The sequence below is a fragment of the Leuresthes tenuis genome, unplaced genomic scaffold, assembly GCF_036924035.1.
Source record: "Leuresthes tenuis unplaced genomic scaffold, fLeuTen1.0.hap1 SCAF_3, whole genome shotgun sequence".
Classification (NCBI taxonomy): domain Eukaryota; kingdom Metazoa; phylum Chordata; class Actinopteri; order Atheriniformes; family Atherinopsidae; genus Leuresthes; species Leuresthes tenuis.
The window spans coordinates 20534916-21111631 of NW_027325357.1; the positions used below are offsets into that span (position 1 = coordinate 20534916).

At 39.9% G+C, this 576716-nt stretch overlaps 24 protein-coding genes and 2 non-coding genes across 47 annotated transcripts in view; 12 read left to right on the forward strand and 14 right to left on the reverse strand.

The window, feature by feature from the left end:
- Positions 1 to 200: 200 nt before the first annotated feature.
- On the forward strand, positions 201 to 60720 carry ppfia4 (PTPRF interacting protein alpha 4). 8 transcript variants are annotated; one of them, XM_072382483.1, is made up of 31 exons: positions 201 to 546; positions 741 to 1041; positions 41475 to 41576; positions 41674 to 41838; positions 42309 to 42383; positions 42835 to 42903; positions 44119 to 44340; positions 45193 to 45327; positions 46733 to 46867; positions 47002 to 47085; positions 47793 to 47924; positions 48085 to 48147; positions 48571 to 48662; positions 48753 to 48882; positions 49329 to 49525; positions 50576 to 50804; positions 50891 to 50926; positions 51026 to 51147; positions 51240 to 51352; positions 51442 to 51523; positions 51623 to 51704; positions 51926 to 52126; positions 52726 to 52788; positions 53181 to 53207; positions 54323 to 54498; positions 54642 to 54739; positions 55348 to 55523; positions 56148 to 56216; positions 56301 to 56487; positions 56630 to 56727; positions 59185 to 60720. In XM_072382483.1, exons 2-30 carry the CDS (start codon positions 784 to 786, stop codon positions 56686 to 56688), a joined length of 3579 nt encoding a protein of 1192 aa, XP_072238584.1. In that variant the 5' UTR covers positions 201 to 546; positions 741 to 783; the 3' UTR covers positions 56689 to 56727; positions 59185 to 60720. The 8 variants fall into 8 exon arrangements, with proteins under 8 accessions (XP_072238584.1, XP_072238587.1, XP_072238585.1 ...); XM_072382486.1 differs by having other exon boundaries at positions 49350 to 49525; XM_072382484.1 differs by having other exon boundaries at positions 201 to 1041.
- A 57-nt stretch (positions 60721 to 60777) lies between these two features.
- Positions 60778 to 63056, reverse strand: myog (myogenin). Its single transcript, XM_072382465.1, has 3 exons — positions 62350 to 63056; positions 61763 to 61862; positions 60778 to 61668 (listed from the first exon to the last, which is right to left on the reverse strand). The coding sequence occupies exons 1-3, from the start codon at positions 62881 to 62883 to the stop codon at positions 61550 to 61552; spliced, it is 753 nt and encodes a 250-aa protein (XP_072238566.1). The 5' UTR covers positions 62884 to 63056; the 3' UTR covers positions 60778 to 61549.
- Positions 63057 to 70498: 7442 nt separating this feature from the next.
- On the reverse strand, positions 70499 to 78456 carry mdm4 (MDM4 regulator of p53). 3 transcript variants are annotated; one of them, XM_072382467.1, is made up of 11 exons: positions 78307 to 78456; positions 77723 to 77816; positions 77553 to 77627; positions 77087 to 77220; positions 76906 to 76955; positions 76361 to 76425; positions 75196 to 75292; positions 74950 to 75110; positions 73770 to 73952; positions 73048 to 73116; positions 70499 to 72967 (listed from the first exon to the last, which is right to left on the reverse strand). In XM_072382467.1, exons 2-11 carry the CDS (start codon positions 77792 to 77794, stop codon positions 72398 to 72400), a joined length of 1476 nt encoding a protein of 491 aa, XP_072238568.1. In that variant the 5' UTR covers positions 77795 to 77816; positions 78307 to 78456; the 3' UTR covers positions 70499 to 72397. The 3 variants fall into 3 exon arrangements, with proteins under 3 accessions (XP_072238568.1, XP_072238567.1, XP_072238569.1); XM_072382466.1 differs by having other exon boundaries at positions 73770 to 73967; positions 78307 to 78455; XM_072382468.1 differs by lacking the exons at positions 76361 to 76425; positions 77723 to 77816; positions 78307 to 78456 and having other exon boundaries at positions 73770 to 73967.
- A 5796-nt stretch (positions 78457 to 84252) lies between these two features.
- vamp3 (vesicle-associated membrane protein 3 (cellubrevin)) lies at positions 84253 to 93808 on the forward strand. Its single transcript, XM_072382469.1, has 5 exons — positions 84253 to 84368; positions 89365 to 89443; positions 90557 to 90715; positions 90927 to 90978; positions 91901 to 93808. Coding segments are annotated over exons 1-5 (309 nt in total). The 5' UTR covers positions 84253 to 84366; the 3' UTR covers positions 91918 to 93808.
- A 1841-nt stretch (positions 93809 to 95649) lies between these two features.
- Positions 95650 to 110716, forward strand: per3 (period circadian clock 3). 2 transcript variants are annotated; one of them, XM_072382471.1, is made up of 22 exons: positions 95650 to 95790; positions 100494 to 100915; positions 101687 to 101847; positions 101960 to 102078; positions 102400 to 102598; positions 103922 to 103973; positions 104183 to 104331; positions 104507 to 104585; positions 104689 to 104795; positions 105007 to 105163; positions 105323 to 105431; positions 105644 to 105772; positions 105869 to 105977; positions 106082 to 106193; positions 106286 to 106410; positions 106497 to 106661; positions 106956 to 107207; positions 107309 to 108168; positions 108272 to 108458; positions 108737 to 108923; positions 109115 to 109265; positions 109347 to 110716. In XM_072382471.1, exons 2-22 carry the CDS (start codon positions 100620 to 100622, stop codon positions 109467 to 109469), a joined length of 3828 nt encoding a protein of 1275 aa, XP_072238572.1. In that variant the 5' UTR covers positions 95650 to 95790; positions 100494 to 100619; the 3' UTR covers positions 109470 to 110716. The 2 variants fall into 2 exon arrangements, with proteins under 2 accessions (XP_072238572.1, XP_072238571.1); XM_072382470.1 differs by having other exon boundaries at positions 101690 to 101847; positions 105869 to 105986.
- A 989-nt stretch (positions 110717 to 111705) lies between these two features.
- LOC140303636 (matrix remodeling-associated protein 8-like) lies at positions 111706 to 118266 on the reverse strand. The gene is made up of 12 exons (XM_072382472.1): positions 118057 to 118266; positions 117573 to 117599; positions 117145 to 117450; positions 116649 to 116750; positions 116420 to 116553; positions 116161 to 116340; positions 115160 to 115301; positions 112826 to 112984; positions 112703 to 112727; positions 112529 to 112614; positions 112224 to 112295; positions 111706 to 112136 (listed from the first exon to the last, which is right to left on the reverse strand). The coding sequence occupies exons 1-12, from the start codon at positions 118097 to 118099 to the stop codon at positions 112114 to 112116; spliced, it is 1299 nt and encodes a 432-aa protein (XP_072238573.1). The 5' UTR covers positions 118100 to 118266; the 3' UTR covers positions 111706 to 112113.
- A 7351-nt stretch (positions 118267 to 125617) lies between these two features.
- Positions 125618 to 130230, forward strand: psma5 (proteasome 20S subunit alpha 5). Its single transcript, XM_072382473.1, has 10 exons — positions 125618 to 125701; positions 125988 to 126038; positions 126457 to 126523; positions 126619 to 126745; positions 128211 to 128278; positions 128364 to 128471; positions 128590 to 128648; positions 128747 to 128849; positions 129678 to 129764; positions 129858 to 130230. The coding sequence occupies exons 2-10, from the start codon at positions 126010 to 126012 to the stop codon at positions 129933 to 129935; spliced, it is 726 nt and encodes a 241-aa protein (XP_072238574.1). The 5' UTR covers positions 125618 to 125701; positions 125988 to 126009; the 3' UTR covers positions 129936 to 130230.
- Positions 130231 to 131080: 850 nt separating this feature from the next.
- On the forward strand, positions 131081 to 151420 carry LOC140303639 (sortilin-like). The gene is made up of 20 exons (XM_072382474.1): positions 131081 to 131412; positions 137253 to 137315; positions 137395 to 137468; positions 137560 to 137662; positions 138022 to 138183; positions 138353 to 138426; positions 141464 to 141513; positions 141596 to 141723; positions 144108 to 144252; positions 144514 to 144669; positions 145526 to 145638; positions 145793 to 145895; positions 145973 to 146141; positions 146250 to 146434; positions 146520 to 146709; positions 146951 to 147067; positions 147954 to 148062; positions 148340 to 148452; positions 148565 to 148691; positions 148779 to 151420. Exons 1-20 carry the CDS (start codon positions 131176 to 131178, stop codon positions 148791 to 148793), a joined length of 2433 nt encoding a protein of 810 aa, XP_072238575.1. The 5' UTR covers positions 131081 to 131175; the 3' UTR covers positions 148794 to 151420.
- A 2017-nt stretch (positions 151421 to 153437) lies between these two features.
- nek4 (NIMA-related kinase 4) lies at positions 153438 to 160633 on the forward strand. 4 transcript variants are annotated; one of them, XM_072382492.1, is made up of 16 exons: positions 153438 to 153728; positions 154265 to 154531; positions 154614 to 154811; positions 155283 to 155390; positions 155751 to 155905; positions 156106 to 156250; positions 157088 to 157720; positions 157811 to 157855; positions 158007 to 158144; positions 158360 to 158515; positions 158881 to 158947; positions 159105 to 159217; positions 159296 to 159417; positions 159531 to 159751; positions 159839 to 159975; positions 160198 to 160633. In XM_072382492.1, exons 1-16 carry the CDS (start codon positions 153621 to 153623, stop codon positions 160291 to 160293), a joined length of 2709 nt encoding a protein of 902 aa, XP_072238593.1. In that variant the 5' UTR covers positions 153438 to 153620; the 3' UTR covers positions 160294 to 160633. The 4 variants fall into 4 exon arrangements, with proteins under 4 accessions (XP_072238593.1, XP_072238595.1, XP_072238594.1 ...); XM_072382494.1 differs by having other exon boundaries at positions 159842 to 159975; XM_072382493.1 differs by having other exon boundaries at positions 159534 to 159751.
- A 219-nt stretch (positions 160634 to 160852) lies between these two features.
- Positions 160853 to 162208, reverse strand: spcs1 (signal peptidase complex subunit 1). Its single transcript, XM_072382500.1, has 4 exons — positions 162092 to 162208; positions 161522 to 161581; positions 161329 to 161415; positions 160853 to 161126 (listed from the first exon to the last, which is right to left on the reverse strand). Exons 1-4 carry the CDS (start codon positions 162125 to 162127, stop codon positions 161001 to 161003), a joined length of 309 nt encoding a protein of 102 aa, XP_072238601.1. The 5' UTR covers positions 162128 to 162208; the 3' UTR covers positions 160853 to 161000.
- On the forward strand, positions 162114 to 165922 carry glt8d1 (glycosyltransferase 8 domain containing 1). 2 transcript variants are annotated; one of them, XM_072382498.1, is made up of 9 exons: positions 162114 to 162786; positions 162987 to 163085; positions 163251 to 163461; positions 163570 to 163687; positions 163788 to 163872; positions 163999 to 164111; positions 164220 to 164386; positions 164534 to 164646; positions 164878 to 165922. In XM_072382498.1, exons 1-9 carry the CDS (start codon positions 162771 to 162773, stop codon positions 165054 to 165056), a joined length of 1101 nt encoding a protein of 366 aa, XP_072238599.1. In that variant the 5' UTR covers positions 162114 to 162770; the 3' UTR covers positions 165057 to 165922. The 2 variants fall into 2 exon arrangements, with proteins under 2 accessions (XP_072238599.1, XP_072238600.1); XM_072382499.1 differs by lacking the exon at positions 162114 to 162786 and having other exon boundaries at positions 162974 to 163085.
- An 84-nt stretch (positions 165923 to 166006) lies between these two features.
- gnl3 (G protein nucleolar 3) lies at positions 166007 to 170952 on the reverse strand. 2 transcript variants are annotated; one of them, XM_072382496.1, is made up of 15 exons: positions 170848 to 170952; positions 170597 to 170655; positions 170264 to 170404; positions 169957 to 170076; positions 169791 to 169871; positions 169575 to 169710; positions 169385 to 169488; positions 168752 to 168902; positions 168442 to 168529; positions 167707 to 167884; positions 167472 to 167614; positions 167123 to 167259; positions 166836 to 166975; positions 166582 to 166642; positions 166007 to 166505 (listed from the first exon to the last, which is right to left on the reverse strand). In XM_072382496.1, the coding sequence occupies exons 1-15, from the start codon at positions 170858 to 170860 to the stop codon at positions 166405 to 166407; spliced, it is 1653 nt and encodes a 550-aa protein (XP_072238597.1). In that variant the 5' UTR covers positions 170861 to 170952; the 3' UTR covers positions 166007 to 166404. The 2 variants fall into 2 exon arrangements, with proteins under 2 accessions (XP_072238597.1, XP_072238598.1); XM_072382497.1 differs by having other exon boundaries at positions 166007 to 166495; positions 166578 to 166642.
- LOC140304275 (small nucleolar RNA SNORD19) lies at positions 167340 to 167413 on the reverse strand. The gene has a single exon (XR_011915268.1). It is a non-coding gene; the product is annotated as a small nucleolar RNA SNORD19 (small nucleolar RNA).
- On the reverse strand, positions 169057 to 169189 carry LOC140304279 (small nucleolar RNA SNORA47). The gene has a single exon (XR_011915271.1). It is a non-coding gene; the product is annotated as a small nucleolar RNA SNORA47 (small nucleolar RNA).
- A 9018-nt stretch (positions 170953 to 179970) lies between the features above and the next one.
- On the forward strand, positions 179971 to 211815 carry camk1b (calcium/calmodulin-dependent protein kinase Ib). 2 transcript variants are annotated; one of them, XM_072382475.1, is made up of 12 exons: positions 179971 to 180075; positions 185570 to 185683; positions 199165 to 199296; positions 205305 to 205379; positions 207769 to 207907; positions 208219 to 208345; positions 208597 to 208672; positions 208964 to 209076; positions 209774 to 209852; positions 210001 to 210088; positions 210406 to 210535; positions 210619 to 211815. In XM_072382475.1, exons 2-12 carry the CDS (start codon positions 185598 to 185600, stop codon positions 210714 to 210716), a joined length of 1143 nt encoding a protein of 380 aa, XP_072238576.1. In that variant the 5' UTR covers positions 179971 to 180075; positions 185570 to 185597; the 3' UTR covers positions 210717 to 211815. The 2 variants fall into 2 exon arrangements, with proteins under 2 accessions (XP_072238576.1, XP_072238577.1); XM_072382476.1 differs by lacking the exon at positions 179971 to 180075 and adding an exon at positions 183774 to 184621.
- Positions 211816 to 225722: 13907 nt separating this feature from the next.
- ccdc3b (coiled-coil domain containing 3b) lies at positions 225723 to 235507 on the reverse strand. The gene is made up of 3 exons (XM_072382477.1): positions 234906 to 235507; positions 232704 to 232878; positions 225723 to 227344 (listed from the first exon to the last, which is right to left on the reverse strand). Exons 1-3 carry the CDS (start codon positions 235316 to 235318, stop codon positions 227051 to 227053), a joined length of 882 nt encoding a protein of 293 aa, XP_072238578.1. The 5' UTR covers positions 235319 to 235507; the 3' UTR covers positions 225723 to 227050.
- Positions 235508 to 237241: 1734 nt separating this feature from the next.
- LOC140303642 (uncharacterized) lies at positions 237242 to 243107 on the forward strand. Its single transcript, XM_072382478.1, has 2 exons — positions 237242 to 237527; positions 239188 to 243107. The coding sequence occupies exons 1-2, from the start codon at positions 237347 to 237349 to the stop codon at positions 240105 to 240107; spliced, it is 1101 nt and encodes a 366-aa protein (XP_072238579.1). The 5' UTR covers positions 237242 to 237346; the 3' UTR covers positions 240108 to 243107.
- Positions 243108 to 273019: 29912 nt separating this feature from the next.
- Positions 273020 to 285807, forward strand: LOC140303643 (adenosine receptor A1-like). The gene is made up of 3 exons (XM_072382479.1): positions 273020 to 273805; positions 283210 to 283504; positions 283639 to 285807. Exons 1-3 carry the CDS (start codon positions 273465 to 273467, stop codon positions 284020 to 284022), a joined length of 1020 nt encoding a protein of 339 aa, XP_072238580.1. The 5' UTR covers positions 273020 to 273464; the 3' UTR covers positions 284023 to 285807.
- Positions 285808 to 313426: 27619 nt separating this feature from the next.
- cpne5b (copine Vb) lies at positions 313427 to 433122 on the reverse strand. Of its 2 annotated transcripts, XM_072382480.1 has the most exons (22): positions 433015 to 433122; positions 432587 to 432859; positions 406453 to 406493; positions 406120 to 406166; positions 399536 to 399639; positions 396763 to 396802; positions 395883 to 395897; positions 393572 to 393648; positions 359762 to 359825; positions 347872 to 347975; positions 346114 to 346218; positions 336082 to 336123; positions 335806 to 335881; positions 334121 to 334174; positions 333458 to 333519; positions 330646 to 330692; positions 328673 to 328854; positions 328251 to 328378; positions 326922 to 327024; positions 319279 to 319336; positions 318125 to 318198; positions 313427 to 316562 (listed from the first exon to the last, which is right to left on the reverse strand). In XM_072382480.1, the coding sequence occupies exons 1-22, from the start codon at positions 433023 to 433025 to the stop codon at positions 316371 to 316373; spliced, it is 1899 nt and encodes a 632-aa protein (XP_072238581.1). In that variant the 5' UTR covers positions 433026 to 433122; the 3' UTR covers positions 313427 to 316370. The 2 variants fall into 2 exon arrangements, with proteins under 2 accessions (XP_072238581.1, XP_072238582.1); XM_072382481.1 differs by lacking the exon at positions 395883 to 395897.
- Positions 433123 to 446020: 12898 nt separating this feature from the next.
- Positions 446021 to 510860, reverse strand: kif21b (kinesin family member 21B). Its single transcript, XM_072382482.1, has 35 exons — positions 510494 to 510860; positions 483923 to 484145; positions 483484 to 483666; positions 482397 to 482546; positions 480635 to 480769; positions 480125 to 480307; positions 479926 to 480041; positions 479630 to 479825; positions 478486 to 478675; positions 478311 to 478374; positions 477943 to 478173; positions 476843 to 476969; positions 476622 to 476763; positions 476154 to 476342; positions 475876 to 476075; positions 475676 to 475783; positions 474642 to 474958; positions 474163 to 474340; positions 473423 to 473626; positions 473243 to 473344; positions 472737 to 472902; positions 470805 to 470865; positions 470628 to 470676; positions 469879 to 470123; positions 469337 to 469405; positions 469093 to 469203; positions 465793 to 465831; positions 461457 to 461593; positions 460025 to 460205; positions 459618 to 459782; positions 458936 to 459053; positions 458597 to 458767; positions 453351 to 453550; positions 452500 to 452636; positions 446021 to 451494 (listed from the first exon to the last, which is right to left on the reverse strand). The coding sequence occupies exons 1-34, from the start codon at positions 510532 to 510534 to the stop codon at positions 452537 to 452539; spliced, it is 5091 nt and encodes a 1696-aa protein (XP_072238583.1). The 5' UTR covers positions 510535 to 510860; the 3' UTR covers positions 446021 to 451494; positions 452500 to 452536.
- A 7973-nt stretch (positions 510861 to 518833) lies between these two features.
- On the forward strand, positions 518834 to 525139 carry lhfpl5a (LHFPL tetraspan subfamily member 5a). The gene is made up of 6 exons (XM_072383047.1): positions 518834 to 519236; positions 522181 to 522425; positions 524009 to 524147; positions 524529 to 524599; positions 524683 to 524742; positions 525050 to 525139. Exons 1-6 carry the CDS (start codon positions 518834 to 518836, stop codon positions 525137 to 525139), a joined length of 1008 nt encoding a protein of 335 aa, XP_072239148.1.
- On the reverse strand, positions 524899 to 542187 carry srpk1b (SRSF protein kinase 1b). Of its 2 annotated transcripts, XM_072382501.1 has the most exons (16): positions 542129 to 542187; positions 541464 to 541518; positions 533563 to 533690; positions 532463 to 532571; positions 532262 to 532349; positions 532093 to 532180; positions 531121 to 531227; positions 530749 to 530914; positions 530125 to 530150; positions 529785 to 530010; positions 528516 to 528932; positions 527781 to 527875; positions 527440 to 527547; positions 526290 to 526359; positions 525970 to 526062; positions 524899 to 525771 (listed from the first exon to the last, which is right to left on the reverse strand). In XM_072382501.1, the coding sequence occupies exons 1-16, from the start codon at positions 542139 to 542141 to the stop codon at positions 525587 to 525589; spliced, it is 1974 nt and encodes a 657-aa protein (XP_072238602.1). In that variant the 5' UTR covers positions 542142 to 542187; the 3' UTR covers positions 524899 to 525586. The 2 variants fall into 2 exon arrangements, with proteins under 2 accessions (XP_072238602.1, XP_072238603.1); XM_072382502.1 differs by lacking the exons at positions 541464 to 541518; positions 542129 to 542187 and adding an exon at positions 536290 to 536568.
- A 1534-nt stretch (positions 542188 to 543721) lies between these two features.
- Positions 543722 to 563194, reverse strand: mapk14b (mitogen-activated protein kinase 14b). 2 transcript variants are annotated; one of them, XM_072382504.1, is made up of 12 exons: positions 562750 to 563194; positions 556512 to 556641; positions 553173 to 553231; positions 551990 to 552101; positions 551394 to 551423; positions 551140 to 551187; positions 550936 to 551050; positions 550323 to 550394; positions 548376 to 548455; positions 547293 to 547371; positions 545910 to 546083; positions 543722 to 545821 (listed from the first exon to the last, which is right to left on the reverse strand). In XM_072382504.1, the coding sequence occupies exons 1-12, from the start codon at positions 562866 to 562868 to the stop codon at positions 545754 to 545756; spliced, it is 1086 nt and encodes a 361-aa protein (XP_072238605.1). In that variant the 5' UTR covers positions 562869 to 563194; the 3' UTR covers positions 543722 to 545753. The 2 variants fall into 2 exon arrangements, with proteins under 2 accessions (XP_072238605.1, XP_072238604.1); XM_072382503.1 differs by lacking the exon at positions 548376 to 548455 and adding an exon at positions 547814 to 547893 and having other exon boundaries at positions 562750 to 563192.
- A 2466-nt stretch (positions 563195 to 565660) lies between these two features.
- tmem167b (transmembrane protein 167B) lies at positions 565661 to 567830 on the reverse strand. 2 transcript variants are annotated; one of them, XM_072382506.1, is made up of 3 exons: positions 567673 to 567830; positions 566791 to 566922; positions 565661 to 565977 (listed from the first exon to the last, which is right to left on the reverse strand). In XM_072382506.1, exons 1-3 carry the CDS (start codon positions 567680 to 567682, stop codon positions 565895 to 565897), a joined length of 225 nt encoding a protein of 74 aa, XP_072238607.1. In that variant the 5' UTR covers positions 567683 to 567830; the 3' UTR covers positions 565661 to 565894. The 2 variants fall into 2 exon arrangements, with proteins under 2 accessions (XP_072238607.1, XP_072238606.1); XM_072382505.1 differs by having other exon boundaries at positions 565661 to 566023.
- A 2586-nt stretch (positions 567831 to 570416) lies between these two features.
- On the reverse strand, positions 570417 to 572123 carry LOC140303658 (protein kish-B). 2 transcript variants are annotated; one of them, XM_072382508.1, is made up of 3 exons: positions 572020 to 572123; positions 571556 to 571687; positions 570417 to 570733 (listed from the first exon to the last, which is right to left on the reverse strand). In XM_072382508.1, exons 1-3 carry the CDS (start codon positions 572027 to 572029, stop codon positions 570651 to 570653), a joined length of 225 nt encoding a protein of 74 aa, XP_072238609.1. In that variant the 5' UTR covers positions 572030 to 572123; the 3' UTR covers positions 570417 to 570650. The 2 variants fall into 2 exon arrangements, with proteins under 2 accessions (XP_072238609.1, XP_072238608.1); XM_072382507.1 differs by having other exon boundaries at positions 570417 to 570779.
- A 3162-nt stretch (positions 572124 to 575285) lies between these two features.
- Positions 575286 to 576716, forward strand: part of LOC140304029 (protein FAM107B-like) — a 1513-nt gene continuing 82 nt past the window's right edge. Inside the window, exons 1-4 of the mRNA XM_072383048.1 lie at positions 575286 to 575332; positions 575497 to 575653; positions 576395 to 576539; positions 576673 to 576716. The exon at positions 576673 to 576716 is cut by the window's right edge and continues 82 nt beyond it. Coding sequence (XP_072239149.1) covers positions 575311 to 575332; positions 575497 to 575653; positions 576395 to 576539; positions 576673 to 576716 — 368 coding nt within the window. The 5' untranslated portion in view covers positions 575286 to 575310. The remainder of the gene's footprint in view (positions 575333 to 575496; positions 575654 to 576394; positions 576540 to 576672) is intronic.

Genomic DNA, 576716 nt, shown 5'->3' on the forward strand with positions numbered 1-576716 from the left:
TTATAGCACGATTGACCATCCGGCTAATTGCAGCCTTCAATTTTGCACGTATGGGCGCATTTAGTGGGGAGTTATCCCCTTATTTACAGAGCTGGCAGTGACAACTGCAGATTCTATGTGTGCGCGCCCGTGTGTGTGTGTGACACAGTGACTGTGTGTGTGTGTAGGAGGAGGAGCAGCGAGAGTGGTCCGGTGGCTGTGTGGAGGGATGGATGCAGAGAAGACACGCTCTCACCATCCACTGGAATAAGGACGTCGATATCCTCTCGGATACTTTCCTCTGCTTCCATTCCCTTTGCTTGTTTTTTATTTTTTTTTCATTTTCGTGCCTTTATAGAGACTACTATGATTTCAGTTGCGCTCGCGGGCACCACCCCTTCAAACGTACCAGTCTATCTCTGAGCTGTCAATCATATCACGCCGGGATTTCTACATGTGAGTGCATGGCGCGCCGGGCAGGGCGGATCTGTTCACGGGGTGAAAAAACGCCGGTTGATATGGATGAAGGGTCAACCATCATCTCACCATTTCCATCACTCTGATAAGGTACGGCGATAGAAAGCTGAAGAACGCACATTTGATGCACGAGACACATAATGTAGCCCAATGGGAAGAAGATGCGCATCTACGGTTGGTTCGGCGGTCCCTTGCTACGCGGCGTTAATAGGCCCTCTCATCAGTAATTGTAAGTCTGTTAATCAGGCTTGTAACCGCACATTCCCCCTTCTTAATCCCGACAGCGACAGTGTCCCTTAGCGTTGGCCAGACCACAGAGCAGTAAAGATGATGTGCGAGGTGATGCCGACCATCAACGAAGGGGACTCGGGTGGTCCTCCGCGAGGCACCGGCGGCGTCCCAAACGGATCGGACCAGGAGGCCAACTTCGAGCAGCTCATGGTCAACATGCTGGACGAGAGAGACAAGCTGCTGGAGTCCCTCAGGGAGACTCAGGAGACCCTGATCCAGTCTCAATCTAAGCTGCAGGGGGCGCTGCACGAGAGGGACGTGCTCCAGCGGCAGATCAACGCCGCGCTGCCTCAGGTGACGACCAGTCGGCCTGTGTGTCTGTGTTTGGGAGCTATGTGGGGTTCTAGTTGGCATGTTTTATTAACTATGTCTGAATCATATTTCGTTTACACAATTTGTAACTCGCTGGGCTATTGACGAATTGGACTTCTCTCTACTGTGGAGTTTTGTGAGGTCTAAATTTGGATCACCTGCTGAGCAAAGGCAACTTCTACCCCCAGGGCTCTATTGCCACAGAGGTTCCAGGTTTGTGTATTAAGTGGGTTGTGTTGATATCAATAAAACCTGCAGATGATGCACTTCAAAAGCACATATTAATTATGACATAAGGGTATAGTGAGCGCTTTTGATTTTGAGACTTTATCTCGCAATGATCCATGTGTTAAGATCTCATTAAGTATTTATATGGTGTAGTCTAAGATTTCTTTGCATTGCATGCCTGCTGGGGAACCCCTAATACTTTCATGTCCCAGGATATCATCATGAGAGTAAGTAAATGTGAAGATGATGGATACAAAGGAATAGCCCTTCACTTCAAAAGCTTATGGCAGCATGCCAGAAGGGAGGATCTAACTGTCTAGTAGGCAGAAAGGTGATGTAGTAGGTTGAAAGGTGGGTGGGAAGTGGTTGGTTTTTACTCGCTGAAAGATTGTTGACTCTGGTCTGTAGAGGTCTGAGTCAAACGTTGAGAGCAGGCCAAAGCCCACTTGTAATTACCTGAGTGGAAACAACCTCACCTCTGTATGTGCTGACCTGCATGTCAGTTGTAATGGGGGTGAGAGGTTGTAAAACTGGATGTCTATCACATTTGTCGTCTTCGTGTGTGTATTTGAGCGATAGAGAGCTGAATAAAGGCTGCTGCGGTCACCGAACATGACGACAGTGAAGCCTCAGCATATAAAGCTGCGTTACCCTCTGACCCTCTGGTCTAAATGCGTGCCATGATGTCACAGTACGCAGTGTGCCTGTGTGTGAGAGAGTGAGACTGAGCAGAGGGAGAAAACCATGCTGACGACGACAGGCTGGCTGCGGCCTCTTGTGAAGGAAACATGGCTGCTTGTTAGTGTACATGGCCCTGGGCTGCTTGCTTCCACATAAAAAAGCACGTCTGTGTGTGTCAGCAAGAGAGAGATGGGAGAGTGGGAAGAGGCTGTTATGCTTGTCTTCTAATCCTGCTTGGTTTGGAGTAATGTTTTTTATCGTTCCAATAATACAAGTATTAGTTATGCAGTCATAGACCTCAGGGACGTTATGACTGCCATGCATGTGATCAAAACACTACATCCACTCATGCATGCACACATGGCAAACACACCGGTGGTAATCTCCATACACTGAGTAGGGAGATGATGCAATGGACAGTGAGGGAAGCAATGCAGAGAAATTAGAAAAATTTCAGTTGGGATTGATTTCTTCTCAGTTTTTCTCTGTTCAGCTGAGGAATGAGGATTGTCTGTCCCAGATGCATTATTGCAAAGTGCACTCTGCACAGTGCAATAAGAAGGAAGTGAGGAAAAAAGTAAAAGACTGTAGCTGATGTCTCAAGTGTGGGTATGATGAATGTATTAGAGCAATGTTGTAGCAGTTGGCCAGGCTCCTGACCTCACTATTCTATATGTGTCAGTGGTAATTAGGCTGCCTCTTCTTAACATGAGCATTATTGCTGTGGACATGCCCCTAAGTCAAGATAATATCACAGTTTTTTGTGTTCTCTAGCTGCCTCTGATGTGTAGCCCTCAAGTCAGCAGTGTCTACATATGTGTTGTGAGCTTTTTTTTCTGTGTGTGTTCAATCCTCTGCTCTTCTAAGGAACAGACTCATCCACGCAAATTTTGGTCTGCCAAAGCACTTTTTGCTCCAATCTAAGAAGAATTATCTTTCATTTTGCCTCTCAAACTATTTCATCTTATGCACAGTCGTGAAAAAGAAAGGACAACCTCTTTCAGTTTCAACTCTTTAACCTGTGCAGTCCCAGGAGTCTTTCTGGGGTTCCTGCTAGAAGATGACATGCCCAAAATTAATTGTGTATTTCTCTGCAATTACAAGTTCTGTGTAAACCATCTTGGTATCTAACACTTGTTAGACCTCATCAGAGCCGGATCAAACTGAATGATCTCCTGTTGAAGAGATGAATGTATCACAACATCATTGAAAATAAAAAACAGATTCTTACCGTAGGAGGTTTCTGGAACAATATTCTCACACATCATGTCAGTAAAAACTCCTTTTGCCAACTGTCAAACATGGTCGCGGAGCGGTGAGGATTTGGTCGACCATGATCTCCTCTGTATACCAAAATATTCTGGAGTCAAAAAGTGAGGTCCTGTGTTTGACAGCTACAATTTACAGCTGAAATTTAGTCATGTAACAGCATGACGATTATTAGCACACTAGCAAATCTACAAAAGAGTAGATTAAAAAGGTAAGAATCAATGTGATGCAGTGGCCACGTCATCAATGCGAGAGATTGACTGCCTCATAGAGAAAACTGTTGCTTCAAGTTATTGAATCACGGGGTCTACCTTTCAGCACACCACTTCTACATTTTGACTTGGTTTTTGTTAAAAGAAAAACAATATATATCAATAAACTGACAGGGTATAATGCGCCACATTCTTCATCTAAGGTTTCATATTCCTAAGAGATTCTGTCCTGATACATAACACCTTACAACTGAAAGAGGTTGCTCTTTCTTTTCTCACGTGACGGTATGTGTGCATGCGTGTTTGTGTGTTGTCCTCTGTAGGTTCTCTGACTCCATGGGATTACTGTGACCCAGAACTGTCAGATCCATGAGTTTCCTTCAAAGATGCACATTTAAAATTGCACACATGTACAAACAGCCCGAGTGATTCCAGATTCAAAGCTTTTAAGTTTTGTCTCTGTTAAAAGGAAAATACATAAATCTCCATCTTAACCGGCGTCAGTGTTTTTCAGCGTTTGCTTCGTCAGAATGATTTTTTTTTAAAATGGCACGACACTGCCTATTTACCTCACATACAGAGTCACAGACATACATATACACAGACAAGAATGGATATGTTCATTAGCTACAGAGAATAGAGTTTCAGATTAACATGTCAGCCCATTACATTGCATAATGCTTCTAATACAGCCCTCAGAGATGGGCTTGCCTGAGACAAATTAGGTTTTAAACACACACACATGCCTGCATGCACTCGGATGCATGTGCTGCACACACACGCCCATGTACATAAACACGCTGTTCCATGTGTGAAGAAAACTGTTCTGACACTGTCAAAGGAAAATGTGTTGTAAAGTGGACACATGGGCATATGTGTGTGCCCTGCAAAGAAGGCAGATATTGGGTAAACAGTGTGTGTGTCAAAACAACATCACTATTTCTACGCTGCGCATTTTCTATGTGTTTACCAGCAAGTCCTATACAATCACTTACCAGTCCCGGTACTAGTTTAAATGTTGATTTAATGTTGTACTTGTTTTTGGCTCGGCGGAGGCAGTCTTTAGAAATAATCGTCAGGATTAGGGAGCTTGACGTTTTGTTTGGGTAGATTATTATTTCAGAGATGACACCATATGAGTAGCTTAGTAAACTCAAATTGTAAAAGAAGTGTGTGCTGTTATGGGGTGGGGGGGGACACCTGTTCCAGTCAGACACAACACTGGCTATTTTTGCCAGCAATAGCTCAATGCCCTTCCAAAGCAGCTAGCTCTGTTTCAGATTTCCACCCTCTCTGTCCCTACTGAGACACACTTTCAAACACACATGCGCCCGAGCTATTGAACATTGTGTTATTTATTGACGTCATACATACCTCTGGTTTGTCTTCGTACTCCTCATGGCAGTGTTTGCTGCTTAGCCTTGTGTAGACACATAAACATGCATAGCTTCGTGTCTCTGGGAAAGAACACATGCATCTGAGTTTATGTGAGAAAGTTTCCACCCTTGTCCTGCCTAAGATACCGTGTCAATGTTTCATGAATCATTGTTCCCAAAATCCATCTGTAATAACACTTCATATCAATGTTTTTTTCCCTACATCCCTGCATGTTATTTCCGGTGCTCATTTCTCCCGCTTTTTGTATCTTTGTGTCGTTCTGTCAGTTGATTTCTCTTTTTTCTGATTGATCTGTCATATCTAACTTATTAGGTACCCTGTAGTCCATTGTTTCCTCATCCGCTCATGTCCCTGCCGCTGACTGTTGCCTACAGCACATTTCAGACCAGTTTGACAAGGAAGAATTCGGGCCTTTGTCTTGTAAGACAAACGAACAAGAGTCACATCCACTCTCTGAGATACAAATTTTCTTAAAAAAATTTTTCTTGTTAACCACGGCAGGGCATCATCCAATGTTTTAAGTAACACTAACTGGCACTGGGTGTTTGCTAAAATGAACTTTTGTTACACTTACTTTGGTATTCTATGAACATACGGTAGAAACTGACACTATCATAAACAGTATTTTTGAATGTAGGCTACAGAATGTCCTGTGCGAAGACCTGTTTTCAGAAAACGTGACAGAGCAACTTAACACCAGCTGGCTTCTTGCTTTTGCTGACGTACAGAGGTTTAACTTGTCCCTTTTTTCCGCAGTGATGCACAGTATGCTTCACATTGTGAATACTAAATGTACCAAACCAGATGGGGATGTTGCCAGAGGTTAGTTTGCCTGGTGTTACCCTACTTTTACGTTTGATATGCTGGCCTTCTTCAGCATTGTATTTGCAATGGTATTAAAATGTTTCAAATGATGCCCACCCCATTATGCAACTCATAACCTAATTGTAAGATTTCTTGCTTTGAGGTATACGGTGAAATAACATTGGGAAGACTGCAGTCATCCTGAAAAGACATGTTGCCGTGGTTTATTGTCCAATAAAGGGTTAGAAGTTGATCAAAGTTGATCTTGATTAGTGCCAGCATTGCAATGAACAAAAATATTGACTTAAAACACACTGTGATGATATTTGAGTTGGTTAATACAGGACATAGCAGAGTATTTCACATTAGTTTACCAAGGCCAGCAGAACTGATCATTGCAGTCTTGGCACTAAGCCATTATAGTTCCTGTACTAGATTTGTGTTGTGCTTACAAGTACTATGTATGAAGGAAGTGTCAAAGCCAATAAAGTTTAAACTGTGGCGTAAAGAAGCTCCAAGGTGTCCCTGAACTGTATTTAGCGGTTGATGATTTTATCATGACACTTTCAGGAATCTGCATTTTTGAGCAATCTATGGAGTGAGTCACTCGAATGGAAATTGCCAATTATTTTGATGATTCATTGCTTTAAATTGCTTTTCTTTTTTTAATTTGGAAAGAAAAAAAGAAGGCTTTCTGTGAACAAGAAGCCTTTAATTGGATAACTTACTGCCTTTCCTTAGAATCAAATATTCAGAAATGTTGCACTCATTTGATGACACTTTGGCTTTTGTTGAGAAACTTTCAATGACTTTTGCACAGCTCTTCCGTGCTCTATCATGGCTGATACTTCGGAATCATTAGCTGTATCTGTAATGAAATAAGCATTACTTGTAGGCCAACACACGTATCCCCGCTTGCAAACAAGAGTTTCTGTATTTTTCCTAAATGTCAACTAACACTGCTTACACGTCATCCCCAGTCTGTGTGTGCCTACAGCCAGTGTTGCTTATGCCTGGATGGCTGAAACAGCTTTGTGCGATATTGAGTGTGGGGTGGAAGGAAAAGGCAGATCAGAAATGACCACCTCTCATTGGTCTGTTGATGAAGCCCAATGCTTATGCCGTGCATAATGTAAGCACCAAATAGTGGAGTTTAGGTCAAAGGGCTAAACTGTGGTGTGATGGTTTGCGCTGTCACCTCACAGCAAGACGGTTCCTGGATCAAATGTCTGATACCTTTCTATGTGGAGTATAAAGAAAGGCACCAGATAATATGAAGGGATGGATGATTGGATTACAATTAATGTGGGCCATGAAGATAGCTGCTGAATTTCGCCAGGAGGCTTTGTAAGAGAGGGAGATACTGAGAAAGTAAAAATGAAAAGGATTGACATTTAGGGGAAAGTTCTTCCTGTCTTAGCTGAGGAGGATCTCATCCATATTCTTATCTTACACCAAAACCTCCCCAACTATCGTTTAGGGCAAAAAGACAGCTGGAAGAATGACAGGTCTCTGACCTAAAATCCCTCTGAAGCCATAGGGTGACCAGGCGTCCCTTTGTGTGAGACTGCTCACTATTTTTATCTCTTGTCCTTTGTCCCACAGATTGAGTTGATGTCCCACATTTTGATGAGCTCAAACATCTGTAGTCTCGACAAAAAAAAATTCTGAGTTCAAAGTTCTGATTAAACTATTTCAAGCTTTTGACCTCAGAATTTACAGTGAAAACATTTAGTGTTTCCTCTACGTGGGTATTTTGTCATTACTTTGCTAAGAACAAGAATTAAGTTCTTGTTCAATTGGTCAGAAAAGAGAATGCAAGCCAGAAAAAGAAGACAGTCATGTGTCCAAAAACAAATAACAAGTCGCAAACAAAGGATTTTCACCACATTTAAAACAATAACATCAGGGAACTATTCTTTATTAAACAAAATCAATGTTCTCAGTGATTCCAAGTAGAATTCTAGACATCTCCTCTTGTATCACTGCTTGATGAGAGTTTATTCCAAACCCGGGAACACGTGGGAGTTGATTTTCAGTCTATCTTCAAACATCTAAGTAGCTGGTCTTTAATGAAAGCACCCCACTCCCACCTCTCCCACCTGCTGGGGTCTGTGTCCATTAGTGGTTCACCACAGTCTTTTTTACATCCTTGATTACCCTCAAATCATCTGTCCTTAAAAGACATACATTATGCCCTTTTTTCACATGTGGACATACTTTCCTTCGGTCCAATTAAATTACTGTGATAAGCTTTGGTCAAAATACAACAGAGAGAAAAGGGTTGACAAAAAATATGATATCCAGATACTAATTAATACAAAAAAGTTATTACGCAATCAGATATTGATTTGCAACAGCATCAATACAAATTTTTGCAATCTCTGACAGACAACTTCTTCTGCAGAATGGCTGCAGACAGACACACAGCCCCTCCTCTTACAAGCAGTGGAACACGGGGACATCCAGCACAGAGCTGCTGCCATCGCCAGCATATAACTAACCCAACATTGTTCTCTTGTTCGAAGGGCTTCAAAATGTTATACTTTTTGAGACAGTGTGACAGTATTCTACAACGGCGCACCACAGCATCTTTGAAACATACCCTCAAAGGCTTCGAGATTGTTATCGTGGTATTCCTTTTGACGTGGCAGGATTAACTCAGAATCTGTGTGGTGTGTATTTTGTGTGAGTGAAAGACCGATGAGTTAATGGCTGTCTGTCTCACAGTTATAACAACACGGGTGGGAATTAAAAATGTAATTAAAAATGCACAACTGGTCATCTGTCTGTGTCTGTCCCGTTAGCAGCTCATCGTCCTCTCACTCACTTCAGCGAATGAGCATTCAGAGCATCCTGTGACACGACAGTCCCGAGTCAGTGATAAGGATAAGGTGTGGAAATAGTGACAGAGATTTCCATGTGACATGAAAACGTCATACAATTTGAAAGGAGCGCTGACAGAAGGAGTGCGGTATATTCCATGTCGGTTGCTTTGGCCCACGTTTGCAGGGATAACTATTTTGCTGACTTGACTTTAAATATGAGACTCTCATAAAGCGCAATAACAGCACGATGCATAAAGGACACTGGAGAACTGCAGCAGATCTCTCTGCAGCATTTTAAAGGCAGGAATCAACTTATCAGTCTGCAAAACCTCACCAAATAGGAAGGAAGGGATGAAGTGACATACCTGTCAGCTTCATATTCTATTCAAAAATCACATTATTCCTCTTTCATATATTGGCTCTATAAACCCCTAACCAATGTTAGGAACTGTTGCTTATTTTGCTACTTTTAACAAGAGTTTGTGTTTTAATGGTGACTGTTGGTGAATGCAATGAGAAAATTGAAAATCAAAATATCCAGTTTCTGTCTAGGAAAATAATAAAGAATGTCAGTCAGAAATTAAATTTTTTTTTACTCTGGACAAATTACTAAGCATTATTAGCTCATTTCTTTCATAGACTAGGCGCTGCTGGTTAGAATTTGCCGTTAATAGCAAAAAAATAACAAAACGAGATAAACTTCCTATGTCCAAGTGCAGCAAATGTAGCATGATTTGAACTTGAAGTTGGGAGGTGATAAAGCTGTCGAGGCTTGACATTTGTACTGAGGTGAGAGTATGATGTAATTTCTCCAGCAAATCTGAACATCTCACTGAATGACATATTTTCAGACCTAGTTGGCCCTCAAAGAAGTGTCATGGTTGGTTTTTTTTGAGTATTTAAGTTGGTACAGACCAATATGCCCCATTTTTAAAAAATCTGTTGATCTTAGTCTTAATGTTTAAATCCAAGAATTGTTCCAGTTTATATGGTCTGGAGTTAAAATTGCAAATATGATTACTGACAAGTTGAGCTTGATAATATTCACAAAAGACTTGAGTAGAACTTTGGCAAGCTCGTGTGTTTCAGAAAATGATGTATGAATAAAGCTAAGTTCAAGTTTGAGCTTTTAGAATTACAGCTCAATAATACACTCAGATCCAAAATGACCTGAGAAACACAAGACAACATGAACAAGTTGTCAACATACAGTTTCTGCCTCATAATGGCTAACAGACCTCACCATCTTTATCTTTTCTTTATCCTCTCTTTGTCCCCGACTCCATTTTGACATTGTCTGCCAGTCAATGTTCTACCTCTCCTCTATAATCCTGGGTTCTCTCTTATTCAAGGTCTTCATCACCATAGTTCTGAGCAGGCTGCCCCCTGGCAAGTGTCTGTGCACAGCTTTCAGGCCCCTAGGCACTAATAGATTATTAGTGTATAAAGCGAGCTCCTCCACGTTACTGTGCCACGCCATGGCCTAGACGCTCTTTCTCTCAGTAGTATCCATCCTTCGCTCCCTCCATCCCTCTGCCAATGCCATCTGGCTCTCAGCGCAAGGCACATTTAGCTCAGCTGGGTGCCAATTTGTCCCCCTGGCTGCTTGAGAGTAAGAAGGAAAGCAAAGAAAGGAAGAGGAAAGGTGAGAAAAAGAGACATATATATATATAACGTTAGATGAAGATTTAGAGAGGTAGACAGAGGTAATAAGTCTGGAAAAAAGGCTGAATCAAGAGTAGCTGATGGTCGCTGGAAGCAAGGGGCATGCTCTGATAATGGGAGGAGCGGAAAGTCACTCTGTGTGTGTGTTTGTGAGGCAGTGTGTTAGCTCCCCCTCTCCCTGGTAATAAGAGCAGAATGATTGGAGTTGCAGGACCACCAGAGGGGAAGGTGAGAATAATGAAAGAGGGAGGCAGGAAGGGACAGAATGGGAAAGAGGAGGAGAAGGTGGAGCCGGGACAGGCGAGGTGAAGTTTTTCAGGCAGCAGTTAAGGCTGCCATGTCTAACAGCTACATTATTGGAACTCTGTCAGTTCCCTTTCACTCCTGTAACACCCACAGAATGGAAGATAAGGCCTCTGCGGTGTAGTTAGGTATTAACGTTGGACTGGGGTTGACAAAAAGAGGCGGGTAGTATGCTTATTTAAAGGAAACATTGGGGAGTGCAACAGAGGCGGTAACATCCAAAGCTGTCCCCAGCTGGACCCTGAAATGAACGTAGAGAACTTCAACTACCCAATACAAGAACAGGAAAAAATAGAGCTGTAGCTAAGCAAAGATTATCCATTTGTTTCCATTCGTTATAAAAACCGAAAGTTTGTAGACAGCAGATTCAGTGACATGTGGCCGTTTTTCTTCTCAAACATTTTTTTCAAACAGCTTTGACAACTGATCAAATTTTTTCGATCAAAAGTTTCGATCAACTTATATTAAATTGGAATCATGAAAGGTAACAAAGGGTAAGCCTCAACCAAAAAGCCACAGTGCGCAGTGAAAGGCACCTGCCTCGTTGCAATCAAACGGGAAGTTCCCCGAAATCCTGGCTTGTGAAATTTTGAGAGGTTCTTAATTTACTGGCAGAATGCTCTGTTTTCCATACTTTTCTATTTACTGTAGGTAAAATTAGTAGAGGGTTCCAGAGGGTCAGATGGTACCTCCTCCTTAACCTGGACATTGGACAAATAAATCAACTGGAGCCATAGTCTAGAACCAGAAAGGACAGTCCTATAGCTAGCTAACCACCCAGCCTTGCTGATTTTGATGATTATTATGAACAATCTGATTACTACAACTCCAATAGTAAATAAAACAGAATGCAGTCATTTGCAAGTTACATAAAGCAATAATTGATTCACTTTAAAGCATAATAGAATTCTGAAAATCAGACATTTTATCTTGTTCAGGAAAAATATTAGTTCATCTAGAATTTGATGACAGCAACAAGTCCCAAAAAAAGTTGTTACGGTGACAACGAATGGCAGGAAAAATAAGTGGCACTGAAAAGAAACAGCTGGAGAACAACATGTTTCAACTAATGAGGGTAGTTGAATGGGTAGTAACATGATTGGGTATAAAAGCTGCACCTTAGAAAGGTAGAGTCTAAAGTCTAAAGTAAAGGCAGTCTGCAAAAAACCTTTTGAATATTTAATCATCCACAGTACATAGTATCATCAAAACATTCAAAGAATCTGGAGACATCTTTTTGCACAAGGAACACAGAATCAGTACTGGATGTCTATAATCTTCAGATGGCACAGCATTAAAACCCAGCATGAGCTCAGGAACACTTCCAGAAATCATTGTCCGTGAACACAGTTCACTGTGCCATCCACAAATGCAGGTTAAAGGTCTATTATGAAAAGAAGAAGCCAAATATCAACACGAACAAGAAATATTGTTGTCTTCTCTGGGCCAAAGCTAATTTAGAATGGGCTGAGGCCAAAGTGGGACATTTTTTTTTGGAAATCATGGATACCGGGTCCCCCCGACTAAAGAGGACAGGGACCATCCGGCTTGTTATCAGCGCTCATTCAAAAGCTTGCTTCAATATTTGTATGGGGATGCATTTGTTTCAGTGGCGCTGGCAACATGCAAATCTAGAGAAGGCGCCATCAACGTTGAAAGATATATGCAGGTTTTAGAGCAACATACGCTCAAATACAGGTGATGTATTTTGCAGGGAAGGTCTTGCATATTTCAATAAGACAATGATAAACCATATACAGCATCTATTACAATAGCATGGCTTCATAGTGGAAGAGTACCGCTGTTAGGGCCCGCAGGTTTGGATAAATGGTTGAAATGGACAGTCTGTCTTCTTCTTTCAGAAAAATCTTTTGTTTTTTAAAATACCAGATAGGACTGTGTGTCTAATTTATAAATAGCATGACATGATAAATAAAGGCCCATGGCTGTAACACTTACAGAATTACGATTCCTTTCTATAGTGCTCATCTAGTTAGCCTCAGTAAAGAGAAGCCATACATACTGAAATCTTCCGTGAAAAAAAATGGTCACAGTGATGAATTGCCCACATAGAGTCAGCACTTCCTGGTGTTGTAAGCATCCAACAGGGCTGATACATCACACTTAACCACAGCCACACACGCCAGGGTGCATAAACCTGCAAATTACATGCAGACTTGACTGTGCCTCCCAAAAAGATGTATGTGCAGACATGAATGTGATGTTTGCCGTGCAGCTCAGAGCGCTTTCATGTCTGGTCAGATGCCAACATACACACAATGACATATATTATTTTTATGCTACAGGATAGATCCAGTCCCAGGAGGATTCAAACAGTGGGAGCTCACAGTAATTACTGGAGGAACCAAGAAGAAATGTCTTATGCATGCACATCCACAAAAAGCTCACAGATCATCTTGTCCTGCGCATTAAATCAAGACCCATTTATTCAGTACCACCTACGACATTGCCACAGTTCTCAGCTGCAGTCTGTTATTCGTTTACTTCCAACTCCATTCACATGTATGTGGGTTGAAGCAGACACTCAAGGGCAAGTGCAGACTTTTTTTTTACCAACACACGCTCAGACACACACTCACACAAGTACAAGCTTTTACCCCTCATTCTCTAAGCAAAGTTTTATCATCTCTGGTTTAATTTGAGTGTGTATGTGTCCACAAGAATTATGACTACACATAGGTTGACGATTTATGACTCCAAATGTACATTTTCGACAGACTGATCTGTTGCCTCTCTTCAAAGGATCACTCTTCTCCCCTTTTTTTCGTTCTCAGTCTCCCTGTCTCTCATACTTCTCGCTCTGAGTCTTATCAGTGGTGATGGTTTTAAGAGTGTGCGCTGCGAGGTCTATTAGTTAGCTATCATTCTGTCAGATAATGCCTCATATCTCTCAGCTAGCTCGTTATACTTACAGCTTTTCTCTAACTGTATAAGATGGGAGCATTGCTGCTAAGGTGTTATTTTGGGGCACAACTCACCACATTCTTCTTGGATTTATTAATATGGGTATCGATAAATCACTCCTATATGTCGATATCGAGTCGATACTGAGCGACTGATTTCCTATCTGATGTCCCTTTGATGAGACAAAGTGAATGAAAGTTTCATTTCATTATTGGGATTTATGATCATACCATTTATGTATGCAGTGTGTTTACACATGACTAGCTGTTGCATGTATACTTTGAATCAGTTTGATGTGTCCTCACATGTTCATAATAACCTGAAAATGAACATGTGTGTATATATCTGTATATATAGATAGATATATCTATATAGATATATAGGTGTGTGTGTGTGTGTATGTAGTTGTATATGTATGCATGCATGGCCATATCAGCATTCTACTGAATGGCAAAATATCTCTGGTAAATCAATTGTAAAACCTGTGCAGTACACATATTTACAATGCCACTAACCTGAACTGCCCCACCCCCCTTATTGTAATCCTTAATAAGTGATATCTGCACAAATGCACATGTGGCGCTGCTCTGTCCATCGGTGATGAAGGTCATTAAGCATCGAGGTGCCCCATTAGAATAAAGGGGGTTGTTATGCAGTCTGTCATTCACACTTAGCTGCTTTCCTCTCGCTCCACTGCTGTATGCCCCAAAACATCCTTTATTGCCCTCATTTCCACACTTCAGTAGCCCTTTCATTTACTCACGCTTACTCTCACTTATTCTGTCTCTCTTGTGCAATCAGACACAAATTTATCAAGCACACACACACACACACACAGAATGACCTGAGGCTTCTCAGATGTCTGAGAAACAAAAAATCGTCATGGGTAACACCCCACAAGTTCAGAAGTAGGTTCGTAAGTGGCCTTCACAATCTATGTAACTGGGGTGAAAAGCCTAAATCTGTTCATAGTTACATTCCTGTCTAATTACTCAGTGACTTCTCTTCTGTGTGCATGCCGCGATGATGATAGCTGAGTGTCATTTTTATCCGTCAAAACCCTATTTTTCATTGTTTTTATTATTCATTGAAGAATATATATTGTATATATTCTATGGGTCCTCTAAGGCATTGCATGTTTTAGTTATTGACAAGTCTTTTATCAACAACCATTAAATCTGTTTGGAATTATTTCAGTTGAAACACCTCAGTTTTAGAGCTTTAGCGTATCAATAAATGTCAGTTGATTGTGATAATTACTCCAAATGATGATGATACAGTTGTCACTGTATGATAAATTAGGAAATATGTCTCAGTCAGGTTCCTTAAAATGTATTTCCAACAGTATTTCATACTGTGCTGGGAAATGATAGGTCAGTGTCTTTACCCCTTTTTGCTGTTCAGGCGTCGCTGCAAGGCTCAGAACACTGACTGGCATCATTTTCTACGGAGCAAAGTAGCTTTCGAAAAGCTTTCAAATACTAATGGGGCCCTCAGTTAGAGCTTTATTAAATGCAGGTGCACCGAAAAGGGCAAGAAACCAAATTTAATCATGTGAGATATGACAATAGTATCAGTTATTTGACAAATAAACTCTGTTGCCAGAAATCTATGTTGCCAGGTTTCTGATTTGTGTGAGAAGGATGGAGTTCAAAATACTTTTTAGTTTTGTTTTATCAATCAGGGTTCCTTAACAGCGTCATCCAAGTCCCTGAATAATTCAGCGATATTGTTATGAGTCAGGTATGACTGTATGTCTATTTAAACTTCTTTCCTGTGAAGTCGAGTTTTTTTTTTCCTGTCAGTTTACTGCAGTTACATGGCTCTGATACCCCTGAGCCTCAGCAGCTGTTTTTCAGGATAAGAAGTCAGTTAGAGCTTTAACAAAGTCAAAATACTTTGTGGTTATAGTTTGGAACAAAACACACCATCATAACTGCTAAATTCATGCTAAATTATACCAGAATATTTAAGGATTTACATCTACACAAATGAAAAAACTTCAGTTTCACCTTGTCATTTGGAAAAGTCAGTATGATTGTCACTGAATGATTCTTGAAAGTTAAAGATAATGCCCCTCTTTGTGAAAAATGTACTCCTTTTTTTGTATTTTTCTGAATGCTTGTACCTTGTACCTATTTACAATGAATGCAATATGTGACGTTACTTTTATTGAGACGTGCATGGAAACAAATCAGTATACATGACAAACCTGTGATTGAAGTCGGTATGTAAGCCTCTCTAATTGTCGCCATGATAAATACGACACCAAACTGCCACCTTATTTTTGAGTTTTGTGGGTAAGTGTCGCAAGGTCAGCCCACACAGAGTGTACAGCCATGGCAAAACAGTGGATTTATGAATCTATTATTTCCAGATGCAACAGCTGTTAGCCAACGTAAAATTTTAGTTGCAAGCCCTTTGTACAGTGATGAGGCAGGGAGTGGAGTTTACGAAAGGCAACTGTGGACAGTTTTTTGGTAATTGTGATGCCATTAAGAAGACAGAGAGAGGCACAGAAGAAAAGCTTGAATGAGAGCTGAAGAAAGACTGAGACAGAAAGGAAGGGCCTTTAGTTGAGTTACATAAAGGTCATATGGAGCTCTGCAGTCTGTATTAGACAGTGCCGCCCCCCCTCCACTTCTGCTGCCATCCTCCAATATTCCTCTCTAACCTCTGCCTCTCCAGTTTCAGGCACATCCTTTTGTCACTGCGACCCGTTCATTTTTCCTGTATCTGATTCTCTGTTTCCTCTCTTCCGGTCTCGCTCTGACAGGCCTCTCTGAGCTCTCTCAGCATCCCATGTCAGCAAACAAATAGCAACATCTTCTCATCTTTTCTCTCCTCTATCGTCTCATTCTCTCAACTCTCTGCCATCTTGCGTGAGCCAAGTTATGGGGGAAGGGGGAACCCTGGAGGGAGCAGAAAGTCAAACACACACACATTCTCTTGCACCCACAGATCTGTGCTTTAATTGGTCCAGATTGACTGCGGTCTTGCTGCCAGGGTGATGGATGCATTGTAGCATGGGCTGCATGCACGCACACAAGTTCACAAGTATTCTTTTTACATTGGAAGGGTTGTTTTCAATATTTCTTCCATGTTCTTTCTTTTTAAAACACGAGCTGTTGTTCTGTAACTCTATACTGTTTCCATGGTTGCCAGATAACAATAGTAGACCTCTTTGCTCATAAAATTTCAACATTTTGAAGAGCCAGGGGACTTGAGGTGGCCTGCAACAGCAATACATTATTAAACAGCATGCTTTTCTATTACTTTTATGAAGCTCCATACTGATGTCATCGTGTGGAACAGCATACACTGTGCTCAGTGGAGTTGTTGTTCTATTTTGAGCCATCATTCAGGTTTGATATCAATGTGATGTTCAGAAGTCATCCATTTTTACAGCCAGTTGCAAAGTAATGGTTAAAGTTGTACAATTCTACCTATTCTCACTGGCAAACCTCCACACACAGCTGCTTAAATCTTTCCAGTCTTGCTGATTTAGAGCTGACACACCCTGAGGGAATTCTCTCACAGCTCTGCAAGTAAGACTGTACCTTTTGATTTATTGAAATAACTTAGCTATTTTTATCCAGAGATCTGTGAATAATAAAAATCAAGAAACTTTTGGAGCTCATTCCCACCACTGTCAAATAATGAGTATTTGTAATCATTGCAAGATCATCTAAATGTGTGTAAATCACTGGTGTAAATGTGTGTGTCAGGTCAGCACATCTACCCCATCATCTGCGTCAGATTATTTTCATTCCTGTCTTTTGGCAATAAAAAAACACTTCTCTATCCCTCCCTCATATAAATGACACTTCTCTCCTGTTGTTGTTAGCTTACACACTCATTCACATATACACACTTCCACACATATAGGCACCATACAACACAACCGCCCCTGTGGGGATACACCACATATCTAGCTGGCTCTTGTTTAATGCTGACCCAACGGAATATATGTCCATCCCTCCAGTGTTCCCCTTTCACCCTGACAGCACGGCGCCAATGAGTCCCACCTGATACATCTACACACACACAATACTGTGTTCCTGATATAGATCTCGCAGTCTTGCTGCCTGTCCTTGTTCCCACTAGCGTTTCTAGTAGTCTGTCAGACTCCATATATGCTTTGTATGTGTTTGTGTTCATGTGCAGACTCAGGATTTTTCTCTTTCACCTTCCACCTTCCAAAGCCTTGCAAATTCAGTCTCCATGGAAACAGGGGGTGGTTAGTGAGAGTACTTCCTGACACCTTCTGTACCGTAAAATACAAACTACATTATGAGCGACTGCATCTTTGTGTGGATGTTTCTAGATAATCTGTTATGACATGAAGGTTTCTGTATCTTTAATGAGAATAAAGTTGTATTGTGTGTGTTTTCTTTAGCATGTGAAGCATCAACCTTGATTGCTGTTGATAATCAATTGCCAAAGCTGAGCAGCTAAGTGTGTTAGTGGGTCTGGCTGGAGGACAGTGTGTGTGTGTGTGTGTGGGTTTGGGTTTGGGGGAGGGGGGGTGGGGGGGTCAATATTCATTCGGACAATAGGGTGTGTCACTAACTTATATGACTTAATGCTTGATTTCAGATGCAGTTCAGGTCAGATAAAAATTGCTCATGTGCAATAGCAAAACAGCAGTTTCCCAATCCTATGTATTACATAGATATAGAAAACATGTAAATCTCTGTTGTTGACCGATAACATACATTACCACCATGAATCTGGTCTCCAAAGTCAACTAACTAGCTAAATTATCTACCAGTTAAAAATTTGTTTGCTATGAACCTATTAATTGCTACAGGCTGGACTGGTGTCATCACACAAACATGGTCACAAACATAGTTTGTGACAAATCATTTATTCGTATTCATCTTGTGGTTGTGGTTGGTTGTTGCTGTGAAATGCACAAAGATGAATAAAAACACTGTTTCTATCTGGATTTAATGCCAGTAAGTAACCAGTATCTAGGTTTTATAGACGTGCATTACCTCACAGAGCTAGCATATTTTTCAGGCACTGAAAGTGTGAAATGAAAGCAATAAATGGTCAGAAGTTACCAAACAGGAAGAACCTTGTCGAGCTACCGTAGGGTATGCACTCTGGGTTTCCTTTTCTATCTTCTTACCGTTCAACTGAACCAAAAAATGCTTCTTTTTCTGCAGCCCAAATGTGAATATTTGGTGATTTTTTTAATGATCTGGATTTCAAATCCCACCTCAGACTTTCTCATCTTTCTGATGTGTAAATGGACCTTAGTAAAAAGACACAAAGTCCAAAGCAAGTTGAAATCTAACAGAAAATAAAGACGAGTAACACAAGTTAGATTTGAGGGAATTTCATAGAGAAACTTTAGGAGAAGTTGACAAAGAAAGCATGCAGAAAGAGAAGAAGAGTTTGAGACTTTGGGTTTATTTAACACCTCTGGGCTCTATATCTCCACTTACCTTACATCAGCTTTGCCATGGATGCAAGGCCTTGGCAGCACAGCTGTGTGTGTGTGTGTGTGTGTCTGTCTGTTAGAGATGTGCCAGGATGACATCATACAGTAGCTTGCTGAGAAGGTCTACTGCAGGCACATGGCATCTACAATATTTATAGACCTCCAGAACAGATGAGCTCACTCAGTCACTCAGTGTGACTGCATCCACTTCACACACACACACACACACAAGTAAAAAAGTGGCAAAGAAGTTACTCACGCAATCTGTGCCACACCCACTCACAGCAGTATTTTCTCCTCTGTCTGGTGCTGACTCTAAGAGTGCGTTGCATGCAACATGACCCATTTTCATATTATATATATATATATATTTTCATATATATAGTGGCATTTCAGGTCATCTCAAGCCAGGTTTTCATTTATGATTGTTGTGAGTTTGAAAATGGGATGCAACAAGGGGAGTCATAAGGAAATTAAATGGTACTTTATGAGGGAATAAACGGATGGGGAAATAAGGAACTGCTGCAGTAAATCCATACATAAACACAATATGGGCACAAACACAGGCGTACACACACACTGTAGAAGCGTGGTCCCCCACAAATATATATATATCACATATACTCAGGGGAATTAAATTCTCCTGAAAATAAATATCCCAAAAATAAACCAAATAATTTCTTTGTAGAGCAAATTCTGTATGTCAGTGTAACATTAAAGAATGATTGAGAGTGACCATTGTGAGTGAGTGGGTGTGTGCGTGTGTGAGTGTTTTCAGTATGTGTGTGACAAGTGACTGAGGGTGTGCGCCTAAGTTACAAGGCTGAAAAGCTCCAGAAAGAAAAATCACATTTCATAAATAAATCATCCAGGGCCTTGTGATGGATGTGCACATACACCCATACACACTCTCACACACACACACACACACACAATACACACACGGCCAGATTAGAGGCAAATCATTTTGAAAGAGCTGTGTGCTGCCGCTGCAGCTGTGTTTTCTATGTGTGTGTGTGTGTGTGTTTATGCTCCAAGCTGGTTGCAGAGCTTTACATGTCCTGCTGTCCAGAGCTTTTTGGAACCAGGGCAAAAATACATATCAGTGCAGCATTTTCACTAAATATTCCACATTGAAATTGTGTGGTACCTGTCCAACAAATTTGTTTCTTTACAACAAACTAGAACATTCAAACAAAGCACAAAAATAACTTCATGTGGTTCATGACAGATTCGTTTCAGTCTCTTTCTCCTTTCCTAATGGAAGTGGGCCATACTAACACAGTGATACTGCCCCTTTTAATATGCATATTCCAGTTTCAGCTGTTACCAGTTCATTACAGGGCTGTAAAATGTTTTGGATAGATAAAGTAGCAGCAAGCACATAAGGTGACACCTCTTGGCCTAGATTTTTTTTGTAACAAGGCTGCTCTATGAGAGCGCAAAGCGAGAGTGCAGACAAATTTTGTGTCAGGGATTGGGAAACTCTTGGTATTCACAGCACAATTTTTAAAAACACGTCTGGCATAGAATTTAAGATCTCACAAACAGATGACAACATGTCAACTTAGTTTGATTTAGTATGATAGGATAGTTTTTACTTCTGCAGACGCTTTCTACCACTCTTAACAGTACTGTTTATGCATTTTATTTGGTTCTTTTTTGGTTTTGTTCAAGAATCAAACCTGCTTTATATTCTCATATGTGGTGCTCAGCAATTCACAATGCATGGACATGGATGAAAATCCATAAATGAATTTGAACGTGTGCGCAAAGATCATGCTGAGTTTGAGTTATTGTGGGCTGGGTGTCATCTGAATGATATTGGACATAAAAAAAAAAAACAAGCAGCACTTTACAACCCTGTGGTACCCCAATGTGTAATTTTAATTGAGAGAGACTCTTTGTGAAGTACTTCTACCACTGAAAAGGGCAACATTGAAGAAGTCAAATGCTAGAAAATAAAGAAATACTCCGTTTATTTGCACCTTCATGAGGCACGTGATCACGGCAAACAATTTGTTTACTTCCGTGTTACATCCACTGAGTAACACACCTGTTTCCTGAAGCACTTTTTCCATAATGACAATAAAGATACTTGATCAAGATTAGAAAATGATCACAGCTTGGCCCTAAATTTTAAAACAATGCAATTGTTACTTTTATGGATTCCATTTAGTTTACATGTAAACACAGTAACACATTATAGAATCACAATCTGTAACTTCCTGGTTGTTGTTAAGAAATAACATCATTTTGTATTACTATCATTTATATTCACGATAGTATAAAGCTGATTTGGTCTGGTTTCTACTGTGGTACAGAGCCTGCCGAGCAAGCTGCAGCCGGCGAGACGAAGAAAAAAATGACACCATATGGCCAAACATTTACATGATTGACAAATCAAATCAAGTTTTTTAGATTGATGTTGGAGCTTTTTTTTTTCCTTTTTGTTATTGTTAATTCTCTTGTTTACGGATTCACATTAAAGGTAGTTCAGTTAGCTTTCATACTACTTCATACTACTTCATTCTACTTCAATGCTTCTACATGCACAAACTGGTGGTTCAGTCATATCATATACATTTGACATATATAATACAGAAAACTGTATCATTGTCAAGGCACGTAGCATATATAGAAAGGAACGATGGGGTTATATGTGTTATATGTATATGAAAAAACAGTGTCAGACGTCACCAGCCATGCTTCAGTGAAAATCATATTTTTAAACCAGTTTAGTTTATAAAGCTGCAGTGCAGTTGGTGGTTTTAATTAAGTTCCAGAATCCCATGCTTTTAACCATGTGGCAAGAAGGACAAAATCTGTGGGAGAGAGACGGAACAACAGTGTGATGCTGCACGTTAGGTCACCTTGAGAGGTACTTGTCATACTTTGTCACTACAGTTACAATTTTCGTAAACTTACTGTAGATGCACACACACACACACACACAGAAACACATTCTCAGTGGTGTACAGTTACACCCTGCCACCGCAGTGTGTGCTCTGTGAAGGGCAAGTGCAGCACTCCTGACCTCCGCACACATGCACAAACACACCTTGGCTACTCATTACTTAGAGCCATTTTTGGCAACATGAGGGATGGGGAAGAGACAACACTATTGAAAATTATGTGAGATCTACCCTTGGAGCAGTTTATTTACTTTGAAAATGAGAATTAATATTAATACAGGTTCTGTTTAATGCATCTTCTGCTTTCCTCTAGAACCATGATGCGCTTTCATCTGCAAAAACTGTGCAGCTGGGATGAGATGAGGTTGTCTGCTCTCTGGAGTACTGTTTGTTAGTTTGTGTGTTTTCAAGTAAATGAGTCAATGTGTTTGTGTGTAGAAGAAGTGTATACATCAGAATGATTAATCAGACTTGAGAAAAAAAGAAATATGTTTAGAATTTAGACTTTATTCTAACTAAACAGGAGAGGATTTACATTTTACTTTACGCAGATGTGAGACAAATTAATGGTACGTTCAAATGTTAACATAAAAACTGGTGATTATATGCCATGTATGTGTGTGCTGTATTAGGCCTTGCTTTGGGCTGGCCAGGAGATTAAGGCAGAGGCAAGATGAAGGAGCTTTGGAAAGAGCTAAGTCGTGCACTCCGTCTGAATGATGAGGACAGCAGGAGAGAGACACAGAGCTGACACAGGTGCTTCACACAGAGACAGAAGAGAAGAGGTGACAGGAGAGGCTGAAAAAAAAACAACTAATGAGGGTAGCAGGCGGAGTAATAGAATGAGGTGATGAGGAAGGTGGTGATGAAAAAGGACAAATAGATCTTCACAGAGTGTTGATCGTGTCTGATATCTGCACCACAGAGAGAAACGGCCGTGCGTGTGAATGCAAGGCCTTCATTTACAGTAGAGGTGGAGACTATAGCTTCTCGTTGCTGTCACATTTGTATAGTTTTATCTCATTTTGCTATTGTTTCTCCAAACAGTATCCTATGTTCAGTTTAGTTAGTTGGTATCAGTTTCACCATTTTATTTCTTGCCCTGGGTCTGACTTCTCAGGCTACATACAGACTTCACCCTCCTCGTCCCTGTCTCCTAGACATCCTGTTCAAACAAACAGAAGTCAAAGATAGCAGGCATGTAGCATACTCACCTTTCGCACTATCACTGGAATTCACATTTAGACTCACCTCTGTGGTTGGATTAAGGGAAGCACTCAGATTCATTCAGGTCAAAAGTGACACTTGTGACACTCCACATGGAAAAAAAACGTTGATCTTGCAGTTGAGGGACAAGGGTTCAGCCTCATTTTCCAGACCTTACACCCAGTTTAAAGTTTTTGTTGTATGTTCTTTGTTATCATACAAATACAATATAATTTGATCGTAAATCCAAACTCATGCAAATGCAACTTTTGTCTTTTTGTATGTGTATTTTTTTATTTATTTGTGGCGAGAAGCATTATATGTCCTTTTTTTTAAGTGCTGGTGAGATGTGAAGATGCCCTCTGCTCCATGTCACAATGTGTTACAGTGTAAAATGGCTGCTATCTGTCAGGCCAGTTTTCAGCTGAGATTATCTCCGCTTGAAAAGAATAAGAAAGCGAGGAAAAAGCAAAGGAAGAGTGAAGAGGAAGAGCTAAGGGGGAAAAAGGAGATGAGGGCAAGCAGGGAAGAGCTTGGGTGGATAGAGTGTGAAAGAAGCAATCAAGTGCAGTTAGGCAGCGGCAGGGTGAGAGGCTGGTGGAGAAGAAGAGAAAGATGGAAAATAGTGAGATGCTGTTAGATAGAAAGAAGTCAGAGGTCTCCAACTTCTTCGCATTCTGCTGCAGAAAATGCTCTTTCAAATGATTCAGGTTTCTTGTGTTTTTGTCTGTACTGCTGAAGTGTGTACGTGCCTCAAGTGTGTGTTTTTGTGTTGAATTGCCTATTCCTGTGCCTCTCGTCTCTGACTGTAAATCAGACAGTAAATCCCAGCTTCTGCCAAGTCTGGCTCCCACTGATGTGTCAAGGAGAAGATGTCGGCACACATGACTTATTACCTGCTTTTGTTGTCAGTGCCGCTTTCCTGCTTCTCCTTCATCTCAGCTATGAACCAATTTTCATTTTCATTTTGAAAACCTCCAAAGCTGGTTATCTGGGCTTCGCAAATGCTTTTTTCTGCCCCATTTCTATGTGAAAGTTTATACATTACTTGGTTTGCTATTACCTTCTTCTGCCAGTAAGGGTCTCTGTTTCTCCACTTAGTTGGATATGATAGCGGTGACCAGCGTGTTTGGTTACACAAACAGCACGAGGCCCCAGCCTGCAGTGAGATGCTGACAGTTTGTGCCGAAAGTCACCATTGTCATTAAAGGATGTTTTGATGTGTTGACATCTGTCTTTCTCACTGAGTCATCATCTGCTCTTGCACTTTCTCTGTGAACCTCTGTTTCCTTGACAACCAGGTGCAGTCTACAAGTACTGTAGACAGGAACCATCTCCTTGTCTTCTTCTACATTTATGTTTCAACATCCATTTTCATGTCTTTGATTAGAGAATCAGTGAGTATGAGATATCAGTGAATTGAGAAGCGCAAGACGAACGCAGGATAAGGAGGGGAACGCAGAGGACAGTTCTAACTCATTACTTCATTTTTTATTCAAGAAATAGAAGGATTTTGATTCAAGTTCTCGTTGCCTGATAATGTACAACGAAAGTTCTTCCACAGCTATATGGTTTCAGCATTTTCTTTCAGCATTTAGTAATTATGTTGCGTCTATTTAATACAGGTCAGTTAGGTCAACATAATATTCATTGAAACAAACTTTAATCTCGCATGAACAAGTGTTTTGTCTGTGTTACTTATGTCGGTCTTCTTGAATGAATGAAAAGAGATCAAGACTTAGGAGTCAACCATAGAAAAGCTTTACTGTTTCATTCAACAACTAATATAAAAGTAAAAGTCAATCCACCCAGTTAGGTCCTTGCCCCCTCAAATCCATTTGATAAACCTAGAGATTATGTTAACCCAACCCAATCAAACTAATTTGATGCAACAGAATTGTTTGATCCTGAAAGAAAACCAAATTTGTGGAAATTTGTTCCATGTTTTGTATTTACATTCAACAAGTTATTATTTCAATAGCTTGCTTGATTTGTTCAAAATCAGCAAGAATGAATCACTTATTAACATACACTCAATGTGTTTAACTCTAGCTCTATGAGTGTATGAGCAGCCCTCTGAAGGGACTTCACTTTTCGTTGTGTGGCGTGGTCAGAGGGGTGGCCAACACTCATTTAAGCCTGGCCACCCCTCTGGCCACACCACACAATGAAAAATGAAGTCCTTTCAGAGGGATGCTCATACACTCATAGCCAGCCCTTGGCTCCTCCCCTGGGAAAGTCATGTAAAGTTGGGGACACTGACAGTTGATTTTTAGTCTTTAGTATGGGACAAGCCCTACTTATCCATAATGAAATAAACACATTCTGTTGTGTAGCACATGGTAATAGCATGTTATAAACTTATAACTGCAAATTAGTTTTATCTGAATTTTTTGTAGTTTTCAAGATGCATCCATCTATTTTCTATACCCGCTTAATCCAATTCAGGATCATTGGGTGTTAGAGCCTATCCCAGCTGTCATTGGACGAGAGGCACGGTACACCCTGGACAGGTCTCTCGTTCATCACAGAGACAAAAATTAGTTTTATCTGAATTTTTTGTAGTTTTCAAGATGCATCCATCTATTTTCTATACCCGCTTAATCCAATTCAGGATCATTGGGTGTTAGAGCCTATCCCAGCTGTCATTGGACGAGAGGCACGGTACACCCTGGACAGGTCTCTCGTTCATCACAGAGACAAAAATTAGTTTTATCTGAATTTTTTGTAGTTTTCAAGATGCATCCATCTATTTTCTATACCCGCTTAATCCAATTCAGGATCATTGGGTGTTAGAGCCTATTCCAGCTGTCATTGGATGAGAGGCACAGTACACCCTGGACAGGTCTCTCGTTCATCACAGAGACAAACAACTATGCATGCTCACCTTCTCTCCTAGGATCAATTTAGAGACACCAATTAACCTAACATGCATGATTTGGGACAGTGGGAAGAAGCTGGAATACCTGGAGAGAGCCCACACATACATAGGAAGAACATACAAGCTCCACACAGAAAGGCCCCAGCAGGGATTTGAACCAGGAACCCTCTTGCTGTGAAGCAACAGTGCTAACCATCACACCACTGTGCAGCCCTAGGTCTCAAGATCACAGTTGAAAATATCAGATAATTGTTTTTTGGATGTGTGCCCTGAGAAAAATGAGTTTACCTCGTGTTAGTTATTCTACAAAGCATAGTTAATCAAAAAAATAAATAAATTGTATGTTATGATAGAGTGCCCACTGAAATAATTTAACCAATGTAATGTACAATCAAAAAGACAATTATCTACATCTCAATAAACAGGAGACTTTCATCAGTAATTATCCTAACCACTCCCACAGTTTTTATACAATGATAATAAAACATGCTTAATGTTCATCACTGTATAAAAGCACCAGAGGGGGTTTCAGACTGCACTCAAGTGTGTGTTCTGTGTAATTCTACCAAGAGAGGAAAGACGAAGCAGGCTGCGATTTATAAATAGAAAGAATCAGCACACACAATGTCAAGGAAAATGGGTCTCCTGAATTTGTGATGAGTAAGCAGTCATTGTGGCTTTTTATTAGGAGGAAATAGAGTACTTAATTTCATGCTAATTCAAAGCATTAGAACCAAATGCGACTTAAAAACTGTGAATGGTGTGCCACAACTTTATGTTCGTGTGCATGTGTGTGACTAAGCAACAGCGAGCGGGTGGCCAGAACTCCAGGTCTTTGCTTAAATTCTGCCTCCTCCTTACTCCATTGGCTAATCTTCTCCCTCCTTCTCCATAATTTGTCTCATTCTGTGATCAAAATCATTCAGCTCTATCCTGTCTGTCCATGTTTTTTAATTTCTTTAGCCTTTCTTCTCACATGATATCTCTCATAACTCCCCCTGCTGTTTCTCATCCTAGGCTGCAGTTAGAGACTAGTCGAGTACTGTTGTCATGGCGAAGGGGCAGAAGGAGCCTAGAAATCTCATCTTACCATTTAAAACTCATTAGGAACCAGGACTTTTCCACCATCTCCACCCTTCTTACCTACCGCTCCTCATCCTCTTGGTGTACCTTTTGAGGATCTAATATGTTTATCTCTTACCATGAACCCTCTGGTCAAGATCCACCGTCAGAATGGGACCCATTCTAACACCTACATGTATCAGGTAGGAACTCAGCACCTGCTGAGTATGTGGATATTAGTGAAGGATGTCTCCAGCTTCAACAGCTTTCTCTGCAATCTCCACGTGTCCTTGCCTGAGTATTGATTTCAGCACTGATGACTCTGACTGACATATGGCTTTCTCGCCACTGCCAACTCCTCTTTCCTTCTCACCACTCTTCCTCAATCAAGCTGCAACAAATGATTAATACTTTGCAGAGATGCAAATTGCATATCTGTTTAGAAATGTGAGCACATCCCCTCTAATGAGTCTTTTTTGTTTGTTGATGAGGTTAGACACAGGTTTTCATCTCCCATTGTTCAAGACAATAATGGAGATAAAATTTTGTCATACACTCATTTGGAATGCTCTCTTTTTCTGTGACTGTCGTGCATGGTTGACTTTCCATACCTCTTATTACGGCACACATGGGGGAGACAGACTCTACTGATGCGCAGCGGAATCTCTTTTGTGCTTCTCCTTTCATCCAGACAGAGGAAGTATTCCCCCCTTGTGCTTCCTCACTTTCTTTGTCCTTTTTATCTGGTTTCGTTTTGCTTTGATGAAGAAAATTCTATTCTGGGCTCAGGCCTATGGTGGGCACGTAGTAGATGGAAAGTCAGAAAACTTGGCACCTGTTTGCATGCCAAACCATAGACGTAAGAGACAGAAGGAGCTGTGCAGCTTTATATCGCTGCATATGTGAATCCTGGGTTTCAAAAGAGGTTGAATCTCTTTTAGATCTACTTGTGCTTTGGATCTAACAAAGAAATCTCTCTTAATCAGCAGAGTTTTATTAACGCTGAGCACATTTGCTGATTTGTGCTTGAGCCTGAGTTTCCTGGCATTATCCCTCATGTACTTTATTTAAACTGATTAACTCAAGCTTACGGAATTGGTCCCATCCATCAAGTAATATAAAAAATGAATGTGTTGTTTTTCTGATATCTTTCTGTGCTGCATTCTATGGAGAAACTTTTGGAAAAGTTTTCACTTGTTTCTCCCAGAGCATCAGATCTGTGGATCTATCAGGTGATGCAGTCAGCTGCCTCTCTGCACAATCTCAGGAGCTGTCACACCGTCTCCCCGAGGGAAGCAGCAGCTTTGTGCGTGTTTGCGTTTCAGTGTGCTCACCCACATGGATGTGCAACCGAGCACATCTGCACTCATCTGATGAAACGTTCATGCAAACTTTTTCTGGCTGCTCAAACACTTTCCTAATGAGCCGTTGCCATGGCATCTGCAGCAGTGTGATGGGTGGCGTCATGGCAACAGATTACTCTCTGCCTACTTAGGGCCATCCCCCAGACAAGGTGTTGTGGTGGTGGTGAGTGTGTGTGTGTGTGTGTATTACAGTTCTTGTGCGTGTTGATTAAGGTTCGTCAGAGGAAGGTTGAGTCCACCTCTCTGCTGTCACCACCTCGTTTGCTCTCTGAAGTGATGAAGAGTTACAGAGATGTGATATCTGAATCTCTGCAGGGACTCACTCATGCCCCACGTTCTGACCCTGAATCCACCTTTGGTTTGACCGTGAATTACTAAGATTAGAGTTCATTTTGAGTATTTTCTTTGTACTTGAGCCACAGGAGTTCAATTATTGTATATAATCTCTGGTGTTGTGTAGCTTGTTCTTCTCTGCATTTTAAGCAGCAAACGTCTCTGTGGTTTAAAAAAACTGAACACATTTCTTTATACACTAAACATCTTATTTCTACATTTGTTGGTCTTTTTATGAAATACAGTACTGTGCAAAAGTTTTGAGGAAACACTTTCTTTATATAAGTGAAAACATAAATGAGATGGAATGAGTGTATAAGGAAAAACAGGGTGGTTGAAAGTCAATATTTGTTTTTAATTAATTCTTCACCACAGCCTGAACCCTTTTAGGCACACCCTCTATCCCTTTTATTTATTGTAATCTTAATGAATAGTTCTCCAGCCTCACTTCTTCTCTGGTTTGCTGAAGGACATTCCAAAACTCTTCTTTGGATGCCGGCTGCCTTTTCGGTCTCTCTTTCTCTGGCTGCGACTGAGTAAGCCTGAGGTCTGGGTTCTGAAGAGGATTCATCCCTCCATAAGACCTGTTGCCACTGATTTTCCTTTTCTACCCTTTTTACCTTGGCAGCGACCCTTTCACAGAGATCATTTCTGATCAGGCTTCAGCAGACACTACATGGATCAACTGACACTGGATAAAAACCTTGTCCAGACGTGTTAAATCCCCACACACCTTCTGTGTTATTTTCGACATTTTTATTGATGAAAGTAAATAAATTTGCAACAGACTGCCAGCAAGGGCCTAAAGATACAATTTAGGCCAGGTTCTTTGCTAAATTGTTTACTGTGTAGACGCAAGACTGTTTCACTCTTTGAGTTAGGCTCCTTTTTTGTGCTTAAATGATAGTCATAGTTAAGTGACTCAAACGTAAAGCATTCCTCTGAAAGTTGTCAGGTGCAAGGACTGGGCAGAAAATGAGTGAAAAATCAGCCAGCATCCAAATTAAAACTTCAAAGGATCTTCAGAAAGTCTGAAGAATTATTACTCAAGACCTCTTAAAAAGATCATTCAAAAGTCTGGCTCCCTGGAACCTAGATATAAAGAAATAAAAAATGAGCTTTTTCTTGAACTGACTTCTCCATTATCACTGCTAAACAACAGATGGAAAAGCACCAAAAGCAAAACATATTCAGTGTTTCTCGTGAAAGCGGAGAAATGCACTTTTCTTACGAAGAAATCCAAAGAAAAATTAAAAATGTCCCTATGTCTTTGGTCTTTGGCTGCATTTGGTGTTGTTCAGGATGTGTTTCATTTTTCGGTACTCAGATCATTTCAAATGACTGTTGCAGATGTGCACTTGACTATAAGCATCCTCCAGTTAGAACAAAAATTACCAGATAATACAACCCTTTTCCAAGTATCTTGTGTGAATGAGTTAAGAACCGTGCTTGCAGTTTCAGTGTCTCTGTCCTGTCTTGCTTTGTCACATATTTACTTCTTTTCCTTTCCTCCCACCAGCAGATGCTCAGAGAGGCCCTGCTTGGCCTCAGTGCTCACAGGCTGTGGCACACATCCATTTAGATTGAGTCTGGCTTCATTCTCCACTCATGTTAATCTACACTCACATATATCCAAAGTACTGTTGGCGACTTTATAAGTTATTATAAAGATATAATCCATTACATCTGCGAAATTCAACGTCTGTCAGGCTTCTTTTTTTCTTAATCCTTTGCGGATATCTGTTTCAGTTAGTCAATCCAATTCTGCCAACAAGCTGCAGATAAGCGACGTGAGCTTGCTGAGAGTTATACAGTTTGTGTAGCCAAAGCGGGAAGTTGTCAAAGTAACTGTAAGCAGGTGAAATGGAGAGGTTTTAAATGAGAATATAAATATTGTTCTCAGAAAGCAGCAGACTGTTGGGTTCAGTACAGTGGAAAAACCTTTTCTAAAAGATTTGGTTTAAAAAAAAAACAGCAAAAGAGCACTGACATACAAGATGTATCACGATTAGTAGTTGTTTTCTGAACAGTGTTTTAAGTATTAGAGTTTATCATCCAATGAGACTTGAGATCCCCTAAACTGCTCTGATGAAGAAGTCGTGAGACCAGGAGATAAAAATAAAATCATCTGATGAGCAAACTTGTTCTGAGAGGAGGAGTGTGCAGAAACTCAGCTCCTCCGGACTCACCCTCCCCTTCCATGAGCGTAGGAAAAACTAGCTGCGATGAAACCCCCCGAAAGCTCTTACTAGAGCCAGTGTTGGGTTTGTCCACTGTGGGCCGATGTGGTAATATGCCAGTACAACATGCCAGACTCATTTAAAGGAGAACCTGCACCAACTGTGGATATATTCTACATTTCCCACACTCTAAAGGATATTACTTACTTTTATTTAGTTTTCATAGGGCTTAAATTAAATACTGTTTTCAACCTCTGGGGTGTGATTCAATCTTCCTTTGTCATTGTAGGTCAGTGCTGGGGGGGGTGTGGGGGGGGGGGGCACTGACCTACTCTGATTATTTTATTATTGTATAAATAATCACAGTTGGACAAGTTTCCCTTTACAGTGATGCCAATGCCAATATGAAACTCAGATTACCACAGTACTTGTAGTACTTGTAGTAGTTACTCTGCATTAATGTAAATCACATTACCAGCAGCTATGAGGTGGATATTCTACTGTTTTAATCTGAGAAAAAGGACTTGAGGAAAGGAGGAGATATGAGAACAGAGGTAATACAAACAAATCACAATTGTTGAAACCATCCAGTCTAATGAATATCTTATTCTGAATCTTTTATTCACACAGCAGTCTTCCTTCATAGGTTAATTACAATATCAAATTAAATTATAACTTTGTAAAATCATTTGTAAATTATGAGTCTTCACTAGTCCAGAGCACATCCTTAACTTACATATCAGCATAGTGGCTTGTGCAAATATTATATGACATTGTCTGTATATGTCCCTATCATCAGTCAGAGAAGTCAGGCAATGATAGTTTACGATCCTCCCTACTCCCTACAATCATATTTTTACCCTTCTTTGCATTGTAATTCTTGTCACAGTCTGAGCCATATTGGCAGCAAACCTTCAGTAATTGAAGGCCAGCACTATATGGACACATCAGTTGGTTGATGATGGCTTTACCAACCATGCAACCTGTTCCACAGCTATTTAGCAGCTTAGATAAATCATCCGTATAGACGTGAAAAAGACAGGAGAAAAAATACTTCCCTGCCTTATTCCATTGCAGACGGTGAATGGAGCAGACACAGAGTTTCCTCATTTTACACACACTGACTGATGAGCGTAGCAAAAAGACAGAAGTCTTGCAAGAGATTTGGGAACACCTCTGTTGTGTAACTTTTAAAATAGCGGCGATTTACACACTCAAGAGGTGTTAGAAACATCAATAAAGAACATCAAAATCATGGAATTATGCCTGTTTTAGAAATTAGCATCAACTGTTCGAGCATAGTCAGCATTGTCCTCTCCAAGGCTTTGGGTAAAATACTGGCAAAAGCAATATGTCGATAATTCTACTATCAATTTTGACAGCTTTGTCTTTATTAATAGTGACTACCACCTCAGATAGAATAAATCAGGCAAAATACCATTAACTAAAAACCCAGTCAAAGGAAAGGACAGTTTTCTACTAACAAATTGAAATGACCTTCCGATATTTTATCCATATCATGCACCTTTGGGAGCATCCTAGCTGTAATATTTACTTCTTTTTAGGAAACCGTCACATCTTCATTATTATCAGTGCATCCACTGCAGATGAGGTACTTTTAACGCAGCTAAGCTGCTCAAACTAATGTTTCTGCTACAACTCCCCAGAACTGCTTACACCGTCAATATATGCTGGCAAGGATGTTTTATAATTATTCTTTTGAGCTCTCGCCAGAAGTCATTTGGGCAATTGTTTTTCATTTTATTTGCGAGTAAATATGACCTCATTGTATTTTCATTCCTCTCAATAAAATGTAGGGCATATTTAGAATTAGTATTTTCTCGTTTCTTATATTCAAACAGGAGACCATGTTTAAGTCTGTCTGACTCATTCCTAGTTTTAATAACCCTTGTGGCCCCAGCATGAAGCTCCTCAACATATTTATTCCAGCTTGGTTTTGCTTTGTACAAATTAGGCTTATACAGGGGCCTGTTTGAAACAAGATGCGAGTCCCCGACATTTCCATTCACAGAGCATCACTCAAAACCATGCTGAGGGCTCTTATAGTTAATATCACAGCATGCCGCTGAGTCTTTTGGTAACCCCTTTGGTATTACTCAGCAAGGTGTCAGACTGAGAATAGTATGAATCAAAATCCTCCTCAGTTAAGTAAGACTATTTTTCCTGCACGCGTGTCATTATCCACAGACAAAGGAGAAGGTAAATTGCCCAAATCTACAAATAAATACAAAGGCATATGATCATTAGTAGCTAGTACATATTTAATCTTAGGGTTAGACTTTGAGGAGTCATGTGCAGATGCAATAAAATAAAAAGCTATGATGCTCGTGCCACTCTTTACTAATGTAAGAGCGGTTCTTACCAGTTAAAAACATTTTGACAGCCAAACCATGACCAGAGGAAAAAACATCATTATGTGATCTGCAAATAAAGAGCTACCATCAAAAACATGTGCAGTCATATCTTCCACAATAAATAAGCAAGTGGGGTATTTTCTTGGATAAAATACAAAACACAAACCAAACAGTTGAGATTTTTGTCTTGATTCTGGGAACTCATGAGGTGTGTACATATCCAGAATGATGAACTCTTCATCTCAACTGCAACCAGTGGTGGACAGTAACAGAGTACATTTTTTGAGTATCTGTACTTCACTTGAGTATTTGTTTTGGAAACTTGTGACTTTCACTCTACTACATTTCAAAGACAAATATTGTACTTTCAACTCCACTACATTTCTTGGGAAGCTTGTCGTTACTCGTTCCTTTTAGGCTTTGTCATCTGCTGTTGCTGTTTTTCTTTCCTAAAATACAATTGGCCACACCGGAGTGGTGTAAAAAGATGGATTTGGCTGCAAGGCTGTTTTCTGCCAAAACTATGAGTGTTTTGTGAACTGAAGATCTTCATCAAAGCAGAGTTGTAGTTTGTTCACTGTAATGGACTCAACAGTAAACTTCTACTCCATAGTGAATGTGTGGGGAGAAAAAAAAAAGGCTCTCCTTTTTTTGGGTGGGGATGTTTTAAATATTTTTTTAATGTAAATAGCTGTCCTTATTATTTTTAATTGCATTTTTATGTTGACGTTTTTACAGGTGGTACAGACTTTTTGTAGCGGTTCTACATGTCAGTACATCATCAGGTGGTTTCAGGTTCATGGTTCTGTAAAAGCACTCAGAAAACAATACAGTGTACTGATATTAGAAAATGTACTTTGTACTATTGAATACTTAAGTATTTTTAAAAGTAAGTACTTCAATACTTTAACTTCAGTAAAATTTTGACTGAGCAACTTTTACTTGTAGTTGAGTAAGATTTGACCATGAATATCAATACTTTGACTCAAGAACTGGAGTTGAGTACTTTGTCCACCACTGACTGCAACTGAGCTCAATTCCTATAGCCCAGTCAACATTCAGTCTGACCACGTTAACCAGCCAATCATACTTTTTATTCTATAGTACGGCAACACTACCAGGTATTCTGCCACAAGCTAGTGCTAAAATCAGTAGATTCACCTGTTTCATACAATTCCTTATACAGAGAGTTCAGCCTTTATGAGCCCTGCTAAGGTTAAAAAAGTCACGAACACACATTATATCACCATGTCGCCAAGAATATCCACAACTAAGTAGCGTGATTCATCTGCTTCACTGTGCCCAACAGGTAATCTTTGCGCAGTATATGAGACAATATTGATATTCATATATTTTAGCTTGTCTCGGGCAGCTGCCTGGCTGCTGCTCTCCTGTAGAGCTACAGGTATAACCCTCACCTGCAGGTCGTGTTCACTGTTTGCTCTGGGCCTGCAAGCCTCAAAATAATGATGGATCTAGATCCCCATTGGCCATAGTTGCAGGTCGTGCACGGTTATTACTTATGTCACATTCAGCTGAGAGATTGAATTAACTATATCTTGTAAGGGTTGAAACAACCTTCCAGCATGTCAGCAGCTTGCTCAGTTGCAAAAACAACAACTTTTGACCACTGGAATGTTGTCGTCTCGCACTGCGTTTGTCAAAAAAGAGCTCGCAAATCACTAATATTGGGCTGCATTGCTGTGCTTTGGGGCTTGCATACCCATTTCCTCACAACACTACTCTACAGCAACAACTGTAGCAAGGGGCTCGGGGCCTCTTCTCGTGACTGGTGAGCAGGTGCCACCAGATCCTGCGGTTCGTTTTCCTGAAGCTCAACCGGGGAATCCGCAGAGTTTCTCAGCTGCCGTCACCTGACGATCCACTGTTGCCACCGCCAAGTTCTCACTCACACTTGCTTGAGCTTCTAGGACCTCCCTCAACATAGAAACTTCCCAGCTCAGCTATTCAATTTTGCTGAGTAATGCAAAGGCATCCCTGCTGCCAAATCCAATGGCTGGAAATTCATCCAGGCAAGGCGACACAAAACTGGAAATATTTTTGAGATTGTTTGAGGCTAAGTGACAGTGTTCTCATCTTGACAACAATAACATTTTCGAAGAATTAGGCTCTGATCTGATGAACGTCAGTTTGATGTATTAGAGGAGCCTCAAGGGACTGAGGAGGGAAGGGCAAACATCTGCCAAGCTGATGTCCTCAGAACTCACAGTCAGTTCTCTTGACCACATCTGCTATAAAATAAACAGGAAATAACTGGAAAACTGAAAAATGATCCGTTAGTTTTGATGTCTGCGGTAGTGCCTGCCTCCAATGTACTCACAGTCTAACACACACACAAATAAGTTGTTTTTCTATTTATGTGGTGCTTCACTGTTGGCATACATGACCAAGCCCCTCACCCAGGTCCTAACAATCACAGCTGAATGTGTAGACCCTCACCCTAAATCTAACAAAAATCACTTTAAACAGCTTGGGTCCACAAAACACATTGGACCCCACAAGTACAGTGGGCTCCTCGTTTTTTCACCTTGTAATTAAAGAAAATACTAGTACACACACACACGCATACACAATTACAGAGGAAAATAAGATAAGCCTTTATATTTTCTGGATCGTGCATGTGTGTGTGAAAGAGAGACGGAAAGTGATTTTTTTATTTTTTTATTTGACTGTACGTCTATCTTTCTTTTTCTCTCTATCTGCAGACACACACACACACACACACACACACACACACAGGATTTTTTCATCTTTTAATCCCAAACTGCTTAAGGGAGGAGAGGAGAGAAATCCCTTTACAATGTGTGGGCTCAGCAGTGTTTGGTAACCACTTGCTATCTCACACTGGAGGCAGCCGTCTTCCTCCAGACGCACAGACCCTGCTCTGCGTTCTATACGATTTACTCTCTGACAGATGTCGAGATTGTTGTCAGTGAGCCACGTCTGTGTCTGACTGTTGAAAAACCATCCTGGGATTTTTGTGGGGTTTGGGTTGTATTGTGAGATCAGTGTGATAAAAAAGAAGAAAAGCAAATGTAGAAGATGTTGTCGGAGGAAAGGCACTGGACAGGCCCTCATGAGAAATCAAACATTATTATCTTTTCTCCTCGACAGCGTTGTGTTATATTTAATGCATAGCACTTGCCTCCAATTTTTTATAAAACTCATCAACTTGATTATTCATGTGGTTATCTATTCTTATTTGCTTGTCATTGTATGTTTCTCCCATTTGTATTTCCACTGTTGTTTTTTGACTGAAGATGGTGAGAGCTCATACTAAGCAGATGGATAAGTGGATGAAGAGATGAACCAAAGAACTAGAGGCAGCCTGTTGAGCCTTTTTGCCATGATTGAAAGAGACAGTGAGCTTTAACATCTGTTGGTGGATTTTAACTGAGCTCCTGTCTATTGATGCACCCCTGTGGAATAAGGGGAAATAAAATGAACGAGCTGACCCATTTTACCCTTTCCTCCAGTTGCTTCTTTCCTCGCTTCTCCACACTCTTTCCGTTTGGAATAAGAAAGACAGTGTCTATAGAAACGCAGGAACGAAGTGTGTGTTTTGTGTGTGGTTGATTTTTTTCTGATCTGAATTCTATTATTTAGACAGTCACTCTCAGTGGCTCAAATTGATTAGTGTGCATTAGTGTGCACATCCGTGTTCTGTTTGAAGAGATGTCAAGGATGCAGACTGGGAACAAAATGGAGAGAAAGGAGGAAGAAGTTTAAACCATTTCTTCATTCGCCATTCATTTCATGATGATCTCTAAAGATTTCTTCCACATTTCTATGTGGAATTATGTGTGTGTGTGTGGGTGGGTGATCAGTGTTTTGCAAGTTCACACTTCACAAGAACAAGTTCAAATTTCAGTCCACACAGATTGATAGTGAACAAGTTCATCGTTATAATTCACCATCTGGATTTCTGAACTAGTTCTCAAACCCAAAATGAGCTGTTTTGCATTTATTTTTCACTTTAATCATGACCTCCTCTGGTTTCTCCTTATACAGTACATAGTGTTATATGGTGCTATGAGGTACTGGAAAATGGGCAGCACAGCCACCTGAGCATCTCTTGCATATCGTGCGTAATCTACTTTATTTGATCATTTTCACACCCATATGAAAGCATGTTAGCAAGCAGAGGCCAAATGACAAATGTGTCAGTCTCACTATTATCATCCTACTAACGTCAGGTAACTTCAGCAGCTTGTGGGGAAAAAAATACAACTTCAAAAGTGACCAGCAACAACATCGTGCTATACACCTAAACTGAAACTAATGAAAAACAGAGCAGCAGTTGTGTGACAAAATCTGTTATGGGAGCACAACCTCAGATAAAATCATACTTAGTGGCAGTAAATGACACTGGTGAGTGCAGAGTTAGTGAACATGGCCATCTGCACCAAGGCAAATACATCCTTTAGAATCATCTGGCAAGCCTCATGCCTTTCTTTGCTTCTTTGTATTTCTATTTGTTAGTTTCGGTCATGCTGTCTGCTGTGGGAGTTTTCCTACTTAGTTCTACACATTTCTGTACTAAATGCAGTTGCATTACCTTTAGATATAGTATTTTTTGCCAGTGACTGGTGCAGAAATCATAGCAAAGTCTACAGTTTCCACGTGGCGTGTGCAGGCACAATTTAGCATGACATGTTCATTGTCAACAAGAATGTTGTCAGATGCTGCGAGAAAGAGCTGTGCTCAATGATGCTCATCATTTTATAAACTGCCTCATTCGGTTCAACATTCAAGGAAGCTAACTTGCTCATTTTAACACCATCATGTACAACACAGGTGGTTACATTTACCATAAAAGATTCAGCGTTATGTGACTTAATGATTAATGTATTTTCAAATCAATATAAAAAAGGGTCTGCTTTTCACAATAGAGGCCCCTGCCTCTTTCATGTTTCTTTTGGTTGGGTTGCAAATGCACATGTTCTAAAAATGAAGAGGCGTGTCTCCTTGTTAAATGACACGTTATTTCCCATGCACATTATTGGGCATTATGCTATTGCTCAAGGCTGTGTTCTTCTCTGTGAGGAAAGCTTCAGGAAATTTTTCAGCAGTGCTGCGTGAAGCATGTCAGATGTTCACACATAGTTTTGCATACTTTGCATTTTTCACTGCGACACCTCGAGTTTAGTGGACAGCTAGACAGACAACCAACCGTGTGTTTGTAAAGACAAATGGATTCAGTGAGATGTACCATGAATTATTAACACGTGAGCTGTGAGGTACAACTGAGCCAGCTTCCCTGATCTCTTGTGAGAATGATAAGATGTTTCATTAATATTTAAATTTTAGAATTAAAGTCAGTAATAAGGTCAGAGCGGTAGTTGTCACATGCTTGAGTGTCTCTCAAATACACTAAATTTGATGCAGGAATTAAAGTTGATCACTTTTTAAGAAATAGTTGTGTAATTTCAGGATAACTATTTGGTGTAATTGAACCAATTTCTTGAGTATGTTTCAAAGAGACAATCCTCCTCCTTAAAGTGTACCAATGTGGCATTTGTTCGCGCAGGCAGATACGTCCCCTAATTACGTTCAAAGAGTTTTCAACCTCGAGTAACTGTGAGAGCAACTTTTTGTGAAGGGTAAAAAGGACTTTTTTTTAGCTCTAATCGTGATTGTTTTCTAACACCTTACCAGTGATGTTAATACATAAACCAAATCAGTAAGTGACAAAGCTTCATCATTATATGCTGTGTTTACATGTAACCAACGCAACCAGTAATAGTGGTGTCCATGACAACAACGGTCACATTATAAAAAGTACTACCGAAGTGCTGTTATTGGCCAAACCCAACCAAGTGATAAAAGTGTTGGGAAAATACTGTTGTGTTACCAATGGAGCATATGTTGGTCTTGTAGTTAGATTCTAATGGGTGGTATTTACAGTGAATCCCTGGTTTATCATCTTCAAACTGGAGACCTGTATGTTTTAGTCTTAGCCTATTCTATTCGAACATAGTCTGGGCTTCCAGGTGTCAGGTGTGTTGCTATATTGGCATTTTGTTCTAGTCAGGTCACAACATGCTTCACCATCTTTGCTGTCGTGAAATCGAGATAATGAATTTTAACGATGTTGACTTTATCTCACTTAGGCCCAATGTTTAAGTTCATCATGAGAATGTGAGATGAAGAGTGCGGTGTCATAGCTGCAGGGGGGGACAGGACTTTAAAATGTATGAGTATGAGCAGGTGTGCCTGAGTGTGTGCGTTTGTTTGTATGAGACAAGTAGTGAGAGAGGATGAACCTCGGGGTATTGGTTTGGGCTAAAGCCAAGCTTACAGGAAATGCCAAGAAAGCACCCAGAGACGTTCAAACAACATGGGCACACAAACAGACTGTCTCTCTCTCTCTCACTCACTCACACACACACACACACATGCATTTTCGTATGCGCACACACAGATGCACAGACTACAGTAAACAAAATCACTGCAGCAGTGCAATAGAACTGAGAAAATTATATCAATACATAAAATCATGTGTAAGCTAAAGCTGTGTGTCACTGGGAGATCTCTGCTGTATGGTCTAACTGGAGCGCTGTCAGGGTCTCACCTTGCACAAATCTAATCAATGGTACAGAGGATAACAGAAAATTATTTGAGAAAGTGGATGAGATCTAGTGTTGAGATACAGTACAAAAAAACTACCTCTGACTAAGAACTGACTGCTTAGATACTTTACATTAGGTAGTAGGCTGATATAAGTTATAGTGATGCAATAGAACATTTAATCTAAGAATATTTTTCTCAGAGTTTATGCCTTTGTGATTTATCTGAGCAGTACAGGGTGTCGAGACATCATGATACCAGACCAGCAAAATACATCTGACATTGTCAGGATGTGCGAATGTTTCAAAAGCTGTCTTGCACGGATAAACAGGTTGGATGGATGGCATCTGGTTCTTATTGTATGTACAAGTGAGATAGGTTGTCATGTAAAGAGAAGCTTCAACTATCTTGATAAATACTCTATGAAAGACCATAGACTGGTGTTATTTAAAGGTATAGTGTACCAGAAGATGAAAAATGAGCAGGTCACACACCATTGAATTTTATAGAGAGTAACAAACAAACACGAAGAGAGCGCAGAGAGGCGCTGCCAATGGAGCCTTCAGTGTTAAAGTTAATGGAGCTATACTTTATAACTTCAAAAAAAGCATAAAATGTCCATCAGGTCTGAAATATGGAGGTGTTTATGGAGGTGCAAAAGTGGATGCTGCTATCTGAAATAATGTAAGGGACAAGTAAAGTGAAACCATGTGAAGAAAAACATTGCTCACTCAATGGTAGTGTGCATAGAAGTTATTTTATGCTCTCATATGCATGTGCAAACAATATGCTAACAATGATATAATATACAGACATATTTTTGGTTTGTTTACTTGACTGTGAACAAACTGTAAATGAAAGCACAGCATTTTGTGAAATAGCCAAATGTACTCTCTTGCCAAAACTTAAATAAGAAGATCAATATGACTCTCCTGCTTGTGCACTTAATATAAAGCAACAGTCAGCGGTCAGTTAGTTTAGCTTAGCATTAACATGTAAGTATAACATGAACTACCCTATTTCATGTTCAGCATGCAGCAGGAAAGATGTTTGTTCTCAATTTTAGAATCTAACGATTTACACCAAAGCAAATTACATAATATTTCATAACATTTTTGGCTTAAAAGTTAAAAGTAGGCAACCATTTCCTGCTGTGCGTCAGAAGGTTTTAGACTCCACATTGTTATACCTCACATGCTTTTGAAACACACAGTGTACCTTACTTCTTCCCCAATGTCAGCTTGGATAGACCTCAGCCTCCTGCAACTCTGTAAAGGTTAAAGTAGGTAGAGTTGATGGACGGATGTTACCCAGAGGTGGGCACTGAGGTAGGCAGGGTGGCACCTGTAAATGCTGATCAGATACCACAGTGCCATTTTGGCCTCACCCTGTCATGAAATTTCCTTCCTCTCAGACTCCCTCTTATCGCAGGTGCACAGAAAGCATTTTCCCAGACAGCATCTCTCGCATAAAAACAGTCTGAAGAGACCAGTCTGGGCTGCCCATGTCTTAAGTGTTCCCTAATGTCAACCACTGATAAAGTATTGCTCACGCAGCTACGGTCAGTGTGCTCCTGCTGGGCTGCTCTTTATCAGCAGGGTGTTTGTGCTTCAGGCCATCACATGTCCCTATCTACATCCACATGCATCAATCAGTCAATCAGTTGAAGACAAGTAGTACCTAATGTGTTGATCAGTGATACAGTATTAACCTGTGTGTGTTGTGTGTCTGTTTGCTGTGCAGGAGTTTGCCACCCTGACGAAGGAGCTCAACATATGCCGGGAGCAGCTGCTGGAGAAAGAGGAGGAAATATCTGAGCTGAAAGCTGAAAGGAACAACACCAGGGTGAGTGTATTATAGTGTTTGTGTATGACGGTGGGACATTGCAAGTATTTAAATTAATATTCTCGTTGGTCGCGAATGCATATGTGTGTTGCTATAGCTGCTGTTGGAGCACCTGGAGTGTTTGGTGTCTCGTCACGAGCGCAGTCTGAGGATGACAGTGGTAAAGAGACAGGCACCTCCGCCATCTGGAGTCTCCAGCGAGGTGGAGGTCCTCAAAGCTCTGAAGTCGCTGTTTGAACACCACAAGGCTCTGGATGAAAAGGTGGACTCACACACACACACAATATGACTGAAGTCATAAATAGAGGGATAACTACATTCTCATTATGTGATTTCAGTAGTTGGTATTTCCATCATGTTCGCCATTTTGAGGCTATACACTTGTTCTTTGACAGAACTGGTGTCTTTTCTCACTGATTAATTCTGAGCCAGTCAATTCTCTTGTTTTTGTGCTGTTAAGTTGTTAATGAACCTCATTAGTCTCTCAGCGATAGAGAAACAACTATCGCTCCTTGTAAATGAGAGAGAGGCTTTTAAAGTGCAGCAAATTGAGGAAGCAGCATACCGCATGTTTGCGGTATAGCTATATGTTAGAGGAAGTTAGAAGTAAAAAATAAAACTAGTCAAAATGGTTAAAAAGACAAATAGTCCAAATTAAACCCACGGTTCGGTTTCTGTAAGTTACCTGTATAAGTTAACTTATCTTGCATGTGCTTTTGTTCCATTTGTCAGGTGCGTGAGAGGCTTCGGGTGGCTCTGGAAAGGGTGGCCACCCTCGAGGGACAGCTAGCAGCTACCACACAAGAGGTAAGGTGACTCTGTGTTTGTACCAGACTGTTTGTGTGAGTGTACCTGTGCGTCTTTAGTGTTTGTACTCACTGGAACATCTGCTCAGGCCCCAGCAGACATCTGTTGAAGCCTCTAGTCTCATGAGGTGTACACTTCACTCACCAAGCGTCTTCTCAGCCCTCTAATCATACACATAAAGCATTCAGTCATTAAAATATTGTTTTATGAATAGGGCTTAAGATAAAGATTTTAATTGCATATTCACATCAGGTTGATATATAGTAGAAATAAGCAAGTAGATGGAGGATTTAAAGTCAGGGCTCTTTCATTTGGAATTGTCATTGAGAAGAATCAAGCCCTTTTCTTTTCTGAGTATAATTCATACGTGCAGATTTATAGAATATGATAAAAGAAAATAGGTAAATGTGTGTTTTTAAAGTGTTCTTTTTATTTTGACTCTACTTTTCAGTTGAACATGGTGAAGCAGAGAAAGGATGGTGACTCAGAGCGAACAGATGGATCCAAACCTACATGGAAGGTCTTCCTGGCTGTGTGATTGTTTTTCTGCTCTGTGCTTTATCTTATGTCTGTGTAAAGTATTTGTCTGTCTGGTTGCTGGTCATTTTAGTAACTAATTTTGGCCGTCCTTCGACACATTAACACATCTACACACACACACACGCAGCGAGTAAAGGATCTACAGAAATCAGACTCCCTCTTTTACCTTTCTGATAATGGGAAAGCATGAGTGGCTCTCCGTCCTCTCTGGTTTGAGGCCAGTATATGCGCCTGTATCTGTCAGGAGTAACAGAATGCCCCATGATTAAACAGCAGAACATGCCTGCATCTGGATATATACTACAACTCTTAGTGCCGCACCTATTTCTGAGGCGGTCTCTATCAGAAGAACATAATCAATAACTTACCATTAAGAAGGGATGAAAGCAAGCAGACTGTATTGGAGAATAGTCACAGAGTGTGAAGCGGAAAAAATGAGGAGAAAATTATCTAGAGTAAGTCTATTTGGTGAAGGAGTGTAATTAAGCTGTCACAGGATGAACTTTGCAAGTAAATTCTGTCAGGACATTTATCCATGACAGCTGCTCCCCTCCTAGCTCTGTCCAAAGATGCAGCTGGCACTTTAACTGGATATTTTCATCAGAACACCTCAAAAACTAAACACTTTTGTTTAGCAGGAACTTTCTGTACTATACAATGTTCTGCCCACAGTAACAGGGAGTACATCTAAGCAATGTGAATTGGCTCATCAGGAATAATGCACAGCTGTGCAACTCACCAGGTGTGTTTTATTACACTGATTCATTCAATTCAGACACCTTTCCGCAACATTACTGTGTGTGTGTGTTGTTTCTGGAAGGTATTCATAAGCAGGCAAAATTGGAACATGAGGGAACAGAGGGGGTCCATCTAACATTGGTTGCCCACTGTGTTTCTTGTCGAAATATGTGTCCCTGACGGTTTGTTTAATTAAGACCCTGGAAATAATTGCACTTTGAGCTGTGAGGAGAGGAGAAACAGCATCAAAACAACAACATGGGAGCCCTGTATACATAAATCTCACCACTTTTTTTTTTTAATCTAGGTCAACCAACTTCATTAGTTCTAAAACTCTCAATACCTTCCACCCATTCCATGAAGAGTTACATATTTGTAGTTCAAAGGTGTATTGCATGTGAGAACGTGTCTATGCAGTTTGTACGGTTGCTTTTAATTTTGCGTGTCCGTATTACAGAGACTACCCAACGGCTCTATAGATGCCCACGATGATGGCAGCCGGGTGTCTGAGCTCCAGGAGCTGCTGGATCGGACCAATAAGGAGCTGGCTCAGAGCCGGGAGCACTCTGCCACACTTAACGCCCGCATGGCCGATCTTGAGGTCGAGCTCACAAATGCCCGCCGAGAACTGAGCCGCAGTGAGGAGCTTTCAATCAAACAACAGAGAGAGCAGAGAGAGGTGAGAGTAGGATGGTGCAAATACAAATATGCTTGCAGCCACAGCAGTGAGCCGTGAAAATATTTTGGTTTTCAGGTAAAAATATGCAAGAAAATGCTGATGACATCTCATATTCTAACTTGTTTTCATAAAAGCTAATAGACAGTGTGCGCATGTTTTTTTTCCACATTTCGTTTCTCCCATTGTGGAATTAAAATATTGTTTTTGCAACTTTTATTGCAACAGCTCACTATATTGTGACAATATGTGTCAATGTACTTCAACTAAGTGATTAGCGAAAAGTGTGTTTTCAGGATTCTCTTTTTTTGTTGTTAATATTGACATGATAAGTGAGAAGCAAAAAAACAACTATCCAAAAATTCAGGAATTATATGATTGATGTCTGATTTGTGTCTTTATCATCTCTTCCTTGTTCTACTGTCATCACTCGGGCATTTTGATGGGATGCATTTTAGATTTGTTTGATTTTTGGGGATCATTTTGCTGAAATCTTTCAGTTGCTATGGGCCATGTTTTTAGCTGGTGCAAAATAATTTGCTAGCAATGTTTGCTCCTTCTTTATTAAGCTTATTTGATTAGATTTATTTGAACTGATTCATTACCTGTCAGCAAAGCAAGAAAGTGCACACTGTATTTCTGGCTTAGCAAGAGAAAAGTAGAAAATTAATGTGTAAAAACAAACAGTATTTTCCTGGTATGTAGTTCCAACACAAACTATGAAGTGAGCAACTTGACCATGAATAAACAATAAATGCAGGATTGTTTATAAATCTGTCTAAAAAGGTTTGATTTTTTTTAAAAGGTTATGCTTTTATGTATTACTATTTTAATGCGTTACTTCTGTAACTGCAGAGAGAGGATATGGAGGAGAGGATAACAACATTAGAGAAACGCTATCTGGCTGCCCAGCGGGAGACCACACACATCCACGACCTTAATGACAAACTGGAGAATGAACTGGCAACCAAGGACTCTCTGCACCGACAGGTAACACATGGTAACACTGACTATGCCCTGTTAGAAGGATGACAGCAGGCATTCACATTAATGAAAACCAATCAGTCGGAATTACCTGAAAAAACTGCAAAACATGTCTAAATGCTTATCTAATAAGCTGAAATGGTGAAATAGGGATTAATTATGATAAAAACTGGAAGCATTTAACTCTTTTCCACTGATTGAATTAACAGACTCCATCCATTTTCTATACCAGCTTAATCCAACTCTGGAGGCTGGAGCCTATCCCAGCTGTCATTGGGCGAGAGGCAGAGTACACCCTGGGCAGGTCACCAGTCCATTACAGGGCCACACAGAGACAAACAACCATGCACAGTCACACTCACTCACAGGGACAATTTAGAGTTACCAATTAAGCTAACATGCAATGTTTTTGGACAATGGGAGGAAGCCAGAGTATCTGGAGAGAACCCACGCATTCAGGGGGAGAACATGAAAACTCCCCACAGAAAGGCCCCAGTCGGGATTTGAACCAGGAACCCTCAAAACCCCTCACTTTTAAAAAAAAAACATACCCTGCCATTTAGTTTAAGAGTTAGAGGACTAAAAAAAAAGGGAAAAAAAGCTCAGTTTAGCCTCTATTTGCTTCTTCCTTAAGTTTATTTGGGTAAAATTATACACTCTTAAGTTGTCAGTGATTACTTTATAACTTTAGAATTAAGCAAGGGTTATTTAGTTATATGTTAATGAGCACTTCTTTACCTCAAGGCACTTCCTGACAATTCTACCTCTGGGTACAGAAATTAAAGCCCTATTTCTGTGTGTTTACTAACAGAATGTGTGATTATCATCCAAAGCAATGAAACCAAAGCTGTTAAAAATGTTACTCATGGCTAATTGTTTAAAAAAGAAATGACATGTCAACCTTTTCTACACACTTAGCCAAAATGAATTTAGCCATGAGTCTGTAAAACAAAAAAAACATCAACATGGTGTAACAAATCAGCCTGGGGGAAGAAAATCAGTATTCATGAATGTGTAGTTTCATTACTCTGCTGTGTTCAGGCTTCTTTGAATGTGTTATACTGCTAATGTGTCATGATAAACAGTGACGTATGAGTTGTGGATTCAGGCTGATATTTTGCTTTCTTATCGCTTTCTCTCCTGCAACATTTTAATATTTGATGACTTAACCATCTGAAACAAGGCATCTTGAGTACTCAAGAGCGCTGAAGTCAGAGTGAGCAATAGAAGCGTCCTGCTCAAAAGTTCATGTGTAGTTTGGGGTGAATCTGAGTTCAGCTCCTCGAGGGAAACATCAGCAACATCCATGTGTTGTGCCGTGCCACTCGCCTGCTACACTACAGTAATCACACCTCTCTAGTGGTTGCAGTAAAGTCCCTCCTTTCTATTTGAATGTGTTTGTGCATGTCAGAGTGAGGAGAAGGTGCGCCAGCTGCAGGAGATGCTGGAGATGGCAGAGCAGAGATTGGCTCAGACCATGAGGAAGGCTGAGACACTGCCAGAGGTGGAAGCTGAGCTGGCGCAGAGAGTTGCAGCGCTCTCCAAGGTGACACACACAAACAGGCAGCTGTTGAACCCACACTGAAAAAAATAAACATGTCTCAGCGGTAAAGGAATATATAACCCAGCCTCTACTGAGACGGTTTTACTTACAGTATATGCATGTGCTACCCCCTGCAGGCTGAGGAGCGGCATGGCAACGTGGAGGAGCGGCTCAGACAGCTGGAGTCACAACTGGAAGAGAAGAACCAAGAGCTGACAAGGGTGTGTGTGCACATATGTGTGTGTGATACACCAGCCCTGCAGGGTTGCTCTGGCCTCTCACAATGATATGAGTACATGTGGGCTGATGCTCTTCATCAGCTTGATGCCTTGACTTTTGGCTCTGTGCTTTCTTGTTCATATATGAATATCTGCAAACATGCATTTAAAAAGACCTTCTAATTTCCTTGGGTATTGTTGCCTGAATTCAAATCTAATCCAGATATTTTGCTGCAGCACCCCCTTCTTGTTGTAAGACTGATTGGCTGCTATCTTTAGACTCTGAATAATTCACGCATGGCTAATTTCTCTCCCTCACTCTGCGATCTCATGACTATATTTAGTAGAAAGAGCTCTCTGAGGATTCAGATATGGATTTGTATTTGTCTGCGTCTGTGATAATTTACTTTAATGAAATTACAGCAGAACACATATTAAGCATGGCGCTTCCCATTTAAGAGAAACCGTTTAACCCTTTTTCATTATCGCATAAATGACTGTGATTAAGTCACTCTTGCTGTGAGATCCATTGTCGGCCAGGAAGACCTATATGTGGCAGCTGGTGATCTAGGGCTAAATGCACAGTTTATCCTTTAATCCATGTAGAGATGCTTGATTAGCTGCATAAATACACCCACATACAGTCTGTATCAAAGAGAAAATGTGACATTGTAATTTCCCTCGTCTGGTTCTTCCTTTCTTCTCATTAGGCTCGTCAGAGGGAGAAAATGAATGAGGAACACAACAAGCGTTTGTCTGATACCGTGGATCGTCTGCTCACTGAGTCGAATGAGCGGCTGCAGCTCCATTTGAAAGAACGCATGGCCGCTCTGGAAGACAAGGTAAGGCCTGCGCACACGTTCATCTAAGCAGCAGCAGCAGCTCCTCTTACTGTTGTTTTTGGCTCATAAGCCAGATAAAAACACAGTATCGTACATTTTTAACTTGAACTACAGTTATGTTTTATGCAAGTTGTTTTATTTATTTATTGTTTTTGTCTAGAACTCCCTTATTCAAGACCTCGAGAACTGCCAGAAACAGCTTGAAGAATTCCACCACACAAGGGTGAGTGAAAACCTAAATTAGTCGCCATGAAAAACTGTTTCCTGATCAAAAATCATTCTTGAACCACGATCAATAGGGAAGTTACAATAAATCTATTTAAAGATTTTCTCCCGATGACACGTGCGCCCCTGCACTGTAAAATGGTGTACCACACCTCCAGAGACTGCAATACCTTCCTAAAGATCTTTTGCAGTCAAACAGAGGCTTTGGTTTACTTCACTAACCCTATGAGGAAAGAAAAAGGTCTTCATGGTCTTACAGAACTTAACTTCACCTCCACCATTCCTATTGACTGTCATTTATTAATGACATTATAAACTATGTAACCATCTCCCTGAAAATGCTTCTTTTTCTTCTTACATTTTACAAAGTTGTTTTCTTGTGATGGAGAACTTGTTATAGAACTTGCCTTGTTTCCTTTAGGAACGGCTGATTGGAGAGATTGATAAACTGAGAAATGAGATTGACCATTTGAAAAGGCGCAGCGGTGCATTTGGAGATGGAACCCACCCTAGGTACACTCGTGCTTTATCATGCCGGTATAGAGATTTGCACCATAGCATATACTGTATTGATGGCAATCTGTTCTATGTAAATGATCTCAGGTCTCACTTGGGAAGCTCCAGCGACCTCCGTTTCTCTGTGGTGGAGGGCCAAGATGGCCACTACAGCACAACTGTGATCAGGCGGGCACAGAAAGGCAGACTGTCAGCTCTGCGAGATGACCCAAACAAGGTGGTGACTGTGTTTTTTATAAAGCCAAATTTACCCCACAATTGACATACACATACACACTAAGCAGAACTGACAGACCCACAAACAAGATCACATTGAACTGCTCTTCTAACAACACGCTGCCTCCTAACAGTGCTTTGATGAGGTTCATGTCTGCTTCGCGAGTAAGTGTCAGTGCTTGGCTGTGCGTAATCTCCATGTCTTTCCATTCTCTACTAACCTCTCTGTCTTCCTGTCTCTCTCACCTGCTGCTGGACATGATGTGTGATGTAAGTTTCCTGTCCACCCATTTCTTCTCATAACACTTTCTCAAGTGTCATATTGGGTTTTTACATGTATACGTTTAATCTGAGTAAATCCATATAATTCATTCTTTTGGCATTTTCACTCATGTTTTTATAAAAATATATATATATTTGACTTTGTCCACCTGTGCTCATGTTCAGGTGTGTGCGATGTTTGAGCAGGACTACCCATCTCTGCGTGGGAGCGTCAGCCACCTGCTCGGCAGCGACATTGAGGCAGAGTCAGACATGGACGACGACGTCAGCTCGACCCTGCTGTCCCCCAGCGGTCAATCAGACGCGCAGACTCTCGCTCTCATGCTGCAAGAGCAACTTGACGCTATCAATGAGGAGATAAGGTGGCATATTACAGGGGCAATACATTACATGATCCCCATGGGGAAACTGGGGCAGTGCAGCAACAAGAAACAGGACACAGATAGAAGGAATGCAGTAAGACTAAACGTATTAAAAAGGGACAGTGAATACAGCAAAAAAAATGTACCGCTGCTACTTTTTGTTAAAGTTATGCATTATGAACTGAATGTATGGATGTATGTATGGATGGAAAAAATAAACAGAGCTTTGACAGTGATTACAGTGGGCGAAAAGCTTTGAACAACTACAGATTTTTGATTCTTGGACGTCCCTGTAGAAACTAATTTGATATTAAAGAGCACTTTATTTTAAAGTTTATATCAGTTTGACTTTATCTGAGATATGTCGGCTAATATGGCTAATATATAGACTTAAGAAAAAGAGGTAATAGATAAGGGTGATCTCGTTATCAACTTCTTTATTGTATCAGAAATTAAAACAGACTATAGCCATTCTCCATCTTATCATGAAAATCGTTCCCACCAAACCAGAGTTCTTTACTCTCAGAGTGCAGGTCCGCCTGTATTTTACCAGAATTCCCATCGCGAGAAGAGCTTAAAATCCCCTTTTACTGTGGAACCAGCTCTGACTGTGAGCGCAGAACACTGATGTCTTCTCTGCTTTTAAAACTAAGCTTACATCAAATCTGTTTAAAAGAACTCTTATGATAACTTGCTTTTTATGCTTTTAACCCTTTGTTTTGCTTTGAGTTTATTTTCCTGCTTTTCACAAGGAGCTTCTTTAAGTTTCATTCATTTAGATTTTTTTGTCAGTTGTTTTTGTTAAGTTTTCTAATATTAATATAATGCTTTTCCATTTTTTTTATTTTCATGGTTGTGTGTTTTAATTTTTTTTTCTTTTGTGTATGCTCTGTGACGCACTTTGGGTGCACCTGTGTTGAAAACGTGCAATGGAAATAAAGCTGAGTTGAGTTACCACAAAAATACAATTTGCACTCTATATGTTAATCAAGGGACAGCAAACTGCGTGCTCAGTTTGATCATGTATGTGTGCATCTTTCGTGTTCGCAGGATGATCCAAGTAGAAAGAGAGTCAGCAGAGCTGCGGTCTGACGAGATAGAGTCTCGAGTGAACAGCGGCAGCATGGATGGTCTCAATGTGACCCTTCGACCCCGAGCTCTACCCACCTCCGCCACCGCTCAGTCCCTGGCCTCATCATCCTCCCCGCCCACCAGTGGCCACTCCACACCTAAACATCACGGGCGTAACACCAGCCACCATCTAGGCATCATGACCCTGGTCAGAGAGCTCACAGAATGCAGTAATTTGAACTAAGACAAAAGTGTTTCCTCTTTTATCACAGTGTGTTCTTTTGTTTCCGGTAGCCAAGCGACCTGAGGAAACACAGAAGGAAAGTAGCCGTAAGTTTACAGAAAAACAGCTAAAATCGCTTTTTTTTTTCAATTTAATTTTACTGTGTCTTTCATGAACAAACTGAGATGCTTTTGCAACTCTTTCAGTCTCCAGTGGAAGTGGACAAAGCTACTATTAAGTGTGAGACATCTCCTCCCTCATCCCCTCGCAGTTTACGGCTGGAAACCAATTTTGCCCAATTCACAGGCAGCCTCGAGGATGGACGCGGGTAAATACACACACAAACACACGGGTATCAGAGTGTGACAAATAGTGTCAGATATCCCTGTCATAGATATGTAATCCTTTCATTGGATGCAGCAAACAGAAAAAAGGAATCAAGTCATCTATTGGCCGATTGTTCGGAAAGAAAGAGAAGGGTCGAATGGAGCAGACTGTCGGCAGGGATGGACAGTCATTACCAGCTTTAACAGGTTCTCTGTGGACTGCACATCATATCTCCACACTCTCCCACATCATGTGTAGCTGAACTGGAAACTAACTTATTTGTGTTACATTTCAGACTTTGAGATGGGCATTGGTGACACTATGACTCTGGGAAAACTGGGCACGCAGGCTGAGAGGGACCGCAGGATGAAGAAAAAGTAAAAAAAAGAACACCTTTGAGTGTTTTTTTTTTAATTCTGGATAGTTCTTTGGTTTCACACTTCTCCTTCTGTGTTTGTGTTTTACTCATTTTTCAGACATGAGCTTCTGGAAGATGCCAGGAAAAGAGGACTTCCATTCGCACAGTGGGACGGTCCGACTGTCGTCTCATGGCTCGAGGTATTCCGGTAGCCTGCCAGCCAGACAATCAAATCTGGTAGTCAAACTGTATTGCAGTCTTTTTGTAAGGCTACTTCTTCAGCTACATAATATGAAAAGGGATACAATAGTAGCAAACAGCAGACTGATCATACAGCCTGATCTATGCTCCCTCCTCCCAATGTCTGCACATTTATGGAAACAACATTGGTGACATTGTATGTCTTGATGACTCTCGCCAGCTGTGGGTGGGTATGCCAGCCTGGTATGTGGCAGCCTGTCGTGCCAACGTGAAGAGTGGAGCCATCATGTCAGCTCTGTCAGACACAGAGATTCAGAGGGAGATTGGCATCAGCAACCCTCTTCACCGACTCAAACTTCGCTTGGCCATCCAGGAGATGGTCTCCCTCACCAGCCCCTCTGCACCACTCACCTCCAGAACGGTAAACAAACACAATCATAGCACCTATGTCTTTGCGTTTTCCTTTTTTCTTAAAGGCAAATAAGTATGCAACCACAATTCACGAGTAGATGTTTAACTGTGCACAAGAATCTGTAACAAATAATGAATCCACGATTCTAACACACGTGGACACATTGCCCCGCACTGAAATTCTGTTCCACTGCTAGCTGTAACCTTCACTTTGCACTCTCAGGTGATACTTCCTCACATTTTTTTAGCCTTTTTTTATTCTTAATCACAGTCAAGGCATGGTTCATGCCTTCAAATGGGCTGACTTGTCTATTTACAGTGGCCATAAATTACATGGGTAACTGTGGGGAACTAACACACAAATAGTGCCAGATATAGCTACAAGCTACCTGCCTGAAATACACTCCCTTCCTTGGCATCACTCAACACAATGTTTGTCTGTTTGTGTGTGTGTGGGGGTGGATATGTGTGAAAATACACACATGAGTGCATTCTTGGGTGTGTTTTTTGTGTGTGCCCGGTGCGTGAATGCATTTGTGTGTGTGTGCGTGTGTGTGTGTGTGTGTGTGTGTGTGTGTGTGTGTGGGTTTGTTCTTGTCCTCTGAGCAGTCCTCCGGAAATGTGTGGGTGACTCATGAAGAGATGGAGAACCTGGCTTCCTCCACTAAAGCGGTCAGTACCATCTGGGTGCTCCCCTTCCTGTTAGCCCCACCCAACTCTCTCTCACGCTCACACTGTCTCCACGGCAACACACATATGTCCTCTCCCAGAAGACCCCTTTCAATATCAACTGCATCATCCTCTAACACGTTTTTGTGCCTCTGCTGCTATTTGTATGTGATTGTTGGATGTAATTGATGTAACCTGTGCTCATTCGGTGTGTGTCTTAATGCAAGGTCCAATTGATAATATGAGTGCTGATGTCTTGTTAGTGAAGCTGTGGCCTACTGTGGGGTAAAAACCTAGAAGAGCTTGTTTGCGTGTTTCTGAATATGTAATATGTGTGTTTGATTAGCACCTGTCTTGCTAACCTTGTGTGTTGCCTCCACCATGCTGCCACTCAGGAGAATGAGGAGGGCAGCTGGGCACAGGTGAGGCTGCTGATCCACAAACATCTGTCTGTGTGTACAGTGAAAGTCTACCAAGGCTCTTTACAAACAGACAGACACAGACAAAATCACGAATAGGACAACCTCGCCTTCAGCGTTGTAAAATAATGATTCAGCCTTTTTATCAATTAACTGTTTTCTCATGTTTGAGCCACTTTCTTGAGTAGAAATTCTGATAAAGATAAACTCTTCTATAAATGTCTTTTTTGATTAATTGATTTCATCACATCTGTAAAATGCAACAATAAAAGTCTGTATCGTTCTGTCCAACACCCTAGCAGAGAGGTAGGAAGAACTGAAAAAAAACACCTATATAGTTGTGAATGACCCAAAAAAAACATGTAATATTGTGTTAAACAAAGAACAACCTCAGGACAGGCGACATGGGATTCTTATTAGATTTACAAGATCACAGTGGAATCCACTTGCCCTGGCATTGGTTCTATTTAGCCTGGAGTGTATTTCTTTATTGAAAAATGATTGGGACTTTACCAGAAGGAGGTAGGTTCACTATCCTATCGATTCAATTTGGGAGGAGTCATTTTCCTATCTAGCTCCATTCTGTCGATCAATGAAGCCAGCCCGCAATAATAAGCGAGTGACAAATATTTCCTCCAATTACCTGCCAGCTATGTATTTATTTATCTATTTATCTATTCTAGTGCTTCATTTTTTCAGAAAACTTTTCTAAGACAGCTTCTCATATGGTTCTGTGTAACAAACCAATTGGAATAAAGATGCACCATAGTATAAAACAATGTAAAACGTGTCATATCACAGAAAGTTTTTTGAGCGCTGATGGTCAGCCTGCCTCAGGGTTGTGGATCTGTAAAATCAACATTAAATGTAGCTGTTACTGTTGTTGATGAAACCTGTTATTTTCCTCCTAACAGTATGTCAGAATGCTTATTGTAAAAGAGAACTGTTCTGTTTGTGGACCTGCAGTGCATTTGGATCCAAACACTTGAATGTGTTTTAATTAGATTTCTTTGTTTGTAAAAAATGTCAGGAGCCTCATAATTCTGAAACAGGTTGTCTTCTTAGTCTTCTTCATCTTTTGAACACATCTGCAACATTGTGTATTGTTCTTCTTTTAGACCTTGGCGTATGGAGACATGAATCATGAATGGATAGGAAATGAATGGCTACCCAGCCTCGGCCTGCCTCAGTATCGTTCCTACTTTATGGAATGTCTGGTGGATGCACGAATGCTGGACCACCTGACCAAGAAGGACCTGAGGAGCCACCTCAAGATGGTGGACAGCTTCCACAGGTCTGCAGCCTTTTGATGTTGTTTGATCTGCCTCCCCTTTCATCTGCTAAGTGGATAAGTTAGCATTGGAGATGAGAAGGCTAATGATGCATCTGTGCTTGTGTTTCTCTCTCTGTGTGTGTGGGTGGGTGGTTGTGTACCAGGGCTAGTCTTCAGTATGGGATTATGTGCTTGAAGAGACTTAATTATGACAGAAAAGACCTAGATCGTCGGAGAGAGGACAGTCAACATGATATGAAAGGTACTTTTTACGCACCCCCTGATCCACATGCATAGTGCCACAGTAGGAATCACACACACACATAGGCATGTTCCCACACTGGTCCACAAGCTTGCACTCCTCATCGTCCTCATCAGGCCATAGTACCACCTAGTGGTTTTATGTGATATTGTCAATTTATACTTGACACTCAAACAGCTGCTCCTTGAACTGTCATAAAGCCAATCTTATGATCTAAAGCCCCACTTGAGAGTTGAGCGGTCCACACTCACGCGAGCACACACACTTAGATCTAGCCAACACTCTCGCCCTTTTGACCTTGAGTTCAGCACATGAACTTGACTCAGCTGTCGTGTCAAATCAAAATTCTGCCCTGTTTGCACACACATAAACACACTCACAAGCGCACACGCCGCCTGTTCTAGCTTGGAAAGCTGGCTGACAGCTGTGCTTTAAATGAACAAAGGGAGTGTGCCAGTGAGTTGACACCATGTGGACGTGCACATTATCTCTTTATCTATCAATTTTCCACTGAGTACTTCTATTTGCCAGTAATGAAATACAGTAGGTTGACTGTTTATCTAACCTTGTGCTGCGATATCGTAAAAGCCAAATCATATTTATTTCAGATGTTTTGGTGTGGACCAATGAGCAGGTGATTCACTGGGTACAGTCCATTGGTCTTAGGGAGTACAGCAGCAACCTGTTGGAGAGCGGCGTCCATGGAGCGCTCATCGCTCTGGACGAGACCTTCGACTACAGCAGCTTAGCACTGATCTTGCAGATCCCTATGCAGAACACACAGGTAGCTATAAAGGAAAATGCAACACACAGCTATTTACTCTCAACATGTAATGATTAACCTTCTGGTGTTGTAGGATTCGATTTTTAAGCACAGACTGTTCGATCTTGTGTGAAGTCTGAGGAAGTTTTGAATAAAATATCTGCACAGACTACTGACCAAAAGCTCCCAATGAAACCAATAAGTTTTTCTGTTTGTTTTAGATTCCAGCATCCCACACTGCTGACAATTTATTTTGCAGTTGTGTAAGCTCACAGCAGACCTTTTGGCAGCTATGTGAGCACTCCATCACCCAACAGCCGGTTGTTTTATGAGATGTGTTGATTTAGTGTGCGGTCACACAGTGGTTTGTTTGTAGCCAGTATTTTCTTCTACTGCCGACCAACATTTACTCCTGCTTCAGTCCCTGTATCAGTTGTTCTGAGTTCAAAAGTAACCCTTGTATTCACTCTGAACTCACTCTGAACTCACGGGTTCAAGGCTCTGCTCAATTCTGTATATACTTATGACAGTATATTGAAGTTTGACTGAAACATTTTAGGGGTATATTAAGAGCTTTCACCATTTGTTTTTAGATATTTTTCTTTGGTGTATATCTTACTCACAGAGGCTTTTTTTGTTTTTTAGGCACGACAAGTTCTGGAGAGGGAGTTCAACAATCTGTTAGCCTTGGGGACAGACCGGCGACTGGAGGAGGTGACCTTTCAAGCAGCTATTTTGATCAGATACGATATATTTGGAAGAAACAGCATGACATTGCCTTATTGTCTGACCCTGTAGAGTGGAGATGACAAGTCGTTTCGACGCTCTCCATCATGGCGCAAGAGGTTTCGGGCTCGGGAGGGAGGGACCGGTCTAGGGATGATGGCGGGGTCCATGGAAACGCTACCTGCTGGCTTCCGCATGCCCTCCATGTCCATGCCACCCTCTGTGAACTTGGCACCCAAGAAACAGCTCCAGCCTGAAGGTTTGTGACAACATTAACAGGCTTACTTCATCCTATGTATTTTTCAGCTTCTTTCTGGTTGCCCTGATTGACTAACTGCATGCTTGCTGTTTTCCTCTCTGTCCTACTGTCCCATAAACCTACTATGCCCCTCCCTTTTAAGCTCCTCCCCCAGCGCCCCCGAGACTCGACCCCTCGGCTGTGCGGACCTATTCATGCTAACCACACTCTGCATACTAACAGGAGCGGTAGTGCTAACAGGTAAGCTAATAAAACACTGCTTAAAACTGCTGTAAACATTAATGTGCTTGTAACCAGCATTTACCGGCTGTGTGGCAGGAATGTGACACTTACTTTACAGAGGACTGACTTGATCCTAGTTTAAGCTTCTTACCTTATAATTCGCTTTAACTGATTGTTTGTTTGTTTTTTCATTTGTTCAGTTACTTTTTTTCTTGAACAACAAATTACATAAAAAGAGATTTTCAGTACTTACATAGAGGCCTGTTAATATAAACCTAAAAACATTAAAACATGACTTTTCCCTCCTTTGCTTGGTGTTTAGTTCACAGACAAATTTTCAGTTTGCAGTTACTGAAAATCTGGTGATCTGGTACAACGTCCCCTAAAAATGGAGATCTCATTTGGCAGTACTACAACACTTTAAGTCCACCTAGGTTTTCCAGCTCTGGATACGTGCCCCATTCTTGAAAAATGGTTGGAGTTGGCATCAGATGACCAATAATAATCATTCAGTATATTTCTAGCAGGCTGAAAAGCAACAAAACCACTGCAGCAAGAAGGAAAGCTGAGAAAAAAATTTTAAAACGCCAGCTGTGTGCATACATAAATATCACTGCCAGGTCATTAATGCACAAGTAGATCTGGCCATTGTGTATTTTATCAAATGAATGTGCTTACACAGTCAGATGCAACACTGGCTGTCTTAAATGCTCTTTGCACCAAGCAATGGAAAAATATTTAAGCGATTCAAACAAATAAGTGTGTTTCTTTTAGTTATCAAGTCATTTTGATTAGTTTTGAAACATATACGATATGGGTGTGGATATGAATATGTACACACAAATATCATTTGATTCACTTTGGTGAATTTGATAAACCCCTAAAACGTCAAGGAAATCTTTTATAGTTCAGTGGTGAAGTCAGCAGGAACAAACTTTCATCCCCGCCGCTTCACACTTGGCTGTGAACCGCTCCTGTGCATGCTGAAAGTCAGGAGCCTTAAGAAGCAAACAGAACAATATCATCCGCAAAAAAGCTGCAACCATGAGGTTCCCAAACCAGACACCCTCTTCTCCCCAACTATGGCTTGGTCTTGAATACCACAAACCGATTGACAACGGGCAGCTTTGATGGAGTCCAACATGCACCGTAAAAGAGCTCAACTTTGTGTCAAGGATGCAGACCCCTATGATCTATAATAGTAAGGTATAATGTTATTTAGTAATAGGCACCGAAATCCTTAGAGCAAGAACTTGGGGACCTGCAACTGTGAAACAGCTGTAATTACAGCTTAGATTAGTGTACGTGTTTAGCGGTGTTATGGAATGGACCTCTATTGGGTCTTTCTGAAAGAAGCATCTGTGATCTTTAGCAGGAAGTCAGCAGTTTACATGTGAAACAGAGTAGTGTCAGTTGTTCTAGAAAGACTGGACTGTAAACAGTTGGAGTACAAAACAAAGTTTTCTAAAACGTTAAACCATCAAATAGATGTATAGGATGATGTCCATACATTTCGTCTTGATGACCATGCTTGTCATCAAGCATGTTTTGGATATGTTATATACACAGAGTACGCTGACACTTGCCACCTACCGAGCTTACTTTCAGTGGCTTGAGAATGAGCTCAACAATAATAGGCAAGTAGTCATGATACAATAGCTAATCAATGTATATTGTCAATAGGAGAAAAAAACTTAGATTAAAGAAAAACTTTGTTCAAATAATAAAAAGATCGACTGCAGACTGAGTGGAGGTAACTTTATTAGCTAATGTCCACCTTCTCTCCACATCCCCTCTTTGGTTGTTGGTCAAAGAGTTCTCACACATTATAGATCCGATTGCAAAGATTTGTGTGCCCGTTAATATTTTATACCCAAATGGAAGGGGAAATAGAGCCCAGAACATAAAGAGGAAAAAAAATCCCTGAAATGTCCTTTAATTCACGAAAGGAAAAAGTTCACAGCCAATGCATTATTTATTCTTGTTTCAATAACACTGGCTGGAAACTTCAGTTCCCTGTTGTGTGAAGAAGCCTTTTTAAGTTTTTAAACATTCCTATCATCAAGTGAATCCAGTGGGCTCTAATCTGCGTGCTAAAGACAGATGGAATCAGTTGGACAGTCAGGGCCTTTTTATGATTTTGACGACAACATGACAATGTAGGTTAGTACCAGCCACCTTTTTAAAAAGATATTTTGTAAATCATCTTTACAACAGAATGCTTGGACTTTGGATTCTTGAATTTTGTACAACAAGGATAATATTGATGTATCAGAACTGAGACTCATGATTCAGTAATATTAGATCATCTGGCCCGATGTTTGTTGAATTCAAATAGTGTTTTGTCACATACAACATGTGGATTTTGTTTATTGTTTATTCATATGTAATTACAATTGATTAAACTCTACCATATACAAAGACTTGAATCTTTCACTTTGCTCCTGTCTCTTTGTCCTCACTTTTCTCCTCCAGTGCATTCTCATTACCTATACGGACATATGCTTGCGGCCTTTTGAGAGTGATATGCCAAATCTGGAGAGGGAGACCTGGGTGCCTCAGGGGGATGGCTTCGCCCCTCCACTGCCCAGCCTCACCTCCCACCTTTCATCTCTCACCTCTCGTTCGGACACGTGCAATACAGAGGCCAACTCTTACCCTTGGACTCTGAGAGTGCGCCTTGGCTGCGCTCGCTGCTGTAAAGGAGGCTTGTTCCGGTCTCGCCCAGTTTACCCTAGTGCTCCCAGTAGCCTTGTTGTTGTGGTGTTGTGCTCCTGCTCCCTTGGTCTCAGCTGTGGGTTCTTGTCCTGGTTCTGATAGTCTCAACATGGCCACATCCAACAAATCTTCCTGTGTTAACTGTTGATAATATGAAAAAAATAAGGAGATGATGCAGTCATTGGTTTGGACTTGAGAGTGGCTAATACTTGTATAAATGGCAGATCCCACTGCACATTACCCTTCTACCGGTTATGCAAGGTATTACTCATTAATCGTCTCTGTACATAAAATGGATGACTTATGTTTTTTATAGAAATATTATATAAAATATAAATATATATATTGGAAATATATATGGAAAACAATATGATATTGCTGTATGAAACCCAATGCCCTGTATTCAATAGTGACTGTTCTCTCTCTTTCTTTCTCTTTCTCTCTGTGTCGGACCTTTGCGTGTCTTTTGCTGTATGCTGTAAGTGTGTGATTCATTGGTGGGAGGGACTCACTAAAGGTATTGCATTTCTACAAGGACTCTTCACAGGTTCATGGGTCCAATTCTCTCTTTGCCTCTTCTCCTGTTCTTTCTTTTTATCCCTTTCTCCTCCTTTTTAGACACAATGTAGCTGTTACTTCTCCTCTCTCCGCCTCTTTCGCCTTCTGTATGACACTATGTAGCCTAGAGTAGAGAGAATCCTTTAATATGAGGAGTGAGCGTGCGTGTATGTGCACAGCTGAGCGAATGAGCCTCTTTGCTGGAGACATGTGGAGGAACTGTGTGTGAAAGGCCGAGCCCAGCCATGTGACCGTGACTTTTCTCTGTGGATGGTAGTGTGAACACTGTAGTTCCTCTTTGTTGATTCCAAACTTTCTCTCAAGTCAAACTGTAAACTGCTGCTCAACTTCAGCCAATGATATCTACATGACACTGCTCTTAGTGACAGACTTGTCTGATCTTGTCCCGTCACCTCTCATTTAGTTGCCATGGAGATGTGCCAGCGAGCAGTCAGCGCTTTTGGCTGACCAACTCCTCATCCGATGAGAACACAGCATCTGAACTAGTGAACCGCTGGATGGCTGTACAATCTTTTTTTTTTTAATCTTATTTTACAGTTTTTCCAAGGTGTCTAAAAGGTGTAATGTGCTATGTGGCAGCTATGAGTACTGTGTCTTTATTCCAGGTGTGGAACAATGCTGACAAATCAAGATTTTATTATTTGGCTATCCAAAAAAAAGTGTACTGTATTTATGACACTATATAGACATAAGTAAAGCTGTTTTTTAAAGATTTTGGATGTTGTGTTCCTTTTGATTTAATGTTATGTTGTAAACAAGATTTCGACAATGTATTGAAAATGGTTTTTATTGCAAGAACTGAACAGAAAATATCACTTTTCAGAACATCTACAAAAACACAACAATCTTAATTATAAAAGTCAAAAATAAGTTAGCAAAAAATAAAAAATAAAATGGCAAAACCACTCTGTAGAAAAAGGGAACGTATTTACATCACTAGCATTCATAACCTGTTTAAATTAAGCAGATCTTGGTCAAAACTGCCATGGTACATATTGGCCCCACAAATAAACTCATGTCTTGTTTAAGAATTAAAACGCACACTAAAAGAATGAAAGATCAGGGAAAGGTTTTGGAAAGAGGAAAACTTAAATTAAGAAAGGAGAAGAACCTGGATTTGTCGTTCCTCTCTGGTTCTATGAGTCTGAAGGCAAGCTTAACAGAGATCCACTTTTGTAATTATGTAGGTGTTAGGATCACGTAGCAAAGTCATTGAATCTCTGGTTCGACTAAGCTCCTGTAGCTGTGACAGACAGGTCTGGACCCGGGATAAGGCAGGTAGTAAAGGGAATAAGGCCTCAGTGTGAAAGGAGGAATTCGGTTTGGCTAGCAGACCCTCAGATCAGCAGAGTTACAATACGAATCGGTCAAACATTTTAAACTTTTGCATAAGACAAAGCACTCAAATCAGTAGATGCACAAAAAAAAAAAGAACTAGATTATCCATTAGCACTGGTTGTCAGCCTCCAATGCCAATTGTCTCTTTGCCTTTTGTTTGTGGCTCTCTGTTCACCTACATGGATGGTTTCACTGGTTTGAGGGTCTATTTGGGAATGTCCACTGGAAAGGACACAGGTCCATCACCAGCAGTGATGCCATTCACAATGGAAGTCAAGGCATGCATGTTCCCCTGCTCCGGAGAGTCAGCAGCACTTAGGAGATCTGCAGAAAGGAAAATCAAGCGATGCGGTCAGTGCCAGTAACGGTGTTCTGAGTTGTTATGTGCCGTTTCATGAGGGTTTTGAAGAGTACTCACCCTCACTGCTGTAGCTCTGTGGGCACTGCTCTGGAGTGCTGCTCCACTCTGGGCTGCTGCAGCAGGTGCTGCCCGAACCGGGCTCACTTGACGATGACACCTGTTTCCATGGAGACAAGCACAGACGTTGCTGTCACTCACTGTTGTGATACAGCACCAAACCCCACACAGAAACACAGCACCAACAACAGTGCAGTGAAAAATCATACAAACCACCTCTCATAAACCTAGAAGTAAACACTTTTCCATCACAAATGACTTTTGTCATATTTTGCCACATGCCACATTAGTTTCTATTGATGTTTTTGTGTAAAATCTGTATCATTTTTACAACTAATACATAAAGTATGTTTATTTCCATCACTAAAATCTAAGAAACTCATCCACCACAATCAGTTTCAAAGCAGTTTTTACAGATTAACTGATCAAAGTCAGAGATATTAAAATGTTTTTTCAGTATTCTCAGATTTTTTTGCCTCACGTATTATTTATCCTTTAGAAAGCCACTTGCTCCCTATTTATCTTTTCACTCTTTTTCTGTGTCTGTCACCTCTTGCCTCTCCCCACCCCTCTTCTGTCCTACTTACTCTGGGCTGGGCTGGACTGGGTCGGTAGTGCAATCCCTGTTGTCCCGTTTCAGTGTCTTGCTGGTTGAGGGAGGACACCAGTGCCTGCAGCCTTTCAATGTACTGGATGGCGCTGCGCAAGATCTCCACCTTGGGCAGCCTTTGGTTGGGGTTCATCAGGGTGCTCCTCTTCAGAGCATCAAAGGCCTCGTTCACCTTCTTCAGGCGTCTTTTCTCCCTCAGTGTGGCTGCTCTCCGACGGTCCATGGTCACCGTCTTTCTTTTACACAGCTTACAGGCCCAGGGCAGGCACTGGCCCGGGCAGTGGGACTCAGAGTGGGGTGACAGGCTGGATGGAGAGGCTTTATCCTCTGTACCTGTCACTCCAACACCAACACCTCCAGACAGACTCCCACACAAGCCCATCATGGAGTTCCTGTCCTGGTAGCCGGTTTGGTCATACGACCCAGGCAGGCGAGAGGGGAAGTAGCTGTCCCCCCCTTCATAGAAGCGCTGGTCAGGGAAGAAGTAAGGGTTGGTCTCAAAAAGCTCCATACTGGACAACGTGTGATCTGGATGTGAAGGGCCAACGATCCCTGCTTCCCTTCGAACTGCTTTTCAGTAATTAGTCTTGGGTCCTGTGTCTGGAGCGTGTGCTGGAGTGAATGTATGTGTGCTGTCTCCTTCCTGGCCTGAGTTTGCAATGAGAGGAAGACGTGTGGAGAACAACTGGTGTGGAGCAACTGTAGGCTGGCATTTAAACCCCTCTGCCTGCTGCAGGATCACAGGGTTAAATTTAGCACGAGCCCCCAGAAACCTGACACGACGTTTAGCTGTTGCTGCACATCTACACTTCACATCTCTGTTGGGCCCTGCTCTCTAGGGCTTTAGGGCCCATTGGTGTGTTTGCGAGTGTGCGCCCTTCCGTGGGTTTCAGTGCTCATGTGTGTCTTAAGAGGCCAGGATATGATCAGGTTGCCGTGGAAATGGAAGAGATAACCTCAGATCAAAGATGTCCGTCTTAATGAGCTAATCCCTGGCTCGCGTCCTCCTCCATGACACATGAAGTGCTCCACTGTGGGGGCGGGGTGGTGCAGTAGGGACAGTCTGGAGACAGCTGTCACCTCTTCTACGATCCGATGATATGTGGAGGCAAGAAATTGTTTGAGTTTGTTTCTGTGATGGTAAGTAAATGAGACCAGACTTTGTTGTTAGTTCAAAACAAGGCTACAAAAGCAATGTAAAGTTTATAATGATCACTTGGGTGATCAATAAATGTGAAAACTCTGAGATAACATGAAAGCTCATGCCATTGTAGCTGAGTGTTGAGGTCTGTGTACACCATTCAAATCCACTGACTTTCCTTTCAATATGATTGCACAGCTTGATGCAATCGACCTTCTGAGCTTCACAAGTTTTTCTGAATACAAGCAGGTCTATACAGGCATGTACGCCACGGTAAGTGAGCATCAAGCTAACGCTGGCTCACATTACTCTCAAAAATCAAGGCACAATAATGAGACAAGCATGCAGGGGAATGGCTTTCCCTGTCCTGACCTCTTCCAGCCGGTCATTGCTTTTGCCTTGCCAGTGGGTGTTAATCCTCCCAGGACATGGCTCACCTCATAGCTCACCAGCTAATTCTGACTGGCTTCCGCCACCATGGATGCACGGCCAAAACACACATTTCACTCAACGGAAGAGTGGCTTGGAATGATGGGCGCCGTGTGAGATATGTTACATCCCTGTGTGTCCTGTAGCACCACCAGAGATATATGTGTATTTATCCAGTAATACAGATATTTGGCAGGGAATGTTTGCTGGTGGTGGGAAAATAAATGATGTAACCACACACAGAGCATAAACTGAAGAGGGGTGCAGTGCCTGGTGTTTATCACTGACACGTGGTGTTCTTGGGGTAATGACTTTGTGATTTATGTGGCATTTTCCTTGATGGTCATTCCATTTTAAACAGCCTCAGTGTCATTTGACCACACTACTCTCTCGTTTGGGGAGTCTCCCAGAGGCTGCTTTTTGTTAAGTAAAGGCCTCTTCCACAAAGACCGTGTTTGTGAAGTGTACGGCTTAAAGTTGTCCCATGGACAGGCACCTCGATCACTGCTGTGGAGCTTTGCAGAACCTTCAGATTAACCTTCAGCTTCTATGTTATACCCATCTTGTCTGATACATAGGTAGTGTCCTGTCCTTTCTTGGTAAGCTTGTTGTTGTCCCATGTGCTTTCATTCTTCTGGTAAAGGGTCCAGTAGTTCTCTGAGGGACATTCAGAGTTTGCAATATTTTTCATTGTCCAACCCAAATCTGTACTCCTCCAAATCTGTTTGGAAATGTCTTTGTTTTCAAGGGTCTTCCACACAATGTAAAATATATTTTACACTGAGGTCTTGTATCAGTCTGATTGCACAGAAATGTACTTATTTGAACTAATTATGTGAGTTTTGAGGATAACTGGCAGGATCACATCTTAATTTAGTACTTGAAAACTAAGGGAGCGAATACATATGCAAACACTTTTTTTTTCCTCAAATGTTGTGATTTTATTTCAATTTCATTTCAACATTATTTGAACTTATTTGTTTGGATGTATTACATTAAATCCCAAATATATCCTTTTTACGTACAAGTTAGCTGCACTTTAGAAGATAGAAAAAAAACATTCATATCAATACTTTTTTGAGGCTCCATACAACTTTTGTAGCAGTTTTTATGGCCCTGACTTATCTCAGTGAGTTGATGTCAAACCCATTCTTTATTTGGTTCAGCAGCATGGTGCTACGTGAAAAGAGTCCAACTGCCAAACAGTCCTACCGGCAGACTAGGCCTTGAAGATTTCTGAAGCAATATGAAACAAACAAAATAACTCAAAGGAGACTTCTGAACAGTTTAAATCCTACATAAGGCAAGAGTGGAAAAACATGTTACCTTCAAGACTATAAAAGCTCTCCTCAGTTCCCGAATCACTTACAGTGTTGTTTGTAGACGAGGGGATGCAACTCACTGATAAACCTGCCCTTTATCTCTACTTTTTTAAAACCAAAAATTCCATTTAAATTGAGCAGGCATGCACAATTTTTTTTAAATCAAAATGTAACATTTATTGTCTTTGAACTACTTTTAACTAGATTTGAATCTTTTTTTAAATCATTGCTATGTTTCTGCCCACGTTTTACACGACATCCCGTCTCTGTGTAAGACTGTAGATAAGAAGAAGATCATTTTAAAGGGTATATTACTAAGTTTGTTTCACAGGCGACTTTTTGACATTTCACCAGAGAAGGAACGGCAGCAATGGCTGCATGTAAGTGAAGTGTACCACCTCCGGGGTCATGCTGGTTCATGGTGCTTCTGGCACAGATTGGAGGAACCAGAGTCATCATTTAATTTTCTTGTGTTACACTGTAGTAAGAAAAAGAAAAAAAAAAGTAAGTGAAACTGTGTGTCTCAGTAGATGGCAGAAGCCTTTCAGCTTGGTGTGGGCCTGTTTGGATGTTTGCTGTCTAGTCTCGAGGTTTGGGCTCGGCTTTGGGGTTGAAACAGATGTGCAGTTGGAACTTGGCACAGGGTTGCACTCGGCTGTCAGGTTAGTCTGTGATGGATACACACTGATGGTGGAGTGAGTACAAAGACGCCTGTGTTGGACTCAGGGGTACAGCAGGGAGGGGGTCTGCAGTGTGTCAGAGTCACTCATAACCCTCTGTCATCTTAACCCATTGTCAGCAGAACCAGAGAATTTGTGTTGGTGTCTGTGTGCGTGCGTGTTTGTAGCGTCAGGCATACACTGGTTTAAAAGAAGTCTCCTCTCAGCATTTTGAAGTGAGCACTTGAGATGCAGTACACCAGTGAAAATTGAGTGTTTATTTACTGTTTTTATATTCTATTCTCTAATGGTTCATCCTGCACTCAGCAAAACAGACGAACACATACACAAACACATCAGATCTTTTTTTTATTGAGGTGACATCTACTTTTATAACTTAAGTGGTTTTATCTTTGATCCCCCATGGCATAAAAGTCATTTTAATGACTATTATCACATTTTATTCAAGGAACACTTCATTCCGGGAGATTTGTGAAGTTTAACTCCATAAAACCGAAATTAGTTAGACGAAAAAAATACTTAATAGTGTGTACAGGTCCCAATGCGTGCTTGTGCGTTTGTGAGTGCGCTAGCAGGGATTGCCCTGTCACTGGCAACACTGTTCCACTTCTCCTCGGTGACGAGCAGCAGCACATTGTGGGACAGCTGAGCTTCAGGGGATGAGGAGGGAAGTGTGAGTGCTCCTCACCCCAGGTTAGCCTCAAGATCATCGCTGACCTGGAGAACTGTCATCTGAGTGCAGTCAGGATATCTCAGATATGTAAGAGGAGAGTAACATAATAACAGTAAAGTGTTTATTAAGGATGGATGAAGCAGGACATCCATTCGGTGTGTTCTAATAATAGATATACGAATCATTTTCACTTGTAAACGCTGACAGATGTCAGCTTTATTCAGTTTTACACTGTTTCATATTTTTTGGGATGTTCAGCGGATGTGTTCGGCAGCTTAAGTGGTCTTTAGTTTTGCTACAGAGGGGTGACATATTAAAAGAAAAACCTGAGTTGTGTGGCATTCCCTGATGGGACTGATCCCTTCCGGGATGTCTTTGTCCTCAACCCAAATGAAGTGCTGTAGACTGTTTTTTTCTCTCTCTCAGCGAACATGTCGCTCGGCACCATCCACCATCATTATCAAAGCAACAAATGAAGGGACATAACTTGAAAGAACGGCTGTTTTAACCCAACACCTCACCGAGACTATTTGTGTTGGTTTTCCTTCAACTTTTCATCTGTCTGCAGCGGTTATTGAGAATTATGACTTTTTGTCATTAATATGGTACCCAAACGACATATTTAGTTTAACATTTTTTTAAACCTGTTGGTTCTCCAACAGGGAATAAAGGTTTGAGCTGAAGATTTGGACAATTACAGCTGGAGTGAGGAGGGATGTGGATGTTTTAAAAAAAAGAAGAAGAAGCAGGAATATAAGAATCCATATGAAAAATATTAAGTCTAATTTTTGGCCTCTGCAGGAAGTGTTTCTGGGCTGCTCTCAAAAAGCACTGTTATGCCTGAACTCTGGGTTCATGCAACAATATAGTTTGCTTGTTGAGCGCTTTTGGTCACCATAGTGACAGCAAAAGATGCCCAAGTCTGATGTTTCTGAGACAGATAACTGCATATCCTTCACTAATAATCGGTTACACAACACCAGTAGTAAAGGGTGACAAAGGAGTCTACACAACACAACAAAAGCAAATCAACCAAATACTCTGAGGAAAAATGTATGGAAGCGGTCAGATTAGATTACTACACATCTGTACCCCGCTATTTCTGTTCAGTAATGAATCTTACATAAGCTGCAGAGCTGAACTATTTGACTGATGTCTAAAGGTGATGTGACTCTACTACAGTCTGGCTTATCATCAGGAGAATACTCCCATTCATTCCCATTCAGAATGAAGTGCCCCACCTGTGTTTTCACAGGGCTCTGGAGGCCTGGAGAAAGCTCTCTAAAGTCAGGGGGGGGGAACAGTAGTTCTGCAGCGCAGCCACGCTGCTGCTCACTGGGGCTTTTATCGCAGAGTAATCCCCTACAACAAACAGAATGGCCGGCATGTGCATGTGCAGCTGTCGCTGTCTTAGTGCAAGTGGTGTCATGTTAAATCACAGGAATGGACTGAGCCCCTGAACCATCCGCTGCCCTTCCCTTCACTGGCATCCCACTCACTGTGAGGCTCCAGTACACACAGACAAACACGCATGCATCCTCATACCCCCGAACATAACCCACTTCCCACCAGCATACTTTGCAGCACATGGTACCTCTAAAGTTATTCACTGTAAATAACTTGCTACAAACAACCAGATTATTTACATCTCATACTTTATATTCCAACAATGCCACAGGCAGTATGATACTAATAGGCTGGAACAAAAAGAGAATCCATCTCTTTGAGACTGCCAGTTTTACTCCAATTAATCCGAAAGGTATCTGACTGATCCCTAATACAATCCACCCTGTTAATTTAAAGGCATTTTACACCTCGACTTGGCCAAATATAAACCACAATGAGTATGTTTTCTTTAGGAAGTATGATTCACCTGTATACGCCTGCACAGATCTGTGTGGATGGCTAAGTGGAAACTATGACAAGCCTTTCAGCATCACCTTCTAAATCAGGCTTCCTGCTAGAGGTGTAAATGAAACATAAGCTTTGCTATATTTCTTCTTTTTTTTATATAAATCTGTATCTGACACATCTGTCTTTCCTTTTCCAACCAATTCATACTCTTAATTTCAAACCTTCCTTGTCTATGCCGCCTTCCGTATTCCTCTCTTTGTTTTTCTCTGGCTCCAGTGACCTTCTCTCATGTCAGCGACGGGACAAATTTAGCGGCCTGGTTTCTGGAGCGACCAAATACTCGGACACAACAGAGGGGAATGTGTGCGTGTGTGTGTCTAAATGAAGGTGAGAAAGAGAAGGTCCTGGCCATGCAGATAGAGTTACAGATACAACCTGAAACAACCTGAAGAAAGCAATGGAAAGTAAACAGACTGAGGCTCACTATCATGAAGGCATGCAGATGATGGATACAGGAAGAGAGTGACATCTGCACACGCCTTATATATTCATAAATGAGATTTAAATTCATTAGAACAAAGATTTGTTCGAGGTAAAGAGTGTTTTCCCTCTAGGAAGTACTACTTACTGTATATCAAGGAGGATAAAGACAGAATGTGTTAAGTTATTCTGGGATGTTGAGAAGGAGAGACTGTCACCATGGAAACATGCAGCTCCCCTACCACTCCCTGGGCTGTGCCATTCTAGAGCTGCCAAGGTCTAGATGCCATGTCGCCAGGGGTGTCATACCATTCTTCATCTTCACGTTGTGACGCACTAGATGCCACAGACCAATCAGCGTGCCCTCACTGAATTAGCTGCAGAGTGAGGTGAAGCTTTTTTAGTCTGTTAAAAACATCTGACACAAGGCAAACAGCGTCGCCTAACTATTTTATGCAGTGTTTCAAATGGTTGTGATGTAATTACTTTCATTGGAATTCTAGCACGTTAAATAAAGAAAACTGGGATTTGAGACGGTTTCCACTTCATGATACTTTACAGTACTACTACATATGAAGTATTTATACAAGACCCCATACTTCCACCAAGGGATGAATGAAAAAAGAAAAAAAAACATCTGGAGTTAATTTCACCTCAAATAAAAAAAAAATTGCCAATAAAATCATTACTCATTTAGTCATTTTCCATAATTTAGATAATGGAAGTAATTAATTTGATCAATCTGACTGTGTTGTTAGGACTTCATAGGCCTCATAATCAGCTGTTTTAATCAAACAAAAGGCAAATTCCTCAGATTTAGTTTCTCAAATGGAAGAAAATATCTTCCACTACAGCTGATAAGTTTGGAAGCTTCAAACATTTCTCAGCATGTTACAAAACAAACTTTCACCCATCTGGAAACCCAACAAGGAAGATTAATTCCTAGAGAACGTGTTATTTAGTTTCACTTCAACCATTTAGTATTTAAAAGAAAACTCCCTGTTAATGCACAAGAAGTATTCGAGCTGTACTAAAGGACCCGTGTGAAACAAAACAACCTGTTAACTTTAAATACAAGCCATTCTGTCACCATTTGTATGTGGGTCTCCTTTACTGAACCCTTGTGTGGTGGCAGAGGACAGCTCAACAGGGGGGCTTTCCACAAACTCTAATGGGTATAGGGAAAATACTCTGAGTAATCAGTACCTAAATAACACCATGGGCTTTAGTAGCTGCTTATTTATAAACCAGCTAGATAGCAGTGTCATTCCAGCTGCGAACACAGCGGAGGACGACGTGTCTGCCCCATTTCTCAAGAACGGGGATAGAAATAAGCTGAAGACAAGCAAGCAGCAGAGGAACAGTGAGTAAGCAGAGGAGAGTCGCAGGTGCTGGAGCTCAGTCGAGGAGGGGAAGACATATGACAGCTGGCCTGTCATACAATAACTTATTCTTCAGCAAAACACACACACTTTAGCATGGGATACTGTATATCAACTGACCTTCTAAGGAGCAAATGAACACAAAAAAAAAAAAAACTTTCCAAATCTTTATTGCTCAACAAAACCACATATATTGAATCTGTAACGAATACAAAAAAAACAAACTTGTACCATGTTCGAGCACATTATAATATTAATATCAGTAATTGCCACAATTACAGCTGTTAATATGAACCAGTATCACTAATATATCATATGCCATTTACATGAGGTTGTTTCTGTTACGATGTTTGCTTCTCATAATGCACACTGATAAATACAAGCTTTGCTATTCTTTTAGAGACTTTACATTGTCTAATAGAACTCTGAAACCTGTGCATGCTCTAAACATGTATTACAAGTCATTACTGGTGCTGTAGGCAACAGCTATAAGACAGAAATTCTCTCCACCTGCTGGCAAAAAGATAAAGCGCAAGTGAACTGCGGATCCCACAACTCTAAGGCTTCCCCTACAACGCGCACAGCCAAGACTTTACATGCCTCACGTCACTGAGCACCGTTCATGTGAGAACTACAGAGTGAACTGTATTCGCTTGTGGATGGTCCAGCTGCTCACTCAAAAGAAATAACTTCTCTGTGGTACAATTCAACCTTCAGACAATGCAAACCATTCAAATAAAATCTAATATGTACAAATTTAAGGTCAAAGTCATAACATGGCAGTGTAACGCTTAAACCAAACTCCCCGTAAGTACTTTGCTGTCACTTTCACTTGAGGTACTGTACATTTAGTAACCCAGCTTGTTTCCCATCATATAGTTCTGTACATTAAATGTCACATTAGGAATTGAATACAAGTGCACCTTTTTCTGCGTCACTGAAGGTGGACACAATTAAAACTGAATCATAAATAAATTAAATACTAAACATACATAAAGCGTTCATTTATCCAAAAGTTTGGGATGTAAATTAAACTCTGAAAGACAGTATTTTAACATGGACCAACAGTTATAAGATAACTTACTGCAGGCATAGCTGTCATCGTGGGTTTGGCAATTGTAAATATTGAACACACACACACGCACACGCACACACATCAAATCGCCACCGAGAGAAGAACTGTGGTTAACACATTTTCTGCGTTGCACATTCCTAAGCACGATGAGTTCAATTCTCTGTGTCGAAATACTAGTTAAGAGATACAGGACTTGTGTATTTTACAATACATTCACTTACGCTGGAAGAATACATTTTCTTTTTAAAAGTAAGCATGTGGAAGGAGGCTTTCATAAATCTATAGCTGCGGAAAACAAAGGGCTTAAGACTCTTTTTTTAACAACTCGCTTCAGTCTTGCCTTCATAACTCTGAACCAAAACCCATAAGAAGGTACAAAAAGTGTTTTAAAAACAAACAAAAACCAAAAAAAAAAAAATCAGCTTAGAGGAACTGTCTTGTATTTACAAACCCACACTAAAGTTCTTAATGTCTGTCCAAGTGATTGGAGAAAAAACCCGGGGAAGAAACAAGACTTTCAACGCTGCCTTTGTCACAAATGTAATGCAACAACAAATACAAAAATGCATAGAACCTATAAAAGATAAACAAAAAAACCCAAACACAAGCCTTCATGAGATTGAATAAGAGCTCGCACCAGATGTGCACTCCCGTGTGAACTTTTAATAAATAAATAAATACTTCTGCTTTGTCCCTTATTTAAATTGTGGCGGCACTGCAAACATTTGGCATGAGCAACTCTTGCCCGAGGTTTTACCCAACAATATTTAAAAAGGCTTTGTGAGGCAAAATTCAACCTAGGAACAAAGAGCAAGCTTCACCAAGTGCTATACTTCGTGTATACTTTTGTAGGTTTTCAGGGTTTGTAAGTATCTCGTGTGAGACTTCTATGAGCATGCAGTTTGCACTGTTAAGTGTTTAAGTATGTGTTATATATATTTTTTTGTATTTCTTATTTTTGTTTCAGTCCTCAGAAGGCTGTGTGCTTTTTAAAGGATAAAGATCTTAATAACTTTTTGAATTATTTTTCCACAACCTGGACAAGGGGCCTGGAACTTATGTAGCCTCCTTGCACACGGGAAACATGTAAGCAGGTGAGCTGTGCGTCCGTGTATTATATTTCCATTGCGTGGTCGCACTCGGCAGAGCTTACAAGGCTCCAACAGTGCTTCGGGCCGAACATCTTCAACTTCCATGCCCAGATTTTCCTGACTGTCCCCCTCTGAGAGTTGCTCGTCCTTCCTAAAACTAGAAGGCCGCGGCCCCTTGCCTTTACCCATCGCCATCGTGGGCAGTGGTCGGGAAGCTGTGGAGTGGGAGGGCAGGATGACGGGATCAGAAACGGTCCTGCTGCAGTCTGGGACATCGATGCCTGTGTCACTGTCATCTTCTTCATCATGCGTGGTGAGAGAGCTGCATGCTGGGATGTCGGGGACAGACAGGGAATGAGCAAGTCGAGGGACATCTTTGTACCAGTTTTTTCGAAGAGCCCAGCAGCGAACACAGTACCTCTGGAGAGGTATGTTATATTTCCTGCACTCCGTGCACTGCCATGCATCCTGAGGGACAATGCGGACACAAAGTGAAGTCCTTGTAGTTTTAATCAACAACTACAATAGACTAAGATGCACATTGATACCTGTGTGGAGATCTCTGTATCAGTGTCATCACTCAGACACTGGGAGTCTTCATCCGGCTCTTCCTGCATCTAAACAAATATAGAAGATAACTCAGTAACTGTGTTATCTCAAACTTGATAGCAGTGGACTGATGAGAGGGTTGGTTATGTATTGATTTTGTACTATCTGGTAAGAGCTCTAAAAGCTTAAATACTAACAATCCAGACAGTCATACTCAACAGGGGTCAGAGGGATATAACTCACTTTTGGTCAGGACTTTTTATGGGGGGTGGGGGTGGCTATTCTTGATAGTCAGTTAACACAGACAGTGAGAGTGAGAGACTTATCATCAGCCAGAGAGTGGGATATTCAGCAAATGACCACAGACTTCCTCCTGGGTCGGATGCAGCAAAAAATGCTTTACCTCCAAAAGTAAGACACACTACCTGGTGGGCAACGGAGGCACCGCCAGACAGAGCTTTTAAGAATCAATTCTGTGTGAAAACAGGATGCAGAAATGTGCAAATGGGGCCTTTAGCTTTGGAACTGACAGACACTGGATTGGAGCAGTTGTATGGACAATTCATCACATGTTGAACTATATCTATGAAGAGAACTCAGATAATCTCTTTGCTGGATCACAAACCCATCATTTGAAATCAACAGTACTATCACATGTGATTTCAGGTGGGGATAAAGCCACAAGGACACATTGATGATAAAATCCTAAACAAGAACTTACCTCTCGATCTGCCTTCTCGTCCTTCCCTCCTCCAAAATCGTCTTCAAGAGAACATTCTCCTTCTCCTCTGCTGCCTTCTTCCAGTGCTGCTTCTTTCATCTCCACGCTCACCTGTTCACTCTCACCCTCCGTCAGGAACCAGAGGTCATCTGTGGTGTCCGATACTATGGCCGTGTCCTCCTCCTGTGCAAGAGACAGCTGACAATTCAGTCAGACTACCACCCACCATTTGGCCCCAACTTCTACAAACATATAAAATAAAAGAGTCCGTACTGTGTGAGATATCAATGAAAACAGACAAAGACAAAGTCAAGCACTGAAACAGAGATTTTGAATTCAATGCCAGCAGTTTTTAGAAAAAACTAAAAAACAGTAGAGTCATGAACAGTCAGTTTCTGTTCACTTGCAAAATTAAATCTGAAACAATATTTTGAATCACACAAGGGGTGGCGGCACACGCCAAGATGCTGGTAAACGTAATTCAGCAGAAGAAGTAGTTGTCGAAACCATTAACAAGGTTTAAGGTTATGACAACTAACACAGAGAAAAGAAAGAAGGAACAACTGTGGTGAACGGCCACAAGAGCAAAATGAAGAACATTTCAGCAATTACTTTCGATTTTGGGAAATAGCTGGTAGATCATATCAAATCTGGGACCATGCCAGTCAGTCATGGGAGTTTATCGGTTGCCAGATCAGACCATAAACAGCTGGTTGAGTATTTGTAATTTGCAGAGCAATACTTCACCAGGAAATACGTTTCTTTTATGACGGGATTATGGGTCATAGAGCTCAGGTTATTTCACAACTTCAACAATCAATATGTCCCCATTTATTTTACAAGTACTAACGATATGAGACCGTGCTGCTTAAACAGCAGAGAAGAAGAGCTGCTATGGAAGCCATGATGTACACGCATGCAGGAGATGGACTGAAAATGCGTTTCTTTTTTTGTTTTTTTCCAGGAGCTGCAACAGAAACAGAACAATGTCGAGATGTATTGTGAGGTGGGACGCTGTAGAGCGCCATTGGATGGACAGCTGCCATCAGTGTGTCCTGGCCTTGAGAATAACAATAATAACAATGTTAACCAAATGCATTTGCTGGGCCTCAGCTTTTGTTTCATATGAATATTTTTTGGTTTCCCTGAAGATTCACTGACAAACGCTGAGTTCTCTTACTTGGTTTGTGTGGATGTCAGTGGAACCGTTGCTCCTGCGGCTGTAGTTATTACGAAGATTACCCAGAAACCACCAGGGCAGGCCAGAGAGATCCCATTCATCCAGTGTAACATCCAGTTTGGGGCGTTTGCAGGCTGAGCGTGGTAGGCCTTCTAAAGACTCTGCAGAGTTTTTGAACAATTATTTCCATCCGTTTGTAAGATGTCTGCTTTGAGCACGCAACCAAGTATGTTACAGACTGCTCACCATCGTCTGGCTCCCGGGGTCGTCTCTGGGAGGGTGTCTGCAGGAGAGGCCCATCACCGCTGGCTACCACTCCTGCTTTGACCACACCTCCACACATCTACAGAGGAATGAAGGAAGAAAATTAGATACAGAACCATGACTGATTCCTTGAAGGACTCGCAGCTCCTTTTCAAGATGGCCTCTGGATATGAGGAGATAGTAAAGGAAAGCAAAGGGCTGGGAAACGATGTACTGGCCAGTAGGTTTAGGGTAGCAGAAGTACAGGTTGGAGTACAAAAAAGGGATACTTTTTAGCACCAAAACTGTGACATAGAAAGTGCAGGTGGAAAGAAAGAAACAAAAATGAAAATTAATTTTAAAAAAAAGATTGATCAATGGTCATTACATCTCTAACCACCGCTAGTCTGAATTTGTGGGATTTAATGTTTATTTTAATATATCTTCTAATCCCTCGGAGCAGGAAAAGAAATCAAATATGGCATCCACATCAAAAACATGAAAGATGGTACGATTATAGAGTAAAAGAAAAAATTATTTCTTACTTATCAGTGGAAGATTTATGTATACTGGCCTAAAAAAATGTGAAGGAAATAAGCATGTTCAGGTACCACCTTCTAAAGAAACACAACAGCAAAAGAAAAGTGGATTTTGGAGGGAATGGTAAGAAAGATTTATAGAAACATAGGGATGGGAGAGGAGGTTTAGGGTTATAAGGCCCGTGGCTGATCAGGAGCTGAGATCCTCCAGTTCGGAGCAGAGAAGAGAACTCTGAGACAGACAGAGACAGTGACTCTGCCCCCCCATCCACTGGGTGGAGCTGGTGGCTCAAAACGGTGCTGTAAAGACCACCAGACCAAACCAAGGATGGGGTTGTACAGAGACGGTGCCACTCTGTACAAATGTACACCAACGAAGACAGCAGCCCTTACCTCACCCTCCTCAGTACACACAAGCTGATAGGATCTCGTCTTACTTTTGTTCAATTCAGAGTAAACTGGGCTGTTCCAGGCCACATGATCCTTTTTTTTTTTTTTAAATAAAAAATTAATACAGCATCCTTATTTTAGCAGTTAGCCTGCAAACTTATGTCCACGACTGTTGTGTGTAGCGAGGTGAGAAAAGAGGAGGGTCTCTGTTTCTTCTGAGCACCATGCTTCGGTTTTACCTGACCACGATCCTCCACTCCGCCCTCAACACATTCACGGCCCACAGAAAGATTCTCTGCAGCGTCTGCATTTCAGACAAGACACAGTAACAGACAAAAGACAGCCCCCCTTTTAATTATAGTATTAGACACTATCTTACCGAGGCCCTCATTAGTGGATTTGAAGAACAAGCTTTAAAATTGTGCTCTTCGTGGACTATGGAAATCTCTGCATCCCCAGATGATGCCAAAATTTAAACAATCGCTCACAATGTGTGTTAAAGGAAAGGTGACGTACAATATGAACAAGAATTATAGGCGGAGTATTCCTACAAATCTTCTCTTCAAAGCCCTACAGCAAGGTGTAAATGAAACCACGTCAAAAAAAGCAACTCATTTTCAATGCATCACAAATGTGCAATGTAATGCTGATATAAAATACATTGATATACCGCACATCCTTCGATTATTTTGCCCGATTAAAAGAAATAAAATTAAAAAAAAATCACAATTTCTCTTTTTAAATGTAGACAGAATTTAAACGAATTAACGAAGGAAGCACTTACCAGCACAACCAAGAACAACCAGGTATTTCTTGAGCATTTCATACACTGGGCTGCAAAATGAGAATAGTTTAGAATGATTATTATTATTTTTTTAACCTATTTAACCTAAGCTCACCTCATACATATATGTATCTTTGCACTGATGTTTATGAGCAGGCCTATGTAAGGTGTGAGTGGATACCTTGGGTTTTTAACGGAGAAGCTCTCAACTTCCAGCAGTTCTCCCAAAGGATCGTCCTGGCAGTGAACAATGTGCTGCCTCTGTTTGTCATACAGTTGCTTCCCCATGATGTACTGGCCCAAGTAGTGCATCACCTATACAAACAAAACGATAGAAGGCATTTTTTCCACTGCAAGGTGGAGCTGAACTTGACTTGCAACTATTTCTCTCTATGCCAATTTTCTCAGTTACCAAGACACACAACTTCTGTGCAAGTGCACAACAGTCACTGCACTGTAGAATCTTACCATTAGTTCAATACACATATATATTAGAAATCTTTGAGCCAGGACATGGATAAGAAACATCTGCCCAATGGTTTAGAATCCGTGCACATGGTTTAGCAGAGACTTGAAAACCATGCACAAGGATTTGCAACCTTTCTTTTGAAAGAAAAACACACTTGACCATTTATCAGACAGTTCACCTCTTTGAGTGTGAAGACATCCTCCTGGGCTCCAGCTACACGCAGAATCTGCAGGAGAGGGGCCTTTGGTTGTACCTGAGCAGGCAACAACATACCACTCAGTAAAAGTTAAACTATCTATTTTATTTATATATATGTGTGTGTATTCTCCTCTTGTTTTTTTATTGTACCTGATTACCCTCTCCAGGTAGTGTCCTGCATGAAGAGCTTGAAGCCGGTGGCTGGGCTGACAGGGAGCTCATAGTAAACAAAAAAAAACGAAATCTGGAAAACAGAAGTAACATGCACTATAATCCAGGCTTCAATTTCCCTCTTACAACATAGGCCAACCCTCTATTTCTTGGCTTCGTCACGGTGAATAATACATATTTGATCATAAAAAAACGCCAACGCTTAAATGATAAAACTTGCCAGCCTAATTTGTTTGAGGAACCATGCCACGAGACATCTGTTTGAAGAGAGTCGTTTCACCACTCCGACCTATATTTTCTATTGAAAGCCACGTTTATCGTTTTAAACCAACATCATAGAAAAGGCCGCTTTAGAAACCCAACACTGGAACCGAAGCACACACTTGCGTATAAGTGTTTGACAGACTGTTAAGGTGTCACATCCTGAGATAACTTTAGCTAGTGGCGTATCTCTAGTCATTACTAGCAAACGTGCACGCTAACGTAACGACGAAGCTAACGTTAGCTAGGTACGTAGCTAGCTAAATACTCAACAGTATTCTAATTTAAGGAGCTGGTATTACCTCACTGCTGCTTCATTTTTCCACACGCACTGTTGCCTTAACAGCAAGACCGTACCTTGTAACCACTATAACTTATAAAAATGTTTTTTCAACAATGGCTAACGCTAACATAGGAGTAACAGCTAGTTGAACTTAAAATTCAAATGATCAATATGGCTTCTCAACTTCCGGATACATAGGTGGAATGTGGCGACCCCTACTGTTCAACTTGTGCACTTGCAGCAGCATCACGAGCTTCAGGAAGTATGAAAATATTTTGCAGGTTAGATATAGCCATATTGAGTCCAAGTCCCATACTTCCTTTTTTTTTACCTTTGTTTTAATCACTTGAAATCCTGGAGTATTCCTATACCTTGGCTTTCAGTTGGGATTTTGTGGGTTTATCTTCAGATTTAAAATGTGTCTCAATTTTGTCCTGCTGAATGATGTTTTGTGTTTCATGAAATATAGTTTACTCTGCTTTGGCCAGTTTTTGTGTGTTACTAAGAAAGTTGCAGAGAATGGTGGAGAAACTGCTGGTCCCCGATGCTAACCTTGGCAAGCCTGGCAAGCAAGGTGTTGCCCTGTGTGCTTTATGACTTGTTTATTTGTAGCCCAGGCTGACCACTTACTCAAACTGAGTGTGTTAGAGGAAAGAGTAGCTGGCTAGACAGTTCTGCCACTGTATATATATTTTTGTCTTAACTTTGCCACATGAAAAGAATACTTTTCAAGGATTCAAAGATGTCTTTTTTTCATTATGGGCAAAAACAAACAAAGATAAAGACCCGATGAAAGGATTTATGTGTCCCAGTCATAACAAAAACATCAAAACAAAACTAAACTACCATGTCCTGTTCTGCGGATGATAACTTTGCTAGTCTTTCTACAGTTTACAGAAATGAGGAGAAATAACGATAAAGTGGAGAGAAACACTGGTCTTAAGTTACAACTTGAAATTCCTAAAACTGCTGACAGGGCAAGCACTTTAAGAGTATGTTTTGTTTTGTTTTTTCTTTGGATTTGAATCTGTTCTAAACTGGTGTCCTAGTACATCACTGTATTTGGTGGCATCGAATAACACCTGTTAAAACAGCTGGACCTGTAGTGTTTACTATAAAAGGTGGGGCAATCCCGGCTATCCCAGCTGTCATTGGGCGAAAGACAGGATTCACTCTAGATAGGTCCCAAGTCCATCACAGGGTCAGCACAAAGACAAACAACTATGCATCCTCATGTTTTCTCAAAGGCTCCATTTAGAATCACCAATTAAACCGAAATGAATGTTTTGGGGCTTTTGGGAGGAAGCCGGAGTACCTGTGAAGAACCCACGTGTGTACATGCAAACTCCACACAAAAGTTCTCTATTTGAGATTCGGACCAGGATCCTTCTTTTTGTGAGGCAACAGTGCTAACCACCACAGCATCATGCAGCCCAAGCTGACACCAGTGTCATAAAATATGTTTAAGAATCCTCCTCACAGCAGTCTTAAACAGCTCTATTGAGCTTGCCTTTTTTATGATGTCAAGTTACTGCATTGAAGTACTTCAATGATAAAGTACTTTTACCGGTTAAGCCAACCAAATTGTTGTCTTAATAAACAAGAATTTCTAGTGTTAGCTTCAGCGTTTCCAGAAAAATCCCATCACATACAACAGCGTACTTGGTCCTGCTTAGTCTACACCCCATGTTCTGTGTATAATTATAGGTCAGAGGATTACTTTCCATCAAGCTGGGTCAGTAGTAGTTTCCTTTTTTTTTTTCCAGTTTGTATATTCATACTTAACACATAATTAGCAATCCGAAACAAGACCCTTTCATTTATGTTTTATGCTGAAGTAGCAGTTCACCCCGGATTTTTTTTTTCAGTTTTCCTCATCCACAGCCATGCTGGAATATAGTGAATTGCACACAAACGGGAACACTATGGCTTGAACTGTTCCACTTAATCGATGTCACTTACAGTGTGGAATAACTTCACATGCTGTCGTGATTTATCATTATAAGTCATCGTAAGTATAAACTTAGCTTACAAATACCCCCTCGCTTACTGATCTGACCTTTACTGATGATCAGTGCTCTTTCTGCTTGTATTCCACACTGTATTCACAGTGAAATTTTACCGCATGAAAAACGTATTCATATGATGTGTGAAAGAAAAAACAGGATTTGTAGTTGTTACATGTACAGCTTATAAAGTATCACTTTATGAGCTGAGAGGTTTATCAAGATTAGAACTGAAGAAGCTTTTCGGACGAGAGGTGAAACGTCTTCAAGATCCAGGATGAAGTCCAGTTGACCTCATTCAAGCTCTTAGGATTAACATGACCTGGATTACTGAGAATCTGCATCAACATTCTGTAAGCAGAACAAACCTTTTATCTTTTATTAAGAGTGACAAAATCTTTTCACCCATTTTTGGGACTCAAAGTACTGATGTGTTCCTTTGCACGGTCTCTCCCTCCCACCCCCACTGCTCAGTTCAAATCCACCTGATGCCTTCCCACCCTGTGGGTTTACTACTGGGACGTTGGTGGGCGTGGGGATTTGGAACAAAAAGTGGCAGGAGCTGAGAGGGGCCACAGTATTCCAGAGTATAACAGGTAAAAAGTCTGCAAGAGGCCATGGCGGCAAAACTGTTGCCTATGATGCTCCTGATTCCCTACATCTGTGAAGGAGGTGAAGCGTTTTTTTTTTTTTTTTTTTTTTTTAATCACACAAAGTGAAAGATGTTTGAAGAGGCTTTTGAAATCTTTCCGCTCTTTTCTAAGCTAAATTACTGCATCCGTGTCATCTGTTTTTCTGGTAGCGCTGCTGGAAAAATCGACAGCGTATGACTTCCTGCAGAAAATCAGAGAAAGGCGTGGACTGGAGTGTTTTCCTGGGGGCTGCAGCACAGAGCTCAGGGAAGCTGGAGAGCTGCTTGAAGTGAATGAATATGTAAGTAAGCAAAAGAGTTTCACATTTGCAGTTTATCATCGAATTCCAGCTTCTGTTAGATGTTAGTCATGGAAACCAGACCGTGTCTTGATTATTGTTAAGTTTATCAACTGCTCTATCAGTACTAGTCAATACAAACTATTTGGGGTCAGATTATAATAGATGATAACCCTATAATATTAAGAATTTAAACTCAGGGCTATTCAACTATTCAAAAATAATCCTGCAATTAAAACTGAATAAACATGGCAGGTTTGTGTGATCCACAGCTGTGTAACTAATTATGTTACACAATGTGTTATATAATCATCTTCCTCATCAACAATCAACAAATAAGTCTTCTATGCCTTTAATTTTGGTCAAGGACAAACACACTTCCTTTTGACACAAACTGGACCAACAATGTAACTCATAAATTCATTTCCTTTGTTATTATGAACTGACATTACGCTTTGAACAAGCTTTGGTCAAATTGTTCAACGTTCAACCGTGAAAAATCCAATTCTGCACTCCTAATCTCAAACAGAAATGTTTTAGAATACATTCAAACCGAATTCCCTTCTGGAGTTTTTAAAGACAAGTGTGAATGTCAGTAACGATATACAATGTCAACAGAGAGGGGGTTTCAGTGAAAAGTGGGTCATGTCCCTGTTTGGGCAGCTGGGTTTCTGCACAGAGTGAGATTCTATCCACATGAAACTAAACATCATGAACAAAGGCTACATCCAGAAAGTGGAGTTGAGAGCTGAGAGGAACCCCTCTGTTCAGCAGGGACAAGGTGTAACTTAGTCAGGCTTGTTACTGAGGCGTTTACCATTTCTGTGTTCCTACATACCAAGTTTGCAAAGTCATGGACACTGACTTTGTTACTTTGTGCACCTGCTGCACTCATCAGATGAGCAGCGTGAAAGCCAACAAAGAGTTTGAATGTGACGTTCTTTGATTTCAAGTATTTTCTTTAACCACGAACAGAAACCTCCACTGCAAACCCATGATGTGTGTGGTAATGTGCTGAACTTTTCACTTACAGGAGGAGAGTTCCAGCCTGCTGTACAATGGGGCTGCCGCCAAGAAAGAAATCAACAATGTAAGCTGTATTAGCGTAAAACTGAATTCTAACTTTAACCAAAAAAAAAAGTTGACAAAGAGAACCTTATTTTAAAAAAAACCCTGTGTCTTTTGGCAGAAACCCGAGAAACAACCTGCAAGGGAAGCGGTGGTGGATGAAGGCTCTGGGATGTAGCCAAGCGGGGAGAGCACAAAATAAAAGTGCTGGGTTTCCCAAAAGCATCTGGGTACCGTTTCAACTTTGTTAGCTTGTTCCTCAGTGAAGAAACAACAAATGAATCATCCAAACGCATTCCTGTAATTGTAAACTAACTTTTGACATCCGTGAAATTAACTGGGGGCACCTCTGTGGCTCACCTGGAACAGTGTGGTGTGTGCCCCTTATACCTCAGCCAGCCTAGATTTGAGTTCAATCTACGACCTATTAAGAAGCTTGATTATATGAAGGGCGTTTGTTATATCCTGTTATTATTATCATTCCTCAAAGTATGTTATAGAACAGAGCAAAAAAAAAGAAAAAGTAGGTCCTCAGTTAAGAATGTAAGAATTCCATAACAGGATTAGAAATTTTATTGATAAAAGGTTACATTTGTTCGTAAATTTCAGTTTGCATTTGAAAGTATATTATTTGCTGTGAGTTCAATGCTTAGTCCAGTGTAACAGGTGATAGGATATGAATAAACATTTAAATGATGATTTAGATCATCTTTTTGTCTGTTTTTGTTTTTTATGCTAGACAAAATAAAATAAATGTAACTCATTCAACCAGAAGTGACCCTCACACCACCTCTTTATTATCTTTCTCCTTTCATTGATACAAAGATGTTTTTCAATTGTTGTTCAATTGTCATGCATGTTTTTCTGACTTTAGATAGGAAAATTAATTTACAGAGGAAAGATTTAACATCAGACATTGTCGGTTTTAGAGAAGCTTACAAGCCACTTGCCTACACACTATCCTCTTCAGATCCTCCACAACCAATTTCCATCCCCTTTGTAATGAAATGGTTTGTCTGTTTGAAATGCTGTCTTTTTTAGAGATTTTTCTCATCAAGATGTTGGGACCTGTTTGTCTTGTATGTTGTGTGATTGCTGTGCAGCTTTAGTATTTCAAGCTGTTGGTTTATTGTTAAAAAAAACAAAACAAGAGGTGACTTGCTATAGCTCCCCAAACCTTCTAATTAATCACTCTATTAATGCACAACTTACTTACAGGAGCACAGCCCATACCCCAGCAGTCTGTAGTATTTAATACAAAAAATGATCACCTTTCTCTTTGATATTCCTGTTTATAATTCAAAAGGTGGAACAAAATAAAAAGAAGGAATGCAAACAAAAACCAAACGAACAATGATTTTGATTGTTTGGTGAACAACTACATCTACAGAGAGTTGGAGAGACTGAAAGTAGATGTGTAGTTTTTGTTCCCATATGTCACATGCTGATCACGGGCTTAAAACCACGTCCCTCTTGCATTTCTATTGTCCACACGAGCATGAAAAATAACAGGTAAAAACACATAAATCTGAAGCATTATTTGTTTTGTTTTTGTCGCTAAATTGATCAATAACTTTCTTTATATTCAACCGTTTTTTGCTTGTCATGTCTTAATCTAATGTAATGCGGTAATAACTGTAGGCATGCGAGGGGGTTGAGGGAGCAACTGTTTCTTTAATGTTGCCTTCAAATGTCGACCCTAAACTCAAATTCCAAAAAGTATACTTTTTGAGTGATAAACATGAACTCTCCAATCTAACTACAAAATGTTTTTACAAACAAGAAATCGGCATTGACAATTTTTTTCTTAACAACAAACTTTATCAAAAGTTATTTTGCAGACTAGATAATATACATTAAATATGTTATAACACATTTCAAGCCAACAATAACGTAAACTTTCTCGTGTTTTCATCACTTTACTTAAATTTCGTTCGCTGTCCAACTCTCGCAAACATTCCACATTTCCGACAGCAGGGAAGGCATCATATCGAACGACAGCACAAGCTGTTACGGCTTGACACTTTACTAACTAGAAACAGCGGCGGAGTCGTTCAAAGAAATCTCTTTTCATCATGTAAGTCTCTAAAACTTCTTTCTAAACCTTTCAAAAATCACTTTTAAAAAATGTGTTTCTTCTGGTATCATGGTAAGACGCCAAAAATGACAGAAAAAAAAAACAACGCCCAAAACTTTGCTATTAGCTATCAACAAGTGCTAGTACTTTAGCTCCAAACGTAAACTAGCTAAGCTAATTTAGGCTAGCCGTTGCAATAATACGTTCAAGAGCTTTTCAACTCCGCCTATCGCAAACTATATCATCTTTCCTTTACTGGTTAAGTTGACATTTAACTCAATACATATATGATAATCTTGTCTAACGTCCACAGCTGCGCAGATATGAAATGGTAGACAATGAGCGGTTATGTTAGGTTTGCAACCAATATACCGTTTCCTCCGGATCCGGGTTTTCCATTTGGTTGGCCTTGCATCAACTTAGCTCCATGTTTGTAGGTCAGTACATCCATTATTTCCTTTTAATTAGTACATAATGCTGTTGGAGACCAGTCAGATTTGAGTGATTTTAGGAACTTGAAACAGGAAATGTGCATATGGGTGACTAAGTTTAAAAAAAAAAAAGTCATTGTGGGAAAGAGTTGGTAGCTTAATATTGTGTAATTGACATTGAATTATTTATCTTTATTATCTACAGCTTAATGACTTTCGGTCCCAAATCATAGTTTTACTTAAAACTCAACTGATTCCCGGTTGCCATAATCTTCTGCATCCACATCCACCCTTGCCTGCCACTTTCAGGTCCCGTGCAGCAAACTAAGTACCTCAATGCTCCAAGCTACTGCAGTTCATATCAAACGTGCCCATCAGTGTTGAATTCAGAGGTGCTTGATGACCCCTGATGGTCCTCCACTGGTCACGTTTAACAAGACTACATGACTTTTGTGTGTTATTTGCAAGAAATACCTGAATTGTTTAACAGTGAATGTACTCAGGTTCCTCAGCTGATGTATGTCCAGTTTGACCAACTTTACATTTATGCTGTTAAACTATTTATTTCCCATTGTTTTACAGCGAAACTTGTTGTTATTTATTTAACAAGGCACGTTCTGAGGAGGTTTACAGAGACAAAGGCAGCTTGTATTTTTCATGTGTTGCACATGTGCAATTTTCTGAATTAGGGCATAAAAGCATTCAGATGACATGTTCAGTGCGTACTGTTTGGTTTTATTAAAGGACATGACAGTGTTACTTGTTACAATTAACGTCACTTATCGCCACGCCCACCACACCCATGTCTGTAATACCGTTATCTAATGGTATTTTAGGTATCACACTTTGTTCTCGTTGAAGTTTTGAAGTGGACTTGTGCACACCTCAAATGTATTTATACTATGAAAGTTTCCACGTCCAGGAGAAACAAGGAGAAAGGACACTGATTCCCCCGAGTTTGTTCTTTATACACCATCTCTCTCCGAAGTGGTATGTTTATTGCCGAGGAGCAGGCAGTGCTTTCAAGGCTAAAGCTTAGGAACAAATTTGATTAGCCGATTACATCAAAAACTTTTAACACATAAGTGTGCAAGGAAACTGATGTTAAGCACTGACACAGAAAGTATGCACAAAGCAAGTATGTGGCTCTCTATAAGTATTACTTTTGATGATTATTAATGGAAAAGGAGATGTTTAATGTATATTGCCATTTCGTCTTGAAACACTGAGATGTAATACTTTTATACACTCCTCTTTCTGGCAAGGTTTGTAGTTTACAGTTGAATTGTGGGTCCATTGCTTTGGTTTGCTCACAACACTGGAGGTGGATCCTTGGGAGAAGTTACACTTTTTCGTCCAGTCAAATCACGTGGCCAATCCCATGCCCGTCAATACACACAATATCAAACATCAGGCACGGCCACTGCAGTGTATTAACACATTTCATTTGGCTGAATCTTGCCTGTGTCAGTGTCTAAGTAATTTAGGAGATGATTTGGTTTGTTGATTGTTAAGAGAACCGTTTTTACTGTTGGCTTTATGAAAAATTCATTACCTTAATTGAACACTGCTCTTTTTAACAAGTTGACAAAGATCACGTGATTATCTAAATGTTACAGTGGATCGACCTGCCCTGCTCGAGCTCAGACTAATTTAATCTGTAGTGTGGCTTTTCACAGCTTTGACAGAGGACGTTTTGAATAGGGAAGATTGTATTATTTGTTTACATTTCACTGCTGCATTATAGTGCCTGGTTCATGTATTCAGCAGGTGTTTCCCATAACACGTAAAGTGTTATTGGCCAGAGATTGAGTGTATTCTCTATATTATTTCTTTAGAAAGGGTCGTAGTAATTTAAATATTCTAAAATTCTTACATCAAACTCATCAAGCTCATCCTCCAAACTTCATATCAAACAGGTGCTGCAGTCACAGAGCAGTGCTCTCTCAGGTCAGAGGGTGGCAGTATAACACCAGTGTAAAAATGGTAGGGAAAGCAAGGCTTATTGAACAGGGATTGATTAGGAATATGCTTATTAACTGGGAATACTTATGATATTATTTTGGTAATTGATTACATTAAACAGAAAATCAGAAAAATAAAAACAAAATAGCCGAGCCTATGGTCGGGTCCATCTTTCAGAGTTTTCTTAAATTGTTGAAGAGTAAATCTCAGTAAATAAGAACAGAGCTTCAAACTTGGTAGGTTGTCTAACACAGTGTCTAATTTTCACAGCTTTCTCTTGTCAGATATTTTGCTTACACAAAGAATGGCTTTAAAGCTTCTCTAGAATTTTTTTTTCTGGGCACTTTGGCTCTCCCTACAGTTGTGGGATGTAGCAGCAATGTTAGAAATAACAAATGGCTGTGAGACCTGCACATGACCTAGAATTTGTTGTCATGCTGAAGATATACTGTCAATACTGTGATGACAACTTGTAAGACTTTGACATGAAATTTGTAAAAACTGGTCAACAATTTTACATGAGGAGAGCCTATTTGCACATTAGTCTGAAATGGGACTGAGATGGTTAGATGAGACTTCATCTGTTTGGCAGGGACAATAACAGTAAGGTTTGAACTTCAGTTTCAGTCTCTGCTGAAAAAAACCAACACAGGTGAGCGCGCTGCTGCTGTGTGGTTTATTTCCTGTTGGTCATGACCCAATTCACATTAGGCCTAGTTTCCCGAAAATAGAATTTGTGCATTAACAAACAGTTTCACTACTTTTATTTCCAGTTAAGCATCATCTTGAACTATCCATTTAAAAATGGCCTTTGATAAATCACAACTTTTTTTTTATTCACCTATTGTTGACAACATGTACTTAAGTAAAATGCAGCGAGGTGAAATAAATGCATCTCAGAAGAGTTCAATCACTACGATTTACTCAATTTCAACTTAATGAAACAAAGTAAGGGCAAAATATGGCAGTTAACACTTTGTTTTTCTCCCTACCATCAATAAAATAAACTTTATTTGGCGACTAGTATAAAATTCCCCACGACTCACTTGTGGGAACTTGAATGGTCAAGAGCATAAAAGAATGTTTAATTAGTTTTATTACAGGAATCGCAAAGCAAAGATACAGATGGAGCACAGAATGAATTACCAGTTCAGCTGCAACTAAATTAACTCTGCATTCTGTATTTTTATTGTTTTTAGCTCTGTCCAGCTTTGAAATCCATTCAGATGTAGGGCTGGGCGATAAAACGATAACGAAACATCGTCGATATACTTTTCGATAGATTACATTCGTCCATCTTTTGACAGCCAATACGAATAGCCAGTGACAACGAGAGTTGCTCCGCGCTGAACCAATCACGTGGCTGGAATAGAGCAATGCCAGCAGCTAGTCGTGGCGTGTTTGCTTGATATTGACTGATATAAAAAAATATATATATCGTGATATGACTTTTTCCAATATCGCCCAGCCCTATTCGGATGTATTCCTGTCCTGTGTCTTGCACGTGCACATTTTATTTCACAAGGTTTTTCTCACTTGTGCGTCCCAAAAGTCAGAGTACCAAACACAGAGTTTCAAACTCATTTCTAGTGTTGCTTTAAAGCCTTGATTATTCAGCAGATTTTGGGGCATCCCATTGATCGACAAATGTCACAATTAAGTTGTTTTCAGTTTAAAATATAAGAAGCTAAGAAAAGTAAAAACAATTCAACTAAAACGTGTTTCCTGAGTGTCATCTTTGGAGACGGAGCAAAATAAAGTGAAATGGCAAAATGACCTTCTATACAAAACCTGCACAGACAGTTTCCCTCCACAGAGTAATCACGTTACAGTTTATTTAACCGTTTGATGTCATTTGTAAATTATGTGCATGATGAGCCGTTCAGCTGGTCCATTCAGAATCCTTGAACTGTTCTGTTTTAGTTTGCTTTGTAATAACAACTGTTTATCTTAAAAGTGTTTCACTCTGTGCGAAAGAAAGAAAGAAAGAAACACCCTCTAACGTCTCTTTTTTTTAGTCTGCAGTGGGTATTCAGGCCTGCGTCAGTGACTCTGCTGTGATGTAAATGTAACTCTGGGCACACGCTGAGCCCAAGTGGAAATATCCTTCTTTTTTTTCTTTTCTCAACACACGTTTTCCAACTGTAGCATCTCAAATGGAGGTTTTGAAGCTGACGGCACCAACAAAAGAATAGACGGAGACATAATGGATTACTTTGACCAGACTGCACAGCCACCTCACTCAGTCATGCTATGCACAGCTCACATAAAAATTATATATTAGTTCGCAGGCAGTCGTACTTATGAGATACTTTGATCCACCAGAGCCTGTAGAGTAGTGAAACGGCTTATCTTCTTGTTAATAATTAAGGCTTGTTCCTGGAACGGATTTAATTGGTCCTGAAAGTAATTCGAGTTCTAGTTCTAGTTCTAGTCTATTTATCCACTCAGTACACTGAGGGTAAACATGGCACTACAGGCAATTGTAACGTATTTGCACAACTGTTGATGCAGAAACTGTTTATTAGTGAAGTGAAAAATGCTTTTAACATTTTAAGTGAGAGGCTTAGCTTTACGTTTCATTTTTATCATTTCGTCAGGTCATCCCAGGGTCCAGAAGGTTCTGGCGCACCGTCAGGCAACCGTCGTCTGCAGCAGACACAGGCCCAGGTGGATGAGGTGAGGTATATTTTTGGATTTCTCTTCAACAGTGAATCCAAATCTGTTTTTTGAATGGTCCCAGTGTTTTGGTTTTTTTTTTATCTCCAGAGGGAATACAGTAATACTTGGATTTTTGTTTATGTCTTTTAAACAAAGCCCCCCACATAACCTCAACACAGCTTCATGCGGAAGTCAACCAAGATGCTTTTTTGAATGTTCACTCCTCTGAAAGGGCATTTCAGATTTCATACTCTTCCTGATGTAAATCATTCCTGCCTCTTAGCAGCAGCCCCTCCCCATCCCTACCTTCCCTCCCCTCCCATCTTTATTCGCTCTTGTGCAGAAACTTGCATAACCCTTGGCAGCCGTTACATGATTCACCAGATGGAATCAGTTGCTCTCTAATGCTCTGCCCCTCCACATGTCGGTTCATATGCCAAAGAACGTTCAGTGGAAGCCATTTCTTCAGTTATAAGAAACTAGTCAGAACTGTGTCACTAAAGACTTAAGGTAAAAAGGCTGCCAAGTCACACTCATAATCCCCATTACTGCTCTCTCTCTCTCTCTCTCTCTGCACCTCCCCCTTGAGGGTTGCCCCTCCCATATAGAACCATACCCTCAGTGTGTCACAGTCTCCCATTGGCTGCCAGAAAATTATGTAATCACCATCTCCATGGTTATGTAAGACCCACATGGGCCTAAAGACTCCTCCATCGTGCTGCTCGGTTTGAGAGGGGGGGGCAGTCAGGGGGTTTGTGGATCAGTGGAACACATGGGTTATGTGTAGTCTATAACACTGTCTACGCACATGTATGTTTGTTTGGTTCTTGGTGAACTAAAAGTCTGTGGATGATTTATTTTGAGGATGTGATCTCCTGATTGGTTGAGGTGTTGGGTAACATTGCTTGAGGCCATTTCACATTTGAAGTTGTTATGTCATCATGTCATAATAATGATTCACTTGCACATTCTTGAACTTGGCTTTAACTCTTTATTATTTTCTTAAAACAAGACAAAATACAAATAAGCATACGAGTATAACTGTACAAGAATAAAGTCATGGTAGAGCAGGTATTTCTTTTTCATATATTTGTTTGTTGATGCGTTTGCTTGTGTTGTTTGTCTGAGTAGGTTGTGGACATTATGCGCGTTAATGTGGACAAAGTGCTGGAGCGTGATCAGAAACTGTCTGAACTGGATGACAGAGCAGACGCACTTCAGGCTGGAGCCTCCCAGTTCGAGACCAGTGCTGCCAAGCTGAAAAGGAAGTACTGGTGGAAGAACTGTAAGGTAATTTATCAAAGCTTTGTCTGAAGCTGACAGACCGTTCCCTGCTGATGATCATAATTTGAACTGATCTCGACTAGACTGGTTCCACTGGGAGATAGATTACCCTGACTACACAACCTAAAGATTAATGTTAAGCACAAAGTGTACGTCTTACCAATAATCAGTTTTGTTTAAATAAATACGGACTTTCTCTCCCTTTTATCCCTTTCAGATGTGGGCCATACTGATAGCAGTTATAGTGATCATCATCGCCATCATTATTAGTGAGTATCAAGCCTGTGGTCAGAGGAGCAGATGTGTTGCAGTTTGTGTAGATTCAGATGATCTAAAGGAGTTTTTCATTCAGTTTCACCTTACAGCTCTTTAGAGGAGTGCAATCCTAATCAGTGCTGTGCAGCACATAATGGTGCTTCAGACTTTTTATTTTGTTAAGCAAAGGTGGAGCTTTTAGTTGCTTCCTTTTGAATGATGACTTTTTGTACCCTCAGATTGTGAAACACATCTCATATGTCCATGTCCTAAGAATCTGATGTATTTCTGGCCCCGTGTGGAGACACATTTTCCACACCCTATGCAACAGTTCTGCCTATAGGCTGTGTTTGGCAACTATTTCTATAAGGCGCAGCTTTCTACAATAATTAGGTTATTTGTTACTTGTGAGCGGCTTATGTATCAGCCCTGTACTGCAGGGCTGAGACTGAGCTGCCGTCTCCCATGCTGTTAGGTAAAGTCGATCAATCTATTTGCTTTTTGTCCTGCTGTTGTTTGTTGTCACTTTCATTTGTTGTTTATTTGATGTGGACAGATGCCTTTAATATAAACAGCTGAAGAATAATAATCCAGCACAACACATCACAGCATTTATAGCTGCTGTTAATCTCTAATACCCATCCAGTTATGATCTATAAACACGTGTTTCTGCAAAGGAAAAGTGAGCCGTAGCCACAGCCCCAACCACAGCATCCTCAGTGCAAATTGACTCGAGCTGATAAAAAGTCCTTTGTGGAGTTATTTAACGTGCGTCGGAATGCTGCTTAAACACATTACACTCACAACCCAGATCTTAATAAATGCTGGCAAGTTTTTTTTTTTTAGTTTTTTTTTTCTCAACCAGTGTCAAAGGAGCTTTACTTGAACAATTTTCACTCTTGATGCCTAAATCCAGTGTTTTTACTGCATTCACAGTTTGGAGCTGCTCGTAAAATCGCAGCAGGACGAGGAGGAGTGGAGGCAAAGATGATGATAAAGAGGAGTGGGACGACCTGCATTCTTCATCAGAGGAAATCGCATTAATTGTGTCCGCTGACCTTCACATTATTCACCTCTGCAGGGGTCTTCATTCTGTGTCCTGGATTGCCTCGTATATGTCTGTGTGTGTGTGTGTGTTGCGCACATGTCACGATATTACAGTTTTCCCCCCGTGTTAATACATCATACCGGTCACCACAACACATGCATAAGAACGCCATGCCAGATACCAAAGAAAACTGAAATATACACCCATTCATCTGTTGATATGATGTAAAACTTGAGTCCATAAAACGAGTCATTATTAATCGACTCTGTGACACAGCACACACACACGGTCACTCCAACCTCAAGACAAGACGTGAAGAATATTGTAAACTGTCCTCAACTTGTATTTACTTTATTATATTTTATTAGTAGCCTCTGGTGTTGTGTGTCAGGCTAAGAAATGTGCCTTTGAGGATGTTCTGAGTTAGCTTGTTAGAGATGCCCCCTTTCCAGCTCATAGACTTATTTGCTACGTAACACCAGTATAATTTGATATTTTTCTCATTTGAGATTAGCTCTGTTTTGTGAATGGTTACAGTTGATTAATGAATGGCAGGATACATAGGTTCAATGTATTATTTTTACACACGGTTAAGTGCTAATTGTGTTCTTTGTAGAAGACATTACGACTAGGATTGAATATAGAGGAATTTTACATAAACTAGTCAGACTAGTAAGATTAAATTGAACCATCTGATCATAACAGCCCTTTTTCATCCTCTTCTTGGGTAGCAGCTCCTACGCTGTAAAGCAAGTATGAGTTTGTGCTTAGATAAGTGCCTGTATGCCAAGACCAAACAGCCTCGCAGCCTAAAAAAAGAACTTACCTTAAAATGGAAAAAAAACAAAGTGCTAATATTAAAAGGAGGTGAATTGTATCCATTCAGTTCTCTCAAGGATGTCAAAAAAAGATTGCTTTTGTGAAATGTTCAAGCACAACAGCATAAGTAAAGGTAGTTTCAGGCAGAATAGGTTTCTCCAATGGAGAACAGCCAAAAATACAGCCATACTTTTATTGACCATGTGTGCCAGCCAGGGAAATAGTGCCTTCAGTGCTCCGGTTTGATGAAACGAATGCTGTGCTCCTTCCATTAATCAGCTCAACTTAACCTTTAATAGTCTTTTCTCTGAAGTCACTCTGGCATTTCTTCCATCTGATTAATGTAAGATACTTTTCACGTGTGATATTTCAGTTTTAATGTATGATAGCTTTTATTTGCAGCCTGTTAAATGAAAGCATAACCTTTTCCTGCTGCAGACTTTAGTAATTTGGTGGTGCTCAGCTTTCTGCTGCTTAACCTTGTAGATGAACGTGGAGTTAAAACGTTAGGCTTCGACATTGTGATATATGCCACACCAACACTGGATTTGGGTTGTTTTTTGTTTTGTTTGATAATTTCTCTTATGTTGATGTTTTTCAGGCTCTTAAAGCATCTTGCGGCCATTTGTGACTTGTCCATCGTGGTGTATTCATAATACACAGACATGAATGCTGACAAATATGGGCTCTGTAGGTTTTTTTCTTCTTTTTTTTTTAAGTTTATTGACATACAGCCTTTAAGGAGACTTGTAGGTGAATGGAATGCTTTTACAGACCGTACTTGTATCACATACAGTAGGCTGTGACTTAAACTGTCATCTTCCTTTTTACTCTGACATTTTAGACTCAATGACTTCCCAAGACTCGCTCATGCTTACTGGGAATGTGTGTTGAACAAAGTGCAATTGTACTCTGTGGCTCTAATGGCCTGTTGCTTGAATAAAACATTAAATTTAATGCAGAAAACTTGGAAGAAATGGTGGTGATCTATTGTTTTGTGTTTTTGTTATTCTCTAGAAAGATGCATAATGTGAGGGCATTGACCCACCAGTAATCGAATTAATTAAATGACAGAAACTGCCATGTGATAAACGCATTATTTAGGTCCTGAGGATTTGGGGCAGCTTCATACTTTGCTCAGTTACAGTGGTAAATCCAGATGTTCCTGCATCATGTCAAAAAATGATGTGACTGTGTTTCAGTTCAAAGTTAAATGTACTTCAAATATCTACAGTTAGAATGTATTGTAACATCAGTGGATCTTGCATCAGTGCATCTTGCAAGCTATTTTCTGCCAGGGAATAGGTTCGTTGTTGGTCTATATGAAAACGTTGGTTGTTCTTTCTGACCAATTAGTCAGAATTAGGGTGTTAAACTTTTGCGTCTCTTTTAGTTTTTCTCAATGTGCCTAAAGAAAAACCATATTGAAAACAGTAAAAACTGTATTGTTACTGTAATCATTCACTTATCTAGGTTTATGGGGATTTTATTTGAATATTTCATTAGCATGCTTAACAAGAATTCAAGGAGGAGAAGTTGAAGACAGATTTCATCAGATTATCTGCCTGTAGTGCCCTAGCATCTGCATATCTCTGAATGAACGAGTCATTCACTCAGTTGCAGAAGCGACCAGATGGAGGCTATGGGATACCATTGCGGTCACTATTAATGAAAAGAGATGAAGCTGCGAATACACAAATATGTAATTGAAGTAAATAAAACTTCATATTGAATAAAACCTGAAATAAATATATGGAACAATAAATTTAAGTTTTGCAAATAAAAATAAAATCATTTAACAACTTATTGAATGTTTATGTCTCAGCTCTTTTAATTTCTATTTTTTTGTTTAAATGAAGGGGTGTGTGTTGTTGTTTTTGTGTTCATAGGATTAAAGGTTAAGTGTACAGTAACAGCTCAATGTAGCGACTTTAATGTATTGTCTCCACATACCCCTGTAGTTCAGTTGATATGAAGACGATGCCTCTGGTGTTCACCATAAATGGGGAAAGTGTATTTTTTAGCAGTTTTACCCTTCCATTTTTATGAAATATTTACATACAGAATGAGACTAATAATACAAGGGAGGATGCAAGATTGTCTAGCTGTATCTCATCGGTGGCTGTTAACGGACGCTATGCATGCACGTTTAACACTGCACAGCTTCCTTTTCAGTGCTGGTGTTGGTTAACGATGACAACATAACGTGCAAAGTCCAAAGGATTTTTTTTCCCCATAAGGTTATGATAACATTTGGTTAATACATTTGAATGAAAGAATTGGTGCTAAATTAAGGGTTCTATTATTTTGTATGATGGATATTTTTACATATACGTATATAATCTATATATATATATATATATATATAGATTATATAAGTAGAACAACCTTTATTCTCGCCATATTTAAAAACGACTTTAATATCGTAATTAATTGTAATTAATATAACTTATGTATTAATATAACGTAATTAATATATATATATATATATTTATTTGTTCATTGTGTTGTGTTGTGTTCAATGTGTTCATTAATTTTTTTGTATTATTATTTTTTTTTTTAAACTAAATTGATTCCAAATGCGTTCCATAGATGGTGAGTCGACGATTGAGCAGTCTGGTCCCGACTTGTTTTCCCTCTGTTGTGTAACATGGCTATCCACGTGAACCACCAGCAAGCACATGACAAGGGTAGTCTTCGACACGCCCATTACTTTGCATTCCGTCCAATCGAGTCATAGATGCTAATTTAGTCCGTCCAATCATCATAGAATAGGCGGGGTTTTTCTGCGCCGGGCTCACGTTGCACAAATCTGTCAAGCAGTTAGGTATGGATGACGTTCTAGCTGCGTGACTGAAAAAATAACTAAAAATAACATATATTATTCCAGCCGGACAATCACTTTTGTGGACTGTTGACATTTGGATAAAAAAACTAAAACCTGCTTGGATTGGAAAAGGTAAATATTTCATCATAAGATAAAAGATTTGAAGTGTCGTTCGCGAGTTAGCTAACTGGAGAAGCCAGCTAGCTACCTCACCCGCAGCCCCAGCCAGAGTGAACACTCGATGTAAACAAATGAAATGTAATTGTTGTTTTGGTTGTTGAAAGCCTAAAATGAATTTGGGAGTATTCAATAGGCATTTTTAATTGGATATTTAACTTGAAAGTCTGACACAGGTGTCCGTTGTGTCTATTGCTAATATGTTAGCTAAATAACATGTCTGCCGGAGACTACAGCTAACAAGGTAAGCTGAGTTGGTTAGCGTATCAGTAACATGGTATAGCTGATGCTTGCCTGCAATCCTAAAAATTCATCACTAAAGTGCCGTCAACATATGCTGTAGCTAGCAATGGGTCTGTTTATGTTAGTTGAGGTTACACCACAGTATTTGAATAATTTGTTTATTTAACTGGCCCTGACCTTAAAGTTGTCAGAATTTCAAATTTACATTATAGTGTAGCACTGTTGTTTCAATTTAAACTGGACAGATGTGTGCCATCTTACATAACATAAAATGAATGATGAACGTGATTTACGTTGTTCAGGTGGATTAGCAGCTGCCTCCCTGTACGTCTTCAAAAGAGGCGTGCTGTGGTTACTGAGTTTTGAGGCCAGTGGGTTCATTACGGGAGGGAGTAGTGAACCCTCATTTGAGTGTCACGGTTGTAATGTGGAGTTGTGGTTCATAAGCTGTTGGAGAAATGTGTTCAAGTTTTCTTGTGAAATGAAAGCAGAATGCATATACATGGGGGATTCATCTCTGTTTGCTTGATTTGGCTGTACCTTAAATTCATGGTCATAGTCAGAAGTCAGTAAACTCATTATAATCTTAATCTTAAAAGGTATTTTTCTTCGAGAAATCACTGATAACTTCAGGGTGTAAGTAGGCCTCTTTATATGTAGCTTGTTAATGACTGTATGTTATGTAATATTCTGATTTCATAGCCAAATGTTGTGTCTGTGGATAGGCGGATCCTCTCAGGACTTTACTTCAGCATAAGCAGAAATGCTGCATGCTTTACTGTAATCAAATGTATGGCTCAACTAGGTCTCAATCCAGCAGAAATAGTTCTAATCATAAGTATAGTGTGTTTCTTTTTAGGAAACCATGTGTAGCGTGTGTTTATTTCCTTATTTTGTGATATTGCTTACGTTTGTAACGCTATGATCTGTAGCGATCCTGGAAAATAGATCTATGTTACTGTCGATTGTGTTCAATCACCTCAGAAAGGCATATTTGATTTCTGGCAGATGATTCATGGCTGCGTTGATTTATTTATTTTTTGTCAGACTTTTACCCCTTTGTGCATTTTCAAGCCATTTTCACTTTTTTAGCTTACAAACTGGTGTTTCTACTATTTTATCCATGGTTTTTATATAATTTAGAGCTAACTACAGAATGAAAACACCTCTCTGTATGCTGCATTATTCTTTAGCAGCATTCAGTTAGGTCCCCAGCCTCAACCCATGGTAGTGTCCCCGAGCAAGACACACAGGCTGATGTTAGGTCTGCACCTTGCATTGTCACTTCAAATCTGATGATAGGTGTGTTTTGACTTGGTGAATAAGAATAACACTGTAAAGAACTTTGTAGAAGCATAAGGTCAAAAAGTGCTATATAATTACAGACCAATTTCAAACTACAGCCATGAAAATGGCAATACAATAGATTAATTTCCTCTTAAAAACCTCTTCAAAATGGTTTCAATAGAAATGGAACACTGTGAGCTTGCTCATTTCGAATGCATTAGTTACAACTAAGTGTATCAAATTAGTTAGCGGGAGTAGGATTCTGCAGTAGTGTGGTAAGTGCACCTAACCTTTTCAGAACTGCTTTGAACAAAAGTTCAACCTCAAACTGTTTCCGTATGAGAAGCAGGGGAGAAAAGTACAGAGTGGACACCTGTTTGTGGGCTGTGTAGTTAAGACAAAGTCAAAGCATACAAGTTCACAACAATATTTGTCTGTTCTGTCGTGGTGAAAGGCTAAAATATCGAGTAATTGCTCATTTATACACACTGAATTGGAACACACAGTTATGTAACTCTGCAGCGACGACCTGATGAGTGATGCAGAATATATTCGCTGGTTCCTGGGGGTTTTTTTTGCCTCTCGCTGTGTTTTTGTTGTCAGTGTCCTCACTCACTGCCAGGTGTATGTGGTGATTGCAGCTGCAGTTTGGGTCAGCTTATTACTTGTGTTAAGGTCACCGAGAGAAGAGTGCAAAAAGACTGACAGCAAACCTATTATTTTAGCTTCCTGCAGACGCAACCTTTGAGTCTGGTTTAAAGCCACTTTTGGAGGGCTTACAAACATTTTAAAATGTGAGCCACTCGTAATTTTTCATATGTTAGAGGCATTATGCAGCTAATTATCACATTATCAATGTTTTATTCATGGCGTGTAATGATGGGATGTCGGAGTTGCCCCGTGGTCTCTGAGGTATTGATGGATGAATTGTACCTATACGTGTAAATGGTTGATGAATGGTGAGTGAGTCAGACAGCAGTGAGTCCGTCCGATAATCAGACAGACCAGGATTATATAAGAAGGCAGATTGTGTTTATTCACATTTGCACAATTAAAACCGATGTCCTGTTACGCAGAACATTTTATTTGTTTATATTTTGTAACAGTTCTCAAACGCATCACGTTTCAGACAACGAAATGAAAGTTTTCTGTGCCCGGCAGAGCATAAAAGCACAGGTGTAAGGAACAACAGTAATGATGGCACTGCTTCATTAAGCCCTGTCTGGTGGGGCTTTAAATGCAATTCTTCAATAGTTATTGAGTACTCCTGTGCTTTTTCTGCATTCAGTATGTCTTTAGAAAGACAACTTCCTGTTTCTTTTGGAGACAAATTCAACAGACAGACTGATTGAGGTCAGACTGCATCATTTAAACACAACAAGTTTGGACCAAGTGTTGCGCAGCATCAGACAGAACTCAAATGAATGTCTACATAAAAGCAAATGATATGTTTCGATATAAAAGCACAGTCCTGAAAGCCCTTCTGAGCCTTGAAGCTACTCAAAGCCGCCGCTAAAGGGAGGGTGCAAAGTCAGGGTCGTACAGGGGCTCGTTCAAACAGCTGTCGTCCGTGAAGTATATTTAACAAATCCAAACATTTTCGCTACTGTGTTTCTGGACAGGAAAAACATACTACATCCACTGATCCAAGATTGCTCATAAGCCAGAAACATGTCAGGGACCCTAACTAAACCAGAATACAGCAGCAGTTATCTGAAAAACTTTAATTCACATTCAGGTCTGGACTTTTGGTGGGCTATTGCAACCTCTTGGTTTTATTTCTTCTTCAGCCTTTCTTGTTGTGGATTTGCCGCTGTGCCTGGGATCATTTGCCATAATTACAGTCTGACCACTATAACCTCAAGACAGGGTGAGCGTGTAGCCAGGCGTCAAAGCTCCCAGCCGAATATTTCTTTGCATTTCACCTGTGCTGCCGCTGGTTCAGGAGAAGTTCACTCACAGTATATTGTGTCATATATGTTACGCAACCAGCTCTGGAGCAGTTCCAGAATTGAAACGCACAAAAGCAGTAAATAGTTGTGTAATCGGAAAAGGTGTGTACTAAGAGTGCTAATCAGGCCAGAAAGAGAAAGTACTCAGTCAGACATGTTTAATGGCCCATCACAGCAAACGACGTGTGTGGCTAATCGCATAAAGTGCCAGTCTCAGCAGAAGAAGACCGAAATGAATCGGTCACATACAAATATCAAATTGCCAAAAACAAACAAAAAGGTGAGCAAAGTAAACAATAATATGCATGGTTTTGTTCAGGTGACACACACAAGTTCAGCCATACCAATAATTGTAAAGTTGGAGCTATTCAAATCCGGCCTTTTTAGATAGATTATTGTGAACATGAAGCCTACCGCACAGCCAAAAGAACGATGTGCTGCTGATTGAAATACAATGGAGACATAATAATAGACATGTCAGAATTCTGGAGCCCAATAACTATAAATAAGTTCTCAACCACTCAACACACAGAGACATCTGTCTGTGACCCCTTATCAAGCTTTGGTTGGAACAAACTGGCTCCTGCTAATTGCAGCTTTAATTTTTTATTTCCTATTTGAATTCTTTCTTCAAAAATGATCTTCCAGATGAATAATTTGGGTAGCAAGCAAACAAAAAATGGCCCCCGACATCATAATGCACTTAATGCTGTCAGACAGATGGCACATTCAAAAGCGTTCAAACTTCCCACGTCCGAGGTTCAGTGAAGGTGGCATGAGCTGATGTTGGGTGGAGATAAAGATAAGACAGGTGGGTAATTCCACACTGAGCTGGGTCTGTGAGGTAACGGCACCCTGCATATCTGAAGGAGATATTTCCGGTCCTGAAATGTTTGAAGCAAAGTGATAGGGTTGCTCTCTTTCAGTTAATCAATTATTTTTGATGAAAATGTTCTGTTAAAGTCTTTTTAGATATCAGATCTTTTATTGATCTTTTAATGCAGCCCCACTTCCGATATGTTCATTGGCAGAGAGATCTACAGCTGACAAATTAACCTAAAAATGAGCTGGTTGGTCTCAACAAGCCGTCAGTTCTTCTATGCTGTAAATCAGTCTTGCAAACTTTGTTCTGATGCTATTTCTTGGTATCTGCTTTTATTTCCCTCTACCACGCAGTGCTCAAGACGGATCATTGCATCCCAGATTCAGCACTGAGTGAATGTTCATTTATTGTCACCATATGGAAACCATTCCCTTTGCTGAACTTATGAAGACCCAAACTTGCAACTTTAACTGGACACAATGCTATTAATGTGTGACCAAAGTCCAGTGATGCCAGGAGGTGGCAGTGGTCCTAATGGGGCAGATCCAGCATTGCCGTCACCCACAGCAGAAGGTGAAGGGGAAGAGGGGGTGTTGTCAGGCCACCAGGATGGACATCAACAGTCTGAGTGTCTCGGGGGAGAAGAGAGCGGAACTTCAGGAGCAGAAGTGGGGCAAGACTATGAGGAGATGACCAGCGGCTCTCATGATCTTTCTTCCTCTGCTAATCATAGCCCCGGGAGCATCATAGGATCCACCTCAACTTCTACCAAGAGGTACTTGACCTGAGCTTTGGCTTTGTATAAACATCAGACCTGTTACACGGGCTGTTTTCAGAATCACCCAGAACATAACACAGCTCTGTGCTGAATAGAAACTTTAAGGTTAAAGGGAAATGCGAAAGCAGTTATCTACAATGTTGATCTGTGTTATTTTTTCTGCTATAGCCTCTGCTTTTTATCTGCTTTTTGATAATAAACCCAGCAAAGTAAGATCTTAGAACATGATAGTTTTCTCTAAAAATATATCCTATGGAGCGGTCACTTTAACCAGATTGCTGTTTATTTAGTAATCAGCGTGTCTGTTGTTGCTTTTCTTGCATTGCGGCACAAAGTGGAGTGGGTCAAAGTTGAACAAGGCAGTGGATCATTAAGCCACAACGAACATTAAATATTTATATTATGAACTTTATCTTTCATCATTTTAAGTAAATGCAGCCGTGTTTGTGGACCACAGTGCTCATTAATACTTAAAGCAGATGATGCTGGAAATCTCAAATCACTTATACGCATAAAGGAACATTTTTAAAAATAGTCCCTTTCACTACAGCGCGACCATCCGAGATGGCGGTATGATGACAAAATGTCTAACGATGCAGTAAAGCAGTATATTAAGTCACACTGACATAATGTGCTTAAAGCAGCATGCACTGAAACTAGGGAGAACCTTTGAGACCTGGCAACCCAATCTACTGTGTTTTGTGTCTTTTCAGTGTCAGATATAATAACCCTTTTTTTTCCCTCCGGCGTCTGTTATTGTGTCTTTAGCAGTGAACATGTAGATGGTGGCAGAGGGCAGACCCACAGAGAGGTGATAGTCACAGTGGCTGAGATGAAAAAGAGGCTCCCCTCAGACAAACGGAGCCGCAGCAAAGCCAGCACTGTGGAGGCCTTGCATTATGCCCTCAACTGTGTCAAGCAGGTGCAAGGTAATCTGGCTGACCAAACAACACTTAGTTGTTGAGACTAGAGTTGTCTTTGAGCCCAAATAAGATTCTGTATTTTTTTTTGTCTGAGCTGCATCTGTGTTTTCATTTGTAGCCAACAGTGAATACTATAAACTGCTAATGCGAAATGGGCAGGATGAGAAGAGAGATGCCACTGTTTGCACTCTTGAAGAGCTGGAGAGGGTCACCTCTGAGCACACTCTTAAAAATACGGTATGAACAGACACACACACACACACACACACACACACTTACATGTTCACAGGAACCGGAGCCATTAACATGTCGCTTTCTTAACCCTGCACATGCACATTCACCTACTGAGTATTCATTGCGTTTAAAGGTGATTCCGTAGTGTTTGTTGGCAGTCTTCAAACGCGCACACAAGTGCATTTATTTGTGCCTCAAGCTCCTGAGCAGGTGGTATGAGTGTGTGTGTGTCTTTACTGCTTTTGTATGTGTCTGTGACTTGGCTCGCCTGTGTGAGCATCTCTCTACATGTGCGTGCGTACGTCTTTCTGTGTCTTGGCGTAGGATTCCTTCGTGGTGGTTTTCTCGCTGTCAAGCGGCCGTGTGCTGTACGCATCGGAGCAGGCTCCCAGCATCATGAGCTGCAAGAGGAAGTTTCTGGAGTCTGCAAAGTTTGTGGAGCTTCTCTTTCACCAAGATGTTAATGTCTTTTACTCACACACGGCACAACCGCATTTGCCGCCATGGAGCAACTCACACAAAGGTATGATTTCAGTATGTTTTTGCATGCAGTTTTGCTTCACCTTCAGTTTTAGTTTCAGCATATGTTTGGCAGCCGTTGCTTTTTTTTTTGATCAGTGTGCGTATTCATTGAGGCCAAAAGAAAGACATTTGGACAACACTGAAAATAATAATTAATAAATTCCTTCCAGACAGATTTAATACCCTTTAAAAAGATGCATTGTTTTGGTGATTACAGGCACAGTTTATTTCAAATGGTTCATGGGATAGAAAAAATAAATAAAAAATCAATGGAGACAAGGAAGACACAAGAAAAATTAACCACAAGTTACTTGGAGCCATTATCTTCCAACACCATCATATTTTAGAAGTTCAACTTACCTGAAGTGCCTAGAGTGCGTCAAGTGTTCAGAGGATGGGAGATTTTCCAAAGATTTAATAGATGGAACTGAATGCTGCACTCATCTAATCGACAAAGTTCATGACAGTGCCAGATGACATTCTTGAGAATAACCCAGCGGTCAAGAGGGAGCATAAGCCTAAATGGCTGAGTTCAGATGACAGGGTGCAGACACTGCAGGGACTCGCCGTGACGTTATGGACCATCTGTGAGGTGTATAAGGGGCTGCGTTTTTCTTATGTTGGAAAGTGGAAAGCAACATGATCGAGAGGCAGATGTAACAGGGTCAGAGAAGAACAGCTCGTCATCAATCATGATATCCAAGTTTTTCTTTTTAAAAAGCTTTGTTTATGAGATAGTTAAAGAAGTGATATTTATGTTGATTTTGTGTTGTGTGGAATGTCTGCACTGGGATGGCCAACGGTGCCAGTAGTTGTCAGTGAGATTCATCCTTTCAGCTGGTTTTGTCAGAGACAAGCTCAGAATCATTCTGACATCTTTGGGGTCATCTGATATAAATAATAAGTGCAGCAGCGCATTACTGCAATGCAGATGATCGTTGCAGTGATACGAGATGCTACGCGAGAGGATGACTTTGCCTGAGGCATGGGTTAAAGAGAAGGGGTCCCAGTACAGAGCCTCGGGGCTCCCCTGTAGAGGGGTGATTTTGATAACAAATCCCAGCAGATTGGATTTAAATGAGGCAGCTCAGAATAATTCCAAATCTTATTTTCCTCCGAGGTAGATAGAATATACGGTCATAATGATGTTACACTTAATTTCTTTGTTTTTATTATGTATAATCAAATGCCAATACAGTTGTATACAATTTGTATTTGACTGAACAGCTTCTTTTACACCAAATTGTTTGTCTAAATTTGAATTAGTTTATACATTAATGTATCAAGAAGATAAATCACCTATTTCTGCTCTCTCTTTTGATAGCTGGAGTTCTGTTCGATAGTGCCCAGGTCAAGTCCTTCTTCTGCAGAATCAGGTCAGTATTTTGCATAATTATTATAGCTAAAATTAAAAACAAAATGGCCCACATGTGCTGTAAATAAGTAACTAAGTCGGCATATGTGAAACAGAAGGCTCATAGTTTCTGGAACAAAGAGATTGTGTAGTTCAGCATATTTTTAAACTTTTGAAAACAATATGCAGATTTTTCCAGCTTGGGTAGTAACTGAAATGAAAATGTTTCAGGGGCGGGAAGGATCGTGAGGGGGAGATGCGATACAATCCGTTTCGAGTCACGCCTTACTTGCTGAGGGTTCAGGGGACTGGGAGCAGTGATGAGGATGAGGAGCCATGCTGCCTGGCACTGGCTGAACGCATCATCTCTGGATATGAAGGTAAAAAAAATTAAGACCACAAACTGCACACAACACAAGCCGCTTTATCCAGTAAATGGTAATAGGATACACAACTTTTTGGTATTTTGTAATATTAATATGAATGCATTTGTCGATATGCGGAGGCATTGAGTCAAAAGTGCTGCATTGTTCTTATTCTTGCTTCTTTCTGCAGCTCCTCGGATCCCTATGGACAAGCGCATTTTCACTACAACACACTCCCCCGGCTGTGTGTTCTTGGAAGTTGATGACAGGTCAGTAACACTCAGAAACACAAGCGCAGTCCGAGTTTAAATAATGCTTTGATGAAACATGACTGTGTTCTCACAAAACTAATCCGTTTATGCCCATCTACAGAGCTGTGCCTTTGCTAGGATACCTTCCTCAGGACCTGATTGGCACATCATTGCTGACCTGCATTCACCCAGAAGACCGTCCCCTCATGCTGTCTATGCACAGGAAAGGTGAGTTTTCTAGGAATTTGAATACATGCAGAATGTGGTTTTACGCATTGTACTGTTCAATTAAAATCCAGTTTGAATTATTTACACGGGTGTCCCAACTCTTTTATATTATTATGTGATATAACAGACACCAGACCTATTGAAACAATCAATGAAATAAGCTTCGACAGGCAGGTGTTTTTAATGTTTTATCCCTTCGTGCTTTCCATAGTATTGAAGTATGCCGGCCAGTCTCCATTTGAGCACTCCCCGGTGCGTCTGTGCTGCCAAAATGGAGACTATATCACCTTGGACACCAGCTGGTCAAGCTTTATTAACCCATGGAGTCGTAAGGTGGCTTTCATCATCGGGCGGCACAAAGTCAGGACGTAAGTGGCAAAAGCGTAACATCATAAAGACAAATCAGGGCATTAAGTTTCTCCCCTGTTTTCTTTAAGGGTGGTGAACGCTGTCATTTCCAAGAGAAGTTATTCAAATGAATGATCTGATAATAAAGATCACTGTGCTGTTGTTTTTTTTTTCTGTAGGAGTCCTCTGAATGAGGATGTGTTTGCTGCCCGGACGAAGGAAGATGTTCCGGTCACTCATGAGGAAATAAAAGATCTCCAAGCAAAGATCTATAAGCTTTTCCTGCAGGTGATTATTTCAGTTGACAAAAGATGTGCAAAACTATTTACCGCCACAGTTAAAAATGAAAGCAGGGAAAGCCCTTCACTTATGCATCGCTTAAATGCTATATGCAGCTGTCCAAATATGTAAAAACAATCTTTCAACCAACATAAAATCTTTTTTTTCCTTTTTGTACGTAATTGTTGACACATTTTGTTGATTGTGTCTCTTTTCCACAGCCGGTCCACAACAATGGCTCCAGTGGTTATGGTAGTCTGGGAAGTAACGGCTCTCATGAGCACTACATCAGCATTGCTTCCTCAAGTGACAGCAATGGCAACGTGTGGGAGGATCCGCATCGAGAGCCGGTGAGACGTCACAGGAGAACCACCGCTCAGATGTATATCTTCTACCCCACTGTTAAAGTTCTTAATCTTATACATCGTGTGTGCATGCGTTTGCAGATGACCTTGCAGCAGATCTGTGCTGATGTAAACAGAGTGCAGTGTTGGGGTCAGCAGGCACATCAGGATTCCAGCCGCAAAACCGCTCCTCATGGCAAACGTGCAACAGGTGAAGCATGTTAGATAGAACACTCGCTGTGAAAACATCTGTTTTTATGTTAGCAGATATTTAATGTTTCATGTAATGACCAAAAAGGCCCTTTGTTTCTGCAGCACCTCTGCCTCCCTCAGCCACCAACCCCGAGGTCAAAGTAAACCAAGAAAGCAGGAAGCAAACGCACATTCCCTCCTATCAGCAAATCAACTGTGTGGACAATATCTTTAGGTGTGCAGTGGAAGCATCGCCACAATACTAGTCTTAGGCTTTGTGCAGCTGTCTGTCTTTGTGACTGTGTTTGTGACCGTTGTGTGTTCCAGATATTTGGAGGGCTGCGCTGGTCCAGCCCTGAAGCGAAAGAGCGAATCCCAATCCTTGGTCACCTCTTCTTCCTCATCCTCTACCTCAGAAGATGACAAGCCTGCAGGTCCGGCCAGTTCAAATGGTAAAGACACACACGTACGATGTCATACTACTTGATTAAACAAATCACTACAGCCTCTTTTAACTCTATTTCACCTCACTTTCCAGTGATTGTGTTGGACAGTGAGGTGACAGTGGGCCCTACAGCTGCCGCTGTTATCGGGGCCCCTCTAACAGACATCACTATGTCCTCTAAGGCCATGAGTGTTGTCTCGGTCACTAGCCAGTGTTCATACAGCAGCACCATCGTCCATGTGCCACAGCCTGAGTCAGGTATACAACAAACTTTCAGTTTGTTCAAATCAGTGATCAGATCATGGGAGCTGCTCAGATGGTTTTTGCATTTTTTTCTGTAGATCTCACAGTAGGCGACTATCAAATGTGAACTCGTAGAGTTCTCTGTAGAGAGGTATATTTGGTATCCTGCCAATTTTCAACATAGTTCAACATTTTCTGCAGTTTGCAAAAGCTTTGGTTACACTATTTTTTTTTCTTTAGTTTTATACAGGGAAAAGCTTAGCTGTTTATTTTACTTAATTATTATCCTCATGTTATGTTACGTCACAGAGGCCACAGCTCTGGAGGATGCCCCGATGGGCAGTGAGCCTGCTGATGCTGCCACAACCCCTGTCCGTCCAGCCCCAAGCCCTGCCACAGAAGGGCGAAGATTTTTAGGGCTCACCAAACAGGTGCTGTCAGCCCACACCCAGAAGGAAGAACAACAATATGTGGACCGGTTCCGCCATCGCATCCATCAGAGCCCTTACAGCTCCTATCTGCAGCTGGACAACAGCTCAATGGCTCACTCCCACCAACCAGGTTTGTGCATATTTGTGTAGAAAGGCATGTTTTAAATGAATACTAAATGTATTGTGCACATTATTTGGACTGACGTGTGGTCTGCATCTGTCCCTGCACAGGAGACTACCTACGTCCGGTGAATACTGAAGGTTGGAATCGCTCTCGAAGAGGAAAGCCAAGATACAGGCGACCCAAGCCCCAGGGTTCCTCAGACAGCTATGCTTCCCCAGCTGCTCCCCCCTGCCGTGTTCCTAACTCCTCCTGGCCCTCCTCGGAATCCTCGCAGCCCCAGATGGGGGCATCCCTCAGTCAAACGTCCCCACTCCAGGTGACATTCCTTCCTGTCACAGGAGCTCCTGGCATGGAGCAACCCCCCAGACCACAACAGACTCTTGGAGCAACTCCTATGATGCTGCAGCCTCCTGACCAACTCAATTACAACTTTAACATCATGCAATCTGGTCAGAGCCAGCCAGGCATGCAGTCGCTCCAGATGGAGCCCATTCAGAATCTGCAGAATATCCAGAACTTTCACAACCTGCAGCCAGTGGCTTCAACCCAGAGCTTTAACCCTTACGTGGCTCCTGTCATGGCTGTCATCCTGCCCAACTATCCAACTTTCACTCCGGGTTTCCCATCCATTTACCCGCCATCCGTTCCGTCTATTGTGCCCCAAGCACCCATCAACATGACCGGCTACGCACCAGGCAGTGCCTCCTTCCCACAGCCCCAGTTCCAGGCCCAGCCTGGCCCTCACACACAGATATCCCCTGGCCTTCTTCTCTGCTCACCACGAGCTAGCTCTTCTGTTGGGGATGAAGAGGAAGCAGCTGAGCCTCGGGCTTTATTCTCCAGCTCTCGTTCGAGTTCCCCTCTTCAACTCAACCTGCTACAAGAGGAACTTCCCAAGCTGAGTGAGGGGCAGAGCAGCACTGGACACAACCATGCTGAAAGCCTCCATGAACAACACACCAATGAGGTTAGGCTCAGATTGCCCATCATACATAGTCGGTGTATGTTAAAATACTCTATTCACTTTATAATTGGTTTAAATCGAACTTGTAAATCTTTGTCTTGGCCAGGTTGATGCCCCCTGTGATTCTGGTAATCATGATGCCCAGTCAACATCCAGTGAGTTGCTTGACTTGCTGCTACAGGAGGATGCAAGATCAGGGACTGGCTCCAATGCTTCGGGGTCCGGATCAGGAGAGTCTGGAGGTTCATTGGGGTCCGGATCTGGCTCCAATGGAACATCTACCTCACACACCGGTAATAAAGGAAAATCCACTCAACACTAGACTTAAGGTGTCCCATACAAACATCTTTCTTTGATCAGTATATTTGTGAAACAAGACTGGAGTTAATATAGTTTCTTTCATTTTGTCCCTATTCCAAGGGAGATATTTCTAATATCTGAAGGACACTCCTCTTCTATTTTTTCTCACATTGCAAAATAATAAAGCAACTGACGAATGCAACCAAGGCAGTGAAGTGAGGTTTAACAGCAAGATGAAAAGTAAGTGATGCAGAGTTGTCCCTGGTTACAGGCAGTAGCAACAGCAGCAAGTATTTTGCCAGCAATGATTCATCAGACACATCACGCAAAGCTCGCAAGAGCCAAGAGGCCCCGGAACAGCACCCACACAGCTTCAACGCTCGGGTGGAGAATTCCCTGTGGAGCATGATCCAGCACACACCTGAGAACATCATGATGACGTACCAGGTTCGCACCAGGTATGAATTCACACCTCGTGATTCTAAAAGACTAAATTAATTTAGACAAAACCTTTTGATAGATGTGGGGAAGCACCATAATGGCAGCCTTGTGTTTAGTGGGTCAGAGTATGGATGGTGTTCTATTTTCTATCCATCATTCCCACATCTGTAAACTCTTTTTCCTGTGTCCGTACTTGCTTTATCCCCAGGGACCAGAGTGAGGTGTTGGCAGAAGACAGAGAGAAGCTTCGAATGCTTCAACCCCATCAGCCCTGGTTCAGCCAGGAGCAGAGAGAGGAGCTTGCTGTGGTCCATCCTTGGATCCAGCGGCACACCATCCCACAGGAAATAGACACACGGGTACCACAGGGACCTTAAAATGGTAAATTTCCTCCTTGTGATGGCATGATTGCTCATTAAATACATTTCTGTATCTCTCAGGGTTGTGTGAGCTGCAACTCAGGGGCTGGTGTGGCCCACTCCCCTCACCCACCTGCCCCAGACAGTTCATCACCAGTGGAGAGCCCTCAGCTGGATCCCACCGGATCTTTGGTTGGCACTTAAGCGACCTCAAACACAAACAGCCACAACCCATCTCACGGTGAACCAGCCTTGTCAGTAACCCAAATAACACCCACCATTCATCTCCTCTGACCAGTCCAGAGGAGTGGATCCCTGTGCTGAGGCATTTTTGTAAAGGCAACAGAGGTGGACCAGGCCCTAAGGAGCAGTGGAGGCAAAAGACGGCCATGTTACTGACATTATTTCTTGGTGTGACTGTCTTTACTGGACCATTGATATTATACATCTATTATTTTAATGTTTATAGAGCCCTTGGAGGGATGTATGTCATATTTAAGACTTTCCAGATCCTTTGGCACTATGAGCCTTCAGTTGTCTCCTATAAATGTCCTGTAGTTGCTGCCCCACAACATGAGCACTGTGTAAACCCCCGCAGGACCTGTGCAGTTAGTGTGTGTGACTGGGTGCGTGGTGCCGGCCCGGTTTGAGTGTCAGAACACACGCAAGACTCTTCAAATAATGTGGTGGACAGATTGTACAGTCTGTGTAACACATGAACTCCTTCAGTGACATACAGTGATAATCTGCCTTGATTGATGCATGGTAGAATTCTTTTTTGGGGGGAGGGGGGGGCAGCACTAAGACAAAGACACTTTTGTTGTTTATAATGTTTAGATTCAAATCTTGTAAGTTGTTATTTGGAGTTCACTGCGCTCTTATGCCACAGTTTGGTTTCTTCTTGTCCTTTTTTTTTCTTTTTTAAAATGTTATTTCACAACAAACTGAAATCACCGCTAAAAGTCCAGCCCGTTGCTGAAAACCCCACATCCAATCCTCTCAGCACCCAGTATCTTGCTCGATCATCGCCCTGTAGTAAGTATAGCCCAAGATTTCAACAGATTTTCCCGTTTACTCACTGAATTTCTTCTCGGACCGTGTCGCTGTCTGTTTGACTGGTTGCGTGTGTATAAAGAGAGAGACGGGGGGGGGAACTGCCGAACTCACTGTCGTTCCATGAATGTCGTCGCTCTCCGTCTTGTGCTGCGGTTGAATTGCAGGTGAGCTTGGGAGTGACTGAGTGTGCAAGCTGCTTCCTTCCGATACACTTGTCTAACAGTGAAAGACAGAGCAGGTTTTCTACCGTTTTTAGATTGAAAGTATATTACAGTACTGTGTATTTTATATAAAATGTACACAAACTTCACCAAGTGTATAAAAAGCCATTTGTCTTGAATTCAGGGACTGTTTGTTTGTGACACAAAGGAATGATTAAATGACCTATGACTTAAGTTGTATGTTGTCGTAATTATCTGACAAGCACAACATCCTCGAACTGCTGAACTGAAATGAACTACCACAGACGCAATTAACACAACCACTGGTGCTACCAGCTGGGGCAGACTCAGCTCCAAAGGCTTAAACACACACACATTGTCTGCATGCAGTGGTGGGGACCAAATCACGGTATTTTTTAAAGTTTTATTACACATAGAGTGTCATAACATTTGACTTTTTATAGGTAAAACGGCAAACAACTGAACATGGTCATTCTTTTTTTATTATTATTTTTTTTTAAAAACTTTATTAGCTGTATAATGCAGCACCACAATTTGTAGTTGCATCTGGAGGATGCGTGAATGTGCTCGGCAAAGTAAGATAAAAGGCGAATCGGGTGACTAAATGACACAAAAGCCACAATAGATGCAGTGGTTCGTTCGCTAGGGGGCGCTCATGACCACCGGGAAAAACGTGGGCTGAAGCCAACAAGTCAAAACAGTTCTACCGTGAAGATCAGACGCAGCTAATGGCAGAATTACAACAGAATCAGGACAGCAAAATCATACATGAAGCCCAACACTGGCCCACAGTGTACTGTGCGTACATTCCACTATCACAACTTAATGGGATACTTGACAAGAACGGACATTCAACAGCTCGACACAGTCAGGTGTCTCTGTGAGAAAACATTTCTCCTGTGCCTAAACATTTAATGAATGATTGTCTTTACTGTGTGATATTTAGTAAGTTGTCTTGACAAATACAGGTTTCAAGATTCAGCAAAATTACAGTATGAGCATAAAAAAAAAACAACCTATAAACTGCACCACTGGTCAGTTAGCATTCAGTTACAGCCTTCGGAAATCCTACACAGCAGCAGCAACATTTCAAAAGAGCTTCGGTCCATACATATTGCAATATTGGACTAAAGAGAGTGGGGGGGGGGGGGGGGGGGGGGGGGGGGGGCGGGGGGGGGGGGCGGGGGGGGGGCGGGGGGGGGATGAAAACGCTGGAATCTTTTAACAAGAGCAACATTAATTCAAATGACAAATTGACAAAGACAATCTGCATTTAACGTGTCACAACTCGGCAAATTCTAGTCACGTACACATTTCTCCTTAATAAAGCAGTCGAGGCTTGGTTCCCGCTGCACAGTGGGCCCTTTCTGGGGCTTTTTTTTTTTAAAAATCACACAGAGTACAATAAAAGCAAACATGTACGCGTCTAACGCTGACAACACGTGGCTTCAGTGAGTTCTTTTGCATTTCACAACAAAGCATTCTCGCAGCAGTGGCTGCTTTGCTGCGGCGTCTCTCCTGCCAGGACAGAAGGCCGTGTGGAGGTGTTTAGACTGGAGCGCAGCCTCTGGACCAGCCAGTGACTCGGATTTCGCCTCTGCCCCATTTTCTCACTTGGAAAACTTCTGCATCTCTGCAAGACAAACAAAGGCCGAGCTTGAGGAAGAAAAAGGGGAGGCAATTCAAGATGGTCGACTGTGCATTGCATGTGTGCACGTACCTTTGTCGAGATCAATGACTTTTGGCTGAGTGTTCATGTGGGCCTTTTCTTTAAGCAAGTTGTTCTTGTAGTCTGAACACAGGGTTTGGGGGGGGGGGGACAAGTTTTTTACCAGCCAATGAAGAGACAAACAAGACTTTACACTTCTCCCTTTCCCCAGTTAGAAGAATGATGAACCCGCCTACAACAGCCCTACATCCACACCTTTACAACTGCAACCATTTAAGATCATGAAAACAATCAAGCAGCACCAAAAGACCCTGTGGGGGGTGGGGATGCAGAAGAGCATCACACATGTAACTCACCAAATCTCCTCTCCTCCTGACAACACACGTCCACATCACTGACGTCCATCTCGTACTCATCTGAGCTGCTGCAGCTTCTGCCGGACCTGTCACAGTGACACATCGCACGCATCCGTGCTGAGGGGGTGAGACGGCAACTGCACGCGTGTGCGTTTGTGTGCGGCCAGCACTCACCTTATAGAAGCCCGAGGGTGAAATTCTGAGAACATAAAGGAATAGAGCGTTTTGATGAGACGACAATAAAAGGAAATCAGGGGTGAATCACAAAGAATCAGACCCAGACAGCCCAGTTCAGACCTTTGGCTCTGCGCCGTCGCGTGATGAGGATGATGATGAGGATAATGAATGCCAGGAGCAGGAAGGAGGTGAGGACGTAGCCCAGTGGCAGGAGAAAGTGGTGTCTTTGGTCAGGCAGGATGACAGTGATGACTCGCGGTGACTCGGCTTTAGTGGCGTCTGAATGGTACAGAAGTCCCAACAGTCAGCACTTTGACACCCTTTTCGTCATCCTTTCTTTCACAAACAACCTAGTCTGTCATCTTATGGTTGACAGGAGTACATTGACTAGACATGACTCATCTTGTGACTAAACCCCTCATTACTTGGTAGAGATTAAAATGACAAGTCGCCTGATTGGTGATTGGAGAGCTCATTAGAACTGGGCTTAAATTTCATCTCTGCTCAACGTAATTTTGAGCATTCAGCACTTTGTGTTAAGTGGTAGGATACATCTAAAACAAGCTCCCTCTGGCTGCACATACACATGTAATTCTTGGAGTTTTAGCACATAGCGGTTGTCCCCTCCCCCCCCCTCATGCAGCTGTACAAAATGCTGAACACAAAAGGGAAGTGAGGAGCGATTAGGCAGCCGGCAATACTGCGGGTGATATGTGCGGTTCAGCTGAGCGCTGAGAAGGAGAGAACCAAGGAAAGCCTGGATTCATTTACCTTCACAAGAAAAGAAAAAGAGTGCAAGTTAAGAAGCAGCTGTGGACCTCAGACTCAACATACGTGAGCCAAAATGAGATCCAGACTGGTGTCATGCCGTGATTTACTTTTCCTGGCAGTAAAACACAGAAAAGCAGAGCACCAGAGGAATGAAGGAAGGACGGAGGTGGGAGGAATGGAGGAGGAGAGCCGAGGGAGAGGAAGAGGACGGTGAGAGGTTTCTCCAGAGGCCTGCTTCACAGAAAGGCAGCAAGAGCAGAGCGAGCCCCGACATCCTAAATGCAAACTTTTCTGCCTCTCTGCAAAAAAACATCCTCTTCAGATCGTTCAGTGAAGTTTCACCAAACGTGTTTGTGATCAAACAAGTTGTCCACCCTTGATGGAAGGGTTGAAATGATCTCCTCCTCAATCCTCTTCTCCTCCCCCCTTTTTCTCCTTTCTGTCTCACCAACTCAAAAACCAAACACCTCACCGTCTTTCTCCATCTATCTTTCTTTCCCTTTGGCTGTCTCTTTGTGTGGCCAGCTGCTGAGCAGATGAAGTACACGTCCCGTTTCTCCACAAACTACAGAAAAGCTTTCCATTTCTTTATATTAAAGGCTGGGGGTGGGGGCTGGGAGGGTAAAGGGATTGGGATGAAAATAAACCTGAGCATGTGAAATCATCAAAGGAGGGAGATGGAGCAAAGGAAAGATGATGGTGGTTGGGCAAAGGAAATGGGGAAACTTCTGCAGTATGTCAGGGTTAAGCCAAAGACAACAGAGCAGCAGACAGTCGAGAGGGCAAAACAAAACAGATAAGAAGACAGAATACTGCAGAGGAGACAACAGAAAGCAGTCGCAAACATATTCCTCAGCAGGAGATGAATAAGTTCAAATGTAACCAGTGTAATTCCCGTGGCACAGGCCCTGAGCCGTCTCTTTGCAGCTCAGAGAGCGAGGGATTATTTGTGTGGGCAGAGCTGGACTTCAGTCAAAAGACTATCCAAGAGATTCCATTCAAATGAGATCGGCCTTCTTGGCCCGCTCTTTTGCACACATAGAGACAGCCACAAGTAAAAACTCTCTCAATGATTTTCCTACATTGATCCATCTGCCATCAGTCTTTGTTTCAGGTGTCTTCTGGAAAAAAAACGGACACACGCACCGGAAACTATCTCATTATCAAAGAATTTGATGCGAGTGGCTGGCAAGACAACATGCCAATCTCACCCCCCCCACACACCTCCTCTACTTTCCTTCCTCTTCTTCCAACATCCAACCCAGCGGAATGGCTTTTGAGGCAAAGCACTGAGAAAAACCTGCACATACAACTGCAAGCACACAGAATTAGAAAGCAATACGAGCAAATGTTTAGCTTCGCAAGTTAAACATATAAAAAGCAGATGATGGATTGAGAGCAGGCTGAAAGATGATGCGGGTAAATGTGTATATGTGTGTGGTTTTGAGGGGGCTGGCGTCATAGGAGAGCAAGAAAAAAAAGAATATTGCTCATGAAAAACATCGGAAAGACGTGCAGAGAGAAGCTAACGAGGACAAAACAAGAGTAAAGGAAAGAACAGATGTGTGTGTGTGTGTTTCTTTTCCTGATTGTACACATGATAGTTCAAATCCACTAAGTGATACAGCATCCGCTCTTCGAGGCACTTATGCTGACATATGATAACTAGAATCTGTATGTTACCTTTTTCTTCGCTAGGCAACGCTTTGGCCGGCTCGGTTGCCTGAATCAGCGGTGCCTCGACTGTGACCTGAAACTCTCTTCTCTCGTGTAGGCCACAATAATGATGGTGGAGATGGCAGGAATACATCCCCCTGTCTGTAGGCTGCCAAAACATACGTTTGTTAAACTTTATTGGATAATTAGCAGAGACATAAAGGTAGTAGATGAACTCGTTTCTGATTCTGCTTTTGGGTGAAGTCAACCTGAATGGAAACACGCCGACACCAATTGTGACAGTGGAAATAAACTAATGCTTATAAAGGTTTCTGCAACACAATCGCAGAGTTTGTTTGGCCTGTTAGCTTGCTAACATCCGCCAGCAGTCATTAAACGCAAAGCACATCTGATGGTGATGGGAATGTCATCAGTTCTTAAGAAATATGGTGAATTTGAAAATGAAATTAAACGTTTGGCCTGATGATGAGGACCTTTCTGCCTACTTGGCAGCAGCACCAATGTCGTCCTTTTTACCGAACCATTGAATGAGGAGGCAGGCGATCACCTGACGTCAACAGGAAGCTAAACATCACCAGGCGTCTAACCACAAAAACTGGCCTCAAGCCACAGTTTGATTCCAGAGCCTGTATTAGACATAAAGTTTCTCATTTCTGGACTCTGCCAAAACCACTGGGACTCTTTACATTCCACAAGACTGCAACCATAAACCTGCTTGCTGTCGTAACAAACGGCAACAACTGCTGAGCCTTGTTTTTTTTTTATTTCAAGTAATTGCTCAACTTAGTGTGGCTGCCAATGTCTGTTTCCCAGTGCGGCTGTAAAGTTTAACTTGACAACAGATGCATTACTAACAAACGCTCTGTGTTTTCCTGAAATACTGTATTACATGCACACACCCATCCAAACACACGTTCGTGAACCTCGTCCACACGAGCACACGACTCCTCAGCAGCAGTGGCAGTGAGGACTCTGCTCATGCGCTATGTTACTCTCCTTTCACACACCTGCAGATCTGATATGGTAAGTGAGAAGTCTCCCTCTGAGAATGCTTGATTGCTGATGTTCATCTTCCTCTGGAGGAACAGAGGTCCGTAGCTACGCTGCTCCCCAGAGGCGTACAGATCCACCAGCCGATCGGCGTAGTCATGCCGGACTCCTGGAGACTGACGGTCCCAATGGACCACCTGGCAAGGTGAGGCGTCTTCAGTCAATATAATGTATTGCATCAGGAGAAATTCAATCAAAAACAAGATCAATTTGCACCTGCTGGTCCTCCTCTTCGCTGCTCCAGTCTGTCCAGACGGTCCGTCTGTTGACGCATGGCAGAACCGCAGTGCTCCCAAGCAGCACCACGTACACGGCCTTTTGTCCGTCCCAGAAGCGCTGCTCTTTACGGCCTTTTGTGGCAAAGGGACGAACGGAAACAAAAGTCGTTTGTGGAGTCAAAGCACCGTGTACATCAGCTCACACGATAGTCTGGAGCGATACATACGTGATTTAGTCACATTGAGCTGTACTCTGACTGTCTCGTACAGGTGGCAGTAGAGGTGGTGGAGGTTACAGGAGTACAGACCTCTGTCGTTCATCGTCACACCTGTCGGAAGGAAAACAAAACGAAAAGCGAAGTCATCATAGTTTATCAATAAGGAGGGCTTCCTATTGTTTCTGTGTAACTGAAACAGTTGATATGTGTAGACCAAACGACGTTTCTCATTTGTACTTGTTTGTACTGCTTTATGAGAGAAGCGATCTGATCCACGTCACCCTTCACTATGACCCCCATCATATAACACCCGTTCCAAATAAAGAAAGCCTATGGCTTGAAACACAAAGGCACTAGTTCAATAAACACATAACGTAAGATCCGGATGTTGCCTGAACCAATTCTGAGACAAGATGCTGGCTAATCAGGTTTGTTACAAGTGACACACCAACCAAGCAACTATGTCCCAGTTACACTCATGACCCTGAAAAACAGAGCGTGGGACCTTTGATGACCAGCGAGAAGTTTCCATCCTTGAAGGCCGTCGGGGTGAGGCCGACCCTGCCCACGTTGTAGGAGTTGTAGATCCTCTGGTCTCCTGCCGAGAACATGTCCACCACTCTCTCCATGGCGAAATCCGGATACTCCCGGTACATGTCCCAGTGGACCACCCTCTGTCTGTCCCTCACCCTGTCCCTGGTCCACACCATGCGGGTGCTCACACACTGCAGCACTATCTTCGAGCCCGCGGGGGAGCTCACATTGTAACCTGCCACCACCACGCTGCTGCTGCTGTCAGACTGACATGACACTGGGGGGGGGGGGGGGGGGGGGGGGGGGGGCAGAGAAAGAGAGTTGTCTGGACTCAGAAAAAGCTCAGAGGAGGAAGATGCAGATGTGAATCACAGCTGCGCACTATAAAGCATAACATACCTGCAGTGAAGAAGCAGGCCGCAGAGACTGAAATAGAAACAGTAGAAGTGAATGTGTTAATGTTAATGACTGAAGCGTTAAATGGATCGAACTGGAAATAATAATGAAAGGCATAAGCACACTCTGACCAATGCATAGTTTCACGTTGATGTGATACACCCTGACTATTCATTAGACAAAAATGTGTGCAGACTGTGCAGGCGGGCCAGGTTTTATTTTCAGCCTGGACATGATAGATAGTGAAGACTTTTCTACCTCAATGTTTAAAAAAAACAACAAAAAAAGTTTTTTTTTTTATCACAGAATCCAGATCAGAGGACAGCAGAAAATAGACATTTTAAGAAAGCATTTTCTGACAGTAATTCTTCTACTTGGTGTATTTATGAGCACAAAAAGCTTTGCAGGCAATTGATATTAATGTTCTATATTTTCCATATTCAACACGCGCTTGTAACAAAGATTCACTGAGCCTCAGCCTACTTACTGTGGATCAAGAGGAGAGCCTGAAGGGTAACGTCTTCCCTCATCTTGTTCCTCTGGCAGCTTTGATACTTGTCAGATATCTACGACTGAACTGTAGAAAGCACCTCCCGTTTCACTTCCCACGACAGCAACGGATTTATTTGGTTCACCTTTGGAAGAAATGCATCGCGGAGAGCCTCGACTCCGAACCAAAACAGGACCAAGCGGGACTGGTCCCAGCCGGGAAATGAAACTCGACGCCGCCGCGCCCCCTCCTCACACTGACTTATTACAGTACAGCGTCTCGAGAGACTCGTTTGCCTTCACGAACTTGGGGTTTCTCGTTAAAAGTTTCTCGTCTACCTGCCTTGCATAATGACATACAAGTGTAAAGGGGTTTAGACTTTTTGAGATGTCCCTCTAACTGCACTAACTCCCTGGCCTCTTGACATTTGAGAGTTATCTGAGTGGGAGCATGTTTGAACTTTATCCTAGGAGTTACGAGAAGCTAGTTTCTTGAGTATTCCCAACATGCTAGTTTATCTAGCTTTTTAACACTTTATGGGTTAGTACAGCGAAAGGAAGACGTGAAGTTAACAGACACATTTTCAGTGCAATAATATTAGCATTAACAAGAATTAGAATATAGCTTTTGGAGTCAGCATGTCGACTTTTGTCCAAGCAGTAACTAAACTAAAGGACGTTATCTTAAATGTAGGACTTTTGGCACCATGAGTGAAACGTGTTAGTGGGACGATGAGACTCCATCTTTTATGCATGTCATGGGAGTTTAGGTTTATCGTTGTCGTGTATTAAATGAAGTGTGAAATTGTAACCACTTCACAACACCACTAAAGAGAAAACATTTAAATGTCAGTGGAAAAGCTGGTGACCAGATTTTGTCTTTTTGATGTTAACAGCTATTACATGAGCTCCTTTTCTGAATTTCAGACTGATGGTGGTCCTCCAGACTGAAATAATTAATGCAATAGACAAGGTTTTGTTTTTCTTGTGGTCCTTTATTGTCAAATGTGGTTGCGTGTTTAGGGCAACCTTTTATGTTTGGCTAAATGTTTTCAGTTGGTGAAAGGTCTGGACTGCAGGCAGGCCAGTCCAGCACCCAGACTCTTCCACTATGAAGCCATGCTGGTGTTGTAGCTGCAGTGTAGGGTTTAGCATTTGTATGCTGAAATATGTAAGGCCTTCCCTGTCATTAGGTTGGGAGCATATGTATGGGCTTAAATTTGTCTAAAAAATAACTGCAAATACACAGGGGTGATCTACTGACTGGTTTGTTCGAAATCACTTACTCATTCCCTACTCCCTACACGGGGAAATAAATATAGTGGACTATATCGTGAGCTCAACAGAAAAATCTTTCGGACACTTTCAGACAATACTCTTGTTGCCGATAATTACGTAATCGCTGTCGCACAATTAAAACATACCACATTAACGTCGTCTCACACAATACATTTTTTGTTAAATAAGAGCCTTTTGATTACTGTCCTGTAATTTTCATTTTGTATTTTGTTTACTATTTAAGCATATTTTCATATTTTATTCTCTTGGCTCTTTAGTAACAGCAAGCTACAGTGTAACCTACTGGAATGTTTAATTATATGCTGTTTGTTTTTTTAACAATGAATGAAGGAAGCCATTTAAATTGCCCTGTTTTGAAATGTGTAATAAAATAAACAATGGAATAAACTGGCTTATTGACTGTTGTACTGCTCCACAACTCATGAATTTGTTTCGCGCCAGTCATCCTACGGCTAACTACAACCGGCTGCGGAGGCGAAACATTGCATGACAGGATATCTTGATCCGGTTAGTGACCATCGGATGTTCACTACATTTCGTGGTGAATTGTGGGATACATTCAGTGCACTACATTTGGACACCACTACAAAATGGCGTGGTCACTATATAGTGGTTAGGGAGTGATTTCGGACATAGCCATGTCGTTACTGCTCATCAGCGATTTTCTTTCTTCGTCATTCTTAAGCCGAGCCATATATACATCAATGAACAACAGTGCCATCTACTGGAGGGTGCTTTGTGAATCACAAGCTATTTATTTGTGGATCTGTGTGGATTTGCAGAAAGAATGTCTCAAAAATACGAACGTGTGATTCGTGATCCACAAATGCTGAGTCACCATTCACAAACAGAATTTTCAGCTTCACAAATGGCTTTTTGTTTTACAAATAGAAAATTATACATTTACAAGTACACATATATTCGTAAAAACCAACACACAGGTTACAAATAGGAAATTTGTATTTGTGGATAGTAAAACACGTGTGAAACTCAAGGCATGTACAATAGTTTGTAGATTACCCTCCGTGCATTTGCAGTTATTTTTTTTACGAATTTAAGCCCATACATATGTTGCTTTAAAAACCTTTCAGCACTGATGGAGCACTTCTCAGAAATGCAGGTAGCCAGATCCATAGGCCCTATGCACCCTGTTACAATCAGAGATGCATGATTTTGACCCGAGCTCTGATAACAAGCAGGATGGTTGAATATGACTATACAATTTTGAGTTATCTGACCAGGGAACAATTTCCACTTTGCCTCACACCATTTGAAATTGCCTCTGGCCCAGAGAAAACACCAGCATTTTCGTCGTATACACTCAAACTGTGTTGATTTTGACTGACTTGGAGTTTAATCTATAGACTATATTTGATCTAATTATTATTAACGATAGATTAGTGGTATAGCATCTCATTGTAATGAGCGTATTATACCATAAAATGCTACTTTTCTGATTAAAAGTTTTAATCTAAAACATACAGTGACTTTTAGGATTACTTTCATCCACCACAATAATTATAAGCAATCAGATTGTCCTTACCAACCCCGGCTTTAAAAAAAAAAAAAGAAGCTCTCTACATGTATCATGATTATTAATGAGTCACAAAATACTCTAGAATGTAGGAATGACAATAACAATACATTTATTTGGCGAGTTCTGTCCAATAAAGTGCTTTCCAGGAAACACAGATAGTAACACAGAGTAAAAAAAAATCATTATTATTATCATTTAAACAAGACATCGGAAAAGGATAAAAACACACTATGTCGTGACCCCTGAGACCTCAAGAAGAGCAGACCAGAGCGCAGTGACCACAGCGATACGTTTGAAGGTCAGTGAAATAACTTAGTTCTCTGCCATTTGATATTTCATGTTAACTAAGAAGCATCTACTCCTGTTTATTTTGTGTAGAGTCATCATGTGTTGTCTATCAGAGCCAGTGTTCATGCCAGCGAAGAACAAATAACAGAAACTCAAAGCCAAAAACCCAATAATCAGTGACATTTAACTTTTAAACTCGATCATATATTTTTATATTTTTTCTTCTCAGCCATATATTTTTGGCTGAGAAGATCTGAGAAATCTCGGAGGCTGCTGGTCTCCGTAACTGCACGTTGGGCACCTTTCGATGGCTTTTCGAAGGTGTCATTTTGTTGGTAAAGAGATGCCTCATAGTTAAGCCTCATGCTCTTGTAAAGATGTTCCAAAGCTTCCTGGAGCTCTTCGATTTGTTGGTGACCAAGTCAAGTTGTTCCCAGAGGGCCTGATTTTCTTGGTGCAATCACTCGATTTCTTCATCAGTTACATCATATTTGCATTTCAAGTTCGCGAGTTCCTCTGGAACATTTTGGATCTTTAGAGTTTTTTGATGGAGGGCCTCATCCTTTCTCCCACTGGTTTCTTGTCCTTCGCTGGGCTGCTTCTGAGCCTGGTCCAGTAGTTCCTCCAAGGCCTGAGTTTGTGGGCGGAGTAAGATGTTCTCTAGATTAACGCGATCATATTTACCCTGCAAGACTCTAAATTCTTTCCAAACCTTTTGGAGCTCTTGTGCTTTCTCTTGCAGAAACTCCTCTTTTTTTGCCAGGCTTTCTTCAATGGTGTACACTTGCCTCTTAAGGTGGTCGGTTAGTTTGTCTTGGCCCTTTATTTGTCGGTGCAGTGAAACATTTTCTTTTTCCATTTCACCAAATTTGTGTTCCAGGTCTTTGCAGCCTTGCAAAACACCTTGGAGCTTCTGATCCTGTTCTTTGAGAGCTCTGCTCTGTTGAGTCACCGTCTCCTCTCGGTAATGCAGCTTTTTCTTAAGCTCCACAACTTCTTGTTTCAGAGCCTGAATGTGGGCAGAAACATTTTCCTCATTCATTTCACAACCCTTCTGCTCGATAACTTTGAACTCCTGGAGTGTTTTGTTTGCCTGAACGAGGCTGTTTTGTAGAGTTTCATTCTGCACTCTCAGGCTGTCGGTTTCTTGCTTGAACTGTACTTTCAGGTCAATCATCTCCTTTCGCGCGTCATGCTTTTGTTGTTTTAGGAATGGGATTTCCAGTTGTTCTGCATTATAGTTGACCTGAACAGCTTTGAAATAGTGCATTCTTCTGCTCAGCAGCTTAACTTCCTTCTGCAGTTTCTGAATTTTATGTTCCATTGCAGTTTTCTCTTTCGTGCTGGCCAGGGTCAGCTGATCAAGGTTTTCTTTCAAGGTCGTCGTCAGGGCCTTGTTTTCACTTTTAAGGGCATTAACAACTTTGTAAAGTAAGTTGAGGTGCTCAATCTCTTTGCTGAGGGCCTCATTCTTAGTTAACAAAACCTTGTTTTGGATTTGGAGATCCCTTTTGCTTTTGGTTCGGGATTTCTCCATTTCTTTGCAAAGACCATCAACAGTTTTTAAAAGGCCCTTGTTTTCTTTCTGAAGTTCCTTCTTTTCTTTTTCAAGTTCTATCTTGATTTTGTTGATGGAGTCCCTCTCTTGGCGAAGGGTTTTGTTTTCACTCAAGAGAGTCTTGAGACAGAAGGGCTGCTTGGATTGAGTCATTTTTTGACTCTGTTGATACAAAATGTCTGTACCAACTAACAACAGTGCTTTGTTGTTCTGCACACTGAGAATTATGGTTTATTTTCTGTAAATTTCTCCAGCTGTCGCAATCTTTCCTCGTCGCAGAGGATTTGAAAATGTGTTTTGGTTAAAACTGTTTGGACAAATCTGGATTGTGACGGATACATTATCAGCAGATAAGCGCCGCCCTTTATGATGTCATTACACTGAACAGCAAAAAGAAAAAGATGACATCACACTGAACAGCAAAGAGAATTCAGTGTGCAAGAAAATGTTCCCGTTATTTGAATGATTGATCAGAAGCTTCTCATGGAACAAAATCCTAAAAAGACAGCACATTTTTGTGTCGAATGTTTATACTACAGTGATGTCAAATAGATAGAGAATTATACAAACGACTAAGGAAGGAAATTGAATCTCACAGAATTAAAATAACAGAGATTTTGCATTTAAAATACAAAGTTATAAAGAAATTAAATATCCAGTTCAATATCCACATATGTTGGATTTTCAACCCCAAAAGTTGACATTAATGTCCTGAGCATAATGAATGCATTGAACTCTACTATCAGTTCTCCCATTCCTGACTGGAACTGATGAAGGGTTGGAATGCATCAGTTCACCAGGGCGATTAGCTCTGAAGTTCCAGAACTTAAATGGTCCATGAATGAGAACCGAACCATTTCTCTGCCAATTGTTTTAGGATGTTTCCTTTCAGCACTCCATTTTGGTCTGCTTGCCCTCATATTTATGGTGGGATCTGACATCCAGGTTGTTTTAGGAGATCATGTTTATCTTCTAATGAATCCTTTCTATCCTGGTGGTTATTGCTTCTTCCAGGATAACAATGTTCCCATCCACAGAGCAGGAGAGGTCACTGGAGGATTATCTTTGTAGGAAGATTTATGTCACAGATATGCTACAAGCTTCATGGTCACCATCTTTCAGCCCAACAAAACACCCGTCAGAGATGTCATCCAACCCCACCAGCTCCATGACTGAAACATGAAATGAAGGAATATCTGCTGGAACAGTGGGATCTTATTCTCACTCCTGTAAAGTTGAAAAGATTGTAGAATCAATGCCGTGGTTTATTAAAGCTAAGCTAAGTGCACGACATGACCCAGCATCTTACGAAGAGACTCACTTATCTGTAATTACTGAAACAAAAAATAAGAACAAAGACCAAATGTTCAGTTAGATGCTGAAGTTTTTACACTAAGCTATTCGCATTTGTTACATGACTTACAACAGGACGGCATGGCTCTGAGTTCAACAATCAGTGACATTTAACAAATACCACAAAAATACCAGGAGAAGTTAGCGAGAATTTTTACTGAGATGAGCTTCAAAGAATATTTATTATTGTAGCTGCACAGGTCCAATGAAAAGATGGCCACGCTACATACTGATGTCTTTTGAAGTTTTATTAAGTCTTGTCTGTCCTCAGTAGACACCGTGAAAACTACAAAAATAAAAGGACATTCAGGCTCAAATATCGCGTTTCTCTGTTTTCTTTTAGCCTCATGCTAGTTTTCGTCGCTGATATTGTACAAAACACGGGCGTGTTAAAGAAATAAAACAAATCCAAGAAATCACACAATTGTCCAAGAAATGCATGTCATTAACATTGAAACATAAAACAATAATAGTTCATTACCGTGTGCACCTTTTGGAGCACATGAAGAATAGTAGTGCGTGAGACGTGTGTACTTCCTCTGCATCCATGTTGAATCTAACCCATTTTTTTTTACCTGAAACTATACAAGTTCATTTTGACAACAATTTTACAATGGTAGATCTTAGATGGTACTTTTAACCATCTTATTTATTAAGTGTTTATTGTTTCCATGAACTCAAATACATAATCTCTGACAACTATACACAATCAGGTCTTTAATAACATGTCTCTTAGACAGTTACAATTATTTTAAGTCTACAGAACGCAGTAAGTCAGTTGTTATAAAACTTATTGTGAGCGAATATCTGATATATATATATATGGGGCAAGAGAGACACTATGAGCATTTTTGCCTCATAGCATCCAATGCCTTGGATCGCTTCCGAACATGATTAAACTGATTTTGCTTTGGGCACTTTACCGGCTGAACAAATCAACTTGTGGATCCACTGTGTTTACTTGAACCATTTGTTGAAAACACATACATCAGCGACCAGTTACACCGCCCCTCTTATTACAGAAAATACTTACAAAATCCAAAATTTCAAAACAGTCACTTATACAATTATTGTAGTTTCTCCTCTTGTAGCAAAGGAAACATATTTACAGGCCTGCTACACTGTGCTCTAATAAGCTTACGGTGACCCTCAGTGGCTGATATCTTCAATGACATGCAGAATACTTTAGACTAATTAACAACTGCTGTTTTTTGTACAGGACTTTTGTTACCTTACATTTTTGTGTATGCCTTTCTTCAAAAGAAAAAGAAAGTGTAGCTCAAAAGACAAAGCGAGATGATTTCCAGAACCCCAGCTGCTTATTGACTAACGTAGGCTTTTCCACCCAGAGCTTCCACCTAAAAGGAATATTCAATCAATATTACTCCATACTTAATCGCACTCTATTAACAAACTTTATTTTGTACGCGAGTTATAACATCTCATCTTAATTACGTTATTTCATTAAAGTGCATTATCTCACGATTGTTAACACAGTTCAAAGCGGAACCTCAGTTCGGCACATGTTGACAACCCGGGGAGTTTAGATGTTACACCGAGACACTTCTCCTGAAAGAAGCGAACTCATTCAAGGGTTTGTGGCTTAAGGTAAACGACTCACTTAAGTTCAAATAATCGGAAGAATGTAGTGAAGTCGCATAAAAATATTCATTAGAATATAGTTAAACGACTTAAATGTTGATTTTAGTTGTAATTGAGCGTTTACATGAGTTGTTTCATAAACTAGCTGTGCTAGGTAGCTAGCACGCTTACCTCTTGTGGCAGCTAACTATGCTAACTAATCAACTTGCTAAAGCAAAGTCAATCAAAGATTTTACCGTATTGTGGCTTTAAATAGTGCTTTATTATGATCCCCTCTCCTCTGTGTTTATAGATCCTGTTTTGAAACTAAAAAGATGTTTTTGACCAGATCGGAATATGACAGGTAGGTGCTGCACAAACTGCTTTGTCATTTGTTGAGCGCATTTCATTGGAGCTGAACAAACCAACGGGAGACCCGTGATTTTAATTTTCTGCACAGATTATGTAATTTGACGCATGAAGTAAACAAGAAACGGCCGTTTTCTTCTATTCCTTGTTGTGGCTTGATTTTCCTGGTCGTTAGCCAACAGCTAACTGTCTTGTGTTGAGGGGAAAAAAAGTTGCCGTACTTTCACTTTCGTTATCACCACTTTTTTCTTTCCCTACAGGATTAAACCTTTATTGTACCACGATTTATTGTATTTAAAATCGTTCCACCGCAACAACACTGCAGTTTTCAGTGGCTGAATACATTGTTAACCTACAACATTAACTAATCAGCCACTGTCATCAATGACTAATGTTAACGTGTTTTTTTTCAGAGGTGTGAACACATTCTCTCCAGAGGGCAGATTGTTCCAGGTTGAATATGCCATAGAGGCAATAAAGGTGAGCGCTGACTCTCTGATAATTTCTGAGTGTTGGTGATTATTAAACTTAAGTTGTTTACGTTCAGTCTCATTGGTCTGGCTTTGCTTTCTCAGTTGGGCTCTACAGCCATCGGCATCCAGACATCAGAAGGAGTATGTCTGGCGGTGGAGAAGAGGATTACTTCTCCCCTAATGGAGCCTAACAGCATTGAGAAGATTGTGGAGATCGACAGTCACATTGGTACGTAGAGACACAAGCAGAGCCATCTGAGACACATATTGTTTACGTAGCTGCATTGAGTTTCCCAGTGTCCAAATGTTTGTCAAATAAACAAAGATATGTAAGAAAATAAGAAATCCTAAAACATTTGGAATGCAGGAGCAGACCATCTTTGGCCCTCTCTTCTTTGTAATGTTGCTTCAGTTCTTTGAGCTTTGCATACATCTGTTAATACGCAGCTTTCTGAGGCTCGGCGGTATTGAGCGATGCATCTTCAAATTCTAAGATTTGAGGTTTCTTCATTGCTCCAGCTACAGTTATTCTGTGTGAATCGTGACAATTAATCAGACTTTAAATTTGTACGGCGCTTTTCATACAAATGGAAAGTAGGACAAAGAGCTTTTTCAGAGCACAAAAACAGTAAAGACGGGCAACACGTTTACACGAGACTAGAAAAGATAACGTGTTATGATTTAATTATAATTGTTGTGTTAATCGGATCAAAATTAAACAAAATTAAGCTTCTCAAAACCAGGCTAACAAACGCAGGTGATCCAGTTTAAATGCATGTATACACTGAAGTCTCAAATGGCACTCTGGACATACCCCAGATTTCCATCCTTTTTCCTCTCTTTATAAAAACAATTGTTGAGCATATGTTAATGAAGCCAAATCCTCAATAAAGCTGCTTCCTTTCACGTATTTTATTTTTTATTTTATGGGACAGCTAACAGGAAACAGAAAGGATGACTGAAGATCAGCCCATCAAGAGTACATATCAACTTGCAGTAGCTTAAAGCGTTTCCAGACTGTCACTAAGCTCTAAAAAAATAAATCCTGATTTCAAATGTCAGAGCTTCCTGACAAAAAAAAAATCACCCTTCAATTATTGTCAAGACAACGTCTCCGCTGTCGTTTTGGCTGTACTTATGTACATGACGAGTTATACAAAATATACAAATATATACTGACTATGTAGTCAATAACTTGACTCTAGTCCTGTGGATGTATACTGGGAAGAAGTCAGGGACCCAATTGAATGGCCGAGTCAAGCTGCAACTGTAGCTTGGCTCAACTGTGTATGTAACTGTGAAGAATAAAAAAAAAACGAGCATTACAAACAAGACATTCGACACCATCCTGACTCCTGCACCCTAAAGGATTGTGCCCTGAATAACACTCTGAGAAATGGGCCGAGAAGTTAATTGATTTGAAACAGATTCACTTTATGAGAGCACTGTGTGACATATTTGTATGAAACGCACACTCAGGTTTCTGTTTATTGACACAAGAAAATCCCCGACCCTTTACAGTGCTGTCGGGTGCTGTTTTAGGTATTATTGCACATTCTCGCACGGTAAAGTTCAGGGAGGCGCCGTGGAATTTCTTGACATTTCTCCCAGTTTGACAGTTCTCCCGGGTTGTTGCTTTAGACCGCAGCATGTGGAGGACCCTCAGGTTCTTAATATTCTCTTTTGCTTTTAAGGTTGCGCCATGAGCGGCTTGATAGCTGATGCAAAGACTCTGATTGACAAAGCAAGAGTGGAAACACAGGTATGGACTCTGAGCATGGTGTAATGTGAGCAGTACTGTGAGTGTGTGCTTTGTGTGCTGCTAACCCGCACGCGCCTCGTTGCAGAACCACTGGTTCACTTACAATGAGACGATGACTGTGGAAAGTGTGACTCAGGCTGTGTCCAACCTGGCGCTGCAGTTTGGAGAGGAAGACGCAGACCCCGGTGCTATGGTCAGTCACTCATCCAACTTCCGTGCTTTGTTTATCAGATGCAGACTCTTTGACAATAATGAACAAACCAGTACTCGCTGGCTTTATGTACCTCTGCTGTGTGTCTTGTGTTCCTCAGAGTCGACCCTTTGGCGTAGCTCTGCTCTTCGGGGGAGTCGATGAGAAAGGACCACAACTGTATGCGCAGATAATATTTGAACCTTTTGGTGATCTGAATGATGTTTACATTACAGTCTCATTTACTCTAAGATTTAACATTTTTCTGTGTAATCCAGCTACCACATGGACCCTTCAGGAACCTTTGTGCAGTGTGATGCTCGCGCCATCGGCTCTGCGTCAGAGGGAGCGCAAAGCTCTCTGCAAGAGGTCTACCACAAGGTACTGACAACCTCGTGGTTACATCTGACCTTCAGTCGCACACGTTGGATATGTAGGAACTCATGACGACACATGAGACTGAAAACTTTCAGCGTGTGGTTCTTTTGCATTTACCTGAAAAGATTTTCAGAAGTTCTTTTCGCGTATGGCTTTCAGGCTGGTACTGATGGGCCTATTTTATTGATAGTGAAAGAATAACTCAGCCCCGTCCCCATGACAGCAATGACTTTAGAACACGCAAATACTCCACTTTCACTGCTGTTTGAAGTTAATCCAGCAGTTACCCCTTTGTGTTGTCCGTTTGTCAGTGTTACTCATTCACGTAGACAGTCCACTCGTCGCATAAGCTTGTCGCAGCTCAGTCTGAGAGCTGCAGTGAGGGGGAGCGGTGCGGCCGTTTGTCTCATTGGAGAGCTACTATCAGAAGGAGCCTTTCCCGTTTTTGGTAACGCTCCTTTCAGAGGAGAAGATTAGCTGCGCAGGGTGATCTGTGTCATCTGCTCTGGCAACAGCTGTTGGTCCATAAGTTTTAAGTTTGTCTGGAATAAAGGAACGTCAGCTGTAAAACTGATTTCACTTACGTGCTTATACAACGGTCCAGTGTCGCTCAACCTCGAAACTGTTGAGCTGCGTGCACTAACGTAATACCGTGTGCTATGTAGTTTAAATATGAAACGGATCAGTTTACGCAGGAAAATTCATGTATGAAAGAAACACTAAATGCTATTGAAATAAGACGGTCATGGCTTCAGCTTCCTCTGTGAAAAATTTTAGATTTTCTCGGTCCATATACTAAGTTGTTTGTCTTTCTGCCTCATCGACCAACAGTCAATGACATTAAAAGACGCCATCAAGTCATCTCTCACCATTCTGAAGCAGGTGATGGAGGAGAAGCTCAACGCCACCAATATTGAGGTAGGTTTATCATCGTGTTCTAAATTGTATTACTACAAGGTGTCTATAGACAGAAATCCTCGTTTTCATGCCGTTTCTCTGTCTCCTGTGCAGTTGGCAACAGTGGAGCCTGGTAAAACCTTCCACATGTTCTCCAAAGAGGAGCTGGAGGATGTAATCAAAGACATCTAGAGTGGAAGAGACTTGGTTTGAATACTGGGCTGGAGAGGAGAGGACATGAAGGTGTACCACCTGGGCCTAATGTCAAAACGCAACCACAACTTTCCTGCAACCTGCTGCAATCACCAATTTTCAGAGGTTTCTATTTGCAAAGTGGTAATTTACTTCTTGTCTCTCGGTGTTTGTGCATCTCTGTTTTGGAGTGTATAGCTGAGTGGCAGGAATAAGGTTGGGGAGGGGGGGGTTTGGGGGAAATTTTTTTGTTACGGATCAGTACCACAATTAAACTGTTGTATACAGAAAGTGACTGACTTGTCTTTTTGTGTTACATGTTTGAGGGTTTGGCATCAGTCCCTTAACAGTATTAAATATATTCTCGGTTTTGTACACATGGTTGCAAAATAATATGCAGTAGAGCACACAGGTGTTCAAAGACTGTTTGACACTGAACTTGTTTCACTCATGTTCATTTAGTTATTTTTAGCATTGACTTATTTAGCGGAGACGGTTTAAGTCCACAACAGCTCACACTCAGCTTTCCATTCGGCAAATTAGCAATGGCTTATGACGCAAAGCTTCTCCAAGTCGTTCAATTACTACAACTATAACCTTTAGGTTCACATAAACCTATTTTATTGGACTTTTTAAGAACTAGTTGTAACCTGGAAACACATACCAAGTATTGTCTTTTGATAGGGAGCACCGGAAGTGTCAATAGTTGCTAAAGGTAATCAAAGTGTCAGTGTTGGTTAAACGTCCAGTAAGATTATCCAAAAGCAAGATAATGACCGTGTTCTTTGACAATCTCATATTTTGTAAAAAAGAAAAAAAAATAAAGTTTGTTTCAAGGGCCTGTATAGAAATATTTTGAAATAAATTAAATTCACGCTACTTTTTCTTAATCAAAAATAAACTAATCCTGTTGTGTAAGACTATTCTTCCGGTTTTCCGTGACTCCTTGGAGTCCCGAACAGATTCAGAGAACAAATCCCTCTCTAATGAAGCGTTAGCTGGTCTTTGCGCGGTCTTTCCACCAGGGGGCAGAAGAACTCTGACAAGATTCTAAGGCACAGTAGAAGAGAATTCCCGGCGTCCAATAAGATTGCAGGTTATTCTGGTCCTGACCAATCCCGTGCTACGGTGGATGGGCCGTTGTCGAGGATGCTTTTGGTGATGAGGGGGGCATGTGAAGCCAACTGGAGGGACAGTGGAGTTTCTCGCAGTGTCCCGAGTTGTGCAAGTTTTCCTCATCATGCTTTTCGTATCTTGCATTTTGGCGCTCGGGTTGTTTTCGTCCTCGCTGGGTGGGCAGCACCAGGAGCGGGACAACTTCTCCCGTGTGAGGAGACTGCGGAGGGAGTTTGGTGGTGATGAGGAGCGATATAGTTTGGAGAAGACAGAGCTGTCGAAGCGCAACGCAGGACTGAATGAACAGACATGCACGGCTTTCCCCGGACTACCGTCAGCCCTGCCAAACAACACCAGCACAGTAAGCGACTTTAAACCCATATTGTTTCATATTCCCCCGAACGACTCAAAAAAAAAAAAAAAAATGTCAGAGTAATAAGTTGTTGGGAGTTGAGTCGTGCAAGGCGCGTCTCGAGACAGCCCACTTCTAACAAATCATTTGGTGAAAAACTTGGCCACTTCAGCACCAAGGTCTGTAAGGTTTCACAAATTTCTTGAAGCGTATTTTTTATTTGTCAATCTTGTAGTTAAACCTGCAATAGGTGAAAGGACACGGCGATAAATCTGTTAGCTGTGAAATAAGTGCTGAGAAAAAGCGCTAGTAATGAAAAATGTGAACCTCTCAAAGTAGAAGTTCTGCATTTAAAATAAATAAATAACTAAGATATTGAAGTGAAAGTTTTGTTATCGGCAAAGTCTACAAAATTGAAAGTAGATGATGTTCCCTGACGGCGTTTAAGTATAAATATATCAGATTTTTGGGATATATTTTACTGCGGCAGATTTGAAGGTAGACCGCTTCAGTATAAATCTCAACATTTGTCCGTTAGATATAGTAGTTGGAGGTTTAAAGTGTAAGGATTCAGGTGAAATAAAGGCAGCCCAAAATGCTGCATAATAGTACCCGAGTGAATATAGTTAGTTGCACTCCACATTTTCAAGCTTTTCCGGTGGGAGAGCTTTCAGGTGTTCGTAGTCTTTAAATCTAAATTAATTGATTTGAGTTAATTTTGCTCAAAGTTCATTGATCTGGTGATAATTGTCGTGCTTTTAGTGATAAGATTTAATTGTTGAGTTGGAAAAAGAAAGAAGAAAAAGTCCTAATTGATTAGGACACCATGGTGACGTCTTGACATTTCTTTCCCTAAAACCGTAGGGCGGCAGGTAATGAGACGAATGAATCTGCCAGTTTCTTGCTTGATCTGTTTCTGAATTGTAATCCATTCTGTTATCTGAACAGGAAATGAGAGGTAGCAAATCCTCCTGTTTGATTTAATAATCAGTGCTTTGGGTGATTGTTGCAGCTTTCATTCTTTGTGCCATGATACATTTAACGAACAAACAAATAACACGTGGGATGGTTGAACTGGACCAGAAAGAATAGTCTTATTGTATTATCAAGGCTCAAAACTCAGATTGATGTGTTTTCTGACAGGCAGCGTCAGAAAACGCATCCGTCACAGTGTTTGTTTAATTGATCTGGATAAGTGTAGGTCACGGGTCCGGGTCACATCCATTATCCTTGCTGACCCTGGGTTGTCATGCTCTGATGGACTAATGATGCAGAGGGAATTGAGAATGTAGCCACAGCCATTCTTTGAGGTTCTTCTTGCATTTCGTACCTTGGATTGACATGAAACGGCAGAAAGGTTCCAGGCGTGTGATAGTTTTCCTTTTAAGAGATGACAAAGTCAGCCTCCGTCGCTTACAGGAACGAGCCCGACGTCCAGTGGAATGTTCAACAATAACAACTCGGTCTGAAAGTGACATTAAGCTCCACAGAACAGCTTTCCTGTCGTGTTCTGACGTTACATCATTCCTGTGCCTCAAACACCTGGGCTAGCTTTTGAGCATGAAAACGACTGAGCGTGCTTCGAGAGACTCCTCCCAGCTCCTCCGGGCCTTTACTAACCCTCACAAACATTCCCAACGTTCCTTTTGTTGAGCCCGATCTGACTGCGGACCAGTGTCTGAGTGGACCTTCATCGGAACTGCAGGGGCAAGACCAGACACGACAGAGCAGGAACTGAAACCTGTAGTATGTCCTCCTTGTTTTTCCAGATGACTGTGTAAATAAACAGATCAGACAGGCTCACCTCCTCCTCCTCCTCCTCCTCCTGCCTTGTGCCTCTTCTTGTGCACTTTTAGCCCCGTCAGACTCCACAGTGTGCATTTTGTCAGCCAGCCCAGACCTTCCCTTATTTTCCCCATTTGGCTTGTTTATGGGAGATTAATTTCGCTGACTCTGACAGGTTTACAAACTAGAGACAACAGTCTTTTTTTTCCCTTTTGTCTTCTTCTTCTTCAGCCTCCATCCTGTCCTCTATCCCCTCTCTAAAGAGAGAGAGAGAAAAAAAACCCCAAAACAAGCTGTGTTTTCATGGTGAAGGGCAGTTGGGTCACAGCCAGCTGCTGGAGCACCAAGAAAAGCAGCAGAGTTGATGTTTCACATGCGCGTGTGTGCGAGACAAGAGGGACACGGAAAGTATGGGTTTGTTGATGCACATGGAAAAACATCCACTAGAGAACGGCCAACTGGTAGAAATAAGATGCTGTCGTAGTAACGGAGGTAGACATGAACAGTGTTTTATGTTTTGCTAAGGAACGATCCCGGCAGAGTAAATGCTAAGGAAAGGAGTCTCAGAGCTTCCTTTATTGTCTCCTTCAACGCAGGACTCGTGGCACCATCCCGTATGAAGGGAACAGCGATAATTCTGTCGCACAGTTCTTTGAAAGTGCTGCTCAGTCACCCGTAGCTTTGATTTCTGTAAATGAACAAGAGCACAGGAGTGTGAGCTTGAGCCCCCGCTCCATGACACTTGGCACGTTTTCGCTTTCCTTTTTTGGCCACATCCATTTAATTCGTTTGTTTATTCAATTGATGCTGAGCTCGTAGATGCTGGTTTTTTTGTTGTCGTCGTAGACTGTAACTAAAAGCCATAGTGTGATTATGTCACTCTCAATTTCTGTGGACTGTTGATGGATGACTGAGGTCAAACCAAAACCACGGCCCTCAGTGGTGTATAGCAGCCATTGGTTTAATTGCTCGCCTTGTTGTTAGCAGTACACTTGCAAACGAGCCATGCCACTACAACCAATGTCGTTGTCTCCCACCGAGCCTTCAGCTGTGGTGTCCGTAGTTTGAATTTAACATTGAAAACAAAAAAAATCAAAGTTCAAACACGGGGAAAGGTGAACTGACATGAACAGTGTGCACATGAAGTCCCATGAGTCTCTGCAGCAACCAGCCTAAAACTGTCCTCAGTCAAAGTCACCGTCCCTCTGGTCTCACTGTTGTATGTTTACCCTGAATAGCTGATAGCTGATAGGTCGAGGTTCAGGTTATCTTGTGTAATATAAAGAAAGGGGGGGGGGAGTTGTCAAAGTCGCTGTTGATCTAATAAGTCATACAAGTGACATTAATGATCAGACATTAATGTATCCATTTGCATTAAATGTACAATAAAGGGCATCTTTGGCAGCTCAGATACTGCACACGCTCTCCACACTTGCAGCAACTCTCCCAGTTTTGACGTCACAGCCCACGTTGGAACGAAGCATTTCACAGACCAGTTGCAATCTATCGCGAAAAAAAGCTGCTCCACTCGGCAGCCCCGCCGTCTGCTCTGCTGTGACGTGCTCTGTGCTGCGCTTGTTGCAGGCGTCCGTGACCCACGAGACCGTGGTCGACAGTGAAGGAGGCAGAACGGACTCTGCTGTGCAAACATGGTTAAAATCAGCAGGATTTATCTGCTGCATCATGAAGCCTTTAGATAGTCGGTCCCTTTCAAACTGATTCATTTTAGTTCTGCTTTGTCACTTTACAAACCAGTTGATATATCCAAATCCTAATCTGCACAGCTAGTTGCAGTCACCTTCTCTTTCTCTAGGTGGCTCGGACTCCACCGGACATTAATGCGAGCCAACGGAATGCTCGGTCAACACAGCGTCGAGTGTTTGATCAGAGCTGTGGAGCTTGACCTCTCCGTCTGAAGTTTTGTGTGCGTAAACATGGCCGAAGCAGAAAGTTAAAGCTCAGAGCAGAGGGAATAAGGAGCTCATTGTGCTGGCATCTGACCTCTCCGAGAGAACGTCACCCACAGTGTGTGGGCGTGCTCCCAAATACGGGCTGTTTGTGAGTCTGCAGGGACGTATGTGACGTGTGTGTTTGTTCATGTGCAGCTGCAAGCGTGATAATCACTGGTTCGGCATTGTGCTTCGCTTTTGAAAAGTCTGAAGCGCTGGCGCACCTTGAAAGCCTGTATGAAACGTTAAGCTGCAGAGGGACACCGGAGAAGGCTTTCCGAGGCAGATCCGAACCCCTGAATTCAACATGTGACGCAGCATGAGGTCATGTCTGGTCTGTGAGGCCGTGTCCTACTGAGTCAGGCACTTATCTCTGGATTTTGTTTGCTCACTAATACGCTACCTACCCTCTTTGCTACCCCCCCCACCACACCACAGGGTTTGAACGGCGTCATCTTAGGATTTATGTAAGCACATCTTGCGTAGCACTTTCCCACCTCCTCCAAACAAGACTTTTCACTCAGACGCGGCTTCAGTTGGCCTGTTGCATAATCACAGTTTGAACTGTCGCAGGTCAACTGAGCATTGGTCCAGCTGGGTTTTCATCTGATCAGACGTGGAAAAGTGGTTAATTGCACTACGGCTGTGCCTGTTAACTCGCTTTCGGGTGCCTGTGTAGGTCCTTGCACAGCCTGAAAAAAGGCTTTTGTGCACCTTGTGTGGTTGTATTTATTTATTTTATATAGAACTCTTTCTTTCTGCTCCTTGAATGGGTTTGATTCATATTCATTGTACATGCTATGGTGTCTGAGGCAAGACATTTATAGCTTATACTCAAATATTACTCTGGTCAGACAATACGGATGAAGAGGTTAGCCTTATTTTTATAATGCTCCCAAATGTATTTCATATCATCCATGATGTCGGGCCCGGTGGAGCTTGTTATTGATTTGATTTGTTTCCAGGTACAAGTGTGAAATAAAGATAAATGATGATTACAATCCTGCCTCTTCAGACAGATTAGAGCCAGAAAAAAAAGCCCAAACTGATCAACAGCTTGAACAGATGACTGCAGGGGAGAAAAAGAAAAGTTGAGAAACGGTTTGATGATCGAAATAGGAAAAAAAAAAACCAGATGGACTCGAGGAAAGCGTGATGGGGTGATTAATGCAGGGGACACGGAAAGTCGTGTTCACCGAGTTGGACAGCAGGGAGCAGGCCGGTTTCCGCTGGACTTGTTTACAAGCAGTTTCCAGCAGGCAGACCTCGCCATCTTCTGTTGCTTTATAGAGCTGTACACAGACTCTCCAGAGCGTCGCTCACCTTGTAAACATCTCTGCCTCGCCAGCTGAAGAGAGGAGGGGGAGAAACCTTCCTGCAGATTCCAAACAAGGTGGGATGTGGCTAAATGTGTTACCCAAAAGGACCGGAGACGTGAGCGACGCACTGCATAAATGGACAGGAATGTTGTTTTCACTGAGAGTCAGTCACTTCTTATGAAATCAAAGTTCAGGCTTCCAACACTCTCTACACACCTTGCCGCCTCTATTTTTGCCAGACCCTTCTTAAAAATCCCGACTAGGCGTAGAAATATGTCAACAAGTGAAAAGTAAGGGGTCATTTTAGTCCTTTATTTATTTGATGTCTGTTTTTAATAAGAATGGAATGCAGTCGGCTCTAATTTATGTTAGGTGTGTGTTCAGCAGTGGTCCTGTTGTCTGGCCTCAGCTCTGTGATTTAGACAGGAATGTAGGTCACATATGCAGAGTGCATCCAAATGGCTGAGTTACTTTGGACTGTAAAGACATTCTGTCCTCTCTGCTGGCATGTCCAGCGTGGAGGAAACGGCATAAAACGCACACAAACCGGCTTGTGTTTTTGTGTATTTCAAACCGTACTTTTCCCTCAAGTGTGTGTGTGTGTGTGTGTGTGTGTTCTTTAGTTTGAAAAAGTATCAAGCAGCCAACTCCCAACTTTTTAAATCCCGCTGTGTCAGCTTACATTCGTGGGAGGAACGCTGTTAGGGAGATATTTTTTTTTATTATTACTTACTGATTGCTTTCTGACATTCCTGAAAGCCTTCGCTTCTGATTGCTTTTTTTCCTTCTGTTTCAGTTCACGTTCAAAGTGCGAACGATGGGCTCGCTGTCGCTGGCCTGGGTGGGAGACGGATCGGGGGTGAGTTGGTTCACGTGTGTGACCGAATAGAACTGTGTGAAACGGGTGGTCGGGTAACTCGAAGCACCTTTCCTCGCAGGTGCTGCTGGTGCTGACGACGTTTCAGGTGCCGCTGTTCATGATGCGCTTCGGCCAGTCCAACCTCTACAGGAGGTGAGGATGCCTCCGATGGGGGTGGGGGGGGGGTGGAAATAGATCAGTTTTGACATTACAGTGTCTAACTGCAAGCTTGTCTGTGCGTCAGTGAAGACTATGGGAAGACGTTCACAGACGTGACTCATCTGATCAACCACACCTTCATCCAGACGGAGTTTGGCATCGCCATCAGTCCGGACCACTCGGGGAAGGTGAGCCTCGCCTTCGCTCTGCTGGAAGTCGACATGTTCCTTGCTGTGTCCCTTTTTTTTCAAAACACATCGGCACACATTTTTCTCAATTGCTTGAACGTGTTGTTTTGGTTATATTTTTATATTTTGGTCAGATTCACTGTCTCAAATCTGAAGTTACAGCATTTATTAGTGATATAGAATGGATAAAAGCAGGGAAATTCTCACATTTTGAGAATTTTTTACCTTTAACCTTTTGGTTTCAACAATGTTACCAAATTACCAAATTTGAGATCAGAAGGTTTTCTGTGTATAGACTCATTATCGGACCAGTTGTGCTGGTCGTATCAACTCTGGGCTGTATGTTTGTTTGAGTGCAGGTGATCCTCACCGGTGATGTGTCAGAGATCGGAGGATTCCGACTGTTTCGCTCCCAGGACTTTGGCCTGACCTTTGTACCAACTGACCTGCCGTTTGAGCCTCTCATTCAGATGTTGTACAGCCCCGGGGACAGCAACAGCCTCCTGACGCTCAGTACCACGGTAGCGACTTTAAGTTTGCCAGGACTGTTGAGTTACAGTACAGTTGGAAAGGATCCACCTGCCTCTCTTAAACGACCGTTGAACAATTCACACACAATTCTTAGTTAGGAAGCGTGAACTCTCCGCATTGTATGAACAAAATTTAATGACCAAGACTTTTTCTCTCCAGTTGGACCTCTGGCTTTCTGAGGACTTTGGCGCCACCTGGAGAAAGATCCACGACAGTGTGTGTTTGGTCAGATGGTGAGAATTTCCGGTCAGATCTTTTACTGAATCACAAACACACAGAGGCTGCAGATGAATAGGTAGATGATCGGTATCACCGGGAAACTGCCCCAGCCGATTAGATGCATCAGGACAATAATATTTTCATGTTAGAAGAAAGATTCTCTGAAATATGTTTAAATAAACAATAGAATAGGATAGAATTCAACTTTATTGTCATTTCACTTCACAAGTACAAAGCAACGAAATACAGTTTGCATCCGTCCAGAAGTGCTTTAGCAAAAATATGAATATATATATTACAAATGTACAGTAAAGTTGTTGTGAATATGCTATAATTATAAGTAAAAGTATATACAGGCTATGAATGTACAGATTATAAACATTATAAATATGAAAGGGTATAAACAGACTATAAAAAAAAGAATATAAGTATGGGAGAGTATTTATGAGTATTTATGAACAGGAATAGATTATCTATACAGTATATACAGTAGTTCATGTGTTATTGGTGTGTATATGGGGATACAGTCCATCGTTATGGTTCATGTGTCAGGAGGCAGAGTTCAGGAGTGTGACAGCTGTGGGGAAGAAGCTGCTCTGGTACCTGATGGTCTTAGTCCGGAGGCTCCTGTAGCGCCTCCCAGAGGGCAGGAGGGTGAAGAGTCTGTGTGCTGGGTGATTGGAGTCTTTGATGGTTTTCCCAGCCCGTTTCAGACACCGCTTCCTGTAGATGTCCTCTATGGCAGGAAGTGGTGCTCCGGTGATACGCTGGGCGGCTTTCACCACCCTCTGCAGCGCCTTCCTGTCCGAGGCAGAGCAGCTCCCGTACCAGACTGTGATGCAGTTGGTCAGGATGCTCTCAATGGTGCGGCGGTAAAAGTTCGCCAGGATGTCTGGGGAGAGGTGGTTCTTCCTCAGAGTCCTCAGAAAGAAGAGGCGCTGGTGAGCCTTCTTGACCAGCTTGGAGCAGTCACTCTTCCAGGTGAGACTTTCGGAGATGTGGACACCCGGGAACTTGAAGCTGTACACACGCTCCACCGCCGTCCCCTTGATGTGGATCGGTGGGTGTAGGTCAGCATTCCTCCCGAAGTCCACGATGAGCTCCTTGGTCTTCTCAGCTGCAGGATTTTGGTGTCGAACCACTCAGCCAGACGATCCACCTCCTCCCCGTAGGCGGTCTCATCGTTGTCTTTAATGAGGCCGATCACCGTGGTGTCGTCTGCAAACTTAATGATGGTGTTGGAACCATCGACAGCTTTGCTGTCATGGGTGAGGAGGGAGTAGAGGAAGGGAATATAGGTAACATCTCACTACATGTGAAATGATTTTCAAGCATTTGCAAACAAGAAGAAAAAAACCAAAACATTCCATCCATCTGCGTAACTGACAGCTCGTTGATGGAGAACACCTGAGGGTGTCTGAGTGCATCTGCTGCCAGGACGTGAGCAGTAGGGCCCTGTGGGCTGTGGTCTTTATGGATCGGACTCGCCTCTCACAGACCTCTTCAGATCCCATCGGGTTGTTTTCCGGGGAGTTTGGAGGCTGGGTGAACACCCCAAACTGTTTGTTGTGTTCTTTTAGCACTTCCTAAACAGTTTTCCCATGTAAATGCTAGGATGCAGGGTTTCCCCACATCGCAACAAGCCGAGCAGAGTTACTCCCCTAACCTGTCAGTGGTTCTTATGTTGTTGCTGGTCGGTTTAAAGCCGTCAAACGTCAACAAAAAGACGAACATCATCATATTCGTGAATCTACTGTACAGTAGTTATACTACGTACAGGCACTTGGTCCAGTGCTTCCAAAAGCAAGAGGAATACCTTGCGTTACTTATTGTCTCATTTTAGGCCAGTGGGATCCAGTTTTTGGAGTCAGTCATTTGACACATACATTCAAACGCAGAATTCGTTAACAGAGCATTGAAAATAGGAACATAACTTGAGAAAAACATTTTTCTCACCTTTTATGAAGAAGAAAAAAACATGATATGACTCTTCCTCAGCATGGAATTCTTTTCGTAATCCTGATTAAACTAAAGTAAATGATAAATATCACATGCACCCACAGATGAAGGACTGGCTCAGGTCAAACTGGGGCATCCTCAGAACAAATCCATTGAAAAAAATCTGCTTAGAGGCAATTTTGGTATAAATTGCACTCAACAGGATAAAAGAATGGAAAATGATACTGCAATAAAAAAAAAATGACTGAAAAGTAATTAATACAATTAGCACTGCTACGAAAAACAAGCTCATTGTGTATCAGCAGCAGCGCCCTGCGCTGATCAGTGATTGGTCAGATGATTGTGAATCACTGTCATAGATGACGGACCTCCTGTGAGCAGGTATTTCTGTCTTTTGGTATGGGAGCCACCACCACTACTTGCACCGGTGATACTGCGACTCCCATAATTGAGGCCCTGTCACATGATGAACTCCATACGATACAGCGTGTGCTTTGCGTTCAGAGGGGGGCGGCCCCCGAGTGCAGCTCAGTGGCAGTGTAACAGTCCATGTTTCCACACAGTCTACACACTCATCTTTTCTCTTGCCGAGAAAGGAATTTGTGTCCTGTTTGTACGTCGCTGTTTTTCCAGCTGTCTTTCTCACAGCACTTAAGTTCCCTCTCCCGACTCAGAGTTCACACAAGGTTGCGGTGTCAGGTTGTGGGCGTGTTGCGTTGTAGATCTGCGTGGCTGCAGCAGTCATTTAGGCCTCAGCCTAAACTGACTGCAGGCGAGGCTGCCGTCAGACTGAGTCACGACTCAGCAATGGCATTCTTACTCAGCCCGTAGTCCTTGGACCAGCAGAAATCTGTGTGTGAAAACTGTCACCCCCTCTGGCAGCGAACAAAACCAAAGCGAGCTTGGAGCGCAGCCCGGGGGTTAATGTGTGCCTTGCTCACTCAGCACTTTGATGAAACCATAACCATAATCTGTGATTTCTACAAATTACAGCTGAACTCAGAGAACTTTCGGAAAAAAACATGAAAAATGTGAGAAAGTTTGGATTTCTCTCCTCCCTCCAATTCTTTTCTTTATGGGTTTCTTTTCCAGGGGCCCAAAGAACAGCATCTACTTCACCACCAACAACAATGGCTCGTGCCGTAAGTGAGGATAAATAAAATCACCCACATGTTGGCATGTATCAATTAATCAATAATCACTACCTTCTTTTTCCCCTGTCAGAAGACAAAGGAACGTTAGAATTAAGGAAGACGCTCGACTACGGCAGAAGTTTCAAGACCATTGCAAGCAGAGTGTATTCCTTTGTGCTGGGAGGAAAATTTGTCTTTGCCTCCATCATGACGGGCACGGTATGTGTGCGTTTGCCTGCATTTTTGTCTCTGAATCTATCCAGCGTTATTTCTTTTATTATTTTTTTTTCATTAAGGGTTTTGTGACTTTTTCCCCATGTTTATAAAATGCGTCTTTGATTATTTTTATTGTTATTTGTCACTCATCTCTCTTTTGTTTATTGCAAGAAGGAGAAACTCAATGGGTCGCTTGGTGCCAAATTCCCCTCGATTTAGGCCACGCAGCCTCTCATCAAAAAGTTTACGACCCCTGTTTACATCTGTTGTTCATGAGCAGTCTGTATCTGGGGTATCTGGAAGCATATGTCAGGTGTTAACGCTTGCATTTCGAACTGAATGTAGTTTTAACGTTGGCATTCGGAGGTATTCGGAGCTTTGGGAAGCCATTCATCCCTCTTGGCGTTTTTATCTGTTTTCTTGCCTTACAGCGTGGAATTAAAGCGGATGTGTTTTGGGATTTTATGGACCCACATAACGTTGTCAAAATTAGCAAAGTAAACATTTAAAAAAAATTCAGAAGTCGCATGATTAGTTCAGTTAAATCCAGCTGCATGTAATCAGAGTGTTAAACCATCTAATCTACAGTAGAATAGTCTATTTTACTGAGGAACCTTCCGAAGCTCAGAAGTATCTGAGCTAAGTGTCTAAAGCACTTTAGTCCTTTTTAGAAGTTTTCAATCGAGGTCAAGGAAAAGAGCTGAGGTAAAGATGATTGGAGGAAAGAGGGATTTTATGGAAGAGTTGCCCTGCAAGATATCTGTAAGACCCTCCAAGCATTGGAAGGAAGTCCTCTGGTCCGAAAAGTTAAAGAAATTCAACTTAAGACCATCAAAGACAACACAATGTGCAAACCTGCCACTTCTCCTTATCCTGAGAACATCTGGGGATGTTTTTTTTCACAGAGTCACAAGTGAATGGAGCTAATGACCGGCTTTAGATTACAAGAAATCTTAAAGGAGGAGCATTCCGTTTACTGTCACAACAACCCTAACCATCCTGCTAAAACAGCACTTGAGTGGTTTAAAGGGGACAGTTTGAAATGTTTTGGGATGGCCTGGTGACACCCAGACCTCAGTCTGACTGAGAATCTGTGGAATGACTTGAAGATTCCTGCATACCAGAGGAAACCATCCAACTGAAGCAGTTGGGCATAAATCCCAGAGGCTAAAAGCAAACCCCAAAAAGACAGGGCTCTTCCACCATCCAAAGTGGAGCGTGGCCGCAAGTGAGCTCTTGTAAGGGTGTGCGTGATGGAATGCAACTAAACAAAAGAAATGAGTAAATTTTCTCTGGCATTTGAGGAAATTCGAGTAAACTCGAGTATTTGCAGATTTACAACCTGCAAAGTCTGTTGTGTATTCATGTCTGTGCCCACATGTCTGTCACTTTAATTTGTATATTTAATCTTGTGTATTGATTTATTCATTGAGAAAGCAATAGCTCCTGGATTAGCTCCAGCCCACATGGAACGTGCCTTAGATTGTACAGCATAGATAGAACTTTGCATAGAAAGTCGCATTTTTATGCCTTTTTAGCTCAGGTTTTGGGCTGTTACCCTTTTTGGTCTTTCAAAACCAGAAGTTACAAGTAATAGTGGATCGTTTGTCTGAGAATCACAAAAACTACTCCCTCCCATTGAAATAGCAGCTTGTCAGTCATAACTAAGCCCCACCCTAATGCAAACCCTGCTGCTTTATGGTCTGTTTCGCTCGAAATAGGACAGCAAATCCCGAGATTTATATTGCGCTCGGTCAAATTAAAAGATTAAGCTCTCAGCCAGTAATTGTTTATCAGCCCCACGAGTCAAGTGAGAAGTGGAGTAATTATCCCACAGATTTCTGTTCAGCACTGGCTTACCTCCACTTTTACAGTTATGCATACCCAAGCCACATGTTTGGCACTGAAAGCTCACAGCTGGCATCCAATCAAAATCTATGTTTAATCCCTCTAAAATTTTGCGGTTAAACCAATCCAATAATGGTGGGTGGGGGTAAACATTAGCCTTTGAACCCAAGCCTTTGTTCTGGCTTCAGTTAATTAAAGCTGCTTAGTACCAGCTTTGAAGTCAAAAGCCAAATAACAGATTACTTGTTGTTTGTAAGTAGAAGTTAGACAGTTGTTGTTTTAATAGGTTGAGAAGATGCGCATATAAGACTTTATGAATTATGGAAAACCTATATGAAATGGGTGACAGCAGATCTGCAGTTCCTTGTTAATCCTTTTTTTAATTTCATGCAATAAGCTCCAATACTTGCATTTGATTTTACGTTTTAAGCCATGAAACCTTCCACGCCATGTTTCTGTCTGCTCTTACATGTTTTTGATAAAAAATGTATGCATGTAGAGAACAACATTGGAATGAATGCGTTGCGTGTTTGTGTCAGGGCACAGAGCGTATGATCCACGTCTCAGTGGACGGAGGCGAGCAGTGGAACACGGCTCAGCTTCCTACAGTCACCCAGCAGCAGTTTTACTCCATCCTCGCAGGCAATCAGGACATGATCTTCATGCATGTGGACGACCCCGGAGGTCAGCACTAGTAACCAGGCTGTTAGTAATGACTGAGGTAGAAAATAATGATGTTGACAGTGTTGGTTATTTTCTAATAGTGCTAATGATTGACAGCAGGGTTGATGATGCAAAAAAAAAAAAAAAACAACCTCAAGCAGCCATGTTGGGAAAAAAAAAAAAGACCAATCAATAAAAAACAACATTGAAGCGTGTCGGTGTACAAACCTAACGTCTTTGGTGTGTGTGTGTGTTTTTGTGTGTGCATACCATGTGGAGCAGACTCTGGTGTTGGAACCGTCTATGTGTCAGATGACAGAGGAACCGTGTTCTCCAAGTCTCTGGAGCGCCATCTCTACACGACCACAGGAAGCGACACAGACTTCACCATCGTTGCTTCACTCAGGGGCGTCTACATGACCAGTGTACTCGCAGAAGGTGGGTCAAGACACGGTTTGATGTGCATTTTCCGTCCTTTTTCATTAGAAAGCGTTGCAAATGCAGCATATGTAAGACCCGCTCGTCAGATCAGCCCAGCCCACCTTCTCCTTCACCTTCTTTATGAGTTGCAAGTCACAGTTATGTTTTTTTTTCAGACTCTCCCTTATAAGAGCGATATCTGTTCAAGCTCCAGCATGAAAGAATGAGTCTCTTCCAAACCACCACGACTTAAATTCATCACATTGTTCTTTCCACAATGTAAATGTTTTGACTTTTGTACAAGATAGCTCATTAGTTCAAAATGTGCTCTGCAGCCAACGTTAAAATCTCAGACCGAAACACTGAATGTGCTGTGAAGAAACGGGCCTCTCTGACTCTGAAGACATAAAGCACACATGCAGAAAACAACAAACTTAAATGAATAATAATTATTATATTCTATATTATATGTATATCTATAGAAATTAAGTTGTAGTCTCATGAAGTCTGAAGGATTTGAGTTTGCTGGTTTTCCATTGATTGCTGAAACAGACTGAAGAATAGAACTGTGATCCTGGAATGTGACAAAGTTTTTTTTTTTTTATGGTTTTTATAAGGTTTTGTGTCTTTATAAACAATAAAGAAAAGCAAACTATTTCTCGCCCAAATTGCAACGGAAAGTTTAGTCAGAGCAGTTGAAATGATTTCATCATTTCGACAATATTGTTGATGGTAACATACTATGAGAAATGTCTGCTTTGAATGGGCCATTATTTTCTTGGGAGCATCCAGTGACCTCTGGTGTCCTCGCAGTAATTACTCTGCATTTTATGGACGTTCCATTGTGCTTTTTTTTTTTTTTTTTTTACCCCAGACGGAGCAGCGGAGACGGTGATCACATATGACCAAGGAGCTAATTGGCAGACGCTGCGCAGACCCCAGAACAGCCAGTGTAACACTGACACCTCGACCAACAGACCTAACAGAGTGAGACACACTATCGCTAATACCCCTAGGACAGGGATGTGTATGAATTTTTTGTGTGTCTGGGAGAATTCTGCCAATTTCTTGTTGATAATGCTTATGTAAGGTCAAGCCTTAACGTGCTTATGGCTTAGTGGCACCATTACTGTTGTTACAGTGCAGACTTCACATCCACGCCTCCTACAGCACCACCCTGAGGATGAACGTCCCCATGCTACCTCTCTCGCAGCCCAATGCAGTGGGCCTCATCCTGGCTCACGGTAAAACACTCCCAAAGATCTTTCACCACAAGCATTTTGCTGGATGTTTGTTGAAACGATCTCCTCCCTTCCTCCAGGCAGTGTTGGAGACGCAGAGTCTGCTCTCCTCCCTGACGTGTATGTGTCTGATGATGGGGGCTACTCGTGGCTGCGGGCCCTCCGGGGCCCCCATCACTATGCTATCCTGGACTCTGGAGGCCTGCTGGTTGCAGTGGAGCACACTAACTCACCCGTCAACCAGATAAAGTGAGAACAACTGATTGTGTTTGTGTTTTGTTTTGTTTTGTTACTGTCATTTGAGACTTTGAGAAAATGTTAGTTTTAATGTCCTGTACCCTGCTCTGCGCCCCTCAGGTTCTCCACTGATGAAGGGCAATGCTGGCACGCGTTTAACTTCACCAGTGACCCGCTTCACTTCAGCGGCATGGACAGTGAGCCTGGCTCCCGCTCCATGAACGTCAGCCTGTGGGGCTACAGGAACGACTTCAGTAAATGGGTGGTGATCACCATAGACTTCAGGAAGCTCCTCGACAGAGTCTGTGAGTTTGTGGGCTAAGATGGATGATGTTTGGTTCGCTGGCTTTAGTGCAAGTGTGCTCTTACTCGGGAATGTGTGCTTCGCAGGCGATGATGGGGACTATGTAGAGTGGCTGGCTCACTCTGCAGACCCCAGTGGATCGAGTGATGGTTGTGTGCTGGGCTATAAGGAGACCTTCTTTCGCCTGAGGAAAGATTCAGTCTGCTGGAACGGGAGGGACTTTGCAGTCACCAAGAAGCTGTCCCCCTGCACATGTACAGTGGCTGACTATTACTGGTATGTCCTTTTTCCTTTGAACCTTTACTATGTAAGACAATTAAAAACTGTAATTGATCCGTTTTTTTTTTCTTCATAACTACATTTACACACATTTCTTCTGTTCATGTCAAGGTTCAAAGGATTTTAATGCGGTCGTATCATGTGGAGAAATTTTTCAATCCCACAAAGCTGTAAAAGATATTTTTCCTTTTTATACAACGTTGCAGTTCCATGCAGCTGACTGCGCTTTGTATTACAGTGACTTTGGGTATTATCGGCCAGAGAACAGCTCCGAGTGCGTGATGCAGGAGGAGATAAAGGGCCGTGCCTTGGAGTTTTGTTTAAATGGGACCACTGAACAGCTACAAACCAGTGGGTAAGGATGTTCAGGGTTTGTAAACTTACTAACCATAATAAATCTTAATAGCCTACCGTGACCTATAACGAATTATTTACGTGTTCTGATATGGACATATACATGTTCAAGACCAAATACAGAAAATGCAAGACTTGAGAGGAGGTCTTTCAGACAGTAATCCACCCACATATACAACCTCTGTCAAAAATGATGGCGTCACAACACTTGGAGGATGTTTATTTAGTTTTTTTTCTATTTTGGCTTGTGGGGTAAGGGGCCATGATTCCCACCATTTCATCTGAAAAATCGTGTTTAATCGGGATTAGTTTTAAAATGTTGGAATGTTAAAAATGTGGACAACTTTATTAGGCCAAATATAAACATAATGAATCCAAATGATCCATTAGAATATCTGATTTGGCCTTAATCACCTTACTTTTCACTAAGTGTCTTAAACCTTCCGTTCATGAAGTTTAAATCTGCTCATGATCAATTTGCCTAATAATTGTGCACACCTCAGAACGAGGATGTTGGCGCACTTTTCCCTCATAAGACAAATAAATTAAAGTGTTTCAGTGCATGAAGAAATGTTCAAGTTTATTTGGAAAATGTGCCTGAAAATAATGAAAAGTGGTCAAATACTAATTTATCCCAGTAGCAAAGCAGGGAACATTAAGCTTCTTTAAACATTCTAATCAACTGCTATGCTGCAGCCTGTCGGCACACGTTTCCATGGTAATCGTTTTCCCAAAAAGGTCAGCATGTTTCTATTTATGTAGCGTTTGCCTTTTCTTTTTTTTTTTTTCTAATTACATAATTAGGGGCCTAAAATTTAGTCTGCCAACGGTATTTTACATTTCCCTCTTAAAGTGATTTCTGTTGTCTGCGTTTCCTCACTTTAAAGCTACCGGAAGATTCCAGGAAACCAGTGCGAAGGAGGTTTTCAGCCAGCCAGGAAGGAGATTGACCTGAAGAAGATGTGCACCAGCAACGCCCTTCATCACAATTCTCTGGTCAGTTCTGCTTATTCTCAGAAGGTGACCAGGCATGCTAAAAACACAGTTAAACATGATCTGTTTGCAAATCAAGCGCAACGTGTCAATGATATTGTGTTTCTCAAACACAAATATTTGCTCTTGGGTGGATGGGTTGAGATACAGAGACGTGATGAGCAGAGCTGACCATTGAGACGACATTATTAGACCTTTGTAGCAGAAAATGGAGCATCGAAGTAAATGTGTTTCCTCTCGTTTTCATCCCTTCTTCTTCGTCTGTCTCTGGAAACGACAGACTGAAAACAGTTCACCAAACACTGCTGTCATAGTGATGGTTGTCATAGCGATCCTCCTGATGAGTGCTGTGACAGGCGTTTGGCTGGTGAAGAAATACGTCTGTGGCGGACGGTGAGTTGACCTCTGCTCGTCCAACACCCCCCCCCACACACACACACACATCTAAACACTGTCAACATTTCTTTTGTCCAACTCGCTAATGGGCACTTTCTGTTTTTGTTAGGTTCCTCGTGCACCGATACTCTGTCATGAGGGAAAACGTGGAAGCGAACAAAATAGAAGGAGTAGATGATGTTGACACCAACTACATGGAGACAGAAAAAGCACAGTTTAATGAAGATTCAGATCAGGTGCGCCACACTTTATCAGCTGCTTCATTGGAGTAGTTTCTTTCGTGAATCTATACACTCAATGATCTTGTTTATGTCTCCTCGTAGGACCTCTTAGAATAAGATGTCTCTCCACTCAAAGACTTTCATGACGCCTGGGCATTCCTGTTGGTCCCATGTGCTGATTAACATCTGCTTCTCACTTCTCTGTATCCCCTGGTGACTGGAGGACAACAGCAGGGCGACGTTTTACATTGCTTCCTTGGACCAGTTAAGGCTCCCACAAATGGTTTGGGAGGGGAAACAAGACTGGTGTGGAGCGGGGGCAACCTCTGGGCTCCATGGAGAGTGTTTTTGTTTTTGCCGTCACAGAAAGTTCTGTAAGGATCGTTGGGTGTGAATGTGCTCTGTTTTGGTCTCTTTGTTTCCTTTCACGCTGACCTAAAAAGAGATGGCCTTGCACTGCAGAGGACTAAACGGAGAATATAACCTGGACATGCGGGACGATCAGAATGTTTTTGGGAGCAGCCGAGCAACATAACACAGAATAATGATTGGTTTTTTTTGGGGGTTTTTTGGGGTTTTCTTGCTGTAATATAAGTACTTTTTGTGCTCAAAACTTGCCCGATACAGCCCTGTTGCGCCGCTCAGATATACATTTCGTCTCTTTCACCAGTCACTAAAGTTAGGCAGCAGTACATTTTTAGACTATTTACTATTCGCAAACTCCTTTTTTAGTGACACATTTAGGTAAAATGAGTGTTTTCTGTTTTAATTGAAACAATAATGAGTAGTAGGACAATCTTTTAACGTGTCTTGTCACTCTTTTCGACCAGTGACGCTTCTGTTTTTACCGCAAGTTACATATATGGTGAAAATTGATGCAATTGAGATACAAACTGTTTGGTAAAGGAAACCTAAGTGCTTTGCCACCAGATATTTACATTTTCCTCCTTTTCTATCCGTGACATGTTTGTTTTTATTAGTTTGATTAACATCAGCTTGTTCAAATGTAAGCACAGAGATGGTTACAACTGCCGAGGTACAAAAAGTACACGATGCTCAAAGTCATTTTAGGAGAAACTTGTCTCTTTTATTACCAAACAGATGCCGAATCAAAGATAAGTAAAGTTTATATCCTGAAGACATTTGTGCAGACAAGTATTTGAACAAAACTGTGGCTGAATAAAACAAAGACGACTCATTTCAGGGGCTGTCATGATTATTTGATTGCAGTTGGCTGTTAATTGTAGTTCAGATAACTGTCTTTTTCCCTCTTCATTTAATGCCACTGCTATGATAGAATTTTATGATAATTAAGTAATACACTTAAAAACAAAACCAGGTAATTGGCAAATAATATATATATAATTGACCTTTTACATCTGCCTTTTAGACTTTATGATCGATATCTTGGAGCTTCAAGTGCGACTTTCTTTTCAAGTTCAGTGAATTTGGTGCTCTGGCAATGTTTTTTTTACATTTTTTTTTTATTGTTAATGCATGTATATGTGGCAGATCCAACCAATCCAAGTTATTGGCCTCTTCCTTTTTCAGTAGGCTAAGCTGGAATGTGCCAGTAGTGGCAGCGCTACAGTGTATGTAGAAACAGTGACACAAGTATTAGCTTTTCCCTTTGTGCGAGCAGGTTGTTTTAAATGTATGGGATTAGAGACTGTTAAAATGCAGCCCTGCACATAAATACATGCCTTTAGACATTTACAAATCTTCAGACTGTAGAACTGCAGCACTCGAGCAATAATGACAAGTTGCTGGCCTTGGTTTTTAGTGTCTGGTGAAACTTTGAAGTTAAATGTTACAAGTGCCAACATTATTGTGAGGATATGAAATGTAAGCAGCCTGTTGCAGCTCAACACAGCCCATTTCTTGTACTCTCCTGGGTGTGTGGTAAGAATGGAAGACTTGAATTGTTGCCAAAGCACTTTTACCGTTTTTCAGATTTTTGAGGTGAGGTTGTAAAAGCCCAGCATTATATTAGTTGAGCATGAAGGTGATGTTAACACAAGTCCTTTACTTGAACTGTCTCCTACTTTTGCTCAGCACGATGCACCGGTATGTTCCTCTTGTTGTGTCATTGCTTGACTGATGTGTCCCACGTCAGCCCAGCTGCAGATTATCTGAATGCAGGTGCAGGCATAATCATTGAAGTTAAAGAGCAATACAAACATTTCTATTAGCATCAGCTGATGAACCGGGTGAGATTAGTCCTATTAATCAGTCAGGTGACGGCATAAATACACATACTTTATTAAATTGAACTAAATGTCATCTTTTTCCTTAGATGAAATGTAGGCTGGCTACATTTCTACTGTCTGCATTGTAACACTTGGTGCAGTTGATACACATGCAGGGCTTAGCGCTAAGGCTTGTATCCTCCAGCAGAGGCAATAATATCCCAGTGAATAAGCTATTGTGATAAGCAGGCCTAATACTGAGGCATTTTCTCTCAAGGTTGCTCGGTGGCCTTAGTCAAATATGAAAGCAAGTTCATTTTATTGACGCCTCCTAATTTCCTCAGCTACCAGTAAGAGGAATCCCAGCTATTTACTGGATTCAGTGACTTGTTTTTGCACTGTATTTACAGATCTGTGAAAGTGTTGCATTTGTGAAACTTCTTGTACAACTGCATTTTGTAAGATATTAGGCCATGTGAGTGGTGACTTCCATTACAGCTTGTTTTCTTGACCGCTAGAGATGAGAGTCTCTGAATTAAACGGCTCTGTAGCACAGATGTTCCGACAGTGTTTGTTTTCGCTCGTTTTTTTTTTTTTTGTAGACATTTTCTACGAAGACGGCGACGCTTCAAAGCAAAATCCAGCCCTCTCACATATGAAGAGTAGATGCAGCCACTGTGAATAAGGGATTTTTCACATGTTTATTTGAATCCTTCCCAGAGACATTCTTAGAGACCAAAGAGATGAGTCATAACTGTGTTTTCTTCAAGAATTGCCTCGATTGCTGCCGATTTCTCTTTGTGTGGAGCTGGGTCTGTTCTCACCAGGGTCTTTGGAAGCCTCCCAAAAGAACACGTCACCAATGCAGTATGCCAACTAAATCCATCTGGAGTATATGTAATTCAGCTTTATGTTTATGGTCTTTTGAGAAGCCTTCCTTCTGCTCCCATCTGATCTTTTCCATCAGCAGCTTCATGCGCAACATTGACTTGTAAGAAAGATCCATTTTGGGTGAGGGGTTAGATATTATTAGTATTATTAGGGCCGACATATTGGTTTCGAGCAGTTAGCATTAATGGGAGTGTAAATATTAAGGGGTACCAATAATCATTTAAATGCTCATGGTTGTTATTTAATGTGCTACACAAAGCTTTCTTTGGGATGAATGATGACGGGTAGCTAATGTTCCATAAAAGTAATGAAATCAATGTTAGAAGGAAATGATAATTACAGAATCTTTCTAATGCAAAAATTTATAAAAGAAAATTCTCCCATGTTATTGCTATAAATCCATGGTGAATTCATACAGAGAGGCATTGTGACACACTAAACCTCCTCTAAGCACTGAGCTGAAAAGTCAGATCAGGCATCAATGGAGTCACTGATCATCACCTTTGCCTCCCCTGAAGGAAAAAGGGAGGGCGACACAGCAACCACAGAATTAGGGGCGTGGGGTTAAGTTTGTGACAAATAACCAAAAACTGTTTCACAAAACAAAGCCCTAATGCACATGCCACTCTGAGAACATAAAGAGAAACAAACAAACACCACTTTATTTTAATGGGAAAACTCATCAAAACTTGGTGGCACCAACCGAAAAACCTTATTTATCAACAGAAAAAAAGAAATACACGTGGAAGGAATGCAGCCAACAGGGTACCCCAAACTAACCTTGTCCACTGTCTCACACCACATAACATTTAACAAAAGTGCTGCAGTACTGCTAAACCAGGAGCAGAAAGAAAAGCAGCCAAAGCTGTCCAGGTGTGCTTCTCACAAGCAGCAGGGCTGGAGTGCACAGATTAGAGCCCTGATAGTCATCCGGAAGGCAAAGGAAGGGGGAGAGAGGGACAGAGAGAGGCACTTGCACAAAAAATGTTTCTGTCGACAAAGACACACCTTATCATAAAAATATAGCAACAGATGAATACATGAGAGGGTTTCGGCTTCACGTGCATCTTTCCAGCATGAGCATGATATGATACAAATAACAGAATATAGCTGTTTCATCAGATGTATCAGCTTGTTCATGAAGACTGTACAGAGTAATTCAGTCTTGGTGAAGCAACCCACCGTAAAAATCAGGCTGTTGCACATGCAAATGTCCTTATTGAAAATCCATTCCAAGACTCCTAATACAACGAAATAGAGGGAAGGAGAGGGTCCAAAATCATGCATTTGTAAGTAGTCTGAAGTTAGTCCCAAAGGAAAGAAAAAAGAGAGAATGGCTGTTGATAGAAAACCTCCCATTTTTAATTGAAATGCCTGCTTCTACTCTGCAGAAACCTCTACTTGGGCCTGTGATGTGTGGGAAATTCAGTACTGTAGGCATTTCTACGATGGGTGGGGGGTAAATAGCTTACTTTACTTGCCGATAAGTAATGCACCTCTTCACAGGAGGCACGTTGTTACGTACAGATGAAGAGAAATTGCTTCTTTGGTAAAACTGCGCCCGTGTCATACTCCAGACGCTAGGTGGCGCTGTAACATAAACGGAGTATTGTCTCTGCTCTATTTGGTCCCTCTCCGCATCGTCAGCAGCAGATAGTCATCAGTTGCCTAGTGATGACAAACTATCAACTGCTGCCGTTTCCTGCCTTTTCAAAATCTCTTCGCTGGCACTGAGCTAACGCGAAGTTTGTCGCACAGATTTGTTGTATTTTCATCTTTTCCTTTCTGCTGGACCATGGGACAAAATAACACCGAAACTTTTATCGGATGTGTCGTGTAACGTTTCAGCGCGTCGGGTCGCTTTATGAAGGGTTGTGAGACAATGATGAATAATTATGTTTTCATCAGGGTCGTTGGGAAAGGAAGCTATGGGGAGGTGAACTTGGTGAAAAACAAGGCAGACCGAAAACAGGTGAGCAACACTAAGTGTTGTAGATTTAAAGATAGCCCATAAGGACTTTTTTTTATTTTTAAACCCTGTTTCGCTAAACCCCCACCTAAGTACTGTTAGCAAAGTATAGCTAAAACCTAAGCGGATTGTTACTTATATTCAGCTAAACAAGCAGAGCTGTCACATCCAAGGTTTGGGTGTACAGACGTAATGCCTGTTCATAGTTCATTACTGAGTAAAACAGTCAGCAAGGGAATTGATAAATGTTATTTTTTTCTCTTCGGTGGCCCCTAAAAGGCAGCTTTATAAGAGCGCGGGACTTAATCTAGTGAAATAATCCCATGGATTTGGACATTATTTGAATAGCTGCATGAACAGGCATTTATGTATGTAGTTTGAGTTGAATCCAGTTACTCGGAGAGGTCCAAATCAATGAGAATCTAACGGGAAAAGGCTACTCATATAATTATTATCATAATCTGATAATGCCCCATGCATGGATGGATCTTTTTTTTATTATTTGGAAGTGTGTGTGTTTTTCCTTTTTCCTTTCTCAGTATGTTATAAAGAAGCTGAATTTAAACACATCTTCCAAGCGGGAGCGGCGTGCTGCAGAGCAGGAGGCGCAGCTTCTGTCCCAGCTGCGACATCCCAACATTGTCACTTACAGGGAGTCTTGGGAAGGAGATGACTGTCAGCTGTTTATTGTGATGGGCTTCTGTGAAGGGGGAGACCTCTATCACAGGCTCAAACAACAGAAAGGGGAACTTTTGCCAGAGAGACAGGTCGTGGAGTGGTTTGTTCAAATAGCCATGGCACTCCAGGTATGGTATACCGTAAAACCTGAGCTTTTTTTTTGTCTTTACACGAGAATGGGACGATTGAAGTCACTATTTTGCTTTTCAGTACCTGCACGAGAGGAACATTCTTCACCGGGACCTTAAAACACAGAATATCTTCTTGACTAAAACCAACATCATTAAGGTCGGGGACCTGGGCATTGCACGAGTGTTGGAGAACCAGAACGATATGGCCAGCACACTCATCGGGACCCCATATTACATGAGTCCTGAGCTCTTCTCTAATAAACCCTATAACCACAAGGTAGTTTGGTTTCCTTCTCTTAGTTTACCGCTCCAAATTTTTGTTGTTGTTTTTTTTTCAGCATGATTCCAGGATGATGGACTGGGGTGGCTCATATCCCAAAAATATATTTTTCTTGGTGCATCACTTAAACACAAATGATTGGACCCAGAATGTGGTCTCAGCCCTGGATTAGATAGCACAGTGTTGGCTATTTCAGTCTGGCACGAAAGCTCTATGCATAGTATCGACACAGACTACTGGAGAAAATAACTGACGTTCCTTTGTCTATATGAAGTTCAGCTGTGCTATTCAGCTATTAAATAAAGAGGTTAACAGTATGAACTTCACAGTTGACAGACTGTTACCAAAAAATAGTAATGTACAGGAAATTTTGTTATTACTCACATAATCGCTGATTCATGGCCACTATCTCATGCTTACGTATATATGTTAAGTTGTGTCTGTTGTATGAATTATTTCTGTCTCCAGTCAGACGTGTGGGCCCTGGGTTGCTGTGTGTATGAGATGTCCACACTGAAACATGCCTTCAATGCCAAGGACATGAACTCCCTGGTGTATCGCATTGTTGAGGGAAAGGTTGGTTTTATATGAACACATTTCTTTTGATCAGGTTCTCAGTTAAGTGTCATATTTAGTTACACTATCCATTTTATTTACACTCAACATGTTTTAATTTACACATTTGTGAGTGTCTTGGACATTATTTAAGCTCCATGGCATGTACAGACTGATCAAAGGGTTTTTTTCTTGACCCAACTGAAAGATGTTGGTGTCATTGTGATTTCAGTCATTTTGACTGGGTTTTTATTAGATTACTAGTTTAAAAACTAGTTTAATAGTTGACTGGGTTTTTATTAGTTTGCGACTGCCTTTTTTAGACAAGATCTTAACTTTTTTTCTATTTTATTGTTTTCATTTTCCTGTTTTTCTGATCAGCTGCCACAGATGCCAAGTCGATATGATCCTCAGCTCGGGGATTTGATCAAGAGCATGCTGTGTAAGAGACCAGAAGACCGGCCTGATGTGAAACTTGTCCTCCGGCAGCCCTACATAAAACGACAAATTGCCATGTTTCTTGAGGCCACCAAAGAGTAGGTGTTGTTAGCAGTGAACTACCTTTGGAATTCATTCCTTTTTTGGCGAGTTTCTGGTATTTTCCTTGTATATTCCAGTCATATCCGGTCATAGTGTCAGAATAGTGCCCCTTCTCGATTTTACTGCTCCTCTGCGAATATTAAGTGCAACATTTGCTTTTATGCTGATTTTTTTTCATTTTTTTATTTTTTGCCAGAAAAACTGCCAAATCAAGAAAAAAAGCAGCGGCTGGCGGTGGCGACTGTAGGGCCAACTGTGCATCGTCTGCGGCTTCGTGCCAACCGAAACCGGCGAGGCTTCCTCCAAGTCCTCAGTCTGAGCCTGTTGTCCATATGAAACAGGTGAGTTACCGATGAATGCAGAGGCTGGTTTGACTTTTTGAAGAGAACCATTTTGCACTTTACTTTTAATTCTAACAGTAACATGACGGTTATTTTTGTATCATCGGTGAGTTTTAATTGTAGCCTGCTAATCATTGCCTTTACTGCTCTTTAAGTACCCTATAAAATGATCATTTAAAGGTTTTGAACTAGTTTTTATGCTTAAATGTTTACAAAAATGCATTTTTTCTTCATACAGCTGTGGCCCTTTCGGTTGGAAATACTGTTTTAGCTTATATCCCTTAAATGTCCCCGTCCAAAGAGGCCAAGTCTGCTTTGATTCATCAGCTATTGGTCAGATGTTTGTATGGGATTGTTGTGCAAATGTGTTTCATAATGATGTGGTCAAATCCAGAAAGAAAAGCCTGGACTACAAACATGATATTTCAGGCAGTTCAGTATCAGTGGCTTTTCCCTTTGGTCTGGACCTTTTTGAACCTTTGTAACTTTACAAATCTTTTACATGAGCAATAGGCCAACTCTTCTGAACTTGCGATTTCAGACTATATTAATGGAGTTTATTTTTTTTCCACCTGACATGACTCTCATGTGCCGGCCAGACTTGAGCAATGTCAGTTGGAGTTAATGCTATGGTAACAGTTAGCTGTTCTTCTTGATAAATAGACAGCACAAAGGCATGTCCTGATGGCGTATTGTATGTGGGAATTTATCCAAGTCATGCGATGTTCAGAACAATCACATGGATTGCTTTGATTAAAATCGAAGCTGTTTATATGAGCATCTTTATTTCAGGGAGTGACTGAGTTTTGCAGTTTTTATATTTTCTCTTTTCCTCAGAAAGAAGAAAAATCACAACAGTCTAAAAGCCGCAATGGTTTGACAAAGTGCCCTCAAGCTCAGATGCCACCACTTCCACCCAAACCCTCCTCGCCTGACGTCCTCAAAGCCAGCATTGCATCCATGGCAACTGTCAGCAACATTGATATTGATATCCCACTGCAGCAGGGTGATGATGTGATGAAGAGACAAGGGCACAGGCCCCATTCTGTTATGTCACACCATGGGCCAACCAGCGAAACTGGGACTGACAATGTAGACAAAGGCAGCAAGGGCCAAGGGAAACCAGATCCTTCTCCCCCTCCTTCTCCTGTTAAGCCCTCTCTGAAGGCTGTATCTGGTGTAAGCAGCAGGGGAGGAGAGGAGAGGACGGCACCCAGTGGATCAACAGACACTCAGCCACAGGCCAGACCAAACCCTGGAGATAACCCATTTTCCATCTTTGGGGAGAAACAGGTCACAAACATGGAATGTAAGGATGATACGATGGAGTTACTTAAAGAGGCTGATGCACAGAACCCAAATCTAGAAAACTTTGGAGTGGTTTTGGATGTGAACACGGGCAATAAAAATGACACCTTGAACCTCATCGAGCAAACTCCGACGCAACACTCCCAGACCTCAGACATCCAAGTGAGTGGCCAAAGGAACAAAGAAATACTTGGTTGGGTTGTCATCAGGTGTCTCTTTTTTTTATACTCATGTTAATTATTGTCTTTGAAGGACAGCCTAGAAACTACTGAAAAGCTGTTAGAGCCTCCAGCCATGGTAAGCATTAAAATTCCCATTCTCTCATCTGAATTTTTTGCCAGGCATTACCATGACAAATCTCAGAGGCAGCTGCACTGCTAACACCCGCTGCATAAAGATTTTCTTGTATTGTTCCACAAGGGTAAAGCTGTAATTGTTGTCTGTTTAGGAGCCTGTTCAGGAGGAATCTTCCTCTGTGGCCACCAAGCGAGAGCAGGCTTCCCCTGGCCGAAGTCCCAGCTGCCTTTCAGAACTACAGCAACACACGGGGAAACACAAAAGACTGACGCAAGGGGATCAGAACAAGGTAAACATGGAAACAGCTAATGTCAGGCCTCGCATTTTAAAATGTGAGTCCAGTTTTACTGAACTGAATATCACATTGTGTCTATGACCTGGTGGTGCAAAACTGTGCAGAGGTGAATAGGATCTTTCTCCACTTTCTGACACCTCGTATAACAACAGCTTAGCAGTGAGTTAGGCTTAGCCAGTGATTATTGCCTAAAGTTTTGTTGTTTCAAGGTGGCTGCTTCAAGACCTTTACCTCAACCCCCCGTTGAGAGTCTTACTGTGGAAGGGAAGAAGAAGAGAAGGAAGGCCACAGAAAGCAAAAAAGCTAAGGAGACCGCAGCGTCCACATCAGTTAGTTCCTCAAAGGACGAAGCTCTGCCACCACAGGTACAAAAAGCAGTGTCCCCTCAACAGTTCTATGTTATTGCACCGCTTTGTGAGTTCATCAATCCATTTACAGTATATTGTACTTGATGTAAACTGTTAGTTTACTTTCTATGTTTGAGTACCTCACTTGGTGAGAATATGGGTGACAAACCATAAGTCACCTTCTCTATAAAGGTCCAGGGTATGAACACCCAGGCTCCCATACTTTACTTAATTAGACCACTGTCAGTGCCACTTGTGGCTTCTTTTTTTTTTTTTGGGTGGTTCTGGTACTTCTGTTTTACCTCATGGTTCATAGTGCACTCTACACTGAAACCAAATTCAGTTACTCAGTCACAGAAAATGAACGTCGGTGTTATTCTCAGGACCGTCCTCTGTCTGCCAGAGAGAGGAGAAGACTGAGGCAGTCCCAAGAGAGTGTCAGCCAACCAGGTACTCGCACAAACCTCACCTCCTGAGTGAAAAACAAATAAGTTAATAAGTTAAATCCGAAAGACAAAGCAAGGTTTTATCTAGGTTTTATTACAGCATTATGAAGTCACAAAGGGAACAGGATCATTTGTTATCATTAGTTCTCTGCTTTTCTCAGGTGTTTGTGCGTCACGAAGGGCATCTTATGATGTCACCCCCGCCAAAGCTGAGTACTACAGTGTTCCAGTTACTCGATCTGCTTCTTACTCTATCACAGAGTCCAGCAGTAAGGTACGGACACTTCGCCCACAGTGACATTTGAAAGCATTTCATGCAGTTTAGAAAAAAGAATCTTCACTTTATGACTAGGTCGATGCTCGCCTGGGAGGACTTTCTCAGCAGGATAAGCTGCTGGAGCAAAGGTCTGATGAAGATGAGTGCAGCTCATCCACAAGTTCCACAGAGCGCTCAGAGGGAGACTGCAAGGAAAGGTGAGAGCACACACCAGAGAGGGGTCGAGTGTAGCATGAGTGGTCGATGCAAAACAGACTAACGATAGGTAGCACATTGCTTCTGTAAACTTACTGTATGTGTGGGTTCTCAGCAGAAAGACCGAATCCTGCGACATGCACGATTTAGTCCATATGATGACTCAAACTTTGAGAATGGATGTTGGAGACGGTGGACCTGAGGTGGAAAAAGGCAGATTTAACTCGACCACGTTGCCAGAATTCAAACTGAACAGGAAGTACAGGGACACCCTGGTGCTTCATGGGAAGGCTCGAGAGGACGCAGAGAACCTTTCACTCTGTGAAATACCAATAGGTTGGATACTTCAAACAAACTCCGTCTTCAGTCAGTTGTCCTTTCTGGAGCTTCACTGTATTTAACTGTTTAACTGTTTCTGTCCAGAAGCCTCCACATCTGGTCCAGCCAAAATAAGAAGAGCCATAGAGCACCTGAGAACAGATGTGGTCAAAGGTCTGGGTGTCAAGCTGCTGGACAAAGTGCTTGAAATCATGGAGGAGGAAGATGAAAACAAAAGAGAAGTAAGTGGAACATTTCAAACATCATCATAACTCCAGTTTCAATGTCCTGATTTACAGTTTGGAACCTTGTATATCTGGGAAAGTTTTTTTAAGAAACCAAACCCAACACATTCTCTAACTTAATTTTTGGTGCAGTTAACTTGTCGGCAGGGTGCAGAACTCCACCGCTCCGTTTCCAAACTGTTGTCAGTTGGCCGATTTCTCTTCTTTTCTTTTTTCCAGCTGTGCCTTCGTGACCAGATGGGAGATAAGTACCAAGCTTACGCTGTGATGGTGAGGCAGCTGAAGTTTTTTGAAGATGTGGCATTCAAGGTTTAAAGAGCACCAACTATGGAAGTACATTTCCCTAAAGAATGTCAAAGAAACAGTTTCTTCAGAATCTTGTGCTGAAGTGGAAGCCAAAGATGAATTTGTCTTCTGCTGGAATACTTAAGGTTTTAGTCATGGAATTGTTACCATGCTGACAGGCGGTTATGTAAATGTTTAACATTGTTTATCTCCTGCATGAACACAGACTGTGAAATTAGTCTTTCAAAGTTCAGGATGTCTATGCAAAAAGTGTTTTTTTATGTTTATTTTCTGTAGTGCACAATTATTTATAATGCAAGCTAGAATTTCAAAATCTGTTTATCTCTTATCTTTAAAGACTGCTTCTAACCTCTGCTGCTTTCTTTTATTTTCTATCATAACAATAATGTAAACTTGTATGCACTGTAGATATTAACATTTGAATTATTTCAAATAAATCCTGAATTTATTTTTGCACCAACTTCCTGTTACGTCGAGAGCCAATATGTAAACTGACAAAAGAAGGGGAAAATGAGTAAATATGCTGTGGGTGCATGACACATTTCCAATATCCTCTTTAGAAAACATGCAGTATCAGATATTTATTAATTGACACACGTTTCAGTATTGACAAACATTTTTCTTCCAAATGCTTCTAATGGGAATTGTGAAAGAAACCGGAACATTTTCCATATTAAAAAAATGCATTCACAGCCAGACAGGGGACAGCTATTGATTTATTTGTGCTTCTTCTTCTTGAGGCTTTCCTGAGGCTTTTGGCTCGGCTCCCCGTTGCTCTCTGGTACAAGTGGCTGCCAGGACAGAGGATTTCTCCGGTACATAGGCCACGGAGGCAGGGTCAACTGAAGTAAAAAGAAGGACAGAAACGGTATTATGTATGAGCTGCAAACTTTGCTCACCTCTAAAAAAAAGTCTTGACATGGCAAGTGACCACAAGAGAACCAAGAGTGCATTTAGGTCCAATTTATTGTGGGGAAAAGAAAAAGGTGTACCCTTGGTGCCACATGGAGGCAAAACAAAAAATGACGGAAAGCAAAAACTTACCACACAAGACACAGCAAAACCAGCCAACACTATGTACACCGTCCAGCCAAACTGCTCCACGATTAGACCATATACAAACCCAATCACCTGTAAAGACAATGCAAAATGTTACCAAAGGAACAGACTATAGGTAAAAACTGAATGCAGCCTAAGTGGAGTATTTAGCTGCTCTGCAAGAGTCATGGTGTCTTACCGCTGAGACGAGTATGATTCCTTGGAAAATCTGTTCTGCCAGCTTCTGGCCCTTGTAATCCTGTGACAATTGAACGGCCAAAAAAGAGGGGGAAAAAAAGTCAGCAACCAAAACAACAATAATGACACCAAGACAGCGTGGTATATGTGAAGTGTGGTACATAGGTTCATTTGAATTTGACCGCAGCTTGCACCTTAGTCTTAGGTGGTCATTCTATGGTATTCAATAAGACATGGGTACAAAATGACAGCCTTACTGATTATAAGGGACAACGAGCTACTTTTAAATTGGAATACAAAGTAAGGGTGGCGAGTAGCCAATACTTACAAACTATGAGCTTTTCAGGTAAGGTGGATATGTAATTTGTTATTTTTGGGTATCGGGAAGAAATTATGTTGGTTGGTTTGGGCTTTGCAGGTAAAACCGTTAGTTAGCAGCTGTTACCCGTGTAACCACATCATCGAGAAGCTAACGTAAGGTGGCTTAACTTTAGCTGCGTAAATCAACGTAAATGAAACTAATAGCTTATTGAAATAAATTTTCCCATTTACAAATATAATAATCTCTTACCATATGCGTGGGAATGGACTTGAACATAGACAGCATGTTTCCTCTGAAAATGAACTGCTTAAACGAAAAATATTTGGCTCTTACTAGCAAAAATCCAAGCTGCTTGACTTCCGGGTTCAAAACGATACGTCGAATTTTGAAAAAGGACCCATCCGCTTCCTCCCGAATGCCTTAGTATGGACAAAGCAACACATTTTCAGGGATACCTAAATTAAGTGAATGGATTGAGCTGTTAAGAGTTACAGTCATATTTGTTTTACGTCGTGTTGAAAGTTTTAGCCGTCCAACTAATTCTCTGAATCGCCACGAAGGGAAAAGGGCAAGATAATAGGGCTTTTTAAATCAGGCACATCATGAAACACCTATTACTACGTGCATTGTGGATGGGATAAACTTGTTGATGTTGAGTTGGCAGTTTGGCTACAACGTCAATTAGTCTTTCCCATGTCCTCCTCTTAAAAGTCCAAGGGGGTGACAAGATTAGAACATTTGAGCATACAAACAAAGTCAAGCGCCACCAGTTTGTGGTCGCCACGCAGCAGTGTTACAGATTAATTAACGCAGTCAATTAAACCAACGCGGGCTCCATTCAAATCAGCGTTCGGAGCTTTGACCTATCTTTAGTCCTTTTTAAAACTGGTTTATTAGACGTCCTGGAGGGACCGATGCGACGGTTGTCATGACACTGAGGAGAGGTGGGGCGGTTTTTATTTCGTATTTGCAACATTACTACATCTGCTGTATGTCTAAACAATGTGACCGGAAAACTATTGGGGAATTTGGGACTGGCTGGCATTTGCATTTGCATGTAGGAGCACTTCCCAGTAACTGTATGGCAGTGCTGCCTCATACATCTCGGCTCATACTAACATCACCTCTCCCATGTCATTCACAGTAAACGTGGTCATCCTCCTCCTCCTGGTTGTGGCCTTCCTGATCATAGTTCAACGAAATCTCCTCAATCTCAGTGACTTCTTACAACAAGAAAACCCAGGTATACTTGTGTGTTTGGGATACAAGTGTGCTCACCTGCTGGGTACACTTTCTGCCCAATATATATATATGTAGGTTTTAGTTGCCTACATATTATCTCACAAGTGAGGGGTGGTAAAAATCAAACTATGGTGGTAATTAACTATACTATGGATTATGTTTCCAGATGCTGGCCTGATTCATCCGTTTGAGGCTGAGTTGTCTCCAGATCTTAGGCGACAGACGGAGAGGAAAGGAGAGGAGATCCCCATTCTCATCACCGCTGCAGAGGACAGACTTGGCGCCATGGTTGCAGCCATGAACAGTGTCTACCGGAACAGTAAAGCCAACGTGGTGTTCACCATTGTGACGCTGAACGATACCGTTGGCCACCTAAAGTAAGGCTACAAAACCATTTGCTTGCATGTTCTGGCATTCCAAAACGGCAGGATTTTAAAAGAGTCTTTAAGTCACCTGACGTAACCTTTTCTATATTTTACCAACAGGGTGTGGCTTAGTAATACAGAATTAAAAAATACAAAATACAAGATAGTTATTTTCAACCCAGAGATCCTCAGTGGGAAGTTATCGAAGGATGCTCAGTCGCTGGAGGACGCGAAACCCGTAAGACAACTTTATACAGTTTGACCTTCTGAAAATAAGTGATCATGCTCTTTCTTATGTCTTTTTTTGTTGTAATTGGTGTTAATTGTGTATTTCTCAGTTGACCTTTGCCAGATTTGATCTGCCTGTGTACATACCTGATGCAGAGAAAGCCATCTATTTGGACGATGACATCATTGTACAAGGTAAGAAATCATCGCAAAGTGTTATCTTGTGTTGTATAACTAAAATAAAGTCTTCTTAAACAATAAGAAACAGGGTCTCCTGAGAGCACATCGATCAGTTAACTCTCCTGTTGTATTGGATCTAAGGAGACATTCAAGAGCTTTATGAAACCAACCTCAGACCAGGACATGCAGCTGCTTTTTCTGATGACTGCGACTCAGCATCTGCTAAGGGCATCATTCGAGGGGCTGGAAACCAGGTGGGCATCTCTGGAAAGAGCTGTTTTTGTTTATAGGAAGGGGGAAGAAGAAAGGAATAAATACTGAGTAATGATGCTGGATTAAATTAGAAATATTATATTTTGTAGAACAACTATATAGGTTTCTTGGACTTCAAGAAGGAAGCAATTAAGAGACTGGGGATGAAGGCCAACACGTGCTCTTTCAACCCAGGGGTCATTATCGCCAACTTGACTGAATGGAGGAACCAAAACGTCACTCAACAGTTGGCCCACTGGATGGAGCTCAACACTCAGTAAGTGTCGTGATAAATCTTAAAGAGACATCTGGACCATTGAAGGAGGCACAGGAGTGGCTGCATCTCACAGTCATTAAAACAACTGCTGCTTAATCAGAGGCCTCTTTATTGTTCTCACAAAGCTGCATGTTTTCTCCTCCCCAGTGAGGATTTGTACAGTAAAACACTGGCAGAAAGCATCGTCACTCCACCCCTCCTCATTGTTTTTTACAAACGACACTCCACCATCAATCCATCGTGGCACGTGAGACACCTCGGTAAGTTCCTGTTCATTCTTGTCGGAAAACCAGCAAGAATATTGATTATTTTTTTATTATATCAAGCAATTAAGCATTGACCTGAACAGTTACTGTCTTAAGCGGAGGTTGCAGTGTTTCACACGTGTTGACATTCTTCGGGGCTTTCAGCCGCTTCAGAAATATGCAGATAGTTTATAGGAACAAACTCAACATTTCTGGTTTTTATTTAAAAAAAAATCAACTTTTCAGGCACTACAGGAGCTGGAAACAGATACTCTCCCCAGTTTGTGAGAGCTGCCAAGCTCCTCCACTGGAATGGACATTACAAGCCCTGGGGGAGAACGTCCTCTTTCTCGGATGTGTGGGACAAGTGGTTCATCCCAGACCCCACAGGAAAGTTTCATCCCGTGCGCAGACACACAGACTGAATAATGAGTCTCATGAACCTTTGGCCCGGCCCAGTCCCAGCTGGAGCACAGCATAGCTTCGTAAATCTCAGGGACTAATTAAGGCCTTCTGATGTCATCCCCTGGATGTGTGGACCTTCTTACTACAGTGTTACATTGAACAGTTATTTTTTACCCAAAATATTTTGATAAATTATTGAATGCAAAACGTTTCACATTCTATTTTCCTCCCGGTCCATTTTATACTGCATGTTTGAGTTTAGTAGAGCATCACCTACAAGTTGTGTCCAACAGTGAGAGGCTACATGTCAGTGTGCTGAGACCCTCGAGTACAATTTAAGCCTTTATGTATGGAATAGGTTACATTCTGCTAAATAATGAGCGGTCTTAATGAGAAACTGAAGGATTTTACATCGGTCCTGTCTGAATAATCCTCATGCCATTGCCTTCATTCAGTACATCCTGTGGAAAACTTCAGTCTTCAGAGCACATTTTTAACCAAACTCCGTTTTGGCAGCAGTACACTACACTGACCACTCTGAATAGCTTTCTTATAAACTTAAAGTTGACTAACAATTTGAATTTTCTCTAAATAGCTGCAACTGTAAAAGAATATCGACTGCTTTCACATTAAACTTTTTTTTATTTAAATTCTTCTAAAGGACTGTATGCAGGCCACTAACCAAACTTCACCTCTGGAGAAACAGACATTTGCATATTTTTTATATATATATATATATATATTCTGAAAAGCAATTACCAGGCTGTTGTAAATGTCTTTTGTACAGTACATGAAATAAAAATCGTGTATATCTTGGGATTTTGCCATTTCCTAATTTGTTTCCAATTCTTTTTTTTTTTGTGACACTTGCTGGAAAATGAGGCAAGATAAATGAGCAAAGTGAATGCAGAAGCCACTGCCACAACCTTTACTTGAAAAGAAAAGCAAGCTGGTCATTTTCAAAACATTTATTACATTATATGTACTTTTCTATATACAGTAGCCTGCATTAAGATATTACACCAACTCCAAACTCAACACTGGAAAAAGTAGCCAATGGACATGTATAAACAACTGCTGGACGATACAGTCTCTTCTGGGTAGTGACCTACGCCAGACCAAAGAAATTCAAATCTGCTGGAACTTTAGTTTGGGATGAAGGTAAAGTCCGAGTGCAGTGAAATGTCCCACTGTTCTCCTGATTTAAGTAGCGGGGTGAGGGCTTGTGAGTCATCTCGCATCACTCAAGCGAGTGGTCAAAGGCGGCCTGATGGGGACCCCGTCAGCATCGTCATGCATCTTAAATCCAGGTCAGAAGGTCCACAAAACTGCATGAGCCGATTCAGTAGCTCAGCATGAAGGCAAAGCTCATTTAAAATCTGTATTGAAGTCATAGGCATCCTCTGCATTAGCTGTAGACAGGCTGATGTCTATGGGGACTGAATTAAACTGTACCCGACTGAGTTTATCTGCAAAGAAAAGGAAAAAAGGTAAAAAATCCATTCCCATGGGCGTGCAACGAAAATGAAACATTAAATCACTTACTTTGAAGTGATGCTTTCTCGGGTTTCTCTACTTCCTTGGATTCCTCAGTAGTTGGTTCAGGCTGAAAGAAGAGCCGATGTTAAAACTATTGTCCAGCACTCCAGGTTACAGTGATTTATAAAAAAAAAAGTCAGCTGGATCAGAGTTGGATTAGAAGTCTTCATGAATACATTAAGACTTGAATTTTGTCCTCATTTCCAGAATAACAGATCATAATCATCTGTGTGGTCTGACAGCTTTCCATCTACAGTTACCTCATTATTCTGCTCCACGTTGACCTCTGTGGCCGCAGCGACAGGCTTTTCTTCTGAGATGTCGGCTACTCTCAGCAGACCTTCTGTCGGGCCTTTAGAGATTAAGGTTATACTGCTGGCCAGGTTTGGAAATTTAACACCTATGAAGGAAAAACTGTTTTCAGCAACACAAAAATTATATTACATAGGACAAAAGTCCCTAAAGGCCATGCGGCTCTTTAATTTCTGTGTGGGGATAAGTGTTACTGCTTAAAACCTCCGGCTTCAAGCTCAATTCAAACCAGCACCTTGTAGAGTTTCCTCATTTCCAGTCTTCACTTTTGTTAGATCCCAGCCCTTCTGCATCTCAGCCACCACGGTGTCAGTCATGTAGGAAGGGAGGCAGTGGGTCCCTGGCACCTTACAGTGGTAGCTTAGCTTGGCACTGGGGAGACACCAAAAGAGATGCAAGCTTTAAACATTTAAAACATCCCTTGATACCATACATAGCTGCACTCAGGAAGGCATAGTGTTTGGATCAGAGTTGGATTAGAAGTCTTCATATTGAAATCCAGAATTGCGTTTTGTCCTCATTTCCACGTTGATGCTCTGAAACTAACAACCCGTTCCAAGCTTTAAGGAGGAAAAACAACTTACCCGGTCCAGTCAGCAAGGAAAGCCGTAGCTGCCTGCTCGGTGTTAGGGACGCCGCCCTTTTGCAAGTAGCCGCGCTTTTTGGCAAACAGGGTCAAAAACTCCAGAGAATTTCTGAAGTCTGGAACATTATACTGAAGCATTATCTGAAACAATGAGCAAGTCAAGCCACTTATTAAAGTAAACCATCGATCAAATATTTCTAACACTGCATTTTTGTACAGGCAACTCATCCTACCTGGGTATTGTCGCACTGCTTCAGCAGAGTCTTCACAGCATCCAGCACACTCACATGGCCCTCCTCCACCTGCAGGCTCCTCAGAGCCATGGAGGCCGATGGGTTGGATGGTGCCGCCACAACTCCCGGGCTGTCTATAAGCTTCACGGTCTTTGAGATGTGCACCTCCTGCATGGATCTAATGTTTGGTAATGACGTAAAATGTAATCAGGGCAATATACTGCTATACTACTGAGTACCAAGTAAGGGAACAGGAGTAATATGATGAAACCGAAAATACACACCAATCAGCCACAACATCAAGACCACCGACAGGAAAGTGAATACCACTGTTCATCTTCTTATAATGAGATGTTCTAATGGGAAAGTCCACATCTGAGTATTCATGGGGATGTTTCCTTTAAACTTGCCATCTGTCTAAACATTTTTGTACACCAGTCTCAAATACATGCAGATGTTGCTGGCCTTCATAATTCCCCACATACAAATGTGAAGGGAAGCGATAACAACGAGTCTAATCCAAAAAGATCAGGTTCAAAGGATCTATTGCCACCATCCTGGTATAAGACACTCAAACGCTCTTCGTCCACACCACGACTGTGGAGAGCTCTACTGGCAGCAAGACAGGTGATCATAATGCTGTGGCCGATAAGTGTAAGTTTACATTAACTTTTTAGTTATGCCCAAAATTTCTAGCTCAGACTCAAATCCTCGAGGATACTTCTCAAAGCTTACTTTGTGATGCCTCTCTTGATCCCAGCATTGCACGCCATCATCCCCTTCATGCTGTTAATGAGGCTGCTTTTTCCTACATTAGGAAAACCTGTGGATCAAATAGGATTGTAGAGAAAATGGATCATGAAATCGAGTACTATTTATTGCAGAAACTGATTGCAACAAGAAATTTAAATATATATATATGCCTACATACACATCAGAGTTCTGTAAAACTATAAAATGACAGTAACAAGGACATTTTTCACAAAAGATGGGGGGGGGGGGGAGTAAAACAAAACTTCACTTCATAAAGGAAAGCTGCACTTACCAACAATGCCCACTTTGAGTGAAGCTTCACTCTGCGTCTGAGCAGCATAACCTGTGAGCAGCTCAGTCAGACAACCGTGTCCAAAGCAGGCTGCTCCTCGGGACTTGTCCAGGACTTCGTTGGAGGCCACTATCCTGCTCTTTTTGGCTTGCTGGCGAAGACAGAGCCCAGAAAGAATGACCTTAAAGTCTTTTTTTAACATCTAAACCATTTTAGAATTCAAATTTGGTGGCAAAAGCTTTTACTTGAAGCCACATTTAATCTGTTAAAAGAGTCTGTTAAAAGAAAATGGTCCTTTTTTGTTTTTATTGACACACAAACACACATGTCAGCTCTTTGTGAACCAGAGTGACTATTGTGTGGTTTGTTAGTTACTCTTGGAGGTTAAAACCAGTTACAACAGCACAACACAAGCTGTTCAACCTTCTCAGTCCTCCACATCATACACCAATACATTAACAGCAACTATTTCTTAGCCTGCCACAGGGTGGAAATCTGGATAATGTGTTTTAAAAACCAAACTGCAAAAATCTGATTGAGTCGAATAAAAGATTTGTCAATACATCCAAATGTTAAGTCTCACATGAAGAGTCAAACACTCAAGTGTTCTGATGTTTAAAATGCGCCTCCTACCACTGTTTTGTCTCGGATCTGTGTTGACGCCTTGAAAACCACAACTGGAAACTCCTGTTGTAGACACTCGGTCCACCTCTCCACGTTTTCCTTTGGTACCAGATCTGCAACACGGGGAAAAAAACCTGAGTCCCGACAACCTGATCAAATATATATATAACATATGTTTCTCATGAACATGTGCCATTACCTATTTTGTTCAAAACCAACAGTAATTTCTTGTTGCCTCCCCCCTGCACCACAGCCTCCTCCAACTGTGGACACCTGCATCCCAGCGGATCCCGAGCATCGAGGACTTGTATTACTACATCAGATGCATCAATTACCTACAAGAGATGACTACGTGAGTAAAGCATTTACACTCCAGTGTGATATAACGATTGGAACTGTGTAGTTTTCTTTTTACCTTATTTAATTCAGTACAGAGGAACTGTTTTGAACTCTTGTTTGGGGCGGTTTGTGTATCTGAATGATTTGCTGCGTCATCCTATTCAAGCCAAACACAAATATGCAGGTTAACAGTGATTTTAGAAAATGCAAGCAAAGAAAAGTTGACCGAGATGAAATTTTACCCTGCGAGCCTTCTTGGCTTTGGGTTCTGTCTCTTTTATTGCAGCTTCTTTGTCTTTCTGCCTTTTCTGGGCTCGCTCCTCTTTTTTGGCTTGTCGTCTTTGTTCCTTTTCTTCTTCAATCTGCCAGATTCAATTAAGAGAAAGTGATCATTTTGCGTCAATAATCAGCAGGTCTTCGAAGCATTTAATGGCTGAGATGACAGCCCTTATGAATGGATCAAAGATGCTAACAATCTTTTGGGGAACAGAAGTCTGTTCGTGTTCATTACTCCTAAAAGAGAAGTTGTAATTATGACTGACTGTCCACCTTTAGCCTCCTTTGCTCTGCCTCCCTGAGAACCTCCTCCTTGAAGGGGGCACTGCTGGGGACTCCGAGATCCTTCTTCACTCGTTTGTTCCCTCCTTTCTTCTTTTCCTCTTTTCTTAGTTTTCTGTTATGCTCCCGGACCTAAATTCAGAACATCACAGTGTGACTATATTTCACGTGGAAAGTGCATTTGTCAGAGTAAGAATTGTAGGTAAAAAAAAAAAAGGCCTCTCGCGGACACGAGAGACCTTAAAATCAGTTTAAATCCAAAAGGTGAAAGATATATGGTACGAAACAGAAGACATTGGAATACAACCAATTCAGGCCACATACCTTCTTCTGTATCTTATAACGTTTGGAACAGGAGAGCCGCTTACTTGCTTTCCTTAACTCTGGAGGGAGGAAAAAACACGAGTTAAAATTCAGACACTTGGTAGAAAAGTTAGCTGAGGTAGAAGCTAACGCAAACCGAGCCGTGCTCGGTAAGTATTAGGAGGCTGCTCTCTCATTTATTAGCTAGCTGTAATGACCACTTAGAAACCCTGCTAATGTCGGTTTTTACACGTTTATGCGACAACACTTACTTGGTCGTTTCATCGTAGAGCGGCGAACTACCCAATGTGACTAAAATGCTGCTGCACGTGGAGGACTGCTCAATTGTGTGACGTCATTTCCGCTTCTGACAGCGAGTGATTAATAATCCGCCACCTGCTGGCCCGGAGGCTTCATGGGACCACGATTCCGTTTTTTTTTTTAAAAGAAAATTTCAATGTTATTAGAATGGATAACTTCCTAAATCACATGAACGTAAGACCTACCGTGGTTTAAGTCATGTGTTTTTCTTTTTCTCAGCTATACAAATTATTTAAAAATATAGCTGAAACTGACATGAAAAAAAACAGTCATGTCTTATTTTGGATGTGTACTATTTCTTGAAGTTCTACTTATATTACTATTCTCACCAATATGCAATAAAAACACAAAAAATAAAATACAAAAACACTTTTGGGTAGTGGAGGTAGCATGTTGGATATGAGAAGCATTTGTTAGTTAAGTTGAAATTACAATTAAAATACAACATTTGGAATATGCAGAAGCAGTATGAAGAATTAAGTAACACAAAATGAAAAGAGTCAGGTCATGCACACAAAAAGTACTCTAAACCTGTACCCAAATACAATACCCGAGTACATACTTATAGTTACATTTCATTTGGCTGTAGCCATTTCAGTCCCTCTGATTGTCTCCACATAAACTTCAACTGTTACTGATTCACACAGAGCTTTAAAATCTTGAGCCAAACGTTGTTTTTGAAAGACATCGTTCAGAAAAGAGTAGCAAAACAATAAAGCTACATGGCAAATATCCTATACTACATACAGATACACACGTGGACAAAATTGTTGGTACCCCTCAGTTAAAGAAGGAAAAACCCACAATTCTCACTGAAATCACTTGAAAATGAAAAGTAACAATAAAGGAAAATCTATTGAAAATTAAATAATCAAAATCAGCCATTACTTTTGAAATGTTGATTAACATGATTATTAAAAAAAAAAAACTAATGACAATGACCTATTCTTATCCTGCTAATAATGACTTGTTCTGTTCTGTCCATAACATCCTGCCTCTCCTGCTACACTTTGTAATTTATATAAATGTCTTCCTTTTTCCCGATTCTTCCAATATTGATTCCACTGATTGTTTATTTCTTTCCATACTGAACGTTTCCCTTCTGTTTTTGATAATTTTACTTTCATTTCCACCACCTCTTTCTTTACTGCATCCTTAGCAGCTTTGTCTGCTTTTTCATTTCCTTTTATTCCTACATGCGCTGGTCTCCATTCTATTGCTAGCAGTATTGCACATAATTCCACTGCATGTATACTTAAATGATCTGATGTTCTTCTTGAAATTGTCCTATTATAAATGGGAACCACCATTGCTGCTGCTGTTACTCCTGTTGCCTGTTCTTTGGACCCATCTGTATATATATATACACATATTCTCCATATTTTTCCTCCACATAGTTATAAAATTCCTGCACTAGATCTGCTGTTTTATTTCTTTCCTTGATGTTCCACGTGTTTAAGTCTACATTTGTTTCTTGTAGCATCCATTTTGGTATTACTGTCCACAGAATTGTTGGGCTGAATTCCATATGTTCTGCTAAACCCTCACTGACCCACCCAAAACTAGTTTTTTCCTCCTTCCCCTTTTCCCAGCACATCTCCAGAACTGTCTTTGCTGGATGTTCTTCTTTGTGTCCTTTTAAATTTACCCAGTAGTTGGCTATCAGCTGTTTTCTTCTGAGCCCTAATGTCATTTCTCCTGCTTCAACCTGTAGTGAACATATTGGTGCTGTTTTTATTGCTCCGAGACAAGTTCTTAATGCTCTGGCTTGAATTATATCTAATTGCGAGAGGACTGATTTTGCTGCCGATCCATATCCCACACAACCGTAATCTATTCTAGACCTTATTAATGCTATGTATATATATTTTAATGCTGTAAAATCAGCACCCCACTCTAACCCAGCCAAACACCTCATAATATTCAATACTCTTACTTCTCTCTACAATTCCCTTCACATGCTCCCTCCATGTTAATCTAGAATCCATTATCATTCCTAAGAATCGAAAGCTGTTTACTCTCTCTAAGTTCTTTCTGTACAAGTTTAACTTTTTATTTTCACTAATTTTCTTTTTTGAGAAGAACATTACTTTACTTTTCTCCACTGAAAATTTAAAACCCCACTCTTCTCCCCATTTCTCCACTTGATCTATCGCTTCCTGTAGTTTCTTAACTATGTGATCTATGTTGCCTCCCCTCTTCCACAATGCCCCATCATCTGCAAACAAAGATCTTCCCATTCCTGCTGGTATACTGTCGAATATATCGTTTATCATTATTGTAAATAACGTTGGACTTATCACACTCCCCTGCGGTGTGCCATTCTCTACCACATAGCTCTCTGACACCTCCGACCCTATTTTAACTTGTATAACTCTTTCACTTAAAAAAATCCATAGTCCAGTTAAACATGTTTCCCTCAATTCCCATTCGATGCATTTTAATTAGCAATACCTCTCTCCACAACATGTCATATGCCTTTTCCACATCAAAAAACACTGCTGCCACTGTTTCTTTATTTACTTGTGCTTTTCTTATATCATCTTCAATGCATACTACTGGATCAATAGTGCTCCGACCTCTTCTAAACCCACTCTGATGTCTAGCTACCAATCCCCTTATTTCTATATAATACATCATTCTTTCATTTATCATTCTTTCCATTATCTTACCTATATGGGATGTTAGTGCTATGGGCCTGTAATTTATTGTCTTACATGATCTTTCCCCGGCTTCCTAATTGGTACTATTATTGCCTCCTTCCAACCTCGTGGTACTTTCCCCTCTTTATTGAATAATGATAATATCTTTGTTAACCCCCCCTCACTTAAATGTTTGATCATAGTGTAACATATCCCATCTTTGCCTGGCGCACTCCTTCTTGTATTCTCTATTGCTCGTTTCATTTCTCTAATTGTAAATGGTACATCTAATTCGTTTTCTCTACTTTCTTTTCTTTTTAACACCTCCCTGTTTTCGTCTCTCTTTTTCTTCCTTCCATTTCTTCCCTCCTCAGTTAAATTATTTGAACTGTACACCGCAACAAAAATTTTAACCATTAATTCCACCTTTTCTTTATTAGTTATAGCCACTTCCTCTCCAGAACCCAGGACTGGATAAGTCCAATCCTTCCTATCCCCACCCATTTTCCTCAACATTCCCCATACTTCTCCTATCTTAGTTTTGCTCCCAATCGATCCACAAAATTTCCTCCAATACGACCTCTTTGCTCGTCTTATTGTTTTCCTTACCATTGCTTGTGCTTGCTTATATTGAATCATGTGTTGAAAGTTATGGTATCTTTTAACTAACTTAAACGCTTTATTTCTACTCTTTATTGCTTGTTTACATTTTTCATCCCACCATGGTACTAACTTGTTTTTCTTTCTTCCTGAACTTTTAGGTATACATCTGTTTGCTGCTGATATGATCCCCTGCTTTATGTCCCTCTCCATCATTTCCACCTCCATGTTATCACTAACCTGATCCAGATTTTTTTCACTTTCCTTTGTAAACTCTATCCAATTCGCTTTTTCTAAGATCCATCTTCCCCCTACTCTCTCTGTGTCCTGTACTGTCTGTCTCTCTCTCTCATATATATATATATATATATATATATGGTAGTGATCACTTCCTATGGTCCCTTTTTGATACACATTCCAGTCACACAGTGGTAATACATTTGTCACTATTGTCAGGTCTACAGCCGACTCCTTCCCAGTATTTACATCTATCCTTGTCCCTCTTCCATCATTCACACAAACCAGATTCTGTCCATCTAACATTTCTTCTACTATTTCTCCATTACTGTCATTTTTCTCACTCCCCCACAATGTATTATGTGCATTAAAATCTCCACACCACACTGTATTTCCATTGCTCTTGCCCCCCATTTCTTCCAGTTTCTTTATATCCAACTTCCTGCATGGGTTATAAAAATTTATTATTGCCAACTTTCTCTTCCCTATCCATATTTCTATTATAATAGTCTCCATCTCAACTCCAATATCGATAACCCTGTGAGGAATGCCCTCTTTAACAAACGTGACACACCCACCTCTTACCCCTTCTTCCCTGTCCCTTCTGACTGCCACGTATCCTGTGATAATAAAATCTAAATTTGGTTTTAACCATGATTCCTGTATGCACAATATGTCTGGTTTTTCCTGCTGACTATATATGAATTGTTTAAATTCCTGACCATTAGCAATTAGACTTCTTGCATTACATTGAAGGATTATCATTATTATTAATACTATCCAATACATGATGAATCTTGACTGGCCTGAACACTTAACTCGTCTCTCACTTCTTCCCATCGTATCCCTCTCATACCCAGATGATGTACTGCTGCTTTGACTATGATTTGTATTCTTTCGGTTTTAGATTTAACATCTGCAATCGCATTTATGACCCCTGCTACAAATGTCACCAATCGTTTTTTCTCCTCCACCATTTTCTTTTCAATTTCTTGCCCAATATCCGTCACCACTTGTTTCTCTCTATGCTTCTGCTTATCATTCTCCTTTCCAGCTCTCCTGGCTTCAGCATACGATATTTTCTCATTCACTTTCATCCGCTGCACTGTTATCTCTTTCTTCATAGCCTCACATCCCCAGTATGCTACACTATGTTCTCCTCCACAGTTACAGCATTTTGGTTTCACACCTGTCCCACATTTATGGTCCCCTCCACACCTTGCACACCTTCTTTTCCCTGTGCACCTGCTAGCAATATGTCCGTACTCTTGACAGTTAAAGCACCTCATTGGTTTTGGGACAAATTCTCTAACACTATATTTTACAAATCCAAAATAAATTTCCTTTGGGATCGTTTTTGCATCGAATTCTATAACCACTGTTTCTGATTCTTTTTTCTCAGGCCCTCTTGTCATTCTTTTAACATCTTTAACTGCTGTATTTCTTACTCTCAGGTTTTCTATTATGACTTTCATACTGATTCCAAGGGGAACCCCTGTTATCACTCCCTTACATCCAAAACTTCTCTGCTCTCCAACTCTCACCGTTTTTGTAACTTTCATTTTTCCTACACTCACCATTTTCCCGAGCTTTTTCCACTTGTGTATCTGTGTTGCACCCGATTAGCAAGTTTCCATCTCCTAACACTTTAGCGTATTTGACTTCTCCTACTTGTGTTCTGATTATTTTTGTAATTTTTAACATTTTTTAACTCCCCCTTCACCTTAAAATCTCACTACAACATTAAAGTTTCCCTTCTTCCTAATCTTTACTCTCCGTGTCTTCTACGCTATCTTTATCTTCTTTCTTTCTCTTTCTCCCATATTCCCCTTTACCCCTTCCTCCTCTCCCTACTTGCTCCCACTCACCACCCTATTTATCAATCTCAAACTCCTCTTCACTCATCTCCGTATTGTTACAACTCTCTCTACCCCCCTCCATTTCACACCCGCTTACCAAAAGTAGCGCTAGGATATCGCTACCGGACCTGTACAGGCCGTCGGCCGATATCCCCCACTCTACTCTCCGTAAGTCACTTTTCTACCTACCTTCTACACTCTAGTGATGATGTTAAACACTCCTTATTTCACTTTTTTCCTCTCGTGCTGTTTTTGAATTTACCGCACTCCACCAAACTATCCTTCCGCACCGAAATCTCGCGAGCATCCCAAAAACTCACAAGCACGTTCTCACCCTCAAAACAGCAGAGTGACTACTTGTCTCCCTTTAAATAGGCAGACTGACTGATTATTCGTTTGGAAACACCTGTGATGTCAATTAAAGGACACACCTGAGTTAATGATGTCACTCTGGTCAAATAGTTTTCAATCTTTTATAGAGGTACCATCATTTTTGTCCAGCCCTATTTCATTAGTTTTTAAAAAAAAAATAATTATGCTAATCAACATTTCAAAAGTAATGGCTGATTTTGATTATTTAATTTTCAATGAATTTCCCCAATATTCAGATATGCTCAAAATGTCCCCCCAATATATAGCAAATTCATTTATATATATAGAAAGAGAGATATTTGGTCCCCCCCAATGTTGACTCCATGGTTACGGCTTTGCAACAATTAGAGAGAATATACCACAGTCATGGTTCTACCAAGAACAGGATGTCCCTTCATAGTTGCAGAGAGCAAAAGGCAAAAATAGACCGGAGAGACAACATTAAAGCAGCAACTTTTACCTTTTGACTCGTACTGGTAGCTCACCACGTGTGACAACAACATCCTGTATCATTCTTATGTCTTAAATATGAGGCAAAATGACACCTTTACTCTTGAAGAAAACATCCAGACCTCATTAGATTTAGTAAAAGATCACATCTCCCAAAAGCAGGTGGAAGATAATTTAATGTGTGATGAGACTGAGGTTGAACAAACAGGAGAGGAACGTCACAGAGCAGCCTGGTGGTGGCAGCATCACGCTTTCCTGTGATCTGCCCTAATGGCTCGGATGAGAGCTTTGTAGGGAAATCCGGTAGGAGTCTTGCCGGTGTCTGCGCATTGAAGAGGCTTTGGTAATTTAACTGATATGGATCAGTTTTGCAATGAAGAGGGGGAAATGTTAGCAAGAATGATTTTCCAAAGCAGCAGATCTGTGCCTAAGCAACGAGAGTTTTGTGAGTTTTGTATGGTTTTCCTCACTAAACTCTTATGGTGATCTATATCATCACCGGTGACCTGCTCCTCTGATCAGCTGGTTAACGTCTTTTATTTGTTTCCCATTCTAAACACACAGATGACCATGCTTTGGCAGGCAGGCAGGCAGGCAGGCAGGCAGGCAGGCAGGCAGACAGGCAGACAGACAGACAGACAGATAGACAGATAGATAGATAGATAGATAGATAGATAGATAGATAGATAGATAGATAGACAGATAGACAGACAGATAGGCAGACCACGAATGCAATGTCCCGCAGGCTGCCTGCGTTTCAGCACCATTGTTATTGTTATTACTATCATCATATGAACATAATGTGTAGAAATATATTGTCATGTAGAAACCCTAATTGTTAAGTTAGTTGATTAGTTGTAAATGACAATTTGTGTCTCATGGAACAGAATCAGTCTATAAAGCTTCTTTAACTGCATGTTGCTGGTCTCAGCAGTGGCTTTCAAATGCAAATGAAACACTGAGGATAAACTCTGGACGTTTTTACTGCTTAATTGATGATGAAATAATCAAGGAATAGCCCACACCTGCTCATGAAAACAGCTTTTGAGTCACTTGTCCAATTACACTTGAATGTCTAAACAGGGTTCTACATATCAAAGACCTGTAATTCCTAAACGATCAAATTAAGACCGAGAGTCTGCACCTTGAGCACATTATTACCATGCAACGACAATTTGCATAAGATTTGATACAGCTAATAAAAACGATGAAATGAAATGATAATCGAGCTGGTCTGAGAAGTGCCTTTGAAAGACAGAAATAAACCACAGAACCCGACATAATGTGACTGCAAAGAGACATACAAGGAAATCCTCACAAACAGGAAGAGTACAGACAAAGACTAAATATAGACAGAAGACAATCACAAATAGATGCAAAATTGCCACTCATGAATGTTGGCAACTACAAAGGGATGCAAAGTAGTGACAAAGAGAGGACTACAAAGAGATTCACAATGTCCACAGAGAGACAGAAAACATCATCAAAGTGACGACAAATGAATTCAAGGATTTTACTAATTGGGATCAACTGTCATGATTCATGGTTTTTGCATTTTGTACCCGTTTTTCTCTCTCTCTGCTTTGATAATTTCTTAGTCTTTTGGTTTCAATTAGGATTTATTCTAAATTCTATTCTAAATTTTGACATATTCCTGATCTACCTTTGTGTTTGTAGCCCCCCTTATGGTTTGTCTTTGTTGCTCTTGCTTTTGTTTTTGTTTTATATTTGTCTGTATTCTCTGTTTTGTATTGCCACAGCCCTGTACTCGTGGCCTGGTCTCTCTTTAGCTTTTAGTTTGCTCTGTTTCACATCCTCACCAGTAGTTGTCCTCAGTTCCCCTGTCTGGTCCTCAGCTCCACTCTCACCTGTCGTCAGTCTGTCACAGCTGCAGCCACTCACTCACCAGTTCCCAGCAGCATTTATGCTGCTTGTTTGGTCTCAGTCATTGTCATTATCCTTGCTGTCACTCTCAACATCGGCCATCTCTGTAATTCTGTTCCCCGCTTGTCGGTCTTTACATCTTGGTATATGTGTTTACTTTTATCCTCCATCTTGTCTAATCTCTAATTTAATTCTGTCTTTATAATAACTCATTTTCATGCAATTTTCTTTTTTTCTGTTTTTAAAAAATGTCCAATAACCTTATCTGCTATCTAGTGTGTAAATGTACACATCTTTAATCTATTCTAATTTGATTTAAATGGTATTGGAGTAGCATTTTAGGGGTTTCTCTACCTGTAGCGTCTCACTGCAAATCTGAGTTTTGGGATATCTAAATGTGTCCCTTTTATTGAGGCTTTAATAGTTCATTTAGTTATTCAGAAGACAGCCCATTAGAATTTTGACACTGAGGGTGTAAGATGAGGACGTTGAGGAGGTGTGTTTATAATAGAACAGCTTTTTATTTGCTGTCACATTCTGCAGAAAGTTGTGCAACACTTTCATTTACATTAAAAGAGCTATGCAAATGTCGCTTGACTGATAAAATCGGAGTTTAGTGATTGCATTTCACTTGTAAGAATACCTGAATAGCCCTACAAAGGACTTCACTAATGGTTGCGTGAGAGGTGGCCAAGCTTGAGTGGGTGGTGACCATAGCCATCCCTGACCACTTTTCCGCTTCAACCCTAATCTGCATCTGGGGATCCCTTATCTCACAATTTGTCCATGCAGCCAGGACTTAATTTTGAAACAGACTATCAGCATATGTAGAAAGCGGCAGCAGTGTGCGTGTCAGACACGTCTATAAGGGTTTTGTAACATCAAAGCCTCAAAGCCTTTCACTGAAAGTCCAGCACGGGCGTCACGGCTGCAGGGGGTCTCACCGCGAGCGCAGCGGAGCTGTTTTACCTGGGCGCGACAGCTCGAGCGTTGATTGGTCCGCTCGTCGTCCTGCCCTGAGGTGACGTCAGGAGAAGCGCTGCTGGTGAGGTTGTCTCAGAGTACAGATTCGGTGAGAGCGCTCCGAGTGAGAGGGACAGCCAAACACTGGACCGTACTGACCGCACATTTTCAGGTAGGGAGGACCGCTGCTGTACCATCATGACACGAACTTTAACTGTGACTCTCCGACAGAGGCTGGAGAACGTGGTGTGTTGCTGTGGTTTTGGACAGCTTTTTCAGCCTGGACAAAAAAAAAAAAAAATAGCCTATATATTAGTCTGTCAAGGTTAGCTTTCACTAACAGACTGCGTTACACGCTGTTCTTACTTTAGCGTAACGCGCTTATAACTACTGTTGGAAAAATCTGACGAGTTTAAACGTAACCCGTTTCTATGACAGAGAAGCCTACTGGGGATAACAGCAGCCGTCAGTGGGGTCACATAAGCTCCTGTATTCTCATTCACACAGAGAGGACCTCTGTGTAACTGAAACTGTAGTTTCCGAGAGCGCATACTGACATGGAATATGCTTGGCAATAAACTGATAGCTCTGTTCTCTTTGCGAGAAGTCAGTGTTGCAGCAGAACCATGAGAGGCTTAAGACGAGTTTAAGCTCTTTATTTTTCAAAATGTAGAAATCCCTGTATGCTATAAGAAGCCCTTTCTGTGTCTTCATCCTTACAGCAGACATGACACGATGCTTCTTTCAGCAAACTCGTCTTATTTTTCAGTGCTCCAAGCATAGCTTGAACCTCTTCCCCATTTGCCATTTCCTTCCTTGTTTTTCTATTTCCCTTTCTCTCACTCAACTTTTTTTTTAAATTTATTTATCACAAATTCACACCTCTTGCCTCCACTGACTATGGGATCTTGTAAGAAGTCTGCTTATCAATTAATAACCTCACATTGAGAGGAGATTTGTTGTGCGTCATTAATGCCAGCTGACCAATCACACTCCTCTCAGCCAGTGGGCGCACAGGGTTGATTGATATGCAGTTATTGTGAGGCACCATGTCAAGCCCTTGAAATAATTTTTTTTTCTGAATCAGATGAAACATGACAAGAGGAATTGGTGAATGGCAAAGTGCTCTCTCTCTCTCTCTCTGTTTAGACACCTGAACATGTTGTGCTTGGCAGCTGGAGAAAGCACTCGCCCACGACCACAGAGGCCTTGAGTCTTTGAGTTTGACCCGTTTGACCTAATGAATCATTGCTATTGTTATTGTTGTATGGAATGTGTGAACGTAGTTTCGATTTGTCAGCTTTGGCTCTATCAAGCTTTTTGTTTATTTCACCGTGTTCTGTGTGCATGTCTGTGCTTGTCTTGAAATCCCAAAGAATCGCTTAGCGACAGTGATAATGTTTGACATCTGATCCAGGTAGCTGGATGCTGTTTATGGAAAGGAAAGCTCAGATGTATGGGTCCTGCACACGGCAGCTCTGAAGCCACTAAAGAGGCCATTTGATGCTTAAAATCAGCACAGTTGGTCGACCATTATAAGGATCTGTAAAGTTACAAAACCAAAAAAGTCCACACCAAAGTGTTACTGTGTCCCACAGTTGAACTGCCCCACGGCTCAGGCAAGGAAGGCTCATTCCTGCCTCTTTCCACCAGTTTGAGAAGTTTGACTGTGGAAGGTTTTGGTCCAGTTTTGGTCGGGACAACGCTGTATCTATTTTGTTCCTAGTGTCATGTACGCATAATGATTCTTTGAGACAGATAGGTTCGTTCAGTATGACGAAAAACAAGGCGCATGGTTGAGGTTGAATTCCGCGCACTTCAGAGAGTTAAAAGACAAACGAAAAAAAAATGTTTTTAAATTTGTTGGTGTAAATGTTCAGACCAGTTTTTTAAAAGTTTAAATCAACTTTTTTATATTCATTTGTATGCTTGATTGTGTGTGTATGTGTGTGTATGCCAGTGCTGCCACTTATATGCCAATTGAAAGATTTCAGCGTCACTGCAGTAAATCTCAAACTCAAAATTCTAACTTAATGTCAGTTTGTCACGTTTAATTGTCGTTACGTGTATATGTGTGTTTCTTCTGTCCACTGCTCATCACAGGAATGGGAAATCAGTGAGTACAGCGACTCTCTCTATGTAAATCTTAAACAGGGGTGAATGCTGCATGTGACCTACTACTCTGGGGATGTGGTTATGATGTTGTGCATCTCCCAGTCTCAGGTCTTCCTCAGTCCTGTCTGGGTTTGAGCATCTTCACCCACATGGCCAAAGGACATGTCATTATTAGACATCTTGGTGCTTCTTTAGCCCTCTACATGCTCATACAATACCTGCATGTGTCTTTCCTCTACAGTCCCACATGTTTAAGCTTCGCCCTCTCTGCTCCTGCCTATGTGAAACATGAACCTTATTCTGCTGTTTATAGCATTGGCTTGTTTGAAAAACAGCCCCCCCCCCCCCCCTTGCTCAACTTTGACTTTGTCCTTTAAACTCCAGTGGCTTTAAATGTGATGTTTGAAATGTGACTTAAGTTGCCCACGGGGGATGACATTCAGCTCTTTCTGCCATTGAAATGACAGAGTGGGGAAGGAGTTTTAGGTGCATGTTGACGTTTTCTGGGCATAATTACCTGTAGAAAGTCAAATGCAGCCAGTGACCAGCAGGGTTGAGGCATTCATACATTTGAAGAAAAAAACAAAAAAACTTTGGTGTTCCGATATCACACATTCCCCGTGCATGAGTTATAATTAATCTGCATCTCCATATGAGCAAAGTGAGATGCTATAAACAAGCAGAATGTAAGAGGTGCTTTCACTGTTTCTCTGGCTCCAGTTTGTGCAGTTATTTTTGACAAATGACTGCTTCGTTATTACAATGGCTGTGATGTTCTGCCCAAATATCGATGGTCAGATGGCGATCAAGCAAAAGGTGCAACCATTGCTTTTCTTTTATTCTATTATAATGATTTTATTGATTTTGAGTCGTTAAAAATCTAAACGTATTCGCCACAAGGTCTTGCAGTAACCAATTGAAGGTATCACAAGCAAAGATGGGAAACAGTTTATCTGAGTCAATCACTTCTGTCATGAAAGAATGAGATCGATCTCGTCGGCTTCCTTGGTGATGACAGCCTGTGAACTGATTTCCATTACTTGAGATGGATTGTCCAAGGAAAGGGTATCTTACATTTATGCTGCTCCAGAGTGCCTTGGCTAAGTGATTATTTTTCACTCCTCTTCAGCGTTAATACTGGATAACAATAATGGAAACTGAATCCACTCATGTGAAACAACCGGGTCCCAGCACTGTACAGACCGTAGTTTCTGCCCAGGTATATTACAGGTCACCCAACGACATTTGACAAACAATTTTACATATTAATTATGATTCACACATACACTTAGAACCTTTAACCAACTTACCCTCGATGATATATCAATTGAAAAAGCGGAAATGTAAATAATGTCAGGTAGTGGATCATTTCCCAACAAGAGACCGTTGTCAAGTCAAAGTTGTACTTGAGAAGAAAGTTACAGGATACTATTTATTGCCGTTCATCTTCTATAGTTGGTATTAGATTCCAGAAGTAGAGGCTGCCAGATTGTCAGATAGATGTGAGATTTACCAGCAAGAATTTCCTCTTACTACTTCCTGAAAACACATTACTTTGCATGCTGTCATGTTTAATTTAGAGACCCTTCCTTTTAGGTCTGTTGCTCCGAACAGCATACAAAGTTCTGCAGTGTGAATTTAAATATCACCTGTAAGCTTTGTTCCTTGTGCAGTTACAGTTACATTGTTCTTTAAATCGATATCAGATCTATAACGTTGTGCTTATACACATGGCACAGCACACTTCCTGAGAACTGCGTGTTATATAGTCTGTGCTTGAACATGTTCCCTAAATAGATTGAGCCAAATGAAACATATTGTAGCCAGCTATCGAGCTAAGCTGCCACCTGCCATTAGACACTAATGCAATTTTGACTCTCAGATACCATAGCAGCTCCTTTGGGTTTCCATGGCGACATATATGAAGCCAACTTCTGGCATTAGTAAAGGTAGCATACGACGACCCCTCTGTGTGTGTTTGTGTATGCATGTTCCAAACGCTGGACACATGACGGTTAATCCCAGAATTTCTTCTTGTGTATGTATTGTGTACATCGGTGAGAGACTGCAGCCAGTGGACACCAGGCCCTGTTCACATTTAATCTGACAGTCTTCCTCAGTTTATTGCTTAATGCCTTACATACACCCAGCACTGAAATGAGCTAATTTGGACTCTTTTGAGGAGGATTTGCGGCGCTATTGTAAAGTCTTCCTCAAAGCAAGACTTTCACAGTCCAGAACAATATGTTACATCATCTCATGTAGACAGACTGTGAAGTTGCCAGGCGGGCAGCAGGAACAGAGAAGGAGTGAGGCATGCTGATATGAACAGGGCTATTTTAGTCCTCGAGGTCTTGAGTTATAGGCACTTTCTGGGTTTAGATGATGATAACTCTGACAGCAGAGTCCCTTGTGATCACTGACTCCTGAGTTAAAAGGTAGTGATAAGAGAACAGGAAGCAAAGTTGCCAGTTTCGTTTATGTCTTTTCTTAAATTCAACCTGAGCTCAAATTAAAGTGTTTCACAAGTTATGTAGCGTTAAACACGTATTACGCATAGGTTGATATTCCACAGGAAGAAGCTCCCGAGAACCAGAATCTGGGTAAGAAAAACTCGATTAAAGCTACGGCTGTTTGACAAACTCTATTTGAATGGCAATAATCGTGCAACTAGACTTAAACTATTGTTCAATTATTAACCATTTAGATAGGGGTGAGCGTCTCCACCATAAATACCTCTCCTGCTGATTAGAAAGGTGCTTGAACTCACATCGCTATTTCCAACACGTCTGTTAGGAAAGAAAATGATTTACATTTATGGTCAACTTTCTTCTGAACTTAACAATGCAGCTATTGATGATATGAAGTACAACCACTGTGGGTAGCCCATGAACAGCACAGCAACTCAATCAGCTTGTTCAGTCTGTGTGAGTCGTATAAGAGAAAAAGCTGGATTTTACAGCATGCCTCATTTTACTTGAGACATATGCATGTTCTTGTGACACAATGTTGCAACTTTTAGTCTGTCAATAGTTATAACACATGTAGTTTCAGTTTAGTAACCCGTGAAAGAGCAATGATACGTGTGACTTCATTTTGGCATCGTAAAATGTTAATAGAACTTATCTTTTAGTTAGTAACTTTACTGTTTGACCTTCAGCCACAGGAAATGTTGCTCTCCAATACACAACCAGTGAGCTCAAGCAAACCCCTGCTGTTCAGCTCAAAGATTTTAATATTTAGCATATAGAATAACAGTGCTCACACTATAATGGGAGCTACCCTCATCAAGAAAAGCTATTCAAATAAATCTGCCATGGTTTACAGCAAAATATATCTCATATTTTTGTATTTCCCAGTCGACTTTCTACTATCATGTAGCCCTGACATCAGTAAAAGTTCGAGTTACATTTACATTGAAGCATTAGACTAAAACAAACACCAGTGCTGCATTATGAATGAAGTCCTCTACTTTGTCCAGCCATTAAACTGCTAATTAAACCGCAAAATATTGATGAGCATTTCCCTTTTATCTCATTGTTCCTCACTAGTATTGTTTCTGACCGTCACAACAAGAAGATGCCACTGGGTGAGGATTGCCATGCCTGGAAAAAGAAGACCTCAGATGTGAAGGAAAAGTACGACTTCAAAGAGATCCTGGGAACGTAAGTGCGTCATTGCCAGCAGCAAGGCCCCATGTTCCTCAGCCTTGCATTATGGGTGTTTCAACCTTTGGCAAACACTGCAATTATTTGAATAAAGTTTGTGTGTTTTTTTTACAAGTTTAATGAGGCATTTAATGCATATCTATTAACCGCTGCCTCAAATGGGTGACAGAAATTTGCATTTCTTTCCTGTTTTTGCATGTATTGAAATGCTGTGCATATCTTTGGCCAGGAAATTATTGCTGCTTGAGGAGTACAGAGAGCAGAGCGTACTCTACAGTAAATTTATTGGGAATAAGTGGCCTCTTAGCTGTCGAGTGTTATTCTGCTGTGTAAGCTGCTGCCTAATAGGGTTATGTTGTATTTTATAAACATGCAACTTCCAGCTGCTTCGGTGTTATGGCTTTAAACAAACCCCAACGATGGCAGAACGGCACAGTTTAGTTTGTCTTTGTGCAGATCAGATGTTCCAGTTCAACTTCACGTGTATGTGTTCTGCACATGTATTTTCTTCTGATGATCTGTTGCACTAAAAGGAAGAGTAACGGAGCGCATGTTAGGCACGTGTAAGATGCGTCCGCAGCATCACATACTTTCATTTCTTTGGGATTCACATTTTTTGTCGGTAATTAATGAAGGATGTTTTCATAAGCGTGACTATTTGGTGGGGGTTAGTATGCAGTCTTATTCAGTTCAATAATGCCGCAGTAAATTATAAATGATTGAACAGCTCTCTAATACTGTGTATCTTTGAGGAGCTTAAAATGATTAATGATTAATAATTTTGCTGCCACCACGCCAAGAGACTTTTTAAATTTACACTTTGAATGTAAATGAATAGAACACTCCACTTACAGTATTTCTTGGGAAATTGACAAAATCCCTTAAAGAATTAAAATTACTTTACATATCTACCTGCAAACACACACACACACACACATATAGTTTTACACACTTTTACACATAATTTTCATGCCCACCGTTGTATTGTTAGAATTCCTTCAAAGCTGCAATGGCCAAAATAGCTTAAGTTGCAACTCAATATGAATAAACCACAAGCAAACTAATATTTACCTCATAAACCATTGGGCTGTTTAACTATGACTCATGTTTTACTAAAAAAAGATTCTGTAAAACTCATGCATCCTGTTTCCAAAGTATGATTTGTGTGCTGAGTATGAAGTGCCAAGAAGTCTTCTATCCTTTGTCAAACAGGCTAGTTGAATATTTGCATTCAAGCATGACCAGTAGATGATTAGTTCCACATAAAATATGAATAAACAACCTTATAAGGAGTTTAACCAACACACGCGGACACCAATTCAACATGTTGATTTCACATTCAGGACACACGGGATAAAAAACAAGGACGACAGATGTTCACTGCTGTTCACAAACGTCAGCTTGGTTCTCTTTACAGCCTTTTCTGTGAACATCTGTATAATCTCAACACTAGGAAAGGGAGAATAGCGTCCTTTTCACCCTTGTTGCCATGATAGTTTTTGTGGTCGCATAAAGGAACCTTTTGAATGTTAGATTTTCTGAATGTGTATCTTTAAATGTCAAGGCATCTGTCTTACATCAGTACTTTTTAATTCCTTTTAAGGAAATGGTTAACAGTGCCCAAGTTGACCGTGAATACTGCCTGTCTGAATTCCATATTATAGGTTCCACCTGAGAGAGGCCTTATACAGGGGATATGTTGGAACTGCTGGGATATCATGTCCTGGCATCTGTTTGCTGTGACTTTGTGCTTCCTTATTGAATGTTCTACTTTTCTTCTTGTCACAAAATCTCTTTTAAACCTCTTAACTTTAGATGAAATTGTGCACGTGTGTCTGTGGTTTCTGGTATTATCCATTTGTCTTAAAAAGATTATGCTTGCTTTTTGCAAATGCTTTTCAGCTGTGGAACCTTAACCCCTTCCTGTCTTAAAAAGCTCAGGTTATATGACAGTATGCTATATTTATGCATGCGAGGAGTGTAGCCCCTTTTTGGTAGCTACACTGGACTCTTGTCTATATTCAAATAGGATTTGGCTCCCACAGCAGTATAGCACACTCCATCACCAAGGCAGAATCATCTCTGTCCTCCCAAGCTCTTCCTGGGGTTGACTTGCCCCTTCTTCTAAATGATCCTGTTAACCGTTTCACAGTGAAACATTTGCCCAGCACTCCCAAACTGGCTGCAGCAATTAGAACTCCCGTTTGTTTTTAAAGAGAAATTTCTCTAGAATTTCCCGGCAGATAAATGTTACCTTTAGTCCTCAGAGTAACCATTTGTGTGTTCTCAGTCATGGATTCCATGCGTATCCTGAGACAGGATGTTTATCCAAGGTGTTTCACTTGTTGCATCTTTTATATACAACCACATCCTTGTTAGTCCAGGATTAAGTCATGTGAACTATAAGTGAACGTATGTTGAAACTGCAATTTGTTTACTGAGTTGATCAGATCTTCCCAAGTTTTTTTCAACTCACTGCTGCACGGAGGGAAAAAAAGTACTTTCTTAGTTGTGATTATTAAGTTAATCACACATACAGACATGTCCAATGTGCATATTTTAGACAGTGGCTACTTTCCATCTTCCCTATGCGTCCAGTGAACTGTGCTGTAAAGGCTGAAGCCCAACCCAAGTCTTTTCTGTGACCAGATTGCTGACACATTGATTCAATTTTATTGGATTTATGGAAATTTTCTTTTTACAGTATGGCACCATTTACTTAATGGAGAAGAGAGAACTATAGAGAAACTAGAGAAAGAGCAGTAATACAGTAGTTTCCCGTTAAAGGGATTTGATAGCTAAATTGTAGACTTATGATTCAGAATTTTATGCAACCTCAGGTGGCTTTTGTTACTGTATGACTACCTTCAATTCGGATATGTTCATCTTAAAATGTGACTCCTGAAATTCCCTTTTGCTGCAACTCTATGTGTATAAATGAAAGTTCCCAGCTGAGCCTGACTGATGGGCGCATACATGAAGCGTTCCCATCCTCTCAACCCTCTCATTGTAATTTCTCCAGTTCTCCACCTGCCCCTGGTTTGGGGCTGAGCTTGTTTATGGAGAGATAACCAGCTCACTGCATCGCTCAGCTGTGTGCCACATTCGTTTGCCATTGCTGGATTGTTGTCTTGGTAACAACAGGAGACACTTTCCATAATGGACTCAAACAGTCACTATGGAAACAAAGTTTTGATTAGCTATTAATAATCCAACACACAGTACATATGTGTTCGTTGTGCATCAGATGAAAACAGAAAAAAACAGACACACAGGCAGACATTTAATTGTTGAAGTGTTCGTCTATCGAGTCTGCCTTTTCTACATTTTCATAACGAAGAAGACGGACCACCAGTAATGCTGTCAACAAGTTTTAAGAATCAAAAATCATCAGTTTATCTGTCCCGTACTAATGAAGTCAGTCAGTCTTTGGACACAACAAGTCAAGCATATGACAAATACAACATGATGACCAAACATTTTATTATTTCATTCTGACATTCTTAAGCAAGTTGGTATTGGTATTTCACATTTTACACACAAGGCATTTCAGAGTGCTTCACATAATGCAATTTAATTTGAGACAAATCAACTCAAAAAACAAGATCAGCATAAAGCAAAAATCATTAAAAATGAAGAAGAGATGTTCATAGGATGGGTATGCCAACGACAAGTATTGGTTTGTACAGATAATCCTCAGCTGTGGCCACATGTTCTGTAATCTAAACAGATGGGGATTAACAATAAACAAAGAGGCACCAGCACTTTCACTGCAATCAACTCAGATCCTCCTCTGCCTTCCCTCTTTTTTTTTTTTTTTTTCAAATTGCTGTGACTTATTTTTCCACCCCCACCACTACCACTTTTGTCTGTCTCTCTTCCTGTTTGTGTCCAGTGCAGCTCAAAACAGCATCCATGCTGTCAGCCCCATTCAGGCTAGCAAGTCCTGTCAGATGCTCTCTATGATCTGGATTCACACTGTGTTCACTGTGGAACTGGGATCCCAGTGTAACCTGCCGCCATTTGATTTTCAGCTGACATTAAAGCACTCATTATACAGGAATGAGGACACGCAACTGTGCCTTGAACTACACAGCGGTTCCTCTACAGGGTTATAGTCAGTAAGATAGCGTACACTGTAGGCGTGATTGTAGGCTCTACAGTCATGTAACAATCGACTGTTACAATTAGTTTGCTTGTAACATAAAAAGATCAATCTAAGTAAATTATATATTGCGTTATAGCACCAAATCACATCGTAAGTAATCTCTGAAAATGTTTGATATCAAGGCTTAGACCTTATGAGAGTGTATAGAAATCCTGTGATTCCCAGGAACAAGCACTAAATGAGAGTGGGAAGAAAACAGGAAAAAATCGCTGACACAACGAGGCTCAGGGAATCATGGACAGTGACTGTGGACAGCAAAGAGGAAAAGCATTGAAAAACAAAAAAATGTAATAATAAGCAAGCAATAGCAAAACATTTATCTGCAGTAAGAGCATTATCTTTTGCTCTCTGAATTTAAAAGCAGATGGATATTGTTTAATCGTTTGCGTTGATGATGTCTCACACTCACACATCCTTTTCAGATCTTATTGCTTTGAAAGCTTGGATCTCCATGGTGCCTTTGGACATTTATTTTTAGACATCGATGTTGATATTTATGCCCATCATTAAATTCTGACTGGTCATACATTAGGTTTATATAGTAGTTATTATTGACCAATGCTCGGACTCTTGGTTTGCAACTGCAGGAACATTATCAGCATCCATTGTGCGTTCTGCTGTAGAAGACAGCATTATGAAAATGATTATCTTTATTTAACTAGTCCTGTTGGGTTACAGTATATTAATCCTATTTATCTTGTTGTGTTCTTGCTGTGTTTCTTAATTAGATTTTGATCCTTGTATTTCAGAGCCTTGAAAGAGCTCATTTTTAAAGCGTTCCCAGACTCAGCTGCAGGCTTTCAGATTTCTGTACTGATGACAAACTGCACAGATGAACCATGTTGACTTTACTGACATTTAAATGGCTGCACATGTTCTCACGCCGTGAGCGGAAAGGGAAAATTCTTGGCATTTTCAGCCCAGAATACATAGAAAAAACACAGGAGATGGAGCAACAAGGGACAGGGCATGGGAGGAAGAGGGTGAGAATAGGAGAGCATGGTGTAACCATCTAAAATCGTTAAGGCTGATGGACTGGCTAGCCTGTTTTTATCAAACGATGACCCACTGGCCCCCATCCCTCGCTGATTATATTGATTTGGCAGAAGTAGTGTTTGTATTGATGTGGGTAAAAGAGTAATAGGGCTCATAACACAACACGCGTTCTGGCTAAAAATGTTGGCCCCTTTTTGTCTATGCCGTTGTGAATTTTCCCGAGCAGCATGTTTGTATTAGTTGTCTGTTTCAGTCCTCTGTGTCTCCCACTTGTTGGCCTTTGCCTCCATTGCTCGTCCGTCACTTTCCACCTCTGTGAATGAACAAAGACAGCCCATTTATCACGTATCCTCTCTTGTTCCATAACGAGGAGCCCTCTCGCTCACACACATTATTTCGTATTTGACAAACTCAAGCTCTCTTGAAACCTTTTTCACCACATCACAGCCTTAGAGTGAGCTTATGCTCCTCATTGCCTATTTATCAATATTTAGTGAATCAAGGGTAAAAAGGTGAACTTCTCTTGATTTTATTGCTTGATAATACGTGTAACCTGTTAAATGCTGTGAATCGCTATTGCTAATATGTCAAATCTTACGCCAAGAATGAATGCAAATGTTGTTTTGTTTTACAGAACTTGTGTTTGGGACTGGGACACATTCAGGAAGACTAAATAGGAACCTTTTGCTCCACTTGTTCCCTCACATTTGTGCCTCTGGGCTATATCACATGGGCTTTAATCTGCCACTCTGTTTAAGGGCTCTCTGCTTCTAAGTGGAAAGGTTCAATAACTCCACACTTGTGTGCATGTCTGTGCGTGCAAGTGTTTGTTTGGACGCTTAGGTTTGCAGGTGCATTTGTGAGTTGTGACAAGAGGTGAGGCTCTTACACTGCTGTGGTGTCAGATTACATTATGTTATGACCTCAACATTTATTCGTAGAGAACATGAAAAGAAAACTCCATTTAACTTCTGTCAGGCAAATCCTCCAGCGTGTGAACCTGTACTGAATTCCGTGTCAGCTTTCAGGACAGAGTGTAAGGTTTTACATCAGACTCTGTTATTCAGAACAGAAACTGAAACAGCTGATTGTCATTTGAAACAGAATCATAAAAAAATTATGCTTCTGCTGACAAATCACTACAGATCACTCAGAAAACAAAATATACAGGACTTCAAAATAAATATATATACACAAGACACTAGATAAAAGCCCATTCATTCATTAGAAAGGAGCAGGCGTGTCCAAACGTTTGACTGCTACTGTATATTGTTCATTATGTTTGGATTAATATTCATTTCATCAAGATTTTTACAGATACCAGTAAAATTGCTTTAGATACCGTATCTCACTTTATGTTGTTGTTGCTATGATTTTCATTGTTGCTGTTTACATCTTCCTTATTTCTAGGCAATTGAAAGGCAACACACCTCATGACCACATTTCCTTTTGTCAACATAGTAATTGTCTGCATGCAGTTCTAAAAGTTAGGTGAGATGTAAACAGCGAAGACCCACATCGTGTTTGAAAGGATTTTTATTACTTTTGAATTATTCAGTGTTTGTATGTTGAGTCAGAATCAAATGAAGTCAAATGGTGATTAACAGTCATTCAAACAAAAGGAAACAGCCACCTTTATAGAGCAGATGAGTTTCCCAGCATGAGAGCTGCCCCACTTCATCTATTTTTCATCTGTGCCTCCCTGTGCATCTTTTCTGTCTCAGCTCTAACTCTCCCTCTTACCCCATCTTTTACTGTCACATTGACCCCATTATTCGACAGTGATAGCTCATCTCACAATTTCAGTTGTTTTTGTCCTTCTCTCATGTCTCTGTTGCTCCTAAAGGAGCCCCACAGGCACTGTTGGCCTTCCTAGTTTCAAAGGAAGGCCATCCCTTTACTTGTTTTGTTTTTGTTAATTTTTCTTTAGTCATAAAATGTTACTGAGTGTAAGCTGAAGGATGAGCTAAGCTAAGACCATTATTAAAAGGGAGGAGGCGCACACAGTGCCCTGCTTCGTAGTGGACTTTAAAGCAAGAGACCGTGTTACTGTGTCACCCCTTATAATTCTTTCTCGGCCACTGATTAGACCATACAGGAGTAATAAGTTAGGCTTGTGGCATGCTACGCAGTCTTTTCCTCTTTCTTCCCATTTCCTCTCCCAGTGCTTGATTTTGGCACAGAGCCATAATTTGTGTTCGGTGGGTGGGAACCTTGCAAGTCACCCTAAGGAAAAATTATCTTGCCTAGACTTGAGAAATATCAATCAAGGGAGGTTAATTTAGCCTATCACCAGTTCAACCATTCCTTTGAAAACTTTGAAGGTTTTCAAACTCCAGCGCCATCCTGAAAATCCACCCCTGCTTACGGCACCCTCAGCCCTTCAGCCCTGCCCTGACCTAATTCGAACAGAAGTCTGTATCTCAGCATAGCACAGCTCAACATGGCATAGCTTGCAGTTCTTGGAATACACATACACACAAGGATGCCCACTGCCTGGCCCACTTATGAATCTCCTTCTGCCCACAACAGTATATCCCCCCTAACAGTTTTAAGTACACCTGCGGGCTTGTCATGTACAGTTTTTGTATTGTTATGATCCCTTATTGCTCAAATTCTGCACATTTCAAGCTGTCCACATATCTGCACACCGGCTATAAAAGCCCACTTGTGCTTATTATCTCTTTTCCTAGGAATCCTAAGATAAGCATGTCCTTTGCTTTCTAGCTTAATCACAATCTACTGTGTGATTTCCCAAGGGGTTTAGTTTTTGTCATGTATGTCAGCGGAAAAAAAATTGTTCTTCTCTTAAATATAGTTCTAAATGCAAATCAAAACAAAAATTGAAATCTGGCTACTGATAATGATGTTTTGAGGGGTAAAGTACACGACTACTTGATAATACTGTATTTTGACGATTTAGTTCATTTAAGCTAATGAAGCACAGATTTAGTAAAATACATAAAACTGCTTTGTAAGACATATCACTTTATCAGAGATATGTATTTGATATTACTAATTAAGGTCAAATTCAACCAATTATAGAAATGAACACAAAAAAAGAAGAATCACTAGAAAAACGTTTATCTAAAAATCAAAACTCTTTGGTAAACAGAATTCAGTTACTGATCATTGAGACATATTTTCCTGTCAGGCCATGAATTGCTGGCATTCTTTTGATTCCTCTCATAGATCTGACTGACCTGATCTGATGAGTTTGCTCATCCCGTTTAGTTTTTGCACTAATCTGTCCATACATACAAGGCACACAGAGAAAAGATGGTCTTTTTATGTTTCAGGGCCAGTATCACAGTTGGGTTTATCTCAGCTCTGATTGGACCAGATGGTCCTTCCCTATGTCTCTCTGACCTTTCCACAGTTACCATTTTGTCATCTGTTTACATATGTCCTTCACCAACTTCTCAGCAGGACAAATGGCACAAATGATTAGAGTTCAAGAAACAAAAGTGTTTTGGAAAAAGAACTGCACATTGCAGATTGCCAAAGAAAACAAATGATCTTAACGCACCACACTACATGCTTAGGTTTTTTTGCTGTCATCATTGTAAAGCTTGAGAGATGAGCTGGCCATGACAGATGTGTTGTCTGCTTGCAAGGACAGTCTCAATATATTGCAGTTACATGGTTGCATTTATAGCATGCATGTTTTGATCTGATTTACACGAATGAGAACAAATGCATGATAGCTTGTGTGTTCCCAATGACTTGATTCTAAACTAATTTGAAGCTTCGGCTGAACAGTGAACAGTTTTGTGAAATAACCGCAGTATGCTATTATTTGATGTAGATGTGTGACTTTCCTACCCACTATCATATCGGGTGTTGTGGCGTATCCAGCATCTGTACAATTATCTAAACCGCCTGAGTTTGTACACACGTGCATTTTATGTCCGTATTTAAGTCGATGTTAAAGGTATTTGCCCAGTGGATCTCCGAGAATAAGTGTGTCTTTATTGAGGATTTAGTAGCTGATAGCCGTGCGTGTGTGTTTGCTTGTGTGTGTGCACTTCCTGGACATAGGTCCCATGGTGGTAAAAAGAATGTCCTGTTTGGAACTGGAGCAGCTCAGTAAACACAGTTGTTTACTTTATAATCCAGCTGAAACCTTAGCTAGGATTAAGCTTTCAGCAAACTCACAACACTAGTCCACACCCAATAACAATCATCACATTAATACCCTGTATATTTTCTCAATTTGTACTGTGTCAGTGGCTGTTTTTTTCCCTCTCTTTATTTTCCTTTTTAATTGATCTCCATTGAAAGTATTTTTGCCTTTTCATTCTGAAGTTGTTTACAGGGTCATTGTGACATTTTGGGGCGACAATTTTGTAGAGCTATTTGCTTAAACCTATTGGACAGCTTGGTCTGTGCAACATCTGCCACACTGCTACATGCAGCAGGCCTCTCAGAAGATTATCCTCTTCTTTTCCCCTGTATTGGTTACTGTCACTTCTGTTCCCTGCATTGTGGCGTGTACTTTCACAATGCATGCGGTTGGAGTTCCCCCACTCTGCTAATAGCGGATAGGTTACGGGACTCAGACACATGCTCTTCATCAGTGTACTTTCCCCAAATAAACTCCCTTTAAAAATGTACTTTTGCATCTATGTATTTTTAGCAAACATAAAAATAGTGAATTGCTCTTCTGGTCTTCTTTTAATATCCATCCTCCGTAAAACATCACAAATTAATACAGCACTAACTATGTTACCATTATTGTTTTTTTTCTTTTTAATAACTAATCATCTAATGATATCACCTTAGAAAAGGCTGATGATAATGGCATAATCTGTTGTGAACTGATGACACTCCGCATTTTTTTAAAGTGTCAAATGGCAGACATTTCCTTATGAAAATTGGTCAAACATATACATTGTTTTTAGATAATAATTTCGATTTTGGAGTAGAAATTAGTAAGGAACCAGGCCGCGATCTGTTTTCAGACAGAAGCATTTTTTCTTCTGTAACAAAAGTTACCCATTCCCAGCTATATTTATAGTGATTCTGAAACATTTAGAGTATTACGTTTCAAAAGACATGTTCAAGAACAGATCTCAGTTTGAATTGGGTATGCATCACACAAGCATTTTTAGGCACAGTTTCTTCTCAGTCCAGTATTCGCTACTGTTGTGTTATCTGGTCTGCACGGCCTCCCCAATGTAGGGCCGTGTGACCCACATTACCATTTCGCTGACATTTTCACTTCTCTATACTTGCACCACTTCTTCACTACCTTTCAGCTTTCTCTAGTTGCATATACTCAGCAATGTAACTGGAAATAGTAAGGTCTCACTGTGGTCTCTGCTCAACAAAAGTAAAGGCAGGGGACACCCTGGACGGGTCGCCAGTCAAAACAATAGTTTCCTGATATTCAGAAAGGAGGAACTACTCTTTGGAGCTGCGATATTCAGTGCTATCTTGTGACAGGAAGTCAAGAGTTGAAAGTTTTCTATTCTATCTAACCGAGCAGGGGTTGTTATTTGCTAGCATTGACATAAGATCCCACAGATTCAGCTAACTTATCTCTTTCTTTACACCACTTTTAATCTAATAACAATTACCGATTTAGAATAGAGTTATGTGAAACCCTTACTGCTGTACTAACACTAATACACTATGACACTAATAAAGCTTTGCTTGTGCTTATGTGAAAAGATAATCTGACTGCATCCAAAGACAGATGAGAGTTCTCAGGTTTTAGCAAAGTTTTTTTTCTCTCAACCTATCTTGAGCATTTCCCCTTAGCCCCTTGGTCTGTCATTGGGTGATTGGAGAATGTTAACCAAACATTCCAGATACTACTTAGGAGTGCTACCAAGGAAATAAAACTTAAGAATGCAGCTCTGGCAATGTCTTCTGCACAGCCGTCGTAATTTGCCTGAGCCAAATTATATATAAACCAAAGTTTATATATAAACCAAAGTTTATATATAATTTTTGGCAATGTAACTTTAATATCTAAGATTTACTTATGCTGTACATTCATCATTCTTGGTGCAGACTGGAGTTTAGTTAAAAGATTAACTAGAAAAGGCGAACCCGCTCAGATGGACTACAAATGTTGAAACTGGACCTACAAGACTGTCAGCAATCAGGAACAGGTTTACTTTCTTGCACAACTTCTAATTAGTTTCCTGACAGCTTTCTGTTTAGATGTCAGCTCACAGACAAGGATTTCAAGAGTCCCTTAAAGGAAGCAGTTAAATAATAACGGTTGGTCAGTAGATGTTGTGAGGACCACAGCTTGAACTTTTCATCGACATGAACTTTTTCTGAAGGTATTTCTGTCTTTTTGAGTTCAGCCCGCAGCCATTTGCCGCTTTACATTCTCATGTACTGCTTTCTTTTTTGCCCTCAACTGCCTCTATCACAGAATAAAAGCAAAAGGCCCAGGAAAAAATCTCATAAATAATGGACTTGAATGCAGTTTGTTTTACTTGTTGTGGACTGACTCAGGGGAAGTAGTAATAAGAACAAGAAAGAGACAAGACAAGATGGCTGAATGAATCCAGTAGACTGAAGGAGGGAGGTTTGGGTGTAGCTTTTGACGATATAAGGCTAGCATTAGAGGAGCGAAGTAGTGAAACCTGTCTGACGAAATATTTTCATTGTGCACGTGTGCTTAATAGAAAAAGCTGAACAGGCTACATCCTCAAGGAAAAAACCTTTATGGCTGTACTAAATCTGTTCTAATACATCTGTTATACTTATTTACGTGGAAAAAGACTCTCTCAACTTCAGGCCAACAGGAAACATGTTTGAATGTGATTCCACTGAATGCAACAATGCACATCTTATTGCATTACAGATAAAAGCTTTTCTTCGAATGAACAAAACTGGCCACTTTCCGTCAACACTTGAGTTTGCTCTTGTTCACTCAGGAGGACAAAGTAAATTCAAAGTAGAATTTTGAGCTTATGTTTTTTTTTTTTTTTGATGATATTATGTGTGCTGAGCATTGCAGTTGCCTGTCACTTAAAGTATTAAACAAGCCTGAATGTATCACATTTATGATCGTAATCTATGTAAATTGCACTATAAGCATAATGTCAATTTATTCTACTGTTTCAAAGCAGTTGGGTCAAGAAAATAGTTAGTTTTTCTACCATTTAGTTATGTAATTTGATTATAGATAAAAAGCAGTTAGCAGTTGCTTTATATGTAACACAGTTTCAACCAACATAAGACACCATATGACCTTATTTTCCTCAATACGCACCACACTCTCACTCAACTTTTGTTGTCATTACATCAACACAGTTAGAGACCTGTTGTTTGCACTGACACAGCTATCAATAAGAAGGCTACTGTAGCATGGCAGGGAGCCTCTTATGCAGCTTTAAGGTAATGTACCATCTTATCTTTGCTTTATCCTATCACTCAAGATCCTTTGCACACAGTGTCTCATTGCAGTTAAACTACTAATCTTTCCAGGGTGACACTGTGCTGACACATATTATTGTGGGCAGGGCTTTACATAGTTAAAAGAAAGCTTTGGATCTGAGTCTGAAATGTTTTGGCATTGGTCCAAGTAACTGTTCATAATGTGAAATGTTGGCCTCCTTTTTTTAATGGGTCCTGGGAATGTACTAAACTTTTCAAGGACTAAAAAGTTCTTGTTTTAATCTTTGTTGGTTGGGAAACAGTAGTAGAGCAAGAACACAAGGAAATGTGAGTTAGTCTAGAGGGGGCCAAGCTAGTCGCCATGCAGATATCAGCATGTCGACACCTAAACCTGCACACAGAGTAAGATTCAAGTTAAACTATGTTTCCAAAACATTATTATGCTACTAAAACAGCATGAAATGTTAAAATAGAATCATGCATGGAGTTAGCTTTGTAATCCATAGACATCCACCCTCTTAAACTGTGGTAATGTACACTGTAGCCATCCAAGTAATTGATTGCCATCACATGAGTCAGATTTTACATCTGAAAGATTGTGAGCCAGTATTGATATTTGTCACAATGATAAACCTCAGTATATTCTCTATGGGTGCTTCCAAACCATCCCACCAGCTTGTAGACTTGCCAGAACTTGACTCAGCTTCCCAGAAAATTCAGGAGAAGGCTGATTTAAAAAATAAATACAATCTGGCATGAGCAGGCCAACATTTTCTACCAGCGCTCAGATGTAAGCAGTCAGGTCTTTGCAAAAGTCAGGCCAATTTACCATCAAAGCCAGAGTTTATTTATTTTCCCTCAGTGTCGTGGATGCATGTGAAGAGCTCAGCCTGAGCCCTTAATGATAAATGACTGAGGTCTGACAGGCTGCTCTATGTTTGTGTTTCAGGGGAGCATTCTCTGAGGTGCACTTGGCTGAGGAGAAGAGGACCCACAGACTGGTGGCTATCAAGTGTATCCCCAAGAAGGCGTTAGAAGGCAAGGAAAACAGCATTGAGAATGAGATTGCAGTCCTGCACAAGTAAGTGGACTCTTATTGTTATTGGGAAATACAAACTAAAGGACAAATGATTTATTTGTCCTTTAGTTGCTAACTGCACTTTAAAACCTGTCTGAGTTGTTAATACTACTCTTAAGTGTACATATGAAATACTAGCTACAAGGTTTAAGACGGTAAATTTTTCATTAGTGTGTCTCCATTGCTGCACGTGACATCACTAGATTTCATATCTGATGTATATTGTTGTGATAAAAATCATCTTAGTCACCACTAAGAATAAATATTAGACTTTTGTTTTCCTTAACTTTTCTGTCATTGTGTCACAATAACACATACCTTTCCTAATAGGGTAGTGAAAAACACCAGTTCACACGCCTTTAAGTTGATGTGAAGCCATGCAGGTAGATTTTTGTTTTGTGCAAATCAAGTGGAATAAAGGAGAATGGAAATTCATATCTACTGCTGCTTCTGTCATGTTTGATTAGAAAAACCCACAAACTGGACTTTGAATTGTTTTAATTGGAAATCTGTTCTATTGAAGAGCTCTTTGAAGACTGTGGAATAACGGTGCATTAACCTGATTAGCAGCTTTCTTTTTGTTTGCTTACAGTGCTGTGAGCTAAAATCACCTCGCACACAAACCTCATTTGTATTTAGGTGAGATTATTTGTAATTTAAAATAGTCTGATATAGATAAGAATTTTTCTGTACAACATTAACAAACTGGATCTTGTTGATCAGTTTATCTCATCAAAATTACGTCAGCTCTCAAAGATTATGACACAGCATGGTATGTTTGGCGCCTCACTTAAAAATACATCTTAACCCTTGTTTCCAGGCTTTTTCGTGTTTTAAAATGCAACATGGAGCGTTATGCCAAGGTGAAACAACACCTGCAGAACCTGCTGCACACAGTTCCTCCTCACCAATTTTGCCAACAAATTATCTTTGTAGCTGAGAAAGAGATGTACGTTTTTTTTTTTTTTATATATTAAGACAAAGGAAGTGACAAGCACACTCTTTGTGATTGTGGAGTGTTTCAAATGTACCCATCCTTAGATGTGGGGAATTACAGGTCACAGTGAAAATGGCTGATCTACATCGGTCCCAAGTTATTTTTAGAGCTCTTGTTGCCTGGGTTACAGGAGACACACAATATACAGCTATGGTTTCTCCTGAGGTGAGGACAGTGGAATGAAAGTGGTGGGGTTTAGTTAGCTGTTCGGTTACTGTTGTGACAAATTATGTAAACGGAAGTAAACTTGGCTTGAGAATCATGGCTGGCTCTGTATTAAGTTTGTATAGGCTCATGCAAAGCTTTCATTACTCATTTTAACACATTATATTTTGCTTCCCCTTTGCTTCACTACACAGAGCAGGTGACAGGGTCCAAATGGGGTGTCTCGTCCATCTCATTTAGAAAACTTGCTGCCAGTGCCGCTCCAAACAACAGGCAAACAGGACTAGTTGGTGGTCGTAGTGAAGCATGTAGCTGCTGAAGAGTAGTGAAGAGAGCTAAAAGCTATATTATTCATCTTCAGTTGTCTTCTGACTCTGTAGGAATTATAACACTGCCTGTTGACTCATAAGACAATGCTGATGCTCAGCTTGTTCTGCTGCTCCAACAAATTTAAATCAATTGATTCAGCGAAACAGCATCTGCTTATAGAAACACTACCATTTTAATTACAGGGTGTCATCATCGGACTAAAGTGATCCACATGTATGGGCAGGCAAAGTGAACAAACAGACACAGTAACGTGGGGGCTCTCTCAAAGTTTGAGTGGCAGTTTAGGGAGGAAGCAAACACTTAGATTGATGGCTGCACAGGTAGACGCACATGCGAGACAACCCACACAAATTCTTCGTCACTGAGTGGCTTTCTGCAATTAGCAGTTTCATGAGCAACCACAAAGCTTTCCTGTGCTGGAGCATTTTTTAAGACTGACTGACAGACGAACAAGTATTATTTAAACTGTTCAATTGTTTGATTTTCAACCTCAACAGATATGTCTTTAATTTATTCATTTACGTCCTGCTGTGATATGAAATTCCTTCTAACATGGAGTTCTGGCTGTTAGATCTGTGATTGGTTTTAGAATTACTTCGATAAATCGTTTGAACTTAGAATTCCCCTGATTGCTGATGAAATAGATCACGTTATCTGCCCTTCAAAGTAAGAGGTGATGAGTTTTTTTTGTCTGATTTCTTTTTGCCTCAGTCAGTGTTATTTTTCCCTGTTGGCTTTTGTGTTGGTGAAAGAACAGTCCCAGAACACAGTGTTGTAATGGCAATAATGCAAAGTTTGATTAAAAAAAAAAAAAAAAAAAAACAGCCATAAGATGCCACCTGATGTTACGCAACCACTAGCTTTCTGAAAGTTTTTAATACCAGAACTGACAGATTCCAGAAAGGGCAGTACAATTTTTTTTTTTTTAGCAATTTACATTCCCAGGAGTAAAATGAAACCGATACCTCCACAGAAGTTATATTTCTGACTCTGAAAGCAAGAAGAATCTCGCCAGCTCTGATGTCAACATTCCACATCGCTGTCAAAGGAATAAAGAGCCACAATAGCTGATTTAATAAACTGTTTAGTAGCACCTTCAGTTTGTGTCTGGTTAAAGCAGTCGAACTGTCCAACTTCTGTCAGTGCACACAGCGCTACAGTGTTTGTATGCACAAAATACATTTCCATGCATCACCACCTTTTATTTCTAGTAACTGCAACACGGTCAACTGGGGTGTGACGCCATTCCTAGCGCTGAATTCCAACCTCCAAGACTAATGAAGGCCGCATTTGACTCTGTAGTTGGATATAAATTGTAGTTGTATCATAAATGTAGGCTCCTGTTTTCCACCATGCCTATGCTTTGTGGCTGAGTAGTAATTTCTCAGTTAGGAATGTGTTAGATTTGCAAGTTTATGTATCAAAAGCGTAACCTTTAGTTAGTCTGAGATGTGTTCATTCAGAAGTGGCTGCTATGTGTTGGCAATTCTCTTTTTTGTTGTTGTTTTTAAACCTTTGCTTGCAAAGAATTTATTGCAATCAATTTATCAGTAACAATTTTACATGTTCAGTTAGTCCTGCCATATACTGAGCACATGTCTCAGTGCGATCCTCTTTTGGGGTCTGTGTGATGTAACTGTCTCCATTTGATGTGTTTAAAAGACATTGTAATCGTGTTATTGTAATCGTGCAAACATGTCAGCTAATTTAATTGATAGTATGCATGCATGCATGCATGGAATACTTTCTGTAGATGCCAGCCTAGTGGAACGTAGTCTTTTGGACATACATTATGTCTGCACGTTTATCCATTTGCGTGTTTGCAAAAGCAAAATAGCCATTAACTATTACCCACCCTGCACAGCACCGACATCTAAAATGAGCAGTGGGTGATGCAATCCATGACCCTTTTTTTGCTCCTTACTAATTATTGCCAATGGCTGCTATTAAACCACTGAGTGCATTGTGCGTGCCCATAACTTAAAATATACATTACATAAAAATAATCATATAGGTAAATGTTTAAAATCAAATGTTATCATAGTGCTTCTCCCACAAATGAAATTTACTCTCACTGTCCACTTTTTATCTGCCCTCATACTTTTTTGACTATACAATGTGGCACAACACTGAGATTTCCAGTGAAGTAAACTTGCTCTCTTGTTTTGACCTCAGAGCACAGCTGTCATATAAAATGTTGTTCTCTAATGAACATTCTGGCACTATTTTATATTGCCCTCTTTCACTTCCTTGTCAGGTCGGGGCCACAGCTGTCATCCTGCCTCTGCTTTGATAAGTTTTGTTGTTTTTTTTTCACTGCAAATGCATTCTGTTTAAAACATCTAACTCTTTGTTTCAGTGATATAGTTGAGCTGGTTATATAAGTCATATAACAGTGTGCAGAGACAGATGATCCTCCAGCAGTAAGCCCTGTAAACACTTCAGTGTTTTGTTTTTTCCTTTTAATTACAGTTTGTAAGAAGGCTGCCCAGCTTAGTGAGAGTTTAATGAACCCCTTTAGCATCATCAGAGTTGTTAACTGGCTGGCTTGTCCGGACCAAATATTTACTCAAACAAGGACATTTGCAAATACAATGGCTATTGACACTCTTCTCATTATATAGTTGCGCAAGCCAAAGGAATTGTGAGATTCTTCCTTCCCCTTACTTATTAGTGTCTAAACATCATACCTAAAACACATCCTTGAGTTAGATATTTTAAGTGGATTCAGCTCCCAGATAATGTGTGTTTCAGACCACAAGTTTATATCTAACACCTTTGGTACATAGTACATGCACACGATGAGGCATACAGTGAGCCATGTGATTCTGCTCCATGTCAAACAGGAGACTTTGTTGCTCCAACTTGTCTTTTATATGGCTGTTATGCTAGATACGCCTACAAGAGCATGAGGCTCCAGTGGAGTGTGTATGACCTAAATGTTGCCAGTGGATAGTGTGTATGTAGTTCACTGTGGGTGACTTTGTACCTGACAATATGTTCTGACTGCACAGACTTTTCCGCAGGCTTTATTCGTAGTGCACATACACGGAATACCTCCTGCTGTAGATGCCTGTCTGGAAAAGACATGGTCATCCATGCAGAAAATGTAAAAGGAGTACGTTTGTTTCCACAGGGCGGTCCAAATCTGCCTGCTTTCACGGTCAAGTTATGAGACACAGGAATTGAATTAGTCAAGATTAAAATAATTGACAGTATAAAAACACTTTTTCGGTGAATGTGCAAACACGCATGGAACAAATTCCTGCTCTCTGCAGTAACTCATCACCGAATCACCATTTATAAAAAGCGGAGGAACATTTCTATTTCTCTTGTTCCCTGGCCAAAATAGGTCTCATCTCTTTGATTGTTGACTGAGAGGTTTCTTTAAAAACAGATAAAAAACACTTAACAGAACTACAAGACTCTTTAGAAAACACTTCAAGGTTTCCATATGCAGTGCTCTGGGGGAGAAAAAAACGTCTCTAAACAGAAATATAACAGACAAAACGGCAAATAAGCAAAGTGTTAAAATAGCATCCACCTTGGGTTCATCACCGCAAAAGCACACCTGCACAGAAATCCTGCTTAGTGCAGAAAGTTCTGGGCTTCTGATAAAATGTGTGGAAGTGCATGCTTGAGCTCATATGGGGTTGTAGGTGTTTGTTCACTCTGCGCTTTTAATCCATCGCTGATCCTTTCCTGGATGCATATCTCCCTCCACACAGAGCTAAGCAGATGAATGAAGGTGTCCATGCATTGTTACAATCTGGATCAGAGTCATTGCTGTAATCCAGCATGAGCTCAAGCTGACCCATACACAGTGCCTCCAGTACATCTAAGTCACATGACTTTGTGTTGTCTTTGTCCTGATACATTCAGCACAGTTCCCACACACACACGCACAGTCCAAGCCATGAGGCACACACTCAGTATGTAAGATAGAGTTGAAAGGCTGAATTAGAAAAGTTTGACAGTTTGAGGTCCTGAGTAGAGCTTTGACTGGTATCACTACAGAGCAATGCTTGTTTGGGTGTGTGGTTCTATAGGTCTTGTGCTTGATTTGTTCTCTTTATAGATGTGACTTTTGACCCATTTCAATAGAAACAATGCATCAAAACAAATGAATGGTTATGGTGTGTCAATGAGGAAGATGTTAACATAATACAGGCTTCAGTAACAGTCCACAATAGTTAGACAGAGAAGTGAAAGGCCCTTTTTGATCTGATGAGTCATTTCCCACTACTGTCACTGCACTGACAGGTCACAAGGGACAGCAGAACATAGAGTTCAGTCAATTAGAGAGCTGCATGCCACTGCACAGTGACACCACCTCGACACCCAGGAAGATAAACGGTGTACCAGCCCTTCTGATACTAAAAGAAAAAAGGACATTTTTTTTTAACTAACTGTAAACAAAACTACTAAGTATCAATATGTAAATAGAAATTTGAATATTTATCAAACATTACAACCAAATTAACTTCTTCTCTTCTAATTCTTCCCTCACTTTTCACAGGATTAAACACCCCAACATTGTGTCTTTGGAAGAGATATTTGAAAGCAAATCACACCTCTACCTTGTCATGCAACTGTGAGTATTCCCATATGTGTGGGACTGTGTGATTTCTTTTTGTGTGATGTGTGTACTTCTGCTATCTCCCACACGATCTTTGTCACATGCCTTGCATTGCACTCTGTAACACACATGTACATGAACACACCCACACAGTACTAAGGCTATGCAAGAGCAACAGTGGGGAGTGCGCCCTCACACCAGCAGCCTGTCAGTGTCCCACCCACATCAGCTGCTGAAATGTCACAGAAAGGAACCTGAACAAGAACAGACCAGGAACAGGAGCACTGTTAACTGTGAGACTCCTGAAAGTAAAAAACATCAACGCATTAATCACAATCATAGCAGAAAAATCAGTGCAAAGACAGTGAGTGGCAAAGAGGAGGATGTACATTTATCAAGGAAAGGATGGCTAGAAGATGTTCCCTGTCAATACATTTGCTCTGATTTATCATATTTTTATGTGACTTTCAGTTACAAGTTTCAAATGACAAATTTCAACTGCTTCTCAAGGCATTAAGTGTGGAAATCTGTTAACTTAAATCAAATGTATCAAAGTTTTATTTCATTCAAAATAATTCCTTTTAGCTTTAAAATCAATTAGATGTAACTGTATCTTTTCCTTATTTCATATTTTGTCAAACAATTTGCATATTTGCCCTGTCCACCTCCCTTGCTCACCAAGAGCCTACCAGTCAGTTACTTTTTCTAACAGACTAGGGATAACCCTGAAAAACCCTTCTCTTTTCTCATTCCGAATACATATTTGTTTGCTGTGCTTTCCTGTGTGGTTCCACTCCACGCAGTGTTATCTGCCTCATCTCACAATAAATGGAATGTGGAGAAAAGAGCATGCACGCACCAGAAAGGGAGAAGAGAGCAGCAAAACAACAGTAGAGGCTCTGAGAATCAGCTCAAATTAAACCAATACTCAGGTACCATATTTTTCAGGCTATAAAGCGCACCGGGTTATAAGCCGCAATATCAATGACTGACTGCTAACGGGTCTATTTTCATACATAAAGCACACCGGGTTATAAGCCGCAATATCAATGACTGACTGCTAATGGGTCTATTTTCATACATAAAGCACACCGGGTTATAAGGCGCATTAAATGAAACAAAACTCAGATAAGTCAAACTTTATTCAACTCACTTGTTGTACTGTGTGACTGATAACGCTGAGTTTGAAATCCGCTTCGTAAGCATGTCTCTTAACAGGAGCCATTTTTAGGGCAGCGTGTATAGAAAATGAATGAATGAATGCACACACCTTAATGTTGAAGCACGGATCGTATTACTCCGCGAGGCTCGTGACTACGGTGGCTGTAATGCTCAATCCATCAAGCAGTGCAGCTTCGTAGCTTACCAAGGCCGTCCTAAAACATTTTGACAGATTTTTGAGCGCTGTGTACAACATAAAATCGGTTCTAGGTCAGACACACAACCAGAATTAATTCATACATTAAGCGCATCTGACAGTTTGAAACTATCGCTTGTGCTCCTTACTTCCAGAGTGTAAATACTCATCTATGTTGTTGACCCATACGTTCACTCGTAATATGTCTTCCGACATACAAAAAAACACCATACGGACATGTTAACCTGGATCAAAAGTCACACTACCTGTAAAAGTGGGGACTGCTGTATCTTTGTAGCACCCAACTATTCAGGTTTGTAAGGTGCAGAGACAGAATGAGAGAGCAAAATGTCCTCTGAGCCGTCAGCAGTCTTACTCACCGGGTTCAATTCGACTTGTGCGTATAAAAGAAAGCGCACGCAGCAGAACATGCTGCTCTAGACTCAGATGCTTTGTCATTCCTCTTATTCTGCAGTGCCAGCATGTTATTTGAAGGCACACACAGCCCTGCAATGCTGCCTTGGTTCATTGTTCTCTAATCAGCGTGAATGAGCAAAGACAGCGAATGGCAACATAAAAATGGTGTGAAATGGGCTCCTGATTTTTATGGGAGGCATCCTTTAATGCAACACCTACTGCTCCGGCCTATTAGTAAAGCTGGTTTAATTGCAACCTCTCTCAATAAAATCAAACGATGGTTGACAGACAATATTGTTGCCACCGGAGTTATGAAGACAGCTCAGTTATTCTTCGACTGTTCATCATCTTAATTCTGTAGGTGGAGTGAAGTCTCCATCTAGTGGCTAAAAGCGAGCAGTCATAGTTAAGTGTATGGTTTCTTTGGGGCTTTTTAATATCGGACATATAATTTCATCAGAAATAGTAATAAGTTCCTGTTTTATATTTCCCTATGCCCTTTTCATACTTCCTTTCACTAGTTATCTGTCGTTTCCTTATTTCTAGATAAATCATTTCAATCCACTTGTACTTTTCCCATTTATAAGAAATAATTCTGACAAGTTTCACTACACAAATCTCTTTATGCAGGGTGTCAGGTGGGGAACTCTTCGATCGCATCATAGAGAAGGGCTTCTACACAGAGAAAGATGCCAGTAAGCTCATTCAGCAGATTCTGGATGCCGTCAAATACCTCCATGACATGGGGATTGTGCACCGTGACCTCAAGGTCAGTCAGGGCATTGCAACTGAAATGTCTGTCCTCGTCTGACATACACTGTGGTGTTGAAATGCTGTGTTACCTCAGAATAGTTGTATGCATTAAGGCTTGTTTAGAGTAAACAAAAGATGGCTTTAGTCTTTTCAGTGTAATCCCACAAATATATAATCCTTTAATGGAGATTAGTTACTACTGTGTGCTTGTGGTTTTTGAAGAGGTGTATTTGTGTGTGTTTGAAAGAGATCATGTTACTATTGCAGGATTATAATCTTTTGTTACACCACTGTTTTTTTTTTTTTTGTTGCCCCTTCAACTCACAGCCAGAGAACCTGCTGTACTACAGCATGGACGAAGACTCCAAGATCATGATCAGTGACTTTGGCCTGTCTAAAATCGAGGGCTCTGGTAGTGTGATGTCGACGGCCTGTGGAACACCTGGATATGTTGGTAAAATAATCGGCTCGCTCCTCTTTAATTAGCAAATCGGTCTGTGATTTATCTACGGACTGATAGACTGTATCATGTAGTTAACACAGTGGCACATTTTATGCACTGAAAGTTAATGGAAAACATTTGCAAGAGTAAATCTTATGAAAGAAGACAGAAAATATGTTCAACACGTCTAATATGTGTCAGTTTTGTTTCAAGCATTTGGATTATGTATGAAGACTCGCATCCTCTTGTCTTTTCTCTTTAAGCCCCAGAGGTTTTGGCACAGAAACCTTACAGTAAAGCAGTGGACTGCTGGTCTATTGGTGTCATTGCATATATTCTGTGAGTACTTTCTGAATAGATGGAACTGTGTTACAGGAGATGAATAGACTTCTAACTAAGAGACAACCCCATTTACCCCGAAAAAGTTTACCTTTGTATAAAACGTAAATGAAAGCAATGCATTGATGTGCTAAAAACAAAAAAAAATGAAACTCCTTATTTGATTGGGAATATTACTCAGGCAGCTGTTCTTAAATACTCTGCCTCTTTAGAAAGCTTTTTGGAAAATTGAATCATGTTACTGACTTTCCTCCAGATGGTTTTAGAAGTCTCTTCTCCTCTGTGTTTCAGGTTGTGTGGATATCCTCCTTTCTATGACGAGAACGATGCCAAACTTTTTGAGCAGATCCTGAAAGCGGAGTACGAGTTCGATTCACCTTATTGGGATGATATCTCTGATTCAGGTAGTGTGCATATCAAATTATTTTCCCTCAGTCCTGCCATTAAACCTTGAGGTAGACTTTTTTTTATACAGCTATGTAAAGCTGTAAGTGTTTGAGCCACATAAAACAGTAAATTTCATTGAAACGTTTATTTCTCTGGTCAGTTATGAATTTTAAATGTATATTTAAATACTGGATATTCAGTACATCTTTTTTGGTCTGAAGTTGAATTAAACCATGGAACTACTACTACTAAAAAAGAGCTTTTCAGCACAGATCCTCTCATTATACAAGCTTTGAGAGTACCCACTCAGTCTAACATTTCTCATCTATAGCTAATCCTGAGAGCAAGCCAGAGACCATATCTTTCTCGTTAAAAGGCTGTAATGTTTCACGTTTTATAAGCCAGTAAACGTTTTATCTGATCCTTGCAAGTGTTTAACCAACAAAGGCAACCGTCCTGCTCATATTCAGCCAGTCTTGGACCGTTGTTACTATACCTTGTCCTGGATGATGATCTGTACTGATCCGTATTACGATTGATGAATCAACCAAATATCTGTATGACATACCTACCTAAACATTTATCAAGCACTAAAGTATTAACTTGCTCTATTTTTAGACTGACATTATTAAAGCATCATATAGAAATTTATAAATAAATAGACTTCTAGAATTTCATTGCTGTGTTTTACAACTTTCCTTTCTTCTTTTACAGCCAAAGACTTCATAATGCATCTTATGGAGAAAGACCCCAGCATACGTTACACCTGTGACCAGGCTCTGCAGCACCCCTGGTACGACTCAAAGTACTCCTGTCCTCATTGGTTAACTTTCAAAGTGTATCATGGATACTGCAATGTTTTCGGTTTGGTTATGTGTAAATATATGACTTTCACCCACTGCACACACAAACTCTGAAAAATGTCTTGCTTTCTCTGCCAGGATTGCTGGGGATACTGCTCTAGATAAGAACATCCATGAGTCCGTCAGTGCTCAGATCAAGAAGAATTTTGCAAAGAGCAAATGGAAGGTAAGGCAAACTTGTACTCTATATGAAATCCATATGTTGTTCATGTTTTCTTGTAGAAAAAAGGAAGAGAACTTCAGGGATCAGTACACATAGTCGGTAAAAAGGGATTCACTGTCTAGCTTTTATTTTTGTAAGAGTGGAAACTTTGAGAAGAATGAGAGAACTTTGTTTAAGTGTTAAAAACCTTACAGATTAGGTGTGACCACCAAACCTGAGACTGGCATTTACGTCCAGGTTGATCTTGATTAAGCAGCGAGACTACATGAGATTGTACTGCCAGTTAAGACCCCTTATATCTGTGGGTTTTCCCTCTGCAGCAAGCATTCAACGCCACCGCCGTGATTCGTCACATGAGGCGTCTCCAGCTCAGCACCGGTAGTGAAGGATCCAACCCCACTTTGCCGAGTCCCTGCCGAACTCACCTGCTAATGCCAGAGGAAGATGCAGGTACTAGCTATTTCCTCACAGTGGAATTTTTTTGTTTATTTGAATAAAAGAAGTACTGATATACCATGTTTTCTCCCTGTCAGAGGCTTGTTGTGAAGGCGGGTGCTCCCAGAACGTCGATGGTGGAGCAGATCCTCTACCAAACTGCACCTACCGCTGCCACCCAGCCAGCAGTGTGTGATCCACGACCCACTTCGTGTAACCATTTTTCAGTCCTCAGTAACTTTCCCATTTTAACCCCCTCGGTGGAACCAGAGGCACCATCTCCCTCTTATCTGGCTAAGGATACAGCGTCATTCCAACCTGCCGCCTGCAGGGGGAGCAAGCCTGTCGAGCCAGAGAGGGAACAAATAAAAAGTGTTGAAAAGGAGGTGGAGGGATGTGTTGATGTCATTGATAATGATGAACCAGAGCGAATCATTTTTAGGATTGAAAGGGATGCTAAGGAAGGAGGAAAAGACGACCTTGCCCACCTTCGTGTCTGGGAGGGGGGGGCTTTTTTTCTTGCAGAAGCAGGACAGAGCTTGTTTGACATTGTTTTTATTCAGCTTTTTTTTTCTCTCTTTTTCTTTAAATTCAACCAGTCCTTTTGTTCTGTTTTGTATATTTTTGTGTTGCTTTATTAGCATCCTACATTCAGACTTTGGAGTGTAAAGCCAGAAAAAGTATCTGCATGACCAGGAGAGAAATTCTCTTTGCATGTTTTATCTTAAGAATGCACTGTATTGCAGTGTCACAGCACATCAGAGCAATGAAGCATTTTGATGTGGTTTAGTGAAAAAGTGAGTCAAATCTTGTGATATTAAAGATTTGCATTCTATGTCTTTAAGTCAAGCTTTTAGACAATCAGTGATGGAATAGTTTATCCAATGAAAACTCAAATTTATTTGCGTAACTTTTCTTGTGGCATTACAGTGTTTTCATGCAGTGGTTAGATTTTTGGGGGAGGAATAGGGTTAACTTCTGTCTTTTTGTTCAGCCCTAAACCTCTTTAACAAGGGGTTAAGTTTTATGTCTAAGGTGCCTTCATGATATACAGTATGATGGAGTTGTTGGTGATAGGTAGCTTTCTTCCTGTAACATCACATTTTGCATGTGTCACAAGCTAATTATTTTAATTTAAAATTGAATCCTGTGCAACGAAGAGTGAGTTGATTAGCTTTTTCACAATCTGACAGAAAATAGTGTCAGTATTTTTATGTGAAATAGTAAAGCACGAGGTTAACATTTCTCTGAAGAGCCTAAAAACTGGTATTTAAATATATTAATCACCATTCGACACGTTGTATGGATACAAAGAAATGAATATGCATCTGTTACCATGTACTGTACTGCCATGCTGGTGTCCTGTTATCACAGTTCTCTGTTTAAAGCATGTTTCCTCCAGTTGCAGCCCTTTTAAAAGAAAAAAACTGGATTATAGGCTGGGAATATGCAGCACACTGACTCACTCCATCTTACTGTACTCTCATTTTTATATGTATGCATCTTTTTTCCCCATATAGCTCCCTTTAAAATCAGCCATAGACCGTCACACATTGATGTCTGTCCTTTAGTTGTTTTATGGAAAAAATCTTTCAGTGTAACTTTGCAAAATTGTGTTCATAATGCTGTTTACTATAGTTGTTTGTAGCAGATGTAGATCAGCTTTATGCAAATGTATTTGAATCATCTGTTCTTAATGGTCTCAGCCTGTTACAGAGACTGACCTTGGTGGCTCACGGCTCTGAGAGACAGCGAAAATGAAGATATTTCTCTGGCGTGAGCGTCATTCATTCCCCTGATTTTCTCTCTCTTCTCTTGAAATAATCACACTTCCCTTTTAGGCTTCTCCTTCTCGCTCTGATACAACGTTATCTGGTGCTGGCTGCACAGGTTTATGGTTTTGATTTGCTTGAAAACGGTAAATATTATACATCACATGATAATGTTACTGCTGCAGTGAGATGAGTGTCACGGTAGCAAAAGGTGAGATCTTGCTGGATCTTTTACTCTTTAACTAATTCATTGTCCTGTCATGTAGATAAGTAAAGAGCAACGGAAGCTGTAATAATCTTTTAACAGGTTAAAGAAGCTTGCATTTTTGAGCTTTACTGTACACTTTGTTGGGTCGTTGTTGTAGTCTACCTTGACATTAATTGAAATTTACTCCAAACTATAAAGCATATTTAACAGATAATTTTTCTGAAATATTCTGTGTGAATGGTTTATGTCCTGAATATCTGTGACAGAAAAAACAGAGGAGGAAAAGAAAGCTTAGTTGCCACAAGTCTGATTATTGTCAGTAGATTTATTTACACCTGATCTTCTAATAATAAAAACAGATATTTTGATTTCCATGCCAAAAATGTTAATCTTTGACTGATCAATCATATGCCCAAAGTCTGAATTTGAAATGTTTTCTTTAAACCTTGGAAGCCAGGGATCTACAGTAAGGGAGGTTTGTAAATATAGCTGAACAAAAATGGCAAAATGTTTATTTTTTATTTTTTATGTGGTGTTTAGCTGACACAACCAGTTTTGTACATTCCACAGCTATGAACTGAGTGATGCTGACATACATAGCCATATCCCATTACCTGACTCCTCAGCCAGATTAGGAACATTTAAGGAGAAGAATTCTGACCTCATCCTCAGAGGTGCTTGTCTAGAGGGTGCTTTCAGACTGCCACAGCTTTGGCACTTGAGTTGATAACACATATGTTTCTCTCATAGCCTTCACACTGCCTCAGTCTGAAGGAAAAACTGCATGTATATGAATGTTTTTCCCTCTGATTGCTGCTCTTTACTGCTTGTAGAGAATGATCAATGTTGGGTAAAAATGTGTTGTACAAATGAGTATTTGTAATATAAATGTTTCCTTTTGATAAATGCTGTTTGGGGCTTCTATTGTACTGTATAAACAGAAAAAAATGCTCCATGAGCTATTGAAAAGTGACTATTGCTTCGTGTGAAAGCCAGTGATTTTGAACACATTGTGCTTGGAATACATTCATCAGTGGCACAGACATTAAATTCCCGTCTATGCACCAGGATCCTGTTTGAGGTCATTTGTAGAATGAAAATTGAGCATTTCAAACATTTTTTTCATGTCATGCACATTTGATAATATATTCCCGACATTTTAATGACGTTTTTTTGTATTTCTTGAAAACAGTGCAAGGTGTTGACCTGCTAGTAGTATAAGTCACAGCAGATACTTTTCTCAATGGTAAATTTCTGCAGTAGTTGATCTCATGAAATAGATTTGTGGCTTAAGAAGTTTGTCTTGAAGGTTAATATCATATTCTGCTGCATGAGCCCTTTCTTGTCCTCTCCAAAGAATGTTGGGTAATTAAGACTTGTGGTTTGACTGCTGGAGAAGAACAGAGAGCAGAGCGTGAGAGTGAGTCTGGTGGTTGCCTTCATTCAGGAGACAGGAGGCAGTGGACAGAATAAAAAAAACCATGTGGTCAAGCCAGAAACAAGGGACTGGTTCAAACTAATAGGATAGGATTTGCATGTGTTATAAGACATAAAGTACTGAAAGATGCAGGCTACATTGGGAAGAGTGGGAAAAATGAAGAGAGGCGGGGCCAAGAGTACAACACTACGACTAAAGCAAGCGTGGTACCAGAAAACAATGAGCCTACATGAAAACACTAAACAGAAACATATCTTTATGCCAGGGCTTAATTCCTCTGAAAAACAAAAGCAGCCATGCGGTGCTGAAGACTGTGCATGGCCTTCATCATCTTTCAAGAATGTTCTGTTGCCCATGCCTGCTTGGAATGTGAAACAGAGACTTGATACAGTGACGAGCCAAAACAACAACAGTGATGACAGACTCAGCCTCCTCACTTTCACGTTGATTTATCTCTGTGGTTGTGGTAATTTAAACCTCACAGTTCTGACAGCAGCTTCCCGACGTGAAAGTCTGCAAAAGATTCACCAAACGAGCCACAAAATCGCCAACACACCTGGCGTGAAAGTGAACTCAAAGAAGCATCAAGCTGTGAAAAACTCAAGTATCATCTTTTTGTCGGATGAAGGTTTACAAATTTCCTGTCTTTTCATATCTACGTCAGTGACCAAGACGGTTCAGCCCGTCCCTTAAGTTGCTTTTACTTGCCACGGAAGCAGCTCTGAGGCCAAACCTAAACACTGCGGTACCTTTTAAACCTCTGATAAAGATGTTATACTGCGCCCTACTCCAAGGTGACCTGCTGTCTGTTTAGACATTATGTTACACTCCAGTGATTATGTAGATAATTGATACAATATTGTGGTTACAAATGACAGACAAGCCACCAAAGAGGTTAAATGTGGCAGCTGTATGGGGGAAATTTACTTCACGGATAAAAAATCTCTTTATAAACCTCTGTTATATTTAAGGCTGCTTGTTTCGTCTTCATGTCTATGAGAGTGCTGAATTAAGGGTTGAAAAAGAACCCATGTAGGTCTCACATCTGTCAGCAGGAAACTATTGTGCAAATATCTGTCAGTGCTCTCAGGGGGTTTATGTGCCCATTACGTCGTCACTGTCCATCAACATGTGCGTTGTCATAGGTACAGAGAGTTTTTACTAGTTATTTAAGCCTTTCACTTTTTTTCCACTCATTTCTAGTAAGAAAAGTCAAATAAACAACCCAGGGAATCTTTCCTCCATGAGGCCATGTGTGAAATGGAAAAAAAAAAAGAAAGAATGGAAAACACTTTGAAATGCACAGATTGGAGATAACCAAAATTGTAGGAGAAAGCAGGGAGATTAAAAATGAAATGAGAAAAACAAAGTGTGTGTGTGTACATTATTTGTATTAATTGCTTAAATGTTATGGTTTCTTCTTCTATGTGAGGCACATTGAGTTTACATGTAATGAAGCGAGTATTATAAAGTTGTCATTGCCAAGTGAGTCAGACTTGGGACCAGTGAGACATAAATTCTGAGACATTTTTTTTTTTAGCCGAAGCAGTGGAATTTTACAGGATCAGGAACATGTTAGGCCTGTCTCCTAAAATATGGAGTTTAATAGGAAAATCTAAGAGAACAGTGAACAGTGTTTAAGCTTCTTTTGAGCAATACTCTTTGCTTGGGCCCCAAATGCTACATTTTTGTATTACTAACAAGTTCTAAATGCATGTTTGTAGATATATTTGTATACAGTACAATATCTTCATGTGGCAGTCTATGTTAACTGTCAGGGGGAGATATTATTATCATGGCAAATTTGGTGCAGAACACCTTTACTGCCAGAAAGGCAGTTTTAAAGACTTTGGTAGAAGTGTATACACTGATCATCCATAACATTATGACCACCTGTCTAATATGGACTGTGCTCTCCTCATCCTCAAAGAGCTCTGACACATCTGACGATGTCCTGAAGTGTCTTGTACCAGGATCCTTTAGGCCCTGTGGGTTGTGAGGAGGGTCTATGTGTACCGGGCTTGTGACTGGTCTGCAGAAATGTTCAGGTGGGTGTCAGTTCAGTTAGTGAAATCCATGTGAGTCCCTGGATGCAGGTTTTCCCCAGCAGAACATTGCATTTGATCAAGATGAGAAGTGTGGCCAATGTTGCCAGTGTAAGACTCCCTCAAGATGCAGTTACTAAACTTTAACAGGTGTGAATAGTTCAGGTCAAAATAGAAAGGGTGAGTGCTCTGAGAGCTTATTAGAACTTACATTTTGAACTTTAATAACAGAACTTTCAAGAAATAATTTTTCTAAATAATATTATCTGGTGAATATGATATGATATAATATTGTTTGGTTTCTACTATCAATCTATTCAACATTCAACTCTCTGTGCTGGAAAACATGTGATATGGTGTCAGAGCCATAAAGCATTTTTCTGCTCATGCGCAGAATCGTTTTGTCTATCACATAGTGCTAAATTGTAGTCACTGCAGCGGGAAATCAATTTTCAAGTTTCTGAATGATGATAAATATAATGTTTTAACATGATCAGAATTGCAAATCAGTAGTGGATCTGGCCTAGATGTCACCTTCTTGTGTAGAAATCAACTGCTGTGGCTGTGGAATTGATGTTCAATGAACCCTCCTTAAATTTTTCTGCCTTAACTGTGAATACATTTGGTTTTCATTCAGTGGAATATGTGTCAAAACAAAATACTCACAGTAAATGGTCACTGTAGGGCTGCTGTGATCCATAGCAAACGTGGTTTCTATATACTTGTACATCCTCTTTACTCATTTGAAATTTTACTCCTTGCACAGATAGCACTTTAGGATTGGATACCGAAGTCCTACAAAAATATGGAATGTTTAATAATCAATGACACAATGAGTTGTGAGTCACGCTTTAAACAACCATTTTTTAAGCGTCTGCAGGGCATCAAAGCTGCTTCTCTTCAGATGTCGCTGAACTCACCAACAAATGTTTCTTGTTTTTTACCACAATCTGACCCAGAAACACAAAAGAAAACACAACCTACTTGGTGGAGTGACCAAAAATAGTGAAATGCTATGTTATAATAGATATGTGGCTTGTTTTTCACAGGATAATGTCAAAGTTTAATCTAATCACACAGGAACTGCTTCAGCAACTATGTTGTATTATACACTATATTGCCAAAAGTATTCACTCACCCATCCAAATAATTAAATTCAGGTGTTCCAATCACTTCCATGGCCACAGGTGTATAAATTCAAGCACCTAGACATGCAGACTGCTTCTACAAACATTCGCTCTCAGGAGCTCAGTCAATTCCAGCGTGGTACCGTGATAGGATGCCACCTGTGCAACAAGTCCAGTCGTGCTATTTCCTCGCTACTAAATATTCCACAGTCAACTGTCAGTAGTATTATAAGAAAGTGGAAGCGATTGGGAACGACGGCAACTCAGCCACGAAGTGGGAGGCCACGTAAAATGACCAAGCGGGGTCAGCAGATACTGAGGCGCATAGTGCGCAGAGGTCGCCAACTTTCTGCAGAGTCAATGGCTGCAGACCTCCAAACTTCATGTGGCCTTCAGATTAGCTCAAGAACAGTGCGTCGAGAGCTTCATGGAATGGGTTTCCATGGCCAAGCAGCTGCATCCAAGCCACATATCACCAAGTGCAATGCAAAGCGTTGGATGCAGTGGTGTAAAGCACGCTGCCACTGGACTCTAGAGCAGTGGAGAAGCATTCTCTGGAGCGATGAATCACTCCATCATCCAACCAATCTCCATCTGGCAGTCTGATGAACGACTCTGGGTTTGGCGGTTGCCAGGAGAAGTTTGGTGGAGGGGGGGGGTTATGATGTGGGGTTGTTTTTCAGGAGCTGGGCTTGGCCCCTTAGTTTCAGTGAAACGAACTCTGAATGCGTCAGCATACCAAGAGATTTTGGAAAATTTCATGCACCCAACTTTGTGGAAACAGTTTGGGGATGTTCCCTTCCTGTTCCAACACTGTGCACCAGTGCACAAAGCAAGGTCCATAAGGACATGGATGAGTGGGTTTGGTGTGGAAGAACTTGACTGACCTGCACAGAATCTTGACCTCAACCCGATAGAACACCTTTGGGATGAATTAGAGGGGAGACTGTGAGCCAGGCCTTCTCGTCCAACATCAGTGTCTGACCTCACAAATGCGCTTCTGGAAGAATGGTCAAAAATACCCATAAACACACTCCTAAACGTTGAGGAAAGCTTTCCCAGAAGAGCTGAAGCTGTTATAGCTGCAAAGGGTGGGCGGACGTCATATCAATCCCTATGGATTAAGAATGGAATATCACTTAAGTTCATATGCGTTTAACGACAGGTTAGCGGATACTTTTGGCAATATAGTGAATACTACAGCTAAAACATGAATATGACATTTCTGAGAGTTTTGAATGTGAAAAAAAACTACATTATGAAACAAAAATGCCAAGATTTTGCAAAAGCTTTCAATAGTTTTAGTCATCCAGGTAAGAATAATTTGTTATCTATATGGAATTGTCTTTGTCCCCCTCGTGCTCACACAGAGACACTCAGTTGTACCAGAGAGCTCAGCACACACTGCTACTAAGCAGAGGCTAACAGATGGATGGATAGTTCTATTCATGGTTTGAATATTAAAAAATAAATAAATACAAATACACACTTCCATCTTAAGCTGATCTCTTCTATTTCTTCACATCTCACTTAGGCAATTGATCTGGATGAAGGATCAAATAACCTCAAGCATCTTGGACAAATATATTTATCTTTGGCCCAAAACAGGAAAAAAAACAAGACAGATGTCATTAACTTCCAAATATTTCCCAGTTCCATTCCTCCTTAGCCCTGTGTCCCTGCATTAATTGTCATTGTAGAAGTAAAACCAAGTTGATTTTAATTTGAGCAAGTCACACTCCCTGGGGTGCTGGAGCACAGCGGAGTGCAAGAGACTTAACAGTGAGATCACCCTCCCCTTTATGCCCTAGGGTGGAGTGACGTGCAGTTTGCAAACATCTTGCTTTCTGTTAATGAGTCATTTTTAGCAGAGTTGGAAAAGATTATGTGGATGTTTTTCCTACAAACATTCATGGTTAACAGCTGGTAAACCTAAAACTGAATTCTTAAACCTGAGTATATGTGTTATATCTCTCAAAGATCTGGACGGAATGCCGCAGGTCTGAGCACTGCAGGCCTTGTGAAGGCAAAGCACATGAGTTTGTGAAAAGCTGCAGGCCCTCGAAGTCCCGCATGACTGCGCAAACCACAGTTGGTAATAATAAACAGGATGGAGACTCAGATGAAAAATGAGATGGGGAGTATCTGGCAGAAGGTGGAGAGCCACTAATTTTCCACTTTTGGAAAATTCAGCCTACAATTAGGGTCCAACATTGCCAGAAAGTTGACATTCATGTAACTGGAATTAGTAATACATCTGATACTGGCCCTGACTCGGAGATGACGGCAGATGAAAAGAAAACAGGAAGAAAAAATTAGAGGAGCGGGATAGATGGAAAAGTACATGATGACAGAGTGTTTTTGGTTTTTTCTACACCTTTACAAATTGAGAGTGGGATGTAAGTATGTTTGGACCAAGGATAGAAGTAGGCATGAAATAGGATACGCAGTTGACTTTTCTGTTGCCTCCGATCACAGAAAGTGTTGCTTACAGTGAAAAAAAGCCAAATAAGTGTCTGTATGAATGATCCCATTCAATTACATGCTAAAGTTTGAAACCTTTTTGTACGTCTTGCCCTCCAAAGTCTTTATTTAAACAGTGATGGCTGTAAAAGTAAGAGAGTTTCCTTTTGGTTTTCTATTCCAAAATCATTTTTCTCTTTACCAAAAAAATCTTGAGAAATGACCAAGAACATTTTCCAGTCTTTTATGCACACAAAAAAACCCCACACACATATTCTGCCTGCAATGTACACAAACACTGTGCCAGCTGGAACTCTGAAGAGCTATTATTAGAGAGTAATTTATGATCAGATATTAAGCTCAGGCTTGTTTTACAAGACAGATTTGTTCCAAGGTGTAAGGAATGCTATTCATTATAAGTGCTGCAAATCAAATAAGCGCCAACACTGTGGAAAAAGACTAAAGTAGCATTACTTTAGACAATATTCTCACAACAATGTGGATTTAAAGTTGTACATTATCTAAGATATGGCTTGGAATAGGGTTAAAAATACAGTCAGCAGTTCTATAGGAACATTGAAGTTAATTTGTGGATCAGCTGGGACACCACTCGTCCAGTTACTGAAGGGATTGACATTATTTCTGATCTGATATTATTATTATTTTTTTTCACCATGTAGTAACAACAAAAGAGCCCGTTGAATGAAGTTGAACCTCTTTCACAATCCTTCTGACATTTGTAGCTAAACTTTAAGTAAGAATACGACTATGGAATGCAACTTTCTGGTATATTATGTTATTCACTGTTCAAATAACAACAGTGGTTTTAAATAAATCTCTTGTAGCATTGTTTGTTTCAGTTGTGCTGCTAAAAATGTCCTTATTCTTACATCTAAATAAAAGACACATCTACGTTGGTGGGGTCAAACATAAAATGGTTAAGTGAACTAATAATGGTACTTTTCATTTATGTGCCATCCAAAGTTTCAGGCTTTTTATATGTACTACTGCTTGAAGAGAGTGGAAACTGATATCCACAGCAGATACAGGCAGTAGGTCTGTCAGTTGATTTCAATCCATCTCAACCTGAAAAGATACTGGCTAATCCTTGATAAAGATGGAACACACCATGGTCCAAGTACCGAAGTGAGGCCTTAGTCATGTGGGATAAACCACAGGTCAATCAATCTGTCCCATCAATCATCATTTTCATATAATCTGTCCATTAAACTGCTGAACAATCTGTCTTCAGGTATTTCTCGATCCAGTCTTGACAATTAGTGAATATTTTGGTTTTCTGAGTCCTGGCTAAGTGTCTGGGACAGCTGCTCTTTATAAATAAGGTATCAGTAGAAATGACTGGTTTTTGGTAGCTTCACACGTTGCTTTTCAGTCTTTTCCAATGTGACTTTATTTTGTGCAGTTTTTGTGAATTTCCGAACCCCTTTTTGTATAGAAAATTGTTGCTTCTCTTCTCTTTTCACCTGAAGCTCAGCTTCCTCTGGTCTCCAAAGTAGCTGCACCTCCACACCTCATCACCTTTCAGTTGAGCTCAGCGAAGGAAAACTTTATCTCTGTGAGAGATTTGAACAGCTGAGCTCTAAAGAAAGCACCGACATCGAGTCTACACGGAATCATATGGGCATTGTGCACTAAAAATCAAACGTACTGTAAGTTCTAGCATCAGTTTACAAAGAACTAAAGTCAACCAACAGAGCTGTACTTTTCCCTGAAAGCTAGCTGCCCAAAAACCTCAAGTGCAGCCCTGACAGTGTACAGACTAAACCTCTCCTGAATAATCACTTAAAACACTGTAAACATCCGGGACGGAAAATATGGCAACATAAATCTAAACCTCCCCAACAGTAACCTTTAGATATAAAAACAGATTGCCAGTGCTAACAACAAACACATGAGCTCCTCGTGCTTGCTTTATAGGCCTTGTCAGCAACCCAGACAAAGAAAGGAATAATTACATGTCTAGGATGGAGGAAGAGAGAGGGGCAAGGGGGGGGGGGTCAGTTGTTGGAGAAGGTAAGAAACATTCAGCGTCAGTCACATGTGAAAAACAGCTGATGGAAAAAAGAGAAAAATGCCACATCTACAAGTACGACGTATGTGTTTGCTTGAAACATTTACCAGTCTGAAAAAAAGTATGCATGCTGTGCTCTGTAGTCTGAAAACATGAAAACACATATACTAAAGTGAGAGAAAAAAAGAAAACTAAATATTGAAGTGTGAACCTTGATCTTTCCATGTGTCATAACTGAGTCAAGCCATTTCATTTGAGGTATGGTGACTGTTGTAGCTCTAAACTAAAAAGCCAAGCCCCTTCTCCCTCTCTTGTACTGCATTTCATTGCTCTCTCAGATATCAAGAATGAGCTTGCAGTTCAAAGTTGTGGATAAATCTGTGGGTTAGATTTTAGACTGGAGCAGCAGCGTCCAGGGGCAAACACACATCCCTCATTCGAACTCAGGCAGAAGCAGACAGACATCAGAAAGAAACCACCAGAGCACAGCTGGCCAATTGTAAAGCAATGACTGGGAAGCCCTTACCTGAAGTGCAAAGGGGTGTTTACTGAGGTGCTGGGAAATGTACTGTCAGACAAAGTGATAAGTAAGCTGCAAACTGTGAGTGAGAATATGTGGATTGTATATGGCTGAATTCTGGTAATAATTCTTTCCCGTATGGCTGAACAATGGGTCGATTAGTTTGTTCTGGACTCAAACATTTAAGTTAGCTGATGGTTGTTCATAGTCAAAGTCTCTGTAAAATACATGGACGTTGCTAACATGTTGCCACCAGTTGGTTTAATCCTTTTTGAAGATACAAGTTCAGCATTTTGTCTATCGCCATCTTGCTCCTCTGAAAGTGGTTGAGTGATTGAGCAAACAGTGGATCTGCATTGGAACCACTCATCCTGCTTTATCATCTCTTTTTCTCTGAATGGGAATATAATTTTAAAATTGATAAATGCTGTATTAAAGGAACTTAGAAATAGTAACTGACACAACAGACAAGTTGAAATATTTATTACCGTACAAGATCAAGTGACGGTATCCCAATCAAAGGTCCCAGTCAAGCGGATATCTTTATACTTTTGCTTTGGTTTAATTTATCATTTTAATTTGCCTCATACACAGCCTGTGCTTATAGTACCAAGTCAATGTGTCCCGCTTGTCAAAGCAACACCAGGGGAGTTTGTGAACATTAAAACTATGTGCTTCTGACTCATTTACACCGACATTCTTAGGTCTGAAACTCTGAAAAAAAGAGGGTGACAGATGAATCCAGAGTGAAGTTTGTTGTTGCTGTTGACAAGTCATAACTGATTAGCTCTCTTGTTCTGCCGTGTCTGATTTGCTTGGCTCTGTCGGTGAAGTTGCTGAGATACAGGTTAATAATCATGAAAAGAATACAATCACGAAGTTTGCAGACTTTCAAATGGTTCTCTGCACATTTGCAATACATAGCACCGTAATATATGCAATGATATTATTACAGATAAACTTGAAGAGTTTTTTGGGTTAGGGTTATTTGTATTTTTTTGTTGGTTTTGTCTCTTTGTGAGCATGTTTGTTTATCACATACATCATAGTAAATAAAGAAATTAACTTACTGTTGTACGGTCTTGTTCCATCACACAACATTTCAGCTTGAAATTTTCAGGGGCCTCTGAAGGTGTCTTTGTCAGCTTCTTCAGCTTGATAACAAATTCTCGTGTATGGCTGTGCATGTGCAGGGCTCAGATGGATATTTGTTTTTTATGTCAACTGTATGAAAAGCCAAAGAGCAAAAAAACCCAAAAAACTGCAGAATTTGTGCATGAAGCCATAATGTGATCCATAAACTATTGAATTTGATTTTGGTATGAAGAGGACAAAGCAAACGACATCAACATAAGCACAAATTACACTTTCAGGTAGTTGCTATTAGCTTGTTAACATGCAAAGCTAAGATTTTATTATGGTGAATATTTCACTTGCTTAAACATTACATTAACTTGTCAGAACTGTCCCTGTGAAGATGCTGTGTATCTGTAGCTTATGTATCATAATACTACGCAGAAGTCAGTATTGTGTAAGTAATTAAATGAGCTATTGCTTACAATGATTACATATTAAAGAATATGCCTCTAACAGAGAGATATGTTTAAGAGTATGACGAACTGACAAGTCTGGGAGTCTATAGGAATGAGTATCAAGTTGTTTGTGGGAGAGAAGCCAAGAAATTGATCAACCCAGTCTCACACCAGACTGTGAAGCTGTTACATTGGTCTACAGCATCACGTTTAACAGTAAAGGATCAACATTTGTAAAATTACTAAACTTTCTGAGCCACAAAATCAGCATGCCTACCACTGCCTTTTAAAATCATAACATGGCTCTAATGAAATGCAAGAAAAAAAAGGAGGAGCACTAACGTAATACTGAAGTACAGGAGTGATTAAACCAGTAATTTAACAGAGACCATCTGAACAAGATGCAATTGGAAATATTAATTCTACCAAATTACAGACTGGACTCGGTATCAAGGTCATAGCACAATTGTGCTCCGTCACAGCGTAGCTAGCTCAGCTGTAAACTCTTATTACAACAATAACTGGCTTTCCAAGTTATTGCTTATAGTAATGTCAATATGACTTTACTTAGACAAACTTCTGGTGAATTTTCTAAATTATATGAAGCAGTGACAGATTTAAGGACTATGTGTAACTTATGGACAAATAACAGCTGACAGGAGAAAACATTTAAACAATAACCAATTAGATACCTTGGAATCATAAATAGTAAAAAAGAAATCCAGAGCATCCAGAGAATGTAGCAAATTTGAGGCCATTACAAAAAAAGCCAGATAAACAAATCATGTCCACAGATAGCAAGGTCTTCTCCAGGAGACCACCTCTGTGCAGACACATTGTTTGACATCTGTTTTGCAGCTTGGCTTTGCACAGTGGTTTATGTTGAGAAAGTGTGTGTATATCATCTTTGGCGCTGCTCCATGTGATCCTGACAGTTGGCTGCAGGCAAGGCTGTCTGATGCAAAGGTTTCACAGGGAGAAAAAAGAACCAACTGAAAGGATGGGGAGCACTGGGCTGTTTTCTGCAACACTTTTTTTTTTAAACTCAGGACTTTGAACAATGCACAAACACACACACACACACACAAAAGAGCTTGTATATGGCCCCTCATGCCCTGCTTTATTGCGAGAGAGCCCCTGTTATTAGGCATACTTGAAATCTGTATATATTTTGTTTCTTTTTTGTTTCTCACTATAAAAAGACTGCTTGTCACTCTCAGTTTTATACAATAGCACCATATGGAAGAAATTTGGTTCAGCTCTCCTGGAAAGTGTATTGAACATTTCATCTGCCAAAATGATTTGCATGTGAAACAGTCTTGTTTTCTTTCTGAAAGAGCACTAGATCCAAACTGGACGACAGCTCAAGAAGAAAAGGTCAAAGTAGGGCTAATTTACTTTTATGACAAATGTTGACTTTGACAGTGTACCAGTTTTTTTTTTTTTTTGGAAACTTCTGATTTATTAGCACCAAATCACACTAAACATTCTGTGCCTGCCAGAAATCATTTATCATTTATCTGACTTTAACACACGTGAGGCAGGAACCACTACAACAGTGGCCTGAAACTTTTGATTGAATTCATCACCCCTGTGCATTACATCTCTCTCAGTGGCCCTTTTGTTCTGCTGTTTGGACAGACACATTTCCAGACACATTTATCTTAAAATATCGGTGTTGCAGATTTCGGAACATTAAATCATATTTGACTTTTGAGTGCTCCAGAGGTAGGAAACACAATCAAATAACCACAGCTGATTCCCATTATTGCATGAAACCCTTTCCTTTTGCTCATTGGACAAGGCTGAGGAACTCAGTGAGAGAAGAGCGTGTAATCTTAAAAACATAAATCTTACACTCTGTGATTATAAATCTTAAACTTCAGTTAAACTACAGTTTCACTGTAGTGAGAGCGGTGCTGGAGAGGAAGCTTTATGATTTGTGTGACGTTAGCTTCATCAGCTGATATGACATGATCTGTTAACTTATAAAAGCCACTACCAAAATGTAAGGTACAATGTTAATGTGTGAAATGCAATCAATGTTGACAATAAAAAATAAAAAAACTTTTAGAAAAAGTTAATTTATTTAAAAAAAATCTGGTACTTATTACAAAATGATTATGCTGATGGCAAAGCAGCAAGTTTATAGTTGAAGGAAAGCAGAATAATAACGATAGCAGAAACAGACTGTATGATAAGAGAAACGTTCCTTTCTGACACAGAAAAAGCCAATCCCGTAGCACACCAGCTTCTCTGGCTGGAGTTAATGGGTGCTCAGCACCTTGTACTCAAATACAAAAAAAAAAAGAAAAACATTTTGATTAGGCACAAATCATATTTTAAAAAAATGGCAAGTTTGAAACAATGCAATCTTAGGAAAAAATAAGTGAATAAAGATGAATATTTCAGTGTGATATGATGTGCAGCAAGCTTAAACTACCAAATTCAACTGCTTTTCAAATACGTGTTTTGCTTTTTTATTGAGAAGAAAAATAAAGTCTGCAAACAAAGTTTCGATTCCACTTTAAGAACATTTAAGCTGATGAAACGTCTTTAAAGGGGGATCGGACTGCATACACTAGGCGTTTTTCATCAGTTCATAGTCAGCAAAAACGTGGCACCCCACATGCTCACATGATGTGTTCCACACAGACAAGCGCTGCCAATGATGATATAAAAAGTAGCATTATCCTAAATGATCTCTGACTTGTGGTTTTCAAAACCACACAATTTTAATTCTTACCGTCCAATCTATTAAGGACTCAGCAAAGTGATTACATCCTTTGGCCTAGCATAACTACTCTCGAACCCTCTCCTCACTATTGTTTTGGTATCTCAAGCAGTGACTTTGAAAATGTTGGAAAAGTTACAAAATTCTGCGGCTTAGACTTCCCACAGAAATGTGAAATGCTCTAACTATCTAAATTCCCTGCTGTATTCCCACTTAAAATACTCATTCAAGCTTACAGTCTTCCACATCCAATATTTTGATTAAGAAATATTATTTGTGCTCCTTCAACTCTGGAATTGAGAGCAGATTAAAATAAAATGTGACATGCTGTTCAAATAGAGAGTCTCAAATCACTAAGTTTGATTTGGGATACCTAACAATATTTGAGATTTCAGAGGAAAGAAAGGGACATCCATATGATGCATGATGTGTCCAGCACTTAAAGAAAGAACAATTGATGAAAATAGATATTCAATGTTTTGACCCTGAAGACATGGGCGATGTAATAAAATATCCCATAATGCTCATTTGAATAAAACTGAATTATCAGCTGTTTCTACTGTTGCTATTTTCTCGACTGACTTTGCACTTACTATCCTTTTCATCTACCACATCATAAGGAGAACACTTCTGGATTGCAACGACAGATGAAAAAATAACTAGTTTTTTAGCTTCTTGGTCATGACCTTTTTAAGTGGCTGGTTCTTTTGATCTTGGGTGGTGTCCTGGTCAGGGTTAGTTTGGGGAGTCTTTGAATCATAGAGCTGTTTGAGGCTGAGGGTGTGTTGGTCTTTTATTGTTTCCCGTTGGGCCTGGCGGAGCAGACGTTTCAGCATCTTTACCTTTTCCCTCAGGTGTCCATTGGCTTTCTCTAAGGTGCGCACTTTCTGGGAGAGAGTCCTCACTCTCTCTTCCTCCTCAAACAGAGCCTTCTGCACCGTGGAGCACAACAGCTACGAGTAAACAAAAAGGATTGGTTATTCAAGTTCAGAGCACATTTAGAGTATCAGAAAAGCACGAAGTGTAGTTCATTAAGTGAATGTAAACCAAACATGACAAACCTGAGACACAAGTAAATCTTAAAATGTAAACATGAGGATTTTTCCCAATGTTGTATCATAGAGGCTGATCCTTGTTTAAACTGTTGGTCAGGCACCTCTCTTTGAGCACCCACAAAGCACATTTCTCAGTTGAAATGGACACCTTTATGTACTATTTGTCATCAAATGGCAACGTGTTTGTAAGATCTGCCGTAAACCTCTGAACAAATAAGGGTCGCCTGTTGATATTTTTGGTGGTGAAAAAGCAGCAGTGAAGCAGACAAACAGATTTAATCAGTGAGCTAACACCACTTGATGAAAAGGGTAAGTTCAAGTTACCGTTAAAGGTCAAATATACAAAATTTTAAGTCTTCAGAAAGCAACAAACAACTACTTTTAAGTGAATGTACTGATGTACATTGCTATCTGATCTACCAGGGATACAATATGAGTCCTAATATCTTAATTAATACAAATTTTGCTGCTCTAATGCGATGCCAAGGGGGGTTTTCACATTTGATCTTTAAGTTAGGGGGCTTAATTAAAGTGAGGTTAGTAGGTTAGCCCTCTGAGGAGGCGCTATGATCACACCATTACGGCTCAGACCCCATAGGGTTAGGAAGGTATACTTTTCCTATCTTCTATTTTGAGAAAAAAAAGTAGGAACATCTTAAATCATCTGAAGTGATCCGAACCCAAGTGTCATGGTTACAAAGCAGTGGATATGAGATGTTAAAAACAGGAAATTTCTATAAAATGAGCACAAGTTTGCATGCTTTCAGATTACATGCAAAATCGGCACAAAGATGGCCAGTATCAGTATCTGAGGGTTCAGATCATAATGTCACAAATGAAATACGGGTGTGAGATGTAGCACCTGACAAATACGCTATTTGTGATACGGAGTTTCCTTTGGATAAGTCACAGAAGAGAATGTTTGTGGCATGCTCTCTGGGCAGATGACCAATGACAGCAGCAACAGCTTGCAAGCCACAAATTCCACCATTATTTATGATAATTTTCTCATAATTGATAAGAAAAGTTTGCTTTGGATGCCTGCAGCATGAAAAGATGGAGAAGGAAATGGGAAATTTAAAAAAAAATTTATACTGAAACATTTTTTAGATTCAACCTTTATTGCTGTGAAACAGCGTGAACATTATTATGTGCCATATGTCCCGTTTCTTATGTAACAGCCAATTTAAATAACCCAAAGATAAAACAACAGTTTCGTTCAAAGTAGTGACTAAGATCAAACTGAGGTAAGAAAAATGATAACACAACATACTCTCTCTAGTTCAGTGAGACACCGCTGTGAGATGAAACCCAACATTCCTGTGAACCTGTGACAGACAATCCAAAGGCCTGGACCTTTGGTGGGTAAAAAAAAAAATTAATTCCAGATGCCTCCGACTGTGTGCCTTTGTGCCAGAGTGTAGATTTCCTTAGCAGACTTTAATGCTTCCACACGGGCCCGAGGGAAAACTGATGTAAATCCCCTGCCATCAGATAACAACCACTGCGGGTTTAGAGGAAATGTTAAAAATATGCTGCCGACCCACATCGTTGGTTTGTACATTACATGTTGCAGCATTACCTGTGGCTTTTTGCCATGTACTCATTCTTTTGTCCCAGAGGGACTTCTGCAGAAGTATGAAATTCTAAATGAAAATAACAAAATTCAGAATCTGAGAAAGGAAAAATTTTTGAAAAAAAGAAGTGTAAAATGCAACATCGTTTTTTTTTAGCAGCCACAAACGACTTTCACCTGAGCAAGCATTCAGTTAGAAGTGAACCAGCAGAGCCATCAGACTCCAATGAATCAAGAGCTGCAATGCAATATCCTTTTGGTACATTTCACCTACATTTTTTCATTTCTAAATTATTACTGAGCTTCTTCTGTTGTTCAAGTCACATTTTACATATAGTATGTAAATAAAGAATGGGAATAAGGAAAAATGGGGACCATGTAGCAGTTTATAAAATGGAGAAGGAAAAAAGACAGCATGAAGAGCAAATAAGTTAATCTTGTAAACCAGAAGCTGATTTCTTTTGTATATTTAGAAATTAACTAAGTAAAATTTGATTTATATAGCACCTTTCAAGATGAAAATCACAAAGTGCTTCACAATGAAATACAGGAAACATGAAAAATATAAGAATATAACAGCAAAAGCTATTCAAAAGCAAGCTTAAAAAGATGGGTTTTCAGCTGCTTTTTAAAAGAGATCACAGAGTTCACGGATCCCAGGCTCAGAGGAAGGGAGTGCCAGAGAGTGGGGGCCGCTGTTGCAAAGGCTCTGTCGCCTTTAGATTTCAACCGTGTGTGCTGCACAGCCAGCAGGTCCAGATCACATGACCTCAAGGACCTGTTGAGGAGATATAGCTGCAAAGTTTCTCTGATGTAAGTTGGTGCACGTCCATGTAGAGCTCTAAATGTTAAAAGCAAAAATTTGAAATGTACTCTGTAGTGGATGGAGAGCCAGTGCAGTTGAATTAGCGACGTAGTGACATGAGAATACTTGGGAGATTTTGTGAGAAGCCCCGCAGCAGTGTTCTGTACAACCTGAAGACGTTCCAGCATGTATCATCATTTCCATCTCGGAGCGTGAGACAATGGGACTTAGCTTGGCAATATTTTCTAAATGATAAAAACAAGAGTGAACCAGTGATTTAACATGAGCATCCAAAGCCAACACTGAGTCAAGAGTTACCCCGAGGTTCCTAACTGAGGGTTGAACAAATGAGGCGAGCGAATCGAGAGTCTCCATTATCTTACGTAAAAATCTATCAGGGGCACAGACGAAGACTTCAGTTTTCTCATTAAATTGTCAGCCATCCGATTCTAACAGAATCTGAGGACCTGAGCAAGATCTGTTGACCTTAAAACATAATTAAAAACAAGTTTAAAAGAAATATATAACTGAATATCATCTGCATAGCAGATGTGAACTAGTGAACTATTTAACTGGTGAGCATTTGAAATGAACACCAAAGCTACAGAGCAAAACTGGAGGCAGCCATGTTATTTTGCCTAATTTTTACATAACAAATGAAGCAATATTGATTTCTAACATCCCAGTTCTGTGATAAACCAGACGTAACAAGACAGGCTGTCAGAATGACTGAACCACTGTAAGAATTTCGAGGGCTATTCCAAATTTTTCAAAACTTCATAAAAATTAGTTTGGCATCTGAAATATGAGCACAAATACTTTCAATGCATGTTATATAATTTAAAAAAAATATGTTGTCATACAGTTTACAATAAAATGTTAAGGGGGTAACTGTACTGGGTCTATGATGTACCTCAAAAGTTATTGAGCGCAATTTGTACTCTATGTATTTCCTGTTTGCGTTGTAGCTCAAATTTGTAGATCTCAATTAAGACACACCCCCTGGAAAATAGGGAGGGACAGTGGATTCAAGTCACTCACTCCACTCTCCAAACCCCTCCCTAAACCAGCTGCTGTGAAGAGCAATAAATTCCTAGTTTTAAAAGGTAAGAGTCGTCATATAACTCTGTCATATTTTGACCAAAGCATGTCAAAGACATTTCATAAAGACCTCAGGAAAGTGTATCAACTTGTGAAAAAAACCCTATCAAATTACTTATTTTAAAACTGAAACTGAAAATTTTCATGAAAACTCATAAAGCTTCTAGGGGTAAATATCACAATCAAACTCACATTAACACAGTGAGACCTCGATAAGACCTGAGGCACCCTACAAACGGTATACTCACATGTTTGTCTTATTGAGTCTGTAACCCAAACTGAAGCATCTGAGGCTGTTATATCAAGATTTTTAGACACAAGAATGATTTGAGTTTGATAAGCACTGAATACTACATATCCCACAATGCAATTCTGTCACAGAGACCCTTCCTCTCTGGTAAATGCCCACCCCTCTACATCTAGAAGCCAGGCCCCAAAATGCATTCACATGGCGCAGCCAGCAGCAGGACTGCTGTTGTATGCGTTTGATTTCTGATCTAAAAGCTATTTCTCATCTCAAAAGAAGGATGTTTAAAGCCTTTAAGGCAAGTATCTGCGCTCCATGAGTCAAAGCAGAGATTAGTTAGTCCACCATACTTAAAATTGTCATCTTTATAACATGGGTGGTGCTTTTAATTACTTCCAGCCCTCTGGATGGAACAGTATACAGTGTAATCCCTCAAAGCTAATATTTTTGTGTAAGTGAAAAATCCTGAGAGTTAAATTGACATTGATGCCGACACAGTCTGCTGTTACTTTAAAAGATGACTTCATGCTATTTAATTGACTTTGGTTTACACTGGATTATAGGATCTGTGTGGAAAGATCTGAGATGATGTGAGGTCAGAACAGTTGTTTTAACAATAGTTGCTCAGTACCAGAAAAAACAAAGATTTTCAGTTCACTGAGGATATTTAATCTCTGGGATGATGTAAGGACTGGATCACGCTTTGTAATCATAATCACAAGCTTGACCCAAGAGTTTGGTGGTAATTAAAAACAAAATAAAACAAAAAAAAAAAACAAAGACATGTTCTCATCCTTTTTACCAGTGGTAGAATTTTGTTGTCATGAGAAAAGGACTGAGCTAAATCAGTCTCATTACAAGGGACAAATCAGTGAGTCTTTGGAATGCATTTATCTGATGACGTACTCTACTGACAAAGAGCAGGAGAGTTTCTGGTGTCAAGGAGCACCAGATGTTTACCAGATATGTTTATGTGTGAATGAGCTTTAACCAATTAAATGATGACAGCAGGGCAATGAAGTAGAGACTGAGCTTATTGACATAGGTCATCTTAAAATATCATCTGCGTCCTTATGAGTTCCACATTGTAGTAGCAGCGACCTTTAGAGGCACTAACACGGTTAAATCATTATGTGTTTGATTATGGTTCTGAAATCTTGGACTTTTTTTGTGAGGAAGAGATGCAATTTGTTTTTTTAATGTCGCCACTTCCCCTGGCTTTGATTTTGCTCGTGGTTCTGTTAGTGACTTTATTTTTTCTATTTTTCCTTCAAACATGGGAAGTTCTTTGTCTGGCCAAACCTCAGGAAATGTGCTTCTGGTTTTCTTGTGCATTATGAACATATTAACTTGCCGGCGTCATTTTTGTGTGTACTACAGTCATTTGGACTTTATTGGCTTATTGAAGTCCTTCCTTTGCGTGAGAAGCCACCACGAAGCTGTAAGTTTCACCCACTGTCCGACACAGACGTCTTCAAAAGAATTTTTTAACAGCAGATCTAAGTTGGTGGTTTAAGTGGCTACGTACCCGGCTGTCCTCTTGAGCCTCCCACTCTGGGGTAAAGCTGTGGACTTGAGTTCCAGGTGTGCAGTTGGAAAACTGGAAGAGACTAGCAAACATGCGATGGTTCTCTGGGGTGTCAAGGAAGATGGCATCCTGGAAGTTCACTCCATGTGGGACAATATTATAGTTCTCATCCATTCTGCATGGTAGAAAGAGGACAGATTGTGTTGGTATTGGCAGTGAACAAAGGCAAAATGTGGACTTTCAATAAAGAGAAATGCAAGTATGCTAAACCAACCACGAAAACATGCACAATAATTGTATAATTGTATAATTACAATAATTGTAATCAGCAGTCTGCTCAAATCAAAGTAAAATTACCCTCTAATGACCAATTAACCAAATCTCTGTTACATGGAGCTTTTGGGGATTTAGCTTAAACACTATGTACAAACTGTAAAATTGGGACACATAAAAGAAGTTTCAAATGAAATGGGGGTAAAAGTATCTATGCAAATTGTTGGCAGACTTTGATCTATTTTCATTCCAATTTAAGCGTCATGTGGATGACTCAAACTAGTAAATTACAAGCCAAAGGGATTTATGGTGTGTGTTTCATATCTTCAGGAAGCCTTGTGGCATACATCTGGATTCCATCTCATATCCCTCCAGGGACGTCTGAAGCCTGGCTGTCCCTGTCAAAGGGTTATGTGTGTTGTTTGCATACATGTGTGTCAAAAGGCAAGAAGGGAGCTGGGGTTCAACTTCAACAGAAAATGCCTAAGCTTAGATGTTATCAGAGTAACTAGGAGGTACATGGACTTGTGGATCAAGGGGAACTCGTAGGGCTCCTCAGTGGCAGAAATAAAAAACGCAAACATATTTGGTACCAGATGAACAGCAGATACAGCAGTTCATGCAAATATCACCGCGCTTCGAAAGATGTATTTTGAGTGAAAGTTAATGTACACGTTTAATCTCCTATGACCTTCTGTATCGTCTTCCTTGCCTTTGACAGTGAAGTTAGAAATGTTGAAGGAGTGAAACATAAGCAAAAGTTTTTACAGCAAACACATGGCTGAAGCAGAACACTCTATCTGTCTTATTTAAAGGTCCCGAGGGAGATCATTGGATGCGTTTCAGGCTCTGATTCATACTGCGCAGGGAGCTTGAGCTCATGATTGATTGGAAAGACTATTTTGGTCTGAGAAGATGTTTTGAGGGTGTTTAGAACAGGAAATAAGTCTCATCTGGAGACTGCAATGAGAACGTTTCAGTTTTTACAAGAGCTTCAGGGACCTGGTGTTTTTTAGCAGCCACAACAGTTCATCATTTATCTTTTGTAGGTTCATGATCAGGAGGCAAGTAAGCAAAGGGCTACAGATCAAAACATGCAAACACAACTTGTTGAGTCATATCGCACTTCTTCAAACCAACTGATATGACACTCCATGACTCTTGGGGTGTTGTGCCATATTGGGCAAAAGCAACCAAAACTAAATCAATAGAGCTAAAAGAGTCTTTGTGTAAATTTGTTACATCTAGGGCTAAGGTATTTATTAAGGTACGGTATTTATTATCAAACTGTTCAGGTTTAAACCCCCCAAATTACTGAATAGCAACAAGGGGTCTTCCCAAACTGTCCATCTAGAGATTCTCGAAAAGGTTTGCTATTACACTGATTGGGTTGGCCTAAATTCACTGTATGATACATTCCTTTGTCCTTCAGCTTAATATTTAGAGGTGTCAGATAAGTTCTGAGCTCAACGAAGACAGACAGTCAATCTTAGCACTGAGATATGAGAAAACAGACATTCAAGTGTCTTGGTTCCCACGCCTGCTTACATTCTCAGTCTGGAGGTATGATATGATTTACAGAATTTTGACAGGACAGCATAATGGGACAGAAGGGACAGAGGCCACATCTGGAAGAAAGTGCAAGTTGGCTATGCAAGCATGTCACAGAGGCAAGCTTTAAAACTCTGAACAGCTTGTACAATTTTCAACCAAATTACGTCACCTGCATATAAACCTAAAAGGCGAAGCCAGTTTATAATATAACACAAAATGTAAATGAAAAGGTCTTTTTTTCCAAGACTTGACTGCACTGTTTGTTAAAAGAACTCATGATTGCTATAGGTGCAGTAGAGGTTTATGCATCATTGACAGAAAATGCATTAAACGTTTCAGTGTATGAATACAGTATAGCAGGTAGATGTTGTTCACCTCAGAAAGAAGTAATAGTTGCTGTTTTTGGTGACGCTGTAGGAGAAACACTGCAGGTATCCCAGGCCGCTGACATTAAACCTGGAGCCGGCTGGGACTTCCAGCATGCTGCCCCACGCCTGGTCGCACAGCAGCTCGATCTCAGCGGAGAAGAGAAGGTCGGAGTCGTGCTGCCACGGCAGGTAGTTATACACGCTGTAGGACTCCTTGTGCAGTGCCAACACCTTGGCGAAGACGATGATCTCCGCCAGTTCCGCACGGCACGCTTCTGTCTGTGGTCTCCAGTCGTGGGGTAGCTGACATCCCCAGATCCCATCAGGACTGGCAGCTGCCACAATAAGGGTCAGAATAATCCACATGGTGCGACAGAGAGGAGACGTCTGTAGGTTGGTTGGGCGCACCAAGGCGCACATTAATAGTGATGGATGGAATTCCAGAAAAAGAAAAACAAAGGCAGGACTTTCACATGCGCATTGTAACTTTCACGAATGCAGAGTTATATTATTCAAGCAAATATATTTGAAGAAATGTTTTGAAGAGCAAAACAGCCACCTTTAGTAATTTTCCCGCAGTCCTGCTCCCTTGTGCAGCCACAATCCCTGCTCGTAGATCAGTCTGATCTCACCAGCATCTTCTGCAAAAACGGTCCCCCCCACCCCCCCACCTCTGATACAACCAAAGTATCAGCAATCAAAACGTGTGCATTAAGGCATGCATGTCAAATGTCTACAATTTCCAGAATAAATGCTACAATAAACTGACATAGTCAAACATTGGGATTTTGTTGAATATTTATTGCTGTAAATTAACCGAAAAGTCACAGCGACAACCGAGAAACATCACCGGCGCCCTCTAACGACGGAACTCATTAACACAGCAGCCACCGTTTAATTGGCTTCCTCAAGACTTTTCTTATTATTTCACTGTTGCTTTAAAAGTATATCACTCCGTAAATCAATGGCAAAAATACAATGGGTCAGTTGGGGGAAAACAATGTTAGAGTAGATCACACCAATCATACAGGCTTCGTGTAAATACGACTTAGAATCATATTATTGTGATTGGAAATAAGGTAGAAATAATAAGGAATAACTTATTACTGACCCAGGATCTCATAAGCATATATACTTTAATAATTTATAGGAATTCTGAGTCACGTAGTCACATTAAGCAAAACATATGCCAGAGAGACGAAATAAGACAGTGAATTGTAATTATGAGTTACTGCTTTATATAAGTAAGCATGATCAATAATATTACACTATGATTATGGTAAACCTCATTATTATGGGAGACATAAGTGAGCAGTGATATGTGAAAAAAAAGTTTGATCAAATGAGATATTAGGCTACTTTAAAGTGGTGGAAATATCCATAAGAAACTGTTTGACAAAGGTCTTTAAAATGAGCTCATGTACTGGACCCACTTGTTTGCCTTTTTCTCACACACACATTTGTTGCTGGATATGTTATCTCTACATGAAAAATTATTGGTCAATCCCTAATTATATCTCACATATTCATTAGAGGTAATAATGTGTATGAAATGCCTGTCAGTCCCCTTTTTAAGCGTTATTAATATTCAAGCTATTTATGGAATACTTGCATGAAGACGGAACAAAATAGAAAATAGGATATGTTGCACCAAACAGCTATTGTCTCACTGTTAGGGTAGGCTAAGGAAGATTTTTTTCAATCAATTCACATTTGAAATATCTAAATAAAAACATTTAATTTAAGCCAACATAGGGTCATTTTAATTTCAAATTGGGTCGTTAGGATATAACGTTGCAGTGTCAGAGATAGGCAGGTATGCAAACGGGTGCTGAGTGGTGAAGGGGAGAAATGCACTAGATGGCAGAGGTCCTGATAAGAAGTGTGGCTGAGGACGCAGTTACTGTTTGGCAGGTGGCTGTTGAGTAGGGCTGACTGGTGTAGAAGGGAGAGTCTGGTGAGTACAGGTAGACACATGCCAGGTATAGCAAAAAACAAAAAGAACAAAGAACTCGAGGAGTAACCCCAGATAATCTGTCAGCGACTGAGGGTTATGGAACAATGTGACAAAAACTAAGAAAAGCGGAAGTCTCTGCGACAACTTTAAGAGACCAGTTCAGTACATTTTCATCATTTTCTTGATAGTAAACATTTTTACTTGTATTTGAATAATATATAAATATAAAGCAGAGAGGTGTCAATTTTTGTATAAATCTTTCTATAAGGCACTGGTGTAAAACTTGAAAGAAGATTATGTTCTTCGAAGTGGGCGTAACTTGAAATCTGCAGACTGGGGAGTCTTTCGGAAGACGGCGAAGAAGAAGCAGAAGAAGAAGCAGAAGAAGAAGAAGAAGAAGAAGAAGAAACAAATCCTGATCACGTGACTGGGAAGAGCATCTTCTTTGGTCCATTTTGGATGATAGCAAGAGTACCGTGCCATCCAAGAAAATGACCAAACTGCAATTTTTAAACGTCTTTTTGACCGAGCGTCTCATGCTTGCTGCACAGGAGATATACAAATCAGTCGAAGACACGATTTTGGAGTACCAAGAGGAGATAGCGATCAGGGAAAGGGAGAACGACCATCTGAGACGCCGACTCCGAGAAGCTGGAATTGAAATATGGCCAGGTTAGCTCCCCCTGAAAGCTAACTGGGTAGTTATGCACCTATTTTGCAGTATTAGCAGAGACGCGACGTGGCATTAGTTGCTACGATTAAGATTATGGTTGCCGGACATACACAGTAACTTATTAAATGGCTACAGAATAATTTTGCTTCACTTCTAAGCAAGTTAACTGTGGCCATTGGCAAGCTACTTGACATTAGCTGCTGTTTTTGTGAAGCGGCTAACATGTTAGCGACCTTTGTTCGTTAGCCAGCCAAGTAGCCGAGTAGCCCACTTCCAAGTTAGCATTTAGTTAGGATTGGTCCAGACATGACTTAATTCTAACCCGGATAATATTGATTTATGGTTGCATATAAACATTTGTATTGCACCGAGTTATAGTTTATTTGGCGTGAACATACACTTGAAATATTAGATAAAACGAGCAGACTACAGTTGTGTCAACAGTATTTGTCTGTTATGTTCTTGAACAGCCCATACACTTAGGCTCATGAAGTGTTGAAAAAATAGACATTTGTTATAAATGGGGATACTTGCTTTGATAATTTCAGTCAAGATGTAATCACAACTCTAACTTGTTGAGTCGTTTTTTTTGTTTTGTTTTGTTTTAATATAAGTGATGTTAAAGATACCAAATACATTCACTGTACATACTCAAAGATGCAGTGCACAGCCATGCCATTTAAAAGTGTCGTTTACATTTGAGGTTTTCAAAGTGTGAGATGGGCCTCTTCCAGGAAAACGCAAACAGTTTCAGGTGAGGCTCAGTAAATAGAGATTAGCAATTATTATTTATCAAAAGAGTAAGTTGTATTTGTTGTGTGGTTGAAAGGGTCAGATGTATCATTTCTGGCATAATTTGAATGCTTTTTTCCCCCCTTTAGTCAGAAACTAATAAATACGAGCACAGACCATTTACGTATTTATCTTCATTAGCATTATATCTGGTCACTTGTGTGTTTATCGGATTTAGCAACATAACCAGGATCCTATTTAAGATCAAAGCAAAAAGGTGACATGAGTGTGGTGGCTTCATTCCCAAATTTCATCTGAGGGGAGGCTTACTGTCTGTCTTTGAAAACCTCTGGCTTACTAGTTATACAGTAGTTAACAGTTAACAGTTTGTGGACTTTCTATCATTTTTACATGTATTAGTGTAAGCTGCCAATTGTGATACTGGACTCATGAAGTTTTAGCTTTAACCAACTGGTCTGAGGCATTTAGTCATGTAAAGGTTACAAGTCTCTTGTGTTATCCCCACTGAATTACCAGTTCTTCCTGTTTGTCTCATTTTCTGTTTAGATCATGCTTTGACCATTTAAGGTTCAGTTTATGAAAACATGTCTTGCTAAACAATCAAGCATTTCATACTTTGTATGCATCCATAATCCAATAAAGAATTAGTTCCTGTGTAACCGTTTCTGTTTCATTTCAGCATACTTTGTTCTTTAAAGCGAGCAACTAAAGGGATGTTGTACAGAGAGTGTCTGAGGTTACCATTTCCAGATGCTGTCCAGATGTCTTTTCACTTTATTCGTTTCGATTACAACCCAATTGAGCACTAAGTCATTTGAAGATTCATGTGACATTTACGCGCAAAAACTATGAAAATCTAAACTTAAAGATTTTCAGCTTTGCCTCTTCCTGTCAATCTCTTCTCAGATCGGCCATCCATGGCGCTGTTGGAGGAGGAGGACGGCGAGCATCCACGTCGTGAGTGGAGTCCAAGTATGGGACATGAGGAGCGTATTCCTATTCAGATCAAAGACAAAAGAGATCTGAGGACCAACCAGGGAGATGACCAGCTTCGGGGCCATGGCTCTTGTGGCACACCAGAGAATATGTTCACTCCCCCGCGTGTTGTAAATGAATACCCCCCGGATGGGCCCCACACATCCAGCCTCCCGCAGAGTCAAGGTGTGGAGAACAGGGAAAGGGATCCTGGATCTCGAGGCTCTTCGAGGCATGTGAAGGCAGAGAGTGGAGGTGGCCACAGAGGCTCTACTTCATCTAACAGTGGTGCCCAGCCTCTTGCGCCTGTCAACCCAAACTGCTCAAATGAGAACAACATTGACATCATTGGGGTGGAGAATGGTGGACAGATGGTTGGTGCTAAGGGAGCTGTTACTGGAGCTAACAGAGGACCGGCTCCTCTAATGCGTAGCCAAGGAGCGAATGCTGTGGACTGCCCCCATCAAAAGTCTCCTTTACAAGGTCACATGGCATCTTTCTGCTGCAAGGTTTGCGGTGAGGCGTTTAGTCACATTGGTCATTTGCATGTGCACGTACAAGTGCACACTCGGGAAAAACCTTACCGCTGTGGAGTATGTGGAAAATGCTGCAGCTCCTCCGGTAGACTTCAGGAGCACCAGCGGAGCCACACAGGAGAAAAACCTTTCCGCTGCCAGATATGTGGAAAGGGATTCACACAGATGGCTCACCTGAAGGTTCACATGAGGATCCATACAGGGGAGAAGCCGTACAGTTGCCCAGTGTGTGGCAAGTGCTTCAGCCGCTCTGACAAAATCAAAAGGCATCTTCAGACCCACAGTCGTGAGGGAAACTATTTCTCAGGGCAATGATGCAAGTGTGTTGTTTTAACAACCCAGTTTGTGAATAATATTCATGTTGGAAACTTTTTTTAAGCTAAAATTGCTGCCGTCGACAAAGCTTTTCTTCCTACTTTCCAAGAACTAGGAACTCTGCAACTCTTAAGAAACTTTTTTTTCTTATCTAATCTACTTCCTCAGTAGAATTTGTATTAGCCAGTTTAGTATGTCATTTACTGAATTTTGTATTTGTCGCTGAGTATGACATCTCTATGACACAACTTGGGTTCTTAGCTAGCCTTTCTGAATTATCTAGCCTTTTTCTAGTCATATAATTAGCATGAAGTCTTCCACACATGCCTTGAAACAAAGACTTAAAAAGAAATGCAAGAACGTTCAGCACATTGAGTTCACTATCGGCCAGTCACTTTATACCATTAAGTCCACACTTAAGTGTAAAAGTCGCAGACTTGACATTAATCTTGTGGTAAGTTAAAAAATGAAGAGTCAGTGTATGCATGAATCATCCTCATTTTCTCAGTTAAGTAGAAACTTGATAACGCCTGTGTACTATCTGACTTATTCTAACACTGCCAGCAGTTTTTTTTTTTTTTTTTTTTTTGTGTATTAACTTCAAGAACAGAAAAGTCTTTGGTGCAGACCTGCCTTATAAACTGTTGACTTGGAATAAGTCCAATCTGAGGGCTGTACTACAAAGCGAGACTGATGAAGTGTGTCAAAGATTGTTCTCTTTCAACCTGGCAGAGTAACTCATTCTCAACACATGACCTGCTTCAGAGCGTTTCAGATCAAACTGGCTATCTGCTGCTAACTGCTAACCTGTGACGAAGCAAGTACACTCCAAAACATCGGTGGTAAAAGCAGATAAATTCGTCTGACTGGCAGAGCTAACACACCCAATCAGAGCAGTTGGGCATCAGTGCAAACAGATTTTAACAACAAAAGCATCATCTGACAAAAGCACCACTCCAGTAACGTAAAGACGACGTCTGAGCAGTGAATTTGGCTCTGCTTACGCGTCCAGTGTTACTCCAACAGAAAGTTAGAAGTGGTAGATCGTCTTGAATGTTTTCTCACAGTCCACAGCATGTCAGACATGAGGCAGTCAATGATTTGGTTCCGCTCACCTGAATGAAACCTTTACAGGGACGGTGGTCCATTTAACTAGTGCAGTTGAACTGTAGCCGTGCCGACTCTTTTTCTCGTGGAATCCAGTCAAATAAAATGAAAAGAAGTATCGTAGGGGCGGAAGTTTTTGAATTTGAAAACAAATTGGAGGCGCCTCTTGTCATTGATGTTGGGAAAATGTTGTAAGTGTGATCGTCAGCTTTGTACTGTATGTAGATTAAGCTGATGAAATGCTGGCCTTCCAATACAGTCTGAAATCTAATTCAATTACATTTTTTCAGTATTTCATCTGTTACAAGGTTGATCCAACATGGACTGTCAAACTAAACCAAAAATGAACTCAGTGTTCAATTATCAACCTGTGGAGTGGTGAAGATTCTCAGTTATAAATGCAAACTAGTCGAGCAGTTTGTTCGTAGTACAACCTAACAAAGCTGCACAGTGACGGCACAGAAAACTCCGTGTCAAGTTACAGAGGGAACCTCCTAATGCACTGAGGTGTTGGTGGAGAAATCCTGTTTTTATTTGATTCCGATTTGCTGCTAAGTCCGTTGTGCGGTGCTGATGTTGCAGCTGGTGGATCAGCCCAGAAAACTAAAAAAATGGAAAACACTGAATTGGTTTCACTTTGATTTGGTCAAAAACTAAAGCACACATCTCTCATGATGTGATAGTGTCAGAGCTAAATGCCTCTTTTAAATGGCAGGCAGTGATGTGCAGCATTTACAGTAAACGGCCTGTGTAACATTCCCCTCCATCCAGCATTTTTTTCCCCACATTTCTCATACCTTTCCTTCCAAAAAAAAGGAACAAAAAAAGTTTCAGGTGATCTTAATATTTTGTGCAAAAGAAGCATGGTTGACGGCCTAAAACTTGCGCACGGTCTGTACTTGCAGATACATCAGAGCACGCACACAGTGTGAAAGGAAAGAACCGGTTAACAGAGCAAATTGATAACGACCGTCTTTGTATCCACGATCTCTAAATCGAGTTGACTCAACACAATCCTGGCTGTGTTGACCTTGCTTTGTTGTATACCCCTTGTTTTCTTGTCTTCCTTTTCCTCTCTCAGTGCTGTTACATTGTTGCGGAGCAAAATACTGCCATCTCAGTGTTTCATGGACAAAAAGGACAGATCTGTTGGGAGACTCCACCACTATTTAGTGAAATAATGTGAATCGCAGTAAAATACCACTACTCCTTACCCACGACGTGTTCAGGACTGTGGTGGTGTTTTTTTTTCTTTTTGTAGTACACGAAATGCACAACGGCGTCTGACGTGGAAGATGCAGAAATGTTCCTTAAAACAGGCCATACAGTATTACCTTTCTATGTTTTTTCTTTTTTTTTGTATTGTTTACGTGAGCAAAGATGATCACCTGTGATTCCAAAGTTCCAACCATTTGCATGTGTGGACTTTTTTGAAGAGACACATGTGGATTTTGATGGAATAAAAGTTCATTCTCTTCACATCTCTGACTGATCCCTTAACAGCAAGACCTACAGTTACCTTCCTCTTCTCAGGTGCTGCATTCATAACGCGAGGTCTGGTTCTCATAAAAGTCAGAAACTCAGGGTTTATGAGTGCTAATTAGTTGTTTGTTGCAGAAATAAACTCAAAGTCAACGATCCATATCTGAGTAACCCACAGAAAGGCGAATCGAACAAAAAACACGATGAAACTGTTGTACCTTCTGAGGACGTCAGAGCTCAGCCACTTCCTCAGTTATGGGACAACTCCAGCAAGTCTTCGGGGCTGAGCAGCGGCCCGTCACTCACAGTCTTCACAGGGGACGTCTTTACTCTCCAATACACAAGCTCTACTGTACAGAGTTGTATCACTGCTTATTAAATGTTATTTTTTAATAAAGTAGTAACCGAGAATCGGCTGAATGTGTCTTTCATCACGTTGTTTTAGTCACCCTTTCTTATGCATTTGAAGTTATTGACAGTAAAGAGCAGTGCAAAGGGTGTAAAATAACATCTTCTTCATCCCATTTGAAAAGATATGTGAATTCAGTTCAGACAGAGTGTCACACATGTTTGGAAGAATTCATGAGTATTCATTATATATATACATATATGTATTTATATAATCCAGAACATACTTCAAAGTGTCACAAAAGCCACGAGGGTTAACACAAACAAAAAAAGCAGCGGTGTTGGGCATCTATGTTCTGTGGCCTTATCTCAATGCAGAATAGAGCCACGATTAATGCAATTAAGTAGTGACAACAGTAAATGCACATGCCGGCTCCACATGTATTCCTCTTTGTTTATTCAATTAGCTTTTATCCAAATAACACCTGTGTTTTTCCCAATTTGGTAAGCACAAATGTTTGTAAATGCAGAATACAATATACCAAAGTCATCAATCATCAGCTCTCTCATCAGGAACTATCTTAATGAGCAACATGTCAAAGATGATTGGTTTTTAATCAAGGATCCACTGAGTGTTGTATTGTGTAGTAACTAGTTCACAACACTTGGAGGGGTACTTTCCATTTAGGTGTTTCAGAATAAAGCACAAGAGGCGGATTAGGTAGGATCATATTCTGTGAGCTAAACACAAAACCACTTAAACCTAGACCTATCTGCAGTGATGTATTTAGAGTAAATGCAACAATGCACTTGACAGTGAAACACACCTTGTAGTCTGCTTGTGCAGCACCCAGGCATAGGGAATGATAAGAGAGACAAAGAGAGGAAGCTGAAACGAGGTTCATGCACTGATTAATTAGAGCAATCATTTTTCCAATTAAATCTTCATGGCACCGTAGACTATGTGGCTTTACATAGCAGGAAGGCTGCAAAGATTCAGTGATATGAAGACAGATGAGTTTTTCTCACCTAACATTTAATTTGCTCATAACAAATTTCAGAACCATCAATAGCTTAAACCTCTGTTTTGGATGGGTTAGTTTTATGTCTACCGTACAGTCTATTATAGAAGGCGGCCTGTGATTTACTACGATGGCCTGTGTAAAGGGATTCATCCACCATGCTAATTGGGAAGCAATCAGCAAGAATGATGACTCTTTCAGCAGTTTTTGTTGCTAAACTCTCAAAGAAACGTCGCATATTTTCTTCGGTCATAATTGCTTGAGGAACTGAAAAAAAGGGTTTCATGATTCTTGCTCTCAGTTTAAGACAATAAAAAAAAAGCATTTTGATAGCAGTTTACTGTTTTGGATTTTCTTTAACCAAAATCTGTGACCTGTTTCAGAGTTTTCTTTAATTTTTTATTTTTGTTTATAGTAATTAGCGCAGCTGTTTAAGTGATTCCAGTTTGGGTCACTTGTCATCTCTCTGTAGGTCAATACCATTTTTAACTCATGTGAGGTTAAATAAATTTTAGGGTTGTCATAATGTTTTACAATCTATTTGTGGGCAAAAAAAAGGCAACACTCAGTAAATGCTGAGGGTATTTTAAAAGAAAAGAGAACAGTACTTGCAAAAGAAGCAAAAATGAAATGTTTTGGATTAGCATGTAGCTATCAAACTAGTAGTACAAGGCACATCCATCCATCTCAGTGTGTACAGTATGCTGGAACAGTGCTTTTGCTCTCTGTCACACAGGCTATTCTTGCCCAAGCACACTTCAAGATGGGATTCACGGGAAGCTAAGGAGCTAACCTCCAACCTTCTGATTGGCAGACAACTTCTCCGCCTCCTGAGCTACAACCCCCTTGGTAATCCAGCTTGAATCTGATGTCTATTAATATACCTTTGCAATTTTTAGTACAGCACATGCAGAAAGTCATGGGAGCTTTGCTGGACATCTCTGTCTAGAAAATAATTTTTCGTTCCCAGTTCCCATGATGGCGACAACCTGATCCATCACTGAGTTTTTAACACCTCAAAATAACTGGGTTTTTGTCAATATTCTATGAATTTATTAGGGTTTCAGCATCTGACAGCTGGTGATGTATTTAAATGAGGGAATTCTCCAGGGATCATGGCATTTTGACACCAAGGATTTTATTTTTCCACATAGACATTCTCATCCTTCAACAGGAACTGTACAGGAGCTGTATGGTGTATGCAATTAAGATGGTTTAGCTGGGAAATTTGAGGATTCTTCTTTAACAATGTAGGATGATATACGACTCCCCATGCAGAATTGACCTTCTATCTGAACCTTTCCTGTGAAAGTTCGTGTCGATACACACCTTTATTAATCATGATCAAAATGTTAAAAGTCCTTTGACATCATGCATTTAAAGTGCTACTCTTGTGTGTTGATGAGATGCTGCATGTCGCTAAATTTAGCTTCTTTGTTCCTCATAAACAAATGTCATCTATGTTTCTTCTGTTAGTTAAGATATTTTGAGGAAAATTGGTCCATGGACAAGATCAGTACAGTTATTTGCCCAACAGTCTACAGAATATACAAGCCAAGCTAGGATATGCTTTAGAGACCATGCCGTCACTAGATATGGGTAATGGACCTTGCAATGTTATGATTCCAGGAGGGTCTCATAGACTTTGCAATAGAAACTTGATTGAGTTTCATTCAGATAATGTTTTGTTATTTCCATTAGAAATGTTATCTTATGCAAGGTCAGTCCTAATAGAATGACCAGATGACCAGATCGTGGACAGCAGATTCATTTCCAAAAGAGAATGTTGAAATTATTTTAGGGGCCAAACTAGGATCAATTAAGAAAGTAACTTCAATCGGCATGTGACAAAAAAAAGAAATGCATTTTTCTTTAATGTGCTTGATATTTTTCATCCTATTAGTAGTTTTGAATTCTTAGTCTATGACATAGTAATAAATGTTAGGGATACAATAAAACTTCTGCCCATGGCTGAGCAAGAATGATTGCTTAAAGAATGAGATTCAGCCTTCAGATGGAGTCATTCGGAAGTGCATACATTTCTAGAGATTTACATGGTTTACCTTTGACAAAAATGAATATCATAATTCATACCCATAACTTCAACAGTACAAGTTAGCAGTACAAAAACAATAAAAGAGGTATTTATGATAGAAAAGAGGAGTGAGTGAACTTTGGAGGACTTGGATCACCACAACTGAATCTCAACATTTGACATAAAAATCCTTTTGAAGAGATGTAAAAGCCACAATAAGTGAATCTAAGTATAGTGATTATTACTAGGTTCAAGCCACATGTGACCTGACCGACAGATTAAGTGGGTAAAGAAAATGGAAGGAGAGACTTTCATGTTATTTATAACTGGGTTTCTTTGCTGTTTGCCAGATTATCATTGCACCACCAGGATTTGGTCCGGCTTGTTTTTTTCTTATTATCTTCTGAATCTGCAGTACCTTTTGTTAGATATTTATATATTAATGTTTTTTTTTTTATGTGGCCCCTGCCAGTCTATAGTGCATGTGTCCACATGGGTCTTTACCTCACAACTTGACACAACTTTGTTCACATCCCCATGCAGTGTGACTATTAACAGTTTGCCACACAGAGCTGCCCAGCTGTCAAATGCTATTTTTCCAAAGTGTAGTTCATTTTGACACACACACATCATTAGTTTGTCACAGCTCACATATCCTGCAGCTTTGGTCTGACCTCTCTGTGCCTCATCGATCTCTTCGTCAGAGAGAGTAAACCACAGGATTACGTCTGTAGCTGTATGCCACCTGTGTCTTGAGATACAACACTGCCTCCGGAGGGCCGTAGAAATGAAAGCACATATTGCACTTTGGCAGGAACTTAAGTGATGTGAGGGTCAATAAAAATGTAGCTGTTTTTACAATACTCCCACACTGACTAAGTCAGTAATTGCTCACAGGAACTAGTTAGAAATGTGGAAGACTGTTGCTCAAGTATAGAAGATTCTTACACGTGGTGGTCGATAACTTGATTAATGAATACGTTTATCCTTCCTTCCTGACAGAGGAATCTGATAGATCATATTGTTCTAAAAATAGATATGAATAAAGATATCATATAAACGAGTAACCAAATAAATAAATGAAGTGCTGCTAAATGTTTATTCCAGTATTTTAGGTCAAAGTTCAGCTTCTCCTCTCATATACAGAGTGATGAGGACAGAGGTGATGGTGGAGACTGTCGCTTGGTTTCCATTCAGTGTCTTTTTGAATTTGAATCATATTTTTTTAATATTGCTTCATAGAAAAATATGCATCAAGCTCAATTTCATTACTTGTCTTAGAGTGAATAAACTTATCTGCATGAATGTAATTAGTATTTGATGGTGCAGACCAGTAACTGATTAAAGCAGCTGCTCCCTAATGAGACGAGGCGTGTGAGCCCCATCAGACAGAACATGAATGATTCCCCCATATGCTTCACCATCCCACAAACCTTTTTCTAAAGTGCAACTTTGAAGTGAGCAACAAACAATATGGATGGAAATACAAATAATGTCCCCAGGTGAAGTGTAAGGTAACATTTAACTTCAAAGACATTTTTTAAAAAATAAGTGCGAAAGGGCAGATATGAGTTAGAAGCTAATAAAAAATGTGAAATTTTCAGCTGCTCCACAGCAGGCATTTCATATCGTATAACATGCTGTTGTCAGAATACCCTGACTCTAAGGGATCTGGCACTTTCAGTGCTGCAGGTACATCTAAATGAGGCTGAAACATTCACATAAAAGTATTTTATATCTCAAAGACTCGATGCTATTGCTTTAAAAGACTGATTAAGCCATTAATGTTACATATCTAAAGTTCTGAAAAGGGCTTCAGTGTTAGTACTGTATTAATAGCATGTGTTCTTGCAGATAATCATAGCTGCTTAAATATCTCCTATGCTATGAACTCGATTGTGTGTCCCTGTTATGCATGGCTGGAATTTTTTATTTTTTTCCCCTTTCATGCACAAATAAGCCTGGACATATCTGAACTATGACACAACATTATTTTAGAAATATATGGAACCTTTTTCAAATCCCAGATGTTATTGAATAGTATTTAAATCAAAACTGAAGGGGGGTTGGCCAGCCACAGTTCCACACAGGCACAAGTGTAAATGGACATTGCTTCAGAAGCTTTTTTCATCAAGAGGTCAGTCTTATGCCAAGACGATTGCGGCATGAGTTAAACAGGTAAAAGGTCTGTGTTCTACTCCAGCCGTGGTATTTGTATATGGAAGATATAAAAAACATTCAAAAGTCTCAAGAATAGTAAGGCCAGATAAGACTTCAGATGAAACTAAGATAAACCTGTATCAGAATAACAATGAGAAAAGAGTACAGTGAAAGGTTGAAACAGCTTATGATTCAAAGCACACAACATTACCAGTAAAACATGTGGAGGAAGTCAGATGCACTGTCACTAGTGTTTATGGATGGGATCTACAGATATGGGTCTGCTCAGATTTAGCCAAATGCAGCAAAGTTGATCGCACTAGGCACAAAGAGTTTGCACATAATTCACTTACTTCTCTGAAATCAGGTTGAATATTGAAAAAAAACAAAAACAACGAACATCCTGGTCACAGCAAGTTAGTATGCTTTTTAAGCACTTTATTTCCCTTTCTTTTCTATTTTTCCTTTTAATAACGTCCTGTACCATGTCTATACAATCTGAAGATCAAGTGGCATGATATAGACCACTGACATTCATGATTTGTCACATATTTAAAAGCATGACAATGTTGCAGATTAAAATGAAAGTCATACTTCTCTTTGTCCTTCTTTTATTTTTGGCTTTATGAGAAACTGAAATTGAGTCTCACATGCTCATATCATAGAGTCGTGGCTTTACACTAATATGTTTTGACATCTACACCCCATATAATCTGTTGGAAAGTCTATAATAAGTGTCACAGGAAATTAACCTGATGGTAATAGGTTTACATTCACTCTCACACAAATGTCTTTTTGCCAGCTTTACGAAAGAGGTGGGAAAAGAATCTTGGATATAAGATTGCACTGAAAATTGAGTTGTATAAAAGATCTCACTAGTGGAGCACAAATGGAAATTTGAAATATGAGTGGGAAAAAAAAAAAAACTCCCTTAAGAGTTATGAGGTATTTAGAGAATAAATGTTGTGTAGGAGTGACGAAGTTTGGAATGAATCCTTGGCATGGCAATAAAATGTTGCTGCCAGACTTTTTGGATTAAAGCTAAGGGATGTATAAACAGTGGGTCAGTTTGAAGAAAACATTGTGCAGGTGACTACAAACACAGAGCTTAGCCTGCTTGTTCTTTGGTCAAGCTTTGATTAATTCTACTGAGTAGACCCTTATATAGAAAAGAACAAAAGCGGCACAGAAAATACAGGCTCAGACACAAATATTAAAGTCATTGCTGCATATAATCTCTTACATTTCCTGCTTAACCTTATATCTACAGTACATCTTCAGACATGGTCTCTTTTTTATTATAGTTGTCTTTGTATCTCTGGACACTATCCGTACACTGTTTTCCCCCTATCTCCATATCTGTCACACCCACCTCGGCTCTTGCTCTCTCTCACCCAACCGTCTCTTGGCCTTGCCATCATATTTCATAGCAGCCTTTTTAATGCTGACGACTGCCTTGATGCACAAACACCGTCTAAAGCCATAAGTCTCCAGGATTACATGCACAATCATATTTCTGATCCTCCATCTGTGCAAACCGGGAAATCTGTGGGTTTTCCATCCTACCAGTAGTGATTGATGGTAAGTAGCAAAATAAATCACCGCAGCTTCAGTGTTTTATGATACAGTCGGGGGTGGCAAATCAACAGAGAGTGACAAAAATAAGCATTTGATAACTCATATGTTGAAGGAAGTAGTGGAAGGCCCTCTGTCAAAACACCTGAAGTGTGACAAACAGATCCAACTCACCAGACGCAGTATATGTAAGTTTCAGATGATAACATTCTCTGCCTGCTGCCCACAGTGTAGTAACATACCTCTAAAGCCAGGGAGAATGACATTGTCCTGTTGAAAGTCACAAAGTCAAGAAGATCCACTCTGAAACGATAACAGCTCTGACTTCTTATTTATTTAGTTTTGGAAAGATTAAAATCCAGCAGCTACAGCAGGACATCAGTTATAAAGGCTGTTATAAACTTTGCTAAACCAATCTGGGACCTCACTGAACCTCCCCTACATACCACTCGCAGTTTGCATGTTCTCGATTGTTGCATCGCCCTATTACGACATGAAGTAACATTTGCGTTGTTTTGCTATTCAAACCTGGTATGACGCACAGGTTGCAGCAACAAGGTACTGCACTAATTATTACAATTCTTAAAGGATATTGATAAAGTTAACAAAGTCAGTGATTTACAAAGGTTACAAGGTTCATCCTCTTGAGTGTTTTTTAATTCACATTTCTAGTTTCTTCAGAGGTTGAGAAGATTTTCAGAGGTTTCCTCTGAAAACCCTCAGATTTTAGATTAGGCCTGAAATTTGAATGGATTAAAGCAGTCTTTATCTACAGAGCTACACCATTGCTTACACGTGTTCTGCATGAACCCCAACTTGTTATCAATTGGCATTCAGGATTACCAAGACGTTCTGCCAGCTTCTGCAACTAAATCAAATACTAAACAAATAGCAAAACCTGCAACAAAGCACAGCAACCACTGCAACCAAAGCACCAAGTGAAACCACATGAACGCCTGCAAATCAGCCTCTTCAACCACAGAGACACTGGTAAGTGACAATTTACAACATTAATCACTATCAATACCTGCAACTAGACCAGCCTATGTATTTACAGCAATGTCAGCAACTAAACCAACTTCTGTAGCTCCATTAAAACCTCCAACTAGATCAAGAATTTTATCCAAAGAAGCTAACCACTTCATTCACACACTGCAGCCTCAGAATGACTAAAAGACAAGGTCTGTTTCGCACTGCTGTGTTCCGCTGTTCTTTGTTGTATAAACCACTGTTCCACAAGAGTGTACTCCTCTTGCTGTTACGTAATCATACTCTGCAAAATATGCCGTCCCTTTTTCCAAGATCTTTTTATGGCCTTTCTGCTCCACTGGACAGTTTTAAGTGGGGAACAACAGTCACAATGTGAGGGAGGAGTGAGCGGTTTACAAGCAGCATAGATGAATCATACACGGAGGCCCGATCACATCTCTCTCTTTAATTCAGATTTAAGGTATCGTGTTTTTTTTCTCAACCCAGTCAAGCAGATTTTTGTGTCTCTGAATTTGGCTTCCAATAAGATATTTTTTAATTGAGATGGTTATCACTTTCTTTCGTAATGAGCACTTTCTAGGCGACAAATGCAACTTGAAAGTACACAGATAATGTTGAAATTAGTCAAAGAATAACTAGGGTAATTTTTGTCAGTGGTGGACAAGTTTAAAAACGTCTTGACATGCTTGAATACTGCACTTGTCAGTCTACTACTTTGAGTTGAGAGAAAGAGACGGAATGAGACAGAAGACAAACGAAAGGGTGAGGGAGTCGTGGTTCACTGGACACTGAGTTTACTGGGCCTCATTAGAGATGAGGCCACATAATGGAGGATAGTCACTAACAGTTCTGCTGCCTTCACTCCAGTGGGGCGACTGGGGTCTGACAGAACAAGCTTTCATGAACACATCAGGATTAGAAGTGCCTCACTAAAGTCCCCTGTTGTTATCTTTCCATGAATTATTTACTGTGATGAAAGAATTATCCTGAAAATCAATAACATTAATTACTAACCCATTTACCCAAGTGGCTTGGCTCCAGGAACAGAAAAAAATATTTCAGGCCAGCATACTGTCAAAACTTCTTGATGAAAACTGAATGACGATTTGAAGATGATGAATAGAAACAATACACACCCTCTATATAGAGCCATACAATTACTTTTATCTGCATAAAGGGAAACTGAAATGATATAGTGTACTAGCTCTCTTTCAGTTTATTAATCTTTCTGATCAATTCTCTAAAAGAATGTGGTTGTTCCACTGGTGAGATTTCATTTAGTCAAGCCCACAAAGAGGATTCAAACAAATCTTATGTCTCTGGAGCATAAAATTAAATTAGTGGCTGTTGAGAAAGCTATTTGTAAGAACTGATAATTTCAATAAGCTTTTTTTGAATATCTTATCAAAGCCAATTCTGCTCTGCTCTTCATCAAAATGAACATCTCTTTTCTACTCTAATTCCATGCAGTTTTAAAGAGACTATCGTTTTGAGGGACTGATATATTAATGATCATATAAGATGTTATGAGAAATAAAGTTTATAGTTACCCTGGAAAATAACAGACTCGGTGCATTATGTATTCAGTCTTGTGCTGGTGGTTCTCTTTGAAATAATTGTCCTTTTCTAACTGCTAACTAGCTGCAAGTGATATTTGTCCTGTAACCTTTGGAGCAACTTATGGACAAATTTTGTGCTTAGATTTTTGGCCAAAGGGTCAAATTTTCAGCTCTCATGAATAGTAATACAATAGAATATACTTATTTTTGTTCAGCACTGAGAGTGATTTAAGTTTGTGCAGCTTAAGAGATTTAAGGCCCAGAAAACTTTATAAGAATAGTTTATTAGGTCAGTTTGTAAGTGTATTGAATGTGTGTATGAGTGGGTGGATCAGAAACACATTGTGAAATCTTTTAGATAGATGAGTGGATGGATGGATGGATGGATAGATAGAGGAAACTCTGTTTCTTAAGCACAGAGGTGGATCTCTCAGGCTTTGGTATTGTGTTGCACCCGTATCCATCCATCCATCCATCCATCCATTTTCTATACCCACTTAATCCAATTCAGGGTCATGATGGGGGCTGGAGCCCATCCCAGTTACCATTTGGCACCCTGGACAGATGCGGCTGTATCCATAAAGGACATTTCAGTGTTGGAGGGAAGACTGGATTCAGCCAAATACCAGCAAATTCTGGATGAAAAAAATATAACTTATGTTAAAAAGGTGAAAAGAGGATGTCTTCTAAAGCAGTATAATGATGTTAAATTCACAATGGACTCTTTTTTTTGTTTGGCTTTTAACATCTATGATGATTTTAAACATTTAATCTTTAACTTTTGTAACTCAGAGTAATACAAGTTTTTTTTAATATGCATACTGCATACGATTGAAACTTATTTGATTCACTATGTATTGGATTTTGAATGATCTATCTGGCAGTTATATTAATGTGTGCTGAACTAAGCTTGACACATGCACATTTGGTTGTCCACGTCACAAGTTTATAAAGGTAAATTATTTCCTATCAAAACCTAAATGTGACAAGTCATTAAGTTATAATCTTTGGACAATTTTGAAATCAAGAGTTTTATAAAGAAGACAGTGAAAATGTGACAAGCTGACAAACTTACTGTCTTATAACAGTTTTATTGGTGCAGGATTGATCATATCAATAAGCAAACATCACTCTACGTTTTCTCAGGGGTCCTCCTCCATTTAGTCCAGTCAGTCAGTGAGATGGTCAATCAAAATGTCAGCGTGAGCTGAAGCAGAGACATTGATGCTTTGAGTCAGCGAGAGTCTCAGTTTGGTTCCTGGGAGACCAGTACTCAGCCCTGGCTGGGTGTTTCAGCATGAATGGTCAGGCTTTTACGAAGGGCAACAAAAAATGTCAGAGCACCACCCACCAAATGTATACAGCTGGAGATCACAGCTGTCCAAACCAACAAAATTTCACCTCTATCTTTTTCTATGAACAGCATGAGTTTGGACACATGCACTTATTCATTGTGAATGGGAAGATGTGGGTATTTCCACATCTCCTCCATATGCACTGAATGGTTTCTGCTGAGATATGTAGCCCCAGAGGGACTTCATATAGAAAGGCAAAGAGGCCTGCTTACACATACTTACAAATACAAATGGCTTAGTATAAAAATTTTAACCTTTAAATGATTACCTTGTCATTCTTGTTATCTTGTAACAGTGTATTTTGTTTAATTTTTAACAGAAGGCTAAGTCTCCTGTTTAGGTGTTGAGCCATGACATGCCTTTAGAACAGATTCAATAAACCAGGGCATTATTTCTACAAAATCTGCCAAACTTCACTGGAAAAATAAAATGTCACTATTCCAGTAGATATTCCTTAATCTGGTGTTTTACTCTTGGTGGTGTGTTGAGTTGAGAGATGGTGACTGTGAAGGCTATTGCATATGGTTCACAGAATCTTTCTACTCATCAAACTATACAGTGACCCAACATGCTCTGTGGATGGGAATATTATATCACCCTGGAAGAACCTATTCTCATCAAGATAGAAAGGATTCATAACAAGATGAAAGTGATCGCATGAAACTTGATTGGATTTGAAATTATTCTTACCATTTCTTTAAAACTCCAAGCAGACCAAGACCATGGTGACAAAATGCTCCCCACATCTTAACAGAGGTTAAAGGTTCAGATAATTCCTCCTATTTGCTGCCCATCTGCAAATAAACAAACCTATATGAGTATACCAATCTAAAAATGACCAGGATGAATTGTATATGTACTTTGCCCTCTATGTTCCATTGTTGCTGCAAAAGTGTTGTCACAGATACAATGATCTACCTGGGGAGAGAGGGACACGTGCAATTTGAAGAAACTTAGTGTATCTGCTATATAATGTTATAAGTGAAATGCAGAAAATGTCATTTATGAAATTCATCTGCTCAAGTATCCAAAATGTTCATTTTGGGAAGCAAACAATGACCCCCTCCATGGCTGCATTATACCAAAACAGGGCAGACAAAGAGCTTCCTAATGGTTTGACACAACATAACAATCATAACACATGAGGAGCAAAATGGCAGTCACAGTGGAGAGCCTGTCTGCTTAATGGAGGGGAATCAAATCATGTGGAGGCTGAAGAGGTGCAGGGCATCTCCAATGTCAAAGTTTGCTGCACAAACCATTTCCGTGGTATCAGATATAAAGATAAAGACAAGTGATAATCAAGTTAGCTTCTGAAAACAACATAACAACTATCATGCTCATGTCCTGAATTTGAAGGAAATTAACAAATTTACACAATTAGTAGAGAATTTTATTCCACATATAAAGACAATATGTATAATAAACTTTGATTTCACCAAGTTCTGATTCAGTTGTGATTGGGAAACGCCCTCATGATCATGATTTATTTATCTCTTGCTGTTGTTGCTCTTGTTGGAGCTACCTGTATTAGCATAGGATATTGGGATTCTGTACGACTTCTCACTGAGTGGGTGTTCATTGTTGCATTTTTTAAAGCTCTACAGACTTTTCGTCCTTCCTATAAAATCCAAATGATTTGCAAATGTTGGATCTCATGGTTCTTGTCTGACATGTTTTGTGTTAACTGACTGACATAGATGTGCATTGCTTCGACCCTGTGCATTACCTGCCCTAAAAAGCGTATTCAGTTGGACCAGATTGTAAAATCAGAATCGAGCCATCAACCGATCTATTTTATTTGATCCAGAGGTCTGTGCACTAGAGTAATTCTATTTTTAATGCTATGATCTGGTTTCAAATGTTAGATGTTAAACAAACACGATCTGACATAAGCTATAAAGGGGACATATAAGAAAAAACAAGCATTTTTCTGCTCTTGATAAACCACAAACCAGGCACTTTGTTTTTTGTGTTTGTGTTTTTAGTGACCAACACCAAACTGACACATACGTTGTGAGCTTTGTACAGTAAATTACATGTAAATAAGAGAACCTGTAGAACTTAGAATAAACTGATATAAATAATCTTGATAACAGAACATCCACATGGACCACAGATGTACAGTATGGAAGCCTTCCAATAGTTGAGTTAGGAGAGACACTGTCCTGTTCCAGTGCTGCTGCACTGTGCTGCATAAGAAGTACATGTATCAGCTCCCTTGTGTCTCATTTGTTATCTCAGCAAGATAATAGAATCAGAAAGAAATTGATTTGAATGAGTGGTAAGAAAAAAATGGGCATGTGAGGGGTTAATTAAAATTGACTGAAAAGTAAAAGAGCTGAGGAAAGAAAAAGAAAGACACCAGTAGATGTTTGTTTGCCCTAAATATTTTGCAGTATTTATGCTTCATCTCTGACTTTTATCCAGGTATTGATCAAAATCACGGTGATGGTTTCATGTGGGGATTTCTTTTATCTGCATTGTACAGAGAGAATAAGAGACAGAAAGAAAGAAAAAAGCACAGTAGGATAAAGAGAGATTTCTTACTGCTGCCTTTGACGTCATGAAATGGCATTTGGATTCAAAGGCTCCGTGATTTTGTTGGTTTAAAAGGTCAGGTTCTTAACTGGTTTTAAAAGACAGAAGTGTTCATGTTTCAATAGGTAATTTTGAGTCAACAGAAGGACAAAATCACTCAAGGGTTCTACAAGTGTCATCTCTTGCACCATCACATATGATCTCATTTTGTATCCTCATAAAATATCAATATTTCACATCATTCATTTGATTAGAACACACAATTGTACATTTCTTTTTCCTCTAATGATCTCGGTTCTATAACTAAGCTGTTGGACATCAGTAGACTTTTTAGTGCTGAACAGAGAGAAAACTGATTCAATAACTCAGAGAAATTGGTCCCTGCATTCGTATTGAGCAGGTTAGACTTTTGTAACTCTATCTGCAGGACTATTCAAACAATGAGTAGGACGGCTTCACCTCAGTCAGAATGCAGCAGCCAGAGCTCTTACATGAGCACAAAGATTTGAACATATTACTCCAATACTGAAGTCCCTTCACTGACACCCTGTTCAATGTAGTGTGTGTTAATTGAACGAGATCTATTATTTATTCTCGTGTTCACTGAGACAATGATTTTTTTCTCTTGCCTTTATGTTTATAAGCTGTGCAAAGTGCATTGAGTGCACCTGTAATGAAACGACCTACATATATAAAATAGTCATTCCCATTGCAAAATAGCAATCCACTTTTCTAACTTGGCACCCAGTTATGTTGATTTTGGAAATCATAATGCATTTTGCATTTTTTTGGGTTGTTTTGAACGACTTTTGTGTTATTTCTCTGCAATAAAACTGAGCAAAATGTCGTAACAAGAGTGATGTCAAGTGTTAAAGAAGATAGGTAAATAACAAGCTTTGACTCAATGTTCGGTTAGTGTCCAGTTAGAACTTGTTAATGAAATTCACCAGAGATGGCATTGAGCCCTAAAGCCAATGTGTTGGATCACTGGTCTATGAAAAGGTGATATTTGAATCCTTGTAAATCTGTGTTCCTGTGCCTGGTGAATATCTGCTGAGTACATAAGAAGTACAAACACACGCTTCCTGCTGTTACTATTGTTCAAATAGGTCACTGAAACGCATCCGAGGAGGCGGCTGCAGGTCAACTTTTCCCCCCGCTCAATACCAGTTTTGTTTCTTGAAATATCACCTTATATTTGACTGAATATCTGCAAAAAACCTCTTGGCATTTATCATTCTTTTTTAAATATATCATATTTGGTTTTCTCATTTTCAGTGCGGTTATTTTCATTTGAAATTATGTAAATTTGATGACAATTATTTACAGTTAGGTACATTTTCCCTTGCTGGGTACAGCTCCTTAAGAAAACTGAGCATTTCTTGGAACAGTTCAGTTCTCACCTTTCAGCTCCTGTCCTGGTGTGAACAGGTGGTCTTTGAAAGTGTATATTCTCTTCACTGTTTGTCTTACAGAGAAAGGTGAACTTCTGGTGACCTTACCATCAGTCTACATTATCTCAGTCCCACAGAGGCATGTAAACAACATGCCTGCTGCTCATATTGCACATATCTTAATGAAAGAATTCACTCAGCAGTTGGGATGTCAAATCATCAGCCTCAAGATGATGATAAGCCAGACATTTCACAGAGTGCATATTAGATAGCTATGTGGTTGATTTATGGTTATTATCAGGCTATGAGCATTGTGTCATAGGACCAAACAGCAAACAGCTTTGTGAAATATGTTGTCGGTTGTAGTCTGCAGTTCAGAGGTGACAAAGAAAGAAAAGCAAATCTTTACAACTTTTCTACCCAGAACAAATGGAGGATCGACAGCTTCCAAAGAACCCTGGCTATAGTCTTGCCACATTCTCACCGATGTGTTTTAGACACCTGCAACCACAAGAACTCATGGCTGTTACTGTATCATGAAATGATAAAAGACTACAATTAAAGGTTGTGCCTTTTAGTTTCTCCCATGCTGCATCTAGATGTTGCTGCATAGTGAGTGCATAATGAACACACAAATGAAATACACAGGAAAAAGCTCATGAAATGAAAAAAGAGAGAGAGCATACTTTATTGTGATACTGCTCCCCCCAAAAAGTTAAGAATCCATAATATTTATGCTTCATCCAACATTGAAAACTGGTTATCAGACATCTCTAATAAATAATACTCATAATTACAAACAATGGCTGACCTCTGCTATCCCCCACAGAAGACTTATTTGCAGTTTCCCATTAACACTGCATGAAACATGCATGCATAAAATTAAATATACGAATATGTACTCTTTTTCTGTATTGGGAGCAATATGCTTCTTATAAATATACATGATTTACATAATGGAGTCTTTTTAACTGTGCAGTTTAAATTGTGGATGAGATGAAAGCAGCCACCTTACGTTGTTAATAGGTTTTGAGATGACAGAGGGGATGCAATAAAAGCTCAATGCACATTATTCACAGGTTCCCATTTAATCTACTTGTGTGTGCAATATCAAGAGCCAGGAGGTTATTGAAAACTGAAAGGTGCATAGTAATCTTATTTTGCAGGTTTGCACAATAGTACCATTTATGCTTTCTAAATAAGGGAAATAATTTTGTCACAATTAATATTCCTCCTCGGAAGCCTTATTTCCACACAACTTTGAATGGTATTATTATTATTATATATGGACCATGTCACTGAGGAAAAGCATTTTGCTCCAATGGATGAAAATTGTGGTCCTCTTAAATATGCACATGGTGCACTGCAGCAGCATTTAATATCAACAATGCATGGTAAGAAATTTCTGAGGAATTTGGCTTGCCAGTGGTTTTGACAGTTTTGTGAAATATGTTGTTAAGGTCCTGCCTAACAACTCATCCGTTTCCTGAAAGTTGTGCATTTTTGTGTTTCTGCAATGACTTCTTCCTCATTCAGTGAGTGGGAATCCATGAATATGCGGATGAACTCTGAAAGTCTCTTCCGACTCTGCAAAACTATGCTCATATTTCATCAGGGCTGCTCAGCCTCACTCACTGAGCACCATTATCATGGGCTTTCCACACAAGATGCAGCCACCGCTTGGACTAAGTTCACTGGCACACTGATACAGCTGTGCGGGTCTCAAAGACAGCCTGTCTGGGACTCACTGCTCTTGAGGCAGCTGTGTGAGAAATCTGTGTGAAATGGCCTTTCCAGGAGAAACCTGTATCCCTGTTGGCTTTCTAAGCCGCGTGCCGCAAACAGGTGAGTTTTTCTAAGGGAAATGGTGAAATACAGCTGGATTACTGCCAAGTACCATTGCTTGTGGCATGACAGAAATCCTCAGCCACAGTGTTAATGGCTGATTTTGCTCGTGAAATATCTTATAACGCCTTACAGATAAGTTTGTAAGGTGAAAAGTTTATTTCTAGCAGGGGGGGGGCTTTGAAAGAGATACAAAATACAATATGTAAACACTGTCACACATCAAACCATCAATTCAAATCAACCAATGTTGGTTGAATATGATTTTCTCTTGAAATAAAATAATAAGATAGTGTTCAGATAAACTCTCAATAGAGTACAAGAAGCTGACATCACACAGCAGGGTAATTTAATGCAACTACCCTGCATTAAATTTTAAATCTTGGGTAATTGGGTTTCTTCGTGCTCCAAACTGTAGGATCCTGATAGCACTGGCTTTGTTCTTTGCATGCAGGGACCCTGCGTTCTAATTTTCAGGGTCATACTTCCATGCACTTTCTCTGGGATTTGCCTCTTAAATCATGTGTCTATTTCTACTGGACAATGAAAATTCATAATTTTCATAATAAAGACACATATTTTAATCAAGATTCTAGATAAAAACAAATCTTTATTAATAATATAGCGTCTTATGACATATAGCTAAGAATCAATAAACTAAAGACACAGTTCAATGTGTTTGAAAGTTCTAGAATTGGTTTACTTTAGGAAATAAGATTTTAGCACAACACCAGATTGAAATTTGTGTCTAACACATGGTCACTTAAAAAGTGTTTGTGAATGTTTGATCGTTAAACTCATAGAAAACTTACTCCAGAAACATCAGACACAGCAGTCTGCACAAGAAGACTAAGGCAAAGCAGAAGACCAAAAGGAGAAAAAAAACAACCCCAAATACAACCTGAAATATTACAGCGTGCTCTGCGTTTTTAGTTCATCTTAAATTTCCTCACTCCGTATGGACTCCGTATTTTTTTGTGAAAGTGTTGCTTGTTTTACAGAAATGAAAAATGGGAAGAGTCACTGAAACAGATTCAGTAAAAACACACTTTAACCCACGGCCATTTAGTTTATTTCTACAATGGGAAAAAGTACAGTCGACATTCAGTTTTGCTGTGTCAAATGACTCTACTGTAATTGGTGATGTTATTGGGTAAGGTTGACAGTGATGCAAACACTAAGGTGGATGCACAAGTCTTTTCTGACTCTGCTGCACTCAGGGTTGCAGGAGTGGGTATGACTCATCGTTTCTATGATTACAACCGCTTTAAAGGCCATGGGGTCTCTTATGGAGGATTTTGGAACTGATAGCAACTAGAAATAATAGATGCAATTTATCCATTTTACAAGAGGGCTGGCTGCTCATTCTCAGTGCTGCTGTAGATAGATAGATAGACAGATACCGCGAGCAATTACAAAGCGCTGGTCATAGCTTTACATGATAGTTATGGATACAGTCACAAGTAAATATACCTATAGGAATACACACTGTTAATTACAATGTACAGTAGGAACTTTTATCATACAATAAATCAGTCTGGTTGTTGGCTAGTCCTTTCAGTCCCCTTACTCTGTTCTCCTTGTTCCTCTCTCCCTACCAGAGGGGAGTTGTGCAAAGTCATGACTTGGGGGACAAAGGAATTTTTCAGTGTTTCTAGTCTGTCTATTTTGCACTTGCAGTGTAGTATCGTGTCACTAAACAAGCTTCTTTGTCTGATGAAGAAGAATGATCACTCTTAGAAGAGTGCAATCACTCCTCTAAGAGGGTGGCTGGTGTCATCTTGGATGGCAAGCAGCCTTTCAGCCTTCTCCTTTAGTTACCAGAGAATCAAGCTCAAACTCTTTCAGAGTCCTCAGGCTTGCTCTCACTGTCTGGTCTAGAATAATAAACAATTTATCTCAGAAAGTCATACTTATCAGGAATTTTGATCCACCACAGCCTGTAGGCTTAGTTTACTGTCATCTCTTCCTGTTGTTTCAGGTCACAGACTTGATCCTTCGGAAGAAGCAGTGGTTACCGCATAAATATCAATTAGGTCTCATTGCACTGATGGAAAGATTTAATCTTCTTGATTTAATGGGTGCGCCCTCGTTTAAGAAACCGTCATCCGCGCATTAATTTGGGGGTAGCCATTTATGATCTTTTAAGTCTTAAGTATTCATTTATGGAGCTGTTTGGCTCTCTGCCTATGTCTGTTTTTACATAGAAAAGTTTACAGTTTAAATGACTTCCATCTATACCAACGTGACCGCTAAGCATCATTCCTTTATTATACAAAAGAAAAATAAAACAAGGATTTGTTCACTTTTTCACTTTGCAGTCATTCACTATTGCTTTTGATAATTAATATCAATCCTTGTTAGTAAGAATTAGACCCCATAGCATTTGCCTTTATGACTACCAAATGACAACATCATTACATCATAAGTCAGTGCAGTAATATATGTCTTATCAATAGAGTTGTATTACATTTATTCATAAGGCTCCCAAAGGAGCAGTTGTTAGGGCCAGAGCAACCCCTTTGAACCCAACAATTATTGCAAAATAACCACGGTCTTTCTCTATGTCTGAGAAAACATGGTAATATGACAAGAAATATTATTTCCTTGTCAACAGGAGTTTGTGTTTGTACATTCCATGATTAGATGTAAGTATTCTGGTTAAATCCTATCCGCCCTCTCACATCCACAGAATGACTTATAATTTAGAGTTTACCTTGGCACTGTCCATCTGTCATTCTGATCAGTCTCCAGGGAAATGAATTGTGGGATATTAGCGGTGAGATGTAAATAGATTTATATTCTGATCGATTTAGTCTCATTTCTTCTGTGAGCTCTCTGAAGTCTTAATCTCCAAACTGTCAGCCACAAGGTTTTGTAGTCTGTCTTACAAACACCATTTGAAGAAGAATTGGAAGAAGGGTGGGGTAGGGTTCCATAAAGCAGCTAAACCCTTATCTGTGAGTTTATAAATTGGTTTGAAACTTTAATGAAACAGACACAAGTCAAAACTAATAATTTGTTGTGTGTTCACTAAACAAATCCAGAATTTGATGCTAGTAATGCATTAAAAAAAGTTGAGACAGAAGAAAAGAAAGACTGAAAAGCTTGTAGAAGATACAAGTAACTGCATTCTAGAAGATTCAATAATCAGGAAATAAGTAACAGGTTAGGGTGCAAGGACTGGGTATATAAGGAGCGTCATCCAAAGTTTTCCTCTTTCCAAACAGGAGTGGGGTCATGTCCCATCACCACTGTGTGCCAAGTAATGTCAGAGAATCACTGATCATTTAGAAAAACAAAAATTCTCAATGCAAAATTGCTAAGATATTTGTTCTTTCAACATCTAAAGTTCATTATATTGTGAAATGATTCAGGAATTCTGAGAAAATCTCGCCAGAGCAAGACACAATAACTGGATGTGTGTGATCTTTGAATTCTCAGACAGCAATGCATGAGAAACTGTCATGCCACCATAATCAGTGACCAATCATGACCATTGTCACTCAACACAGTTCACTGCTGCATCCAGAAATGTAACCTGAAATGTGTTATACATGCAGGAAGAAATTAATTTTCCTCAGATACACCAACATGTTTCAGTGCTCCTTATAAATTGTCAGAAGGACAGTGGGCACGTGTTCTGTGGTTGGAGTGACACGCTGTGTGCTGCCATCAAGGTGACTTCATTTGCGGGGAGGTCTGTGGTTATTTCAGCAGGACACTGCCTGAGCTCCTTCTGCACAATTTACAACGCACGGCTTTATACACAAAGAGTGTGTGCATGTGACTGGCCTGCCTTCAGTCCGGTTCTTCTTCCTATTGAATATGTATGAAGCATTATAAAGATGAGGATCAGACAACCACCACTACACACTGTTTAGCGGCTAAAAATTGTATTAGGCAAGAATGGACATGGAGTCCTATTGCAAAACTGTGATGATTAGTACCCTTAGTTCCAAAACATTACAAAAGTATAATTACGAGGAGTGATTAATGCAATGGTAAACTTGCTTCTCTCTTAACTCTTTTGAATGTGTAAAATACTTTCAGTTGTTCAAAAATGTTATTATTTTCACACGCCAACACAAATGAACACAGTCCCTGTGCTGGAGTGTCAGAATCAATACTGAACATTATGTATAGGCTCATTTAGAAGAAAATCATGGAGATTTTTTATCAGAAGCACTTGTCATTAAAAAACAGCCGATATTTACATTTTAAACTACATTTTTGGCAACGAAGATACACTCTGTATGAGTTTCAGGTCAAATGAAGCTTATGGACTGTTTTGCTGTGTCTGTGAGATTTGCTGAAATCCCATCCCCCGCATCAAGCCTGTTGTTATTCATAAAGTTTGATTAAGCATGAGTACATGGCAACCACTTGCTATCTAATAACTGTTGAACTGTTGAACTGTTGAACTGTTGAATAGGCACAAAACAAAAATGACCAGATTTTCCTTCATGAACATCAGCAACTGAGACATCTAATGATCAGATGGTGGCTGATACACTGTTAAAGTCTGTTTTTGCTTAGTTTTTAATATATCAACCATGAGAAGCGAGCAAAACAGTGACTTAAAACACAATGAAACATTGAGTTTTAGAAATTGAATTCTTATCTAATTAAAAACCTTTAGGAGGGGAGGACACTTTCAGCCCCAATCATTCCAGATATGTTTGTCTTGGTGTAAAAACTGAGAATGGAGTTCACTGCATAAATTAATGATGGAAGTTGCCGAAGATTTGTCAGAGCGTAATGTCATACAGACAGATTTTTTTCACTTAGAGAAGATATGCGGAACACCAATAAAGAAAAAAAAGAAGTGGTATCATACATCATGCCTGCTGACTTTTTACATAAGTTGAAAGTACAATTTGGCATCAAAGGTGGAAACGAACTATTTAAAGTTCTAATCAAGGGAAGTGTATGAATGTGGAGCTGAGGAAATGAAAGTAATTCATATTTGTGGGCAGCTGATCATTTTGATAATAATTCTTCCTTATTTCTTACTTTTCATTCATGAGATGAGTGGGTACATGCTGTCCATTACCCTAACCCTAACCCAACAGAGACAGATGATTGGTCACATTCGCACTCACTCTTTAGTCACGTTCACCATTGCTGTATACCTGTCTTTCAGGAATATCAATCATCTCTTTCCTGAAAGATTCTTTCAGCTCTTTCTCGTGATGACTGAAGGACTATAAAGGATTCATTCTCGGGTTTTATGTACTATGACTGTGCTATAAATAAGGTCTCTGTGTTTCCAAATAAATGATCAATTTATATCTAATTTATATGATTGAAGATTTCTATCTTTGTTCATCCACAGTCTCTACAAGCGGACACTTGGTTGCTGAGACCTGCACTTTTCGACTGCTCGCAACCAATCCAACCCTCACATCACTAACATTTCCAATCTTGTCTTCATCCTCGCTGTGATCCCACTTGATACAGCTACTTGCTCATACTGTTTACCTTTAAAACTGCAACTATGCTGCAACAACAGCCAAGGTCACACAGAGATGTTCAAAGATTATGTTTAACAGAGACAAATTAAGCACATATCTTTCTGTTTTAAAGATTCTAATTATTATTTCTCACAAAGTGGGAAAAAATAAAGAAGAAAACAAGAATGAACGTTCTAGTGTTTGTCCTCATGTCCATGGGTAGGAGACAGTCTCTCCAGCCGGATTTATGCATCACTAAAGTACATGTGTTTAGTAGCTGAGGAAAAATGTGTGACTGGATTTCTTGATGATTGCTAAGTATGACTCAGTTGGTCACTAATGAAGTGACTGAGTCACAGAATTCATTGGTAATGGATAGGAACAAAAAAAGCTGGACATGTTATTCTTTGTCACTCTTGGTATTTTCTCACCGCATCTGGCCAAGACAAAGTCGCTAACATATGTTGTAGAATTCCAGCCAAGACATGGACTAAAAGAAATCTCTGTACAGAGCTTTAATGGCCTCACAAAAGATTGAGGTGTGTCCCACAGGAATATCTGCAGCATTAAACAGGGCCTAAGTCAGAAATACAATTTTATAGCTGTTGCTGTCTGCTCTTTAGAGATAACAGGAAGTAAAGCAACAATCTAATGGTGCTTTTGTTGAAAATGTGTCTAAGTAAGATACATTTTCTAACCATTTCTGTGGGGTCACGGGAATACAGTGCCTTGACATTTTGGCATAATTTTGAACCAAAATGATTGCTGTGTATATACTTTAGAATATATTTATGCTATATTTAGCTGGACAAACTGAACTATTTCTATCAAAACTATTTCTGTCTTTAATTTTGTAGTGTGCAAGATTTTGAAGGATCAGAGAAACTGAAAAGCTGTACGAGAAATAGGTGTCTGGCATGGAGACATGCATGTTACCTCATGTATGGTCCTCTCACAGCTTTATTGATTGTAGGTGTTGACTGAATAGGGCCAAGCTGAAATTATTGTTAAAAGTTCAACCGATGGATCTGTAACCCTGGATATTTTTCAATCTACCCTTTACCCATCAAATGTACCTTTAACTTCCTTTATAAACTAGACAATGACTGTTTTTACCACCACCAGCCTTTCAGGAGGTCGTGGTGTTGTATGAGTGATCCAGAACAACACTATTTAATTAATTCAAGATAATTCACTTCTTTACTGTTAGGTTTAAATCACGTGAGTAAGATTGTGTGGATGTTGGTTCCATACAAGCACAATGCCACGTGTATTTACCTTTTACTCTTTTGTTCTTCTTTTTTTAGTATTGTAACTGACCAGGGCAACATGGGGTACATTGGTTAACACAATCCTCACAAGAAACAAATCTAAAAAAACAACACGCAGGTTAAAGAAATCATGTTGTCCATGTGCAATTCTCAAAAATTAATGGAAATGATGGGCCTCAGGAGATTCAGCGATCAATTTAGGCAGACCAATAAGTTTTGCACAGACATAGGACATATGTCATAGGACATAGGACAAGACAATTAGTCTGAAGGTCTCCAGATGACAGACATTAGAAAGATGGTTATTCAGTGTGTCCTGGTACAGTGACGCATTATGGAATCATGAGGGATCCCATGGGTGGAAAGAAATATGGAAGATTTAGCGAAAACAGGAAATAGCTGTTAGATGTCACACATAAAAGATTGCGACACTTGCAAGGAGACTGACAACATTTCAGTGGAAATGATGATATATATGGGAAAGGCAGTTTAGTGTAACGCAACCATGCATGGATGCATTCTCATGTATGTTTAAAGACATTTGCAGCCAGGGTTTTAAAATGACCTCATGGAACAAGTACCGTTACCAAGTATGTTGGTGTGTATCCACTATTGTAGAGAATTTATTGTATCCACAGGTGATGATTCTATCTGACTTGTCAACTCTCTGCATTGTTTCCACATCACCATATAGTATTGGCTTGGCTCTCTTGGAACACGAGCTGAGTAAGTACCAAAAAAGACAAAAAGTATCAAGTAGTATCACTTGTGTGGTATCATCTACAATTAAAAACGAAACACAAAACGAGCCATCCCATACTGAACTGCACCGTCCCAAACCTTACCACACAAGACTGTACTGTACTGTAACAGGGTAGACCTGTATCAGTAATGGATTGGGTGCATTTTGTGTGACAGTAGTGGTGGATTTTTGTGGCGCATGAGTATGTGATGGGCTAACCTGAAACAGGTGTGCTGGGCATGACTTCAGCCAGCTTGATTACCCCTACACAGACTCTCCTTCAATCTCCCTCTGCTCTTCTCTGTGACAGTGTGTTGTGTGACATGGGCTGGAGTAGTCTAAGGACGGCGGTCGGAATGGAAGCCACCACAACGGCTGAGCAGTAGCAGTACCTTGCAGCCACACAGTGGAGTGCAGCAGTCCCCAGCAGCACAGCATATGGCGTCAGCAGCAGCAGTGCAGCCACACCGGGCCAGTCGACCAGCCGGATCCAGCCTACCAGCCTAGTGAAGGGAAGCCAGCCACTCACCAGTCCACACAGAATCCTCCTCCTCTTGTCTCTTTAAATTAATTTCAATTGGAGTCGATCAACTTTTAAATATTTATAGATGAAAATAATAAAGGACCCATTGAAATTATACCTCTGTCTGGTTGTTGTCTTGCCCACTATCCACTGGCTGGTCAATCGCTCGGACTGAAAATAACACTTTACAGTACTATATCATGTCATGGAAAAGCACCAAAAGGCACTGGCCAGCACAGACTCTTAAAACATCTGCAGCACTGTGACACGTTCACGGAGTCTCTGGAAGAAAAAAAAGCCAAAAATGTCTCCTCTTGTGAAGAGTTGCAGAGTTTCTTGACTACTCAAATTTGTGGAACCAAGACATTTGTTCTCTGATGCCATTTAATGGAAAGAGGAGGGACAATCTTCTGAACCCCACCACCAGCTTTTATATTTTTCTCTTTGTTGTTGACAGAGATGTATCATTGCAGTCTTCAGTGATCTGCTTCTGCAGCTGGCAGGTCCTACCTAAAGTCCAAACACTTCTGTGTTTATGTTTATACATTTAGCAGACGCTTTTATCCAAGGCGATTTACAAATGAGGATATAACATTACAGCTAACGTTAAAGCTAACAATAAGCTACATAGAAGGAAGTGTCTTAAGTGTGGTTTGGGCACTGCTTGACAACAATCTTTTGACGACCAGATGACTTCTGGAAAAAGGAGAAAAGGACTTTCCCTCATGATGCTCCAATATTGCTCTCCATATATAGTTCTCAAAGCACAATGATGAGAACAACTGATAAGGTTGTCCATGATCTAGGGCCCCAAAGTAGCATCAAACTGCATAGCAGGCATCCTCCTCTTCGGCCACGGAGCCCAAATTATCACAACGCCAGAGAGTGATGTAGACCAGTCACAATATTGTACTGTCTTGATGTGATGTGTTAGATAGAAAGATACATTAAAATATCATTCTAAACATTATCATTTTTAATAGAAAATTCCTTTGAGAATCACTGGGTTTTATCTAAACTCTTCTTCTAGTTCAAACATTTGGTAATTAATTCCAGTGTAACAGTGATTTTGGGCTTCTCACTACACTAATGACAGTGTTTAAAACTGGAAGGACACTGAGTAGTTACATTATCCACCAAGGCTAATGTTATGTTTCACTGTTTTAAAGTAAGAGATTAGAGGTTCTTACTTTACCCATGCTCCATCTCTTCACTAGCTTAGTTATATATGTAACTAGGTTTGGTATGTTTTGCTTAATTCTTCTGAAAAACAGATTAACAGACTAACAGTTATGATAACATACAAGTAACAGAAGTAAAAATAGTCGCCCTGCTGATAGCAGTCTATCCAGGTTTTTAACTATATTCTCTCAGGATTGCTGAAGACCTGTTAGGTACATTTGGGGTCATGATTTACTCATGGGTCTCTAACAAAGGCCTGTCAGCATCGCATATTTGGCTTGTTGCCCCCAAGTTTCTGCACAGTGCAGTGCAAATACTACACAACACACAGTGACTTCATAACAGAGACAAAAATCTGCTGGCAGTACTCCTTTGCTAGAAACATGCTATCAAGCCTGGTACTGCCAGTTTGTAAGTTTGAACTTATTTAATTATCTGAAACTTGTTTGAACGTGTTTGATCCATCTAACCACAAAATTATAACGTCTTTAACCTTTGTTTTTCAAACAGGATGCATTGCTCTACTGGATAGGCCCATGTGATTGAATAAATATGCAACATGTGCCAAACTGATATTTTTAAAGTATAAATTAAGTTGGAAAGTTCCAGAAACCTTCAAAATGAGCATGTAAATTGATTAATTATAGGTTCTTTTGGGGGTTTCCGAATAGCCTTCTCAGAAAACTGTCTGTTCTCTCTGACAGTTTCTTTATTCCCCTTATTTTTGCGATACTATTGTTTTATTTATTGCTAATGGGGCAAAATATAGCAATTGTATGACTGGTTATTTTAGTCAAGAACCAAGCTGATTAACCCTCTAAAATGCACTAAAACACAGTAAAATTCTACTTAGGGATTTAATATTTGAAATGTTCTGCTTGAACAGACAGATGTTATGTTGTTAAGTTGCAGAAATACTATTTCAGTTCTTCCACATTTTGCCGAATTCTCAGGTTCAGTTCATGCTGTTTTTCATCTCAGAGGTCAGCTAATGAAGTGCTCGTAATAAGAGGCTCATCTCAGCCGTAAAGTGAACAATTCCCTCCATTTAGAGCTGGAGAGGGCTGATGAGGAGCTGCACGTTCTCTCCTTAAATTATCATGCTTCAAAAGCCACCACATGGATTCAACACAATGGAGTTCTCTGCGAGCTGGGACATATTCAGCAGGCCCGTAAGGCTTCGTTCCTTGAAATGGAACTAAAAAGTGTTTGCTGTCAGAAATCAACTGCTGTTTTGATTTGACATAGTTTAACTTGTAACATCAGTGTTTTACAATTTGTTATTTTTGTCCACATTTTCTTACAGCAAGGATAGAATAATGAACAGACCCACATTAACATATTAAAAACATTTGCGAAAATGTTCACAAGAAGGATCAACATAAACACTATCAATTTATTTTTAACAGTGCTACTAATTTGTCACACTTTAATTTTATAAATAGTCTTTTTTTCTTCTTTTGTGTCTGTCCAGCAGTGAAACTAGATGCTTAGTGAATTGTGGCCTGTGAAATAAGTAAAAGATCATTTTTTAGCTAAGTGATCATAGTATCAATAGAGCAGTAGATTTGCTTTTAATCTGGAAGTACTTTTTTAATATACAAAAGTGCTTAATAAACAAAAGACAATGAGTTCACGATTCCAGACTAAAGTGTATTTCTGGTAACCTTGGAACTGGGACAGAGTCAACTGACCAGAGCTCTCTCATCAAAGCTCAAAGTTAAGCGGGGAGCAAATACAAACTGACTGATTTTAGTATGCTAGTATCTTTGCTATAATAAGACTAGTTGGAAAACAGAAGCTAACAGCAGCTAGAGTCAAATATACAATTGTCCCAGTTTAGGTTTTTATGTCACAGTTCGTTTTTCATGTCACAGTTTATGTTTTAATAGTCTTGTTTTCAGGTTATGTTCTTGCCATGTTTTTCCCCTGCTACCTAGTTTCACTCATGTCACCTGCTTCATTGTTCACAGCTGCACGTCATTCACTAATCACTCCCTCCACAGCATTTAGTCTCCTGGTTTCCTTTCATTCATTGCAGAATTCTCACCAACCCTTCATGCTACAGATCATGAGAGTTAAGGCTGGTTTCCTGCCTCAAAGTCACAGTATTTATTCATGGTCATAGTCTTGTTCCTTTTGTTCATAGTTATTCATAAGTCTTGTCTTGTTTTTTTCATAGTCTTGCTTTGTTCGTTCATCATTTGAATATTTTTGAATCCGGCTCTGCCGCACCCTCTGTTTTGCCTTGCTCCCTGTTTTTGGAATAAACCTTTTTTGAAGTTAAAGAACTGCATCTGGGTCCTACCTCACCACCGATCCTGACAACAATAGCATAACTCATTCAGTTATTCTTTGAAAACTGCTCCCAGACATATTGTTTACGACACAGCCTGAAGGATTTGCAGCTTAATGGGCATAGATCGTAGTATTGTTTTTGATGTTAGATTTTACATGTTGGTATGTGGTTCAGAGCACATTGCAGCACGCATAGTCTGAACCCAGAAGAAGATAAAAATCAACCGAAGATCCTTCCTGTGAGTTAGCAAATGCAGTGTTGCACTAAAAAAAAAAAAAAGATTGTGTGTCATCAAATGAAGAATTTATTCTGAGAATGCCCAGCTCTACAGCAGCATTTGTCACATTTTGTTCAGAAGGTCAGCACTCCATGAATCCCAAAGAAACCATCGTCATTAATCATCAATAATGAGTTGCTCCTGTAACGATAAAATCTTTCAAGTCTGGTAGAATATTGACTCAGTAAAGTAAGTCTGCACAGCCTGTTCATTTGCACACACACAAACTTTGATATCATGAAAAGAAGTGCAACTGCTTAATCAGGAACGGTTGAGAGACCACGTTTAGGCTTTTTTCTTAACATAAAAGCTTAAACGTGACAACATCAAGAGTTTCAATCATTATTCAGATATGCTCTAAAACCAGTAATACAGACCACCCCAAAACATACCAAAATAGTCTTATTCAGAAGCAAAATCCTTAGAGATACTATTTTAAATTATATCATCAAATGCCACAAACACACAGTTCTGGTAATAAACTTCAAACAATATTATTCCAAGCAGTATTAACAATTTGAGAAAAACTTTCAAATGCCCTCTTCTGTTTGGGAATCAACTAAATATTACGTTTAATGTGAATACATTCTTCCAAAGGTCATTGCCAGAACACTTTCCCACAGTTGGTGCATGCCAGAGCTGTAACCATGTATGAAATGATCATTTAGTCAGTGAGAAATAGTAATAACATGGTGAGGAGATACCCCTGTCTCATGCACAGTCTGAGCCAGAAAGTTGCTCCTTTTTGTCATCTGTGTAATGGCCAAAAACGTTAGAGCACAAAATTGCTGTAATGTCTCCTATGCTTTATCATGGGGATATTTCAAGTCAGTTTTACTGTTCTGAATTCATTCATACCATGTAATGGCTCCTCTTGATGAAATTATTAAATTTAGGTAATGAATACTCATCAGTAAATGGTTTCTAACGAATGGGGAAGAAAAGTAACTCAAAGCGACCTTGAGTTGGGTGTCCCCAATTTTATCTGCTGTGTGGTGGAAGTGATCGAGGGTCAAGTCATTGAGGAGTTCCAGACCCATGAATGATTGAGGGTGGAGAAAAACATAAGTCGTTGTCAGAGGAAGGACTGTCACTGTGTTCAAGGTGAGAGAAGGAAGCCCTGATGCTGATCATCCTGTCTGTTAACAGGCTGTCCGGATGTGAACCCAGCCATTCTGACTCAGCAGGCATACACACTTTCTCTTAAAAAAGTCTACAAAAAAGCCCCATTCACAGACAATGAAAATTATTATATATTGGTGTCTTTATGCTTCCTGTGTAAGCAGCTTATATGTCTCTAATTTATATTTTTATGTTTGTTTGGGTGTATCTGTTTTGCAGCAGGTTACAGCTGTTTCCCACTGATACCAACCTCATGCTGTCCTATATGGTTTTATTGTCTCTCTCCAGCACAAAGCACTGATCATCTGTCTGCTTCTCCTATTCATTTAGTGTATCTTCTCCAGTGTGAAAGCCTCACTTGTTCTCACGTGCTTTTCACTTTTCCAACACTGTATTTCTGTAATTGCTGTCATATATGACACATCACATTCTCCCCCAACAGCTACTTTTTAAAGGTTGGTGGTCTAAATACACAAGGGTCTAAATATTTGACATGTGGGCATTTTAGTGTGAGAAGCACCTGTCATATAAATCAGTAGGCTATCTGATTGTCTCCTCCCCAGGACCAACTGTGTCCACTCCCACACAGGGCGAGCATTCAGTCACACGTGCAAGAAAGATGTGCCTGTTAAGACACATCCACTCTAAAAGAAAGGGGTACACACTGATGGAACGACTGATGGCGCAATTATCAAAATGACAGATTTTTGCAGGAGCAGACACCGTTGGGACTTCATTCTGTTTATCTTTGACGCTTGCCACATGCAAAATCCGCGTATTAATAAGCTCTTTCGGAACAAGCTTGTGAGTCATACTGTATCCCGGTCCGTCCCGCCAGTCTGACTGCATTCTCGGAATCTGGAGAACTTATGCGTCTAAAGCGCATCTCGGTTATACGTCATCTACTTGATCCTACAACAGCTCAAAGCAACACACGCTACCTTCTGCTTCTGAGGGACACTTAAAAATGCGAAACTTAAGTAAGGGTGTCTCAGTCGATACCCCAAAACTCAAACAGGGAACTCCCTCGACTTGTTCAGGCTGAGCGCACACTCATCCAGCATCCGCGACCATGACTTCGGGGTTGCCTCCGTCGAAGGCTCTCTACATAGGAATGGAGGTAGTGATCGCCTTGTCCTCTGTCATCGGGAATGTGATGGTCGTCTGGGCTGTGCGTATTAACCGGTCTCTGAGAGACACAACCTTCTGTTTCATCGTCTCTCTGGCCTTGGCTGACATTGCAGTCGGTGCTCTTGTCATCCCCCTCGCCATAACCATCAGCATCGGACTCCAGACGCACTTCTACAGCTGCCTGCTGGTCGCCTGCACAGTGCTCGTGCTCACACAAAGTTCAATCCTTGCGCTTCTGGCCATCGCCATCGACCGCTATCTGAGAGTGAAAATACCCATGAGGTAGGCCTAAAGGTGAATTCCACTAGTTTTCAATATCTTGCCTAATTTTCAGTAGCCTTTTGTGTCTGCACCGCTGCTTGGACCAAGGGCGCTCACCAGAACATTCTCTCCAGTGACAAAAAGGATTCCATTTTACCCTCAACTTATTGTAATTTTTGGTGGAATATTTAGGGTTAATTGAACCTGAAAAAAAAATACGTCACCTCAATATGGTTTGTTACATCTATATTATTTAGGAAAGTAAGACGACTTATATGTCAGTGATTTGTGAGGTAGTCAGTTAACTCATGTTAATGTTCATGGAACGCATGCGTTGCATTCGCTCTATCAATCATCTCTTTATTACAACTTACAATTTCACACAGCCTATGAGCTGTAAATTGAATAAAAAATAATGCAAATGTGCTTGAAAATGAGCTAAAGAAGTAGCATGAATTATAAGAACTTAGTTATACTGCAAAATTATTGTGAGTTTGTGTGTGTGATAGCTTCTTCCTGTTACAATCCGGCTCTTCATTGTGAGCATTTTACCACCATAGCGTTATTCATTTTTCTGAGAACTCACTTTAAGTTGAGGCATCTGACCATCAGTCTGGAGGTGTCTGTTGCAAAATGCACGATTGGCCAATAGACTCTTTGTGGGTGCTTTTTGGATTGCAAAATTTCTCAAGCTGCTAACGAACACACAAAAAAAGCACAGCACACAAGTACATACAGCCACTCTGTCACTGAGAAGACATTGCTGGCTACAGTGACTTTGCTCAGAAAACATTTATAACTCGTTATCCATTATATGAATATTTTAGGTAGAACTGGTATTTATTAGTGATCTGCACGATTGTTGTTGTGAGAATGTACAGAGAGAAAGAAGAAGAAACTTGTACATCATTTATGCCCTCTTGCATTAAATGTTCATAATTACTATCAGTTATGAATAATGAGTAATACAGTATCTGTATCATCATCAATTGCAGATTACAGAAGTGCTTAACAATAAAGATAAAAAGAAGTAGCTGTTACAAATGAGAAATTTTATCTTCTACTTGTAAAGGATCAATTTACTAACGCACTTCTATCTATGCAAGCTCAAATTTCAAAGAAGAGTTAATTGTATTTTTCTGTTGTGTGATAATGTGAGCCAGAAATTGATTCCCCCTCCCTGAATTTCCCCTGGGACTCTGGAGGGACACCGTTTAAGCACCGGTTGCTTTTTATAGCTGAGGTGTTTGGGGACAAGCTGTAATGATAAGGATGGTTTGTGATCTGAAAATGTCCCATGCCTTTCTGGTGAGCTTGGCTGTTGGATTTGGTTTGCCAGTGGAACCAAAGGGAGACAAGGACTCGAATCCCAGAGACAGCAGAGGTAGACTACAGTTAAATCCAGTAAGCAAATTTTGGCAGATGGGAAGATAATCTGCATGCAGACAGAAAGCGAAATGCATTAATAGCAGATGCAAAAGATAAAGCATACTGATGTCACATTTGAGAAGACCTACTTGTCTTTTTAAAGATCGTCTCATTCAATAGTCATGTGGTGTGTGTTTGCCTCACCCTGGTTGAACTCTTAGTGTGTGTACACTTTATATGTAATAAAGTGGGAGCAAAGAAGGATTGTGAACAAAGGAACGAAAAAGAAATATAAAAAATTTGGCTTTTGCAACTTGTCTATGTGACGTTTTCTTTGCCGTGTGAGGTTGGCCACAGATTAGCAGCTGTGATAAGGGGTGAGAAATACCTACCACATATGACAGACAGTGTGACGTCATGCATTCCATCTGATTAAGTTAGCTCATACCGTTTCAAAATAAAAATCTATCTATCATCTCACCGGTCCGTCGTGGTGAAGAAGGAGCTGAGCCAGAAGGTGAAGCTCTCGATTTACCGGTCAATCTACATTCCTACCCTCACCTATGGTCACGAGCTGTGGATAGTGACCGAAAGAACGAGATTGTGAATACAAGTGGCTGAAATGGGCTTCCTCCACATGGTGTCTGGGGTCTCCCTTAGAGATAGGGTGAGAACCGCTGCTCCTCCACATTGAGAGGAGACAGATGAGGTGGCTCGGGCATTTGGTTAGGATGCCCCCTGGACACCTCCCTGGTGAGGTGTTCCGGGCACGTCCCTCTGGGAGGAGACCTCAGGGAAGACCCAGGACATGTTGGAGAGACTATATCTCTCGGCTGGCCGTGGAACGCCTCGGGTCACCCCGGAAGAGCTGGAGGAAGTGGCCAGGGACAGTGACGTCTGGGTTTCTCTACTCAAGCTGCTGCCCCTGTGACCCGACCCCCGGAGAAGCGGCAGATGATGGATGGATGGATGGATGGATCTATCATCTCACATTGCCATTTACGAAATCATAGACCTGTTTTGGAGAGACAGGGCTGCTAACATCCTGTTGCTGAATATTTCTGACAGTTAGTCAGTTAAACTCCCTTTTGATTCTTCTGAAAAGCAGGCAAGGCATGACATTGACTCATATCTATAGAGTTCTGAAGAAAGACGACAAAATTACCACAACTGTCTCAACTTGTAGTCACTCTGAGATCTCAAAGAATGAAAAAAGTACAGTACAATATAGCAAGGCTAAGTATTTTTGTAAAGAAGGTATAATATATTTAAAAGCTGGATTCAAAAACTTTAAATCACACCTCTGCTCATTGATTTTCCTATTCCAGACCTTCTTCTAGCTAAAAGCTGCTAAATGTTAGCTATTGCCAGCAATCCTTAGCCAGTTGTTGCTCCTTAACAGATATTTTATCTGAAATAATTATCTTTTTACAGTATTCGTACAACAAAAACGTCACCAAATGCATCTAGTTCTCGCAATGTTTGATTTGTGTGTGAGATTAAACAAGTTCATCAAGTTTTCTTTACTACGTCACATGTGGCCATGTCATCTTAGTATGGTTAGATAATCTAAACCCATTTCCATACAGGTTTTCTGCAGAACATGCAGATTGTTTTTTCTGCAGTTACTGTTTACATGTGTTTCATAGCATTTCACAGGAGAATTTCTGCTGGAGATGCACTTTCACAGCTGGAAATGCCGCGGGGGAGGGAGATAGTTTGCAAACAGAAAGTGACTGTTTCTTACAGAGCAAAGTAACATTTATCAATTTGAACCAGAGTCAGACTGTGAACAAGAAGGGGCTCCCGGAGAGGTTCAACCACGAAGGCTTCAATAGGATATCTTGAGGGATTAGCTTATGTATATTTGTATGTTGACTTAATGCTGGCTGTCACTGACATGAGTATATATCATACAGTGTATTTACACACATTATCTGTCATCAAAACGCTGGGCATCTGGTGTGCAATTTATTGCAGTGAACGCAAGCATAATGAAGTTATTCCTTCAATCATGCAAAAAACACTCCAGCTCTACATATAAATATACATAGTCATTCTATTGATCCAATAAGAAAATTGTTTAGCAATGTAGTGCTGTATGTTAACAACAGATGCTAGTAAACAATGCTTTCTCATCAATATTAATGGCTACACTGAAGACTTTCACAATGTAAGTCACAGGAATTCATGTGAACCAATAATTACTATCTTTAAACATTTTGTATATATTAATGTCATTAAATAATTGTACTTGGAGACCATCAGAAACATGCCAATAATGTAATGTTAACACACCAAAAAAGTGGTACACAGCATTCAATGTGGTAATGAGAGTTATGGAAAGACTAGGAAGTAGGAAGCAGTAGGAAGTAAAATAAGGTGTGATTATGGATTTTATCATTTCCAAAGTATATGAGTGTGGTAAGTTTCAGATGGTTTTGTAAGGTATTCCAGGCTTGAGGTGCGCAGTAAGAAAAAGTGGACTTTCCAAATTCAGTGCAAACAGAGGGAACTTTCAGTGTGAGCCAGTCCTTTGAGCATGTATGATAAAGACTTGAATTAAAAGTATGCCTTTTGCAACATGAGCAAAGTCTGATTTAACATTACAGAGAGTCACACATTGCTGTCTGTCTGTAAGGTAACTTTTAAACCATTTAAAAGCGATATTATCAAATCCAATATTGAGAAGTGCAGTTAAGAGCAGTTCATGGTCAACTGTATCGAAGGCCGTTGAGAGGTCAATAAGATCTGCAGTGTTTCTTTTTATTTAAAGCCAGAATGATATCATTTAAGACCAGTGTTGCAGCGGTAATAGTGCTGTGTTTTTCTCGAAAACCAGATTGATGAATACTTAGAACAGAGGTTACCGAGAGACAATTTTTAAGTTGATTGTTAACTAAGTTGATTGTTTCCCGCCTTGACTACTGCAATGCTCTCTTAACTGGTCTCCCAGCCTGTACTATGAAACCTCTGCAGATGGTCCAGAACGCGGCGGCGTGTCTGGTCTTCGATCAGCCTAAATGAACACACGTCACCCCTCTGTTCATTGAACTCCACTGGCTACCCTGCTTAATGGAACGGCTCCCATCTATTTGAATGCTCTTGCAAAGGCTTATGTCACAACTCGGTCCCTCCGTTCGTCGCAGGATTGTCGTCTAGCAGTGCCTACACCATGCTTAAGACAATCCAAACTCTTTTCCTGTGTTGTTCCACGATGGTGGAATGACCTACCAAGCGCTACCAGAACAGGGGCGTCCCTGTCTATCTTCAAGAAACCCAGCTCTTCAGAGAGCATCTCCTATCCCAGCACTTACCTTGTACTTCCCTACCCCCTCTATCTCTGCACTTTATCTTTCTGTGCTTTCCTCTATGCCTGCGCTCTATCTCTACTCTGTCACCTCTGACAGAGTCTGACTAGTGGGTTCCTTCTATGTAGTTTATTGTTAGCTTTTTAAAAAAAATAAAAAATTATATAGCTTGTTATATCTTCATTTGTAAGTTGCTTTGGATAAAAGCGTCTGCTAAATGCATAAACATAACTAGTGAGTCCAATATTTTTGCCAGACAGGATAGTTTGGATACGGGCCTGTTGGCTGTTCCATCGCCATTATGTAAGGGAGTTACTCAGGCAGTTTTCCAAACTTTAGGAACTGTACCAGATGAAATCGAAAGGTGAAAAATATGTGTTACATAATTTACTATAATATATAGCTAGCTTTAGGATGTATTTGTCGAGTTTGTCCTCGCCAACAGATTTCTTATTGTCTAAAGTATGAAAAGCCTTGGCCACTTCACCAGGAGAGAAAAGCTGTAGGCTGAAACAGGGCTTTGGTAACATGTTGATGTCGGAATTAATGATAGGCAGAGGGGGTCCTGTGTATGTATGGTCAAATAAGTTTCCAGCAGACACAAAATGTTGATTAAAAGCAGCACATATTTCTTTATAATCTGAAAGTGAGCATCCATCAGGTGTAGTGATAGTAGGAAGTGAAGGAGAAGATTTATGGTTAATAGAGTTTACCAACCTCCAGAATTTTGTTGGATTTGAGTAGGCTTTGGGAATCAAATTTAGATAATGATCAGACTTGGCCTTTCTTATTGCTGCTGTACATTTATTTCTAAGCTGCCTAAAAGCAAGCCAATGACCTGGGTCCCTCGTACGCCGAGCTAGCATCCAAGATTTATTTATTTTTTTAAGTACAGAAGATAGTTCTGCCGAAAGTCAGGGACTAGACCCGTTCTGAGTTCTATATTTTCTAAAAGGGGCATGTTTATCAACTATGGAGTTTACGGAAATGGTCAAGAGCTAGATCTACATCTGGGATTTTAACAGTGTCATAAATATTATTATTCAAGAGATCAGTTAAAAAGCCTGCTCATTGAGATGTTTCAGGTTCCGTCTGGATACCAGGCGTGGACCTAATTTTTTCATTTTTGCAGTTCTGGTACAGCCTATTTGGCAATGATCGCTAATACCAAGTTCAAATACTGCAGAGTCAGAGATCTTCTCCCTTCAATTTGTTAAAATTAAGTCAATCAGAGATGACTTTGATGGATCTTTTAAGTTCGGTTTTGTAGGATCAGTAATTACCTGAGGAAGATTGATATTTGTACATGCCGCTTTTAAATGATCAGAGGAAGAGTTCAACCAGCTTCAATTAAAATCACCCTATACAATGAGTTTATATATGGAACTAACAGATCAGCTATCATGACAACAACTGAGGCGTAAGCAGATGGAGGTCTGTATATGCCAACCACAGTAATGATATTTTTAGAGCTAAAAACATCTCTACAGTGACAGCATTAAGAACAGTGCAGTTTAAACAAGCTTTTACATAGATAGCCACCCCTCCCTCTCTTGATTTTCTATCAATTCTAAAAAGGTTAAAATCATTCAAGGCTATCTCAGAGTCAGTCACAGTGCATTTCAACCGAGTTTCAGATAAAACTACAATATCAGGATGTGTATGTGTCACCAGGATTTTCAGATATGACATAAATTAATGCAAATTGTCTGAAAAGATGATCCAGCTTATCTTGTTGAATGATACTCCTGATATTCAAGTGAATAAAACCTAAACCTTTCCTATTCTTAAACTCTATTGGGTTAAGCTTAGGGTGTGGGGCAGAGCTCAGATGAGACTAGAGCTGTTGACCCGTTTTGGAGAATTAAACAGTTCATGTGTTGTTACCTGGAGAGGATGATGGGGGGGCTGTAGTAGGGTGTGGTGACCTTAGATGGAACAGTAGAGTAGCAGGTGATTGTGGAAGGTGGGATAGTGTGAGTGGATATGCATTGTCTAAACAGTCATGCAGGTGGAGGTGTCTGGGCAGAGAGGGCCTTGCAGGGCTGCAGAGTGAGATAAATGTTTTGAGACAGGAGGCGGGATCCTGCAAGGTTTAAGTGGAGACGATGATCCTGTTTGAAAAGGTTCGGTCTGTTGAGAAAAGTGGCAAAGTTGTTTGCAGTTATTAAAACCTTTTGTAGCTTAAAAAGAAGGGTACTAGGGTATTGTCCACCGAGGCCTTTGTTCTGTTTTGTAGTTTTAAAGAAAGTTATCTTACACTTCCTTCTTCTTTTGCCCATGTTTTTTGCATAATCCCACTGGCAGACAAACAGACTGAAAGACAGTGCCTTTGTTGTAGTTTTTTTTTTAAATGTTAGAATGATTTAAAAAAACAAAACAAAGATCAATATATCGTAGAGCCCGTTTTTTCAGCAATTACAACTGCATGTCTTTTGGGGTATGTAAAAGTCTGGTACTTGGATTTATACTCACTCCTCTAGGCAGAACTTCAGAGTTCTGTGTGTGTGTCTTCAAGCCATATCAGTCATATCTAAATCTCAATTCGACTGAGGTCTGGCCTTTGACTAAGACATATACTTAGGGTCATCTCCGTCTGTCCATCCATCCATCAGGATTGCTGGAGCCTATCTCAACCAGCAGTGGGCAAAAGGCAAGTTACGCCTTGGACAGGTCTCTGGCCAATGCTCATGTCATTTATCTAATTTCAACCTCCTTGCTTCTCTCTCCAGAAACTGTTCACGGAAAAATATTCTGAAGAGTGTCTCGAGTCCTAAAATGCACCCGGAGGAGAGAGGATGTTTATTGGAGGGACTATAAGAAAGGATAGAAGTGTATCATTGCAGAAGTTTCTTTGGCACATGCCCCATGTGAGGGGGATGGGGCACATTAATTGTACACTTTAAATTGAATTCAAAGTATGTTCGTTTGACAGAAAGAATTATATGAACAGTGGAGTTGTAGCTAAGAAATGGTTAGATGAAGCTGTTGTGTCACATACTTCATATTTAGCTGAAATTGGTTTGAAATAACTCTGAGGCAAGGACATCTCATTTTATTACATGCCTCCCACCGTGCCTTATTTCTCCTCATGTCTGTTGTTGTCTCCTCTACCTGCACCTCTCGTGGGAGGGACAAAGTCACAAATATAGGAGCTGAGAGGAGAAATCAGGTGTGTGCAAATTGTGAACTGAAATAAGGGGCTAGTCTCAATTCTTTGGAAGACTGAAACTGGTTTTATTCCTTCAATTCTGACAAGTTTGCCTGGCCCTGTTGATGGCACCAACATGCTTCCCTGAGGGGATGATGATACCATAGTGATTAGAGATATTAGGTATGCATCACAAATTCCTTGAAGGCCAAAAAGTTTAATTTTAGTCTTATCTGACCAGGGTACTTTCTTTTATATGCTTGAAGTTTACCAAATGCCCTTTGGAAAACACACATTCTTGATTTTTTTCTTAAAGTAATGGCTTTTTTTTTTAGGCCACTCCAATTTCCATAAATTGTGGACTTTAAGGCTAAAAACGATCCTTTGGACAGATACTTTAATCTCTACTGCAGATGTTATTTTCTGCCTCTTTTTTACCCTCTGAACAATGCCCTTCTTGGCTGGTCTATCAGTTTTGGCCTTTATTACCAGGTTTGTTGTGGTCTTGACTATGATTTGTTTGAGGTATTTAGTACAGTAGCTGTGGCAGGTTGTAAACTTGTTGTGAATGCTATTACATTTCGAGTCCAGTGAAAGTCACGTTACTGCCATGCAGCTCAGATTGTCAAATAAGTGAAGCACAGAAAACAGCCAGAGTTGAAAAATCAGGTAAGCTTGTTAAGAAAAAAAGTCTTTCCACAGGTCTATAATAAAACTGAACTTGTCAGAACGGGTTGGTTAGCTGTGGTGTGGCTTGGTGTGGAAGTAGGACCCAGATGCAGATATCTCAGAAAAACAAAAACTTGATTTATTTCCAAGAACACAAGTAAAACACAAAGTGCAGCTGAGCCGGAAAACCAAAAACACTTAACAAAACAAAACCTGAGGTGCACTATGACTGTGACAAACCTGACGTGAGATGCGTAACGGACACATTCATGACAGTGAGGATCTGGCAGAGTGCATGGAGAATCTGGAAACTAAATACTGAAGGGAGGTGATTAGTAATGGAGTGCAGCTAAGGGGGAACGCACAGGTGAAGTGAGTGAAGCTAAATGGCAGGGCAAGAGAAACTAACGAAACCATGGCAAAACTAATTACTTAAACAAGGAACAAAACTAACAGATGTGACTAAAGGAAACTATGGCAAAACTAGTGACATGACAGAAACCTGAAACATGAAAACAAAAACTATAATCATGACAGAACTATCAGATAGTATGACTGACTTATTACTAACAACAGTGATTTTGCCCCCTGGATCCAGTAATGTTTGTGTACAAGAAACCCGTCTATAAGCACCCACAGCTTGTCACCTTTTTTTTATTCAAAAAGTCTGTCTATCATCGTAATTTCAAGTTATTAATTTTTACTATTTCATGTGGGTCCAGAAGATAAAATAAAAAAAACAGATAAATAATAATCAAATAATTACCCTAGGCATTGGACAAATGGCTCTGATAACGTACCTCTGCCTCAGCTCATGTCTTGGCAAAGAAAAAGCAGTGAAATTTCAGCAGCTTGCTCACAGTCATGACATCTATCCAAAACGGATTTTTTTACTCAATGTTTCATCTTCTCCCTTGTTGCCATAGTTACAAGCGAGTGGTGACCCCTCGGCGAGCTGGCACAGCCGTGTTATTGTGTTGGCTTGTGTCCATCATTGTGGGCCTCACACCCATGTTGGGCTGGAATAACCTGCAGCGTCTCCATGACAATGGCTCCATGATCACTGATGAGCTGCTGGTGACCTGTGAGTTTGAGACGGTCATTAGCATGGACTACATGGTCTACTTCAACTTCTTTGGCTGGGTGCTTCCTCCTCTGTTACTCATGCTGGCCATCTATGTGGAGATTTTTTACATGATCCACAAGCAGCTCAACAAAAAGGTAAAGCTTTCCCCTGTATGTGTCTGAGCAATGTGATTGGTTCATATGACATGAAGCAATCAACATTATTTTGTGAAAATATCAGTAGGTCTGAGCTACAACATTTTTGTGTTAACTGTTTAATCTCTTTGTAGGTAACAGCAAGTCACACAGATCCCAGGCGTTACTTTGGAAAGGAGCTTAAGTTAGCCAAATCTCTTGCCCTCGTTCTATTCCTCTTCGCAGTCAGTTGGCTCCCGCTTCACATCCTCAACTGCATAACGCTCTTCTGCCCTGCCTGCAACAAGCCAATGTTCCTCGTTTACATTGCCATCATTCTCACCCATGGCAACTCGGCTGTCAACCCTATTGTTTACGCTTTCCGTATCAAGAAGTTTCGCACAGCGTTCCGGAAAATCTGGAAACAGTACATGCTTTGTCAAGATCCAGTTGGTCGTCTTCCTCAAAGAGGGAGCCAGAGAGGACAGAGTCATGGGACGAGGCAGAGGCAGAATGATGATGATGATGACGATGTGTGACCTTTGGCTACTAATTTGATTGCTGTGCAACTGAAAAGTCCCAATGCAGTCGCTCATGGACAGAAAATTATTTTTATGCTTGATCGATTGCAGGTAGCATTGATGGCACAGTGAGACAAAGCATGGGCTGAATTGTTTTCTTCATCTGCTCTGCGCCAAGAGAGCAGGATTACAAAGCAGCCTGGATATCTGCAATCAGACTTCAAATTAGAAGACACTGATTTCTCGCTGGCTGTCCAAATGATGTCACATGGGAAAAGGGGCTTTTCATCAGTTGCAAGGCAAACCTGTTGGACTTGAAACAGTAATTGTGTATTTTTAGCACATGTGGTACAATAGCAGTATTTAATGTACTTGTAGACCTATATTAAAAGTATTGGCCTCTATTTATCCTTCTACATTTTGTTCTACATCAATATGCTTCATTCTGTGGCCTTAAAGACAGAAAATGTAATAAACTGGAACTGAGGCTAAATGTAGCATTCGGTGAACAGAATAAATCTGGGCAAACAGAAAGTTTGTGAAACCAAATGGTGCTTTGAAGGGGCCCTGGACAATGGGATGCACACTGCTTTCCCAGAGAAAACACACCTTCAGGGACCTTCAGAAGGACCTTCAGTGAACCTCTGGTCTAAAAATTGTAATGTTACTTTGCAACTCAACAAACTTATTGCCTTTACTTAATGTGTGGTGCATTACCGCATGTTGAAGATTATGTTTTAATACATATCAGAGACCGTTTGACTGACAAAAATGACAAATACTAGTCATTAGCTTTTGAAGAAACAGCGGGCACACCACTTAATGTTTCTTTTTAAAAATCTGTGAGCACTGGCAGTGGTGAAAAAACACTGATCCAGCAGTCATGTAACTGAAGCCACGTCAATGTTTTTGAAAAGAGAACTGTAAATCTGAAGAATGTAGGAACTACTGTACTACTATTTTATTTCTATAATGCTCCCCTGCTCCACACATCACTGTCTATTTACCTTCTAAAGTTTACTCCTGAATAGTTGAAAGATGTAACCGTGAAATCTTCTCAGCTGTTGACTTACTAGGGCAGAGTCGCACTGATTAATATTACCCTTTTACAGCGAGTCAGATTTGATATGATGTGTTCATGTTGAAACGGGACAGCTGACACCAATAGTGTATAGTACTGTATGTAATCAATATACATATAATTGTCAGTGCAAGATTACTGTTGAATGTTCATCTCGCCGAGAGCAGCTGCACATCTGCAACCTCTGAGCATCTCTGTTTTAAGGAGTGAGCATTAATGTTGCTGTGTATACTGAGCACTGTGTTGCTTTTCTTTCTTTTTTTTAAAGAAATGGTATCTCACTTTTTGTCTTTATAAGTCTCTGCAAAGCCTGTCAGTGATGAGGGGCCATTTGTCTGTACGTGCATGAATTGATTTCTGCTATTTGGCTGGGAGAGGTACATGTGTTATAAGTGAGGAATGAATAGGAATCCAGGGGAGGCTGAGGATCTTATCAACAGTTTACATTTCTGAGGAGGTAACCCTCATCCTCTAAATTTCTACAGCTTACTAGCATGTATATTGCACATGCACCAACACATGCAACACCATCCATGCAAACAAACAAACAAGAGTTATTGAAGCTGCTTAACATTACACTGTTTCCATGTGAATATTTTCTTACTTTACCTTATTTGTAAGGTGTTAAAACACTGTGTGTGGTATTGAGTTAATTTCAATAGAATTACTGAGCTCTGAAGTTCATTGACAAAAAAAAACCTCTGATTAACTTGACCTGTGAATTTTCATCAATGGTCAGCAGCGATCTTGACAACGGTGACCTTTGAGTGAATGGAGGGTCTGACTACTAAAAAAAAAAATGTGCAGCATCATCCATTTTTTATTCAAAAGCATCTGTCAGAGCCGAAGTGTCCTGACTGTCATGAGACAAGAACTGACAGCTCAATTACATCATTTAATAAACTGTGTGAAAGTACTGTTCCTTTTGGTTGGTCTTTTTAATAAGTTTGTCAACTAATAGTTAACAGTTTGTTAGGATGTGGAGCGGTGAACAACATGCTTGAGAGAAAACAGTGCATTGTGACTAAACTGATGGACAGTCTGACGGACAGTTAGCAGCAAGTTTAATTTAAAAAACAATGCTTATCAGGAGTCAGTAAAAGTTCTCCCCGTAGAAAAATGTCCCTTTAAACTCTTATATTGTGCATTACAGGTTATGTCGTAACATTATTATTCATGCATCTTATGCGACATCAGCATATTGTTGCTTTAATTGGTGGAATTAATGATTATCTTTTGCTGTTTGGAAGTTTCCTTTGCACATCTGCATTAGGGTTCAGACACAACATTGCTAATGCTAGGGTGGCATGGGTCCAGCAGAGGATGGACACATGCCAGCTTTTCCTGCTAGAGGACTTTGTCTTCCAGTTCCCTTTTGGATTATGTTAGTCTTGGCACTGGAGCCTGCTGGCAGTCCACCACTCTATCATCAGCTGCACTAGATCCTGGAGTCACCTGGTAGGGAGGAGTGTCATGGTCCCCTGTTATGGTTTCTCTCCCTCTTGCTCCTTCTCCCTTGTTCAAAATTGAAAAAAGTTATTTTTAAATGTGTCTCAAAGGTGTCAGATTGCACCACATATTCTACTGTAACTAGCAGTTTCATTAACTTCTATTAATAGAGGAACTTGGAAATAAAGAGTCCGAATGCAGATTATCTTCGCTGAATGTGTCAACTTTTTTCAGTGCAGTTGGGGTTATCTGTCTATTGTGAAAATACATTATTGCTTTCATTATGATTGCAGACTAGAAAGAAATTGGTGGGAAGGTTTTTTTTCTTTAAATGTTTTTCTTTTTAAAATAAGTTTCTGGCAAGATCTAAAACTTGAGGGTTATTAGTCATTTCTTAAATGCCAGAGCATTCAGTGTTCTTTTCTCCTTAAGATTAAATTAACGCACTCATCTATTCAGTCGTGCTTTTTAGATAAATGTCAGAGTTTTTTTCACAAGTCATAGGTGATATACCAGATCATACAAACACACGGGTCAGGGCACAAATGATTTTATGCTTGACCTGAAATAATTTTACAGTTTCACTCTGTGGGGTAAACCTTTAAACAAAAATCTGTTTGCCACAGCTGTCATATAGCAGTGTATTATCTGCTTGTGCAAAGCCCATCTGTCATATTTCAGCTATATAAAGCCAAAATACTTTTACACAACGATCTGATTTACTGATGTGTGCTCTATTAACCAACTACCAAATCTCTCAAGATTCAAGCCAGCAGGATTTTTTCTTTCACAAAGTAAAACATTAAGAACAGGAAGTAAAACCTGCTAGTCTAAGCAGTTAAGGAGGTATTTTAAATTTGCACACAACAGAAACTAATAGGAAACATTCTGTGAAGGAACACACAGCAATGACACAAAAAGCTTTGGAAGTACTGCTTTATCAACAGTTTATTTTTATGTGTTTGTCCATGAGTCCAGTTTTACTGCATTATGTATTTATCAAGTTATCAAGCTTTTGCTGTATTTCTTCACAAAAAAAGCTGCTTGTACATGGAAACACAAATCTAAAGGTAAGCACAGCTTTTTGTGTTGGAAATGTTCCCAATATAAACAGAATGGATGACAAGGTCAAAACAGTGTTCCCTAACTTAAAGGCCTCTGCTTGTGGATCTCCTCCCATCTGATTTCTTACCTAATGACTTCAGCCTACCCTCCTCCTTTCTCACTAGGTTCATATGGAGTTGTAGCTGCCAAACAGCAGCACAGAGAGGTTTTACTATGAAAACAACTTCACCGCACAGCAAAGAATGCAGCAATGGTGTATTAATCTAACCCCCAAAAATAGATGAAAAGTACATATGTGACATAAGATTAATTATTCTATAAATAAGGTATTAGGTGTATGGGTGCTTAGTCAAGATTGCCAGTGAGAACGTCTCATTTATTGTTGTTTTTCCCTGACTCCCCCACACTCCCCTGAGGTGAGAATTCACAGTCAGATACTTTAACATCCCTTTGTTGACAACAAGCCAGAGAACAACAACAGGTTCTGTGATCACAAGAGCAGAGTTAAACCACTAAAAGCCAGGGTTTGCTTTGTTCTTGTTTTTGTCAAGTCAAATCACAAACAGCCCTCAGTCACATTAAGGGCACCCTGCACGCTGGCAACTTGCAATTTGGTGTTTGTCGCTGCCCCCTGGTGGTCAACGGTCAGAACAAACTACAAATTTAATGAAAACACACATGGATGCAGAGGGGTTCAAGCAAAATGAAACATTTATCTTCACTGTACTTACATGTTGCCAGAGAACAGCAGGGCTTATGTAGAAAAGGGTCCAGACTTGCAGAATACTTAAAAACAGAGTACAAATAGATAAATACATGATGTACAACTCAGTGACTGAGTAGAGGAAGAACACCTTTACTGAACATCTTGTCGGAGCCAGGAGCATTTTTCGTTTTACTGCGATAACAAATCTGCATAATAATCTGTAAAGATTCCTCACGGGCATGTTTACAGACAAAGAACTCTGCGTATGGATTATTCTGTTTGTGAAAGCTTAAGTGCTGCATTTAGTACTGTTCTTCTTCTAATCTTCTACCAGTAAAAATCATTTGGTGCGTGTCTGTGGGGTTTCAAGTTTCCACATCGCACTCAGAGCTACATACTGGACTGTGACTTGCATCTAAACTAGCTCTGACTCTAAATCAAAAACAGAAGCACGCTCTCTCACAACACCACCGAAGCTGAGATTGAACAGGAGCTCAGAAAAATGCCCCCCCCCCCGGACAATGATTATAAACAAAAATCATTGCAGCCATCATTTGCTTCAATAAACCACTCACTGAAGAGTTCTGAAGCAGACATGACAGCAAATATAATTACATTTATTTAAATCAATGGTATTATGTCAAATTTAAGCCCCCAGAGAAAGCACATCGAGGTCTCACAGCTTAATTAGCTTGCCAGGACAATGGAATTCTAACCCACAGTGAAATCTGTCCAAGCTGGTGGTGGATGTCCTATAATAAGAGGCTGATGAAGCCCAGATGTATCAACTTTACCTCTGTGCACATGCTTCTTTAGTGAGCCAAACAGTTTTTTCTCTTCCTTTGTTAATCCAGCAGTGTAAACGCACCCAACTCTGTGGACTGACCTGAGAGCTGAAACCTCCCTCCCTTCCAAAGGAGAAGTGAAGGAATCTGAAGTCAGCTACCAAAGTTATTAATAAGCTGAAACATTTTTCCCCAAAAGTGGGGATGCCAACAACAGGGTGTCTGACTTTTCACATCATCCAAACATTAAAGAAATATCACGCATATCTCTGCTGTTTGAAAAATCTGATCATCTTTTAATCACAGAACAATTTACAATGACAGAAATTACAATTAAGGACATGGAAACTTTGGTATGCCACTGAGAAACCTATGGTCAAGGGAGGACATTTTAAACTTTGCAGTCGCTTCTGGTTAAAAGCTACCACATGTAAACTCACTCACAAGTTATGAGACACGGGAGATGAGGCACGACTGAACAAATTGGGAAAGTTGGGAAAATATTTAGTGTTCTTGCTCCTGGAAACGCAGGGTTAGAAACTACGAAGATGTTATGTGGTGAACATCAGGGTCCAACACTATTATAAGCAATCAATTTTCACTCGTGGCATACGAAAAATAACTAAATAGTTCAACTGCAAGACTTCAGTATCATGCGTGTTCTGGTTTAAGAGACCGAAGCAGATCTTTCCCGTTTCCGCCAGTGTTCTTTCAATTCAGACTGTTGTCAAAGCTTTCACATTCAGTGTTGCGGCGTTATTTTTCAGGACTCCTCTTCAGCTTCTCGGTGTCATCGACAATTTGAAAAACATTCACATGATGCTCAACTTTTTTTTTTTTCCCTGTTTAATAAAATCATTACAAAATTACAAATATGCAGAGGTCTCAATGAAATGAACGATTTTCAAGTAAAAGTCAACACCCGACACTTATTTTTGATCACTTGTTGCAGATCTGGCTCAGAGAGGGCAGGCCTTGATGCTGATAAACCCTTAACCCGTTTCAAAGACAACAAAACATCGCCCGCTTTGTCAAAAGCAAACAATACTTGGCAGACATACGCACATTTGACTGGTTTATCTGGAGGATGACTCAATGGAAAGCTATATTGTAAACGATGACAGCAAAGTAAAAGGCGAATGTTACAGCATGTGATTTCTGCATTCAGGGTTTAGTGGAATAAGACCACGCATGTTTGATTGTATTTTCCAACAAAAAGTGACAGAAAAGACGACAAAGTAGTTGAACGTAAAATTCAACTGATCTCTAGAAAAGTAACCCCTTATCAAATATACAATTTAGACACAAATGAAAGCAAAAGCGAGGCCATGACAGGTTTCATAAAACTGTCCCGTTTTTGTTGTATCAGCACATAAATAACCAGTCCATTAAAGAGCTTTTCGTGACTTATCAGAAGACGAGAAAAGAAATTAAACAAAATTAAATAAAAAAAGTTTTCAAATTAATTATGCGATTTGTTTAGAAACACCTGAGAAGAGCCTAACTGCAAAGACCCACATGAGAGACAGTGAAAGGTGAAGATTAGAGGCTGAACACAAAAAACCAACAACAATGTCTTAGTGATCCATCAGCGATGCAGTGAGGATCCAGCGGTGTCATGTTGTGGCATCAGGTCCATCCTGATGATAAAATATTCCTATTGGAACTATTGGTCTGAACAGCCATTGTGATTAGAGGTCAATGCCAAACTGTCTAAAACTGAAACTTAAGTGCATCAAAATGAGTTTAGTTGGGAATGGGGGGGGGGGGTAATGATGCCTGGTAAGTGGTTTAGTGTGTTACCAAACATGAGACCCCATAACAGGCTGACGCCCCGTGTGATCCTGTGGCTCCTAAAGGCTGACGGATGAAGAAGCAGAACTTAGCACGAGACTGGTTTGGCAAAAAAAAATTTAAAAAAAATCACTTTGCTACATCTGGCACTTTAGTCTGGAAAACAGAGAGAAAAAAAAAAAGACAGTCATGAAACACAGTGATTAACGAGACATTAATGTAGCACGTGTGTACGTCTTGTTCTTAGTTGGGGCAGTAGCTATCTGGCGCCCCCTATTCATGGTTATACACGTAAAACGCAACACTAATCAATACATTTTACAGATGGAGAAAATCTACAAGAGAATCTGTGAATCTGGTTACTTTCAGCTCGACAAAACTTAAATGTCAATTCATCCCACGCACGTGCATCGGTTATGTTCACGTGTATGCATTACACCAGCTGTGTAGCACATCTAGTTTTGGTGCATCGTCCCTGCCTCTCGCAACAACCAATATCAGGTTGTGTGGAAAACCGAACCATCTACTCACCCATCCACCTTGCTGTGCGACCCATGTGCCCACACGCCTGTTGAGGAAAGTAGCCATGGCACCCTGGACTTTATTTATCAGCTCCGGGGCTGATTTCTTGACATAGAGCCCGAAGGCCACCGAGGCCTTGATGAGCTGCATCTCCGGGGCCACCTCAGCGCCCTTAGAGGCGTGAGCCTCACACAGGGCCTCCACACCCTCGCTGAACGCTGCTTCCACAGCCTGGGGAAAGATGACACAGGGGAGCGGATATTAAAGAGGAGTAGATTTCACATGAAGTCACGTACACATGTAAGTCGAGCAAATGTTATCCTTATCTTCTGTTTGATCAGTTTCCAGTTGTTTTGGTCTGATTCAAATTAATTTTCACACACAAATCCAATCAATGAAAATTCCTTAATGTGCATGTCATTTCATACACTTAAAAAAAAGAAAAAGAAAAAAGAAATTGTTATTATTTAGCAGTGACATCACAACTGAGAGCTGTATTGTTGGTTATAAAACTGATAACAGCCGTTTTACTGTGCGAATGTGTGCGAACACGGAAAGCTTTATCGGAAGGAAAGAAAGCTGTACTTCCCAGGTTGTTTGTATTTATCTATTTCTATGTTTGTGACAGCAGTCTTTATAATTAAATGTGGTGAGACATTACTAAAATGACTAAAACATGAATGTTGGCCCCTTTGTGTCACCACAGTAATTCATTTCAGCTGATACATTCATGTGGGACGTTCACTGAAGTGCTTGAAATCCACTGCCTACCTCCTTTGCTGCTGCTTGCTTCAGGCCAGATAACGCAGCTTGGAACCTGACGTCATCGTTCATTGAATCAGCGATAGTTCTCAGTTTGTCAGCGATCAGAACTGGATCAAAATCGTCACCTAAAAAAGGCAAAAACATTGGGTTGAGCTGAAACACGCCACGCCTCAGCAACACAGCATTAGTGTACACAGTACATGCGTTTACTGTGGCGTCCTGCAGTCCTGCCAACAACGACCTGTAGGTGGAACTAAGGTACATATTATCTTTTATCTGAAGTCGAACAGCCCGGGGCAACGTTAACACACTACAAGGGTCGCTACATCATCCTGAGGTCAGAAAACAAGCAGTAGACATGGCTAATAACATTGGATAAAGGCACCTGCCAACGTTTGAACGCAACTATTGTTTAATATTTAGGGATACCCAGTTTATACAGTAGCTACCAGAAAGAGGAACGGAAAACATTTCTATGCCAATGACATGGCAAATTTCATGAAAACGAAAGCGGCGGCACCTTCTCAGCTGTTAGCTTTAGTATCTGTCATTCAGTCCCCTTTCACCCTCTCACCCCAACGTCACACAACCTCCAGACACATACACCGACCTGCTGCGTCCGTTTCATACAGTCCGACGTCTGCTGACTTTAGTTGACGAGACTTCAGTGTATTCTCGTCCTCCAGCAGAAAGTGAATTATCGCAGTCGTCTGCCACTCCACGTCGGCTTCTGTCGGGGCCATTTCTAGGAACAACAGTGCGGCGTCGGCGCAGCCGCAGGGGGCGGCTCTGCTTCCGGAGGGCGGAGCAAAAAACGCACCTATTGATGGAAAATAAGTGGAGATGCTGAAATGACTCCGGCCTCTTTGTTTGTTCACTTTTCTTAACTGCTTATTTGACAACATTTTCATTTTTGTCATGAAGGCACGGACTTTAAACGACCAATAATGATGAAGGCAATTGTTGGAAAATCTCTTTTTTCAATCCCGCCATTTCCTTTCTGTTGTAAATGTCATTGCAGATATCGGTCACTTTATGATAATCTGAAACCCAGTTTGAGTTGTATCCAGAACTGTGATCAGGTATCAGTTTGATTATTTTTCACTGTTTATTGACACATTTTTGGCCCTCAATGATTTTAAATGTTAAAAGACATCAAACTCAAAAAAACTCTTGCACATACACTATAACATTCTAAGTTATATGAAAATATGGTATACTGAATGTGCTGTACTGAAAAAAGGCAACAGAACATGGGTATAAAAGTATAAAAGGTTCCCAGTTCAAATCCCAGCTGGGGCCTTTCTGTGTGGAGTTTGCATGGGTTCTCTTTGAGTACTCCGGCTTCCTCGCACCACCCAAAAACACGCATGTTAGGTTAATAGGTGACTCTTGTCCTAAGGAGAGAATGTGATCGTGCATTGTTATAAGGAGGCTATAATATATATATATCATACTTGTAAAATAAGATGTAACATAAACTATTTGTTTATCATCAAGTTTCATAATTGAAAAAGGAAATAAAAAGGGCACAAAAGTGAAGTATGTTGCTCTCAAGAGCTGGTCACTGTCACCTTTTTGTCCTCATATTTATCTATATGAATCATTGTTAGTACAAGTGGATGAAAATGAGTATACATAGCTTTTACAGTTGTTGTAATGCTCTTATCATTGCTGCCACTTGGACAATGCCAGGTCATTTAATTCAGTTAGGAACCTTTCTAAAAAGAAAAAAAATCTATTTGGCCAGTAGTTCTGGATCAATTTGAGACTAGACAGACAGCGCCAACAGGAAAGTGCAGCCAAAGCTAAGTGAGATACTTTAATGTTGTCATCTTTACTTTGCGGAGAAGAGTCTCTCTCCATCAGTGCATTTCTCACATCGGCTTCTTCCCTCCTCAGGTGAGCGTGTCTTCAAGTAGCTTACACTGTCTGTTCATCAAACTGTCAGATGCTGAAAGGCACTCAGGAATAGTCTTTAGCTTCCTCCAGAGATTGAATCCTACAGACCCCCAAAGAGATCTTTAGTTTTTATTGCTTCACTTCTTAGCAGCTGCCTTTCTTCTTCACTAATCTCTAACAACTATACTTTTATGAACACTCACCTAATACTGAACTCTTGCTCATGCTGCCATTCAGGTGTGGACAAAGAACATTTGAGGATGGTACTGGTGTCTGGTACTGCATCGTTAGCAGCAAATGCTTTGGACCATGTGGGATTTGGGATGTTTTTTTTTTGTGGATTGGTTTCGTTCCCACAGATCTCAGATTGGTATCTGGGGAGTTTGGAGGCTAGGTTAACAAGACTTGGTGGTGTTTGAGCCCTTCCTAAACTGTTTTTGAGGGGCCCACTATTGTTGTAGAAAAGTGATTTGTCCTGTATGGAGGGTCTCTGTAGAGATGTATTGTTAGGTGGTAAGTGTCAAAGTAAAGTCTGTAAATCCCTGGATGTGGGTTTTTTCCTGTGATGCATACATTGTATGGCAACAAATTAAGCAGATCATTATATCTGATCACTTTATCACTTTATCAATTATAATTCAAGTAATTTTTTAAAATAATTCATTCTGTGGCAGGAGAGAGGCCTGCGACAAAGGGAATTTTTTTTTGAGTTACAAATGGTACTTTTGAAAAGTCAAAACTTCCCGACAACACCACCTGGAGGTTATGTTTCCACCTTCCAATGAATTAAAGATAAGAGTAGAGCGCACAGATTTGAAAACACACAAACAGATGTGATTCCAATGCATAGTTTATTTGCATAAAGTCTTTTATTCTAACTCTTCTTGAAAATGACAGTTACCTGGGATAAGATGTAAAAGCAGTTACAAAACTTTATACTGTACCACTATCCAAAGAGCAGGACGCTTCCCCTTCGCCAACCCCAGTTAAATCAAATTACGAGCAGATTATCACAGTAAACAAGTCTTGAATTGGCTCACAGAAATGAAATATCAAAACATGCAATTTATCCAAGTACAATTTCTCAAAAAAAGAACAAAACTAAACGAATAAACCCAAATACAAAGTGGACACCAATTAAGGACTTTAGTGCTGAGCAGTTAAAGTAAAGCTCCTCAGATCCTGTTCATAGCATATGGTTAGGTGTCAAACATGAACCAACTTGTATGGATCGCCTGAACACAACACCTAAAACAAGAGGAAAAAATGTGCAGGAACAAGACAACAGCTGCTGGGACCAGAGGCGCCACACCACACAAAAAACATGTTACACATACCCATTATGCAAATAACATACCCTAAATGGACACATACATACTCGGAAGCTGAGGCACACAGGGGAGGAAGGTGAAGCAGTGAGCCACATCCTCACCACTAAAGAGCCAATAGGCTGCAACTACTTGTAAGACAAATTATTACTGCATGCAAATTTAGAGAAAAGACAGACCTCAGGAGGTGAAACTGCATACGAACACTCTCAAACGCCAACACACAGCTCGCTACATGGCAAAGGAACAGATCAGCTTAAAGTCTTCACACACTAACTGAAGGTAAACTTGAAAAGGATCTGAAAGCACAACTTACGGTTCCAAATGGACAGAGGAGCCAACACAAAGCCTGCAAGAGCCACACAAGAAGAAGGAGGAGGAGGACAAGAAGAAGAAGAAGAACAACAACAATCAGTGCCTTCTAGAATGCAGATTGATGTGTCATTAGCTGGTTTGTGGAGAATTGAATAATCTTTTGAAGTGATGCATTTAATCTGAATTAGGTGTGTTGAAGCAGGGAACATATAAAACATGCTGGACAGTGGCCCTCGACGACCAGAGTTTGACATCCCTGTTTCAAATCTAAATCATCTAATTTCTTTGACCTCAACTTTCACTGTCAGCTTAGTAGTATAAAGCTTCAAAACTTTCAAACTGGCTCTCCCAGTACATTTTACAAAGAACAGATGTCTACTGTCACAAACAAAAAATCTTGGCAAAGCACCAGTAGTACAGGAGCAATTCTTGGAATTTTACATGGCTCCTGATTCTACTGGTCTATACTAGTCCACACTCATTCTTAGCAGGGTGAAATAATTGAAATGATCCCTCTGGGAACAGAAGAAGGATTAAATAAAATCTTTTCAAAAATCCATGTGCTTTTCATGTTCCTTGTGGACCACGTACATTAAGTCTGTAGGTTTGAGATGACGCTGGAGACTCTATAGATGTCACGTTTATCTTTTTTAATGCGGTGTGTCATGTATCTTGAATCCTTTCATGTGCGAGTCAGCTAGATGGACAGCTTGACCTTTGTATCTAGCTAATCAAAAACTTCATCTGGAAACTTCTCTCTGGTGAGAAGGCCCTATCTCTGCTCTCTCACACATAGAAAGAGTCAGTTGAGCTAAACCAAGAAGACCTGCTAGGTGGGGCTCAAGAGGCAGAAAGAAAGAAAGAACGAAAGACTTGTAGTAACGTGAGTTCCTTGTGTATTCTGAGATTTCTGCAGTTACCTATCCTGAAAGGTGTATACTGTTGGAAAATATATTTTCACAACACAAATGTCCATTGTTGCGCTGATGTAATGAATCAAAAAATTCTCTGTGTGCCAAATTCCTAATGGCAACGGCAGAATTATAGTATGCAAATGGCTGAGAATATCTCTTCAGTGCTGGTATCTGCCTCCAAAAAAGCCATTCCTGCGTTTGTTATGAGTTTTTGTCAGCTCTGAATCTTTCTAAGCTGTTCATACCTAAAACGCGATCTACCTGTTATGTATGTGGAATGTATGGTAAGCTGCAATGGCAGAAAACTCTGCAGCATGAATGAGTTCCAGGAGTGAACTTAAAACTTTATCATCACTTTTTGTGACCTGCCTGCTTTACATTTTACAGTGTGGACAACAGTTTTGCACAGACTTAATCAATAATAGGGATGACTTAAGTTTGTGCATGTGTCAACATACACACAAACATGTGTGCACCCCAACAATTAGCATGATGCAATAAAGACACAGAGTTGTGATGACTTTACTTCGAAAAATATTTAATGGACCGCTTGGTCCATTAACCTAGTCCCTAAGACTAACCTGACTCTTATTCTAAATTTGAACTTTGCATTCTGTCACCAAAAGAAAGGCATGTCCGGACATTGTTTGCTGTGTAAGTGAATTTATGACATTATATAATCACCTGGAAGCACAAACACACTGCAAATACAGACTGTTGTTCATTTTTACTACCAGTAGATGGCGACTTTTAGCTACTGCCCATTCTTCCGTTGAGAGCTGCCCCACCCTGTTGCAAGCACACACACAAACACACACTCAATAGCCACCGAAAGTTCATCATCAAAACATGTATTTTTTTTTCCTGCAGCATCTGCAATATTCCACATTGCTAATCACAACACATACATATTCGAAAATGGTGTTCAAACACATCAGGATGACAACATGCATACACAAGCAAAATCAAAAAGGAAAAAAATGCATTAATATGAAATGCATATTCACCAACCCATCAGTTACATCATCAAACTGAGAGAGAAAATGTTTCTAAATCTTGATCTGACTGTAACCTCACATTCATTGTTGATAAAGGGTGATTCAAATTGTGTCTTGCTTTGTTTCTTTCAACGCTTCTAACTCCAAAACTAAGATTAGATTAACGAATCCAGAGCACATACCAGGTCTCTTTGGATAATGAACAGCAATGAACAATAATAACCCCGACACCCCTATGGATGAATACTGCATTTAATATTGTGTCACCAGTCACACTATTTAACTGCAAGCACTAAAAGTTCATTCAGACTCAGTTTAATGACGGCAATGTTAAAGACCAATTAAATATCTCCATTACAAAGCAATTAAAAACAGTTTTTAAGGTAATAATTTCAGTGTATCCTAACCTCACAATCACACCTAATTTTTATAAACCAGACTGAAACGGCATGCTTCAGCCATGCATTAAACTTTTTTCTCTGAAAATAATGAAGTCTTCAATTAGGAATCATTCACCATGATAAGCAACCATGATGTCACAGTCTGTACCATAATTACTGTGGTGGTAATACTCAAAACACTGGGTCTCTTACAGGACAAAAATATAATGGTGTCGGGGAGAACAGAGCAGTCAATGACGACTAGATGATGAGAAGACGATGGGTAAAACATTTTCCACTTGCTGGGAATAAAATGTAGAATCTGATGCAAGCTGAAGCAGGAGACTTAACTTGATCTAAAACACAAATGTATACCACAGTCAATATGCTGAGAGTGAAAATAAAAGGCGGCCACAAGGGAATACATACAAAAAAGCCTGCAAAAGATAATAAAGATTGTAAATACTAAGGTAGATGACTGGTAAGTTGACAGGAGGATAGCTCTGGGTGACTGGTGGTCAGAGAGAATAACCAGGTCTATATTAATGAGCAGAGGAGGAAGAGCCTTGACATATATAGTGTATGATAATAATGTTGAGCCATAGGCAATGTCTGCCCTAACTTCGAGCTGACAAGTAAATATATTCAAACAGAGAGCATACAGAGAGGGAGATCATGTCTGTCAGCACTGTGTAGATTCATTTAGGTAAACTTGTGCATATCTGCCACCATAAAACAAAGCTGCCGTTGTTTTTAATTGGATGGTGGACTGCTGCTGCCATCAGCGTCAACTTCTTTTCTGGGAATGTGACTGTAAAACCAAACTGAATTATTTTGGTGGCTTTTATATCAGAGAGTAGAGGACAAATGAGATGTTTTCTATTCTTCCCAGATTAGCTGGGATCCTCTTGCCAGACTCAGTGCAATAAAGTACCCAATCAGTCATTTTTGGTGTTGTTGCTCTTCTTTATTTTTTCACTGTGGAATGTTTTCCTTTCACTAATTGTCTGGTATGAGTAGTCTCAGCATGTCCCTTTGAATGTTTCCACCTTGTCTAACATTTATGACGGTATCTTTTTTTTTATCTGTGGACAGAACAGATTAAGAAATATGTAGTAATTGTAAATTCTTTGCACATATCTTGTGAAATTGCAGTATTAATCACTGTAGACCAACGTATCCATTGACAAATGTTTATTTGTGTTGCTCTTCTTGCCAACTCCTGGTACGACAACTTTCCCATGTACAGTTGGCATGTTTACCGACTAGCTTAATGAAGGTTTGAGAAGGACTTTGCTTGCTCCTCTGTTCAGTTAAACTGTTTGTCCTTACTTCAAGCCAGACTACTGTATTCTGATTGTTTTTCTGGTTGCTGTGACATGTCTCCCCAAAGGAACATGCTCGCTATAACCAAGAAAGTATTTCTTTTTCAGTAGGTGTCTTACCTTTGAGCTGGTAGGTTTATGATTGGTTATATGAGGCTGTTGAGACTTGTGATGCCTTGATGTTCTGGCAAAAGTGGAGAAAATGGGTCTAACGCTGTGAAAATCCCTGTGTTTTCTTTTAGGCATGTTGACAATTGCAGATGAGGCTCTCAAATGTGTTGATGAGTAGTGCATGTATCTGTAGCTATGCTCTAAAGCAGTAGGTGAGCAGAAAATACACATAAATACACATACAGCAGAAAAAACAATCTCTCACCAACAGACACATGCTCACTTGCATTGCAGCAGCAAATGCTTCGAAATATTTTCTCACCCGTTTGTATATTGTCTCACCTGCTGATGCCCTGGAGATTTTAATTGGGGGCTTGGTGGAAAATTTACACAGGAAGTCTAGAGTCTACAGTCATGGACTTTTCCACCACATTGCCACCCCTCTGCAACATATCTAGATCATTTTAGGACTTTGGTGCCTGTGTGAAAGAGGCCTTGGTATCTAATGCAGGCTGAAAAATTTTGCTCTTCTGTATCTGCACCCAGTTGTGATATTGCTTGAACTTTTTCTGTGTTGATGACCTGTTTGGCACATTTATTTGGTGCCTCATTATGAAGGTTTCTTGTCTTTAATTAGCCTAATGGTGAAACCTAAATATTAATGCCTGACTATTGAGTGTGTTTATGGTCTGAAATAATTTCCCCCCATGTTGTTGCCTTTGTTTTGTGGAAATTGGGTTCACTCACAGAGAACAAAGGTTGCAAGTGTAGGAGGATACTAAATATTGGCTGTACAAATCTAAACTACTGTCTTGCACACAGCCCATTTCCATAATTATTGGGGTAGCTGCTCACATTCAATGATGCACAATGATATCCTCCTTCTTCATATTGTCTTTACTGAAAACACTTTTCAGCAGACATTTATTTTGCCCACTATAAAGTCAGCTAAGCTTAAAAACATTTGGTTTGTATGTCTTACAATCATAATGGCATTGCTTATTATTCTACATACACTGACTCTCTGCCAACCTCAAGAGAACTACTGGTGCTGTGCATCAAAATACATTAAAAGATTATATTTGCCATGTTTTTTGTTCAATTAGAAAATTTCAATGTAGCTTTTTAATTTTCTGTACATATTGATGAGCCTATTCAGCAACTTCCAGGGGGTAGGCAGGGTACAACCTAGACAGGGTTGTCAGTACATCACAGGGCCTCATAGGGACAAACAACCTCCTAGGGTCAATTTAGAGTCACAAATGAACCTAACATGCAGTGGGAAGAAGCTGGAGTACCCAACCCACGCATAGAACATGAATATGCAAACTACAAAGAAAGGTCCCAGCAGGGATTTGAACCAGGAACCCTCTTGCTGTGAGGTGATGGTGCTAACCACCGCACAGCCCTAACATTACATCTCTTTTCTGCTTTACACTGGCAATTACTCATTGAAGTCCTTAAACAGGTACAAACTTTTAGGTCGTTTGTCCATACCTTGACATTTTTTCTCCCTCAAATATGTGTCATCTTAGCATTTCCTTATCAAAGCAAGTCTCATTCTTATGTGTTGAATAATAAAAATAAATCACCTCATATTGTCTTTTCCTAAGCTCTTTTTATTAACCTTGTTGGGAAATGTCATGGGGAAGGAAAGGAAATGTGGTAGCAGAAACTCTCAGAGCTAAGGATAGACAACTACACTTCAATGAGAATTTGAACACACTTTTATTGAGCTGTAATTTGGCTCTGCAGCACTGAAAATACAGCTGTCCATTAAACAGTTTTGGAAAATAGCTTTAGATTCTTAATCTAATTCCATCACATAGTATCATATAGATGTATCAATAAAAAGTATTACTTTATCATCAAGATTCATAGTTGAAAAGGGAAAGACTAAGGCACGAAAAGTAGATATATATTGCTGTCAGAGGCTACTCACTCTCGCCTTGCTGTCACACAATTAGTCCAACTAGATGAAAAATATCAACCATCCTTTTAAAAGTTGTGGCAACAAGGAATGGCATTCCTACTAACAACAGTCCTCCCAACCTATTAGAATATGCCTGTTTAGGTTTGGACAAATCAAATACTTGCCCAGGGTAAGAAAAGCATCATTATTAGAGCTACAAAATCTTTTTTTCCACTATGCCACTATGCAAGTGGCAAGATGCAGAGGATGCCAGCAGTAGTAGAGATGTTAAGTACTTTTTATTTGCTGTCTACATATCTCATGTGGATGCACTAAAGATTGTTTTGTGAAATATTTTCACGCATTGTCTTGTTGAGCCATGAGGTATGGTTAACTGTAAATGCAGTGTCAGAGGTATACACTACGCTATAAACTTCCAGATAATTGGATGGAAAGCAAAAATAAAGATTTTTGCTTATTTTAGTATAATAGTATTCTTTGTTTCAGCCTTACTTTAACCGGAAAATCAAACCTTTGTTTCATCGTTAGCAATAAAATTGTGTGCTCTTAACTGTATTTGTACATTGTAGGTTGTAGAAATCACCCAAATGTAGCTGCGTGGTCACAAATATGTCCTTGAATTTGCTTACAAGTAAGCTTGAAGCAACTTTTTTTTTAGCTTCAGTGGTTGAATATCGGAATATATCCAGACAGTGTGACCTCTCTGCCACCTCACATGCATTATCTTTTATATGATATGTTCTTCCAGTGAGCCTGACCAGGGAGCTGGATTTGGGAAGGGGAACAAAAGCCTTTGCCCTTTTTGTCTGTGTGTGAGTGCCCTTTTCAAATGGCAAATCAAAATCCTTTTTTCCTTATTTGTCGGTGAAAGGTGCCATTTTTGTAAAAACAAAACATTTGAAACAACCCAATAATATTAGGCTAATATTCAAAAGTTTTTTGTAAATCTCTCATAAACTATATCTAAAAAAAAAGAAAGAATTATTTGATTATACAGACAAAGGTCACCATTTTACCTGGAAACAAAGTAAACTGCATCTCTGTAAAGTTGATCATAAACTTTAAATGTCTTAGCTTAGGAAGGAGTCTACCCTAGGCTCACTCCATGTAGGTCAGGCTAGAGACTCATTTAACGCCTAGTCCACGCTATGCTTATTCCTTTGGATTATTGTATTGTTCACTCTACGAAGATTCTCTAATATTTTGAGGTTATGAAGTCCTACTGTGCTCACATTTCATGGCTAAAGGGGGGGCATATCACACAAGATTTTGTGCCATACTTAACTCCTGACTCCTCAGACTGATTTTATTTGAGGTAGTTCCAGCTCTCACCCAGACAAGTCTCTCTATTGTCATGTTACAACACGAAGCTAGCAACTTTTAGTGACTCATTCTTTTTTGCTAACTTCGCTGTAAAGGAGAACTGACAGTTTCTCTTCATGGCTTCTCTCTCTCATGTCACAACATTGCAAGCTGGAAACATCTGAGGGGTTGGTGTCGCCAACCAAATTTAGCTTTTTTTCCCGAGCAGGCCAAGGTTTCAAGTCACTCTCCAAAATGTTTGTTATATGCTTATTTTCTGTACTGGATTTCACCTTGTGGTGTCCCCTGATTCTGTGGTGGTTGTACTTGTTCTTAACTGACAGCTCTCAAAAATTTGCGATATGTAATAATAACTGCCAATTTGCCTCTGATCTGGGCCGTTTATGAAGGGCTACAATTATTTTCTGCATTACAATCCTTTAAATGTAAACTAGGTTTGAAGAACACCATCACACTGAATTCCTTTGATCCAGACTTTCAAGAGTATTAATCTTGATCTGAACCCAAAAAACACGGGAGAGTAACATTTCCTAGAACATGGTCAAAATGTAAAACTAAACGTTGGTCTGATAAAAAAGCTGGTATCAGTCCAGGTCAAGCTGAATTGGATTTGGTTCCATTCTTTAGTCAAAACATGTCTTTTGGTGTCTCAGATTTTCAGATCAATTGCAGGAATTTACAGCGGGAACAGTTACTATGTAAGATAAATTAGTAGACTATGTTTTAAATTGAAATATGGTCCTACTCTGTTAGAGAAATTCAAATGAAAATGATATTCAAATGAATTCTCTGCAAGAAGCCCTCAAAATTGGTGCTGCTGGTTGTAATGCTATAATGATATCATTACAGTGACAACAAAATTATGTGGTCATTTTTCTGCAGTCATTCAAACAGTGACAGGCTACTAACTAAACTGACAACATGCCAGCGTCAGATACACGAATGTCTACAAACCAGTCCAAGGTAAGTGCAGGGATACATACCTCCTATCCAGCTGGATGTAGGTATGTCATGTGAAGTTATTATGTTAACTTGCATAATCGCAGCAACCAACCAAACAAACTGGATGGAATGTGTACAATTCTACAAAGTCTCAACAACACAAACCTTAGCTTGGACTTTCAAGTGAGAAAGTACCCTTAATTACCTCAGCTGGCTTCTCTCAATATGAGGGGAGCAGCTGCCTGACAGTCTCATATTCCTCAATTTGGACAGTGCAGTGTGAACAAAGCTCTCCTGCAGAGAAGCTTGACCTCAACCAGTTGCATCTGAGGTGTTTCTCAGACAGTGATTAGAGCCTGTGCACACAAGGGCTAAACTTGGGATGGGAATATAGACAGATTTTCTGTGCCTGCATTAAATACGCTGCTGTATTGATAATTGCACAACTGAACTCCTGCAGGACTGCTGACTCACTTGATTCTTTACCCAGTGTCCTTGGCAGTGTCTCCAGAGTGAGACTGTGATATCGTCAGAATTTATCATGTCGTTGTCCAACAAATGATGTGGTTGAGCAAGATATGAAGTGGCAATGCAGCAAATCATCCTTCCATCAGAAAGTCTAATGCCACCTTCAGGTATGGTTGATATGGCAAGAGAAGGTGGGGAATAAAATTTGCTCCTTTATAGCTCAACTCCTCATTATGTACCACATGTTAACCAAAAAGGGACGTGGTCCGTTGTAGACATGGAAATACTGTAGGACTCGTTAAAAGGCCGTATCGATATGTTGCTGACAATAGATTTGATGAGTGTTATTGTTACCAATGTTACTAATTGCTTTCTATTTCTGTCATAACATTTGTTCTTAAATAGCTTCAAATAAAAGTTCTTTATGCGGTCATTGCAAGATTCATATTTCTTGCGTGCTGATGCTGAAACATGTAATCTTCCCTCAAAAAACAATTGCAGCCTAAAAGAGGCATAAGAGTTACCGGCAATGATCATGAGACAGATGTAAAAAATAGAATAAGCAAAACAATGGATGCGGTAAATATGATTGAAAAGACACGCTTCTAGGAAATAATCTTACAGTCATTATCAGTAACAGACCTGCACAAACAGAAATTGTTGGTGGTTACCGAAGGCATCCAGAGCACAGTCAGAGTGAAATGATGGCATAAGTATTTGGTGTTATGACAGGAATTATATGTCAGACTTTGACAGACTTGAGCAACCAAAAAGTAGCTTTCAACAAAATCTTCTCATCTCTATAACTAAGTAAACCTTTATCATTTTATTTAATTACGTAATCAGCCATGTACTCAGTATTGTCTTATTATTTGCCTGCAAATCAGAATCCCTTTCAGGAGATGGATGATTATCAGGCATCAGGATGAACACATCAACGGCATGCTTGTTGTTAAATTAATATCTGAGTTGAAATCAAAACCGCATGTACAAATTTTTACTGTCTTCAACATGGCTTCATAGTTTCATAATATCATCATTCCCTAAAATGTAAAGCTTTAAAAGGTATAACAACGCATTTGCTGTGTATTGTGACAAGTTTTGATTTCTGCCAAGAACAAATCTACTCCCAGTCATCTGCAACAGTAATTTTTGTCATCATCATCATTTCACTGTAAATAAAAAAGTACAATTCCATTTAAAGACGCAGTTACGCAAACCTGTTTGTATGCTTGCAAAACTCAAAATCTAATTAAAAAATATATGCAGCAGTAATGGGCTAATACTGTAACAAAAGCAATTAAATGTTATTGAAAATTAAAAAAAGATTATAAAAACTGACTACAAAATAGATGAATCGCAAGAATACGAACATCTAACGTCTGTCGATGTATTCAGGAAAAAAACAAGCAGAAAACCATTGTATTTACTAATGCCCAGCAGGGTAACCACCGTAGTGATGACTGTTTCTCTCACAAGGAAAAATGTTTATTTACTCATCAGCTCAGATGTCTGCAAAGTAGCAGATTTTCACTGGGCCGACATTCACACTGTAAGGTGAGGTTTTGGCTGTTGAAAGTGAGCTTATAGGACTCAGAGAAGGTGCTCAGGGCCTAATTTTGCAGAACATCTGTGAGATTAGACACTCAATTGAAGGCTGCATTTCTCGTATCTGACATTTTTGGCAGTAATCAGATTATTGTCCCAGCTGCTTCTGTCATTATTGTCCCATTTGTATGTGACTGCCACAGAAAAGGCCAACCTGTAGTCCTGAGCCAAAGTGAAAGTGGTCACTGATGCTTACTGTGGACAGAAACACAACAAGAGCCCTGAGTGACTCTGGGTAACCCAAGATGATAGATGAACATGACAGATGTGGAAAATTTCTGTAAAACACGCTGGATGAATGGAGCATAAGCTGTGGGGAAATCCTTTCAGAGCAGTTTCAAAGGAGGTTTGAAATAACCAGACATTAGAGCCAAAGAAAACTGACAAAAGTGAACAGCTCCTTCTGTCAGCTTGCTGTGTCAGACAGAGAGAGTTGGCTGTTTACCATACCACTCCCTCGATGGGCATGCATTTCACTTGCAGATTAATTACGAAATGTAACCATCATGTAGAAATACAGTTTTGTTTCTGTTGCTTTATTTTTTCCCCCTTAAATAGTTCTGCAGAGTTGCAGTGGATAGAAAAAGACAGTCACATGTTGTGTTTTGCTGTTTCTAAGACTGATAATTCAGCTGTTTAAATGGTCTTTAGCTGCTGAAATTCAAAGGACTATAGGCACAGGATTGGAATTCAATCGCTAAGACAATATCTTCAAAAAGTGCTCCTTTGTCTCTGGTTCAGCCACTTGCTGCCTAATGTAGTGATAATAATAATCCCCTTCATGCCAGCTCTGACCTTTGTTATCCTGTGGTGTCAGACAGCAGATCATTTAAATCATGTTACAAAGTAGGTTGTCTTGGACTTGTTCCTGCTGCAAATTTGGCAGATACTCTTTGAGAACTGGAGAATTTAGAGGCTAATTCAACATCTTGGATTCTCTGTCACAAAATGAGCTGTGAACAAACTTGGTAGCGTGACAGGACAGATTATCCAGCTGAAAGAGCCCACTGCCATCACAAAGTAATGTTCCCATGAAAGATCTTGTGCAGTTGGCAACAACAAGCAGGTTGGAGGGAAGTAGCAAAGCTGACCACTGCTCAGAGCATCACACTGCCTCCACCCATCAGTTTCCCTCAAAGATTCACAATAACAGAACACATAATTCCGTCCATTCATTTTCCATACCTCATTAATCCAATTGAGATTCATGGGGGCTGGACACCATCCCGGGTTGCCACTGGTCAAAAGGCAGAGATCATCCTGGACAGGCCGCCAGTCCATCACAGGGATAACACAGAGACAACCAACCATGTACACTCACATTCACTTTAGAATTGGGGTCAAATCAGAATCACCAGTCAACCTAGCATGCATGCTTATGGACTGTTGGAGGAAGCCAGAATACCTGTAGAATCCACACTGAAGCACCACAGTTTAGACATGAATCGGGACCCTTCTTGCTGCGAGGTGACAGTGCTAATAATCACACGACCATGCAGCCTACACCACAAGATTGGTTAATGAAATTACAAGACCAAAGAGAAAAAGCTTTTGAGCAAACTGCATACCTTTTATCACAGATGAGCAAGTTTGCTGGAGAAGCAGAGGAATAAGCTCTGATGGACAAAATGGAAGAATTTCTAGTTGGGCAAAATGTGTTTGTCATCCCAACACAAAAAAGTCTACATCTGGCAGGCACTGTCCAATATCAATGACCACTTCAACTGTATGTGCCATTACCATGGAGATTTCTCATCCCATAGTGCATCCTACTGCCATCTCTTCCCCGTGTAAACAACCTGCACACACCCTGCCATCCACATGATGTAAAAGGAAACACGATTCATCAAGACAAGCCACTTTCTTCCAGTTCTCAAGCACAAATGCCCATTCTAGGTACATCAGTACAGGGGTCAGAATGGGCACTCTGACCTATATGCAGCCACACAGCCGTTTTCACAGCAAGCTTTAATGCCCTGTATGTTCTGGCACATTTATTACAGCCAGCAGTAGTGCTGTGGTAGTTTTTCTGTGGGACTGCACTACACCCGCCATTCTTCACTCCACATAGTCTTGGGCACCCATGACCGTGTTGTCCTTTCTTAGACCACTTGTGTTATAGTGCCTTGCAAAGGTAATAATCCCCTATGGCATTTAAATATTTTATTGCCTTACAACGTGAAATTAACATAGATGTTTTTGGGGTTTGTATCATTTAATCAACACATGCCTTAACATCTTTTAGGCACAAATGATTTTCAGTTGTGAGACAGACATGAAGCAAGAGGGCATAGACAAGAAGAAAACTGAGTGTGGATAAGTATTCACAAGAGCTGCTGTTGAAATAAAAGTGTAGAAATGTTCTGTCTCTCTCATGTAATCATCACAGTTTGGTTGCTGTTAAAGTCATCCACATCCATACGTTTTATGCTGTTTAATTAAAAATGAAGCACTTTTGGAAGCATCTTCCATTTTGCTTAGAAGTTAGAGATATTGCATTATTCACTAGTTCTAATTTTGTCTAGTTCTGACTTTCTCTCTTCAAGAAAAATGACTGACAGCATACAGACATTTGAGCTTTTATCTAAAGAGAAATTCAACAATTGAAAGAAAAATCTTGCGCCAGCTTTCAGGAATTTCTCTTGCCCTCACTTCTGAAATCTGAAAATAAAAGTTCTCCCAGTTACTGCACTTTTTCTTAGGCAATGAACTCTGGCTAAAAATGAATTGTTGTGCATTGTGTACTTAATCAAACATGAAACATATCAGAGGCTGCTTCGCTTTTACAATTTGAACTTTGTCAATGGTCCTTGGGACGGCTGGCTGAACACAGAGGACTGTTGTTAGTTATATTCCAGCTCCGAGGCATGTTGTCTACTTCCAGTGCTGATTATGCTTGATGCATCTGTCATTGCTCCAGTGACTTGTGATATGATTTCAGGGCTGTAATGGTTTATTCTGGTATTTGAGCTACTCTGGACTCGCTACAGCCTTCACTCTACACAGAACTTGTCACTACTGATAGAAGACTGCAGAAAAACCCCAAGAAGAATCTGTACAGGAAGTTCACCAATAATGAACATACATAATTAGATCATTTAAACTTGACTGTTTTTCTTCCAAGCAACTACTTTTCAGCCCTATTTCAAATGCGCAACTAGCGCAGCACAAACGGGTTACAAAACTGGGAGGCATAGAACTGGCCAAAGTGAAATAGAAACACTTGGCACGCCAACTACAAGTATTGTGAGGTCAGGTTTGGCATGTGTTGTCATTTGCCAGGTCGAGTACAGCTGCTATAAACATAGTTTTCATTTGTAAAAGAGGTACAGGCCTGTTAATGGTCCAGGGAGAAATATTGCTCAGTTGTGCTGCTCCTGTTACACTTATCTCAGGCATACAAATTAATCAAAACTAAAACTTCCAAGGTGATGACATGCCTGTGTTTATGCGTAGATGTGATTTAACTGTCATTGTTGTTGTGCAAAAGATGCTTGTAAATGTGAAAGAATCTGATATGTCTACAGTAAAAAGCATAGGCTAGTTAATGGTCATGGCCTGTGAAGCTGAAACACATCCATTTCTGATCAATGGCCAAGACAACAAGTGCAGTTGGTTAACTCTTCTTGGACACACTGAGCTCTGCAAGTCCTCAGCTAAATGTCAGAGGAGAAAAATACCCAGAAGAAAGATTAAGTTCTAAAAGAAATGCTGCCAACTGTAGAAGTAAGTCACATACACGAGGTTGGGTCCCCATGGATCTTTGTGTGCCCACTTGGACTTGCAGATGTAGTAAGCATGATGTCAGCTTCCAAGTTCCATGTCTCTCCTCTGGGAAATGGAAAATTAATGATGGTCCCTCAGCTGGAGGCAAAGAAAGATTTTGTCTCCAATCACTCCATTGCACTGAAACTAATAACATGATATTAAAGTAAAAATGGAGATGGTTTAAACTACTATTTTTAGTTTTTGATATTTTATAATTATTCCTTTAAAACAGAACCACTGTTTCAAACTGTTTTTAGTCTTTTATTATACAGCTGTTGTCTGTAACCTTAAACCTTAACCTCAAATTTGATGTAGTTCTCATCTATTCCCTTGTAAGACGGTGTTCTCCTAAGATTACAGAATCATTTCAACCCTCCTGGGGCCACCACTGCCTTGAAGGATCTTTTAGTCATTTTACTCAATAGCACATATGGGTCAAGTTGAAATCCACTTGAAGTGAATTTTTCACAGAAACACATGTTTGTATGCTGCCCACATTGTTTTTATCATGTTTTCTGGTCAATGTCTTTTAGTAAAGTTTTGTTTTGTCCTTAGAAGCCTTTTTTTAAACAGAGGCCATAATTTAAGATTTACACATAGAAATGTACTGTGCAGTGGCTTTTTGACAGAAAACCTTTGCTGCTCATTACTGTCATTCTGTCTGAATTATTCTCTCACATCGACATTATATGGTGTTGTCACTTAGGCAAAAGTTTATTTCAAAACTTTGAAAAATTACTTTTCCACCCACCTTGTTATTTCCTCTTGACCCAGAAACTAAATATACTCCTGGAATCTCTGAAGGATGTTCAAGTGTCTCTCTCAAACAGTAAATCCCTATTGAAAGGTGGCCAGTGAATAAGTGCCAGACTGTTCAAAGATGAAGTGACTTGATTTCTTAATGAGAGCTTTCTCTGAAAATAAATGAGCAGACTGTCCGCAAAGCGATATGTTGTTCACACAATAACTAGACAGTCATTTCTCTGAGGATGCCACCAGCCATATTTAGAGCAGCAGCAATGAATGTATTGCTTCACCGTTGGTTTGGATAGGCTGATTTGATTTATGACAGCTGTCACCACTGATACCCTCACAGCATGTAATACTACACAATACACACTGAATAATTTGAGAGGGACAAACACGTGTAAGATGGAAAACAAACTGAAAACTCTAAGTTTCCACCCAAATGTAACAGGGAGGAATTTGAAAAAGCACACAAATTGATCTATTCAACTTTGTGAATTTAAAGATGAAAACCTCAATGTAGTTTGTAAAAAATGCAATTGAAGTCTTAACTGAAACATTCCCATATTTTATAAAGCTGCAAGTTAGCCTTCTCAGCGATTGCCCCACTTATGGTTTAATTCCTACATGGTGACATAGCCTATGTTCATTAAGGATGCATGATATTTCTTCTCTTTTTGATCTTTGTTTTCATGGATTGTAGTTGCTTCAAATGAGTTCATTTAATCTATTCAAAAGGAAATCTCACTTATTTTTATAAATTGCTACAAAACCACACACTGGGGGAGTAGGATAAGCTCCTTAACAACAGTGACTCATACAGACAGTAAATAGTGTGTGGACCATAGCTAACAGCCATCTCCTATATGTCATTTTTAATTAAAACATTGATGAAAGGAAAATAATTCATAATTACAATAATTATGTCCGCAACAATGTTCCAGGTTGTTGTATGTTTACATTGCGCAATACTATATGTACAGACTCAATTTCATGTGAATCTCACTATCTATATCTCTCAGCCTGCTGCACGCTCCAGAGCAACAGACAGCTTGACTTGATTTTCTCTCCTAATCTTAAACCTCTAAATGACATCATTGACAACTGACATCAAAGAAAACTCTCCACAAGCTTTTTATAAAAGTAGTTGTTTTTTTTAATAATTATTATTTAAGGCAATCCAATACAAAGCATTTCACAACCCACCAATATGACAATAATCATGTACAATAAAAACCCTTGAAATGTAAAGTAGGGAGTCATGCAAACGGATAAACTGAAACGTTCTAAACAATAAAGATAAACTGGAATAAGATCAAAATAACAAACAGATAACAAAATGTGTTAACTGTAACATGCAAAGTAGCTACAGTTTCTTTTTTAACCACTGGTGAGAAAAGAAACGTTTCGAGAACCAGGCACAAGAGAGAAGAAATAGCTCACAGTCCACTGTTACTGCCATGTTTGGCATAGAAATGCATGTAATCTGGATGGCTGGGTCCCATTTGTTTTCACATATGGTGGTACTGTGTGTAAAACACTCTAATAACTCAAGAAAACATGCAGCTGATTAACATACTTATAAATCAGAGCTTGAAAAGGATTAACAACAGGAGCAATGGCTTGTCATAAATTTCCAAAATAATCAGTAGATATCTTTGATACAGTAATATTCCCAAAAATATATCAAACATTTACAATAAGCACTCATCGAGAAGATTAAGTGTTAATGGCTCCTGGGAGATGTTTGTCTTCGAGGCTCTCTGCCAAAACTGTTTTCTGGTAGAAAGCCTTTTGCACACGTGGTAACTGTGGGAAAAGGTTTTTTTTTTCAAGCCTCAGTCTTTTCCTGAAACTGCTCTGTTGCTTAAACCTCACAGAACTGCAAAAGGTAAAGATAATCAGTAAAAGTTTTCATTAAATCAACTAGTCAAAGTGCAATGGCTTTAGTTGGAATTTGCACCTCAGTCTCATGGATGATAGTCCTGTGTATGAATTAAAGCCCTCTGGCAGAAAGACGCGAAGATAAAAATTGACGGGAACTGCAATGTTAATGATCTCTATGCAAACTAGCTGTTACCATACACTTATCATTCTGTTACAAAACACAAGAACTGAACAAATTAATTGTTTCCAGTCTTGACAAATTTTCTCTCCTGCACATAAAAACCACATTCATTCATCTCAACTACTTCTCAGTACAGGCTTAAATGTGATGGAGTGACTGCCTCCCAGATCATTGGGGCCTTTATAGTTTGCTACATTAAACTCTTTAACAAGGCTTTTTTAACTGAGATAAGTTCTGCTTTTTCATTGCTTTGTCGGTTCAAATGAATAAACCTGTCAGGAGCAATGAAAAAATGAAAGGATAAACTTGAGCAATTACTGTCAATTAATAGTAATAATTGATAAATTACACCAAGAGGTGAATATCAGCTACTGTGAGAGTGAGTCAGATGGAAAAAGTAGATTTAGATACAGCATCCCACAGTGAAGGGGAGGGGTGCATTGGATTTATAACTTGAGAAAATCAGACATTTTGCAAAAGATAAATTAGCATAAACATTTGATCTCAGTGGTTCTCAGTGGTGGAATCGTCAGAGAATAATCAAATCCTGAAAGAGATGTAGTGAGATGACAGAAAGTTGTTGCCAAGATACTTCTGTGTCAGACTGACCTACATTCCCATTCCTCATGTCAACATGCAAGTATGGCCAAAAATGGAACAAGAGCTGAGACTGCATTCCTTAGCCAAAATGACTGAGTTATGAAAAATAAAAGTGGATCCAGACGTGATTCAGATCTGGCTCTTGACTGACATACAAGAAAATTCAAATTTGTCTCTTTTTGGGTAATCTCTGTAACAAATAAACAATAATACCAATTAAATAAACCCCTTTATCCCATGGAAACCCTTTTTTTGTGATGTGTTTTGATGTTTAGAATTTTTGCCACCTGCAAAATGAAAAAGTTTAGTTGTCATGTCTGACAGTGTAGAGATAGACAGCCCACTGAATGTCTCAGTGAGTTTTGAGCTTTGTTCCACCTTACTGTACAGATCGAATGATTAATCTTAGCCAAAGTTGAACCCTACGCCAATGTAGAGTTAAACAAAAGTCCTAGCTAAAGTCAGTCTATTTCTTATCCACGTGTAGCATTTCTTTGATGAAGTGCTGTTTTGAATTGCTCTGTGGAGCCCTGCTAGCAGTATTGTGCCAGGGAACAACACTGATATTTTGTTTTCTGTGGTATCACAACGCAAACTTTTTTCAAAAAAGAAGTATTTCTCCTCATATGATTCAGGAAATTGTTCAAAGGGAAGCATTTGCATAGAACGTAAATGGTGACTTTTTCTGAGTGCTAAAGATGCTTTCCTGAGCTATACACACTGTTGTTTTGTCAGGACAAGGGGAAGATTTTAGCATCAGTTTTCAATGTGCAGTGTAAATGTAGTGAAATGGTGCATTTACATATCATTACCCAAAGTGCTGGGCTCACACAAAGAATCACTGACAAAGTTTATTTTAGCGCAATAAAACCAGAATACAAGCCTGCCACTGCCAGTCGTCCATGGGGCGCCTCAGATGTTATTGTGATATCCCAGACCTCAAACAAGTGAGAGGTGAAAAGAAACTGGAAAGCAAGGAAATGAGAAACATACCCGCACCGAACTTTTCCTTAAAGCAGGTGTTGTGATTCCAAGGGCCAATCTAATTCTTCCCCTTGACCCTAAAAATTGCACTACCCCTGCGTTTTTCAGAAGTAAGGTGCCCATTTTCCTTTTGAGATCAAGGGCTTCAGCTGGGTTGCTGGCATCCATTTTTATGGCAAAAAAAACATTATTTTTTGGTCTTGAAAAAAAAAGGGCCAAGGGGAGGAATTGCGATGAGCAAGTTGGGTAACTCATCGTTATCTGCCCTCCAGCCTCCTTATAGTGAGTTCTTTATTTTTTTTATAAATGAACATGATGCTGTATCATTTAGCTGTTAGTGACAAATGTTGCCAGTAAGATAAATAATGTTAACATGATAATTAAGGGGCTGCATGGTGGTGTGGTGGTTGGTACCGTTGCCTCATAGGAAAAAGGTTTCCATGTTCAATTCCCCCATTTCTGTTTGGTTTTCTGTTTTGCATGTTCTACCCGTGTATGTGTGGGTTCTCTCCGGGTACTCCGGCTTACTCCCACCCACCAAAAACATACATGTTAGGTTGATTGGTGACTCCAAATCATCCCTAGGAGTGAGCATGGATGGTTGTTTGTGTCTATGTGGCCCTGTGATGGACTGCCGACCTGTCCAGGGTGTATCCCGCCTCTCGCCCAATGACAGCTGGGATAGGCTCCAGCTCCACCCCCTGTGACCCTAAATTGGATTCAGTGGGTACAGAAAATGGATGGATGGAGGGATGATAATTAGATTTATATATTATGTATATGATGCTGTAAAATCATATCAGGCTACAGATTATGAAAAAAGGACCCCTCCTTATCCTGTGGTGCAGCTAGATTGCTAACATACAAACGGAAAAAAATAATTTCTCACCTACCTGATGGAATGAACAAAACTCTTGAGGCTCTGGAGACAAATTTTTGTACTATTGGCCACCAGAAACCAGTGATGCATTGCAGTGAGGACAGCTCTATCTTGAAGGAAAATCCCTAGGGATGGCTTTTGACCACAAAAGTCATGTGGTTGCTGATGTGTGACCAGTGGCATTTCAGTGGAAATGTCTCCACTTCACAGGAGGTGTATTAGAGATAGAATTGGAGCTGGAATAACCTGACATTGGAGCGAAAAAATTAGTTATAGCCCACCTGGTTGACCTAATGTCTGCTATGTGTCAGTTTGCCTGTGTAAAATGTAAAACTCATATATAGGTAGTAATTTTATAATATCATTCTTGAAATTACCATAAAAAGGCAATTAATGAAACTACCTAAATACATTTGCCACACAGAGACCCAGCAAACTTCTTGGTTACTTTGTCTGGTTGGTAATCCTATTTTATTGGATGGCCTTTAATATCCTTTTTGCATTAACCTGTGTTTTACTTTTGGGCTAATCAATATTGTAATTGTTGTGTTTTAAAGAAAAAGTGGATTATTGGGATGTTAAAATGATAAAAGTTTCAAAACATTTATACATGATGCTCTGCATGTGTAGCTTTATCTGGGATTGAAATGCATCCATACGGAATAAGAGCTTCGATTGCAGCTATATAAATCAATTATTTTACAGTGAGTTATGGCTGAATTGAAAAAAAAAACTTTGGATCTGCATTTGTACATTTTGCACTTTTTTTCCAAATCAATGAATAGCAGCACTAAGAAAGAGAAGATATGATTAAACTGGTAGGATAATCATGCTGGGACTGTCTATAGAGTTGTGCTTTTCATGTGCAGTCACTTAAAAAAAAAATTGGTGACCACTTCAAAGTGGATTAGGTTTGTATGGTGTTCAAAGCATATCTAAGAAATGTCCATGCAGCTGTGAATAACATTTGAGGATAAATGCTGAGACATGGGACTTCAATTCTCATTCATCATGCTCTTATAAACAGTTACTTCTTCAAGAGACAGGAGGGCTTGGTAGTTAGAGAGCATTATGACTGTTGTTGTATTAACAGATGCAGGTATAATCCCCTTATATAAAAACTTGTTGGAGAGGGGAAAAGGTGCCTAAAAAATATCACTGTATTAGGCCACACCAATGACTGACGAGCAAGGTTTGGGTCAAAGTTCACATGTCCTGATACACTTAGAGAAACATCCACAGACAGGCACAAGTTTTAACCACAACATGACCTTTTTGAACCAACCTGCTGTCAAATTATAGATGTGAAACAGTCACTGCCCAAAACGCTGTCACCAACAAGTCCTGAAAAGTTTGGTCAGTCTCACTTGGAGAGAGACTACAATTGAACATATCACATAAGAAACAAACAAACAAACAAAAAAACCCAAACAAACAAAAACACACTGCTCCTGTAGTCACTGGTCAGGTACAGCACAAAATTCAACACCCATTTCCTGTGCCGTCTCCTATTTACACCAAAAAACAGGAGGTAGAGAGTTCCCATTGGACTCTGAGAGGCTGCTGCATGCTATCAGTCCTCAGTGAGAAGCCAAGAGGAGGGCCTCAGATCTGTGTGTGGTGGTGTGTGTGTCCAGGCGGTGTGTAGGGAGGTGGTGCAGGATTAGGTTTGATCCCCCGGCTCTTCATGTAGGAGATGAACTGGTCCGGGATCTCTGCAAGCACGTCTTTAGCGAGCCGTGCCATGCTTAAAACGTGGTTACCTGTCCGATCCATGTAATCTCTGAAAGGAACAAACTAAGGAAAAGAATAAACAATGTAAGAATGATTATAACTTGATGAGAATATGACTAAAACATAAAAAACATACGGTTTCGCCTGTACAACAAAATACCATCCAGGATTTCTGGACTACTGGTATGATTCTTCAAACAGAGAAATCCAGGAGGCCCATGTTTAATGTCTGTCAATATTTGCAGGATTTTGCAAGCACAATATGGTAATCCATCACTAATCCTGTGGTCTGGCTTTCCTCAAGAGTAATGGGAAATGAAAAAGCACAACAGACAAAAACTTACTTTTCCCACAAGAATTTGAGAATGTACTTCAGATCTATCTCTGGTTCATATCATTTGTCTCAGTACATAAAAAAATAGGGTATTGAGTAAGGCAACTCCAAGCAGTTGCCTTGTAGCGGTGCTAAGCCACATAAACTGCATCTCATCTATAGACCTATTAAAGGGGAACTCTGGTATTTTTAAACCTAGACCTTATTTCTGGCATGAAATATGTTTATCTACTCACCAAGAAGAATGAATGAACGAACGTGTACTATAGCTCTGTTAGCTCATTGGTGCTGTTATGTGGCTACGTGCGGCTATAGGAGAGCTAACGGAGGGATTTCTACACAGGCACTCTACTGGGACCACTTCATCCACACACCCCCCCTGGAGCACAGTTTATTTACTCCTTTCTCTGTGACAGTCGGCGAACTTCACACAGAGTTTGCTACTGCTAGTTTTGTGCAACATGGCAGGATATTTATCAGATTTTGACAATGTGAACGACGACTTTGAGTAAGATGGACGTTCTTACCGGAGTGAATGAGCTGTGCTGCAGCCATGCGTGTGGATGAAGTCATCCCAGTAGAGTGTGTGTAGAATTCCCTCCATTAGCTCTGGAGGCTCAAGTATATATATATATATATATATATATATATATGCTTGAGCTGTGCCCACTATACAATTACTCAAATTTGATTTTTGACACCACAGATGGATGCAGATAAAAACTCACTGTATCTGAAACAGCTTGACAGGTGTTTGTATAAGGTTTCCAAGTGCAACATGAAATGCCAAACATTTTGCATGCTCGTACCCATGGGAATTACATAAAATACAGGAACCACATTTATGTCCTCATCTGCCAGTACTAACAGATGGTCTTATAATGTACCAGCACATCAGTGCATGTAAAATGCAAATGTGAAGTCATGGAAAATGGAAGTATAGTTGCCTATGAATTGCAACCGAAATCTAACGGTAAAAGACCCAGTCTGCCTTTGTTTTCTAATTCCCTACAATGATGTGCAGTCAAATAAAGCTGAGAAAGAACAGCCAAAGGAACAATTCCCCCCTTCAACATACAACTTGGTCTTAACCTTCCATTTTCATTCTTGCAGGCCACATTTCTTTTGAGGATTAAGAAGCTGTGGCCACCTTTCCATCCAAGTGGCCACTAACACCTCATATGAATGGATAGATGACCACTCTTTCTTCATGCACAAAAGAAAATAGAGGGTTAGGGTCAAGATGAGGATTTGGGATTGGGTCAAAGTTTTTACTCTTAAGAGCAGTCACCTGAACAATGTCTCTTTCTGCCAGTTTCCCTCGGGATGAGATCCTGATGTCATCACCATCCAGTTCCACCATAGCTAGAACACACAAGATCACATGCATACACATATACAGTGTTAGAACTCAGCAAAAACAGCTGCCTTTCGGACACACTAGGATGAAACTTGTGTAAACATTTAGTTATCACACATGACATTTATGCATTATCTTTTTGAACAAGTAAATTCGAAAGGATGTTGGGCAGTACAGTCTTTATGGGAGGTATAATCAACTAATATGTAATTTATTATAGCCTGTGCAATTTAAAATCATCAGCACTAAACACTGAAACACAGCAATTAACCTCAGCCATTTCTTCTGCAATCATTCCTGCATCCACCTACATATCCACTTTCTTCCTGACTCAGATGAGCTTGTGTTGTAATTTTCTTTGTGAATTAGTCCCAGGGACGTTTGCACTGCTGTATCCATAGATATTGAGTTTATTATTGGTATTTCAATCTTTTTAAAGCATACCAAGCAGATTATACCTATTGGGAAAAAAAAAACCTTAGACCACCTTGAAGTGTGGTGGTATATTTCTCTGTAGTCATCTTTCACAAGCTTTTTTTCCCTTGTTTCTTGACATTTTGTTGGGTTTGGGGCATCTTTCAGTTGCAACCTTTGGGCAAAGTGCAAGTAGACACCAGCAAATAACAGCATGTGGGTGTGAGGACTGTAAAAACTTAGTGAGCAGTGAAAATCTCCATCTCCTTCCTCCTGTTCTGAGGAAGAAAGTGCCAGAGATGCATTCAGGCTAAAATCAGGCTTGTTGTATGGAGGTGTTCTTAGGAGTTGTGTGTAATTTATATATCCGATATACTGCTTTGACCTGCAACTGGCTGCAGTCTCTTTCTGAACACTGCTCCTACATTTGATTTGAGCAGATGGGAGAGGCGCCCAAGTTTAAATGCAGCTTAGCATACCCTTAACTAAATTTCTATAATTCAAAAATATCTAAAACCCACATAAAATATTTTCCTTTCAGTATCACCTATAATCTGATACACATTTACTTACACAGCTTGTTTATGAAATTAATGAAACAACTGAGAATTACGAAGAATGACTGCTTCAGTAAATCAAACAAACAAACCAAAAAGATAAAGTTACCATACCGTCAAACTCAGCCTGACCCACTCCAACTATGATGATGGACATAGGAAGCTTGGCAGCCTGTGGAAAAATCAAAAATGAAGATAATAACAGATAATTAACAGGTTCCTTTAACTGAAAGCTAGTCCTCATCATATTCTCCTGTAATGATAATTACTGCAACATTGATGGTTATATGCTCACCCACATAGACTATAACCATACTAATGTTGTGTATCACCATTCCACTATCTCAAGACCCGTTAAATAAGAAAAGAGACTGATTCAATGACATGTTCATATAGAATTAAACTTATTGCTTAAACTTGTTGTTAGCTTCTCTTGCTTTTCCAGATACTTCATAACTCTTAATCCATTTTATTGCTATATGAATCCAGCTTATCGCTTATTTGGGGACAGCATTGTCAGTGCTGGTTATCAGACTTTGGAGGTGGGATTAAACTCACTGCCAACAACAACAGTTTCACCTAAAATGCTTGGACAGCAGGTCAGTAGTTTTGATGCTGACACTGTTCTGATAGCTACACAACAAATCTAACCATAGGTGGTTTCTCACATAAACTGTTTTCACACAAAAACATGGCAATTTTATCTCATAATTCACATCCTGGGTGGGAAAAATGCCAAGCTGCAAAATTAACTGTGTGCTGACAAAACTATGAGAGGCTGGCTGAGTTGTCCGCATGGAAGAAGAAAAAGGGACAAATCTGTCGACAGATAGCATGATGAGGTCTAACATGGCAGCGGATGGATGAGCCAGGAGAGGCAGGAGGGGAGGACGTGCCACTTTTAGTGGGTACAGCAACCGTCCACATTTACCCTCCAAGCCACTCCCAAGCTCCATCATAAGTCAGATGGCACTGCAGCTATTCTTTCAATGGTCTCCTCACACAGGTTAGAGGGGAAATGACCTGTTCCAGAAGGTTAGGATGGCTCTTTAAAATGAAAATATTTGCAAATCCCATAAATCAATATTCAATTCACAAGCGAACTTTTAAAGCATATTAATCTATCAATATTAGAAACATTTAAAAATGTCACTATAATTAGCTTATCTTGAACTTTATGGTGAATGGACTGTACTTGTATAGCACTTTTCTAGTCTAGTTGACCACTCCGCGCTTTCACACTACATGTCACATCCCCCCACACAATCATACAGCATGTCTTTGTCCATATAGGCTGGCTACATGTGGGCCTCCTCAAATGATCTGTAAACATATGGAGGCAGTTGCTGTCTAGGTGAGGAATGTTGTCCCAATCTCATTTGATATAGGATTCTAACTGCCTAACATCCCTGGGTCTTTGCTGTCATGATTTGCCTTTCACGATGCATCAAATGATTTCAGTCAATGAAAGGTCTGGACTGCTATATTATAGCCATTATAGCACCCAAACTCTTCGACTATGAAACATGCTATTTTACATTGTCTTGCTAAAATATGCGGCTCTAAAGCCTTTATACTGTATACCTTTTGACATTAATTGTGCTTTTCTGAACATGCAAGTTGCTAGTTCCATAGGCACTACTGCACCCCCCACCATCAGAGATATTTTTGAGTGCCGATAACAAGCCTGATGGTCCCTCTCCTCTCCATGATTTCCAAAAACACTTCTAAATTTAATTTAATTTGACCACTGAACAGTTTTCCACTTTGCCTCAGTCTATTTTAAATGATCTCTGGCTCAGAGAGGACAGCAGCATCTCTGGATCATGTCCACATTATTAAGGCTTCTTTGCATCTGTGGATGGCAGGGGAAGCTGCATTCACAAGTGTTTCTGAGTCCATGCAGTTATTTCTATGACTGAATCATTCCTGTTTTTAATGCAGTGCCACCCGAGGGCCTGAAGATCATGGGTACTGATTTTCAGCCATGTCCCTTCCCCAAGGTGTCTCCAGATGTCTCCAGATTCTCTGAATCTTTTCATCATATTATGTACTGTAGATGTTGGAATATTCTGTTTTTGTAATCTTAAATTAAGAAACATTATTCTGAAATTGCTCTACAATTTGTAGACAGTTTTTTTGCAAATTACATAATTCAATTCAGTTCAGTTTAATTCATATAGAGCTAAATCAAAACACATTCAAGCCAATTAAAATCCATTTTACTGTAATCCAATCATAATCAAATAAAATCTAAGTCATTAAAATCCTAATTAGTCCAACTCATACAATGCCTCTGCCCATCTTTACTTCTGAGAAACTCTAAGGTGTTCTTTTTTACACTCAATTAATCTCGTTAGTTATAAAATGCTCTTCCAGCTCTAAGTTTCTTCATACTGCTTTTCCAACCTTTTGTTTCCCCAGGTCCCAACATTTTACAATGCAAGATTAAATTCAAGATCAGTTGATATGACTAATGAAATAGTAAACTGTTTCCCTTTCAATATTTGACATGTTTTCTATGTTCTTCATAGAGATTGATGGTATATTGATGGAACTGCATTGTAATTGCAATTTTGCAGCCAAAATCAGTTTCACAATCAACTGCACAATTGGTGTCATGATGGAGTTGGTATATGATTACCGTACACAAAGAGACAGAAGATGCTATAAAACCGCAGAAATCTCTCAAGGTTGCCAGCATGTCTGTACACCTTGTAAAACAATTGCAGTTGCTCCAATAAAAGTCAAGTAAAAAAAAGTATTGTTGGCATTACATTTGAAAGCATCCTTACTTTACTTTATTGCCTAAAACTTGTGCACAGTACCTAACATATGTTACATTTCACGGAAGTCCATTCCATTTTTTCTCAGGCATTTCACACAAATAATGTTGCTGAAGGGAAAGGCTGGAGAGCTTTTTGAATAATTAAGCATTCATCATCTATGAGCTATGACTATCTGCACAAAAGGTATGCCAATGAACTATACTATGAAATACCACAAATATGGTAGTCTCTGGTAGCGCCAAAGTCAAGATTCACCAAATTCAACAGGGTTGATTCTCTGGGTATCAGGGTTATAAAACTATGACAACATCTGTGATCAGTGACAAACATCCATCGTCTCGTGTTGCCCCTCTGTCTTCAGAGTCAATATCAATGTGTCAATGAGTCACAGGACAGTGGATTAAGTGGGGATGTTTCTCAGTGCTCAAATGAAACATTAAAATGGTTCAATGTGCAACTTGCAAAATGATACATTTTTGTGGAAACTGCCTTATTTATTTTAATCATTTCACCAGTGGGTCTTTCCAGATTGATGACACCATAAATGCTGAGTACAAAAGCTGAACTTCAACGTAATCAGCTTCCTTTTCAAAGTAGCTGCATTAAAATACATTCTAATCTTGGGGACGAGACTTATGTGCGTTGAAAGCCTTTCCATCGACACTTCCTCAGCAGCATTACACGGCATCTATGCGATTATCAATGTTCAACACAACTCCTGACAGTACTTGTCCTCCCACGCACGTGCACACACTCACTTTTGCAGACACTCATGTGTGTGTACGTAGTCGCAGACAAACACCCACTCGCATCAGAACATCAGATGCCACCAAAAATAAACTGGCACTCCACCATGCCCCACTTTTGCCATCCTCCTGTCATCCTGTCAAGCAGGAAAGATCCAATCTAATGAGACAACAAAACAAAGCATGAATCAACACTCCAAAAACAGAAATTATGTGTGTTTCTTAAAGCCAGATGTCATGCATGTGTGAGCTTGGATGGATGTGGGTTCTTGCAGTCACACACACATGCACACAAAAATAAGTTCACGGATGTGTGTATATAGAGAAGAGACTGTGCTGCACACATAGCGGTCACCTGAGTCATCTCTCTTCTGGTGCCTTGGACAGAGGTTAGTTCAAAGAAAGGTCAAGCACATTTAAAACTAGCTTTCCCTGAGTGCAGACATTAACTGTTAGTTGTAAATTTTGTGTGAGAGTTGGATCAGTCTGTTATTAAAAACATGCAAGCCCTCTGTTGTTCACATGTTAACAAACTGTGTTTTTCAGTATAAACTCACAAAGGCCATCCTTGACTTAGATTAAACATTTTTATTTTTCTCCTTTTGTTAGATCTCCAGTATGGAGCATCACAAAATGTAATTTGTCTGAAAATATATTCAGCTGTTGTTCCTGCAAATAGTAGCAGACCAAGATCATGTAGTCATTACATTGTGCACTTTTAGAACTGCAAATGAGAATTTTTCTTTCCGACTAAAAACCAAAGAAAACTGCCAACTGAAGTGTGATTAACGTCTTTCAAAACCCAATGCCTACATTTCTTTTCCCCATAAACTTAACACACTAAATAACATAACACTTTACACAGCAGTTATCATCATTCATCATTTCTAGATCTATTTAAACATTAGACAGCTTTTTGCACTGCATATCAATATCAATACTACATATTAATAAACTTTTGTTTTTTATGGAAAAGCAACAAACTAAATCTGAGGGATATATATATATATATATTTTGTTTTCTCCTTTCTTTTGAAGTACACCAATGGAGCATATGGTTGTATTATAAAGATCCAGTAAGCCTAAGTGAGGCATTTAGTAGATCAAGCTGTAGCAATCATTTCATCCAATTTGATGACCATAGTTTGTATCAGGAAAAAGCCAACAGCCAATATATCAGCTGATGAAATATTATTTGACTTTACTGGAAAATAGCTTTTGGTAGAGCTGTAATTATTATCAGTCTAATGCATTGATAAAGCCTTAATAACAACCTTTTTTATGTTTCTGTCATTGTTGACTGCCATTCAAATAAATGATCCCATGTACAATGACAAGTCAAGCTTAATTTCACGCTCATATTTCATAATACCATTGGAAAATGAAGTAAAGAAACAACTAAGGGAAAAGGAAAAGGAAGTTGGTTGCTAGGCAACAGCGGGGGATAAGAAGTAGTGGGAGACTATATATTGTAGAAGTATATGTCTCTGTCTTTATATCATGTGAGAACTCCATGATATTATTTGAATCAGTGGTTCATAGCCTTGCAACTGAGGAGAAGATGAAATAGTAAGTGGAATAGGACAGAAGGAAGATTACTTGACAACCAGGAGAGACAGATACTGCTTCATCACTGTAGCTAAGTGGTAGTATGTTGGCCAGGTTTTGTATCTATCTGAGCATCTGTTTAGCTATTAATTCATCAAGAGCAAATTATTTGATGGTGTAAATAGAAAGAGTGTAATGTAGCATTGGTAACAATTCTATCAATATGCTAATTTGCCATGTGGTTTTCTTTACAATAAGCCATCTAGAGCTATTATGAACATTATTATCTGGTTGCAAAGCATGTTAAATTACTTAACTAGAAATTAATGGCACACAGTGACATTATCTTGATGCAAAACATATACTTGCAGTGTTTGTGCATACATCAGCCACCATCAGGGCCAAAGTAGCCCAATTTCAGGGTTAGTAAGATGCGATTGATGCCAATGAATCAGTTGACCTATACAAGTAGCTCTTAGATTTAGCCCACTCCAACAAACCAAAACATGCATGTGAAATTAAGGAGACAACTGATTCACACTCTGCCATCAAATACACATAGATTTAGTTCTGTCAACATTCTTTACGCTATGAACAGTGATGTTTCTCTGTAGAATAAAGAAATGCTGTTAATGGGACCCTAAACTAAAAACAATGAAAATACAAAGCACAGACAGATGATTGTTGGAAGATAAGAATAAAAATCAAACGCGGCTGAGGATTTCATTTATGACAGAATGTGGTGATGCGAGAATGAAGATGAAGAAAGCAAATGACGACCAAGCGATTTTAGCGTGAAAAATATGCAGACAGACAGCAAAAGTCTTTGTATTTGTTAGTGAAGGAGTCTTCCAAAGAGGGAAATATAACTAAGCAGCAGAGGGACAAATGCAGTGAGAAGAGGAGGAAGCTGCTGGGTGATTGACAGGTTGGTATCTGTAGTGTAGCAGAATCTGTTCTGACTGATAAACCTGCTCTGTTCCACTGCATGTGCACTGACAAAATGTCCTCTCACAAATTACTGCATTGACCAAACACATTAATGTCTACATGTTGATGCAGAATTTAGTAAATTCAGGCTCTCACTTTCTCTGAATCTGTTTCATAGGTCATTCTTGATACACCTTGAAGCATGAATAGTTATGAGAAAGGTTTGTATAACCTCAGCAATGTTTCCGCCATCTGCCAGAACCCGTTGAGAGAAAAAAGATAGCAGTGGAAGCGGCAAGCATCAGTAGACCACAGGACTGGAGGCAGTGAGATAGCGCAGCAGGCAAGATCTTAAAAGGAAGGTGTGGCTGTTCTAATGTTTTGACTAACAGTCGCAAATTCCCTTTAAATCCAGTCTGCTGGGTGTTCTGTGCTTGCGGCGTGCTGAGGAGGAGTGAAGTGGAGAAGAGGAGAAAAAAGAGACCAAGGAAAAAGAAAAGGGAAGGAGGACAGCCATCTGCTATTTAAAGCTGAAAAAAGGAGTGAGGACAAGTTAGAGGGAAAGCCCTGGGGAATAAATAATACATTTTTGCTAAATAATTTTTATTTACAGAGGAAGTAACTTCTTTAAAAGTGCAGCATTTGTAAATATTATTCTGATCGGAAGAGAAAAAGACTTGAAATAATTTTGAAATAAGCAAATATGGCAGTTTCTTGGGCAAAATTGTTGTGCTACAGGAAGCCATCATTTTGGTGCTTTTGATATACATATTGCAGAGCAGCTGTTACTGTTACATGACTCCTGCTGTGTCTTGACTGGTGTGACAACCACAAAAAAACTGCTGGAGATCTAGAGCTTGTCAGAGGTACAATTATGTTCCCACTGGTGTTTCACAGATTATTATCAAAGTACAAAGCAGACAATGAACAATAAAATAATCAAGTAACAAGCCTTTTGAAATTTGAGGATCACTAGCTTTTCTCAGTTTTGTGAAGCTACCTTGGGCTATTTGTTAATGCAAGGCAAGTAATAACAATAGACATTCAGACAGATAGACAGATAACACTCACATGTCATTGATTTGTTCAATAACACTTATTGCTAGCATTTGGTGATTTTAGCTTAGCTTGAAGTCTGCAAAAATGGGTAATAACTTTCAATGACTATTTAGTTGTTGCAGTAAAGCAATCAGGCAACAAAAGCAGAGTTAACATCATTGCTAAGAAAAAGCATGTCTTACAATCAATTTATTCTACACAGATTTCCACGCCACAACATGTACATTACAGCTGCGGGAAAACAGATTTAGTCATCCATTAACAGAGCCAGGTTTTTCAGATAAACCTTCTCGTTCTAAAATCAAGTCAGTACAGAAGTGTTATATATCCCTATTCTTTCTGGGGAGCATGGGGCGACTTCTCTTTAATTGGTTTATTTCTTGAGTAAAAATTGGGTTTATGGTCTCAATAACTATTTATGTCTTGATGTTAGTATAGTTCCCTCCCCCTGCTTCAATTAATCAAACTAAAACAACCGAAATGCCAAACCTGAGGCTTCAAAATTGTTTCTCACAAACAGTGGCATCATCCATCTTTTGTTTACTGCCTATTCTCTTGTTTGGCATTTTTATGTGGAGCTACATTCTTCAGCACAGCACTATAGACTTTTTTATAGCATATCCAAATAAAACCGAGCCTGTTTAGGTGCAGAAAAACAGTGTGCTCCCCCCTCTCCCATTCTTACATTTACAATGGCTTCTTTGGTCTGGGCCATGTCTGAAATGACGCCATCTGTGATGATGAGGAGGACAAAGTACTGAGACCCATCCTGGACTGCCGCTGCATATCTGCATCCACATATTTAATCAAAACAGAGGATTCTTTATCATCTCTTTAAAATCAAGAACAAATCCAACATGAGAGTTTTTTCATGGACCCAGCTAAAGGAGCAATGTGGAGATGTGAAATATAATTTCATAATAGGACATGTGGACATATTAATGTACCTCAGATGACACTCAATAAAATGCTTCATGAATACACACTGCTTAATAAGATGAAACAATGAAGGGGAAAACAAAACTGTCAGACTCTGCTGGATTTACAGATTTAATTTCATTGTTACGATCTCGTCTGAAGTCATCAATTCAAATGCTAAATGGTACTTCTATGTGTATTCTTACAGCAATGGCTTGTTGATTCCATTTAATCAAAAAGGCATTTTTAATTACAACAGAGAACTGGTTAAATAAGATGGAGAATTGTTTGAACCGTGATCAAAAAACAAGATGCTGAAAGGGAAAAAAATTACAGCAAGATGTGAAGCTTGATCAATCCAGTCAGCTGAAGTCGCAGTTTGCATGTTGTTTTTATGGTGGTTAAATGTGAGTTATTAGTTCATGTAAGACTACAGGCTCGTTAACTGCAGTGTGATCGCTGTGAGTCAATAAAAATTGCATTTACAAGAACCTCACCGCTTTTTTATTGTACCTCGCTTGACAGATATTGACCAAGTGGGATAAAGGCAGCAGCAGATAAATGAAAGCCAAATAATACCAGCTGTACAAAAATTTTTGTTTTGTCATCTTTGAAAAGTTGGGATGTGTAAACAGCAGTGATGATCACGGTCCTTATTGACAAAAAAATATTGATATCTTTGGTTGAAAATGATTAAATCAAGCATAACTACCGCAGGTGCCTCTTGACATAAAAAATATAGATTGGTGAGCTGGCTGGATATCTGTTTGGGTTTCTTCATTCTTATCAGTGTGTTTCAAATAATAAATGAGAATAATGTTATAGCAACAAGCAGGTTTATTTGTCACAAGGTTGAAAAACTAATGAAAAATGCTGAACTAAGAGAATGATATGAAACATCTCTATGAAAAAATTGTTGTTTGGATTTGCTTGTATGATGTTGTTTGCTAGTGTCTTACTTCATTACCTGCTCGATATAGATAAACTTGACAAACTAAAAGAAGAGGTGGACAGTTATTTTATCCAAAGATGGAATAGCTTTTATTTCCTTGTTACTTTGACAGAAGCTGTTCATCAGCATGCAATGCTCTCTCACCTGGCAACATGGTTCACCACGGGGGCGAAGTTTGTTGGCCCATACAGCTGCACAGTCTTCAGACTCTGATGGTATGCTTCTAAAATGCCCTCAATACCATTGCAGTAGGGATTCTCCATATTTCCATTCTAGAAAAAAAGTTTCAGTTTTATGGTTCCAAAGGCTGCAGTGAGTCTATACCTGTCTACATCTAAGCACATTGTTTTAATTAGATATTATTTACAGGTCCTTACTCCCAGGTCTCCAACAAGATCCATGATTTGGAGTAAACAAGATAAAAAAGTAAGAATAAAAACTCAATCTTTTGGAATTTTTAGCATTTGGGATGTAACAAATCAACACGCATGAAATAGTCTTGATTAAAATCAACTGAATTGAGAAGTCATTGGTGAAGAGGTGAAATGAGGCAAATGGGGATTTACCAGAGGAAATTCGTGAGACACCCGCCCATCAGGTGGTAGTTTTGCTCCGAAGCCAAGAGCTGGAAACATCTTGTCGCTGTCATAGTCCTGAATGATTTCCCCAACAGCCTTCAGGGCCATGGCATAGGCATTCAGCTGGTAAGGGTTCATGTAGTGTAGCGAAGTTGACTGGGAGGGGTTACCTGGTGACAAATGAATCTACAATAAGGTCATCACATTGTGTATGTCGTGAGGGTAGGACTTCTTCGGTGTATTTTTTGACGTGATGGCAAATACAGAAGCTGCAGTCACTGATCACAATTAACCTGATTCCTGTCAAATAGAGCTGTTATACTCTGACCCAAGCCTCTCACAGATCCCCTCTGTAATAACAGCCAAGCCCAGGTATTTTGGATGTCTTTCAGAAAAAGCCATAATTGTATCCAGTGAGATTTGTGAGTGACAAGTACATTACCTGTACCTCTGATGCTGCAGCATAAAATATGAAAGCGATGTGGTCACAAAAATAATGTTGGTGATTTTATCCAATGTGTAAAAAAAAGATTTACTGTCACCTTGTCCAGCATCATGACAGGAAATCTGTGTGCAGTAAAGAGGGATTGACTGTTTGCCACGCTCACTCTTTTTGGTGACTGTCACATTCATTCTTGCATTGGACATATATTTTGTTATTTATGGTGAGAACAGAGGTAGATTTACTACATAAATAAATCCACTGGGCAAATCATTTCTAATAGAGGATGGACTAAGCAGTTTCTTTTGCCAGTTCAAACAGCATGAACTGAACTGACTAAATAACTATCTAACTGATGTAAGTTAGCCCCTTGAGTTAAAGCCTCTGCTACTGCATGATAGAATTAAGTTAGGGTAATTTTCTGTATAGGTCTTGCCTCTGGCTAATTCTTTGAAGCATTTTTTTCAGTTTTAGACTTGAACTAATTTGTAGCTCTTTTACTGTGCAGCTCTTGTTGGATCATCTTGCTTGTTATAATAACTCCCAGTCAAGTCTAAAAAAAACAGGAACTATTACCCCTCATGTCTTCTAGGTCAACTTCCAGAAGCACACAGAGCTTATGCGCACTGTTCTATCAAGTGCAAGCTCAAAAAGCAAACTTGTAAATCTTCCAAGGAGCACAATGTTGTAATCTTGATTGGACATGACAGCTTCTCAAATCTATTTGAGCCTGAATTTCTGGAGTGTAAGAGTGGACAGCTTGAACCTCTGCAGCAACAAAGATTAATGTGGGATGTCTGTTTGGTAAATGTCACACACATATTCTGCTTATTGTGTGACACAATAGTAGATTTAGTCTTTAAAATCACAAGCCGTCTATAAATTTGTTTTTACATCTCTTATCATACTGTAGGTGTACATGTGGAAGAGAACTAAAATGAATATTGGAATAAATATATGCTGTCAGGAAATATTTAAACTACTGTCTCTTTTTTAAATGTATTCCTGTCGCTGTAAAATTACTTTATTGTATCTTCTTTCACCACGCTGAAGTATATTAAGTTTGGAGAAGGTGTACATACATTTCCCAAGAAGACAGCAGCTTGACTGAGTTAGAGTGATGGAGCAAATGACATTATAAAGAAATCCATCATGAGCAGATCTGCTTAAAAGTAGAAAAAACAAGCTACCGTAATGTTCAGGGCATTTTGAACTACTTTGACGTTTTAGTTTACCTCATTAACCCATTAAGACAACTGTACTAAATGAGTCATTGTGTCCATATTTAGCGGTGGCTTCTGAATGAAAACTGCTCATGAGCACCAAACATTGTAACACTGGTAAAATCACCATATAGAGAGTATTTATGGAGCATTTAGTAGCAAGAACTCTTTCTTTGTGCCACATTGCTTGTGTTTGTGGAATTGATTCTGAAATTGGACATGCCCCAGTCAAAGAGCAGGACCATCTATTCTTGCCCCCCTCCCTAAACATGCACTTTGATGTTAGTATCACTCACCATTAGATGCTGTGAAATCAATGGCCACAGTAAAATTGATCTGCGTCCTAGAAGGGAATTGGAGAAGAGGACATTGAAAAAAAAAGAAGAAAAATCAACGACAAAGACAAGCCAGCATTAACGAGATGTCAGGCCTCATTAAATTCTTGCGCTCTCGTACCCAGACACTTGCCAACTTACACACAATTAGACAAACAGTCTGTGACACAACATGGTAAGATGGAAAAACAACAAAGCGTGTTCCATACGTCACAAAATACTTTGATTATTTATTTTTCTCAATTTTACAACAATCTGTGTGAAAACAAAAAACAGTCACTCAGTTAACAAATATGATTTAGGTGATTACATCCCACGTATCTGACTTTCCTCTCCGTAAACACAAGCAAGAGGCACCTCTGAGACACACTGCCTCGTAACAAGCAATTAGACTGATGGAGCACTTAAGAGCAAATCATAGTCCAATTTTCCTTGCTGATGAAGCTTTTCCTCCTTCTTTCTAATTTATGACAATGAGATGAAGCCTTCGGGGGTTCAAATGACAGCCTCTCATTAACTATGAAAGTCACCAGAGAGAACAGCAAAAGAATGATAGTAAAACGAATGAGTTAAAGTTTCACATTAACCTTTCAGCTCGAATTGGGAACAGAGAATATACCACAGCCTGACCCTGCTAACCCCAGCGTTAATTAAAGCTGCATTTTATTAATTCATGAGGAATTTTTTAATGTATCACCACATCGGAAGGCAGGTTAGCAAACTTCTATATACTCTTGTCACTCTGCTTTTTTTTTCAATTGTTTCTCCTTTTCTGAGTAATCTATGACAACTGCTTTTTTTTTTCCTGTGGTTTTCTAATTTTTGTTTCCTTTCCCATTTTACAATGCCACTTCCTCCAAATTGAAATTCAAGGTGTGTAATAGGACATGTCATTTAAATCATTAACCAGATACGAGGGCTCTGAACCACAATCATTATAAAGACATGGCCCTTCATTACATTCCAGGGATATCATGTCCTTACCCCTTAACTGTCCCTGAGCTGCAGAGTTTGCGAATAAGAAAAATCAACAGTCTGATGACACTTAATTTTACCTTAGTCCACGAGAAGAAGGGAATCCTTTAAGCTATTCAAATAGTCAATCTTTTCTTGTCCTTTATTGATTAGAGTGCTTGTCAGATAAGAAATAAATGCCATCTGAGTACATTTTCATTATAAGGAATTAAGATATAAAGCCAAATTTTACAGAAAAGAGTTGGTGGAGAAAACATAGGATTAATCTCCTGTCATGTGGCTGCAAATAGCTCGGACAATTTAAGAGATTTTTTTCCCCCTAACTTTCATCCATTTTCTACAATGTAAGATGCTCCAGATTAGCAACAGCCAATTCCGTAATAGGTCATCTAGTAAGTGCCAGGGTAATGTTGGAGGGCAGGATGATGAGGATGGTATTTTTCTGAAGTGAGGTCACTAAACCTTAAGGTTATTGTATCATAAATCAGCCAGAGCCGAAAACTGTCAGCGAAATCTGTCACACTTGTCAGCTCTGCCAGAGGACATAAAAACCTCTGTCAGGCTACCCACTGTGATGAGACAGAGGAGATCAAAGAACGGCCCAGCCTGCCTGGAAAGGCACACGTCACCTGAGAAATACTTGATATGCACATGTCAACCCCCAGTGCTCAAACTAAACTGAGGTTTAAGGGCTGGTGCCCTTAGTGAAGACAATTTAGCTTTTAGTCATTCAAAAATATATCTTAGCACTAAAATAGTACAGACAGTACCCGCTTTGAACTTACAAGTAGGTTTAACGTAGTTGAAATGAAGCACTCTACTTATAGCCCTTGTACATGAAAGATAAAGGGGTTGACAATATGTGCAATTTTATGTTATCATTGAAGATCTACAAATGTCCCAAGGCTCAAATTCATATGTGTAATATGAATAAATAATAATATAAAATGTCTGACATTTTTTGGAATGTTTTTGGAAAGCAAACCATTAGAGGATGTCTATTTTCTAAAATCAAATATAATATGTAATAGTTGCTTTCAAAAGTGACCTAGAGAGCCCTTTCCTGGTCGAAGTCTTGTGTAAACATTACAGCTGACAAATTAAATGATCGGCCATCTTTTTCAACTACTCATTCTCTTCTGCGTCTGTTACAAATCGAGTCATTTTCAAAAAGGATGGTGTCATGTCAGTACAGCTATTATCATACACATTCCGCAGTCTTGAAATGTTCAAGTCACATTTCAGTCAGATTGTATCTTAGTGAGTAAATGTCCACAAAGGATTCACCAGACTTTGTGCACTGTGAGTTTACCCAGCCAGCTGAGTCCAGAAAATCTCTAAATGAGCCCATGTGTAAATGCAGTGGGAGGTTCTCCAGAGAGGTCATGGCGATTTTGTGCAGGCTATTAACAGTTGCTATTTCATACTGTTTTCAACAGATCTCCATGTTGCTATACATCTCTTTTTTAATATTGTGGATATGTATACACGTATTACAGTAAATATTTGGTATAAATAACATGCCTTGTCCACCATCATCGAAGAGATGTGAACAGAGCTGTGTGATTCTCACAGCATACTTCCTGTATCACGTTCTGCCTCTACTCAGGAATCACTCAAGAGCATTTCCAGCTGCTAAAACAGCAGTGACCTTCCTATCGTGTAGTACTTGTGTCAAGAGGAATCTACGGACATACTCCAAAACTAATTATCTGGTTATTTTCCGGTGCAAAAACAGCTGAACTATAAAGGCCATTTTATGATTTCTTCAAGTACGCAGATAGACATTCCTACTCACCCTCCTTTGATGTAATCTAAGAAGGTGAACTCTGACTCAACTGAGAACGAGAGCAGGGTAACCTGTAAGTAAGATAAAAAAGGACAAAGAGTTGATTAAACACACACCTACTAATGTTTTCCTCCAATATCCAGCACCTCCATGTCTTGACATTGTTCAGCACTTCACATTCTCACATGATAAAGAATGAGAGCAAGCTGTTGTTGTGATCACTAAGGCATTTGCGTTGCCAGAGGACATGTTTGAAGAGAAGATTAGATGCATTTGTATGCATTACTTGCTCGTGCGTACACTGCAAGGAAAGTTGTGTGTAAATTGGTGTGTCAATTGGTCGCTGGTATCACTCAAGCCTCTGATGTCTTTCAAGTTCTTCAGTCTCTTCACCTTTATTTAGTTGCACTTATATGGCCAATTTTCTTCTTTACTAACTTCCTCACAGGCACATCCTTCTCTTTTTGCTTGCTTTGGCCAAATCATTTATTTGACTGGCATGATGATTAATTAATGAAAAAAAAAATCACTTCATGTTTCTCTTCTAATACAAAAATCCCATATGCTTTCAAAGATTAAACTCTTGACTAATGATTCAATGTGAAATCATTTTACAGGGGGTTTCTGATTCAGGAGGGGTGCCCAAAAGAGAGTTTCCAGGACCATACTTACTGTTCCAGAGTTGACATATTTCTTTTTCTTCATTTTCTTCTTTGTGTTAATCACCTAAGAAATAAAGAGTAAAAGGTAAAGATGTGAAATGCTACAATATAAGTATGTAAATCACATTTTTAACTATTTAATGTCCTCACCAGAAGATAAGCTAGGGATGTTATCAATTAATTCACTTTACTTTACTCTACTCTATTTATCTATAGTATTTTTCCATTTTTCCATTTCCTGTGGGCAATAAAAATAAGAATCAATGTTTTTTTTTTTTAATGTGTATGATATTCAATTTCATAGTGAAATGATCAAAATGTGAAAAAATGCCATGATATATACTCACGTTAAGAATGACATACCTAAGCTAAGTGGAAGAGATGGTTCAGGCAGGTTAACTTCTATAAATGTCTAATAAGATACAGTATAGACACTGAAAAATGTGCCACCTGTCCACCTAGGGACTTGAGGAGCCAACAGCCCTTTTATGTCCTGCTCTACTGAACAATAGAGCAGGACATAAGGGGTTAAAGAGAGGAAGATTTAAAATTCAAACCTGAATCTCAGGTCGCAATGAATCGATGGGTGAGGTAGGCTTAAGGTGCAGGACTAACATTTACTTTACCAGCAGAAGAGAAAAATGCCAATCGAGAGACCAAAGACGTCTCAGCTCATTACTTCAATTCTCAATGGCTGCTAGGCATTAAAGTGACAGCCCCTAATTTAACATGGAGGGATGGCAATTTGTCTGACACACCGAACAATCTGCTGATGCAAAAACTAAAGGGCCTTTCAGGCTCCCTGGGAGGCAGAGAGGAATCAACAGTGGTGTATAATGGAGCTGACATCTAAAAGACAGGTATTTGTCCTTCGCTGAAGGCCACCAAACCACAGGGGCATGAAGACATTGACATGTCCTCTATTTTTGGTAAGATTTTGACTTTTAACTGACACCCAGACATTTCAATTCCTTGAGAGGGATTATAAATGTTGCCTAAAGACTCTCTGTCGTAAAACTGTCAAGTATTTCTCATGAATTAATGCGATGAATTGTGAGCACATAATAAATGGTGGTTTTAATAAACATTAAAACACAATCATTTCAGGTGTAACAGAGTGATCTAGAATTCTAGGATGAAATATATGAATTAGCTGCGTTTTTAACTTGCATTTATAGAATTGTTACACTTTAAGATGTCTCCTAAGAAAATAATGGCAATAATTATTTTAAATTCTTGAACTGAACACCCATTAACCCTGTTTCATGCTGCTGCTAATAGTTCTATGCATATGCTTATCAGCATGCCAGTGATTACAGTGGCAAAATGAAGCTTGCGTGGGAGAAATGTTTGATTGGATACATAACTGTTTGTGGAAGGTGGCAAAACATGAACAAATGATTAAACATGTAAGGTTGAACATGCAAGGCTGAACAAATGAATGAAGAGGCAGAGTATGGAACAACTTTTAATATGTTTTTTTTTTGTGACAGCTTAATAAATGTACTCATTCTGCTGAGAGGTAGAGAATATTAATGTCGAGGAAAGTATTAGATATGTGGATAACAATGCAACACTGATGTGAAAGACGGAAATGTTAACCGCATAAGAAGTGGGATCTATATATCAGCCACCCAGGGATTTTAGAAGCCAACAGACATGAAGTTGAACTGTGAGAACAACGGAATGACTCACCTCATACACATTGAATTGGCTCTGCCCTCGAGCTAGCTCTCGGTAGCTGGTCGTGAAATCCCCGATGAAGTCGTGGCTGGGGAGGACGAAAAAAAATTAAAAATAAAATAAAAAATCAGATACAAGGCTGGAAGCAAGGAATTTGGGACAAGACGTTAAGTTTACTCGGCTGAATGTTCATGAAAAATGTCATCTCGACTTCAGTGTATTTTTGAGTTATTTTTGAGTTACGCTGTGAGTTGTTTCAGTTGTGTGTCAAACAAGTCATATCCTCACCTGCCATCCCGGTCCCAGTCGTACACCTCCACCTTGATCGTTCTGTTGGAACAAATCAGAACAAACAAACAATAAATAAACATTCATGCTTGTAACTGGAAAGCACTTCCAGTGTTAAGGATTACCATGCTAAACATGCAGAATCCCCTCTGTTAACAAGGATCTATAGATGTTTGCAACTTCCCAACTTATGCAGATATGAATCCCTATGACAAGACAATGCAATCGAATCAAAATGGGTGAGCAATTTTTTTTGTTGCAGGTTTTAGTTTGGACATTCTGGTTGTTGGCACTAAGGTACCATAACCGTAAGAAGCAGCCTTAAAAAGTCTGCAGCACTAACTGACATTAAGTACTATAAGTAACCTGTGACCAAAATGTAAAACTGTCAGTTAGGAAAAAAGCTTTCACTCCTCAATAACAACTTGATTAAGGCTTTCACGATTAACAAAAACAGAAAACACCACCACTGAAAAAGAGAATTTTCAAGATTATTTAATGGTTGCCCAAAAAGCTGTTATGACACACTTCACTTGATACAAAACCTGGATATTTACCCTGGTTTGAATGGGGCTGAGCAGCAGGGTTCCTTTTGCAAAAGGAAAAGTCAACCTGTATGAAGCACTTGCTCCAAAAATTCTAACCCTTCAGCAGCAGCACACGTTTACCTCCAGCATTCAGCACATCAAAACAAAAGACACACTAAGGACATTTCACACATACAGGAGAAAGTACTCCTGCAGAGAAACGGAAGAAAAAAATAACTTTTTCCAGGCGCTATCGTTCCCGAGGCACATTGATCTCACCCCCTATATCTCCCCTTTTCATCTTACATAAGCAATGACACCTTCTAGATCCCCCCCAAAAAAAGAGAAGCAAGTGATACATCATAGATGCTTTCCTGTCACTGAGGAACTGAAAGATGCCTGATATGAAGCCCAACTTCCTCTCTGCCATCTGGCCCCTGTCGTTCCACAGTGAAGGTTTAGTCTTTTGATGCTGTGAGCCAGTGAAAATGTTTATGTCATCTATGTGGAGGAAACACAGTGCTTGTCCTCCAACATGGGAAAACAGGGAGGATACAGCAGACAGAAAGAAAAATGGGAAAAAAAAGATAATGTCATTCCTCCCCTGTTCACTTTGATAACAAGAATAACTCTAATGTAAGTATTATTCTTTTATTGTGCTCCATGTTCTCCAATAAAGGACCCAGAAGCTGTCATCATGCCGACTCACAGCATTTGCCATAACTTTATTTTAGATCTTAGTATCTCAATTTCCAACTGTACAAAAGGCCTCAGGGGCTCAGTTCCTCCCATGGCTCTGGAACTTGCAGAACAATAAACCTCCAAAACTAATCTGCCACAGATAACTTAATTTGCTGTTCTCAGGCATTTTTAATGATCATGACTCAGATTCAGCAAGTGAGGTCCATATAACTGAGTGAAAATATCGGTGAAGTCTTCAGCTCCAAGATCTGCCAGTGATTTTTTTGCCAGTGATGAAAATAGATCTTTAAGTAACCCTGACCATCATGTTGATGAGGAAGACAGGATTCTTTACTTATGTGTTAATGACTAATTACCACAGAACCTTAGGTACCACCTGCACTAATGGAACACTATTCTGAGTGGATTCAAGGATGAATATATAGTCTTTCACACATTTCTTACTGAGCATAACTTCTAACAAATTCGAAGCACCTCCTGCTTCTGCAGTTTCTCTTCACACTGCGTCATCTTCTTTTCTTTGACTTCCTTCCTTTCATTTGTTGCCTGTTATGAGTTTCTCTGTTCTCATTAGTTTCTTATCTCTTCTTGAGTTCCACGCCATCTGGTCTCATTCATGGTCCTTATTTTCCAAAATGTAGTCAGCTGCATACGTTTCAGGAATTGGACACTTGCTGGTACGGTGCTCAACTGCATGCTGCCACTTGAAGGACAGTCCACCTAATCACCAGAGATTTATTTTTTCTTTATCTCTTTATTTTTTTCAATTCTTGACTGTGTGTTTGAAGACTACCAACTCATTTTGGGAAAAAAAGGCCCGTGGCACAGATTCAGATCTTGAACTGCCTATTGTTGCCCCCTGACAGTAATAAGCAGGTCTTTCTGGAGACCTGCAGAGGTGCAAAGTGATTTACTGCACTGCTACTTAAAAACAGACTATAATAGTTACATATCAGTGCACATATTTCAGAGTAATGGACTCAAAGATGCTGATCTTTTATTCAGTGAATCTAGTTTTCTGCACACAGACTGGGAGAACTGCTATATAATGAAAAACTTTGGTAACAAATATGAAGCAAATGTGTTCTGATTGACAGGGTGGCAAATATTGACATTTTGTCAAATTTAGTAGCACCTCTGAGCTCAATATGTCTGTAGTAGCTTGGGCTATCTCAATTTGTTGAACATTAAACTAATCTCCAGCTCCCTGAGCTATAGAATGAAGCCTACACATAAATTCCAAACTCTGCAGTTTCTTGAATAGCCTGAATGGGCCAGTAGCACAATTGAGTCAACAACCCCGAGCCCCGGCTGTTAAAATTCTTAAATTTAAAGAAGAAAGCATGTTCAAAGCTTTTTGCAAAAACACAAGAGGCTTTTGTCTACTTATGAATGATATGTACCTTTGTGAAGAAGGTACAACAACTGAAGGTAAATTCATATGATGATGGCACTTGCCAGTACTGTCGGATAGTACAGGGAAGTGACATTTTCTTTATAAAAACAAGACTGACAAAATAGGATACCACTGCATTACAGTCTCATGTGAATAGTTCTTGATTAAGTGGGGGCATCTGACTAAGCTCCCTCAATGCAAATTGAAACTTTGAAAGACACTTTAGGCCTCGTAAGCTTACACCAGTGATTAGAGGAATAGAGGAGAATTGGACTGATGCTACTGGCAGACACCAACCTATCAGAAGTTCTCAGTTTTTCTTTTCAGTCTTAAATTTATGCATAGATCACTGTGAAAAAGTGTTGAATTATATTTTTATTTTTTTCAAATTAGCATGCGGCAGTGGACAGAGGACTAACATGTCTGGTGGTCTTCTTTAGGCTTTACTAGTCTGGACTGTTATGTTGCCGCTTTAGAAAATATGCTGACTAAAAAACAATATTGTTGAAGAATTAGTCACATCACACTCCCTGTCGAGATCGGAATTTGTCCCTTTATTAACCCTGTATATCAGTTCAGGGCATCTGTATAGCAACAGAAAAAAAAAGAAAGGAAGAAAAACATATACACACACACACACACACAGCATGTTGATTTTAGATAACCAGTTACCCAATTCGGTTTGACAAGCTGTGGTCCCACCAGTACCAAATCTTTATCATATCAGCGTTTCCAAAGTTTTAAAATCTACAATAACAAGAACCTCATTTTAAAAGTGGCTTTCCACTCTTTCCAAGTAGTTCCGGCCAAGAACACATCTAGCATCACTTTAACCTGCTGTGACGTGAAATCCCAATGCTCAGAGCTATCTGACCTGAATGGCACAGATCCCTTAGCCTTTATGGCTGCACCTCCCTGTGTTCCTTTTCCCCTTTTCACACTTTTCTTAAGAGGCAATGGGGCTTTTAATTGCATTTTTCTGAGGACAAATGGGGAGAGGCTGCATCTGAGCCAAAACATAATGATTTGTGCAGAGGGATGACAAAACACAAAAGGACTGCATCCTGTAATGGGAGACCCGCTGTTGTATCTTTTTAGCTTGTGCGCTCACGGGGTGTTAAAAAGTTAGTTTCATCCATTAGTTGTGCCGAGGTGCCATCCCCCGGTGGTAGACAGGCAACTACATCAGCCCTCAGAAACTGCAGGCAACATTGGACAGCTTGGTGTGACACAAAGTACTCAGAGCAGAAGATTTGAAGATGCCAGAATAGTCATGAAAAAAGAGAAACAAATACTTTGACTTTAAGGTTTGACAGTTTCTTTAAAAGGATTTTTTAGAGTCAAGTCTGAAATTCTCTGTCTCTCATACAGAACGTTGACCACCATGAGAAAGCCATGAGATTTAAAGCTTTTTATAAATAAATGACACTTTGAGTTAAGTGGAGGAATAGAGTGCAGCACTATGTTTTTCTAAAGTGCCTACCAGTTCTTATTTCTCCGGTTTGTCAAAGAAAGTCATGCAGCCAAAGAGGGGACTGCAGACACATTGTAGCCTCTTCCCTTTACTCATTTACATTTCAACTGAGAGTGAAGCAGAGTAACCAGTTTGAAAGTAAGTACCCTTTTTTTTCTTTTACTTGCTCCAACCTTTTTTTTTGCCATTTGGTGCCACTAATGAGAGGAATACATCCAAACTAAAGTCATCCACTGACATACTTGAGCAGGCTGGTACTCAACAGATAGAGGTGCCTTGAAGCCCTCTCATACGTATGCTAGATTCAGTGAGAGTCTGTTGAGAAGCTGCCAAATAACAAGTAGCTAGAAGCAGAGGCACAAACTCTTTTCAACAACACCTATCTAGGGAGACACATTTTGTAAAAGCATTCTCCATTTCTACATCATGTGTTAACTTCCATCTATCCATTTTCTATAACCACTTAATCCGTCGGTCGGATCGCGGAGGGGCTAGAGCCTATCCCAGCGGTCATCGGGCGAGAGGCGGGGTACATCTTGGACAGGTTTACCTGTACAGGGTGTAAATTTAGGACAATTTAGAGACACCAGTTGGTGTCTCTAAATTGTCCTAAATTGTTGCCTGTCTTAATTATTAACCTAACAAGCATGTTTTTTGAACGGTGGGAGGAAGCCAGAGTACCTGGAGAGAACCCACGCATACACGGGGAGAACATGCTATGTCCACACAGAGAGGCCCCAGCCATGTGTTAACTTTTTTCTAAACATACCTTTTAGTAACATTTTAGTCACTTTAATCAATAGAGTTGTCATTTCAGGTTGAGTCGCATTGTAGACAGCTTGGAAGGTTGAATTGCTAGTAGTCGACAGCTTGGAAGGTTGACTTGCTGGGAGTCGACACTGTCCACGTATTATAGTTAACTTTGGGTTATTCAAAAAATATCTTTTCCACCATCTATTCAACTGCTAACAGGCCGCTACTGATATTTTAGTATATATTGATTATTGTTATTGGTTTTATCCTGCTATTCAGCTGACCTAAACTTGATTTCTGCTCTGTGATAGATTTTCAGTGGAAACACTTATTTATCAATCATAAGTGTTTGGCTGTAAAATGATTTACTTGATATTGATATTGAATTGATATTTGTGTAGCTGGGTTGAAAACAAAGAACCGATAGAGGGAAGGAGGACACTGACAGATATGCAACACAGTATCTATATATAAGAAGTGGGCATAGCTAACAATATGTCACCTACTGGTTTGTAAGTTGGCTTTTTTAAGCATCAAGTTTAGTGTTCTGCCGTCGCCAAGTTGGCCATCATTTAAATAAAGTCTGTATATATATTCAGTCTGGAACTGTGACAAGGTTGGCATAAGCCAAGACACATGCCAAGAGGTACTGTAGTGCCTTCATTCAGAGAAAGCATTCAGACAAGACAGAAGAAGGAGAGTGAACAGAAGAAATAGCTGCCAAGAAGCAACTTAAGCCCTTTTCAAACATGAGATGTGTAAAGTTAATGGCTTCATCAGTATGCTGAAGCAAAGGCATTCAGTGTTTGCTTCAGCACAGACCAGCCTGAGCCACAGTGCATGCACGATATTTCACACGCACAAGAATGGACAATACATAATGTGAGGTATAATATAAAAAAATCTTTAGACAGTCACAGTTTTCTCATAACAAAATGGTGTATCGTAATAATAGTTCATATTAGCACTCCAAACATGCAGTGGCGGTGAACTCTTGTGGCTCTGATTGTTCTACAAAAAAGGTTTGGCTGTTATAAACCCCTGAAAAACTGTTTGTCAGAGGAGAAGCCGCAACACCACTCAGAACTCTGTAAGGCCTCATAGTTGTATTTTTTTTTATGTTCGCATGTAGTTTTACTGGATTCATTTAATTACCATTAAAATCACACTAACAAATACACAGTGTTGTGTTTAAGTAAAATGGCAGTAGATGGGAACAGTTAAATATATTAATATATGGATAGGCAGAGTTTCAGCTACATCCTAATAGTTTTTAAAAACTTTACTTGTGCTCATTTGTGGGGAAATTTTTTCTTTATTCAGTCTGTTGGATTCCTCTGAACAGCTTATTAAATTAACCCACCATCACTGTGAATATCTATTATTAATGTCACTGGAGCACTTCACACTTCTGCTGTGTTGAAAGTGATTTATATCTTACAAGGTTTAGCCAAGTCACGCTGAAATCTAAAAAAATTCTCCAAGCAGGATGGCACTGACAGCACTAACACTTAAGGAAGAATTTGTTGAAAGTTTTTCATTTTACTGAGCCACCTTCCTGCCAACATGTGGCGATGAATTTAGCTAGAACTAGGTGATCTTTTTATGTACTGACCGTTTTAATCGTTTGGAAAGTTTTGATAAATTCCCTTGTTGCTCTGGACCTGGCCTTCATTCTCCACAATTTACCTCATGCATATTTTGGCTCACACATATAAATGGAACATTTTACTGTGCATTTCAAGCATGTCTTTGTATTTGTAAACAATGTCCTCTGCATAAGTTTCAAGTATCAAATCAGGATAGAATCAGGAAGATCCTCTCTGAAAAATTCAGCGAGATAGCTCATGGGGTCAGAAAATCCAATTAATCTCCATGAAAGCGTTATGGAAGTTATGTCGCATAAAAGTTATGTGGAATGGAAAATCTTTTCCTCTTGTGTCAACCAGTCCTGAGGAGAGGATGGTGAACATGTCACATTACGTCTGACAGGAGTTTGAAGGTTCAGTCTGCAAAATGGAGTGTGACATTTAGGACTTTACAGTCTTTTTAGACCAAATGCTAGATTAAGTGAGTTAACTTTGCTCTAATTTAAAGCAATTTGGGTTGAACACATCTTTCAATTAACAAAATTATCTTTAATAACTAGAATTATGTGAACTATCAATCACCCCTCCCAAACTCCAACCCCCATCACTAAATTTTTGGTTTTGCCTTTTGATACATGTAATAGAAATCTAATTTCACTGGATGTTTTTCTCTGGCAACATATCCCCACTTAAAATCATTCAAAGCTTTCCTTCACTGGATGGAGGTAAACAGTAATAATTTTGTAGCTAAAAAAAAGCCGACAGCCTAAGGAGCTGTGCTTGATGCATAAACACAAATAGGATGATAGCATACTGTCAGAGGTGGAAAATATCATTACTCAAAAGAATTCAGAAATAATATCATTAAAAAGCCAGAACTCCCAACATGTATAAATATGGACATGAAAAAACATGGATGCACTGACACTAAATCTATTTCTCACCTACACAAGTATATAACTTGTTTATACTGCTGTCTTGGCGATATTTCAGGACCTTGGTGTGTTTCAGGTTGTGCCTTGTCACATTTCATTACACTCCATGTGTGGACATGTGTGCCTGTGTACATGCTTTTTTTGACATAACAACATTTCAAGAAGTGCCTTTTATGTCCTGCTCAGTCCCTTGGATATGATTGGCTCTGACAAGGTAGAGAGCACTTTTGGACTTGTGTGATTGGCTGGCTGACAGATTTCCCCTATGTTTTAAACATACTTCTGAGACAATCCCATATATCCATAAAGTAAACCCATCAGTGGTGCTGTTCCTGTCTGTCTGTTAGAAATGTATCTCAGCATTCTTTGTGCACAGTCCAGGTTCTCAACAGTCTATGTAATTAGAGTTTGACTGCATACAAACAAGATAGGACAGACACCTTTGAGAGCAGGAGATTAGAAAAATGGGAGAGGCAGAAAAATAGATACAGCATTTCTCATGAAACATTTCCATGAAAATAGACAATCTGTCAGTCTGTCCTTTCATCTATCCTCACGGGCCCTTCATAATTTATCCTTTCCTTATTTCACACCACTGACTTTTAAATTAAAAAAACGTACAGATAAGCTGTGAGGAAAGTGAATTCTTAACCTCTCTGACTCAATATGTCTGCCTAAATTATATACTTACAGGGATGAGCTACCATTTTTCACTAGATGTTTTGTTTTAGTAATGTAATCCTGTGTTTTCAGGGAAATCCTGAAGCAAAACAATTATAAATTGACTCAATAAAAAAAACAGTAATTACAATTGTGCATTCATACAAATAATTAATAATCTTCACATCAAATGTTTTACTGTTACTTTTTGTTTGTTTTGTTTTTTCTTCATTAACAAACCATTTGTGAAGGTATTTGGTTACAAAATATTGGTTATATACTGCTCGTGGAAATATTGCGGAGGTGCATTGCTGCTGTAATAGCTGGGTTGCAAAATATCCATAATTCAAGCAACATTTGCAACCCGAGCTGAAAATAGTGCTGTTTAATCCAATTGTTATGCTTTTGCACAACAAAATGAGAGGTACGTAGGATGGGAAGTTATGTGTGAAATAAAGTGCATCCTCTTTCAGATCTAAGGTTTTCTATATCAGTACAAAAAAAGTCATCAAGCCCTTAACTGGTAATATCAGGTGAATACATGTCGTGACATATGGCACCATGTCATCATATACTGAAATAAAACTAAATCAAATTGTAGAAGCATTGTGTGAAAAACTCAGTACATCCCGTGGTTCACTAGCTTGTTGAACATCCATCAGCAGGAATAATTTGAAGTAATCGTTTGCTGCATGATGTTATCAGTGACTCACACTGGTGCAAAAATAATTATGTCTCAGTCCCTTTTACAACATTGCTTCATGAGGTCACACATATTTTCACCACCATGCTGGACAGTTGGTATGAGGTACACCAAATTGTTTGAAAATTGCATTATAATCCTTTTCAAATTGATGGGCAGCAACAACTGCTTTTCTGAGGGCATTGCTGATGTCTTCCCTCTTTGTCATTATGTCAACATGCCTTTAAATTTCAGACCAGCAATTTGCCAAAACTTCTACTTTGATAGAAGTGGTCACCCTTACCGGTAATTACATTAATCAAGAGCATTTGATAAGCAACATACTGCTTTTTACATCCAATGGAAACAGTGGGAGTGGACTTAGTTTTTCACTCACTGCTTCTGCAATGTGACTTAGCTTTTGTTAAAAAAATGATGACTGTAAAATCTCAAGGGAATTTTTTGCATCAAAGGTTTTTAAAACCTGCTAAGAACCACATTATTTTCTTTTTATTCATTTTTGATAATCAAGACATAACTGAAAGAGTTTGTTCTTATTTTTTCAAATGACTGCAGTAACATCTCCCTAACTTAATTTCCCTTCCCTCAAAAATGTTGAGGGCTCGCTTTAGAGCCAGTGTTCGTTATTTTCACTGAGCCATTGTAAGAACAGGGTGGTGAAAGATTTTGGACTCCATGGACACAATCATGGGTATATGTAGATTGAACTGGCTAGCCTAATGTGAGACACCTACCCATTTCTTTAGTTATTATACTTATTATAACAGTACATTTCTTTCTCTTTGGCTTTCATTGTACCTGTTTATACAAAAAAAAAGAAAATAAAAAAAGAACAAATAGGGCAGTGGGATTAGAGAGGCTGTATCTGACAGGTGCTTTTCTGCCTAAGATCAATACAAAGGGATGTACGAAGTAAATGGCTGCTTTGTGATAATATGGCAGAGGAAATAATGAGAGACTTAACACTGCCCCATGTTGAATTGGTATTGATATGTGCTGGTTTAAAGTTTTTTTTTTTTAAATTGCTCAGGTTGAATAACTGCTGTGCTGACTTTGTCAGTCAGAGACACTTATTAGAGCTGTGACAGCTGTTGATATATTGAGCCAACAGAAATCGGTAATAGCAGATGTCATTGGAGTAAACATCATTGGCTATTAATAGTGTATGTATCAGTATCTATCATTAAATGGGTAGTGATTGAAGAGATAAATGGCGCCAAGTCTAACAGTGGATGGGCAAACAGCTTCTGTATGGATCAGAAAGTTTCAGAACATTGGGACGTTGTATTGTACCTGTCATAGTCTCCGTTGCAGAGTGCTCGTACAGGGATAGTGAAAGGCTGCCACACTGGATTCAATGTGTTCTTCACCACCTCTGTTTTGTGGCAGATAGTAAACCTAGAGTCAGAAGAGGATGGATATTAGGAAACAATATGTTGAGGAGGAGGCAGAGTCGAAAATTGATTTTTTGTCACATACAAAGGCTTGAGAGAGAGGAGGAGAGAGATTAATATGCAAATAAGGGGAGGAGCATGAAATTAAAGAGATAAAGCTGACAGGACACACAATTCCTACAGTCATATCTTTTGTTCTCAAGAGAGTTACTTTAAAAAGGGCTTTGTTTTCTTCTTGGCTTGTGCTTTAGACCAGAGAGATTTGTTTAATATTCCAGTCTGACTTTTAAATCCTTTCCCTTGAGCACACGTCTGACGATGACCTGCAAATGAATTTCCTGATATGTGAAATGTTTCCTTTTGAAAAGCAACAACATGTATTGCAGTGTTTGTGTCAGTTGTTTTATCCAAATGTTGGATTTGGTTATTTGTGCTCCACCGAGTTCCTCAAGCCTTTAATGCCGTGTGACTCCTTTAACCACAGAAACCTTTAATTTTGACCTGCGTTTGGCACCAACAACAGATACTTGTTAAAGGTCTGGGGAATCTATTCCCCACCCTGTTATGTATGATAGATGAAAGACTCTGGGAATCTTGGACACATTTCCTGACAGATGCACTTAACTGCGCCACAACTGCCACAGCCTGATTAATACTTTGGGAAACTGACAATATTGGAGTGTTATGCATTTCTATGTGAAAATGATTATTATTTTTTTATTATTATTACTAATGGAAAATTCAGTCTTTTCCCCATATTTCTATGCCATTTACTTTAATTGCATCCTTTGCATGTTTGGTTTCCTGAAGCAATCTAAATGGAAGACTTACCCACGGGAATTGTGGCGGCTGTGTGAAAAGGATACATGCCTCTGTTCACAGCTGCGGTGCTTCCCCTTAATGACCACTACATCTCTCCTCTCAAACTCTACATAGATATCTTCTATATTGTATCTCATCAAATGTCTCTCAATCTTTCCTGTTTTTTTTTCTGAAATGTTTCCATGTTTCAGACATATTCTTAAGGCTTTAACTTATCCTTCTTAAGAAGATACAACCTAATGATTGTTCTACCATAGAATTTGGAAAGCTCTCTTGGCACAAATATTGAAACTTTTGGTGTGAAGTGTAACTTCTTAATGCAGTTACACCAGTGTACTGTATTATCTCAAGCCATACTGTATTATCTCATTATAATTGCCATGGAGTCAAATTAAGCCCTTTGGCATCTCATAAATACACAGAGGTTCTTCCGTGTTGGAATATATCATAACACATCTGTTTTAAAACATCTTGTGGCGGAGACCAAAATGCAACCAAACTGGGTAGCTTAAGGCATAAAAAAAAAAGTTGAGTTAAGCAGGAAATCTGGTCAGGTTTAGTCACAAGAGCTACTTAATAAGGCTTTAGTAAAAGGTTAGGAAAATCTGATGGTTTAGTTCACACCACATCCTTTTGCAGCATTAACCCTGCGTCTAAAAAAAAAAGATGCTAAAGTATACCCAGTATCATAGAGTCTGACAGCATAGGTCCTAAAAAAGTGTCAGTTTGAAAGAGTGCTGAAAGAGAGCATTAGATACTCAGAGCTCTCTAAAACACCCACTGCTTTATTTTTAAACACTTGGAAAGAGAAAACAAAATCCCATCGCGCACTTACGTTCCATCTTCATTGCTTCTGTAGAAAACCATGAATGGGTCTGATTTGCCAAAAAAGTCCTTTTTGTCCAGCTTGTTGGCACAGAACTGCATAGTGGCACTGTCCTGCAGGCATGAATGAAAACGTCGAGATGAGGAGTGGGAAGAGAAGGTATCGTAAGGTCTTTATCACATTAAACATGCTATCCTATTTCAGCCTCCTCCTCTACTTTTATATTTACAGCTTGCCATAGGCTAAACAAATGGATGCAATTACTGAATACTGCATGATGGGAATACATCATTAGATTCTTTCCAACATATTGTATGTTTGTACCAATGTTAGTGACTGTGTATATTCATCTTTATGTACAATACCGATATGATAACGATATGATGTACAAAGCTATTTGTGGGCATTTTTCTAGACAACATTTGTATTTTTCTTCTCACTTTGCAAGACATTAAAATAAAACACATTAAAATTTCATGTAAACCAATTTATAGAATCTGCATATATTTTTTCTCATTTTTTTTCAAAATTTAGACAAAAACATATATATTAATTTACCATTAACAAACTTCATGGTCATCACATAGTAACAGGGCTGAGGTTGTTCTCATATATTATGTGCATTTGTTGGCTGATTTTCTTTATCTGTGCAATCAAACTAATCCCAAATCATCCAACCGAGTGTCATTAAACTTGCAATTTTGTTTAATTTAACTTAGTCTATTTGTTCTAGTCCTTCTATGTGAAAAAGTGTATTAGATACCCCTCTATTTGAAGGTTGTGGGGAGGGCAGTAGCTACCATCAAGTGAAAGGCAGGACACAGTTTGAACAGGTTGCCAACCCATCACATTCTCCTTAAGTCTGTGTAGATTTGTCTTGAGGTGTCCATATACACCCAAAATTGTTTTATTCTCAAATTGGATCTAGTTTATTTTCAAATCTTCTTATTTCAATTATCTAACTATTTGAAAGTGCTTGTCGTTCGATGAAGCCCATTAAATGGTAAATGGACTTGTACAGCGCTTTTCTAGTCTAACTGACCACTCAAAGCGCTTCACTACATGCCACATTCACCCCACTCACACAGCACGTCTTAAGATACTTAACTACGTGCTTTTTTCTAATCATTCATACACACAGTCATATGACTGTGTGACTGTGGGAGGCAACTCTTCGACATGAAGCCCGGGGAAGCCAGAGTCGAACCACCGACCTTCCGATTGATGGGCGACTGCTCTTCCTCCTGAGTTACAGAAACTTGCAGCTTTTCTAAGAATTTTCAAAGAAGTTGGACATGGGGCATTCCAGTTTAAAACTTCCACTGATTGGAATAAGCTTCCCTATTTTCCAAAATTGATTATTTCTTGCTTTAAATTGTCTTTTTTCTCTCATCTTAAAACTACTCAATTTAGAAATCCATAGTGAAATGAAATGCTGCTATTTTAATCTCTGTCATAAACAGAGACCCCGCAGTGGGACAGGCAGCCCAGGCAATTGCCTAGGGCCCCGAGATGGAAGGGGCCCCAAAACAGGGCTGACATTGGTCCTTATCAATAACAAAACTATTGAACTGCTTTAGACACTGCAACGTCGACGGATTGGGAAAACCTTGCATAGGGGCCCCTACTGGCTAGTGGCTGTTCAGGGACACCACGAGACACGGCCGATATTGATCCATATCAATGACTCAACCTGAAACCCCCATAGACACTGCAGTGACACGTTTGGAATCTCCCTTATGGGGCCCCGTCCCGACTCGCCGGCTTTCTGCCGTACTTTTGAAGCGGGCATATCCTTCAGGGCATGCAAAAAGGCCACTTTGTCCCAGTCTCACCAAGCACACATTTACTGCACATTAACAGATTATTTAAACAGTAATTAACAGTACCCTAACTTGCGGTCAACCATGTGCCAAGAGAGGCAAACATCTTTGCTGCATTTGCACAAGCCAAGGCCTGCAAGCAGAAGTTTAAAAACAGATTCCACTAGGACATGGATGTGGATATGGGACCAAAGACCACTAACTTTTATTTTTTTGCTTGGTTGTGTGTTTGTTATTCAGAAAACTTTGCACATTTCAGTTGTGTTTGTTATGTTATGCAATATATTGCATGTATAGTTTTCTATAGTCTTTGTATTTATGCGATTTTGAACTTTTTTGGCCGGAAGGGCCCCCATGGTCACTCTTGCCTAGGGCCCCCAAGGTGACTAGAAACGCCCCTGGTCATAGATAAAAGAAAACAGCAAGTGAGGAAAGTTAGCTTCGGTGGAACTTAAGTATATGCTTTGACTGTCTTGAACATACTCTCACACAGATTAAAGTACAGACTGAGCACACATACATAATTCCACATAAAAACCCAACATTGTAGCCAATTATATAAAAAGAAGATTGAAATAAGTTTTTTTAATGAATTATACACAAATGTCTGATTAAGTTAATACTCATTTGTATGAGGATGGGTAATAGAAATGTGACTGTTCATTGTTTTCGTCTGCTATGTGTAAATGTCACTTCCGAATGTGCTTTTGCTCTGTAAACTACTGGCTCTCAGCCTAAAAAACACTCAAGCTTTATCTATAAACACGACCTAATGGTCCAGTGTTTGTATATATGTGGGTGTGAGTGTGTGTGAGAGGAAGTGTCTGTGTGCATGCATGTGTGCATGCATTTTCATTTTAAACTATGACACAGTATCAATCCACCAGCAGTCATGCTAACATTTGTGGCAGCTGCTTACCAAGTCTAATTCTAGCATGAGTAATAGCCGTCAAGCTAACTCCTTCTGATACCTGTCAGAGAATCTGGAATCCATCAGATGCTTCCAGTACATTTCAGCCTCAGAGAAACATCAAACACAAAGCTCAAAGAATTTTGTTTTGTTTTGAGCTTTGTGTTTCAGAAGAAAATTAAATATTCCAATAAAAATCAAGTTTTTAACTGAGTTAACATGACTGTATGGTGTTCTCTTATAAGCCGAAAGAGATATAATGAGCAATAAAAGCAAATGTCATATCACAGTTAGAACTATAATGTCACCTTGATTCCTAAAATATGAAAACAAACAAACAAAAATGCTCCATTACGCAGCAGTACCATCTTCAGATTAAATTACTGATATTGCAAAAGTCATTAACATTAGATGAGCAACAATTTACAAATGAACACGATTCTTTATGGAGACTGGTGCACCCTAAAGAAAAATGTGCTGTTTCTATTTAACCTAAAGCGAATATGAATCAAAACAAATCACAAAAAAGCACTGTAATATTGCCAATAAATCAAAGGCCAACAGGAGGTGGCACAAACACTTTAACATCTTCAAAAGCAGAGCCACTCTGTTAATAAATAAGCCTGATTGTGCTTTTTCTGCACAAGATGTTCATCATGACATGCTGTGCTTTTCCAGACTCAAATATAAATCACATGCCTGCTACTGAAGCTAGCTTGTCTCGTTTCCAGCGACCCCTCCCTGCTCTGTTGAGTCTCCTTGTGTGGTGGCAACGCAGAGATAGAGTCTGACTTATCTGTAGCATTTGAGCTGTAGCTTCTAATCTCTGAAACACAGTGGGTTCATTACAGTACATTCACATGCTAGAACAGTATAGGTTGTAGCTATTGTCAGAACTTGAGGCCTCGTTATGGCCAGCCATGGCACCAGTAATGATAGCTTAATGGCTTTATAATGTTGCACCTCCTGTTTAGCTTCATGCCAAGTGGCAAATCAACAAGGCAACATCCAAATGAGTGTGTCTAAAAGTGTTTCTACACACATATGTCAATTTTCATTTTTTGTACCTGTACAGGTTTTGCAAAAGTGTCTGCTCTGTGTCTTTATCAGACACAGCCAGACACTACACTCATGAACACATCACATTCACTCCACTCCAGTAGCAAAAGAGGAACTTTATCTATATTCATGCCTTCAGCCCGAAGACACATGCACTTTACATGACTGGCTTTTGACACAACCCTCCCACGCAGATCTCATGCTCTTACAGCCTAATTCTCTTGAAAACACCCCCTTAATCCTTAGGGAGACTGTGGGCTTCCACAACCACTCACTGATGAATGCACAGTACATATTTATGTCACCTCTACATGTGGAGGAAGAGAAAAGAAATCCTTTAAAAACAATCTTGACACCAACAACCTTCTTTCTGTGCTTGAGAAGAGGAAGGGAAAAAAATAAATCTGTGATTCAAATGTCCATTACATCATTATAAATTGGTACCCTCCTCCAAAAGCCTATGAACACCACTTAGTACGGCCACAAAATCTGCATTCAAAAGCTCCAGGAGACCCTTTTTCACAGCCAGCATAGGACTGATATAATAATATGACGTGTTGTTTAGGCAGCACAACTACTTACTGAACCTTTCCCACAATGTCAATGGCAGCTATGTTACATGCACTTATTCCCCTGCAGGGGATCAAAGTGAAGATGATTGTTTTCTGTTTATCTGTGAACAGACTGTATCAGCTGTTCTTCTGGGAGGATGAAAAGGTAACCTCAAGCCCATATCTATGGGAGTGATAATGGATGATAACGCTGAGTGAGTTCAAGAGAAGCCTTTCAAGTTTTCAGTTTATATTATTATACATCAAAATGACTGAAAACTCATTTACATCCCGTAAATGTGACTGATAAAACAGACATGACCTCCTATTTTTACAGGACTATTATCCACTGACTGATATTTCCACGAGACCCCTCCACAACCTCACAGCAGAATAATGCAGTCAGATTTTAACAATGGTTTGTTTTCTGATCCTTTATGCTGGTTACTCTTGGATACACCCAGGACATTTATATACCTGTCCATACTCTATATCCACAGTATGGGACCATGTATACATAGTACTAATGGAGGACTTACAAAGGATCTACAAAGTGTGTCTGAAAATACAAACTGTTCTACTGCGATAGTATGTCGATCAGTATGGAAACAGTAACAGTATGCTGTCTACCAAACACTTTTTGTAGGTTTATCAATTATGTCACAATATTAACTATTGCTATCTGTTTTTAAGAGTTATGATGAGCAAGTTTCCCTAAGAAATTAAATTAAAACATCACAAGTGCACAGCATCATGGGTATTATTGCAGACACCTGCTACAGAACTCTTTTTGCAAAACTCTGAGCACTGATTTGTCATGCTGCCTTATAAATACAATCATTCATGTTATGTCAATCACAGCATGTGTAGACCATCCATTTTTAAAGAAAATAAACCCAAGAAAATAGACATGAATTCAACTACTAATTATGAATACATGTGAATAAACATGGAACCTTGTATAGATGTATGCTGTGAATTTAAGTAACAAGCCTTAATGTCTCTCTGTAGACCTAGTTAGACAAAAATTAAAGTATCTGATATTAGATTTATATTTGTTCCAATTGAGCTTCCTCTAATTTGCTCAGCAAAAATAAAATGGACTTTTGGTGACTTGCTGATCAAGCTGATCACAGATTGTGGTTTCAGAATTGGCAGGCTTTGGAAGCGTTGCTGCTCTGAGACAAGACAGACCAGACTATCTCTCTGCAGGGCTGATAGGGACATAAAAGCATTTATGGTGATGGAATGTGTTGGGGATATTAAATATGCATCTGCCCCTGCCTCATTAAAGTTCTGTTGCACGCACACACCCGCGCAAAGCTCTGTGATCAACAGCCATTTGCTAATATGGAGAGATTCAGAGTATCAATATTTAAAGAGGGGGCCAGGCAAGGTAGAAGCAGATTTACTCTCCCTGGGGAGGAGTGAAGGAGTGTTTGTGACAAGAGAAAAGAGCTGTGTGAGTGTGTTTCTCAACAGAAAGACTTATGGTGAAACTAATTAAGACATATATTGCGAGAAGATGGAATTAGTCTGAGCTTGTGTTTTATGTATCTGGAGATTAAACTAGCAAGACAGGATGAGGGAAAAGAGAAAAGCAATGAATCAATTAGGAGCTAAATTGATGAAGTTGTGAGAAGAAAGAGGAAGAAAGGAGATAGTTAAGGTGTACTTAAAAGGGACAGACAATGATAAATGATATTGTGCTGATTATATGGTTTCTCTGTGGGCAGTGTATGCATGAGTGCTCAGTTAGATTGATGAGAGCAAACAAACGATCTTCACTGACGGTGCGACCAGTGGGTGCATTCTATGTGTGTGATTTCACAAAGAGGAATTTCCTTATTGGAATTAGTTCCCCCTTTTTTTCTTGTTTGAGTTCCTATGCTCCCAAAATTGTTGTATTTCGCACTTATGTACACTATTGCCAAAGGGTCAACAACACCAAAAACGAGGCAACTTTTGCCAAAGCATCCTCTAATTGCTCCACATCCAGCCACTCCAGGATTTTATCTAATATGTTCTATATTTGCTATCTTTCACTTGTTTTTGGCTCACACTAGGAGACAATCTGCTCCAGTGTGTTATACCAAATGTGGGATTTGCTGCCCCTCAGACGTATCAAATAAAATTGAGTGAAATTTAGAGGCATCAAAGAGGACAACAAGGGAAATGGAAACGCACTAAATGAAGCGAAGAGACAAGGATCTGCTATTTGAACTTCTGCTGAAGATAAGAATGTTTCATCTCAAGCAAAATTTTGTGGGTTTTCAGATGTCAGAAATGCACAATACATTTTCACAAGAGAATTAGGGGCCTGTCAGAAAAAAGTTTCCAAGTAAGTTTTGAAATTATTCCATATGAGCTGTCACTCATGAACAAAAAAAGGTTGCATCTCAAACACACAGTTCATTTAATCCATCCATTTTATATATCTGCTTAATCCAACTCAGGGTCGGGGTGGGGCCTGAGCCTTTCACAGCTGTTATTGGGAGAGAGGCGGGGTACAGTCTATCGCCAGTCCATGACATAGAGACAAATGAGACACACAACAACACTCCACTCACGCCTTGGGACAATTTAAAGTCACCAATTAACCTAACATGCATGTTTTGGGGAATTGGGAGGAAGCCAGAGTACCTGCAGAGAATGCACACATACACAGCGAGAACATGCAAACTCCACACAGAAAGGCCCCAGCTGGGATTTGAACCAGGAACTCTCTTGTTGTGAAGCAATAGTGCTAACCACTACAACACTGTGCAGCCCCACTTTATTTCAGTCTGTTTAATTAAAGCTGAATAAAAAGAATTTGGATTTTATGTGCTTGTTTTTATGATGGAAATGTCTGGAAGCAGTAAAGAACATAGAAAGATGCTTTGGGCAAACATATGCTGCTGACTCCCACTTTGTGTTCGAAAGAGTTTCCACATGGACCACTTTTGAGGTTAAGAAGTAGTACTACATTTGTGTAACTCAAGATCTAGACATTCACTATGTGAAAACTTTTAATAACCAGCTGGTGTGCTTGTGTAGTTGAAGAAATGTTAATTTGATTTCTGCATTGCTCATAAAGATAATCAAATTGAAGAATTATCTTTTCCTATTTGTCAGCTCCTCAACCTCTCAGTAGATTTTGGCCACATGGTTTATATTCATCAAAGTCAATCTATGGTGGAAAACTTAAAACTATCTTAAAACTATTTTATCCTGAGTAAAATTTGGTTGTTGCATCTTTAAAGCGTAACGGAAAAATTGAAAGCAAATGAGTATGCCAGTCTTGCCAATCTTATGATGGGGGCATTTGTTTCAGTATTTATTATTAGTCTGTCTGACAGTTACATGCCAGACAGCTATTGTGGCTTTACAGTAAAATAGGGAAAAATTGTACTGTAATGGTTTGAAGAAATGAAACGGTAAACAACTTGGCGACACTGATGAATTTGCAGTACAGAAATTCCATTGTTAGTGTAAAAGTAAAATTGACTATAGCAAAAAAAAAGGAAGATTTGTTTGAAAATTGCATTACACAATGTAACATGTTATATGGGTTGTCAGGGATGGCTGTTTGTTTTTACTTTCAATCAGAATCTGAATTTCCACACTTTATGTGAAGTGTTACTCATCAGCTTTATGTTTTGCTACATTTAATTAAAGACATGATATCTGTGGTGGTGGTCTTTTTATCAAACACATGCAACAAAAAGCTTATAATCACCTGCACTGCAATTAATATCTGTTGTTCGTTTTCACTCTAATAGACATTGCTAGTAGGGATACTAATGGTGGAACAATGCAACAATTTTGGATGATAAACTGAGATACAACGCCAGCACTGTGGAATTGCTGCTGTCTAACTTACATTTTAGACTTCTCATTTCCAGTTGCCTTGTGGTGATGTTTTGGGGAAAACAAATTAACCTTTCACACAATGTCACCCGTCTAGAGTTCATATGCACTTATTCTGCTGCTGGAGATTACCTTTGTAAATTGTATCACTTTCTGTGATCCAGTGGGCTGACAATGGCCCACTGAGTCTAGTAAAAGGTGGAGAAGAGCGCCTACAGATTTTTTTTTAGTTGTACCAACTCAAATACATCTTATTTTGTTCCATCAGTTATTTGTTCACTATCATGTGGTTCCTCAAAATTAGACATATTAGATATAGATGGACATATTAGAGCTAAAAGGGCTACTGAGATACACTGTTGACCAGTGTCTGACCAGTGACAAAAGCTATTGGATGTGGGTTTGTGAAATCTAAGCTTAAATCACAGTCTATCTGATCTCTTACTCCTCCTATTTTGAAGTTTGGCTAATTGTCCTTAATTGTACTTAAGAAATATTTCAGAAGATTAATTTATCTAGATTTAAAGTGGAAATGTATCTAAGCAAGTCTATTAACTGTACTGTCTATAATTGAGTTTATATTCTGTTGTTGAATGCCTTAAGAAGAAACCAGCCAACTTAAATCAATAAAATCTATTTGGTCAACAATTGCAGCAGTTGTGAATATCATTAAGTAGATAACATTATTGACTTTGACTTGAAGTTTCAGTTACAACGTCTGTCCCCTTGGAGTACAAAGTTTGTTAACTCACTTTTTATAATAAACTAATACATGGTACGCCTGGGTTTCAAACACCATAACAGTTTAAAAGGCTTAACTCAGGTTCTTTCAGGTTAGAACACTGTTGTACTCATTTACAGAGATGGCTTCTGAGTTTTTTCATCTAAAGTGCTCTGCATTTCTTCACTGTTGTACATGATCAAAAAGACAAAAAAATGAAATAAAGTTCTGACACACCGCCTACTCACTTCTCTTGAGACTAGATAAAGACTAGAGACTGGTGAACCATGTGAGCTGATGACTGCTAAAAATATATCACCCTCAATAACCCTGCTAGACCCTGGCAGACTATTATGGCAAACATGTGATATGAGGACAAGCGTTTCTCAAAACTTGAAGAACTTTATTCTTAATTCTAGTCATGACCTGTAGATATCAGAATAACAGGGAGGGAGAGAACAGCATTAATAATAAAAAAAATATTATATAACTGAATCAACTTAGGATTTTACAGTTTCAGTGTTTGGACAAAATTAAATAATATTTCCTCCCCTAAATGGGATTTTATGGCTTAGTCTCATTTAAACATCGAAGGTAAAATCATCTTAGTTTACAGGACCTTTACTGGAGCCTGTGCAGTCATGAAGTCCCATGATTGTATAATAGATGGACTGAACACAAACATTGTAAAGACGAGAAGTGAATGCAGCATGGTTTGATTTTAGCAACTCAGTTTTTACTGACACTGACATACCATCACATAATTTGTAGCTACAAAATTTGGGTATGGTGACAGGTATGGGCGGGGAGTATTGTCAGAGTTTGTTGGTGGAGGAAAGGAGGACCCAGATGCAGACTTCTCAAGGTAACAAGATTTATTAACAAAGAGACATGGAGCAAGAACAAAAGGCGCGGCTAAGTCGGATATCAAAAGGGCTTAACGGTAGCAAAACAAGAGTATGGAAAACAAGACTATAAACAAACTGTGGCTATGGTGGCAAAATCTTAGTTTAACAATGTGGCGTGAGCGTGGAAGGTAAGGTGAGGATTCTGCACTGAGCGAGGGGAACCAGGAAACTATATGCTGTGGGGAAGTGATTGGTGATGATGTGCAGCTGTGAAACGGAAAACAGGTGACTAGAGTGAAACTAAGTGGCAGGGGAAAAACATGACAAGAAATTAATGTAGAAACCTGAAAACATAGGAACCTGAACACATGAAGGGAACCTGAAACATAACAAAGAACCTGAAAACAAGAATATTAAAACATAAGACGTGACAAGTATATTGTAGGCTTAAGAAGTCTTTAACCTCAGAGATCATTCCGAGGTATGTTACTGAAAACAGCGACATGAAAGCCAGGATTTTTAACCAAAATGTGAGAATATGTTGCACTATTTCTCTTTATCTAATAATATAATAGATAGTAAAGGCTGCTAGCTTATATCTAGCTTTGGTTACTTTACCTTTGCCAAGTTCTTGACTGGGAAAATTCAACAGGGTGGCTGTGTTGAAAGCATCTGAGTTAGTGGCACCGAATATTTTTCTAATTGTCTCTTTATAGTATATCTTAACCTCACACGTATTGCAATTTGTGAGTGTATTTTTTGCCACATGTACGAACTTGTTAGCATGATTGTGTGTGTGTGTGTGTGTGTGTGTGGCTTTGAAGTTGCAGTCTTTGTTGCAGCTGAACTCATGACACAAATTCTCCTGCAGCTAATATGTGTAAATCTGAATGATACAAAATCTTATATATTAGAGACCGGTCACTAGTCATGTCAATGAAGTGGGGCAGATGAACTTCTGGGAATTGACAGTCACAAAATAATCCATCTTGCCAGGCACCAAGCTATGTCTTTGTGGCCAAGGTACAACGGCGCCAACCAATCACCATCTTAACATGGAGGTTACAGGTTGTTTTTAGGTGTGATGAAAGTCAACAATGACATCTCTCGCAAAGATCAGGATTGATGCTTAATGCATCCAGTTTATCAAAATTGGGGAGTATTTCTTAACTGAAAATAGGGCAAAGACTTATTTTGGTCTTTGTATCTGTTTCCATCTGTTTGACTCTCCCATCTGTTATCTTCTTGACACACTCGAGCATATAAATGCCTATTTTTCTCCATCTTGTCACATCTTGTTTGTTCTCCTGTTTTCATTGTTCCATGTTTTCTTCTTTATGCCCTCTTTCTTTTCTTTTTATGCCATTTCCTTGCTTGCATTCTCTTGCTCATAACCTCTTGTAACGTGCATGCTTGGAGCCCAGAGTAACATTCAAAGATTTACACCAGCGAGCTGGTTTAAGGGGCATTCCGCATTCACCCCATTATGTTCCTGTGCCATTTCATTATGCTGCAGGTCACTCCACAGAGTGAGGAATTCCTGGTATAGTTTTTTTGGTGCAAAACCCATGTCTGGCTTGTACGTTGTTACAATGATATTATACATATTTTATCTTTACTGTATGTTTGTATTATTATTATATCATTATGGAGCGCACCAAAACATAATTAGGTTGAATGACTCTTTAAACCAAATTAGCCAAAGTAATTGGTGCATTACATTAATGAAACATACAATAGTTATACGTGATTAATTCCAGCACATAATAAAATATCAGCTGAAGTGACAAAAAAAATTGCAAAAATGCAATATCAAAGTATAGGAAACTGAAAATTTGCATGAACAGTCAACTTTCTTGACCCACAATGATAATTGAATAAATACCAATGGCATTAGAAATGTGTTTTTAAAGGGACCAGACATATGTTTTCAAATCCTTGAATGTTTTATTTCTTTGAAACTGGACAAAAGGAAATTTTCTTGCCTATAAATGAATGTATTCTATCATTAACCCTTTTAAACTCCCATCCTGTTCAGTCCACTTTATGTGAGAAGTCTGTTTAACCAGGCTTTGGTAACAGATGTTTGCCTGCTAATGTGTTTCTGGCAAAGGAGATCATCACAGCTTACTCACTCGACAATTGCTTAATTCTTCTGCAGACAGAATGATGGTGCCACATTTCTTCCCAGGGATCCCTCTGTGGAGGAAAGAGAGAAAACAATAAAAACTTCATAGAAATCACAGGAAAACAACTTTTCTATCTACCCACTATTGACTCTTAACTGATCAATTATGGCTGCTATGAGAATTAAGAGATGTTCATTTTCTTCCTGTGTGTTACTTCTCGTGATTGTGCTCTAAAACTAAATATCAAATAGCTCATCATCGACTCAATGACTTTTTGAAAACTAATGCACACTTTTTAATTGTACTTTTACTTTCTATATAATCAAATATATTCAGGAAAGCATTTAGATATCTGTAGAATTTGGATATTGAAGTCAGAGTAAAGCAAATACAGAAATTTGGATGGAAGCATGCTGTACATGATAGACAATAGTTATTGTAAGATGGAGAAGAAGATGTAGAAGAAGGCAGACAACTGTGTTTTATTGAATTGTGAAGTTAGACTGTTAAATAGTTTTTCACTGATTGTCTGCTCAGAGCAGCTCTTAGAGAAGGTCCAAAATCACAAATCCATGATGCAGGGGTACAGACTGTATAAGATGAGGAAAAGCTGATCCCACCCCCAACACTCAAACATTATAAATAGTCCTACTACAATGCATTAGCCTCAGAATAGCAAATACCTAGCACTGTTCTGCCTTGATTCTATAAATTGCTCTACACTGGATGCCAAAAACTTGAGTTGTCTGAAATGCAGCACCACCACAGATAAAAAGTATGGTGGAATGAAGGGTCATGTTTACCATCTCATAATGTGGTTTTTATGAGCCTTGTAAGTTACAGACGGTGATTTAGTCTCATAAAGAGCCAGCACCACAACTGTTACACGGATACACGTCTGTGACTGCCACTGTCTGTCGCTCCCCTGTTGGCGTGCTCATGCTTTCCCAATATTTTGTCTAAATACTCTGCAGCTAGGACAAACCTCTCATGAAAAAGTAAGATGAAGAATTTAACAATGTTGATATCTTAGTCCAAAACTGAAGATGACTAAAATATTTCATACCCTCGTGTGTGTTTGTGATTTCACATCAACAGCAGTTTGCTTCAGTTAAAATAAACCCACCTCCGTTGAAACAGTTAGTGTGCTTAATTTCTGTTGATCTGTGTGTTGTGTGGACATGCCCCCAGTGTCTAAGAACAGAGAACACTGCTCATTTTCCCATCATCCTATTAGCAGCTACACGCTGCACTTTCAACCATGGGCTTTGTGTGACATGATAATACGCCCAACATACCTTCCATCACAACATCATTTTACTAAAACACTTTCGTCACCTCCTAGTTGGGTTTGGACAATAACGGCACTTTGTGGATAGAAGACAGTCATGGTTTGGGCTAAAATACATTATTTTTACAATGCGACTGTGACATCATGGGTGTGATTTTTCTGGTTGCCTTGGTTATATGTGACCACAAATAGCAACAACAACATGCTGTCACTTTCTCGTGGGCTTTTACAAAATAACAACAGAATCAAAAATGCTTAGGTAAGGTTAGAAAATAATTATGGTTCAATGCAAGTGATCAGCCATGGACGCCCTTCAAACCCTTCAAAGTTTCAGATGAATTTGAAATGAACCTTCGTGGTTTTCAGCTTGTTTGGATCATTTGTCTATCCAGCATATCCCCGCAAGTTTTATAACTCAGAATCTTGCATCAAAAAAGTCACTAATGGTTTAATTCACTTTATTCCTGTCTTCATCAAGAGTCGTTATTTATTTTAAGAATTCAAATTAGAGTGTTATAGTCATAAGATCATGTGCAGCGCAAAGGAGGCATAGATTTTAACCAGAGCTCAGAAAAAAGTCCAAAGTCATAGTTGCTTTATATACTTATTTATATACTGTATATATATACATATACCTTATAAACTAGAAGTTTGTTTCAGAATGTCTTTTGTTTGTTTGTTTTAATTAAGAGATGATTAATGAAACAACTGACTGCATTTCTCAGTGATCATGCATTTTATGGAAGATCTAATTATCTTCAAAATGTCAAATAGATATCAAATAAAAAACATTTGTCTTTTTGATGACACTATTTTAATGTCATGCATATACTCTGAGTTCTTGTTTAGCTCTTGTCATGTTGGTGAAGATTGAGTAGCTTTTAAAAAACTAAACACTAGTGTCAATATCTTCATATCTTTACTAATCTAATCCTTTGCTGTGTTATGATGTAAAGTAGTATGAAGTAGTGTTCTTATTTATATTTGTTTGAAATGAATCTTGAGCAAATCTAAGATTCTCAGTTTCAAAAGAGAAATAAAAGATTGGAAGATTGGAAAATCCGAAAGGCCATCAAAAGCATAACTCCCCCATCTAACTGGCTTAACAGAGCGCAGATGACAAATGTCTTTGAAGCCCCCACAATGTTTTTTTCACTGATGTTACTTTTGGTTTCGTCTTCTCGCCTCACATTCTTACTTATCACTGTTCTATTATACAACACAAAAACTATTTGTTTTTATGTTTTGGTAATGTCTGTGAGTTCAGCGTTCCTGTGTTCAGAAACTTGAGAAATAAGGCCAAATTTCTTCAGTCCTTTAGCCTTTTCAGGATGACAGGCTGAACCGAATTGTCCTGTCAGGGAAATAGGATTCATACATCTGGAGATGAAGAAGTTATGAATATGAATATAAAAGAAGAAACACTTTTAAAATGAATCACTAAAGGGACACCAAGCTATACATGACCTAAAAAAATACATCACAACATCAAACAAAACTTGAATTGAATCATACTTTTTTGAATGCTTAAATGACAATTATATAAATCATAAAGATTTTAAATGTTCTGTTGTAACACTGAAAGAGCTATTGCTTGATTTAGCTCAGTGTGAAGATATTCCTTCAAAGACATGTTTCTGGTGTGAAAAATGTGGTTAATATGGCCTACACTAAGGCACAATTTCCCATCAAATGATGTTTCATGTAGCCTACAATTCTAAATGGAGCAGGCTGGTACTTTGCTGTAAACCCCAACATTAACATCATTGTATTTAGAAGCAAAATATTCAGCAAATTTTACAATGTTATACTTCTTTTTTTTCTCCCACACGGCAAAGCTTCTGTCTAAATAACCAAATCAATAAAACTACAGCTTTCAGCCCCCTGCAACTGACTGTGTAGGTAAGAGGCAGACTAGAAGATTATGTATATTATCATATACATTAAGAAAAACTGCATATTATCGTGAACTATACTCTTGACAAAAGGATCATTTACAGTTACTAAGATGGGTAAAATGTCACTAATGCAGCCACTAATGGTCATTGGTTGTCTCGATCAAGGAATGATCTGCAGCTACTTTTCACAGCATGGTACTTTGTTTTTGCTCCAGAGATGACTCCAAAAAATGTCTTTATGGTTGTGAGGACAAGATGTGAGGACAAGATGACCCTTTTCAGCTTGGATCCGTGGATGTGGTTTGTGTTTCCAGGCCGGCAAAGTAGTTTAAAAAAATAGTTTAATTTAGAATTGTTCGCTACTTACACTCAATGGACGACGGTTTTACATACAAGGCCCAGTACAACGGAACACTTGCACCTAGACACAAAAAGCAATTAGACACCTAAAGGTAAAAGTCAAGGCTGTTCCAACTCTAATAAGGAAAGAAGTCTGAACCACAAGCAGTGGGTGAAATGGTTTCAAATGTCCGTGTGGTGTTGGCATTAGACCTACAGTACGAACATTTTTGGACAAAAATCATGTAATGTTCAAAACTAACTTTTGTGCCAGTTGGCTAACGATCACCATCATTACCTTTTGTAGTTTTTTGGTAGCAGATGTCGTGCTGTAATCTTTGTTGTGACAGTTCATCATGCTGCTTACTTTGATGTTCAGGATCCAATCCTGGCTTAAGCAGGTACAAGTGGATCATATGGTGTTGTCATGCTTGAAACCATAGCAGGTTTCTCAAGGTTTTTTCGTGTCTTTGTGTTGTTGTAGCTTTAAAGCTGGCAACTGGATTGGTGTGCATTCACTAGTTACCATCATCTGCCTCCTTCATTTGAGCAAACTTTCAGGAATTTCACCAATCACAAAACATTTAAGCCAGATCCTTTCGTTCTCGTGAGGAGGCTTCCCCCAATAGAAAGCTCTCCCTCATTCCGAACTAACTTATGAACGCAAAGTTCATCTAGAAGTACCCAAGATTTAAATGACTTACAGAATTAGATGAGTAGAACTTATTATGCCATGTCCATTTAAGAAAAAAGATTTTTTAATCATTATCAAGATATTTCACCTGGTTACTGAATGAGCCTGTCAGCTGCAATATGAAGTTAGAGGTTTTTGGGGATTTTTTTATTTTCTTTTTTACTCTTGTGCACAAATCACTAAATTGTCTAAATTGCCTCTGTCAACAATAACATTAACTATTTTTATCTTTATGCCATGCTGTAAGAGACCTTAAAATACTTTACCCCTGTTGTTATATTTGCATGTGAGGACAAGGATTTCTCAGTACATGATAGCTTTGATTGTGTTGGATTTTGTCGTCTATGTTTTTCTGAAGTTGTATTCATGTTCTCAACTGTGTATGATTGTATCCTATTGTTGTTCTTGTTGTCTTTGTTTTTGTATAATAATGATTCTGAACTTGTTTATATTGCATCTGAGGATTTGTTCATTGTAATGGCCTCATTAATCATCTGTATGCACTGTTAATAGTGTCTTTAATTTCTATATCAGCTATTGCATTTGTTCAAAAACGATTATAGTAAGAGTTAGAGGGTCACCTGCCAAACACTACTAACTGTGTTGTAATAGTATGGTGATGTTCTAAGTACTTCTTAGACTCAGACACATTCAACTTCTCCAATCACACCTGCTTTGTCATCATCTCAGAATCCAACTCAATGCGTATTTGTGAGGTCAGAGTAGAGAAAAAAGATAGAGTGCAACCTCTGTGTCTAGTTTAATTAAAAAGGAAAAATACACACATGCACAGGAGTCCATCACTCATATTTTTATCAGACTCTTAACATTCACATGCTGCGTGAGACACCACCACATTAATAATAAGTTAACTGTGGCTACAAGCTGACTTGCTGAAATAAGGTGAGTAACCTACATCTAACCCCCATGAGTGTAAGCTGAATACTCCTTAAGTGACAGAGTATAACGCCAGGAGATCTGAATGTTTGTTTGTATTAACATGGTCATTGCCACATATTAGTTTCAGTTGGATCGCTCATCTAAAAAGCATTGAATCTTAAATATGTCCTTCCTTTAATTCACATTTCAGAAATTCTTGTGTTTCTGAACCTTTAAACCTTTTCGGTTTACATGAAAATAATAATTTTTCAGTATCAGGCATCAGGCCAAATACAAAGCATTGCTTGTATTTGATTTGGTTTCCCTTATTTTATCTAAAGTTTTGCTAAAGCAACCTAAAGCAATTAATATACTACTGGGCCTCATCAGGCTCTTGGTTAAATATGTCAGTACGTAGCTTGCAGCAGGATGTGTTACCCTTTTAATTACCAAAGAAACAACCATTTCCCCAACCTGAACCATTTAAAGTCAACCATTTTAGCAATCTTATATGCAAAAGAATGTCAGATTAAGACATAAATACTCACTTTTACTTATTTTTACACTTACTTATAGTTAAATCAGATAAAAAGTTGCCTCTAAATCTCACGACTTTTGCCCCATTTAAAATCTTAAGGAGAAGCACAAAAGTATTAGAGGGTATTCCAGGTGACATACAGATACAGAAGGAAACTAATAAGATTTCTAACAAGTTGCTCTTTCTACAAGTCAGAGTCTCTGGGCATATGCACAAAAACTCCTACAGTTATTAACATTTATATTTCAGCTATAATTTTCGAGCAGTTTTCACAAAAGAGTAATGCTTTTGACATGACGGTTTAAGGTTTTGCACACAACATGCTAAGGTTAAGAGCATGAATAGAGTGCTCTCCAGCTGAGATAGAAAGTGCTGTGAGCACCACTGTCAGGTCTGAGTGTTTTAAGAGGTAGATGGGGACCTTTGATCCACACAGTGAAAGACTCCAATCGATCCTCAGATGGGAAAACCAGTCTGCTTACATGGGCGACTGATGCATGAAACTGTGAGAGCATTTTTATTTAACCTTTTTTTTTCTATCACCTTACGTCTTACATGCACACTCACAGACACTTTGCACCCAGTCAGCCACAGGCTCGAGCACACAGCTTTCAAAAGACAAATGACTCCATATCTACATCCGTCTCCATTTTTTTCTTCCTTCACCACCTGTAACTGGATAAATTTTTCCTCTTAGAAACAGGCCATTATGGCCACTAAGAAGTCAAAATCAACAGACCAAAGAGTTTAGATAATACAAGTGATGGTGTACAGCAAAGCAAAACTGTATACTACAGTATACATTGTTAGCACAGTATGGAAAACAGTGTTTTTGCATCTGTAAGATGTGATATGCAAATATAAGAAAGAGGATCAAAAATAATAGAAGTTTGGTTTCTGTCCCTTTGCCAATCACTTCAGCTTACTTTGTAGAGTTTCTGCTTTTACTCAGTGCTTTTAAAAATATTTTGCTATTTGTATGCAAGGTTATAAAATACCATATTTTGCAAATATGACAGTAATGATTCCTTTCCATGATGAAACACGCAGAAAGGAAAACAGATCAGGTGGTAATAAACTGCAATCGGCCTCCTATTGTGTAAAGTCCTCCTTTCTTGGCTGTGCATGCTAAAATCCCCATCCATCTAATTTATTAAGAACATGTCATGAGATGGAAATGAAAATGATCAAATCTCATTTGCAGTTTGGTCTTGATTTGAAAGAGAGAGTCCCCCTGAGTGCAAGACTCCACTCCTTCTTATTACTGCAAAGTTAAAGCAGAAATCTAATGAATGTGTCTGGCAGTTTGCAAGTTTTATTTTTATAACTGCACCTGAGAAAATTAGAAAGCTTTCTCGCAATAACTTAAGATGGGAGAATTAAAGGACTTCTTTTTTTTGTCTTTTTATCAGAAACACTGAAGAGTCAAAGCAACACTGCATGCATAATGTAACCTATCCATTAACACAATGCTTCAAAGACCTGCAGGCGTTTTTGAACTTCCGATATTAAACAAAGGAGGGCTCTGTATTGGCAGAATTTGGATGCACACACACTGAAAGATGGAAACAAATTATTAGCCCTTCATTTGAGACTGTACACATATGCACACACGTACACAAGTTTTTGTTCAGTGGCGAGAATCTGAAATGAAAACTTTTTCAATATTCTTCTTTGCACAATCAGTTTCAGAGGCTCCAGAGCAGTCACTAGCACATAGTCAGCTTTCTTTATCGGTTTGTTCAATTTCTTTGATTCACAGGCTCTAATGTTGCTACATCAACTGATGGCTGAAAAGCAAATTGCACTCTCCACCAGAGATGTATAGAACAAATATAACACATTAAAACATTAAAAGACCAACGATTTTGTAAGAAGAACAGTTTGTTCTGTCACATTTTGTGCACAGCCTCAGTGTTGCATTTCCAATCTAGTCTGCTGTCCATGTCAACATCCAGGTATTTGTCGTCCTCCACCACCTATTCTCCCAGGATGGAATCAGTGTTTAGTTTATTCCTGTTCTTGTTCCAGATTAGATTATTACATACATAACAAAGATGAGCTACCACAAAGTGGCTGACCAGTTCCCTGACCTGAGCCTCTTGTCAGTTTTTAGATGACAGGACTCCAAGTTATACTGGAAGTGTGAGTTGTACAGAGTGACGGGGAGAGTCCAGTCCCCTGTGGTGCTCCTGTTCTGCTGACCACCCTCTCAGACACACACTCCTTCAGTCACACAAACTGTGGTGTGTTTCTGAGGTAGTCAATAATCCAGACTGTTGTAGAGAAATCCACCTGTTGATGCCTTGAAGGAAATCTTGTTGAAATCACCAGCCAAAATCTTGAGGGAATCAGAGACTCAAGTCAATTAACAGACCCGCCCTGAATGATTCAGATGAATTTATTTGTGAAGAGAGCTATCAGAAGAAGAAACTGCAAAGAATTGAACCCACACTATTCTCTCTTTTCTTTCCAGATAAAAATGTGTATCTCCACACAGAGCCCATATTATTAATCGTCATGTTACAGTGTGTTGCTACAAAGAAAATAACACACTTTAGCAGACAATTTTCTTGGATCTTTTAATGTTTTACTGTTCAACCCAATAAAGGACATGCAAAGGCACTGTGCATGTACTGTATACATAGCTATCATTTGACTGATTTTCAAAATATGATAAATTGATTACCATTTAGTGTAGGATTTTTGGATTGAATACTCAAAGTTTAATATCAAGAAACATTTAAACATTCCTGTAACCAAACAGGAGCATACAAAAACGTAGCTTGTAAGACAAAACTTGTGTCTAAGGTCAGTGGGTATTGTACATAATCAGACTTCTTGAAAGTGAAACTGTGCTGGAAGCCTTCCAGAAGAGCACCCTGTGAAAAAATAGCTCCTCATTGATTCACCCATAGCAACAGGTCAACTGAGAGCCTGGAAAATGTACTAGATATCAGCACAGAAAAACGAGAGGTCTGACCTGAGGAAAAAAGGGCAAGAAGTTTACAGAAAGAAAAAAATCCTTAAAGGGCAGTGTGATATTGTTCGGTTTTAGGCTTTCACAACTTACAGATGTAAAACTAAATCCTTTAGACCCTAATAATAAGCTGAATCTGAAATTAATTATTATATGTATATATGATACAAAATACACAATGGAAATAAATGCAAAATTTGTTATTCATATTGAAAAGCTTTAGGAGGGTGTTATTCTAGTCAACCATACCAGAGTGAAAGGAAGACTAAATTTAAAAAAATAAAATAAAAGAGGAAAAAAATTTTTTTTTCAGGAGAAAGAGAGTCCAGTTTTGGTTATTTATTTTTCAGTGAAGCAGTAAGGTTGGTGCACAATGATTCACTTGAAATACAAATTTTGCCAAGAGACAAAAAGAAAAAGATTATTTGATAACACAGAGCTGAGCTACCAGCTACCAGACATAAAGTTGCCCTCTTTCCAAAGTCTTGCCTCCGACTGTATCCTCTGACTTTAATTCATGCTCAACCCCAAGGACTTCTCTCTCTCAAGTGCAATGAAATAAATATAAGACTCACATTTACTACCTTATTTAAGACAGAAAATTGTACAAGACTACAACATTCTTTGATCTGCTGGGAGACAGGTTATCTGATTGATTGAAAGCAATTAATTATCAATAAAACACCTGGCCCACAGTACACTTCCAACTCTATCTTATCTCACAATGGAACATTTCTTCTGCTTTAACTCCACAAATGGTTTCACATCCCGTCACTCATCAGTTGAACAGTTAACACATGCAGGTGACATCTCCCGTGTGGACCTCATCATTAAAAATGATTAGTTCGTTCAGTGGAGACAGACATCTTATTTTACAAGGTGGGCTGCCATCATCACCTTCAACTAAATTTCTGTGAAGGATTTCAGACATTAATAAACTTCCATTAGACAGCTTGTGCTAATTTACGACTGGAGAGCAATGGTTACAGATGACTCATTCATGTAATCATGTTCCTTCAGATCATCATCGGTGACCTCATCCAACAAAGTGAGGACATTTTGTTCTTAATAAGGATATAGAACTTTATTCTCACACAGTACTAGTCCAGGTTAAAGTAGTAATAAAAGATATTGTACAATTGAAATGATCTGAATGCTGCTCATGTTCCTGTGTCTGTTCTGTTTTTTTGTCACTGACTACAAATTAGGACCTACGTTACTCCAGATTAGATAAGGATGGAGTAAAGCCTGCCACCAGCCTTATAAACAAACATCTGTTGCAAATTCCCTTCAGAAAAGACTGAATGAAGATTCCTCACTTATAAGATGGCTTCATTGCAAAAGCTGAATTTTTTTTTACATTCTTTTCCCTGAAGGCTCAAAATTGTTCCTCACCATCACAGAGAACCATCTGGAGACAGATGCTGGCTAATGTATTTATACAATGGATTGCATTTTTGTGTTGTATAATAGATTCTGTTCACTTGCAGACAGACAGCCTTATATCTTAGTGCATTACTATGAAATACTGTTTTTTTTTTTTGTAAATCTGTTGAGTAAAATTGGAACAATGAAACACAAAACTTTAGAAGTACATTACAAGTTAGATGCAGAATGCAGTCAACGTCGTGCGCTCCACATTTGTCAGTGAATTGCACCATTTTTTGTCTCACCACCAACTTCCCACCCACAGGTCACCTAATCCATCTCACTGCACAGCTTTGGTCTAAAATGGTGATGAAGAATGATCTTCAGGCTACAAATGGCACACTGTGACTGAGCTGAGTGGGAGGCGAAAAAGACAAAAAAAATCTTTAGGGAGGTTGCCCTTTAGGCAGCCCATCTGACATGGTGCTGACTGGCTGTCATTAAAATGGAAAAATTGTTGTTTAAATCCACATGTTTACGAGAGCATACAGGTTAACGGGTGGTGAAAGTGGGACTTGTCCTGGTGACTTAAAGTATGTGCTCTTGTTACAATATCACAAAATCATGTGCCTCTAGCAGGTTTATTCTATGGTCACTTGTCCTGACCACATTCTGTGAAATAAGTTATCTTTTGAGGAAAACAATAAACAGCTGGGGCCTGTGGTTACGCAGTTTTTGAGAGGTCATTTACAAGTGTGCTACAAGCATCTTGACAATTTGATTCTTAGGAACAATAGTATTGTTTCATGAAAGGCTAAACACTGAAGTATAGAACAGAGTTTTGAGATTGAAAATGTCACAAACAGACCACAAAAGTGGGTACTTTCAGAAAAAAATGTAACCCAACATCAAGAAGAAAATGGATGTTTTTAATGTGTGTTTATAGCAGAGTACAAAGCGGGCCTGTGAGCATAAAATCAATAACTTGACCAAGTGAGTAATTCTAACTTACTTCAGTTTGTCTGGATAATGGTGCAACTGACTCGACTCATATTTTATTATCAGATCACTTCAGGATCACAAGCAGGTCTGAGCAATGTCAGGTCAGATTCTCATTCCTCAGTCCTATAAATCAAACCACATTCATGGACGACTGGGATTGTAAGTGATACAAAAGTTACGAAGCGTAGCCACAAGTTGGTCATAATCATTGAGGTTAACTTCAAATTTAAGCAAGTATCTCAAAGCTTTGAAAGATTCTAAAATGTCACAGCAACTTTGAGACAAAGAGGTGAAAAAATGCCAAGAAGAGGAATATTTCCTTTCAATGTGATTGTGCATGAATAAAACAAAACATTTTTGATATAAATATTCCACTTAATGCTTTAAAATCATAACTTTAGTGAAGTGTGGAAACGTATCCTTTCACAGAGTGTGGATGCGAGATCTGAACTTCGGGAAATATTAGGGCCCTGGGACTGTAAGGGAATGTGGAGCAATAAAGTGTGACACCTACATATTAAAAGTATAAAGTCATAGTCAAGGGTGGTGTGTATATTCTGGCTAGCTGCAGATGCCCACAGAGGCAGTGTCATTGTTAAAAAACAAACATGTAGGTAGCTTCCACACAGGATGCTAATCACGGTGTTGAGCTGGCATGACTATTGAACTGTTGGTTTTAGACATTTGTCAGACACAGCTCCCCAATTTTAATGTTAAAAAAATGTGCAGTCATGCTATTTAGCCTTTATCTCGCTCTCTTGGATTTAATTAAACCCCTAAGAACTCTCCACTGTTCATCAAATTTGCATCTTTTTCCAGCAGACACTTTATATTTTAACACATTCAACTATTTAATATGTTTAAGTAAAAGTGTAAAATAGCCCTGTAGTAATGTGCTGCTAATATCAGATAAACCTTGCTTCACACCACAAATTAACTGCAGAAGTTCCTTAAGTTTTGTTACATAGAAAGGTTTGGTGATCTGAATGTTTGTTTATTGGTATACAGCCGTTCTGAGGTGGAAATGCTCAGTCATGGTGTTGACTGACCTGAATTGTCCCCATATACAGTGGGCTGATACTCAGTCACAATTTCTGAAAAGTTTAGGTATCTTTTGAAAAAGAAAATATCGGATTGAGAGCAGCTTTATTGAGAATTTGGCCATATGTGGTGCAAAAAGATGGAACTTTGGAGCATGCACAGAATGCGTAGGCCCTCCTGAGTTGGGATACAAAAAGATTTGATCCCAAACCTCATTATCTGGGTATCCAGTTTGCTTTGGAGAGGCTTGATTTCATATGTTAACAGTCAGACTAACTTGTGCAAATGCTTTTTAAATGTTTGAATTTTCTTGTGTCATCTAAAGATGCTTACTAAGACCTTTCCCCAGTCTTAATCTGACTAAGTAAATGTCTGTATTGTTGTTCTCTTATCCCCATTTGATTGCTTTGGTAATGCAACCCCCGTCACAAAATGATAGTGGCTATGTTAATTGGAGAATGCCGAGAGACAAGTGTTTGGCATTAGACCGGATTTACATGGATGTTGCTCGTAATGAGTTCCGTCTGTATATAGTACCTTTACCTTGGTACAATACAATATCCTCTTAATCCCTACTGAGAAGTATCGTTATAACACGTAATATTTAACCTAAATCACTACTTAAGTTGGATACTGGGTGTCTGCTTCTCCCAACTGTCAGTTTATTTAGTGAAAGCAATGGTTTGGTTGTTGAATTTTAAGTGAGGAAATGTGTAAATGAGGAGGACTGAGTGAGTGCCCCTGTGCCCACTGGGAATATCTCATTAAAAATAAAATGGTAAACATCTAGTGGCTTGGAGCAGTAATAATGGAAGGCATATTAATCAAGCCTGAAACTCTGAATATTAAAACCAAAAAGTTGCATCTACCGTTACAAGCAACATTATCAAAAGCTTGTGTTTACATTGTCATCTACCTTAATTTGGTGCAATTGTTGCACAACTAAATTGAGTTTTCCCTTTTCACAACAAAAAGGTAATTAGTATTGAACTATTTACATTATATTTAGTATTGCAGAGCCTTTACTTGAAAAGTTTGATCTTTTTTCTACTCACTTATATCCTGTTCCATTCCAACTTTCGCCACAAAATCTTACCGTGCAATTAATGAGGGAGTCAGGCTATTTACAGTAAGTGTAAAACAAAACACTGTCCAGGAGACAATAAGTGTTTAAAGGACTAATATCTAATAACCAATTAAGAATCTAATTTGATCAATAATGAGAAAAAATAACAACAATCAGTATATGTGCAGTAAAAATTGTTTTTTTAATCGTTTCCCATCCATGACAAAGTCTCTGTCCGGCCTAACATGATCTCATACATGAAGAAAATTTTATTGGATCTGTACTAAGTCATGGGTTTAGCTTTTATAAACAATATTTTAGTAATAGTCTAAAAATACTTAAATGCTGTAACAGATAATTAGATGCATAAAATCAAGACTGTCAGCTCACAGCTACAACCGATGATATGTAGTCACAGTCACTGACAGTAATATTTCAACTTTCTGCCATCCTCAGAGGCTTTATGTTTTACCAGGCAGTGACTAACAGCAGTTTGCTTCTGTGCAAAATGTTTATATAGTTAAATATAGTTCTAGAATGAATGTTTTCATGATTGTTTATGTAGAAAATGTATAATTAACCAAATGTGAACTGCACTGAAGACATGCAGCACTGCTGCAGCTAAACAGTGATTTTGTTAAATCTTTGTTTTAGAAAATATATGAATCATCGAAAAGGTGGACATTTCAGTCATTGCTGTAACACGAGAAAAGAAACATACAGTTTAGATAAGAAACTCTATTGGACTGTCAAGTACTGACACGGAAGAATAATAAAAACTCAGGTTGTAATGTCAGAGATGACGCATTCATGAGTTTCTTTAGTCTGGGTTTGTGTTTTTGCAAAATGGACTGAATTTTAATCAGATCCATCTTTCCAGAGGGACAAAGACTAATCTGCAACACCTATTACCCATTAGCTTTCCAAATAGCACATTTAAAATCACAGTCAATTCAATATTGCTTGCTGAAAAGAAGGATTACAGGTCTTGGGGAAGATTTCTCTGTAAATTCCATTGGCAATACCCACCGTGGAAAGACAAACATGTCTCTTTGACAAAGATACATCACTGGTCAAAGGAAACACTGTGGACTACGCCGTTTTAGTTATCACTTCTCTGTCACTGCATTATTCAGAAGACAAGCTGTGCACACTGTGATGTGTTCAGGGAGGGATGTTTCTTACACACCACCAGCTCTGCAACCTTTAAAACATAGCATGAGCACAACCTTCCAAACAAACAGCGATGTGCAGTGAAGCACAATCTCTCTAACACAATTACCGTCTTCACCAACGCAGCCAAAGGGAAAAGTGAAACGTGTTTTAGTGCTGTAAGGACACAGAGCCCCACCTGAGACATCCACCTCCTCAATTACACAATGCTGATTCTACAAAGCTTCAGCCATTCGAGACCTCATTTGACTTTATTACAATAGCCACTAGAGAGATGGTTCCATTAATCAGATAAAGGAGGCAAAAACTCAGCAGCCATCCAGACAGCAGAGAAATTAGCTGCAAAGGCTGCGGAAGTGTCTCTGTTTTACGTTTGCCTGAGAGAAAGAGTGTGTGAGCCAGCATCCATCATCCCTCAAATGAAGCAGAGGCTGCATCAAAAGACAATGCTGCCACATCTTTCTCGGCAGTGCAGCTGATGTTTCTGGCTTCTTTCATACCTGGACACAGAGGGATTTACCAACTGAGCAACCTGACGTTTAAGACATATTATATTGCTTTAGATGTTTGATTTAATGTCACTCAAAAAAAGTGACAGTTCAAAAGACAATCAGATTACATCAAGGTGATAAATGTGTCTGTTTTTTTTTTTTTTAAATAGGAAACATTGAAACTTTTTTGAGCAAATGTCATATTGCAAACTCTTCAGCACCTGCATCATATTTATTGAGCTCACAGATTATTGCTGAATATGGATGTACACTTCAGGCTCATACTGCTTACATTGCTAGGACACAGCCAGAAACCTGTATAAATGAGCTTGTTGCACAACAGGACGACAATTTAATACAATTTATATGTAGATTATAAAACTAGTAAAGTGCATGAATATTTATGTTTAAACAGAGGGTGTCGAATATTGCAAGTCGTTGTACATGAAATGATGATTTTATAACCAAATAAATTGTCACTTCATATTATTATAGATTTAAGTTTACATTTACAGGTTTTGACAGTGTTTTTAAATGTGTTGTAAGACCAAGAGTATGTTGAAATGTATTGAGGTAAGTCAAGTTAAGTTTAAGTTAAAGTCAGTTCAATTCAATAAATAATGTATTTTAGAGCTAATCTTGCTGGTTTTCCAACCATAATCAAGTTATTTCATTGCCAAAACTGAACCAGGATACAAAAGTGTCTTAGTTAAGTGTTGTTGAGTTATTGACGAAAACATTTTAGCCATGATCACCAAGGTCCATGGTCGCAAATGCAGTGCTTATCCAACCACCTGAGAACTTTTGGCCTCTTAAACGAAAAACTTGAGAATGATATCCACCCTAATGAGGGAGCACTCTTATGGGATGATACTTTACAGAATGCCGTTATGAGCTGTGTTCAGGGTAACAAATAAATTACTTTGTTGATTGGTCTGTACATTGCCAAGAATTCTAGCTCATTTTCAGAACTAAATCATAAATGCAATATTGAAATTATGTCTATTCCTTCACAGGCACAAACCTATATTTGGTGGTTAGGCGCAGCTGCATCTGACTGTCTCCTATCATTCAGTTTGGTGTTAATATTTCATTTTACTCCAAAGAAGGGCACATTTTTGCAGATGTAATTTTATAAGCAAGCCAGATGACGATGAAAAGTGTTATGAAAGCGGTCGAATCTCAAACAAGAGCACTTTAAAACAAGCTTGACTAATTGCATTACATGTGTTTTCTCTGATCTTCCCGCCCTCTCCCCTTTGTTTATAGGCACAAACACAGAAATTGAAAGGAAAAACAAAGCCTTTTTCTTGGATTGAGTTGAAGATGAACAAATGACACCACAGGCAATTAGCATTGAAACAACGGTAGCCAATCTATGTTATGCTTTGTTTTCCATCAACGCCACTGAGTCCACTAATTCATTTTGGGGCGAAACTCAAAGCTGTTTGCCAAAATAGCTGTCTCCAAATGTTTAAACAAGCTGTGCTTTTGTGGCTCTATGGATCTGTTGATTTCCAGCGCAGATGACTGCAAAGTTGAAGAGAGTAGAATGAACTATAACCCGATGAAACAGGTCATCCTAAAAACAACGCTTTAGATTTCTAATTTAATGCAAGAAAGCCTCATTTGTCAGCTTGATTGATTGCTGCAATTGAATCCCCAATGACAGAAAAAATGTTTTTCTAACAGATGGCCCAGCTTGGAGAGTGAGAGCTGTGATCAATTGCTGCCTGCTGGAAGAGGAAATGGAGTTCTGCACAGAGATATTAGACACCAGGGTATCAATAGTGGGTGAGCTATTATCAAGACAACAGCCTTTTCACACCAAAGCAACAGTGCAAGGAAAATCTGTTCATCATTCATGGGCCTGTGAATACAAATGGGTCTGCAGGGGTTGTCTGACCAGTTTTGGGATCCTGACAACAGTCAGTGCTCAGACTGACAAGTGCAGTGTGGGAAACAGATGAAGTCCTGCATTTCAATGAAACACATGTACACGCCACTGGCACAGTAAAAGTGAAATAACAATAATTTTTCTGTTTACTTCATAATCATTGAGGTGGATGATAAAATGAAGGATGCCTTGGTAACGCTACAGAGTTGTATAATCTTTGTTTCATGGCTTTTTAAAGCACATAATGGTGTTTTTATGTATGATAATCCTCTACAATTCCACATCTGTCGCTCAGCTAGCAGTCCTGGAACATATGTATATATCAATTCAGCAGCACCTGCAGCGACACACCCACTCAAACAATGCCCACTGATTTCAGTTCTATGTCGTGCCATTTTAAATCTAAGCACCTGTGTACTGTATTGTAGAAACCCAGAGGGGTACATATACTGTTAGCAGTTCTGCTTAGACTATACTGGTGTCTACCAATGAGCTCAGGGGCCTCAGGGACAGCAAAGGCAGCATCTGCAATGTTGCTCAAATTTTGGTGTAATTTAATGAGTTGCAGATTGCATTTGGGAATGAGCACTACTAATCGATGTGTTTATTCAAGTGACCACAAACATCTGGTCAAAGTGGTGCCTCAGCCAAATGTTGCTTGGGCCTCAGATCAGGTTGATCAGGGTATTTTGTTTCCTGCGTGGATGTGTCCCTAAATGTTCATAAGTCAGCGTGAGCAAAATTTTGGGCTGTGTGTGAACAGATTGCATTTACCTTCACAAGTCAGCTCATAAAATGCACAGAATGGAGGAACAAGTGAACGCTTGGTGTTATGCAGAGGCAGAAAGTATTATTAGAAGTACAGTGTCAGCCATGCAATTACAGCTTTTTATTCTTAAACTTGACTACAGAACACAAAGTGTGCGACATTCAGTAGATGTTCAGTCAACTGATCACAGATGATAAGCACCGTGAATCCTTAAAAGTACCCGTGTTAAGACTGCCTGGCAGAATCAGTTTTTGAAGTGAGTAGAATCCCATAAACAAAAAAACAACCAAAAATCTGAATTTCATATCATATCCAAAAAAACAACAACAAAAAAAACAAATTTTGCAAATTGAAATGTCATCCCTGTCGGATTCCTAGAGATGCATCTCTGTCCTGGTAATCCGACCGCTTAAATCAGATGTTACAGGCTCTTTTGCATCACTTGCAATGCAACTCATGAAAAATACATAAAATCCAGAACAACAGCAGTACAGAGAAGATTCTGTGCTCTGTAGGCCTCTGCTCTTTGTACTGGAGGGAAGGGAGGACAAGACGAACACATGGCGTGCAAGTTTCAACAAAGCATTGCATATGAGCAAAGCTGGAGGGACCTTACCTTTGAAACACCATTTCATAACAGTTTTAACTATGTAGTTGCTGACACCTATGGCGTTACTACGGCAACCAATGCAGATATGTTGGTAATACCAGAATAAACAAAGCAAATGTGTGCCAGAGTTAAACATCAGAGGGAAAGAATAAAGTCAAACAAGGACTATCAAATGTTATCAAATATTTTCGTGCTATAAAGTACCGGCAACACTTTTTAATTTTTTCTATGTGTCACCCCTGAATCATATTGTAATCTTTATCTGGAAACATTTTTTAACAAATAAAGTTTGCCCAGCTGTTATCTCTGCTAATCTTCAGTAGATGTTCTGTCTATCTAAATTTGTGTATATCCACTTAATGAATGATTTCTGTTTGGTTGCTAACATTTTGACACTTCTTTGGAAGCTATTAGCATTTGGTTAATAATCATGTGCTTACCTTAGGGAAGTTTGTATTTCCTGAGAGGAAATCACAGTGGGCTCCAGTTCACAGTAGGCTGTTATTATTACGGTTACTCGCTTGCAATGAGGTTAGACTCAGTTTTGCATTAGGGCGAATGAGTCAAACTTGAAGGCAAAAGGGGTTAAAATGAACAACCAGACAAACAACTATTATTATTTCTGCTATCAAATATTCTGTGGTTTTATTTTCCTCATGGTCCATTTAATTCATTTTCAGTTTCAATCATTTTTCTCAACCTCTTTTTCTGTCATATTCTCATAAACGTTTGCCTCATGGAATTTTCTTTGAATTCAGTCTTTATTTTCAGATTTTTTAAATTCATTAAGATACCTGAAGTCAAACCTACTCGAAAGTGGACATAAATATATATACACCCAGGAGCTGATTTCTAAAGGTATGAAGGGAGGGATCATATGTACAGCTATGTTGATATAAACTCTTATTTATTCAACATTGTGAAGCTAAATGCTTTAGGCAGGAAGCATTGAATAAGCAAATGTGAATACATGACTGTGTCATTTTTCATCTCATAAATATCAAATCGCAGAGCAGAGTTACCGAGTATGCTACCTTTAACTCTATTTCTAACATGTGCATAAATGTATTGTATGCTGTCATACTGTAAAATGACTCTAGACAGACTGTGCTTTGGTTTAGGCTGTGTTCATGCAAAAAAATCATCACTCTGGCAGAAGGTTGGTTCACATATGCGGCTCACTGCCATGTGGTCAGCTGGATGTGTCGCTGCCACTGAATAAGCAGGACAGATAGAGACAGGAGCAGCCAGAGGGAAAGCAAGTCATCATGCATATGGGACTGTCGTGACAACTGTTTTATAGGCAAGTACTTAGAGTTTGACCAAAAAAAATCTCAAGATTTTGAGGGTGCTTTTTTTTCCCTAAAAAAACAACTGTTGGGCGCTGACTTGCTTCTTGGACTAGAAAATGCCATGGTGCTCAGTGCATGCTCTGCAGTAACAGACTCAGAAGTAGCAGAAGAAATTACAGAAGACTAGGCATATAATAACAAATACTGTTTTGCTGCCAGCAAGCCCAAGAAAATGGACATATCATAGTAATCTCTGACAATAATTTCATTCTAAAGTATAGTATTCCAACTAAATCGCTTACTTGTGTGATAACATAACACTGGATTTGCCCACAAATCCTGGGAGAGGGCTTATAGGCCTTCATGATAGGTTTGAGACATTTCAGATTTCAGAGCGGTAAATGAGAACTTTACTTGGTTTACTTATATATATCACAGAGGATTTATTACTTTGTATTTTTCATCTTTTGTAGCTTCTAACACATCAGGAAGTGGAATAGCTTAACATTGTTCAAATGCTTTCCCTTCTGGTGTTTGCCATTGGTTCAAGCCGGTGATGGTCCTGCAGGGGTTAGGCCCTCTCTGGAGAGCACATTTCCATGGAGCTCTGCACCCCTGAACTATCCGTTTCACTTCACCTGTCCCCGCGAACATGAGGAGCCTTGGGCGCCACAGCCGTCACTTTTCATCACAGACATCTCTGTCAGTAGAGGAGCTGGAGGGGTTGGTGGAAAATATTTCCTCCCTTCTTCCTCTCTTGTATATTTTACTTTGTTTTATGGAGACAGTTTTTCTTTTTTTTTTTAATATCAAGACAGAAAAGGCAGTAACAGACTGCTGAAACAGTCATCGACAACATATAGAATCTACAACACAAAGACGTCCTAATTTCTTGGCTGGAAAAAAAGAGATAATAAATAAAGATGTTACGAATCTTCTTGACAACTACAGTGGCCTGTGACTGATACAAATAATAAGTCACAAAAATCTGATTTTGTGTGAAACCCAACTGACTCCACTTTAATGACCCCTCCACTTACTTATTTATTTCTATTCTGGCAAAATAAATCCATGCAAGTCATCTCAACAAGGGAAGAATGATTTAGCATTTATTGAGCTATTGTTAGACAAATGCTGTTAGCAGTAGGTAGACAGTATCCTCTTGAATGTAAAGGGTTCAGAGTGAAGTTTTAAAAGCCCCTCAAAAGATTCTACTGACTTTTAACATTCCTCTATCTTTGATTTAGTGACTATATTTTTCAAATTCGGCACAGCTATATCTTTGTGACCTGCTTTTATGGAGCTATCTGTAGCCCCTTCCCCCTCAACCAAAGAGCTGCTTAAACCATACTGTAGAGCCTCCAGAAGGCAAAGAAGCAGCTGCAGTCTTACAAAAGATACCAACATCCCATCAGCCAAGACCTTTAAGAGAGACAGACAGAGCTTGAGGAGGGAAAGAGGTTGGGTACTTGTGTGGAAAAGAAGCCCTCAGGTAGTAATTACACTTCCAGCCATTAGTTTTTCTTGACCCTTCCTCAAGGAAATAAGGCCGATCCCTGATATTACCTTTATGATCTTTGTCTTAAGGGAAACCTACATCTGCAGCGTAGTTATTCCCAGAACAGATATTTCTCCTGTGACAGTTACCCAGGCCACCAATCATGACTTCCCTGGAAAGCAAGCAAAGCACTGCCACTGGCTCCAGTGGAATGTACTTTAATCTGAGAGGAAGATAAATGTGTGCCACTCTGTGTGTGTGTGTGGAGGGGGGATGAAAAAGAGATAAAGAAATACATTTTAAGTGAGATAAAATGAAAGATACATGTCTGAATAATACAAAGACAGATATGGAAGGAGACTGTGTTTAGAAACCGTAAATAGCTGCTCTTATAGCCTGAGTTGAGCATCTAATGTATTTGTCTGTGATAAGTGTGTGCAAACATGCGTGCGCACATCTGTTAATAGACAGAAATCCCTTTGTGGAAGTGATGCCAGCGGAGAGACTTGATTTATCACTGTGTCAGTTAAAGAAAGGAGCAGGGAGGGGCATAGTTTTATCAGTCCACCATACCAGACCTCCATTAGTATATCACGGCTGAGGAGAAAAACACAAACGGATGTTGTGTCTTTAGAAAATGTGAAGGATTAATTAATCCTATCCAGTGGCTTATTATTGTATGCATACAAATACTTATGTTTAGATATCTCATATTATAAATCTTTGCCTTCCCCTTTATTTCAGCATTTTCTTTTTTATTCATACAGAATTCCACGATGGCGACAAGAACATAAATGGTACTTGGCCCGAGTCCTTGCCATGTCTGTCACTTCACTTTGTTTGCCATTTCTGCTGGGACAGAGAGGAATTTCTAGAACTTTTTTTTATGCTGTTTAACCTACGGAATGGTACATAGTATGCGTGTCTCCCACTTCAACATCTGCCAGTACAGAAGTACCTGACATTTAACACCAAGACTGATAGACCTCATATTTATGGAGTGCAGCTCATAACAAGCAGCATTAAATCTGTCAATGCCATGTGTGCCTTTTTGTGGTATTTTCCTTTGTTACTATTTTTCACAAATGCAGTTTGATAGATCTACAGCTATGAAGGACATGACATTTTCAATCCCAGCAACAGAGTTCAGATTGGCTCAGAATTTCAGTATCAGTGAGGAAGAGTAGCATCCATGAACACTGCAACAAACCATTAATTAAGTGGAGATGTGTGCAGCACATGGAGAAATCCCAGTGGACTCTTTCCTCTCTGGACTACTTAAGCAGCATGTTATACAACAAACAAGAGAGAGAGACGAGTCGCTGACTCACTTTGATTACGCGCCAAACCTAATCCTTCACCTCAAGGTAGGGAGGAATGTTTAATTTCAGTCCACAAAGAAACAGCGTTGCAGTTAATGAAGGGACTAAAAACAAGACTTTAATCCTCAAGACTAAAGTGTGTGTCCAATGTGATAGCAAGTGTTGGCTTAGTTTAAGAAACTCCATCTGTTTTGATTAACTTAAATACGAAATTAATCTCAGTGTTTTTTCCTTCTTTTCATGTACAGCATTTCCAGTTGCAGTAACTCTGGACATACAGTGTGTTTCTTTGCGTCTTCATGAAACATACAATGAGCTTTTTTTTCTTTTTTTTTACATTAAAACACAGACTTTTGCAACATGTTTCTCGTCAGAATGCTGTGCTTCTGGAATGATTTCTGCTGGTTGTTCTGACACTCTTTAATATTTATTAGGATGCATAATCATTCCAATAGAAAAGTTATTAAGGTGTGGAAACAGCTGACTGAGCTTCCATCAAGTGATGACTTCCATCTTTCACATAAATGTTTGTGACCAAGTGTGAAATGACTATGTGAGGAATTGGCGCCTCCAAGTCTGATGCCATTTTTTTCAGAGCAGGGGAAGGGTGGATTACCCATTCCATATTAGGGATGAGATGTTGCCTTAAATGAAGAAGTTTAAGTACTGCTGTAAGGAGTGCTGAGCCAGGATTGATTTATTTGCTGGTACATATATGTTTATATGTGCCTGGTTTTGGAAGGGGTGATTGAGTAAGGGCAGTTTGTGGGGTGTAATGTTTTCTAATCAAGCAGTGAATAAATCCCCATTATTACACAATGATAGCATAGTGCTAACTGTTACAGAAGGAACTGTTACATCAAAATCCAAGGGAAAAAAAAAACATACAAATAAAAACCCACTTTCACTTTCCATGATCACTTCCTGTAACGTATACTTCATCACTATGGTAACACTGAGCAACATAAAACATCTTACAAAGACAAAACTACACAAGTTTCTGGACTTTCACATACACCTGAATCGTGCAAAATAATTCAAGCACACAAACAGCAAATATTATTAAATCTAGAGTTCACAAAGCTGAAAATTTGATTCCTGAGCAGAGCTTCTACTTTTTTTTACCAGAGAAGCCAAACATACAAGAGTCTTATCGCACAAAAATGTCACACAGAGAAGGAAACCAACTTGAGCTGCCTATGTTTGTGTACATCTGCATATCCCAGATAGGTATAATGAGGCACAGTGAAGCACAGCTCACTAAAAGCGTGGGACGGGAATTGCTTGCAGACACACCGACAGAAAGAGATGTGTAGTTTTATGACAAGTGAGGTGAGTGAGACATGAAGGGAACCTAGAAGAGAAGACATTGAGCCTGCAGAGAGAATCAAACTGTTCAATTTTCAATCATAGTGGAGGAGTCTGAAGAGATAAAGAGAAATCCTTTGATGGAAATCTTGTTAACTGATAGAGGAAAAAACTGAAGGAAACTCATATTTGAAGCAGAAAAAAATTGTTGAAGCATGATACCAGTGACAACAGAGAAAACAGTACCAATTAAAATCATGTAATGCCACTGAAGATAATTTTCTTTGCACATTATACACATTAAAACATAACACTGGAGCTTCAGCTCATACGACCATGTGTGCTTTTCCGCTGGGGACGGAATCAGCTTGATTGTACCAAAGATAGCACAGCAATCCATGAAACAGACACTGGAAATGGAAATAGTGCCTGAAAAAAAACAATTCTGCCCAGCAGTTATCTCTCAGCTGCTCCAAACCTAAGTCCTAAGTCCAAGCAGCCAGCAGAGCTCTTCAGCAGTGTGATAGATTACCGACTCATAAATGTCAGTATGCATTGCTACATCAACGTGAATACTGAAGCATCACAAGTCTCTTGCTAACACAGGCATCTGAAACTTTTGACTAAAAACTCACAGCCTTAATTATAGTCCTGAACTACATCTTAGAGTTTCAAGCTTCAGCCTGTTCTCCGTGAACACATTAATCAATTCTGTTAGACTGAGAAGAAAGCCAGTAAAATGCATTATTCTGAAAAGTGTAAGTGGATCTTAGAGCTTCAAAATGGACCAGAGGTTAAAAGGACAGAAAGAAGATGATTTAAAAAGAAACTATTTGAAGAATAAAATAATACATAAGGAACTGTCATGGAGCAATTTCAGGGTCCTAATGTTTGAAATTGAAAGAATATGTTTTAAAACTAAAAGTCCAATTTTGAACTGAAAATTTGCATAGAAAATAGTTATTTCATTTTGAATTTAAGTTTCATTCATTTTTTTCAAAATATGTTTTGCACTGTTTCAATTAAAAGTACTCATTGAGACACTCTAAGCATCCCGGTGTGCAGCCTACTTGCTCTGCCAAGGTAGCTCGCTGGCTGTGACGACTACTGACTGCCTGGTTAACGCGAGTCTACCCCAGCAACCGCAGCCTCATCTCGGCTAGTGGCTCTATCATTTGCCGCAGCCTGTTTTGGGTTTGTAGTGTGTAAACATGAGATATAAGATGTTTGGGGCATATTTAGGAAGGGATTGTGGTTTGTATAACATGAATATATAGTTAGTTACCAACAAAGCTGCAGAGAGCACAGTCAAACTGATTATTTTTATATCAAACTTTGATATTTTAATTGAGCACTTCCTGTGTGATTTTGAGCAGTTTGTGTTTATTCTCCACTTTACAATATTATTTTATTAAACAAGCTACATCAGTTGAGTTTGATGCACTTAACCAAGAACCCTCTGATCATCTGCATCTTCATCCAAGTCATCCTCAGCTTGTCTGCCTCCTCCTCCTCTTTTCAGAATATTTAAAAAATATGAATTTTTTGGTAGTGTTGGTAAGACTGGTATACGCAGTGCATTGCATATTATCAATAACATGTCTCGATTTACGTTTTGATTCATGTCCTGTCTTGATATTTCCTGTTTTATTTTGAAATCACTAACTTCCCTCTCGTTTCAGGTACATTGCCCTTCCTCCTGTGTCAAATGTCTGATTGTCTTCCCTGATTCCCAAAGTGTTTCCCCCTGTTCCCCTTGGTTACTCATGTGCTCAAATAGTCTGTGTCTCCCTTGTCTTGTGCCAGTGTGTTGTTTAATTTCATGAGCCTCACTCTAGCATCTTGTCCACAGTATCCACAGCCACAGAATCCTCGAGCCCGCAGTGAGCGATCCTCCTGCAGAGCAGTATCCTTTGTTTTTGTCATTTATTCCATAGCTTTAGTTTATGCACGGCAAATTTCACAGCCTGGTTTTGTTCCTCTGTTTTTGGAGAGATTTTTAATTTGTAACCTTTTCATAGTCACCTCCTTTAGAGGAGCGTTTCGTTTCGTTTATTGTTAAAGTTTAATAGTTCCTTCACTAGTGGAATGGTTTTGTTTTAGAAATCTTTTTGTGCCGCCGTTAAAGGTGTGTTTTAAGTTTATTGTTAAGATAATTGTTCATAGTGCCTCTGTTTTTGAGAGAGCTTTTTTGTTTAAGTCTGCCTCAGTGAGAGAGCGTGAGTTTATTTTGTAATCGTAAATAGCCTTTTCTGTTTTCCTGCCAGAGTGGAGAGAGGTTTTTTTTGGATAACTTTCATAGCTGCGCCCTCCTCTACCATAATTGTTGAGGAGAGTGCTCAGGAGTTTCACAGCCTCTTCATTTGCTCTGCCTGGAGATCCTCAACCTGCTGCTGTTTAATATTAATAAACATTCCTGACTCTGAAACTGACCCTGCATCTGTGTCGTGTGTATTCAAGGCCGTGACATAACACAGCTGTTCGCAAACTGATGACAAATTTGACGCTTATATTCATGTGACCACCTAATTCCAAAATCACCTTGATCAAAATAAAAAAAAAATGTTAAAACAATAATCAACATCAATACACCATCATAAAAACATGTTGTGAAATGAACCCAAATTCATGGCTCCTAAAAAAGAGAAACTGCATGTCATTGTGATTATTAAAAACCTTATGGATTTGTGTAGCTAATGAATTCTAAAAAATCTACTAAATTATAATCAGATTTTAATCAGTGATACAGAGTGCAGTACTGCCTGATTACATTTAGTTGCACTCACAGACAGCTATGAAAACCACCATACTGTGCTTGGTCTAGAGTAGAGAACAAAGTTTTGGTCATGAGCATTGGAGGCACATATTGTTTCTCATATGATTAAGAATATATAGAATTCTAAATGACTTGTTAAAAGTTAATGTATCAACCAACAATTCAAACCAAACATACTGAACCGCACTGCATCAAATGCATTCATTCAGATTGTGCTTTGGGCAGGGCCTGTAGTCAGGAAAATCGCTAGAGGCAGTTCTGATTCAGAACGTATGTACCGAGCACAAGCCTTCCATCAAAAGCTATTCAACTAGTTGGATATTGCTGTTTATTTTGTGTAGTGGATTTGAGATATCCATCTGTGCAACTTGTGTCAACCTGTGAACTTCTCAAAGACCAACTGAGGTGATGGACTTTTGCTTGTGCACAACATTTTAAGAAATAATTGGTGGAGGTTTATTAAAATCAGTTTCTCTTAAAGAAATAAAACCAGTTGCCAGAGAGGTCAGTCTTTAAAAAGGAGCTAAGATAAGAAAGAAACATAATTTTGAGTTCAATAAAAGTAATTGAGGCAAAAAAAGTTTTAGAGGCAGTGCTTATTTGTAAAAGCAAATTTGCAAGCTAAGATATGCAAAAGAAAGTGGTTTTAGCAATAGTTTGGGAAATATACTGAAATAAAAGAAATGCTGAAACCTGAGACTAAATCGCATAAAGTACAACAGTGAGCATACTGTTATCACTCTGTATGTAACAGCTGACATCCTTACTGTAATTATATTCCATAAATGGAATAATATCTTTGATTAAAAAGGTTATATGGTTGCAGATATACTGCACTTATTGCCACTTCATCCAAGATGAATAATATATATAATATAATAATAATAATATAATATTTGGCGGTGTTGAACTTCTTTTGTGACCGTACTCAGCTGGGTATCCTTCTTTTGCATACTTACATGACTTGACATTCACAAATAATTTCCTGTCATTTGCATACTATAAGCATTCAGGCATTCAGGAAAGATTTAAGCTGCAAAAGGCCACGAACGCTTAATATGTTTGCCTTTCCTGTATCTTTTTTTGTCTCTTTCCTGTCCTTTAAGTACTAATTCAAGTCTACTGCATCTCTCTGCCATCAGTGGTCCCAAAAAACATGGAGCACACTCTATGGTGTTAACCGCATATCCTGAATAGCCACCAATGTGTTGATATTTTGGAGCTATTATCATATAATTTTGTGCAGAAATTAAACCATTGGTGTGCCCCTGATGAAGCCATTTATGTCCATCAGTTGTTGTCAAGCTGCTTTTTGGACTAAAATGTGTGGTGTTTGTGTTTATTTCCCAGATTGTAGTAACTGTGCAATTATTTCTGCACAGTCAAAACTTCTGAAATTAATAATGATGTCACAATTCATCATATATTATCTTCACCAAATGTCATCGTAATCCATCCAACTTTTGTTGAGATTTCCCTTCCAAAACTACAAATGTCATCCTCATGATTCATACTTGCAGATAAGCAAGAGTATGGCTAAATCCAATAGGATATTATTTCTCACTTATATTAACTTTCTGGAGTCAAGTTTAAACAGAACAGCAGCACAATGCTGAATTGTCCCGTGGGATGTTTGGGTAATTGATGTCTTACTTCTTATGGTAATGTTATGGCCCATATTTCCCACTGACAGTGAGGTGGTATTTACTCTAACTGCAGGACAACAGTTTTGTTTACTTAAGACACACAAAAGTGCACACACAGACACCAGGCTCTCCCAACTCTCAATGACAACCTCTCATAGTAATTATGTCTCACAAGGGTAACATTAAAAATGGCTCCTTCCTCCAGAGTAAGATTAAAATGAAACCTTGCCTTGTCAGTTTAAATGTAAATGCCATGTCATCAGACCTGATTTCCACTCCTACATGTAGTGGTATTTGAGCATACATTCCCATTGAATCTTGTGTTTTCTTTCAGCTTTTTCAGCCTTAGATGTGTTATTAGAACTCACAGCTAAAGGCCTTGAAGAGTACCAGAGCAGCCACTCCTGTATCTGGTCTGAATGCGTTGCCATGAAGAGGAATCCTGTTGCAAACTACGTATTCATAGGACATAAATCTGAATTTTTTTTCTGTCAGGTATAATTGTAAAATGCTAAAGAAAAAAAAAAATCTGAAAGCAACATGAAAGAAGAGAAATAAAGCACTGTGATTGAGGATTGTAAATAAGTACACAAAATTAGTTATTTTCATGATATATGAAAGCAGCTTTGATCAGACCAGAATATTACCTCAGAACATTAATGCTGCAAATGAATTCCATTGTGTCTCTTACTTACACAATTAAAAGTTCTCAGTGAGGAGAACAAATATAAACACATTCAGATTTCCTACAGTATATATTCTGTATGTCAGTTCATGTGTGGGAAATGGTGAATAAATGGCATGGTGCATACTAGTCAAACCAGATATAAATGATATCATAATGAAGAGAAAACCTATTTTAATTATGTAACACATATAGCATTCAACTTTTATGCATTTGAGTCCTGAATGAGAGCACAGTAAAACCAAAAGCAATCATAAAAGAGCAAAGCTCCTTTGATGTTCAGATGAAACAAATGTCTTTGTCTGAATCTCTGTGTCTCTGTCAGTCACACACACACACACACACTCGCACACACCCAAATGCAATGAATTTAAATTATTTACACTTTAGGGAAAGGTGAAGTTGTGTTGCATCTGATCACAAACACAGTCATGTATGAATAGGAAACAGCAACATGTTATGATTATCAAGCTGTTTAAATAGACAATATATATGTAATATCATACGTGTTAGTAGATATCAATATAGGTTGAGGCCAGATAGCTTATATGCCAACTGGTAGTGACATTAACTATGCCTCTGTTTCATTAACTTACCTGCTTCAGTAGCAAAAATGAACAGCCTAGAAACATGATAGATTAATTATTATTTAGAATAAATAAATATTTTGCCACAATACATGTTTGCTGGGTACTGTCCTTCTAACCCTAAAATAGCTGGCATTAGGTTCAATAATCTTCAAACTTTTTTTTTTTTTAATTACCGATCAGTACTTGCACTAAACAGCTTCTTATTCCATTAAACCAAGATAATGGCTCTTAATCATACCTGCGTTAAACTACACCTGCTGAATGAATGACTGAGAAGGGTTAGTTGGATGTTACCAAGGAAACTGACTCCATTTAGAATAGTTTTTTTTTACAGCTAGATATGCACTACTTTGATATATTCTTAAGCACCAGAGCCACAGAATTTTATTAGATTGAACACAATAGTTAGCATGCCCATAAAATCATGACTTTTCATGGTTTGTCTGAGGTCTTTTGCAGGGCTCATGATAGATTTCTTTGAGAATAAATTAACAAATTCTGTCTATGGCTTGTGCCTTTCATCAAGGGTTAGAGAGTTAATCATGTTATATATTATTTAGATGAGAAACGTAGTTGAATATCCCCCTTGTCCATATTGTAACATCATTCGTTTGTAATAGTTAATTTCCTCTGCGGTATCCTAAAAGCTTTTCAATGAGCCAACAGACACAATAGGCCAACTTCACGAAGATATACACCAGTCTGTAGTGTTATACCAGTCTTAGTATTAGATTATATCAGCTAGAATGAGTCATTTTAAGTCTCACACCCAACTGATGAGCAGTCTCAATGACATTTTGTACAACTGTAGTATTTACATTTTTTTTTATACATTCACCTATGCATTTCTAAATGTTTCTGATCTTTGTGCATCATTAAGACATTCAGAAGTAATTCACCTCAGCGAAAAGGAGTTTATGGTGTCTGAACATTTTAATGTCCTCTGGTTTGGCTGTTTTTTCTGTCTGTTTTGAAAGGGATGGACTCAGGTTTAGGTCAGACACAATTGCAATTAGGTGCACACATTAGGTGTGAAAGTTAATTGTACCAGAATCAGTATACAGCTGATGAAGATACAGGTCAACATTACTGCACTATTTTCAAACATAGAAGAGCACTACTCGCCATTGCCTGCAGATTTCAACACTCATCTCTGCATGAGAGACGAGGTTCGAAGGTAGGTGAGCATGTCAAGTGCCTTGCTTGTGTGTGCATTCAAAACAAAAGCAGCGGTAGTAAAGCCCATTTCTACTGTGTGTTGTGTGGATAATACTCGATGCATCCTTGTGTGAGGACCATAAACATGATGTGAATGTAGGTCTGTGGGAGACCTCAGAAGGGGGCAGTTGAACGTTGGCAAGGTATAAATCATTTTGGCCTAAAAGAAGGGGAAAGTATCTGACAAGTTTTTAAAAATCACTCAAAATCCTCTATAAGTGAAAAGGAATTAAAATAATTGTTGCATTTCTTTGTGTGCAGCATTTATTCAGTTAACTCTTCCTATCTGTCTACGCCCACATGAGCCTTTTTTTTTCATAATGAAAATCACAGTGGCTGCTGCCTGATTAATTAAGCACTAATTTCTAGAAGATTAAAGCCCTTACAATTAGCGATAGAAAAGAAGAAGAAAAAGGAGCCTATATTAAAATACATTTATTCATTAATAAGCCACTTAAACAAGACATGGGAATAAATCAGGAAATAAAACATTTAAGTCTCTAAATATGAGTGTTGGTGTGGTGCCCTCACTTGTGCATAATGTAAGACAAAATATGTTTAGATGCTGAGTAATGAAAGAAAAACCCAGATATAGACTTGTTACACATTATATTGGCATTTTTCCCTCGTGATGTAGTTTATGAAAGCAGAGGTTGTTGTGTATTTGAGATCCAAATTTCTGTGCGATAAAATGCCTACCTTTAGGTAAGAAAGGCAGTTAGAGAAATCTCAGGAAATGATTTATTCCTTTTAATGTTTTGTACGTTCTGTTGGAATGAGAAGCAAAGGTTGAATTGTAAAAAAGATAAACAAACGCTCTAAAGCATTTTCCCACTGGGTCAGCACAGCTCACACAAATGCTTTTAAATTTTCAAGCAATGAAATATGAATCATTCTTCACAGCCACATGGAAACAAACACCAGCGGGGAGTATATCTGCCAAAGCATGCACTGCTGTTTATGTGTGTGTGTGTCTTTACCGCACGGGTAATACACCCCACCCTACCCCCAAAGAAGATGAAACAAATGTGGTAATCAGTCTCTCGAGTATAAACTTGAAAAGTTGCTGATTTACAGTTTTTCACATCCGCATAGACATCCAGTGCAGAGCGCAATCACACCCGAGGTTGAAAAGAGGAATGAGAAAATTGTGCCACATATCCACCAAAAGCCCACACTCATTCCTCAAACTGTTAGAGAACTAAATGTAACCAAACATCTGATCCATTAAACAGTGCATACCAACAGAAATCAACACGTTGCACCAGTCATCACGAGCCATAACATGAAAAGCATAAAGAATAACTGGTGGCATTTCAAAGGCAGACGTGCCCTACAGAGACCATATGGAGACAGATTAAATAAAAATTTTGTTTCAGATTGATGCCACCGAAGTTGAATTTACAGTCTTTTGAATGACAATTAAATGCTTTCATAAGGATACAATTTGGCAAGCAGTTGTGTTAACTCTCAGCTGCAGAGTCAAATTTAGAAATAAATCCTTTAACATTCAACTTACTTTTCTGATCATGCCATATATAGTCCGAGCTCAGACATAAAAGGTTTGATATGAAACTCATACTGACATTATGAAGTTCATGCTCTCAATACAGAGAGTTTGAGCACACATATATTTGAACAGCTATTGTCTCTTTGAACGACGAGAGAGGAGAACAATCTGAGCCAGCTGCAGTTTTGGAAATCTGTCTTTAGCATGGGTGTGCTCGACAAAACATGCATCTATACATGATCAATATTCAGTTTAATGCCTCTTGCATAGATCTGTCACTGTTCTTTATACTGTATAGGCTTGACACAACAAGTCTGTCAATGCTTTTCATCCCATTGAAGAAAGTTATGAGCACTGTTAAGCAGATGAAAAATTATTTAAGGGTAAATCTACAATCTGGGCATCATGATAGAACACAGCCAAATTATTTGAAAATGGCAAATGTCCACACAAAATTTTACATTTAATAAATGTAAAGACAGTATTTCCACTATGTACACTCCAACGCAACACATAATACTAAAGACAAAAAAGGGGAGAAAAACCTTTTGCAACCCAACAGAATCAGCAGTGTCACAGTTTATGTTTTGATTACTGTTATGTTCAGGCTTTGTCACAGTTTATGTTTTCATAATCTTGTTTCAGGTCTTTGTCATGATTTTAGATTCAGTTTCTGGTCATGTTTTTTCCCCTGTCACTTAGTCTCACTCATGTCACCTGTTTCATTGTCACCAGCTGCATGTCATCACTAAACACTCCCTCCTCAGTATTTAGTCTCCTGGTTTTCTCTCATTCATTGCAGAATCCTCACCTTCCCTTCATGCCACAGTCATGTAGAAGTTAAGTCTGGGTTTGCATCATAGTGTTGTTTGTTAATCATAGTCTTGTTTCTTTCACAGTGCCACAGTCTTGTTTTTTCATGTTTAAGTATTTTTGATTATCCGGCTGTTAATTTTGATTATTCACTCATATTTGCTGGCTGTAGAGATGACAGAGGTAGGGATTTTTATGTGTCAGCTAGTTTCTTTTTGTACATGAGCATTTAATCTATTCTCTTATGCTTAAGCATAATAAGCCCAATAGCCCAATTCTATAAATTTGTTAATTAGCACATAGATGAGTGAATTAGTAATAAACAAATTGTGTTAAGCTGAGAACAATCTTTTAAACTGTGAATTGTTCACTTATCCAAGAACTTGATAATAATAGATAGCACTTTCAGGAGACACATTGTACTGAGTGCAGTGATTAAATGACTCCACCTGAACGGCATAACAGTCCAACAGGCTGATGAAGATGACGGTGGGTGACAGATGTAGAAAGACAGATTTTTAGGATACCTCATTACCACTTCACTCTGCTCAGCCAGTGTAAGGGCACAGGCTGAGGAGAGGAGCTATAATTTGGGTAATTTTGCTCTGCTTTTCTCCCCTTTCTTAATGACAATAATTATCTGTGGAAAACATCTGCAGATGTGTTGTCTCCTTCCTCTCTCCCCTCTTTCTTTGTCTGATCAATGTCTTTTCCTCACATCTATGTCTTAGTCACCCATGTGCCTTTTCTTCCTTCTTCTTCTCCTCCAGTCTTTTAATCTCACCCTCCTTCTGTCTGTGACTCATTGTCTTTTCTCCTAAATTAGCATTTCCCTCCATCTATTTCTATCAATCTCTCCGAATTATTAAGTCTAGCATTTAAACATGATATCCTGATCTACTCCTGTTGGTCAATTAAAGCATCTAGAAACCCAATGAATGAAAATCTGTTATGGATTTGATCACATTTTACATGCCATGATCCACCGCAGCTCCCAAAAGATAGTTATTGCTTCTGAAACCTTTTTCTTCAGTTTTAAACTCCCCTCTTAGCACATTGAAGTGTTTCTATTCACATTTGGAGTCAGGTGGAATAAGAAAACTGCCTGAAACTCTTACTCACCCCAGTGGTTTTTCCAGTCGACTGGCTGGTGATCCAACAATCTCCCCAAGAGTACAGAACACCTGACCCAAAAAGTCCTGGAGGGAAGGAGGGAGGGAACATTGAAAAGAAGAAAAGAAGGGCAGGATAGTAGATTTTAAGCACAAAGGCAACAAATCAGTCAGACAAAAAAAAATAACTTCCACTATTCTACTTTCACTTTAATCCGTGCAAATGCAAAATTCAAGCATCAATTTCTTCCAAAAAAATCTTGTTCAGTCATGCATATCCACATGGGCAAATCAAACTTAATCGTTTGGCTTGTGCATCAACAATTTTGTCGTGCTGTACATCGTACTTAGGTGTGACATCCTGTCTTAAATACTTAAAGGCTTTGGAGGAGGTAGAGATTATGTAGGTAAATTATATTTCCTCCTACGCTTGGCAGATAACTGTGCCTTTTGATAGGTTGGTGTGAAAAATTCACTACATGCTTCACAAACTCAAATCAAATCCAGTTTTGGTGCGAGAATGTAAAGATTTACTGAAGTCAAATGCCACCATTATGCAGAACAGAGTATGTGGTGCAAATAACTTAAATGATGACTTCTAATTAATTTCTTAGGATGACAAAATACAGGAATTAATGTGGTCTGCATCAGTCTCTATGACTTGATGTGATTCGTTGACACCTAAGAGATCATGAGCGTACTTTTTTCTTTTTTTTTTTAATCTGGTGCCATATATTGTAGTTTCTTGGTAGTGATGTCACTGTTCTGGGATGTATCACAATAAGGCACTTTAACCCAAAACCGTGGTATTTTCATGAAATCTAACTCAGTAATTTAGTTGTAATAGTTAACACAATAACAAACAAAATTAAAGGATAAAAACGGTTATTTGAAAATCAAATCAGGCTTCCAGAATCAAAGTTAGACCACTAATTACATTTTCAATGCACCAAACACTGATGTTGTTAGTCATTCTTAGGCATCACCTGACAAGATGCAGCTGTAAATCAGCTATAAAATATGCTAAAAGGGCTCCTAGTTAATTAAAATGTGACAGCAAGAAATCCTGACAGAGTGTCAGGTTGTGATGTCATTTATCGGAAACCTCAGTGAACCAGCACTATCTTATGCAACAAATGATTGAAACACTAACAATGTGCCTGTAATTTGCTAAAAACATTAGATTTTACCAAGTTAGGGGAATAAGCCAGCAATCAGGGTTTATCAAAGAATAACATCCACTGTTGTCAGACGCTGAACTTGCAGATCTGTCTGATCTATACCACATTCCACCACAAAACAAATTGTATACTGTCAAAATGTTTTAGCTCAACTTAGCTCAACAAAACAGAAATTTGGATATTTTACTCGCCAATGACAAAATCCTTGCTGCACACGAAGGCATACATGCACACCGAGTGACCGAGTGACACAGACTCCTGATTATGCCTCATATCTCATTGCCTGTATCCACTTTTTTTTCTCAGGAAACAGGTTTTGGGTTTTTACAGAATTTTCATAACAAACATAAATGGAAATCATGCACCTTCATGGAGAACCACGTCAATAGAAAGTCACAATTTTCTTTTTTCCCTCCATGAGTTGGCAGGCCCTAATTGCTCCCCCGTCACTATTGTGTCCTTCTCAGAATTAATCCACTGTTTGACCACAACCCACCTGTTGAATACTGCTGCTGTTTTAATGAATTAAAGAGGATAACAGGCAAATGGGAAAAGATGGAGGAATTCAAAACACCATGAACAGTGATAAGAAGCATTATTATGAACGATGTGGGGCACAGCAAAGACTTCTCTGAGAAAGAGTGACAGTTACAGTTACAATCATATCTTTTTTAGTATAATCTCTCAGTGTCACTCATTATTGATCTGTCATTTAGATCAATGTTTTGACAAGGCTTTCAAAGAATCTCAGATTGTATTTGTCTTTAGCATTACGAGGCAGTCCTAACCTGAGGTCTTTCATTTTGGCCGTAGCAGACAAGGCCTGCTAAATAATTCATCAGGCAGAACATGTCATGCATTTCAGAGAGTTTCTTCATTGTTTTGCCTTCTGTTTCCACTTCATGGTAAATCTCAACATCGTTGTTTACAAAACTGCTGAAAGACATAATGACTAAAACATTTTGCCCACTGAAGAGCTCTCACCGACAGCAACAGCAGTTTGTAGCTGCTCAAACTGCTTGCTTTGACTTTCAGCTGTTTTATTCTAACAAGTGACACCATCTTTCCCTCTCAGAGGCGAATTGTTAATGTGAGGCAGTGGGCATGCAGTGTCAGTGTGAGAGATATGCAGGGACCTACATTGAGTTCTGCGGGCTTCCAGAAAAGTTGGGCGGCAGCAGCAACAACAATGACAGCAACAACAATAACAACAGAGCACATCATATACCAAGACACAACACTACCATAAACCTAACACTCCTGGCGCTGTTCAAAGTGAGAGCAGAAAGACAGACATGCTGTGGCAGAACCAAAACCCAGAAGACGTCATGATTGAACTGAAGCAACTGATGGAAAAATGCAAACCCCCAATATCCAAATACTTCAAATAATCATCTGGAATGATTATTTTGGTTCCAAACTTTTGTCAATGCTTTTTGTCACGATAGTTTCTCAGTTTAATGAATAAAAGTCAACATACGGGATCCAAGTTAAACAAAATAATACTGCACAATGTATTTGTAATATATCACTTACAATGGAAACTAACAGGTAAAAGCATTGCATTGTAAAAGTTTTTTCAAAATGATTGTATGAAAAATTATTCCACGGTGCCTATCACTGCTCTGCTACTATAACTAAAAGGAGACAGTGGAAGGCTAACTAACTCATTAATTGCACATTTTCATAGTAATCAATATACCCAACTGCAAAAAATCTCAAACTAACTGTTGAGAGAAAAATAAACATTTGTATTTGGATGCTAAAGAAATAAAGGGTTTTGCTTTATTCCATTGAAAGAAAAGAATCAACATGCTACAGGCAACACCCAATTCAAACGTGCAGAAAACATGAAACGTTAACCCTCCAATGTTAATTCAAGTCAAACTCCGTCAAGCAATGTTTGTTTTTTCCCTTTTCAATGTACTTCCAGCCAGTAATTCAAATTTTAGTCAAGAATGGATTCCATTTTATCTGAGATTCAAGGTAAAAAAGGAGTATTCATTGTATGTGCTCTCACATGTTTGGATAGGTCTGGGCTCTTGGAGTCCACATCATACCTAAAAGGGAAAGAAATAAAAGCATAAAAGCCATTTTTACTTGACAAATAAAATATGAGACCCTATAGTTGTAACATTTTGACGAATGCTCTTCAAGAAACTTTTTTTTAAATGAATCCTGATAAACTGGATGATTCGGGAGGAAAAGGGATGTTCCATCTGTATAGTACACCTTTTTGGGGGCTTTTTATCTGTTTATCTTTCCTTAATTTTAATTTCTTTAAAGGTAAAAAACACGATGTCATAAACAAGCACAACAATACGGTGATAACTGTGGAAAGGTAGACTGAAATCCAATAAAAGCAGGTGAAAGAAAGATGACAAAATAAAAAACAACAAGATCATATTTTAATATGCTCTATTGAAAATCAGTGTGTGATAAGGTGGGAGGACACCATGCGAGAAAATGAAACAAATGTGACTGAGGGCGAGATGAAAAGAGTCTAGATCTGGGGAAGGGTTCAACAAGACCTTTTTCCCTCTGAGGTGGTCCTCGTCTGATTTGCATGTCAATGTAATGCAGTGAAAGTGGGGGAAATGGAGCATATGCGATGTACCAAGATTAAACCTCTGATGAAACAATGGATCCCGCTCACCTCTTAAAACGATACAAATACAGAGTAATATTATCAGTCAAAGCCCATAATAATGTGTTGTTGCTGCTGATGATGGACCCCACCATCATCATTGTTTCTGCCTCTTGGACTGAATAGCAAGATCTAATTAGAGAAGGTGCTGCTGTTTACAGAGCATGATGGAATGAATGAGAAGGAAATAAACATAGGCTGTGTGTTTAATTCTTGTGTTACTCTCAACTGAAATTAACTTCTACCAAACAGCAGCAAAAATTACAGCCAGAGCTGGAAAAATAATGGCATTTTGTTTTGGAATGCCGTAACTTTCAGAAAACAATCTAGATGGACAGAAAATCCCAGATGACAGGCAAAAAAAAAGGTAATGACAGTGCTCAAAATAAAGACTGACACCTATTAACAAATCAGGTGGCCCTACTGTTAAGCTCTACCATCCTAGTTACTGTTGTCAAGTGTGTCGTGCTTTTCCTTCTGCCAAGGCGTGTAAGTTTTGTTTTGTCTTCTCTAACAAAAGCTTCTGAGCTGTAGACAAGTTGACTGATATCATGGGACAATACTTGTCAAGAATATAATAGCTGTATGGCTATCGGCATAAATGTGCATACACTACTAACAATATGTATGTATTTTCTTGATGTTTAATGTCTCAAACTTTTATGTTTGAGGACAGAAAGCCTTATTAAGAGGTCTTTAGTACTGTAAGTGCACATTAGCTATGTGCATGTTATTATGGAAAAAACTGCAGCTAAATCTACAAGTCCCAAGCGAAAGCAAATATACAGTTTATTAGCTCAAATGTAACATTTGGATGGATTGTATTATCATAAAAAGTGCACTATTCATGTCATATTTCATTTTCAATGCTTCAGTTTCACAAGCACATAAATAAAATACTACTGTTTCTTCAATGTACAGAAGCTGAGAGAGGCCATCATTCTCTCGTGATCATGAGTAAATTATCGGATTATCTCGAGATACCACTGAAAACAGATAAATTTATGTTTTATCTCAAAATGATGAGGCTAGTTCTCTCAAGACGATGGGTTAATATGTTTTCCCATCCCATTTTCCCAATCAAACAGTTTGATCGCCTGTAGGGCAGATTGTGGCTGAAGTGGAGCAAATTTGTGTATAATATTATCAATGCAGAAACAAGTGCAAGTGCCTGACATTTACTAACATCAGCAGAAAAACAGAAGCAAACAGAATTACACATGCATGCTTTGACTTGATATAAAATATCCTCCCTGACAGTCCTGGCAGCGATAATCAAAGATTCCAATAGTTGTTAACACAAGATCCTCTCATGTTCAATGCACCCAGTGATCTTGAGACAACAAAATGCAGGTTTCTCAGAGAAAAGAAAAAAAGATAAATTCTTATCACGCTAAAATTAGCTTTGTTATCTTGAGATAACAAAATTATACATTTATGATCTTGAGATAATGGCATCAAAATGAATAATTGCAAGCAAGGCCACTCTCAGCTTCGTACGTTTGAGGCTTCACAAACCTTCACCTTTTTCTAAAATCAAGCCAGTTTGGTGCCTAAATGTAATCCATTTTAACACACATACTGTCTACCACGAAGTCATGCTGCTGTAAGAGACGCAGTGTGCAATGTGGCACTAAAATATGCAAGGTCTTTCCTAAAAAGAGATGTATCCTGCTTCCCCATACCATCACTGAAGGAGGCTTTTGAACTTAGCACTGGTAGCAACCCAGAAGTCCCTCTCCTCTTTAGTGTGGAAGATGCAGTGTCAATGATTTCCAAAAATACTTTTCCTTCTGACTCTGCTTTAGTGTGTTAAACATAAAGGCAGTGAATCCTTTTTTTAGATTTTAGATTACAAAAAACTTGAAGTAAAATCAGCTTGTAATGTGATATATTGAACTAAAAACTTTTCAACAGTCCAAAATATTCTTAAACTAAACTAAACTAAACTCACATGGGCTTACATTGAATAAGGTTTTTCTAACCCTACATGAGTAGGTTGTACTGCCTTAACTTGACCCAGTGGTTCTGGAGTTTGAACAAAATGTTTTCATACTAAACTTACTGTAAAAGCAGCGAAAATCAGCACAGAACACAGAGAATGATGGACAGAGGGCACTAGGGGTGATGATTCAAGAGCACTCACAAGTCAAAGCGAAGGTTCTGCTTTTCCTCAAAAAAGTAGTCCAAGATGTACTTTCTTACAAAGTCTGGGTTGAGGGTGTTGTCGATCACCTCTGTCCGGCCAAACTGTGGAGGGCAAGACACAGATTTAGGTCAGGAGAGAAGAATGACGAAAGGAGAAGCAAGAAAACAAAACACTTATAAATAAACAAATACTATATCAAAGAAATATATAATATAAACAAATATAGTGATGTTCTCTGCTTGCTCTTGAACCATTCTCTGCATTTTTACTCTGCCTCAGACTGATAACTTAACATAAGCCTGATTAATGGTTCTGATTTCACATGCTGCGGCTGTGCATAGGAAGTTGAGTGTGTTTCCCGGTTCCTTGATCTTTATCCCCACGCTCACATTAATTACAGCAGGATAACCGACTCATTAACCCCACATAGGGGAAGAGATAAAGTAAGGGATGAGGAAAAGGTGTATGCAGAGAATCAAGACAGGCAGACTGAAAGAGAAAAAGAGACAAGGAATTAAAACTGTATGAAAAGCAGGCATACGAAAAGGGTGATGTAGTTGTGTGTGTGTGTCTGTGTGTGTGTTGGGGGGGGAGAAAGGGAGTTGGAAGGATGGGAGTGGGAAAAGAGTAGGAAGAGAAGAGGAGGAGTAAAGTAGTGATTAAGGCTTTCTAATTAGTGAGATTCTCACTCCCAGGGTGCCAAGAAATATGCCGGAGAAAGACTAGCAAACACCCAGAAACACCACATGCATTAACTGTACAATAAGCAGATTAAGACTTTCAGATATGGCAAACAGTACATACATAAATCAGTCTCTCCCCATTGGATTTGGATTTAATCAAATACTCCTTCAAAAGAAAGACTTAAGAAAGAAAGGTTTAATTCTTGCGGAGTGTATATGGGATTGCACCTTAATGATGGCAGTTTGGTTGCTTTGGAATTAAATCAAACAGGGACACTTGCCAGGTGTGTGCAGGTGAGACAACAGGCAGATTGTTATCCTATTTAACTTTTTCCCATTTGTCTGTGTAATCAAGTGAACAATAATGCCTGTGACCATATCATACGCTAACATTTTTCCACATCACAGCTGTTTCAGACTATTGCTATTGGCAGTTCCTCCAGACATGAAACAAATGTTTTCAGGGGCAAACGGTGCTAAGCACAGCCACTCATCTTGAGTAAAATCAAGAATGTTCATTATCAGTTTTCTGTATTTCACCAAGTTTTGGCCAATTAGATAAAAAGCATTGTGGCACATATCTTCAAGTACCATCAAATATCTTTAAAAACATTTTTTTTGTTGTGTTCGTCCTGAACAACTTTGAACTCAATTACTTTTTCGACCACTTTTTCTCAAGTTATTGAAGACAGGTTCTGTAGGATATAACAGTAAAATAAGCAAATAGAGAGGATTGTGCACTTGTGGTAACAAAATGACAACAGAAATGATACCAAATCATTCACTTCAGCATTGTTGAACACCTTATTCCAAGGCATATCAACTTAATCACTGTATACTTTATTCTTACATCAGCGAGGGAGAAAAGTAGAGGGAAAGGTTACTGATATTGAGTCTGTGCAGCACCCAGAATTTCCAAGAGACCCGGAGGTGTTGATGAGGCTGTGAGCACATGTTAGTAAAGAGGCGGGTGGCAAAGATGAGCTCCGTAATGCGATTTCCCCGCTGAGTGGAAGAGACAATACTGTGCAGCAGAGTTCATTAGATGCTTCTGGGCTGCTGGAGTTGGCTAATGAGAATCTGGCATGAATTCCCTGACCGGCACCCTCGATACTTTCGCGCACACACACACACGCAGCAGCTCATACAGATACATTGTGCATGTGATGAACTGAACTCTTCCGTCAACAACTAGACATATAGTGTCTGATATTGAAATGTGAACATGTCCCCAAAACAGAGTCACTGCAAGTGAGAGCAAGCATTCATGAAGGCTCTAGCAAAGGAGAGGGATACCGAGATGAGAGGCTAATCCTCTTCTGTCTGTGATTTTTCTGTCCAAAACCTGACCGAGATTTCATTATCTTCTTCCCTGGAGCACACACAAAGCACGGCTGGGTATTAGTGCCATCCAAATGTCTTGTAGCTCTTTGGCCAATATGGGTTGTTGGTCTCCACGCGACATGTTCAGTAGATGGTAACATGGTGCTATCATAATGAGCTTGGTAGTGTCTTGTGTTTTCACAGATAGAGGTAAATGACACTAAAGTGCATTAGTGTGAGACTGAGCTTTTCTTTCTGCTTTGGCCTTCAGTGAAAAGCACTGGGGTGTGTTTAACAATTGCCAAATGCCAGTGAAGAGATAAACATATTAAAACACAAAGAGCAATGAGCAACTTCCCAGGAGAGACAAATTTAAAGGTATTAAGCCATTGAAAGGAGAAAATGCCAAATTACCACACGGAGCAATGCATTCCATACAAATGCATGTTTCTGGCTTAATGGCAAAAGGAATTCCAGGGTTTGTTAGAGCTTTGAGCTAGAGAATATCTTAACATATATACACACGGAGGCAGCCCACATATATGAGGGATTGTCAGGGAAGTCATTCAGAATTAGCACGTGTACACACATTTGAAACTAAACTCGCTCAAATACCCCACTAAAAACCTTGCACACATATTAGGAAAACTCTCTCACATATGCAGCTGAAATGTTCCTACACAAACAAGTAAAAAGCCCTACAACTGAAAAAAAAACTATTGAAAAGCTTACAAGTGAAATGTACACAAATGAAATAATATTCCTCTCACATACAAATCCATTTACTCCCTGGGGGGTTCTCACAAACACAAAGAAACATTTCGCTACAAATAATACTGAAATATTCTAAGAGAATTTCAGTATGAATATTGTACATATGTATGAAATGCAACATATTGTGTGTGTTTATCTGAAAATAGGGATTTTGAGTGATCTCTTCAATAAAACTACCAATATGTTGCTGTTGAGCCAGCCGCCATTAAAATCTACCTGATCTAACCAGCTGCTCCCGAATTTTTAGTACATATGCATATAAAGGATTAAAAAGTCGCGACTTCTAATGCTGATCAATTTAAACGACATGTTGAATTGAGGAATATTCTAAACCTTTTATATTCTACTTAGCTGTTTGGCAGAGCACATTTGAATCGCTACAGTTTATCAAGAAATTTGTGTGAGTAAAACTGACTTCTGCCTGTTTAGATATGTAGACCATTACTCTCACTGGCGTACCACAGACACTGATGTGTCAATACTTTTTCCTGCATGGCAAATAAATAGTTATCTTTTATCTTTTTTTTCATCACTTATTTACCTACACACGTACAACTTTTATGTCGAAGAATGCTGTGTATATCTAAGCCTTTATTGCTCAAATGAGGACAGGGTCCGTTTTAGTTATATTTGTCAAAGACTTGTTTTTTTCTGGTATTTTTCATCTGGTCTCTAATTGAATTCTTTTTTCTCTAAATTTTTTACTTGTTTTCATTTTTCATGTTGTTTGGAACTAAAGAAATATTTTTCGTGGGGGCTTCTTTTATAGTTTCTACTGTTTTTATGCTTTAATTCCATTAAATCAGGCTACATTTATTTTGTAAGAAAAGTGAGATGCAAATTAATTCTGGTTGATAAAACAGGAGTTTGGATGCAACTCCAGTTCTATGAATATATGAATAGCTCTCTGAAGGCCTTCACTTCCTGCTATGTGGGGCGGCAAGACCTTCTGTCATGGCCAAGAGTTGGCCAAAGGTAGCCATGGCCACCACCTTCGTAAATCTGGCCACCCCTTAACAAAAGAAAATTGTCAGCAGCAATGTAGGCTCTGTTCTGGACATTACCAATCGTGTTATCAACCATGTATTCAACTCATGCATCAATATCAGAAAATGACTTCCAAACAATAAAGAAGGTGTTGAATCCCACCCTCTGATGTTAAGTTACACTTCAGGCTCCCTGAAAAAGTGGGTAATCGATAGCTCAAAACCTTCTTACACCATCATTTACTATCAAAAGACACCCACATGAGAAGAATATAAAAGAGCACCAGGGGAGCTATGTGTGAGAAAGCAGACCATCCTCTCTGCTTGGTTCATCTCAAAATAAATATTTCTCCCATCCATCTTTTGTTGCAGCAGCACTCTGCATTCACCCTAAAAGAAATTGACCTGTTTGTCAACAATGTTTGGTATGAAGGCTCTATACATATCCTTTCTGGTGGCATCACAATATACGCCAAACTACATGACACACTGTATGCTGTCATAATATATGCAATATATGATATATATAATACACAACATACCCTGGCCTGTCATGAACTAACCTGTAAAAGCATGCTCAGTATGTACAGGAGAATGTTCGACTGAAACTCTGTGAGGTTGAGGATTCCCCTCACAAATGTTGCCATTATAGAATAGGTAATCAGCATAGTTACGTGCAAAGTTGAGTCAAGCAATAGTTAAAGCTTGACTGCGCCATCTAACTGAACAGCCTGACTCTGAAAAAAAACAAACATACGCTTCATCAAAAACTCTATGACCCCAGCTTGACTGGGAAGCTACAGGGTCCTGTCAGAAAATGTTATTTAAAACTCTCTGATGAATCACCTGTTTGGCTTTGCTTATTCAGTCGTTAGTGTTCAATCTAGCTCACCAAACAAGACCAGAAGCTGCATTCAACACCCACCACTTCTTGATAATCTGATTATAGATTTGATAGTTTATCTCCACGAGGAGATTGATTCAAATATTTATTGGTGAAGCGGACAGTAAGGAATAATTTGAGAAATGCTCATTATATACAATTTCTTATGCACTTCACTGATTAAACAGCCTACAATGTACCTATAAAAAGAAATGGGAAGTACGGTAAAGAATTTATGATACAAGGGCCTTTAAATACACGTAAGTCTATGTGTTAATTATATACACACTAGTTCAATAACATTTGAATGAAAGCGCCCACACAGCCATCTGTGTGTGTGGGTGAACATAAGAACAGCAGATACGGGTAGTGTAACTGTATAAATAAATACTTGGATATATATATATACATATTTCATTAGATTCCACCGTGATGTGACCTATTGAATTTCTACAATAGAAAACTTGTGTCTTTTCAGTAATTTAGTCAATTGTGAGGTTTTAGACACCTGTGAATGCTACAGCTGTTGTAGTGGGAACATAATAAATTTATACTACATACATACCATATATTTGTGTACTATAATTCAGGTGATAATCCTTTCTGGGAATTGAACAGTGGCACTGCCCCTTTTTGTTAGAGGAAAACAGCTCATCCTTGTACATCTGTCATGGTTAATACCCAAAGCTTCTGTTGCCTCCACTGAGACTGTGTTCAATAAAAATATACCGCCCACTGTCAAACTTTGAATTTATCCCTTTTTTCTAGGTTTTCGAACAATCTTTCTCTGATTAAATCATATTTGAAAATCCTAAATAATACCAATCATTTCTTAATTGACTTATTTACTATTTAATGTAATAATATAAATCACACAAAGTGATCTGATAAAGAAAAAAACTGTCTTTGCTCTTTATTCTCACCCCCAGTTGGTTCCTTCTGAAAACATAAATTCTCAAAAGCAGGTCACAATTGTACATTGTGTCGGTGTCACTGGAACAAAGCAGCACTATTCCAAAATTTAGACTTTGTGTGCTAGTCAGTATTTATGACCAAGGGATGACTACTAACTAAAATCATCGACAGCTTTTGCAGTGTAGGTAACATTCACTAAGAGCAACACTGTGGCTTTTTTTGCATTTCTAATAGGTTTTGGACAATAATGGACGGTAACAACATGAGAAGTAAACAATATTGCAGACACACTTCACTAAACAAAGGTCATTTTCAGCTTCATTATCAGATTATCATTGACATTTGCAATGTTTGATGATTCCTGACTAATTCAGTGGACAGTCTGCATCCACACAATCAAGTGATAATTCTGACATTATTTCTATTCTTTTATTTCTATTTGTGAAGGAAATCTAGGTTAGTTTTAATTAGGACTACAGTATATCTAGTAGTCCTGACTAAAGCTCTAATAAATCGTTTATTTGTGCACAATTCAAAATTGATTTTATTGATTTGCTTTCTGGTAGATCAGAATTGAGTTTACCACTCCATCAACACAGCTGCTTTTTGTTGATGCACAAACAATGGTCAGATGATAAGAGAGAAACTGTTATGCTGAATTCAAAACATAAACCAAGCACGGCACAGTGAGCGTTAGATCAATCCCGCCCTAGTTTGCTGCTCAACATGATGATCATCCTATTGTAAGCGTTTTTCTTTATTATTCATTTTTCTTTTCTTTTAGTTTTAAGCATTCAGTTAGGTAATGTTTTCATGACAGTTTCAGAAAACTGATAGCTGAGTAGCTTTAATGAATTCATAACACTATCTATTGGCTGCGTGCTCTCAGTAAAAATAAAAAAAGCAGAAGAAATTAAATGTCTTATCCAGAGCGATACAGCTTATTAAGACAGAAGTCCTCTCTTACTTTTTATTCAAATGAATATGTGGGAGTGTGTTTTTTGTGTGCATGCTCACCTCTCTCCACTGTTTGGTTTCAACACCTTGCGTATAGAGTACGCACACTGTGAAAAAAGTACCAGACAGGGAAATCAAAAGATGAAACAAAAACAAAAATTGAGAGCCGGAGAGAGAGAAAAAAACAAAGACAGAATCAGAAAAGCACAAGGAAATTCAACAGCAAATCATTGAAAGAGTTTTAGCTCTAGTACAGCGAACTAACAAGCAATACTGTCCACAAAACTGAAAAAGCAACAAAGCATAGAGAACAAAAGGCAACACTTGGGCCTGATAGTATTGGAAAAAGTGTTAAGAGGAATACAAACACTAAAGTATCTCCAACATACTTACTTGGATCTGACTTTGAGAATGTGTCTTTATCCAGCAAATTTCTGGAAAATAAAGAAGAAAGACAAGTGTTACTCATGCTGATAAAGTGTTGTGCTCTGAGCCTGGAGGGATGTAGTCCAAATCAAATATCTATTTTTTTTACCTTGGGGAAAGTATTCGATTTGGAATTATTAAAGATATGATGTTTACATTATTTGCTGCCATTTGTTTTGGTTTTTTTTAATTATAAATTGAACCATATACTATTTTCTGCACCTTTTATTTGTACTCTTAATGCCTTTGATTATGTTATTTCATTTACTTGTATTGTTATTGCACTGCCACTGCATGATCAACAATCTATTTATTTTTTTGTCTTTGCATTAATAGCATGAACTTAATTCATTCAAATCCTGTGCACTTGATATAATGTTAGAATGTTAGAAATTGGTGAAAGCTGTTATTCGTTAACAGAAAGAATAGTTGTTTTTCATTTAGCTGGAATTTAGATAAAGTATTTCTTGTTTAATTTGTGGGTTATGGTAACACTTTCATCTTTTTGTTCTATTCATTCTCTTCATGCTATTTCAAACTAATTGAATATGCAAATGTTTTATCTGTTGAGTGACTGCCGAGCTCTTCCTCTCATCCTAGAGTATTCAACATAAAAAAAAACTAACAAAAAAACAAAACACTTTTCAAACAACTGGAGGAAATGGGGGGTGGAAAGGCAGCAACACAACTTTGAATAAATCAGATATTCTCCAGTGTGTAACAGGGGAAGAACAAACAACAGACCATCATACTGGCAGACTTTCACATGGGCAGTTTTGTCTCTTATTAAACTAGCACAAGTGTTTTCAATGAGTTGAATGGACCACTGTTCAGGTTGAATGTGGAGAATCATAGCTCTGATTACAATAAAGTTCCAAATACAATTTTTAAAAATTTCAGCCCTTCACAAACAATTTATTTGACTGAAAATAGCACAAAAAACAACATATTGAGTGTTAAAACTGAGACCGCCTATTGTGTCCAAAAAAAAAAGAATGTTTGTCTACAATTTGAAGCCTTGGACATACTTCAAATAAATTGGAACAGGGCCGTGTTTATAGTGTCATATTAACTCTTCCTCTCTCAACACTGTGTAGGAATGTACAAAACTGAAAAGTTTATTTACAGTAATTCAGTGTGCATTCCCCTCCTTGTTCTTTGCCTGTTGTGAAATGCAGTATTCAGTAATGGTAAATACATAGTTAGGTTAAGAGATATGTCATGATTTGGCCTAAATCACAACGTTGGTGATGTTAGTGGAGCCTTAATGTCATAGTTGCAAATTTGGGACATTTTGTGCTTGTTTGTGCATGAATTTAAAAGACCAACACTTAATTTCAGTTGGGAACAGGGCACAAACAGTAGCTTATCCTGTTAAATTCCAGCTGAAATTGCATTTAGACACCTATTTCAGTAGTAAAATATGACTTTTTTTACGTATTGCATTTTTTTAAGGATCCATTCTCAAATGAATAAATCTTTGTCTGTGGAATTGTTGGTGTTGGTGTTGCAGACATGGAAAGAGAGTAAACAGAGCTTCAGGCCACAGGCTGACAGTGCCTTATTATCATTGCTGACCGCATCAGTATCTGAGCAGATCGAAGTGACACTTAAGGGAAGGTTTACATGCTGTTTGAAGTGCCTGTAGCTTAGCAGGTAATTACCTTTTAAAACTGTGTTCCTTGAAGGCCAATATCATATAAGTGTACATGAGGGCACCAGACTCTTGTGCTGGAATGATTAAATACATTAAGGTGTCATTTCTTTTTTTAGCAGGTATTAAATGAGAAAGTGTGGTTTTACAAGCTATTACATTAAAAAGGGCACTGGACTGCCATTCCATGATATGTCTTTCCTTCTTTCAAAATAGCCACCTGCATAGGATCATATCTGGTAGCATTTTGGTGAGCCATCACAAAACTCTATACATCAGCAAGACCTTGTTCAGGTACACAGGTATGTTTAATGAAAAGCGTACCCTTGTCAAATTTGATCTTTCTCGACTCCTCATGCTTCAATCCTGCATTTATTACCATTATACAATAAACCTTGATGGATGACCAGTTGATGGTGTAGAGAGTCTCCAAACTTAAAAAGCTTACACTGTGCAGAAGGGTCAAAAAGAAACCAACAATATACAGTTCCCTGACTGGAGGTACAGTATAATTGGACATAGTAAGTAAAAACACCTGAGTTTTACTTGAAATTCAAATGTAGGGTCAACCCAAACCAGTATACATAATATTCTATACTGCAAACTGAATCCAATGTCAGAGCTGTCTTTTAAGTGCAGTAGCACTATATAAAGTCCACCAAATGAAAATCCATAACCAAACCACAATACTACCATATAAAGTGGGTTGAAACACCTGCCGACGAAGTTAAAGTGTAGCTGGAAATAATAAATCAAGTTCTCTATGTCTAGCAGAAAAAAAAGGCTTTTTTTATTTTTATATAGAGCAGGCAGGTGTGAGTGCGTGTAAAAGTCGGTAACATGCACAGAGAACCATGCTCCTGTTCACAGTCTACAAAATAATCTGCCTGTCTAGCATGAATATCTGCACAGAAAAATGTTGGGTTTGAGGTCTTGTACAATGGCAGCCTGATTGCTGGCATGTCTCAGTGTTTACTCGTCTCATTTGCTCATCTCCTTCTCTGATCGGTCTTTGCAACAGAGAAAGTCACACTTTCAGTGCATGACTTTTAAAAAACAAATGCATTTAATTATTCATTTCAGTTAGACAAGATGTGGACTTTCTATTCAGCCATTAAAAAACAGTTGGTGAAATTGCAATAGCTTCCTAATGCATCATACTAATGGTATTACATGTAATGGAATAAATGGTTTGTAACTTCTAAATCAGCATGCAAACGTCACCGTGATTCAGTATAAAAACTATTATGGATGACATAATGAATCTTCTGAATCTGGAGTCTGATTAGTGCCTGCAGCATTGATTTACACCAAAGGTTACAGACAAAATTATAGACTAGATTAGAAGACAACAGAAAAAAGGTCATTGTCATTGTCAAGGTTTTCTTGCATTCTCTGCTCCTCTCTGACTGTCTCTGTCACAGTCTGTGAAGTATGGCCAAGGTTTTGTTTTCTAAATTCTAAATTCTGTTCGACAACAACTACTGCTATGCCACTCACAATGTTCTCTTTGAAATACTGGAAACAGAAAAAAACAGTATGAAAAAAATCAAAAAACACAACTGACATGAGAAGAGGTCTAATAAATGTAGAAGCAGGGCAGCAGACAGTGACACACGTGAAACTCACAGATTTTTTTCAGTGTGTTGTTGGAAGCATCCTAACTTTCACTTCAGTTTTCATACTGGCATCAAAGTTGATGTTTTGATCCTTAATTTAGAGACAGTGAGTGTCAAACTATAGAATGCCTTTCACTGCTCTGTATGTCAGAAGTGTACTTTCATCTGAGATGACAGATTGAAGCTCGACACTATTTGGCCAAAAAATAATTCTCCAGTTTGCAAGGCAAACGTTGTTCTTACATTAGCGTGCAGCGCATTGATGGTTTTATGCGTACACTCTGAATGTGTGCACAATGTTAACATGATCGTTTTTTCTTTTGCTATGTTTGTTAAAAAAAATAAAGGAAAAAAGCATTTTAAATCACTGTTAATGGGCTTTATGTAGGAGCTGGAAGCAGGTTTTAACTCTGTTCTTTATATTCGTTTTCATGCTGTTTGTTTCATGCAATTTCACTTTTGCCATTTTGTTTGTGCCTGATTTTAATGCATTTTTTTATTCATGTCTTTCTCTCTCCATCTTAATCTCCGCCCATGTTCCAGGTGTCAATGTAACACTTCCATCAGGCTTGCTTGACCTTTTCACAGCGCCTGCCAGGGGCTACTGTGTACCCAGTACTATTACCCTTCTTGTTTTCTTTTGTTCACAGGGTCACTACAATGACATAAGAGCCCTCACTCGAGGTGCCAGAGCCTGCAGGCTTCTTTCAGTCTTTCTAGTTTCTGTTTCTCTGTTGTTTGATTTTCTTCTGTTGCCATAAGGCTTCAGCTTTATTCTTGTTTGCCTCAATCTGTTTGGATCTTTCCTTCGGTCTGCTATTTTCATGTTTCTCGTTTGCAGCTTTAAAAGGAACGCAGAGAGCGATATTACGAATAAAAAAGAAACGCATGAAAAACTGATTTTATGTTTTTCATTTTATGTTCAAATCTAGTTTCAGAATTTCAGGTTTACAGGAAAAAAATATCCCCTGAAGGCATTGTTCGTCATAACTGGGTATTTTTGTTTCATTTGGGCCCTTTCCATACACCAACCATAACAGGATTTGATCTAGTTGTTCTGACAAGATTGCAAATTTTATGAATTTTGTACACGGTTATATTGCAATCTCAAACTATAAGTATTAACTACTAATGTAACAAAATAATCCAAGAAATTTATCAAAAATGACAGTTTCCCACCTTCCAGAAACAAAAGTTACTGCTTGTCCTCTGTAGTATTTCTGCAGTATTGAAGGACGACATCTTAGGCATCTCTATTATTACGTGGAATGCTGTGATAAGACATGGCTTTTTGGAGATTTTCCATTTTCAGTAGTACCTCATACTACATAATCATTTTGTCTAATACTACTTCAGCAGAGCTTCCAAGTAAGCCAAGTTGATATTAGAGACAAGATCATTACGTTTGAGTGTGAACAACTTTTCTACACACACACGACACACTTCTTTGTTTCATAAAGTTATTTGAAAGTCGTGGATTGCATAATGTTTTCATAACTAATGAATACACAAGCATGTTTATTATGTTTCTCTGCTGATAGATTTTTTTGTGTCTCTGCTCACCGGAACTGAGCACTCAGTCGTTACTGAAATCTGGTAAAAGATTTTTAAATCCTTCTGAACTAAAAGCCTATTGCAAACTGATTCAGTGAAATAACTACTCTTTACTCCTTTATAGTCCTCTTTAGTAAGTTGCTTTGGATAAAAGCATCTGATGAATCAATGGCATGTAACAAACAGGCGTACACAGCGAAGTCAGATGTCTCGTGTGTGTTGCACAGCCTCACACACGCTGCGCTGATAAACAGCAGATCATGTGCACAGTGAGAGGGTAGTGAGGGTACCTTATGGGCTGCTGCCCTGCATGCTGTAGATGTTTCCCTGTTTCAGCACACTTGGCCCAAATTAAAGGGTCAATAACATATTTGTGCAGAACTTGAGGACAAGTCCATATTATCCATGTTATGCATATGGACTAGTTTAATTTCAGCTCAGTTTGAGTGTATATACTGCTGTTGTCTTTTATTCATCTGCTGTGTTAGTGTTGGGAAACATCTAAAACATGCTGGGCAGTAGCTCTGGAGGACCAGCGCTGAGTCTTAGATCTTCCATACAAGACTTTAGACAGACTTTGAATAGACTTTTAAAAAGTTTAAATCTGACATTCTCTTACGTATATATCTTAATATATCATGAGTCAGTAATATCTTATCAAATAGAATCAAATCTATTGGAATGTTATCATATCTTATTGCAATCTAATTTAATCTAATCCTATTGGTCACTTACAAATACTAAATCACTATCATTTATGCTGTTACTTATACTGTTGATGGTAATTACTTCTGAGTATCAGCATTTCCATGTGTATTTGCAGCTAATTAGAGATTTATATTTGTTCATGGAAGAACAAGTTTCTCGATCCTTCATAAAGAAATAGATGAAGAGGTGGCAAAGAAGGTTGCCAGTGTTCCAAATTCATTTCTAAACTATCTTTGCAAGAATAGTGTGGGAGTCTACATGACCTTTCATTTATGTGTCTCTGTGTGTGTTTTCATACTGAACATTAATATTTGTAGGGAATAATTACTTACAGAAGGTAGGAAGGTAAATGTGAGAGGCAACTTTTCTGGAAACACTCACACCTACCTATATGAGCTTCTTATTACAAAATGAAGACATGTTTTCATGAAAAAAAACTTAATGATGCTTTAAACGGGGTAATTTCTAAGTGCTCTAATGTTCGATTGGAAGAAATTTTGGAAATTTACTTCCAAATTTGCCAATAAAGATCACGAGATCAACCTTTTCTCTTTTTTTGTAGCAAAGAGTTCAAATTGTATGAGATTGTATTGCAAATTTAGTTCTTGTTTTTACTCACTCACTCTTCCAAAATGAATCAGCCCATGAGTCCTCCACTACTGCCTCCTTTTTATCTGTGGTATTCCCAACTCCTGTTTATCTGTTGGCTGTGTATTATCCTCTAATGTTCTCACCACTATCTCTTCTGCTAAATGTAGCCTCAAACAGCTTCCATCCCTGTGCCACTGCACATTATTGGCCAACATCCAGTCAGTCCACTCATATTTTTTTTCTGTAACTACCAGTAGGTTTAAATCACTTCATCCCATTTAGCAGATAAATATCAACAAGCACAGGCTAAAATCTCAAAGAATTTTGCAAATGTGTAAGAAGTTAAGAGTTAGTAGATTAATAAAGCCAATGTTTGCACTTTTTATAATACAGTGCTGTTAGTACACTGCCGCTGTGTGCACCAGCCAGTCCAATGCAATCTTCATCTAGAGGTCATTCAGGGTATACTAGAAAAGGCCAACAGTTTTCCTATCAGAGTTGATAAATAAGTAATCTCATTTCTGTGTTTTTAGAGTCCACTGTGTAAAGATTTCCAGCAAATACCATTCACAATATATCTGTGATCTAATAAACTATGAGAGAAACCTATGTGAACAATAGAAAGTATTCATGTTTCCTGATGCAAAATATTTGTAAGTCTGTGAACATCTTCTTTGTGTATATAGTTTTTTTCTTCTTCAGGAACATACTGTGCAAGCAAGTTCAAGCCTGTGACTCTGTGCTCTGTGATTGGCGCTGTCACATTTCATGATCAAGAGTAGCTGAGGCTTGCTTGATACTTTTGAATTAGATTACTTTGCACAATATTATAGGATAAGAACTAAAGCTACCAAGGTGAAGTACAGTGAACTCTCTGTATAATGACTCACTTTTCATACTCAAAAGATATCATGGTGTTGCTACAAAAGTCTTAGACATTGAGAAGAAAAAGTAAAGCACAAAAAACAATCACAAAGATTATTCTTGTTACAGTATAAAAATGCTTTTCTGCGGCCTTTTTTCTACAGGCAGTATCTTCAGATAAATAACTGTTATTCATGGCAAAGAATAACCAATATTCATATATGCCTTGAAATGCTACAAAATAACTTTACAAAGCATAATCTTTGTAATCCGGTCTTGTTTTCTGCTGTTATTGGACTATCAAGGTGTTAACCGTACTAAAATATCCATGTGATGTGCTTTATACAGTATGTTAGAACACAAGCGGTCTGGTATTTCCACTTCATCTCATCCGCTCCATCTCAGTGAAATGCTTAAATGTATCTATGTATGTATGTATATATATATACATACATACCCATATAGCCTATAATTTGCTATTGTGATTGACGTAATCAGTTCTCAGAGAGTAACTTTCAAATCTATAACCAAGTAAATGGCCTCGAAGACGGTATATAACTCCATCACACTAGTGTTATTTCTTGCATCATTGAGCAGTAACCTCTGTCACACCCTGCAGCGATTTGTAGTCAAGCGTAAAGAGGTCTGGATGAGAGTTAGCGCTTTCAAGTGGCCATGAGGCTGTTTCTGAGATTGAAAAGCAGGGATTGCCCACTCCAACTTGGGAATGAATTGTCTCCTAAGAAGGTGAAGTTAAGTATTATGGGTCTTGTTTGCAAGTGAGGGATGAAGATGGTAAAAAAACGGACAGTCCAGCACAGCGCCTGTAAATATGTACATGCTCTGTCTGCCTGTTATGGTGAAGAGAAATCTGAGACAAAACTCTCAATTTACTGGTCAATCTATGTTCCAAATATCATCTTTGGTCACAAGTTGTGGGTAGTGATAGAGAGAACAAGATAATGCGTACAAGGATGACTAAGATTACCATAAGAGACAACGTGAGGAGCTCAGTCAATTTGGAACTACTTCTTTTCCACTTTAAAAAGTGCTAGCTGAAGTAGTCTGGGCACCTGGTTACAATGCATCTCAGACACCTCCCACGTTAGTTGTAATGTCTGAGGAAGCCTTGGTCAGGCTTTATTAACTAGCCAACTGGTCAATCTGTCATTCACATTCATACTCCATCATCCATCTGTTTCGTGTTTACAATAACATTTACCAATACACCTTTCATGCAAAGAAACAGGTGTACTGTATACAGTATTTCCTTTAAAGACACTCACCTAGGATGTGGGACACAAGCATGACAAAAAGGCAGCATTAACCGAAGCTTCAAACGCCAGCTCCCAGCCAGCAGGAGCTTGAATGTGAATTCAAAAGTGGGTCTACTGAAACAAAACCTCATCAAAGCTTTTCTTCTATCACCATGTCAAGTGCAGCCCCCACAGCATATGCTTTTCCAACACACCAGCCCCAAGTCAACAACGGTGCTGCCCTAAATCTGAAAGTGAAACCTCTCCTGACAAAGTGCTCATTTACATACAACAATACAGAAATAAAGGCTTTAGCACAACATTATATTGGTGGATGGGGCTCTAAACTGAGCCGATGTGAAACTAAATCTGATGTTAATGACCTTAAAAAGGCAATGACTGAAACTTTGATCTTGAGAAGAATGCTGTATTTCTGCAGGCAGACTATAGAAATTACTGTACCCTCATGCCAAATGAGAACGTCTTATTCTTCCCCCCAAGCAAAGAAAATAATTTTAGGTCACAGCATTTTGTAAGTAAATAGACACCAAACTGCTTAAAAAAGTACCAGTTTGTTACAAAAGAACTGCTTTTCACAATTAAGTCGATTATATGTCTTTAAGTTTCACCTGTTGCTGCTGCTATAACACAATATGTTTACACTGTATCACTGAATTTACACTGGGGGTTGCGTAATCAATTTCAAAAGGGACTGACAATGCTAAGGGAGTTTCAAACCAACTTCCCAAAGCCCACCTCCTTATGAAAGAAAGATAAGAGATGCACAGACTATGGGGGCATGATTTTGGCTCTTTTGCACAAGGGAATTTTTTTTCAATCAAGAGAATTTGAACGTAACGGAAAATCAAATGTAAGCACAAGTGATAGAGAGGAAAAAATGTGTCAGAGAACGTGCGAGTGAGATGGAGTTGGAAAGAGGGAAGAGAGTGGGGTCCTTAGAGAGTATATCAGAAATAGACTTAGAATAATAGAGTTCCTCTTGTGCAGGGAGAAGAAACAAGTGCCTGTTAAGCAGGCATGCGGATACTGGTGACTTTATTTACAGAAATGTGACACATACTATAATAATTAGACAGCTCCTTTGAGCAAACCTTCAGGAGCTTCCACAGCTCTCAAACTCTAACTGCTCTGAAAGTAGGCTGGAAGAAGGATGATAAATATCTAGGGAGGACTTGCTCCTTTTGAAGACTCGCATATTGAGCTGATGAGATTCTTGACTTGGAACAGAGCACAAGTCAGCATAAATAGGCTGTCACAGACTTGTAACTTCAACTTTGGAAGCTCATGGATGTACTTCTCAATGATAGAATGATTTCAGAGCAAATGTTCATTGGCACTGTTGCTGTACATTATTGTCCTGTGTTGTGGCAGAGCATACATATACGGACTAATTTCCTGCAACTGATATATGTCAAAATTTAAATGCAAGCCTTTGAAAACAATTTCTCCTGTTGTTGACATAGCTTGATGACTGCATTCCACACATTTGAATAATGTTTCCAGCACAGTATTCCCTGGACATTTACACACAAGAAAAGACTGGGAATGCATGCATGTATAAAGGTGAAAGGCTGATGTTGAGGGCGTATTTTTCTGGTGCAAGGAGGACTGTTTGTGGGTGTAGAATGAGTAAATGTTGAACTCATACAGCTCAGGCTCTATGCTTGACCTGTTGTACACAATGCAACACAACTCAAGGGAAGGGTGTTGTGTGTGCATGCCTGTGTTTGTGTGTGTGTGTGTGCGTCAGAGAGAGAGAGAGAGAGAGAGAGAGAGCGTGTTCATATAGAAAAAGAGGAAACATATAGTTTTCAATATCAGGATTACAGAGTTGATAATAATATGTAATATAAGATTATGCTGAAATAAAGGCTATCTTTATATCTGTCTCCTCAGATGTTGAAAATAAATGCACTGCAATGGTGACAAATTGAAAGTGATAGGTTGAAAGGGGAAGGAAGGTATTCATGAGGAATAAGGAGGGAATAATGAAAGGAAAGCGCAGGTAAGGGAGTTGGAAAACAGAGCAATATGAAAGAAGAAAGGGGTGAACAGATGGAGAGTGGAGAAATGGGTAATATGAGCAATATAGGAAAATGTGGAGGTGGGAGAATTAAAGTAATCTGTTTATAAGCAACAGAGTGGAGCACTGGACAAACCATAAGGAGCACAGTGTTATTACAGCTAGATAATGTATCAAAACACCTTTCGGCAGTTTTTCATCTTTATCTGTCAAATAACACAATTTTGTCATTTGTCTCACTTATTACTTGGCTGTCTTCTTATTCCCTGATTGTAAAACTGAATGTATTATGTGTAGATACTTGGCAGCCATGTCGACCTCTGCATATTGTAAATTTCAGAACAACTGGAAATTTGCAGTCTACAAATGAGTTTCTCTCATCCACTTTACACTAACAACAAAGGTAGGAGCAGCAGCAATTCACAAGTAAAGCCCCCTTTATAACCTTACAGAGCCTTAATCATCTGAGTTTAACCGTGGCACTGGCATTGCTTTAGTGTTAGATCGATGACAGAACCAAGCCGGATCGTTTTTCTCACCAGTTGTTGAATTATTCAAGCCAAGATTTCCTCTTGGGAAGTTCCTGCTCTGCCAGCCAGATATACTCTTGGAGCTTGCAGCGTAGAAGGGAAGCTAAATTAGCTTGGGAATTCCTAACAGGCAACAGCACATACTGTCACAGGCTGTGACAAGATGAGATTCATAAAATATTTCTATTCTATTCTATTCTGTGAGCTACTGAATGCTGGTATCACTTTACAAATTGTCAGTTACTATCTCACACAAAGCTCCCTAAGATTTGAATCATTTTTTTTTCTTTATGTGGATGCAAAATAGGGAACAACATTTAAGCTCCGTCTTTACAACTTTATTCTAGCAGAAAATGTAGCAAGGTTTTTGAGATGAAAGGCAAAATGGAAACGAAATTTAGCTCAGATCTTGAAACTAAATTCCAGAGAGTAAAAGTTTGGAAACGGCATGAGCACTATTTAAATGTAAAATGTGTGACTGTATCAGTGAAGTGGGTCTCTGTATGATAGAGTAACAATCCCTTTGTCAGGTTTCAACCTCATCTTGCCCCTAAGGCATCCTCCTTTAGCTAATGAGCTCTTCTAGATTAAAAAACAAAAACTGTAGATCACTCACTTGCATCAACAACATGCTGCAATCATGAATAATGTCAAGACTAAGAGTCTACAGCCAGGTTTGTGAATCTATGAGGCTATACCTCTACAAAGAGGTACTTTCATCTAAATGCTAATGTTAACATGTCACCATGCAAATGTTTAGAAGATATAATTTACAAGGCTGACAATCATAGTCTTTTCGTTTGCACTCACAGTACACATGTGCAGCCAAAGCCTTTTGGATAAGAGGTTTAAAGTCTTAAAGAATCAAGAAAAGGAGTGTTGTTGCCTCTATTCAAGCCATCGGAATAACCATGACCTGGATGACTGAAAATCTACACCAACATCTCATTGAAGTATTTAACTGACCTGAAACTCAGAGGATTGCTTGACAGAGCAATGTGTAGGACTTCTGTACATTTGTAAACCAAATTTGTACACAGTAGCTACCTGGATATCCACCAGCCTCACTGGCCCCTTCCATGCCACGCCAGTTTCCAAATGCTCAAAAAGTAGCATTTGCCACAGTGTGAGGTTGTAAATTGTGGGATGGCAGCACATCCCTAGGCTGCTGTCTTCTACAAAGGCAATGGTCATGTGGCATGGCAGGAATTGTAAAACAGTGGAAAGTAAAATGTGTAAGCCATATGCTTGTAAAGTTATCCAACTGTGTGTGTAATTTTGTTACATTTAAACTTTACAATGTATGTTGAGTTTAGCTTTTAACTCCTAACCCTAACCACTCCTGGGTAAGAATGCTGTAGAACAGGCAACAAACACAAGTGGTAGGAAAAGTAGAAATACAAGTGCAAACATTGTGGAAAACATTGTGCTGGACGAGTCTCATACTAGGGATGTCTTGAAAGATTTTTCATGTATTACCACCTTCTGCCATCCTCTTCCTCCTACTTAAAAGTGTTCGAGGCAAAATAAAAGCAAGATAACAGAAATGGATGCTGTGAAGTAGGAACACGTACAGAGAGGTAGCACATTGGTGGGCAGGGAACAGAATGAGGAAAATGCAGTAAGAAGTAGTTTTTCAGCCTTTACTGTGAAACTACAATACTAAGCACCATGGACTAAGGCAGCTATGTCACATTCTGTCATGAGAGCGGGCTGTCCAACACATAGTAGAAACAGCAGTGGCAGCTACAGACACTAAAAAACACCCCCTGGAGTCATAGTTTGTCTGGTTGACTTTGTCAAAAAATATGGCTCGGTCTAAAAAAGAATGCTTATTGTTATGTGATCTGACATTAATAAAGGTATACTTATGAATAGTTGTGTCAGAAAATCACAGAAAATGCTTCTTCATAAAATTTTTAGTCTGGAGGATTCGCCTTTTGATCACAATGACTGTTTAGACCAAATCCAATGTAATCCAGCTAATAGACATCAACCTACAAAAATTATTTATGTTTTAAGTTGACTGCATTTGTCCACAGAGAACAATTAATCTGTGCACAATATCCCATGAAAGATACGATACATGACATTTTTACAATAATATGATTTGAGTAAATATATTCAGGACATGGTGGACCAAGCAAGTAGCTGATTTGTCTCGGTATGTTAATCACACAGGTTCCAACATAAAGCAGTTATAAATTTTAAGTTTATAATGACTTCCTAAGATAAGAAAAACGGATTTAAAGGAGTTTTTCTTAGTGCTGGACAGATACAATAGTCTCACATCAACACTTTGGGATAAGGACTAACTTAATTTGAGGGCTGATGGAAGAGTGAATTTCCAGCTATCTTTGCAGTTATACGTTTGAGATCAAATTTAATTCACAAGAATAACTGTCTTAAACCGTCAAAAATTCAATCATATTGCTATGAAGGCAGCAAGAAGAGCAAAATATTCCCTGACACGCTCACACAGTAACACACATCGGGTTTTTTTTCACTCGTAGTTCTCCCCGGGGCATTTCTAGCTCCATAATCAAAACCAGCCATCTCACCCACGCATTTCACACATCTCCGGCTTTGCTGTACCAAACATGACCATCTTGCCCAATCATCCCATACTGCACTCAGGGGCGTGCAGCCAGAGCCGAAATAGCACTGCAGACTGAGAATACACGAGCAATTCCGGATTTACTCTGTGAAGGGAACTCAATCATGCAAAATTCACTACAAGATGCTCACTTAATCGGCATTGGTTAAATTGGAATTATTGGTGATGATAGACTGTTTCTCAGTCTCACTCTTGTAATAAGGATGTTTAATTAAAATGTCATACTTAATTCTCAGATTTTAGTGCTGAGTGTCAAGAGATTAACTTGTAACTTCCCAAATGTTCTGTATGGGAATGATTTGAAAATTAGTTGCCATCTTGAATTAACTGCACCCACGTTCTGTTTCAAGTAACGATGCGGCAATCATTCCTTTAATGGATATTTCCACACCGGTTTCCCAATTCCCCTACTTTTAACGTAGAATATTGCATTTGATGTGGCTAAAATGGATACATGATATATCTGCTGATAAGAAGTACAGGGACTTTGGACCGCTAAGTTTCTTCTCACTTGGTCCATCAAAAGCTAACAGGGAAATATACTAATCCAAACCTGTAACCATACACCAGCAGCAAGCTGAGCTCATTAGCTGAAAGCACCTCATATTATTTCTAATTTTACACATCATATATCAAATTTACATAATCTTGTCAGGAAATTTGTTCCGATAGGATGGATAGTAGTAACAAGTAGTAACAAACATAGAATTCGGGATACGCCGTAGCTTATGTGAAGAATTTGTGGGGAACATACAATCTGTAAGCACTCTTGCTCCACCAACAACAGGAAGTATCCTTTTATTTGTTCTCATGAGCACTACAGGCACAAAACTCTGAAAAAAAAATTGTTCATTGTCATCAATTAAAATGCATCACTTGCAGTGGTTTGGTGCAAGTAAGTACGAAAAAGCTCAATTTATCTGATTGTACAGCAATGGAAGCTGTCCACAGCTGTGACTCACCTTCCTCAAAAGCTCTGACTGAGAGCTATTAAGCTCCCATTGCCCCTTCACATATGCTGAGGACAGATGCTTCTACCACACCACAATGGGGGCAATTCACACAGGTGACTGACTGTTCCTGCACCTGCATTCTTTTTATCAGAAGGCTTGGATGCAGAGAGTTTTGGCTCTTTCTATTTTCTGTTTAATCATTTTTGCCAGAATGTATCCGTTTTTTGTAAACATTATGATGCTTCTGCCAGGAAGTCTTCATGTCTATCACACATGGCTGAAGTGAATAATTGTGTGGCAACGTTGAGGTTAAAACAAATCTACAATTTTGTGAGTTTACAGATTTAAGTATATTTTATTGGTCACCTTTATGGGGGAGATTTACAATCCTGACCAAAGAGAGTGCGATCGCAAATCATAAACAGCATCAATGGGACGGTCCAGGGTCTTGAGGCGAGGTCCTAAAACTGCGCAGATTTACAAATGTAGGCTCTACTAACTCATTTGTTTAATGACCGAAGCAGTTTATTTGGAGCAATGCATATTAGTGAAGAGTTGCCAACAAACAGACTTGTTGATAGTCATGAGCCAGTCATTGAGCAACTGCACGGGTACATCTTGTTTCTTGTTACACGACCCACCATGTTAACATTAGAATGATTATCTGTTCAGTAAAAATGTTTACGATGTTTTCTTTGGCTCAGATTTTTTAAAAAGTGTCCATTGAGACTTCTTTGTGAAATTAACTCTGATAAGTGTCATAAGATTTTATTTTTATGTTCAGCTACACTCAAATAGTATGTTTTAACGTTATTTCTTTCTTTTCACCAGTCTAGGATTTGATGGCACTTGACTGAGGAAGAGTAATTGAAGCCTAACAGGTTTGCCTAATAACAATAATAAGGAAAACCATTTGGAATTGTCTAACAACTAATAGCAAAGCCTACTATCTGGCCTTGGGATATTGTAAAAAACACTAATTTCACAAAAAGTATAAACCAAAAGGTGAGACACTGCATCTTTGCTACAGCATTACAGCTTTTGCTGTGCACTCTGGAACAATGCAGGTGAAGCTATAGACAATGACGTTCCTGCAGAAGTTTGGTATGCCCATTAAAACAACAAATAATAAAGATAAAGTGTGAAGCAACAGGTGTCTTCCAGACACTTTCTTGTTGGAGAGTCCCAGATCATCTTTGAGTTCCTCCAGTCAAATAAATATCTTTCCTCGCACACTCTAATTATGCAAAGGTGTTGCAGCCATGCACCCTCTGCCCACCAAATGCGTCCACATCAACCCCAAAATTTAAGGCATGCTTTTTCCACCGGAAATCAGGCCATAATTGGCAATGAACGGTGGAGCACAAAACTAATTAAACACTCTTACATTAACAAGTTCTGCAATCAATGTAATCTTAAAGGTTGTTTCTTAATATCCTTAAATTCAACCCTTAGCAGTGTCCTGTATACAAGCAGCAGGAGTTAACTTAATACGTTATTTATGTAAGAAACCAAAGTCCTCTTAAGGAGGAAAAGGGGGGAGATGGATGGTGCGACTGTATGCATCGCTTTTAACCCCGTACACTTTTGTGTGGCACGAAATTGAGACCATGTGACAACATCTTTTTCACCTTTGAGTTACGCTTAGGCTGCATGGTGGCGTGGTGGTTGGCACTGTTTCTCACAGCTAGGGGGTTTTTGGTTTGAATCCCACCTGGGGCCTCCATATGTGCATGGTTGTTTGTCTTGTTTGTTTCTGTAATGGAGTGGCGACCTGTCCAGGGTGTACCCTCCCTCTCTCCTAAGGGCAGCTAGGAAAGGCACCAGCCCACCCATGAGCCTTAACTGGATTAAGCAGGTATAGAAAATGGATGGATGGATATACAGCATATACAGTGAAAATTCAGTGTGCTCTTCTGTTTAAGAAAAAGAGTAAAAACGAAGATGATATATGAACTTGCTTTTGGCGATCAATTAAAATGATTTAATCCAAAGTAACAAATAGGTCATCTTCGTCAAATACTGAAATACTGCCTCTGTTTCTTTGACTAACAGCATTTTCATTTTTGTTTTCTTCCTTGTTTGCGTATGTGTGCCTGCAGAAATGTGTTCTATTAGATTTGTTTGGATTATCAATAGCTGCAAATGAAAAACCAAATTAATCCAGTTATGCTCTGAAATAACAACACTGAGGAGTTACCTATACCAATCCCTCAGAGCAGAGAAACTGTGCTAAAATGCTAATCAGAGATCTGAAACGAGCAAAGTATATCTGGTCAAAGGTTAATACAGGCTCTTCCAGTCAGAGAAGCTTTTCAGGTGACCCGTCATTGCAACGTCTAACCAAGCTTTGAAGACTATTCTCCAGTGTTTTGGAGCTTTGTACAATATTAAAGTATTAGCTGCAGTATTTTTTAGCAACTTTAGTCATCATGAAAACTTCACAATCTCATGGATTCCTCAGAGTTCCCCTGAAAATGTAGCCATGAGCTTCTAAGCTTCCAATTACAATCAAGCTGACTGTAGCTGCTATAATAACATGAACTTGACAAAATAAAGTCACTGCCAGCACGTAGTCAGAGACTTCAGATTAATAGCAAGTTTCAACAACAAGTAGAGGCCACAGCACCCTTTCCCAAACAGAATTTGGAGTTCAGGTTACCCTCCATACATGTTCACTTGTCAACATTTTTTTTCATATCTTGGACAGATGGTGTTTGGGTGATCCTCCAGACCTTCACAGATAAATCTGACTTTGTCTCCCAATGACTTCTCTATTCTAGCCAGAAACCCAGCACGTCCTGTCAGCCAGAGAGCAAGGATCAAAGTCTGGTCTCATCCTCTCAGCAGCTAAAGCCAGCATGACAGTGAACCATCATTAACACTTGCTAAATGTGTTACCCTTCTTCCTCTGGACTTCACCACACTTATGTTCAGTGGCTGTCTTCCACGGTCTCACCAGGCCATGTTTGCATTCAAGGAGATTCTCACCCAGACGTGAGGGCTACAAGATATGAGCTTGATACAAGTCTGCAAGCCGGAGAAATTTGATGGCTACAGGAATGAGACAGTTCATCCTCAGCTGTGAGAATTGATTAAATAGGCACTATTATGTGAATACCGAACAAGTGCGACTGTCAGGCCTGGAAGGGGGGTTTCCTTTTGAGTAAAGGGTGAAAGATAAAAATCAGTTCATTATATCATATTTCAAATAAAAGCAAAGACGGGGCAAAGCTTAAACAATTTTTTTTCTCAGTGTAAAACTAGCAAGCAAAGGAAAATATTGCTTTTAAATGAGAATGCAAGCTCTTGACATGTGGACATTTTATCTCTCCAACATGTCCACAGTCCACTTTATTGATTTTCTGAAAGCATTAGTCACAGTCTGTCGATTAGAGCACAGATAACAGTAGGAAACAGAATCTAAAAAGCAAAGCCAAAAAAGGCAAAATCATAAAGGAATGCAATGAACTGTGAAAGATAGGAAATGGTATTCCATTTTTTCTTCGTTTTTGCCATCGATGATGCACTCATTCACCTTGTTAGTGAATAAGTAGAAGGGTAGAAAAATAATTGATTGGATCTGCCGGGTCGGGAGAGTGCTGCATTGGCATCCAAATGTTTTCCTGTATGCAAACTGCTCCACACAGACACAGCAACCCAATCTGCTTGCTACAGATCGATGTAGTCTAGTTGGCAAAAATGAAAAAGCCAAAACGACAACTCTGAAATATTTTAAATATGTCAAAATGCTAAGCTTCAATTAGCAATTAGTTTTAATTTGACTCTCAAATGAAACATCTTGCAGTATAGGAACAACAGTGACACAAATTCGTACTAGTAACTAAAGCAAGGGAGGTGGAATGCAAAGGCTGTGAGTTACTATCGCCAGATTTCGTATAAAAGGCCTCAAGAGGCCAAGTTTGTAGATGGTTGGAGTAAGAGAGGCAGCCTCATCAGTGTTGCAGGTGCATGGTTTTGCAGTGATATCTCATCTTCAGCTTACACAGAGTGCAACTTAAGCAGTAAAAGGGAAAGGAGCAATATCTCTGTATGTATAAAAAGCAGAAGGGGAAAAAAAATCTGTTTCTCTAAAAATGTCAGGCATAAGCTGTAAGCAGATGAGTCCCTCAGTGTTACTGAGTGTGTTTCATTAAAGAAAACTGTGCATAATGTGAACAGCTAGTAGGTACCAAGTTTATAGTGCAGTATTCCCTATAGTTGCAAAAAGCCTCAGGCAGTGGGATGTTATGTGCATGTGTTAGGCTTGAGTTATTTGTCTTGACAGCTTTCTTTGTTTTTGCTCTCTCATTTGATCTTGTTTTTAAGCTGGCTAAGGGTCTCTGTTTCTTTCATTTTCACTCTGTGTCTTTTATTTTTTTTTCCTTTATCCACCTCCACATGTTCATCATAGCTTAATTAGCACAATTCCCACAGCATTAAAAGGATAACAATGCTTCATAGAAGGAATTGTCCAAGTTTTATCCAAATTCTACCTGATCTTTACAGCCTCCTAAAACCATTATAATGTAAAGCCACGGCCCATTGTGTTTTTCTAAATGATATCATGCTACCCTGTGTCTTACAGTTTAGATTTCCATCTGTTTCTTTTATTTTCATTTTGACACAAAAATAAATATAAAAACCTTAAATGTTCTGAAACAGGATGGTTCCTAATAAACTGCTAACATTAGCCCTTTAAGTGGCTTCACATATACAGAGGACAGCCAGCATTACTTCCAAGACAAATAATATAAAATGAATGTTCACCTTGGAACTCTAGAGTATATTTTTCTTTGGGGCTACATGTAAAAAAAATGTAATACACACGCACTGTGTTGTTGTGAGTCAGTCTTGCATAGTCGGTCTCTAGATTTAGGAAATATTTGAGGTTTCATCTTACTTAGGTTGCCTTTCATGTGAAAATGGATACTCGTGTTTGAAAATTCCGTATTTCACAGAGTAGGGTACCCAATAACTACAATTTTTTCATACAACAGTGTCTTTTAATATTAGAAGTAAATGGCTTTACTCTGTGATAAAACAGTGCCTCCTGTAATTCCATATCTTCTGTCAACATGGATCAATGAGGCAGTCTTTATCTCACAGTATGACAGGTATGAAATACTTCAAGAAACCTGTGACATCACTGCTCATAGAAATATGAGCAACATTTTCTTTCTTTCTTTTTTGAGCAGTGAAGATATAATCTTGCAATAAGCAATTCTGCCTACAGTGATTTATTGGAAGGTGCTTTTCCTACCTAAAGTGATTTCCTTACCTTGTTTAGCTTCAGGTTTGTTTTCTCTTTTCATAATGTATGAGGTGACTACGACAGTGCGAAAGGACTCATAACTCATCTGAAGAGAATTATCAGAGTCATTTTGTGGCTGTTTGTTTTTAAAGGTGAAATAGACAACCTTCCAAAACCACTGGGTGGTGGATTAGAGCAGCAGAATCCAACTCCAAAACAAACTGAACAAAAACTGAAACTGAAACCTTTCTAGGAGCCATAAATCCATATATATTTGTGATATTTATATCACAAAGTTATTTTCGATGAAAAATGCAACAGCAAAGTTGCAGGTTGCAACCAAAGGAATACTTTTGACATCAGCTACCACTTACGTCAGGTAGTGACAAAATTGCCAACTTCACCCCACCTTTTGATGTGTAAAAAAGACTCAAAAGGATCTTTTTAAAGCCATGTAGGGTTTTACCATTCAGGGCTTCTGCAGAAACATTGCAATGCAACACGGCAGACTCTGCGGAGGAGCACCTAAGTGGTGTATAAATAGATATAAATACTGATCTAAAGATAACTGGCCTATTCTCAGATTTTCATATAATTGTACACTAAAGACAGTTCAGCATATCATAATTCTAGAAAATAGCCACTCAATATCAACAGGTAAGAAATGTTCAGTGTGGCAGTAAATAGAAGCAGAGATTTCATTCATTTATGAGTTTCTGAAAATCAAAACAGCTAAAAGAGAGTGAATAATGCATTCACCAGGTGGGGGAAGACATATCTCCAAATCAATCATAACGTTGTTTTGACCTCCCAGGTGTGTAAATATGCAAATGTTTGCCAAAAATTTTATGTTCTAAACTTGTTTTACTGCCATCAAGTTATTGTAGTGGGTTGCACCTGTAATGCCTAATTTTCGGGGGAAGAATTATTGTTCTACTATCCAGTCATTTAGCTTTTGCTTCCATTTCACAGAAATGTTGCATCACATAAAGTGCTTCTATTCAGTTTTATTAATTAATTCAAATCCCTGCCCTCCAGGTACCTTGCAATGATCAATATGCCCAGTTTAATACATTTCTCATCTCAGTCTGCTTTTGTTTATCTGCGTCCTGAATGTTGTTGCCATCCCTGTCTTTATCTCTCGCTCCACATCAGTTAGACTGTGTGGCAGTGTGCCCAGGTTGTTGTGCAGCAAAAATAACCAACATCGGGGAGATGCTTGTGAGCCAAAAACGGGGACAGAAAAAAAGATTATCTCGCTTTCGGTGGTGGTGGGAAGTCATCTGCAAGATAACTATGTTGTGGTTTTCGAAGCTGAGCTCATGTTTTTTACATGACACATTTCATATGGCTAATGAGCTTCAGTGGAGCTCGTTGCACAGAACATATTCACACCAGAAGAGCTCAAACCTAGTGACACATCATTTGAAAGAACTCGGAAAATCGGAGCATTGGATCTCCTTTGAGCTTTCCAACACTTTGGAGGATGCTTTCAGAACTGTCCATGAAAGAAGATTTCAGTTGCTGACACCAGGGTTCTCACAAACTCAAATCTCTGTGAAAATGCAGGTCAACCAGACATTTAGTAGAGGAGTTTAATCATAGCAACACCTGCACTCAGGAAACGGGCTGTTAAAACTGACAAGACTGTGATTAAGGAGCAATGCACTTAGTCAGAGAATGGAATTATTATGTTGCAACAAGAGGTCAGTATTGAAATTGAAATTAAGCAGTCACAAGATCTATCTTCACAAATTTGAAAAACATGGATTAGGTGTCATTCTTAAGAGAAGGACAATCCATTAATAGCTTAATTGGCTCATTGTTCTGTGTTCAGTCAATATACCCTTTGACCTGATGCTTGTTAAGAGTCACACCTCACTCCTCACATAACCTCATTCAGCCTAGTAGTTGCAAAAGGTTTAAAGCAAATTTAGAGTATTATCCAGCATGCCAAACCACCAGGGTGGTTACGACTGATTCCAAATTCATTCTGCAGCATGGCAATGACAAACATGGCAAACATACAGCTGGAAAAAAATATAAAGAACTATTTTCAGAAACACGAAGAACAAGGAGTTCTTCAACAGATGCAACCATAGAGCTTGATGTTGATTTGCTTTTTTTATTTTCTAATCTTTAAGTAACTGACAAATTTTAAGAAAATAACAACTGCTTGTTGTATTAATTTTGAGAGCATCATCATTTTACATCTTTTTCCTATAAATGTTGCACTGTGGTCTACATGCAAATGCCACAAATGACTAAAATAGGTAAATAAATATCTATACTTTTAACACCAAAAACCACAATTGCGCTATAATTGTCTAAAATGATCCACAGTATGCAGTCTCACATATGACTATGACTCAAAAAGTCAGGGAGGTTAGCATCTCATCTGAAAAGAAAAGGTTCACAATTGAAAAATGTATTAACAAACTCTTAACCATGTTAAATGTATGGACTTCTCAATGACTCTTCTATCCAACTAAGACAAAATAAATCTGTGACAGAATAGATGGGGATTATTGGTGCAAACATACGTCCATAGTTGTTAAATAGGAGCTTACATGGTAAGTCTCAGCTATGTGAGATCATTGCTTTCTATATAACTTTCAGTAGCCGCCTCTTTTTCATTGACCAACCTGCTCTTCAATACGGACACCACAAAGTCTCTCCTCAGCTGACTGGAGAAACTGATGAATGGCTAAGATATCACATTATAAGCATAAGTACTTCTTTTTGTTATTAAATTCATTACGACAGTGGACCAGAAACAGAAGAATAAACTTTAACTTGGGATTGAAGATAGATAAGTAAGGGCTGAATGAAGGGCAGGCTTTGTGGCAGTAGGATTTTTCACCTCCGCTCTTCTGTCCATATCACACTTTCTTCTGCCTAATGTCCCCATAGGACCTGGATCATTCACTGAAAAGTCCTGTGGGAGTGTAAACACCAGTTTAAGAAAAGTCACATGTTGGATTTTTGGCTGAAAATTTTTGTTCTTTCTCTGTGGTGTCCAACTGTCTGCCAGTTTTGTTTTCTTAACACAGCTACAGAACACCAAGCTGTTCCACAGATCAAATTCAAGGCACTGGGAGTTACACATCTGATACTGTGATAAATGTAACTGTGTTGACAAATCTAACCCAAGGGCACTTATCAATAAAGTATCGTAAATATCATGCAGCTAAAACCATCAAGTGAATGTTTGAAGAAGGTTATGATTATGAATAAAAATCATGGGACAATCTGCATTAAGAATATAAATCACAATAATCTATTTTTAGAAATGACTCCACCCAACCCCCCACCACCACCTCCAAAAGAATGTCAGACAACAAATTCCTATCATTTCTCCCCTACTCTTCCTGATCCAGTGCCCACCCAACCCTTTCAGTTTGACACTGGTCCTGATAATAGTACGTTGTCAAAGGCAGGGGGTGTAGCCTGTAATAAGGGGTATTAACCGTCAGGGAACAGCTATCATCATGGTTCGGCGGTTTTATAGAGAACTTGTACATTATGACAAAAGAGTAACTGCAAAGACAACCCAACAAAGAAACTCCTTTCTTCAATAAGAATCTGACTCACACACATCTAAATCCTGGACAAAAGATTTAGGGGATTTGTAAGACCTTGAACTGCTATCAGAGATGTTTGAATATGACAGAAAGATTTAAAAGATTATTTTTCTGCTATGAGAGAAGCTGATACCGTAGCCAAGCGTTAACTATTTATTATATAAGGTAAATCATAATTGTTGTGCTTTTAAGCAAATGTATGTCTCTATCACACTGTAATCCTGCAGATAGGTGAAGAGGTGAGGGTATTTTTTAGTTTTTTTGTGAAACTATAAAATGGCAAAGCATTTTCAAAGCCATTTGCTCAATTTGTGAGATTAATTGTAAATGGATGTAAGAGCATGAAAATGGTCCTGGGGAGCTGTCAGTATGTTTGACTTACAAAGACCTTAACGAAGATATAGCAGACTCTAGAGGGGTGGTGCTCTGCACTCTGCAGCCACACTTACATAAACCAACAAGTCCTCCAAGTGGCTGGATTAAGGAAATTAAATGACATGATTAGGGTTGGAAACAAAAAGTGCTTGGTTTGGCTTGGAAAACAACTATGCTTAGGGCAAAAGTAATAACAATATTTTAAGAATAGAGAAGAAAATATTTTTTACAAACTAAGATTAGGCTTAATTGACGGTATTTTACCCTCCTCGTGCAGCTGCTCTCATGACAGCAAGAGTTCCTTTGAACATAAGTACTGCCGTATCTGCCTGCATGATCAAAGCTAAACGGGCACATTTTGAACAGGAGGACAGCCTCGCACAAACACGACACTCACGGAAGACTTGTAGTATCCACGACTCAAGTGTGATTGAAATTAGTGTGAAAAATTGCAAACAACCAATAAACATGTGGACTTCTTTGTGTCGAAAAAAAATCGTGTTGAATTTTATGAAATTTCATGAAAATAACATCTAACGATTCATCAAGCACAAGGGTGGATCAGTCATGATCTGAGCTTGAGTTGCAGTTAAGTTAGGTTGCAGCATAAAGGACAATTCTTTGGTGGTGGGAAGGATGGATTTAATTCGATACCAGCTGACAGCTGATTCTAGAAGTGAAAATAATACTTTCTGTTGAAAAAAAGGAAAAAAAAAGAAAAATATGGAGGAGGATGTCTTCCACAAGAGGATAATGACCCCAAACACACCAAGTGACTACTTGGAGAGGAATTGTCTGCAGGTTTGCTGTGGCCCTTTTAACATCACTGAATATCTGTGGATAGACCTAGTCTTACAAAACTAGAAGTCTCTTGTGAAGAATTGCTGAAAATGTTCCAAACAAGAACTTGAGGTATTTTAAGCACAATCACAGCAGGTTCAATTAGCTTAATTACAGTATGCTTCATGTACTCTTTTTCTACCATGTCATTTGTATTGAAAATGTACATGTTCTGCACATCAAATGTATGCTTTCTGAGGACAATCTCTCAGCATTTATCACTCAATCTTTTACAAATGCAGAATCAAGGTGCCAGAGAAGCAGCATGGTAAACCAATGACCCTCCCTTTTAGATAAGGGAGTTCTTCTCTCCAAACTTTTCATGCTAGAATGATATTCACCACTGCTCTGCCTTACTGCTGCCTTTTTCCAACACACAATGACACAGAAGCACACTAATACCCATCAGGGGAATCGTTTGCATAAATGCAGGGGGTTGTCAGGATGGAACTCATAATTTACCTGAATGGCGCCTAATTGCATCCCAGTGGTGATGTAAGCCCAGTCGCCTCATCTAAACAACATAAAATCCAAAACTATGTGGCTTTGGTTGACGCACAAGCAACCCCTTGGCAAGCAACATTTTCTCTATCTAACCTGACTCTTCACTGAAGCCCGACATTTCCAACTCAAAGTGGTTCATTCAGCAAATTTCTTGCAAGGGTTTGTTGTTTTTTTCACTCTGAGCTGAAAGATGTTGAAGCGAGCTTCTCTGAAGGTCAGAGAGTCCATCAATAATGCACTTGAGGCTTGTTATAGCTCAAACTCGCTCTGCTTCGATGGCTCACCAACCTAAAACTCGGCATCAAAGACCAGACACATATTTGTGTGAGCCTGTGTGTGCGTGCCGGTTGCACGCATGCCAGCACTAGTCTATCTGGGGTGAAAGGCGCTGAAAGCCTTGACTTTAAAACCTTTCCTAATGGGAAGTGGAGCGACTGTCTGTTATCATTGAGCGAGAGCTGTGGGGAGTTTCATCTGGTTGGCATGACGTCCTTTCTTTTTTACTGTCTGAAAAGGAAATATTGTAAAATAATATAGAATTGGAGTAAGCTTGAGGCCAGGGACACAGGCACACTGTGAATGGGAAGCAAACCTTTGATGAATTAACAGTCATTTTGCAGAAGAGAAAGGATTCAGGATTTCAGTGCTGTGTTGATGCTGAAAGCAGTCAGTTACTGCACCACGCCTGCAGTATGAGAGAGGCTTTAAGGTAGAATTATTTTTCAGCCTTGGATGTGCTATATGAGTAGGGGTGTTTTAGCCATGTCAGATAAAAGTGACGAGTGATAAAAGACGTTGCGTGGGAAACTGTGAAGTTGCACAATTTCTTAATACCACAGCACGTCAGAAACGTTTTATCAAGTTTAAAGTAATTTTAGTCCTTTTTCACAGTGAATATGCGAAAAGGAAAAAAAAAAAACATCTTAGTGGAAACACCCTTCGGAGAAATATTACATCAAACAACTTTCTTGAGCGTAATTGGCAACACAAAAACTTGTATTTGTCCCCACACCAAACACACAGCTTATGATAAGTTGCACTTATCTTGGATCGTCGTGTCACCAAACCAAATCCCACGCAAAGGTTGGGGCGCGTTCCCAACTTTCCCAAAGAGCATACAGAACCCCGGACATTTCTGAACGTCGCAGACTCACCTGCAGGAAACGGTGATCTCTACTTTGGTGGCGGGAATATTGCCGGTGATCGGGTCGAAGTCGTACACCGATGACATGTCCTCCAGCTTGTCCATAACGTCTCCCTCCATCATCTCCATCGCTATAGCTCGGGCTGGCTCTGGTGTGATCCGAGAGGCGCACAGCCTGGCCCCGACGGAGCGCGTCGAGTTTCCGGTGACTCCTGGGACCAGATCAGAGACCAGACGGCCTCCGGTCCGACCGGGTGAGGCAGCCACTTCACAAATGTTGAAGCTGGAGAGGATGGAGGGAGGGGAGGGGAGGGAGCAGGGAGTGAGTGAACACCCGCAAAAATCTGAAGCGCACTTAGTTAACTCGTCATGCAGCAAAAATATTTTCTTTTTTAATGTGGGGCCAGTATATGAGAGTACTGTTGCGCCCTCACCGACCTGCTGCACATCGCATGGAGAGGTGGACTTGACTGCTGTCTGATTTAGTCCTCAGTCTGTGCGCACAGCGGAGCGTGTGAGGAGAAAAGACCTGATAGCTACACTTAAGCCCACCCATCCTCCTCCCACACAGAATTATACTCAAATGCTGGCAACCCAGCCCATACCCCGGTGCTGCTGTTGTCTCCCCGTGACATGCTGTGTAGTCTTCACTGAGAGCCTGTGAGCGAGTCATGGCAATTTAATTAAGCTCTGATGTTATTTTGTGCTAAACACAATTTTTTCTCAGGCGTGGCAGGAAATTGCAGCGTGGGTTCATGTAAGACCATTTAATAGTCTAAAGAGCAGTTTAATAGATGCCTATGTGACCTTAAACATAAGTTGCTGGGCAGTTTTTTCAAACCTGGTGGTCAGGACAGACCAGTGGGTCACCTTAAAGAGAAAATCACAGTTTTTGGTAGCTACGTTAATTTAGTTAACTTTTTTTCAGCCATTTTTGCTCATTGCTCTCATATAATGTTACGTCTGCTTACTATGCGTACTCTGGAAGAATGACTAAAAAGGAGAGCCACAACGGAGGAGAGACCGAGATAAGGGGCAGAGGGGACACTTCAGCACCAAAGCTGGACAGCTCCCTGTAGTAGAGTAGGAGTAAAACACTGAGCACAATAATGCGGATAAAACCTCCTTCGTCTCTGAAGGGCTCATAAAAAAATCCTTTTGTGTGATTCAGAGCAAATATTTATATGTTTGAAGTCACTGCCAACTCCCCAGTAACTCAACCCTGACAACTTTACTTGTGTGAAAAGATCACACTCCCAGCTCATTCCAGCTCTGTCATCTTTATCTCGGCATACCTTTGTAGTTCACATGGTGCTGCGTTAACAGCAAATACGCAAATAAGCAGTTATATGGTTCACTAAACTTCATATAGAAATCAAGTAGCAATGCCACACCAGGTCTTCGTGTAATGTCCTACACCCTGAAAAGAAACTCTGCCCTCTAATTGAGATCTTTATCATTCATTTTCAAATGGAAATTAAGATTTCCTCTGTTGTCAGTGTGTCCATCAATACAAAAATAAACTTGTTCACATCAGTTAAAAAGTAGCTCCTATAAGCAACAGTTCAGAATCCTGGATTTATGAAACCAGTATATGTGACAAATAAATATGACAGTGACATTAGTTTTGACTGGCATATAAACTGTGGTGCGATGTTCTAACAATCTGGGACACTTCAGCTTATGACTCACAACAAGAGTGTGCTTAAAAGAGGGATCAGTACCTGTGGTCTGTGGCTGAACTGCAGTCAAGGAAAATGTAATTATTTGAGAATAAAAAAGCCAGTCAAGCATTCTCTATCACTTTGGTGGGTCCTAGTCTGAGTTGGGTTTGCTCTTTGCTCCAGGGGTATTTACTCTGCTCACATGGTAAGAATGTGCTTTAAGGGTTATTGCATACTTCTAGCTCAAAAGAGACAGACCCTACAGAGGAGAGGGGTGGAATGAAATGAGGGGTTCACTTCATGTCCAGAATAGATAATTATTTTGTTGTTAATTCATAAAAAAAAAGGAGCCGTTGGATTGTCTTTGTGTGGTATTTTGACCCTGTCACAGGCAATTAATTAAAACAACAGGAAATTGTGTTAACTCTCTCTGGCAGGAGGCTGCGGTCCATCAGGACCAAAACCTCATGCCGCAAGAACAGTTAATTTCTCATCCACTACTAGCCTTATCAACAAAGCCCGGAGCCCTCCATGACGCTGACTCTCTCCCCCTCCCCTTCCAGACCTACAAGCTACTTTAACGTAGCATCTTCAGACCTTCTGCATTACATTAACACACATTCTCTATTTGTATATATAAATATATATATATACTGACTGCACCAACTACACTAAGTCAAATTCCTTGTAGGTGCAAACCTACTTGGCAATAAACTCGATTCTGATTCTGAAAAGAAGACATAAGACATCACCTATAATAGTTATTAATAACTGTACATTCAGCAAGCTCAATCCAAATTAAATTGGAGTCGTATGTGCTTGGCTTTTTAAGACAGAAGAAGCCTGTTAAAGTCTGTTCACGATGGCTGATTTGAAATCAATAAAATTACAAAGAGGGAATTACATACAGAATTAATGGCCACCATCCATCATTGGCCTGTTGTATGCAAACCGCATTGTAATGAATATGCTAAACTTACATCAACACATCCTAAGAAGATGATGGAATCGTTTTTGATACTATTCCTAAATTAAGGGAGTGTTTTCCTCTTTCCTCAGCCATACTGTTTATCTCTTTGTCGCTTCTCATATATAAACACAGGACATACACACATACACACACAAAATTACATTAACACAAGTGGTCATGAATAAACCAAAAAACAGCTGTTTCTCATAGATAACTGAATTCCATTTTGAGAGAAGTCCCTTTTCGCAAACTTAAAAAGCCTCAGTTTTTACCTTTTTAGTCAATGTGAAAACAGAAAGATCAGATCTTTGCTGCTGTTCTGTATAATTCTCTGTCTCATTTTCCCTCTTGCTCACACACATAAAACACAGACAGAAGCAGCAATAAAACATTTTACCACCTTTCATAAGAGGGTGCAGAGGCACACAGCTCTTTCCTGCATGGAGCACCTTAGCGTCTGGATTCTTGAAATCAATTTACACCGGGACAGGATGCTTCTGCCCACACAGCCTGCAAGCTCAGATCAGGAAAGCACACAAACGCACAATCAGTCTTACGGAGGTAGGACTGCACATACATAAAAACAAATTATTTTCTCATGTGTTCCAGAACGACCCATTAACAGAGATAAGGAGGCAAACACATCTACACACACCTCTCTCTCCAGGATGATGAATGTATTTTGAGGGCTGGCTCATCAGTGTGGGTGAGCATGTTATTGCAGATGTTCCATAGAGTGGGTTAGCAGGAGCAGAGACGGGGAACTACAAAGAACTCTAAAAATGCAGAAAAGGGGGAAACAAGACCTGATTTGAAAATGTAGAGCAACATCCGGTGCTAGAAATGTAACCATATGGTTTTTTGAACGTATACAAACAGGGACACTCAACATTTTAGATTAAATTCCTTATACACCTTATCTTAAAACAAATGCTACAGCAGTGGGACCATAAGTAGAAATGAGTTATCTTTTGACCTCTGATTACTGATAATCAGCATTTACTTACTTATGTACTATTGAGGAGCCTCATTGTTTCTCTGTGCACTACATTTTGAAATGTCAAGTTTATTGTGCTCTGTCATGTTCGGCCACCAGTAAAATGTCAAAAACTCAGATTATATTCATAACAAATAGCACTCCTAGCAGCAGTTTACAATTCTAAATCATGAAGACAGGAAGGTTAACATTTGTAAATGCTTCTTGCATTGATTGTTTCAGATATTTTCATATATTTATGTCTGGCAGCAATATGCTTAGATTGTTAGCAGATAACACTATATCAAGGAGAGAAAAAGTAAAACCATTAGAAAGAATCTTTATTTTTGATTAATTGCACTGATTGGGACTATTTGTTGTTGAATCATCAATGGCAAAGACCAACAATCAATGGATATCTCTTTTAGATGCATTTGCCATCCTTTGCAAACTACTGCCACTGCAAACAACCAGGAGGTGGTCAATCTTTTGTTCTGCCAGTGACATTAATAGTACCATAGGGTATTCAAATGTACCCTCTCCTACATCTCAGTCCCTTTTTCTCAGCTTCCTGCAGTTTTCTGAGCACTAATTACTGTGTTTATTCTTACTTGCGTCATGCTGTCCAAAGATATTGCCTTTCTGGCAGCAATTATGCAAAAAGAAATAAATCCACTGTCAAGTAAAGGAAGCTTTGCTTTACAACAAAATTAAAAAAAGATTCATTTGGTTTTATTTGCTTCTTCAAACCGTTTTCTTTTTATCAGCAAAACCTAAAAAAAATTTTTTTTAAATTAGTCATGAAACAATTTGTTAATTAATGTATTTTTAAATGTCCGATCTATTCCAAGCTGATAATTGGAGAATCGCTTTTTCAGCTGGCCTGTGACGCAAGTGCTGTTTTCTCCTCTAAAATCTGACATCAACTTGTCGCGTCTTTGTCAATAGCAATGGTGTGGATGCAGCTGGACTCACTGGGTGAAAAGCAAAACAGTGATGTTATTGTTGCTTTTGAATTCTGATTGAAGCATCGTTCACGGCAATCTTTTTTCTCCATCCTTTGATTTTAGGTGAAAGATTGTTGTTTGGATGTTTTCCAACTGGCAAACACAATTTCGTACAAAGAGAATTTAATTGGATTAACATTATCATATGTCAAATATTGACAGAGAAGGCTTGATATCTCTGTGTTAATAAATCACAAAAGCATTTGCTAATGAACCTAAAGAGAGGCACGTCCAAAAGAAAGGACTCTCTATCAAACATTTACCCAGTAAACCATAATTCCTTGAAGTCTGAAGGTCTTTAAAGTCTTTTTCAAACAGTTCAACTACTTTATCTTAGTTTTAAATGTTTCCTTCGTGTTTTATATCCTTGTGTGCTTCCACAGCCCAGTGTAGGTTTTGATAATCTGTAACTTCACTGATATTCAGTTGGTGTTTTAAAAATGTTCACCCTAAAATCTCTTCTTAGGCATTTTAAACTTCCATTAGCAACCATATCGAAGGTTAAAATAGCCTTACAATGTGATTTTGGCTAATGCAGTGCATGTATAATCAAAATTGCTGGATATTTTGAGATGAAAGGAAATTATGTTTCATCACAAATTTCTGAGTGATTGCAGTTATTCTCTCCATCAGAGAGCCTTATCAAAATTAGTGTTTCCAAAACACTACCAGGAGCTGACAATACAATGCAGAAACAACATTGTAAAAGTGTGGCATGGTTCTAAGGGAACACCAATGACCTCTGATTTATGATTGAACTGAAATGAAGCTGCGGAGGCTTTGTGCTTCTCGCTGCAGGAAGCAAGTGTGTTCTTCACTTGTACCCTGTAGAGAAGGAGGTGGTTTGATAAATCTAGTTCAAAGAGCAACATGTTCCCTCCCAGTGAGTAATCCTGCTCTGTGGTGCAGTGGTTTAATCCCAAATCAAACCCCTCCTAAGGTGGCAAACACAACACAGAAACCTTTTATGAATGACTGCTCTGAGATTGGCAAACAAACAGAAGCGCACACACTGATGCAGCATTGACAGAGGGACTTGGTGGCTGACTGGCTGGTTAATGTCCTGGCGCTCCCTCAGGCTGCAGTAGTAGGGATTAAGAGACCGCAATGCTGCCTTCGAGCTGATACCAGAATAAAAATAAAAAAATAATTAAATAATCTTGAGGACTCCACAAGATATATGCAAGCTTTTAAAGTTAATTAGGAACTGTTTGATTCAAAATAGCTACTTCTGTAAAACTTTTAATGGTGCAGTAGTTCTTTTTCTTTGGGGAAAGTTGTGGGCTCTGGGGAAGCTGTCTGGACACACTGCTTCTCCGTGTTTTTTTTTTTTTTTTACCATCCAAGCATGTCTTTAGGAGCTTTAGTTCTATGTAAATCAGCATATGTTGTGAGTTTAAATGATGGTGATTAAGTGAAAATGGCCAGAAATGAATTTCCCCCAAAAGCAATACTCCATCAGCCACTTTTAAAACATCCAGAAGGAGCACTCATTGTCACAGATGATGACATAATTACACTTTGAATTTATTTATGTATTATTTCCCTGAAAGCCCCTTTGCAATTACGAATGCATTAATACCAACATGAAATGAGCCCAAACTAAAATGAGTCCGTGTAACTACTGTTTTGATATTAGAAGGAATGTATCCATCCTGGACATAGATAAACCTACACCTCATCTGAGTGCTGTGCTTGTTATCATCAAATGTGATTGGTGAAATAATGTCTTGAGGGCTTTGATGTAAATCCTCAAAGCTGCAATTGTTATATTAATCTTGAACCTACATTACCCAGCTTTAATGTAATAGTTCCTGATTTCCATAAAAACATTTGCATTGTTATAATAGGAAGCATGAGAAAATAGCCAGCCTTGCCTTGATCTCTTTGTCAGTGAGTTATATCAGTTAGCTATATGCTGGAAATACTTCCTGGCCCATCGGTTTCATCTTAACCAAAACATGTTTCTCTGCTTCATGGTTGACAGAAATTATGTCCATTTACACTTTACTTTTTACCTGAGCACACTTAGGAGAGAGATTCAAGCATGACGGTGAGATTTAGAGGTGCTGCTAAGCCAAAGCCAGGGTGAGTGTTTCATCATGGTTTCAGTCCATTTCCTTAGGGCAGATCTATTTCTCAGCAGCACCTTCATTTTATATGAAATACATGACAGTGATACTAATCCTCTCATCTCTTTACATGACAGAAACTAATCATGTTCTAAAAACACTAAGAACTGAAAGATTGAAGTCTATGTTCTGTAGCCAATTACTTGTGTGTTTTGAAGGCACTTCTTTCAGATCACGAAAAGATGATAAACAGTAAAAATAATGACTAAAAAAAAGAACATCACACCCTCTAAATATAAGCTCTGTTTTTTTTCACAGCTTAATCCATTTACGAGTTTTCACTCCTTTACATGAGTCAACTTGTCTCAGTGCAGAATGAAAGCCACTGCGACATAAAAACTGTTGATGGAAGCTGTCTTTTATGTGGTACACATGAAAAAAAACATGTAATTGGTTTTATCACGTTGAGAATTAGAATGAGGCCTTTGTTATCCTGTGGGGGGGGGCATATTTTGCTGTGGTCATAACAATTCTCATATGTCCTGATAAGGAGCCCAGTGGGTGGATAATGTTTGACAGGACTTTTGTGACCAAGGATCAAAGGTCCAAGTCTGTTTCTCTGCCACTTCCACCTTCACACTTCAGAGGGATTTCTGTCTACAAGAGTAAATTGGATCTGGGTGAGTGTGTGTCTGAAAATTCTGTTACTTCAGTGGATTTTACAAACTACTTTCCAAGACACGTGTGCCTTAATTCCAAAGATATTCCTGCGTGTGGGACTGCCTCCGCTTCATCATAATGGTTGAGCTCGCCTTCTACCCTGCAGTTGCACTGATGTATTTCTTTGGGGTGATGAAAGCCACGCAGGACGACCGGGTGGAGCTGCATGACGGGGCATCGATGAACGTTTTCTGTCTGTTTGTGTTGGTGCAGCCGTTGTGTCTTGTTATTGGAGGATACTCTGGCATGGCAACTTACCTCCTCACAGCTTTGGTTTCCTACAACTTCCTGCCATGGAGAAAGACAAAACAGCAGGACAAGGGAAAAGTATCGAAAAAGAAAAACTGAGAGCAAGGAACATGTGAAGCTCACACTTGTAAATGAGAAAAAGAACGAATAAATACACTATTTTACTAAACAATGTCCTGGGGGTTAAATCTGTTCCATGTAAGTGTTGTTTGATCTAAAACTGAGATAATCTCTGTCACCTGTCTTCCACAGGAAGTTATCTGTTTAGTTGTTTATTTTTTATGTAGCACAAGATTAATTTAAAAGAAAAACTGTAAAACAACTTAATAAAATGTGTAACTGTCGAGCAAATGAGCATAATATTTAAACTAAGACTGTACTTACAACTAAAACTGACATTAAACAGTTACAGGAGTCTGTTTAAATCAGTGGGCCAATAGCTACACCAGCTGGAGATTACCTTTCAGTACTTATAGTCAGTTTATTTTTAAAAATATGTTCTTAAATATTTCAAGAAAATAAACGCACCTGTTTTCTTACCGAGTTAAATTAGAAGATTGATACACCTCTGAAATTTTGGAGGGAAATATAAATTACTGCTAGCGACTACCGTAGTTGGCCAACTTTAGCATAATAAACACAGGGAGAAAGCAAGCCAGTCTCAGTTTAAATGGATTTGTTTATCATTGACCCTAACACTCACAAATTATGTCACTTTTGCTTAATCTGTAGAAAAACTAAGTGGTACGAATTATGAATATTGAATTTGCGGACAGTGGAATTCTCACCACTGCTATCTTATTTACACGTGCAGCCAGGATTCAATACAAACACACAGCAATAGTTAACCAGGTGAAGTGAAGATATCATGTTACCTGAGGTTTACAGGTATCAATTAATATTTTGTTCATTAAAAGTTAATTGTCCCTAGAGAAAGTGTACTTGAAATGTTATGCGTGCCACTTTAATATTTTTAGTAGTATTTTAATAGTATTTAGTAATATTTTAAATATCTGAGTAACTGGGTCCAGGCAATGTCCATACTTTTCCAGACACACACACAACGCCTTGTGGTTGTCTGTGTGCGATGCACTCACACAGCTGTAGAAACACTGTAGAATAGTGCTTGGTTAGAGCAGGCAGGAAGCAAGACAAATTCTGCAAAAATCCAAATGTTATGTTTACAGCACATCGAGGATGGCGGATGAGGTTCTACACTTATCTGTAAAGATAGCGCATTTATAATAAAGAATGGGCAAAAGCATGAAGAGCAAGACAAAGGCAAGCAGAAAAGTATACAATTCAGACAAAATTGGAGCATTTTTTTGGCAGTGGAACAGCGAATCCAAAAATAACTATTGTTCTGACATTCACTGAACTTTATACATCAAAACTGGTTGAGTGAACTCCCAGCTCTATCAGAATATGTCAAGATGTTTTCAGGGCTGCAACACAAGCGTGACATAAAATGTTCTTAAAGTAACAACATTCAGTGTTTATCATAATATCATTTGGGACATTTTATTAAAGAAATGTAAAAGAGATGTAACAAGATAAGACTTTTGAAGTTGCTGGTTTATGTAGATTTTGTTATTATATTTTTGCACTGACTCGAGCTCATCTGCAATAAGTTGAAATATTAAATATACACCTAGTGTTGATATAATTCAACTCTTGGTAATAACCACACTTTCCAAAATAAGAAATCATTTCACCAATTTTTTTCCATCCCTGAGCTGTAATTGCATTCTCATCTAATTCAGATCTGACTGCCAACTAAGTTACTTGGTGGCAAATGACAAAGAGCTGATTGCCTCCTCTCATCCTTGACATTACAATAAATGCCTGAATGTCTGACTGACTTAATTGTCCAAAATGAATGTTTTTCCACTGAACTTGCTTTTGACTTCAGGATACCTCTACGGATGTGACAGATGGCTCAATTGAACACATTTTTAACACATTATACACTCATCAGTACCGTCTGCAAAGAGCTCCCATAAAAAAATGTATATTTTTTAAAATTATCCACCCATGTTCATGAATGACTGTGAATCCCTCTGATGTGCTTAAGCCTGGTAGCACACAGTGTGTGTCGTGTGTGTAAATCCAGACTCAAAGAGAGTGTATAATGGGATTAGACTGTGCTGTTTGGTTGATAGTCTGAGGCTTTGTTTAGCAGTCGTGGAGATGCTCTCTGCGTTTATCCGAGAAACACATTTTATTTTATTTTTTAGAACACAAAAAGGAAGTTCATAACTTTCCTCAACATTAACATCTTCCTAGAGTTCATGTCATCCATCAAGTTTAACATTTACATCTATCGTAAACAAGGTGATACCCTTCAGTGAGTATCAGTCATCTGCTTTAAAGGTCGTATTTCCCAAAAATTTTTTATTTTTTTGCTATCCACATTGTTTGCAGTATCTCCTATTGCAGCCATGTGATCCCTTTTTTTTTCCCTTTACCTCAATTAATGTCACATTAGTGGTTCTAAATTCTTTATCGTCATTATCAGGATGTGTAAAAGCCTGCTGCTGCTCACTGACTGCCTCTTTCTGCAGGATTCTAGTCACTAGCAAGTCACTCCTCTTGTGATTCCTCATCTATCCATCTTTATCCTTCCACACATGCCTGCATATTTCCATAATATTGCTGATTATCGGTTTGCTCAATCAGTTTCATAGACAAGAGTGTCTACTTACCAATCAAGGAAAATATTTCCAAATAGTAAAGTTTCCATCTCAAATCATTCCAGGATAATTTCTGTCATTGTTTGTGTTCTCTACATCACTGCAATTATACAAGTCTTCAGAAAATTATCAAAGCAATCAGTCCAAGGAAGACTGATGTGTGAAGTGTGTACATTTTCATGTCACCTGACCTGGGGAAGGTTTCTCCAGACCTGTAACTCTGTTTACAGCTGGTGGCTTTATGGTGAGTCACAAATACAAGCATTTGTAACATTATTAACAGTTGAAATGATGAAATCTGCATCAACTGATTTTCTCAGCAATTTTGCAGCAGTATGAAAATAACTTGTTAATTTTATCAACTTTTAAGTCAATAAACTTCTTTGCAACAGGTGCTTGTTTATAGCATCGAGCATTAAGGTGTATCGAGCAAGACTAACTTTCAATTGGATCTTTTTTTTTCGATCCACTTCACCCTCCTTTTACAGTCACCAAACATTCAATTGAAAGTTGCTCGCCTCGTGTGAGCAGTCGACCTTTCAAGCTCAGGTCATCTACAAGAGGCCCGAGGGCTTGAGAGTTCCAAACAGTATCTTTCTAGGTTTCTAGGACTATCTGAGCCTTTTTTTCTTTCTCTCATATGCTCTTCCCATTATTGCTCAAGGTCAGCCCTGGGTGGGTTTAGTTTTTATTTGTTTGACCTGTCACTGACACTTTTGATAGTTCAGAGAAGAATGTCTTAAAGAATTTCAAATTTTGTTCATCTTTTATGAATTCAGGTGATGGTGTTAACATAAATTTGTGGGAGGGTGCAACTGCACTCACTCACAGTGGTTCTCAGAGCTGTTGCACTGTTCTTTCTGCAGAATCAGTTAATGCAGTCCTGGCTTTGGTCGTGGCCATTTAATATTTTTCTGCCCTGTGTCTTGTGTATTGCTCAGAGAGTTCTCTGGTTTCTTTTAATCTTTTCGTGGTATTATGAACTATAGATGATTAAATCAATTTTTTTTAAATTGTTTTTGTACAGAAATCTTATTCTGAAACTAAACTATCTGTCTTTCAAAGAGTGGTAAATAACTCCCCATCTGCCAATCAAAGAGTTGCGGTTTGACCTCCAGCTTTCCTGGAATACATGATGAAGTATCCTTGGGCAAGACACTGAACGCCAAGTTGCCTCTAATGTGTCCACTGGAGTGTGAATGTGTGTTATAGAGGGGAAAAAAAAGCAGCTTGTAACACTGTATAGACTAAGAAGCGAAGCACTGCATGAGGATTTTGTGTGTATGTGAGTGAGTGGGTGATTTTGTAAGAGCGCAGAGTGGTCAACTAGACTAGAAAATCACCTTATAAATACAGTCCATTTACCATTTCACTTAAAGACTCAACCTCTCTGGGATTCACTTTTTTTTTTTTTTACTCAGTCATACTCACTTGCTGCCAATTCTAACATATGAGATGTCACACCCAATGTCAATGTTAAGCAAATAAATTAACAAAATAATAAAAAAATTCTTTGCCGCTATTAAGTTTTTATATAAATGGTCTTAAAAAGACTTGACTTTAATTTGGAAGAAACCTGTAGGAACCCTGAAAATGTTACTCTATTCACAGGCTAATCATTAGCCTTGCCAGTCAAGCCCCTGTGGCTCAGGGTGGAATGGATTGTTAAGAGTTTAGAGTGAGCTGAAAGATATAAGTCTCCATAGAGCTAAGCAAAACAAAGTCAAGTTCATAATTATCAACGACTTTTGTTTTTACAAATGAATCCTTTCACAAGCATAATAGCTGTTGTAACTGGTTACTTTAATTCCCGCGATCCCAAAATGATCATTTCAGATAGTTGAATTAAGGAAGATTGAACAGTTGGTGTCCGTGAAGGTCTAGTTGGACAGGAATGCTTTGTGTAAAAAAAAAAACTAAAAAAAAACAAAGAAAAACTATATCAGCATACTAATGACAATGACAAGTACATGTTAACATAATATTAGCTTACTAGCATAAACCAGAAATGAGCATTTTGAGGCTGACAGGAAGAAGAGTTGTATGGATTTGGGCTCAGTACTCAGAACAAATCTAATGGACAGTGAATGTTGGCACCAATTTTCTGTCCAGGCCACCATGAACTGTCTATTGACAGATTGAACGGCCTATGGAATGCTGGGGACTGTACACTTGACCAAGTGACATTGCCATTCCTAATAAACATCACTCATGCTGTGATATTTTATCTAAATTCATGTTTATCATATTTGTCAGTTAACGTATTACAGAAAGATTGTAAGTTACATGGCGATTGACATGTCATACAGATCATAGCAAGAGCAGACTAAATGGAACCGTTTAATGAAAGAGATGAAACCATTCAAACAAAATTTTAAGAATTTTATGTAAGGAGTAAACAAATGGAGCACATCCAGCTGAGATATGACAGGCACTGTGTATAGATGTTTGTTTGCAACTGGTATCTTCAGATAGCTTTTGCCTCCTCAGGGGCATTAATGACTGTCATACATCACAGTGCTTGCATACCCCATCGTGGCTGAGACAGGTAGAGCCTGACACAAGTTCATGATCAGCGTTTGCAAAGGAAATGAAGATTGATGAGTTTTGAATCTGTATTCCCGTCCCTGAAGTAGAAGGAAAAGCATCTGGATGAAAAACACGCTACGTTTGGGTGTTTGTCTGTTTATCCTGAATGATAAAAAAAAAGCAAACGATAATTTTCTTTTGTCAGCACCTTCAATCTTGATATGAAGAGGTGCGCGTCTTAATTTGCGCATATGCTATAAAGAGCCCGATTTCTGCGGCAGACAAAAAAAATTTAATCTGAACAAAACCCATCTTTCCGTCATAACAAAAAGGTCTGACTTTTAATTTTACAATAAATTTGACATTATTGCTATCACTAATGAATATGAATATTACTTTCTTGGCTGATCAGTCTAAACAATGTGAAAAAAATAGGAAGAATGTCTGTCATATTTGAGAAGTTAAAACCAGCAACTGTTTCTTCTTTGCTTTAAAAATAACGTTTGAACTAATTCAATTAAACTTTGTGCAGGAAAATCACACACCAGGGTGCAAAAGAGGCAGTTGCTCTGAATTGATTTATTTCTTTTTTTTTTTGAGGGAGCAATGGATTCTTCATTAAATACGTATTTACATTATTTACAATCAAAACATCTTACATGGCTTGGTTGCATGCACAATGTCATATATAAAAAAAAGAAAATATATATATACAAACATTTACACTCGAGAGGGAATAGTCTGTGCAATAAAAGGCACAAATGACCTTTGACCCTGCATTTGTGTCCCAAGAGTACATACTTCACAGACATTGTCACATATCGTGGTACCACACAATGCACGCCTAAAGAAAACCTCCTGGAGAAGCTGGAGAGAACGTGTGTGCTGGAGTGTGATGGTTCACTGCCAAGTGGTAAAGTTCTCTCTTGATCGAGAGCCCTCAAGATTGGGTCTAAATGCGAGCACATCCCCTCAGCAGCCTGAGGCAGATTGAAGATCTTTTCTGCCGTAATGATAAAGTGAGAACAGAACTGAAGGGCAATCGACAGTCCTACAGTGTGTCCGTTACAGACTCAGAACTTTTGTTGAATTATTATCAATGTCCTTCATAGACAGACATTCTGTTTGGTACGTCTGTTTTTATAAGGCAGCCAGGCCTGTTGTGAGGCATGAGGCTAATGCTAACGAGATGATGACTGCTTTCCTGATAGTTATTAGATGGTCAGTTAGGGAAAGAAGTACCAAAGGTGCTAACACACAATCTGTTTCACTGGCAGCTTCACTCTCCTGTATGTCCTGTGGTTCTACGCTGGAACGGTTCGCTCGCGAATATTGGAGCCATTTTTACTTTTGCTAAATTGACCATTTATTAAACCACACTCCCAGACTACAAGTAACCATTTACAGTTTAGCAAATGTAACTGGGTATGACAACCCTTTTGAAGTGTAGGACTTCCCAACATGCTGAAATAGAGTGCAGCAGAATCTAATATGATCGATATTCCACACACGCAGCATTTGGAGGGTAAACTCTCTTTCATCCAATATAAATGCAGAAACCAGTCAATATTTCAAAAGCATTAACAGCAGCTTTGTCCTTATTACTTGGCTCTTGAATCTTAAGCAAAGAAGGAAATTAAGGAATAAACCTATCCACTGGGATGGTTGTCTGCTTACTATTCTGTAAACATTTACATAGCTTTTCCACTGATATCAATACAAGCTGCACGTGCCTTGTGAGAGCGTGAAGCTTGTCAAGAGTACCAACAGCAACTCAGGGTGGTGAGGCTTAGTAAATGGTAAATTCACTGGTTCCTGCTACATATCTGCAGACATTGTTGTTACCATGTTTTTTTTCCATTTTCTTTATACAACTGCTTAGGGCACCAGTGCTGAATATTTATACACACACACACATATGCTGTGTATGAAACTGCCTACTACACAGTACAAACAAACTGTAAATCAGTCTGTTTTGCTCTGGAAGGCATCACTTTATGCTCTTTAGAAAAAAAATAAAAAGAACTTTACACATTTTTGCAATTTTCCCCAAAAATTATCATTTACCTGAGAGATTGGTAAATGACATGGAGAGGTTGCTTTACGGCATTCCCACGCTTTGCATTGTGGGATGCAGTAGGTGATGTAGACTGTCCCATCACAAACTGATTTTTTCCCCCTATATCTCAGTACCTTATATCAGTATCTCCTGCTAGATTCTGGAGATTTAGCTTTTTGGTGCATACTGCTGACTATGACTTTATCCAGATTAGTTAGGGAATGAAAGTGTAGTAGGCAGTTCCACATGACCACTCTCCAGTTTGTGGTCAGTTACATTAATAAAACACTAGAATGCCAGCAGGCAACTAGGGAAATAAAGACAGACTCTCCTGAGCATCTACTAAGGTTTGCATGCTGCTCTGCCAAATATAACATTCTCATTCTCAGGTACTACAGATGAGGACATAAAGGCAGCAGTCTTTTTTTCTGAACTATTGTCCTACATATCATATTAGTAGAAACATCACATGACTGATTTCTAACCTACTGTAGATCTAGACAGATGTGTTCCTTTCATGTCAGTGGTTTAAACCTTTTTTGGGACTTATGAATATTCTTTTTTGCAACCTAAGTCTAAAACATGGCTTGATTCATATTTGGAAAACAGCAGAGCATAGAGCGTTCACATCAGTGTTCGCTTTCCAAACAAAGTGCATGTAAAAACCTAACTAAGACATCAATGCGAGGTCAGCTGATGGGAAAGAAGTCAGTTAACCTCAACAGCATCTCCTCTGTAATATTTAGAAAGGTATGACACAAGTATTTACACATCACCAAGTAATAAAGTGGTGCTGTCATGGGCTTAAATACGAGCCTCAGAGCTAGAGGCAACCTTAGATGTGGCTGACCAGAAAATTATTTCATGGCTTCCGTGTAACCATAGTAACTTCTTGAGTGAAGCAAGTTTCATGAAGCACACTCAATGTTTTTTGTTGACTGTCAATGCTTCAGAATCCAAATAAATTACCACATTCTTTGAAGGACATAACAGCAAATCTATACGGGTGTTAATCACGTAGACTTGGCAATACAAGGTCATATGATTATATATATCGCCCAATGAACTGCAACATTTCAAGATGTCCTATTACCCAATCAGCACTACTTGCATTATACATAATTAAGAAAAAAAATTACAAGCATAGGGCACAACAGTGAGTGCCTAAAGCTACCGTACTACGGAATCTTCTCTAACATTAAGTAGGAGTGTCGAGGAAAGAGAAAAACAGAGATGAAGCCTGTGTGTGCAATATTACCACATAAAACATCACTGAGGTGGTGAGCAGGGTCATTGGCACAGATACATACAGTGAAGGGCCCAGTGGACTCAAGGTCAGAGTACACAACCCATTTAGTTATAGAAGTTCATTTCCCTGCTGACCTCTCTTTGTATCAGTCACCCCAGTTTTATAAGCAAACTGAAACACAGAAAGCATTTTTTATGCATATTTTAAACAAGTAAATATGATTAAAAAAAAAAAAATCAGTGCAGATCTTCTTTGAATTGCAAGGCTTTCAGCTTTGGCCAGATTGAGAAGATGTCATCTAAAATGTGCATATTCTGTACACAGAAGCACAGTACAAAGATAAGAAGTAAAGGGAATCAAATGCAAAAGCAGAACATGGAAATCAGTATTTCACTATGGGGAGTGAAACATGATAGTACCATTTTTTTTCTCCATTACAGAAAAAAAAATCTGATGAACAAGGCATTTGGTCAATTTAAAAAGCTAGCTAAAATTCACAGGGTCAAGTTATGACTAAAGTATGACTAAAACTGTCCTTCAACCTTTACCTGAGTTTCTAATCATAGTAAATTACAACACCAAAGAATGCATCATCAGATTAACACCATCCACATGTTTGCATTCAGAACTATTCGCAAACCTCCAAACAGAACACTAAAACCCCTAAAATTGCTTTTGGCGAGTTTAAGCAGCTTCAGACTCATGTTGGATACATGAAACAGCAGCAGAGCATTTATCAAAGCAGAGTTTCGGGAAATCTTGGTGGAAAGTACTTTTCAACTTTCAACCGTCTTGAACGCCATTCTATGATCCAAGCATCATTTAATTCAACTACATACGGTACGTCTCTGGGTCTTTTATGAGGAAAAGTGCACAAAATCAGCAAAATGTTATTTCTTTCAAAAGGTGGAAGTGATAATGCTGAGCCAAACAAAACTGAACTGTTATCCGAACAGACATGGATTGGGCTTTTAATCAAGTGGCAGGACATCTGCGCGACAAGAAGCTTGAAAATGCAGCTCGTCATTTTGAGGTGTTGAATAAAAAGTGTGTGCTCATGAAGTGGCGGAAAACTATTTTCCGTATTCGGATGTGTCTAACAACAAAAAGATAACTGAACTGACTTTTAAGACTTTCTATTGCCTGCGTGTGTGTGTGCATCAGTGGATGCTGAATTTGTTTCATTTAAGAGACACCAAATCAACACAGTGAGGGATGCCAAGGCTTATCAGACAAGACGGATAACCAAAATATCCACTCAAATCTTGTATTTATGCATTTGTGCATATGTGCATGTTGCCCACACACACAAACAGATTCATACATCAGTGCACAGGGACAGGAAGTAGATTCCCACTTGTAAGTGTAGCAGCTAAATAGGGGGTGGAAGAAAATTGGAATAAAAAAAAATAAAAAAAAGAAGAAAAAACAAAAAAAGACACCCTCTCAGTGGTGACCTACTTTCACCAAAGTAATCTTGCCTGGAAAGCAACTGGCAGAGCTGAGCTCTAATTAAATTGCCTTCCAAGAGAGGTTCAGTGGCTGGGAAGGAGGTGGACTCCTCAGTAAAGCTGGTCAGTCTGACATTTCACCTTAAACCTGTGGGGGCTCCTGTTACCATTTGCTTGAAGGATAAATGGCAGGTATGAGCTACATACTCTAGACTAATGAGATAACAATCTGGCACTCTGGCCTCAATGCAGTACTTGTCTTGCAATTGTGGGATGAGTGTGTATGGTTTGTATCACCGGCATCTGCACAGGTGTTTCCTTATTTCAGCTGCAGATAGCATTTTATAGAGCACATAATATGTTCCAGTCAAGTCCTCTGGGATCAGCACTGCCTTAGTTGTGCTGCTGGTCATGTAGCAGCCAGGCGGTCTGACAGCCAGAGACCCACAGAGGACACATCCTCATGGAGATGAAGAGGCCGGCATTAAATCATTTCAAAACGTAAAGAACCAAGTATTTGTACACAGAGACCCCTTACAAATGTCCCCACCCATCTCATGCCAAAGTCCTAAACAAATGAGGTAGGGAAAACAATAAATAAATTTAAAAAAAAATTAATAATGATAACGATGTCATGACTTGTGGAACACAATCAAGTTTCAGTCATTACTGAGGAAAAAAGGATACCAAGAGATGGTAATTTGTGTTATTTTCCAGTGATATCTAAGCCGAGATCAGCAACAGTCCACTGACCCACTGCCATGAACACAACATGATTATCCAGTGTGTTCAGTATCAGAACAGCCACAAAGCTTGTGACACAGTCCACAATAAAGTAACAGAGGTCCAACAGATAAACGAGCAGATTCATCTCAAACTGTCAGAAACCGTTAAAGAACAGAAGGACACTTTCATTTAATACCAGGCTGCGGGCGGTAGTTTTCATATCAGGTGACAAATCATTTTGCCTGGTGTTTGCACCACCCAGCAGATGTAGTTTTTATTTTCCAAGTAGCACCACACCTGAATGGCACTTTCAAAATTGGCAGTAAAAAAAAAATTCTGAAAAGGCATATTTTTCCTTCCCCTCATTTACATAATCCACACCTCGATTGCCCTGGAAATTGTGGCTTTAGTGTCCCATCTTGTTGCCTGAAGTGAGCAGGCCACAGATGAGCGGCTGAAGTTGCAGCAAGATGGCTGACGAAGGATCCACAGTCACTTTGGATCTCACCTCTTCCTCCACACCTTTGACAGCCAGATCTTCACCGTCTTGTCACTGGAGAGGAGGAGAGGAGGGGCAAAGGAAAAAAAAACGAGGAGAGCACAACAAAGAGAGAAAATGACAGAACATCAGTCAGCAGCCCTCCCTTTCAAAACAACTCATTGTACATCAGATGCAACACAAAGACACTGACTTCAAAGTGCACTGCACAAGACCCACAGCGACCCCCCCAAACCCACACACACCCACACATGCTTCATTAAAGACTCTTCTCCGCAGTGTGTGCTGCGAGAAAACCTTCCGCTGGTAAATTAGGTAATGCACAAGACAGCAGCACATATATCCATTAACACTACCCAAGGAGGTAGTGCGCTTTTCCTGGTGTGTTAGGAGACGGTACATGACCACTGAATGTCTTTTTCAGAAACACACTAATGGCTTTCTTGCTATGAGTGCATGAAAGCATGGATAGCATTCTCATCTCCGTACACTAAATATAAAGCTGCAGCCTAGAGGCCAGATCAGGTTAGAAACACCTCATGTGGCTCTGTTCAATCATAGTTTTAATCATAAGAAAAATCAACAGCACTAATCCTCACCAACAAGCTATCATTTCATTTATTTAATCCCTAAAAAATTTTTAAAACAACTTTTAATTATACTAAATGTCATTTTTCCATCAGAGTAGATCAAAACACACACACACACACACACACACAGCAGACCCCTTTAATAGAGCCCGTCAAAGCCAGATTGTTATTCAAAGTAGAGCAGACCATTCAAATAAGAAATTGTCTTGGTAGAGGGTGTGATCTGCAAATGAACCAGTAACAATGATGAAAGTTTAAAAAGACAGAGGATAAAAGGAGCTAAAGAGAGCAGCATGTGTAAAGAAATAAGAAGAGGGGAAGTGGAGCAAAATATAATAACAAAGGGGGAATAGAAACAGAGGAAAAAAGAGAAATAAGGCAGATAATGCCCACCCAGATAAAGAAAAATATATTCAAAGTAGGTAAAATATTGACAGCAGGGAGAGAAAATGATTGGTTATGAGAGTACCAGAGGAGAGGAGGGTTGGTGAGCAGAAAACAGGCAATCATGGGAGGCTGGTGGCTCGGCCCTTGATAGCCAGGACCCGACGAGGAAGACATGGGGTCAAGCCTGGCACATAGTTCCACAACTTCACCCTACAGTCACTGGGGTCGGCAGGATTGGGGGGGGGGATGGGGTAGGGGTGAGAAGAAGGAAGGCATACTTTGAGAGTCCAATAAAGAGGAAATGTTTGCCCACTGAGAAGATGGTAGAAGAAGAGGGAAACAACAGGAGACGGTTAAGTTTAAAGATGTGATGAAACACATCGAGGAGAAGAGAGGATGCTGAGGGAACTTGGTCAGCTTCAGTGAAAATCAAACATCTGAATGAGAAGTGAGAAGCAAAATGTTTCACTCAAACACAGAATATTCTTTGCTTGATGCGGCTACAGACAAAATGTAGTATTACCCTGTCTGAGTAACTCAGGGCTGACACATACCTGCAGGGTGATTGAGATGAAGCCAGAATGATTCAGTGTTTCACAAGAGTTTTTTTTTTTTTTTTTCATGTTAAGGGCAGACAGTTCATTCCCAACGTTACCAGGTTTAAAGAAAATAAATAAAGAGACTGTTCCATTAAGTCATTTGGTTCCCATCTTTTAAACCATTGTATAACCCTTTCACAAGGCAAAAGTTATGTAAAATAACTGACTTTTTACATCTCTTTACTAAATCAACAGTGTGCTATGTAGATAGACAACAAATAAGCAGGACATGTCTGAAGGACATTTCTACCTCACAGATCTGCAACAGGACACAATTATTGCCCACTTATGGTGAACCACTGTTACCTTTTTTTTTTGTTTTCTTCAAAATTACCTGGAAGCAGTAAAGATCTGTCTCGAGTTGGTGCATATGGCATTAATGGGGCTTTCGTGACCTCTGACCTCTCCAATAGGTGTGAAGTTTTCTACGTTCCACACCTTCAGCATGCCGCCCCGACAGCCGCTCAGCAGCATGGGCCGGCCGGGTACATACGCCAGGGCACACACCCAGTCCTTGTGGGAGTTTGGGATTTGCTGTAAAGTCAAGGCACAGAGACATAAAGAGTCAGCATCTTAAAACTTGCTTGTATGCACACCAAAAAAAAAAAAAAGTGTGTTTGTGTCATATAGGTTACTGCATTCTTTAAATAGCAGCATGTAAGCATACAGTGCATGTTTGGCATTTCATTTTTAATGGCTCTAATTTCTCATCAGTCGACTGGCATATTTCTTGAATAAAAAGTGCACTCGATCGTTGCTAGGCAACATAAATGTACAAGTATGATCGAGACTCACTTCGAGCCTGTTTTTAGATTCAGTGCCGTAGTTATTCTTAGATTGTGCATCTGAGCACTCTGCATTTTACAATGGCTTCAAATAGAATTCATGAACCGTTAATTATCCGTTTAATGTTTACCACATCAACATAAAGCTTGAATTTAAAGGACAGCAGAAGAGGGAGCTTGTGGCTAGTTTTCATTTGCAGAATGAGTCAAATGTTTTGTTTATTTTCTTTCAAAATGACAGAATAACTAGTTATGAGGTTAGTCTTAAACCTGCAGGCAAGTCTAGTCTGGTCCAGTGAGACTCACTTTAGCCCCATTCTTCTGCTGTGAGGTATAAATCGTGGCATAAAACATTTGATTGTTTCTGACAGGGTTTCATTTGTTGTAATGTATTTGCATATGAATGAAAAAGGAAATTCAGAACAGAGGAAACCACGTCTGTCAAAAAAGTAAAAATATAAAAATCACTGAAGGGGTGAAATGTTATATATAGTGAATTCAACTATTATGTTTTTTTCTTGAATCCAGAGCAAACATACAGAGAGAAATTTAGATTTTATGCACAGCATTATTAAACTTTTACGACTCCCACAGCTTTGGTTTTAATGTTGCTCCATTATTCCATGTATCTCAGCCAACTGGGCTGCACATTAATCTAGCTCCAAGTCATGGAACACTTGAGCAGGAAAGATTCCTTTTATTACGCAAATCTACCTTTTTCCTGTTATGTTCTGGTTTTTTTTTTGGCATCTCTTGTTGTTATTTTCATGCATATTTCAGATTTGCTATAACTGAAACACAGCACAGCCAAGTTGTCCATATTCTGCTGTTTCAGAATAATCTTAAAATGCATACATTTTTCTCCTCCGTCTCAACAAATCATTGTTTTTTGGAGTGTTTTGTGAATTCATCAAATATATATATATATATATATATATATATATATAGTCCTAAAAATGCCCATTTAAAGGTTCCACAATCCAAAATAAAGCATGGTTAAAGCATGGTTTTACTCCTCTTTGGCATTTCCTCAGACAAGCTGACCTTTTCTGTTAAGTGATTTGACAAAAGTCTGAGCCAAGACTACTTTAAATATTGTGATTGACATTTACCAAATTGCTATAATTTGCTCCCCACCTCATACTCTTCTGCAGCTATCAGATTGCCTTGATTAAACAATAGTGTGCATTTCAATACAGCGTGACTCAAAAGCTGTTTCCCGTTGACACAAACACAAAACAATGGACAAAATTTATCCTGCTGCCTATTAGACAACAATGCTGAATGCACCTGTAGACCCACGCTGCTCACAGTCAGACGGACTGCATGAGCAAGTCATCCTACAAACAAGATTTCATGGGGCAAATCGTCCTTTTCACACTCTGAAACATTCAAGCGTGTCAGCTTTTTCTTTTTTGTTGTGCTTTTTTCTGTATTTTCGGTGTTAGTTGTCTGAACAAGTCGTTACGAGTGATTACATTCCTCTTAGCTTTGGAAATAAGCTCATTTAGATTTTCATAACATCAAAAGCTGACGGCAGACCATCTCTTCATGTTTACTGTGAGTGGTCTTGTTGCTGTTGGTCATGCAACACCGCACTCTATTTTTAAACATGAAAACCGAATAACCATTTCCCACATGATTGTCTTTCAGCTTCCACTGCCATCAAAAATTATTTTCATTTAATGAGACCTGAGACATCCACTCTTCTGCTTTTATCATGTATTTGAACATTATAATAGACATATCAATAGCTTACCATTAGGCATTTAGAATAAATACAAGTAGTGCTCAAAAGAATAAAAATAAAGGTTATCAGGTGTTATGTATAGTATTGTATATATCTGCACATATACATAAAACATTAGCAGATGTTTTAGAAGGTAGACAAATAGGACACAATCCTAATATTTATTGAAGTAAATGATCCAAGTGTAAAAGTGTATCATGGCATGATCAAAGGAGATTTTTGAGGACCTCAAAAAAAGAAATGTTGGTGCCCATCATCAAAATCATTTCTCGAGAGCTGCTGATGCTCTCTACAAATTAAAAGTCAGGCAGATGCTTGCAAATGGTGGAAACACAAGACTATTGTTACAGTCCTCTTGAGTGGTTGACCAACAAAGATCACTGAGGAACGCAGGGTATCTTAACAACCAAAAAGTCTTGACAACACTGGTTAATGTAAATGTTCACGAGAGTCCACTGTTGGATCCCAGTTTGCATGAAGAAGGCAGATGCTTCCCAAAAAGAACATTGCGGCCCATCAGTGCCAAACAACCCTGACCATAGAGGCTGCTGTAAATCAAATCTGTTTATTTTTGGGCAGCATTTATGGAGAATGCAAATAGAACATTATAAAGGTTTCACCAATAAAAAGCAGATGTGGTGTTTAATTACTGGGTTGAGGCAATTTTTGCCATGTCAAGGCCAAGAAAGGTTGAGGGATGCAGTGCGACCGGAACTGAGCGCAGGGACAGATATTACATCTACCAAAACTAAACATGAGGGTGAAAATGTGCAAATTCTATCCGACACCTCATAGGGAGGAACAATACACGACTACAACAGTTGCATAAGCACATCAGAAAACTGGTAAAACACACAGACACCTGAAATGTTTTTGGAAACTACATTATGAAATTTATAATGCAGGTGGGAATCGCTAAACTGCAGCGCACGGTAATTGCTTCACATGTCCCTGAAGGAAAAACACTACAGAGTGTGCATTTTATCATAGTGGTCAGAACAGAGCAGCTCCCAGCAGTAAACCTGAGGAAAGCAGAGATTGAGAACGCACTGTAATATATTCTATTGTACCCCAAGCCACAATTTGATCCCATTACATAATTAGACAGAGACTACTGAGTTAGAAAAGCTGTAAGATGGATTGAGCTGGATACTTCACAAATGAGGTTAAGGTCACAAGCCACAGTCCACAAAAAGACTAAGTAGATTTAATTCTGCCTTTGAAAGGAAATAAAAGCATTCTGTTCTTGTTTGTGTTCAGACCAACTAGGGATGCATTTTTTTTAGTACTTCCCTTTTAGTACTTGCCGATATGAGTACTGATCAAGGCCATTGCAGTTCTTACAATTAAACACATACTTTGTGTAAAATACTTTGTGTATTTTAGTAATATAAAACTACCCTTAGTGCAACATATCGTTTTAACATTTTCACTTTCACAAATTTTCTTTTAAACAGGCTCACCAAACCCTTCACTTGAATTAAGCTCCTGTCACACTGGTATCGGCTCGTTAGTATCGGAACACTTTAATGACTACTGAGTACGAGTACACGCACATGGTATCGGTACTGGTGCATCCCTAAGATGAACAAAGGATAAACAGAAGTTATGCAAAACAACTTGAGAAAATAGTGTGCATGCAAATGAGTGTGCTACATCCACCCACAAGTTGGATGATTATGCATTATTAACATATGCAGGCAACAGAGAATACACAAGAGAGACCACAGAATCCAGCATATGAACACAGAGGCACACTCGATAAGCTTCTCCACCAGTGCCTGTCGCTGTGTTGTGAGCAGGCTCCAACATCCCGCTGCTGACACACTGCTTTCCTGCTACATTACACATGACGGGACTCTGTTGACTCCCTCCACAGAGCAAGCACTCTGGGTAAAGGAGACATGAAGGGAGCACTCAGGTGGCAGGAAACTGCCCTCCAACTGAGCGCTCAACTGGCAGCACAGCTTTTCAGTGTCATCGCTGAGCCAGTTTCAGAAAAGGAGCAAAATACAATTTCCAGTAGCATGGGCAAGGAGAATGGGTGTGTGAACAGAAAACTAAATATGCAACATAAAGTGAGAAACTCAACTGTAAATGTACTTAATATTTGCCCAAATTGGACATGTCTGTCAAGACCAGCAATCTTAAGTTAAATGTTAGTTGTTGCTCTGGCTGGTGTGCATTTCAGTAATATTTTCTTCTGTTCTGGAAACCTTTTGTAAAATGTCCACGATAAGGTTACGACTAACTGATCTGTTTTGCCTTATTTATTCATTTTAGCTTGATGCTGTCCCTCTTTCTTATAGGAAAGGGGTTATCAGCAGTTAGATATGTTTCCATATCACTGTCATCATTTAAGCAGTAACATTTCAGCAAGTCTACTTATAACAAGTCAACCTTAAGCAACTTGTGCTTTGTCAATCAAATTTATTCTCCATTGATGAAGACATTTGGCGGTTGCTGGATATCTCCACAATGTTTCTAAGAGACTGAATGTTTAAAGACATCTAACCTTTAAGAAAGCTATTATAAAAACAAATTGCAGATATAATAAAAAATAGAGGTCTGCAATCAGATTAATAACTGATAAATAATTATTTTATCATTTTGAATAATTAGTTATGTATTTTTATGAAATGGGAAAAAACAAAAACAAATGTACAATCTTCTTACTTATCTTCTAACCTCAAAGTTAAAGACCAAAAGATCTGTCATTTACAAACACATTTATAACAGAGAAAGTCCACTCATCTGACTCTTAATGTTGACCAATTTTGACCAAGAGTTTTGTAAATTCATCATCATCACTGACAGGAAGGCTCTTCCTGCCGGAATCTACCGAGGAACCTTGTTGGCACTTGTCCTGCATAGACTATGGAAAAGAGTGACTTTGCCCTACAGAAGATACGAGTCAAAAGATGGGCAAATATTTGCTTTTCAGAAAATTTAAGCAGCAGGCTGGTGCCACAAAATGTAAAGGTGGTACGGTATGTTTTAATCTAACCCTAAAACAGACACACACACAAGTGTTACTACACAAACCTGCGTGAGCTCCTGCTGCTCCAGTTCCCATTTCTTAATACCGTTGTCTCTCGACCCGCTGAACAGCACGTCTCCCTGTACAGCCAAACACTCGATACCATCATAGTGCGGGGGCTCAAAATTATGAGCTGGACCTATATTACCCAGAGTTCCCTCTGCCACGTCAAACACCTGAGGAGTGAATGGAAACATAAAGCAGTTGTTTGAGTTAACATAATTAGAATTTGACGCACAGGTATGGTTTAAATATGTGTGTGTGTGTGCGTGTGTGTGTGTGTGTGTGTGTGTGTGTGTGTGTGTGTGTGTGTGTGTGTGTGTGTGTGTGTGTGTGTGTGTCACCTTGACATAATGGTCTTTGGAGCCAGTGATGACTTGATCTTTGCCCAGCAGAGACTGTCCCACTGTCAGACACATGACAGAGCCAATGTGGCCCGTCAGCTTCCCCGTTGCTTGCATCCTACAGGAGGTGAAGCAAAAGTCTGTGAAATTCATTACTTACAAGAAACAGATTTTCATGGTGCCAGTGTCACAAAATTAAATCACATTCTTTCTCTCCAGTGAATCAAAACTAGACACAGCGATGCCACAGGCAGAGAGGATGGAAAGATGTTTAAAACATCGATTTTTAATTTTTATTTGGGGGGGGGGGGGGGGGGGGGGGGTTGGTTCTTACACATCATTAAATAGTCTGGAGCCCCTCAGCCTAAACTGATTAATGATTTCATTCTAGAGATTTCATTCTAGAGATGGGATGCCAAAAACTGGTACCTTATGGTAAACATGCTCATGGGGGTGGGTCAGATCAATAACCCTGTTGACAACCTTTTAAATCCCTTCCGTCAGATGCTAATAACTTCACGAATGAGCCATTTATGAGTGTGAAGACTGAATAAATAAACCAGTAAAATAAGTAATGAATATTTTAACACACAAATGACAGCCTGAATGCTTAAATCAATAAGTGGAAATGCAGATCAATGAATAAATCAATCTGTGAATAAATTAGACTGAACAAATGTACCTGTTGAGGTCCCATATGCGAACAATGTTTCCAGCAGCAGCGTAGAGGACCGATCCTGACGGGTTGAGCGCTATCTGGTTGATCTGACACTCGCCCTGAGCAAAGGTTATTGTGCGGGTGGTAGTGCCAGCGCAGGCGTCCCCTGAAACCACCTGCCCTGATGACCTGTCAGGCCAGACAGTGTAGGAGAGAGGGTGAGGCAGTGGGACATGACAAGAAGGATTAAGCAGGACAAATAGGTAACAGCTGTCATTTCCTCAAGAAACCTTTCACTGTTTAATTGTTCACTTGAAGCACATGACTGAGCAGAAAAAGAATCCTTATAAATCACTTTTGTCAAATATGCCATCAGCTGCAAAAACTGCTAAAAGTCTTCCATCTGTCCAATTCCAGAGAGGGAAACTTACGTGAGTGTGCGGATGCACCTGGCAGAGTCGCGGATGTCCCACACCTTGATGAAGGAGGTGGAGACCGAGAAGACCAGACCCGAGGAGGGGCAGTACTTGACCGACACCACGTTGTTTGGATGGCCTTTGAGCGTGGCAATCTCCTGACCCGTTACCAGGTTCCACATCTTACAGGTACGATCTGGATGAGTGAGGTAGGGAAGATGAAAAATCACAGTGTTTGGATTGGATTTGATGCATGGATGTCATGTATCACCATGTGTTTCAGCCGTGTTGGTCAATTAGTCAGTTTACAACTGTACATTGGGCCAGAATGAAATCAGCATAAATCAAGAGGTTATTTCATCTTTTTGTTTATCGATTTATTTTGTTTGAATAAGGTCCCTTCAATGATAGTTGGACAGCAACTAAACAACATGTGTGATAAAATAATTCAGTACTTTAGGATATTTTTGGTCTTTTTATGAGATGAGAACAATCAATTGAACATTATTTACATAGTGCAAGATATGATTAGATGGAACAAAAGAAAGTTAAAAGGGTCTGAGTTTATCTAGAAATAAAGTACCTAAAATCAACCTTCCTACCAGTATTACAGTAGAATTTGGGAACAACTACGAGGCAAATACCAGAGGATCTGAGGTAGGTTGGCAAATTATGATTCAATGACTTGCAAAGTGCAGTCAATGCATCTTTTCCTGTACATGAGATTCGAAAAACAGCTCTGATTTGCCTCCGGTCTGAACAGAAGTAACATTCGCATGGGATGTAGAAACAATAACTATTAGTTGTTGCATTTAGTATTTATTGGAAATCCATTCCCGTTTTTGTTCAAGTTGCATTAAAAAAGGTCGTAGGTAGGTGTTGGTACTCTTATGAGGTGCCAATATTCCTGATGAAAGTCAGACCTATCACCTCCTGGCTTCAACTAACTATTTCATGCATGATGTAATATTAATCTGCACTTCTCCCTTTTTAAAAAGCATTATTATTATTCAGATTTCCCAGTTTTTTCCTAAATTTTAAAAAGGTTCACACTTTTAGCATACACAGTATAAAGCATATAGCATATCACACTTTTCAACTCTACATTGGTTATACAAATGTGTTCCTCATTCGCCCTTTACACAAACACTTAAACAGCATCTAAGACATCTTATTATATATTTGCATTGTAAGTAGAGCATTTCTTCTCTACTATCACACACTGGTGAGCACATTGGAGGCAATGTCGGGTTCAGTGTCAGTGAAGATCAAAGGACCAGTCTTCAAATAAGAAGATAATCAATAATGGTGTCATTGAATTAGGATAACAGACTCTCTATTTAGTTTTCTTCTTCTTCTTCTTTTTGTTCTTCTTCAAAGAGCTTTCCTACTTACTTAAAATACATTTAAAGAGACAAGCCAAGATTTGATTTAGTATCGTGTATACCTTTGGATCCAGTGAACAGTAGCTCATCTGTAGCATCCACACACAGAACCGGCTTTGAGTGACCCTCAGCTACAGACACACACTGCAGGGGAGCCGTCCGACCCCCTTTCACACCCCCGATGGGATTGATCACACCCCTATGGTTACCAAACACAAATACAGTGTCACATTCTTCTCAGAGTAAGTCCATGTAGGCACCGCAATGTAAGACAGTTTTATGACAATCGTGCACACAGAAACAGAGATAAATTATATCTAATACGCAGAGAAAATACAGAAACATACAAACCTATGTAAGTATAAAGAGACAAATTACTGTTACCTCAGACGCACTGAATTACAGTGATTTCCTGGAGACCTACCTTAACTATTTATACTACCTCTCACTTGCTATGAATTTACATACGAGGACATAATAGAAAAATTCTTTGGATCTTTATATATTTAAAAAATTAGGTATATGTTACCTCAGCTGAACAACATGTGACATGTAACACCTTACAAATCCAACAAAAACTAAGCCAAAATGCAGAATTAGTGTCGAAAACATCTGACAACCTTACTTTAACCATAAGAATGATGAGTAGCAGCCAGGTTCTGCTAATCAAGTAAACAAACAAACAAACAAAAAAAAAAACACCTCAAGAGCTACCCCTCAGAATCTACAGAACTCACTTAGCATGTAAAATGTCAACATTCATGACACTGTTTGGAAGGGACAGCAGAAAGCCTCTTCTCTGTACGAACAGCAATACAGCACCACGTTTGCTGAACACCTAACACAGCATATCAGCACAAACACCTCATACAAACTGCCAAGACCAGTTGTGGAAGAGGGCTGATATGGGCTTGTTTTGTAGCAACAGGATCTGAACACCTTGTAGTCACTGTGTCGAAAATTAACTCTTCTGTATGTCAAAGTATTCTCGTGTCAAATGTGAGGCCATCTGTCTGACAGCTAAAGCTTGGATAAAACCATGTCCTGCAACAAGACAATGCTCCCAACCACACTAGGAAAATGACAGAAAAAGAAAAGAATCACGTTGTTCACCAAATTCAAATCTAAACATGACTGATATGCTGTGGCAGGACCTTGAGAGAGCTGTTCATAAATTAATACTTTGATTAACTGTAGCAACATTGTAAAAAATTGCTGTTAAAGCTGGTTCGACATGCTGCAGATAGGATGTTGTTAGTTTTTCCACACATTGTTTCTGCATTTTGGCTTAGTTTATGTTAATGACACAATGTAATATATCGTGTGTTGTTATTCATCCGAGGTTGTGTTTACCTCATTTTAAGAGCTGGTTAGTGTGTGCTTTCTTTTTCTTTCCAATTTCAACCACAATATCAGTTATACAAGTACACATTCCGTCTTGTTGGTTTAAGCCCAGTCCCTCCATCTCTCTGTTCTGCCTCCATACACGCACGCACACCCACCTACACACACACACACACTCCTGTGTAGCAGCCCACTTAATGTATTACACCAGTAAGAACTGCTTTCCTATTCAACTTGTCTCCATGTCCCCTGTCTTGCTCTCCGACCCCCACATACACAGACAGCATCTTATGTAGCGCGTGCACTCAATCTCTCAAGCTGGACCTCTGCCCCCCGCCCCCCTCACCCCTCACCCTCCCAATCTATGTCCCTCTGACAGGCCAAAGTCCCAAAGTGCCTATAGAGCAGTTGGCAGAGTGAGACAGAGCAGAGAGAGGGTGAGAGGAAAAGGGCGGGTTGTGGATAAAATTGGTCCCTGGTGGGCTTCATGGGTAGTGGTTAGTGTCTATGTGAGAGCACATGTGTGTGAAAGTGTGAAGGAAGGCGCAAAAGACCGAGAGATGTGAAGAGGGAAAAGAAAACTGTGATTGCACACAAAAATCAGGACAGATTTGTTTCTGCACAGAGTGAGACAGGCCCTTCAAAATACAGAAGGGCGTGTCCAGGATGGCAACATGCTCCTCTTCTGTGCTCACTGACCTCCAAGCGTAAAAAGAAAACAAACACCAAACCATAAATTCTGTCTTTTTTGCATTTTGTCAACATCTTAATCACCAGACAATGAAGAAGGCTGCATGCATGTTTGCCAACTTTTACTAAACACACAAACACATAAAAAAAAACTGATCCGCACAGAACAAGCTCAAAAGCGTATATTTACAACAGCCACAGCCTGGAAGACCAGCTCCACAGAAAATAAACCCCAACACAGCATCCTGGGATGTCATCATCACCACATGCAGCGTAATGTATATTCTCCCCCAACTCAGGAGGGAGCTAACTCTCAGCACCTCCACAGCCAGCTGCCTTTGGAGCCCAGGGAAAAGGCTATGAGGCATATGTGTGTTTGGTGGATAGGTTTAACAAGTTGATAACATAGTCAGATCATCAGCTTCTGCAGAGCTGCTATGACCGATGTGTGCCGTGAACTCTGCATCATATGCAGCTTGTCCTGCCTCTTTTGAGGCTTTTTCCATTTTGCAAAGCTGGATATAACTAGAAAACAAATCTAGTTATAACTTGGAGGAGAATGGATGTGGGGTTGAAAATAAAAACTAAATCAGAAAGAATGCCGGGTGCAGCTAAAGTAACTTTTGCACTCCACATCTTTTAACCAAGTTTTGTTGTGAGATTAAAGTCTTCTTGATTAAAAGAAATTCAAAGGGTGCCTAATCATACTTTTGTGTTGAAGCAATTAAAGATTTTAACATTATATAATTTTATTTATCAATATAATGTCTTCACATAAACACATTACTGTTTTTTTTTAGCTACCAAGAAACTATAACCCTGCATTAAGTCTGGACACTTTCTTAAAAGTTTCTCTTTTTTTAAATAAAAATTACCAACAGAATACACTGTAATGTGCTTAATGGAGCACTTTATTTCTTACAACAGTGCAAAGCTACACATTCAGAAATTGCTCCAACACTATTGGCATCTGTGGAAGATATCATAGTGTGCTGTGTTATGCAGCAAGTACAAGCTGTTAATGGATGTTGGAGGGCCAAGACCCACGAGACCAGCACTAATGAAAACGTGGGGGGAAATCAGCGTGTGCTCTCTGCAGTAGACAGAAAAACAGACAGAAGGGTCTTGGCGAGGGGTGCATCTATTTCTGTGCATGTGTGTGTTTATTTGTGCTAGTCAAAAATAGAAGTTAATTAATACAACGAAGAGGGGAAAAATTCTATTACTTTCACCACTTTCCTTCATCATTTTGAGAAAAGTGTGATGTTACTGCTATTGCTAGCAGCTGGTTCGTTTAGCTTAGGATGAAAACGGACATCGCACTTCATTCTTCAGCAATAAAAATCTGAGTGATTGTTGGGGACATTAGCCCTGTCCACAAAATTTCAAGGGCTGCAGTGCACGAGTTAAAACACTGAACACTTCTATACAGCACTCCAGCTTCCGCCCACTGTCCAAAAATATGCATGTTAGGTTAATCGATGATTCTAAATGCATGGCTGTTTATCTCATTAGTCTCTCCGTGGTCCTGTGATGGACTGGCGACCTGTCCAGGGTGTAACCTGCCTCTGGACTTCTTTTGGTAACCAGTTGTCGCCCCCTGCTGAACATCACAGAGAAAGCAGATTTAGGGCACTTCCAAACTAGCTTTAATTTTTACATTTTGGGGTAACACCCATCTTTTTTCTCATACTGCCTATGAGAAAATATAGTTGCTAGCTGCTGCTGTCATGTTTTATTTGTAAGTTACTACACCTGTGTATAGAAAAAGTTGGAGCACAGCTGAACTATTGTGTTGCCGACAGTTAAGCCGATGAACACAATCGACACTTGTCCCCGTTTCACTTTGGCTTTTGTACATATTAAACTAAAGAGATAAAACATCTTTGAGCTGATGCACGCTCACCGTTTTCTCCTACTCTTTTTGGCTTACACTAAGTCAACTTACAATAGTGGTAAATAGATTTTCTTCCCTGATTCCAAACAAGACATCAAATATTTTCCCCAGAATATCAAACTATTATTGTAAATTACATGTATTTCTAACCCTTTATCAATTCACATCTTTAGAAAGAGACAAAACACCATACAGGTGACGAGTCGTTCGTATTTATGCCATTTCATGTCTGTGTCTACAGCCTGCAAAATAAGTGGTATGCCTGCTTCAAGTCCTGCATGTGGCCAAATAGAAACACAACATTACAGAGATAGAAAAGCCCCCTGTGGTTAAAACATGCACCACAGTGGCCCCACCCTTGAAGGACTACAGGATGGGGTGGGGTTGGACTACCAATGGAGACAAGACACCATGTGAGTAAACAGGCAAAACGGGAAAACAGAGAGTGACAGACACGATTCCTCTACCTGAGCACCTCGGAGAGCGAGGAGTCGCTGTCATCCGACCTGGAGGCAGAAGAGGAGCAAGGAGAAGGAGGGGTGGGGTGGGAAGAGGAAAGGGTTAAGCACGCTAAGAAAAGACAGAAGGGTTACTGGCAAAGGGTTAAAAAGGGAGGAGTGACTAGTAGAAGGGTTTCAGACATAAAGCAGTGCACAAACTGGCAGGGAAGCTCAGTCAAGAATGAAGCTTGTTCAGTGATAATCAGGCAGTTTGCCATAAAATGTGTTTCCATTCAAAGAAAAATCACTGAACAGGCTGCATTCTTTGACCTCTGTCTGCAGATGTAACACTGAAGGTACACCTACACTTAGCATGTAGTGGACTTATTCCAGTTGTGTTAGAAAAAACATCAGGGGTGAAAGCTCGGAAGAAGTAAAGATATTTGGGGAAATAGCTTTTTACTTTCTGGCCAAGAGTTGAGAGGAAAAGACTGATACCACTCAATAAAATTACAACCAGCAGCCAGGATAAGGAATGGAAATAACAGCAAAAACAAGTCTAACTCTGTCCAAAGTTAACAAACTCTGCCTATAAAGGCACCTAAAGCACAAATCCATACGAAAAACAATATTCACTTAAGAGTTATTTCTTTTCCCAGATATGAATCAAATGGAAACAATACAGTGTAACACATTAAAGTCTATTAGGCAGGTTCTCTTTCTCCTTTTTAGTTTCGTTCATCCATTTATTTTTTGTTCCCCTGATAACTGCAGCTATTGACCTAAGTTAAGCTAACAGCTGCTGGCTGTTGCCTCATACTTAGCGAACAGTTATAAAAGTGGTGTCAATCTTCCCATATAAAACTGTTTGCCAGAAAGCAAACGGGTGTATTTCCAAAATGTCAAACTATGAGTCGGAACAAAACAGAAACAAAGACACAGAGAAAAAGGAAGGCGGTCAAGGAGGAAGTGCTGATGCCAGGATAGTCCTTCACAAAGATCACAGAGCTGGACATTTACAGCTTTTACAGGTTTCTGTTCTTTGTGTCGGACTATGGAGCCAGCGTACCCTCCAAAATGACCTCTTTCCAGACAGATTCTGAGAATTAGTACAGAAAGGCCAGAAGGGGTGACACACAGGGTTAACAGAAAGGAGATTCAAGTTGATTGGAGGATAAAGGAAAAAGTCCACACCACACCCATACCTTCACAATAGCTCAAAGGAGAATGCCAGCATGTGTGTCACAGGGCACTAAAATTGTTATTATATTGTAAATATTTTATAGCCTTTGGTTTGTCACCTTGAGGGCTTGTGCTATTCTCTCTGAACATGAAATAATATAACTGAATGTTCGGGATGTGTTTCAGGAGAACAGCAGAGTTTAGAGGGTGATAGCAATTCCTCCATTTCTTGTTGTTTACTATCAACTACGGCAGCTATTAGCATAAAATTATTAGACTCTCACCACGAAATCCTTTTAAAATTCATTGGTTTTGCAAATGTACAGTCAATTTGAAAATGGATTTGGGATTCAAAGCCTCTTTATCCAAGAGATAACAAGAAAACTTTGTTGTAAATTTGTCTTCTTCACTTTCATCTTGTGTGCCAAATCTGTGTCAAATGCTTGAGTCTCACGGGCAATCAAACTATTTAAAGATGAATCAGTGAAAAAACAAAAAGGCAGAATAAAGTTTAGTCACAATCGCAAAATCATCTAATTGCATTTTAATAGGTTTTATGAACTTGTAAAGACGTGAAGATCGCTGCCATCCTCTTTCTTCGCTTCACATCCGAGACACAGTTGCATGGAATTCATAGAATATTCAGCTGGCTTTATATTTTAAAACATTTGCCAGATTTACATACATTTAAAATAATGTATGCTTGTGATAATGAATTAAAGATGAGCGTTAAGTCAGTGTAAGCAATGATAGGACAATGAAACAAGTAAAATTACATTTATGGTTAAAATGGTACATTTGAGGTACCAAAAAAAAAAAAAAAGGGGGGGGGGGGGGGGATTTACTCAGTGATAACTTACACAAACAAAAGACTTACAAACCTCACATACAACAAACTCACATTTCTCTCCTTCAAAATGCAAAAACTGCCTGCAACCACTGTCGAAAAGAAAAGAAAATCTCACACCATTCCATCCTGCTGCATCATGACGGGAAGCCATTTCCTGTGCCAACCTTATAAGAGACCGTAAACATAAACACCCTCCCATACTGTTTATTCACAATAGCTACAAACCTCAACAGCTGCATGAGAACATGACAAGAGCCATCTCATTTACCTACCCCTGGTCCAGATAATGAGGAGCCACAGGCTCCCGCACACACAACACACACCATTATTAACACATGCAGCCCACATATGCACGATCACACCCCAACTCTTTTTTTTCACAGCATCCCTGCTCCCTGCTACCAATTAGGGGTCTATAAAGCTGAGAAACGTTGTCTTCCAATAACAATCACAAAATGAAGAACTACAGGGCACAGGCAAAAGCTGGTTGATAACGGCTGACGTTTGTCAGAGCGGAAAGTTGGAATCGACTGTGAGCAGGAAAGGAAGCAGGAAAACTCTCTCGGCTGACATGAGTCTCGTACGCGCATTATCCCTCAGTCTGATGTGGCAAGATTGCACACTTACACGCCCAGAGGCACTTAGAACGTTTTAACTCTATGTACTTTAATAAGATGAAAAATATAAAAGGCCTTGACAACACCACAACAGACTGCAGAAACTGTCTGACACAGCGTCAACAAACTCACATACTGTCAATCAAAATCAATCCCAGAGTTGTTTCAATCAGATGATATATTATTGCACAAGCTCATTTTCTCCTCTGTGGCCAAAGCAAAGGTGATATTAATCATTGTAATGCAACCGCAATTGCTCATCACAGTGAAGGATGATGAAATATTTGATCTGCCACATTAGTTTCCTGGTTATTTCTTCCTTTGGATTGGAAACACCACTGTAATTAGATCATGTCGTCAGCATTACCAAATGTAGGTCTGAAAGGTTTTGGGTTTCGACTCCTAATGCTTTTACCAACCAGATTCTATGTTTGCACCATTTGTCCCCACAGGACCTACATTAGAGCCAGAAGAAAGGTGAGGGAGCAGATTTTTTTTGCACTTTTCTCTCAAAAGGCCTGACCTTCACTCCATCTACCAGACCTTCAGCCATGGGTGAGAAGAAAAGAAAAAGAAGGTAATGGTTTGAAGAGAAACAGAAGTAATCAAATGAGAATGTGTGAACAGAAAGGACACAGTGTGTGTGTGTATGTGTTTCTCTGACAAAACTGCACTCACTTGTCCAGAGCAGAACCTTGGGTTTGGTTGCTGGTGAGCCTTGAGAAGACGTTGCGGTCGTTCCTGGTCCTCAGAGGAGGGGAAGAGGGGGGGGTGTAGCCATCAATGGGCCTGAGGAAGGTGGGGAATCAAAGAAATTTTAGAAAATGGTAAATGAAAACGTGTGTGACTGAAATACTTAACATAGTCAAACAATGTGGTCCGTTTGCAAGAAAAATACCAGGATTTTGGGAACGGCATGTACCTGTATGCACGGTCGTAAGATTTCCTTCGCGTTAGCGGGGAAGTGTCATAACCCCGAGACTGCCTGGGACTGACACACACACAGACAAAAGCAAGCGAACTAAGTGGAAGTTCAAGGAAGCGCAAAGGTGATGTGCAAAAAAAAAAAAAAAAAGAGGGGAACATATGTACATTGTTTGGAATCTATGAGCTTGATTTAATGCTATTCAACAGCATTTCTAGCAGACTGATTTCTTCAAATATCAAAAAATAAAAAAAATTACTATGTTCCCAGAGGACTGGAGCTTTTTACCCCTCCTTAAAGAAGATTTATAGACAACAACATTACTTCCGTCCTGTGATTTCTGGTGACTTCTAACATGCAGATGCGCTTCAGAGAAATGCAGAATTTGTCACCAAATGGTCTTCAGATGGTCAAAATAAACAAGTGTGTTGTTGACGAAGCGCTGCAAGGGCTGATACATGTCAAAAACACATTTGGTCCAGGCTACATCTCTGGAATCGCTCTCATCTGTCACTATAATTGAAATCTCGATTACTTACAAGGTGTGTCCCCTAACAGGCAGGCTGATGGTGCGGGAGGCCCTGTCCCTGTGGTAAGGTTCCCGCAGGGCCAGGCTGAGCCCCAGACTCCCTGGAGCGAGACTCAGGCCGTCCTCTTGGATGTCTGTCAGTGACGCCAGAGACTTGGTGATGTATGACTGTTTGCTGCCTGATGAGGGGTCCAGCATGGGGCCGAGACACTCAGCTGACACAGCCTTCATCTGGGCCGACAGACGAGGCTCCATCTGAGAGAAATGAACCATTTGTGTTACAAAAGGACAAGAGAAGAAAGAGAAAATGACAAAGGAGGAGGGCAGCGGGATAAGGATATCTGACCTCGTGGAGAAAAAAAAGAGACTTAGTCTGAATTTAACTGAGACTATCTGAAAACATCGTTTAGGAGAGAAAAAAGCCAAGAAAACATGAAAGCAGTTGCACAAAGTTAGAAGCCATTCTAGGTCATCCATTCAATGGTCAAACAAAGGCAGGCTGGGGAGGATATAATACAAACAAATATATAAAAGGCATAGCACTAACAAAAGGACAAGAGGGATTTGAGTCAAATCTGTGATTCTTCCATCAGAGGGTTTTAGGAGGGAGGATTTTTTTTAAGTGAATGCTTGTACTGCCACCCTGTGGCTGCAACAAAGAACAGCAGATACTCTGAAAAACGAGGGGCGGCGGGCGGGGGGGTGTCGAAAGCAAAAATTCAACCAAAGTACAACATTAACAACAGTTAAAAGTTGTACCTTTACTTTGAAATCATCCTGGCTGTTGGATTCCTTCATCTGAGATACACTGAATAAAAGGAAGAAGTGGAGAAATGTATTGATTGAATCTCTTCTTCAACAAAAAAAAAAAAAGAATCTAACAACAGCAGATCCTTTTTTTTTTTCTTTTTTTAAGAGGTCTGGATGAGATCTGACCTGCTGTCAGAGGCTTGGCTGAACTCAGATGGCTCCTCGTCTGTACTGGCATAACCATTCTCTGGAATGACATGAAACACACAACCTATAAGCACACACTAAACCAAATCCTCCAAATTCATATGAATAGATTTTGTATAAAGGAACATTTCTGCTTTTTCGAAAAGCAATTCTTAATTTCTAATCTGATACCATCAATAAATACCAGAACTAGTTACTGTAGCTTCGATAGTTAAATATTTTCCCTTGCTTGCTTGATCAGCTGCTGTATTCAGACAATTCAGAGCCTCTTTTGTTGCTGTTTTCAACACAAAGTTGGCTGTTTGGCTATTTGACTACTATGTCTTCAAGGAGGAATCAGATATGATTTCACATGTCTTCCTGGCGAGTGGAAGGCAGCATATGTTGCTCCAAAATCTGTATATACTCCTCAGCGTTAATGGATCTTTGACAAATGTCCAAGCTACCCAAGTCATGTGCACTAATGGAGCCCCAGAACACCATGGGTACAGCATAGAGCCCTGCATCAGACTGTTTTCTGACCACTGCCATTCAATTTCTCATGTTCTGAATATTCAAACAAGAGCTCCATTGAGTTTGTGACTTCCCTCGTCTCTCATTTCATGTACCAAGTGTGGTCAAAGCTGGCTAATTGCTGTATTTGACCGCTTTTTTCTGCCTGCAGTCAGATTAAAACAGTTCACCTCCGTGAAATTAGCATCAGCTCCCATGGATCCCAATCACAATGAAGTTCTCTAATATAACAGCAATTAAATTCATGCTCTCGTTTTCACAACTTAAGTTATTTTTCAGCTATGAATATCCTTTCAATTTGTAGAAATGTAGAATGCAGAAATGAGCGAAGCAACTGACAAGCCTCTTTAAAAGATACATCCATTATGTGCTGAAGCCATTTGTATCTTGTGCAATATAACTGGTTTTATTTTGATTTCTTCAGATTATCATTATTCTGTCCTTCACTGGCAACAACAGCACTGTTATAGTTAATAGAGTATTTAAAAAAAAAGTCTGCACCTGTGCATGCTCAACAACTAACGAGCCCTTGTTAATATTCCTGATATCAGAATTGCATATTGAGGTATTTGTTTATGTGTCATAAGTCATATCTTCACAATATTCAACAATGATATCACATGATTTCTTCACATCACACAGCTCAACTGCAACTTGCATCTGGAAAGCCTCATTAGTATGCAGACTGAAAGGATCTGTTACAGAGTTTAATTATGTGCATCTATGTCCACACACACGATGCAACCCTAAAACAACAACAACCAAGCCCCTCCACATAACAAATCCCAATTTAACCCCTCGTTTTAATGTATTTCAAAGGAACTGTACATTTCGCTTTAGATTTTATCATCATGAGCCTTCCCAACATTAAGACTGACTTCCAGGAACAGTAACATTGAAAAAGAACCTCTTGCACACAACAGACGTATCTAGACGTAACGATGTAGCATAATTAAACAGGTAGGCAGGAAACCTGAATGTTACGTCCATCACAAGAAGAACCAGCAACTAATGACATGGATGAAAGGGAAGAAGAGGTTTGGAGCAGCAAGTTATTCCTGACTCATGGTCTTATTTTACTGTTTGAAAATTGTCAAGAGTAGAAATGAATCTTGGAAAATGCTTTGTCAGTGTACATCATTTTCAGTGTATTGTTCTTTTAGGATTATTTAAGCATTATTCCATTCAAATGTCATATACATATATAATCCTAACTTCTTTACTTTCATTCTTACAACACATCTCAGAACCTGCACTTTTTCCACTTTTACTTTAGCAGGTAAATTCAATTAGAAATCCCACTTTTAACAAAGTTTACTTTTTCTCAGTATACACAAGAGTACATGTAGTTCTACTTTAATAGAAGTTGCGTGTGGTTTTGCAACCCACGTTCCTCACCCTGCTGAACATTGTGGATGAGAGCCTGGAGTTCAGGGATGCATTCAGCCTTTTCACGTAGAGCGTCCAGGATTATGTGATTGTGGGACGAGCCGATCACATCGGTCTGCCTCAGCTGGCCCTCGAGCAGCCTGATCTGAGCCTCCCTCTGAGCCACCTGTAAACTCTGTACACACAGAAACACTGACCGACGTCAAAACCTACAGCACAGTCCTGTAACACTAAAGTGTTAGACACAGGAAATGGGTTACATAATAAAGACAGTTTTATAACTGCATTAAGTGTGTTTATTGATCTTTTGTATGGAACTGCATCCCTAACAAAGTCTTACAGTATGAGGAGATCCCACCAGATAGCATCGCAACAGTTACTTACTGAATCCACATTTAACACAAACTACTAATGTCCAACATATATGTTTGTAGTTATATCATTCGAGCCAGTAACCCCTTATTTTGACATGTATTTATTCTTCGTTTTCTCATATTTCCTAAATGATAACTTGCCTTGTCTATGGAAGCTTTCAGGAAATGGTCCAGCAGGTGGCGTGCTTCAGCCAGAGAGCAAGAGCTGATCACTACTGAGGTATCCACAGAGTCCAGCTCATCCTGTAGGATAACACAACACTGAATGTTAATGGGGGCATCCTGCGGTGTGTATCTATAAGTTTATGTTTGTCTTCATACCTTAGTCTCCTCTATCTGCACAATGGTGGCCTGGCAGTCTGACAAGCTGTCATTGATGTAGTCTATATTGGCATTAAGAACCTCAATGTCCTCATTAATCTCCTGAAGGAGGCGGTCCTCAGCCTCCGGTCCCTCCCCATCTGCCATCAATACCTCCCTCTTATGAGAGAGCGCTTCCTGCTGGACCGTCAGCTCCTCTCGCTTCTGACTCATCAAAAACACAAATGCACGCACAGCAAAAACAAGGAAAAAATGTCATCTCTTTCTTTACAAAAAAATTTAACTGCAAATGTAAAGGCTAAACATAAAATTGGGAGAGTTTAACGTTTGGACTTTTTCCCACATTTACTCTGATAAATAGTGTACTATCTTTTTATTTAAACCAATGAGACTAAAAACTGACAAAGAGTTTGATGGAGCCATTTTTTTTTTTATCCTGGAGCCCCAAGAAGCCCTTCCATTTGTATGAAAACACTACTATTCCTGACACATTTTATCATATATAAATCTATAGGGAGAAGAAGAAGGAAGGGTCACTCATTTCCTTTTAGTTCTTAAATGCTAATATGAAGTGAGTCAAAAAAAAAGCTGCAGATGTAAATCCATCACCTACAGTGTAGAATTATCCATTGATGCCTCATTTCTGATGATCATTTCTCTCTACTTCACTTCCACCAAAACCACATGTAACCAAAAGTAGACAAAAAGTTTTACCACATGTTTTTAAGTGCCATTCATACCTTGATGAGACGATCCATGTCAGATTCCACGTTAGAAATGGTCATTCTCTGCATGACAATGTCCATTATGCGACGCTCGAGGGCTTGCCACTTCTGACGAGCGGACTTGGAGAAACTGTTGGCTCTACTTCCAGTTGTGGTGCTGCCCAGTCCTGCTGGCTTCCGCTGCAACTTCTTTCTGCTGCAGGAAAGACGAGATGAGATGTTCCGAGAGGACAGGAGGGGAGAAGAGAAGAGAAGAGAACAGACGAGAAGAGAAATAAATCAAATCCCTGACAAAAGCAATCAGTGTTTCCACCAAAAAAAAAGTTAGTGATAGTCTGAAATAAGAATAAATTGAATAAAACGTTGCCTTTGACATTTAATGTCGGCAAGTCCGTAATTGACCACTGTATGCGGTGTGTACAGTAGCAGTCTAATTGAATTATTTTGTAGGGTTATAGTAGAAGCCATGCAGTGACCACATCAGCTCATCTTACCCAATAACTCTTGTTCCGTCCATGCTCCCCTCGCTCTCTCCCAGGTACCCGTGCACATTGTTCTTGTTGTTCCACTGCCGCACCAACCCGCTCACAGTCCTCCCAGTCTCCGGCTCAGAGCTACTTGCTGTAGTGCTGGCTGACAAATCGGCTCCAGAATCCGTAACCGGAGGCGTCTGGTTCCAACGGGCCACACGTCCAGCCACGCGATCTGACATGGGTTTGGCCAGGCGCCGCAGGGCCGTCACCTCCTGGGTCTTCCTGCGCAGCACCAGCTCCTGCTGCCGCTTCTGAGACTCCAGCGCTCGAATCTGGTACTGATGGGCAGTAATGCCAGAAAACAGTAGTTGTAAGGATTAGGCAGTGTTTATCTAAATGTTTTATTCAACTTTAAATGTAATTTAGAGTCCTAAGTCGAGTGTGCTTACATATAACTGGCTTACAAATTTCTGATCATAAAGGGATTTAAGACTTGAAATGAAGCCCTGAATAAAAGGATTATGAATGGCAGAGCATGACTTTTTCATGAATTTTCATGCCCATTCGTAATCCCTCTTCTCCAAAGAAAATAAAGAAAGACAGAAGTTAGAGCTTGAAGAGCATGTGCAAATATCTGAAACATGATGGCAATCAGATGCATGACTCAGGTTTTCATTGCATCCAGCGGACAAATGAAGGCCTTTCACTAACAAACAACCTGAATGTTAACACTCCGGGTATGGGGGACTGTCTAAATACAGTAAGGAACACCAGGTTTGGACCATAATAACAAATCCAGGGATACAGCTCAAATATTATGTGTATAACATTCCTCACACTGGTGTAACTTGTGCTCATTATCACATTGCAAAACAATTTCCCCAAGAATTCTATTTCTGACACCACAGCAAATATGTAAACATGTATGCAAAATGTCTGTGATCACAACAGTACACTGACATTTTGTGAAGTGAAAATGTTATCCTTCAGACTGTACTCGCTCCAAACACACACACACACACACACACACAACTTCTTCCCAAATGCTGCCTAACCTCTTGTCGCCGCTGCTCCTTCTTGAGCTGTGCGATCTCACGGTTCCTCTTTGCCTCCACCATCCTCCTCCTCTGCTGCTCCTCCTTCATCTGCTTCATCAGCACAACCTGAAAACAGCAGAAAATATGTCTGGTCAAACTAAATATCCTTTGGCCTCGCTCCCATTTCTCCCGCCTGACCCTCCTCGCCGTTCCCTCACCTTGGCTTTCTTCATCTCGTTGACCTCAGTCTGGAGTTTCTTCAGCTCCCGTTCGTACCTCCCCTGGTTTTTCAGGAGACGTGCGTGCTCCTTCTGTGCTACTTGGAGCTTGAGAAGATCGCGGTTCATCTCCTTAAGGCGCTTCTCGTACTCCTGCTTGATCTTGTTGGCCTTCTCCTCTGTGTAGTTTTCCATGGACACTGCACAGCCAAGTGGTGACATTAAAAGGCTGCTGTCAGGAGACATTGTATTGCAGTCAGTAGATAAACTAAACTCACTGAGATTCTGCAGCACACGGTCTCTCTCCAGCTGTGTGTCTCTGATCTTATTTTGCAGCAGGATGAGCTTCTCCTCATACTGCAGCTTCAGCATCAGCAGCCTCCGCTGACTGTTTTCCAGCTCGTCTATCAACTTCTGCTTGATCTCAATCTCACAGGTCAGGTCAGCGAGGTCTGCCTGAAAGTTGGCTGCATGTTGGAGGGTTGAGAAAAGTTTTCATTTTTTGTATAGTTTTGTGTGTAAGTCCAAACTTTATATTTGGCTTTTTTTTTAACTATAAGTCTGCAATCACATATATGCTCATTTTACATAAAAAAATATTAAGATCCTTACAGTAAATAGCACATCAAACTAGATTATCTCTTACAGGTATGCAGTAGATGCAGATAAACGGGACAATATCAGAGTGAGCATGACATGATGGGAAAAATCCATTCATTTTATTGTAGCAGCTTTCTGAGAAGCACCTTTCTCATCTGAGTCAGAGTCAGAATCCACCAGACTCTCATCGCTGTCAAAATCCCCGTCATCCTCCTCCCTGCCCTCCTCTTCGTCCTCACCCTCATCTTCATCACAGCCACTCTCCTCTTGCAGTGGAGACATGATGTCCTACACACAGGGACGCATGTAAGCATCAGACTTTGTTCTGTTTGTCCAAAGACTAAAAGCTCAGGCGCGTACTCCTTACCTCAGTGTAATTGTCATCTGAGTCGATCTCACAGCCATTCAGTCCGTTTTCGCCATCTCGCCTGCTCTCTCCATTCTCGTGAGTGTGCAGTTTAACTCGTTTCTTCAGACCTTTCTCCAACTCTGGACTGCAGAAGAAGAAAAGCATGTTACTGTAATGGGTAAACACTGGCATTTACATTTTAATTCAGTCATTTAGCTTCTATTCAGCTTTAGCTGTAAAGCACTTTGAATTGCCTTGTGTACGAATTGTGCTCTACAAATAAACCTGCCTTGCCTATTCAAAGTGAGGAGCAAAATTCAAGCAGGTAGAAAGTAAGTGCAAAAGTGTAAGTTATTTTAGGTTAGATGTATTAAGGTATTAGGAAGATATGAGTCTCTCCATGAGAGGAATGCAGGAGCAGATGCATGAAATCATTACTACAATAAATACTACACCAAAAAAATTAAAAATACCGTATCAACCTGCAATAATAAGGCAGATGGTTCTACCCCTGAGAGAGATGGCACACACTCTGAACATCCACCATTATGGCTTTGGGAGTATTGCCAAGTGATGTGCTTGTGGCATTATCAGACCTCAAATGTTATTGGCAAAGACCACTTCAGTGCATCAGCTTTATTACCAATTTTACTTTCCCCTTTGCTCTCTCTTTTACAGTGCTTATCAACCATTCCACTTCTAAAGTCCCATCTAGGACCATGTCTATGCCATTAGACTGCAATTAGCCTGTTAGGTTGTGTACTCATCTCTCCTATGACCCAACAGCCAACTGACTGAGAAATTTCTGTGTCCAGGCCAGCGTTACAACTCAGCACTGGCAGTATCCCAATTTTCCCAAAGTCCCAAATCCATAATTGACTTGTGATGTGGCTTTTAAAGAGAAAAGTAATAAGGAGGACAACGTGTGTGTGCAGAGAAAATTAGGCCCTTTCACCTTTCACAATATGGACAGGTACATAGATATAGACTTAAGAGGAGTAATTAAAAGTTTAATTAACATAAAACTGCACTCTTCACATTTCCTGTGATGTACTTCCTATTTTATTGCTGTACAAAGTTTTTAAATGGATAAAAAGTCTATGTCCCTTTCTCCGCACCTCATCCTTCTCTGCCTTCTCTCCTTCTTCTTCAGTCTTTCGATGTCCATCTTGGCGCGGCGCAGCACATCAGTCATCTCAGCCTCCATGGACATGGGCATGGGAGACGACCCAGGGGGGTGTCCGGGGGCGGGGCTAAGAGTGGAGGCTGGGAAGGGGGAACGAGAGGAAAGCCGAGCCACCTGCCGCCGCAGTGACTCATTCATGGCTTCGCTCTCAAGAAGTTTGGATCTGACAGACGAGGAAGAACGGGAGAAAGAAAGAGCTGAGATTCAAGCTGGCTGATCAAGTTACAAATTTTCTAAAGTCCCTGGTATAATCTGTAGTTTATGGTAATTTATTTCATCACAGAAGGTTGGGGCTCTCACCTAAGTTCTTCAACCTCTCGGATATAGTTCTGAATAAGAGTCCCAATTTCCTCATTGCCTTCACCTGAAGGTAAAAAGCAAACAAATCAAGTTCAAGACAATTTTAGGAGCATAAGAGCAACAGACACAGAGCTTGAGTAAGCATCTGAACAAATGATGCATCTCTCTCACGTACTCGACTTGGTGAGCAGAGTGTTGACCTCATTGGCCAGCAGGTGTGTCACACGGGTGTTGAGATGGTCAATGGTCTCTTGCATGGCCTTTACTCTGAGGCGCAGTGTGTCGTTTTCTCTCTGCATCATGGCGTTCTCCTGGTACAGGTCGCTGTAGCCCTCTGAACCATCCTCACATGCTACACGCTTCCCCTGCACGGAGCAAACACCCAGCACCAACAAAACAAATGTTTGAGCGAAATAAAAGACAGATTGACGCTGCAGCCCAACCTAACACAGTACGATTGTTGAAATGACTCCATCTGTCTGTGGCTCTTCAATCAGCTATTGTTGGACTTTGAATGCTTATCATTGGAAAAAATCCAGTTGTCTAAGCCTCGAACAGAGCGCCACTATCTGATCCAGTCACAGCTCGCAACACTCCATTACTTCTAGACTGCAGTCACATCACATCCCTTATTACTGCAACGAGGTCAGCTTGAAGTCTCTCGTCATAGTCACTTCACTTTAGTAACCATGGTGACCCTCTTAATCTAACAAGAGACTGACAACCGAGGTGAAAGACTGGTTGTTTCTTACAGTCCAGAGGTCAGAGACGATGAAATAGTGGAGACTCTAAACAGAGCTCTCTTTAATTTTCTCTCAACATACTCCACATACTTTGCCTTCGATACATACAGCTGAATAATCAGATCATCTCAATATTACAGCGTAAAATACTGCATCTTGTCAATTAATCTTCTTAATAGTCACACTGCACTATAGACAAGGCATAAGTGGATGTGCGTGGGTTCAACTAATGGTTTCTAATGTAATATAGCCATCAGCTGCAGCAGCAATAAAGGCCTCTGCTGCACCCTTTACTCTTATTCCCATTAGCGTTGTCTGTTTTTCTGCCCAGTTACTGTTCTCAGTTTCATCTCTTGCCAACCCAGTCAATGGTCTCTTACAGTGTTATTGCATCAGTAACGGTGACAGCCATGTGTTAGCTTCCTCTTTCAACTTGTCAATTTCTATTTCACAAGTCCTTTCCCTTTCTGTTCAAGCCTCATTTTCTTGTTCCCCCTCTGAGTTCCTCCTCTTTGCATTTCTGTCTCCAACAATGCTTCTTACTCTCTGCTTCCCCTTCAAATATCCACCACTCACCGCCTTGTACTCCATTACTTCCATCTGGAGTCGGGCTATCTCAGCACGCATTGCGCTGATCTGCTGGCTGGTCTTGTCTTGGTTCACCACAACCTTGTTCTTAATATTTCGGGCGCGATTGGCATACTTCAATGTGTTGAGCGTCTCCATAAAGTCCCGGTCTGATGGGCTGATGCAGGCGATCATCACTGTGTGGCTGGAGAGGAGGAAAATACGGACACTGTAAGCTGCAGCTCATACAGAAGGCAGAGTCAATTTTGAGTTTATTCTAGAATATCTTGTATTGCTTTTTTTACCTGTTGCCTCCTAGTGAGTCTTGTAACAGTCGGGTGAGTTTAGAGTCTCTGTATGGGACGTGTCCTCCCTTCTTGCTCTGATCACCTAAAGCGCTGATCACATTTCCCAGCGCCAGCTAGGACAAGGTAGAGAGACATGCATTTAAATATATCAAAAGCAATATTTGCAGCCACATTGTTGCTTTGCCGTCTGACTCACCAGTCCACAGTTAATAGAGATGCCCTCTCGGGCCCTCTCTCCTGTGGCACCTGTACGCTTGAGTCTCTCAGAGCCAGCCAGGTCCACAAAGTGAAACTTGGCCATCAGCGTCTCATACTCTGGCTGGGCGATGGGGCTGGAGTCTACACTGTTCACCTCCCCGTTCTCCCCCCCTCCATTCTGCTGGTGAGCATTGATTAAAAAAAATAAAAAATAGAGAAAATAGGAGGCAGTTAAAACATCTTGCTGGTAATTGCCACACTGTTTCATCACCTTGCATCCAGCTATGTTTAAATACAAACTTAATGAATTATGTTTTATGTCTGTGTTCATGTTCCTCATGCATAGTCAGTAATATATCTTTTTTCTAAAATCTCATTGTACTGCAATACATGCTTTGTTTCTAAACCATATTCATTCTTTCTTACCCCTTTCTGCTGAATCCCAAATTTAAACTCCCAAGAGATTTTTAGTGAAAGAGACGCAGATGAATTTTAATATCAATCTCACCATTTGCAGCTGTTGGCAGACTCTCATTTGACAGAGGTGGATGGTGAAGATGGCATGTGAGCGTGAGCTTTGGGCATTCATCTGCGTGCTGGCTGTGGTGCGGGACAGAGCACCCAGCTTCAAACACTGCAGCAGCTGCATCACACACACAAAAGATTTCCGTCACTTGACAAAAAGAAAACAGTGCGAATAAAAGCATGCAAGAAAATCACATGCTAATTTTGCTTGATCAGGCTCATGCTTTTGAGAAGAACTCATCATTTGGCATTTTTCATCATGCTGAAAAAACAACTTCATGTGGTCAAATTTAAACTCCCAACAGAAAAGTTCTTGTCATCTCGGCTCACTTGAATATCTGTCAACCGCAAGAGTTTTCATTGTCCTCGTAGTCTGTGAATCCTCTCCCCGCTTTTTAAACATCCTGCCTCCTACTGTTGTTCTCCAAAGACTCCATCATTGCCACACTTTGCCTTCCTCATCCCGTTTTGACATTTTCTCTTTTCCATCTCCCTTTGTCTTTCAGCCGTTTGATTTTTAGGAACATACTGTACAAACAAATTATCCAAAAATCAGCTGTCCTGTCCTTTTTCTGCTTCCTTTCAGAATCTGCACACTTTTTTCTTTCTACTTTGTCACTAATCTTAAAAAAAAAAGATGAATAATGCTGCACATTTTATCCAAGCCAGTATTTAGTCTTTCTCCTAAATCACCAGCAGCCTTCTGTGTGAACCCTTTTAGAAGACATTCCTAATGTACTACTGACCTCCTTCCTCTACAGTGTCCCTGTTAATCTCTTTTGAACTATCAATCATTCTGCATAGGTGGCCGTAAACAAGCCAGCCTCTCAAGAAAACTAAAGTTCATATATCTGAAAATTGTTCACAGAGTGACTGAGTCCGGCTTAAGTGCAGCGCATTAGAACTGCGTCTCTTTCTTCCCCCTCTGATCCATTTGTAGATTTTGATCACAGACCATGAGATGGTTCTTGGGTGCCGTTACATTTGTAAACTGTAGAGTAGTACATTTACCGTTCACCAAGCTTTGCCTCAGCATTCATTTATGTCTTTATTGTTAAAAAACAAGGTTTTCAAAGATTGTTTTGTAGTTGAGAAAAGACAGCTAACAGCAACAGTGGAGCTAAACTTAAGATCCAGAAAACCAAGAAAACTGGTTCTATGAAAAGGCCAAACAACACCCTGGATGATGGCAGAAAACCTTCAAGAAGATTTAGCAGACTTTGGAGAGGTGAGGTGCTCTTCTGCCGTGTAGCTGTATAAACATGACAATCATAAGGGGAGACCAGAATTCAGCAGTAGAAATTTGCCCATTCACATCTTATTAATCCTAATTTGGAGACAATTCTAGTAGACTGACATAGGTAAATAAAAGCTAATAGATATTTTAGGCAGCAATGAACATAGGATAAGTTTAACTGCTTGTGTTGCAGTCAGTCGCACATTGAACATTGATGCTAAACGGAATAATGAAGAAAAAAATCTTAACAGGAGCAAATTCTGAAGGAAAACACCAGTCATGATGATCCTTAATACACTTCAAAATCCACAATGAGGGGGATAAGCTGTTTTTACTATGACCCTCACAGTCTCCTGACATAAGCATGTCAGAAATCTGTGAATAGACCTAAAAAAGGCAGTGCTTGAAAGACCATTAAAAAAATCTCACAAAGCCTTTTGAATGAAGAATAGAAAAAAAAAATCCACAAACAAAAAAGAGACTGACAAACACACGCACAGACACCCACCTCTTCCTCTGAGTGTACCAGTCTGGAAGTGACTCCTGTGGTGTAGATGCTGCCGCTTCCATCCTCGTGGATTTTAATGTTGGACTTCCTGCTGCGAATCTCAGGATCTCTGGCTCCGTCAAACAGGTCCAGGATCTCCTCGTTGTACAACTACAACAAACACATAAGCAGACACATTACCGTCATTGTCCGTGTTTGATGCACACAATCTGAGGATTTATTAGACAGCCGTTATCATCACTCAGCAAGTTAATGTTCTTAAATCATTTCTACAGCAGAGTCTGTTGCTGTCTTTTTAATGACATCAACATTTGTTGTTGAAACAAAGCTCTGCAGCCACAGTGGTCAAAATAATGACCTCTCTAAAACCGGTGAAGTCAAAGGTCACAGGGGTCAGCTGAAAGCTCAGCTGTTCCCATCTACTGCCAAACACACTCACACACATGCATCTGTTTTCCACAAACAAAGATAACCTTTTGACCTGAAAACCAACCAAAAACACCATTAACAACAAGGAGGGCAACCAAAAAAAATAAATGAATAAATGAAAGAAACCTAAACAGAAAAATCATTGATTTATATTTATTTTAACTTCTATTACAACACGATAAAGTAATCAAATCCTACACACACCCGCACACACACAACTCCTAAATGCAGCTCAAACATTTGCCTGCCAAAAACCCCAGAGGAAATGATTGATAACCATACATCTAATTTCTCCTACACGGGCATCTCTCCCTCCTCTCGATTCCTCGCTCTTATCCATCTTCTACCACACAGTGATGAGGAATAATGTCAAAGGTAATGGCAAACATTAATCAGGACCAACAAAGCACAAGCAGACATTCCAGCTCATCTGTCTTCAAGCTGTCACTTCCTGTTAGTGAAAGACAACGATGATCCTGTTTTATCCCCTATTTGTCCCATCTGGTTAGGGTTAATTTGGACCAACATTCAGCACACACATACACACACACACACACACACAGAAGTGCACACTGTCAAGCAAGATTGTCACCATTACACCGCAATGCACCACTGTTCAAATGTTAGATCAAGTAATACTGTGTTGTGTGTCACTCACCTCCAGGAACTGGGCGCTGACTTTAAAATCTGGTGGCTGGCTGCCGGCCTCCTGGGCGCGCTCCTTCCTGTTCTGGATCCCCTCAAACAGTTGGTGTACCGCCCGCGGGATGATGCCTTGCTCTTGCAGGCTGAGGCTCACATCAAAACCCGTCCCCATGGTGTATGTCTTCCCCGAGCCAGTCTGAGACAGGTTTCACCAACAACGACAAGTCGCGTTCACTCCCAACATCAACAAGCGTGAACAGGTACTACATGCATGTACTGAAAGTAATGCTGGCTCATCAGATTTCAATAAACTCAGTGTTTGTATTTGTCTGCAGTGTGTGGTCGTCTTTTATGTGTTTTTTTTGTATTTAGACAATTAATTATTTTTTTTTATTGTAAAAAAAATATATAAATAAATAAAAATCTGGATGTATGGATCCTCGCGCTCATACCTGTCCGTAGGCGAAGACAGTAGCGTTGTAGCCCTCGAAGCAGCCCTCAATAAGCTTGTACACACAGCTCTGGTAGATGTACTGCTGCTCTGAGTCAACATCAAACACAAAGTCATAGGTGAAAGCCTTGTCCTTTCCCAGGAGGACTTGCGGTTCTCCAGGTGTAACCAGCGTGCACACATGGCAGCCCTCTATCTTCTCCTTGGCCATCTGAGGACGAATCCTGAAGGGAGAGGACAGAAGATAAGACAAACAATTAGTGAATGGAGAAAGTGATGCATTTACACATAAAAAACTGGCACCTTCACACAAACTCTGCAATCATTGTGATTATAATACATTATACAACCAGGCAGAAAATTACAAGATCTAGCGTAAAACATCTGAAAAGAAACCTGGCACTCTATATGGTGAAACTAAAAGGAAGTCCCTCACAGTAGAAGAACCGTTGGGGCAAAGTACACAGATTAACAGCACAACTGAAAAAATGTTGAGTACAGCATAATATGTACACTTCTCATTAAAAACTAGCGCTCATTGGACCACTGATGATGGCAAGCTAATCAAGATAGGTCATAGGTCATAGGTCATTATTCCAGCTGCTGTTAATCCTTCCTCTCTGGTCTTTCGGCTCTGCTGGCTTTTCCATCCTGACAGGTAGTTCACGGCAGTTAATTGCTTTCACCTGACATCCCTGCTGCAAAACTATCCCACATACTTTGAGTTCAACAGAAAGTAGTCTCAGCTCTGGAGTGTCTTTGAACCCACTGACATAATGAGTGCAGGGTATTTAAGTTTAAGATCATTTTAACTTGTTTGACAGCACAATGGCAGGAAGCCCTGCAGGCAAGACAGTTGATTAATTAAGATGTAGCTGTTAAAGACATGCCACTCTGTGAAATGCTTGTGCTGCAGCGTTGATTAACTGCGAGAAAATATAACAGAGGAATGTCGCTCTCACATAACGCACATAAAACAGAAGGCCTGCCATAGTGCGTGATTTTCAGAGGTATAACATGGACACAGTGGGGAGGTAATCACTTTAAGCTGAGGAAAAACCCATGAGCAAGCATTTACTGAAGAACTGGGTCCACCTCTCCACATGCTAAACCTCCCCCCGATTCGATCTTCAGAGAATGCAAATTAACTTCCCCTGCACTTTACAATTACACCAGAGACTTCCCATGGGATGCTGCAAACAAAGACGCACACACAATATAATATGGTAAAAGGCCAAAGAAAGCAAGAGAAATCCCCAACTGCACACAGCTGTGGTAGGATGGGACATTCACAAAAGTAACTCTGAAAACACATGCCCTACACATGTAATTCAAAAACAACCTACTGTACTATCTTCAATTCACACATGGTTCCTCTCAAGCATGCATTAAGTACCACACCCACAACTAAGACACACACACACACGTTTAATCCCCTCACCACACGTCTTTACAGTACAAAAAAACAAAAAAAAACAACGTAACGCTTCTGGCTCTGCTTCAGGCCTTAAGAAATCACTGGAGAGTCTTCCAGGAAGGAATTAAATACATTAGAATAGTGCGATTCAGCAGCAGCAGGATGTGCACATAGACAACCTGATTACTGAGATTACGAGAGTGTGACTTTAAATGTAGCTTGCAGACAGATGAGTTCCTTTAAATACTGGATGTGACCGTGACACAGAGGTTAATGAATCTAAAAGTGCTGTTTAAGCTAATTATTAACATAAAAGGGGATATGACAGAAGAGCAGCACATTGGCTCTGTACAGTGGACTTGACTGCAGTGAGAGAGCGTGTGTGTGTGTGTGTGTGTGTGTGTGTGTGTGTGTGTGTAACATTTATAGGTCGGTGGTGAGTGTAACACTGTAAGCACGAACGACAGAAAGAAAGACTTTTTGCACAAATCTCTGGGAATCATAAGTCCTAAACTTGGAGATTCATAAATCAGTATGAAACTGAATTGCGTTCCTTGGACATTCATTCACCCTGGCTGGTGTTTTAGAAGCTAAATTTTGGTTTTATCATTCAGCGTTTGCATACAAACACATGGTCTTAAGAGGATATGTATGTCTCAAGAGGAGTTTTCACTTTTTAAACAAACCAAAAAGACTCATGACACCAGCGCCGGTTCTGTTTTATGTAGCTGTTGTTGGCATGCTAACACAATAAAAAAAAAAAAAGATGGTGATCATTTAAACCTTCCATAGTGAACGTGTTGATATTAACGTTTAATTCAAAACTGTCCAACGACAGTCTCATAAAAGCACTGGCATGACTGTCATGTTGTTTTAATTTTAAGCAACACTTTAGTGTGAACGCATCCAGTATTCAACTGATATAACGTTTCATTCCTGTGTATACATTAAGATCACAAATGCTAATTTGTGTCATGGTCATGTTCATGGTTGTGACTAAACTACAAATGACACATTTGGAAAGTTTGATTCACAGATATCACAAAGATTTAGTAAAAATAAGGAAGATTAGTTCAAAATAAATATGAAAAATACATTGACATTGTTTAGCAGGTTGGTTTGGGGAATATCCTAATCCTATTAAGTACATAATAGGATCATTAAATCAGTAAGTGTCTAATTTTGGTGTTTTTAGAGTGCTTCTGAGTAATGGTGTAACTCAACGCAATGGTGAGTGGGTACAATTTTCTAAATTTGCAAAGAACATACGTTGGAAAATAAGACAAAGTTATAATTTGCTGTTTTTGTGGGCTTGAAGCTTCTTTGAGAATCATCAGTGAATATTTGAGGCTTCAACTAGGAGAGAACTGCAAAAGCCACAGTTTGTAACCTGACATTATGCCTCGCGAGCATGCAGATCGCAGTTGTAAGCCCCAAAAGCTACCAATTATTTACAGTTTTCAGGACATCTGCTTGTTTGATTTTTAGGAAAGTGATGTGAATTCTGCAGTCATTTCAGACCACAGACTGTATCCAAACACGATTTTGCATCGTCTTATTGATGAGGTTCTGCTCACCTGCCGCTCTGCCAGAGTGAGTGCTGCTGGATTAGAAATGCAGTGCACTACAATGATAGGAGTAGAACTAATAATAATCAGTGTTGATGAATTATGTTTTGGATTTTTGTGGTAATGCCTTCTTAAAGGAGCAGTGTGTAATATTTATGGTGATTTATTAACAGAAAAGGAATATAATACATATAACTCTGTTGTTAGTGCTATTTAGTCACCCTATGAAACGAGTCGTTACATTTTTATTACTTTAGATTTCACCTTTTTATTGACATATATCGCGGTCCACTCTACACAAAGGCTTACCCGGAAGGACATCACTTGCGTCGCCATTTGATTACAGTGGCCTAGAAGAGACAAAGGGTGAGGCAAGCGCGATTCGCTGCTACTTTGCAGACGAAGAAGCCGAATGTGACGTCGTAGAAGAAGAGGAAGAAGGCTACAAGGAAGCGGTCGGAATATGTTTTGGAAGTTTTTCAATTTTGTGAACAGACATGGCGTACTACACTTACTGTTCTGCAAAACTAACCTCTAAAGATCACGAGTCGTCATCAAAGAAATGAAAACATGACAAGTCCAAAAGGATGAAAGACAGAAGACGCTGGAGGTCGCTGATGGGGGAGAAAGGCTTTAAAAGTGACGCCAAAGTTGCCTCTTTTCTGCTGGAAAGGTAATTCAGCTCAGTCTTACTAATGTAAATGATAATTGTTGTTTGGTGGCTGTAGCCCATGCATGTTACGGAGATCAGCTGATCTGTTTAAACATTTTCTCCATAACCCTGTTGAAAACTGTTGATTCAGGTGAGTTTATGCACCAAAACTACTAAGTAGCTTTGTTAGATGGACAGAAATTACTCAGCATCATGTTACAAAGATCATCTTCAATCCTCTCCTCCTCTTCACGTGAGGCAGCGGCTGTGTTCGTCCTGCCTCTCCCTCGCCTCGCCCTTCCTGCTCCAGCAGATCTGCCTCCTCTCCCTCTCTCTCTTACCTCCGTCTCCCATCCCGGTGTTACACTCTGCGAATGGTGAGAAAAACGTGTTGCCTGCTAATACTATCCCTCTATCAGACTAAATACTAACAGCCTTTAGTCTTACGTAGCTAATATTAGCTTTTATTATCACGCCGGTAGCTACCTGGGGTTCACAAAACATAATATAATGCAGAACAACTAACAGTGAAATTCACTGTAAGTTATCTTTTCATAGAATATCTAACTAAATGTAACGTGTTTATAATTTAAATCTCTAAAAGTAACCTCAGAACTTGAGAAGGTGGTTTCACTCGATGGAGAAGACATCGTGACACATGTGATGTGATGGATGGATGTGATGGATGTGTTGGGTAGTGTGTGCTGCACGCAGCGTCAGGCGTGGTTTTGCCCAAGCGTGGAGTGTTGCGTTCAACACACAATCGGAAATTACAGAATCTAGCGAATACCATTCAAACGGACTCGGAAATTAAAGAATTGGAAATGAAAGAAATCTTACACACTGCTCATTTAATTAAAAAAAAAAATATTCTGATATTGACCACCATGGCCAACTGTCGCATTGAGCTGAAACATCGTGACCAGTCCTTCGGTAACATTTGTAATGCAAAATGCAAAGCTCGCCAACACAACAGCCTAACTTGAAGAATCACCTGAGCCCAGATGTAGAAATCAGCATGTAGCTGCATAACAAAAGTTGTGTGTACGCACAAAGGCAGATTTATAAAGCAGTGTGGTTCGCTTTCATAATCTTAAGCATGGAGAGCACAATTTTTCTACTCATATGGATTTCTACTCATCTTGATATTATCCATCAATAGATTCAGACTCTCACCTACTTTGTCATTTGTATATCAAGACCCTGATTGCCACAATTAAATACTCATGATAATGAAAGCAACAGTAAAAAGGAAGCCCGGTTGTACTAATATAAAACTGACAGCAACTGACCTAGCTGGGGTATAAAGAAAAAAAAAATGAAGAAATGGTCAGATTATTAACCAGCCACCAAATCTCCCGGCAGCCTGTACATCCCAACAGGGCTACAGCAAATGACCAACAACTCCTGTGGTTTCTGCAGAGGATTAATGCACAGCCTGTACAGCATACAGTCTGCGTGGAGATTGTCGGGTGGGAGGCACAGATATAGTGGTGGGTCATGGTTTGCGTCGCGTTTTCTTAAACAATCCGACAGAAGCCTATGAAAGAATCTCGTGTCAGAAAATCAAAAATTCTTAAATATTTGTTTTCATTGAGAGGTCGTCCGGTGCAATTCACACAGCTGTTAGAGTATATTGTCAGAATTATTGATGACAAACAAAACCAGAAGTCTACACAATATCTGACCACGTATTTGTGATGATGGGCGAATGAGAAACACATTAAGGTTTTCAGGGCCTAGAGATGGTTAAAAGACGCATGTCTTGTTTGACAACAGTTTTACATTTTTTTCAGATGTTCACAAGCACCAAGCCACAGGCTATTCCCATAAATCCTTCAGGGTGACAGACGGCAACATGCAGGAGGCTGTAGGGCTGGGTCTGTGAAGAGAGGAGAGATTGGGCAGATTTTGTACCTTAGGCTACGGTCTTAAATAGAGCAACATTTTAGGTTATTTACTGAAATGTAATGTTCTAAATGCTCCTCTCAGTGTCCCATCCATCTTTCTCTCCATTGTCATTCAGAGGGAATAATCAAACCAGTATGACAGGCTCTGATATGAATATTTAAATAGGTCAAATACACACACACACACACACACACACACACACAAACACACACACACACACGCACACAAAAGGACAACAAGATCCCATCAGATACCCCACAGGGAAAAGAAATTACAGCTTTCAATAATCAATCCACACACAGACACACAAGGAGTCACACCATGGCTCAGCTGGATGAGTATTTAAGCCAGCTGAGCTCACAAAGGATGGATCCATAGCATTGATTTTAAGAGCAAACGTCTCACACACATCAAGCACACAAAGATTCAGACGCAGACCACACACTCAATAAAGCACATCTGATGCTAAAAATAGCCCACAGCACCACGATTAAATGTCTGAATGAGAGAGAGGCGTGAAGAAAAGCACAGGGAAGCAGATTGTAGAGCCTTGGTGCGGCAAATTAAGGCATCTCTCTCTTCTCATCTTTGTGTTCTAATAGGAAAATGGCTCAAATACACCCCAGTCGGTAAACAAGCTCCCGCAGAGTGCACACCCACACACAAACTACTTAATTGCACAAATATCATCCTCGTGTGTGGATTAATCAGAAGGTGAATGGGATCGTATGCCTTCAGTCGCCTCAATAGTTTGTCAGAAGCTGTTAAACTGTTAAACACACAAAGCCAGAAACTCATTATCCACGTGCTTGGAAGGAATACACTTATTACAGTAATTACCCAACCACATAGTTTTAATTAAACCCAGCAACAAAGAAGAAAACAAACTCACACACACACACACACACACGGTAGAACTGCAATATCAAACTTGATGGCATCTCAATTCACTGATCCACGACTTGAGAACAAAGTTATCCAAACCACAAAGGAGGCCTCTAAAAATGTTGAGTACAGCAGACCTTTCTGACATTTACAGCATTTCTCATCATATTCCTGCTTTTGAAAGGAAAATATTTCTTAGATTCACCAGAAAGTTCAGATGGGAATGCATCACAAGCCAAAAACAACAGCTGCCTTTGAAATTCAAATTTGTCAGCAAGCATCCGGACCTCGCGAGCACAGAACAACAGAGATTAAATTAAGGCCTTTTCAAAAAAGAACGTGTATTTGAATTTATAAATGAGCAGAACTTTTCTGAGTTTCCGAATGTGACTAATCTCATTCCTAATCTAAAACATGCCGGTGCCCTGTGTATGTAGTATGTGTGTGAAAAGACTTTGTCTTTGGATATCTGCAGCGGACACAGCAGGGCGTCCTACAACAAGTGGCGAGGGAATGCAGCTTCACAAATGCAGCTCACGCAGCACAGCACACTGTGAAGCTTGTGTGAAGTTTATCAGCTTCAGTAGTACACATGCCTCGCAGCGTATCTGATATTTTACAGGTTGGTCACACATTTATGGAAGAAAAAAAAAAAGAGCAATGTGGAGTAAAAAGAAAAAGTTGTCATTCTAAATTTGGCATTTGCAAACAGATCTAGTTTGTACATCCTAAACAAAAATAATCAAACATCAAACATCTCAGGATATCAGAATGCATTTCTTTTTCCACTTTGTGTTTCATGTCAGAGGCATCATGAACATGTTTGTGGGCAGGTCTGGCACAAAGAAAACAATGAACAAAGTCATTGTGAAAAAAAAAAAAAACACGAAAAGAGAGTCTTGAAAGTTGTCTGAAGAAGCATCATTTTCATACAAAATTTAACTTCTAAGAAAAAAAATGGGCAACCACATGAACAGTTATCATATTTCAATGAATGTTCCATTTTTAAGAGGATAAAAGTTTTGTCATACTGTTTTAGCAGGAAGACATTCAATTAGTGCCACAACATTTGACAATTTGCTCCAAACACACACACATTTAGCTGGCACTCTTTCAGGAGCTCCAGTTTCCTTGGGAACTGCACACACTCTATTGGGTGCATGTGTGAGCATATGTTAGTGTTTAAGCCAGTAAAAAGAATACTATCCTGATGGTGCTTACATTGTTAAACTGCAAATGCTAAAGGCTCATCATGTTCACTTATACAGTAATCTTCACCTTAATCTCAGTTGTTGACCTACTGTCCAGTCATAATCCAGAAAATAGCCGGGACCAAATGCCAAGTCCGCAACCAACAAAGGGGGGGGGGGGGCTCGTAAAATCAGCCCGCTGTGAATGCCAGTGATGCCCTTGTGTCTGTGCGTGTGTGCGAGTATGTGTGTGCCATAATGTGTGTGTTCATGCTCAATCAACCTTCAGCAACGGGCTGGTGATAGCCAGAGTTCATTTCCCTAATGTAAACACTTCAGTAAAGACACAGCACACACACACACACGCAGACACACAAAGAGACAGAGTTAATCGTATTCACTGGAGAGCTGTGAGTGTTTCAGAGCTCTGTTGTCTCTCCTCTGGCACGGAGCCAGTGGAGGAAGCTACTCTCCATTAAACACCATTTCTTCAGCACAGCCCATTCTTTCAGAGGGTGGCATCTTCACTTTCTTATTCACCAGCTAGTTCAACTAAACCTAAACCCCTCTTCCCTGCTTTTTGTTATGTCAGCTTTATGATCACTGCATTACAAAGTGTCACTTATTTTGTGCTCTTATGCCTCACACCTCCCTCTGTTTTGAGCCCTCCCTCAGTTTGCTGCCAACGAAAACAAACTACCAGGACAAAAACTAGGATGGCAGAAGCAGTAGAAGGCCTATTCCGCTTTCCTTCACTTCGTGATAGCAGGAGCAAATGGTCACAAATGTGGACTTCACTTCACTTCCTCACCCTTTAGGCATTTCTTTCCACTGATCATATGCCATCCAAATGGAAAACGACATGTTCAGCACTTTGAGACGGTTCCTTAACAACGGTTTTAAATGCAAACACACAGACATTCCCCTCCTCCCTTCACAGAGAGCATCCAATAAGTGTTGACAGATAACTCAATAGTTTGTTTGTCATCCAGGAAGCGGTTAGCTGACAGATTGAGACTGAAAAGCTGAACCATCTTCCCCTTAAACACACTGATCAGTGAAAATATACTAAGAAAAATACGCTTACATAGTACATTATGTGTAGGAAAGGAGTAGATCAGTCGATTAGGATTGATTTTGTGTTTTTAGGACTGTTTTTAGTAAGAGTGCTGATTTAAGGTCCGTGTCCGTGTCGCTCAAGATTCTCTTATCCACTTGGTTGAAAAAGGCTAAACTGACAGCAGCTTCAACCTTTTTAAAATTCCTCCCTCTGTGACAGAGACTGGGAATCGCACACATGCATCGTCCTTAAGGTCACATACATATGAATGTCTGAGGCGGATGAATGCATTCAAGCACGAATGTGCTAATGTCAGACTGTGTGCTTACAAATGACTGATTTGCCAAAGCCGACAGAATTCAAGATACACAAATAACTTAAATTATCGTTACGATGACTGTGTGACAAAATAGAAGGAATGGAACATTTTAACATATTATTAAAGAAAAAGGGTTTAAAAAAAATAGTAAAAAGGATTTTTGCACCAGATTTTACATTAAGTTAATTTTAAGTGTTAGTTAAAACATTTCAAGTAAAGCGCCTTCATTCTAAACTCTGCTGGGAGACGACAGAGCTGCTGGCATACAGAGTCTGAACAAAATAAATACACCATCACTTTTTTTCTTCAATTCAAAGCAAAGTTTCTGAGCCTCCAGCCACAGCAAACTATTGCACATTGGGCACCCTGAAAATACTTAGAAAAATCATTTGTTGCTAAGCTAAACGGGTGCCTCAGAGGGAGACTTTCGTGTAATCTTTTTCTCTTTTTTTTCCTTTTTAAATGGATCATGTCTTAACAGTAAGGAGTAATGATGAGAATAAACAGTCTCTCTGCCACTCTTTGTCACTTTCCACCTCTCATGATTCAGAACATGCTGCTTTATTTGTTTTCTCATTATTTTAACTTGTATTCTCTCTGTGAAAAAGTAAACCGCCTGAAGCACAATGCCTCTGCGCTAGCTGTTAAAACTAAAGAAAAAATGGGGTGGTTGGTGGCATAGTGGGTTGTGCAGGCACCCCATGGATAGAGGCCACAGTCATCGCTGCAGCTGGCCCCGGTTCGTTGTCTTTCTTCTACTGTCCCGTCCACTAAAGGCATAAGAAGCCCCAACAATGTAATTACAAAAAAATGAAATTGTTTCTACTTGAGCCTTCATTTGAATTAATCAATGCTCTCACAATAATTGCAGAAATAAGTAGAGGGAAACATCTAGACATGACAAGAAAATACTTTAAAAAGCAAACAAAGGGGTAGTGCACTGTGCATCACTTGTTTCATTTAACTGCAGATTTTCGGGATGAAAAGAAAAATTCTGAGAAAAAGTGGCAGGTACCACGTAAATATGTGAAAGCAAACGGCACTTCTCTCACCATTTCATGGGAGCTTTAAAATCCCTTCTACAGCTGACAGACAAAGAAACATTTGCTTGAAAGGGATAATGTCTATATGACTGCTTGCAGAAATAACTGACTGGGATGAATACATGTATGGATTCATAGCTGCAGCTGACTGTCTCCTAAAACAACAACAAAAAAAAACCAGCCTGTGTTGATGCCTGGCTCCTGCTGCTCTCTCCTCCAAACAGACTGCAGTGATGCTTTATTTCCCTCTGTCATTAACCCACTCATTAGAACCCCCTCGGAAAGATTAATGTAAAACTTGTCATTACATACAAAGCTTCTCTCACACACCTCATTTTCTTTGTATTAACCAGCTTTGCTCTGGTAGTGACACCTGTTTCCTAAACGGGAGTCGGGAGTGTCCACTTGCAACGCTGTCCGTCATTGATGCAAAACTTTTTATAAAAAGGGAAGCAGGAAGTGCTGATGTGTTCTATATATATTCATTAGGGGTGTGCATCTCTCCCTTATGAGTTTATCAAATCCATATATAGACACATGGAGTGATACGATTTGATACAACATCTTTTACTTCTGCTGTAATGCGTGCATCATGTTAGGAAAGCCATCTCTCAATCACACTATAAGGTCACTGCAAATCCTTATCAGATAAAAATCAGGCTGTAATTATCCTTTGACCTTGCCAAGTTGTGGCTAAGCTGTGGTTGTAAAAGCTTTCAGTATACATATCATCAATGTGTGTGTTGTTGTAGTTCTTGTTAGTGCTGGCTGCAATAGTTTCCACGGATTTTGCAAAGATTTTCTCCAAGCAGTAGCATTGCCAGACAGTATATTGTTTTTATGTCACAAGCAATGTCTGTGGGCGTATGCACCACCTTTGGTGCTAGACCGGAGTGGAGCATCTGACATATCGACCTGCAGACACACTATTTAAATAGTGTTAACACGCCACCTACTCTGCATGGTGTTGTCTCTAAAGTTAACCAACTAAGGTACCTGTGCAACTGTATCATGAAGCCATTGTCAAATTTATGGTACACTTACATGAATCAAGGGCTCTGCGTATAAGTTTCATTACTCCGAGGAGGTTAAAAAACTGGGATCTGATTCAAATATTCTAATCTTTACACCTTATATTTATCACTGAATCTCTCCTCTTTTTTTTCTGTGTTTGCCATCGTCAGTGCTGAATGACCCGTGTGAAATTAATTCAGTTATGTAGGACACAGTTTGTATTCTTTGGTTAAGCTTTTGTGAAAAGAGATTGGAAGCATTTCCAAGGAAGATTCAGATCACACTATTTATTTTTCAGTGCAGACCAGTTTGAACATGCCTGAAGGAAGTCTTAAAGTAAATGGATCCGGTCACCTGTGTTTGCTCTTATAACTTGAGAGCACTGATTGTTCCATAAAGTTTCCACAAAGACCTTTGAAAAGTTTTAGTTCAGCACAATAAAAAATAGATATAAAAGATACAAGAGTCATCCATGATAGAAAATCTTCCAAAGAGCATTTAATGTGCTCAGAGGCGCTTCCCTTCCATTTCCGAGCCTGTTGGCGCCTGTTAGAGGTAGCTGGTATTCCAAATTGCTTCAGGATGCATCCCTGCTGATTTCACCGTCAGCTGCTTGGGTGTTGTCTCCACATATATGCCACAGCCTCAATTTCTCATAAACTCTAATAGCACTTTACCACGAAATAATGCACAAGCACCTCCATTTATCATCCGCTCAATCACATTGATCCTCAAGTGAACGGGAATATGAAACTACTTCTTGTACAGCTGCCAAACCCCCAGCCATGCATGCTTATTAGCATAATGCATCACACCGACTTCAAGAATTTCACTTAGGATGCTGGGTAGTTAGCTTTAGAAGCAGCAACTCAGCAAAGCTAGTCAAAATTGTCAGTGTCTTTTGTCACAACAAAACGTATTTTATACTGATTTTTTGTTTGTTTTCTTCAGTGGGACAGAATGATCCACGTCAAAAGTTTAAGACCAGAGGATCATTTCCAAATTAATCTGTTGAAGTTTTCTCCAAAGAAGTCAACAATCTTTCAACCTGCAGGATTTATTACCAAGCCCTCAGATCCTCTAATTTAACCTATGTTTAACCAAACACACAGAGTGTGACAGCATGCGCATTACAGTTCCAATCCAGTAAAAGAGCAAAATGCACTGACCACCTGAGATAACCTTCCGATCACAGTCTCATAGCATTGTTTACTGAACAGGGCTGTTTTTCTCTTGACCAAAGAGATTACCCATCTGCACAGAGATTACATAAACAGGAGCACTGTGTCTCCATCTGGTTCTGTTCTGCGGGCTTGTACCATACCTCCAAATTCAGATTAGGATTAATCCAACTGACACAGCCATGTGTGTTTTGTCTGTGTCCACGTCATAAAAGTGGACATGCTAGTGTTTTCTCTTTCCTTTCCTCATTCCTCATAGACAGAAGGAAGCTGATATTATGACAGCAACACAACTGTACACAAAGCTTTGATTAAAAAGTGTGCGTGAAGTTTAACTGCAGCTGTTTTTAAACTGTTCCTCACACCATGACACAAAATCCCCCCCCCAAAAAAGAATCTGCATAATCACAAAGACTGAAAAGAGTGGCAACGAAGCCACATGAACTAAATGTCCAGTTTGTGTGTGTGTGCTCGACAAACCCAGCTGGGTTCTTATCACTGCCTGTGTGAGCATGTCTGAGCCACGTTCCCATAGCAACCGGGAAAAGATAACTCGGGGCAGATACTCTCAAAGAAGTCCACAACTGTGAGGAGGAGGGGAAAAAAAATTCCTTAAAACTTGGGAAGTGCAACCCTTTTTCCTCTGTTTTCTTAGCAGTAAAATAAGATGTCTTACAGGAAATTACACCCAGCATGGGTGGGTGTGTATTTGTTTAGGAATACAAGGTTAACTGAAAAGAAAGGAGGGCAAAAAGTGAAAGGAAATTTTTCAGTTTTAGGTTCCGACTACACATTGTTGACAGAGAGTGGATGAGGAGAGACGGAATGACAGAAAGGAGGTCACAAGGATTATAATTTCTATTTCTGCAAATGTCTTAATGCAAGCGAGTTTGACTTATTTAGGAGCCAAGTGGACATTGTTTCTTCTTTTCATTCTTTTGTGAAACGTTGCTCACAAGTCTAGTTGAAGCAAGTTGAAGGTGTCCTAGAAAAGTACAAAAGCAGCCCCCTTCGTCAGCCTGCACCTGACTGAAAACTTGAAAATCTGTAAAGGTGCAGCCGATTAATGTTCTTTGAACAATTCCCTCTGTTCCCCGCTTACTGTATCTGCTTCTGCCATCAAGGAGAGCATGACAGAGGGAAAAAGAGAACAACAAAGGCTGGGTGAAATGGCAATTCTAGAAGACTGTTGCATGTTTGACACGAAAAGACGCGAGAACTCAGGGAAATTGCCTCAGCCTATTTTGGGTTAGGAGCTCTGGGCATATCGGTGACCATGAAATGAAATGAGAGAAGCGCCGAGGTGCAGCGATGGATAGAGGAAATGCAGAGCAGTGGCTGTTAGGGTCAAAACAAGATGACTAACAAGAAAGAATGGATCTGAGAGAAAGAGTGGAAGTAGATCCAATTCTAAATCCGATGGTCAGACCAAAAAAAAAGCTGTTTTTTTTTCAGACAGTTTAAATAGACTAATCAAACTAAAATATTACAGGTCACCCTATTTAATCCAGCATATGACTTCTGAGGGATGGTGGCACTTTAAACCAAATCACTACCTCAGGATGCTAAACTGCTGATAATCACACAGATATAATCACACAGGTTTAATGTTCACAGTGCTGAGCATCTGAACATTTGAGCCAAAAAACACAAAATAAAGCTGATGGCGCAGGCAGCATCTGTAGTTTGGTTAGGAAGTCAAAATATTGGTTCAGTTAAAACCTTGACCTTATTTCACAACAATCCGTCCAATAACAATGGACACACATCTATGTGTTATACATCTCCAAAGCATATAATATCCACAAATGTAATCAACAGCTATAAAAGGGTTCTCTGGAGCTTAATCGCTGAGTGTTGCCTTACTGACTGAGGAATTAGGATTTCCAAAAGCTAAAGCTTGGGTGTAAATACACCCAACAGCAATCAACACCTTTCTTTTAATTTAAAGCTTTAAGTAAAAAGGCTGTCCATCAAAGTGCTTCCATCAACTTTGTGCTTTTAAAAGAAAAAAAGAAAAAAAGGAGGATTCCAGAACAGTGCAGCTAAGAGATTTTGATTATTGAGCTACAGTGGGCATTTCTGTCCCATTGCCCATTTAATCAGTGCAGACATTGATTTTCTGGATCAGCTATCTGCAGTGATTCTGCACATAAAACCATCAACTGTCTCTTACCCTCCAGTCGACCCTGTCATCCCTCCATCTGTCTCCTGTACTGTCCATCGCAATCAATTCAGGACACTTTTCCCATAATGTCAGTGCGATGCTCTTATTGTAATGAGTAATTGTAATTAAGTGTGGTGTGCATGAGCGTATTAACAACAAACTCTCTGCAATAATGGGTCATGGAAGAGGGCCATTCGTTTCAGAATCTTTTGCTTTTGGACTCCACGTGCATTCAGGATCTCATATGCTGGTCCCACACACTCCAACAAACAATATGCACCTGAATGTGCCTTGTCCAGTGCAAGGGAAGGTCATGTTGGCTATGAATGACATGAGATGGCATCAAATAAAATGGAATGATGGGTGAGAGAGGCCATTCTGCTGCCCTGACATTGGCTTCTGCTTTAAAGCAAGAATACACTGAAGGAATAAAGAGAGTCTTTAGCTCAAGCAGAAGTGCCACATGAAAGAGCATTAGAGGTCCTGCTGTCAGTCATTCAAGTCAAGTGTATTTCTATAGTGACTTAGCACATTTGAAAAAATAATGGGTTTTTTTTAGAATGATCATGGGTCTGACCTGTACCAGGAAGTTCCACGGATTAGGTGCCACCACCAAAAAGCTTCTTTTTTTTTTCTTAACCTGGAACTACAAATTTCTTTTTTTTTTTCCCTTGTCCTGTTCAGCATTATGGCAGCAGAATTGTAGTCTGAATACCTTTGATGCCAAACAGATTTGCTTTGCCAAGGGAAGTTTTATAAATGTAAAGCTCCCCTTGATGCCCATTTATTTATTTCTGTTTACAATATATGACATGTAATAGAACTGAACCGGACCGGGGGACAAGGAAAGAAGAAGAGGAAAGAGGGGGAAACAGAACAAAAATAGAAACAAAAACTAGACAACCAGCTGCTACACCTGTAAAAAACAAAACAGACAACAATCCATGGTCTCTGAGGGGAATACAGCCTTAGTGCCACCAGGAGCACCTGAAAGCAGACAAGCAGAGAAAAAAAAAAAACACACAACCAAACAAAAACTACAAATTTCTAAGAACAATTGGCTCTTAGACCTCTGTGCTCTGGTTGAAAAAGTTCAGACAAGCAGGGTGTCGAAGGGCCAGTGAGGCGCTTAAAAACGAGGAATACATTTCTAAACTGAATCCTGAAATGGACTGGAAGCTAATGTAGGGAGGGCAGCACAGGTGTGGTCACACCATACTTGGTTTGACATCAATGGCTTTCTGACAGAGACGCCTCCAAACTTAAGCTTCAAATTTGCACTACAGAAGAGAGAGTCAAGACATTTTTGGTTTACCGTTTAATTCAATTAATATAGCAACAAAGCAAAAGTCTTAAATTCAAGTCAATTAAATAAAGTCAGACTCAATCCTGTTCATACAAATTATATTCAGTTCTTTCCAAGCCAAATCTATGTAGTTCATTCAGTATAATAGCATTTCTAAAAAGACATAAAACACTGTCTAGTTAAGGAAACCAATGACGGATATCTTCATCTCAACTGTACTGACATGGTAATCTACGCTTAGGTGGGTCCTGACAACCCTGCCAATAGGCCACTGGGCCCATAGCAACCGATGATTGATCACCATCATAGTTTGCTCTGTGGTCAAGTTCTCAGTGTCCTTCTGCCATCTCTGTGGCTCAGAATTAAGGCAGATAGTGACAAATGATGTTAGAACAGATACAATCTGTAAGAATATTCCTATGCTGGTTGGATGCATAGACTGCAAGGCGATGTGAAACTTCACAACATCCCAAGTGACCAGGTGTTGGTCGGCAGCATCAGAAATTATATATCTAGGTGGGTTTATTATGAGAATTCTCAACTTTCTATCAGCACAATCAGCAAAACTGCGTAACAATTTGATAAACCCTCAGGAGCCTGTAATATAAATGTCCTTTACTGCTATAGCTGCTAAAAATCACCTTTTAAGGTGCTTAATATAACCTGATACCCCATGTGTGGCGTATCAAAATGTGCAGAATAACCTCAGCTATCACATTAAAAACCCATAATCGCCAACTATTGGTATGCATACAACAACTGCTATGCATCAAATCCCTTTTAAGTTTTGCAGAGACAGATTGCATCTCCCTTCAAAGGTTTTCATGGAATTTAGGTCAGGCCTCATTTCTGGCAAGTTTAAAGCAGCCCATGTCTTCCTTTTCAGCCATTATATCGTTCTGTTGAGCACCGACACGTTTTGCACAAAATGCCTTGCCTCACCAGAGATTTTCTAGGAGAAAATACAGGCAATTTGGTTTGGAATTTTCCACAGTGGCTGTTCACACAAGCACATCAAAGCGCCAGGCTTTCTGCTGGAGAAGTGCTCTCCTGGCTGGAAATGCGAGGTAAGAGGCAGCACATGATACAGAAATGATTCTGTGAAAATTGCTGAGCTTCCTTTACGACACACTGAGAATGGCAGACGAGGCCCTGACTGCTTTGTCATGAGTACTGCACGCTTCTGTAAATATTCACTATAGTGGGGAGCAAGAATCAAATCAGCATACAGGTCAGCAGAAAGGACAAAATCTCACCAGCACACACACACACTCACACACACATTTACTCACACAGAAGCAGCAGACGTTCCAAAATGTTTTCTGACACATTCGTACATCGTCTCACATGCTGAAGTTTTACAAGGGAGCTGAGTGGAAACCCTCAAACTCCGAATTGCAGACTTTTCTGACATCCACATCCTTGTAGCATCTTACAAGGAGTTTTACTTTATGACTGAAACTTCTCAACAGCATTACAAGCTGCTGAGACTCAGATTTCAAGGTTATTTTACTGCCTTATAACCTTTGGGATTCTGAAACTGATGAAAGCATTTCTGATTCTCTTGTCTGAAAAAAGACACTGGAAACCATCAGCATCCTTTAATGCTTTCAAACTGTGTCCAGTGTATGTTTTATGTCGTTATGTTTTACTTTACTTAATAAAAGCCTTTTGTAGCCGTTCAACAATTTTGGACATCTAACTGAAATATTTTGTTTATTCAGATTTGGTTCCTTTACATTCATTTGAAAACATGTTCTAAATTCTTCCAATAACTCTGACCAGCACCAGATGTGGCAGGAATGTCAAAGATTTAGCAGCTAATCATTCAAAGTTGCAGGTCCAATCTAGTCTCCTCACAGTCACATTTATAGCTTTTTACTTACTGGGGTCTTTCAAGCACTGCAACTGTGACAACATGAAAACACACATACAACTCCATCAAAATATGATATTCTCCTGCAGTGTTCACATTTGCCTTATCTATCAAAAGAAACCTCACAGACTGGAGACCCTGTGGCCTGAGGCAACACTGCCAATTGGTAATAGGCAATAAGAAAGCGCAGGGTTCACATACCCCGTGCACATTGGTTTGACTAGTTGTGTTAAGCATGCAGCGTCGCACACTGGAGAACAAATGAGGGAACTGGTTCAAGGATGTTAACACAAGAGTTTCCTTAACCGAGCGAGACTTCAAGGGCAGAGTTGTCCCACATTATCTGGGTCGACTCTTCGGGAAGTATCAACTAAATTAACAGTCATCTCTCGATATCTCCACCGGGAACTTATTTTGAAAAGACACAGACTGGTGTCAGATGATTAAGGCTTGTTTGAATGCGCCACTATGTTTATTTTTTGTAAATTTTCCTCTCTATCTCAACAATGATATAGAAAAAAAGAGGACTAAGGCCCAAAATTCAGAGTGGATCAGAGTGGAATCAATTTTCATATTTTCATGCTGATAATATCAAGTAAAGTAGGACAAAGCTGGGTGAAAGAGATCTTGCATGAAACCTTGGCTATGAAAGATGCTGGCAAAGGCTTTAAGCCTTAAAAAAAATTGCCTCTATTTTCTGTAAAAGCAGCTGCCCGAAAGATTCTCAAATGGCAAAGAACTGCATGCTTACAAGGCCAAGATGGGGTAATTTACCCGAATATGGATGGCATGTTTTACTGTTATATGCAACGGACATTAGTTTTCTCAGTTCCAGTAAAACCAGAGAACGTCTTTGCTGCTCAGTGCTGATCACTGTAGGATGAACTGTTCTCAGAATTAAGTCTCAGTAAGAAAACTTCTCACTGCTGTCCAAATGCAAGTAGCCATCATTAATTTTCAGATGAGCATCTCTCATTGTTACAGGAGCACATCAGTCTGCATCACAGGAGCCGATTCTGGGTCAATCCCTACCCTATTTCCTGCCCCCCTCCTCCCCCCTCCTCCTTCATTTCCCCTCCTTCCCCCTCTCATCTGCTATGTCTGCTCTGCTGCTCCATGGGGGGAGGTGGAGGCATGACAAAGAATCAAATTAGCTTCCTCTCCTACATTTTCATGACAGACAAGTCTTGTCAAGGTCAGTGAGAAGCCATCCCTGCTTGATTCTCATTATTTTTACAATCTGAGACAAGAAGAATAAAAGATTTGGTGGATTTCCTACAGCAGCAACATGACTGTCTACAACCTATAAAATGGGCGTGGTGTAAACTTTGTCACAAACTAAATCAGTTAGTTTTGCTGAAGTGGACTGAGAGATGGAAAAGGGAATTCACAAAAAGGTGACCGATTTAAAACAAAGTGGCAACAGGAGGCAGCCCACAGACATAGAGCATCTTTACATTCTCCAGTCATTAATCCCAGGCTTAGAGCCCTTACAGATGAAGCATGTGAAATTTGACAAACTGCGTGCTTATGTGAAATCACATGCAAAAACTGTTTCAAACACGTGATGTTTTGCATTCAAAGAGGGTAAATACAGGACAGAAAGGTGAACCTCTCAAGATCTCAACGCCCAAACAAGCAGCAAAATACACAGAATCGCATGTTGGAATGGTATCTGGTCAATCACTTTAAGAATGCGAGTCAAATATAAACACACTTGAAACCAGATGCCTTTGTTCACCTTTTTCTCTCAGCCACAGCGTACAACAAACGCAGCTGAGAGGCAGACTGCTGCCATGACTCTGCTTGTCTGTCTGCTTCCCTGGAGGGCCGGTTAGCATTACCACCCGCACAGCCTCCTTCTCTGTCAGACAGCATTTACCATGAGGGCTAATGCAGCCAGCGCCCATGTCTCTATATCTGTCTGTTGGTACGTGACTTTAGTCTGGGGCCAAAGGCTTTTCTTTCAGACACATGCATTCTCATTCATTTTCAGGTCGAGGTGTAAGTTGCAATAAATCTAATAAAAATGGGCACTGACTTTGCAAAGAGAATATGAGGCAGACATCGTGACATATGAGGATCCCTCTTGCACTGAGGCTGTCTTTTGTGTGCAAGATAACCATAAGGATCATGTTTTGATGCACATGGTCTAAGAGAAGTCTCTAGAATCAGGTTTCAACCATGTGTTTTCAACATAACCAAATTGTGATTAATGCCAGTGTTAAAAGAATTGTTACATTTTTAACAAAGTCTTAGATGGGTGCAGATTTTGATATCAATAATAGAAATAATAGCCGGGCAATAAAGGGGGGATAGATTCTGCAGGCAATCAGAATTCAACACAACACTAGTTGGTGAAATTGCAGATCAGTCACCACAAAACTGATCATGAGCTTCCAAGGATTTGTAATACATTTTCTGCTGTAAATTATCACCCGCCAGTCAGTTGTAAGGTTGATTTTAGCACTTTTCACCTTGTTCTTTTGCTCTTATCTTTTAGTTTTCCTTTGCAGCCTCACTCTCAACATAAAACCACAACCAAAGTTATCAAAGTAGGAAACAACTTAGTAGCTAAGCAAGAAAGAAAGCAAGAAATAATTCTAGAGAGCAAAAGCTGAAGAGAGGAAACAGACTTGGACAGTACTTTTATTCTTCTGACAAATAAGCTATCACATACACTATGTTCACATAACCTTTACAAGGCCATAATATCATGTTAGATTGCCGTGTCGCTCCTTGCTGTGGCCTAATAAATCCATGCTCTGTATTTCCACAAGATAACACAGCACTGCAATGCAACCTGCTACATAAAACCTACATAACATCCTCTTGTCCGTAACGGTTTTATTCCTATAAGATCCTTGCAAACATAATCTGAGCTTTAGCAAACATAATCATTACCATGTTTGCCATTTTAGTTTAATATGTTCACATACTAACATTTGCTAATTAGCTGAGAGACAAAGTATACAAGAAGGTGAATTCCACTTGTTTTAAACAATAAAGCTACTGGACAATATCATGAATAACACAGTAATTGCATTTCACATTATCCGTTACTAATTTCATGCTGATTCAAGCGGTTTTAAAGCCAATTTCCTTGCTGACACCTCTCTCCATTCACAGGCAGTGATATAAAATGCACTCGGAGACTCAAACCCCAGCCGTGATTAAGCCACTTAATCTTGAAGGTGATTATGGGCCAGCTGGTCACTCACACAGGCAAACACGGACAAACATCCTCTCTCTGTATCTGCACTGCAGACAGGAGTCAACAACAGGAGGGAGGGCATCAGTGGGTTCAAGTGTATGTCGCAAAAAATAACACTGATGTGACAGTAAGAAGTAGTAAACGTCACATTCTTGTAGCATTCTGGCAAGTTAAGTAAAAAAAAAAAAAAAAAATAGAAAAGAATTTTCATTGTTCAGAAAGAATAGCTGGCATTAGAATAGAGAAGTAAATAAACTGTTGACAGTCTAGACACAACACCTGAGGGCCTCCATCTCTCTGCCTCCTCTCTGGGAAAGTGGCGAACATGTGCAGCTGCGCCCAAATTATTCATCCACTCGATGCTCAAACAGACACATGTGTGCAGTTCATATTTGCACGCTACAGTAGTCCTTTTGACAACAGAAGAGACATTTGCTCCTTTTTCCACCTCACCCCCCCACCCCGCCACCACCCTGCTCTGTCTCTCCCCCTCTTTGATTTTTCTTTGTTATTTGCTGTATTCAATTGCAGGAAACATTGCTCTTTTCAGAGGAGGGGGAGCAGTTTATAACACAAAGACATCAACAGAAATGGACTCTACAAACCGTTCCTCTCCCACAAAACCCTTCCACGCAACCATACTCGCTAAAAATATAGCCTGAACCTGATCCACATCCACTTTATCTATGTGTGGTCAGTGTGTGCAAGCTCAGCAGAGCGCACAAAGATCCGCAGTGACATCAGACTCATTCACACTATGTCCTCTGTCTACACTCACCACTAAGAGGTGCTCTGTTTAAAGGGCTTCTGTTAACCCCCTTCCCCCGCCCCACACACACAGAGCCCCCTGTGATCTCTAAATGGCCACAACAATGTCAACACACACACACGTACGATTAATCACAATATGCAGGCTACAGAAGATCTAAGCAATCCATTTACTTTTCCCACAAATGCAACTAAATGAAAAAAAAATATTATTTTCTGACCATGCAACCTGTTACAAAGATTTCCTTGTTCTCAAGCGGCATGAATAATGACAGCCATGACTGTTTAGAGGGCCAACTGACATATGATGAGACCCTGATAACAGTAAAATGCAAATGCCGAATTGGACTGAAGCGCCTTTCATTCCTCGCTGAATTCAAATAAATACACGTCAGTTTGTGTGAGCCTGTGTGCGCAGAGGGCATCGAGGGAGGACAGTAAGGTGGTCACACTGCAGCATTTTGGTGAGTTTCACATTATTGTGTTCACGGTGCAGACAGGCGTGAGCGAGAGAAAAGCAAAAGCGTGAGAAGGAAAGTTTAAAAAGACATGTAGCGACAAGAGAACGCCACTTTTAGTCAGCAGAAGGCAACAGAGCTGCAGGGTGACATCAAAAAGGTCCAATTCCACATAATCTCTTCAGTCCCGAGTGAATCGCGTCGACATCAGCAGCTCACGAAGCAGGAAGTGGACAGGAAGTGTGGATAGTTCTGCAGCGGCCTTACAGGAAGTCATTCTGCAACAGCAGCACTCCATTTGGGAGCACTCATGCACTGAATTGGGAGAAGTTCATCAAAAGACTGCTTGCACAACCATGACCCAAATATTTCAATCTGACATACGGATGATACACACACAGCTCCCCAGTGGTAGTCAGAAATAAAATGAAAATACTATTACACATTTTGAAAGTGACTGTTTAGCTACACAGATTAAGATAAACTCAGAAAGCTAATTGCCTACTTTGGTCTGTTGATCTTTCAGTCAGCCAAAATCTGTTATTCAGCCCATAAACCAAAGACAAACTATCTGTTTCCAGCAACTGTTGGAAAACAGATAGAAAAAATACTAATCAAAACTGTTATTAAAAGTCCTGATGGTTGCTGTCACTCCATCACAATATATTGTAGTTTAAATGTCCATTCATGCCATGCTTGTTGACTTCCAAGTCAGAAGTTTTTTGCACTGCACGCTCGCAGCTTCTTTAGCACTGACACAACAAAGTACATTCACAGTGAGCTGTCAGGTATAAGAGCTATACAAAATATAACAATATGTAACCAAGGTGGGCCAATTAATTATAATGGCTGCAAAAGCCCTGAAGCAGACAGGAACCTTTTCAGGACCCCTCACCCGCACATCATCCCCCTGCTGTCTTCCCCCCATGTTTCCCGTTTCTCTTCACTGCTGCGTCCAAATAGAAACGCAAAAATGCCCCCAAAAATAATCTGACATGAAAACATGTGACCACCACCAGGCAAGGAGGAAGTGATGCACAGCTGTGGACGGCCAACTCGGGCGTGTGCTCTGCCACGTTTCCTGCTCTTCTTCCCTCCCTCGAGTCCAAATCACTGATTAGAAACAACTTCAGTGACGACTCCCATCAACAAATGCATGCTTTCACCACACCGGTGACTGTGAATCTGCAACAAGTTGGGCAACAGGAGGGGGTGCGGCAAATGTCGAGACCAAGTGTCAGAATGCTCTCATGAGGAGATTACACTGCAGCAGCACAATCCTGCGGCCTGTAACTTCAGTACTGTAAGGTTGATAACTGTCTCAGACGCATACACACACACTGTTTCCCACCAAATCCAGCTATTTATATGGGAAACCCCTTGGGAAGCATGTAACCCAGACAAAGCCTGTGTGGCAAACTATTAACACACACAGGAAACAGGCGAGACTGGTAGCCGGCACAGGACATACATCCAATAACAAAACACCACCTTTTTTTCTCCCATTTAAAGCTATTGTGTATCAGCTGTGAGAGGCCCCTTCTGCAGTTGTAGTCTGCTCCTCTTGTTTTGTTTTGAAGCCAGTGGAGCGCATTAATGGGATTTCATGAAAAAGAAGGCTTCTTTAAGATTGATTGGTCTCATCAGTTCAGCTTCCATTGCCTTTTAGCTATAAATGCCTCAGTCAGCCACCTGTGAGCTGGCAAAGAACACTTAATATTTTACAATCCGTTTGCAGACTCCCCCTTTCAGTCTGCCTTATTCCTGTCACCTTCCTGAACCACAACACCGTGAAACACGAAGGACTCGACTCTTTGGCGAATCCTTGGGTAATCTGCTCAAATTAGCAGGCGTATATAGCCTCGGGAGGGTGGAAGTTAAGGTGAGAACATCAAGTGGCGGTCACAAGTCTAGAGACCACAGCAGGGCTAAACAGATTTGTCTTTGTGCCTATTTATACACAGCCATGGAGGCTGACTTAGCAATTCAGCACTGGACGGCAGGTTTGCTGGTCTGATATGAGTTAGTGGCACACTGAGAAACAGCAGGGGACAGAGATCAATATGCAAATGGAATTTTATGCAGTGCTCATAACTCTCATGTCAAGTTTCAGCCTACATGCACATAAAAGCAGGATGACTGACATTCAAAGCCGGACACACAAACACTTGGAGCGAGTCTAACACAAAGCTTTCAATGTGGGGGTAAACGTAGCACTTATCATAAAGTCAGCAAAAGGGAGCGGCACCATCCAGCAGGTGAAGTGAAACTGCACAAACATCTGTGTGTGTTAATGCATCTGTGAGTGTGTGTGTGTGTGTGTAATAGACTCAATCCACTTATCCATAGGGCATGTTTGCTCACACCAAGTCTATTTTGTAAATGAATGCAGCGGCATAAAGATGCAACAGCCAGGCCGAGAGCAATTTAAACACAGCCACTTAGTAGGGAATTATATTACATGCATGTGGTCATGTCCAACCTAACTGCATTTCAGTGTGCATGTGTGTGTCAAATCCATTCCTGAGGCAGTCAAGTCTGAATGCAGGGTTGCAGGCCATGTCACTGAGTATAGAGACATTGTTTAAGGAAGGCAGAGCAGACACTCAGGAAGTAGATGCTGACGTCTAGAGTTAGCATACTGGTTCAACCACACGGCAGCCTCGGTGACCTCCTAATGCAGAATCCCACTTGCACACACAAACTCAAAGTTCTGCACTGTATGTCGCACGCCCGGGGGCAACACAACATGGTAGCAATTAAACACCATGCCCTCTTATCAGCGGATGACTTTCTCTGAGAAAAAAAAAAAAAAAAAAAAAAAAAAAAAAGCTTGGCGGTTTGCTGAGTGGGGGGAAGAAAAAAAAAACACTGCTTATGCGACAGGAAGTTATCCTTCTCCATGTGTTTATTTGCCTGCTTCCCATTTCCTGTGAAACACACAGAGACACTTTTTGTGGCACTCGCAGGACATGTAAACATAGATCATGCATGATGAAAAGAAGCGGTGCGAGCCCGCCCACGAGGAGTCATGTAATTACACAAACTGCTGAAGTTCGTGTCAATTAAACTACCGAATTAACTGTCCTGTGATTAGAAAGGCCTCCGTATGGCCAGACTTCCCTGTGCGATTTTGGTAGGTTACACATTGATCATCCAAAAGAAAAAAAGAGCCAGAGCTAAACCCCATGTGGTGTGTCACCCTCACTCATTGAGCTGCACTCCATCAACAAGCCTCCGTGTTGGCCTATATTCTTGATTATAACTGCACTTGAGCAGCAGTCACCAGCTGTCTGTGTAGTTTCTCTTTTCACAGTTTTGTCAGCAGCACCTACTCTACTTCCTGTTACAGTTTGTGCTGTGAACAAGCACAAAGGAGATTCACTCAGCGGCTGACTAAAGGCTGAAACCTCCCCCCTGGGGAAATGGTGCCAATTGTTTTGAGTCTCATCTTAAAAGGCAGTTCTGCGGGGTCAACCCCCCTCCCCCCCCTATCAATCAATCAATGGATCCCAAATGGATTCTTGATGGATAATTGTTACATTTCACAATATTGTAGTTTGTTTACATGTGCACGGGTAACACACTTCTCTGATAAAGACGTGGTGGTCAGCTGATTCACCGGTTGACGTGAGGAAGCCTGGAAAGCAGCGACTTACATGGACTGTGTGTCCCTGTCGGACCACCACCTCAGCTCCACGCGCACTTCTTTAAAATGAGCACCATTACAGACGCAGTCACACTCAAGTCCTGCCTGCCACTTTCAGAGGCTTCCGCCCGGCCTCACATGCGGGGACATTTACATGATCTCTTTGAATCTGTAATTATATATAGCACACACACAGCTAATGAGCGACCAATACCCTCACACCAGCATGCCGTGCTGGCAGAGCTTTTGGCTGCATATCCATCACAGGCAGTGAAGGAGGAGAGCATCCCCTTTGTGCTTATTTCACAAGGCAGAATAAGAGAAGCCCCAAGAATTTATTTTAAAGGGCTCTGCTTTCACAAACCGGTTATAGGGCCAATTTCTTTCTTTTCTTTCTGCACAACCTAAGGGTAAACTGAACAGATAAGGTCAGATCGCAGGTAGTCGTCTGAGAGAATTATCACACAAACATTGCTTTGGAGAGAAACGCCCATTGTCCTCTCTGCACCTGGCAGCAGCTGTCCTTGTCACTTCATCCCAGGTTAAATCCAGGACGCGAGCTGCTGCACACCAGAAAACGGGCAAATGCTGAAGATTGCCCTCGCACCCAACGTGAAAGCAGCAACCTGGAGCTCGCGTGGCACAGACGCACGTTTTACCTTGTCAATAAAGTGCACAGCACCACCCATGTACTGAAAAACAAGGTAGGATACTCCTCTCTGTATCTGTGGGAGCTACTGTATCCCCCAATGAGCTTATGCATTAAGAAGCGTTAGTAAAGAAATGATACTATAAGTATCAGCCTGATGTATTTCACCGATCGCCGGGAGTCACAGACACAAAGTGGTCTGCTAAGGTCGGCATGTTTCCAGCAGACAGACGTAGGAGGCTTACCTCAACGCAACCTTCACACAGCAGTCGCTCTGGTTTGCCATGGTCGGTTTCAAGGTCCACCAGCGGGATGTGGAGTATTTCGGCTGGGTTGCGTTTTCAGTGTGTGAACCGTACGCGGCTGCGGCTGGGTTGGGTGTCTCAGGTCAGCGGGAGCAGCCGTCAAGACCTGCCGGCGGCGAGGTGCCTCATTGGGACTCCTCTCGTCGTCTTCCTCTCCTCCGCTATGGCAGTCATTTCTGTCTGACTGACGACAGTCACATCGCAGTTTTGAACCCGCTTTTGTCTTTTCTTTCCGTGGTCTGTTACTACATCCTGTTGAAACTGCATGTAAGGGAAGCGTGTGCTGCTCTGCAACCACAGCGCTTCTCTTGGCGTTCACGCTGTGTGAGCGCTGAGACTGTGCACCGGAGGGGGCAATGCTGCCTTCGCGAGCTGTCGGAAATATTGGAAACCGTGAAACTATCGCGCTAGACTTAGACCATCTCTCAGACAATTCACCTCAGTGGTTAAGATAGCTATAGTCTTACTAAAAAATATCTAGATAATTCAATAAAGCAAGCTAAGTGTTGTAATTTGTAGCTACGCGTTTGCTATAAATAGCAATAATGCGATGCTCACGTAGCTGCTTAACTACACTATGCTGCTATGCTTTAACCTCTACAAACCTCCCTGAGAATAAACCCATAGTTCCCACATGAAGGTGATTTTTTTCACAAAAAATTAAATCAAAAGATCAATAATGGAAGTTTATTCAATTTAAGCATATTTTGTTTTTTTCCATGCAGGTTATTGATGTTGAGTGTAACTATGTTGACCAGAAACGAGTCAGCTATGGTAGAATTGTATAAAACAATCATTTACCAACTATAAATAGATAGAAATAATCAGATTAAGTCTTAACTGTGTTAAATATGGCATGTTTAGCTGAGGAATGCAAGTATTATACAGTACAAGGGTCAAATGAACGCGGAACAAGGTGCAGCGTTCTGTTGTGACACATTAATGGCAGAGGACCTAAACGCAGCATAATCGCAGTCGATTGACACGCAGCTGTGCCAACAGCTCAATTAGTCCCGCCTTATTTTAAATGGACAGACCAATCAGTGACTTTACAGATGGATGCAGCCCCGCCCAGCGACACACCCACAACTCATGTAAAGAGTGATGCTGGCAGCACGTTTTTTGCTGCAGCGGCGACATCTGAAGTCCGTTAAACCGCCATAAAGAGAGAGGAGCTGTTCCTGACTGAGAGGAGGAGCCACCGCTGTGAGCACCTTGGGGGTCAAAGGCCGAAAAACATTCGGTGGTTTATATGTTTGAACTTAAAGGGGGAGGTAATTTGCCCTGGCTGCAGGGGAAGTGACACTAAACATGCTTCCCTCTGCAGAGTCACATTTTTGCAAAAGGGGAAATTGAAATCCTTTCCCTTTGTTGAGTCAAACAAACATGTTCTCTCTTGTCATTTATCTTCAGTTTGTGTCACACTATATTCTTTTCTAAAGTTTGTGGCTTTTGTCTGTTCCTTTCTCCACCTTCCTGGAACATTTGGTGTGTCCAGGCTTAAATAACCCATGCAAAGTAAATGTACCACACTGCAGCTACTGTCAGTGCTATTGGTACATTTTGGAGAATTGCATTCTTACCAAATCCTCATCCTTGTCATCCACAATTTGCATCCGGAAATGGATCAAAATGGACCAATAAATTGCATGTCTGCACTGCAGTAAACTGTTTCCCAATATAACACACTTCAGTGCACCACATTATTTCACAACACCAGGCAGATCCGTGGCTTTAAAATTAATTGCATTGTGCTGTAAGAGCAAGAGCTAGCTAAAAAGAGCTAGAAAATGGTCCTCCACTGTCACAAATGTCACTTTTTATTAGATGACGCACAGTTAAAAAATTGATTTCTTGCACTCGAAACCCATTTGGTGTGGGCAAAGAGGAGCTTATGAGTCTGTTGGTGTGGTGTGGACCAGGTGGCAATATTAGTGCTGTACAGGCAGCAGTGCTGGATTCCACACAAGATTAACATCCAGTTATGAGGATAAAGCTGCAATCCCCGTAGATCTGCAGGGAACCAGCCGCCGCAACTGGGACAACGGGACACACAGACAAGGGCGGCTTGCACAAACACACACGCCTCTTATTTATTCCAGCAAAGTTTTAAGACCAGCTCGTTGGAACTGTTACATAATTAGGCTGACCTGTTTTCTTAAGCATAATCTTAAACCCTTTCATTCCTCTTCCGGCATGTTTACATTTTTCAAATCCACTCCAGGTGGGGTTTTTTTCTCCCCTTGTTTCCCACCCCCTCATCACTTCACAGCGTAAAAAGCACAGTTCATTATAAGACTAGGAAGATATTTTAATTCTGCATTTGCAAAACTGCCGCATAATCCTCATATCTGGTGAAATACTGTAAACAGTCAAATTAATAGCGCCCTAATTGCATAAGAGGCGTTGAATTATAATCATTCTAGCTGCCCTGAGGTTCTATCAGTCACGGTGAGGTTAGCAGTTTTTTAAATTTTTCTTATTCAGCTTGGATTTTAGGTTTAGCCTCCTTCAGCAACACACACATTCTCCCACATTATTCTAATTTTTTAAGCTTATCCGTTATATCCTGTCCTGGAAAGATGAAGATGAGTCATAACTTTAATGTGCCCCAATCTTTTTATGGCTATTTTCATATGCTGAGTGTATCATTCTTAAATCCAAAATTAAACTGTGAAAAAGAACACACAACACATTTTACATATCAGAACATAATAGTGCATCCGTCCCTTAGTAATTCTTAAAGTCAGGTATGTACTACCTCAGATGAACAGCAATACATGACATATTACTTTGATTTATATTTCACTAAAACTGAGCAAAAATGCTGAAGCAGTGGGGGCAAAAACTAAGTAAACCGTGATTCAGAAGCTCGTACAACCACCTTTAGCAGCAATGTCTTGAAGTAATCGTGTTTTGTATGACACTATCAGTCTCACATAATTTTAGAGGAATTTTGGTCCTCTCTTCTATACAGCTGGACTTTGACAGGGTCATTGCATGGGATGCTTGGGATCATTGTCATGTTGCATGATTCAGTTTTGGACAAGTTTTAGACAGATTGCTTGTTTGTGGTCAACTCAAGACTACATTAGATAACAGATCCAGCCAAGATGCGTTTAACCTCATTAAAGTCTAGTATTTTATTTAACTATCCAACATGTGCATCATGTGACGTTCTTCAATGTAATGGACCCAAAGCAGCGAAGAGAAATAGAGATGAAAGATGAAGCTGCACTCTAATGTATTCTCCATCCTTATACTTTGATGTGTCTATAATCCCTTGCATGCGTTTTCTATATTTGGCTTTGAAGCTCCATAAAATAATCCCCCCCATTCTTTAGCGGAACAAAACTGTTTGAATTGGCCAGGATTACTCAAGCACACGTTTTGTACACTCTCTGGCTGGCGGAGGAAAAGGTGCATTGCCAAAATGACAAGTCAGGCAGTTTAAATGGTTTGTTTTGCCTCTTTCCTTGTCCTTCAAAATTGGATGAGTTTAATAAGCGTGCACGGATGTTTGAAAGTGTCTGTGTTTATTCACGAGTGCAACAGAGGAGCAGTGTTTTAGATTTATCTGTGACAGCTGCAGTGGTGTGAGGCAGAGCTCTTGGCAGCCTTGCCCCCCTGTTGTGTTTTGTCCCATCATCCTGCAGAGCTTAACTCTCACTGCTTCTTTCAACACAAGCTAAAAAAGCCTTAACTGTTTATTATTTAAAAAACTAACATGACCAACTAACATCCAGCAGAAAGACAAGTGCAGCTGTGTTCAGCAGGTATAGAGCAGGAATATCAAATACTCCTAAAATGACAGCATGCCCATTGCAAGTTCTAGCTCTGGCACGTGCTTCAGACTGGGCACAACGGTCATTAGTGGTTTTAGGGTTTCCTTGTCAGCTCAGACAGAGTGAATGACACTTTATGTCAATATCCATGGCCAGGAAAAGAACGCTTGCTAATTTTTTATTAGATTTTTGGCACAAAACTGCAAAATTCAACTTTGCTGAAGGGCATGAAAATATGTCTGATGAATGTTGGAAGCACATTCTTTAGTCAGATGAGACCAAGGCAGATTTCTTTTTTTTTTTTTTCCTCCACAGATGGGGCCCAGCTTATTTGGCATGAAACTGGACATGACTACCATAGAATGAATCAGTGGTCCTGAAAGTGAAAAACAGAGGTTGGAGTTTGATCATATAGGGCTGCATTAGTGCAAAAGGTGTAGCGAAGATGAGCATAGATGACACTGCAAATGCCTGTGGATAGACCAACCACCTGTGTGGTAAGTTTCACTGTGTAGCACTCAGAGAGGTCAATGAAATATAGTATTCATGCACATGTTTTCTTTAGAGTCACATGTACGTTATCATCAGCAGAACAATTCAAGATGTAGACTGGCACAGCTCCTCCAACAAAAAGCAGGTCAAAAATGGTCTCCACTTCTTCTCTTCCATTACAATTCAGTGCATCCCCCACTTCAAGGAAGAATGAGTCTCATATCAAAAACATATAAAGTATTGAGAAATATCAAAGACTCAATTGCCAGGTGCTAAGGTGTGCTGATTTTTTTTCCCCACAGAAACAAATGCCTTGTTGTTCAGTTATGAGTTATTGTGTGACACAATTTTGAATTCTTTGACATTTAAGTCATGTTGAACAGGGATGTGTGGTGTGACTAAATCAGATGAATGAGCAGCTGTTTTGCACATCTGACCAGTCAGTGAAAATTGGGCCTTTGGGGAGGGATACCTCAAAGAGACTGAAGCTAAGATGGAGTATTTTTGTAAAATGGGGGTGAGTTTTTGACATAGATTTTGAACATGAAAGCGTGTAAACAGGAAAAAAGCCAATAAAATAAAAACCTATAGATGAACATACTGTAGTGTGGAGTAATGTATTGTCCTTTTTTCATTCTGGCTGCAGATAAATGCATTAATTCACACACTGATCATCAGTCGAAGAGGGTCATAACAATTGTGAGTGATCAGAAATGATTTCACTCTAAAGTAGACCTACATTCCAGTTTCCATCCCCCGGGGAACACTGGGCTGCATTTCTGCCCTGTCTCTGACGCTTCCTGCTGGGCTGTGAGCAGGCCAGATTGCAGGCTGGAAGGTGGCTTATAGCGTCAAATCGCTGCAGCCTGGGGGTGTTGCAGAGAGGTAGTGATGTTCATTGACCGAGTTAGTGCTGCAGCACAGGCTATCAAAACCAGTGCGTGTGATGAGAGGAGGTCGTTTCAAAGTCCTCCACCCCAAGCTCAATGGACGCTTTCTGTTTTTACTTGTTTAGTCACAAAAGAATAATAGAGTACATCTGTGTCAGCTGACATTAGACAGACCCCCATAGTCCAAAGAGAAAGCTACCTAGACTTCTTTAAAATAGCTTTTAAGGTTGGTATCTGTTTCACCCATATTTGAAGTAGGAGGATGGGACGAAATACTATTGATTTATATCCCCTTGGTAAGCCTAAAGGATTAAATGTAAAAAAAAATAACAATCAATAACATTAGTCAAATTACCAGTTTATGTCATGTGTTCAACTTAAACTGTCATCTTACCCCTTTAACCTACCATCTTTTCTCTCTAAAGGCATCCTGCACCTTGTTTCTATGGAAACAGCCACTAAAGCAGGCAGACAGAAAGGGACAGGAAGATGTGCTGAAATGGCAGAAAAGCGTCTTTGTGCTCACAGAAGTTCTCAGTGCAAACGGCCTGGAGCCGGTACAGAGGGCACACTTACACGATTCCCCCCTCACGCCAAAGACAAAGAGAGACTTGGAGAAATAGCTCATCACGAGACTCTCAAATTCACCTTGAAGCCATAAAACAAGAGCGGATAACTTACAGACTAGAGTTTTTTTTTCATAAAGAGTTAAGTAGATTCCCATAGCTAACTCAGGCAAACACACATGAAAATATCCACACCAACATTATCTGAAATACAATGTCTTTTCTTGTGCACAACCACATACACACAGACACACACACACACACACAACATCTCACTCCATTCTGTATCGGAAAATTGGATTGCTGCTCCGGATAACTTGATTATAAACACCCTTTGTCTCACACCGGGGCTGTATCACTTAATAAAGCTTAAGTGCGATGGCACACGAGTGTGTCCCTACTTATTCACATACTGTATGATTGCACACTGCAGCAGATTTATGTCAGCTTATTAGATATGTTACCAGCTCAAGTGTAAAGAAATATTAACTAGATCAGACTGAGAGTGAACAATCATCGCAGTCACATAGGTACAGTATAGTTAGAATTTTAAAACTGTCAGTGTCAGGATTAGGCGTGTTGAAAGATGTCTTTAAGCAAGCACATTCCCCTTTTTTTCCATTGTGCAGCAACACTGGGAGCAAATATAGTGGAGGCATGGTAAAAACAGCAGGGATTTGTGCAGCTTTTGTACTACATGTGTACAGGGGAAGTGACGGAATATTTGTAAGAAAACTCCTTAAATTATCAAATCACTTTGACATAATGATTTCATGTTACTGAAATATGCTGCAGATATGACACAGCATTTGTTTTGTTTGTTTGTTTTCATGATTGACTGATTGACATGATTTTACAGCAACCACAGGGTTCCAAAGTCAGTAGCTTTTATACTGAAATATTCATTCTTGAAATTTGCGTTTGTAACTATGGTTCATTGTCACAGAGCAGATAATTCAACAGCCAAACAATATCATCATCATATCACTATGAGTTGTTGTAATATATCCATCTGCCTAACAGTTGGCCCTCATGAAGCAATCGACTTTAAGTCCACTTTGACTAACTATACCATTAGAATCCTGCTTATACACGTGCAAGCAACACGTGCACATATAATGACATAACACTCCAGTTTGCATTAAAAGTAGCTTGATTACTTGAGCATTACTTCAGCCACTGACTCTGACCGGAACCAGCCCACATATAACAAACATCACCTTTTTTTTTTAGTTCATCCCAGGATATTGATGGATAGTTTCTTGATTATAAACATCCTCACCCTTAAAGTTGCTCGATAATAATACCCTGCAACTTTGGATTTGGAGAAATTTGGCGTAAAATAAGGAAGAGAGAGAGAAACAAAAGGGACTGATTTGTGTGAAGGGATTTCGACATGTATTTAGACTTCTGTTCTGTTGCTCCATCTAGTGTTTGATTGCATGTAATGCACACAGGAACGTTTTTTCCATCACTCTTATCAGCAATTCAAGCTAACAAATCTGCGCCGACCAAAAAAAAAAAAAAGATAATTCTTATCAATTCCAGATGTTCATTTCATGGGATTTCTTTTAACCTAAAATATCTATCCATTGATACTGAATATCTGAATTTTATTTTTTCATTCATTTTACACCTTTACACTATCTTGAGGGAGCAAACAGTGTACTGTCACCACATTTGTTGGACAGCTCAGATACAAAGATGAAAACATTCCATGGCTCCAGCTTCGATCATTTCGTGCTCTGCAGCTCAACTGTACTGAGGTATAGACCGTTAGTTGGACAAAACAAGAAAAGAGAAAATGGTAGTATTGTGTTCAATGCGGATTTTTTTTTTTACTGATTACTCAATTTGGACTTTATTTTCAGTACATTTTCTTGATTATGCTTAATACCTTTACTTGAATTACACTTTCAGATTGTACCAGTGTTTTCTTTGCTGTGTGGCATTACTACTCGGCACTTATCTGAGGGCTTCCTACCACTGTAGTGATTGTTGGGTTGAAATAAATTAAACTGAATGAAAACAATGTAATGCACTTTATTACCTAACTCGTGCTCCTAAACGTGAAACAACTCCGTTTGTCATCTCGCTCTACCTTGCTTTCCTCAGCGGATCTGTTAACCATTAATCATTCATTATCTGAGGACCACAGCCTCCCCCAGATAGGACATTCTAACAGCTAACACAGACGAGTGGCTGTCACAGACATAAAGACTTAATACCTTTTCGGAAGTTTATTGGTTTTACAGGGACTTTTCGCCTCTGTGGGGCAGATAAACGAGAGTGTATCTCAGGCATACAGGTGTGTTTTCAGCACCGGGAGCTGTCCGTGGTTTTGAACTGCGTTACGCAGGCTGAGAAGCTTCTTGGGTGTCTTCAGTCACATTTGAAGGAGCACTTTTTGAGAAGGGATTTAAGGTGGTAGGCTCTCGCTTGTTCTCTTAACTGTTTTGCAGCACGACATTCTAGATATTCACTTTTACCACTAAAACTTTTACCGCCGTCTATCCCTGAGCGAACAGTTGACACCCACCTCACAACATGCTCCCTGCTCAGGAGGCAGCAAAAATCTACCACACCAACTACGTGCGTAACGCTCGAGCCATGGGTGTTATGTGGACAGTTTTCACCATCACCTTCGCTGTCATCACCGTGGTGGTGTTCATCCAGCCCTACTGGATCGGGGACAGTGTCAACACGCCGCAGGCCGGGTACTTCGGCCTTTTCCACTACTGCATCGGGAACGCGCTCACCTCGGAGCTCACCTGCAAAGGGAGCGCGCTTGACTTCGGCTCCATCCCGTCCGGAGCTTTCAAGACAGCCATGTTCTTCGTGGGGATCTCCATGCTGTTGATCGTTGGCAGCATCGTTTGTTTCAGTCTCTTTTTCTTCTGCAACGCGGGAAGCGTCTACAAGATCTGCGCCTGGATGCAGCTGGCTTCCAGTGAGTTGGACCAAAGTTTGCCTCGAGCAGTGTATATCCTCCTGGCGTGACTAAGATTGATAATTATTTTTAAAAACTCTGTATAGGGTTGCTCCAAAGAAACATTTTACTTCTGCACCTATAGCTTATCACACAACTACACTCTATATGATCTTGTTATCAATGATTAAGGATCTAATGATTTCATAGTTGCTTTTGACATAGTTTTCTGTATGACTGCCTTCCCCTTTTAATGTTTTAATACCTTTTACAGATTGTACCTTTACCTACACAAGATAGATATTAAAATGCAGGAAAGGCTTTTACTACAGCTTGTCATTCATACACAAAAATCCATATAATATCAAAATAATTAGCATCACTGTGCCACAGTGTATGTGATTTGTATGCGGAGTGTCATTGTTATTCCAATTCAGCATAAGTCTCAAATCCCTTCACAAAGGCAAAAACATAGAGAAACTGAAAAGAAAGAGTCATACCTAATGAGCAATCAATGGCAAATCAAATTAGTAAGGAGGACACTAATAAAACTCTGTGTTGCTCAGTTCAGGAAACCCAGCACAACTACTCTGCTTATTAAAAGTCGTACAGTCAGTGCGGTAAAAGACACCCAGAGAAAGGATTGAAGGACTGTACATTTCAATACATCTCTCTAAATTTCTGCAATTCCCTCTGACAGACACACTCATTCAGACACAGACGTGAAACATGAGTCCGCCTTTGAAACATGAACATGCAGCTCATGAACAGATGTAGCTGCAAGTGAAAGCACAAGCCTGTAATGAAACTAGTCATGAGATGAACCCTGAGGTGTGCTGTTACACTTTCTCCTCTTCCTCTTCAGACATCTCACACCTGCTGTTTAGTGCGTGCGCACATATGTTCTTGTGAGGGCCTAATTTTAGGTTTAGGTTGAGGGGATAAGGAGTTTTTCTGAAATGGGGACAATTTAGCTCATCTTGATTTCAGAACAGGTCTTTATAGGGCTGTTAGAGGAGGAAGAATTGGTCTAAGTTAAAGGCTCACATTGGGTGCAAGTTAGTATGGATGTAGCATGGTTTTAAGGGCGTGGTTTTAAAGCAAAGTAGGATTCAGGACAGATGCTGCGTAAAATACCTCTCTTCAAAGGGCCTTGTATTGGTTGAGTAGACAAAATACAAAACTGCCCTTGGTTGTGGTGATAGATGCCTTAATTGGCACTCTGAGTATCTTGTATGATGCAGAATAAAAAAAACAAAACAAATGTAACTAAATTATTTAAGAGAGATTCCTCTAAATTATTTTGAGTAGAAGGATCTTGATAACTTAGTGAAGTGGTTTAAAATTATTGAAATAAGAAGAAGGTATGTGATACCAAGAGCTCTGTGAAAGTGAACAGGTGTGTGAGTGTCAGAGAGTGAAAGTGAGATGCAAGATGTGCATGTGCGTGTGTGCCATGTTTCCCCTTATCATGCTGAGGTGGGATGGCGCGAAGGAGACTATCTGCATAGTTAATAATGATGAAAGATGCTCTTCTTTGATAATTAAACATTAAGTAATCATAAGAGCTTCAATAAGAGCAACTGGAATTCTTCTTGGAGCTTGAAGACGTTTCACCTCTCATCCGAAAGGCTGCTTCAGTTCCATACTCGATGGTGAGGAGTATCAGCTCATAGAGGGCTCATAACAATCATATGTGTCACTGAACCCCAGACCAATGTGAATGTTGTTTGAGTCATTATTGCGTATGAATTGTCTACCTGCCTGAAAGGGTGAGTTTTTGTCATAGGGACCAAGGTGTGAATGGTTGTGAACTGCCTGGGGAGGAGAGACAACGCTGCATTGTAGGTACTGGGAAGGTGATACCTGAGACCACCTCCTCATAGATGGCTTCCTTGACTCCTCTCTCAAACCTTCTGTCTTCTCTGTCCAGAATGTGTCCATCACTGTCCTCAAAATAGTGTATTTTCTCCCTAAGATGCAGGTGCATTGCTGAGTCTTGATCTGAAGAACCAGATCTCCTATTTGTGCCATGTGCTTGTGGAGCTGTTGTTCGGTTTCTCCTATTAAGAGGTCTGCACATTCTTCACTGCACTGCACTGCACAGACAACACCACTCAATGTCATGTTTGGAGAAGATCCTTCTAAGTTTCTCTGAGACTCCTGCCACAAATGGAATTACAATATGTTTGCACCTGTTCTCCTTGGCTTCTCAAACACTGTGGTTTGGTTCAATTGTGGTTCCTGATTTGGCAAAGGCCCAGTTTGGATATCAACAGGTTTCGAAGAGCTTTCTTGGAGTGCTGATGTTCCTTTTGTTTTCTCTCAGCCTTAGTAGGTGCACTTTCAGACCGGTGATATAGAGTTCTGATGACAGCCAGTTTGTGTTCTAGTGGATGATGTTAAAAAGCAGATACTGGTCTGTATGTGTGGGTTTCCTTTAAACCTCAGTGTTAAAACTTCCATCCTGTCCATGAAGCAACTTGTGGTCTTTTGCATCCTCCCTCGTGAACTTCACATTGGTGTCCACTAAGTTGAGGTGCTCTGTGGAAGCCTCCATTTCTTGAGTTTTGATCGTCTCTCAAGCGTCATCCACATTTCTGAACCAGTGGCTTGGTGTTGTTCCTTTTTATGAGCTCAGTGCTTCCACTTCCTCCATATAAAGGTTACTGATACTCCCCACCATCTAGTTTAGAACTGAAGAAGCTTTTCGGATGAGAAGTGAAACGTCTTCAAGAGCCAAGAAATCCAGTTGCCCTTATTCAAGCTCTTATGATTATGACCTGGATGACTGAGGATCTTCATAAGCATAAATATTAAGTAAATTTAATTTCACAGAATAAGAATTTTTTTTTAAAGTTTGTGTATTAGATTAAAACAAGAGCTTAGAAATAGTTCCAAAAGGATACTGATGAAATTAGCTGATTTTCACTGCCCCCATTGTACCGTGCCTCTCATCTCTCAGGTACATGCATGGTGATTGGCTGCATGATCTATCCTGACGGCTGGGACTCAGAGGAGGTGAAGCGCATGTGTGGCCAGCGGACCGACAAATACACTCTTGGCAACTGCACAGTGCGGTGGGCTTACATCCTGGCCATAATCAGCATCATGGACTCGCTCACCCTCTCCTTCCTGGCCTTCAGCCTGGGCAGCCGGCAAGACAACCTGCTGCCCGAGGACTTCCAGGTGGAGGGAAAAGGTGTGATGGTGAAGGCATGAAGGAGAAAAGCAGGGGAAGAGGAGGGAGATGGGGGTCAAAAAAGAGGGATAAGGGAGTTTAGGCAGGAAAACAGTCAGAGGATACTCGCTTCAGGTGGTTTTAATGTAAGGGTGATCTCAAGGTCTGAATAAACTGAGAATAATGCACAAAAAAACCACCACTTTTTATGTACTTTGATATTGTAAGGATACAACTGAGGGTTTCTCTTTTAACATTCGTCAAGTTTATATAACTGATTAAAGTCATTGTCTTCAGTAATGATGTTTTTCTATTAACTACAGATAACGCATAGATGCCTGATGGATGATGGAGGAAGTGGTCATGACTTTACCAGGAGTCTGACGACATTTAAATATACTCCAAGGCCTCATGACAGCCAGTGACAACCGAGAGCAAGAGTTCAACGTGTCCTCCAAATAACAAAAACATCAACAGTTTTAAGTCACCACTCAATCCCAGATGTGGACTAAGCTTTTAGGCATTTCTTTATGATTTTCATGTGTGTTACGGTAAATGATTATTTCTGAAAACAATCAACATTAAAGCGAGGGCATTATTTAATTGACAGTAATGTACATATCCTCAAAATCCACGCTTAAATATATTGTTGAGGTACTTTTGTTTAGTATTTCTATCTATTGTGACTTTTATGTTTTCACTTTGCTTTTTCAGATGAAAATGTATTTTCTACAAGTGAGCATTTTTTAAAGACTGTTGATTCCATCCATCCATTTTCTATACCCGCTTAATCCGTCGGTTGGGTCGCAGGGGGGCAGGAGCCTTTCCCAGTGGTTGTTAATTACATTTAACATTAAAAGTTTTTAGAAATACAACTAATTGTTGAAAATTAAACCACTTATTTCAACCCTCTTTGGGATTCTGACAAAAAAAAAAAAAGTTTGTAGCCAGTGTCTCAACTCAGACAGTCCGTTCATGAATGATTAGCATGTTTTCAATACCATGTCAAATACCATCCATCCATTTTCTATAACTGCTTAAAGGGGAACTCCGGTATTTTAAAAAAATAGACCTTATTTCAAGGTCTAGAAATACGTTTGGCATGAAATGCGTTTATCTACTCACCAGAACAGTTTGGCGAAAGTCGGCGTCCTTCGGAATCTATTTAGATAACTTGCTATTGGCCTATAGCCACATAAAGGAGTGAACGGGGCTTAGACGATGCAGCCTCTAAATAAGGCATTATCTGTCTTTATTTCACCAATACTTTAAGAAGAATGAATGAATGAATGTGTACTATAGCTCTGTTAGCTCATAGGTGCTGTTATGTGGCTACTTGCTGCTATAGAAGAGCTAACAGAGGGATTTCTACACAGGCACTCTACTCTACAGTAGGCGTTCGTTCATTCTTTTGTCTTAAAGTATTGGTGAAATAAAGACAGATAATGCCTTAATTAGAGGCTGCATTGTCTTTGCCCGTTCACTCCGTTATCTAAATAGCCGACTTTTGCCAAACTGTTCTCGGTGTGTAGATAAACATATTTCATGCCAGAAATAAGGTCTAGGTTTAAAAATACCGGAGTTCCCGTTTAATCCAACTGTGGGGTTGCAGGATCTAATCTCAGCCCTCATTAGGCGAGACGCGGGGTACACCCTGGACGGGTCACCAGTCCATCACAGGGCAACACAGAGTCAAACGACCACAGAGACGCTCACTCCTAGGGACAATCCTGGAGACATGTCAAATACCAGTTTGCCAAAAATCTGGTAATGTTCTCACACGTGTTAAAGACTCACAACATAAACTCACACTACCATTATCTCAAAGAAGAGGCGGATGCAGATTTTGAAAAATGTTTATTCTTTTTACCTACCAGAAAAAGTAAACAAAGAAGGAAGACATGGACAAAAGAGACTCGTAAAAAAAAAAAAAAAAACCTAAGCATGACAACTATGATGGGATTCAATTTTTTTTTCTTTTTTAAAAGTATTTGTATTTAGTACAATCTTTATTTCTTTCAAATCCAGCTAGTCCACCTGAAGCAGAAAGTCTTGCACACTAAAAAAATGTAACACCTGATTATGATCGAATCCATTCCAAAGAATGTCGAAGATTTTTTTTTTTCCTCAAGCCCTTCAGATTGCTCTGCTCTTTCATTCTTCACAGCTTAAGTTTATGCACTGCTTAAAGACCAACTCTTTGGTACACTGCACTGTACAATGGGTGTGGATCTATAAATTTGACTGTCAATGTGGGAAATGACTAATTAAGCCTCTCCAAAACAGGCAAAGGAACGGGAATCTGAAAACACAATGGTGTATATCATCTGCCAGTTCGTGCATCAGGTAGAGATGGATTTCTGTTCAAAGTGTTCTAGCAAATGCTGTTTTTTCTTTTCTTTCCACAAAGCAAGAAATAATGCAGAGGCTAAAAACAAACGACCGAAATAGTAGGCTCATGATGTGATTTTGGATGATTCTCTCCTTAATGCATAATGTCTGAACTGTATGCTTTCCAACCTTGTGGCGCTGTCTTGTATACAAATCTATGAAAGAGTATTCATTTATCTTTTTTTTGTTGGTGGTGATAAATGTAACTTGACAGTGCTTTAAAGATCACTAGTTGCTCTTCAATCCATTTCACACTGTGCAGCGATTAACTCGCAGAGCGCAGTTTAAAGACAAACGCATCAAAGCTGGCACACGTTATGACAGGCAAACAGGAGCAGACTTGGCTAATTAGTGAACTATACCATAACACTATGTGGCTTTGATGGCAATCTTTAAGTTTCTGTTAGCATCCTGCCTTCTGTTTTAGTAGAAAAGTGCAATTTTATTCAAATTCTGGCAGAGACTGCAGTCAAAAAAAAAAAGAAGAAAAGGAGCAAGACTGATTTGTTCTATGCAGCAAGTAAAAAAAAAAAAAAAAAAAGAGCCATAAATACAGGGAGAGAACCTCAAGCTCCTTCTATAAACAGTGAAATCCATTACAGGACAAAGACTCAGCAGCAGTCCATCTCTCAGTTATTTGGAAGTGTGTAGGCGGGCTGAGACGTGATATTATGGCGCAGGCACGATGAGGCTCTTGCAGACGTGAATGTATTTACTGTATGTTAGGAATTTCAGCCCCTTCAATCATAAACGATCCTTTCACAATATGAAGAGTAATGGTGTGCGGTGTGGGTGGTCTCTAGGATGTGAGCCATGGATGGGAGAGGCACTGGGCCGCGGTGGCCCTCCTTTCAGGCACCAGGTCCAGCATGGGCAGCAGGAAGCTGCTGAAAGAGTGCGCCTCCTCTTTGGACCACTCGTACTTTTCAACCAAGACATCAAACAGACCCCATGGCTTCAGCTTGGTGATGTGGCGCAGGTCGCCTGGAAGAAACATGTTTAATGCATCTCAGTCCAGAGCTGAAACGTACCTAGCTCTGTATAGAACACAGTTCAGATGCATTTTTGAGTCATCCATCAATGGTGCACTTTGTTGTGACTTTTGCAGCAAATATCTAAATTACAGGATTTGAAAGTGGAAGTAGTTAAAGCATACAGCTCGATGCAAGAGGGAGCGTTTACCTTTCTTGGTGAAAAACTCCTTTGTGTATTTGCCTGCTAAGATCAGCTTCCGGGGAACTTTACCCAACAGCTCGATGATCAGTGCTATGTGATCTACAGTGAGAGAGAAATGCAACAATGCTGAAGTACCAAGACAAACTGAATGATAAGAATGGCTGAGATAATAAAAACTGCACCAAAACAATCTGTGGTAAAGGCATTTGTGGGGAAAAATAGACAGACTTTAAGTAATTTAAACTGACTCTAGCTCTCAGGTTGTATTATGTAAATAAATTCCTCTTCACTAAATCTTAGATATCTGATGTTTTGGCGAAACAAACCTTCATCTCTGGAGTAGTCTTCCCCAGAGTGTGGCTCGAACAGGTAATCTCCGGTTGCAAGTTCAAATGCCTGAGAACACAAAAACACAAGAACTCAACAATCGATGGATGAGTGGGTTAAATTATTCAGGGGTACACACGTATGACTACTTGAGAAAACAATGTAAAATGAATATTGAGTCATTTTTATACACCATTTGCATTTCCGTCTGTAATTTGAGCCACTGAAGGCTGAGTTTTGAGCAAAGTGATGATCCAACTCTGGATCTTTCCTCTCGCTCTGACAGAAATATATGTGTAGGCAGCGAGGTCAAGCTTGCAGTATTCTGTGGGAATTCAAATGTACACTGTGGAGGTCTGAAGATGTTGTGATGCAGTACAGAAATGTTTTCTTTCTATAGACTTGCAAACGAAGCATGTACAAAATAGACCAAGTATTAATGAAATTTAGCACATTTCTGCTGATAATAAAGAAGAATGAATGAAAATCTAATTATTAAAGTTCTAATACTGCAAAACAATAACTATATACTGAATAAGAAAGATGAACACAGGCACTGTGTGTCGCCTATTCAGAATGAACCTGCAGTTTTAAGGAAGACCTGAAACTAGCAACTGAGAGCAAATAGATATAGAATAGGTAGAATACTACTCAAAAATTGTTCCACAATATGTGGAAGCAGGTTTGAGCAGATCGCTTCTGAGAGACTCTGCCTCTTTAAGGTGTTCTTTAGGTTTCCCCTACAAACCTTTTTGAGACATATTGTTGCGATCACATTCCGGGTGACCTAATATTTTTCATGATATAATGGTAAAATATCTCACGTTCAAGATTTGATATGTTTTTTATTAATTAAATATTAATTCTATGAGATTTGCAAAGCAATATATTCTGACTTAGATAATATTTCACACAGTGTGACAACTTATTTGAACTTGGGGCTGTATATCAAATTGATCTCTGACAACTTCTGTCAATATTCCATTTTTCCTTGATCGCATACACTACATACAGAACATTTTGTTCAAAACTACCACGATACCCAAGTTGTCGGAATGGATGCTTGGCTAATACAAAGTATGACTTGCACACACACACACACCAGGTATCCAAAGTGTGTGTGTGTGTCTGGGTAAAGGTCTGTTTTACCATGCAGGCTGTGCTCCAAATGTCTGCTGGAGTGCTGTAGCCGGCACCGATCAGCACCTCAAGAGAACGGTACTGGCGAGTCTGGATGTCATCTGTGAAATGTTTGTTCTGTAGAAAGAAGGGAAACATTGTGAATGCTGTGACAGTAAAAAAAAAAAAAAAGAAAAAAAGAAGGTAATTAGTAGGTATTTAAAATACCTACATGTACCAAATGGCTACAAGGGAATTGAAACCTCTACTCCCCATTGGTAGCAGGCAAAATGACCAATTAGGAAGGGCTAAAGAAACATGACAAAAGCCAAACGTGTTGCTCCAGTATTTTTTTATATACTTTTACTCACCACCCAGCAGGCATTGCCAAGGTCAGCGATCTTAACCTGCAGCTTGTTAGCATTCAGGGGCTCCAGGGGGTTTACTAACAAACTGCCTGCTGAACCTGGTAAAGAGGGAACAAATGAAAGACTGGGACTAAGTGAAATTGTAATTCCTAAGTTACATGACAACATTCAATTTATAGCTTTGTGGACTGTAACTTAAAATGCCACAAGAGGAGAATGGAACTGCAGTGTGTTTACAGTTTGCAGTGAGAGTTTAACCATAAGACACATCCTACTCAACTTCAGCTCTAACTGAAGCTCATGCAGCCCACACTCCAACACTTAAGCTGAAACTTCGAAGTTTCTGACCTCTTCAGTATTGCCTTAAAGCAGTCTGATTCGCAAAGTACTTATTGTCCTGTCATATAGTTGAATGTTATTACAGATTTTGTTAGATTGAAAATATGCTGTGTTTTCAAAGTCAAAACATTCATCAGTGACTTCTGTCCTTCATACTGCAGCGTTTCTGAAGAAATCAGAGTCAGCAGATATATGTCCCAGACTAATTGCAAGACAAGGGAAAATGGTTACTAATAATTCCTTAAACAATGGCGTACAAAAATTACACATTCAAAATATTTTCAAATGTCAATCTATAGCCAGAAAAACATCAGGAAAGACAGGATCAATTTCACAATAATAAATAAGTCTTGTGTACTACATTAAAGGGGGAAATTCAAGGTTTATTGTTCAACTGACCACTCTGGCTGTCCTCTTCATTCTCTTTTTTTATCTCTCCTTGAGTGTCCATGTTGTCCGCCCTTTTTTCATCTTTTTCCTCCTCCTTCCGCTCTATAGTGACATCTGAGTTGAGTGAGGCAGGAGGTTGCTGCAGGGTGGGGTCAGGTTCTTCATGTGAGGTGTTACAGGTCTGATGCTCCTCTTTCTTACATAATACGTCTTGGGTCTCTGAGGTGTTTTCTGGTTGGTTTGCATTCTGCTGATCCTCCTCTTCCTCTGCAGACTGCTTGGTCTCTTGTACCTCTGAACTGGTCTTGCTCTCCTGTGAGGAGCTGTGGCCGTTGCAGTTGACTTCCATCCCATTTTCTTCTGCTGCAGCCTCTCTTAGCTCATTTGGCTGAAGCGTCTGTTGGGGCTGCTCATCGGGAGTTGAATCTGTGACAAAAACAGACTGGATTACTCTTTGGAGTTTCTAATGAAGGATTACTTGTCTTCCAACTTGACCTGTACTGGCTCTATTTAGATAGAAGCTACTTGGTTCCATCTATGTAGATTTTTTAAGTCTCTTTAACTCAAATTTGTTTTTAGACCTACAGTATTATAACACTACCAGTGCCAACAATGACAAAAACAATGTTGTTTCCAGTATTACTGATGATGTTTTGAAGTGTTATTTCTTGACAGAAGGCAGAATGTTGAGGACTCATCCCGCACCAAGTAGTGCATACCAATGTCATTTTTTCCACCATAAATTTGCATGTAAAAGAGGTTTTTCTTAACCCCTTCAAATGACAGAAAGAAGTGCTTATCCATGGCATACATAAAGTAAACAGAGCTCCGTACGCGCCAGTTTGAGAGACTCCATTTGATCTATGGGATTTACCAAGGGGGTAAGATCAAGTCTTTTTTGCACCGATTACCCATGACCATTGAGAGAAAAACAGTACTGTATTTTACAAGTTTTGCTGGACCACAATTTCTGATAAGCACGACTTTCTGAGGTAATTAGGTTCATGTTGTCCTGTAAACAGGTCAAATGGATCTGTCTCATCTCTTTTTTATCTGAAAGTTGTTTTTGGTCCTTCCGTGTCAAACATTAAGCTCAGTAAATGTGGGTTAATCGAAGATAAAAAGTTTTTTAAAAAAGAGCTGAGTCCACTCTCGCAGCTCCGAGCGCAAGACCAGCAGAATGGCGCGTGGCGCCAGCTCAGGCCACTGAAGCTGTGAGCAGTGAATTATTTAATGTGCTGCATTTGATTCAAGCCCAGGATCTGGCCAGTCTTTTACCTGCGCTAGAATGGTTAGCTATGTCTTGCAGTGTGGCAGACATAGAAAGGGTAGCTGAGGAAGTTGTATCTTCAGTGGTCTCTGTTGTTTCTTCATCCTCCTCTTCCTCTCCACCTTCAGGTAGAGCTCCTCCCTCCATCTCCTGGATTCTCTTCTCCAGCAGTTCTGCTTGCTTCTTTTGCTTCTTCTTCATCTTCTTCTTTTTGTTCTTTGACATTTTGGCCATCTGTGGAGGAAGACAAGAGGACAGTTTGTATTCTGACTCAAAACTACATTTTGTACAAAGACCTCAAACCAGAACATTTGGTTGAAAAAAAAAAAAAGAAAAGAAAAAACTTACTGGTTTGGGTGCAGGGGCTGTACTCACTGTGGGAAATGGGAAACAGAGGATTACAATGTTGAATGATAAGTAGCTCATCCATGGACTATAATTAGCATTCTGTTCGCGTGGCTGAGCAGATTCACACCAAGCTGTACTAATAGATTGTCTCTACACTGGCACCAGGCTCAGCAGGAGTCACACACTCCTCTAAGCAAACTGGTAATTTCCATAAGCAATCCAGTGGTGATTCATAGTGACACATAGCTAAGCTCTCTTCTCTTTTATTAGAAACAGCTTTAGTCAAAAGACAAGTTTCAGAACACTTATATCACATAAAGCACATGGGATTACATTGAAGAGCAGAAAGAATCATCTTTATTCTAAAGTTATGTCCAGTTTGTGACCATGGCAACACACAACTTTAAAATAAGATCCACTTAAAAACATTAATTGATCAAATTATCTTTAACAGAAGTAACGGTTGTTTATTGGAATAGCATCTTTCCCAGGGGACTATCAAATAAATACTGTAATTTAGGCACTTAATTGGATAGGACCTGCTAAACAGCTAAACTCTTGGTAGTCAGCAACATATCAAACAAGCTACAACAACTATTTGAGAAGATTGAGAAAGGTTATGACCTGCCGATCCGGAGGGAGGCGGAGCACCAGACTTCTGCCACTGAGTAGCTTCAGCAGCCATCTTCTTGATGTAAGGCTCGTTGACTGTCAGGAGAATGTTCTCTGGTTTGATGTCCGTGTGGATGATCTTACACTTGGTATGGAGGTATTCAAGGCCCTGAAGAACCTGCAGTAAAGTAAGAGCATCGAGATGAACAATGTTCTTGGCCCAATATCACTAAAGTAAAATAGATCATTCTTGACCACTAAAGGTTTTTTGTCAACTTATGGTAGACTTAAATAAGGCAGATACAACTGATGGGTTGCTTGCGTTGTAATAAATAGAACTTTTGTCTCTTTTGTATATATATTATATGTTTTGGTGAACAGTACCTGTTGTATGATGCTTTTAACACAGGGTAAGGGCAAGCCTTGATAATTGGACTTTATAATCCACTTCAGGAGGTGGTAGCCCAGTACCTCAAAGACCATACACACATCTGGAGAAACGCAGGTCAAGGACAACTCACATTATGAAATTACCACTATCTTAGTTTTCTCTACCTACAGTGAAACAGACTCTTATAATATATTAATCTACTTCTGAAAAGATTATTAAAAAAAGACAGTTTCCTGTCCAAAGACAAACACCTTTAGTTATAGTAGTAGTAGAAGCAGGCTGTATGATCACAAAGCATCAAACATGTGGCAGAGGAAAGAAAAGAAATGGAGTACATGTCACCGCATCAAGTACTGAGATGCTGAAAGACCCGCCTAAGCTCAAAACTAGCAGAGTGTCGGATGAACATCTGTGTAAATTTGTGACATAATAAAACTGCTCTGTACTTAAGCCTCTCAGATGAAAGGCACCGAGACTGGATCTGGCCACTGCTGTTGCATTCAAACTCAGTGAATTAAAAAGAACCGTGGCTGACATGTGGGTATCTTTAAAAAGAAAACAAAATGCGTCAGAGAGGGGTTAAATTGATGTAGAGCCTCAGGTGGTGCAGCTGTGGAAGTTCAACACTAGCGTGAATATTTGGCCAGAAATGAGAGCAATCGTTATGCCCACACCGTCAAACTGAGAAGGCAAAAGCAGGGACGAGAACGTGGAAAGATGCAAAGCTATCAAGCTGTTCTTGTGTCACTGCTCCTACGTTAGAAAAATTACAGCAACAGAAGATCAGTCCACAAAGTTTACGGTTGGCACCAACAGAAAACTGTCATTATGTTATAATTTACTATCACTAACTCATTTTGATGCAAAAATCAACACTAAAGCACTGTTTAGTTTATAGTTTGCAATCTTGTTAAAAGTGGAAGGAAATTTAATCGTTAACAATTGATTTATTTCTCAAAGGATACGAGTTCCATTCATGCCAGAAATTTTGAAGTCATCGAGCATCTGCACCACTTTCTCTCTGTTGGGGTCTCTGGGATCAGTGTTCCTCACCTGGAAAACACAAACAGTGGCAGAAGTATAACCTCAAATAAATAGAGTACAGGTCAATGTGAAGTTATTTGTGTGCCTTACAGATTTGAGCAGCTTGATTTCATCCAGAGCCGTCTCTGTGTAATGTTCAGCACTTTTTACAACCTTCATGGCAACAAAGCGCTTCTCCCTGGAAATAACCAGATCAAAATAAGGATAATATGCTCTTCGATTAATGCTGAAACATATTCAGTACAATTTTAAAACCTGCATAAACATAGTCAGGTTAGAGAGCTCACTTACTGGATGTCCCAGGCCAGCCACACAGTGGAGAAGTGCCCCCAGCCCAGCTTACGGATCACATGATATCTCCCACTGAACAGATCTCCAATCTTCACATGATGATATCCACCTGATCAAAGAAACATGCATGCAGATACTGTGAAACAATGTTGTTATTACAAAGCAATCGGTTTCTGTGTATGAAGATGAAGTGGGGCTGCTGAGCCATTTCAGTTAAAAGTCATCAACAGGTATTCTGCAAAATCGTGCTGCATATTTGCTTACTCAAACTTCTTCAAGTGTGTTCATCTAAAACCTAAAGTGTAGCTTCACCCCAGCACTAAGCCTAAACCCCAGCAACTGTATGATTTTGAAAAATACTAAAAAAGAGAACAAGCATTTAGGAAGGGCGCTGAAAGGGGAGGGCAGAGTGTGTGAGGATAAGACAGAACCTGCTCAGCGAGGAAAACTGACAGAAAGCATGGGATGAGAAGTCTTTGGAGTTTTACCAAAACGGCCTGAGCAGTCATTAAGGATCACAGAGCTGTACGAATTTAAGCTGCTTGCTCCAGATCCAGCAACACCAACAAAAGAACAACAAGAAAAAAGTTACCCCCTGGATTTAACTAAAGAGATAGGCGCAACCCTCCCATCGGAAAATTACTGGACTGATTACTAGCTTTTCCTAAAAATACCATGCTGGAATACACATTCTGTGGCAGAGGAAAATGAGTTACTCTGTCTCAGAAGGTCCAAATCATTGGTCTGCATCAAGCAAACAAAACATCTATGGACATTTCTTAAACTGGGTTAAGAAGTGAAAGAGCCCAAAGACCCCTGTGGGAGCACGTGACATTTTCACACAAAGACTTGCTACCACCCATTGATATCCTTTGCTGGAGAAGACTTTACCCAAGATAAATGCTTATCTTAGCCATTCAGTCAACTAATCACAAAATCAACATAAATATATTTTATAATGCTTTGCTGGAATGCAATAAAAAATAATTAAATAAATGAAGAAAAAAAAAAAAGGCACTTTCAAGTCTGAGCACATCTGGAATTGTGCGAACACAAACGCATGCACATGCGATTTCTGAAATAAGAGCGAGAACTCATACCCCTGCAGTAATCATTGGGATCCTCCTGCTCGTCGTCGTCTGAGCCCAGAATCTCCTCATCCTGCTCTGGGACGGGAGAGTCTGCCTGACCCTGCTGAGAGCCACCTCCACGACCATGAGGCTCTGGTCTGAAAGCACAAAAACAAAAGACACGAGGCTGGTGAGGAACAGTAACAATGAGGAGGACAGGTACAAGGAAGTAAGAAGGAAGGAGTGGCAAAATTGGTTAAAAAAAAAGAAAGAAAAAAAAAACTAACAAACAAATGTCAGATTTGCTATAAAAAAAAAAGAGGAGAGGTAGCAAAAAGCTTCCTGCATGGTTTTATCTAAATAAAACTGATAAAAGATTTATTGGACAGACAGAAGTTTTTGCATGTGTGCTTGTGTGTGTATTGAGAGGAAGGATAACCCGAAACCGAAGTGGTTGAACTACCAGAAAGCAACATAGCAGATGTTCAGGACAGCTATAAATACCTTGTAGTCCCACATGGCAACCATGAAGAAGGAGGTCAGCCACAACCAAGTACCTACAAAGAGTATGGCAGGTCCTGAAATGTTAACTACGGGACGAACATGGGACGTCCAAGCCATCAATTAGCCCTGCTAATTATCAGATTCCCCACTGGTATAATAACGTAAAGAAGAGTTTGAAGTCACTCATACCGAGACAAGAAAACTCCTCACAATGCATGGAGGGTTTCACCTCAAGTCCAGCATCCTGAGAGTTTACACTGAAAAGAGTGAGCGTCAGAGTCACTATCCAGAAAGAAACAACAAAGAACCATAAAAACATTAGAAGGTGGAGTGCCTCTGGGAGCTGAAACCTAGAGAAAGAGATGAGCACAAGGAGCAACCATCAAGGAAGGTTCAGCTAATGCATGCACCACTGACAGATTAAAGACGTGCTTGATTTTGATAAAGCCTGTCAGTGGCTTCAAAAGGTTGGTTTTGATGGGCAGCATGAAGGCCCTAATCATGACAGCAGAAGTACAGATGCTGAGCACAAGAGCTACGGAGGCCGGACCCAGTGGGACTTCCAGATTCAGACTGATCAACTGATGATGGCTAACCAACCGGACGTTGGACAACAAACTACCCGAGGGCAGTAGTGATAGATGTCGCAGCCCCAAGAGACAGCAACATCAAGAAGGAATACAAGAAGCAAGATGTGGCAAGTAAAGGCAGGAGTATTGGTAGTGGTAATTGGAGCGCAAAGGGTTCTGACCCTCAAACTTGGATCAGATTATTGTCACACATCATTTTCTTGTCACTGCTTTCAAACTTTGTACAGCAAATGACTAGTTCCTGGAAAAAACTTAATAGGAGGTGGATTTGTTAAAGCAAATGTCCCTTTGGTGCTGTCCAAGGTGCTGATGGAACAAGATGGAATTGTCACCAACTCTTAATAGAGTCACAAAAGTGGGTAATAAACATGTCACCGAGTTTAAAATAACACAATGAGCCATTCCCAGCTGTTAACAATCAAGAGTGCAGTATGGCCAGATGAATCAACCTTTATTTAGTCCCTCCACTCACCAAGTAAAAATAAAAATGCCTTCAGGCAATAATGATAATCTAAACCAATTTAAAACTAAGCTTGAAAAATGTATAATGTAAAATGTGTGTGCAGTTGGTTAAAAGGCCAACATCAATTTGTTTAATTCGGTGTTAAAGTCAGTTGCTGAATGAATGGTGGGTCGAGTTGTTTTTTGAGCAAAAGAACAGGACAATGCATTATTTCCTCCTGAAAATAAGTCACAGAAGTAACGATACTGACTTTTCCTAATTTGCTTAGACTATTTTGACTCCCAAAAAATTTGGATCTCTTTCTATTAAGACAATAATGTTCAAAATAAGCAAAAATAAAAACTGATTAATTTAGCTGTAAAAGACAATTGAAAATATCCAATCTTTGTCTCGACTTTAGAGTGACATAGGTTTGAACCAATTTTGCACTTGTAAGAGCCATCAGCCCAAAAGTAAACTCCATTTTTACAAATTAAGCAGTACGCCACCTCTGCCAATAACCTCTTATTCCTTCAACGTAGTGCTTTAAAACCAAGAGATAAATCTCTTTTCCCTTTCCTGCTTGCTGTGCCTCCATACACATACGATCTGGAGTATCAACAGTCAACACAATGCCCAATAAGAAAAAAACGGCTTTGGGGAAAATACAACAACAACAAGATGATTGACATTTGTGGAAACTGTATAATGGAAAGTAAGAACACACAAATGTTTGCATGGTTGATTAGAGAGAAGTGTTAAAAATGGTTCATGTTCTCATTCATTCAAATTTGAAAGTTTCACTTACAAATCTTAAAAACATGAGAATGAGAAAAAGAAAAAAAAAACAAGCGTGAACCTTAGATCAAAAGGACAAGGTCTTGATCTAAAATGAGCTAGAGGTAGGGAAAGAAGGGTGAAGGGCAATGTCCTTATGAAGGAAAGAAAAACAAGGAATAAGCAATAATAAAGCAGGTATGTCGGCTTGAATGTATTTGCACATTTGACATCAAACAATTGTGCCTTTTGAAGTCATGAATGAGTTTGTTTATCCCCTCACTACAGTACAGTGGACAGACAGTTCAATGTCCTATGATCACAGGACAAATACCAGGATACTTCAAGGACTTCTCCTGCACTCGAAACACTTGGATGTGTCTCAACATTTCTAGCAACTGTGTGGTTGTCAAGCCTGATCCCTAACAAAACCAAACATCCTACCTGCAAGATGCACGGATGCCCATGGAATGTGACGCAAGGAGGACAAGAGAGTGCAGGTGTTGAAAGAGCCTCCTACTCCATCCACCAGGAGGGAAAAGGGTTCAGAGGACCGAGCGGGAAATAGAGAGTGAAAAGTAGTGTGGAGGAGGAGAAAGCGAATAGAGCTTATTACTGAAAAGCAGGGGGTGGCAAACAAAATGAGAAGATGGCAAAGGAGCGAAATGAGACTGGAAGACAAGCGTGGAGACAAAATATGTGAAGGCTGTGCTGCAGGCTGAGTCCTGGACTGCAGCACACCGCTGCACACTCGTGCTTGCTCACTTCTTCCCTCTCTCACACATTCACCATCTCTCTATCTCCCTGGCTGACCGAGAACTCTCCTTGGCTGTCGTCAGCCCCTAGCCCGGCCCCCTAACTGACAGCTGGGAGATGATTGGGTGATGGTGCCAAGCACTGCATTGCAGGTGAGGCACGACATCAGCCCTCCCAGACCCCCTCCTCATCACACCAAACACAACACCCCCCACCCCCATTTCCGTCATCATCATCATGATCATGGGGTAAACACACCCAATCTTGTGTACCTGCCATTCCAACTCTGTTTTTACTTTTTTTTTTCTTCCCTCCAAATAAATGCTGCAGTTTACAGTGCAGCCACAATGCTCCAGTCCTGAGTACAGCAAGGTCCATGCTCTGTGTTCACTGACAATCTTAATCAGAATGTTGTGCTTTGAACCTCAAAACAAATTAACTGGAAATCCACAGCTAGAAATTGTTTCTCAACCCCAATATATTCAACGATTTTAATCCCTGCTCAAAGCAAATGGCAAGATGACCAAGGCAAAACAAAAAAAACCTGCTTAAATCTTTTTTTGTCAAAGTTGCCAGATGTTTTTTTTTCCCACACCGTACAACATGAAGTTGCACTTTAGTGACGCTACGGAGGAAAAACCCAAATGTTTGCCCTCTTTACTGTATTGCTGTTCCATCACTCCAGATTTATTAAAGGATCGCTGTTTCGGAAGAAGGGACAGGTAGAAGTCGCTGAGTGTAACCAACGATACATCTCTTCCAAGTAAAGTGAGAAGAAGATTTACTTTAGAACAGGTGGTAACACAGTGGAGGAGGACAACCTGTGGCATCAGCATATAGATTGTTTGAAGGTGATATAGATTGTCTGAAGCTTTGCGATTCTTCTTTTTTAATTTGTTGTTAGAAATCCTATGATGAACTGGCCATGTGTAACTAGCCTCTCACCAAACAGCAGCTGGAATAGGCCCCATCCAGGAAACTAGTGGTATTTCTGTCAATGAATCACCTTAAATGTTATGCATTCTCACTCTAAATATTTTTCCCAACACATATCTATTTGGTCTCAACATTTTTTGTTTGTGATAACTGTTTCACATAAATGACCATTTTTTTTATCGTATTTGCCTGTTACATGGAGCATTTGTGGACTGTTGAATGAGGAGTCATACCGTGACCCTACAACAGTTTAACATGTCCTCATTCACAGTCAATATCATGTGGATCAATTGCTAATCTGAGTGCTTATTGGTCATCCATGATTTGGTCCCTGTGATACCATTAAATTACATTCAATTACATACAATTATCATTAAATTACATTCTAAATTACAGTACTAACCACAGCAATGACAACAAACAGTGCCAAAATGATCAAAACAAGCAAACCTTTACATCTTTTTTTTCCAATTAGCTGATTGTGATTAAAGCTTTGCAAATTATCTGTTAACTGAAGCCTGGGACTCATTTTCCAATGAGGGTAGGAATGCAACTGTGCATACAAGAACTGAAATTTAATACTGAACCAAAACCATTTGACATCTCCATTGCTCCAGAGCACATCTGACATGACAGTGTGCGTCAGCGTCTCCTGCTTTCTCCTGGCTGTATGGTTTCCACCCATCCAGCCCCATCAGATCTCTGAAGTTAAATAAACATGGGCCCAGAAAAAGACAGAGCTCTTGGGATGGAGCTGGGCCAAAAGGCTGCCATTCTAGCTCTCCTCCCTACAAATAAAATCAATGCAAAGTGCCTTGGCAGCAGAACGAAACAGCAGCACTAGGTAAACGTACTGAGGGTGCAATGCACACGTATTGTAAATAAAGGTAGTGCTGCGTTCTCATTTCAGCACTAACACCTACTGAAGGCATACCAGCATGTCTTATGCTATAGATGTTTTTAACCTCTTCAAATTTGATTTAAATTAGGTTTTATTTTCATACTGTGTAATTAGCATATCAGACAGAACTTTGAGGGTCTTTGTTTCATGTTATCAGTGCAGTTTAAAGTATAAAGCAGGCTTCGATGGAGACTGTATGGCATACTAAGACAAAGAGAAAGAAGGAGAACAGACACTACAGTATCAATGTCACTACTGCAGGGTTTCTTGGTTCACAAAAACAAAATCATCCTGTAGAAAAAGCTAAAAACCCAACCCAATTTTCATGGCCGTAAGCCACACACCACCCACTTACAAGCAGCACACACAAAGAAAAACATATTTATACAATTCTGCCACTGCCAAGATAGGAAGAAAGGGTAGTGGTTGACCTGCAGAGTGAGGACAAAGAGCATGAAAGATAATTAGAGGGGTACAGAGACATAGTGGACAGCAGATGATAAAAGAGTTGATGGCTTATGTAATGAACCGCAGCTATGGCTGGAAGAGAAGCCAGAGAGATGAAAGAACAATACAACAGAGAGGAACAGTGCTGGTAAATACGCTGCAACACAGGCTAATCCTACTCCGTCTCATCAACATAAATGCAACTGAACCACAAGAAGATCCAGAAACAAGTGGTTTCATGTCTCAATTGCAAAAAAAAAAAAAAAAGTGTATGTCAGAACTAAAAGAAAAAAAGACTTAAACAAAGATCTGAAAGCACAATTCCACTTGAGACTTCAGTCTTGATCTGTCACTTGCAAACACACACTAAGCAAAATACATACGCAGGTGGTGAAGTACTTTGTGAGACAGCAACAGTCTGCTTAATGAAAAATACATCAGCCCATCAATAAGTCAGCCAAGCTCTGTGTAATGTACAGTCTTACACACCATACACAACAAAACACTTCTACCACAGCTCGCACCATTACAAATTCAACAAGCCAAACAACAACCATGTTTAACTACAGTTACATCTTTTTACATGGTCTCTCTATCAAATACCAACCCAAGAATTCCTCCACTCACTTGCATGTTAGACCACTGGCAAGTTTCACCACAGCTGTATTGATGGAGAAGATCCAGTCCAGGAGCCACATGACCAAGGGGACTCTAACCTTCAGCTTTGTTGCACCAAACTACGATGGATTAAACTGGGTGCAGGTGAAAGGTCTTTTTAAAGCTAGAATTAAGACCGCTGTGGCCTGGGACTAGTTCTGTGCTCTTCTCCCCTGGCTCTTTAAGTGTACCGTGGCTGCTGTGTCCCTCACACTACAGCAGGCACAAAAAAAAAAAAAAAAAAAGAGAGAGTGACACAAGAGAGTGGGAGGGAAGGCGCAAAGAGGGAGTAAATCTAATAAGGAGGGGGAGACAGACAGGGGTTGGTTTTTAAATGGATGCTTGTCACTTATTAGTTACTGTTAATGATGATGCCTTCTCAACTAAATAAAAAGTTGCACTGCACAGCTATTTCACTTGGACAATTTTGTAGTGAGGTGAGAACTAAAATTACCCAGAGGTGGCCATGCTGTTGTAGAAAATTATTAATTATTAAGTATTTGGTTCAGCATGCTGTGCCAAGACTTTCTGTGGCAAGGCTTCTCAAGCTGTGGAGGGTGCTTTTTCAATTTCCTGTCACCAACAGATCATGAACACGTTAATAAAGTTACTAAAAAACCTTTGGTGCATTAGCCCCATTTATGCCATCCAGGTAAGAGCCAATAAGCTAGTGCATGCCACGGAAAAAAGCGCTTCCACTGCGATTTCTGAGATTTAAACGGGGTTCAGCAGGGCGTGTCCGTGGGGCTGTGGCTAGGGCTTTTGACCCAGTTATTACTGGGCTAAAACAGGGATACTCTGGTATCAGGCTGCATCAAAGACCGTCTTCACATGTAAACCGAGATGGGAAGACCAGCTACTTAAGAACAGCGGGGCTCAGCAGCTCAACTTGCTATTTCTTGATGTTACAATGCGCTGGACTAGTTCTCTGAGTGTTCGCTGCAATCGCCCTGAAAACAGCTGAGAGAATGACTGAAACACAGCTCTGCAACCAGAATCTGAATCAAGGGGGGATTTTTTTCCCCCTTCCTTTTCCTTCATTCTGGCACCATTCATTTTTTTTCTTGCCAAATAGTGAAATGTATTCAACTGCACGTCTCAGGACACAGGATTCTCACGAGTGTTATGACATCTGCATTGCAGTTTATTCAGCACATCTTGCCTATGTGGTAAGCTTATTAGGGCACACATTCATATCCATCTGCCTATAAAACATCTGCAACCTAGCAGCTCTATAACTGGTACTTTGCACATGACCAGACTTGTAAGTGCCATTAGAACACGTACATTTATACCTCATATATTCATCTTCGGTAAAAACCAGTCGAGTAAACAGATTATGCTCGTAAATTGTGACATTTCGAGCTTTCTTTGGTTTACGTTCTCCTCTCCTGAGCATGCACAAGGCGACACTGGAAAGGAAAATCTTCTTCTAATTTAACAGGCAAAAAAAAAATAAAAAAATTTTAAGTTGTGATGTACCGGCTGTGTTTGTCCGCTCCATTATTTAAAACAAAAAGACAAAAAATTATTTGATGTCATTTGACACAAACTGAATCCACTTCATCTGTTTATGGCCTATTAGCAAACCAGACACAAACTAAACACTAAAAATATGCTACAAAGTGTGTCCATGCCATTCATACTAAAAACAGTTTAGTAAGTAAATATTCAAACAGCAACTTTGCATTTTTGTTCAGTTGCTCTAACATTTCTATAATGCACACGTGCGACTCTGTGAAGCTGTAACCACAATTACTTTAGAAACAGTTGCCAGAAGCAAAGTTAAGGGCAGTTTTCAGGGGTTGATTCAACTTCCGGCTGGATTTCCATACCAGAGTGGGGAGAAAAAAAAAGAAAGAAAGAAAGAAAGAAAGCTTGTGTTGTAAGAACAATCAGAAAATCATCTCTTTATGCTTACTTTTTGCCAGGTTTTCTGGGCCTTGTCCTTTTCTTCCTTGCCTGGATTGCCAGAACTAAAATGTAAAGATAACAGGTGTGACAGATTTATACATGGCGTGAATATGTGCGTGTATTAATGCCATTTAGGGATATTTGCAAAAAGCTATTGACGTGGCTCGGACTGCAGTTGTAGAAAACTCGTAGTCGCAGCTTATTTTAGCCAAGAAAAAATGTTGCTAGCAGGTTACTTAGCTGAAGGAAATCAACCCTAACCGCTGTATTACAGGCATTTTAATTTAGCTGCTACAAGCAACTTGGTGCTTTATGCCCTGAATGTAACGTGTGTGCCTATTATAGGGTGAAGCCACGATAAAAACTGTTAACAGCCGTTGGGACTGCGTGTCTCGTTTTTATTCTTTTGTACTAAAAAGTTTTGGCGCAGACTTTGACAACAATGTGAAGCTAATCTGATGGCTAGAGCTAGCTTAATGTTACCACACACAACACACACAGCAGAGCGCATGGTCCACTTTTACTTTTCATCATTTATTACGTGGTTTGTTGTGACGTTAGTTAACACCGTTCACACAAAAAGCAACTGGTCTGATAAATGTCCAAAGGGAAAAGCTTGAGCGCTTCTAGTTTTCCGTGTAAAAAGCATTTTGTCTTAGTTAGCAACGTTACCTTTTCTTTCCATGCTGAAAACCAGTCAAGGGGACAGCTGCGTTCGAGGGCTGTTGGAAATATGGAAACTGTGAAATGCGCGAAATTGTCTCAAGTGCGGAGGGCGGTGTATACAGAAACTACAGTTGATTACATTTAACGTAGGCTATTTGACATTTTGTGTTAAATTCATTTGATTCAAATTCTTTGTCCATGTTTCCTTGTTATTCTATATCCTCAGCACAGCAAACCTCAGCAATTTACTTCTTAAAATAATATGTTTTTGTAGTAAATATTGTAATAACTATCTGATCTGTTAAAAATGCAAGCTAGGAAATGGCCTAAAGCCAATACAGTATCAATACAATTCCAAAAAAAAAATAGCATACTTAATCACAAGTCTGAGGTACATCTATTTTAATTGAGTCTTATGTTCACATTACTACTTTAACAGCTATGTCTCAGATTGCTGATGTACCTTTAACAACTATTTTTCAAATTTAAGATTTTTTTTTCAAATTTTTTGTCTCTGGGTGGCCCTGTAATGGGCTGGAGACCTGTCCAGGCTGTCTCTTTGTATTTTTGTTAACTCATTATCTCATTGCTTTCATCTGCAAAGGTAAAACTAGCATGGAGCACAGATTTTTCCTAAAAAGACAGAATGGTTAGGGCAAGGGTGTGAAATGAGGTTTTTTTAAGGTCAGGTATGAGCTGGTAATCATTGCTATAGGTAGGGTGAGGGCTGGCACACAAATGGTCATCATGGTGTCCCAATAAGGATAGCTGTACCAGCATCTGTGCGTGTCATGGTTTTGTTGTTTATTGTTTAAGTTTTCATTTGAAAAGGAAGAAGTAATACTGTTTTATTTTCCTTATGTCTTGCATTTTTACCAGGTCTAAATGACCACCTTTGGCAATATGCCCCATCATCTTCTCACAGAAATGGAGTTCTATAAATAGGTTTCCCACCAAATTACTGAGGAGACCACAGGAAGGTGCTGAGTGCACCGGAGGGAAGCATCAAAGTTGCCATCAGCCAGTGAGGAGCACTGAGCCAGCACACTGTTATACATAATGTTAATTAGCCTCCAAAACATAAAGCTGGTGAAACACGTTCATTACAGCGGAATGCTTGACTTTCTTTTAAAATGCACGAACGTCCTGGCCCTAACAACTAATCTATATTCTGTTGTATCAGAACATATACAATCCAAAATTCTGTATATTTGTGTTTAAAATCAAGTCTTTCTATAGTATTTGTCTCTTAGCGCTTTGCTTCACCTTCCTCTCCATCTTGTCCTGAAATCACTTAATTTTTCACTCAACGCAGCTACTGGTCCACTCAATGGCATTTTTCCAAAATTTTTCACTGTGAGATTGTAGAAAGTTTTGGGTGCAATGCAAAAAAAAAAAACCCTAAAACAAACAAACAAAAAAATAAACAGCTGTATATATACGTTCACAAATGTAGAATTCAGGGACTCCTTCACCAGGATCAAGAGCTATGAAATACAGATAAAAAAAAAATAAATAAATAAAAAAAAACCGTGTGCTTTGCTGCCCCCCAGTGGTAACATTTATAACCGCCAAAACTCAACACAGTGCAATATACACTTTTCCAGCTTTGAAAAATAGTAGCCTTTATTTACTCATGGTGGTATTTACAGATGGCATGGCCTGCTGTCTTGGTACATGTGGTCAAGAACATAGTGGGGGAAAAAAAACAAAACAAGAAAACATCTCAGGCAAAGCAAGCATAAACAATTTAGCTACTGACAATGGGATATGGATGTGGTTGTGTAAAAATGAGAAAGTGTGAGGCTTCAGCATTGCCCTTCAGCATCCAGTGGGTAAACGTACACTCATGTGCCCCGCTGAAGAATACAGCTGAACAGTATGGCATACAGTTCATAAACTGATCAATATTACAGAATCACAGGGGAAAAAAAAAAAAAAAAGACATCCAATTTTGATTCAACATACAGAGTAAAATAATGTTAGAGGAAAGAACTACATTATACAAGAAGTTGCAAATGAAACCGATATGACATCGTTTGGATGACACAGCCAGAGCAACTGGAAACAGCTTGTAGGTGGCATGTAGATATAATTTAACTTGAAATTGGAGATGGTTTATGCTTCACTTTAGTGGTTTATTGATTGTAAACAGTGACGTATATACACATATATATACGTTTATATATATATACATATATATTGTTTTGCTTTCATTTCTGGATACATTTACTCTTGATGTCTTATAAACAGGATCATTTAGAGGGCAGTATGTCAAGGAAGATAAGATTGATACATTTTCAGCCAACCTTAACACAACTGCTTATCACGTTTCTCAAATCAATTTTAAACCAAATGGTTCTGTTGATAATATTGTTCATTTCGATAAGCTGTAACTGCAGCCACCATAGGACAAGTGACACATGAAGCATTTGGATTCAGATACAATATGCGCTCTATAAATAATAAAAACCTTAAATTCTGACAAATAATATCCTCTTTCACATCGATATACAAACAATATAAGAAAAAGATCATAAATACAGGGCGAACCGGTGCCCCAAACATTCAATAAACATCAATAGTAATGTGGTTTATAAATGCAATGCGATTAAATTACATTGTCAGGTGACGTTCTCATGAAAAACATCAAATGTGAATAAACTACGAAGCCAAAGCAGGCTTCATCATGCTGCGGTGATACTGGAGCTCGCCGACTGTTGAAACATTCACATTCAAGTGGAACTTTAAGCATTTGGTGAAATGGATAAGCAATACTCTCCAAACTCATGAGGGGGGACACCAAGTCTAAAAGTCCAACAATAAGAAATGTGAAGCCTAAAATTGTATTTCTTGGGGTGAATATTTCTACATATTTTCAACCTACCCTATACCTACCTGTAATAAATTACATAGAATATCATCTTATATGCCATTTCTGGATCAACTCTAGAAATCAAATTCATACGGTTGAAGAAGTCATCCGAGTTCAGTAAATTCTGACCCTCATGCAAGAGGATAACTGTTTTGCAAGAAAAACTTATGTACAAATACTGTTTGTTGTAAAATCGACACAGATGTGCACTTAACGTGTGGGGGAAGGCTGAACTTTATTTTTTTAAACGATGTTGATCCAATTTTTCTGTCTGTTAGTTCCTTTGAAGAAGCGCAACTTTAAAAACCTGCATCAGCAGTTCCATTCGGTGCAAGATACCGATGTGTACTTTTTACACTGGTGAATTAAAGCGCGGGGGGGACCTCAATATCTGTGGTGAAAACTCATTAAAAGAACAAGGACAACTGAAGTCTGACGTCAGCAAAGTGGGATGCCAGGAAACAAAAACAGCAGAGCGGGGGACAGTATGAACAGGATGTCATGTGTGGGTCTGGTTTTTATTTTTTTTCCTCTCCCTGATTTCGCTACATCCCCCAGATATGAACGACGGCAGGCACTTGAATGTCATGGTTGTGCGCGTGCATGAGGAAAGTAATGGATAGTCACAAAGAACTGATAGTTTTTAAAAGAGTGTTTTTTTTTTTTGGAAAACAAACAAACAAGAAAAAAAATGTTTTAAAAAAAAAAAAAAGAGGAAGAAGAAGAAGAAAAAGAGGAAGAGAACGTGCCTCTTCCTCAAGATTCCATCTCGTCTTCATCTAACGACGGCGGCACAAAGCTGACGACTTCATCATAGGTCAAGTCTGAGGAAAAACAAAATATAGATTAATTGCTGTATAATAACTGCATAGATGCAGTCCAAACACGGGATGTTATTAAGAGCAAACTTACTCTTCCATTCGTCAATTTCCAGCTCGCGGCTTTCAAAGCTCTGGTCGTAAGGCTCCGCCTCAGGCTCGTCGTCTGGGTCGTGGTACTGGGCAAAGTAAGAGTGGGCCAGAGCCTCAGACGCTGTTATCCGTTTGTCTGTGTCCAGAACCAGCATTCTCTCCAGCAAGTCCACCGCTACAGCAAAGCAGCAGTAAAGAAGACAAAGATTAGCATATGAGACCGTAGAAGACAGATAAAGCAAATGGACAGTAGTTCATCGTTACAGAAAGTTGAAATTGAGGACCTGTAATTCAACCATCTGTAATTACTCATCTAAATATTACTCTCCATTTTCAGGGTGTTTTCACACACAGCCTGTGCAGTTCAGTTAAAATAAACTGAGGTGCAATATCCTCAAAGGTGAATTTGTTTTGTGAGTGGATGGATGGATGCAAAATGAAAGCCAAATTTTGGCCAACCACCAGTCAATTTATCTATATACCAGAGATGCACTGTTTGGCTTGCTTGAGGACTTCATGCAAGCGGATACAAACATGCAAACATAACTCTGGTAGATCACAGTGTGTTGTGTTTGTATTTTTAAAAATAATCACAATTGCAGTCAGTCAACATGACTGCACGTGTTATTCTACAGCGCATGGAGGTATGAGAATATGGTCAGACTGCAGGCATATAGAAACAGATCTTTAAGGAAAGATCGCCTGTGCCGTTTTGTTCCATCTATAGACTGTTGAGTTCCATCTCGTCTCCAGTAGCACTCCAACAACACCAGTGTGCTCAACCCTGCTGTTGCTCCGATTATAAATTTATTGTTGTGTTGCTTTGGTAGTGATCCAAAAACAGTTGCCAGAGTATTCAGACTGTCAGAATCTAAGGGGAATCAATTTAAACCACCTCCAGAAGTGATACAGATCATTTATTCAATTAGTTTTTTTGCCCAGACTTTAATAATACAATTTGAGAAATGTGCATGAGGCTCTCGTATTCAATTTCTACAATCTGGCTTCAGTTCGCCACCTCATCATCTGCTGTGCCAGTTTCCCCTGTCTGCAAAATAATAATAATTTTTATAGAGCCAAACTTTTGCAGAAAATGGCAAACATCTTTGTGAGGACCTATTATGTGTGTCTGCAACAGTTTTAAATGAAACTCATGAACTAAAACCCTTAAAAAATAAAAAATAAAAAAATAAAAAACTGCTTTGTAATGCATTACAATGTAATTGTCCCCTTTATTCACACAAAGTAAGCAAAACACAAGAACACAACCACATAAATACTGGAAGTATAACAACAAAAAATTAAATCTTTGAGATACCACTAGAGGGAATCAGCAATCTGGCAGTTGTACAAGCCTCAGTGTCATACTGAAAGAGGAACTTACCAAGAGGGTTAGCACCAATAAACACATCTGCAAAGTTCCTCTTGGGCATGTGGGGAAGTGAGTTGATGTAGTTCCTCGCCTGAAGAAAAGAATAACAGCTAAACTGTCAAAGATCTTAAAGTCATAAAGACGCCTTTAGAGATTAGGTAGATGAAATATCTAAATGTTGACACACCTATCCATTCAAAATTAATGGGTGGGTGTGTAGGTGTGTGCAAACTACATTCCAAGCACCTTTGTACTTCAATACCCAAATCACATGCATTACACAAACACTGTGGCCAACTGGCTGCGCTGGCAAAGCACTCTGAGAAGCCTTGCTGTGACAAGCACGCTGAGTCAGAGAGGAAACAGGGGAGACGTGGAGTGAGAGCAGAGACTAGTGTGCTAACTAGGGTGGAAAGTCTGCTGGTATTTGTCTGTAAACAGTTATGTTGCTAATGGATGGCTGCTGCTGCTGCTCGGCCCCAATTCCACGAAAGGAATTCCATGTGGGAAGGCGAAAGGTAACGGGGTCTCACCTCATGGCTGGGCATCCTGCTTATGAGGGAGGCCGGGGGTGTCCCCGTCAGGCGCATTATCTGCTGCAGCTGGTTTATATCTAAAGCTTCTGAGTCAAGGGGCATCATAGCATTGAATTCAGCAAGTCAAAGAGCATTGGGGGCTCAGAAGAGTTTACGTTCAGGTGGGAAAGGAAAGATTAAAAAGGGTGAGGGGGGAGGGGGGGGGGGTACACAGGGTGAGGATCACAAGGGAGTAAGAAGGAAGAAAACAGAGTCTGAGCTGTGATATAGAGAAACCCTCAGGTGACTCATCTATACTGAAAGATGTATTCAAATTATGCAGCACTTCACTCGTCATATTAGGAGATCAGCAAGACTCAAAATGACAGTACAGGCTAGAAAGAAGCGGAAATCAAAGCACTGTGCTCAAAGGCAAAAGAAGCTGTGAATTCCACCATCAGGTCATGTAGTGCGAAACGCATGCAGACAAAAAGGCGGCATCATCAACATGAGGTAGTAGACCAACTATTGGCAGAGCAGCACGGGGCAGTTCAACAAAACTCGGTGGGATGACACTCACAGACTCTGAAGAGATTTTCATCAAGAGCTCGGGCCCTGGAGTTCCGACGAGCATCATTATAAGCTTCAACTGATCAATGTCTACCACCCACATGAAGGAAAACTGAAAGAATGGAGGGCGTTGGATAAAGTAGAAAGGAGTGCAAGGCGCAATGGTCAAACCTGTCTGCAAGCAAAAAAAAAAAAAAAAAACTTTTTTTTTTTTTTTTACAGTCGATTTATTTTGATGAGGTTGAATGTGTACTGCAGAAGATATATAGGTAAAAACACTGAATCCTTAAAACAAAGCACTATACCTTGCAATGCCTAACAGTAGGGATGCTGATGCCACATTTTACGATTCACTCGTATATATTTTGAAGCAACCTATGGAGAATAGAAGCTTTTTTCCAATATATGGAATGTCCTTTTGCTTCTAAGAAAATGGACAATAAAAAAAAAAAAAAATGCTCTGAGCGAATAACAAATTGTGTTTTCCTATGGGCCAAATACCAGTTATAGTAAAACATTATCTTATGAACCATACGGCAGTTTGTTACTAGGTTTAATTGTCCACATACTGAGAGGCATTTTATTATCAAGGGTTAGATTGCGCTGTGTCATTGACCTAAACTAAACAGAGGCATTTTTACCTCTTAGCATGCCATGCAGTGTCAGGCAATTAGGAGATGGGGGTGGGGCAACAAACATGCCACAAATCAAATATTACACCACTTACCTTTATTTTCACTTTAACTAAAGGATATTCAGTCAGCAAAAAAAGCAAGAGCTGACATCAGGAATACTGGATACAGCCAAAAATGTGTGGCAATGTTGCTTGAGAACAACTTGAAACGACTGATTGCTGACACAGCAGCAGATTAATATCTGCTGATGGTCTAACTGATTAACAGGCAGCAGCTCTGCATACCAGAAATGTAGCCAAATTGCAAGCCAGATACCATCTTTAGAATCTGAACTGCTTACTAAGAGACATACAGCAAACTATGAGACAATCATAAAAAGGATTTAAAGTCTACTCGACAATCAGATAATTCATGGCATGATCGTTTTTATCTAAAATAATTGCAATCCATTAATAGTTGTGACACGACTGCTGTTGCTTGGACATTATGATATACAGCAGAAAAGCTAAATAAAAATGCAATCGTACATGAAACGGATCCATAACTCAAATATCAACATTACCACATTAATGATAACGTTTTTAACCCTTCGCTATCGATAGCGTGTCCATACTGTGCAAAATCCACAGCGTGCAAACACTAACATGACACTGCATCATGCTCAAGTATGCAGGTGACATTTAATTCAGACCAGGAGATGGAGCAGGGAGATCGAGGTATATTCAACATCCTTTGTTAGGTAGCTTCAAAACTTCTCGAAGCTATTCAGATTTGGTGAGAGGGCACAGACTTAAACACACACCCACACAGGGGGCACAGAAGGATGGGATGATTGAATAAGAGCAGAAATTACAAACACATTATGCAACAGCCAGCCCATGCTTGTGATATTTAATAGATCCATGGCCTCAGTTGTGCTTGCCAATTTCTGCATTTGAGTGAGTGTGTGTGTGTGTGTGTGTGTTCATTCCTATTAAAAAGGCCTGCCAGCATGCTGCTGTGTATGGGTATCTTTGTGGGAGGGAAACTGTATTGTAACGATGAGAGGCAGCGGACACAGAAGTGGGCAGCACTGAGTCATACTGTACACCACAGGGGACTCTTAACTACTAAATCAGTGTGTGTGTATATCACTTACATACACTAGCTTTCTTCACCATACTGCGATGCAGCTCACAAATACTCAGCAATGCTTTTGAGTGTGTTTGCAGCAGAAAACCTGCAGACTGCATTGACCCTCTCCAAATGTACAGTAGCAGAGAGTACGCAGACAAGAAGAAACAATTTATCGATGCACTGGAGAGACAGTGTTGAAAGGATACGATCCGTGCCAGGGAAGAGTGTTCTTCCTGTAAGTAGCTCTGCCATAATGCAGCCCACCGACCAGATATCAACTGATAAATACACAGAGGGGGGGGGGGACAAAACATTGACACATGCAGGATAATTAACAAGTTTATTAAAAGCATGATGAAAAGAAAAACAGAGCTGCTGGTGGGAAAAAAACAACAACAAAAAAACTACATTATACCTCCTATTCGTTGTTTGCAGTAAAAACAAGTCTATATAATTTAAGTTGACCATTTATACATACAGGGCAACACATGCAAGGCAATTCTGAAGCAGAAATAAATGTCACCCAAAAAGGTAAATATCTGTTTTGGCTTGTGTAAGCAAAGGACTCTAAATGTCATGCAGAGTCAAAAAAAAAAAAAAAAAAACCAGCATCACAGCTCTCCAATTTTTGCCCTCTGGTGCGATTATATTTTTATTGCATCTACTGCAAACAACAACAACAAAAAACCCACTTTCATCACTGTTCAACCCCTCAAGTCAACCAACTATTTCGACATCATTTATGTGAAAACAGATCCGGTGTAATGTTTCAGCTTCAGCTGCGCTCCAAAGCAGCTTGGACTGACTGTGTGTGCTTACCCGTCATGTTGTAGTGCATCCAGTTGAGCATGATCTCAGGGGCTCGGTACCACCGGGTGGCTACATATCCCGTCATTTCATCATCTGTGTGCCGCGCCAAACCAAAGTCAAGGATCTGAGCCAGGAGAAGACAATATAGTTGACAGGATCCCCTCCATTTTATTATAGATTACATCATTTATGGTGACCCAACCCATTCTTCACCTTGAGCTCACAGTCTTCATTCACAGCCAGATTACTGGGCTTCAAGTCCTAAAAAAGAAGGAAAGAGGAATAGAGGTTTAGAAAACAATCCCAAAGTAACTCAGAAGTATCACTGAGGATAACTGAGGTGCCGCTTATTGTTTGAATAAAAGAGGTTAAAGAGACTTAATGCTTCAATATGTTTCACCCGCACAGGGACTGTATTATGTTGTCAGGAGAAATTAGAGAAATTAGATTAATCAGTTATCACTTACTCTGTGGACGATTCCTGCAGAGTGGATATACTGTGGGAAGAAAAGAACAGCATAGAAGGATTCAGCTGAAAGTATTCTATTAGTGAATCATTTTAACCAGAAAAACAGATTTTTTATTTTATTATTATTCTTTTTAAATCTGTGATCTGTGTCGTCTAACCTTTATTCAACCAGGGAATAAATACTGTCGTGATTTAAAATCTCTTTTCCAGTAATGTTCTGGCCAAGACAGGCGAGCAGTTCGGGTCAGAAGTTACAAACACAACAATACACAAATTGAAAATCCATTTTTATTCAGTTTTTCTCCCCCCAAAATGAAAAATCAATTTTTAGAAACAGCTACCAGAGTTATTAAAGTACAAAGAGGGTTCCGTAAACTGTGCAGTCAAAGAGAGAGAGTACTGTAAGCTTTTAGATACCAGGCTTGATAGCGACTGCCACATACCCCGAAACTTTTTATAAACGATAAATGAAGACGGGCCGATAAAGACGGGCCCCCAAATTAATCCGAAATTGTGGTTTCAGAGGAAAATCATCACTGTACTTTCACACTTGATAGCGATGCGCAACGTCACTCAAGGGAGAAGTTCACCAACCTTTAAGCCTCTGAGGATCTGGTAGATGAGAAACTGGACGTGGTCGTCGGTCAACTTCTGACACTTCACAATGTTATTAAGATCTGCTCCCATTAGGTGCGTCACCAAATACCTGCAAATCACACAGCTAATCAGACGCAGTCTCCTTCTGCAAGGCAGCCTGTTTATCGTGTCCTTATCTAATAAAGTCTGAGGCATCTGTCACGCTACAATATTGTTTATGCTTGCGTTTTAACTCATAAATCACTATAAAGTTTGTTTTTAAGCTGTTTTATATTACAGTAATCCATCACTGTCTGCAATAAAAAAAAATCTCATTAGATAAATGAAGTTGCACGCCACTAAAAAACGTTTTATGTAACCACGTCTATATCAACATACAACACGCGTATCGAAAAGATGAGAACAGAAACAGGGTTATTTCACTTTTCAGCGGAATATTTATACAGTGGCCATATCAGCCGAGAAAGGCCAACAGGCGCTGTAATGCATGTGCGCTTCATCTGACCTCAATTCAATAAGAAAATAAAAAATAAAAAAATGTTATAAGGTTGCCCTGTGAGCAATGTGCACCCGTCTTATCTTCTCTGTTCCCCTACCTTCCTGACTGTGAAGAGGTGTCGCACAGCCAGCCAGTGTAGTGTGTGTGTGTGTGTGTGTGTGTGTGTGTGTGTGTGTGTGCGCTCGTGTGTAGATTAATCTCACATTTCCACAAATGCGCAACATGCTGATGACGCAACCCCGCGAAGAGAATTCAAGGACGCTGATTGAGTATTCTGTGCACATGCATGCAAACACTGTACTCCCTGAGACGGCCAGATGGCTGTTACCATGGAGACTAGCTGTGATGTGCTTTGTGCACGTGTGTTCAACCTACATTCACCTTGGTACAACTTGCCACATGCTGTACTCGCATGAAGCTGTGGCCTCTTACTGCTTTGCATCTATAACTGGCCTGTGTTTTGCATCAATCGGGCAATCATCTGTCGACATGAACGGTGGTCGGGGAGTTTGAAGTGAAGCTCCGGTGAAGGAGACAGAGGGAAGAATGGACAAAGAAGCAACGCCAAGGAAGCAGAGAGAGAGAGAGAGAGAGAGAGAGAGAGAGAGAGAGAGAGAGAGAGAGAGAGAGAGAGAGTAAAACTAAAAGCAGGGAGTGATGAGAAGAGAAAAGGAGACTTACACATCATTGAACTCCTCCAAGCTTGTTGCTGGTGTGAAAACATCTAAGAGGCCGATCACCTGAAGGCAAAGAGAGAGTTCGAGAGTTTAATAAGCACCAACAGTCCCTTCTTGATGCCTATGAATACACTTGATAAATCTGAATAAACATGCACTTTCAGTTAAAAAGAAAATGGCTGGTTTCCTTTTTAGCAACACATTCACCCCAGATGTGTGTTAAAGAATAACAGCCTTACAAACAACTGTGTGACATTTCTACCACAGCAACTATACCCAACGTTTAATTTAGATTTAGTCAAACAAGCACCTCCTGTCGACTCTCTTCCCTTATCTCAACTGTTTACTTTAGACTCACTGATGAGCTCTAGGTCATGCATTCGCTCCATGTTGGTTACCAAGCTTTTAAAATCACAGTAAATGGGACCAACACTGTTTGCAATTGCCTTTGAAATAATATATCTTGTACTTTGTACATAAGTCTGGCTTTACAGGCGCCATTAGCGGATTAGTGAGGTGGTAAATAGAAATTAAAAGAAAATCAACTTTTATGGCATTTGCAAAAAAAGTTATGTCATATCAGGCCGTGCAGCAGAAAACTCACTTATAAGGAAAATCAGCTGTTTCTAAGAGCTATTCAATTCTGCATGTTCTCCTTTTTTCCCCCCTCCACCAACCACTAAGCCTTAAGCAGTATAATGTGATTTTTCAACAGCTGTACTTGCATTTTGCTAGAGCTTTTAACCCCTTCTACAATCATTTGCAGTGAAGCGAGTTTGTGGCTGCGCAACAGGAAAACAAAACAAAAAAACACCCTAAAAGTGTCAAATTGAAGAGCAAGACTTCACAGAGCGGTTTAGAGGAGAAAAAAAAATAGACTTCTTGCAGTTTCAGCGTAGATCAGGACAAAGGAGAGAAGAGCAAAATGAAGATCATCTGTGTTTGCGCTCACATTCATGTGCACGTACGTGCACGTGTACACACACACAGACAGAGAGCAACCCCGAGTGCCAGCCCTGCCCCCACCCCCTGGAGAGAGAGCGAGGTGGATAGGTACTGTGAAAACACTGAAGCGGCCCACCCACACTAGAGCCAAACCCACAGCTGATTGGTGGGTCCAAAGCCACAACAAAACAGCTGATTGGTCCACACAGGCTTCCCAAAATCAAAACCCAGGGAGTCTCCTGGCAACAGCATGAGCAAAACACAGAATCTCAATCTATGGAAATCATAAATTGACATGAAAAAAAAAAAAACTGTTGACTTATATAACAAGAAAGCACAGCTGAATGCTTCTCTTTCCTGTAACCGAACCATGCAACAGGATGTTCCCACTCAGTTAAAAAGTACATTTGATTTGACTTTATTATGCGAGCTGATAACTCGTCAGACTGACAGCTCAATATCACCAGTTTGCATTCAGCACAGTGATAAAGGCACTGAGTCTTTCCAATCCTAAATAATCCCTGTTCCATGTAAAAGCCGTTATTCCCAATGAATGCACTGGCTTGCACTTTTAGCCACAGTATCGGGGCTCTGTGCAACACCAATTCCAAAACTGCTGAACAACAATGAGGCTGTTCCAGTAGTGAAATTAGGGCTTGTGTAGAAAAGAAGAAGAACTAAGTATGTGCTCATTAAATCACAGCAGATTTGCTTTATCATTTGTCATGACCTAGAATGTTTCTTCATAAGGAGCCCTCTGCCTCCTCCCACCCCAGTATGACTTGACAACCAACAGACTATGTTCTTATGCAAATTCCTTTCCATTGACTTAATCTAAACTGACTTTTTCTTTGTCACATTTGGCCATCAGCTGCACCGCAGCCTGAGATAAGAGCAAACACATGTTGTTGGTTTTTTTTTGTTTTTTTTTAAATACGGCTTGATACAGTCACTTCCTTTGTGCTCTATGTGGCCACAACCTCATATCAAACTTTTGCAAATGACTTAATCAATTAGACTGGTGATCCAGCATGTGTTGTGTTGGATTCTCAAGTTGCTGAAACTTCGGTGCATGAATTGCACAAGTGAGGTCTTCTGTAATGTAAAATATTTTTCAAGTTGAATTCCACTGTTTGTTTCTTTTTCAGAATGGCCTTCTATCTGACAGTGAGATCCGCTGCACTGCTGGTGGGTTTTAACCTTTGAGACTTTCCAAACTTCTTCAAGTTTAAGTTTGCCCTCTGAAAGCCGCTCCTAAAACTGCTTCACTTCACAGCTAAAGCACCTGTCCAGCTTGTCACTCAGATGTAACTCTGCTTAATGCAAAAGGTGCAAGCAAGCTACTGAGCTAACTCTTAGCAAGGCAAACATTTCTTGTAAAAGAAAAAGACCCCAACAGAAAAACTTCAGGGCTTCCCCAAAGTCAGATGTGCCACTCATTAAGTGACTTACTTCCACACTGGATGTAGAAACGCATCATCTGCCCTCCGTCTTGAGATGTCATTGCCACTAGCTTTACACAAAGATCCCATGCAGGAACAGCACACGGGAGCTAGAAACTATGTTTTCGCTTTGAATTACGTGCAAGGGTCTGCGTGCACAGCAACACACATGCAGAGGAAGTGAAGTCACTACCGTGAAATAGAAAAAAAAAAAAGAAGAATGCTACAGCGAAAAAAAATGAGAGAAACAGAAAGTGATGGGGGCTACAACTGCAAACTTGTTGAGCAGCTCACTGCCCCACCCCACTCCACCAAGGGGCACTGTGCTACATGTAGGGAAAACGTAGCAGCCAGAGATGCTGCCCGAGGCCAGAATACTTGGTATCTTTATGCTGGTAACTTTTTTTTCTTGTTGCCTTGAGCAGAAGGGGTTTTCAATTTCAGCTGAGGGTGGCTCACATGCAGTTGGACACCAACGTGTTATGACATCACTCTGTTCTACACGAAAAGGAATCCACTGGTGTGTGAACGAAAACCGGTAACTTTTAGGTAGCTCTGAATCAGCTTCACTAGCCTGTTCCTATCTGTATGCCTCCATGCATCAAAGTATTGTTCTGTTTTGCGGTTTGATAGTCAGTATGAGCAGAGCATGATCTTCCCGTGTCATGTGGCATTCTCCCATTCCTGAGATCAGATACAATGGGAGGAGAAAAAATAAAAAAATCGAGCATATGAAGAATACAGAAATTTCAACAAGGTAAGCAGTCGTGAGAGGACTGCTTCCGCAAATAAGTTCCCGCACGGAAAACCTCATGTGCATTCTTTTTCCCCAAGAGCTAAAGTACAGAACAATGTCTATACTGTACAGAGGAGACAGACAACTGCTCGAGATTTGAGGCAAAGGGCGGCGGGGAGGGGTGAGGACTCTGTCAGCGGCTCAACTGCTGGTGACTTACATTCTCGTGCTTCATGTGTTTCAGCAGCCGCAGCTCTCTGTACGTTCTCTTCGCGTGGATGATGGACTGGAAAGGTCTGGACAGCTTCTTCACCGCGATCTTCAGGCACATCTTCTCATCAAACGCTGAACTGAAAAGGACCAAAATGTTGAAATGGGTGAGATGAACGGAGTAAAAACGGTCACATCAAACCCTGAAAGTTTTCCTGGCATTAACATGCAGTGAGCTATTATTCTGCGCCACGTAGGTGATCTTAACCCGGTAAACAAATAATTGCACAACCCTCGTCTCTTGGTTTCAGTTCTTATTATGCTGTGCAGCCAAAGGTTGCATAAGTGACATGACTGAACCTGTTCTCAAATATCACTGACGACCAGGGGTGTAAAAATCACTGTAAAAAGAATTTACACTGCAGCGTGTTGGTGGTGAACATTTGCTCACACAAAGCGGAGTCCCAATGGAAGAAAACATTCTTCCTTTACATTAACGAAGAGAGCACAATGAGTTTAGCTGTATGGATGAGCACCTGCATCCTAAAAGCCACTTGTCACTGGCCAGTCTGTTATAACAGCTCTGAGAAATTAGCTGGTTTTATTCTTTTTTTTTTTTTTTTTAAAAACATACATTACTTTCTTTAAATCTCTAATACATTTGATTTTGCAGTAATGCTCTCACTCTTTCCTTTACAGTGAGGGTTATTCCTCGCTGGGCTGTGGCACATTTAGCTTTATAATCCTTCTTTTAATGTCATTTGAAATTAAATACTACATAAAAAGGCCACGTCATAATAAGTTCACAATGACAACATAACAGTTTGCATAACATAATTCAAAATTAAGTGAGAAACACAAAAATGACACACGAAATAGGCTTCTAGGAATAAAACTGGGTGCCTAAATTTGGCTCAGCGTCGAAATAACTGCCAACACGCAACAGCTGCTTTTAGCACAAGAGCTTAATGGGCAGCGTTTCCATTTTAACTTCACTTAATGTCACTAAACTCCCTGCATTGTGTTGAAGCTGCCCTGCGTGCGTGTGCACGCATTTGGCTTTGATCCCCATTCATATTTTTCTCATTTCACTGCAGTGGCGTAACGGCACACGGTTCATCTGTGTCACTGTGGAGCAAGTCAAAGAAGAAAAAAAAAGGAGCAGCAAAACAACAAAGATGGTGCGACTAAAAGCCGGAATGTTGAATCGACTCAAGTTGAATGAGGCTAATAATCAGTTAAACTAACATCAAAAACTGGATTATAACTGTAGAAGAGGGGGGTGACTCAGGATATGACTGTTAAAACCCGACACAGACACGTCACAATAGTGATTTTAATCTAGGATACTGTTATTGTGAGACAAGCCCATGTATCAACTTAGCTTATATATAATATAGCTTGGTATTGGCCATTGTGTTGTATACATATAGGTTAGCATGAGTGTGACCTACAGTTCAGCTGACATGTTCCCAACACACACAGAAAGAGAAGCAGATGGGCCTCACCTCCCATAGAAGCGACACATTGAATCATTTCCTGCATCACAACCCTCTTGCATTAACCCACATTTGGGTCAATCACTTAATCTGCATACAATCCCCCCCCCCCCCCCCCAAAAGGAATAACTGCTAAAGCAATCTGAAAGAAAAACCTGCAATCGCACTGATTTCCCGTTTTTCCCCAGAAATGTAAGGATGCAGAGTTTAATGTTTGCAAGGATTTTCATGAAGATGCTTTCATAAACTGGACCATACCGAGACTAAAGGGGAAGTTCAACAAGTAACGACAGAAAACAAACTCACAGAAAGAGGGAGAACAATGAGACTGAACCAGCATGAAGCTGCCCTGTGACCTTAAAGTGCAGCGTCAGACCTCGTCAACCTAACTGTGTAGAAGAGGGGAGGCCAGTTTCCTCAGCACATTCTTTCACAAGTGACAGATTTCAATGATCAGCCTTTTGACTTGAGTGGGAACGCAACAGACCCGTCTTAGGGTTTATTTCTACAAATAGTAGTGTTGGTATCAAAGCGATGGCTCCGAGTGTTCTGCATCCACAACTAGAACAACAAGATAAGCAGTGTGCTTTTTCCAATAAGTCAGAGATAATCTCCCACACCCAATGTCCGAGGCTGGCAGAACAACTTTCGTGTGTGTCACTACTGAGGGAAAACCCACACTCAGCACACAGAGCACATCAGAGTTAAATGAGAAAACGAAACAAAAAAAACAAAACAAAAAAGGACCCATACACACTGTGTTTCAAATCGCTGCTAATCTGCAGGGCAAACAAGACAAGTCAAAGCATACACTATTCAATTAGTCTGTAATGGAACTGCAATAACAAGTGGCCATAAACTGTGAGCTGTAAAAGGAGCAACGTTGCGAGGCAGGCTTCACAGGGAGGCCAGGCGGATGACTAACAGGCAGACATAGCGAGCACACACAAATGGGCACTGTTGTCTTGTTAAATCTTGTCAAATGTCTTGTTGAGAGGTCTGTTGTAAGAGTCTTTTCATTCAACGCATCTCAGCCTTGAGAAAGGCTTTAAATCCGAGTTATGATGCATGCCATGTGAAGCTTTCGTAAGTTTGACTAACTAGGTAGCACCGTGTGTACATGTCTGCAACAGATTCTTTACCGGCAGGCTACACTTAAACTGAGGAACGTGACAGGCTCCGGAAAATCTTGGCACACACCTACAAACACGCTATAGTTTCAGTGTATCAAATGACACGAGTACATACCACTTTAGCAGCGCAATACTCTGTGAATCCTGATCATCTATGATATCAGGTCAAATGAGCAGCAAATTGCACTACAGAAAACTGAGTAAATACAGAAAAACAATGCAGTTTTTTTTGTGCTACTGATCAAAGTTTCAGCATTATGTTGGATGTAAAAGTCATCATTAAGCTGGGAATAATCCCTGAAAAGGTAGGAAACTCCTGACAAAGTCATGCACAAGCCCAACGGGAATGAAAGAAAACAGAAAACAGAATTAATACACCGTGCTCAGGGTGATGTGACTGATTTGAATCGTAAAATATTTGACAAATATCTATTCTTTATGCTTTTTTTCTTTAAAAGTCTAATTGATTTTTCATTGCAAGATTTGAAAAAAAATACTTCCAGTTTCTCCAGCATCTTATCAATGATGCAGGGCCCGCTTTTATCAATAACACTTTTTTTTTTAAGCGTTTCATGATTCTATGATTAGGAAATGAGCGAATAGAGCCGCACGCTGTGAACTCTGCGGCCTTTTCAAACAACTGGTGAGAAACAGAGCAAGTCTTAATGAACAGCTTTCAGCGGTATGTGGATGGTTTCGCGTCCCCAGTCATTATCCAGCTTTCCTGTTGTCACATCTCACCGAGTCGATGTTTTGGTGTTTTCACAATGACAAAAGGCACAGCAATTAAACTTGTCCCATATTAAAAGTCTGCTGGTGTGATCAATATGTCAGCTATAATGATTTATTCATCTGGCCAAGTTAAAATAACCGTGTTTGTTGCGATTTCCAGATAAGCTGGCTCTGCTAATAATGCTGTAGGTAATTAAACTACCACACAAGCATACATGGGGAATATAAACGCTCTAATTTTATGATCTGCTCCGCTAACAAAGACACGGAGAAGAGTAAAACACGTGTTTGGACAACAGCTACTGGGAATAGCTCACATTTTCCTTTAATTCAACACTGGAGCTGGCAAAATTCACTCGCAAGCGTTTCAAATCTTCTGAAGTTCAGTGCTTTTGTGCTTTTGGAAGCTCAAAGTTTAATCCGGAATTTTAGACACAAATGAGCGGTTTTACTTCTCTGACATCCCACGTGCATTTAGTCATAGACCCAACATGACCAGATGACGGAGTTTAAGTCGCAAAATTGCAGGTTTTCAGCTTAAGCTGAAAAGTTGGGGCGTGTTTGAGGTTACAAGTAAGTGCGTCAAACAATGCATACAATACGGTCAACCCTTGTGCAACATTCCCCTAATCAGCAAAATTTCAAAGGCTGCAAACTCTCTCAGAGAGTGGACACAGCAATGGGACATAAAGGCTCTGCATTAAGGCTCCAAAGCTGAGAAATGCAAGCCCCCTGCCTTTTGCTAAAAGCCAGTCGGGTGAAAGGGGGGTTTATGGTGACCACCGTGCTTCTAAAGAAGTCCAGGGAAGACGAACATAACGATGACAATTCAGAATTTCTTTTCCAAGGGCCATCACTTCTGGTCTTGAGCATAAAAAGGGAGGTTGAGTTCAGTTATATGGACTTGGTTGCAGCACATCGAGCACTTAATTCTTTAACTAGAGTTTCGAGTTAAAGATAACATAAGATAAAGAAGAGGGAAATTAACCACACACACATACATCATGAAGTAAGATGGCGCTTCACCAAGGCCGTCAGCTGGGGTCGTGATCAGAAAATGTTGTTCCAAATGAGCCAGAAACATGCAAACAGTAATTATATAAACGTCCCAAAGGGGACAGGAAAAATAATATCAAGACGCACCGAGAGATGTCGTTATTCTTCTTCACAGATCTAATAACAAGGCGTTTACTTAAAAATGGTTTCCATTTAGCTGAGAAACAGATTGGGCAATGCAAATGATGAGTCAGCACAGTCGTAATCCATCAACACAAGCCAACAGCATTCACTGTCAACTCTTTTCTTTCAAACCAACCCTGCATATCAAAGCATGGCATTTAAGAAATTAGAGCAAAGGTCAGAAATAAAAATAATAAATTAGTATTTTTTCTTAATTTTTTTTTAATTATTATTATTATTTCTTATTAGAGTTCAAGCAGAGAAGGTGAGCAGCAGCAAAGATTTTGGCAGCTGAATGACAGGAAGCACATGTCCAGCTGACCACCAGCTGTACCATAAGAGGAGGTGTGGTGATGTCATTTCTACCTTTAAGATCCCCGCAACAGGCTTGGATCCTTGGATCCTTCTGGCGAAAGAATTTCTCTTAAGTTATAAAAGTAAAATTGGTCTTGATGATTCGGACTGAAAGGATGGCACATATTTGCTGTGGTTTGGCGTAAAAAAAAATAAAATGGGGAGAAAAGTAGCTGCAGATGACCACAAGGTAACAGAGAACACAGCTGTCCATTTTTCCGCAAACAATGGAGCACTAGGACCACACATTCACTTATCAGAGTCAGGGGAAGACTAAGCTACCCCGAGAAACGACCTTTTTCAGAACAATAAGCTCTGGTGGAACACCGACGCATTTTACAACAAACCCTGAGTCTCATAAAGAGGACACCCGCGTAAAACACGGGATATCCTAATGCCTACATTGACTCCATTCACAGTTACTGTTCTCAGGACAAAGTGTGAGCATGTTGTGCATGCGCCTTGCTTGAAAAAACACACCATCAACAGCTCAGGGTGTTCAAAGTTTGGTCAAAATGAGCGGTGGAGTTGTAATTACAGCATGATGGCATCCATGCTCGAGTGAGGAGAGGGCGTCACAGCTGAGGCCAATACCTAACCTCGGGACGGTGAGTCATGAGTGTACCACAACGGGAGAAAGAATGACATCATTCTAGAGTCATCGTCGTCGTCGGATGGGCTCCTGTAGAAAGCTCTCCCTGTGCACGAGGGGGCCTACTTTCCGAAAACCACGTGACCTTCTGGTACTCTGCAGGCAGCACCCAACTGGAAAATGCATAATGTATGCAATGTGCGGATGTGTCAAGTAGCAAGTTGTACGTCCAGGAATACAATGATATCCTCGTGGATGGCGATTGTTTCACGGGTTAACCCCGACTGTATCGTGAGCATAGATCTGATAAGGAAGCACTCCTTCCTCAGGGGAAGCGAATAAACTATTTAAGAAGGAGATCATCTGCACACACACACACACAAAAAAAACCGAGGATCTTGTTTCACCTTAATCACTTTGTTTACTGGAAACAAGTGGGGCTTGCAGATGTTGACGGGACAAGAATAAGTAGGAGAGGCAAGTAAGAGAGCGTGCGAAAACAAAAATAATCCCCGTTCGCAAAAAAAGCGACGGCGAGACAGTCTGGATAGCGCACGTTGTGCCTTTCCACCGCGAGGACGACACCGTAAACATAAGGCACAAGTGCTTTTATCACGCCTTCCAAGAAAAGCCCTGTGCATTCGGACAAACAGCCCGGAGGGAGGCAGCTCTGACGGGCCTCTGTGGGTAAAGGGAAACCGATTGGCCCTTGTGCAACTGCGCTGCGTGCTCTGGATAGTACTCTGCAAAACTACTTACCACACGGATCCGTAAGCACCGGAGCCGACGGGGGATAAGACTTGATAGCGCACCGGGACCTCCCACACGGTTTTGTTGAGCTCCTGTCGGTAGAAAGTGGGTCTCTCCTTCTGCGACATTCCTGCGGATTCACCACCAGTCCCGCAGAGATAAAACAAGCCAGTGGAAACTTCTGCCCTCTCTCCTCTCCTCCCTGTGTGGCGCGACCTGCTGTGGTGCCGCTCTCCAGTAAAAACTATCAACAGAGACAGCCCGGAATCAAGCACAACTTATGCCACCCAGTCGTGCAAATTCGGTGCAGTTGCGCAAAAGAAAAAATCCCCTCCTCTCCGCGAACGTCGGATCGCTCGGAGACAACTTCGCCGAGAAAACGTACTCGGGTCAGGAAGCTCAGCCTGGCTCTCGCTGGATTTTTCGTCCTATTCTGATATCTCTTTGCTACGCGCGCGGAAACGTGAACGTGTACGTTCTGTCGTCACTGCGCGCTCCCGGCAATACTGATTGTTCTCGCGAGAAATTACGAGCCATTTGGAAAACTAGGGGATGTCCCGTCGCTACTGGAGAAGGGCGGGAATCTCCCACTGTTTGTCGCTAAACACCTTTACATGTTCGTCTCAAGCGTAAGTAGGCCATTACTCCCGCAGACGACTTCAAATCAGAAGATAGCCATGTCATGCCTGGACCCCACAGCATTTCGATATCAATTATACACAAAAAGAAGCAACTAGTAAGCACCAAAAATGCTTACACATAATGCTGTTTTCATAAATGTCAGCAGATATTCTTAAAATTAAAGATAACGTGGCTTATTGTACAAGCACATAAATCTGTCATTTTTCTGGTGTCTCCACGCCTTGATATGGCTGCGGTCTTCTGTTGTTCTTAGATCTGAATAATTAGTTAAATGGAAACCACCTGTGTGTCAGCAAGGCCAGTTACTGTAATTTAATTGGACTGGAAGATCCAAGGTTGCTTGTTTTATATAATCATGAGAAAGATGACAAGATAGCCTAATATTATTTAACTTACTGACTTCATTTGAAAGAATAAACCATAATTATCTTGCACTTTTCTTGAAAAAACAAACAAAAAAACACTGAAAAAAAGAGCAAGTAGGGTTCAAAAACTTGGATGGCATCTGGTCTGTTTATTAGAAAACATGTAGGAGACTGAAATATAAAAATAAAGGGGGGAAAAAAAAGTTGAGGGAGGTTTAATAGTCCGATATGTGGTACACAGCGTCCACCGTGCAGCATGTTGTGGGCAGAGCAGTGATGTGGGGAATTCTCTCCAGCAGATTTTAGTGGGCTCATAGGGTGAAAATGAAAGCTGCAACAATCAAGGCAACAACTTCAAACACGATGAAAGGAAATATTGCTCAGGAACAGCCAAAATCAGAGGTGCAAGGTTTTTAAGACTGGTATTTAAGACTGCTATCAAAGCAGGTTTGCATTGTCCAGATGTGCAAAGCTGATCCTTACGCACATAGACACTAGATTTGTATTCAAATTGAGATAAGGTGTGCACTTAATTAATCATGTTCCAGACATAATTTCAACTCCATTAAGCAAAAACATGTGGGCTGAATAAGGTGACAAACAAAAGTTTTATGTTCAACAGTTTACTTAAGATTGCATTTTATCCCCTCCAAAGTGTATTACTTTTAATGATACAAATAAGCTGTCAAGAGATAAATTCAAAACAACAATACATGTATAAAATGGCATTATATTTAAATCTTCGGGCAGGAGAATACAGGTATCCAACTTGATATGTGCTTCTTATTAAGTTATTACTCTGTTGAGAGCACTCTGACACCAAAGTGACTTTCATCCCAATTTGTGACATTAAAAACATGTTACATGACAGTACACACAACATACACCTGTGCAAAATGTCTGTCTCAAATGTGACAAACAGCACTGTTAATAAAACAAACGATTAGAAAGACAATTTATGGTTTAGACAAGGACATTTTTATATATTAGCTTTGTTTATCTTTCCCTCCAGCACTTACAGGAAAACTGAAACAAAACAAAAAAACAGCATGGTGAGGAGCAGTTGGAAATAATTGATAAAGTTTGATCGCATATAACCTCTGGCAAAACTATATAGCTTTTTTTTCCAAATATATACAGCTAGGATAATTATAGGTTTTATACAGGAGGAATGTATAGCGCAGCCTCTGCCCTTCGATTTTCTGCATCCTGCAATATAAATAATCATACAGTGAAGATGAAGACAGGAAACAGTATTACCCAACAATAGAACAATGACATGCGAACCAGCGGGTTCTCTCAATTGTAATAACTGTACTGTACATTCACCATGCCCTTCATATATTGTCCATCAGACTGCCAGGTGGAGAAGCGTGATTCATTACTCCAGAGAATGCTTCTCCACTGCTCTAGAGTCAAGTGGCGGCGTTCTTTACACCAATGTATATAACGCTTTGTATCACACTTGGTGATGTGTGGCTTGGATGCAGCTGCTCAGCCATGGAAACCCATTCCATGAAGCTCTCGACGCACTGTTCTTGAGCTAATCTGAAGGCCACATGAAGTTTGGAGGTCTGCAGCCATTGACTCTGCAGAAAGTTGGCGGCCTCTGCGCACTATGCGCCTCAGCATCTGCTGACCCCGCTTGGTCATTTTACGTGGCCTCCCACTTCGTGGCTGAGTTGCTGTCGTTCCCAATCGCTTCCACTTTCTTATAATACTACTGACAGTTGACTGTGGAATATTTAGTATCGAGGAAATAGCACGACTGGACTTGTTGCACAGGTGGCATCCTATCACGGTACCACGCTGGAATTCACTGAGCTCCTGAGAGCGACCCATTCTTTCACTATGTTTGTAGAAGCAGTCTGAATGTCTAGGTGCTTGAATTTATACACCTGTGGCCATGGAAGTGATTGGAACACCTGAATTTAATTATTTGGATGGGTGAGTGAATATAGTGTATTATTCAGGAAGGATTTATAAACGCAGTCACCAGACGGGGGCAGCACTGGTTCGACTTTCAGAGTCCACACGCCCAGCAGGGTTTCATCTGCCATTTAATACAAGTGGTGTCCCACAACAAGGATTAACAAATATCCACGGAGTTGAGTCCATCCCCAGCCTGCAGCCATCCAGTCAGAGTATCATTTCAAGAATACAATGTAGAACGCCATGGCCACGCAGGAAAATGCCATGGCAATGTGAAGCCTCGTTCCAATTATGGCAGCTGAGGATGAGAGATTGCATGAGTGAAGAAAACTGCAGGTCAGCAACTAACAGATAAAGCATTGGAGAAGAAGGTGAAACAACACAGTACATGCATAAATAACATTCGGGGCTGTTAAGTGCTGATTATTCCTTGTGACAGATCCACAAATGTGATTTGGGGCAGAATGTTTGCCCACTGGTTCCACCAACACAAGTATTTTGCAGGGTTACTGTGGCTACATCTCAGACTTTGCACTGCTAAGCATCACTGTAAATGGTCTAAAAAACACAAATAATCCAGTGTGGTGTTTTCTCCCCTATGGCAGAAATGCTTGTGGATGTAGCCAGCCATTCTCTAACAAAGAAGTGAAGATGGATCTGGTTATGTGAGATTACTCTTTGGAAAATTCTGTAAAATCAACACAGAATTAAAAAATAAGAAGAAGAAATAAAGATAAATAAAAACAATAGTACTTCATCATGCTGATGTATATGTTCTTCCAGAAAATTAGCACAATAACTTTGTACTTTATCTCATTTAGCTACACTGCTTATAATATTAAACACGAGATACAAAACAGTAAGATCAGCAGTAACTGTATTGTCGACCAGACATTTACTGGCTGACAAATGACTGTTTCCTTAAGTTTATCTATCTTTTAAACCACTGATAGATACCTGCTCAGTCATCGTTTAGTTCAAATATCCATTGTGCGGGCGCACAGAACATGTTCCACAAAGTGTCATCTTAAGGACATAAAGAACGCAACAGCTACAAAACAGAGACATGTGTTGTGTTGAGCCATTAGATTGTCTTTTACTTTCTGTTTACCTTTGTAGAAGACACCCCACACTCCTTTCTTCTCAGACAGCAGCCAGTTGTTGAGGCGAGGTACCTTTTTCAGGTACGCACATGTGCAGATGAACAGCAGCCCAAACACCAGGATGCCATCGAAAGAGTACACTTTGGAACAGGACACGGAAGACAGGAGGACATTGTTGTAACATTGGTAGTGACTTTAAATCTACATTTGCACTTCATCTTAATAATAAACCAAGAGGGTGGGTACAAGGTTAGTTACAATGAACCATATCTGCAGCCTGAGCAAATTCTTCAGTTTGTATCTATGTTAATTATTAAAGTTATTTAATGAAAAACCTTGGCTTGAGCTGGACTTTCCCTTCGACGTTATTTTGCAGGCTGTATTGTTGAGTCTTTTTAGTTTCAATCAGTTGGAGCGCTGTACATTTTTAAGTTAGGTAAAGCAAATGTCACAATCTTCTTGACAATATCACAAAAACAATCTTCGAAAAGACTGGATACTTTATGAAGTACCTTCTGGTAGTGGCGACCAGTTTTTCCTGTTTTATTAAAATACAGCTGTGTTCTCTCTTGGTTCCTTGATATATTTAGTATGAGCTGCACCAGTCAAGTGCTAGTTAGCAAACAGCTATGTGGCCGAAAGATACGAGATTCAAGTTGTATAGCAAACACGGCAAGCTTATCATTTTATCTGTCAATGTTAACAATCAAATAACATTGCGTTGCCAAAGAGCGAAATTAATTTATTTTGTTTTTTAACATAAAGATAATGCAACCCAGGGCCACGTCTACAGCTAAGCTAGCCTCAACTAGCTCTCTTTCACAGAAGTAGCTCAACTTAAATGTTCTGTTCTACTGCCGGAAGCTTGTCGGATAAAGTCGTACACCTACCATTGGTCATATCTGCAGTTTACTTTTCGACGATATTATATGACTGTAACTTCTTCTACATTAACAATCCATTATATACTTCAGAGTAAAAATGTACTGTAATGAAACTGCACCGCAGCATTTGGTTGACGTTTCCTTCTCCCAGGCTTACACTCTTCTTCTACGTTTCATACTTATTGTTGATGTTGTTGTTCAGCTGACAATACTGCCACCTATTGGAATATAAAGGTACAGCTCTCTGGCGTATAAATGTACCTATAAACTTCTAAAGATACGTATGACAAAGTTGAATTTCAGATATATCACTTTTATTGCACATACTTTCTCAACCCATAAATGTTTTACTGACAGTTTAAAGTCAGTTTTGAGCTATATATTATTTTTTTCATGCAACACCGAGAAATATTTGTCGCTAATTCATGATATACCTAAATGTGACTTTCCATCAGTTGGTAAAAAAGAAAAAGAAAAAAAAAAGCTACAACCCTTTTTCCATGAATGAAGTTGTGAACTTGTGTAAAATGTAGATAAAAACTGAATGTTAGGCAACTAATTGCTGAACCTCTGAGAATTCCTCCGTTCTTGTTAGACATGCAATTTTACCAGCTCAACAGTTCATAACCTTTTTGTCTTATTTTGTTTGTTTCATAATATGGTAAATGTTCTCAATGGCTTTGAACCACAGGTGGTCCAGATTAGCACCGAGACTCTTTCACTGCAGAGCCATGTTAAGAGGAGAATGTGATATTACAGTAACAAAGCTTATTGCACAATTCAGGTCTTCACTTAAACAGGCTTCCTCCAGCCAATGCCTATTCGAACAAAATTGTGTTTCTTTTGTGTAAAAATTAGCTTGTTTTTAAAAAAACAATAAAAGTGCTTTTTACTGTTTAATATATTGTTTGAATTATAATTTAATTGAATACAGACTTTTAAAGATTAGCAAATCATTGAAATGTTTTTACACTCACGTGCCAACTTTTTTGGAAACAGGTTTATACTTTTAGTAGAATGTATCTGAAACAAATGAGTAATCCTGTACATAACAAAGCATTAAAAACCAGACTCAGATTTGAACTTTTATTCAGAATGTGGCAAAACCAGATGAAGGCAACACCTATAAGTGGACACTAAATAGATTATGAAGAAACAAGTGACAAATGCTGGCCTCTGTTAGAACTCTGCACCTGGACACAGCGCTGGCAGCAGCAGAGGGAAGGATGAGGATTAAAGTGAGCTTCCACCCACACTTCAATGAGCTGACACCATTATACAGCAGAATGTAATTGATTGTTTTTCAAACATATGGATGGAAGGACCGTCTGTTTAGATGTACGTCTTTTCAAGTCAGTTTTGTTCATATTCCAAATGGCATTGACTAACTCCTGGTATTCATTTAGGTGTCACAAAAGATGGGCCACAGAAACAGACGAGGTAAGACTGAATCAGAGAGCAGTCCAGATTATTGTGCCTCAATGAATTTTTAAAAGAAAACCTTCAATATAAATAATCATGCAGCAATGATGAAGACAGGAAACAGTATTACCCAACAACAGAACAATGACATGCGAACCAGCGGGTTCTCTTAATTGTAATAACTGTACTGTAGATTCACCATGCCCTTCATGTCGGTAGTGCACACATACACAATATTGCCAAAAGTATTCGCTCATCTGCCTTTACACGCATATGAATTTAAGGGACATCCCATTCTTAATCCATAGGATTTAATATGATGTCGGCCCACCCTTTGCAGGTATAACAGCTTCAACTCTTCTGGGAAAGCTTTCCTCAAAGTTTAGTCTGACCTCACAAAGCGCATTTGTGAGGTCAGACACTGATGTTGGACGAGAAGGCCTGGCTCACAGTCTCCCCTCTAATTTATCCCAAAGGCGTTCTATCGGGTTGATATCAAGATTCTGTGCAGGCCAGTCAAGTTCTTCTGCTCATCCATGTCCTTATGGACCTTGCTTTGTGCACTGGTGCGCAGTCAGATTGGAACAGGAAGGGGCCATCCCCAAACTATTTCCACAAAGTTGGGAGCATGAAATACTCCAAAATCTCTTGATATGCTGACGCATTCAGATTTCAGCTCCTGAAAAACAACCCCACACCATAATCCTCCCTCCACCAAACTTTACACTTAGGACAATGCAGTCAGACAGCTACGGTTCTCCTGGCAACCGATTGCCAGATGGAGAAGTGTGATTCGTCATTTCAGAGAACGCTTCTCCACTGCTCTAGAGTCCAGTGGCAGCGTGCTTTACACCACTGCATCTGACGCTTTGCATTGCACTTGGTGATGTGTGGCTTGGATGCCGCTGCTCAGCCATGGAAACCCATTCCATGAAGCTCTCGACGCACTGTTCTTGAGCTAATCTGAAGGCCACATGAAGTTTGGAGGTCTGCAGCCATTGACTCTGCAGAAAGTTGGCGACCTCTGCGCACTATGCGCCTCAGCATCTGCTGACCCCGCTTGGTCATTGTACGTGGCCTCCCACTTCGTGGCTGAGTTGCTGTCGTTCCCAATCGCTTCCACTTTCTTATAATACTACTGACAGTTGACTGTGGAATATTTAGTAGCGAGGAAATAGCACGACTGGACTTGTTGCACAGGTGGCATCCTATCACGGTACCACGCTGGAATTCACTGAGCTCCTGAGAGCGACCCATTCTTTCACTATGTTTGTAGAAGCAGTCTGAATGTCTAGGTGCTTTAATTTATACACCTGTGGCCATGGAAGTGATTGGAACACCTGAATTTAATTATTTGGATGGGTGAGTGAATATAGTGTATTATTCAGGAAGGATTTATAAACGCAGTCACCAGACGGGGGCAGCACTGGTTCGACTTTCAGAGTCCACACGCCCAGCAGGGTTTCATCTGCCATTTAATACAAGTGGTGTCCCACAACAAGGATTAACAAATATCCACGGAGTTGAGTCCATCCCCAGCCTGCAGCCATCCAGTCAGAGTATCATTTCAAGAATACAATGTAGAACGCCATGGCCACGCAGGAAAATGCCATGGCAATGTGAAGCCTCGTTCCAATTATGGCAGCTGAGGATGAGAGATTGCATGAGTGAAGAAAACTGCAGGTCAGCAACTAACAGATAAAGCATTGGAGAAGAAGGTGAAACAACACAGTACATGCATAAATAACATTCGGGGCTGTTAAGTGCTGATTATTCCTTGTGACAGATCCACAAATGTGATTTGGGGCAGAATGTTTGCCCACTGGTTCCACCAACACAAGTGGCCCTCTGAGAGTATTTTGCAGGGTTACTGTGGCTACATCTCAGACTTTGCACTGCTAAGCATCACTGTAAATGGTCTAAAAAACACAAATAATCCAGTGTGGTGTTTTCTCCCCTATGGCAGAAATGCTTGTGGATGTAGCCAGCCATTCTCTAACAAAGAAGTGAAGATGGATCTGGTTATGTGAGATTACTCTTTGGAAAATTCTGTAAAATCAACACAAAATTAAAAAATAATAAGAAGAAATAAAGATAAATAAAAACAATAGTACTTCATCATGCTGATGTATATGTTCTTCTAGAAAATTAGCACAATAACGTTGTACTTTAGCTCATTTAGCTACACTACTTATAATGTTAAACACGAGATACAAAACAGTAAGATCAGCAGTAACTGTATAGTCGACCAGACATTTACTGGCTGACAAATGACTGTTTCCTTAAGTTTATCTATCTTTTAAACCACTGATAGATACCTGCTCAGTCATCATTTAGTTCAAATATCCATTGTGCAGGCGCACAGAACATGTTCCACAAAGTGTCATCTTAAGGACATAAAGAACGCAACAGCTACAAAACAGAGACATGTGTTGTGTTGAGCCATTAGATTTTACTTTCTGTTTACCTTTGTAGAAGACACCCCACACTCCTTTCTTCTCAGACAGCAGCCAGTTGTTGAGGCGAGGTACCTTTTTCAGGTATGCACATGTGCAGATGAACAGCAGCCCAAACACCAGGATGCCATCGAAAGAGTACACTTTGGAACAGGACACGGAAGACAGGAGGACATTGTTGTAACATTGGTAGTGACTTTAAATCTACATTTGCACTTCATCTTAATAATAAACCAAGAGGGTGGGTACAAGGTTAGTTACAATGAACCATATCTGCAGCCTGAGCAAATTATTCAGTTTGTATCTACGTTAACTATTCAAAGTTATTTAATGAAAAACCTTGGCAAAAGATAATACAACCCAGGGCCAAGTCTACAGCTAAGCTAGCCTCAACTAGCTCTCTTTCACAGAAGTAGCTCAACTTAAATGTTCTGTTCTGCTGCCGCAAACCTAACGGATAAAGCCGTACACCTACCATTGGTCATATCTGCAGTTTACTTTTCGACGATCTTATATGACTGTTAATTCTTCTACATTAACAACCCATTATATACTTCATTTTCTCTGGTTTACACTCTTCTTCTACGCGTCATACTTGATGTTGATGTTGTTGTCCAGCTGACAATACTGCCACCTATCGGAATATAGCGTTACAGCTCTGACCGTGAACACAGGCTGACGTGTAAATGTACTCATAAACTTCTAAAGATAGGTATATCACTTTTATTGCATATACTTTCTCAACCCATAAATATGTTTTACTGATAGTTTAGATCTATATATTACTTTTTTCATGAAACACCATGAAGTTATATGTTTGTTTGTTTATGCATTTGGCAGATGCTTTTATCCAAAGTGACTTACAAGTAGGCAGATAGGGTAAGGGGGTCTTGCCAAAGGACCCCTACTGGAGGTGGTACCTTTCATGCAGAGGATCTGAACCCAGATCTCCTACACGGAAGGTGGCAATCATATCACTACACTATCCAGTGTATATATGAAATACACAAAACTACTCCTCCGCACATGCACATGCACATGGTCACACACTCATTGAGACAGATGCCATACACTGGAGCGGAGGGCAGCCAATCGTAGTGCCCGGGGGGAGCATGGTGCCTTGCTCAAGGGCACCTCGGCCGTGACAAAGAGGTGCCACCCCTCCAGCTGTCAGTTCATCAATCTGTGAGAGTGGGAATCAAGCTGCCAACCTTCAGGTTATTGGACGACCACATTCACCACTGAGCCACGTCCACGGCCGCAGAAATATTTGCCCCTAATTCATGATATACTTAAATGTGACTTTCCATCAGTTGGTAAAAAAGTAAAAAAAAAGCTTCACCCCTATTTCCATGAATAAAGTTGTGAACTTGTTTACAAATGTAGATAAAAACTGAATGTTAGGCAACTAATTGCTGAACCTCTGAGAATTCCCCTGTTCTTGTTAGACATGCAATTTTACCAGCTCAACAGTTCATAACCTTTTTGTCTTATTTTGTTTGTTTCATAATATGGTAAATGTTCTCAATGGCTTTGAACCACAGGTGGACCAGATTAGCACAGAGACTCTTTCACTGCAGAGTCATGTTAAGAGGAGAATGTGATATTACAGTAACAAAGTTTATTTAACAATTCAGGTCTTCACCTAAACAGGCTTCCTCCAGCCAATGCCTATTCGAACAAAATTGTGTTTCTTTTGTGTAAAAATTAGCTTGTTTAAAAAAAAACAAAAAACAATAAAAGCGCTTTTTACTGTTTAATATATTTTGTTTGAATTATAATTTAATTGAATACAGGCTTTTAAAGATTAGCAAATCATTGAAATGTTTTTACACTCACGTGCCAACTTTTTTGGATTTGAACAGGTTTATACTTTTAGTAGAATGTATCTGAAACAAATGAGTAACTCAACGTGACTCAGATTTGAAATTTTATTCAGAATGTGGCAAAACCAGATGAAGGCCACACCTATAAGTGGACACTAAAGAGACTATGAAGAAACAGGTGACAAATGCTGGCCTCTGTTAGAACTCTGCACCTGGACACAGCGCTGGCAGCAGCAGAGGGAAGGATGAGGATTAAAGTGAGCTTCCACCCACACTTCAATGAGCTGACACCATTATACAGCAGAGCCACCCCCGTCTTACTCCCAAAGTAGCTTCATGGAGCAATTTGTCTGTCCAGTCTGTCCAAATAACTGCAGAGCACATATGGCATGCATTTTATAGCAAATCATTTCTTTCTTTCTTGTCTTTAAAATTGAACACATAGAGCAACATACAATGAGGCACATCATTTGACTTGATACATTGCAGTGTGGAAAACATAGCAAGAACTGCACAGAGACACAGTCACTCTGGTTTATGGAACTGTATTTACTTCAGTTATTATTGATGAGATAGTCACAATATTCTAGCTTCAAGTTTCTTAGACTTAAACGCACCTTCATTATTATATTAACATTGCTATAGGCCTACATGTACTGCAGATATTTAATACCCCAAGTCTCACAGTGATAACTCCAATATTGTCAGCTCTTGGCATATTTGGCCTCATACTTACATGCAGCATTTGCTCGTGGCATCCCCACATTTCTGTTTACTACTGCAGCAGGGCAGAAATGATCAGTTTTACTTTATTTTTCATCTGATTATTGCTACGATCTGACTTTGCTTTCGGACCACAGAAATTTCTTGCAGTGCCAAGATTTCAGTGAGCTTTCTTTTTCTGATATGTGACGTGTTCTATTTAGCTAAAGTCATTAGAACAAAAGCATGTAATGAATAAACAAGAAATACAGAAAGGACAAAGTTAATATAACATTCAAATATTCTATATTCTTCAGCAAAGCCAAGAAACAAAAGCCCCATTTGTTTTAATAGCAGTCTTCCGTGTGCATTATCCACATAGTTACATTAGATAATCCTAATCTCTACATATGCTGCTGCTCAGAGACAACAGAAGTTTCTCCCCTGAAGGGAACAAGTGTGGAACAAAGAGCTGTAAGACAAGTAATGAGATTTGATCAGAGGACAGTGTGGCACACCTGCTCTGATCAGTCTCAGTGAAGCTGCAGCTCACTGTGCAGAGAGCCTCTCCCACTGCATTTGTTTCTGTGGGGGACAGACCACTCTACCTTTCGCACTCCACCTGTGGAATCTCTTTGTTTTCTGAACAATGCGTCTCTACCAGAGCACACAGGTAAGATTAGTTTGATTGTACTCGCTTCCGAGCTGTTTGGTGGGGAAATAAGGACACGCGTTACAAATTGAGCAAAGTACAAATTCATCAGCATCTATTCCAAATACTTTTTTGATTTGAATACTTTGAGTCTAACCAAATAAAGAAGTCAGTGAGGTCTGGTTAAAAACGTGGGCATATGATGGACTCAGTTTTCAGGGTGCAACTATTCTGCAGCAGTTTAAACTCACTGTAACTTGTGTTATTTTTCAAGTTTAACATGACTGTTTTGACTGATAGTGATGAATACAAAAAAAGTCAGCGTACCATCATTTTTTAACCACTCGACATACTGAAGACATTTAATGTTTACAAGTTATTTTGAAGAAAGCAGTGTTTACTTTTTTTCTTTGTCATACTTGTACCCGTTGATGATAATAAATGCAGCATGTAATTTGATTTAATTGATTTTCAAACATATGGATGGAAGGACCGTCTGTTTAGATGTACGTCTTTTCAAGTCAGTTTTGTTCATATTCCTAATGGCACTGACTAACTCCTGGTATTCATTTAGGTGTCACAAAAGATGGGCCACAGAAACAGACGAGGTAAGACTGAATCAAAGAGCAGTCCAGCTCATTGTGCCTCAATGAATTTTTAAAAGAAAAAAAAAAGGAGCAATGAAAGTCATATCACAATATTTAGTTTCATTTTTCGTTACGAACAAGCTCTGCAGCTGCTACACACACTGACTCCCATTTATGTGTCTCAGACAAACATCACTGCTGGATGATCCCACCTCACAAGGTGACCGAAAATCAACAACAGGAGGAAGATGACCTCATCAAACCACAAAAGCTGATAAATCCCGTGCTGGCCTCTCTCCAACTCAGAGCTCTTCATCAGGAGCTGCTATTCTGTTGCAGACAGTAAGAAAACATGAAGCCTCGTGTTTATCTGGTCACACCGGCAGCAGGTTCATGCTGTTCATGTGCAGATAATGTCACATTCGCTATCAACATCTACCAGGGAATTTTAAACCGTAAATCATTGTAGAAGATGGAAATCCATTGAGATGTATGATCTTAATTTTGTAGCTGGTTTTGTTAATGTTCTTTCTGTTATTATCTTAGCTCTAAGTGACCCCTTGTCTTCTTTTAGTTTTTGCTGCTAATTATGTATTTTTCTCCGGGCTTGTGTGTATTAAAGGTTTGTTGTAAGTGCAACCAAAAAGTAGGGATAGTTCTATATGTCATCTTTTTTTACTTCCACCCCGTCCCTCAGCTGATGAATCCTCTTAGGCGTTCCCAGTCCAGCTGACTAAGGTTGTGACCGCAGATAAGCAATATGCTCAGGTGGAGTTTAACGCTGACCGAGTCAAAGGTGCAGCACCATCAAAAACATCACTGCTGATCTCTCTGAAAGATCTCCTACAGAACAGAGTGAGGTGTCGGCTATGTTAAGAGTGGTTTGTCCACATATTTTCAGTTTGTAGTAGATGTTTAATGCGCACAATTGTACAGGAAATTTTGGGTTTTTTCCTAACTAATCACATTTAATTTGAAACAGCTGATCGGCAGCACCTCAGGGACAATGTTTTCTCGCACTTCTGATTATTATTTCTACTCTAGAGATACATTCCATCTCTCAGTGTTTGGTTGTGTCTTCAGAGGTGTCCTTCCGCGAAAGAAGCCGGAGCTGCAACGCGTGCTGGAACACAAAAGGAGAGAGCAGCTTAAGAAACGAGAGCTGGCTCTCTACCCTCCATCTGACTTAGAAACGAAGCTGCGCTCAAGACAGCAGAGAATACAGCGTGTAAGTATGATAGTTACAAAAAAAGAAAAAGTCAATAAAATGAACAGGAAGTTATGTGATAGTGTACTATATGTAAAGAGAGAAAGATTTTGTTAAGGAGGATGCCCAAAACCTGATGTTTCCTGTGTTGCAGCACGAGCTGGAGGAGAGGAGGAGGACTGAAGGCCTGAAAAATGT

Excerpts from the sequence above, each read along its gene's own strand:
- ppfia4 (XM_072382484.1), top strand. The coding sequence starts at position 784 with ATGATGTGCGAGGTGATGCCGACCATCAACGAAGGGGACTCGGGTGGT. Across the intron at positions 42,384-42,834 it reads TAGCAGCTACCACACAAGAG|TTGAACATGGTGAAGCAGAG; the intron begins GTAAGGTGACTC and ends TCTACTTTTCAG. Across the intron at positions 50,927-51,025 it reads AACACAGAAGGAAAGTAGCC|TCTCCAGTGGAAGTGGACAA; the intron begins GTAAGTTTACAG and ends CAACTCTTTCAG.
- myog (XM_072382465.1), bottom strand. The coding sequence starts at position 62,883 with ATGGAGCTTTTTGAGACCAACCCTTACTTCTTCCCTGACCAGCGCTTC. Across the intron at positions 61,863-62,349 it reads CCAGTCCAGCCCAGCCCAGA|GTGTCATCGTCAAGTGAGCC; the intron begins GTAAGTAGGACA and ends CCATGGAAACAG. Across the intron at positions 61,669-61,762 it reads ACAGAGCTACAGCAGTGAGG|ATCTCCTAAGTGCTGCTGAC; the intron begins GTGAGTACTCTT and ends TCCTTTCTGCAG.
- mdm4 (XM_072382466.1), bottom strand. The coding sequence starts at position 77,794 with ATGAGCTCCCTGTCAGCCCAGCCACCGGCTTCAAGCTCTTCATGCAGG. Across the intron at positions 75,111-75,195 it reads ACCCCGGGAGCCAGACGATG|AGTCTTTAGAAGGCCTACCA; the intron begins GTGAGCAGTCTG and ends AAAACTCTGCAG. Across the intron at positions 73,117-73,769 it reads ACGAGAAGGCAGATCGAGAG|ATGCAGGAAGAGCCGGATGA; the intron begins GTAAGTTCTTGT and ends ATATTTGTTTAG.
- vamp3 (XM_072382469.1), top strand. Across the intron at positions 89,444-90,556 it reads CACAGGCCCAGGTGGATGAG|GTTGTGGACATTATGCGCGT; the intron begins GTGAGGTATATT and ends TTGTCTGAGTAG. Across the intron at positions 90,716-90,926 it reads ACTGGTGGAAGAACTGTAAG|ATGTGGGCCATACTGATAGC; the intron begins GTAATTTATCAA and ends TATCCCTTTCAG.
- per3 (XM_072382470.1), top strand. The coding sequence starts at position 100,620 with ATGCTATTAATGTGTGACCAAAGTCCAGTGATGCCAGGAGGTGGCAGT. Across the intron at positions 102,599-103,921 it reads ATGGAGCAACTCACACAAAG|CTGGAGTTCTGTTCGATAGT; the intron begins GTATGATTTCAG and ends CTCTTTTGATAG. Across the intron at positions 105,432-105,643 it reads TCTATAAGCTTTTCCTGCAG|CCGGTCCACAACAATGGCTC; the intron begins GTGATTATTTCA and ends TCTTTTCCACAG.
- LOC140303636 (XM_072382472.1), bottom strand. The coding sequence starts at position 118,099 with ATGAGGGAAGACGTTACCCTTCAGGCTCTCCTCTTGATCCACA. Across the intron at positions 116,751-117,144 it reads CTTCTCGCTGGTCATCAAAG|GTGTGACGATGAACGACAGA; the intron begins GTCCCACGCTCT and ends TCCTTCCGACAG. Across the intron at positions 116,554-116,648 it reads GCTCAATGTGACTAAATCAC|GCCGTAAAGAGCAGCGCTTC; the intron begins GTATGTATCGCT and ends TTGCCACAAAAG.
- psma5 (XM_072382473.1), top strand. The coding sequence starts at position 126,010 with ATGTTTTTGACCAGATCGGAATATGACAG. Across the intron at positions 126,039-126,456 it reads ACCAGATCGGAATATGACAG|AGGTGTGAACACATTCTCTC; the intron begins GTAGGTGCTGCA and ends GTTTTTTTTCAG. Across the intron at positions 128,649-128,746 it reads GATGAGAAAGGACCACAACT|CTACCACATGGACCCTTCAG; the intron begins GTATGCGCAGAT and ends TGTGTAATCCAG.
- LOC140303639 (XM_072382474.1), top strand. The coding sequence starts at position 131,176 with ATGCTTTTCGTATCTTGCATTTTGGCGCTCGGGTTGTTTTCGTCCTCG. Across the intron at positions 145,639-145,792 it reads CGACCAACAGACCTAACAGA|TGCAGACTTCACATCCACGC; the intron begins GTGAGACACACT and ends CTGTTGTTACAG. Across the intron at positions 146,142-146,249 it reads TCACCCGTCAACCAGATAAA|GTTCTCCACTGATGAAGGGC; the intron begins GTGAGAACAACT and ends TGCGCCCCTCAG.
- nek4 (XM_072382492.1), top strand. The coding sequence starts at position 153,621 with ATGAAGGGTTGTGAGACAATGATGAATAATTATGTTTTCATCAGGGTC. Across the intron at positions 154,812-155,282 it reads ATAAACCCTATAACCACAAG|TCAGACGTGTGGGCCCTGGG; the intron begins GTAGTTTGGTTT and ends TTCTGTCTCCAG. Across the intron at positions 158,145-158,359 it reads CGCAAGGGGATCAGAACAAG|GTGGCTGCTTCAAGACCTTT; the intron begins GTAAACATGGAA and ends TGTTGTTTCAAG.
- spcs1 (XM_072382500.1), bottom strand. The coding sequence starts at position 162,127 with ATGCTGTCTATGTTCAAGTCCATTCCCACGCATATG. Across the intron at positions 161,582-162,091 it reads AGTCCATTCCCACGCATATG|GATTACAAGGGCCAGAAGCT; the intron begins GTAAGAGATTAT and ends CAATTGTCACAG. Across the intron at positions 161,416-161,521 it reads GAATCATACTCGTCTCAGCG|GTGATTGGGTTTGTATATGG; the intron begins GTAAGACACCAT and ends TTGTCTTTACAG.
- glt8d1 (XM_072382498.1), top strand. Across the intron at positions 163,086-163,250 it reads CTTACAACAAGAAAACCCAG|ATGCTGGCCTGATTCATCCG; the intron begins GTATACTTGTGT and ends TTATGTTTCCAG. Across the intron at positions 163,462-163,569 it reads GATACCGTTGGCCACCTAAA|GGTGTGGCTTAGTAATACAG; the intron begins GTAAGGCTACAA and ends TTTTACCAACAG.
- gnl3 (XM_072382496.1), bottom strand. Across the intron at positions 169,489-169,574 it reads GTTGGTTTTGAACAAAATAG|ATCTGGTACCAAAGGAAAAC; the intron begins GTAATGGCACAT and ends CCCGTGTTGCAG. Across the intron at positions 167,615-167,706 it reads AGCAGTGCGACAATACCCAG|ATAATGCTTCAGTATAATGT; the intron begins GTAGGATGAGTT and ends TCATTGTTTCAG.
- camk1b (XM_072382475.1), top strand. The coding sequence starts at position 185,598 with ATGCCACTGGGTGAGGATTGCCATGCCTGGAAAAAGAAGACCTCAGAT. Across the intron at positions 207,908-208,218 it reads TTGTGCACCGTGACCTCAAG|CCAGAGAACCTGCTGTACTA; the intron begins GTCAGTCAGGGC and ends TTCAACTCACAG. Across the intron at positions 208,346-208,596 it reads TGGAACACCTGGATATGTTG|CCCCAGAGGTTTTGGCACAG; the intron begins GTAAAATAATCG and ends TTTCTCTTTAAG.
- ccdc3b (XM_072382477.1), bottom strand. The coding sequence starts at position 235,318 with ATGTGCGCCTTGGTGCGCCCAACCAACCTACAGACGTCTCCTCTCTGT. Across the intron at positions 232,879-234,905 it reads AACTATTACTTCTTTCTGAG|AATGGATGAGAACTATAATA; the intron begins GTGAACAACATC and ends TCTACCATGCAG. Across the intron at positions 227,345-232,703 it reads AGGCTCAAGAGGACAGCCGG|CTGTTGTGCTCCACGGTGCA; the intron begins GTACGTAGCCAC and ends GTTTACTCGTAG.
- LOC140303642 (XM_072382478.1), top strand. The coding sequence starts at position 237,347 with ATGACCAAACTGCAATTTTTAAACGTCTTTTTGACCGAGCGTCTCATG. Across the intron at positions 237,528-239,187 it reads TGGAATTGAAATATGGCCAG|ATCGGCCATCCATGGCGCTG; the intron begins GTTAGCTCCCCC and ends ATCTCTTCTCAG.
- LOC140303643 (XM_072382479.1), top strand. The coding sequence starts at position 273,465 with ATGACTTCGGGGTTGCCTCCGTCGAAGGCTCTCTACATAGGAATGGAG. Across the intron at positions 273,806-283,209 it reads AGAGTGAAAATACCCATGAG|TTACAAGCGAGTGGTGACCC; the intron begins GTAGGCCTAAAG and ends TTGTTGCCATAG. Across the intron at positions 283,505-283,638 it reads ACAAGCAGCTCAACAAAAAG|GTAACAGCAAGTCACACAGA; the intron begins GTAAAGCTTTCC and ends ATCTCTTTGTAG.
- cpne5b (XM_072382480.1), bottom strand. Across the intron at positions 333,520-334,120 it reads AATATGTCAACTCTGGAACA|GTTACCCTGCTCTCGTTCTC; the intron begins GTAAGTATGGTC and ends TCTTACTTACAG. Across the intron at positions 327,025-328,250 it reads GTGGTGAACCATGTTGCCAG|ATATGCAGCGGCAGTCCAGG; the intron begins GTGAGAGAGCAT and ends ATGTGGATGCAG.
- kif21b (XM_072382482.1), bottom strand. The coding sequence starts at position 510,534 with ATGGCAAACCAGAGCGACTGCTGTGTGAAGGTTGCGTTGAG. Across the intron at positions 479,826-479,925 it reads GACTCACTAGGAGGCAACAG|CCACACAGTGATGATCGCCT; the intron begins GTAAAAAAAGCA and ends CCTCCTCTCCAG. Across the intron at positions 470,677-470,804 it reads AGCCAAGCCTCTGACAGCAG|TGTATCTCAGATGAAGGAAT; the intron begins GTCAGATCTCAT and ends CCTTTTATTCAG.
- lhfpl5a (XM_072383047.1), top strand. The coding sequence starts at position 518,834 with ATGCTCCCTGCTCAGGAGGCAGCAAAAATCTACCACACCAACTACGTG. Across the intron at positions 519,237-522,180 it reads CTGGATGCAGCTGGCTTCCA|GTACATGCATGGTGATTGGC; the intron begins GTGAGTTGGACC and ends CTCATCTCTCAG. Across the intron at positions 522,426-524,008 it reads TGGAGGGAAAAGGTGTGATG|GATCTAATCTCAGCCCTCAT; the intron begins GTGAAGGCATGA and ends GTGGGGTTGCAG.
- srpk1b (XM_072382501.1), bottom strand. Across the intron at positions 530,915-531,120 it reads TTAAAAGCATCATACAACAG|GTTCTTCAGGGCCTTGAATA; the intron begins GTACTGTTCACC and ends ACTTTACTGCAG. Across the intron at positions 526,360-527,439 it reads TTTGGAGCACAGCCTGCATG|GCATTTGAACTTGCAACCGG; the intron begins GTAAAACAGACC and ends TTGTGTTCTCAG.
- mapk14b (XM_072382504.1), bottom strand. The coding sequence starts at position 562,868 with ATGTCGCAGAAGGAGAGACCCACTTTCTACCGACAGGAGCTCAACAAA. Across the intron at positions 546,084-547,292 it reads TATTGGTGCTAACCCTCTTG|CGGTGGACTTGCTGGAGAGA; the intron begins GTAAGTTCCTCT and ends GCTTTGCTGTAG. Across the intron at positions 545,822-545,909 it reads GGAAATTGACGAATGGAAGA|ACTTGACCTATGATGAAGTC; the intron begins GTAAGTTTGCTC and ends GTTTTTCCTCAG.
- tmem167b (XM_072382505.1), bottom strand. Across the intron at positions 566,024-566,790 it reads GTGGGGTGTCTTCTACAAAG|TTGCTGACCTGCAGTTTTCT; the intron begins GTAAACAGAAAG and ends TTTATCTGTTAG.
- LOC140303658 (XM_072382507.1), bottom strand. Across the intron at positions 570,780-571,555 it reads GTGGGGTGTCTTCTACAAAG|TTGCTGACCTGCAGTTTTCT; the intron begins GTAAACAGAAAG and ends TTTATCTGTTAG.